Here is a 525,884-nt window from a genome sequence, read left to right as displayed (position 1 = left end):
ATGTGACTAAGTCCTTGTGGGGGAACCGAAGCTTCTCCTGCGGTGCTGCCTTGTCTCAGAGCCCATGAAGGTCCATCGATAGCCCAGGGCTGTGTGAGGGTTATGACTCTTCAGTCCAGTGCTCTCTGCTCCAAATTGCTGCCTCCAGGCATCTCATGGTGCAGCTTCCACTTTGCTTTCTGGAGGAAACCAACTTCCATAAAAGAAGTCCAACTACCCTAGGATGGCCATGCCATGAGAAGCTCTACCTTGTCATCTGGAGAGGCCACAGAGAGGATAATTCAAGTCTCTGGCTGACAGTCCCAGCTGAGTCCCAGCTGTTCACCGAGACCAACTTGCCAACTACGTGCATAAGGCCATCTTGGAAGTGGACAGTCCAGCTCCAGTCAAGCTACCCCAACTGGGTCCCCATGGAACGAAGGCAAGCTATGCCTATACAACCTGCTTAAATCACAGAATCTTGAACAAAGAAATGGCAGTGCTGTCTTAGGCCATGAAGTCTTGAGGTGGCTTGTTATGTGGAGATAGGTAACCAAAATAGTAGGGCAAAGGCAAAGGGCCACCGGCCTGTGGTTTGAAGATGTGGAGCAAGGGGGTCTAAAAGCAAGTTCCAGGGCAAAGGCTTAGGAATTCAGGGATAGAATTCAGAAGGGGTGGCCAAGATCTGACAAATCAGATCGTCAATGGAGAGTCTGCATCAGAAATTAGACAAAGTGAGGGGCACCTGGGTGACTCAGTTGGTTAAGCAACCGACTCTTGGAGTTTCAGCTCAGGTCATGATCTCAGGGTCCTGGGATTGAGCCCCACGTCAGGCTCTGTGCTCAGCGCGGAGTCTGCTTCAGGATTCTCTTTCTCCATCTGCACCTCCCTCTGCTTGCATGCTCTTGTGCTCTCTCTCTCTCTCTTTAAAAATAAATAAATAAATATTTTTTTATAAAAAAGAAATTAGGCAAAGAGGAAGAACGGGGGGCAGGCCAAGGAAAGGATGCCCGAGAATGGGGAATGAAATGAGTCTGGGTTTTTTTTAAGGGTCAGACCAAGAAGAATTTTTAAGGGCTTTTTTTTTTTTTGACACTTTCATAGAAATTGTTCAAAAAATACAACTAAAGCAAGTACAAAAGCAAACATTTCTGAAGTATCTGTGATTCTATCAGAGCCTTGAAACAAGTGTACCTCTCCAGCCTCAGTGGTGGGGGCAAGAGCCATCGGAGATACAACAAAGGAAGGTCAACGTCTGAACAGCCTTGCCCATGCTGGGGAGGGTTCCCATGAAGTCTTAGAGAAAGAAGCAGAACGGATGATCAGGACACACTGTAGTGAGTTGTTTATACAGTAAATTATAAGTAGGCCGAATTTCTTGCAAGGGCCCACATATTCTAATCCAATCTTTGTGTTCTCTTCATAAAGATCTGAGTTAAAGTACCCCTCGAGGTACTATTACATAAATACATACTCGGGAGGCGCCCTACTCAGGTGGTTTCTAATACTCAAAATTTGTAAAAAGCCAGGTAAGCTTTTCCAGAAGTTTATTTTAATTGTGTTTATTTCCAACTGTGTGTGTTATGCGATACATTAGCCTAGCTAATACTTAAAGAAATTGGATTTATTATTCTACCCACCTCTTGCTGCAATCACACAGTTACCCATGTTTAAATATCACCTGTTGGCATTGCTGTATTCCTTAGGAATGTGGCACATTTCTAGTGTCTCAGCAAAGGCTATGCCAAGGATGTCTGCTTCATTCCTTCACAGAGCTGAGCCTGAGCTAAATCATGGAGTGTTCCAAGGGCATTTCCTGTATCTGCACCCCTCTTGATAATGTGTTGCTCCTTTCCCCAAGGGAGACAGGAACATCACATCCCCCAAGAAACTAGCACCAGCCTTCCTTTGCCCACTGAACCGCGCTCCCTCTCAGATCCTTCACGCTCCTGATGCAACCCCTTCCTCAAGAACACTGACTCATCCTCATGGTGACATGGGATGTGATATATACATTTTGCAGTAATTTTTATTGGCATGGTGAAATGTTCACAATATCATTGACTTTTAAAAGGCTACAGAACCATACACTACCCACAGTATTAAAAAATGCAATAGGGCTGGACATTTCATTATTTTAACGATTGACAGTCATGTTTCTCTTCGGGGGCAAACTGTTCTTGCTTTAGAAAATAACCTGATGTAAGCCCTTGAGTTAGAAGGGAAGGCCCAAGGGTAGGAGAGTGGGCAGGAGCCTAACAAGAGCAGGAAGTGGCTACAGGTGCCCTGCATGAGGCCGGCCAGGATCAGGGAAAGAGGAAACCGGACCAAGGACAGCAGAGCACATAGTGGGTGGAAGTTCTCTGGCAGAGGGGATGGCCAAAGGACATTGAAGGCCTGGAGGGCGCCTGGGTGGCTCAGTTGGTTAAGCGACTGCCTTCGGCTCAGGTCATGATCCTGGAGTCCCGGGATCGAGTCCCACATTGGGCTCCCTGCTCGGCGGGGAGTCTGCTTCTCCCTCTGACCCTCTTCCCTCTCGTGCTCTCTATCTCTCATTCTCTCTCTCTCAAATAAATAAATAAAATCTAAAAAAAAAAAAAGAAAGGCCTGGAAAATGTCTTATTTGAAGCTGCTTGCTACAGTGCATACTTCTCGTTCTCCATCTTCAGCTTACCACAGGCATGTTTTATGTGGGCGGGGTTGTATTTGTGCACTTGTGTGTGTTAGGGGTGGGGGTAGATCTGGTAGAGTGGACATAGCCTTTGTGGAGGTAGAATCTGGAACTAAGGACTGACTATGAACAAGGAGACTCCTCATCTGTCTGCAGAAATTTGGGGGGACTTCTTCAAGTCGTGGAATGGAGTTTGCATCCTTTTATCTAGATCTTGAGATCTAGATCAGCTGGAAAGGAGAATCTCATGCTGGGGATAATTTTCCTCTTTAGAGTTTCCTACAATGAGTATTTATGATTTTTAAAATGAGAAAATACTATTTTGAAAAGTGTGCTCATTCTGAGCCTCCCTGGGTGTAGCCATCAAGTTGGGAAGCATTTAACAAATCAATCTCATAAACTAATAATGAATGAAGTGACGTGTGCAAGGATATGCAGATTTTAGCAGGGGGCTCCTGGAGACTCTAATTCTATAAGACAGAGGAATATAATTTCAACCAGAGTGAGAAAAACACCATTCAAACCAAGCAGCTCCATATTTTACCAGCCTGAAGATAATTTTCTCCTTTAGCTAAAAATGTGGCTAAGCACTGGAATTGGAAGGAGGGGAGTTATATTTCATGGAGATGTTTGAGAAAAGAAAAAGAGCTCCCCAAGGAATCCAGACACGTACCTGTGGAAATTCGGGCTGTGTTTGAGAGAAATGGCGCTAATATTTCCTAGTGGGTTTTGAGCTATCACGAATTGTTTTGTTTTGGTATTTTTTATTAGACACTGGCAACATTATTCTTTTTTAGCTCGCTGGTATGGCTAAAACCCCAAATAGCTTGAAGCCCAGAATTTGTGGCTGTATGCTTCATGGGAGCAGGGGCCATTTTTATGTTCCCCAGCTGGACTCGGGGCAAAGCCTGAGACTTAGAAAAAGATAATAAGGACTAAGCATAGCCACTGTTATTAAGTGTTTATAATGTCACAGCTCCTGTTCTAAATACTTTGCTTTGGGGGTGCCTGTGTGGCTCAGTTGGCTGAGCATCTGACTCTTGATCTCAGGGTCATTGAGTTCAAGTCCTTGGCTTGAGTGAATTCCCCCAACCTGGAGCCTACTTTAAAAAAAAGAACACCACAGCTTTGTTTTCTTACCCTTTTTCTTTTTGGGGAGAATATTAGGGCTTTACTGTCTTAGAAGCCACTCAATAAGTGGAAGGGAGGAATGAAGCAAAAGGAGGAGAGAGTAAGAGAGAGAAGGAAACAGGGAGTTCCTGTGTGAAGTTTGGTCTGGTCTGTATTTTTTTTCTCCCTTGTTGAGAGGATATAGCAGAGGTCAATAATTCCTTCAGAATTCGTTTGGGGACCCCTTGAAAATGAACGACAGGCATTCTCCATCACGTGAAGAAGGAATTGGACTCCTGGCACCCTGTTCCTACCCCACACATTAGCCGGAGCGTTTGGGGGGTTCGGCCTTGAGTTGAAGCTCCCTGCTGAGAGGCTGGCCCGCTGAGCGGGTTCCCGAAGAGGCGGTTCCCATCCCGGGACACAGGAGGGCAGTATTTCAACAGGCCTGAGCTTTACAGCGCTTCGCGAGGTGAGCTCGCATTATCTCCAGCAAAAAGCCTGTTGGACTGATTATTTCAGCTCAAGAATTTTAGAGTCCAGGAGAGAATGCATTTTAATGACTCCAGGGAACGTATCAAATTAAACACATTATCCCGGATTTTCTTCCCTCGCCTGCTCTCACCCGCCTTCTCCGCGGCGTTGCTCTGCGCCGCGTGGGCCCCCGCCCCGGGGCCCCGGATCAGGCCCTCTGCAGAGCACCAGCCCTTGCTAAAAAGCCGAGGGCCAGCAAAGGCCTCCACCGCTTGTCTTGGCGCAGATCCTCCAAGGTCACCTTCCAGCAGGAGCAACTTATTGCGTGCCGGGCCAGCGGGTCTGCAGCTGGACAAACCCAGAGCCCGCAGCTGGCACAGGCTACCGAGGACGACTCACTCTTCCAGGAGCTTTACATAGATTATCTCTGATTCCCGACAGCCTTGCAAGAGAAACAGTATCGTTGTGTGGTAGGTGAGGAAACAGACAAGGAGGTTAAAAAACGTGCCCGAGGTCATGAAACGAGGAGGTGCTGAACCGAGACTCACACCCGGAGGTCTGGTCCCAAAGCCTGGAGTATATACTTATCATCTCCCCAAAGCTAAGCCCCATTTCTCTTATCCCTGTAAGAATCCCATGACACTTGGCCAGAACATGAAGTGGACCCGTTAAATGGCTTCCCGGTGGGGACGGGAGGACGGAGATCAGGCTCCTCTGGGCACCTCGAGTGTGAACTTCAAGTTCTATTTATCCTCTATCCTGTGCAGCTACTGGAATGACCTGCCATTTAATGGGTGCTCACTGATGCACAGGACAACTTAATTGGATTTCATTAAATTCGTGGCCACTCGGGTTGACAGATTTGACAGATTTACTCATGATTTTAAAGAAGTTTGTTTCTGTCTCACCTTTATCTAGGAGTTATTTCTGTGGAGCTTCTGGTTAAAACACTCTCAGAAACTGACAAGTTAGTCTTGTAATTGCTTTCTCAGCTTTATTCTCACTGATAAGATATGAGTGATTTTTTTTTAAAGGCAGGACCAACTAATCAATCAAAACAAACATCTGTAATCTGATTTTAGAGCAATCTGCGTGATAAGAGTTGGCCAAGGAGAAATAATTTCCTATCACAGTGGGATAACATGCAAATGAAATTTCAACTCCAGCCTCCCTCACCTCACAGAATGTCAGAGAAGTGCGTGCCAAGCAGCATGTGTTTATGAATGGGAAAAGCCAATGGTGCAGTATTTTCTCTTAGGTTATTCTCAATCTCATTTTCCTAAGGAACTAAATAGCTCTAAACATTTCTAAATATTTCACTCCATATGGCCCAAATCCCAAGCTTTAAAATATCTACCAACTGCCCACAGAAAAGGGTTTTAAAAGAAAAATAATCGATTTTATTGGGAAATTTCCTCAGAAAAGTTTTGTCGGGGGTAAAATATGGGCTGCCTGCTCGGTGAGGTAGCTGACTGTTCACGCAAAGGTCAGACAATTATGTTAGCCATGTCATGGAAGGTGTTGCACTTGGTGGAAAGTTGGACCAGAGGACCCCCTGGGGAATGTTCCACGGACTCCTTACAAAATCCTTATAAACGAAGCCCATGAATGGTGCTTGCCTTTAATCTTTATAAAGTTCACCATATTGTCTTGCGAAGAGCCAGGACCAGTGACCGGTGGGTGACCTCCTCCTCTGTGTCAGCGGAGGGCTCAGCAACCTTCCCCAGACCTGCTTTCCAACTCCCGCAAACCAAGCTGTGAATAAATACTTCAAAGAAAAGCGAGAGAAAACCACAATCATTCAAAATGGGGCACTGCTGAGAGAAATGGGTTAGGACACAGTAGTTGTACCTAAAATGAGAAAGCTCTACGGCTTTCCGTCCTATCTTGAAAACCGGCTAGTACATGACAGATGCAATTTCCTCAGCTCAAATCCTATAACTCTTTCTTTCCACCGTGAGCCCAAATGCCGTCCCTGTAGCAAGGGCATGGTGAGGCTGATACACACCGACGTGCTCCCCGGAGGCCTGCAGACCCCTGCCAGTTGGTGGTCGCTTCTGGGTGAGGGAGGCAGCTGGCCCCACATAGAGCAGCATCCTCTCCCTCACCTGTTTAACCAAACTTTCTGGAGTGTCTGCTATGTGCCAGGCAAGGTCCTCGGGATGCAGCAGTGAGAACAAGGGAGGGAAGTTTCCTGCTCTCATTGAGCTTATATTCCAGGGGAGGAGAAAGACAGTAACAGAATGAATACATTAGAAATACTAGAGATAATTGCTGTGAAGAAAATAAAACACGGAGGTGGGAAAGTGAGGTCCCGTACTTCTTTAGAATCGCTGGTGAGGGAGGCCTCCTGGAGGAGGGGCCTGAGCCATGCCAAGAAGCCAGCCAGGCACAAGTCTGGGCAAGAATGTTCCAGGCCCAGGAAACAGCAGGTTCTGAGACCAAAAGGAGAAAACCTTGGTGTGCTTGAGAAACATAAAGAGGACCAGTGAGGCTGTTGGTCGTGCGTGCGGAAGACTGTGATGTGAGGTGAGGTCAGAGGGACAGTGGTTGAATCCTGACTGCTCGTGGCACTGTGTAGACCCAGCCCCAGGCCTATGGAGAAGGGGCGTTTCTGGACAGCCACAGCTGCTGCTTGGTTTCAACCTTTCAGGGTATCATGAGGATCCAGCTATAATTACTGTTGGCAGGAATCCCCACGTTCCCTCAGAAGGATCCCTCACATGGGAGCCTTGAATCTGAAAAGTCAGTTGGGGGAAAAAACCCCACTCTTGTCCTTCATCAACTCTGAAGACCCCTCCAGGATTGTAATGGAAGGCCACCAGGGATTTTTCCCATTTTATCTCTGAAACCCATATGAGGGTTTTCCTCAGAGTCCCATCAAAACAGCACTCTTTGCTGCTCTGAACCATTTTAAAGCATCCTGTTATACAGCTAACTCAAGAACAGCCCAGAAGGGGAATGACATCGATGGCTGGGATGTTAGTACCTGGGGCAGCCTCGAACTCTGCCACACACAGCTCCACACCCCCGCCTCTCCCCCCCACTCCTCTCAGGACACGTGGTTTTCTCCTCCCACTTCTTCGTATTGCACTTATAACCTATTCATAAAGGTAGGTGGAGAATTCTGTTTTGGAAGATAGCTTTGAATGGAAACAATCAGAAGACATTTAAAGAGAGTCCCACTGGGGCTGGTGCTTCTGGAGAAGGGTCTTCAGACACCAGTGGCTGGCTCCCTTGTACGTGGAGCAAAATCAGGCCCAGACTACTCCCGCCTTTCCTCTCCCATCTTCCATGGTGGTAGTTTCATTTTAGAAGTAAATGTCCGCCTTGCTCTGGCCTCTGCCCTGTGTCCCGGTCTTGCTCTGAGCTGGCTGCCCACCAGTCCTGCCAGGTGACCCCAAGGTGGGTGGGGGGGTGGGTCCAGCAGCCTGGGGTTGAATCCCAGCCGTGCTTCCGACAAGCAGTGTGTCTTGGACACGCAACCTAACCTCTTCCAGCCATAGGGCATTCATTTGTAAAACCTCCGGACTTACTTTTAACTACCAGCACTGTCACTGGACTAGGATGGTTAATGGTTCTCCTCGTGTGCAAGCCCTGTACCGGGATAGGTGCTTGGAGGGATCGTGAGACCCCCGTGGTGCGGCGTGGGTGAACCCGGGCGCTGACCTCGAGTCCTGAATCTTAATCTCTGTGCTCTTCCTACTTTCCTGTATGTCTGCGGCCTTCTCCCTGGTTGTCCGAACATGCAGATGGAAAGAGGAAGAAGTGGTTAATATTCCTTTCTGTTTTCTTTTGTCTGACTTCCAAACTAGGTTATTAGGAATCGAAAAGGAAGACCCCGAGGAGAGCAAACCATAGGATATGGCATCACAAAGATTAATAGGAGCTGGGGAGAGAAGGTGACACCCCGCCTGTCTTCCCAGGAGGGAGTAGGAGGGCCATCTGGGATGTGGGGATGGGAAGCAGAGGGTGATCCTGGACACAACTGTGGAGGCAGCCAGAAGCTATGTGAACAAGGGACTGACTTGGGTGAGGGGCGGGGGCGTGAATGAGAGCAGAGGTGACAGAGAGAGGCAGAGCACTGCCCTGCCTTCTGCCCTGCTCACCCCCCGTGGCCCCTGCAGCAGAGAAATGTGCACCAGGCTCCCAGACGTGGCTGAGCCTCCAGCTGTACCGCCTGTGTGGGACGTCTCCCACCCTTGTCACCATTCCGGGACACTGGGAAGCTCTTCCCTCATAAAGTAGTGAGGGGCCTGAACTTACACAGGGGTGAGTGTTGTAGAAAAAAAAAAAAAACCCACCCAAAACTGAGCCCAGTGTGTTGCTGGACAGTGGGGAAAATGAACCTTATTACACACGTTATGTAACCAGTTATGATTACCATCAGCACAGGAGGGGGATTGAGTCTGAGGGAGTCCAATTTATAGCATCCTTTCCCCCAGCATGTGGAGCATAATCCAGGAACGCTGAGAGACAGAGAAGCAGTCCGATTTGGGGAGCCCAAAACATGAAGCTTTGACTGAGTGACTTTAGGGCTTTGGTGGGATAAACGCGGGTCATGTGATTTTTTTTTTTTCTTTAACGCTGGGGGTTCACAGGGCTTTGGTGCACTGTGCGACTAGTTTTTACAGTTATGCGACTGTCTTCTGACGGGTGGGGCTGGGCTGGCATCTTTAGGCCTTTGATTTTTCAGGAAGCGTAGTCCAAGGGGATTTTGACCTAGCAGCTAACGGCAGCTTTAGCCACAGGCAAGCAGCTGCTTGTATATAGGCAAGAGGTAGCAAGTGCTGGCCATACCAACATGAAAGCATTGCGTTGGACTCGGTAAACAGAAGGAGCTGAGGCAAGGCTTTGATTAGAGGGGAAAGAAAATGTTTTATGTCAGCTTTTAGGTATAGGGAACGGAACAATTTCCTTATCGCTTGGCTGCAAATCTACAGTACAAGACTTTCAAAAGCAAAAGAAGTTACATTTCATGAGCTCTAAAGATCATTTCTGTGTGAGGTTCTAGCTTTAAAATGATGTGCCAGGCATAAATAGGCAGTGTTAGATCAGCCACACAACCTCGGGTCCTCTCTTATACTATTTTGAAAACTCAACGAGGACCATTTCCAGGGAAAGAGAGGGACATAATACAATGATAAAGTGGTCAACCCACCAAGAGGATGTAAGTATTCTAAATGGATATGAACCTAACAACAGAGATTCAAAATCCATGAAGCACACACTCGCGGAGCTAAAAGAAGATGCAAATCCACAATTATAGTTGCAGATTTCAACACACTTCTCCGAGTAATAGAAAAAATAGACAGAAAATGAGTGAAGATATATCAGTCTTAACGTTATCAGTCAAGTTGACCTAACTGATGTTTATAGACTACATCATTCCAAAACAGAATACACACCCTTTTCAAAACAGCAAAACACGTTTTCAAACATGAAATAGTCATCAAGATTCTGAGTCATAAGTCTCCATAAATTAAAAAGCTCAAATTTACACAAGAGAAGTAAATTAGCACACACGTTTCTAATTAGGAATTAATTAGAAATCAACAAGAGAGAGAGAAAAAAGAAATCAACAGAAATATATCTAAAAGAGTCCAAGTTAAAAGCGTGTTTTTAAAATAACTCATGGGCCAAAGATCTCACAGAAGATGAATGTTTTTGAAGTGAATGAAATTGAAAGCACAACATATCAAAAATTTGGGTGTGTATTTATTTTTTTATTTTTATTTTTTTTTGAAGATTTTATTTATTTGACAGAGAGAGAGACAGCGAGAGCAGGAGCACAAGCAGGGGGGGCAGGAGAGGGAGAAGCAGGCTTCCCGCAGAGCAGGGAGCCCAATGCGGGGCTCGAACCCAGGCCCCTGGGATCATGACCTGAGCCGAAGGCAGACGCTTAACGACTGAGCCACCCAGGCGCCCCTGGGGGTGTATTTAAAAGCAGTATTTCCAGGGAACTTTATGGCATTAGATGCTTTTAATATAAAAGTAGAAATATTGCAAATAAAAAAAATCTAAACTTCTACCTAAGGAACTAGAAAAAGAACAAAATAAACCTAAGGCAAAAAGAAGGAAGGAAACACTAGAGAGAACACTGGAAATCCATAAAATAGGAAATGAACAAACAATAGAGAAAAACAATGAAATCAAATGCTGCAGTAGGCTGAGTAATGGTTGCCCAAAGACGCCATGACGTGGGAATCTGTACTTTACATGGCAAGAGGGACTTTGCAGATGTGATTTCTTAAGGATCTTGAACTAGAGAGATGATCCTCAATATTGTTTCCCTCCAAATTGATCTGTACCTCCCAAGCAATACTGGTAGGAATTCCCACAGGGATTTTGTAAAAATTGACAAGGTGATATAAAAATGTATATGAAATGCTAAGGCCTAGAATAGACAAAACAATTTCGAAAAAGAAGGATAAAGTTGGAGGACTCATGCTAATTTTAAGACTTTCCATAAAGCTACATCTAATAACGGCAGTGGGGTATTGGCATAAGAACAGACGTGCATATTAGTGAGCCAGAATAGAGTTCAGAAAGAGACCCACACATACATGAGCACTTATTTATTTTTTATTTTTAATTCTTAAAAAATATTTTAATTATTTATTTGACAGAGAGAGAGACAGTCAGCGAGAGAGGGAACACAAGCAGGGAGAGTGGGAAAGGGAGAAGCAGGCTTCCCGCGGAGCAGGGAGCCCGATGTGGGGCTCGATCCCAGGACCCTGAGATCATGACCTGAGCCGAAGGCAGTCCCTTAACCAACTGAGCCACCCAGGTGCCCCAGCAATTGATTTTTTTTAAAGACTTTATATATTTATTTGAGAGAGAGAGCGAGAGAGCACGTGTGTGAGCACGGGGGAAGGGCAGAGGGAAATGGAAAGAGAGAATCTCAAGCAGACTCTGCACTGAACGTGGAGGCCAATGTGAGGCTTGATCTCATGACCCTGAGATCATGACCTGAGCAAAACCAAGAGTCGGATGCTCAACTGACTGAGCCACCCAGGCATTCCTGAGCAATTGATTTTTGACAAATTACCAAGGTAATTCAATGGAGAAGGCACAGTTTTTTACACAAATGGTGTCAGAACAAACTATATGGGGGAAAAATACTTGGACTTTTCTCTCACACCATATAAAAAATTTAACCTGAAATAAATTATAGACCAAAATATAAGAGCTAAACTACAAAATTTCTAGGAAAAAATTTGTTGTGACCTTTGGACAGGCAAAAATTCTTTAGATAGGAACTTGAAATTTGAACATCAAAATTAACAACTTCTGCTCTTGAAAGGACATTGTTAAGATGATGCAAAGGGAAAACATAGCCTGGGAGAAGATATTTGCAAAACATATGTTCAGGAAAATTATTTGTTTTCAGAATATATAAAGAACTCTTATAATTCAATAACAAGATGAGACAACCTGATTTTTTAATAGGCAGAAGTTTTAAAGAGACCCTTCACAGAATAAGACAGATGTTTGGGAAATAAGCACATAAAGAGATGCTCGACATCATTGGTCATTAGGAAAATATAAATTAAAACCAAATTGAGATAATACAACATTTCCAGTAGGGTGGCTAATATTACATAGACTGTCAAAATCAAATGACAAGAGATCATGGAACAACTAAAACCCTCACACAGTGCTGGGGGTAATGCAAAAATGAGAACAGCCTCTGTGGCGCCTGGGTGGCTCAGTCGGTTAAACATCCGACTATTGATTTTGGCTCAGGTCGTGATCTCAGGGTCCTATAATCAAGCCCTGTGTCAGGCTCCTTGCTGAGCGTGGAGCCTGCTTAAGATTCTCTCTCTCCTCCGTTTCCCCTCTCCAATTGCACACACACACACTCTCTCTCTCTCTCTGAAAAGAAAAAAAAAATGAGAACAGTCTCTTTAAACAACAGTCTGGCAGTTTCTTAAATAGTTAAATATATACTTACAATATGGCCCAGAAATCCCACTGCTAGGTGTTTATCCAAGAGAATTAAAAAATGTGTTCAGAGAAAGACTTGCATGTATATATTCAAAATTGTCTCAATCTTGAAACTACCCAAATAGCCATTAACTATTGGTAGTTGGACAAATTTTGGCACATTCATACTATAATATTACTCAGGGATAAAAATAAGCTGCTATTGATACATGCAACAACCTGGGTGAATCTCAAAAGCCGGACCTAGAAGACCACATACTCTATGATTCATTTATCTAAAACTCTGGAAGACAGAGAGCAGATTAGTGAATCCCATGGGTTGTGGGTGGGAGGAGGGTAGTGACTTCAAAGAGACACAAAGTTTTTTTTTTTTTAAAGATTTTATTTATTTATTTGACAGAGAGAGACACAGCGAGAGAGGGAACACAAGCAGGGGCAGAGGGAGAGGGAGAAGCAGGCTTCCCGCCGAGCAGGGAGGCCGATGTGGGGCTCCATCCCAGGACCCTGGGATCATGACCTGAGCCGAAGGCAGACGCTTAACGACTGAGCCACCCAGGCGCCCCCAAAGGAAAGTTTTGAGTGATGATGGAAATGTTCTATATCTTGATGGTCATGGTGGTTACATGGTGATACATTTGTCAAAAAGCATCAGAGTGCTGTGAATTGTGTAAGACTAACGAATCACAGACCTGTACCTCTGAAACAAATAACACATTATATGTTAAAAAAAATAAAAAGAAGATAGTAGGAAGGGAAAAATGAAGGGGGGGAAATTGAAGGGGGAGACGAACCATGAGAGACAATGGACTCTGAGAAACAAACTGAGGGTTCTAGAGGGGAAGGGGGTTGCGGGGGATGGGTTAGCCCGGTGATGGGTATTAAAGAGGGCACGTACTGCATGGAGCACTGGGTGTTGTACGCAAACAATGAATCATGGAACACTACATCAAAAACTAATGATGTAATGTACGGTGATTAACATAATAAAATAAAATAAAATAAATCTTAAAAAAAAACAAACAAAAAAACGCATCAAACTGTCTCCTTAAAAATGGTGAATCTTTTTTTTTTTCTTTTCTGGGCCCTGGACGCCTGGTGGGTTCTCAGGAGGGCAGGCTGAGTGGTGGGAAGGACACCCTAGGGGAGAGGAGGACGCGAGGCATGGTGGCAGGAGGAGGTGAGGAGTGCCCTTCTTTGTCAGCCACGAGCATGTGGCCACTCTCCCACCCCCCACAGTCACCCATCTGAAGAGACGTTAGCTGGCCCCCCGGGGCCTTCGGGCCACCTACCACTGGGTCCTCGACAAAATGGAGCTCCTGGTGCCTGAGAAATTGAGGTCCTTGTACAATCACCGGGCAGGTCCCCAAACAGCTTTCCCCCCTGGGCTCCTATTATGAAACAGGGACTGGTGTGTGTGGGATTGTCTGGCGGATACAGCCAGACCTGCAGAGAAACTCAACTCAACCTGCTGTTGGGAGGGCCACAAGGTTTATTTGGTTAAGATACTCACTTGTAATTATTCCAAAAACCTGGAGTCTGTTTGCTGTTAACCTCTTTGTGGGGACAGCAGAGGCCTCTCAGCTCTTTCGTATTTGGAGATAGAACCAAGAACTAAAAGCTAAAGCAAACAGTTAAGAGTTCCCGACCACCTGAACAATCTAGATTGTTCTAGACATAACCACTGGGACTAAATTGATTTATTATTTGCTTATTGATAAGCTGATAACTGTGCTAATGTTTGGAAGGCATAAAAAAAATCAAACTGTATACTGGGAGCTAATAGTTGATTCAACAGAAAAATAAAGCAAACTTTGAATTTAAAAAATAGTGAATTTTATTGTATATGAGTTATGCCTCAATAAGTCTGATTAAAAGAAAATTTGCTTTTTCTGAAGAGAACTGGGGCAAGAGAGCACTCAAATCATATGCCACTGCTGCAGAACAAGACGTACTTGGAAGAAGGGCCATTCGGAGCCCGAACCATCAGAAGCTGGGGTCTTGAGGAGGACATGGTGGGGTCTTGTTTCTCACTGGGCCCCAGGGCACAGGTTAGAAGCGGCAGCAGCCTCCGTTCAGGAATTTGCTGAGAGTGATTTTCCAGCTGAAAGTAATGTGAGATAAGGGAGAAGCCTTCTGGAGGAGGCAGGCTTCCTGCGTCTGAGTAATTTCAGAACGAGAAACAGTGTGACAACCACCACTGGGACATGGCACTGAAAATGCGTCATCCCAAGAGCCAGTGGGGACCAGGTCGCCAGGCAGAACCCACATGTACTTCAGCAGTGGGGTGCCGGAAACACAGGGCTTCGAGGCAGATGGAAATCAAGATGTTTTCAGTATCTCGGATTGGAAATGAAGGGGCCATAAAGTAAGAGGCAGTGCCTAGGACTGCCACCGCTGAAGATTTCTAGACTTTCTGAGAAGGGAGCCAGGTCTCAAGTTCACCCTCCAAGTGCTGAAACAGTACGCATGTCCTTCCCATCCCCTGCCCCTAATATGGAGAAAAATGGTGCCATAAAGGCCACGTTCTTCCAACAAAGACATAGAATGACCAGCATCATGGCAAGGCTGAAGTCAAGGATTCTGCCCCATTTCTGTGTATTTGTCCCCTCTCAGATTTCACTGAATCTTGGCTATAGCCTTTGGCAATATAAGTAGAGGATTCTGGGAATACAATTTTGTCTGAGATACCTGCTAACTGCCAGGGATTGATGTGCTTTCTAAAATAAATGGGTTTGAGGGGCACCTGGGTGGCAGAGTTGGTTAAGAGTCTTGATTTCAGCTCAGGCGGTGATCTCAGGGTCATGAGATCGAGTCCTGCAATGGGTTCTGTGCTCAGTGGGGAGTCTGCTTGAGATTCTCTCTCCCTCTCCCTCTGTCCCTCCTGCTCTGTCTCTCTAAAATAAATAAATAAATCTTTACAGTAAGTGGGTTCAAGTCTGGTACTTTGATAATCATTAGTGTGCTCTTTGATCTCCTCAAAAGTGAGGCACATATGGGGACAGCTGAACCTTTAAGGTCCAAAGAGAACAACCCCTGTTCCAGTGCAAGAGAACTCCCCCCTGCAGCTACTAAAACAACCACAGTCTCACCTAAATATGGGGATTCCTCTAGATGGACCCAGAAGAATAAGAAATTAAGGAGGGTGGAATTTAGGGCTTTAATTTCTCTTGACTTTTAACACAAAGGCGAGATAATTTGATTTTAGGCTTTAATATTCAGGGGATTTCATTTTGTGGTTGTAATCTGAACCTGGGAAATTTGTAATGGGAGAAAGTTTATACCCGAATTTGGAATATTTTTTATTATTAACAAATTATTGGAATAACTTAATGTTGTCGTTTAGTTTCACTGAAGAATCACTAATGAGCTCTTTTGGGCAATGTGGCTGGACCTAATTTAGGATGGGAAATAGAATAAGGAGTGCTCTAGTCCAGTATGGCTTTTGAGTTTTTAAATTTATATTATGACCCACTACGTAGCTTTCTGGGGACAAAAATCATTACTGTGAATTAACAGTCCCACGAAAGAATAGTGCTTAATATGGAGGGAGAAGCCTCATGCAGTGGGAGCTACACTATTCTGATAGACTGCTGATTGCTTCTCCTGGATGTGGTGCCACAGCTCTGCTAGACCACAGACTTGGGGGTTAAACCCAATGGGTTAAGAAGGAAAACAAAAGGCTGAGGAATGATAGGAGGAAGCACTCCTTTCTCTTCTTGATTCCAGTGCTTGTCTAGGTTGAGGACCATTGCATGAGAGTAGTGATTCATCACTTGGGAACTTGTTAGAAATGCAGATCCTGGGACGCCTGGGTGGCTCACCTGCTAAGTGTCAGCCTTCAGCCCAGGTCATGATCCCAGGGTCCTGGGATCGAGTCCACATCGGGCTCCCTGCTCGGTGGGGAGCCTGTTTCTCCCTCTGCCTGCCCCTCCCCCTGCTTGTGCTCTCTCTCTGACAAATAAATAAATAAAATTAAAAAAAAAGGAAAAAAAAGAAATGCAGATCCTTAGGCCTCAGACTTACCAAAGCAGAAACTCTTAAATGGGCCCAGTAATCTGTGTTTATAACAAGCCCTCCAGGGGATTCTGACACATGCTCAAGTTTGAGAAGTGCAACAATGGGGGATCTGTTGGTTCATTGACTGTTGGTGCTGCCCTATTCCTGGCGAGTGGGGGGCAGGCAGATTAATGAGTTTGAGAGAAGAAACTGGGCATGTGAGGTGTTTCTGGCACTTCTTTCTTTAGCTCCTTCTGGCTTCTCCTTCTCTGGAAACTGCCTGCCTGTGGCAAATATACAATTTTGGCTTATTATCCCTACTGTGTGGCAAGCCTGAAGGGCAGGTGCTGTCCCCAATCAGAGAAGCTCAAAGCCTGGGACGTTTAATTTAGGAAACAGTAATACATTTATTCGCCTTTCATGCCTGTGTTCCCCAAAGGTGTATCATTAATAGTTGTTTTCCATCTCTCTGACTCCTGTGTTTATCTCCTTCTCGGTGGGGTCTGAACTTGGGTAGGGAAGAGGGACGATATTTATTGAGCCCCCTCAGTCCTAACCTAGAGGGGAGCTGTGGCACATTCGCCATCCTTGCATTAGGCTAATGAGGCTGTTTTGAACCTTAGTTAGCCCCCTACTCTGTGAAGGTGCTTGGGTGTATGAATAAGGGATGGGAAGCCAATAAATTATTTCTGAGGTTCTGCTGTCTGGATGCCATCACTGTGTTCCTACATGGCTCCGCTACCATGAATTCATTTGTTGAAACAGAGTCAAGGAAGAGAAGATTATTCACCTTATAAGCTGGAGGCTCTCCATCAGAAATTAGTCAAGAACAGGAATCGACAAAGATTCAGGTTAGTTCCTGACGTTGTCTGTTACACTCAGATGTGCTTCCAAAAGTAGTGGCTCATGTCAACTTTTGGATTCTTTATGGAAAATATATGGACTATCCTACTACCCATTCATGATCACAGATAATCAAGAGTCAGCCTCGCTTGGGAGAGATCTAAAATGGAGACATTTCCCAAATTGGATAGAGGCAAGCAGCTAGAAAACATCTTCAACCTGATTTCTAAGTTTTATGATTGCAAACATGTACAACTCCCCTCCTATGACCATATTTTGTGATTAACTATGCAGTTTCTTTTCTTTTTCTTTCTTCTTTTCTAGCCTTTGGGTCTCTAAGATTAAATTTGCTATATGTCAATAAATTCTATATTCTCATTATTTCAACCAAACTGTGCCACTTCCTGAAATTAACTGTTGGAGTTCAGGTGAGGACACAGCCCTAGGGAAGAAGGGAAAATATGAAAGTAGTTACGTGCAGGCTTTTGTGTATCACTGAATCTTTTCTCAGTGGATTGGTCCCCTAACTTTTTCCCTAAAATAAGATTGGGTCAGAATCAATCATTATGGTCATTAACATGTACAACCTGGAAACAGAAATAATCTAGCAGGACAGCCCACTAGGATTCCGTGTGAGCTGGCCCAGCACTGAGGCCCACCTTCAAATGGATGAAGGTAAGTAACAAGGCCAAAAGTGATGCAACATTCATCAAGCATTGACACTTAGAAAGAAAATAAGATCAGAAATTTTTTACAGTCCAAAAAAAAAAAAAAAAGGAAATTTTTTTACAGTCTATCCTTGGCTTATAAACATGTTATGCTGATAGATTTCCAAAACTTCCTTTATTCTCAGTTGTTGAGAACTTAAAAAGCTTGAAAGTCATTTTTTTCTTTTCTTTTTTAAATTTGTAGTTGGTATAATGTTGAACCACAAATTATAATACAACCGAGAAATTATTGAAAATTAAGAACATTCAGTGAGGTGTCTAGTTTCACAAATAATTAAAAATAACTTTCCTGTGGAAGAGCAATAACCAATTAGAAAAATACAGTGAGAAAACTATTTACAATAGCAAAATTGTATAGAACTTACATGAAGAAAATAAAAAAATTTACTCAGAAATAGAATACTTTAATAAATGAAAAAGCATGTTTCTGGACCAGAAACAAAATTTGTCAAGTTAACAAGTTTTCCCAAATCATTTCTAGGATTCACTTATTTCAATCAAAATACCAATGTAAAACTTTAGAAAACCTAAAAAGAGCAAAACTGATCCAGAATCTTTAAAAATAATACACCACAGGATCAGTCCTGGGAAGGCACTGCTGGCCTTGCCTCTGGGCAGACTTTCCAAGCCTGGAAAGTCTGGATGACAAGAGGTCCAAGAAAACAAATCTCCACTACAGTGAAGACTCTGGAGTCCTGTCTCTCAAGGGGCAGTGTGAGCTAGCCGCTGGAGACAATTTCTAAAAATAAAACAGAAAGTCATCTTATCTACAGAGATTGGGCCTCCATGTAGTTCACAGGGGAATTTAATCCATAATTTGTCTGCACATTTACAATGAAATACTGTATATACATTTTCAATGAAAGTATTCGTTATTACAGCACTTGTAATTCAGCCAAAGAAAAGAAAGAATGAGGGATAGAAGGGAAAGATAAAATTCTAGACAGGATTTCTATGCCCTTTCCAGTGTCCTAGAATTTGATGACACTGATACCTTCAGGGTAGTTTTCTTTTACTTACAGTTTCAAGGGAATTTTAAGTAATTGATTTTTTTTTTCAAGATAAAGTGCTTTTTTATAAGGGGGAAAAATGGTTCCCTAAGGTAACCAGGCTCTGGTTGAAGGAGAGAGAAGAGGACGGATTAGGATAAGGTGTCTGTGTGTGCGCGTGTATGTGTTGATGTGACAAACAGAGTTGCTTAGATAGAATTAACTGAGTCTGAAAGCTGGAAAGTCCAAAGAAAGGTGGGGAGAGTGGCAAGGGCAGTCCCCCAGAAGAAATTTACAAAAGAAGTGAAAGAAAATTTGAGTGAGATAGATAACAAATTCTTTTTTTAAAAAGACTATTTATTAGAGAGAGAGAGAAAGAGAGAAAGAGCATGCACAAGCAGGGGGAGGGGCAGAGGGAGAGGGAGAAGCAGACTCTCTGCTGATCAGGGAGCCCGATGCAGGGTTCTATCCCAGGGTTCTATCCCAGGACCCCAGTACCATGACCCAAGCTGAAGGCAGATACCTAACCAACTGAACCACCCAGGTGCCCCTAGATACATAATTTCTTAAATTGTCCCTGGATGGTGTTTACTCAGAGCTGTGTCACTTCTTGATTTGGGGGATGATTCTAGAGGTTTCCAGGAGGCTGGGTAGTAGGTGCTTTGCAAATGCCCATTCATGCATATGAGAGTTCATAAGGTGAACGTTCATAACTAGGAGCAGGTGAACAAATTGATTTGTATATCAGCTAGACCAGCTAAGTTTTTGCAATGCCAGTTCTTTGTGCCCTTGGGTATAATTTGGAAGCAAATCAGAAACTTCTAGATCCTTATGGTGCTTTGCAGCCACTCCTGAAGTTTTGGCCTGGATTGATTTCCCTCTCTTGGTATGGGCTCAGCCAGCATCTCAGTTAAAGCACAGCGGGAGTGGGGTGAGGTGGGGTGGGGCAGGGGGCGGGGGAAGAACTCCTGTCTTTTTACAAACTGTTCATGAATTTTCAAGTGTGCCTGTTGGCCACTGATAGTGGCAACATCCTTAGACCTCCTACTGGATAATACTCTTGGACACGGTTGCTGGAGAGGCAGTAAATGAATTGAACTCCTTGTCCTGCACGTCAGATCAAAAGCAAACAGGCAGGGATGTGCCAAGTTTAATTCACAAAATAGCCCCAAGGAAATGAATGCAAGTGTAAACCTGACCTCTCTCTGCGAGGATAGGCAGTCCCTGTCTGTTCTGTGACGAGATCCACTGCAGAGCAAATTGTCCTGGAGCTGAAAATCAATTTGAGAAAAGGTAGATACGGAGGGGTCAGCACTCAGGTAGGAGCTGTCTGTCTTTGCAAAGTGTCAGAGAGAACCTCAGCTTACAAGAGACCAGAAGAGACCACAGGATTCATTTCTGAATTGCAAAGAAGTATGAAATGCATAGAGCTTATAGGGATTCATACTTAGCAATCAAATCCCTTTTGTAAATAGAACATTGCATTCCTCCTTGCAATGCTGTGCCTTTTGCTAGCCACGTCTCGCAGACTGGGTTCGTTCTGAGTCACTCAAATGAGCTTCCTGAGACTTTCAGGGGAAAGCCCCAAATCTAGCTGCAAAAGGGACAAACATATTTAAGTGGAAAATTGGATTCTCCTATCTGATAGCATCTTGCATTTCTACTTTGGCTTACTTACTTGCAAATAAAACTTTCTACAAAAATCTTAACAAAAATCTAACAATAAAGTTTTATATTTATTCCTGTGAATATCAGCAGTGGTGAAAGTTCTTATCCCACAATTAATAAAGAGGAACTGTCCTGATTAATAACCTTATGTACGTACAGAGCCTCAAGCAAGTTCAGGAAATTTTGTGATAAACACAAATGTATAAATCTAGAGCACATTTTGCTGCATTTTGGGTCCAATCTGACCTATCAGAGTCAGGGCTTTGGGACACTAGGGTGTCATTTTTATGAAGGTAAAATCATTAGCAGGGCCTTGGCATTCAGGGTGAGCATCCATTCTGATCTTTTTCCTTTTCTTCTTCTCCTCTACGTTTTGTATTATTATTCTGCCTTCTTTCTCATCCTGGGGAAGCAGGCTTCTAGTCACTCCGATGATGAGCCGATGATTGATGGGGCCTGTCCCTTCGAGGATTATTTTGTCTTCTTCCTTCCCGTCAAGTCCCTTAGGTTTCAAATATAGGCCTAGGGATAATCTCCCCGCTCCCCGTCCTTTCTCCCCTCTGAATATCTCCGGCATCTAGCTTTGTATAAGAGCTAACACAAAACCGGCACACTTTGTGAAACTCTTTGGAAGTCCCTGTAAAAGCTGGTCACACGCGCGCCCCGTGGGCCCCCCCAGGTCTCCCACGCATGTGCGCCCAACCCAAATGCGCATGCGTGCGCAGAAGAAACGCGTGTGAGTCCTCATGTCCGCGCTCTTCGGAATAGTAAAAACCCAGAACTAACCCATCATAAGTAGTCAACTAAAAATTGTAGCATATCTGTAAATAAAAGAGCAATGAGAATGAACAAACTGCAACTAAGAAGGTGAATTACCTTCACAAAAATAATGTTGAACCAAAGAATCCACCATATACTGTATGCAGTTCGAAAATAGGCAAAACTAATTTATGGTGTTAGAAGTCAGGATAGTAGGAAAGGGGGTCAGATAGTGACAGGAAGGAGGCAGCACCAGGGCTTCTAAGATACCAAGATGGTCTGTTTCTTGATCTAAGTGCTGGTTATATAGTTGTGTTCACATTGTATACTTTTCCATTTCTTTGTTATATTACAATAAATTATCTTTTACTTTAAAAGAAAAAAAGTCAAATATGGAAAATCATTCTGAGATACATTCAGGTTTTTCCAAAAAAAAAAAAAAGTAACCTTTTCTGTACAAAACTTTGCATCCAAACAGCAAGCTCAGTTCTACCACGGAACCAGCTACCCTTGGCTACTATCTTAGTAGTCACTGGTGGGGCTTTGTACCTAGCTAAAAACATTTCTAGAATTGGTAAGTGTAATACCTACAAAAATGCAACAAATAGTTGAGAGCCTCTTGTGTGCCAGGCATTGTGTCAGATACGGGGGTTAAAACAATGGACAGAACCCGGTCCTGCCCTCAGAGAACCCCTTGTCTATTCTATTTCTAGACTTCCCTACTCTCCTGCCTTACTCCACTCAGGCCACATACCACACACTGTGCTGAGCCTACCATGTTTCTCCAACTCTCTTTTTTCCTGTGAATATACCAGCTTTCTATTCATGAAACCATACTTTGATGGGGTTGAAATTGCTGGGGCACTGAGGCAAGAAGCCAGCTGAGAACTGGATTTCAGATGTCCCTAGTCATGTACCTCCCATTTCCCAGATGTATGGATCTCTATCATTGCTACTCCTGTCCAGCTACTCATTGCTAACACTAATTGGTACCCGAAAGCTCAGTTTGGATATGTACAACTCTGAATGCTCTATTAACCTTTCAGGTCACTATATGACGAGTTAACAGACCAAAGTAATTTGAAGAATTATATCCAAGTGGCAGAAAACATTCAGCCATCATCCAGAAGTGCTCACTAGTAAATTAAGAATTTCTCAGTCCTCAGGTTTTAGCTATTGTTTAGATGCTGAGTTATTCTAACTTGGTGGTTCCAAGCCTGGGGCCCTTGGATCTCCAGGTAGGAACCAGATCCTTAAGTTATTTGCAGTATGTTAAAAAGCCTCACAGAAATTGCACACTTACCTGCAGTAAGGTTTACAGGCTAGGTAAAAGGTGAATGTTTATGTGTGATTAGAAATAAATAACCTCCTATGGTGAGCTCTGTGAATTGTGTAAGACTGATGAATCACAGACCTATACCCCTGAAACAAATAACACATTATATGTTAATAAATAAAAAAAAAGAAATAACCTTTGTGTCGTATACTTTGTGATTACATGTTGATTACAGGTTCTGATTGACAGTTTCCCATGACTTTGATACATGAAAATTGGTAAATAAGTCAATAATTACTAAACAGGTGGAATTTTCCTAAAAGATCAGCTTCAAAATGTGTGTGTGTGTATGTTGGGGGGGTCCTCTGGGGTTAATAAAATAATAAAATGTCTTCCTGGTAGTGAGAAATTTGGCAACTACTGATCTAGTTTAAGATGGCTTGCCCTTCTGCAGGGCCAGCAGAGGGCGCTGGAATTAAATTATTCCCTCTTGAGCCGTTCTTGTTTCAAGGGCACAAGGAACAAAGAAGGCCAGGACCACGAGAGAGGAGGACGGCCTCTGCAGATGGGAGAGTGACCACCCGGGGATGGCAAGTCCACTTCATGGGAGAGCTTTTCAGGAGTAGGAAACATAACACGCAACAAGGAAAGAATAGTATTTTGGTGACAGTTCTGTTTTTGCTATGGTCTATATTTGCCCACAATTGTTCAGAAACAGACCATCCCCAGTGTCTGTCCATTTAGGGCATAGCTCAGTGGATAAGCCCACCTCCGACCTCCTGAAGTGTCATTGCCATCAAAGGGAGCAGAGGTCCGAACATGTTAAAACAGAAGTTATCTTGGCATTTCTGGTCTTCATTCTTCCTCCTCTCCTTACTCTTCCTCCAGGGTGACCCTGGCAGAATTATTTCAGACATTACTAAGTAGGAAAGGGAGGTTCTTTTTGGTTGGGGCTTATAAATCTCCCACTACTTCCTGCCCACAACGTAGAAGGAAGGTGCAGCCTGCTCTCCCATCCTGAAGGAGGGTCTGCCGTGGAGAACAGTGTGGTCAGCGTAGTCCGGACTCTATCGTTCCGTTTCCTCTACATGACTGATTATCTCTTTCTGGAGGAACTAGCATGGGTCGTCTCATCTCACTGCTTTTTATAACTCCACATTCTACTGATTACTATCCTACACATTCACACTGAATTTTATTCAGGCAGTTAACCTACTTAATTATAAGAATTCTCGTACTCATCATTTCTTCACATTTTAGATGTTCCTACAGTGTTTACTCCAAATTTGTTTACTCAAGCAGGATACTTGACTTTCAAACTGATTATATTTATTTGAACTTCTAAAAGTGTGACTTTTGGGCTTGCTTTGGCAGCAGATATATTAAAACTGGAACGTTATAGAGATTAGCGTGGCCCCTGCGCAAGGATGATATGCAGATCCATGAAGCGTTCCATATTTTTATGAGATATGCTGCCACTGGGGAGGCAATGTCCTGGGTCCAAAGTCGGTGGCTTGCATTGCCAAGTTGGAAAAAGCAAAGGCTGAAGAACTGGCCACCAAACTGGGCTAAGTGGGCACTGTTGAATTTTCTGTACATAAAAGTAATAAAAAGTTCTCTTTCAGCCAGTGTCCAAAAAAAATGTGACTTTTTAAAATAAGTACTCTGTGATTGGAATTGTAACCCTCGAGTTCTGAGTCCGCATAAGAGAACCAGAGTGGCCGAGCCCCTTGGAGGTAGTCTGTAACCCCGTCTATGGCATCCCGAACCATAAAGATCTTCCTTACATGTGAATACTTCCAATGATGGCGTGGAGGAAGGTGCTGTAACTCACAGGGAAGAATTTCTGGTCATGTGATATTAAGTAGAAATCTGTTTCTTTGACTTGTCCAACAATTCATCATAGATGCAAGTTCTCCTTGTCCAAATATTTGAAAACCACTATCCAATTTTCCCTCTAATTTTTTCTTTCCTAAAGACTCAACATCTCAAGATCTTTAATAATGTCTCATATGACATGAAGTTTTTTTTCTCTCCTTTGTCATCATGATTGAAACCTGGTGATAAAGGTTTGCTTTTTACGATGAGATATTTGTTGAGCTCAGTAAAGATTTTGTGGCTTTTTTCTGTCACGCAGAGTGGTGTGCACGGTGGCTTTGCTGACATCACTCCTGATGCCAAATATATGGGGTTTTCCCATGCCAATTCTCTGGTTCTTTGACACCAACTGGGTGTCCAACAATTCAATCCAATTTTGAAACTCTCCAGAATTAGCACAGACCTCACAGGTCAAGGGCTCAGCCCCACAAGACTGCCCCACCTCAGACATCAGCTCTAAATGGGGTGCCCAGACTACTCACCCTTCTGTCTGGCTGACAACAAATTTGGGGGTTCTTGTGACTGTCCCCCAGTTTTGCTAATTTGGTATAATGACTCATAGAACTCAGGAACATACTTTACTTAGTGTTTGCCAGTTTATTATGAAGGATACAACTGGAGAACAGCCAAATGGAAGAGAAACACAGGGCAAAATATGGGGGTGGAAAGGTGCTGAGCTTCCAAGCCCTCTCTGGGCACGTCTACCTCCCAGCATATTAATGTGTTCACCAACCCCGAAGCTCTCTGAATCTCTGTTTAAGTGTTGTTATAACCCAGTCTCCAGCTTCCCACGGCTCCCCAGAGATTGGGGTGGGCTGGGGCTAGGGCTGAAAGTTCCTGTGCTCTAATCACTGTGTTTGGGCTTTCTAGTGACCAGTCCCCATTCTGAAACCATCTATGGACCCTAATCCTGAGTCACCGCATTAGTATGAACTCAGGTGTAATGAAAAGGGGCTCATTGTATATGACAAAAGACACTCGTCTATCACTCAGGAAATTCCAAGTGTTTAGGAGCTCTGTGTGAAGAACCAGGGACAAATACCCAATATATTTTTTATTACACCACAGAGTGACAGCAAGGTAGCCTGTAATCTTGACATTAAGGTATCCCTTTGAAAATGAAATTAGGAAAGCCAAACATGCAGTGAATCAGATTGGTTCCCAACCTTTAACGAATAATCTGAGAATGTGTGATGGGTAGTTTCCAAGCACTTGAGCTCAAAAAATGTTAACCCAGGTTTGGTCCCTGGAATATATGTCAACAATTGCTGGCCTAAACCTGTAACCTTATCAGTGTATATGACTGGATTGAAAACCCCCAAAAGACCCTTGCTTTAAAAGAATGAATATAGTTATCCTACAAGACAAAAAGCATATGTGTGTGTATGGCCCAGTTTGTTCAGCACAGGTACGGGAGAGAAAAAACCTTGGATCTGAAATGAGCCTTTGAATTATCCTGGAGGTGTTCTCCATCGTGGAGCAGGGATGACTCATCAGACCTCTGTATGGTTGGATGAAATCTTTCTCATGAGTCTCCATTTCACTGTGGTCTGCTTCCATGCTTCCCAAGCAAGGCACTGATTGTGAGTCCATTGTTTAGGTTCCTTGATTCTAAGAAAAATGCACCACAGACAGATGTGGATCATTTGGCCCCTGGAGAGGGTAGGTCAAATTGGTGAGTTAATATATTTTCATTCTCCTTCATATGTAGAAAAATAATGGTTTGCATGTCAGCCACACGCCTGGCTTCAATAACTACTTACAGACTGCTGCCTCCCCAGTCTATGATGTCTGGCTAGCCCCCTCTTTATAGAGACAGCACAGTGCCCAACGCACCGTCACTAAATCACACACGCAACTTAAACTCAACCTGCCCCATGGGGAACTCCACAAAAACGTTTCTCCACCCATCTCTTGGGATGTCTCTGTTTCAGGGTATTATACCATGTGGTTGCCCAAGCCAGAGCGTGAAAGGCACCCTATGCCTCTGTCACATCCTGCTTCCCCTTTTGGAATTAACTGCCAGGTGCTGCTCATTGCTTCTCATTTTCTTTTCTCCAATCTGCCTCCTTCTTTGTGGAATCACAGCCTTAGCTCTGGCCTCATCAGCCCACCTGGGATCACTGCAATAGCTCCCAGACTCAGGCAGGTCTCTCTGCTCCATTCTGCCCCCTGCTGCCAGGATAACGCTGCTAAAGTGAGAAATTAGCAAATGTCAACGTTAGGCTAAAACTTCAATAGCTTCCAGGATTCCAGACTGTCAGCTTAGCCCCAGGGCCCTCCATGATTGGATGCTTATCTCACCTCAAGATCCTCCCCAGAGGACATCCTCTGTTCAGTCATTTCTATATCTCCCTGAATGCATCATGCAGTTTTGTACCTCGGTCACCGAACATGGATTGTTTCCTCTGCCTGCCTGGTGTTGTGTTAGTCTTATCTTCGAGCTAACTCCTCCCTTGCTGCGTTAACAACACCAACAGTTGTCTTTCTCCAGAAAGCTTCTCTGCAGCCTCCCTTTGATCCACCTTCCTCAACTTTGAGACCCCTGATTTCCCCTTCAGTGACATTAGGGGATTATCTATACCATATCCAGTGCCATAAGGTGCTGTGATCTTGGTTACGCGTCTTACACCCAAGATCTCTTGGGTGGCAGGGATCTAGCATGGTTAATTGAAATATGTAATGATTTATCCTTAGACCCTGAGGAAAGAATAAATACTGAGGAACCAAAGTTACAGAGAGACCAATTTTTGGTTATTTTTAAGAATTTAGTTTCTAACAAACAGAACTCTCTTCAAATTAAACCAGCTGTTTCTGAGATGGGGTGCTTCTGGTTATGGGGGAGGTTAGGTAAAGGCTGGCTTGAAGCCTGTGGTGCCGTTACTGGGAGACTCAGCATCAGATGAGGACTGGACTGTGTGGTTGTCATCGTGCTGGCCACCAATGTTCCCCTTCTTCTGTCAGGCACACAGAGAATTGCGCTTCCTGCCCTCTCTGAAGTCAGGCACTGATGTGTGGTTGGTTTTGGTCAAAGAAACATGAGCAGAAGTGATGTGGGTCACCTCCAAGACAATTCCCACTGCTTTAGTCACGACAGAAGCAATATCGAGGTGTTGCTTCTGTTAGCCCGAGGCCCTGAGTGAACCCAGGGAGCAGGGCCCCTCTGCGGATCTGTGTTAGGCACATCATGGGAGCGAGAAATCAATTTTGTTGCGCTAGGCCACGGGAACACTGTGGAGAGGGAGGCGAAGACAGATTGTAGGTTCTTGCCGTTGGGTCTTGGCCCAGGCCTGTGGGTTGACAAGGAAATTTTGCTGTCTCAGGAAAGTTATGGTCAGAGATCTCTTTGTGAACTTGAGACCACCAGACCATATTCAGCAGGGTGCCAGACAAAGGCCATCAACTAGAGGTGGATGAAGGTGCAGGTTCCAGCCTGGCCAAGTTGATTGGGCCTTCCCTGCTGCTGTGGAGCTAGTGAGAGAGGGGGTCAACTTCCAAGTGTGACTTGAGAACTAGTGTCAAGAGCCAGCAGGGGGAGGCCAGAGAATTCCTTTCTTGCTGCGGTTGCCAGGTGTGTGTGACTTTGGGCTGGTCACTTAGCCTGACTAAAGCTTGGCTTCCTCATAAATAAAGATTAGAAAAGCATCCCTTCTGACTCATGGGAATGTTATGGCAATCAGGAGTTAATGTGCCTGGAAGTGCTTTGTAAATTGAAAATCACTATTCAGATATTGGAGACTTTTGCTCTTGTTCTTCCATGAATATTCTCGGCTTCTGTTTGCTTTGCCTGCCTTTCCTTCTTTCATAGGCCCGAGCTGATTTTTAGGTACAAGGTAAAGAGAGCTGTTTCAGTTAACAGTGCTTTCACGCACACAGTCCCACCCCATCTGCCCCGTTACCGATCTCCCAGGAGAAATTTCCCTCCTCGCTTGGATAACCCAAATGTCACAAGACACACATATTTCTTAAAACATTTTCAACTGCTTACATTTTAAAAGTTTATATTACATCCCCCTAAGTCAGTACATCATGTTTAATAAAATGTCATGAAGGAGAAGTCTGGAGTTAACATTCAGAATGTAATTGGTAGATCACCAGAATTCCGTGTGTAGATATTTGGAGTAGCCTTGTTGTCATCGAGAGGCCAAGCCACCAGCTATATAAAACTGCAACTTGCCAGCAGCCTTATTGATTGTTTGGTGTTGGGGGGTGATGTTTTAAGCATTTTCCATTCTAACGTGAGAGTTTGTTACTTATAATACGGGTGTTTTAGTTCTGCTTTAGGAAAACGAATGGGCATTTTGGTTTCGGATATACTGTTAAGTTTTCCATTGAAAAGTAAGGAAGAGGCTCTGATTAGTATTTTCCTGTAGAAAAGTAATAGATTACTGATTGTAAGCATGAGAAATATGCACTGTTATTTGATTTTGAGCCTCCCCATTTGTAAAGTGGAAAAGTATAAAGCTCACAGGAGTTTAGAATTTTCCCCAGAGTCCCACAGCTTCTGGTGAGCAATAAATCCTAGCCCACTGTGACTTGTCAATGCTAACAACTTGGTCTGCTGTTCCTACCTTCCTGAGCTGGGCCTGTGTTCTCCTCTCAAGTGATATGGACATGACATCCTGAGTCATGGTCAGCTCCAGCTGCTATAACAAAGGACCATCGGCTGGCTGGCTCAAACAACAAACATTTATTTTGCACAGTTTGAGAGGCTAGAAGTCCAAGGTGAAGGTGCCAACATGATCAGTTTCTTGCTGAGGGCTCTCTTCTTGGTTTGCAGATATGTCTTCAAATGAGGAGACATTTCTCTTTCTCTTTTTTTTTTTTTTTAAGATTTTATTTATTTATTTGACAGAGAGACAGCGAGAGAGGGAACACAAGCAGGGGGAGGAGTGTGAGAGGGAGAAGCAGGCTTCTTGCCAAGCAGGGAGCCTGATTCGGGGCTCGATCCCAGGACCCTGGGATCATGACCTGAGCCGAAGGCAGGTGCCCAACCACTGAGCCACCCAGGTGTCCCTCTTTCTCTTCTTTCTTATAAGGACACTGGTCCCATCACGGGGACTCCATATTTGTGACCTCATTTAAACCCAGTACCTCCCTAAGGCCCTACCTCCTAATACTATCCTACTGAAAGTTAGGGTTTCAACACATAAATTCTGGCAGGGGTGGAGGGATAGTAGGGGGGAGACACAAACATACCACAGGTTTTTTATTTGCACAGATATCAGCTAAATTCTCTTAAGTAGCATTTTCTCTGGCTTTTATCCTGTGTTTAAACCTGAATTCTCAGATTGATTAGTCATTGGGAGGCTGCAGAAATTACTTGAAAATCACATTAGCTAGAAGAGTGAAATATCATATCTTAGAGAATATTTGTGGGGAAAAGAAACCCAATCAACTAATTTAAACAAATAAAAAAAAAAAGGAGCGTTGTTGGAAAGATAAAGGGAGAGCTACAGAACCCATGGTCTGGAAATGTAGCCAGGGCTCTCAAAGGATACAGAGCAGGACCAGCGGGCCAGGCAGGGGCTGCCATCTCTGTTCCTTTGGGGCCACCTTGGCTCTCACCTCTGCGTGCCTCTGGGCAAATGCTCCTTTCATCCCTCTCTTGGCTACCTGCTTTCTTCACTCCATTTGAACGCAGGCTAAGTCGGGCCCCCAGCCCTAGCTTTAAAAGTCCCCAACAGAGAGTAATAATGGCCTTTGTGCACCAATTCCAAATTCTCAGGATGCAGGAGCTCACTGAAGTTACTTGGGTCGGATGGTCACCCAGATTTGATCAGTTACACCGAAGAAGGGATTATGGATAACCAAGGACTACAGGGGTCCATCCCTGCCAGGAGCTAGGGATGGACACACAGGGCATAGAGATTTGACTGAACAGATGACGACCCCAAACCAAAAAAATTACAAACACATTGCAGATTACCCTCTTGGCTCTAGGGGAAAAGGGGGACTAGAGAAAGGAAAGAAAGAAAGGGAAAAATAAGAGAGACATGGCCTTTAATCCTATGTCTGTGTATGGACAGATGTGAGTATGTATGCCCACATGCATACATCTCTCTAGGCCTTCGGGATTGTGTTCCTTACAGACTAAATCCTTCTCCCCACCCTCACTTGCCACCTTTCCTTATACTAGTTTTACTGACTCAGGTAGAAGGTTTCAGGGTATATGTCAGTTTCTGGAAGTGCTGGTGACCCGGATGAAGAGAGTGCACAGAGTCAAGCTAACACAGAGCACGGGGTGAGGTCTAAAGTACAGCACCTTATCCTGTGCTCTGCCCTGCTTCCTCAGTCCCCAGCACCAGCCCTGGACCCGGCCGCGAGTGGACACTCAATAGTCTTTAATGAGTGAATGAACGAAGCCGAAACAGTTCATCCCAACAAGGAGGATGACCAGGGCTAAAATCAGGGCACTGGGCCAGAGGGACAAAGAAGTGACCAGAGAGGGTCCCAGGAGCAGCCCTAGCAGTCACCCACGGCTTCCCATTTGCTCCCTTTGTGCCATATTTGAGGAGAAATTCGGGGAGGAGTGGAGACAGATTGCAGTGAGGGAGACAGGGGCAGGGCAGAAATGATGATATCCTCCATCCTATATTAAAGTTGCTTTTATACTTGTTCACCTCCTGTTTTATGTGTAAGCTTCTTAAGGGCCACAATGGTATCTGACTTATTTAACTCTCCGCCTAGCCACAAACAACTATCTATTCTTATGTACAGCTGGTATTCAACAAATACTGGTTGAATGAATGAATACATTGAAAATTTGCGAAACCAGGAAAAAATAGTTCCCCTATTGATTCAATATAGAATTTTGGGTGCATAAGGTGGACTTCAATACATGCTTTTGTCCTCAAGAACTCAAATACTTGTCAACAGTGTAAGAGTGTTGGGGGATAACTGTTTAATTTTTATCCTCTTTTCAGAAAAATTATTTCTATAGATGACAGTTTTTCTTGAAGTTAGATTTATAACTGATTTTCAACACTTCATGTTGAAAGAGAGAATCCTCTTAGCTTGTGGTATTTACTGTATATTTTGTGTACTGTACACTCAACCAAACAACACAAAGACTATCTAAATGATATCATTTCTGTCCGAGTTTTGGTCATAGCCATTACACAAAATAAGTTGCATCTAATATTAGCTGCAGCAATTTATTTTTTATATTGAATTTGTGTCCTGTAAACTTGCTAGACTCAGTTAGTAGTTCTAGTAGTTTTTTCATAGCTTCTGTAGTATTTTCTATAATGATCGTGTCATCTGTGAATCAAGACCGTTTATTTAACTGTCTGCCAGAAAAAGGCAAACACTCTTTAAAGGAATGCAAGCAATCCAGTGCTCAACGACATAACCTTCCCAATGTTCAGCAGCCAATGAGAAGTTACTAGCTATCCAGGGGCGCCTGGGTGGCTCAGTCGGTTAAGCGTCTGCCTTCGACTCAGGTCGTGATCCTGGAGTCCTGGGATCGAGTCCCGTGTCAGGCTCCCTGCTAAGCAGGGAGCTTAGCTTCTCGCTCTGCCCCTCACCCTGCTGGTGCTCTCTCTCTCTTTCTCACTCTCTCAAACAAATAAAATCTTTAAAAAAAAAAAAAGAAGTTATTAGCTATCCAAAGAAGCGAGGAAATGTACCACATAACCAGTAGAAGAATCAGTCAATAGAAACAAATCCAGAGATAATAAAGGTGATTCAGTAAGCAGATGAGGACTTAGCTATCATATATTCTCAAGGATTTTAAAGAAAACCTGAATATAATCAGGAGAAACAAGGAAGTTCTGGGGAAAAAAAGAAGAACCAAACGGAACTTCTAGAGATGAAAAATATGGTATTTCAAATGTGAAAAAAATTACTGGATGAGATTAACACAGGTATTCTGTCGGCCTCGGTCCCTCCCAGACCTTAGCAAGGCCACTTTCTTTCCCTTCCCTCTACCTCCTTTGAACCAAAACAGGCTCAGGCATGACTCCCTCCCTCCTGGAATTCAGGAGGTAAGGGTCGGTCCCACCACATGCAGTGTTGTGTGGTTATTTCTCATTCTGGAACATCGGGGCTACTCCTCACTCTATATTAGGGAGGGGGTGGTGGCTTAGGTGATTATTTCTATAACTTACTTTGATTTGATCCTTTTTCTTGATGCAGTTTAAGTACAGCAGTGTCCAATGTGATTGAGCAGCTACTTCCTGGTCCTCAGCCATTTCTGCCCTAGAATAGAGGTGGTAGATTGAAAGACAGGTGCCTCAGGAGGATTCCTGGTCTCTGGCTAGGGGTTGCTCAGACCTTCTTTCCCCACAGATTTTTATGTAAAATGTCACCATTAGGCCTCTGCTCTTAGAACTAGGGCATTCAGAGTCTTGATTATAGACACAATGGTTGAAAATGACCTTGAAACATCCTGCTGTCATAGGCATATACAGAGGGGATGAAAATTAGACCATAAAATCTATTTCTCAATTTTCAAAAAAGTTCTTCCAGCATCTCCGTAAAGAGCTTGTGTGACTAATAGGCTATAAATAAATATAACTTTGATGCATTATGCAGCATGTAGTCTGACTGGAACTGAGACAAATGAGGCAAATAGATGCTCTATTCAGAATCATCAGAATCTTTAACGATAAAGTGCAGCTAACGCACGTGATTTGTTTCAAGCCTTCTTCAGTGAAGAAAGTACTTTTAGATAACCTTACGTGCTGATGTTAAAGTTCATGTATTTTTATTTCTCCTTTCTGTAGATATAAGGAAAATTGCAAATTTATAAAAATACCTAAGAAAATTGGTGAACATTCCCAAAACATATTATTGGGAGGGGCTCCCCTTGAGTTACCCGTATTTGTCCCATTCTTTTTTCATCATTGTTTTAATAGGTAATACATCCACATGGTAAAAAATCATATATAGATGTGTACATGTGTTTCCACGTGTGCACGCACATGTGTGTATAGTGAAATGTCTAACCCCCGTTCCCCATCTGCTTAGATCTGTACCACAAATGGCATCACTATTATTGTTTATTTATCTATCCAGCATATCTTTATTCAGCTTCAAGCTGATACCAATATATATTTTTATTTTTACCCAAAAGCGCACACACCAAGCACTGGTGTGTACCACCGGTACGTCAAAGGCAGGGCGGTAACATCAATGTCAGCAATTGTCTAGAACTTACGCCCATATAAGAGTTTGGAGGAAGGACTATTGACCTATGCTGTTGAAAATTATTGGCACACGGTTATTAAAAAAAAAAAAAGCAGACCAATTTCTAGTCCCTTTTAAAAACTGCTTTTAAATTTCTGCAGACAATGAAGCTCTGATTACCTGCATCAGGGGTGTAATGCTCCCACCAGTCTGGTTTTAGTGTGACACTATTCTCAATATTTTATAGATCTTTCCATATTAGTAAAGAGAGAACTTCTCTGTTTTTACAGCTGCAAAATATTCCATTGTGCGGAGGAGCAACAACTTCTTTACCTCGTTCATTGTCAACAGTGGATGGTCTTTTAGGGTTGCTTCCGATCTTTTGCTTTTATAGACTATGCTGCAGTGAACGACTCATATGTATGTAATTTTGCATATATGCAATTATCTGTGGGATAAGTTTCCAGGTATGGGATGCTGGGGCAAAGGGTGTATGCAATTTGTAATTTTGATTGAAATGGGCAACTTTCTTTCTATAGGAGAGAGCAAATTTACATGCTCACCAGCAATATGCGAGGTTGCTTGCCTCTCCCAGCTCTGCCGAGAGAGCGTTATCAAAATAGCTCTGAATTTGCTAACCTGATAGGTGCAAAAAACATGTCTCTTGGTGTGTTTTTAATGTAGATTTTTATTGCGAGTGAGGTTGGGCATCATTTCATTTTTTATTTTTATTTTTTAAAGATTTTATGTATTTATTCGAGAGAGAGAGAGCACAAGCAGAGGCAGCAGCAGAGGGAGAAGGAGAAGCAGGTTCCCTGCCAAGCAGGGAGCCCAACGACTCAGGGCTCAATCCCAGGACCCTGAGATCACGACCTGAGCCGAAGGCAGACGCTTAACCGGCTGAGGCACACAGGCACCCCTTGTTTCATTTTTTTAAAGTGACATTTTATCCTCTTTCTCTTTCTGTGAACTCTCTGTGCATTTGCTTTGCTCATTTTTCTATCGGCTGATTCTTCTTGCCTTCTCCATTTCTAGGACTTCTTTCCACATTAGGGAGATTGGCCCTTTGTGCTACATATTGCAACTATTTATCCAGTTTATCATTTGCATTTTCATCTTGCTTGTGGTGCTCTTGATCATGCAGAATTGTGTGTGTTTTCAGTGTGTGCACATAGTTGAATTCATCAATATTTTCATTATGACTTCTAAAGTTCGAATCTTGCCTTTCTTTTATGAACTCAGAGTCCTCAGGGTAACCAAGTAGTTACCGAGGGGAGATCTTTATTTGTGGAAGTATTTCATCTAATAAATAGAAAAGGAATGATAGAATCTGAATGTCACCTTCTGGAAGCCCCAGTAGTATAGTGAATCTGGATCCTGATAATCAGTGGCTGCTAACATCACAATAAGGGAGACAGACACACATTATTTGCCTCCTCAGTAGAAATAGATAAAGGCACTGATGATGTGGTCTTTGCAAAATAGTGAATCTGAATTTGATCAAGCATACAGATCTAGCAATTTATAAGAAGAACAGATGAGAGTAAAGGATGAACAAAAACATTTCTTCTTCTCTACGGAAAATGGGTACTTGGTTAACTCTGTTTCCTTGAAAACTAGTTTCTCTCTCACTGCAAGTCTGAGAGGCCAGATCTTAAGCTACTTCCATCCTGGAAGGATCAGATTAGCCCACTGTTGGGTTTTTAGAACATTTTATTTCTTCCTGGTTAATAACAAGCCCAGGCCCTATGAGTCCATAGGGAAAAGCAGTATCCATTTCCAGGGACTCATGGGAAAACAAGTGTTTAATGGAATTGCATGAGCCCTAAAAGCTCAAGTCCTTTTCTGAAACCCTTTCCCTCTGTGTCCATAAAGTCTGCAGAGTAAATCCTTATTAAACTGCTAGCTATTATTCAAAACAGCTCACATTTCACAGCAATTACTATTCCCCAGCCAACTAAATGCCCAATTAGTCTTTAATAAAAACAGCACCTAGTAGAGTGCCCAGCAGAGTGAAGTATTTAACAAATCCTTTATTGCCCCATTCACTTAACACGGGTGACCTACATCATATTTATACAATTTTTTTCTAAAATAAATACTACCCATGGGTTGACTATAAAGGAATTGTCTTGACTAACTTCCTTGTTATAAAGAGTGCTAAGCCACAAATGGGAAGGCATAGGTCTTATTCCTTTTGTCCTCACAATATCCCTGGCAACAACAGGAAAACGCGTCATCATTATTCTTTTAACATAGGCTCAAATTAGGGCAAGAGTCTTGCAAGTCTTCTTTGCTGTCACACCTCCTAAGGGCCTTCCCTCCGAGGCGTGTGGGAGCGCAGAGGATCTCTTTCCTGGCTTGAGCATCAGCCCACAACGCCTGATTGGTAAACTCTCCCAGGAAACGTGTTCACCACACTAACTCTGTGGTGTTGGGCTTCTCAAAATATAATGTAACCCAGAGGGATTTTCCAAGAGTGAAATATTAAAGCGGATAATCTTAAATAGATGTGCTGGACTCCGCAAATCAGCCTTTCAACAAAGTGGAGCTTAATTTTGACCGCCAATTCCTTCCCCCAGAGAGCTGACAGTAGCCATTTATCCGGAGCGTCTGGTAAAGGGTCCCTGTTCTACCTCTCTATCGTTATGTATTAATACATTGTCCTTTTAAAACTTATGTTGCAGGGGACTCAGAAGATTCCTTCCTCAAGATATTCAATGTACAACTTTTCGGTTAAGGGAGGTTTGCTATGCTTGCTACAAATTCTCATAAGACCCTCCCCCCCCCCCCCCCCCGCCACCCGACATTGCAATACCCATGCTGCCTTCCCCTCACTTCCACTGACTGCCTTGAGCTTGCGCAGAGTGCTCTGCATTGTGCTGCCCCCCACCCTCCAGGCTGCTTTTGTCTGTGCATTTGTAGCAGAACTGTTCCTGCAATCCTATGGTCCAGCCGACTCTCTGCATGGAGGCAAATGCTATTTGTTTTCAAGAAGAAGCATGCTGTTTTGTAAGGAGCATGGATGGAACTTGGAATCGGGGAAAGAGCCAAGTTCAAATCTCAGTTCCTGTTGCTCACCTGAAATGACTTTGAACAATTTGATTTATGTTTATGGCCCTCACTTCTCAAGTCTCTTAAGTGGGAATATTACCAACCTTGTAGAATTTTGTGATGATTGATAATATGTGATATTCCTAATGCAGAGCCCATGCTTAATACTTTATTTCACTGATTATAAGACATCATGGATTATAAAACACAGCATTATGAGTTGATCATATTTTCTGGGAGCAGGATTTAACATCAAAAGAATATGTACCAGAGGACCCTGTGCACCCAAAGAAAGCTGGTGACTTGGAAAAGTAGACAAGAACAAAAACAGGAGGATAGAGTGTTCCAAGGAAAAATCTTACCGAGTTTTGCTTGGCCCAGTCGTAAACCTTCTGATAGAAGAGAACTTACGATTCTTTTGAAATACGTTTTGGTCTCTTGCAATTTCTGGCTATATTAGATAGGACAATTTGGCTGCAAGTAAAAGGAAAAAAATCAAGAGCTCTCAAGGATAATTCACAAAGTCCAAGGTGAAATCAGATGGCTTAAGACCGCTGCCCTGGTCTAGGACACCTGTGTGGGTGGCCTGCTACCACCCAGACACTGGAACGGAAGCTCTGTGCTCTTTAGCTCTTGCATTTGCTCCTTGTTCGGGGCAGGAGAGGTAGGATAAAGGGGGCTGAGATCTGGGGTGCAGGCCTTGGGGGAGGGGAACAGGTAGCCCCTTGTACTGCTTTGTTTGGGGCCTTAAGTCTGTCTCTAATCTAGAAAAAGGAATTCCCTGGCCGCAAAGGGACAGCTTGGAGGCAGCCCACGGAGCATAGGACTTAAAGACCCCGGAGCCTGTATGCTGACCTTTCCCCCTTGTTCCATGTCTTTCCATTTGCAACATCTGGCGCACCTGTGCGAAGGAAAAGACAGAATGGAGTGAATCGAAGAGTCAAATTAGGAATTTCCACGGCTGAAAGGGGGCAAAAACAAAGTCTTTTAATTCAGAGGCATCCCAAAGAGGAGATCAATATATGCTGTCCCATACTCTGCCCCTGCTCTCCCTTCCTGGCTCCTCCTTTTCCATCACTGTAGCAACACTTCCCTTTCTTCTACTCCCTTTAAGGACCCAAGGAAGTTTCAGGTTGCCTAAGAGATATTTGAGGTGTAACTTTCTGACCTCGGTGGAACGAATCGTCTTGGGAGTTTACCGAGAGAACCTCTGGGCTGATGTCCATCAAACTATTTATAGCCATCAAAAATGCACCAGACTATTTCCACATCCATCAGACCATTTACCATGAAGCAGCCTGTAGCTTCCCTCACCAAGGGGACCTCAGTCAGGAATAGGGAAGAGGGATGAGCCTCCGAGTCAGGGGCTATTCAGTCTTGCTTCCAAGATAGCAGTTCTCGAAGGAGCGGCAGCTTCTTACCTCGTGAGGAAAGATATCTAGTGGCTGCCGGGGCTGCATTCAGGAGGGATGGAAACAGGTGGGCACCGTAAATAAGACAGACCAGAATACACAGGTTCAGGCCCGGGCAAAGGGTTTTCCGTCTTAAAGGCCAGCATGACACCAGAGTGCGGTCTCTGCCTTTATGGGGCTGAGCACAACCAACTATATCCCGAAGCCAGGGGAATCCCAATGGGCATGAGATTCTTTGGGCAGAAATAAAAGTATTTCTCCACCTTTCTGCTCCAAGTTCTGGAAGCTGCCAGCTTGCTCACCAAACTGCTGCATTTTGTGTTTGCTGACGCAGAAGAATAGCACTTCCCTATAGCATACCACCAGATGGTAATTGGATTCTAATAATAGAACAAAATACAGAGAATTCCCACTGCTTGGCTGGGTTTTAACTGATGTGACAGCAGAGAGCCAGCCCCTCTAACACGTGCCCGCTCGGGGAATGAGCTGTGAAGGCTGGCCTGGTAAGCTCCCTCTGAAACCCGGGCTCAGGGAGGAGCCACAGGTACTGGTCGGCGTGGCGAGTGGGCTCCAGCCTTCTCTTTCTGGGTTGACGCTAGAGGATGATCTGCTCCTCGTAGTTTCAGAAATCCCCAAGGGAGGCTGGGCTTCTGCAAGGAGGCCCGCTTTTCTCTGCAGTCCCCAGTGGGAAGCAGTCTTCTGGAACCGATGATTTGACCACTTTCTCTCGTTCGCACCACGCTTAGACCATATCCGAGCATACGGTGACTCCCAGGAAGTTTCCTGCCGTAAAATATAAGATATTTTGGGTGGAACTGGGTTTTCCTCTGGGTCCTGACTCCAATTTTTGGAGTAGTGAGACTGCATCATTTCGGTATGGGAATAAGCCACCTGCAGCACATCTCAATTTCTCTATGCTACCTAGAGGGCATTTTCCCAGGGAATTTCCTCAGAATGAGAGTCATGAGAAATTTAGACTGCCCTGAAAAATAAGGCCAGCTGATCAATGTAACTTCTGTTTTCCAGAGACCATTTCTGAAAATATGCCCATGATGGCAACCCACTAGATTAGGGCCCACCTACTAAAGAATTAGGACTACAAACACACCTAAGATAATCACTGATTCCTTGATTCGCCTGACAACATTAAACACCAATATTTGCTCACAGTGTTGTAGGAGAAAAAAGTCATCAGGACATGAGGTCCCTGACCTAGAGCTGTCAACAGCCTGAATCATAGACTGAGCCTCAGAAATCACCTAGCCCAGCCTCCTCTTTGTGTAGATGAGGAAAATAAGAATCAGATAAGTAAAGTGACTGGTTTACTTTGTTACGAATTGGTGAATGAGTCAGGAGGCATCCAACATATGACTCCTATCCATATAGTCACCATGCAAATCGAAACCAGGCACGCATGCTCGAATCAGCTGGAAAAGGAGCGGGGATGTGAGGGTAGGAGGAAGGTCAGAACTCAAATGTCTTGAGCTCTAATCTCTGTGGTTTGCCCTGTGAAGGACTGTGGACAGTCTGGAGAACCGGAATGCGGGCACTCTCAGAAAAGGAGAGTGAGCCTTACACGTGTGTAGTCCTTACAACCTCTTTGCTGTGCAAGTTCAGAGAGATCACTTTGGGCTGAGCACGGAGGGCAGGCTTCCTGGAGGTAGGAACATTTGAACTGAACTTTGAAGGATGGCTGTGGTGCAGGATTAGTGCAAGAATGGGAGCAGTTGGCCTGGCCGGGGCCAAAAGTTGCAGTTCTGAACAGTAGTTAGTATGGATCTGGTGCCCTTTTAAATGTGGCTGGAGAGAGAGAGCTCAGTGCCTGCACTATTCACGAAAAACATCAGAGGTGCTCAAAGCATCAGGGGTTAAATATCAGGATCGACAATGAGGAAGTCAGTTATCCGAGGCGAAGGTAGGAAGGATTCACAAATGTTGCCTGTTAAGAAGTTAAGTTTTGCCCTGAATCTGAGTGTGTATATGCAGGCAGGCAACTGTATATTGAGATTCATTTCTGCAGGAGACCAAGACATTTTAGAGAATGATATAATAATAGAATTCCTGTGTTGATTTTGGGGACTGACCATGAGCTGGAAGGAAATATCTGGTGAAGAACAGCGGTTAGCACTCCCAGAGCTAGATTTTCTTTGGGGCTTGGGTTAGTGAATAAGTGACTTCGGAAATCACATATACAGATGTTTCCTGCCTAATATGACCTAATATGAGATGCTGGCTGCCTCCCTTGAACCAACCCCAAAGACGTCACATAAACAAGTTTGATGTACCTAATAACGTGGCAAAAAAAAAAAAAAAGGCAAGGAGATCCTAGGGAGGCAGAATGTGATTGTGTCCTAGGGGTGTGGGGGACGAGGGGGATCAAGTGTGAAGGGGATTTCCACTTCTCCCAGAGAGGATCTGAGGCAAACCCTGGAACAGAACACACGAGAGTTTTCTAGTTGTTTCCTGCTCATTCACTTACGTTGCCGGGACAGAAATTTGCTTGCCAGGCAGAAAAACAGCCTCACTGGCCCGGCACCAGCTAGAAGCATCAGGGTGGTATCAGGGAAATGCTGGAACTCACCTGGGCCGAGAGCAGATAGTAAATTGGGGCCAAAGGCCTGGTTTCCAAGGCTCCCTCTTTTCCAGGCCTTCCTGGCCCATGGTATAAAAGTTAAGAGTGTGGATTCTAAAGCCAAACAGACCAAATTTTAATTCTGCCTCCACCACTTACTGCTCTGTGACTTTGGGAAATTTACTTGCTTCCTCTCTTTGTTTTTTCATCTCTAAAATGGACATAATAATATTACCTAACCCTTAGGGTGGTTTAAAACAATGCAATTCATGTAAAAGTACTTAAAACTGGTTTGATACATATTAAGCACTTAAGAAATGTTGGCTGTTATTTTGAAAACTAGAGGAAGTTGCCTCGAGGGACGGTGTTGCTGTTTTGGGAGTTGGGAGTATTTAGGGAATGGTATGTTCTAGTGTGTGTGTGTGTGTGTGTGTGTGTGTGTGTGTGTGTGTGTAATTTTGTCCTGTCTAACCCACTATGAGCTTTTCCAGTCTGAGTTATTAAATACTCTCTATCAGCTTTCTGTTGCTCCAAAAAGGTATTTAATAGTGGCTTAAAGCATACCTTTACCAACCTGTATTCTATAGGCTGGCAACTGGGCAATTTGGACTGGGTTCTTCTGGTGGTTCCTCTGCAGTCAGCTGCTAATCAGCTAAATGGTTGTGCTTCGCTGGATGTTCGCTGGATGCCAGCTGGAAGAATGAGTCAGCTGGGTCTTCTATAATTCATCTGGCTGGCTTGGGCTTGGGAGTCCATAGGTATGTTTTTCACATAGCGCCTGTTCCCTGAACTCACCAAGGAGAGGCACAAGCGAGGATCTGAGCTTCCACCCTTTCTTCCAGGTATCCACTATCAGCCAAGGCAACTGAAACTTCCAGGGTAATACGAGTTATAGAGGAAAGGTGACATCTATACTCTCAAAGAAAAGCAACAAAAGACAAATGTATGGCGAAGGATGCAGACTTAATAGACCAGACAGATTTAAAAAAAAGCATTGGAAAAAACCCCCAATAGCATAAGGGAAGCTTTTGGAAACACGAACTAGGAACAGTCAAAGAAAAACAGACTAAAGATGCTGGGAATGAAAAACATAATTGATAAAATGAGGAACTCAGCGGGTATTTTGGAAGCAGAATGGGTATAGCCACAAAAATGAACAAATGAAATGAAAGATCAGGTCAAGAACTCTCCCGGAGGATTTTAAGAAAGATAAAGACAGTTGAAACTATAAACGTAAAGGCTAAGAGCGATGGAGGACAAATAAAGAAGTTAACATCTGTATGTGAGGCATCTCAGAGGCAAAGAGCAAAAATAAGTGAAGGAGAGGAAATTCTTGGAAAAAGCAATCAAGAATTTTCCAGAACTAAAGGAGGATGTGGTAGATTTAATGGTTAACAGCCCCCAAGTTGTTTCATCTCCTTACACGCATGACCTTTGGCGGTCCCCTCCACATTGATTCTAGGCTTGGCCAAGTGACTTGTGTTAGCTGATAGAATATGAGAAGAATTGATGCAGAGACTTTAAAAGTGTTGCCCATTGGGGCTTGCCATCTGGTGTTGCTTTTGTTTTATTATTTACTTTTTAAAGATTTCATTTATTTGAGAGAGAGAGAGAGAGAGAGAGAGAGAATGAGCTGGGCAGGGAGGAGCAGAGGGAGAGGGAGGAGCAGAGATGAGGGAGAAGCAGGCTCCCCGCCGAGCAGAGAGCCCGATGTGGGGCTCAATCCCAGGACCCTGAGATCATGACCTGAGCCGAAAGCAGACGCTTAACTGACTGAGCCACCCAGGTGCCCCCTGTGTTGCTCTTAGAAGCCCGAGCTACGGTACGAACAAGCCCAGGCCAGCCGGATGGATGATGAAAGACAAGTGGCCCAGTTTTGTCCCATTCTTCCGGCTGGCATCCAGCGAACACCCAGAAGCACAACCATTTAGCTGATTAGCAGCTGACTCCAGAGGAACCACCAGCAGAATCCAGCCCAAATTGCCAGCCTGTGGAATACAGGTTGATAAAAGTAGCTTTAAGCCACAACATTTTGGTGTGTTTATTATATGCAACAGAAAGCTGATATGGCGTATTTAATAACTCAGACTGAAAAAGCTCATAGTGGGTTAGAAGGACAGATTCACACACACACACACACACACACACACACACACACACCCCTAGAACAAGAACATAAAAGGCAGAGGGAAAAATTCTAAAATCTTTAGGAGAGAAAAAAGCAGATCAAAGGAAAAAGATTCAGATGGGTATCAGAATTCTCAACAATCTTGAATATAACAAAACGGATGGTATTTTTGAAGGATTAGAAAAAAAAAAAAGAACTTCCCATCCAGAATTTTAGATCTACTCAATCATTTAAATATGATGGTTCAAATAAAGGTATTCTCAGACATACCAGGCCTCAGAGATTTAACATACAAAAACTGCTTGAGAAAAATCATTAAAAGAATTCTTTCAGCAAGAAGAGACATTAAAACCAAAGACTATGGATATGAAAGTGAGAAAATAAATCAATAAATTTAAGTTTTGTCTGAAAGGAAGGAAGAAAACGAGAGAGGGAGGAGTAGGCATATTCTTAATAACCCAGAGGTAACATTGTCGATGATAGCGATGGGAAAAAACTAAATGTCATCATAATTAAGCACAGAGGGCAGGAGGGCTAGGACGAGCTGGAACCCACTGGTGCCCCATCTGATCTTGATGACCTTCAGCAGGTAACAGATGGTACTTCACTTCCATCTTTCAAATCCCATGCAAGTTTCTCTTTTGGCCAACTCTCAACCAGAACTGTGTAAGAATGGGATTTTTAGCATACAATGTAGTGGAGGTGGCACAGAACGAACTAGCCTATAGGCAGAGTAGTCATGACGGGAACGACCTGGTTTGGAGCTGAGATTTTAGGTGAGCACGCAGGGTGGGAGAGGGCAGGGGGAGAAGGGAGAGGGAAAGAGGGACCAGGTCAAGATATGGAAGGGACAGGTCATGGACAAGTTGGGTGATCTGAACAAGTTCATTTCTGGGAAGATAAAACTGGCTTATTTTACCATGAGGCCTGAAGCAGTGCTCATTTGAAGCACTCATTTGCGTTGGCTTGAAGCAGGGGCATGTGGTTTCCAGAAGTTGAAAGGGTTTTCACTTGTTAGAATGTCTTGTAAGCTGTTCTGTATAATCAGGACTACTCCTTGTCCAAGCGCCGCAACAGGGACAAGCCTACCAAATTGACTGCAGCCACCCCAACTCAAGTATCTCTCAATCACAGAAATTTTCTCTACCTCAGGCTTTAGAATGACAATAAAAGAAGGTGCTCAGTTACATCATGGATACATTTTGTACAAGCCGGCTTAGGTAAGTAGCTAGATCAAGACTCACAGATACACAAGAAAGCACTCTACAAATAAAATTACAATGTGTTCATCAACTACCATTTCTCTCTAACCCAAGCATTAACCACAAACTCAGGTTATTATGCTAACTCCTCCGGTATGAGTATACACTTGCCCCCAAATGGATAGGGAAATATTTTTGTACGGGTTGCCTGGATCTCGCAGGTAGTAAATTAGAATGCCAAACCGGCACGAGGGCAGGCTGAAGTTACAGATCGTCATAGGAGACCTTTTGTAAAATTTCTGACCAGAATCCATGTCAAGATGGGCCAGAGTCCTTATTTCCCTTTGTAGGTGACACTCCCCTTTCTGTTGTGCCTGTTCTCTAGGGGTAGGCCTTTGAGGGACCTGAATATTTATGGAGCCTCCTACTCTTTGCTTTGCCTGCGCCTATGGGGTGGTCTCCTGCCCCCAGCACTGTCATTCACACCCAAGCCTCTTGGTTCTTGAAACGGGGCTCCTATTTTGGTGTCCAGCTTGGCCGGCTGCACCCTCTTGGAATTTCCCTACTTTCTTCTGAATTCAACCATGCATTTAAAAAATACTTGCTATATTTTATGCTGTATTTTCAGGTGTTTTGTATGATTTGTTCAGTGGTTTTAAAATCACAGATTTCTGAAGAAAGATTGCCAAAACGATTACTAGAATTCGTTCCAGCCAACAGGATGCTCCACACTGCACCACCCTCCAACTGGGATTGTAACTCCTACCTGGAATCTGAGAACAGGCCTGGGCTAGAGAGGTTTCCTTGTGTCTTATCCTCTAGGAGTGTGGGGGTGGGAGGGGGCATCCCTATCTCATCATCCTACGTGTGTTCTATTGCCGAGGATCTCTGGAATAGTGAAAGGCAGCTTTTGTTCTTGAGCTTTCATTGTTTAAGCTTACTGACGGTGAGAAACCTAATCATTACCCATGTCTTTGAAGGCACAAAGGATCAAGTAGCTCTTGGTTTAGCTGTCTTAGTGCTCTGTTGTGGTTTTGAAGTTCCAGATTAATGATCTGTTGAGTAATGGAGATGAGCTCTGGGGAATTCCTGGACCTAGCAAGGCATCTGCTCTTCTCTCCGGGTGCGCTGAAGATAACCCGAGCCCACAAGTCAATGTGCCTTTTTAGATTAGGAACAAGTCAGTACCTAGAATAAAGGAACAGGAGTAGAAAATCAAGGTTTTTTTTTTTTTTTTCACTCCTAGCTGGGAACATTTGAATGGAGACTTTGACGTGCTCTTCCTTTTCATTTATTTGGATGCTCCTTCCGTGAAAATAATAAACCATCTCTTACCCGAGGAAGAGTGTGAAAGTGGAAACAAAACTTACTCGTTCAATAAATACTTATTGTGCATCTTCCCTGTCTGTATTAGGCATGGAAAGGAAAGTCCTTGTAAAACAGGTCAGAAGATCAAAGGAGACTGGCAGATAAGGGGCTGCTCTGGACCTGTGTTGGCTAATTGGTGTAGACGTGCTTCAAATCAGGGACTGAGTACTCCCAGTGAATGTACTGTTGCTTGTATGCAGCATCAGAGTTGAGACAGGTGAATGGGGTTGGGGAGAAGGGCAGATATGTTGCCCCCGTCCCCCAGAAGAATGTTCTTCTGAAAACCCGATACAACAAAGGTACCTAAAATCAGATGATGTGCGAAATAAAAGTCAAGGTTCTATTTATTCTATGACAGTGTAAATAAATCACATCTTCATGAGGATAGAAAACAAATACAAGGAAAGATTATGAGAGCGATTTTGTACTTTTAAGTTCTAAATGCAACTCATCTTCAGTTCTTTTATCATTTCATGTTCTTCTACAATCCGCTTGACTGGCAGGTAAGTGTAGGCTTCTCAGTTTCTCTCATGCTCTGACACTGTGCAAATCTCCCTGCCATCTCAATGTCACCATCCCTTCTCCCGAACTGCAGCATCTTCCCTTCCACTGGTGTTCAACCAATGGGAGGAATGATCCCCAAATTTCGAGCACGGCCATTTTAAATCAAAACTCTCTACAGGGGCACCTGGGTGGCTCAGTCGGTTAAGCGTCTGCCTTCGGTGCAGGTCATGATCTCAGGGTCCTGGGATCGAGCCCTGCATTGGGCTCCCTGTTCCGTGGGGAGTCTGCTTCTCCCTCTCTCTCTCTGCTCCTCCCCCCGACGTGTGCTCCTTCTCTCTTTCTCAAATAAATAAGTAATCTTAAGAAAAAACAAACCATAAACTCTCTAGAACCCTGTGTTCTCTCTCCTAATCAAGGGGCACTTGTGAGTAGGGGTACCATGAGATGAAGAAAAGTTGGTAAAGTGTGATCTTCATGAAGCCTGGGCCAGTATTGGTCTTATTCAGTGCTGTATCTCCAGGACTGTATTTCCTAATGCCTGGAAAGAAGTGGCTGCTCAATAAATATTTATTAACTCAATGAATAAATGAGTGAGTGAGTGAGTGAATAAGGAGAGGAGGAGAGTCTATTGCAGGGAAGTTTATGGGAGTCCCTGCCAGGAGAAATGTCTCCCCACCCCCCAAGCTGGATCTTTTGAGATAAACAGCTTTCTTTAGGAACACCTGGAATGATGTGGGTCTGCTGCCTGTTTAAGACCAATAAAATCCTCCCTGGTCCCTGACACCTGAGAATAGCTGGACATAATCGAAGGCCCTAGAAACGCTGGTCATTAAGAGAGGCAGGGAACTGAAGCTGGCAGGAAGTCAAAAAAGTGTGCGGAGGGCTATCCGGGCGCCTCCTCTGGACAGTTGTCAGCACCATCGTCAGGCAAACCAACCTCGGAGTTCACGTGCTGAGCCATCCGCTGAATACCAAGGGGGGGAAAGCGACGGACACTAGTCTCTACTCATGGCAGTCCGGAGAGCGCTTCTGTGATTCTGCTAGATAGGAACCACGAGCTTACAATGAATAGCTTGTCTGCCCTTCGCCTGGAAGAGGGACTGTCAGCCCTCCCCCTTTCCAAGATCCAAATTAAGTCATAAGTTGATGATAGACAAAATTAATAACCAACAAATGTTTATATACATAAAAACAATACATACACACACATAAAAAGAGACAAGCCTATAAACCTGTATGTTTGGATCCGGACAAACCGCAGTATTTTCCAGCAGCGGGGCAGGGAGGAAGGGGTGACGTGGGGAGAGGGGGGTGGGCAGGAAAGCAAGGTATCTAATGGAGTAGGAGAGAGGAAATGCTGGCACTGAATAAAACTTGCCCAGTCAGAAGATTTCCCTAAGCTGGGCTCTTTGAAATATCCCCATTAACCAAGATAAAGCACCCACAGATGCTCCACCAGTCTTAGCAGTTGATTAGCAGAACATTAAATGTTTTCATTACGGAAAGAGATACTCTCTCATTCAGAAGCAATAATGAGCTATTTCCCCTCGATTCCATTGGGAGGGAGGGTAGGGGACTTCCATAATGTTTTCCCTCTCTGATGTTGGTGCGGTGGTAAAATGAGAAGTAAGCGTTAATGATAAAAGCTAAAGGGAGGCCCATTCACCTCCACTTACGCTGGCTGAGGTAATTTTTTGCACCAAACTCCATGAATTCTCACTCCCATAAGTTCCTCATTCTACTACTATCTGACTTATCTTCTCCAGCCCTGTCACTAAATGATTTTAAGATACACTAAACTATTTAAAGATCACCATGACCCTAAAATTTACCAAATACAAAACAAACAAACAAACCACAGACAAGCTAAAAAATAAAAAAAATATATGTTTTCCCTTGGATGAATGGCAGAGACTCTTAAAGAACTAAAGGATGCAGGGCTAATAGTCCCCATTTAATTTGCCAGTGTGGTCTGGGCAAAAATCAGGCAGATCTTGATGAATGACACCTGAGTACTGCAAGCCCAACCAAGTGGTGGCGTCAGTCACTACCCCCATGCTAGATGTGGTATCTTTGCCATCTAAATAGGTTAACACATCTTTAAATACACGTTATGTGGCCATCATTTTGGCCAATGTATTCTTTTCCATTCTACTCAAGGGGAACCGGAAACTGTTCACATTCACATTAGATGGACAACAATAGATGTTCATGGTCCTTCAGGACCAAGGTACTCACTCCCCTTGCTGTTACGAGTGTGGATGGCTGATGGCTCTCAGTTGAGTCCCTCCAAGGACTTGCCCTTCCCTGAAGGGAGCTCCCATGGAAAAGTTATGCGCTCTTCCTTGGGGTCAATGCATTTCCAGTGACGGGTCAATGCAGGAGTATAAGGTTCATCTCATTTACTTTGGTCCAAGACATCTGATGGGCCATCCCTGTGGGATTGGCTAGCTCTCTGCTGCACCTGTTTTGCAGTTCAGCTGCTCCCTTTGCCCAGTCCTGCCTCCCCCACTCCCTTAAAGATGTCGTTCCTGAGACTGACTGCTCCCCAGTGAACCGCCTGTATGCATATCTCTATCTCAGGATCTGCTTCCCGTGAAATCCTTTCCACGCCAAGCACCGGACCACTCCCATGGCACCGACATTCGCTTCCTCCAGTGCTTTCCTCAGTGTCGAAAACGCTTTCCCTCTTGTGGTGGATGATATGATCTACTGCCCAGATGCAACATGAGAAATGGAAGACTTATTTCCCCAGCACCTGGGATCGCTGCTGGGGACCAGCCCTCTTTTTAACAAAATTACTCATTCTGAGTCACACCTGCTTTTAGGGACAGCCTGCAACACCCAAGATGGATCCACCTGATGATATAAATGGCCTGGCTCCCTCACTCCTACTTGGAAAAACTCTGAAGGAGCCACTTCAGTTCCAGAGCTCTTATGGGGTTGGCTGAGGCCCTTGTTTGGATTATATCATGGTTCAACTCCCTCTCCCCAATCCTGTGTCTTTCCCTTCCCAGAAGCATTCTCTAATGAAAGTCTCATATGCTAATCCCCATCTTAAAAATCTTTCTGGTAAACCCAACCTGCAACATCCCTCTATTCCAAGGTAATTCTACTCATCCTTTAAGACCTCAGCTCATAGGTCCCCACATCTAGAACCTCCCCCGACCATACCCATACCAATCACCCGTTTCTCACTGGGATAGTTTTCCCAGAACATCCTGCATTCTCCACTGTAGAAAGTCTCTCTTTCAATTTATCTACACATGTGGTTTTCTCCTGCACTGGACTGTGTGCTTTTTGTGCTGCCCAACTGATCTTCCCAGGGGCAGAGAGAGAAGAGCACTAAACTGCCTCAGAGATCTGAATTCCAGTCTCATCTCCCTAGTTATCTTCTATGGGCCTTTGCCTCTCTGTGTGTCAGTCTGCATATAGTAAAATGGAACTGGTAATCTTCATTGTTTTTCCCTTACCCAACGGGTTTATATTTTTAAAGATTTTTTATTTAATTTATTTGACAGAGAGAGAGAACAAGTAGGGGGAGCCGCAGGCAGAGGGAGAAGCAGGTTCCCTGCTGAGCACAGAGCCCAACGTGGGGCTCGATCCCAGGACCCTGGGATCATGACCTGAGCCAAAGGCAGACACTTAACCGACTGAGCCACCCAGGTGCCCCTACCCAAAGGGTTTAAAATTTATCAGTATAGTTGTGGTTGGGGAAAATCTAGGCAGGATCCCCTCAGGGGTGGTTAAATATATCTCCTCTTAACAATGTCCATCTGTCCAGTTTTCTGCAGGGTTGACAGGAGAGCTGGATGCCTGCAAGGAGATAGGTGTAGAACACCAGTCTTGGTTCTCAGACCAGGGATATGCTGATGTCAGCATAGGCCAGGGATTTGCTGGGGCAGCCCCAGTTCAATTTTTTAATCCAGATGCTTAAATAAGCATATTTAAATATCATTAACCCTGGGACACCTGGGTGGCTCAGTCAGTTAAGCGACTGCCTTCGGCTCAGGTCATGGTATCAGGGTCCTGGGATCCAGCCCTGCACCGGGCTCTCTGCTTAGCAGGGAGCCTGCTTCTCCCTCTGTCTGCCACTCCCCCTGCTTGTGCACACGTGCGCTCTCTCTCTGACAAATAAATAAATAAAATCTTAAAAAAAATATCATCAACACTTACGCTTTTGTAGCACTTTGCGTATAAACAAATTGCTAAGCCACAAAAAGAAATCCTTTTTTAGACCACATGAGCCAGTTTGGGTTTGGAACAATTATTATTCTGTATATGCACTAAATCAAAGTAGTAAATTGGTATTTATAAACTGCCCTTTATACATTTGATTAGTGTGACTTCATTCCCCGGACACCTGGGTAATGAAATTTACTTGCTAAGTTTTCAAGGCTGAGGATCGGACTTCTTGGAGTGCTCAGCAATGTGAAGTCACTTCCTTAAAGCCCAGTTTAAAATGATGATATGCGGTAACAATTTATTGAGCCCCTCGTGTGCGTCAGACACTGTTTTGGCCATTACTTTTATCTTTATAATGACCCTGCAAAGTACCTGTCCTTTTGTACAGACGATAAAACTGGGGCTTTATAGTGCTTACTGGTGTCTTGGGGTCAGCTCAGACAAGCTATACAGAGCCAACAGTGAGAATCTCTTCCTCATTTTGCATTCAGTGACAACCTGTTGGTCACTGAAAATTGGCCATGGTGGGAGTATTTACATCACAAAAATTGGCACATGTTACAAATTAGGGCCTTATTTATTTATTTCAGAGTCTGTTGTTCAAAATTTACCAGCATACCACAGTTTCAGCTACTAACCAGCTGAGCCAAGATTCAAACTCTGATCTCTTAGTCTTCGAACTTTTGTCTGTTCCCCTTTGATAGGAGAAGCCCCAGGCTGATGTCAGTACCCAGAGCTTTCCTAAAGCTCGGGAGCTCTCTGTTCTGAAGACCAACCCCCTCCTGTCCCCAACCAAATTCTGCTAACTCAAGATAGGAAGCAAAGTTCAGCCAGGGGCTAACCAGAATTCCCTTTATTCTCTTTCAACTCTTGCCAGAGAGGAAAGTCACATGGTGAAACTGCTAGAGAAAAACCAAAGAGACAAAGACAGTTTGGCTCCTGTTTGTTCAGTGTCCGTGAATAAATGCGAAGGAGGAACTGAATAAACCATTAGTTCCCAAATGCTTTGAGGAGCCCCACCGCAGAGCTCTTTTACTTGGCAGTGAGGAGAAGGACCCCATGGAAGCCTTGATCAACACCATCTAATTAAGGAGATGGAGTTTAATCTCTGGGCCAAGTGTCCATCTGTTTCCCATTTCCAATCATTTAGCACACATTAGAAGTGAACACAAGATAAACTCAGGACAGCCTCAGCAATGCATTACATTTCCAAGACAGGAGAAAGACAAGAAACTAAGGGTGGAGTGGTCAGAGCACAAGGCAACGTTCTGCTCATGCCCAACACAGAGACCCCCATCTGTGAGCCCTGCAAAATCAGCTGCTTTCTCAGTCAGCAAAGAATGTGTGCAATTGCCCGCTTAGGAACAATCCAGGTCAAGAGCTTGAGTTCTTGAAAGACATCGGAGGAAGGCTCTCTTTCCAACAAAGGTAGAAAAAGTGTGGTCCAGGGGATGCGCTTACCTCTGGGAGACTCACAGTGAGCACATTAACAACATTAATGACCGCAAACCTGGATTTTTAAAGAGTGTTAGTCATGGAGTGGAAGAGAAAACAGCTTTATCCCCATGCATACCTGCCCCGATACGGTTTATCCTTATCCCTTAGATGCAATCTAGAGCACACTCTCTGGGTTTCAGGTCATTTGCAGGGAAGGAAAAGTCCCGTGGCCACTGAATATTATGAAATAACACTCTCTCAGTAACTAAAATTTCCAGCCTGTGTAAGAGTAAAAAATCCAATTCATTAAAAAATAATGTAAAACACCTCCTTCTCCCAGCTTGCCATGGCTTCAGTGGAAAGGAACATGGGGTGAGAGAGGCTGGGCGGCTGCTTTCTTCTTGATTCTGCCCTCTCCCCACCTGACTCTCAGTTTGCTAGGTGTGATTTCTGTTCCCCTCCAGTGCTGAGGTGGTGAGGAGTACCTGACAGGTACAGCCATGACTGGTACCGTGGTTTCTGGGTTTGGCAGAGGTTTAGCACTCTTGCCTTATTGCACTGGTGAAAACCTCCAGTAAGTACAGTATCGATCATTTCTGTTCTCAGGTCTTCTTTTGTTTTGTTTTGTTGTAGATGGATCAGATTTATCATAGCATGCTACGAGTTTTTACTATGAATGACTGTTGAATTTCATAATTTTTTTCTACATCCACTGTGATGATCAAATGATCTTTTTTCTTTATTCTGTTGCTCTGTGAATTACATGGATTGGCTTCTCAAATGTTAACACGTGCATCCCTGGGTTAAACTGCACTTAGTTCTGACATATTATCCTTTCCCAAATCATTGGATTTTAATGATATTATGTGTAGGATTTTGCATCTGTAGTTTTGAGGAACACTGACTTACCATTTTCTTTCTTGCAATGTCTCTATCAGGTTTTACTATCTTGATCATGTTGTCTTCATAAAATGACTTGAGAAGCACATACTCTTTTTCTATTCTCTGGAAGAATTTATTTAAGATTGGTGTTATTTCTTCTTTAAATGTTTGGTTGACTTCACCAGTGAAAACATTAATCCTCGAGATTTCTTTGTGGGGTGAATTAATTTCTTTTGGATTGCACTGTGGGTTCTTTGGAGATCCCTCCATCACTGGGAACCATTCACCTATGAATCTCTGCTTTAGGGGACTCACTCTCTGGTCGGCTGCCTAAGACCCCTTCATTACTCTGCTTTTGCCACCATAACAAAACATCATAGACTGGCTGGCTTAAACAACAGACATTTATTTTATCACAGTTCTGGAGGCTGGAAGTCCAAGCAGCAGCAGAATTGGCTTCTGGTGAGGGCACTTTTTTTTGTTTGCAGACAACCACCTTCTCACTCTGTCCTCAAATGGCCTTTCCTCTGTGCATGCAAAAGGGGAAGAGAGAGAGAGAGAGAGAGAGAGAGAGAGAGAGAGGGAGCTCTGGTTTCCTCCCCTTCTTATAAGGACACCAGTCCTATCAGATTGGGGCCCCTGTCCTATGACCTCATTTAACCTTAATTACCTCTTCAAGTCCCTATCTCCAAATATTGTCATGTTGAGCTTCAACACATGAATTTTAGGGGACATAGTTCAGTCTGTAACAACCCTAATTCTCTGTGACCCCCTCCACACAGACTCTCCCCTGTTCTTTTCCCATTGCTTTTTCAGGTGGCCCCATGGGCAAGGCCCCTCTGAGATAGTTCTGCTCTCTCTCCCTCTCTCTACTTACCTCTGGTGCACAGAAGATATTTTCATCTTAAATCCTTCAGTAGAGGGAATGAAAATTACTCTCAGACTAGGGTCTCTACATTGTCATCCCATGATGCTTCAGCTAGCCTCCAGGCCCTTCAGATTTCTTGTCTCTGAGCCAAACACCCCAGACTGCTTTCTAGAGGGCTCATGTGAAGTCTTCAGCAGGCCCCCTTGATGCCTTTATTGGTAGGCTTGAGGTAAGGCATGTGCCTCCCTCGTGGATGGTGTAAAGAGGCTCCCTGACCACTTACCTCCAAGGAAAAGCCTCTCTCCAATTCCCATCTTTGCTTTTGTTCTCCTCAACTTCTTGATAGGCTGGAGATGAGCAGTGGGCTGAGTCATAAAAGTGGCTTTCATATACCTCCACTTTCAGTTTTGCTTAAGTGATCTAGCCAGTACCTGCATGCTAAAGCCTCTACTGACACTGCGACTGTCCCATTTTAACCTCTTGTTACATGAGCTAGCACGCTGTACAAGTCTCTCTATTAACAAACTGTAGAGATAAGGACTCAGAGATTGACAAACATTTTGTTCTGAGACAATTTCCAAGTCATGCACAACTATTTTAAAATGGCACTTTCCACAATTTAAGTCTGTCATCATCCTTCTTTTGGATCATTTCCTGGGCTTATCTCAGAACTTAGAAAATGCCACCAGCACTCAGAGTAGATACTTTTGCATCTTATGGTGTCAGACTCAGGCTCCATTTCACTCTCCTTTTGAGAGTGAAAACTTAGGAGACCACATTCCTGCTGTGGCATCTCTTGTCAGACCCCGGGTCCACGGCTCCAGTGTTGGAATGAGACCTCAGTTTTCCACCAGGCCTTTTCCTCGTGGCTGCCCGAGAGGCTTTGGCCACTGTGCAGAGGAAGTAGATGGAAGCTGCAAGGAGTAAACGCAGTCATTCTTAACAAAAAAAAAATCACAGAACAGAAATGAGACTCTAACCTGAGTTTGGAGAGCAGGAGAAAGGCATTGCAGTATTAGGCTGTGGGAAGGGAGGGCCCTCCATGGCTGGGCACGAAAGGCAATATCTGGTAGAGGATTGAGGACCACTCTAATGACTTCATTTTAATTTGATTACTGCTGTAAAGACCTGTCTCCAAATCAGAGCCCATTCTAAGGTAGCGGAGAGGAGGGTGGTGTTAGGACTTCAAAATATGAATTTTGGTGGCATGGGGTCACAATTCAACTCATAAATAACAGATGCCATCAGTCAAGTCTGCTGGCTTATCCTTGGGGCTCCAGCCTCAGATCACATGCCTTCATCTGTTCAAAGAGAGGACAGCAGGAAAACATGGGTCAGGCCGCTTGGCTCTACTCCCCCTTTTTGCTCCCAAAGACCCATATGACCCTGGGCAAGTATCTTCTCTTTCAGCTTCTGCTTTGTCCTATAGAAAATCAAGGAACTGGATTAAAGTTTCTAAAGTTTTGACCTTCTGTGGTCCTAAAGAAAGCTGCGGGAGAGAGCCAGCATGGTGGCAGCCGGACCCCCCGGTAATCTGAGACACACTTTTGTTGGCGGGAGCACAGAATCACTGCTCCTGTCAAGGCAGAGACTTAAAGCCAGTTGACACCGGGTTGGGGTTAGTGTTTTTTGAGTACTAAGTAGATTTTCAGGTGGTCCAGCTCTCTTGGAAAACAAACTATATATTTTCCTCAGCTGCCTTTCTTCCTCTTGTAAGCCAATGAGAGGATTAATGCAGAGAGGCTTTAGTTCTGGTCTTTGAGAGGGCAAGGGAGAATTAAACACAAGAACTGGATCAATATCGCATCGTTCTGCTCAGAAGGACTTAGTATCACAGGGCATTAAAACTGGAACCCTCCATGTCACCTGGACCAAGGGCCTTATTTTATACCTAGAAGTACTGAGACCAAGGGAAGTTTAGTTAGTTCATCACTGTCACACACACTGTTAGTTAGAGGGGGCACCGGGATGGGGACCCAGCTGCTTGGGCATCATACCACACTCTCGTACTCTTGTGTCTGCGGAAATTAAGATTTGAGAAATCCTATCTGCTTTTTCAGTAAACAACGTTGGGAGTGTCTGTCCTCCTCACGAATCAATTCTCCCACTTTTCTTGAGGGCAGCAGCATGATGGTGGTGTGGGAGGTAGGGCAACCACACAGACCAACTGCATCATTTCCCCTGGAGACTGGGAATCAGAGTTAGCAATTCCAGTCCAGCCCGGTCTCCCCTTCAACCCTCAAGCTTTGCCATGGACATCTAACTGGCACACGAGGATGGTCTCTGGGGAAGAAGAGATGCGGACACAGAGAGCACACGCTCTGGTCCCCGGGGGCTTCCATAACCCAGTCTTGTCTTCTCTGACGCTTGGCTGTTCTCCTGTCCCTCAGGGTCTATAAAACACCTGCACCTCAATACAAAGCACCCTCCTCTATTCACCCCCTAAAACTTGTTTGAATTGAATTAGTGCTGTTGCTCGCCACCGATAATTTTAACTAACACGATTCCTTCTTATCTTAGGAAAAATTGAACACATTTTCTTTCCATTTAGTTTAATGAACATGCTACCACAGAGGACCAGCGTACCCTCCAATTCCTTCCAGAAACCAACATAATAGCTGTCTCTATCTCTCCCATCCAATCAATTGCTTAATCTGGACAGTTTTTCTTTTAGCAGGACTCACAAATCCATTGCTCTTATCTATAAACGCCGCCACTAAATTTAGGACCTTATTTCTTCATGCTGGTCATTTGCAATAATCTCCCAACTGGTTGTCTCTACACTCGTTTCTCATTTTTAATTCATTGTCCCTTCAGATGTGACTCCTGATGCTTGCGTTATGACTCTGCCTAGTGTTAAAGTGGCAGGATCTGAGCTGCTGAGCAGGAGAGTGCCTGGAAGGGGCTAAACCAGTATATTACTTTTCTATTTCTATATAACAAATTACTAGACATTTAGCAGCTCAAGCAACATCTGTTTATATTTTTTAAAAGATTATTTATTTGAGAGGGAGAGAGAGAGAGAGAGAGCACAAGCAGTGGGGAGCAGCAGAGAGAGAAAGAGGCTCCCCACTGAGCAAGGAGCCCAACTCAGGACTCAATCCCAGGATGCTGGAATCATGACCTGAGCCGAAGGCAGACGCTTAACTGACTGAGCCACCCAGGTACCCCACAACTTCTGTTTATAATCTCACAGTTCTGTAGGTTAGAAGTCAGGTCAGCTTGTCTGGGTTTTATGCTCAGGGTTTCTGAAGGCCAAAATCAAGATGTTGGCTAGACTAGGCTCTTACCTGGAGGCTCTGGGAAGAATCTCTTAAGCCTTTGAGGTAGTAGGCAGACCTCAGCGCCTTGTAGTTTTAGGCCTGCATCCTCCATTTCCTTGCTGGCTGTCAGCTGGAGGTCATTCTGCTCCCAAAGGCCACCCACATCCCCTCTCACATGGCTTCTGGATGTTCCAAGCAGGACTGGGGCTTTGAGTCCTTCTCATGCTTCAGTCTCCTGCTCTTCTGCCACCAGCTGGAGAAAATTCTGCTTTTAAAGAGCTCATGTGACTAGATTAGGCCTACCCTTTCTGAGGAGTAACCTTAATCACATCTGCAGGATCCCTTTTGCCCTGTGACCTGGCATAATCACGGGAATGGCATCTCATATACTCCCAGGTTCCACCCACACTCAGGTGGAAAGATTACACAAGGCTGAGGTCACTGTGGTCATTTTTCCAATTCTGCCTGCCACAGACAGGGTCATGGGTGGATTGCTCCCCTAAGCAGTTTGGGAGAAGTCAGCTGTGTGAATTCGGGCATAGTGCAATGGACCAAAGCGTGGTCAATGACCTCAGTCCAAGGGAGGTCAAGGTAACAGCGGAGCCCGAATTAAAGACAACGGCTGGACTTTTTGTGTCATGTGTTTGTGGGGTGGGAGAAGCAGTGTGAGGAAGGGGAATAGTGGGAAGGAGACATGCAATGAGGGGAAGGTGCTGGAAAGTTATTTGTTATTATATAAGCCTTATGAACAAAGAAAGAATATTTCTTTTCTTGGGGCGGCCAGAGCTCCAGTAGTCACTCTTCTGACCAAATTTTTCAAAAGCTTCCCCATATTCCTCAGTCTGGCATTCAAAGGCTTCCCTTTATAGGCTCCTGTGTACATTCCAGCCTTATTTTTTACACGTCCTTCTCCGGCTGACATTTCAGTAGAACTGGTATATAGTGAAATTGGTAACATAGTGGAGGATCGATGCCAGCCAATTGTTCCTGAGAGAAGTCACAGGTGGTACTGTTACGTTGCTGAATTTAAGGTGATGTGGGGTCTACCTCCAGTCTTTAGCACCTCAAAAGCAGACCATGCCTGGGGTAGTGCTCACATAGGCACTAATAATATTTGCCATCCATGTTTGCCTTGCTGTGTGCACTGATCTTTCCCTCTCCTCCACTGGCTAATCTCTGTTACATCTGGAGTTTCTAGCCTCTCAGCTTTGGCTCAGGAGGGACTGCTTCCTAAGCCCTTGTGAATGCTTCCCCTTTCCAGCAATTGTAACAGAACCAGCTGTCAATCCAATCAGAGGGGGCCCAGGGCAAAAGTGAAAATGTGGGGCTCTCGTCCAGAGATGATGAATTCCAACATGGCGGCTGAAGAGCATTGAAACGAGCCCGGGCACTGTAACTGCACAGGTCCACGCTTCAATAGGCTACCCTCACTCGAAGGCCCTCCCATTTTGCCTCACTCCTGTTTACATCCACATAGTAGATTCTCAAAAACTGCTGTTGAATGACAACCAAGGATTTCAAATGTGCTGGCAGGATATGCCATGCTGGAAAGTTCTCTAAATCCATAAACATTGCATTGAAATAAGTCTTGGGCTTAATGTATGCTATAAAAATGCTAACAGACATGTTTGATGCCTTAAGCAGCAAATGGCAGCTTGGTTTAGGAAACGTCATCCAGACTCTGAGATATGGAACCGTAATGGGAAAAGTCATGGAAGGGGCGAAGAGTGGGGAAGGTGAGAGACCTCTTTTTGGAGCTACAATACTTCCTTAGGAAGTGGGGCGGAGTGAAAAAGTGAAAAAGTAAAGCCCACCTAGCAAACATCAGGGCTTCTAGGCTTTGGGGACATGCTTTTCCCACGGGTACCAACGGCATTCTCAAAAACACCTTGGAGTAGGGCTGGCACGGTGGGGCTGGGGCGGTGCAGGACTGGGGCAGGACAGAGGTACTGGCTTTAATACAACAGCTCTCTAATGAGCTTTAAGAATTAGCAAGGCCGCATTCTGCCTTCCCATCCTGGGCCTGACAGGCCGGTGAGAGTTATGAAATGGCCGCCGGCAGATGAATGGGGATTGTCTCTGCCATCTGTCTTCCAAATGATCCTGTAGGTACAGCTATTATTTCAGTCAGACACTGGCAGGCGGGCAATTGTTCACAGCCTCTGTGAAGAATAGCGGCTGTCAATTGTTTGGTGAGTGTTACGACTTCCCACAGACCCGTTTTTAGCTGGTGTGAGACATTAAAACATGGAGGGATACAGGACACCGGGAGCCGTGACTGACCAGGAACTTTCAGTGGGCTTTCCCCTCACTGGGGTCACTCTACCCCTCTCCCCGTATTTCCCCCTCCTGTACCTCCCCACTCCCTTCACCCCAAGCCTCTTCTCCCCACCCGTGTTTCTCCTCCTTTCTCTTTTTCCTTCTTCCTCTCACCAAACTACACAAATATCTGTCGTGTCCGGGAGACCCTCCCGGCGTGAAGGGATGGGAGTGTTGAGGTAGAATGTGCCAAGGAGATAGGAGTCAAACCACTGCAGCTCTGGAATCCCTGGTGACATGACCCCAGGGAAGGAGGGATGCAAAGGGAGCTTAAAAAACACAGAGCAGAGAAGCCAACAAAAGACATACAGCATTAAATATTGTGTCAATCCTGGCTAATAAGGTGGCCGGAAGATAAGAGAAACCAGTTAGAAGACATGGGATCTCATCACAATCCCCCAAAGGCAGGTGTGAACTTGAGCGCACTCAATAGCTCCCTGTCATTTATCAGCATTTGAATTTTCATCCCGTTATGGACCAATTTGAGTGACACGATTCAGCCCACACCGGGTTTGACATGACAGATGGATTCAGAGCCCCACACACCTTGCTCACCTCCACACTCCAAAGCACGCATCCTGCACACACAGCGTTGAGTAGGGCCCCACTGTCCACCCCCACCTCTGGAGCAGGAGATGTCTTTGAAAGGATAGCACCTTGAGAGTCAAGTTCAAGGGTAGAATCAAATGACTGCTCATTAAGCTTGATAAATATGGCAAAGAAACTCAGAATTCACTGTTTTCCCCCTTCAACCCCTCTCATATTCCTACATTCTTCCTCTGCAGCTCCTCCCTCCCTCCCCTCCCCCAGCTCTCCACCCACTACTTCCATCCTGCTCTCAAGCAAGGCTGAAAAACAAAACAAAAAAACCCTTCCGGGCTGCTCCAGCTGCAGGAGGTGCCATACGTTAAAATCGCTGTATCTCATTAGACAACATAATCTAAGTTTCCTTACTTTGACTTTGCCAGGAAGAGAATCTGAGGACGGTATGTCAAGGATTACTGAGAGGTCTGTTGTGCTCACAGTCAATCAACTGAAACAGTGTTCTCTATTGGGATTTTGGTGGCATAAAAAGTTGGGGATCATTTTTTTTAAGATTTTATTTATTTATTTGACAGAGAGAACACAAGTAGGCAGAGCAGCAGGCAGAGGGAGAGGGAGAAGCAGGCTCTCCGCTGAGCAGGGAGCCCCATGTGGGGCTCGATCCCAGGACCCCAGGATCATAACCTGAGCCAAAGGCGGAGGCTTAACTGACTGAGCCACCCAGGCACCCTGGGGATCATTTTTTATTTTGTGTTGAGATTCAGGCTCAAAGTTGTTCCTAACACGGGGCAGTGTGTCCAGTCAGTTTCCTGGCTGATGCCCTGCCATTTGAGTGACCATGTGGTTTCTCAGGAATCTGAGTACTCTTGAATGAAAGGAGTCCCAATTCATGGTTATAGCAGGACAGCACATATAAACCTGGCTGTCCCAGACAAACCTGGGGGCACAGTCACCTGCCTGTCCCTGGAAAGACTGAATAGGAGGGGGAAGGATTTCATTGCAAGCAAGCAGATGGCCTCTTCTGAGAGTGTCTAAAGCCCTAGCTGACCTTGTCACCCATTTGGCATCTAGAGGATTCTGCCTTGAAGTTTTATTTCTCCTTATATGAATCTGTCCTTGAGGTTGGGGTCTGGATTCCTCTTTCCATTCTCCCAGAAGAGATCCACAGGTCTCAGTAAATGCTTGTTGAGCAAGACCAAGTTTGGCATGAGAGGAGCTATTGGCTGTCCCTGGTTTCAGAGGGACACACCTACCCCCCCAACCTTGGGGGAGAGCCCTCTTGAGAGCTTCAATGCCTCACCTTGGGGGTTAAGGACTGTGATGGTTTCCTGTCATTTCTGTAACAAATGACCACAAGCTTAGTGGCTTGAACCAACACAAATTTATTATTTTACAGTTCAGAGGTCAAAAGTCCTCAAACCAAGGTGTTGGCAAGGCTGCATTTGTTCTGGAAGCTCTAGGGCAGAATCTGTCTCCTTGCCTTTTTAACTTCTAGGGGCCAGCTGCATTCCTGGATTTGTGGCCCCTTCCTCCATCTTTGAGGCCAGTAGTCGAGCATTTTGCAACCTCTCTGCTTTCCTCCCACCCAGCCTTTTCTGACTCTAACCCACCTGCCTCTTTCTTATAAGGACCCTTACGATTACACTGGGCTCATTGGATAATCCAGGATAATCTCCCCATCAGGAGAGTCCTAATTTTAGCAAAGTAGGAAATTAGATCATTTGCTGGAAGTAAAGGATTTTGCCAAGAGACTTGGGGAGAGTGGGAGAGGTCTGAGAGCAGTGTGCTAAGATGCCTGAGATGATATGTCAGGCAGGGTTCAGGCAGAGGAAGAGACCATGCCAGTTATTGGAATGGGAGGAATTTAACATAGATCATTGTTAATTAGTAAACAGGAGTGAACTCCTAAGGGGTCCAGAAGCAGCAGGTGCAATGCTGAGGGTCCAGCTCCAGCATCACAAAGCAGGGGGTGGGGGGAAAAGAGGGGACTTAGAACCGAGGCGCAATAAAACCATGATGGCATAGATGAATAACAGAGTTGCCCAATACAATAGATAAAGAATTTTATAGTTTAGAAAACCATGATCCCTTCTTTCCTTTCCAGATTCAGAATCCATAGTAAAGGAAAGCACTGAAGAGTTCGGGAAAACGCATTGCTGCCGAAGCTGGATGGGGCAGTGGGAACGCCTGCCAATATCAAATGTAAGACAGGCACAGAAAAGGCAGTGACTGTTTATTGTATTTGTTTGTTTGCTTGAGGGAGTCTACATAGACCCTGACTACTGCTTTCCACCTTCCAGAGGCTGGAGAAACTCCCTGTAATTCAGCTGCTCCAATGGGGGTAGCTAGGAGGTAGCACAGAGTGGATGCCCGAGGCTGGTGGCTGCAGAGCGAGGACCTGAGGGGCTCTGTGGGAGGGAAGCGCAGCCATTTGAATCTTGATAGATGGGGATGATTTGCCTACAAAAATGTCTCAGTTTATACTCCCATTCAATGGCATTTGCTTATCGAGTGTCATGAGCTTTTGAACGTTACCTTTTTAAAAATTTGCATTGCTCAAAGAATGAGGCTATCTTTTCATGTTTAGCTACTTGGATTTTTCTTTTCTTTTTCTGTGAACGCCCCTTGGTGTCTTGCATGGGGACGTTAACCCAAGGAAAGGTTCATTTATGTAATGAGCGTGTCCTATGTGCCTAGTAAATCATAGGTCCCTGGGCAGTCTGGTGAACGAAATAGCCATGGTCCAGAGCTGAATGCGGGCCAGATGGTAAAGATAAAAACACAGGTCTGAGTACATGTTCGGGGGGTTCTCCTTTAGATGCGGTGGTCAGGGAAGGTCTTTCCGCGGAGACATGCAAGTGGAGAGTTGATAGCCGAGAAATGACGTGCTACTGAAGAGCTGGGGAAGGAAGTATTCTTGACAATCAGAGACAGCAGGTACACAAGGACCTGGCATGTTGGGAGAAAGGCAAGATGCCCGGGCCAAGGAGAGCACAGTGAGAAATGAGGTGGGTTTATTCTGGGTCTTGACTGAATTCAGGGGCAGACCGGGGCCCTACATTCAAGGCTTTCCTTTCTTAGGTAAAAAGCCTACAATGAAACTTTGGGCCAATGTCTTTTGTGAACATGCTTGTGGAATTGGGCTTGCAGGGACTTTCAGAAGCCCTCGTCCATCACAAAGCAGGACTACTATGGATCATTCCTCCCAAAGAAGGATGGGTTTGAATAGCTTCTGAGTAGTACAGTGCTTTCCCTAATTGCCCCTTCCTGTTGCTCATACTTTGTAAGGGTATAATATTCGTTGGAGTTAACGCTGGCCCTCGTGCTGCCAAGGCAGCCTCCTTCTGCCTTTAATCCGCCCTCATTCCACCTCAGGGAAGAGGAAGTGAATAAGGGGGAACACAGAATGGGGGACCCAGTGGGGTGGACCATTCCTCACAGAATGAGGACCCAGTGGGTAGACTGTGGTGCACAACCCCTTCCTCCTGTGGGTCCTCGAGCTCTCTCATCCAACATCACTGGTGAGTAGTATGGGCCTGAGGGCTGTCTTGTGTGTGTGTATGTGTGTTTGAGTGTGTGTGAGTGTGTGTGGTAGCTCACCCACCCTGGAGAATGTGGTGGGGTCCAGAGGAGCACAGTTTGAGTAGGTGGCTTAGACCAGCTCAGCATTAGGCTTGAGGAGAGTCAGGTATGCCTTCTTCCTGGCCTTTCTCCTGCTGTTGCCCAGGTAAAGCACCCCCAGAGGGAAATACTGAGGTGGCTTCCTGGCGACCCCCAGTCAGGATAACAATGCTGCTCCCAGTGAGTAGAGGTGAGGAGTGTTGAGTCTTCCCTGTGTCTAAAAGAATGTCCTCGGATTGCATTCTTCAATCAGATCGGTATTCTGTCTCCTGGATAACTTATTATCATTCCTTTTCACATCTACTCACTGAATTCCCAAGACCTCAGCCATTTCTGTGGCCCTCTGCTTGTTAATCTTATGTTAGGACAACTAGACACAGTAGGGACCAACCTGAGTGTGCCTCCATTTAGGGGAGAGTATGTCTGACTTCTCTGACTGGTTTCTGAAATCTTGTTTTGCTTGTTGTCAACAAGACTTCCCAGGTGGATGGAGAACAGGTTCGTCATCAGGATGTCAGACCTCTCAAGTTACCTGTGGTCCTGGGGTGAGCTGCGTCCAGGCCAACCTGTCCAGCACAGCGTTCTCCCTCCGCCCTTGGAATGCCCTGAGTCTTTTCCCTTGGGGGTTGCCTCGAAGCCCAGGTGTCCCTTGTCCTGAGCAGTCTGGGACGGTCTCTTACTATTGTCTTTGATTCACTTCCCATGATGACAAGTGGGGGATTCTTTTTCTTGGGAGAGTGGGGAGAGGGCATGATGATACCATGTAGCATGCAGGGTCAGACCTATAGGGGAAGAGGGGGTGGTAGAGAAAGGGATCCCTTAGGTGTTGGGTGGGGACAGTTGCAGACCGACATGTTAACGAGAGACACATACCTCTTGAGCACTCTGTACTTAGCAGAGTTCCTTCACATTTCACACCTCACTTCACTCACCAGGACTGTGAGGCGGGCAGGAATGGAGATTATTTTCCTTTGAAACACGAAGAACCAGATACAGAAAAATGATGTAATTTGCCCAAGGACTAAAAGCTAATGACAAAGCCAGGGGGCTCTCTGCCAGGAAGGATTCTAATTTACTTTTTAAAAGGAAATTTGCCTGGCTTGCAATTTGTTAAGAAATAACACCTAGTTCAATTGTTGGAGGGGTAGAGTTTGGGATTTGATTGGGGTGCTTCCTGGCTGTTACAACTAGCCAGGGCCTTCTTGTCTGCACGGTCCTTTACAAATGGCCTATTTCCCAATAGGGTTGGATTTACTTGGACATCGTAAGTAACAGCACTGTGACAACTCTGGGAAAACAGTATGTTGACATCAGTTTTTCTGGGTCCTTCTTTCCTTCTTTTAGCTGAGTGCCTCAAGATGCTTCCAGAAAAGGCATGCTACAATGAGATATGAATTACTTCCTTTTCTCTCTTAGGGCTATTTTCACTCTAGGCCCAGGTGCCACTTGTGGAGTAAATGGTTCTCTTTAAGATACTCTTAATTTAAGTCATCTAGGAATAGTTTGAGTAGCATCCTTGGAATCACACTGATATATCCGAAGACCTCGAAGTTCTTTTTTTAAAAAGGAGCATGAATTACTGCCCCAAGGACATGCCCCATACTCTCCCAGGCCATAGAACCATTCATTTCCATTCCTATAGTTGAGGGCACAGGCTCCAGGGCCAATTTTTCTCACTCTTGTTTCTTATGAATTTAGTCTTGTTGGAAATTTCCTCCAGAAAATGGCCCCTACTGGGTTTGCTTTTGGGCCACGGGCCTCAGCTGGATATATGAATTGTCAAGGGTTCTGTGTCTATAGATCATAAAATGGCCAAAGAGGCCTGGAAAATGTCTGCCCGTGTGTCCTGTGCCAACGTAGATTTAAGGAAAACACATCCATTCTTCTAGTCAGCAGTGTGGTCTGGCAGGCATCACAAGCCTATAGGTTTTACTACTTTATTTTGGATCCATCACAGAGAAGAAGCCTGCTGCCGAGTTGACCGGCACACAAGGCACCCTTATGGGCAGGTATGGGGCTAAAGGCTTTACATTCATGATTTCATTTAATCCTTATAATAACCTGTGAAGTGGACAATCACTCCCATTTTAAAGCTAAGAAAACAGGCGCAGAGAGAATTAGTATCTTGCCCAAAACTGCCTACTTTCTAGGACTGGAGCTGGAATTTGAAGCAGGGCAGGCCTTCCTGGGACCACTTATTAACCACAATGCAATGCTGCCTCCAGTAAAGCAGCACAAGGGGGCGCCCTGCCCATGTCTGTGCCAGTAAAAACTGTGCTACTGGGGAGGGTATGATTCACACATTCTTTTTTTCCCCACAGGTTCTGTCCAAAAGCCAAGACTCCTTCAATAGTAGACAGTTTCAGGCCAAGGTAAATGGGCGACCAGGACTAGCCACTATAATTTCAGGTCTAAAACACTCCCTGAAGGATGCCACTGCACTATGAAAAAAGCATGTTCAAGAGTAGGAACCAGATTTTCCTTCCTAGGGTAGTAAAAGAAAGGATTAGTTTTAAGGAAAACTAACAGAAAGCTTCAGGCGTTACTCACCGAGGATGTGGTATTGTAATTACACAGCATTTGGTGCACATGGTCAGAGCATAGAACAGGAATTTTCTTTACAAATTATGAATTGTCCAAGCCATGGTTAAGATCTCTGGATAAAGCTGAGACTTTATGGGCCTCATTTTTCTTTCTTTCTATGTCGTCTGACAAATAATGAGTGGCAAAGCAATTGGGATACAATGTCATAGGACAAAGGCTTATATCTAATGTTGACAAGTGACACCAGGGATTTGCAGGACTGGTGATTCTTGTCCAGCCTCTGACACATCTAAGTATGGATATGTGATGGGGCCAGGCTCCATTTAAATGGCCATCCTTGGGCTGGTTGAACACACAAAGGCAGGAAAAAAATGTTCAATAAAAAAACAAAACAAAACAAACTTCACTTCACCTGAGAGAATCATTAGCATATAAAACGTCTAAAACACAACATGAGGACAGTGGCGGTACTCAGCAGCAACTGACTCAGAACCCCTTAGTTCTGACCACTGGTTCCCGTGGACCAAGGGAAGCAAGAGAGCTTTGCCTCCTTAGACTACGTCCAACAGTGTGTGGTGGGATGGGCCATGGACCTGCCACCCCCCTCCCCCGCCCCCGGAAGACCATGACTCATCAGCATAAACAAGAAAATGTGGCACAAAACTTCAGGGGTGGCAAGTGAAAACATGACTCAGGAAATCCCGAGGCTCCAGATGGGGCTCAAGGGAGAAATATAATGGGGGGTCAAGGCAGGAGGTTACATTACAACAGTAATTGAGCTGAAGTGCATAGTATATTTAATTTCCTTGACAGCTTTAATTGGCTGGTTTAAACCTAGTAAGCATCTGGGGAAGCCAGGTGCCCTACCATCCGGAGCCTGCTTAGGTCATTTCTTTTTTCTTTGCAAAAGACAAGATGACCGGGGACACCAAGAAGGCGAGTTGGGGAGTAAAATGTGTGCATTTCTAAGAACTCCCCAATGACTGTCATGCAGCTAGGATGGAGGCTGTTGGAAACCACTGAGAACCAGTCCTTTATGGTCGGTAACACGTAGGAGCCGTTAGCTGAAGCAGGATTTAAAAAGGGTCGGACAGCAAGGCGGAAGGGCACGGAGGGGAGAAAGGTTGGTGGGGAGGTAAAAATGAAGATTAATTTTGCATCAGGCTGGCTCTGGCTATGCAAAATCATTTTATATGTAAGTCCTGGATTTTTAAAAAGCAAATCAAAGGAAAATCCACCTTCCGTACCACCTCGGTACAAGAGGGCTGTTAGTGCATTAGAACCTGAGATTTGCTTTGTGGGTGGGATGTCTTCTTTTCCCGTGTCTCTTACATCTTTACATTTCTCATACTCTGATAATGGCCCATCTGAGGCATTTTCTGGTGTTAATGACCCCTGGAAATACTGTCACCTGCCTAGCCATGTCCAGAAGGGCAAGGAGGTGTCACAGAGCAATTGCAGGGGCATTTAGGAGCACAGCTCATCTCTTTTCCTGCTGCCAGGTGTGTGGATGGTGTATGTGCACGTGCAGACGTGTGTGCACGTGCAAACGCATGTGCGTGTGCAGACGTATGTGCATGTGCAAACGTATGTGCGTGTGCAGACGTGTGTCTAGCCGCCACCCAAGCTCACCAGTGCCAGGGGAAGAGGCATGCAGAATGGATATCAACAGAAATAACACTCAAACATTTGCATTTCTGTTTGAAATTTATTTCTGGTATTTTTCTTCCCACTCTTCTCTCTACCTCCCCCACTCCCGGCCCTCAATCTGTTTGTTTAGGCAGATGATGATTATGATGGGTCAATAGTTTTTCCTAAGCACATCCTTACTGACAGCAAGGGGGAAGGCGCCACTGATTTTTTTTTTTAACACTTATCATATTAATCTTTCCCCCAGATTGAGAATTAATTGTGGTAGGATTGCTAACAAATACAAATTATATTAAGAAAAAAAGTCATCTCTGCAAGGCAATGGGTTTTTAATTAGTTTGCAAGAACTGGTGCCTTTCACTACATAATTAACTTCGGGCTGCTTTCTTCATCTACCATCTCTCTATCCTCTCTTCTCTGAAAACTAGAGACCGCAGTCTTGCCCTTCCACCCAGGAAACACTTCAGAGTCCTGCCTTCCTTAAAAGCACATGTCCCCGCCAACCCAGGGGGCTGCTCTGTATTGTGTCACCCAAGTCACTTCCCTTGAAAACAAACGACTGATGCGGTCGTTATTTCCATAAAAATAAATTGACATAATTTGATCAAGTCTTCTTTCCAATTTAACAGGGCATGAAACTAGTCTGCGGAATGAGGGCACATGCTGTAATGGGTATTTGAGTTGAGCACATCACCAGTATCAGCACAAAGGGAATTGTTCATCGGCTTAATTCCTTTGCCCATGAGAAGGAAAAAACAAACAAACAAACAAACTAAAAACCCAACCAAAAAACCCCCTCTTGCTGGATAGAAGCTCATTGTCTAAATAAAGGTTAGCTCTTTGGTCTTTTTTAATGTTTCAAGTTTTCCCATTAAACACATATAAGGAAATGCTATCATTATGCTAATCCTAGCTCTTAGGTGTTCCGGAGGCCCACAAGATCTTCCCATCAGCATCAGAAGCATGAGGATGCCTGCCTTTTGGGTCGTGTTTTACAAATTTGACAAATAATTGCGAGAAACAAACTTTCATCACAGAGTTAAAATATTTAATGACAAAATTAGAGTTAACTGTAATCACAAATCATAGAGCAGGTGTTGTCTCTGAAAGAAACAAAAATTATATTTGACATCCTAGAGAAACTTCTGAAGAATTAATAACTGTATCACAGACAGCAGCGGTGTTACGATTCTAAAAATGAAAAGCAAAACCTATCTTTATTATCCCTTATCGAGGGCATTCTGTAAATATTTTTACATAAATGCACAACCTTTGTTAGCCACAAAAGTAGTAGTATTAAGACAGATTTCACTGTAATTGTTAAGTCTAACACAATCTTTATTTTTTCAGAGCTTAAAAAAAGTTAACTACTGATCTTGTTACATTTTACAAATACATTCTTTAATATGAAACATTAACCTGAATAACTGTATACGTCCTGTACGCAGATTATCTAATACTAGGTGAGGACTACTACGGACGGCTACGTTCCAGGAATAAGGGGTAATACTGGGAAGCTTCTTTTCTCTATGTGTTGTCAGTACAATTGAAGAAGTCCTTCATAGAGTATCCCAAAAACTCACAATGAAGTGCAGAAGTGAAACAAATTAAGTGTCTTCTAGCAGCTTCACCCAACAAATTGGTCCCAAGGAATGTGACATTTTAGCAATTTCCTCTAGGTTATACTTATATTTTGTATCGCAGCACCTTCTACGAAAGGATAGCAAAGAACTTCACATGTGTCACCACGGGACAGCTCTGCAAAAGGTCAGGAGGTGGAGGAAAGACAGAGGCTGGCTGTTCTGGCCTCGCTGGGGCGGGGGCCTAGGTAGGGTGTTGACCCAGGGAGGTCAAGGGCATGGCCACGCCCTGGAAGCGAATCAATAGCGGGAGCTAAGAGGTGTTCTAAGAGGTGTTCTTCTAATCCAAGCTATTTCCAGGAAGACTGAAGTCTAAAAGGATAAACAGAGAGTGAAGTAAGAGGGCAAGATTCAGAATACTTACATTTATGAAGAGTAGCTATCACAGTTCTACCAGGGAGGAAGAAGCTCCAATTTCACAGTATGTTTATGACCTCATCCTCTGCTACTTTAGAAGCAGCTCTGCAAACACCCTTGTTAGATAGTTGGCAACAAATTTTATTTTTGAGTTTGGCCAATTGTCGGGAGGTTTTAGATTTACCCTTTCAATTATTTATACCAACTATCTATCTCTGAAGCTGGAATCCAATTTTGGAAGATGAATATATCCATGTGTCTGCATGTTTTCTGAACTGAGGACTGCAAACAAAACCCGTTTTGAGTGATATTTTGGGATTTTCTTAGAAATTATAAATGCTTCTAATGGTAGTCATCAGATAGATAGCAAGTTCTTTGCTTCTTTGACCTTTTTAGACACTGAAAGTACAACATATTATAGTAAACTTGCATAATTTACCATATTAATTTTAGAGTTTTCTTGAACTGGACCATCTTCCTACGAGGATTCAGAAGTTTGTCTCCAGCAAACCCCATCTCCCTTTTGACATGTACTGTCTAAGATAATTTTTTTTCCCCCTATAGCCCAACTTTGTTTCCCAGGGAATGCTTTATCAGGAGAAATTAAGCTACTGAAGTCAGCATAAATAACCCCAAAGTCATCTTGTGCTGCCGTGTAAGAGGCTACAACGTGTGGACTCAGGCGGCTCAATTGGTAGGAGGATCAGAAAAGGGTCCTGAAGGTTCAGGAAGCTTAAAGATCAATTCACTGCTGCGGGAGGCTGAGACTGTGTCTGGGATGTGCAGCTTGCCTCCCTGTTTCACGAAGACAAAGCACGGATTTAAGGTTTAGCATTTAATCCTCAGAGAAAGAAAACTCCCAGACTCCGTACCCAGCACTCTCGGGAGTAATGCAAAATCAGGACGTGTGGGAGACAACTTTATTCAATCTGACTGCAGTCTAAAGGCTTCACGACTATGTTTTATGTCAGACCAGGCAAGTTGCAATGGCCATGAAATACATTTTGTCAAGACACCTGCACTTTAAATTACATTAAATAAATAGACAGCAAATAACAACATCAGAACCTCCAAAAATCAGATACAGAGACACTGAAGGTGATATGATGAGGGTGTTTCTAAAATAGGCATGACTTTGTAATAAGAGATTTTAAATGTAGTATCTTTTCACATTATCATTTACACAGACCTTTATGTGGACAAATCAATTCTTGATAAAAATCCAAGCTCTTTTCAATATTGGCTGCTGTAATTTGGGCCAATGACAAAAGAAAGAGACATCCATGAATGCAGAGGTTTTTAAATTGGCTTTTCCTTACATCTTTGATCTCAAGTTTTTATCCTTCCTGTGAAAACTGCAAATAATCAGCATGGAAACAAGTACTGGAAGTATTTAAACTGTAGCTCAGAAAGTAGATTCTATCTGCCATTCTGAGTTTGTGTTTTTTTTTTTTTTTTTTTTGAATGCTGGCGATGGCTCATGCAAAAGATTACTATATAAAAAGCAAAAATCTAAGACTGCTGTTTCCCCTGATAAATCCAATTGTTTGCCATAATACAGACTTATGTTTCAAGATACAGAATCTTAACCTTCAAATTAGGAGTGGCTTGGAAATTGAGAGAAGCAATGACAAAGTGACAGAGTCACTGCTTGACTCTGATTTCCAACCAGGAACAAGAACATCTGATGTCACCATATGAAAAGGTCTTCCAGCTTAATATCACATTTTTTTTTTTTTTTAAGTCATCTCCATACCCAAAGTGGGGCTTGAACTGACGACTCCAAGATCAAGAGTTGCAGGCTCTGCTGACTGAGCCAGCCAGGCGCCCCTCTGGTTTAATATCAAGAAAAAAAAAGACAACAACATGTTGTTGCCAGTGTAGACACAGCTCAGCATAGCATGTGGTCCAAATTTCATATTCAAACTACTTAAAAAAAAGTTAAAAAGAAGAGAAGACACATATGGAGACATACATACTAACATACAGTGGAAAAAAATAAACCAAACGAAGCTGACGCCACTGCAGCATTTCTTAGCACGATCATTAGTGAAATGTATAAACACAACGTCTTTTCTTTCATATTAACGTCTGAAACGGGAAAAGCAAAAAAACCTAAATGTCCGTATACTGGGAGTGGGGGTGGGGGGGGGGGAGAAGCAAGCAGAGGTCCGGAATTCTTATAAAAACTGCTGAGCAAACTCTTCCATTTCTCTCGAGAGGGTCATCGCTGTGACAGGCAGTTTCTCAACACTTGTGCTTCATGGCAAGCTAAGGAGAAAAAGGGGTGGCAAAGTGAGGCATTATAGCATCAGGGAGAATTCACCGTGCTGCTTCCATCCCCAAATGAACGACGAGAGGCAGCAGCGAGGTTTTACTCGCTGTGGCAGACCGCCATATTATTATTATAAATTATTAGCATTTTCTCAAAGAGCCCACCGAGCACTGCCTTTGTTACTCCTCCCTAACAGTGGCTCCTTTGGTGTCAAGTGTCCTGCTGGGGGAGCGTGCTATGCGGTTTTCCCTGCACTCCACGGGAGGAGCCGATGGAACAGCCAGGGCGCAGGCAGAGTGAGGGACCCACCTAGAACAGGTGGGCCTAGAACCGAGGTCTCTGGGCTCCCGGGTTACTAGTCATTCAGGAAAACCAATACTCCTCAAATGTAAGTATTTACTGATATCTTATAAAGTATTAAAAATCAACCGTAGGAAAACAATTGGCATTAATCCACTCAATATCCAGCCTGGACCTTCAACCAAGTTCCAAAGCGCTTGGCGAGATGAAGTGGTGTTACTGACTGGGGCTGAACAAGAAAGAGACCAAATCCAGACCTCCATTTACCACTCCTCCCGCGGGTATTTGAGAATTGTGGCTTGCTGAAAGGTTAGACCTTTATAAATGGGAACGCTAATACCACTGTATCATTCTGTAGCTTCCCAAGCCCAGCTAGAGCCCACGATGATATATTGAAGGCAACATAGGCAGGTACGGAACATAAAGTTAAATCTGACTTTGCTTTTCTTAGATCCTTTCCAAGGAGCCCGTACACTGGGAGGTGACCCCGAAGGCAGAGCTGCGCCTGAACTGTAATTCCTCACATGTCTGGAGTCTGGCATTAGGGAGGGGGTTGGGACTGGGAGTAGGGGACAGGGTTCTGCCATTCAGAATGACTTGCAGCAAACAGCAGGTGATTCTCTGCAGGCAAGAGCTTTGTAGAAAGCCCTGTCGTCTGCTTCATGACCAGGTTCCTGGTCCTTGAAGGATGAGCCAGGGAGCCCCCTGATTCCACACAGTGGTGCTGGCCGTCATTCTGGGCGGTGTCAACGATCCATCTCTCCAGTGTAACCCAGGGCAATCGGGGTCTGCCATCCCTTTCTTTGATGTCTTCAAGAACAAAGTCATAACCCCGGGGATGCCACCTCAGTTAGGCCACCTGAGAGAGCAGCAAACCCTTCCTTTGCAGCCGGTGCACAGAGGGGACATGCGGACCTAGCCCTCGGGCTGCTAAATTCACCGCAGCTGGAAGAGCTCCCCGTGCCTCTCTGCCTGGTGAAGCCAGCCTCAGCAAGACCTCCACAGACCCTCTGCAGTGTGGACGCCACATCCGTCAACCATTGGACAGTGTGTGTGAGCATGCCTGGGCTGCTCCCGTGCTAAGCGCTGTGGGCTTTTGCTCAGAAAGGGGGAGGTGGCTAGTAACTCCTGACCTCGGAGAGCTTATGGTCCAGGAGACATGGTGGGTGGGGGGCTCTCCTTCTGATCTGTTCCATGGCCCCGCCACCTGCAGCCCCTCCACTGTATGGACTCCACTTCTTGCTCTGTCTCTCATTTTAATACATTATTTAGCAACGTGGACGACTCCAATCAACACAGAGCTGTTAAGTGTTGTGCATAATGAATACCAAACATAAATATTTGATCAGTGCTGCTGTCCTGTTATTCACGGAGCTGTTAACCTTCAGCTAATGGGCTCGTGCCAATTCACCCACAGTCATTAATCTTCAGCAACAACCGGGCCCCGGTGACCGCTACCATGGGTCTGGGATGGCGCTAAGCCCAGCCCCCACCAGGTGGGGCCATGGCCAACTCAGCATCGCAGGAATACGACAGGACTGGGTCTTTTACTATTTGAAGTATCTTTGCAGAAAGTGGTACCATTTCCATGCTACCTAGGGTTTTTGTTGTTGTTTGTTTTTTTAAAATTCTCTGGGAGTTGGAAGTCTTGGAATATGGAAGGCAGGGTTGCTTCTTTGCTACAATTTTGCTGCATGACCTTGAGCCCTAAAGTCACAACTGCTCCATACCTCAGTCTCCTCATGATCATAAATATCATCTCTAACTCAAATGCTTCCAACTCCCTCTAAATAATGATAAATCATTACTCATATTGGGGGAGAGTTTTAAGAGACCTGGACTCTTGAGGTCCCTTCTGGTTCAGGGACCCAAAGGAAGCAGGTGACTGTAGTGAGGACAGAGGCAGCCGCTCCCTGCCAATGAGAGAAACCCCCACTTACCACCCCCTGCCCCGCAAACGTGAGCGTGTACAAAACAGGGCAGATCGGCATTCCTTTCCATGAGAAATGGCATCTGAGGATGCCTAGGTATGGGTGCCCCTCTTGCCTGCGGACTCAGTGCCTGTGGCGGGTGTCAGAGCCAGGCGCGCACGGCAACGGTGTGCCTTCTGGGGCAGGGGAGAGTCAGCAGGCCTGCTCTGCGGCTGCGCTACTTTCCTAAGGGCTGAGACGGTGCCAAGCCCGCAGCTCAGGAAGGAACGGCGCTTCCTCAAGGCAGGCCGAACAGAGCCGGGGGAGACGGGGTACAGGAGCAGTTTCCATCTGCTTTCCTGGAGTTAAGCACCCACATATCTTGATGGCAGGGCTGTGCAAAGGTGATCCACTCACTAATGGACCTGGGTTACTGCAGGAGTCCTGGGAAAAGTTAGATCCTTTTGACCGCAGTGTAGAGAAGTGTGCCATAGTCTGGCTGGGGTGACATGCCCTCATTCAACCAGGGAGCATGGAGGAGTCTCACCTGGTCTTGCTGTGGTCTGCGAAGGGTGCCGGCATGTACCCTGTGTCTCAACTCGTAAACACAGCCCACTCTTTATGAATCAACACAGCTGCTTGTCTGGGGGCGGAAGGTTTGTGTTCCACCTCGGCATGCTGTCCTCACCAGCAGGTGTGGTGGGGGCTTGGCTGGGGAAATGACATCTTCACGGTCAGGCCACGCCAGTGGGTTTAAATCGGGAGTCCTAGTCCCTGGGAAAATAGCCACACCTTATCTAAAGAGGTCACTCTCCTCGTTAGGAATGCCGCCAATGCTGCTGATTCATAAGCACACATCCCAACTTTAGAAAACCACACCTGGCGAGGACAGTGCCTCGCTCCCACTCCCTCACATGCAGTAATAGACACCAGCAACCCCTTCACCTCCTTCTTAGAACACCCATGGGCAGGGAAACCAAAACAAGGGCATGCCGCCCCCTCCCTCCTCCATCTCTCCTGAAAGCAGGCCGCTGGTGGCACTGATCCTCCCAGTGGTCAAGGCCAGAGGCCACTTTGCCTTTGGTGGCCTAATCAGTTTCTAACCTGACAGGCCCTGTTTCAAGGGTTGTTCTGTGTTTAGAAAGTATCCGCCATTAGCAGGAGCCCTGCCCAGCCCACTCTGGGGGGAGGGGGCAAAATCTTCATCTCCAATTCCTCCCCATCCCTTTGTTGGGGTCCTCAATCACATTTCTCCATGCCCTTACATAGGTGCTCGTTATGGGATGGAATAGGGCAGGTTCAACAGAACTATTTTCATGGAAATTATTATCGCCAGTATTAATTCAGATCTGTATGTCAGGTACTGTGATCGTAGATTTATAGGTTTGAATTCATTCAATTCTCTCAATGCCCTAGGAGACAGGCACTGTTATTAATTTGCCTGAGTTTACTGATGAGGGAATTGGGGCTTAGAGAAATCAGGCACTTGCCCAAGGTCATGGGGATGGTAAATCAAACATAAGATGTTAACCACACCATACCGTCTTCCCAAGCACCTAGCAAACTTGGCAACAACATCAGGGAAACAGGGAGTCCAGGGCCAAGAATCATGGCCATCTGGTCAGGTTATCCAACCCAGTGTTTGTACAACCGCCTCTGAGGGGGACGCCCACATGGATGACCTCCAGGTATTGTCTACTCCGCCTTAGGAAGAGTGATTTCACAGACTTCCTTGGTAACCTGGCTCATGATTTCATCATTCACCTAAGGTCTGGTTTTAGCAGAATCTTATCAGTGCACTGTTGACTGTTCTATTCTGTGAGGCAAGGTCTGAAAGAGAACTGCCCGCACTATCACCCCTCCCAGACTTGAAGACAATTAAAAAATGACTCCCTTTAGCGTTCTCTTCCCCAAACCAACACTTTGAATGCTTCTCCAGGCTTCCACTATCACCCCACCCCCAATCGCAACATTTGCTGTGGTTATAAATGAAGCTGGGGCAGGAATTCTAGGGTTTCCATCTCATCATTCTGTCTCACAAAGGCTGGAGAAGGGACCTTAAATCTGAACCTTCCGGAAATCTTCAGTCTGAGCTCCCTCTTTCCGGGACAAGCGGTGAACAAGGGTGTGGCCTCCAGCACGGCCACCCTGCATTTTCAGCCAGATCTGGCCAAATCTCCTCCAGGGAAGCCCACATGGGCCCCCGAGACAGGGGTGCGGTAAGACCCCGTCACAACAGAGAGCTGATGACAGAAGGACACAGGACTGTGCAAGGGGGCTGCAGGACAGGAAAGCAGGAAGCATCCCCTGGGGTTCCGATCCACAGTCAGCCCTGGGCATGAGTCCCTGGGTGAGGCCAGCCAGCCTCAGCTGGGGAGACCTTTCTCATTACTTTTCAGGTTGTGCATTCTCCCTTCTTCAGCAGAGCTGGGGTTTTCTGTTGAAGCAAGTTAATTTTTTCCCCAAAGGTCACCTGAAAAGCATATCTGAAAGGCCGGATCATGAGTCGGAGAGGCCAACAGTTATCAGCAGGGGTTGTTTCTGGAAACCTAAATTCCAATCCCTAGCCAGACAGCTGCCCTTTGACCCGAAGCACAAGATCAGTCATAAATCCTCTATCCCCTGACCAACAGGGCCACCCTTTCCTTTGGTTTGTGACTGCCTCAGAGAGCTGGCTGCCAGTAAAAACTCCCCTTTCCCCTTCTGGAAGGCACAGTCTTTGGGAGCGTGTGCACGTGCATGTGTGCGCCTGTGGTCACGTGGGAAATGCCACGACCTGGGTTCAGAGCAGGTAGGAGCCCTGGGGGCAGCTCTGCATGAGTCAGGGCAGCCTTAGAGATCCAAAGCCCCTTGCAGAGGGGCAAGCAGCCCTGAGGTGCCCTGTGTGTGTTGGGGGTGGGGGGACTAGAGCTGGCTTTTCATACAGTGAAGAGATAAGAACACAGGATGCTGGGCTCATGACCGTGACCGGAAAAGGGCGGCAAGGAAAAGTAAGCACGGGCCGCCCCAAGTCTTTTCCAAGCACTGGCCATGGGGGGGTGGGCGGATATTGTTGGATCTGACCTCCTCCTCCCCCCATCCTCTTCCCTGAAACTTGAGCCCTAAAATTCTGGGCAGGAACTAAGGTTGGTCCACATTTCCCAAAGATCCAGATCCAAGGTCAGAGACAAAGACGTTAGCAAGGACAGAAATGAAGAAACAGGTACAAGAAGCACTTTCACGATTCTGGTACTTACTAAGCAGCAGGTTGTATAAAGGGTGGGGAGAAAAAGGGCTTGATTTTGTATCTCCCACTATGGGAAACACACTGCAATAAGTTTCTCGGAGCCAAAGCTCCCTGAGCACCCAGAGTGGAGACCTTCGCCCCTCTGTTGGACCCACCTTGTGCGCAGTTTCCGCAAACTGCTGGGCGCTGTTCTTCATGTCTTCCGTCTTCTCCTCTGCTCGGCCTAACCGCTCCCCACGCTCATTCAAGGCCTGGCTTGCTTTCTGTACGGCGCTGGTCACACTATCGGCTGCCGAATGGAGGATGCTGTTCCCTGAAGAAGCACAGCAAAAGCGTCAGAGGCCGCCTCGGCTGACCTCCAGTGAGAGAACCCTGCGATGGCGGAGCACCTGCAAGAGCAAGGCGGGTCCCTACAGAGAAGCTTCAGGTATCTAGGAACCAGTCAACATTTCTTCTGATCTTGTCTGACTGCACGTGTGTAGGAAGAGGACCCCCAGCCTGCAGGACTTGGGCAAATGCCGATGGCTTCTCTCGCATCCCCTTCACTGACACAGCCCTCTCTCCTGCCATTCTGTTTGGTGAGGGTCCAAGGGACAGGGGCCATCTGGATTTAGGACTTGGCTTGCAAAAGTAAATAGAAATCCTGACAAGTTTATAGAGTTAGGCAAGTTCAGTGAGACATATCTGGATCTTATGCACATTTCCTCTTGACCTGGGGTTTAGGTGAAAACCCACAGGGAAAGGGGGCACAGAACTTTTCCGGAGAGAATGCTCTGTATTCCTTTCAACTCCTCCCTTCCATTTTACCTCGCTGTCCCTAGATGCATGGCTTCTTGTAAGCAGCTGTGAATTAGTCTCAAAGTTCAGCGGAGATGTGCCAGCTCCCAACCTTGAATGCTGAGCCATGGCTTGGTTGGCTGGGCCTCCTTGCCTCTGATCTCCAGTTCATGAAATATGGGGCCTTAATACTGCACTTAGCCAGGAGGTAGAAAATGGTGACAGAAACCAGCCTCAGAAGAAACTGAGGACTTCCAGATTCATGAGGAAGTTGAAAACCATCACACTTCAAAGGATTATGTATCCCTGACATCCCATTTGCCAGGACTGGAAAACACGACCTAACAGTGAAGAACTGGCGGATGCATAACCCACTGAGAACCAGAGACTTGCAAAATTACAACCCAGGAGAATTTATAGCTGTATTTTGTTAACATTGAGTGGAAAACATTTAATGGCACTTTATGTAATAGCTTTATGACTTTGGATAAGTTTATTACATCATTTAACTTTGTACTTGGGATGGATACATCTAGCCACAGACAGCTTTTAATAGAAATGTAGTCTACCCACCCCCCCAACCCCCTACCTCCAGTCTCAGCTGTAAAGGCTTCCTAATTTCTCTTCTGTGGCAAAAGTCTGTGGTTTGTGGAACAGAATCTCAAGCACAGAAAGTGCCTCGTGCCTATGAAGGATTTTGTAAATTGTTTCCCATTTTTCTTCTTTAGGAGTGGATTTTAAGGGCCTCCACTGTGTGCTAAGGGGAGGAGAATGGGGTGGTATTACTCAGTTGTATTAAGGACTCCATGAGCCAAGATAAATCAACAGAGATTAATAGGGACTAGAGGAGAGGAGATGAGGCTCTGGAGGAAACTGGTTGAATACAAGGACTGGAATGGAAAGGCTACGTCTTTAGAACAGATGGAGGAGGAGGCGAAATCTTGGTCCCCCCTTCTGCTTTCACATCATATTCATGACTATGATGATAGCCTAGGTTAGACCATTCCCTAACATGGGAATAGCATTTTGCAATCTTAAGTACCCTGACAAATATTATCTCATTTGGCTGTCACACAAATTCTCCTGAGAAGACTAAGACTAAGTTGAGGTTAAGTGGTTTGCAAGGAAGGAAGTGGCATGGCAAGCACTGGAACCTGATTTTCCAACGATTCTTCCTTATTCTGTAGTTTCCTCTTTGCAGATATGGTGTAGGTTGTGGGAAGCAATGCAAGTAGACAGAATTGTGAACAGACTAGCAGAGACAGATTTTGACAGTTTATTTCCCAAGGTAATGCCTGACTGTTTCTGTCCTCAAGGTATTCCTCTTGGTCAATGAAGAGTTATTGCCCATGCTGTACTGTAAGTCAAGTGGTCTTGAGAAGAAAGAGGCCAGTGGGATGGAATGGGAAGATGGAAAGGACTGGAAGGGGCAGAGGAGTGGGTGGAGCACACTAAAATTTCCTCCCTTTCTTGCTTCCTTTCACATACCCACAGCTTAGCTACCAGAGGCTAGGGCAAATATGGGGCAGGGAATCTGAGACTTCACAGCCAAGAATAGCTGTATTAAACCAAAGGGATTTTAGAATTAGCTACCATAAAATTAGGAGGGTATATAACTAGGACTTGTCTTTTCCCATTGAAATTGACCCTCATGATGTCCTCCACGTTAGACACATCTGTCTTTCTGGAATAAGCCATACTGTCTTGTCATGACTTCCTGAACCTTGTACAAGATATGAGGTAACACTGCATCCAGTTTTATATGATACTGTTTAACCAACAGGCATTATTACTAAAAGAGAACCAAAAGCTGTCTTCAGTATTCAAAGATGACACTGATTACCAAGATCAACAGAAAATCCACCTCCAGGTATTTTCAGATATGAGGATGGATTTGAACAAATCTCACGGCCTTAGCTGAAATGACCTCTCTCTCCTGGTTTCAATTCTAACCGTATTTCAGGCTCAGTGAAGTCTCATCACCTTTGTCAAGCTTCAGGTCAACTCCAAACCCTCCTTCCTCTCAACTCTGTAAGAACTGTCTATATCCTTCGTGGGCACTTATCAAGGACATTCATGGGCAACTTTTCTACCTCATTTTTCACCTGTAGATGCAATGACTTTCCAGCCAGGTGATAAATTCCCCAAGGGGGCACCGTTTCATTATGTTGGCCAATCCTTAAATCTTGAATCTTTCTCCCTTTCCCTTGGGTCTCCTGCTTGCTTACTTTCTTCTCTCTGAGATCTTGCTAAAGCTGCAGTTCCAGGCTTCTGTCCTTGGCCTTCTTCTCTCTCTCTCTCTCTCTCTCATTCTATAGACTCTCCCTAGATAATTTTACTCAACTCCTGGCTTCCATGACCAAATTCCATCTTTCGCTAGGTTGTGCTGCTAAGCTCCGGACCCATGTTTTCTTACTTGACAACTCCAGGAGAGTGACCCAAGGTCATCTGGAATTCATTATGTGTAAACCTGAGGTTGCAGTTACCTTATTGAATTTACACACACACACACACAGACACAATCTTTGCCCATATCTCTGACAATTCCTAGAAATGAAATTGCTGATTCAAAGAACAAACACATTGTCAAGGCTCTTGATGCATGATGAAAATTGCTTCCCTAAAAGATTCACTCAACTGTCAACACCATTCACCGGTGTGCACGCTATGTGCCAGGCACTGTTATACTGACGCAAATGGCAGAATGACTTTGAGGGAGTGATTTAACTTCCCTGATCTTCAATTTCCTCATCTGTCAAATGAGGGTCATGCCATCCAGCTGGTGTGGTTGTTGTGGAAATGAAGATGAAGATGTATGCCAATTGCCTGTAGGTGTTCGGTGGATGCTTGTCCCTCCATCTCCTTCAGACCACATCTGCTCTCTAGGAATTTTGGAAAAATGGCACCATCCCACCCAATTCCATTGCGTGTCTCCCTCTCTTCTCTCCTATTTTGGGGTTAAGTGTCTTGAGGCTCCCAGAAGACCCTTCTTAGATATCTTTGTATACCTGTGGTGCCTAGCTCAGGGTGTTGCTCAGAGAGGCAGCTGAGCACAAACTCACTAAATCAAGGCATGCTTTACTCAAAAGTTGCGGCCCATCATGTTGTGTTGAGTTTAAATCTGGAAATAAAACAGTCTCCCAAGGCAGACAGAACAGTATTTCTCTCTAAATAGACAGGAAGCATATTACTACCCAAATTTATTCAAGCAGTCTGAGAAGAGGCTGTCAACCGCAGCAAAATAAAGTCAACTGCCTTTTGAATTATAGTCTCTGGAGAGTAGAGACCAGTCTTACTTTATTGATGTTGCATATACATCAGTTCCACTTGATATGTGCTTTTAAAAAAAAATATATATATATATATATATATGCTGGCATCTCTTTGTTTTTTTATGTTGGCATCTTTTATGTGAAGTGATTGAGTAGACTGTAAAAGCTATGGCTTGAGATAAAGCAATAACACTGTATTCAGTCACTGCTCGAAAACACAATTAAAATAAATTTAAATGTATAAGAAAACAAGGGGAAAAGACTAAGGTGTATTGATAAACAACAATAGAAGAGAAAGAAGAGGGGGGAAGATTTTCAAAAGCACACGAAATATGCCAACAGCTCCAAGAGCAACATAATTTCTTTATACTGTCTTAGACTTCAGGTTGTATCTTGGTAATCAAAATTCCTAATTTAATAGCTAGGAAAGAGGCAACTTCAAGAATTTTCACCAGCTATCTCCTCTATCAAATATCTACATCTTCGTATCTCTCTGCATCTCTATATCTGTATCTATAAAGATGACACCTATAGGTATGTATATTTGAAATGCAAAATATTCATCTTGTTTGGACAAAAGCAGGAAAATCATCTAAAAAAATAAGTGATCAATAAATATATGCCAGTCTATACTCGGTGCTGAGTAAACACACTCATCTCAGAGCACTGTTTTAAAACTGAATTGTTTTGGGGGCGCCTGGGTGGCTCAGTCAGTTGAGCATCCAACTCTTGGTTTCAGCTCAGGTTATGATCTCAGGATCCTGGGATCGAGCCCCATGTCAGGCTTCGTGCACAGTGTGGAGTTTGCTTGTCTCCCTCTCTCTCTGCCCCTCCACCTACTCTCTCTCTAAAATAAAAATAAATAAAATCTTAAAAAAAAATGGAATAGTTTTAATAGTTTTGCTTGACTACTTCTACTCTATAGTCAATTTAACCATGTAGGAAGAACTGTACAATAAAGCCCCATGTATCCAAACTAACTTAAAGGAAAACCATTTATAGAAAAAAATATATAACATGGATACAATAAACTCACAAAAATTGGCAGGGAGCTCCATTATATTAAATCTGTCAATAGACCACGGACACTGGGAACTCTCATAGTATCTGTCCAAAGTGTTTAGTAATAGTAATAATTTATTCACTGGGTGGCTTAAATAGTCCCTATTCTATTCTTGCCTATGGTATTACTATTTTTTAGCAAAGCTATTTTCATGGGTGGACATAAAGTACACTTAAGTCTGGTCCAGTATTAGTGACGTTCAAATGAACTTTCCTGGTCGCTTTCTCCTTTCCTTTTTTTTTTTTTTTTTTGCTTCCAATCTTCACTGCTCAGGGTCTTTACCATGAAAGGACATATCAGCAAAAGAAAAGTCACATGGAAACTAGGTTGCCGGACTGCCGGGTCCCTTCTCAGATCTAAAGCCACTCAGAACCACTGATACACTCTCCTTCCTGAGAGGAGGGTGCAGCTCCACCCCCACCCACTGGCAGTAGCTGATGTTACATGGTAACCATGATGCTTCCTAGGGGATTCTGCTTAGGACTGTGACTTGTGCTAAACGTTCTAGAAATGAATATAATTTAAATAATAACGATGATATTAACTTCTCCAAACAGAGTAATTAAATGCAAAGGACTACCTGGTGAAACAAGCTAGTTCTTTTTTTTAAAATTTTTTATTGTTATATTAATCACCATATATTACATCATTAGTTTTTGATGTAGTGTTCCATGATCCATTGTTTGTGCATAACACCCAGTGCTCCATGCAGAATGTGCCCTCTTTAATACCCATCACCAGGCTAACCCATCCACCCACCCTCCTCCCCTCTAGAACCCTCAGTTTGCTTTTCAGAATCCATCATCTCTCATGGTTCGTCTCCCCCTCTGACTTACTCCCCTTCATTCTTCCCCTCCTGCTATTCTCCTCTTTTTCTTTTTTCTTAACATATGTTGCATTATTTGTTTCAGAGGTACAGATCTGTGATTCAACAGTCCTGCACAATTCACAGCGCTCACCATAGCACATACTCTCCCCAATGTCTATCACCCAGCCACCCCATCCCTCCCACCCCCCACCACTCCAGCAACCCTCAGTTTGTTTCCTGAGATTAAGAATTCCTCATATCAATGAGGTCATATGATACATGTCTTTCTCTGATTGACTTATTTCACTCAGCGTAACACCCTCCAGTTCCATCCACGTCATTGCAAATGGCAAGATCTCATTCCTTTTGATGGCTGCATAATATTCCATTGTGTATATATACCACATCTTCTTTATCATCTGTCAACGGACATTGAAACAAGCTAGTTCTTAATTCACAGACTCCATTCATTATCTGTGAGCCTGGGTAAATTACGAAGCTCCTTCTCTTTCCATTGACTAATCAATACTAATCATACTGCTGCATCTCAATGTTGGACCACCTCTAGGATCCCCTAATGGAGATTCTTCTGAAAGGTTAAATTTCATTTGTACTTTTGTGGTAATGACTTATCAGGCAAATTCTGTTACAAATCCAGTCTACTTTATGTAAAACCTTTCTAAAAGGAAGAGTCATTAACCCATGCTGGGCAAAGATGCAGTATGCCTGTCAGCCAGTCACTCACAGAAATAGCTAGCATTCACCGAATGTCTGTTCCGTCTGGGTGCTGTGTTTTAATTGTCAAAGCCCTCCAAGGAATATTTTCTCATCCTATTTTACAGTTGAGGAAATGAGTGCTCAGGGAGGTCAGGTAGCTTACCCAAGATCACCCAGATCTTGAACCTAAAACTCTTTTTTTTTAAACAAATATTTTTAAGAATTGTATATATTTAAAGTATACAACATGACGATCTGATATACACAATGAAATGATTACTACAATCAAGATAATTAACATATCCATCTCGGATTTTTTTCTTCTTTTTTTGGTGAGAGCACCTACAATCTACTTTTAGCAAATTTCTAGTATTCAATACAGTATTATTAACTACAGTCATCATGCTGTGCATTAGATCTCTACACTTATTCATCCTATAGAGCTTCACTTTTGTATCTGGGGACCAATACCTCTCAGTTTCCCTCACCTTCCTGCTCGGGGAAGCGAGACACAGAAAGAAAAAAAACTGCATGAGCTCGCTTATATAGGGAAGCTAAAAAAGTCAAATACATAGAAGCTGAGAGTTGATCCCAAAGCTCTTGATGACTATGTCAGCATTTCCCAAAGTGGTTCTGTGGTTTAAAAGAATGCACACAGGAAACTCCATTCTATGGTAAAAATGACTTTATGAAGTGCCGATCTAGCTGGTTCCTTTATTGCAGAACTCTGGAAAACCTTTAATATGCTAATGTAATTGTGAATCAGGAGGAGGTAGGGAGGGGAGCAGGAGAGATCTGCCAGCAGAATTTCTGAAACATACTTATTCACAGGGTCCTTTTGCATAGATTATTTTAGTAGGGTGGATTTCTGCAGAGTCTGCTTTCGGAAATGCTACTATAAACTATATTGACTCCTAAGTTAAAGGAGGAAAAATAAATCCAGGCTGTCTTCATCAATTTAGTAAGAGATAGACAAGTCATGTAATTACATTAAAAACGTGCTTTATAGAGACAGCAGAACAGATATAGCATGCTGAATGGCAGTTCCAGAATTATCTTTTGTCTCAAGTTGGTGGCTAATTTCAGGGACCATGAAACTTGTCTGTTGCCTGCAGCTGGATGACAAAGAAAAATGGACTCAGTGCTCAGGAATACTTTGTAAACCCATAAACTCAAAAGCCTACCTGAAGGACATCTTGGAGTTATCTATTACTGGCATTGCTAAAGGAACAAGAATGGACCCGTTTATCAGGCAAATCTCTTCTGTTGGAGATGTAGAGGTCATTTAGTAGAACCCTGGCCTGTTCCCAAGTCACAGTCATACCCCATAGCTCAGGACTCAGGAGAAAGCCCAATGCCCTCTCTCTGTCCTATGAATCGATGCCTAGGAGCTCACACTCTCCTCCCAATGCTTTATTACAAGATTCCCAATGGAAAGGGCCAAATATTGAGGGTTTTATTCATGTCCCTTTAAACATTTAAACTCAAGAAATTCACCAGTCCTTTAAATATTCATTTAAATGAGGTCCTTATGGGGATTAAGGAGGGCACTTGTGATGAATACCAGCTGTTGTATGTAAGTGATGAATCACTAAATTCTACTCCTGAAACTAGTATTATATGTTAACTAACTAGAATTTAAATAAAAACTTGAAAAAAACAACAAAATAAACTTTGTCCTTGTGAACATGTCCTTATGAGTTATAGGGCATCAGGAGAATGAATTTAAGAACAACTTCTTTTGGTTCTGTTTTGTTCAGAGAATATCAGGCTCTCAGAAAAGTGGCTGAAATGTAACTTCAAAGAGGGAATCCTTGTTCTGAGGTTAAAGTGGCTCTAAATTTGCTAAATTGAATTTTGCCCATTTTGTCTTTGCTAACTATGGCAATAAACCAGCTAGGATCTATAGCTGTCTGCTTTTGTTACAGTTGGAAGCCAGTGTCTTTCACTTGAATAACTACAATTTCAAGTCCTGATAGACACAATTTGAGTGCAGCTGGCTAAAACTAATTCTTTTCAACATATGGAGTCTGCTGCTTACTTCCTGGGTGACCTTGAACAAATAACTTACGCCTCTGTGCTTCAGTCTGTTTCCTTACCTGTCATGGGGATTGGTCTAGTATCTACTTTATAGGGTTGTGGTGAGGAATAAATGAGGTCATGTACAAGGGGGCACTTAGAACTGTGTCTGGCACGAAGTAGACAGTCAACTTTAGCCATTACTGAAGAGAGAAACTTTAGGTATCTGGCACTGAAGAGTCTCTAGCTTGCTTTTCTTCCACTACTCTCGTCCACCATGAACATCCTTGAAGGAACAATCTAGCCTGCTGTTGGCCTTGTACTTCCCAATTGCCATGGGCTTCCAGAGAAGTGGCTTCCAGACAACTCTTCTAACATTGCTCACTTGTTCAATAACCTATCAAGTCCACTGCCTATTTTAAGTTTCCTTCACTTGGCCACAGGACCACAAGGCGACTACTTCTTTTTAAAAGCTGCTCTTTCTCTGGGCTTCTATGCCAGACTATTTCTTAACCGCCCCCAACCCCGATCCCTGATTATTCTGTCAGTTGTGTTCCTTGCTTGGTTAGGGGTATGAGGGCAGAAGATACTAGCTCTGTGGCCTCAGGTAAATTACTTACTCTCGATGGGCCTATGTTTTCTCACTGGCACAGTGGTGATACAAAGAGTGCCTATTTTTCCTAGAGTTTGTTGTGAAAATTAAATGAAATATATACTCAGCATAGTGTTAGTAATGCAGTATGAACTCAACACACACTGTTATTGGGTAATATCTGATTCATTCAGCACATTTATTGTCGAATAAACATAGGCCAGATACTGTCTATATGTGTCTGCTTCTCAAATTCTACCTTAGCCCATTCTTTGCCTTCCCACCCTCCATCTGACCTTCTCCTCCTGAATGCACTGTGTCAGTAACGGGCCCTTCTGTCCACCCAGTATCCTATGCTCAATCACCTTTAAGTCCAACCTTCTGTCACATCCGACATGCAACTGTCCCCGCAGCCCAGGGCGTTTACCTCAGCAAGGGCTCTTCGCTCAGTCCTCTACTCTATTTCCAGTCCCCACCAGGCGTTACTGGACCATGCAGCAGCCTGAGTGGTTTTGCGGCCACCGGTCTGTCAGTTTTCTAACACATCATCCTCTTTGCTTATTACTAACCTGATCATGCCCCTTCCTTGTTGCGATCCTTTGTGGGCTCACCCATAATACAACACAACCAACTCAAGAGGGTCCCTGCTGATCCCGTGCCAAGCTATTCACTTGGCATCTGCCACCCCCAGACTCCAGTCTCTATCCACTGCTTTGTTGTTTCTTGACAAATTTTAGAAGATCATTAAAGTTTTATCAATTTCTTACTATAGGTAGAGCATGTCATGAATGAATTTGGAAAAAAAAAATCAATGCGAATAACAAGCTTAATAAGGAACATCATGTCTAGCTCTGTTCATAAGGGTGTCCAAACATTAGTGTGTGTGTATGTGTGTGTGTATGTGTGTGTATATATATATATATATATATATATATATATATATATATATATATATACATATGCATGCAACATTAGTACTCAGATGCAAACCCAGCACATAGATTTTGGTGTCTAATACCGTTTACTGCTAAAAGAAAATAGTGGATTTCATGCCTTGGGGCAAAGAAAACTCAGATAGACCTGAAGCATTGCCAGATAACAAGGATATCTTCAAAGATGGTAGGGCTAGCGCTAAAAGGAAAAAGAAGTCAGTTTAAAGCAGGTCCTAAAAAAATAGAAATAAATAAAGCAGGTCCTATTGGACAAGTTGTGATACTTGGAACATCAACAGTAATAAAACTTTTAACAATGAGGATGATAATAATTATAATAATTTCATATAACTTTGTGGAAACCATAATTTCTTAATGTTCATATAAAATGTACAAAAATGAAGTTGAAATACAAAAAAATGTTGACTGTAATTGGATGCTTAATTTATGGTCCTGATTTCAGTAACAGGCACAGGCCTTTGTACACCTTGGTTACTCAACTTGTGATGCCCTTTCCTTCCCTAACCAAATGATAATTCATACTCCGCAGAGATCACTCTAACTTTCTCAAATTTTCTGCCGGTTTGTTTATTCGCTGAAATGTTTTCTTGCCTATTTTTTTTGCAGTAGGCACAGCAGCAGGCAGGGAACATAGTCACATGTAAAATAGACACGTTCTTCCGCCTCGACTCCCACCCGATCCCCACCCTATGCCAGGCAAAGAGCTTATCATCTAGAAACAAAAGGCAGATTATGTATAGGTTATGCATAGGTTAAAACAATATATACATAGGTTTAAGGTATGTGTGTGTGTACACATAACACACATGCGCTTTGCTGGTGAATTCAAGGGGAGTGGGATGGACTCAGCATCAGTGGGGAGATTTGTCTAAGGAGGTAATGTTTGAGCTGTGGTGAGAAGAGACAAGCTGGGGCAAAGTCCACGTGCAAAGCCTTGAAAACGAAAAAAACTCTGTGCCTGGGAACCAAATGTGTGGCTATAGAAGGGGGAGGGTGGAGTGAGAAGAGACTAGACGGAGAAGTGGGCGCCAAACTACACAGTAGCTTATGGACCAGGGAAGTGAGATAGACATTAGGTGCAACTAGAAGCCACCGAAGCATCTTACTTTAGTTTTTAAAGATTTTACTTATTTATTTGAGAGAGAGAGAGAATGAGCAGGAGAGGAGCAGAGGGAGAGGGACGAGGAGCAGACTCCATGCTGAGTGTGGAGCCCCATCCCACGACCCTGAGATATGACCTGAGCTGAAACCAAGACCTGGATGCTTAACCAACTGAGCCACCCAGGTGCCCTGCCACCGCAGCATTTTAAAACAAGAGTCACCTGGACTGAGATCATTTTTGAAATTCTTACTCTGGCTGTAGTTCAGGAACAGAAGAAAGAAAACAGAATGAGCCAGCTGAGAAGCTACTGCAGTAACCCAAGTAAGAGATAATGGTGGCTTATACTAGAATGGTGTCAGTAGAGATGAGAGAAGTGGAAAGATTTAAGATATATACTGATGCCTGAATATGGGAGATGAAGGAAAAGGAAGAATAGCGAGCAAATCCCAGGCTTTTGACTTGAGCAAATGGGTAAATAGTGGTGTAACTTACAAGACAGAAAAATCTGTCAGAAAAACAAATTTCTTTGGAGGGTGAGCAGACAAGAGAATCAAGTATTTCATTTTGGAGAATGTTATGCTTAAGTTGCCTGTGAGACAACCAAGTGAAGTCAATAAGGCAAACAGATATTTCAGTATGAAGCTCTGCAGAGAAGTCTGGGATAGAGATAAAATTTGTAAGTCATTGTTAGAGAGAGAGAATGGCAATGGGTAAGCTTACCTCAGAAGCATTGCTAAAGAGAGAAAGGAAAGGGGTTTGCAAATTCTACCTGTAAGAATTTTAACATTTAGAACAAGGTAAACATAAAGGTACCTGCAAAGGACACCGAGGAGAAATAGCCCGAGAGGCAGCAGAAAAAGCAAGGCGAATTTGGCACAGTAGAAATTAAGTCAGGCCAATACATCAAAAAGGTGGCTACAAGAGTCCCAAGATTATTCACTGTGGAAAGAACAGTCTTCATCAGTTGGGACTGGGACAACTGGATAGCCACATGTGAAAGAATGATGTTAGACCCTACCTCACACCACATACAATTTTAATTCAAAATGGATCAAAGACCTAAACATGAGAGCTAAACTATAAAACTCTTAGAGAAAACATAGGCATAAATTATGACCTTAGATTAGGCAATGGTTTCTTACATGTGACAATGAAATCACAAGCAACAAGAGTAGATAAATTGGACTTCATCAAGATTCAAAAGAAGGCTGTGTTCCCTACTCCACGCTTCCCTAGCACTTTATTCATGTCTCTATTCCTATTCCTATATTAACACATTATAATTACTGGTTTAAGTGTCTGTTTAGTCAAATAGACTGTGAATTTCCTAAATATCCTTGATGACTGTCTCCTCCCCATTTGTATACTCGGTGCTGAGGAGAGTACCAGACCCATATACCACATGCATTATTGGCTAGATCTACTGTATGAAAACAAACACACTGTTACAAATAGGAACTAAGAATATAAAAGGTGGAAAATATGAAGAAAGCTCACCAAGGAGAAAGAGCTCACCAAGGCTAATTTATTAACATGGGGTGGAAAATGAAATGATTTTGGATTAAGACAATAAAAGGTTAATGTTTTGAGGCTCTAAGAATAAAAAATGAGGTCTGAGGTTGAATATCCTTCACAGCAAGCAAAAATGAATTTACTGTGCTCTTTAAGAAAATATATATGCCACATTTGGCATGTGTCCAGCCCAAATTGGTTCTTAGAGATATTTTACTTCAAACTATTCAAATTGCGTCTCAAACCTATTGTTAGATGATTAGACTCTTGGGCAATTTAGTTTAACTTCCTCGCAAATACCCCATTGCCTTACACTGGAAAACAACTTAGGGATCATTTAGTTCCCTGGAGAGAAAAGGGTGGTCAGAGGGGCAAGTGAAAGGAATTGCTCAAGGTTACATCCCAGGTAATAGCAGAGCTGGCCCTGGAAGCCATGTTTGCAGACTTGGAGCTCAGTGAGATATTATGGTCTTTGCCATTTAAGAAACATATGTGGAAACTGAGAATCTGGTAATTGATCTCTTTAAAACAATCCACACTCAAGGCGCCTGGGTGGCTCAGTCGTTAAGTGTCTGCCTTCGGCTCAGGTCATGATCCCGGGATCCTGGGACTGAGCCTGCTTCTCCCTCTCCCACTCCCCCTGCTTGTGTTCCTTCTCTTGCTGTGTCTCTGTCAAATAAATAAATAAAATCTTAAAAAATAAATAAAACAATCCACACTCATGTCCTCTTTGGAAAATGTTACCCTTACATTCTGGAGAACTTCGCCACAGTGAGTATGCATATATACACCAGTTTGTGATTTCAGTATATGACGCTTCCCGACTTTTATGAGTTCATAATAATAAAATCCAAGGGAAAAATCATAGTCATCACAGAAAAGTGTATACATACCACCAGGGATATCTTACATGGCTAATTGACGGGGTTTAAAAAGAGGGAAGGATTGTGAAGAAAACTTTGAATTACTGAATGCTCTGACAGTTTTGTCTGTAAACTAGCACCCAGTGAGGTGCAGGAAACTTATCTTGAGCAGGAGAAATGAGACAGATTAACTTCCACAGAAAAAGATAATATTGCTGCTCAATTTCAGGTGAAATATGCTGACTATAACAAAAATCTGTTATAGTCACTGAGGTCACTTTACTACTAGACTAGGTCATCATTGCTATAGTTAAATCCTATTACTTAGGGGATAATAAAGAGAATAAAGTCAGTATCAATTATGCTTCAGACTTCATGTCATCAAAGGCAATAGATTTCAGCACACAGTTCACTGAACTACAGCTTCTCTTTCTGGTTCTGTCCCATGCTGGTACCTACACAGACCTGAGAGTCATTTGTCTTAATGTGGTGAATGCAAAACCGAGAATCTCACCTCACAGACAGACTGGGAATATGGTGATGAATGAGCGGCTATGCTAACACATGTCAAGGGCAATTTCTGTCCAGACTGATAGTCATAGGGGGATTTTTACCATCTCTGTGGTATCACATGTAATTCTGAAATTGACATGAAGTCCCAACGGGTTTCATGACTATTCATTAGTCACTCTATAATCTTAATGTATTTTGTTTGATTACTAATGAATTCCTATGACATATTTTACTTTCTAAGAGGGATAACCTGAGAAGTGCCACTTGGTCATTAAAATCCACTACAATTATCATCAAATCAAATTACTATCAATTACATAGAGAGGAGTTGATCCACACTGCATCATTTTTTTATTGAAGTATATTTGACATACAAATGTTATGGTAGTTTCAGGTGTATAACATAATGATTTGACAGTTCCATATACTACTCAATGCTCACCACAATAAGTACAGTCCTCATCAGTCACCATGCAACAGTATGATAAAACACAAACATTTTCAACTCTTACTAACCAGATACAAATTGAAGGAAAGAATGCTCAATCAACTGTAGGCCTGGATGTCTATTATCAAGGTTACAAATGCAACTCATTTTCATTTATACTATTATCATCAGGGGCTACAATTTGCTAAGTGCCTACTATGTGCCAGGAACTGTGCTAAATGCTTTATATCTACTCTTCAATCCATCTTAATGGATACCCTTTACTATACATACCATTATTTCTCTCCTAAAACTGATGAAACTCAGGAAGTCACCTAGGATTATACAGAATCTTGATTTGGAATTCAAGTCTAGTTGACTACAAAATCACTATTCTTTTTAGTACCAAGAGTTTCTGAAGTTTCTGAATGGTACACCTTGTGAGGTGAAACATATCAAGAGTAGATTTTCATTTGTCCCAGCCTCCTGTTGCTATGTTACACCTAGGATATGAGAATGGCATTCACACGCTATTTTCTTCTACTTGATATCTCCTCCTATCCAACAGCCTGATAACTAGGGCAGAGTTTCTCCTCCAGGAATTCGGTAATGATTCTGCGAGGCTGAGTGAGGTATTCTGTCGTCTATGCTTTCCATAGCACTCCTCACATTTCTCTAATGAAGCATTTATTATAAGGCACCAAAGTTACTGGTCTATTTATTTGTGAGCCTCATTAAACTAGGAGCTTATGGATCACAGGGGTAGTTCCTGTATTTTTCAGCATCTCCAGGCATGATGTTTATCACTTAGTAGGTGTTCAATAGATGCTTGTGGAATGAATAGTAAACTGATAAAGAATGGAAGATGGTTTTGGTTTTATAAAGATGTAATGAAGTTATGATTTATGCCTAAAACCTTATTTGCATTGGCATTCACCTTGGGTTGTGGTATTCTAATCAGTACACAGAAAGGACCAACTTCTGGACATACTGAAATAAAATTCCAATTATACAGTATTTTTCTAAATTGTTGGGGATTAAAAAAAATTCTGTCAAACATATAAATGCAAGTTCAGGATATCTGATTAATGTGAAAAAATTTGCTTTCTATAGAAATAGCACTATTTCCAAAATTGTTTTTATGATTCTGGTGAGAAAGAGATGACACACGAAGCGAGTGAAAACCAAAACAGATTTTGCTTCTTCCTGTGTTTACTCTATTTAGAATGTGAAGGGAGGCATGTTTTTCACACCTCCTCTGTTTAAATACCACACTTTTAAAAGGGATTAAGCATTGAGAACTCAGTTCAGAAGAATAAACTTTTAGTATATTCCATCCCGAGTCAACATACAGGTTAAAATGCGAACAGAATCACGTATAAAATATGAAGATTTCTGTCAATTTAAAAACATTTTGTATTTTATTCATTGGGTTTTTCAAGTGGCATTATAAGCCATTTACAATCCTTGTTATGGGAAGGATACTTATTTATTAAGCAATGAATAATCCTGACACTTTTAAGGTATGTGACTCTTATGTAAGTGAGTAATACAGATGCTAATGCTCTTTGGAATTTATAGCTGGGGAGAGACCACAGGGTGTTGAAGAAATGATGATGAGGTAGAGGTGGGACTGATGAAAGGAAAAAGGTGACCAGTGAGTACACTGTTGTAAATATTCCAGATAAAGTTGACAAAAATCCCAGCTATAAGGATAAATATTGGAATGAAAAAGCTAAGGGAGCATCTTAGGATAAGGGAGAAGTGCTTAAGATGACTTATTTGCAGACAACATACCATGGTTTCTAAAGAGAAAAAGCAGAGTCTCTGGGTTGATAACTTACTATAAAATCAAGTTACTTGATTTAAAATTATGAAATTCAGAAAATGATTCTTAAAGAGTTTTCCTCCATGATAGGAACAAAGGGTTTGGCAGAAGTAATCGTAGGTGTTCACAAAATTGTGTTTCATTTTTCTTCTTCCTGGATACACAAAAAGTATCTGTCTTCCAGCCTTCCTTGCAGTTAGTTTGGTAATATGGCCAGTGGGCTGTAAGCAGAAGCAATGAGTGTCACTTCTGGGCTGAGTTAATGAGAAGCCCCTGGGTGGCTTTCCAGCTCTCTTTTCTCCAATGGAATTTGACTCTAGAAGGCACCTTTTGAAATGGTGGATCAACAAAACACAAGCAAATAGGGTCCTTGAGTCACCAGTTAGAAACTGCCCTAGAGAGGCACTGAATTCACAGACTTGGAGAAGTAGTGTTTTATAGTGTTGGAGAAATAGTGTTTTATTTGTTAAGTGACCGAGATTCTGGGGTATGCTTGTTTTTGCAGCATAACTGAGTATTGTTCTGACTAATAAAAGGGGTGATGTTCACATATGCAACCCATTCTGAGGAAAGTACCCAGATTTAGAAGACCTTGAAAATGTTTTATTTAACTAAAATAAACTGAATCAATGATACTATTTTTGTATATGAGGGTGGGAGAGTGGAATTCATAAATGCATTTTATAAGCATGTACTGAATGAAGACAGCCACTTTAAGAGTTTTAAATTACTGTTTTAGAAGAACAGAGTATTTATCTTAGCTCAGGGTGCTATGACAAAAATACCATAAACTGGGTGGCTAAACAATAGAAATTTATTTCTCACAGTTTTGGAAGTTGGGAATCCTGAATCAGGGTGTTGGCCTGGTTGGGTTCTGGTGAGAGTTCTCTCCTTGGGATGCAGATGGTCATCTTCTTGCTATGTCCTCACATGGCAGAGAGAAGAAGCAAGCTCTCTTCTGAGGACACCACTCCCATCACAAAGTCTCTATTCTTATGATCTAATAACCTCCCAAAGTCCCTGCTTCCTAATCTAATCCCACTAGAGCTTGGGGTTTCAGCATGAGTTATGGGGGGACACAAGCATGTGGTCCATGTCTTTATCTAATTAAAAAACACGAAATTCTATTTTTAGAAAGTTCTTTTTTTTTTCCAGTTCTACACTAAGAACAAAAAAGTAGTAAGCATTAACAAAACATAACTTATGGTTTATAATATAAAAGCATAGACTTTACAGATTAATATACTTACATAAATACTGTTATTAAAATCTCATTTTCTGCTTCGAACATGTAAGTGTAGCTGCTCTTAGTAACATTATCCCTAGTGTCATTTTCTCTCTTGTACAGTGTGGATGCAAATACCCATTTTCTACTTACCTTCTAATTAAAAGTGTAATTTTAATTAGCTGGCAAACTATAAAAAACGGCAGTCAGGTAAGAAATATTGTATTATACAAGTGAGACCACATATTGCAATCACTGTGACTATTAGGGGGTCTAGAAACATGAGCAGAGAGAAGTGGGACACTGGCTATTACACCCTTCTTCACTACCACCTGAGAAAGCCCGAAGCAATGCCCTTGCTCACCCTTTAGTGAGTGACATCCTTCAAAAATGTACGAAGTCATACCCACACTTTGGTCCTTAATGATTTTTAATAAGATTATTGGTAACATGCCTTTAATATTGGTACCATTCAATTCAGTACAGAAAGGGGCTCTGTAAACATAAAATATTTATTTTGCACTGAAGATCTCCTCAAAATACTAAAGATCAATAATATCTGAAAACTCACAACTCAGAAGTGAAAATCAATAACCAGTCAAAAGGGTATCTACTAACAGACACACTAAGGATTCCTTATATTAGTTCCTGCAATAGGGAAGAAGTAGGGTGGGAAGTATGGATAAAGGTCAACAAGTGAAAAGGAAAAATTAATGGAAAAAATTTTTTCCATAGTTTTCTTAATTCTTTAAATCCTCAGAAAAAAAATCTAGCTTCAAGTCAAATCTTACAAGTCTAATTAAGCACTTTTATTGCAGGAAGAAGCTATAATTAAAGCTTTACCTTATATGGCTTACTGACTTGCAGCTGCAAGCCGAATGTTTTAACATGTCATCATATTGGCATTAGTTTGACAAAATGTAGTAATCATTTCCTTTTGTGGACTAGAAGACATCAAGAACATGCATATTTTAAATTCATATGTTAGCTGATATGGACATAATTATTAAAGGTTACAGGGAATATATGGCATTGCAATTTCTTATATCTTTTTTTAGGTAATTGAATGCTTTGCTTATTTTGAATAAAAGTCACTTGACACAAATGATCTAACACAAGGAGTTGAAACAACAGGGAAGCTGGAAAAGAGGAAAAAATCCTAAAGCTCTGGAGAACATAAAAAAATTCAGTCCTTTTTTTTTTTTTTTGAGAGAGAGAGAGCTCACACAAGTGAGGTGGGGAGTGGGAGAGATAAAGAGAGAATCTTAAGCAGTTCCATGCCCAGGACGGAGCAGGACTCAGGGCTCAATCCCGGGACCCTGAGATCATGACCTGAGCTAAAATCAAGAGTTGGATGCTTAACCAACCGAGCCATCCAGGCGCCCCCCTGCCTCCCAATTTAATATTCTTAAAGATAAAAAGCAGCCTGAGAACTACCTAAATCTGAGAGGCCACCAGACCCTTAGAAATTTAAATAATTAAAAAATATTAAATGAAAAATTATCTAAATTTATGCTTTCATAGGAAACTAGACTACTACCTTTCTCAGTTTAAGTTCAGGAATAGATGCATATCCATTACATGAAGTCTGACATTTTATTGCTAACTGTACTTTTTAATGGCACAATCACATGCTAAGTTCTCTCACACATACATGTTAGTTAAAAGCAAGAAAAAGAGGCAGCACAAGGTTCTTCTGTGTCTTCGGGGGTAGTGGGCAGGAGGAACTGTGTGAACAGATTGGAAGTCTCAGTCCCCAGGACTTTGGGGCTGAGTCCAAGTAGTCCCTACCAGCACAGTCACCCAGAGCTCTCCATGGGGACTTGTATTCATCTCAGGGAGGGCTAGCACAGAACTTATTTGTACAATTAAGTATGAAGACAACAAATAAGTAGGAAACATACCGCTATTAACTGAAGGGGTCTAGGCTACTCCTCTAATGTGACTAGCTGTCCATGAGCATCTTTACCTTGGACATCCCTACCCTCAGTGGGGTCGGCTAGAAAAACTGGGTTATCTCCAGGGAGTTAGCGATGAGTCAGTGGGCTGAGAGTGTCTGGAAATAGGAACTAGGGAGGAAGAGCAATAGCTAATGATCTCTTGGGGTTTGGCAACCAAAAATAACTGTTTCTTGTTAAATTCTGATCAAAGATCTGGATTCGGTTTCCCAGCTGAGAGGGTCACTGGCTTTTAAATGAGAATCACATATATTTGTTGTGGTTTGTAGTCATGGAATTGAGCTGGATGTCTGCAAAACTAGTGAGTTTGGCTGTTCCAAGAAGCTGGAAATCTGCTGTGTTTCCAGAATCCTCCTTAAAACCTACATGGCACACACACCCATCGAGCCCCAGAGCTCCTAAAAGCAGAGATCCTAGCACGCAAAGAACACCTATTCTTTTGCCATCACTCTCTGGCAAATGACAACCAAGGAGGTGCTTTCCTCAGGGGAGTCTCACTATGAGCTCCATATTGTAGTGGCCTGTCATCTTCATTCGTCTCTCTCAGTGGCTGTCCTCACGGATTCCATCCCTGGGAGAAGGCTTGAGAAGATCATCCAATGCTGCTGGAGGTCAGTGCTTGGCAGTGGCCAAGTACCAACTTGTCCTGCTTGATCTTAACTCTTTAAAATTGGCAGGGTGCCTGGGTGGCTTAGTCGGTTAAGTGTCTGCCTTCGGCTCAGGTCATGATCTTAGAGTCCTGGGATCGAGCCCCGCATTGGGCTCCCTGTTTGGCATGGAGTCTGCTCTCTCCTCCCCGCTATCTCTGTTGTTATCTCTCTCAAAAAAAGTCTTAAAAAAAAATAAAAGCTGAATTTGGCTGACTAAACCTGTATCAAGGTAAGCTTTTGTCTTTGTTTCTATTCATTTTTAAAGATGTGAAGATGTAAAAAACAAAACAAAACATATTTGTAGGATGGATTTTTTGAAAATAAAGTTACAAAAAACTGAAGGGGAAAAAAAAGGCTAGTATTCTTGAGGGCCCGGGCCCCTTCATGTCTTATTATTAAGTACCTAGCATCTAATTCCTCCTAGAAGTGTACTGAGATGGAATAAATGAGTTTGAACATAAATACATGCATAAACAACCCACATGCCCTCCCTTAGTTAGTTCCTGCTACTTCTTTCCCATTTTAACATTCCCAACAGATTTAAGAATTGCTGCTTTCTATAGGCTGAGGTGAAAAGTCAGTCCAAAGAAGATGAAACAAAATATCTAACAAGAAAAGCAAAAGATAGTTCAGATCATCCAAGTCCAACAGGCCCTGAAAATGAAGGCTGAAAACATTACAGAGATCTCTCTTCTCAACTGGGTATCTGGCCAAGCAACCCCCCAGGGACTTGAGCTCTGTGATTATGAGGGAAAGGTGCATTGTCTGTCCCTGTCTGCCCTCCTTCTGTTCTGTTCTCTAATTTTAGATGTCTTGGCCTAGACAGCATCTCTTCACAAAAGGATCAGCAGCAAGCCCTAAGTCTGACATTTCCCACACTAAGAGAAAGGAGTGGGATTCCCTATCATTTCATTGTAGGCTAATAGCCTTTTATATAATCACAACATTACGGGAGATGGGAACCACATCATTACTCATTTCTAATTATATTACACTGTATATTTTCCAAGTACACGAAAGCCTATATTAAATGTACCTAAAAATGCTGTTTCTGACCAGTTAAAGACTTACGGAAAACTATTACTCTAGGGCAGGAGTCAGCAAACTGTTTCTGTAAAGGAGCGAATAATAAATATTTTAGGCTTTTTGAGCCATTAATGTCTCTGGCAAAGCTACTCAACTCTGCCTTTGTATCATGAAAGCAGCCACAGGCAAAGTATAAAAGAACAAGAGTGGTTGTGTTCCAATAAAACTTTATTTAAAATGATGGATATGGCCTGATGGCTACAGTTTGTGGACCTCTGCTCTAGGGTCACAACTAGTAAGTTATCACAACTAGCTGGTACCTGCACATAACAAATTTATTCAACACATGGTGTTGATTTACCTTAAATAATAACCATGGGCAAAAGAGAATTTTCCACATGGTCTAAATAAGCCACAATTTGGAATATATGATCTAGCAATAGGGTTTTATACCCTGCTCCCCACTGCCCCCCAAAAGTCAATGTTTGGTCCTATGTTTAAAGAATCCCAGTTCCCGAGAAGGTGACTATTCATAGAAACTTAAGAAGTACAGTAACCATATCTATGGTGTGACTTGTAATTCTTGAAAAATAAAAGTACTGATAGTTAATGCATACTGAGTATTTCCTTTGTGCCAGATTATTCAAAATGTTCTACAAGAATTAATTAATTTAATCCTCACAAGAACTTTGTGAGGTAGGCACTATTATTATCCACACTGCACAGATGGGAAACCTGAGGGCCAGATAAATAATTTGGCCAAGATCACAAGGCTAATGGGTCAAAGAGAGAGGATTCAAACCCAGGTGTTCTTGCTCTTGAATGCATGACCTTAATCACCACACTTCAGAGAGGAAGAGGAAAAGGAAGGCAAGTCAATGCTCAGCTGTGGGAATTCCACCTCACAGATATACGCTTGGCCTGCTAGGCTCTCTACCTAATGTGCTGAACAGCATGCTGGTGTTTTAACTGCATGGTTATTTAGTTCTACCCACAGAGTTATATGGGGAGAACTATTACCCTATTTTACAAAAACAAAAACCATGGCTTAGGAAGGTTATGAGTTGGGCAAGGACACATGCCTAGTAAGTAATGCAACCACCTGTGCTGGTCGGTTGGGATTACCACTTTGAAAACGAGGTGATCACCTGCTGAGCAGACATTTGCAGGAGGTTCACATTACTGAGGAGGGAACAGGCTCATGTTCCAGACTAGCAGGCGACATGCATTCTCTTTATGACCCAGGGCTACGTGAGTGACAGAGGCCTCTTAGACCTTTGCTTCTCCCAAACAAGATCTGTACCACAGGCCTGTGTAGAATCCGTTTCTTTCTTCCCCCATCAACAGATTGATTCCTGCAAACATGGCTTTGACCATGTGATTCTTTGTTCGGCTTTCTGCTTGTTTGTCTAGGCATCATGCCAAACCGAGTCCATCAAACTCCCAGAGCTTTCTTGGCATTTGCTCATTGCTTCAGGGAGGGATTATTGGTATACACTTTGGATCATTTCATTCTGCTGGCTTCAGGCTTTGTCTGAGACTACAGCTATGAGAACTCTCTCTTGGGACCTACCTTGACCTTTGCAGTGTTTGTCAGCCCCTCCCCACACATAGGGGTTTGTTATTAGTGATAGCTACTCATCTCATCAGAGACAGCTTGCATTCCTACATTCTCCTATTAGATTTTGAATAATGTACAAGATAAGGGAGGAAAATCCATTTTATATTCTAACAATTTAAAACCAGAAATCTAACGGGAGCAACTATGACTTTTTTCCCTATCAAAGTTGAATTAATTCAGTAATTCATTCACAGAACAGACAACAGCATAACTATCCACTGAACACACACCATCTACTGTATTAATTATGTCTAGAATTTTAGCTCCAGTTTAAGGAAACATCCAAGGTAATTTTAGAATAATCATTAGGAAATTAGATGTGGCAATGTATTTTTATCCCATTTGTGATCGCTGTTGTCTCCTATACCCTACTCTTCCCCTTTGGGGTCCTTTTGCTTCACACTGAAGTGTAGCATTTGGTAGCTCTTTCAACAAAGTCTTGGAGGTGGCAAATAATCTTTGCCTGAAAAGATCTCTTTTTCTCTTACTTCTGTATTATAGTCTAGCTGGGTATGGAATTCTAGATTGACAGTTATTTCTGGAAATTTATTTGTTGACTTCTGGCATCTCTTGTTGCTGATGACAGCCGTAAGTTTATCCTTCCCTTGTAGGAGACTATATTTTTAGTATCTTTTAAGATTTTCTCTTTGTCCCCAGTGTTTTGCTGCTTCATCATATTTTTGTCTAGTTATAGCTTTAATTTTCAGGCACTTGGTGGCCTTCTCAATCTGAGTCTTCAAGCCTCTCAGTCTGTCTTCCATGTATAACTGTTCCTTTATATTCGTCCTCTCTCTGTACTGTATTATGGGTGAATTTCTCATTATCTTCCAATTCATTAATTCTGTCTTTGACTATGCTCAGTCTAGAGTTTATTCTATCAATTGAATGTATTTCAAAGATACTATTTTTTGATTTCCAAAGTTATTTTTTCCCCTACTACCTCATCTTTTCATATAGTTTTGGTTTTGTCTTGTAATATCTTGTTCCTTTTTCTGATTCCTTCCTTTTTCTTTTGAATATCATAAATATAGTTATCTGAAAGTCATTTTCGAATTGTTCTGTTATTTCCATTTCATTCAGAATGAATTCAACTCCCAACTACTTTGCTTTGTTTTTTGGTCTTATCCTATGCTGTAGAACTTTGGCGTGTACATTCTTCTCAAGTGGGACATTTTAATTTCTTCTCTTCTCACTGCCTTGGCCCGTCTCCCCACATACAGTGTTACTGTTTCACCAACTGACCCCTGAGGCAACCAGGACTTAACATGATGGTCTGAAGCTCCTGTCCTGGGTACTATTCTGGACATCATGGAGTCAGTCCCAAGCTAGTGGGCTGTTGGCTGCAGGTCTTGGGTGGGAGACTATGTCCACTCTCTCTTGCCTCTCCAGGAATGCAGATTCTGATAACCCACTGCTCTAGGGAGCAGTTGGTCACAGCTTGTTTGGAGACTACTTGCTTGGGCAGAGAAGCCTCGGTTCCAAGCAGTGAATGTGGCTCTGGTCTCCTACTCTGCATGGGGTAGTTAGTCACTGTTACAGCATTGAATCCAAACTACCTGTCTCCGGACCTGTAGCCCAGCACACCAGCAGCTTCGTTCCTGCTAACTTTATGATTCTGTTTGTTTCTGGTTTATGCATCTACTTATCTTTTTTTTTTTGAAAGTGGCTATTTCTTTTTAATCTCTTCTATTTTGTATGTGGGGGTGCTGAAGGAGCCTCAAAATGTGAAGTTCCAATGTCAAACTGTGCCAATACTCTATTTTTAAAACATTCATTTTTATCAATGTAACAGTCCAAAAATTCTACAATGTTCAGCAGTGATAATACTTATCTTTTCCTTTGTTTTCACCAGCAAGCAAAGAAAAAGCTGATTATGTTTTACTGACAGATTCTTTTATTTACCTACGGCTGGCTAATTGAAAGTAAATGGCCCCAAATGATTAGTTTCAATTTGCTTTTTTTTTTTTTATACTAGGGGAAAAAATGGGTTGAGAAGCGGCAGCAATTCAATGGTGCTGTCTATTATTATCTGTATTTGAACTTAAAACTTCTGCAGTTTTTAAATCTAATCTTAATCAGAGAGAAATCCAGCTGTTTATACATGCATTTCAGCTTTTAAGGGAGGAAGCTAAGAAGTATGAGATGTCAAAAAGAAGGGAGTCATAATTTTGGAATTATTTTCTTAATCATCACTGAAGAAAAGCTATACCACCTACTTCCAAGTCTTTTATTTCCCAAAGAAGATTTTATACATATTTTATCATTGAAGGCTGCATTACCCAGGACTCCATCTTAATTACCCATGCAGGTTGCTGGCCTCTAAGTTTTTATTATGCAGGAGTTGAAGAACAAGTATTTGTTATGAATAAGAGTTGAATATAAATGTGCCACACTTTATATAACATATGTATTCCTGAACATTTATGTATAACTTAAGTCTCAACAAATCATATTGCATTTTCCTTTTGAAGTATAATATAATTTCAAAGATACGTTCCTAGAGGAGAAGAAAATACAATCTGGAACACTGTAAGAAAGGGCAGCACTGGGAGAGTGAACTTAACCGTCAAACACTTAACTGGAAAATAACTTAATGGTGATAAAGCAACAAATACCGTAATCCAAATGTTATACTGAAAATACAAAATCGCCCAATGTAAAAAATTATAGTGATCGCCAAAAAGTGAAAACAGAATCTACTTTTGTTGGAGGAACACTTGGAACTTTCAGACAAAGCTTTGAAGAGATTTTCTACTTTTCTCTCTAATGGGAATGATTTGAGAGCTAGCCCCGAGGTTCAAATCTTGACTTCCCTTTTTATGTATGGGGCTTTGGGCAAGTTTCCTTGCCTCTCTGTAACCTCTCAGACACCCAGTTTCTTCATCTGTAAAATGAGGATAACAATAATTACTTTTTAGGGGTAAGGTGAATGAAAAAGATTGCCTGGCATATAGTAGGAACCCAATATGGGGACCATCAGGGTCATCATCACTAGCTGGCTTTTTTCTTCCCCTGGAAGATAAGAAAAACACAAATGCAAAACAGAGGACTGCACTTCTACCACACTTGATGTAAGGGACGCTCTGTATTTTCACTCTCTCTTCTGTGTCTGACTGAAATGCAGATTCCATATGAATTTCCCTTAACAGGATGGAAGGCAGGACAACAGGAAGGTGGGATTAAAAGAAAATATTAATTATAACATATTAACATAATTGTTAATTATAACAGCTACCACTACAATTCCACAGTACTCCCTATGCACCATGCCAGATATTTTGTGTGATTTAACTTAATCTTTACAACAACCCCATGGAGTAAGCATTACTCCATAATTCTGCTTAGAAAGAGGAAGTCAAGCTTACAGTTTAAGTAACTTGTCCACAGATGGTAAGTGAAAGACTAGAAATACAAACCCAGACCTGTGCAAAGTCATTTTCTGTTTAGTGTGTGTCATACCATACCAGAACAACAAGGTTGAAGAAACACCACAACAGGAAAATAAATATATACCCTAAGCAACACAGGAAAGTGTTGAATCAACATGGTAGTTATGTTTCAGGTGCTCATGTTGAATCACTTCTAAATGTATGCTGAATTGAAGAGATAAATCCAACCAGCTAATCTGAACTTGTCTGTAATGAGTACATGTTGAATAAACCTGACCCTGACATTTTACATCAAAGCTGAAAAAGGAACTGTCAGTCTCTTAAGAGGATGACCACGAAGTTATTTATAGGTAGGGCATTAGAATCATTTTTTTCTGAGAAGACAGGAAGGAAAATATCAAGGAAAAGGAAGATTTCAAACAGAATCAAATGGCCTACAATATCTTCATTAGCAAAGGCTTTAAATAGTAAGACTTCCTAGAAACTTGTAAAGAACCCACAAAACTACTAAGGAAAAACAAATTCCTTAAGTAAAGAGAAAGGGCCAAGGTATAAATATCCCAGCTGGTAAAGTGAGGAACTTCTTGGTAACGTAGCACCTAGCAAGCCCTTACAGCCACTTAAGGCCTGGGTCTTCATAAAATGTTCAGGTGTTCTAAATTTTACATTTTAAGATATTTAATGTCTTAAATCCTAATAGATTAGTAGAATATAGTTGATAGGAAATACTGAAAAGTATATCATATGAAAGGAAAAAAATGAAAGGTAAGACAGTATTACACAAGAGTGTACATTAGAGCTTTTAGAATTGTTTAGGAAAACAATGTGGCAGGTAGAACAATGGCTTCTCAAAGATGCCTACATCCGAATTCCTGGGAATTGTGAATGTGTCACCTTACATGGTGAAAGGGACTTTGCAGATACGATTATGTTAAGGATATTCAGATATGATGATTATCCTGGATTATCTGGGTGGACCCAATAAAACAACCAGGATTCTTATAAGCCTGAGGTGAGAGTGTAAGAGCCAGGGAGTGGCTTGAAGATGCTCTGCTGGGGATTTTGAGGATGGAGGAAGGGCCACACCCCACTAGCAGCCTCTAGAAGGGGGAGAAGACAAGAAAATTCTTCTCTAGGGCCTCCAGAAGGAACACAGCCCTATTGACCCATTCTAGGCTTCTGACCTCCAGAATTAGAAGATAATAAATCTGTGTTGTTTTAAGCTACTATGTTTGTGGTCATTTGCTAACAGCATCAGTGCAAAACGAATACAAATGGCCAAGAGGGTAAACCTACTGTGGCTAGAAAAATTAAAATACACATGGACTCTGACATGAATATTTGCTTTTAAATGATGTAGGCCTTTAAAAAAATTATGATATATTCTATCTCATTCAAGTTTAAAAGTCAAAGGCTTAAAGAAAATACACAAGATAGTATACTGACACCATAAAATAATTGTAAAAGTGGTTTTCCTCCCCTTTACCTAGTGTCTGAAAAAACTTAACATTTGTAGAAACCAACTAGCGGGACAAGCCCTTGGCTTTTATCACAGATGTGTGATCTACTCTGACCTTGTGAAAAACACTTTTTTTTTTCTTTCGTAAGTCTCAACCTCTTAAAATGGGAACTGGGAAGATGATCAATAAAATCAACCAACTGTGAAAATAAGGTCCATAGGACAGAGTGAAACACTGATGGAGAGAATAATATATAATATATAAATAATCACAAGGAGATTAGATCTTTTGCAATATTTGTATGTGACTCACAGAATGCCCCTGACTTTCATCCATCATATTCTGTCCAGTTTAATTCTCCTTGTTACAAGGGGGCATAAAGATGATCGAGACCTGAATGTTCTCAGTCAGGTTCAATGAGGAAGATATTGATTCCACTTGAAAGTTCTTTTCTATGGGGCAGAGTACTATGAGTAATTATGATACTTACATTTAGATTTTTCTCAAAATATAAAAAAATCAGTTTCTGCTCAGACATCTATACTCAAAAATAGTCTGAGTCTTTCTTACTACACCTTTTCGGCATGCGCCACTAATTTAAATAAAAGAAAAACAAATAGCTGCTTTCCCATTAAGAGTATCCACCAAGTCTGAAAAGCATTTGTGCATGTATGTACACACACACACACACACACACACACACACACACGGTGCTATCTCACAATTTAACCACTCAAAATTTTGTCAAAGGAAATAAATCCCTCAGCCAATAAAGATTTGCCCTCATTTTTCTTTTTCCTAAAACATGTATCTTTGCCCCAATGTAATGATATATTTATTTTCTTGCTTTACTGTCACTCATATATTGCAATTGAAATGTTTATGCTTTATGTGCTTTCAGAGTTAGAAAATATTGAAAAAGATAGTCTTCCACATTCACAGGTATCACCCATTGAATGGTTCATAGGACCTACAACAGCACCACCTTTGGAGGCCATACTCCTATAGAGCTAGAACAAAAACCAAACTAACCAACCAACAGCTAGGCCAGAGTTACTTTGCATGCTTGTTTACTTGACAATGAGATAAGGCTACAGACAGTCAGCACGATGGATAAAGGTGAGCCAGAGCTTGTAGGCAAGCCACAGGGTTTGTCAAGGGGTCTTTGATAGACCAGTCATGTCCATCACTCAGAAAACCATTAGACCGGTCAGAGAGGAGGCCAAATTTCTAAAGTGGCAGCATCCTGTTATACCTCCTTTTTTAAAGATTTATTTATTTATTTGAGAGAGCGAGAACAAGGGAGAGAGGGAACACGTGTGAGTGACTGAGCGGGGGTGGGGGGAAGGGGGAAGGGACGGGGGAAGGAGAAAGAATCCCAAGCAGACTCCAAGCTGAACACAGGCTTTATCTCATGACCCTGAGACCATGACCTAAGCTGAAACCCAAGAGTTGGATGCTTAACCGACTGTGCCACCCAGTCACCCCTGTTACACTTCTTTTTTCTACTTCTAACTCTTGACCCAGTAGAGCTTCTTACTCTTCCTCCATAAATGGGAGCCTTTGTTCTGTTGGGTGTCTCCAAGAGTCTATGGCAGGCTCCTTTTATTCTCGACAGTAAACTAAGTCCTCAAAACCAAGCCAAAGACATTCAGACTAATGATTGAGCTTTCTTCCCTAGGCAAAATTAACCAGGAATCTCATGTTCTGTGATAAGAGCGCTTTAGTGGCATTTCTATACTTATGACTAATTATAATTTGCAGCGTTACAGCATTATTCTATAGAGAAGAGCCACACTAAGTCACAGATCCTCTAAGTTCTTCTAATAGCCCTTCTTCAACAGTCTGCTCAGATTTTTCTATCTTTGGATGGCTAACCTAACATAATGCCTTTGAGGAGATCTCTGTCTCAAATAGTCTTGAACTCGTAATAATTGTTTGGCCATCATAAAGTTTATGTGTCTCACAGCAATAAACATACTCTGTTTTCCGTATTTGTTATGGTGGCCAGAAACTGGGAGGATATATACCCATGAAGGTTTCCAGATAAAATATAGGACACCCATGCAATATTTGGGACATACTTCTACTAAGAAATTATGCATCGTTTATGTGAAATTCAAATTTGACCAAGCATCTTCTATTTTTGCTTCCTATATCAGGCAACCCCAATGCTCTTGCTTCCTGCAGAACATGAAAGGAATCCAATCCTGGGTAGGCATACTCCAGGTGGAAGAGTGAGGAATGTATGGTCTTAAATCCTAACTTCAGATTTACATCAGGGTCCCCATTTCAAATAACTACCTTTGCTAAACCTAGTGATTTAGTTTTACCTTAAGGGTAAGAAACAAGGCAGAATTTTTTAGAAGCTTAGGATGTAATGTGAGGGAAAAGAAAGCCATTTCATTTACTTCTTCACTGAAGGTTTGAGAAAGGTCATACTCCTGTGTAGTTGTTCTCAGGTACCACGCACAAGTTCCTTACCTCCATTCCAGAAAAGCAATAGGACTCTGGCCTTCAACCCTGAAGATGAGGTCCTGTCCACAAGGTGTGTGCTCCGAGTGGTTTCCCCCAGAAGCAGGGGTGAATTTGACAAAGCACAAAATGATCATTCTTAGAGCCACTTACTGCTCTTCAGCTTCTCTTTGCTAAAATTCCATGTTAGTTTTAGTTCTTGATGTTTTTACATTACAGCAGGGCAACAACTTTTAAATGACAGCTGGTGGAGTTTTTACTGGTCTACGTGAACTAAGGTAAGTAAGAACGATGTGCTAAGTTTTTCATCAAGGTAAATGTTCCCAATTTAAGGAACAGCCCTTTATTTCTGGAGAGTATGTCCCTTTAATCCTTTAGTGTTAAACTTTTTTTTTTAAGATTTTATTTATTTATTTGACAGAGAGAGACACAGCGAGGGAGGGAACACAAGCAGGGGGAGTGGGAGAGGGAGAAGCAGGCTTCCTGCGGAGGAGGGAGCCCAATGCGGGGCTCGATCCCAGGACCCCGGGATCGTGACCTGAGCCGAAGGTAGACGCTTAACGACTCAGCCACCCAGGTGCCCCGTGTTAAACTTTTTTTTTAAATGAAATTATGGTGATACTGGATATGAAAATTAAAAAAATGTCCTTACATAGAAAACTGACTGGCAAACTTATGTCTCCCAAATTCTTTTAAAACCGGGCACCTGGGTGGCTCAGATGGTTAAGCGTCTGCCTTTGGCTCAGTTCATGATCCCAGAGTCCTGGGATCGAGTCCCGCATCAGGCTCCCTGCTCAGTGGGGAGCCTGCTTCTCCCTCTGCTTCTCTCTCTCTCATGAATAAATAAAATCTTTAAAAAAAAAAAAACAAATTCTTTTAAAACCTGTACTTGTCTGTAAATCTGAAATATGGGATCATGCAGTACACTTCTTAGGTTTCAGAAATACTTCATGTCTAATACTATTAAACAATTTTACTTCTGATTCATGTATCCCCATTTTTGGCAAGGGAAAGAGAACTGGACTCAAATATTTTAGGCTGAAGATCTATTGGTGGAAAAAGAATATTTCTATTCTCTTATAAAGTTCAGAAAACATGTTTCAGGTTTGTTCGTTCCTACAAGAAGATCTGAATTACTTGCCCTGATCTCTGGCACAGCCTCACTTGCTATTTTAAACATTGTTGTTTTGGTAAGTCAGCAGTAACAAACACACTCTATAAATGTCAAACATAAAATGCAGCACGTTCAGCATTCAATAAGCCATAGCAAACAACTCAGCATTTCAGTCATTTGAAATGTCTATAATAGAGCTCAGCTCATTCCTACTTGAAACAAAGAAATTACTATTTTTTTTGCAATTCCTATGGCCAACGTGGACTAGGAAAGCTCGAGAAAATTTTCTTGCTTCTTTCACTAGAAAGGGCTTTTTTAAGAAAAGATTCATTTATTTCTTTGAGAGAGAGAGAGCGGGTATGCATGTCTGCACACGTGCAAGTGGGGGGAGGGGCAGAGGGAGAGAATCTCAAGCAGACTCCCTACTGAGCACAGAGCCCAATGTGGGGCTCGATCCCATGACCCTGAGATCATGACCTGAGCTGAAAGCAAGAGTCAGCTGCTTAACTGACTAGCCACTCAGGTGCCCCAGAAAGTTCTTTTGATAAATATCACGAAAGAAATCATGTAATATTATGAACACACAAATTATAATTTCTAAGTTTTTCTTCATAGAATATTCAGATATGTACTGGCACTTCGCAAAAATTCCATTTGATTGAATATTTTATGTAGTATGTATGTACGTTTGAGCTAGAGCATGCACAAGTGGTGGGGGCAGGGAGAAAGGAAGAGAGAATCTTACGCAGGCTTCACACTCCACATAGAGCCCGAGGCAGGGCTGGATCCCACAGCCCTGAGATCATGACCTGAGCCAAAATCAAGAGTCCAGTGCTTAACTGACTAAGCCACCCAGGCACCCCTGACTGAATATTTTAAAATTCACTTTAATCCTCACACCATTCCTTCAAGGTCTTTGTTACTCTCCATGATACAGGAAAGCAGAGAGGTTGAATGTAAACTGTAAGTTACGTAGTTTAGAGGAAGTTACAGAGCTGAGTGATGCCACCACCAAAGCCGGGGATAAGTGAATGGAGTCTGCTTTCCATCACTGTATCACTGGGTCAAGTTGTGCAGTTATGTCCTCTGGTTGATTCTGAAAGTAGGAATGGCTCTCATCCATTGTAGGCTGTTTAACCATGGGATAGACAAAATACATTCATGATCCTTGTCAAGCCAATAAATGATACCTTGGAAGTACCCATATGCACCCTTGGTTTGGTTCAGGGTTTTGATGGAGATGCATGATTCAAAAGCATTTAATGCATGAAGTCACTCCTGCCTCAGGACCGCTGACCACAGCCCACCAGCTGGTTCACTGCATGCATCAGTGTAGCTTAGAGCCAAAGAGCAATGAAAAAGACAAAATCACATCTGTGACCCAGTTTTTCTTTAGTTACTAGTCATTTGTATCACACACAGAATCGGATGAAACCTAAGGCAGTAGTCCTTGGTTACTTCAATGTTCTCACTCAAAATAAGAGCATCTGCTTTTGATTTATCTCCTGGGAACAAGATGAGGTTGAATGACCCGCTCAGAAAATACGAGAAAGCATATAAACCACCCAACATAACAACTGGTAATGTTGTCCTAAATTGAAACAGTAAATACATAAAAGATTCAGATCCAGAAGCCTCTCAGAGCTTCTGCTAGAATGTCCCGCTCCTGCTAGTACTCGGCCAGTGTCGGATGCTTATGTCAATAATTCATGTAGCACCATAAACATCAGACTTGCTTGATACAGTAGTTACAGTGGGAGGGTCCCCCAAACCAAAACAAACAAATAGAAAACCCTACCGGGGCTTTCCCAACTGTGTCTGTTAAATATTTGTACTGTTCTTTTTATTGACGCTTTTTTTTTTTTTTTTTTTTTTTTGGTTTCTGTTCTTAGTTTCTTACTCTCTCCAAAGGATTTTCTATAAGCTGAGTCTGTAATGAACTATCGTGCTGTCTAGGAAAATGAAGAGGTTAGAGTAACGGGAGACTGGATGATAAATCTGTGTGTGTACAGGATTGATACAGAATTAACAGTCATTTATAGAAAACTTTCAAATTGCATTTTAAATTTGATCCTTATAAATATCTTGTTAAATTGGGGCGATCTCCTCTTCTACTTAGCTGAATCAATATAAGGAAAAGAAGACGTGCTTATTAAGTGAACTCGAAGTCCTGGCCTTCACTGAATGGACGGGGAGCAAGGGCCAGGCCTTGACCGAAGGGCCAGCTCTATCCCTTATTAGCTGTGGGGCCTTGGGCACACTTCTCACAGAACATTCTCCTTGTTTGTGCCACGGCAGAGAATAACTGAAGTTTGTTCTTTTGTTTTTCTTCGAGAGTGACAAGAAGAGCCACCGGAGGACCCATGACACGGATTCCACCTGATGGAAAGAACTGTAAGGAACACTTCACGGCTTGCTCACAACAACGGGTCAGCTAAGCAGCCTGGCCGTCTCCTCTGTTCTGCATCTAGGTGTTGACAGCAAGCAGCAGCTGTACAGTGGTCTCAACACAATTTAACGTGGTCCTTGAATTATAATCTCTAATATATGTGTGTATGTGTGTGCATCCCCAAATATATTAAGGTTTGAGCAGTGGGGCAAAATTACACATGAATCTATTCTTGAGAAATAAACAGTTCATTGTAACGCGCCCCTGGTGGAGCATGTGTCTGAGTGTGAGGTTCACATCCCACAAAGCCATTATTCACTGACAGAAAACATGACAACAGAGAAGAAACATAAAAATTACGGCAAATGTTACAGATTCCCTTAAAGTAGTATGTTAATGTACTGGGATGAAGAACGACCATATAGATCACCTTCCCCACCCCCGCCCCCCACTGGAAGCCTGTTATGGCGTTACACATGTCCTCTTTTTAGAAGTTCCTACCTCACCTTACATATGCCCATGCCTGGAGCCCTCATAAGGTGAAACTTTTGCACACTTCACCCAAGGATGACCCTGCACTGTTTGGAAGAAAAGTCCAAAGCAAGGTCATGCTTCAAACCCTGAGATTCTATTCCAACCCAGGGGAATCCAGCGTAAAACCATTACGTTTCTCCTTTAGCATACCAATCGGCAGGGGCAAACGAGGGCCAGTCTGCTATGAAGGAGACATCAGAGACATTGGTGTCCTTGCAATTCTAATAGAGCTCAGAAGTCTGGGCTTGATACCATCATTTGAAGGGTTGTGCATAGTACGGCAACACTTAAGAAATATCCTTTGGTGGTGATGAAAATATATGGCACTCCAAAATAGCCTGTTTTGTGGAAAAACAAACTGGCACATTCCAAATTCTGAATATAGCCAGCACGGGAATGAAACTGTGTGGATTAACTATGGCAATAAGAGAGAGCTCATTTCGCCCTGCCCTCACTGTCTGTCTGGCCCGTGCTAACCACCCTTTACAACACAGCTCAGCAGTCACCTTGGCGCTATTGAATTGTTTCATGTCTGTTTACACCTCTTGTCTCCCCAGAAGAGTAAACCAAGTCAGCAAAGGTATCTCCTTTGTTGTTGCATCTCTCCAGCTAGCTCAGGGCCTGACAGGTAGATGGTGCTGAGTCAATGCTTATGCAATCAATGAGGACACGTACATAGGTGGGCTGCAAACAATATAGGTGGGTCCACGCAAGGAGGACCCAGATGAAAACAGGTGAAAGAGCAAGAGGTAATTCAACGAGTTAGTCAAGGGTGTTCGGGCCGAGTTTGAGAAAATGCTAGGATATGCTTCCATTTGTACAGAAGCTCGCCTTGAAGAAGAAATCATTTGTTTTCCTGCAAAATAATTTACAAGACTTATTGAAGAAGAAAACAGGTCTGCTAAGAATCTTCACTGTGGTTCTAACACAGAAGTTGCCAATACCACTGAAAATTCCCATAGTCCACGGCATTGGGTCTAAGAATGATGGGCCAATAGTAATCACTACAAAAGGTCAGTGTAAATAAGCTAGCCATGGATAGCCATGTGGGATTTGCTCACATTTTATGAAAAATGAAGAAAGCAATACAAAAAGGTTCCCCTTGGGACTGTGACTTAATATGACAGGACTCTTAGCTAAACTGATACTACTATTTGGGGGCAGACCATGTTTCTCTGAAATGAACTGGTTGAAAGCAAGTCTCTCTCCTGAAGTCTAAAGTTCTACACATATGATTAACTCCTTGGAGGCATCTTTGAAGTGCAAATGTGTCATCACACATATAAACAGTATATCATCATCTCTGCTTACGATAAACACACATCTACCCTTTCAGAAATGAACCTGAGACTTCGCTTTCAGGGCCCCTGTCATTCAGTATGCCACGTCACTTTTCAGTAGACAGACTGGCTCCATGCCTCTGCCTTCAGTCTGGTTAAATCTACATTGCTTGGTAGCTTAGGGACCCAGCAACTAAATGGATAGCTTTGTATTTCTGAAAAGTGACTGACCTTTAATGAATTAAATGAGAGGGAGAGTGGAAGTCAGGAATGACCAAGGCTGGAGGACATGGTTCTAGCTTCCTGGTCTTCCTACCATCCAAGGGAAGAGAAGATGGCTGCCAAGATACTGACAGAGGCAGGAGAGGAAACCAATACCCCCCCTCTTCACACTTGCTTAGAGCCTCCTGCCCCCCTTCTGGTTATAAGGACCTTCCCTTGGCCCTATGGACTGTACATGTGTCTCCTGGATCCTGTAACTAGCATCAGAAGATCAAAGCTTCCCAGTCTGTCCTCTGGAGGTAGAATATTGTATTTGCAGGAGGGAATTCAAGCACACCAACGCCATTTCTGTGTAACTGACTATCCCCCGAGGGGAAAAAGAACTTGGTCATGGGAGGTATATACAATTAAGGGGAGAACTGCCTGGGATTGTAGGTATTTAAATGATGAGCCCGTCTGAACTGGTATTAAAGAAAGTATAGTTCGTTGGAAGTCAGGCAGACTTACTTCCAGGTCTCTGATCTTGGTAAAGTTCAAAAGCACTGGGCCTTGGTTTTCCTGATGACAGGGTTGGGCCTGATGCAGAGTACCTGAGAGGCCCAGGGAGTGGCCGGGGCTCCATCATCTTCCCCGGCCACCAAAGCAGTTCATCTCTTTAATATGTTGAAATTCAGATGAACAAAAACAAAACTACAAAGAGCAAGATAATTTTAAAGGTCCCTGATAATTCCATCATTCTTTTTTTTTTTTTTAAAGATTTTATTTATTTGAGAGAGAATGAGAGAGAGAGCACATGAGAGGGGGGTAGGGTCAGAGGGAGAAGCAGACTCCCCACTGAGCAGGGAGCCCGATGAGGGACTCGATCCTGGGACTCCAGGATCATGACCTGAGTCGAAGGCAATCGTTTAACCAACTGAGCCACCCAGGCACCCTAATTCCATCATTCTTAGGACTCTCCCCGCCCCCAAATACTTGAGTTACTATCTTAATAACATGCCTACAATAAGACTAGGTAAAAAATTAAAAGTCCCTATAATCTCTGGTCCCCTCCCCTTATCTCCCTTTTTTTAAAACCTAGGGATGTGCTGGCTAAAATATTTCCCCCAAATTCCTGCACAACCTCAGGGGGCACCATTCATAGCAAAGACAATGTCAGTGTGCTCCCCGGAATGTGGCACTCAGTGGCCCTGACGATGATGCTTTTAGAGTGGAGAGGACCTGTGTTTGAATCTCATCTCTGCCACTTACTAGCTATACGACCCCTGGCAAACTATTTAATGATCTCTCCGATCCCATTTCCTTCTCTGTAAAATGGAGATAATAAATTATATTTCCAAAGGCTGTAGTAAAGGCTAAATGAAACAACATATTTAAAGAATTTGGTGTTGGGGAAGCATACCAACACCGATTTTAGTTCTTTAAAAATCACAAAAAGCTATGACGTTTCACAGTTCAGAGAATATCCGTGTCCAGGATGTGTGGCCCATACTCTGAGGACAGACCAAAAGATACTGTGAAATGTGAAACAGCTCTCATCTGCTGAAGGTGGGGTAGGTACCTCCAAGGATGAAGGGGTCAGAAGGTTGTGACCAAGCACTACACAATTTTAAGACTGAATTGTGGTAAGCGGCAGAAAGGAAGACTGATCAGCACACTAATGAACCAGGGTGTGTTGGGTACAACTGTTATCAAGGATAAGCAACTGTTTAAATAAGATAGGCTGCGCTCATTAAGGACATACGTGCTGCCAACAAATTACAATGTGCTTAGTTCACACTTTTTTGCCTTTCTTAGGAACCTGAGGCCAGTCAATATTTAATTGTGCTAAGTCTTGTAGTTGACTCTTAAATTAAGAAGTGATTCATCTACACAACTTCGGCATTAGAGATTCTCAAAATATTAAAACTGAAGTGGATTCCAGGTCTCTAAGCCAACCTCCACATGTCACACCAGTGAAAAATAAGTTCTAAGGAAGATGGGAGCAGTCACAAAAGGTAGGGCCAATTCTGGCACTTGGTCTCATTAACTCATTCTCTTTCTTACTATAGGAAATCAGTCTTTAGCTTTCTCCAATATGCATACTAGCAAGTTAACATTGGATATATGGATTCCCTTCTCAACGCTGCATAATTTACGTGGGGCACTGGAAAACCTCTGAAGGGCTGGGTCAATGTCTGAAAGAAGCAGCTGGGTGGGGCTGTGTGGGAAGGTCTAAGGACATTCAAGAAGGTAATGAAGAGCAGAGTAAGGCTGTTAGGGACCCACCAGTCTGGAATATGGGTAGTGAAACTGGAGTCTACTAAGGAACCAAATACAGAATGATTCTCCATATTTAGGATGTAGCACAGTGACCAGCACATAGTAGGTACTGAGTACTTATTTGTTGCATAATCGGATGATGAACCAGGACTGAATGAGTGAATGCATGAAAGGAAGTGAGCTTCAGAGGCAAAAGAGAAGAGGGACCGCCCAGTGAGATGAGGGAAGAGTTACCAAAGCTCTCCTCAACCTCAGCAGGAAGGACAAGACTCGTTTCTCCTGCAAGGACAGTGGAGTGAGTGAGGCTGGGGTCCTCCTGCTTCTGCCTCACATTCGCCTTCTGAGGAAATGTGCCAATTCCCATGGCCCTGCTTCTGCTTCTGGCCACTCTGCTCTCAGGATGGAACACGCAGAAGTAGAATGCATGGGGGGAGTCCCTCTCCAAGGGCAACAGAAATTTCAAACCCATAATGTCACCTTGTTTTCAGAGGAGACTCTGTTTACTTGCTTTCCATTGTATGCTACAGACCATACGGACACCAATGGAAAAACATTTCCTAGGAGGACCCTGAGATCAAGAAACAAATCTGATTTTAGGATAGCAGAGACAAGCCTCACCTAATGAAGAATGAGGGAAAGCTGGGATTTCCGGGCCCATTTTGCAGTCACTGAAATACTCTTGTCGTCTGTGGTCCTGAGCCTGGTGCGCCCTGACCTGCCAGGTCTGCTCCAGCTAGGCTTCGCACGTGGGATCCGTGTGAAGAGCGCCTGGGGCACAGACAGGATGGCGAGCAGTAGCTCATTCTATTTTCTAAACGGTAGGAGGCCAGTGTTAGATGATCTCTTTCCTTTCAACATCTACATCTAATAGTTTTTGCTTTTGTGCGCAGGATGGGGCCACTTGGAAGACAATGTGCACTACTCATCAACATTTTTCGAGGACTAAATGGAGAAGCTGTAATAAAATACTGCATCGACGCCTAAGGAAGACCTTTCTAGGTTCTTAGGATGCAAGCAACTTACTGTTCAAGAGGAACATCAACATGTCAGCGGATAACAACAATGTGCTGGCCAGAATCTTCTCTAATGACATCTAGCAGACTAATGGCAAAACGATGCTGTGTACGTCAGGGGCCAGAGTGGAATAATGGGTTCCGTGCCATGTTCATACGAAAGATACATACAGCTCAAGGAGAAGATGCAATGTCTATAATGTGACCTTCATTTGACATTTGATTAAAACCAAGTTGGTGCACAAAATTTTTTTTTTTTGGGCAAAACCAGGAGAATAGGTTAGTGAAAAGAGCAATGACAGAAACGCTCTTCCTCAACTCACAGAGTGACTGGCAAGGCTTCTTAAAAATATTTTTAGCTCAGTTTCAATTCCCTAAAAAGAAATGCCACCTAAAAGAAATGTGTTAGGCACCCTCTAAATGTTTCTCATTAAGTTGCCAACACTGGTACTCACCCCTTCAGGCTGGCTTAGAGCACTCAGCCTCACTCTGCTCTGTATGCTATCCGAGGAATAAACCTAAGACTAGCTGCTATTTGAAAGAAAGGGACTACATCTGTAAGAATTTGTATGTTAATATTTGTAAAATATCATGAGAAATAATAGGAAAAAGCAGCCTAGAAAACAGTGCTCTGCAATGAAAGTACAGAAATGGTAGTAAAGAAATCAAACTGAGAGTTTTTCCTAATAAAGGGGCAGGTTAGTTCTCATAGTATAAACAGTCTTAGCTAAGTGGCTAATTCTTCTAAAAAGACCAGCTTTTGGTTAAGAGTGAAAACATACCACCGTGTCTGGATTTAGCACGCAAAGAACTCCCTAGAATGGTTCTCATGCTGTCTAACTCTGAGCATCCTGATTCTTTTTTTGTCTTTAATTATGCTGCCGATCACCTAACTTTTTATGTAAAACTGAGTCTAAGGAGACAGGATGAGCAAAGCCCTACAAATGCCCACTCACCTCCCATGATTTTGGACTGGCAGTTAATAAACTCCGGCTTCCTGTCCGTGAGGTACCTCTGGCAGGTGTGGTGGAGGATCTGGAAGAAGGTGCATTTTTCTGAGGCTGTGCTGGCTACCCACTGGTCAAATGCATTTTCAAACAACAAATCAAACTCTGCAGAATCCTGGAAAAGACAGTGAAATAACTACTGATCTCAATCTATAAAAACTGCTGCTTTCAGCTTACTCCTGACAAAAGACTCGTAAAGGCAAAAACACCTTTCAAAACTTTGGTCTTAATCACAAGGCTCATCTTTATTAGCACCTAGATGCATGGAAAGAGAGTCCACCTTTCTGTTTATCAAGCAACCCCCCAGATCTGAAGAGTATTTATAGATGTCCCTAGGAGGCTAGTATCACAAAAGCCCTTCCAGCATACCACACATGGATCTGACAGAATTTAGGCTACATGCTGCCTTCCCAAGGACCTGGAAAAGGATTCCTTCAGGTTCTTAGCTCTATTAATTAATCTTGCCCCTAACCTTTGGTAAGGAAAAGATTCTCCCTTATTATTTTAGCATACAGTTACAATTTACATTTTATTTTTCCTCATTATTGAGGTTTTGCACAGCAAGTATGTGTGAGCAAAAGGGAAAGTACTTAAATAAATAATTCTACCTTAAAATGTTTCTCATGTATAAATCCAAATACATAATTTGTAAGGTGTCATCTATTTGTTTTGGGAAAAAAAACCTCATCACTGGTGGTATTAGGAGATAAATGAAGCTTTGATGAACGTAGTTTTTCATATTAATAACCATGGACATGATATCTGAACTCTGCCCTTTGCACTTGGCTGATACACATACAGGAGCCAGCATTTCTTCGATATGCATCCCTTTATGTTTCTGCATCAAACATGATGAAAAGACTTGTAGTTCCCCATAAGGACACAGAAATCCTAAAGTCTTAGCCACATCACTGAAATAGAGAAATAGTTTGTTAGAGATGACTCAGATAACTACCAGCACTGCCAAGGTCAGCGAGAGAGTCCTCGTGTGAAGAGAACACCCTTGCTCAACACTGGGCATTCACTCACCCGATTAGGATCGATGCCATTAACCTGGCGAAGTTGCTCAAGCATCCACTGTGATCTCCGCACGAACGACGTGGAGCCTTCAAACTGTTTGACCTTCGTGATGGATGCCTGTGTGGGTTTCTTGTTTGTCACTGCCAAGAAAAGACCACTCAGATTAGCAGGCGCGAAGGTTGGTTTGTTTTCTCATTACACCTACGTGTGTATACACACACACACACACACACACACACACACACACACACAGAGTATGAATATGTGTGTCTTTGATGAGGGGTGAACTCAAAAGAAATAGTTATACTCTCCACTCTCAAGTAATTACAACATGATTATAATTGTGAAGGCTACTTCATTTATGTCTTCATTCAAACTAAACAACTCAACCGAGGGACACCAAGCACTTTTAACGGAGGCTACAAGTGCACGATGACCAACTGCAGGGAAAGCAGCATGCGGGGCTGGCAGGCATCAGGGTAGAGTTCACTGGGAAAAGCTGAATTGTAAAGGAAGTGGAGGTTACTAGCTCCCCTAGGGAACTGCAATGCATATTTCCAGTGTGATATTCCAGTGTAAATAAATCAGGCTTCACCGGTAAGATAGAGTAATGCTTCACTTTAAAAAAATATTTGGGGGTGCCTGGGTGGCTCAGTTGTTAAGCGTCCGCCTTCGGCTCGGGTCATGATCCCGGGGTCCTGGGATCGAGCCCCACGTTCGGCTCGCTGTTCCACGGGAAGCCTGCTTCTCCCTCTCCTACTCCCCCTGCTTGTGTTCCCTCTCTTGCGTGTCTCCCTCTCTTTCAAATAAATAAGTGAAATCTTTAAAAATAAACAAATAATGAAAAAAAAATATTGTTCAGTTTGAATCTAGTTTGCATCTGTTTCTGTGTTTGGCATTCACGCACTGCCCCCCCTCCCAAATTCCTGAGGTCACCACACCTGCAGGACCAAGACAGCTGCTTCTCCCAGCCTTAGTCAGTTCTTCCTTTGCCCTTTCCATGCTGAGGGTGGACAGTGTCACCCCTCAGACAGAGGCCAAGCACCAGCCACTAGGAGAGAGTCACTCTGGATATTTCCACATCTGCTTACTTCGTGACTTAGAGCCTCCAGGGTGGGGTGGTCATTAAGTGTTTTAAAAGGGCTTTCCTAAAAGTTCCTCCTGAGGCCTGGCTGTAGGAATTTGTAAAATTTAACAGAAATGATGCTATTAAGGGAACCAGAAAAAGTGGAAAGTACTACTTGTAATGAATGTAATCCTAATGAGCCTGTGCATCGACGGCACATTCTTTCTTTGTTTCCAATAACCCTGCAGGTCCTACATTTCCAGATAACTATGCAGATGTTCAACAGATGGCAAAAATAATCCTTGAGGGGTGAAGGACAGAAAGCACCTGCTCCAGTCACGGCTGCTGGTAAGAAGACTGTCCTCCATGCATAGGAGAGTGTAGGGCAGTTTCAATATCCGGGGTCATCAACGCAGGAACGCAGGGACCAAGAGACGAATGAGATGTGGGCACCGTGCCCTCACGTCTGGTGAGAGCCCTGGGCTTCCGAGACTAAAGACCTCTTTTTATGACACTCTCCCCTTTGCTCCAAACCAGAATTTAGCAAACATTTAAAAAAATAATTTCAAATAATGCTTAGGTTTATTACTCATTATGTCAGTTAGATTTGGCTAAAAGCTTCTGAACATTTCATACCAATTACGTTTACTTTCATGGTTAAAAAGTCACCATCCGCTGGGCCTGGCCGGGGCTGAGGGCAGGGCGGGCGGCCGACCCTCAGGAGCGGCTGGCCTCGAAGCCGCTCTCCTCAGGGACGGCTCTGGAGGCAAGGCCGTCCGCACGCCTCCTCCCGATCTGGGTCGGTGCTCGCCCTTGCTCTCCTCTCCGCGTCCCCATGGAGAAGACGGAGCTGATCCAGAAGGCGAAGCTGGCCGAACAGGCCGAGCGCTACGACGACATGGCCACCTGCATGAAGGCCGTGACCGAGCAGGGTGCCGAGCTGTCCAACGAGCGCAACCTGCTCTCGGTGGCCTACAAAAACGTGGTCGGGGGCTGCAGGTCCGCCTGGAGAGTCATCTCGAGCATCGAGCAGAAAAGCGACACCTCGGACAAGAAGTTGCAGCTGATTAAGGACTATCGGGAGAAAGTGGAGTCTGAGCTAAGGTCCATCTGCACCACAGTGCTGGAATTGTTGGATAAGTATTTAATAGCCAATGCAACTAATCCAGAGAGTAAGGTCTTCTATCTGAAAATGAAGGCAGATTACTTCCGGTACCTTGCTGAAGTTGCATGTGGTGATGATCGAAAACAAACGATAGATAATTCCCAAGGAGCTTACCAAGAAGCTTTTGATATAAGCAAGAAAGAGATGCAGCCCACACACCCAATCCGACTGGGGCTGGCTCTTAACTTTTCTGTATTTTACTATGAGATCCTTAATAACCCAGAGCTTGCCTGCACACTGGCTAAAACAGCTTTTGATGAGGCCATTGCAGAACTTGATACACTGAATGAAGATTCATACAAAGACAGCACCCTCATCATGCAGTTGCTTAGAGACAACCTAACATGGACATCAGACAGTGCAGGAGAAGAATGTGATGTGGCAGAAGGGGCAGAAAACTAAATGCATACAGGGTGGTCATCCTTCTTCCCCTCAAGAAACCTTTTTACTCATCTCCATTCCTTATTCTATTTGGATTTCCTATAGCAAAGAAACCCACTCTTGTGTATGGAATCAACTGTTTATAGTCTTTTCACACCGCAGCTTTGGGAAAACTCCATTCCTTGATTTGTGTTTGTCTTGGCTTTCCTGGTGTGCAGTTACTGCGGTAGAAAAGTATTAAGAGCTTCATTTCATATAAACATAAGTAACTTCCAAACACTTATGTAGAGGACTAAAAATGTATCTGGTATTGAAGTAATCTGAACCAGTTCTGCAAGTGACTGTGTTTTGTATTACTATGAAGATATGAAGATGTAGTCATTACAATTTACAAAGTGTTCTACATAACTTAATTTCTACATTCCCTCCCTTACTCTTCTTCAGGGGTTTCCTTTGAGTAAGCAACTTTTCCTTGCTCTTAATGTATTCCTTTTTGGTAGGAATCCAGAAGTATTCAATTGAATGGAAAAGCATTTGGCATTTCTGCGCTGGGGGTCACAAATTGAAATGCCTCCTGTATCATATATGATGGAGGTATTGTATATCTGTGACAACAGGAAGTTTCCTATTCATTCTTCGTTGCTGCTGTTTAAGTTGACAACTTCCCTTCCCAATAAAAATTCACTTACACCTCCTGCCTTTGTAGTTCTGGTATTCACTTTACTATGTAATAGAAGTAGCATGTTGCTGCCAGAACACAAGCATTGCTTTTGGCAAATTAAGGTGCATGTCATTTCTTACTACACTAGAAAGGGAAAATAAAGTACACAAGTCCAAGTCTAAAACGTTAGTACTTTTCCATGCAGATTTGTGCACATATGAGAGGGTGTCCAGTTTGTCTAGTGATTGTCATGTAGAGAGTTGGACCACTATTGTGTGTTGCTAATCATTGACTGTAGTTCCAAAAAAGCCTTGTGGAAATGTTATGCCCTATGTAACAGCAGAGTAACATAAAATAAAACTACATTTTATAAACCATTAAAAAAAAAAAGTCACCATCCCCTTAACACTTTCCATCAGTGGAAATTTTATAGTCTTCTATTCACACACAGCCTGTCTGGCTTATGGCTCTGTGTGTAAGTCCATTCCTCGAACTAAATTCAGGCAACAGTATCAGTCTAGCCATTTAACTTAATGCATTTATTTCATGTATCTCCTATGAGATCTAATAGGTTTCTCTGCCAGCCATGCCCTGCTCTTCTGTTTTCATGGTAGAGGAAACAACATACCTGGAATACAGGCAGGTCCTAAAATGTGCTGAAAAGATTAAAGAATACTTTTCAATAACAGGAAAACATGGGTTCCTGTATTAGACACACACCCCTAAACACACAAAGAGGATTTCCTCCTTTGTTTATGTAAATTACACGACATTTAGGCATCCTGGGAAACATGAACGTTTTCCTTCTAGCTTTAAAGTCATTATGAACTCCTATTTTTACTTCTGTTCCACTTATTTCCAAGTGGTTCACAGCATTATAAAAACTCAAAACACAATGCAGGAACGCTGTAATTACTGGCATGTTTAGGATTGACATTTTAGAAAAGCAAGTTGCACTGGAAGCCTGTCACTGAAATGAGAAGGGCAGGAACCCCACCCACATGACAAATGTCCCACAGAACTACTAACCGAGATGGCGCTGCAGAGCAGTCATTTTTCCAACCCTGCCTGCCTTGTGCTCTCTACTCCCTTATTCTTTGCCCAGTTCTTGGAATCTCAGTAGTTTTCCTGGGCGCCGAGCCCAGTTTGGTTTAATTTTTGTTTATTGTTATTATCTCCAACATCCCAGTTTCTATTTTGAAGCAGGTGCCTTAAAATTATATTATTATATACACATTATATAGAGTTAAATAAAGACTTTCCACTTCTGAAATCAAAACAACTGCACAAACACACCATTGCCAGACTTTCCGAGTTCTGTGCTTGAAGGAGCCATGTTTTATCCCCTTTGTTGTCTTGGTGCTTTTGGGGTCCAGAGCTGATAAAAAACATGTCAGTCAAATTCTGGACGTCCGGTGAAAAACAGGAATCTTTCTTCTCCGTCTAAACGTAAATTGACTGATAGCATACCCTGGGTCAGTAATGTTAGAGTGTTCTAATACTACTGAGTATTAGTACTCTAATACTACTGAGTAGTAGTACTCAGGGTAGAAGGGGGTTGCTATTTCCTAGGAGCAAAAGATGGCGGGAGCCTGGTGGACAAAAGGGAGAACGGAATGAGATGAGAATGGGGAGGTAGGGCCAGATCATGTAGGGCCTTGGGTTTTATTCTAAGCATTTTGGGATGCCATTGAGGAGTTTTTAAAAGATGGTTCAGTCTTCTATACTTAAGTTTGAATGGCCAGTCTGCTCAGAGAAACCAGTGTGGAGAGAATCCTCAATACAATAGACTCTGTAGTCACTATTTTGAATAACTTTAAAGGCCAGATAGCCAGGGCATTTCTGTCGTGCCTTTAACGTTCACGAGGACAGGGGAAATATACAGGCATTTAAAGGGGCAGGGTAAGCATGGTATTCCCAGGTTAAGAGCACGCAGAACCAGCCTGGTTCCCTGGCTCTCCACTCCAACCGCGCACCAGAATCATCCGGGAGTTTTTACCACAAATACACCAAACCACATGAGTCAGAATCTCTGGAGGTGTGGCCTGGCATCCACATTTTCAGTTTCCCTAGGTGATTCTAGAGCACAGTGACTGCTGAAACCACTGCGAGTGTGTTAACTTATTTCACAAATATTTACGGGACATTTATTAGATGGGAGGCACAAAAGTCCGTTTTGTGGGCAATTCAAAGATTGAATAAGATACGCTTCTAAGTCAAGAACCTGAGCGATGGGGGGTCGGGCTATTAAGAATGATGCAGAACAGTGCTCATGCATAACGGGAGTCATCTGAGGTGCTGGGGAGGGAGGGGGCTTTGAGGATCAAAGCAGAGTTGGGGAAAGTCAGGCAGACTTCTTAAAGCAGCCACATTCCAGCTAATAGACCATGAGCCCTCACCTAGACTTCTATGATTTCTCCCACACTGGTTTCTCTGAGCAGACTGGCCATTCAAACTTAAGTATGGAAGACTGAACCATCTTTTAAAAACTCCTCAATGGCATTCCAAAATGCTTAGAATAAAACCCAAGGCCCTTACCATGACCCGCAAAGCCCTACATGATCTGGGCCTCGAGTACCTCCCCATGCTCATCTCATTCCGTTCTCCCTTTTGTCCACCAGGCTCCCTTCACCTTTTGCTCCTGGAAATAGCAACCCCTTTCTACCCTTTGCAAATGCTGTTCTCTTTATAGAAATACTCCTTCCTTTGTTTTTTTATGGTTGTCTCTTGTTTGCCATTCAGATTTCAGCTTACATGTCAAACTCCATAAAAAAAAAAACTTGTGTGATCATTTATCCGCAGAGATTTCCCTTACCATGTTATTCCTTTCACTGAACTCTGTTCCTTGCAAAATTCTGTTCTTTTGTTCATTTCAAATCTGGATAAAATACTTGAAATTTGCTTCTCTGGAATATTCGTGAAGAATAAAACCAGATTGCTATCGTGTCCATCGAGTCCTAAAAGATGTAAGAGGTAGATAAATCCCCACAAGGATCTTGTAAGCTATCTCCTACCAGTTTGTGAGGTAGGATCCTAGAAATTGACATACTAACAAGTGACATTTTCCCCAGTAATTAAGGTTTTTTTTTTTTTAAGATTTTATTTATTTATTTTAGAGAAAGAGCGAGAATGCACACAAGCGTGGGAGTGGGGTGAGGGGCAGAGGGACAGAGAGAATTCCAAGCAGACTCCCTGCTGAGTGCAGAGCCCGACATGGGGCTCCATCTAATGACCCCAAGATCACGACCTGAGCTGAAATCAAGAGTCCAATGCTTAACTGACCCAGCCTCTCAGGCGCCCCCAGCAATTAAAGTTTTAAAAAAAATCTTTTAAAAATACAGTTTCTGGTTTTTTCTCTTGTACTTGACCACAGGTCTGTGACAGAGGCAGCGTTACTGCTGTCATTACTATATTTACAGACAAGGAAACTGAGGCATGGAAAGCACTAATTTGCCAAATACTGTTTATAAATGAGAAAACTGCAATTTACACAATGAGCTTAGGGTCCACTGCTCTTTTTACTATAGCTTTTTGCTGAAATGTCAAATGCCACATTTTATTGCATGTGGGAAGCTCATTAAATAAGGGCTAACTGAATTTTTTGTTCTAATAATGATACTACTGTTGTGATTTTGACAATATCCTGAATTGTTATTCCCTTAGTATTTCCCTTTAAATAAACTTGGTTTTTCACTTAAGCTAATGAGGAACAAAGCATATTAAAGCAATAAATAGATACATGGCTCTGCCTACATTAAATAGAAAATAATGTAAAAAATACAATTAAGACATAAATGTTATTAATCTCAAATTAGAGAGTTGTCAGTGGAAGGTTTGGCATGTAAGGTCCACTTTAAGGTAAAGTGGTGATTGTCAAGTGTAGACAGGTGTTACAGCCAATCACAACACAGATGTTCCCCTAGATATAATCATGAAACTTACCTGGAAATGGCTTCTCTAAGAGAACTGCATCATATGCATTGGGACTCACTTAGTAAGTCATGTTTTGGAGTTATCCAGGCCTAACGCTGCTGCTTTTTCACTTACTCCCACTCCTGTTACCCACTGTTTTCTGTTAGAGGAAAACAGGAGCATGGGGCCGACCAAACCCAGGTCCTTTTGCTACCAGCTCTGATAAAAAGAATATGGTTCTCATGGGGGCATGCCTCCTCATTAGCCTTCATGTAGCCTTCATTTACATCTCAGCTGTAGTTAAGAAGCAGTGATAGAAACTATTATGTCTACAATATCGTCACCATCATTACTCAGGTAGTAAAATATCTTTCCCTCATCAACTAATGGCATAAAAAAGGTCTTTTTTTTTTAAAGATGGGCCCTCCATTAAAGATTGTTCAAATACAAAATAAGACACTTAGTATAGTCAAAGAGTGGAGACCACCAGCCTCGCTTCTGCGCAATCAGAAAATTCTATTTAACTGGAAACCAACAAGCCAGCCAATAGCAAAGCACTTTCTTAGCTCAAACCTGGTCTTATAGTAAGTCCGGAATTGGTGGAGGAACGGACAAAGATTGATGAGGAAAGAAAGACAGAAATGCAAGTTACTTGCCTATTACGCAAACCAGGAGAAGGTGCCTGGTCTGCCAGTGATTGTTAACAGGCTGATCCTCCATTTCAAGGTCTAATGGTTGAAAGACTTTTTAAGGAGTTACAGCTTTCCCCTACAATCTCGTTATTCACACAGCATCACTTGTCAATCATTCCAAACAGGAAAATCAATTTTGCTCAAGACACAAAATATCTAGTTTCAGTTTTAAAATAAACAAATAATCATCTTATAAACAAAATTATTACTCATCACCTCAATAGCCTCTACATTTCATTTTTCATAGGTATTTTCATATATTCACTAACATTTGCACACACATTTCTTATACACATTAAACTCCAACTGAATCATCTTACATTTTTATGTGATCATTTCTATTTTAAAAGATGCTGAAGAACAAATCCTATCTATAATATAGTTTGATATTGAGGCTAGGTAGCTAAAATGCAGAGCTTACCATAATTAGTACCTAAAATACCTTAAAATTTCATCACGCTTATTCCTACCATGACCTTATAGTTCTTATAGTTAAAAGTGAAAAGTGAGCGTTTTGTGGTATGTTTTAGCTCTCTACTCTGCTGTGGTCCAATGGCCAGACATTTTGACTTCAACAATCCTGTTGATCAGAAAAAATTTGGAGCAAGGAATAAAAGTGATGTCCACATAGAATTTTATCAGGGTGGCTCTTTGTCAGAGGTGGCTGACATGAAGGAAAAAAAGAGAGAAATCCTCTGAAATGTGGTTCCAGAAGTAAAAGCAAGATTGAGCACACCTCCTGGATGCTGATGTGGTAAAGAACTGGGCTCAGGGACCAATGTGAGAAATGATTACTTGGAACTAGTTTCCTTAATGCTCTCCCAAAACTCTAATATATGATAATTCTAGGTGGATTTCACAGTACCTACGGAGAAATAAGTATCAGGTCTGAGGCTGCATCCGCAGTTCTTTCTGGTGAGACAGCTGAATGCTTACAAAGCCAAGAAGCAAGAATATAAAGATTATTCCTTCAAATATTTTCAGAACAGGGGAACATCATCACTGCTATAGTTACTGGGAAATGGAGCACGGTGTGCTCTACACAGGGTTGATCATTGACTTCCAAGAGTATTTCTCAAAGTGTGTTCCCATTTAGGATATAATAAATGTTCAGACTTCACAGGCTCTAACCAGACCAATTCATGAAATGGCTGAGTTTAGCTTTGGGGCCTGATCCCTCTCCTCCCTATGTCAGGTTCTGGGGGCTCTCTGGCCAGATTCCTGACAGGACCCAAATAGGCCTGAAAGGGTATTCTTGAATCTATTTTTAGGGGGCATTTTTCATCCAAATAAACAAAAACCACAGCAAAAACAGTGGTATTCAATTTTGAGCACCAACCCCTGGGGAAGAGTGTAGGATGGCCTTCAACAGTCCCCGCTCCACTAACCCTAAAGGGGAGGACAGGGGAGATCAGTGCACAAGGGCTTTGAGGTTTGTTCTTAAAGACAGACTTCCTGAGACTACACTAGGGATAATCACAAAGAAAGAAGTTTTCCACACAGAAGACTCCTTATTTGGTATCACTAATTCCAAGGCCTGTACCTTATATCACATTCTCCCCTCCAAACTGGAGAAGGAATGGGAGGATGAAGAGATTGAAAGCCTTGGAAATTTTTCCAAAGGGATACTGAAAAAGGAACTACTTGGGAAACTTCTTGCACAGAAATTTGGAGAAATCCTTCAGGAGAAGGAGGGGAATAAGAAACATCTTGCATCAAGCATTCCTTAGGAAGGATGCTTAAAAGCCCAAGTATGAAGGTACAGCACCATATGGATGGTATCTAACAGCTTACACATCAATAGAGCCAGCGACCCCCCCCCACACCAACTTTGCCGGAAGTACTACTGGGTTTCAATATTTGCAATTTACCAACAAGGAAATGGTATTACTTTTGGAACATGCAACTTCAATGTCACATATCAATATGGGATCTAATTGGTATTTCTAAAACCTTGTCCCTTCTATTTTTAATCTCCTTTACCCTGTTCTTTATTTTTTTAATTGTAAAAATATGTAGTTTCTTTTTTTTTTTTTAAAGGCTATTCTACTTTTCAAGTCAATGACTACAGAGGGGGTCAGGTGCACCACAGGTGGTCTTGGGCTGTTACATCTTTAGCTGGGAATCAGAAAGCTTAAATCTCCAGAAGGTTTGCGTTCCCCACTGCAAGACCGAAGGTGTCCCCTCCATGCTGGCATCATGATGTCTTGAGAGCATACAAAGCGCTAGTTTACGTATGCGTGCACACATGAAGGAGGGAACAAATGAACAGCTCCTCAACGAAAGGAAGAACAGTTTCTAAGCCCACCGGAAACCACAGATCAACCAAAAATTTATTTCAGGTTCAAGTGTTTTGTTTCACGGTCAAACCACAGTTGTAAGGGATTTGCACTATTTTCTTACTAGAAAAGAAGAGTATCCTGACAACTAGGGAGAGTGGAGAAAATGGCAAAACCCAAGAACTTACAGAAATATCAGGACACTAGAAGGAGATACATTTTGGGTTAGAACTTTGTAGGAAATCTCTTTTCCTGCAATCCTTATTCTAGCAGCATCTCCTTGTAAGCAATTCTGTTTGCTTCAGCCTCCCTGAAAACACAATTTCGGGCTTGAGATTCAGCAATCCAAGATTTCCCATTGTGCATGATTTTTTTTTTTTTTTTTTTTTTTTAGCTTCCTGAGACTTTTCTCCATGGACTTGAGGAGAAAATCAATTTGCATGCATTTTAGATAAAGAGTAAACCTACAATGAATTATAAGACCCTGCTAGTATTAGCTATTGCAACTTCACACCTTATACGGAGAGGGTATAACATATCTGATTTATGTGGTGTAACTTGAAACGAACAAACAGGCCCAAGCCAAGGAAACAGATGCTTAGAGCAGTGAGAACCACGGTGGCTACTGAGGAGATTAAATCTAATCCCAAACCCTGTAACACGCAGGGCAATAACAGAAGGGGTTAACTACAGTCAGAGAGTCTTGTTCTGTTCTTACTTCCTCAATTCTGGAAACAGATGTAAACATCATTTTTGATCTATTCTTTTGGGAGATTTACAAACAGAGGATCTAAAGACAAAGGCATCAAAGAAGTAGTACCTGACTCAAGAACGAATTAAATTACTCTACAAGAAGCTCAAGGGCTGGGAATAAAAACTTGAAAAAGAGATTCCTTTAATGTTATGCTTGCCTTGCTATTTTCCATTATATCTAGGCCAAGGAGCGACCCTCTGGAGGGAAGTGTCATACTTGGTAGAAATTCACTGTGTATTTTATCTGGAAGGGTGGCTAAAGAGCCTTCTAGAGCTCAAATACCCCTAATAGTGAGAAGAGAGTGAGTCATTCCTGCAGCCTCTACTTCCTTGTCCCTCAGCAGCTGTGAAGAGGGGCATTCACTCACCATCGTGTGGAGGAAGGGCCTGGTGCGATGTTCCCTGACATTATGCACCCACTGCTGAGCATATAATCTTATGAGTAGTCAGTCTAAAAGAACCATGGGAGAATGTTAAGTGGATGGGGATCTCCTTCGATGTGAGAAGACTACTCCCCGCAAAATAATTTTTTTCTGCCTTGAAGGAGGCAAAACAGCAGAGAATTTTCTAATGGACTAGGTACTAAACATATAATATCACTAGGTTTCTGGAAAAATCAAAGCTGTTATTACTTAGCAAACAGGCTGTCAAATATAATTACGACTACCAGTCAAGCAAAGACCGACCTACCTGTTCTCTCTGCTTTCCTTCTTCTTCGCCTCCACCACCACTTACTTAATACTTGGAATAATACAAGCTAAATGAGGGTGTACATCACTGACTAAACATCTAAAAAAAGTGAATGATGTCACTAAGAACCTGCCACCTTCACTCTTTACTGTGTTAAATGGAGGACTAAAATCTAGTGGCATGTTCTGGGTAAGACAAATGTCATTTACATGAATGAAACAGATCTATAATTAAAATTAACTGAATTTATCTTGGTAAACTCTAGGCAATATCTACTAATGCTAAACATGCAATATTCCGCGACCCAGGAATTCTACTCCTGTGTCTACACAAACAGAAATGAGTGGTGCTGTGTCCACCCTTCTGCCTGAAGCAACCCAAAATGGACAAAATATGTGCAACAATGAAGGACAGATCCTTGAGAAATGGGAAATGAATGAGGTGAGCCCTATGATCACCTGTGTTTATTTGCTGCGTTGAGAGTTTCTTCCAGGCTGTGGTGCACGGAGGAGGAGCCTAGGCAGAGACTGGCAGATTCTGTGAGTTGAAGAGACAGAGCTGAGAGCCTGGGGAGCCCCAGGGTTCAATATTCTCACGTCAGAGTAAGGAAGAAGAGAAAAACTACACACAGAAAGAACACTGGGGATCTGCAGACATTCAGCCTTGAGTAGCTAGCTGCGTATTTCTCACCACATGTACGTGAGGAAATTACCTGAGGCCAGAGAAAGAACCATTCACAACGAATAGAGGAAACAGGCTTTGGAAAGAGTTTTCACCAGGCAGACTAGAAAACTGATCTTAAAGAGCAAAAATAACTCTGAGGGGAAAAAGAGAACCAAGTTGTGGAAAACTGATATTACCCACTTATAAGCTTGATATTTGACTAAACAAGACATCTGTGGCACTGGTGTCAAGACAGACACACAGGTCAGTGGAACAGAGTCCAGAAAAAGACCTGCATATATATGGGAAATTGGTATTCAAAAAAAGTGCAAAGGCAGTGCCTTGGAGACAGGATAGTTTTTTCAACAGATGATACTGGAACTGGACATCTGCATGCTAAGAAATGGAACTTCAGCTCATACTTTGTACCATATACGTCAAAATGGATCAGAGACCTACGTGTGAAAGCCTAAAACTATAAAACTTTTAGGAGGAAACACAGAAGGAAATCTTTGTGACCTTGGGTGAGGCGAGGCTTCTTAGATTTGGCACTAAAAGCACGATTCACGAAAGAAGAAATTAGGTAGGGCCAAAATTTAAAACTTCTGCCCTTCAGGAGAACGAAAAAGACAACGCACAAACTGGGAGAAAATATTTGAAAATCTGATAAAGGACTTCTATGTTTATAACTTTATACTTCTAAAACTCTTGAAACTCAATAAAAAGAAACCTACTTTTTAAAAAATGTGTAGAAGATGTGAACAAATACTTCTTAAAGAAGATGTGGATGGAAAAAAAAAGCACAGGAAAAGATGCTTAACATTATTAATCATCGGGGAAATGGGACACTGGAACCATTATGACACATGACACACCTCTTAGAATGCCTAAAATGAAAAAGACTGACCCTACCATGTATTTGCTCGTGCACAGATATTCACAGCAGTTTCATTTGTAATAGGCAAAAACTGGAAACAACCTAAAGATCCATCTCAACATAATTATGCCGAGTGAAAGGCAGACCAGAAAAGAGTACATACTATATATGTTTCTATTTATATAAAATTTTAGGAGATGCAAACTGATGTCTAGGACAGAAAGCAAATGAGTGGTTGCATGCAGACACGGAATATGGGAATGTTGGGGGCCAGTGAGGGAAATTTGGGGATGATAGGCTTATCATTTTGATTGTGGGGATTTCATGGGTGTATATATACATATATATATATATGTGTGTAAAAACTCACCAACTGTACCACTCAGATAAGTTAATTATACCTCAATAAAATAAAGCTGTTAAAAAATTCACAAACTGATCTATGGCAGTTGTGGTCAAAATAGAGATTGCCTTTGATGGAGGTAGATAGGAGGCTCCTGGGATGTTGGAAAAGTTCTGTATGTTGATATGGGTGATGAGGACATGGGTTTTTATGCAGATAAAAAACCCACTGAATAGTACACTTAAGATCTCTATAACTTGCAATAGGTAAGCTATACCTTAATAAAATGTAAACCACCAACAACAATTATGATGATGATGAAGATGGTGATGATGACGACAGGGTTTAAGAATTGGTACCCATTCGAAATCACCAACCTGATAGGCATATCTCAGCCCCAATCAGTTCATTCCAAGGTTACTGTTGGTAACAGAATCACAGCACCCAGTATATTCTCTACACGGAAAGAATGTGCAAACTTGCAAGTTGTCTTCATCTGTTTGGATGACTATAATGAAGTACCACATACTGGAGGGCTTATAAACGTCAGAAATTTACTTCGCACAGTTCTGGAGGTTGGGAAGTCTAAGAGTCAGTGTCTGGCGAGAGCTCACCTTCTGCTTCATAGTTGCCTTCTCCCTGTGTCCACATGGAAGAAGGGGCAAGGAGCTTTCTGGGGTCTTTTTCTTTTTCTTAAATAAAAGGGCACTCATCTTTTTCATCTTATTCATGATCTAATCACCTCTCAAAGGCCCCACCTCCTAATACCATCACATTGGGGTTTAGGATTCCAACATACGAATTTGGGGGAGCCACAAACATTCAGTCCATAACAGAAGTGAATTTATTCACAGCAATTCTGACACTGGCTTTTATAAAAATCTACCTTGGTATTTGAAAAGCATATCCTATTTAGAAAATTCTCCAGTTGGGTTCATGGTCCTCTCCCTGCCTGTCTATTCTGGAAACACTCCAGTTACCCCTCCTCTGGGATGAAGCTTTCCGTCTTCATCTTTTCAGACTTCTTCCACTCCGCCTGTGAACATGCTTAATGTTTTCTTTTCCCATGAGAATCTTCTATTAACAAGGCCAGTCCTCAAGTCCTGCCCATTCTTTTGAAACGTGTGGCGATGAGAGAAGTTCCATTACTTCCCTGTGCCCTTCCCGTGCTCTAGCAACTGCCCCATGAACATGAAAACGCCTCCTAACTAAACACAATAGCTTTTTCTTCTGTCCTCATTTTCCTTGTTTCATCAGGCACAAAAGTTAGTGGCAAAGGTCAGAGGTGGAAAAGAGCTTGACATGTTCAAGGGAGAGAAAGAAGCCCGAGAAAAGGAAAGAATGAGTGAGTTCATGGAGGCAAGCAATTTGTGGGCTCACAAAGGTCCCGGTGTCCCAGCCTGGGTAAGCATGAGGCACTGGTGTAGCAGGATCTCGTTTACATTTGAAAAGTGTTGGCCAACTGCTATCGGGCAATAGGGCATGCAGGAGTGTGTGGGAAGGCAGGGAAATCACAGGGTGGGGGGGTGGCATCTACCGCAAGAATCCAGGAGAGGCAATGGTGGCTTAGACTGATGGCAGTCATGGACACACAGAAAAGGGGCAGTCTGTCCTACTCTCCATAGCTGTTGACCTCCCTCCCAGAGGGCATCCTCAAGGTCAGTCACCAAGTCCCAGTCAGCTTCACACCCTAAGGCCTAGTGCACTGTACACCACTGTCCATCGAATATCACGCTTTGTACGTGTGTCGGAATGAAGACATTTGTATTTATCTGTATGTGCGATCTCAGCTACCAGATTATCAGTAACCTGAGAATTAGAGTTTACGTCTACTTCAGAGCCTGGCGGGGTGCCCTACCCAGAGTCCTAACTCAAGTATGCGTCGCATGAAGTATCTCCATTCTCATCAGGAATGATCAAGGATTTGCTGTATGTACCAATGTGTGGTTAGCAATATCTCACCTACCCTACTCTCTTTTTGGCCATGTCTGTTTTATTTCTGTCTGGGTTCATTTAAGGCAATATGGGAGAAGGAAAAAAAAAAAAACCAGGCACACCTGACTATAGATTCTGACATGTGGTAGAGCTGTTCGCCAAGCAGAGATAGCCAGCACCTCCGTGCTTCCTGCTGCAGATGCTGAGGGGCAGTACACTGTTATGCACCTCATTAGTATTTATGGACAGCCTAGGAATCATTTCTGAAATAAATGATGGCACTTGTGTTAAATGATTCCTTCTGAAGAAAAATCCCTGGGGATCTTCCAACAGCATGGCCTTGATGAAGATTCAGAACAAAAGGAGCGAAACACCTGACCCTCTGATGCTGAATGAGTGGGGATATGCTCAGCTTTCTCTACCCAATTCCCCACTGGCAATTTCCCCATAAATTGGAGCATAATTGGAGGACAAACTGTCTTAAGGAGATGAGGCACAACTAATGATTGATATGTTAGCTCTTCTCACAACTCAGCTGGTCATGTCGGCAGGCCTCCACTTGCTTGCCCCATGGTATCTTTCCTCTCCTTCAGACGTGGAGCCTAGACCAGAGGCTATTCGATCAGGCCAATCTGAATCAGAGAGTGGTCACCATACTGGGCCAAGGAGAGGAGCTGCTGCTCTCAGCAAACGCTGACCGTGGTCACTAAAGTCTGTTCCTGTGGGGCTCAGGGACAGAGCTGAGCGCTTACCCCACCTTCTGGTGTATACCCTACGGAGTGCAGTTTCTCAGTTTTACTGAATGCCACTGTGTGCCCTCCACTAGGGAAGTAAAGAAGGTATTATATTTTCTTTAATAGCAAGAGCAAGCATTATAGATAGACATGGTTTATGTTAGGTAGAGAGTACGTTATGAAGAATCACGCATGCTAGCTAGTAAGTGGACCTACTAACTTTGAATTCTCAAAGCCTTTGTGTGAAATTAATCTGGTGCCAAAACTTCAGAACTTCAGTCTATTCTGACTGTAATTTTGGGGTAGAAATCACCAATTTTGCATTGCAAAGTAACTTAAACTAGCTTTAAAACTAAACTTAGCACATATAACCAGGGACAAAATATGTAAATTCCTTAGACCAGCGAAATACTAAAAATTCTAACCTCACTGGCGCATTCAAAAGCAACGTTTTGCCTTCTTCCAATGTACAAGTTAAAGTTCTGTTTGCTATGTTACACCAGTTTTACATAACTAAAGCTCCCTTAACTGATTCTACATGTGTGGGTTGCACTTCTCCTGCAGTCAGTACAGAATTAGGCAATACAGAATTACAGAGTTGGAAGATGTCTCAAGAGGTTTACTCTCCACCCATGTCTTGGGCATGCTACCTTCTCCGCTACTTTATAAAGATTCTTTCTCTAACTTCTTTTTACCTCCACAATAATTTACAACTCACCCTAATAAAGAGCTTCATGATGAGAAACTCTCCTTTGAGGTTATGATTAATGCCATTTGCATTTCATATTCTTGAAAGTCATTTAATTGGTCTCCAGTTTTCTCCTAGTTAAAACCTTGCCAGTTCCTTCAGCCTACCCAGATGGGTCTTCTTTTTCAATGACTACCTCCACGGACCTCCAAGCTGAGTTCTTCATGTTCCCTTTAGGACAAAGAGCTAGATCTAAATACACTTTAAAAAGGAGAACACAATGCAACAAGTTCCCATTCAGCATTGGACTGATCTGGATTCCTATTCGGGTATGCCAGTATTTTCGAAAACCATGATGCTGCACGCTTATGGTCATCTTCTACTGTGAGTACTTAGGGAGCCATTGTATGGCCACATTCTCAAAGAGATTAAAGTTTTAATTGACATTCTAAACTTGTATTTTTTTCTATAAGCCAGTCACCAAGTCCCAATATTTTGCCTACTTATTACGTTCTTTTTTGCCACTATTTCCATATGGCAGGTATATAAGCCCCTTTTGAGCACCTTGACGGAGAGAAGCTATTTCCTATTCTCACTAAAGAATTTTACACTGTTAATCATGGCTTTTGCATCTATCCCTTCTCCAGCCCCCACTCCTAATCAAAGTACAGTGAAGTATCTAGCAGGATTCCTTGTGTGCACTAAGCATCACTACTATCTGTTGCATGAATGTTGTGAATATCAGGGAATGGGGGTTAGAAAGTGGCAGGATGGCACTGGAAATAAAAAGATACGAAATGAAAAAAAAAAGAAAAAAGGAAAGAAAAGATACAAAATGAAAGGCTGTGCATGAAGTCTATCCAACAGCGTAGGTGTAGTTGGCAGTTTTCCATGGTTTGAAGAATTGCCATGGAGAGGATGAGTATGTGCCAGAGGTCTCGCTCTGGCAAACTGTGTATCAGGAATGTGCCAGATGATGATGTGAGGGGTCCAAAGGTCACCAGAAGCCTCACAATGCGGCAACCAGCTGAATATTTACTACCTGCAGAAGCAAATGATAAAAGATCTCATCTCCACAGCACCGTGCTGCTGCTTTCCCACCAAGGCTCACTGCAGGATGGGGCCTGGAGGGTTTGTGATGAGGATGGGTCACATTTTCCAAATGTTATAGTATCACTAACTCAGCCACTTGGATAGCTTCCCATAACCTAAGTTCTAGTCCACTCAAATCTCACCGCCAAGGACCATGGACTTGAAAGAAGCACTGTGCTCACAGGAGGCTGTAACTTCATAAGAACCTGTCTCTGTGGAACAATGAGGTAATACAGGCTTTGTACCTGCCGTCTCTTTCTTGTTCCACTGATGGCTGAATGAAATCGAGTTTCTGATCATCCTTAGAGAGGCCTTCTTAGATCAGGTACACATTTGTACCCGTTTTTTTTTTTTTTTTTTTCCCACTTGACTCCACAGGCCAAGATCCCCATGGCCAACAGATCCATTCTTTAATGAGACTTTGCTGAGCCTTCAGTAGACCTTAGCATCAAGGGATACTGGCACCTGTGTGAAGGAAGAAATCTCTCCTGGAACTAGCAATATTAAATAAACAGAGAAACTAAACTATGCCAAGATTCCCATAAAGATTTACTTCTTCAAACTCAAATTTTAGCCTATCAACAAAATCATAGATTCCTGGACCTCTCTGCTATTGTGGTGTTATGTGTGCGGTCACTGATCATATACGACGCTGAGCATGCACATTTTGGAGTTCCGAGATACTTGTACAGCACACATCACACAAACCATCACAAAACTATAAGCACTGACAAAACTGTGCCAATTCCAAGCAGACTCTGAGGAAGTGACTAACACACATCACAAAGGCCACTTTAGGGTCTGATATTATTACAAGGACAGAATTAATGTTTCTTTCCTATGTGTTTCCTCTGCTAAGAAGGTCAATGACATCACTGAGAGTTCTACAGTGAGAAGCCAGTGTCCACCCCAGATATATCGTAAAGGCTGCCCTCTTGATGCCAGGCCATCATCTGTAGATCCTCAGTTAGAAAGAAATCTGCACAAATGGCTCTGGGTACTAGTCCTTCCCATTGCTGTCAATCATCCTGTCACATGTAGAAGATGTTAACCTGATGGGAAGAAGCACTCAGAAGCCCTGAGAATTCAAGTCTGAATTATAAACTTATTTTTAGAAAAATAAGTGTTTGACTCCTTAAGTAATTTACAGTGCAATGGATCATAAGTGTCCCTGGGTGCTGGATGCCTGGCTGGTCCCCACCTATCCAACCTTACTTTCTATTCTGTCCTTCTCAGACCGACTCCACCAGAGACTTGGCATCTTAAAGTGCCAGGGCCTTGCACATGTCCTAGCCTGCCTGGCTGCATGCCTCTGTTCCCAGACACTTCTCAGCCTGGGATGCCTTCACAGCCACCTCCTGCAAATCTAAATTGTGCCCACCCTTCACAGGTCAATTCCAGATCCTTCCTCTGCCACAAGAATTTCCTTGGCTGTCTAGTCCACATTCCCACCCTTTCCTAAAAGGTCTATGGTATTTCTTTTTAACACTCATTTTAGGACTCTGTTATACTGAATCTAATTCAGGAACACAAAGGAAATATGCTGTTTACAAGCTAATGATCAGTCCTAAACTGCAGGGGTTTTTTGGTGTTTGTTTAGTTTAATAGGTTAAACTTTTTTTGTACCTATTTTAGCATTCTCTTCATTTGCTTGGGAAGCATTTTTCCCCCACAGGAAGTGCAAAGGGAGCTTTAGCCAAACTTACGATGAATTATCAAATATTCTAAATTCAGAACCCAGGAGGCTCCCTCAAATGAAAATGTATTCCCTGATAATATTATAGTAGGCTCTTCTTGTTTATTAATTAATTTTTTGGCACTCCAGGCAAAATAGGATATAGTCCCCGCTTCTCAAAGGGTTTTCAGATTACATTTAGATGAAAAAAAAAAATCAAGTGAGAAATGGTAATTTATATTTCAGTGCAAATGGAGGGTTCAACAGGCCCGAAGAGGCAGGCCAGTTTTCAGAGGAGGCAAATTCTAAAGGGAGACTTGAAGAAAGAGATGAAATAGGATCTCTCAGAGAGGAGGAGGACTACATCCTGAGGATAGTCACTCTTTCAAGTACAAGAATGTAAGGTGAAAGAGCCACATTTCCAGAGTGGAGAGAGCATAGGTGGGAACAGCTACAGCGTGACTGGTTTGAGATTCTAATGACATGAACAAATGAGAACAGTGACTTCCATGTCTGGACTTGAGCCCTTGTGGTGGCCCCTAGAAGGAAGGGCAGGAAAGGTCACTGCCTTTTGCATGCCACGTTTTTTTTTTTTTCCTCCTTTGTGCTGAACCACAACCATAAACTTTCTCCCTTCTCCCTCTTCCTTTGGAAGGAGGTTCATTCTGTGGATGAAATTCCATCTCCTTTTTCCGTGATAGAAACATGAGGGTGTGGGAGAAGAACTCATAAGGACAGTGTCCATATCCACATAAGGGCAGCCATATCCACTTGGACTCCTGCGTACACTCTGTTCCTAAGACATCCTGTCTGACAATCCACAGACCACCATACCCACCTCGGAGAGCTGAGGGGCCTACTCTTGCTGATGTGCAGGTGCCGAAGATCTCCACTGTCAATTCTACTGCCTTATCAATGAGATAAGAGAAGCCTTTGCAGGATCACAAACTAAAATTAGCATACACTGAGCACTGCAAATGGGAATTTTACATCCTAAGTAATGGCAATTTATAAGAGATAGGGGAAATCCACCCCTCCCATTTTGTCCTTGGTAAAATGCTCACTCCTTCTCTCCACCTTTTGAGGGTACAAGGAAAATTTGCTGGCCAGTGGCCTGAGTGTGTGTGTGTGTGTGTGTGTGTGTGTGTGTGTGTAGCAGAATCCAGGCTGCATATCAACGCCAGAGGGGATGAGAGGATTAGTTACTCTGATTCTGGTGTCCCGTGTTTATGCCCTTATATCAGATTTGTGTTATAATGGGATTCATTAGACTACCAGCCTCCATTTCTGGTTCAAAGAAAGGCATGTTCCAATGAGGATCGTCAAAAGCCCTTGCTCTAGTTCTGGCCATAGGTACATACCACACTATGCCACAGGCTCTATCCCATCCATGTCATCTTGGCCACCATGCTTGAAAGGCTTTGGAGAAAAACAGCTGGAACCCAAATTACTTCCTAATGTAAACAAGCTTTGTTCATCGAAATATAAACCAAGCAGAACGCTAGTATGGTTCATGCATTGTCATGGATGGAAGGTCATCTTAATTGAAAAAGTAAAGCTAATTAAACAGCTACTTTTCAGATATGAGGGGGGAAAAAGTTGTTTGCTGAGACAACAAAGTAAAAGGAAACTTATGTGAGAATACATAACATGTTTCTTGCTGGAACCTTAGAAAGGTCCCTTTCAAAGAACCACAGCTCAACCTGCCATTTCCTGCGAGGGAGGAAATGCTCCTTCCTGACACCTGTCAGAAGGACATGCTCATTAAAATGGCTCTCCAGCAGGGGACCATGTTCCTGGTATTGGATCGCCCTGTAGTTCCTTACTTATTCCACTGTGGAACACAACAGCATCACAGACTCCAGACCTGGCCTAGAAACTAAGCCATCTCCTCTGTGGAGGAAGCTGCTCTGCGTGGGGGAAGGAACCTGGGTCCATTAGCATTGGAATGGAGCTCACTGAATCGCAGCACTGACTCTGAGAGGAGGAAGCTTCAGAGAGAGGCAGCAAGCCCTGGACTAGACTCAGGGAGCTCTGGTTCTTGCACTCACTCTGCCTATCCGCCTGTGGGTGTTTTCGATGTGGGTCTTTTACTGGTTTAGGTCTCAATTTCATTCTTTCCAGGATGAAACTAGACCAGAAGAAAGTCACGCGCCCCTTCCACTTGTCACATTCTATGGTTCTGTGTGTGACACTAATGTATGCTGCACCAAACGATGTCTAGATGTCTCTAATAACAAACATAGAAAACCACTGTATTGATAGAAATAGTAAGGTCTATCTTTCCAAATAAAATACCTACTCATTTTAAAATGTCGAACCCACAAGGGCTATCTTCAATTTCTTCTTCCCAGTCATTGTCCTCGACTCTTCTGAGATTCTTAATCAAAGAGCCTGTCACAGCTCTGCTAACAGGGGACTGCAGGGCTGATGAAAGGTTGGGGTGAGGAGTGGCAAGGGGAGGTCTCTTAGCAGGAAGACAGCTACATGGTAGAAGAAAACTATTCCTTTGGGAGTGGCAAAACATTATGCTCATAACTTTCCTACATTCCCCTGGAGGGAATCATAGCTGAATATGAGACGTTTATGTAAATTTTGTTTTGCTTACGAATTTAAACTGCCAACACTTGGATCATAAAGCAGTGTGACTATTCTATTCTTCTGGAAAAATCTGAAGGCACTGATAACATCCATTCAACAAATATTTATTGTGCGCACAATGAAGGAAAAGTGATGCACAAGGGGTGAGGGTGGAGGGAAGGGAGGTGAGCTGAGGGTGGAAATAAGGACAAGGGGAGGCAAGTAGAGCCCTATTCCTCAGGAAGTTTGCATTTTAGTACAGAAAGGACAAGTCCATAAGCGCTAAAATGCAAGGCAGGACATGATAAATGCCACAATGTGTATTTCTTACCAGCAGGAGGCGTATCATTAGGTGTCTGGAGGAGGCAAAGAACACATACTCAGTGGAAGAGGGAAGTGGGGTGAGAGGTTGGGTTTTTGGGAGACGAAGGACAGCTTCTTTATGAAAGAAGTGCCATCTGAGCTCTAGCTGAAAGGATGGGTAGGGCTTATAAGGATCAAAGCAAGAAGCAGATCTGATTTATGCCTCAAACCATCCACTGTGCTTCTGAAGAGAATAAAAAGAGAAGTCCTTACTGACTGGGATGGGCCAGTTTACAAGTACAGCAATAAGACCACCCAGAAAGCAGCTAATTTCTTTTAGATTACCTTGACCTGGGATGAATCTGAAGACAACCTACTTCCTGGCCAAAAATCCTGGATACTCCTCTATGCTTAAACTCAATGTTTAGGAAGTAATTTTGTTAAATACATATTTATATTCAAAAGCATAACTCCCAGCTTCCTGGTCTTGTTTCCTGGCCTCAACACAAGGCACTATTATTTTCTTGAAGAGGAAATTATTCCAGTGCCCCTGCCCAGGCTCCATTGACTCCTGTTTGCCCTCGATTTTCTTCCTCTTCTTGAAAGGACACCCACAGTTATAACTCACACTCATTTGGGACAGCACATAGGGTTTGATGTAGAAGCAGTTAAGGACATGGGAACCATGGGAACATGGTTTCTGCGTGAGAACAGTTAAAAATCTTACTTCCCTTGAGATCTGCCATCCATTAACAATTCAGCTGCAGGGCGAGGTTCATCTCATTTTAAAATGTAAGTCAAGAGCCTAAAATTGGTAATTGGGCATTTAATTGGGTATGTGAATGCACTTATTGGATTTTGAACAACTTCAACAGGTAATGTTTAAGAACATTAAAAATTACAGCAATGATGAACCAGATGCAAATGGAAAGTGAATGAATTTTGGCACTGTAATTTAACACATAGCTAACTAGTGTTTTGAGCTGAACATGTTGAGCTTGGTTGGTTTTCTGCAATTTTCTTATATGCCAGGGATTATAAAAATATTTTACTTTTTAAGCTTGGCTTCCCCCTCACAAAATTCCACCTTAAGAGTGTTTGATTCATTTCAGTAGATATATATTTGGCATAATACATAATCTGTATTGCTGGAGTCTATAGGGAATACCAAGAAGTCTGAGCAATATGAACATGATGTGGTTAAACAGCAGAGAGCATATGAGAGCCTGGCCACTCACTGGGGCATCTAGACAGTCAGCTGGACGTCTGTCAATTGAATGGAATGGCCTTTTTACGACGATCTATAACCAAAGACCTCAAAGTCATTTATAATGACTGCCTGCGCTGATTCCTCCTTCTTTTCTCAATTTCATTTTTACTTCTTTTATTTTAAATAGGTAATAACATTCACATGATTCAAAAGCAATACAGTGAGACATCTCACTCCCACCTGTCACCTTCCTTCCCATTCCTTCCCACCTCTGCCCTCTTGTCTGAATCAAATTCGCTATTTGCTTTCTCCTCAGGAGGTGGTTTGAGATCTGCTTGAATAGATTTATGTGAGTACTATAAACCGGTAAGGGAACAATCACGTCTCTGTCCATTCTTCCTCAAAGGAAACTGCGAGCAAGAAGGAAGGATGACAGAAGTGCCCTGTTCCTAAAGTTCTCACTATGCCCAGTTTGGTCAGAGCCACCACAAGCCTCAGTGTTTCAACGAGTAAATACGAGAAAGACTCCTGAGAGTCTGGAAAGGGGTAAAAGTACGTGCACTCTAAAAAAAAGAGAAAACGAACAATAAAAAACTAGTGGCCAATAAATTACACCCCGGGAGCCATGCCACTGAAGTAGGTTAGAAAATAACCTCTTTGGGAAAAAAAGAAGGGGCATTTCCATATATTCAGTTCATCATGCCTAAGAAATAATTAGTAATTAAATATTACATGGAAAATAATACATAGATTGGTTTCGTTAGGGCTGTTGTTATCTTCTGTAGCACCCTCACGTGTGATTTGAATAGAGGTCTTCCTTCTTAGAAGCGGAGGAGGAGGATGAAGATGGAGAAAGAGTGAGGAGCTCTGCATTCTAATGCTTTTTGTGTAATCCATTTTTTTAAAAGATTTTATTTATTTGTCAGAGAGAGAGAGCACAAGCAGGGGGAGCGGCAGGCAGAGGGAGAGGGAGAAGCAGGCCTCCCGCCGAGCAGGGAGCCCGATGCGGGGCTCGATCCCAGGACCGTGGGACCATGACCTGAGCCGAAGGCAGACGCTTAACGACTGAGCCACCCAGGCGCCCCCTGTAATCCATTTTGATACTGGAATAAATACTCAGCATCAAGATATTACCGATCAACGACAACAAAATCTCTCACCCTCTTCCTGTTCCCAACTGGCTCTCAGCTCTGGATCAGTATTTCTTTTCATTCACGCACCATGGGCTCATTCAGCGCACTCTTACTTGTCTCCGTCCAAGATAACCGACTCTCAGGGTTGGTTTGATGACAATTCTATTATAGTCCTAAAGCAATTATTTTAAGAAAAGATGAGGCAAAAAGGAGAGGAACTGTACAAATAACTTGGCAGAATCCATTTTCTTCCCCTCCTTTGAATGTTTCTTGCCTCTCCACACAGCCTTTCTTCCCCTGAGCTCCAGGCACTCTTTTTACAAAACAGAAACAGGATCTTGGTTGGCAGGAGCTGCCTCTGTGAACAATAAAAAGCCCAGCAGAGAGAATGATTGCCAAGCAACTGCAGGGCAGCTCCTGAAGGGTCATGGAGGCAGCAAGCTCCCCACTGGGGTGTCTGGCAGCCCTGCTCCCAGCCAGCTACTGACCTGGGAGCAACACCTGCATGACTTGTTTCTTCTTTTTATCCTGTGGGCATACGCTCTCTCCCTTCACCCACTGACTGCTGACTCTGTCTACCACGAGGCCTGACAGCCATGTACTCTGAGAAGGGTCTGGCTGCCTCTGTGAGTGAGGGACCAAGAAATGACATTACTGAACTGACATTTGTCTTCTCTCCTTCTCATGTTCCAAACTGTTGTGCTAAAGGGTACTGGGAAAACACTCAAAAACCCAACCCCAAACAAATAACAACCCAGACTTACTAAGTCACTATATTGTTTAGAGGGTTCCCTAGGGAAATTAGCGGAAAGTCTCCTGAGCTAGGCCTCAACTAGGAATTTGCTTTGGACATTGGTGGGGAGGGGGGGAAGCAGTGGCTAGAAACATGATCAAACATTTTGAAAATTTCCTAGAGAATGTAAGTCCCAACCCCCCGGGGGTACAATAATGCTTAGTTTGCTTCCACACATTTACTCTGCTGTGGGTGAGCCTGCAGTCTGTCCTGGCGAAGGCTTTGTGCTCCATGTGCACAGAGAAGGAAGGAGCATCTCTGAAGGACAGTGGAACTTCTGAAGGTCGTAGCTGGGACATGTGCAGGAAGTAAGAGGGCCACGTCCCTAGCAACGAGACCTGCAGGCTGTGTGATGTGCTGCTGGGGATTGGGGTGCTGTGTGTGAAAATGAGAGGTCAAAGCAGACATGAGAGCAAAAGTCCGGAAGCAGCCCAGTTCCCATTAGAAGAAGGTTATTAAAAATGACCAAATATATAGAAGTGGCTCATGTGTGAATCAATGATGAGAATATGTCATGAACCAACAGATTATGATGCACCTAGTCCTAACAAGAAAAGAAAGGGGAGCAGGGACACCTAGACAGCAGAAAAAAGGATGCAGTATTGTGGGAAATTCCAGTTTTTGAAAGGTCAGATGAGTCACATTTCATAAGGTTTTCCATATGCATCCACTGAAAGGGTGTTTTCTCATTGGTTTGAGAATCCCCAAACCAAGGATACTGTGCAGATGCTGTCCTATTGTTTTGAGATCATTGTTCTCATACTCTTTCCCCTCCCCTATCACCTACTTGCATCCCCCTACACTTTGCAGGTAAGGTTACCACCACAGAGCGGTCCAGAGATTTGATCTTCTGGATTTTTCTGCAAATCTGAGAATAGTAGAGTGGGCCTTCTGCGGGGAAGGCTCAGACTGTATTCAGGTTTATGGGTCATTAATTCAAGGGTAAAACTCAGAGGCAGCACTCTCTACATCTTCCTTGGAGATCTATGTCTTCTGGAACCTCTCATTTTCTGCAGGCTCTGGTGGGTGGCCAGAGCTCCCCCCAGCAGACGCAGTTTACGTTGGCATACTCTTCAAGTTATGTCAGGAAAGCAAATCCCTGTTGAGGGAGCAGACCTCAGAAAAGAACTCAAGTCAATATTTGAGCCTCCATTCAAAATATCATGAGTAAAGGCATCTAAACTTTTAGCAGGAAAATGCTCAAAATAAGAAAAAATGTGAAGAACAACAAGTCAAACAACAGACTGACATTCACAAATTGAGCACATCTGAATACAGAAACACAACTTACTACTGCTGTTCACCTAGAGCTACTCATGACATGAAGCCATCTGGGTTATATGGGAGTTGACCTGAGCTCCCTGAAGGCAGGGGGACAGACCAGAAAAACTACCTGGGGGCTGTTCCTGGTAGATTTTGAAAAGCTAATAATCTGGGCTGGCGAGTTCTGATAGGATAATTGCAGTGTTAGGAGTAGGTAGAGTCTGGTCACCACCCTGGAGCTCTGCTACCAAATGAGTGGGAAAGGGGAAGAATTGTGCCTATCGGGGCTAGTGGCCAGCTGGAGGGATGTTGCACAGTGCAGATATATCACCAGTATCTTCATTAATAGGAAAGGTTCATTCCAATTTGCCCCAAATTGGCTGCTAATGGCCTCCATATGGAAAGGTACAAATCAGTATGTTAGTCTTCTCTTCTCCATACCTTGGCGGGGTCCTCTCCTCACTGTCTGATACATCTTAACCTATCTCCAGATAGATTCCTACCTATAGTGCCCACCAATGCCTACCCTCCTTCCCTCTTCTGGGTGATTGATCATAAGGGGAAGAAGTTCCCATACCTATTAGACCTGGCCCCAACTTAACTAACCTTGAGATGCCTGAACCTTGTACCTTTGTCTCCCCCTTGGATCCAGCAGAAGATGAGCACCCACAACTGCAGACCTGCCCCACCTGTTTCCAGAGCTCTACTTCTTGCCAAGTCTGCACTGACCTGCATCTATTCAGCTCTTTCACATGCCTCAGTGGGCTTGATTTAGTCATTCTCTTCCAGTTCTCTACCTCACTCATTGTCATTTCCAGTAAAGCTTCAAAAACAAAGAGATAAATAGAATGCTTCTGCCAGACCTTCAACTTCTGACCTAAGTTCTTGCCTACCACCTCTCCACCATAAATTCAATGCTCCCTCATACATAATCAACTCTACTTGATAGATAATTCAAATTTATGCACTGAAAAGCTATCAACACTTTTGAAACTTACATATTCTTTGAGCCAGTAATGCCATTTCTAGAAACTGCTCCTGAGGAAATAATAGTGAATGTGAACAAACTTTCCATTATATGGCATTGGTTATAATGATGAGACATGGCTAGTAACTTCCATTTCCAGTAAGAAGGGATTGGTTAAATACATTAAGACATATTTTCATTTATGAGTGTTACGCAACAATTATAATTCTATAACATATTTTATGACATAGAAAGATGTTCATTAGAAAAGGAAATTATGGGGCGCCTGGGTGGCTCAGCTGATTGGGCGACTGCCTTCAGCTCAGGTCATGATCCTGGAGTCCCGGGATCAAGTCCCGCATCGGTCTCCCTGCTCAGCGGGGAGTCTGCTTCTCTCTCTGACCCTCTTCCCTCTCGTGCTCTCTATCTCTCAAATAAATAAATAAAGTCTTAAAAAAAAGAAAAGGAAATTATGAAATTATATGGATATATCTCATACTTATAATAATGTACATATTTCACTATATATGAAAGTATATTAAAAATGCAGTGTTCCTCTGAGTGTTAGAACTGTAGGCAGGCCAAAAATTTTTTTTCCTTCTCTGTACTTCCCTCATTTTCTATAGGCATCTATTATATTTTAATAAACTTTTTATTCTAGAACAGGTTTCGATGTACAGAAAAGTTGTGAGGAGAATACAGAGTTCCTCTGCAGGCATACCTAGTTTCTCCTGTTAACATCTTACGTAAGGGAGGTACATCTGTTGAAACTAATGAATCCTTATTGATACATTTTTATTAAGCCCATTCTTAATTCAGATTTCCTTAGTTGTTATCTAATGTCCTTTTTTCTTTCAGAATGTCTCAGGATACCACAAAAATTTATGTCATGGGCTGTGAGTAATGAATGAGGCCTCTACCCCCTCCACCTGCTGAGGGATCTGCTTTAAGTGAACTTAGACATGGGAACTCCCCACTCCCTAAAGTCTCCATGGTGAGTACTTTTAAAGGCTGCTATTAGATAAAAATTCCAAAACACTGAGTTCATTACAGAAAACTGACCCATTGCAATTGCTGGCCTGGAATCAGTCTGCGAAATCTCCATTGTGCTGTTTTGGTTTGGAGAGTAGACTCACTGGCTAGTTATTTATTCTTCCATAGTGTCTAAATGCCCCTGGGATTCTTCTGTAAAAGCTAATGGAAATGTCAGACTATCCTCCTCAAGAAGAATGCCTTTTTAAAATATTTTGAGTTGGAACTTTCCCACAACACAAACTCTTAAATAACTGGCAAATAAAAGAACAAATCAACAAGCTATGTTCTAAAAGGGGGGAAAACAACAAAAACAAAACAAAAACCTGTCTTGTTAAAGACTGTCTTCCCTCATTAAGAAATAGTCATTTTTTGGCATGTAACTGACTAGCTATCTCTGCTAAAAGGCAGTCTTCTACAGAGGAAAAAGGGAAGGGTTCCGTAAACCTTTGAAATTCAACGGATCCAACAGCCACTTACATTCTGTGGAATGAGGCTCATTGCAGATGAATCTAGTCCTTACGAAAGAGTAGAAAAAACTCAGAACAATTTCCTCATGTCAAAAACATATATCTTCAAGCCTAATTTTGAAAACTGTTGGTTAAAATGACCTGAAGGAATGGCTGCAAACAGCTCATGATTCCCATTTCCATTCATAACGGAAATTTAGGAACAGAAGGTACCAATATCTCCATGTCTGAATCAATAAATTTTCATTGTAAATTTCAGTGACACACTGAAGGAATCCTATTCTGACTTGTTTCCCAAGGACAGGGATTCTAATAGAGCTCCCCTTTGCAAAAGCAATAAAAAAAACCCCCAGAACTTGGTGGAGTGATGTCACCAAGATGGTGGCATATGTTGTTCCTGACTTGGCTCCTCTTTACAGGAACTAACAGTTATTCAAGAACAAGAAACCACTGACAGACTGTAGAGCAAGAACAAGCACCCCCTCCAGAGATCAAGACAGATTGCATTAGAAGGATAAGAGAAGTGGTTACACATTGACCACACTGCCCACTCTCAGGCCAGGGCAGCACCACACAAAGCATCTCCCTGATCCTCTTGATTCCTCCAGTGGGAAAAGAGAACACACAGGGGCGACAACCATCTCCCTTAGCACTGTGGGTTGCTTTGCGGGAGCCCCTACTCTGATCTCACAGGGCAATCTGTGGGGCTCAACCACTGGGAATCTGACTGTGATGGAAAGTGGGGGAAGAGCTTGCAACCACCAGCGCACACATCTCAGCAGACTGAGTTCTTACCCGCAGTGCCCAAGTACTAATCCCAAACCCTGGTTTTGCTCATCAGCAGAACTAACTCTGACCAGGGAACTTGGAGGAGTATAAATCTGCCTCATTTGGATCCTCAGAAGAGGAGTTTTGCTGGCCCTAAAGCCTGGTTTGCTCATGTCCAGGCAAGGAGCTGAATCACATCCCCACCCACTGTGAAGATTGTATTCTAGTCCCATAGGACCAGGAGGGCTGGTGACAGCTCCTGGAAGCAGTGCATCACAGTGGCACTGAAGCCAGGAGGTGGGGGGCAAAGCAAGCCATTACCAGGTGTAGAATGTTCCTGGGTTAGGCACAGTCAAGGGGATTAATTCACAGCCAAGGCTGAGAGTAGCTCCTGGTCCCTCTCAATCTGACAGCCTGTTTGGGAAATTGAGAGGAGCTTAGAGAGGCCCCCTCTCCCTACCGTCCAAGCAAGGGAGCTGAGATACAGCCCCAACTGCTGTCTCCCAGCCCCATCTGACCAGAGGGGCTGGAGATGACTCTTGGAAGCTGTGCAGCTCGGAGGCACTCAAGTTGACATGTGGGCAGAGTCAACAGTTTCCAGAGCAAAGCCAGTGGCCATGATAGGTTGGGGAACTTGGGATGCAGGTCTGCTTGAGTTAAGAAAACAAAGACCTTTACCAGATTTAGAGATGCTTCTCCTGCTACACCCAGACAGGGAATCTAATTCATAGCCCTGCTCATTGCTGACTACAGCCTTTGGCCTGTCTGACCAGGGAATCCAACCCGACCAGAGCACACAGGGAGCTGCAGAGGTCATTCAACCGCCCTACATATGGTGGTACTTGAACAGAGAGCACTGCCTGGGTCTTCCCCCAGCTCTGCACACTGTCCTCACCTGACCAGGGAATCCGGTGCACACTCTGGGCTGATTAAGGTCCCCAGACAGAGCTGTGCTGGTCCTGGATCCCATCCTGCTGCCCTGCTGGGACAGAGAACCCCATTTACTACTGAATACAGTACACAGTCCCAACCATCTAGTAAGCTTGACAAGAGAATCCAGGCAACTGGGGAGCACATCCTACAGACTCACTCGGGTAGGGAACCAAGCCATCAGTCCGAGCCAACTGTTCTCAGCCCCTGGCACAACTTCCATCTGCATTCTCAGAACTTGAACAGTTGTCAGGCCCCCAAGTAGACCATAATATCAGGCCCCAACTGCCCACAGACATTACCATCAGACACTCCCAGAAACCCAAACTGTGGTGCCTGGTAAAGAACTATCTTTGCCAGATTGCTTCTTGGCCTTTTGGCTAAGATCAAGTGAAGAACTATCTTTGCCAGAGCAAACCTGCAAAGTCTAGAAGAGGCACCTCAAATGTGCAGATACCAAATGTGCAGATACCAATGTGCAAGGAAGGCATCGAGGATCATGAAAAATCAGGTAAATGTGGCACCATTAAGGGAAACTAATAAAGCTCCAAAAACAGACCTTAAAGGAAGATGTCAGAAGAACTTAGAATAATCCTCTTAAGGAAGTTTAGTGAATTACCAGAAAATGCAGACAGACAACTAAACAAAATTAAAAAAAAAGTGCATGAAAAAAATAAGTTCAACAAGGAAATATCTACCATCAAAACCAACCAACTAATCAACACACAGAAATCCTAGAGTTGAAAACATAATAAAGAAATACAATTCAACAGAGAGTTTCAAAAGTAGACTCGACCATGCAGAAGGATCAAGGACCTGGAGGGTGAGACACTGGAAATTACCCAATCAAAGGAACAAAAGAAAAAAACAATAAAGAAGGGTAAAGGAAGTCTATGGGATTATGGGACATAATGAAGAGAGTCAATTTTGCATTATGGAAATTCTAGAAAGAGAAGAGAAAGAGACAAGGACAGACAGTATATTTAAAGCAATCATGGCTGAAAACTTCCTGAACCAAGGGTCAGAGAACAGACCAGTTGCCTAAGACCTGGAATTCTAGTACAGCTCTGGTTCTCCTGGTTTTTTACTTGTTAGAGTAGTCTGACCTGTTAACCTACAAATGAATGACACTTGTTCTTTCAGATATTATCTCAAGGTCTGCCTTCTCCCTAAAATCCTCCCTATTCAATATTTAGTCAAAACTGATCTTTTCTAAACATCTCTGACCTTTAGGGTGCCAGGCTGGCTCAGTCAGTAGAACATGTGACTCTTGATCTCTGGGTTGTGAGTCTGAGTCCCATGTTGTGGGTAGAGATTACTTAAAATAAAATGGATAAAGCAGCAAAACAAACAAACAAAAACTATATATATATGAGATATATATATTATATATATGATATATATATATATTATATATATGATATATATATATATATACGAGAGAGAGAGAGAGAGACCTTTAAGTATCTTCAGGGTGAAAAGGACCCTAAAGAGCACTGGGTTCCATCTATGACATCCATGTCACTTGTGAAAGAAAATTCACTATCTCTTGTGGACAGAGGCCTATTCATTAATTCCATGAACAGAAATATATGAACATGGTGCTCAAGTCCCAGAAAATAAATCTGGTTTTGTTTTATTTACTATCCTCAGGTATTTGAACTTAATCTTCATGAATTTGCTCTTATTCAGGGTAAATATGCCTAGCTTCTCGAACTGGGATGACACATTGCCTTGTCTCCTTACTTAATTGCTCTAATCTCTGACCTCTTCAGCTAAACCAGGATCTCCTACAAGTTAGGACAGTCTAATACTTTTTGTATATCACTTGCTAAATCTTCTACTTTTTCCAATAGCTTAGAGTTCATCAAAAGGAGAAGGGAAGTTTGTTTTTGTTATTTTACTCTAAAATAATCTTCAATTGGTGCCAGTTTTTGACATATAGCATAGTGGTTGAAAATACTTTGTTTTGGAGACAGATTCAGCTCCAAGTCCCTGATCTGCCACTTCTTGTCTCTATGACTTCAGCTGAGATACTTTATCTGCAAAATAAAAAAGATAATAGTAACTATAAATCTGAACTGTTATAAGAATCATAAATAAGAGAATGCATTTAATGACCTTTAGTACAGGGTCTGACATATATTAAGCACTCAGTAAAGGCTGGTTATCATAATAATTATCTCTGGGAAATCTTTGATATCTAGAATTCATCAACAATTCAGATTGGATATTCTTGCTATTTTATTTTGGAATCTTGGTGGTATTGTCCTGTGGAATGCCAACAATTCAGTTCACCTTTATGATTTGTTACTTAACTTTAACCTTGAAATATTTAGGCTTTGTCCAGCACTTCAAGCTGACTGAACTTGTATCTGACTTTCAAAGAAACTCTACCATGATTGTATCATTTTACTCTTTGCCACGTGCATCTTAGCTAGCTAACTCCGAGTTAAAAAAAAATTACCAATAAAACAATTTGGGAGGACTTACTTCAGGTCATGCAATTAGTTAGTAGATAAATACGGTTTAAGATCCAGGTTTCCCAAGTCCTTGTCAAAAATGTCATGCTGTTTCTTGAATCCAAATAGGTACTGAGCTATACCCTCTGCTCCTCGAACCCTTCCCAAAGAGGCAGCCAAACACGTACAGTGAAAACATGAAATCTCTTAGGCTGGGTTTCTAAACAACTGACATGGAGCTATAGAATTTCATCTAGTTCCTGCCCCACCCCATGTGATGTGATGTCAGGGCTCAAAGCATGAATGAGAACACATTCTGTCAGAAATGGGATTTTACGTCCACACATTTATAAGCTCTTGACAGTCAAGGCCTCAGTGAAAAGCCTGCTAAACTATTAGGTTCAATATGCCCTTTTCTCTACCCTTTGGTGTGTTGTTTCATTACAGTTTCATTTTTTAAGTGTACATTTTGTTAAAAGGTTAAGTTATGTATCCACCTGGATTTTTTCCTCAAAATCAGCAAAACATGGAACCTGTTCATTTATTATCACCAGAAATTCAGAAACTCCAAACAAAAACCATTATATTTGGAACACTTTGCCACTATTAGTTTTTGCCTTCCATGGTTCAATTTTAATCTCTTCATAGCTTAAATGAAGAGGATTATGCTTTAAAAGGAATTCACTCTCCTCTTCTGAATTTAGCCCTCCTTCCTAGAATCTATATTTGGATTCAACAGTCAGTGGTCTGAAACATTAATGGGCTTTCCATTGAGCCATTACCCCTTTTCTCTTTTTGTTTTGCAAACAGGGCTTATTAAATCTTTGCTGTAGGCACCAGGAATGAAGAACAGTGAGAGTGTGCTGATGTGAAAGGTTTCACTGAACTCAAGCAAATCATTTTTGATTTGCCACAACTCTTCAGCAGTCAATGCCAAAAAAGCATGCTGTTTGGATGGCAAATATAAATTCCCATCACATAAAACATAATAAAAGAAAACCAAACCCACTCCTCTCCCTATACTCAGGGTTTAAGGCAGAGATGTCGACTGCAGATTCTTTCCATTAAGTACATTCAAATCATCGTGAAGAACAGATTTTGGTGCTAGTGTGGCTTGAAGCAAGTCCTACCAGCAAGGAAGGAAAGAAATTGGTATGTTTTAGGACACATAGCATTTCCTTCTTTTAGCTATTCTCTATTATATTTTTAAGCTTAGAGACACACACACCTTAAGTTTATTAACACACCGTTTAAAGACACACTACAGAACTAAGTTTAATAACCAATCAAGCAAAGATAATGGAAAGCAAAATCTGTATCTTTTTATTCTACATGAGTCACAGAAAGGTTAACCAACCCCCAGTTCAAAACCATGGGTCTGCACACACGTTTACGTATAGTTTCTCTTTAACCTGACTAAAACGACAGCAGGGGGATTTTGTTTTAAAAGCATAAACCCATTAGGTTTAAGGGGAGTGGGAGTGAATACACACCAACAAAACTCTGCAAGCTAGAGAGCAAATGGATAGGGGATTAGTGACCCAAGCAGGCCCAAGAAAGCTGACACCTAAAGGCAGCAGTGGAGAAAAAGCAGCCCAATTTACATTATAGATTCTTCTCAAAGCTAAGATTTTAAGGCAGATACCTTTGAAATTAAGGGTGAAGATGGAGCTAAAATAGAAGAAATGGTGAAAGACTAAGAAGCATTTAGAGGCCCTATCCCCTTCTCTCCTCTTATAGATTGATGCCCGACTTTTCCCAATGCTCTCTGTACCAGATACAGGTTAGGGTGAGGGAAATGTATTAAAACAGTGGCTACTGCTTTTTTCTTCAAAGGGAATATTCACAGGGCACCTGGGTGGTGCAGTTGGTTAAGTGTCTGACTCTTGGTTTCAGCTCAGGTCATGATCTCTGGGTTGAGAGATTGAGCCCTGTATCCAGCTCCTCACTCAGCGTGGAGTCTTGAGATTCTCTCTCCCTCTCCCTCTGCCCCTCCCACTCGGCGCTCTCTTTCTCTCAAATAAATAAATAAATCTTAAAAAGAAAAAAAGGAGAACATTCACACACTTATGCTTAGACCCTCATTGCTCTTTTCATACTTAGCATCCAGGACCCTGGCAGTCAGCCCATACTTTATAGGCAGAAGACTAGAAAATCCTTCTCTGGGGAATCTAACCTAGATAAGGAAGCAGTAAAGATGCTGACATCAGGGGTTCCCCCAATGAAAGAGCACAGCCAGACAACCCTACAGGGAAGCCCACATATAATAATGCCCAACCACATGCTAAGGGCTCCTCATTGGCTTTTAAGACCCGACTCTTTAATATGAGCAGACAACCAAGGATCATTGAGTCAAATCTTTAGTATTAAAGTTAGAGACCCAGACAATCAAAAGCGATTTGAAGAAAACAGAGACTATGCAGGAAGAAGAAAACTTAAAACAAAAACACAATTATCATTAATACTCTCAGAAAGGCAAAAGAAGATGATCGTTTGATAAAACAAGAACAGGATACTATAAGATAGGAACATTCATAGAAGAAAAAAGTGTGCTCGGATAGTGTGTGTGTGTGTGTGTGTGTGTGTGTATGAATTAAAAAAACCTCAATTATTCAATTATAGAGTTAAAAGCTAAAGTTAAGGAAATCCATTCCCTCCCCCTGACAATTGGAAGACAGGAAAGAAGTAAAAAGAAATTAGAGAAATAAATCCAGGAGTGTCATACTGATCAGGGTCCTTTGCAGAGAACAGAATTCATGCTAGTTAAGTAGAAACTATTTCTTACAATACACAGAATGACATCATCACTGGAAGTGCTAAAGACACAGATTTGGGGTTGAGCTTTTAGTACAATTCCTAAACCAAACCAGAGATGTAAGCCACCAAGAGAGCTGCAACCACTTATAAGGAGACTACCTCCCAAAGTGGCAAACTGCCACGCAGAGCTGCCAAATCCAGAAGCATGTTATTGTTGCCCAGATCAGGGAGTCACAGCTATTGCTGTTGGATCCAAAGCCAGGCTGTGCCTGTTATAATCCATATGAGAAAAATGGATGGCAAGTATCCTGCTTCTTGACCCTTACAGAGTTAGTGACCAAACACTGGAATGCCTATTAATGCTGTGCCAGGGTAAAAAGCCTCCATGACCATGCTAGCCAATAGGTTAGGAAGATGTACACTTGAATCTAAATCACATTCAGAACACTAGCTGCAAGAGTCTGGAAAATACAGCATTTAGCCTTCCAGCTCTTTAGTACCCAAGGTGAACTAGAAGGAAGTTGGAATGGATGTGAGATAATGTACCATATCTATCACAATGTTCTCAACATCTGAATAACAAAATCTCAGAAAGATAGATAGATACACAGACAGAGACAGAGAGACATGGTGTTGGGTGAAAGGAGGTCATGCAAGAAATAATTCAAAAAAATTGGAAGAAATGAATTTCAACACTGAAGGGGCCCACTGAGTCCAAGTACAATAGATGAAAAGAGGTCACACCTAGATATATTACTGCAAAACTTCAAAACACTGAGGGTTAAAAGAAGATCTTACAAGCTTCCAAGAAGGCAGAAAATAAACATCATCATACAGAAAAGATCAGAAATTTGAATCCTTTTTAACAGCAATAGTGGAAACTACAATGCAATGGAGCTCTATCTTCAGAATTTCAAAGGAAAATCATTCCAACTTAGAATTTTATACCCAGCCAAGCTATTAGTCAAGTATCAGGGTAGAATTACAATACATGTAGGCAGGCAAGTTGCTTATGTCTAGTGTACTGTTGTCTTACTGGGCTCTAATTTGAGCCTCACCCCAGGACCTCTCTTTTCCTCTCTCCTGTATTGAATCCTTCTTTCTTGTATCTCATGTTTTCATCTTGCTCAACAAGTTTCCTTTGTTCTCAAGGAGTTTCCTTAGAGCGCTCATAATAGAGCTTATAATACCTTCTGTGCACAGACACCTTTGGACAGTATGTCATTTAGGGGTCCAAATAAGGCTGAAAAACAAGTCCAGAGAAGAGACTGCTTCCAGGAGTCATGGAGTCCTTCTAATAGGCTTACAGACATTTCATTTTCAGGCAAAAATGTGTCCAATTTTTAAAAAGGATAGGATAATCAATTAGGAGTTTAAGTCCATGTCTTACAGTGCTGTTGTCTCTGAAAGATAAATGGGGTCTAATTATATCTCAAACACCCTGTTTATATCCTGTTAGGTTTACCCTGTGTGTCAGAAGACAGAGAAAATGTTGAGTTCAGTAAAAGATCACAAACTCATTTTACACTAAAACTTCACCATTCATTCATCCCCTGCACGCCCCCCCACCAATACCTGTCAATAAAGGATAGTGTCAGGAGAGACCCCTTTGGAAATTTACTTAGAATCTGTTTGAATACTGTAATCTATTATCATTTACCTAAATAGAGGAACCCTGATATTCTTTTCACCCATGACTGGTATTAGCCTTGAGGGCACCCACATCTCCTTGATAGTTCAGGAAAAGTTATCTGAAAAAATACTGAAATAACAATATTGTAAAAAATATTGAAAAAAGAAATAAAAAATTAAACTTTGATTTGTTCAATATATATACATAAAATCTCCATACCACATTGAAAGATAACTCTCATGGAACACTGTTCCTTCTCTTCTGACATTTCCATCATCAAACTTCTAATGTCTCAAATATGCAATGCTACTTCCATCTCATGATCTTTGAGCACGAATTTTCCTCCTTCTAGAATAGACTTCCTGCCCCTTTTTTATTAACTGATCAATCCTTCTGAGGACAGCTTAAAAGTCACATGCTCTGGAATGCCTTTGCAGGACTGCCTAGCCAGTTTATATATATATATAAAGGGTTCCCTTTATAAATGCTCATATTCTTAGTACTTCTCTTTCTTGGCACCTACGTTAGTGTGTAATTATGTCTTTCTGAAGCTATTTGACTGTATGCCTACCTTTTCCACACATAGGTCTTTATGGTCACCCCTGTATTTGCAGTGTCTAACACAATGCAGACTGCCAATGAGTACTTTTATACATAGATGAGCTAATAAAAAAGAATGAAAGAGGTGTGGATAGAAAGGGAAGGAAAGCAAGGAGTGACAGAGGGAGGGAGGATGAGTGGATGGAAGGGAGGGGAAAGAAAGAAAAGTTCTAGGTATATATCTTGAGTTTACATAGTAGTATTTAAATTTAATTTTCATTATTTATTTGTCTGTCTGTCCATCTGTCCATCCGTCCATCCATCCATCTCTTTTGCTTTGACAATTTCAGAGGTTGCCAGAGGACTTGGAAAATGAGCCAGATGTGTCTATAGTCTTCTAACAGGAAAATAACTCTGGGAGGGAAGAAAACATGAAGTTGTATCCACAGAAGGCAGTCTTGATTCTGGGCCAACCACACCCTTTGGACCGAGAATGTCTCTTTCCAGAAGAGTTGTGCAAAGGGCAGGGCCCCTACTGCTCCACGTTGTCTTCTGTGAGCATTTGAAGCAGACTGCCTGAACGGATGTCTGACCCTGGTACTTGTGCCCAGTTGTCACATTGATAGCACTCATCTCACAATCCTCTGGGCGATGTGGCTCCCACACTGGCTCCATCTGGCCCACAGGCTACAGGGCTGCTGAGCCACGGCAAGCCACCAGGGAGAATATCAAATGTGACGTGGGCTGTTGCCAAGGTGTCACGAAACAGGGGCATGGCGAGAACCAGGAGAGAGCTGACAGGACCCTGCACTTTCTCAACTATCAATTACTGTAAATGGAAGTCCCACGTTCCCAGACAGGGAGAATGAGCCCCATTTTCCACACTCTGCTGCTCTGAAGAGCTCTTTAGGGAGACGTTCAGCAAGGAGAGCCCAAGAATGGCACTCTCAACAGCCAAGCTGCGAGGGGGCATTGTGGTGCGCTCTGCCCTCTGGGTTCTGGTGCAGAGCAGCCTGCCCACTCAGGTGTCCAGACTTTGTCCCCAGATTATTAACAGAGGACAAGAAAAACCTGGGCTTTCTGGCCTTTCAGGTGATTAAATACAGCTCTAACAACAGAAAAACAATAGCTCAAACTCAAGAGAGCTTATTATGTGCCAGGTCCTGTTCTAAGTGTTCTGTATATATTATATTTAATCTTCCTTGAAAATCTAAAGAATTTACCATTCTTAAATCCGTTTTACAGATGGAGAAACAAAGGTACAGAGAGGTGAAGGAATGTGCCCATGGTGACAGTTAGTAGGTGACAGAACTGAGATTAGAACCTAGCCATCAGGCGTTCAGAGTCTGCGCTGTGACCCACCAGCTGCCTGGCTAGCTAGGTTGGGAACCCCAAGCACATGAGAGTGTCAGGTAATATATATATATATATATATATATATATATATATATACACACACATATATATATATACATATATATATTAGTAACAACAAGAATAAAACCCCGACTGTGCAAAATGTAGGGTATTAAAGAGGGATCTGTGTTAGACCTCTGAAACAAATAATACATTATATGTTAAAAAAAAAAAAAAGAAGACAGCAGGAAGGGAAAAATGAAGGGGGGTAATCGGAGGGGGAGACAAACCATGAGAGACTATGGACTCTGAGAAACAAACTGAGGGTTCTAGAGGGGAGGGGGTGGGGGGATGGGTTAGCCTGTGATGGGTATTAAAGAGGGCACGTACTGAATGGAGCACTGGGTGTTATACGCAAACAATGAATCATGGAACACTACATCAAAAACTAATGATGTAATGTATGGTGATTGACATAACATAATAAAATAAAAAAATAAATAAAGAGGGATCTGTGTTTTCCAATTATGACCAAAATCTTGTGGGGATTACTCACAACAATGAGGGCTATGAGGGATACCTGATATCAGGTACTTCAGTTTCCTGTGTTCAAATGGGAATAAAATATATGCCCTCCCCCACTAACATTTTCCAGAAATTACAGAGCTAGAAAATAGACTTCCTTAGTAACATTCAAGTTTAAGATCGCAAATCTCATAACATTTCAGGAACAGCTAGCTTTCAGTAAAATCTGAGTCTGAACTTTAGTCCAGTCATTTCTCTTTTGGGCAAGTGGCATTTTACAAAAAGACCATAAAATATAAAATAATGATAAAATATAAATAGGAATAAAAATCACAGCCAAGGGTCATAAAAATATGCATATAGCATTAAAACAAAGAAAAGGAAAAAGCACATGATATGTTAAGCTCTCTGGTAAGGGAGCACGGGACCAGATGAAGTCACATTAGAGATTTCGGTCTCTGTTTCAGAAATCAAGCAGGAGTATTATAATTACGTTTGCTTTTGAGACATAAAAACATCCTGGTAGAGTTGAGGATTTCCCAAATGGAAAAGGACAGAAAAGACAGATCAATTTGGAAAGTATCTCGGCGTTCTATAGGAGAAGATGCAGGTCTAAAACAAACCAATGTGCTTCAGTAACTGACTTAAATTTCAAAGGTGAAGAAACTGGAAGGCCACGTCCAATTCTAAGGTTTCTGGCTCAGGGAAAGGGATAGAAGGTGATGTAGTTAGTCATTCAAGACAGGAAGGCCGGGAGGTGCGGTGTGGCTTCAGGTCAGGTGGGAATATGTAACAGGTAGCTGGGCAGGGTAGAGTGGGCAGAAGACCAGGGACAGTCTAGTTAACTGGAAGGGGACCAGGACAGGCACATCTCCCAGGAACAGGAAAGTTAATGCTGCTTAGAAGAGCTCTCTACAGATCCCAGGCCCGCAAAGCTGTAGAAGGCACTGTGCTCTCTTTTGACTGTATTCATAATCTGAGAGTTGGCTCTGCTCACGTGTGCAGGCTTTATGGGGAAAACACGGCACAACTCTCTTCTGCTCCAGTGACTCCTCCCCACAGGCAGGTGGGGCAGGGACATACACCCCTCTTTACCTGGACTCAGGAACTCTCACATATTGCACCCACACGGTGGCAGCTACCAAGCAGAGGAAAGGCCGAGTGGCTTCCTGTTTGTAGAACTTCCTTGAAACTTTAAAAGTTTTCTATTCTAATTCTTCTTTTTATTTCTACCCCCCCCCCCTTTTTTTAAATGGTCAGGAAAAATTCCCCAACTCCTTCTATCTCATATCCCAGTGGCTTTACGTTATTTGCCTTGAGCCTATCTGGCTGTTTTTCTCTACCTCTCATGAATTAGTTCTGACCTCTAAAATAGTAAGTAACGCTGGGTCGACATCTATTCACCTATCAATCACCAACCATGGTCAACGTGTTAAGCATTTAAATGTTTCCAAGAGATGTTTCCTCACTGAAACAAATCTAATTTACAGTTGCTCAAAATGATGAGTTATTCTAGTATCAAGAGTGAAGGAGCAAAGTACAGAATATAAGTGTCCAGGTTCTTTCATTTTAATGGATCACTTGACTCACTATAGCCAGGAAACTAGTTCAAAGTCACAAGAATTCCCACCTAAGGCTATTTATCCCTTTCTTTGTTCCATTACAAAAGAGCGCTTTGACTCAGGATTGAAGGAGGGACTTGGATGGTGGGTGAAGGATTTAAATGTAATGTGCTTGCATTCCATCTCAAGTGTCACTGGTCCACTTAGACTTAAAACCGCAAGCTTTAGCTTATTGGAATTCATGCCCAGTGAAAGGAAGAAGGTTCTAGAAGCTGTACTTAATTTCTTTTAAGAGCTGTGGTAGCACCAGCCACTCCTACAGCTGTGTCCCTGTGTTGAGCAAGCTGCCCATATGCCCACTGATGCCTTCCAGATATACCCAGAATTGAGGTTACACCCATTCACACACAACATAATCAAAGACACAATTGAAAAAAAAATTCTCTCAAATGTGTAAGAGATAAAAAGTTTCAATTTAAAAAAAAGATTTTATTTATTTATTTGAGATAGAGCGAGCAAGAGAGAGAATGAGCAGCGGGGAGGGGCTCCATCCCAGGACCCGAGGATCACACCTGAGCCCAAGGCAGAGGCTTAACCAACGGAGCCACCCAGGTGCCCCAAAGCAGTTTCAATTTTAATGGTAAGCGAGGATACTGAGACCTACAGAAGTAGCAGCGGGCGCAATTACAGAGCATGGGCCCTGGAGGCAGTGAGCTGACGTGCTGGCCCCGCTTCTCATCGGCTGTGTTACTGCGTGTTAGACCTACTGCCTAACCTCTCTGGACATCTGAGGCCTCAGTTGTAAAGGAAGCTTCCTTCACTTCCTCTTTGGGATGTCTTGAGGATGAAATGAAATAATTTATGTGAAGTGATTAATGCGGTCCCCAGCACACAGAGCTCCCTAAACATCAGCTACCTTAATTAGTACGTCTATCAACATTACTCTTAGTGGAAACTGAAAGAGAAGAGTGTGGGATATTTTTGGTGGGGCTGAGGTATGGGCTACAGCTAGGCTCTCTCCACCCTCGGAAGTCTAAATGCAGGAGAGGCAGCACCACTTCTGAAACGAAGGTCTTGGGCAGAGATGCCACACAAGGATTCTTTAGTCCTTCAAGTCCACAATCCAGCATTCTCACAACTGTATCTGGGCTTTGACAAAATAAGTCTCTGGAAAGGGTTACTCAGGCCCACAATTCCTTATATGCTTTCCCAAATCCAAAAAGCTGCAGAAACACCACCCCCTTTTTTTTGCATCTCATTTGGTGGCAAAATCTGCCATGAAATGAGGTGTGATCACTTGTAGTCATTATTTATCCAATTTATCGTGAATCTTCATGCATTCTGTTGTAAAAATATTAATAATGTGTTTGATTAGGGGTGCTGCCTTGAGCCCCACTTGGGGATGTTACAGAATTTAGTTCATGTACTAAATAACATTTGTGAACTCAGAAAAATTCTGAATTCCAAAACACATCTGGGCCTAAGGTCTTGATAAGGAATTGTGGACCTTAACAAACAACGGGAGACACTTAGTCGCCTCGATGCTTTAAGAGACCAAGGAAACCTTTCAAGAGGTGACACAGAAGGATGGGTAATCAGAGCCATGTCTCCTAGCGGCTGATTTTCTAGGACCGATTTGTCCAAAAGGGAAGGTGCCTTTGGACTGTGTAAGTAGTTTGGCTTTTATAATTCCTCTTCATTGTTATTATCGGTCCTGCCTCCCTGTAACCCCAGGTGTTAATAAGCAAAGCCTATGGTGTTGCAAATTGAAAAATAGATGGTGGACCGATGTAGACAAAGGCTGATTCATCTTTGCACAGCTGCCTGAGTATGCATGTGTCTCTACACCAGGTCCAGCAACTGCAGAGGTGTAGAGCTCCTCAGAAATCATTTAGTTCAACTCATTCATTTTGCAGATGAGGAATCTGAGAGCAGAGGAAGGCAGTCTTTGTTGGAGAGCTCACATCAAAGGCTTGCACAGTCAACATTTATTGAGCACCCCCAAGTTCCCACCTCGGACCATACAATCTCTTATAGAACGAGGAGTCCATCTATGGTGACTAGAGGTTGACTCGTACAGGGAGCATTAACAAACAATCCTGGAGAGTGGTTTTCATAAGCATAACTGCACTGCTGGGAATTACACTGAGGCCTACAGGAACCACATGCTTTTCTAACCAAGTATTGACATAGCAAGAGATATGGGTTTGAGTTCAAGCTATACTGATGATTCATATGAAGAAAAACTAAGGAAATAATAAAAAAATGTTGTTTTTCCTTTAAAGGCATTCAAGTTTATATAAAGGCCTTAAGTTATATAGGTATAAGCCTAAGCATATGTGAACCCTTAGAAAAACCAGAGAAACACAGAACTGCTTACCATCCTCTACACAGGGAAGAACTTTAAGCTTAGAAACTATAGAAGAAATGACAGTGGAAAAAAGATCTACAGATTTAACCATACAGTCTCATTTATTTTTGCATGATTTAAAAGATCATAACCAAAATAAGAGGCAAAGACATAAGGGGAAATATTCTTAGCAAATATTTCACATACAGGCCGTGTTCTTTTCTCTAGAAAGAACTCACCCAAAGCAGTGAGAAAAACACCCAAACTCTTAAATAATCAGGTTAAGGACACGAAAAGACATTTTCCAAAAGAAGAACTGTTAGTAAGCACGTCCATGGCAAAATGTTTAGGCACCCCACAGTGCAACACGAATAAACACATGAGTAGCGCCAGAGGTTGCCTACAAGTTGGCACAGATTAGAAAAATGACAACAGTCAATGCTGGTGGAATAGGATGAAACAGACTCCCTGATATATAACAAGTAGTAACAATTTTGGAAAGTTACTTGGCAAATTCAAGCTCTTCAAAATATTCCTATCCCTTGACCTAGTATTTCTGCTTTTGGATACCTACCCTAAAGAAATAATGAGCCCTATAAACTTAGGTGTGAACACGGTTATTTACTGCATCAGTATTTATAGTACTAAAAATTATAAACAACCACCCTATTCAACAATCTGGTGAAAGAGAAACACATCAAAAAGTTTCTATTCAAAATAATATTATGCAACCATATGAGGTGATGTTTACTTAATCCTAGGTAGTAACAGGAAAATGCTTATGACTGAATTGTAATGAACAGATGAGGAATCAAAATGGTTCATACAGAATGATTATAACTTGGTAAATAAATTAATCTATGAAGAAGGGGAAAAAAAAACCAAACCAAAGCCTGATTGAAAATAAAGCAAAATGATTATATCTGGGTGATGAGCATGTAAGTCATTTAATTAATTTCTTCTTCACACTAGTTTATATTTTCCAAAATGTCTTTAGATATTGTATATTATTTGATTTGGAAATTTATTTCAATGAAATTGGTCTTCCTCTTATCTCAGAGTGTCAAAAGATACTTCTTAGGAAATGATGATAAGAAAGTTCAAATTAGGGGCGTCTGGGTGGCTCAGTCGTTAAGCGTCTGCCTTCGGCTCAGGTCATGATCTCAGGGTCCTGGGATCGAGCCCCGCATCGGGCTTCCTGCCCGGCAGGAAGCCTGCTTCTCCCTCTCCCACTCCCCCTACTTGTGTTCCCTCTCTCGATGTGTCTCTCTCTCTCTGTGTCAAATAAATAAAAAATTAAAAAAAAAAAGTTCAAATTAGCACAGCTATTACAGGGATATCTTACTTAATAAAACCTTTAGAGAAACCACTCTGTGCCAGGAGGAATTCAAAGTGCTTTTCTGCCTCACAGAATCATGTTAACAATCCTGTGAGGTGGGTACTAGAATTATCACCATTTTATATAGGACACTAGGAAAGTGAGTAACTTGTTTGGATATCATGCATGCATCTACTAAGAATTCAAACCCCAGCTGTTTGGCTCCTGAGTGGTGCTCTTAAACACCATGCTATGCAGCTGCTTGTTGACCTCTGAAGTAAGAGGATCTTTGGATATCATTAGTATCAACTCTCATTTAAAAAAAAAAAGAAAAAGAAACACAGAGAGGTTAAGTGACTTGCTAAATGCCACACAGCAAATTATCCAGTAGGTAAACAGAATATGTTTTACAGATTATAATTTATAAACACTAAGGTTAAAATGAATGCAAACAATCTTATGTCATCTCCTCAATTTTATTGTTAATATACAGTGTTTGTTTCCATCTTCTTAGAACCTATATTAAAGGGGAAGGCACATTTCTGTGGTCTGTAAGGAGAAGTCATATCCCTGAAGTCATAGGGTTAACACATCTCAAATTCTTTCCTCTCAGTTCTATCAGTTCTACATTTCAACCCAGGCAGGATAACATGATCACCGAAATATCTGTATCAAAGTACCTACTGGGTGTGGCACTATCCCAGGCTTTGTAGAGCATCAGACTCCAACAGAACTCTGAGCTACAGGAGAGCAGGATGAGAGTCGAAACAAAACAACCATTTGCCAACAGCAAGAAAGAAGCTCTGTGTACGCTTATTTTCCAATCAGTCACGAAGTCCAAAATAAACTCCAGGCTTCCTCATTGCATCTGATATAGATTAAGAGAGTCAGACCTCTGCTGCGAGAGTGATGTTGGGAGGGCCCTACACCAAATAACTGGGCTAAATGACAAGAGAGAGTTTTACAAAATTGTTCCCCTTGAGCTACTGTGGCTTAGTCATGCCTAATTTTTTTTTTTTCAGCGTGCTATTTTGAGGTTTCTGGACTTGTCTTCATGCGATCAAAAGAGAAAGCAATGAGGTCTATATCAGATTGTAAAAATGATAGGACCCAATGTTGCCACGAAAATCACAAGGCTGAATTATCTTCCGTCCAGCACTGAAGCATCAGCCTGTCCTATAAGGCGATTACAGTTGTCTGTCTTCTCTAAAGGAACCAGGACTCCCAATGGCCAGGCTCTGACTAAACATCAGAAAGAAATGATGACCAGCAAAATCTAAAGCAGAGGTGAAGGCAATAAAAACTGGGATGTATGTGTAATTGGGAGGAAATGATGACCAGCAAAATCTAAAGCAGAGGTGAAGGCAATAAAAACTGGGATGTATGTGTAATTGGGAGGAGGAATAATTCTGCTTAGAGGAGCACAATCTGTATTATTCCGGGATAGACGGAATCTTGAAATTTACAACTGAAAGCAAGAAACTTCGATTTAAACGTCAAAAATTCAAAACTAAGAATCTGATTACTAGTCTTTGCTAAATAAAGGCAATATTATTAATTTGGACTATATAGATAGGTTTTTGGGTATGCGTTTTGGCTTTTTTACCTATTTTAAGAAGCAGGACTAAGTATATATTAACATTTTCTCTTATTACATAAAATCAAAATGTACTCAAATCCAGCTATTTAGGGCCATTTTAGACACATACACACTTTTTTGAGATTAAAAAAAATGAATGAATTACAAAGACATACTCATCAAGATGGCTGGATTTAAAATAAATAAATAAATAAATAAATAGGCTGGCAGTACCAAATGAAGTCTAGGATTTGGAACAACCAGAACACTTACGCATTGCCAAGTGCAGTGTAAAATGTTACAACCAAGCGTGTTGGCAGTTTCTGATAAAATTAACCATAACATTTCTAGTAATTCCATTCTAATCTGTGTACCCAAGAGAAATGAGTGCATATGTCCACAAAGAGTTAGACTAGAATGTATGAAGCAACCTTATTCATAATAACCCCAAACTGGAAGAAACCCAAAGGTATATCAACAGGAGAAAGGTTAAACAAATTGTAGCCCGTCTATACAATACTTCTCAGCAATAAAAAGAAACTATTTACACTTACACAAGCAACAACATGGAGGAATCTCAAAAGCATACTGTATGAAAGAAATCAGACCTAAAAGAGTTAATACACATTGTATGATTCCACTTACATGAAGTTCAAGAACAGGCAAAACAAAAACCATGGGGACCAGAGTCAGAATACTGGTTCCCTCGGGGGATGGGGGCCACTGACTGAGAAGGGAAACACAAGGAAGCTTTATGAGTTGCCAGAAATGTTCTACATCTTAATCTGGGTTGATATTCAGTTAGAGGCTCACATATGCAAAAGGTTATCAAGTGGTACGCTTAAGATGTGTGCATCTTACTGCATGTATATTACACTTCAATTAAATAATGAACAACAGTGAAGACATTAGTTTTTCTTCTTACATTTTTTAACATTAAATATTTGATATCTGTGCATCTAAAAGACAGCTGGAAGTCCGTTTATAAGTAAGAATTATAATACCTATTTTTTGCTAATGAGAGGATGAGACAAGGTTTTAGCTGCAAGAATGTTCATTGTAAAATTATTTCTTACAAATAAAAATCAGAAAAACAAATTTAAATGTCCAATGACAGGGGACTGGTTGTGGGCCTATTTATGTTAGAACATCAAACCTGAACTAAATAAAAATACACAGGCAGAAAAATACACTGTTGAATATACAGTTTTAAAATGCAACAGATTTTGGGGTGCCTGGGTGGCTCAGTCTGCCTTTCGCTCAGGTCATGGTTCCGGGGTCCTGGGATCGAGCCCCGCATCAGGATCTCTGCTCTGTGGGAAGCCTGCTTCTCCCTCTGCCACTCCCCCTGCTTGTGTTCCCTCTCTCGCTGTGTCCCTCTCTGTCAAATAAATAAAAAAATCTTTAAAAAAAATAAAAAAAAATAAAATGCAACAGATTTTATCTTTAGAGGACATCTTTTTTCTTTTTAAATCAGAATATCAAGACATAGTTTGCACGAGTAACTGTAAAAGTGTTTTTAAAATAAATAAATGTCCAATTTTACAGTTAGAAGCATAAAGAACTAAGTATAAAAGGGAGCAAGAAGCAGGAGCAGAGACCAGGGAAGGAGCCATCACCATGGCTGCTCCAGAGTCCATTTTTTCCTTCACTTAAAAGTAGTAGACTCCTATTTTGAATAAAATCTTAAACAGATCTCCTATACACAAATCATGTAAGAACAGACGTGCTCTGGTAGGAGGGGAAGGATGTATGAGAGTATCGGGAATTTTTTTTTTTTAAGACTTTATTTATTTTTTCTACAGAGAGAGACAGAGCAAGAGAGGGAACACAAGCAGGGGGAGTGGGAGAGGGAGAAGCAGGCTTCCCGCCCAGCAGGGAGCCCGATGCGGGGCTCAATCCCAGGACGCTGGGATCATGACCTGAGCTGAAGGCAGACGCTTAATGACTGAGCCACCCAGGCGCCCCTGAGTATTGGGAATTCTGCTTCACTATCCCCTGACACATCTCCAAGACCCAAAGGACACAGTCTGAAAACCAGCATCCTATGAGATGAATTTCAAACTTCAAGTGTTAAAAGGTTTCACATCCCTCCATATAACTGGAAGGTTATCTTTCTTTCCTTCCTTACCTGTGAATACTATCTTATGTAATTTTTCTTTTTTTTTTTTTTGCCAGATTGGCCTCGTTACTGTTCCCAAAGATGCCTTGTACATCCTGATTCCTCCTTTATTCTGAAACGTTCCAGTGTTCCTCCTTTATTGCATTACTGCTCATTCTGGAAGGCTTGGCTAAATTTCCACATCCCCTCAGATATCTTTCCGACTAACACCAACCTGGTGAAATACCTCTACTCTGTACTATTGACTTGGCTAATTCACTTTTAAAGATTCTCTATTAGTTATCTATTGGTACTTTAATAAATCACCAGTAACTTAATGTCTGAAAACAACACAAATTTATTACCTTATGGTTGTCCGTTAAAAATCTGACGTGGGTCTCCCGAATAGCCAGAGGAATGTTGAAGAAGAAAAGCAAAGCTGGTGGCATCACAATTCTGGATTTCAAGCTCTATTACAAAGCTGTCATCATCAAGACAGTATGGTACTGGCACAAAAACAGACACACAGATCAATGGAACAGAATAGAGAGCCCAGAAATGGACCCTCAACTCTGTGGTCAACTAATCTTCGACAAAGCAGAAAAGAATGTCCAATGGAAAAAAGTCTCTTCAACAAATGGTGTTGGGAAAATTGGACAGCCACATGTAGAAGAATGAAACTGGACCATTTCCTTACACCACACACAAAAATAGACTCAAAATGGTTGAAAGACCTAAATGTGAGACAGGAGTCCATCAAAATCCTAAAGGAGAACACAGGCAGCAACCTCTTCGACCTCAGCTGCAGCAGCTTCTTCCTAGACACATCGCCAAAGGCAAGGGAAGCAAGGGCAAAAATGAACTATTGGGACTTCATCAAGATAAAAAGCTTTTGCACAGCAAAAGAAACAGTCAACAAAACCAAAAGACAACCGACAGAATGGGAGAAGATATTTGCAAATGACATATCAGGTAAAGGGCTAGTATCCAAAATCTATAAAGAACTTCTTAAACTCAACGCCCAAAGATCAAATGATCCAATCAAGAAATGGGCAGAAGACATGAACAGACATTTTTCCAAAGAAGACATCCAAATGGCCAACAGACACATGAAAAAGTGCTCAACATCGCTCGGCATCAGGGAAATCCAAATCAATACCTCAATGAGATATCACCTCACACCAGTCAGAATGGCTAAAATTACCAAGTCAGGAAATGACAGATGTTGGTGGGGATGTGGAGAAAGGGGAACCCTCCTACACTGTTGGTGGGAATGCAAGCTGGTGCAACCCCTCTGGAAAACAGTATGGAGGTTCCTCAAAAAGTTGAAAATAGAGCTACCATATGATCCAGCAATTGCACTACTGGGTATTTACCCCGAAGATACAAACGTAGGGATCCGAAGGGGTATGTGTATCCTGATGTTTATAGCAGCAATGTCCACAATAGCCAAACTGTGGAAAGAGCCAAGATGTCCATCGACAGATGAATGGATAAAGAAGATGTGGTATATATATATACAATGGAATATTATGCAGTCATCAAAAGGAATAAGATCTTGCCATTTGCAATGACGTGGATGGAACTGGAGGGTGTTACGCTGAGTAAAATAAGTCAATCAGAGAAAGACATGTATCATCTGACCTCACTGATATGAGGAATTCTTTTTTTTTTTTTTAAACACTTGATTTTTATTTATTTGACGGAGAGAGAGACAGCGAGAAAGGGAACACAAGCAGGGGGAGCGGGAGAGGGAGAAGCAGGCTTCCCGCGGAGCAGGGAGCCCGATGCGGGGCTCGATCCCAAGACCCTGGGATCATGACCTGAGCCGAAGGCAGACGCTTAACGACTGAGCCACCCAGGCGCCCCCTGATATGAGGAATTCTTAATCTCAGGAAACAAACTGAGGGTTGCTGGAGTGGTGGGGGTGGGAGGGATGGGGTGGCTGGGTGATAGACATTGGGGAGGGTACGTGAATTGTGCAAGACTGTTGAATCACAGATCTGTACCTCTGAAACAAATAATACAATATATGTTTAAAAAAAAAGAAGAAGAAGATAGCAGCAGGGGAAGAATGAAGGGGGGGAAATCGAAGGGGGAGATGAACCATGAGAGATGATGGACTCTGAAAAACAAACTGAGGGTTCTAGAGGGGAGGGGGGTGGGAGGATGGGTTAGCCTGGTGATGGGTATTAAAGAGGGCACATTCTGCGTGGAGCACTGGGTCTTATATACAAACAATGAATCATGGAACACTACATCAAAAACTAATGATGTCATGTATGGTGGTTAATATAACAATAAAAAATTAAATAAAAAAAAAGAAAAAGAAAAAAAAATCTGACGTGGGTCTCACTAGGCCAAGATCAAGGTGTTTGCATTCTTTCTGGAGGATCTGTTTCCTTACCTTCTCCAGCTTCAGGAGGGAACCCACATTCCTTGGCTCCTGGGTCCCTTTTCCTCCAGTTTCAAAGCTAGAAAAAGGCTCTTCCCTTTTAGGTTGGGCCCACCTGGATAATCCAGAATAATCTCCCCATCTCAAGGTCCTTAGCCTTAATCACATTTGCCAAGTCTCTTTTGCTATGGAAGGTAACATAGAGATTCTGGGGACTAGAACATTCTGGCCATTTTTGGTGCAGGCATTATTCTTGCTACCATAAATATTTCTCTAAGCATCTCAAGAGTGAGGTCTGCTTGGTTATTCTTTGGGTCACCCTCCAGTGCTATACACAAGTAGCTGACAACTGATTATCAAATATTCACTAACACAGTGTGGTAACGGACTGAGTTACATGCACTTCTTATCGCCCCTCCCACTAGTTTTGTAGGAAGTTTGGTTGCGTTCACTTAGGCTTTTTCTAAACAAGAGAGAAAAATATGAGAAATTAATCAAGAAACAGATCTCATAATATCTCCTAATGTGAGGGAGGTTGATGAGATGCATATAGCAAAGCTTCTAGAGATTACTGTTTCATTTAGACATTTTTCTGTTTGTAGGCAGTTTCACAGGCTCTCAGAACCCAGGGTTTTGATGGATCTGAATTCAACCTGGTGATCCATCCCAGAATTTTACCAAGGATCACACTGATTTATGCAAAATATTTTGCAATATATTTATCTTTGAGTAAGATTCTGCATTTAATTTGAGCTTTGGTATATCTATAAAGATAGAAACAATGACACTGAAAAGTAGCTATGTGGAGATACACTAGTGTTATCTTTTTGACTCTGTCTCCCTCCCATCACGACCAAATCTTTGTTTTTTTGCTGCATTAGGGCAGCTTTGCTGACAAAACGTAGACAGGTTTTGACATAGTCTCTCTGGAGCAAGAGCAATGACATTCAGTCGTACAATTCAAGAGCTGGCTTCAGGGCATAGGCGAAGGATGCCAGAGGCTTAGTACCAGGAACATCACTCTTAGAACCAACTCTTAACCACGCTTAGAAATAAAGTATGTTCCCCAAATCCTACATCTCCAATCCAAACAAAATCCCAAAGTCATTATACTATTTTAACATGAATAATCTAGATGATTACATCCTACCACTACATGGTTAAGTCAAACATCCTATCTAAGTTGACAGGGGCCCTATCCTCTAATATGCCCTTTATGCGTCTAAAGCAGATCTGACTATACCTAGTTACCAGAATGTTACCATCCTATTCGAATACTAGTGATTAAAGAGCGTATTAAAAGACTCCAGCTTCCAGCTTGAGGCTTTCAGTCTTGGCTTTGCCACTAGGAGCACTGTGGCTGTAGGTGAATCATTCAACCTCTGTCTCAGTTCCCCATTTATATAGGTATCGTTTCTAAACAGAATATTCTGTGATTTATTTGAATCTGCCATGCTTTGTGTAAATTTTTATGGGAGATCAGAAAAGGGACAGATGAGAAACCATCTCAAACAGGATTCAGGCTTACTGTCTACCCTTTTGGGCTATTAGTTTGAAAGTCCTACGGTGACTTAAATGCCAAGAGACCTAAATTCGAATTTCAGGCCTGCCTTTACACAAGGCAGCCTTAGCTCAAGTTATTCATGTTTTTTAAGCGTCAGCTTGCTCACCAGCAAAATGGGCTAGTGATATTTATAGGAGTGTCACCTTACATGAGAAACATAAGAAAGTGATCACAAAGCTCCTGGAACGGAGCTGCCAATACACGGTTCTTGAATCTGAATCTTGCTGTGTACTGCCCACGCCAAGATTCTGGTCCTTTGCTCTCCTGTCCCAGTCTAATGCAGAAAACCTTGAGAACCCCTTCAGAAGTATGCTGTTCCGATCAACAAGATGGAACCTATGGAGCAAAACCGCCAAAGAAGGCAGGCAACCCATAAGGCTAGTTGTCTAGATCCAGTTCCGAGCATGAACAATCCTCTCCCAGCTGGAATCACTTTTGTTTCTATAACATTGGTTTTCATTTACTTCAACAGATGAATACTTAAGATGGTCTATGTGCCAGTTCCTAAACAAACCCTCAGAGGATACTGTGTAGAAATGACATAGCGTTGCTTGTAGTTGAAGCTCACTTAGCTTTTTGCACCCCCACCCCCACTCTTTGTAGAATACAATGCCAAGGTGCAATGAGGGATAAACCATGGGCCACAGAAATTTTTATCCACTGTAATAAGTAGTTGCGATAAAAACCTGATAGTAAATACCTTAGGTAGAAAAAAGGTATGCACACATACACACAGAATACTCATCAACTACTTCTAAACGATCACTTCTTAATCACAGAATTTCCCTAGAAGGTGAATGCATCTTGATTACAGATGTATTCCATTGTCCCAAGTAATCAGATTTTCTTTAAAAAGCCTACGGATGACAATTCTATCCCTTTAGAGGGTCTGAGAATGGTCTCCATTCTTCTCAATCCAAACCTTACTATTCTAAAATGAATGATATAATGTCACCTTTCAATTTGCATATAAATTGTCCCTTTTGAGTAAAAACACTCAGGGTTAGAGACATTAATGATATTCCACAATGCATAAAAAATTTCAAAGTCAGGCAGGTATATGGTATACATTATACTTACTTTTTTAAGGGGCCATTTTAATGATTCTTACAATCCAATCAACAGGTCAAAAATAGCCATTGTCTCAACTGACATTACGATCTTCTATGTTCACAAAGTATATTTAGCTTTTTACCTTGAAGAATTCCAAATTCAGAAGGCTGTATATTTCAGCAATATTTCCTTTTTTTTAAATCTGCCATCTTAGTTTTTAAGTCACTGGGCTTAGATATTTTACAGGACTGTTTTGTTGTGAAATCTAAACCGAGAATAGAGCATTCATGACAAATTTTAGTTTAAGGGCTACAGGAAAATAAAGAATAGTGCTGAATCACAAGGTTTTCATATCAACGGCTCCCTCACTAGAGGGAATCTTGCTAAGTCAAATTTCTAAGTAGGCAGTTTGACTTTTAACTTTTTCTGTGCAGTAAACTGATATAGTAGGGAAATATTAGGTCAAGGAGATGAGTTGTTTACTTCACTATATTCCCCAAGAGGAAAAAATGAAGAAAGCAGGAACTGCTCAAGAACAGCAAAGATACAGATTTGGAAGCATTTTAAAAAATAAATTAAAAAAATACACACAAAGGTGTTAAAGTTTTATTTAAAAATTTATAACATGAAGAACTGCTTCCATTACAATGCTGAATAGAAAGAGCATTATTCACAGTTACCGGTATCAATGCAACATCACCTCAGTTATATAAAAATATCGTGGAAGCATTAGGGATGATTAGAGAAATACACCAAAATATTAGCATTTTGAAATTGGAATTTTTGAGCCTTCAAATTAACTGATTTCTCTTCTTCTCTATACTTCTTATTTTTAATTTTTTAAGAATGAAAATGTATTGCTTTTTAATCATTATTAAACTAAAACAAGGGAGTCATCCTGAATTGTTCTTGTGCTGAAGAAATACTGATAACATTCTTTCTATAAAAAAGAAACTGGTATTCCCTCTTTTAAAATAATTTACCAAATCATTTTTTCCCATTTCTTTTAGAGTATGACTTTTTCTGCTCCCTCTTCTGACACTTATTCCTCCTCTGTTAAATCTCTAAATGTTGGAGCATCTTGCGTCTCTTTCGGTTCTATTCTCTAACTATGTGATCTCAACCAACCAAGGTATTGATTTAAACATCACTTCAACGCTAAGCCACGCCTCTGTCGGTATCCTCAGCCCTGATCTCCTCCCTTTGCTCCAGATTGCAACCCCCCACCCAACAATCCCACTTATGTGTGGATGACTTTCAAATGTAACATGGCCAAACTGCATCATTTATTTGCTACCTCCTCCTTCGCTCTTTCTTAATCCAGTTCTTGAGTCTTTCACCTTTCCAGTAAATAGTATGTTTAATTTACTTAGTGGCTTACACCAAAAAACTAGGAGTTATTCTTGATGCCATTCTCTTCCTAACCACCTCACCCAACTCAACCCATTATCAAGATGTGTTAGTGCCATCTGGACATACATCCTGATTCCAACACTTCCTGCCACTTCTATGCCTTCCACGTCGCCACAATCAGTTACGTATATCTCAACTGGACTTCAGCATCAGCCACCTAAGTGGCGTAAACTTTGACCCCATTTGTCTTTGTGGTAGCAAGAATGTGAAGCATGTCATGTCTTCGCTTAAAAACTGTCCCCCATGTCCCATGATCCATTATGATAAAAGTTAAACTCCGTATTAGGCTGACAATACCTTATAGGATCTGGACCCACCTACCACCTCAGTCTCATTTCTTCTCTCCCACTGTGTTCCAGCCACACTGACCTTTCTTTGGTCCCTGAACTGCATCGAACTTTTTGTCCCTTCTGCCTGGAAAGCTCTTTCCCAGATCTGCTTCCATAAATGGTCCTTCCCCTACTACTCAGACTAAAGCTGACTTGAAATTTGCCAACCCCCAATTTCATCATGGATGAAACTGTCTTGGCATCTTAGATGGTGCCAAGACTACTAGGCCAGCAGCTGCTTTCTGGAGATCCAACAGCCCTGGAGAAGGCAGGGGCTGGGCTGAGCCACGTTTGCACGTTTGCAGAGAGGAGCTTGTGACGCCCTGCACCAGATTTCGCTTCAGGCAAACCCCATCACCCACAGTAGCTAAACTCTAGATTACACAGCTCAAGGACAAGTTAATGGGATTTGGCAAGAACATAAAAGGAAACAAGAAATTACAAAGGGAAATGCCCTTAAAACAGGAATAGGTGAAATACACAGTAGTAGAATTTGTGCCAGCTACCTACATCAAACCATATTTACATTTCTGTGTTATCTTTAGGAACAAGCAGAAAAGGAGATGCAGAGTCACTGAAGTTATTTCTAAATTTGTTAGAATCTGCATTTTACTTTACTTCTACGATTCCTGAAAAATCAGAATATGGGGCATCTATACAACCAACGGTGCTACACACCAGTTACACAGGCTTGGCCTCGAGTTAGGCAAATTTACAACCTTCAGGCTTGCGCCCCAGGAGCCCCAGCCCAGGAGCCGGCCAGCTCGAGCAGCGCAACCGCCGAGGACCTGGCAGCTCACAGGGCCTGATCTACGCTGTCCTGTGGATCTCACACCAACCCTGAATTTTATTTCCATTGTTTTACAGATGTTCAAGGATTTTATGCAATTCGACCAAAAATCTGTTGTAAAGGTTAAGTCTGGACCATGTCTTACCAAGGCAGAACTGGCCCTGTCAACTAGCAAGCACAAACCTGAGTCACCCTATTTGGTCCTCAGTTTCTTCATGTGTAAAAATGGGAAATGGGTGTAACAACTGCTTTAGTTCTCCCACAGGTCTGTTTTGAGGAGCAACTGTGACCTCTGATCACATCTCCTATTGCTGGTCCCCAGTTCACACCACTCGTCCACTCTGCCTCGTGGCTGGCCCCATACGAAGCATACACCCACTTAAAGATCTCTCTGCTTGTGGCTCCCTGGAATGCGCTTCTCTTGATGCCCACAGCTTGTCCTCATTACCTTGAGGCTATTGCTCACACGTCCCCATATGAGAGAGGCTTTCATGGACTACCCAAAATAAAAGTGACTCCCGCCCCGACCCACACTTTTTCACCTGTCCTGTTTTATAGTTCCCCACAGAACATATTTCTTCTGCACCTGATATATTTGTCTGCTTTCTCATAACTAGATTATCAACTTCGTGAAAACAGGGATTTTTGTCTATATTGTTCAGTGTCTATATCCCTGGAGTCTAGTACAGTGGCTGGCACACAGTATGTCCTTCCAACACTGACCTAATGGGGTGAAAGCATTGAATAAACTAACTGTATGAATGTATGTATTACGATTATCATCTTCTGGTCCCTTCTGGGTCTGTCTACCCTAAGACAGGCTGCACGTAGCATTCTTGGTATTAAAATCTGTATCTTTAATCAGGGTACGCTTTGCAACTCACAATTTTACATTAGCTAGTAGATCACAGACTAGAAAACACATATATATGATAACCAGTTACTAGAGCCTAAGTTCAACAACACAAGCCCTAGCAAAGCCCTCAAACCTTCTGCTTCTATCTCTATTGCAAATGCCAGAGATGTTAAGAAACCATCAGCACTCAGAGCTTCCATGGCTGTAAAAAAGTCAGAAAGGAAAAATAATAACAAAGGAATCTCACAACAGCTTCTGAACAATTTAGTGGCCACCTCCCAGGAGGGAAAGAAGGGGAAAGAATGGAATGATAGTGGTAAGGCAATAGCTGTATCCAGAGACCAGACGGGAGGTGGGTGGGGTGTGGGGGAAACACGCGATGGGTATTAAGGAGAGCACTTGTCATGAAGAACACTGGCTGTCATATGGAAGTGCTGAATCACTAAATTGTACACCTGAAATTAATATTACACAGTATGTTAATGAACTGGAATTTAAATAAAAACTTAAAATTAAAAAAAGAGATGAAACAAAGATGGCAAAATATAAAATCCAGTACTTTTCTATAGCTAGTTCATAATTAAAAAGAAAGAAAGAAAGAAAGAAAGAAAGAAAGAAAGAAAGAAAGAAAGAAAGAAAGAGAGAAAGAAAGAAACCAAGGCACAGGATGTCTACATTATAGATACCAGAACCTGCTAGCTCAGTTTCTCAAAGATGGGAAGTGCCTTCACAGCCATGCAGAGACCTATCTGTATCCAAAGCATGAGTACCCTTCTCCACTAGCCCAACAGTCAGCCAAGTGCCTGGCAGTGCTGCTTGGCAGTCTCTTTCTTCTGCTGGTAAGGCCTTTTCTTATCCTATTCCTAGGAGTATTCTAGGCTTCTATTACCATCCTCAGTTCAGCAGCCTCTTTTGCAGGAGTGGACTGCACATGGCCAAGAAAGACCAGAAGAGTTCTTCAGTGCCTCCTTGTCTTCCTTTAAATGTGTGTGTGCATCTTCGAAACCCTTCACTGAATTGAAATCAGCCTCTTTGTTGACTTCTATCCATTGGTCTGTGTGCTCTCCACTCAGGAGAGCTCCTCAACCTTCTTGTCCACAGGGCAGCCCTCCAAATATTGTAAGAGCAAGTGCAGTCCCTTGGGTTCTGTCCATGTTAAACTACCACCTTGTTCAACTTGTGTGAGGGGAAGAGAGCAGCTCACCTACCCACCAACGGCAGGCAGAATCTGTTTGGTATGGGAGGTCCATCAGCCTGGTATTCTGCATAAGAAATGTAGTATTTCTATATACCCAATCTTAAAGAGGAATTAATGAAACTCAAACTTTTTTTTCTAACTGCTTGAGATGAATGAGATTAGAATTTAATATGATTTTCTCACAGTCTTAAAAGCAATTTTAAATAAAATTAAAATCCCAGATTAGCTTTTTTCAATTAAATAATTCAAGACTTAAAAACACTATGTAAAGATAGAAAGGTGTCTAGATGGATGGTATTGAAAATCACTAGCACCATTTGGTATTCTAACAGGGAGAAGCAGCTGAGTGAGCTATGTAATCGGGTGATGGCAAGGGAAGCCAAAGAAAGGTGCAATATGCAGCAACTAGCATTTGCCAAATGGCTAAAACCTTCCATGACTGTTTAGCAATGCGTAGGACTTTGCAATTTACGTGGACTTCCAATCTATTTAAAAACCACACAGCCTTGTCTGAAGTGCATACTTACCCTAAAGGTTTAAACGACTGACGAAAAGAATAAGAAGACTTGGAATGGCAATGGGTACGAGGGCGTAAATGTGAGTACACAGGATTAGTGCTCCTCAAAGTGTGGGCTCCAAACTGTGCCATCTGGCACTGCTTTGCAATAAGAGCAGGAATGGAGATAGAGCGTTTAGAAACTTACAGAACTTGGACAGAATAACTTCATGACTATTGAATCTAATAATACTTTTTTTTAAAAAAATGTGGACTTATTTTTTTTTCATTTTTCTAGCAATTCATTTTTACTCTATTTTACGAAAGCATCGGTCCAAGCAGACTAGTAATTAAAAAATGGGTCCTTCACCACACAGCTGCTTTGAGAAGCCAGTGCTAGATTGATTGGAGTCTGAGCTCTTGTTCTTATTATGCAATTACTTCTTTGCAATCCTGAGTTATGTGCCCAATCTTAATGCTGCAAGCACCCACACTGCCAGGAGATGGGTGTAATTAGGGAATAATTCACAGAATCACTCAATGGTATGAAACTAAAACTATCTTAAAAGATGCTGAGCAGGAGAACTTCCATTGAGGGGATTCCAACAAAAAGAAGTAGCTCAATTGTTACAGTCACTCACTCCTTCACTGGCCAAAGGGGAATTATTCCCTCTTGCTGAGGGGCCACCGTCCTGGCAACAGAAGATGAGGACCACTGAATAAGAATGGATCATCTGTGTGTGTGTGTCCTGGGTTAAATGACTATAACCCCATTTACAGCCCCAGCTCATGGGTATGATGAGAGGAAGGAGAAGAAAGTCTTTAAGGCAGTTAGTCTTCATGGGAAATTTTTCAACAGTCAATATGAAAAGTAAATTGTCTTGCTATAGACTATAATTTCCATGTTTAACCTTGTGTTTATTTTTTTTTAAGGGAAAAAAAAAAGCACAAGCAGGGGGAGCGGCAGGGGGAGAGGGAGAAGCAGACTCCCCGCTGAGCAGGGAGCCCGATGCGGGACTCATCCCAGGACCCTGGGATCGTGACCTGAGCCGAAGGCAGATGCCTAACCGACTGAGCCACCCAGGCGCCCCTAAACTTGTGTTTTTAAGTCATCAACTAAAAACAGTGATGAAATCCTTTCAGTCTTTGGAAAAACTGTTGTGCTGGTTCACATCTTGTCAATCTCAAAAAGCACCACCGAGGCAGAGGAAACGGAATAAAGAGGTCACCAGGACATGAAAAACTATACGGTCTCTTCTCCAGAGAAGGGGTTTGAGGATGCAGGTAGGGGTTCAAGATTCTGCAGTCCACAGAAGGGGCAGCCCTACCCTTTCCTCTGCTGGGTCTTATTTCTCAAGTCAACATGTCACTCTGTAGTTGCTCAGGGTACCAAGCCTGCAACAAATTATGCATCATCTTTCACTGTCATTCGGTGAGAGACACTAAAGCTGGTATCGGAAAATATGCCACTGTGATGCACGAAATGAAGTTGCCTAAAATTAACTTCTCATGATTTTATCCTACAGCTTCCTTCATTTCTGGTAGCTGAGGTCAGTATTTTTCTTACTAATCATCTGTCATTCCAAGACTACCTTCCAAGTTTTGGTCACAAGAGTTGTTCTTGATCGCTAGTATGATGATCAGTACCACTTCATTACATACGGAGAGGGCAGCATTTTATAGACTCTCAATCACGAGACTGAGGTATAGAGTTTGCATCTTTACTGGAGAGTCAAATGCTTAGCTTTTTGTTTTGCTGTGTTTTTTAACTGAACTTCAAAATACCAGCTAATGCAAGGAGTTCTTGTATTGTTCTTAATAAGTACCTGGAAGAAAAAGCTATGAGCTTAGGATAATTCCACATTCCTCAAAGACAGGCTGGCTGCACTGTCCCCCCCCTTCCCAAAGATGGTATTACCCCTTTCTTTTCTCATTTAAAAGACCACAAGAGACGTTCCTATGTGCAGGGCTACAGCCCCTCCCAGCCCTGGCATGCACGCAGCTGGCTCTCTGCACACATCTCTCTCTTCCACAATCTTGGATCAGTTGTCAGGAAGACTCTTCCCTTTTCTTAGCTTTTGCATTTAAAATGTACACTGGAAGGACGGCTTGTGTATAATTCTCTGATGGAGATCTGCAATGACAGATCAAGATTTATGAGCTTGCTTTTGCATATTTCCACATTTGCTCTTATATCTCAGTATTTCACTCACACATCTCCAAAGAATGTAGCTCTTAATGGTTTTTGCTCATTTTCAGAAAATTATTTCCTCAACTGTTTCAAACCTAAGTACCAGGCAGCAGAGTCGCTGCAAAGCAAACCATTAGTCTCCCTCAGCTCTTGCCAATATTACCGGGAGTTATTTATCACAGTGCTTGGGTCAACCCCGTCTTTTTCAAGAAAGAGACAGAGAGGAATCACGGATGAGGGCCATTTGTCATGTTTCTCTGAGCTTAACAAAGGTACACAACTGCGTTTCACGTCACTGCGTCTGTAGAGGTCAGGCTTGGTGCTCCCAGCATTCCTGTAAATACCTCAGCAGAGAGATGGAGCAAAAATGACTGCATTGGGATAAGAGTAGAAATGAGATGGCTTTGTAAATTCTTTCAACAATGATTCAGATCATGCTCTGAAACAGTTCTTTCAGCTAGCGATAGACGGTGAGGTTTTTAAGAGCCACGCAGCCAAGCAGGTGGTCCTGAGTTACCAGGTCACCACACACATGCCATGGGGCTCAGATTCTTTCCCTACTAAAACAGGCAACAATGATTACTGTTATCATTGGCATTACTGTTCTTATTAAGATTATCATTACTATTATAGTTGTATTTCATCCTAAACTAGCCATCAAAAGTCATTGGTTCTTAGCAAAAACACGTTAGGGAAATCATTTAGGCTTTTTTTTTTTTAAGATTTTATTTACTTTTTTGAGAGAGAGAGAGAGAGAGAAAACACAAGTGGGGGGCGGGGCAGAGGGGGAGGGAGAAGCAGATACCCTGCTGAGCCATGAGCCTGACTCGGGGCTTGATCCCAGGACCCCCTGAGATAGTGACCTGGGCTGAAGTCAGACACTCAACTGACTGAGGCACCCAGGCCACCCCTCATTTAGACTTTTAAGTATAGCCCAGTAAAGGGAAATACAAATGTTTGTTTCATCCTTCTTCTGGTGAGGAAGCTACATTATAAAGACTTGTTTTTTTTTAAATGATAGAAATTAGCATAAATTATGAAGTCACGGTATATTTATACAAATAGTCTTCCTCTTTTTTTTCTCTGCCCTTGCCAATCAATGTGCACACTCATAACCCTATTCAACTAGTCCTAATCCAGCTCCAAGATAAATAATCTTTATCAGGTGAAGGTGGGATAAATAAATCAGTGAATCAACCAATCAATCTCTCTCTCCTGGGCTGTCTTACAGAACAAAAATAGATAAAACGTGAACCTAAAACTACAATGATCATAAAGAACCAAAAAATGCAGTTTGTACTTTTAGAAATTCACTGACATTTTTATTTTTTTAAAGATTTTATTTATTTATTTGAGAATGAGAGAGAGAGAGAGAGAGCATGAGAGGGGGGAGGGTCAGAGGGAGAAGCAGCCTCCCCGCTGAGCAGGGAGCCCGATGCAGGACTCGACCCTGGGACTCCAGGATCATGACCTGAGCCAAAGGCAGTCGCTTAACCAACTGAACCACCAGGCGCCCAATTCACTGACATTTTTAAGTGGTTTCTTAATTGGGTTCAGCAGACAGACACCTGTCTTTTAAAACTGTCTTTTTAATTGTGATAGTTAATGCGGTTATCACTCTGATTTTGAAGTAACTACTGGGAAAAACAGAAAGACTCTAACAGGTAGACATAAGCCCTGACCAGTGAGTGACCAGCCTTTCCCTGTAATAATTTAAGGTAAAAATCACTCCTAAGATGGAAAAAGTCTTCCGCCCCTGGATTTTGGGTAGATAGCAGTTTTGTAATAAAGGGATCAGGTGATATCTGCCTAAATTGCCATGAAAGCTTAAATGAGCTTAGAGAAAAGAAAAGACTGACCAGGTACAGGGGCCCAATTCTTATCCCATTTGATTCTTAAGTCACCTGAGAGAATTTATAACTAAAACAGCCACCTGGACACCGTTCTCAAAGCACAAACTACATAACACCCTTCTGAGGCATGATGTAGACGATATACCACAGACCCAGAGATATCACCAGGGGCATATAAAACCGAGCTTTGCAACTGTGTAACTAGCCACAGCAAAATCTTTTTAAGGGCAGATTTTCATTTCTTCAGGAAGTTTAATCTTTATCTGACTACAGCTGCTGCAGTATATCTGGAATAGGTCTGTTTTGCAGAGTATAGAGAAAGTGTTGTGTCTTATTAAAAAATTTTTTTGTGGGCGCCTGGATGGCTCAGTTGGTTAAGTGTCCAACTCTGGATCTCAGGGTTGTGAGTTCAAGCCCTGTGTTGGGCTCCTCCAGGGGCTCAACTGCATCTTCTTCCTCTTTCCAGCGTGGAGCCCACGTAGAAAAAAAAATTATTTTGGTTTCCAGAAAATTTTAGGGAGAATACTGGGTCTGGATCAGAATGGCCTCCAAAGTTTATCAGCTCTTGAACTCTAGACTCTGTGATCCCTGGGGAATTTATTTCTCAAAGTGTGGTCCGTGGACCAACAGAATCAGCATCCCTGGGAGATGATTAGGAATGCATAATCCCAGGTTGCACCCATACATAATAAATTATAATCTGCATTTCAATAAAATCCCTCAAGTTTGAGAAGCACTGCTTTAGGAAACTAGTCCTTCCTAGAGTATGGAGTTCTCCAGCTTAGGAATCAGAGGTAAACTGGCCACAAATATGACCATTTCTAGGCCATACTTACTTCCCCAGGTCATCCTGTCACGGGTAAACTAGGGATGGCACAGTGCAGTCCTATGATTTAGGAAGAGCTGAGAAAAACCTTTCTCTGCATGGCAAGCACAGTTTAAGGAAAGTTGAGAAGGAGGAAGAAAATGCAATTGAGCCCCTGGTGCACGTGATAATTTTCAGGGGGTTAAGAAGTTGAGCAACTCCAAATGAGTGAGGAAAAGTAATGCTAAAATCCCTCTTCAACGGTTCTACTGGTCATGGCAACTCATGTGATAATTTTGTAGGAAAAAAGTCAATACTATCAGGAATGAAACAAAAACAAGAGGAAAAGGTGAAAGGATGAAGCAGTGAAAAGCGTGCTTGATGTCCTCAATTTTGCACTTTTTGACAAGTGCAACCCCCCCGCCCCCCCCCAAGCCCCAGGGCACAGGGGGAAGAGCACAGTGGGGAAAGGCTACAAGTCACAAACACAGAGCACAGCGTCAGCAGCAGCCTTCCCCGAGCACCAGCAGCACCAGGACACCCAAAAAACAATCTACAGGGGTTGACACTTTGAATTAAAAATGACTTGCATCTAAATCCTGACAAAACTGGACATATACGTAAAAAAGAATGGCGTTGGATTCCCTACCCCACACTACATACAAAAAGGAACTCAAAATGGGTGACAGACCTAAATGTAAGAGGTAAAACTTTAAAAATCTTGGTCTCAATCTTTGTGTCCTTGGATTAGGCAATGGTTTCTTACTTGACACTGAAAGCATAGAGGGGAAAAAAGGAAAAATAAATAAATTGGACTCTGGCCTTCATCAAAATTAAAAACTTTTTGTGCTGAAAAGGATACCACCAATAAAGTGAGAGAACAACCCATAGAATGGGAGCAACTATTTACCTGTATATCTGATGGGGATTTATATCCAGAATATAGAAATAACTCAACAAAAAGACAACCCAATTTTTAAAATGGACAAAGTGTTTGAATAGATAGCCTTACAAAGATATACAAATAGGTAAAGAGCGCATGCAAAGATGCTCAACATCATTAGTCATTAGGGGCATGCACATCAAACCACAACGAGACACCACTTGACATCCACTAGGACAGCTCGACTCAAAAGGACGGATGATACAAACAAGTGTTGACAAAGACATGGTGACAAGGAAACACCACTGGTGGGAATGTAAAATGGTGCAGCCACTTTGGAAAACTGACAGTTCTGAAAAAGTGAAACATACAGTTCCCATATGACCCAGCAATGGTCCCATAGGTAGACAGCCAAGAAAAATTTGTCCACACAAATACTTCAACACAAATGTTCATAGCCGCATTGGTCATAGAAGCCAAAAAGTGGAAACAATCTTGTATGATTTTTCTATTGCTGCCATTGACACATTGCCCCAAACGTAACGGCTTAAAACCACACACATTTATGTCAGTCTGTACGTCTCACTCCTTTCTGGAAGCACAGGCGGAGAATCTGTTTCCTGGTATTTTTCCAGCTTCTATTTGGAATCCACCACATTCCTTGGCTCGTGACCCTCTCCTCTAGTTTGAAAGCCAGTGACATTGCATCGCTTGATACTTCTTCCATAGTCCCATCTTCCTTTGGCCAAAGACTTGAAAGGCTTTCCACTTTTAGGGCCTCGAGGGATTAGATTAGGCCCTCTAGATAATCCAGGAATGTCTTATCTCAAAAAGTCCTTAACCACATCACAAAACCCCTTTTGCCATGTTAAGATAACATAGTTAACCGGTCCAGGGATTAGGACATGGACATCTCTGGGTACTATTATTCTGCCTATCACCAACTCAAATGTCCACCAGGTGACCAATGGGTAAACAAGGTGTGGTACGTTCATACAATGGGATATTATTTGGCAATCAAAAGGAATGAGGCACGATATGTGCTACATCATGGATGAACTTTTCAAACCTCGTGCTAAGTGAAAGAAGCCAGTCACAAAAGATGGTATGATTCCACTGATATGAATTCCCCCAAGAGATAAATGCAGAGAGACAGAAAATAGATTAGTGGTTGCTAGGGGATCAGAGAAGGGAGAGATGAGGAGTGTATGCGGTTTCTGGGGCCATATGATAATAGTGGTGAAGTAAACAACAGTGATGTTCCCATAAGCCTGTGAATATTCTAAAATTCACCAAATTGTACACTCTAAAAGGATCAACTCTATGACAAATTACATATCAATAAGGGAATCCTTAAAAAAAAAAAAGGTGGTGTGGGGACAGAGGAATGACCCATGATGGTTTTATTTAAATTATGCTAATATAAACCTAAAGTCATTGTCAAAGGGCCTGAATTATGGGGTGTTCACGGTGTAAGGAAGCCACTGATATTCCTAAGAACCCTGAAAACATTTAATCTTTTTTTAAAAAAGAGGTGATTTGCTCTTAAAACACACACACACACACACAAATAAGAAATTAACTGCAGGTATGGATGTCTAACCAAGGGAAAATCTTGTTTAGATGATGAAATGGAAGAAAAGGAATAAAAGTTTCATTTAATAAAATGAATTGTAAGGATCTGTAAGGACTGTAGCTTCGTTGTAAATGAATTTGTCCGGACTTATCTATTCAATACAAATGCTTTATTATAACACAAGACTTAAGTAAGCATCAGTCTGGCACCACCTTCTCTGAGAGCAGTTCACCAGTGGCTGCTACCTTCGTACCCTGACACACAGCTGACTGTTGACAGATGAAACGTGGGAGAGCCAAATCAGAACATCTCATGTTTGAGTATTAATCGGCAAATATTTGGCCTAAATATCAGGTTTCAATTGTATTCTAAACTAAGAGTTTGAAAGAAAGGAATTCTTCCCCAACTGCATGACGAAGGAGTGATCTCCGATCTCCAGGCTGCTGGCTCAGGCTCCTGCACTGGGGGGGAAAGCAGGTGCTTTGAATCAAAGTGTGTGCTCAAGATTAAAATCCCGCTGTTGTCACAGGGGCTCTGCCACACACCCTCCTTTCCAAGGCATGCTGCGCTCAAGGTGCTATGTGTCAGAGGTGCCCCAGTTGTCTGCCTTTCACTTATGCAACTGGCACAATGTGGGGCTCAGCACCCTCACATCAAGGACTTTCAGGGCAATTTCTAATACTTAAAATAACCTCATTTTCAAATCTCATTTTGACATGGGTACATGATACAGTCACTAGGAGATCATACTGAAAGGAAAAATCACCCTAGAACAAATACTCTGGTAGAAAGGTGTAGTGTTTCACTTCCGAATTCTTCACAAAAGCATTTTGGATGTTTTAGTAACTGCTAAGAAATGCAAAAACAAAACAAAAAACCCAAGCCCAAAATTTAAGTTACCTTCAGGGTTCATCAGATTCCTTTAGAGAATAATTATTTCTTTGGAAAGATTCCATAGGTCTTTTTCTTTTTAACCAAATTGCCCTCCAGTAGCTTAGTACATTAAATTCTGCTCCCACTTGGGAACTAGAAGTGATTTTGTTCAATCTATGATGATTTTAACAAACCTGTGAATAAGCTTCACATCTGTGACTCCACCTCATACCCTTCATTTTCTTTGTGTAAAATAGTGATTTAGTTAATCAAATAAATGTATACTTGTTAGCAAAAACAGTGGGAGAAGGTGAGTGGTGCGCCTGTAGGGGTTTCCTGCGCACACCCAAGTCCATTCTTAAGGATGGGGTGGGTGCGTGACAGCGAGGTTAATGTCTTATAAATCTTTTTTTTTTAAAGACTTTATTTATTTATTTGACAGAGAGAGACAGAGAGAGCACGAACACAAGCAGGGGGAGTGGGAGAGGGAGAAGCAGGCCTCCCACCGAGCAGGGAGCCCAATGTGGGACTTGATCCCAGGACCCCGGGATCATGACCTGAGCTGAAGGCAGATGCTTAACGACTGAGCCACCCAGGCGCCCTGTCTTATAAATCTTTACCTGCTTACAGTGCTCAAGTGAAACTTTAAAGATTTTATTTATTTATTTGACAGAGAGAGACACAGCAAGAGAGGGAATACAAGCAAGGGGAGTGGTAGGCAGACGGAGAAGCAGACTCCCCGCTGAGCAGGGAGCCCGATGCGGGGCTCGATCCCAGGACCCCGGGATCATGACCTGAGCCGAAGGCAGCTGCTTAACTGACTGAGCCACCCAGGCATCCCCCAAGTGAAACTTTAAAAGTGCTAGTAGTAAGGAGAAAAAGAGCTACTCAGATGACAGGATCTAGGAGAGACAAGTTAGGTCAAATCAAACATCACAAAACTTCATCTGTGTAAAAAATGTAAAGTAAAACAAGAGGAGAGAAACTTTCAAACAAGTTTAGCCTTCCAGGGACTCTGATATACAGGTACTTTAAAATTTCATTTTGATTCTTCGGTATAGCTTCTGTTCTTCCCAATTTAATGGATCAGAACATGAAACAGCAACTAGGTTATCAAAAAAGCAACACAAACCAATCTCGAAGCTCACCAGGGTACTTATGGTATTCAGAAAGCAAAGAAAGCAAAGAATTAGGTACTCGGTACCCAAAACTCACTTAGAGAGAGGTGTGTGTCTCGTGTTTGTACACCAAATTATTTTTTTTTAAAGGTCTGTTAAATATGGCCATTTTATTTTAGTTTTTAAAGATTTTATTTATTTATTTGAGAGAGAGAGAGGGAGAGAGCACAAGCAGGGGAAGAGGCCGAGGGAGAAGCAGACTCCCCACTGAGCAGGGAGCCTGATGCAGGGCTTGATCCCAGGACCCTGGGATCGTGACCTGAGCCAAAGACAGATGCTTAACCGACTGAGCCACCCAGGTGCCCCTATAAATACGACCATTTTAAAAAATAATGAGACTATCACTTACAATTCATTTTTAGTGGTTCCGTTTTAGCAGTTGAAAAACATTTGCTCATTAAAATCCCTAGCTATTTTTAATGTTTGATTAACACTAATTAACATTTTGTCTTTATTGTTTCCAAGAGATGAGGTAATTCCTCAGGAGTTGTGCTAGCCTTCCTTGCTGGTAATTGTTTAACTACCTTTTTCAGTTTGATGAGAAGGTAACTCAAGGCCCTTGAGTAAGTGCACACTTCTAGCTATTCTCCTTTTGCTCATTTTTAATAAAACACTCACTATACGTGATGGTTAATTTTATGTGTCAACTTGACTGGACTAAGGGATGCTCAGATAGCTGGTAAAACATTATTTCTGGGTGTGTCTGTGAGGGCGTCTTGGGAAGAGATTAGTATTCGCTTGGTGCCCTGAGTAAGGAAGATTACCCTCATGAGGGTGAGCACCATCCAATCCAGTCTGTCAAGGGTGTGACTGGGACAAAAAGGTGGAGGAAGGGCGACTTTGCCACTTGCGCGAGCTGGGACACCCATCTCTTCCTGTCCTCGCACATCCGTCCTCCTGGTTCTTGAGCCTTCAGACTTGGCCTGAGTCTTATACACTGGCTCCCCCCAGTTCTCAGGCCTTTGGGTTTAGACTAGAATTCCACCACCAGTGTTCCTGGGCCTCTGGCTCACAGATTAACAAATCATGAAACCTCTTGTTCCATAACTGTGTGAGCCAATCCCTCATAGTAAATCTCTTTCTATTCATCATATATATCCCACAGGTTCTGTTTCTCTGGAGAACCCTGATGAACACACCATACCTTATCTGAATTGGAAAAATTCTCTTAACCATTAAGGTCTCTGCCCCAAGGGAGTCCTGCTGTTCCCTGAGGACCATGCCAAGCCTGGTCTCTGTCTTCCTTACCTGCCAATCAATCCCTAATGCCTCGCTCAATGTCAGAACCTTTAAGTCCCCAACCACCTCACAGTCTCTCACCTTCATTACCAAATGTGCTAAGACATCTGACTTTTAAAAAAAAATTTTTTATTGTTATGTTAATCACCATACATTACAACATTAGTTTTTGATGTAGTGTTCCATGATTCATTGTTTGTGCATAACACCCAGTGCTCCACGCAGAACGTGCCCTCTTTAATACCCATCACCAGGCTAACCCATCCCCCCACCCCCCTCCCCTCTAGAACCCTCAGTTTGTTTTTCAGAGTCCATCGTCTCTCATGGTTCATCTCCCCCTCCGACTTACTCCCCTTCATTCTTCCCCTCCTGCTATCTTCTTCTTTTTTTTTCTTAACATATATTGCATTATTTGTTTCAGAAGTACAGATCTGTGATTCAACAGTCTTGCACAATTCACAGCGCTCACCATAGCACATACCTTCCCCAATGTCTATCACCCAGCCACCCCATCCCTCCCACCCCCCACCACTCCAGCAACCCTCAGTTTGTTTCCTGAGGTTAAAAATTCCTCATATCAGCGAGGTCATATGATACAAAAACATCTGACTTTTAATATAATGAAGGCTTTACGAGCAATTCCTATTGGTAACTGGAGATGTTTTCTCCCCCAAACTGTAATGTTTCACTTACTTCTGGGAAATGGGAAGATAAGCTTGGTTATCAGTGGGACAGCGCATGCCGTAACCACAGAGATGAAACAAACAAACACAAGATCTAGAAATCTGGCCTGTGGGATGTGTTGCCAACTGTACAATAGGCACAAGGTATCAGAGGGTTTAGAACTTAACAAATCTAGCTTTTGAGTCAGACAGACCCAGTTGCAAACAGGCTCTACCCTTTGGTTGCTGCTACTTGCTAGGCAAGTTGCATAATCTTTTTAAGCCTCATTTTTCTTATCTGTAAATGGGAATGAGGTAGAGTCAAGAAATATTTGTCAAGTACTGAATGCATGCTGTACATGGAAGACCTCAATGAAAGGTAACAATCACTACTGCTCTCATTCCATTGAAGAAAGCAAGCCTGGTATGAGCTACATAATCCCAGCCTCCATCAGGAATCTACATGATGGTCCTCTAACAGTTTAATAAGGTGACGAGCACCGAATGTGATCTCTATGGAAGAATTTATAGTTATGACCTCAGAAATGTAATTTCACTAAAATTTTCCAACATTTGCAAACACATACCAAAAGCATTCGTTTAATTTAATCTATACAATATCCTTTCTGGAGATCAAGTCGTGTCTTTTTTTTTTTTAAGATTTTATTTATTTATTTATTTATTTGAGAGAGAGAATGAGAGAGCGAGAGCATGAGAGGGGGGAGGGTCAGAGGGAGAAGCAGACTCCCCGCTGAGCAGGGAGCCCGATGCGGAACTCGATCCCGGGACTCCAGGATCATGACCTGAGCCGAAGGCAGTCGCCCAACCAACTGAGCCACCCAGGTGCCCAATCAAGTCGTGTCTTGTCGAATGGTGAATTCTTCCTTTTGTTTATTTATTTATTTATTTTTAAAAGATTTTATTTATTTATTTGAGAGAGAGAGAATGAGAGGGATAGAGAGCATGACAGGGAAGAGGGTCAGAGGGAGAAGCAGACTCCCTGCTGAGCAGGGAGCCCGATGTGGGACTCGATCCCGGGACTCCAGGATCATGACCTGAGCCGAAGGCAGTCGCCCAACCAACTGAGCCACCCAGGTGCCCAATCAAGTCGTGTCTTGTCGAATGGTGAATTCTTCCTTTTGTTTAAATACAATTTTATTCTAAGGGGGTAGGAGGCTAAGCCAATTCAAGAGTTAAAATTGAGTGGCATTAAAATAATAGGAGCTTGGTTACCCTTTTTAAAACCAGCTGAAGGCCTGTCCCTGTTACTCCAGTGGGAAGATCAATGTTGCATGGGCACATGCAGGTTCCCCAGCAGCTCAGAAGCACGAGGCAGTAAATTACAGTCATTTTCTCATAGGAAGGAGATTGCCCCCATCTGCCTATTTTGACCTACTTTATTGACTACTGCCCTTCCTACTATATTTTTAAATAAGAACATGGCACAGAAGCCCCAACCGTTCCTTTTACCTCTCAGCTATTGTTTCAGAGTCAACCCCACATTCCCACTCTCTGTGGCTGGGTCCCTATGCTCCTTTCTGCTGCCCCTTCCACCATCACTCTGACTTGGAAAGACACCCACCCAGTGGACTCCGCATTGGATGGAGATCTCAGGATGGAGATCATTAGATGGAGATTATTGGATGGTGATCTCTCCAGGATGGAGATCCTCAGCCCGCTTTTTCACAAAAACCAAGCATCGTGTTCCAGGTCTTGCCCGGACTCCTCTCATTCTTCAGTCATTTACCTGGGTCTTCCCTTTTACAATAAATTTCCCAAGTTTCTTCTTCTCTTCTACCAGCAGCTTTTTCCCCAGGAGGAGTCAACCTCCAACCCTTCTGTAAGGTCTTTAGTTCCTGATTCATCTCTTGCCTTCTTCCCCTAACTCCTCCCTCAATGGAAACTTAGCAAAGAATTTCAGATCTGAAGGGGGCGCCTAAGAGATCATCAAAACTAATCCCTAACTTTATAGATGAAAAAAAAAACGAGGCTCAGAGGGACTGGGGGACCTCTGCAAAGCCACATGGTCAGTGCAAGGGGAAGCCGAGGGCAGACATCACCACATTCTGATTCCTAGTCAATGTACTTTTGGGCAGACAGACAGACATAAAGGAAAATATGCCAAGTTGAAGGATGCATTTTATCTGGGGTCCAAGCTGCTGTTGGAAAGAGCCACATTCCTGTGTACCTATAGGAAATTAGAAGACTGTAGAAAAAAACGCATTCTTAGAGGAATTCTGAAAACAAGGAGACTTCTAGCCACTAAGATTTAGTAAGGGGAAGGTCAGCATACTCAGATATGAAGGGAAAGAGATGATTTTTTCAGATATGACAGCCTGTCTAGGGCAAGAGGAAGATAGGCCCTTGGCTCTCTATTTTATTTTTTTAAAAGATTTTATTTATTTATTTGACAGAGAGAGAGAGAGCAGAAGCAGGGGGAGTGGCAGAGAGAGAGGGAGAAGCAGGCTCCCCGCTGAGCCGGGAGCCTGATGCGGGGCTCAATCCCAGGACCCTGGGGTCATGATCTGAGCCAAAGGAAGACGCTTAACCCACGGAGCCACCCAGGTACCCCTTGGCTCTCTATTCTAAAGAAAAGGAAAAATAATGGCACTGATAGCTCAATGGATGAGAAGCAGCAGCAGGGTTGAGAGTACATTTGACTAATAAACATGTACAGGAGTTAGAGAAGAAGATTCAGGCCATTAATGAATTTAAGTGAAAGAACAGCAAGTCCAGTTTAATGATGGACTTATGTATACTAAAGATTTGAGCCAGGCTGGATTCAGTGTTCTAATCTTCCATTTATATTTCCTGGTTAAGAAGTATTCCTTCCTTTTGCTTACACTTTAGCATGAAATATTTCTTTTTTTTAAAAAGATTTATTTATTTGAGAGAGCGAGAATGAGAGAGAGAGAGAGAGTACATGAGAGGGGGGAGGGTTAGAGGGAGAAGCAGGCTCCTGGCTGAGCAGGGAGCCCGACGCGGGACTCAATCCTGGGACTCCAGGATCATGACCTGAGCCGAAGGCAGTCGCTTAACCAACTGAGCCACCCAGGCGCCCCAATTTAGCATGAAATATTTCTGACATTCAAAAAGGTAAATAACAAATACTCAAGGATCTATAAACCCAGTATAAGAAATAACATAGCAAGTACCACTGATATCTTCGTGTATCCATTCCTATCCACAATTCCCCTGCCTATACAAAGGTGGCCAAAAAATTGAATTAATGCCCATGCATATCATTATATATATATATATATATATATATATATATAGACCCTACCTAATATGTAACATTTCTATATGTGTTAAACTTCATATAAATGGCAGGAAATATTCCCTTCTACAATTAGCTATTTTTGTTCAACATAATAGTAGTGAAATTTATTCATGTTGATTCATAGAGCTTTAGTTATTTTCATAGCTGTGTAGTATTACATTTTATTAAAATTGCACAATTTATTCATCCATTTTCCTATTTATAGCTAGTTATGCTCAATTTCTTAGTATTACTAACACAGCTGTCCTGGAATTTTTTTCATGTTTCCTTATGAACATGCCAGTTTCTCTAGGCTGTAACTCGTTAGCCAAGCCCCATAAATTCATCTTACACCCTTGGGGTTATTGCCAAACTGTTCTCTAAAGTGGTTATATAAATTTACATTTCCATTCACCATGTAGTAGAGCTCCCATTGCTCTACATCTTCACCAAATGCCTGTGTTACCAAGTTTCAAAACCTTTTTCCAATCTGATGAGTGTGAAATGGCGTTTCATCTTATTTCACATTTTCTTGATTACTACTGTGGTTGAACATCTTCCACGTTTACTGGTCATTTCCTCTTTGAGCTACCTGCTCCTAGCCTTTGTCCGTTTTCTGCTGGGTTGTTCTTACTGATTCATAAAAATTCTTACATTCTCATCCTTTGTCAGTTACACACAGTTGTAAATATCTTCTCCTTGAATGTGGAGATCTTTTCACTTTGTTGATGACGATTTTGGGGTACAAAAGATTTTCATATTACTGTACTCAAATGAACAATGTTTTCCTTTACGATTTGTCTGTACTTTCTGCTGTTGTTTAAGAAATCTCTCTTTATCCCAAGAAAGTAAGAACAGACTACTACTATTTTCCACTAAAAGCTGTAAAGCTTTACTTTTTACACATTTCTATCTTTAGCCTTCCTAAAATTTTGTATTTGGTGTGAGCTAGAAGCCTACTTTCTTCTCATTATGAATAATCATATGTCATGGTTCCAATTATTGAATAGTTGGGCCCATCCTTGCCCCAGTGACCTGCAATGCCACCTGTCAAATATCAAGTTTCCACATATGCATGGAGCATCAATTATTTTATGTCTTCGCTTTGCTGCATTAACAATTTTTATTTTTGTGGAAATGGCCCAAAAAGGTTCTTCTCATACTAGAATAAACAGAGACCGAAACTGTACTGACATGGAGATGCCGGTAGTTGACAGGTACTCACAATGAGCTAAGTGGTTCACTTCTAACCCAGCAAAGCAATTATTTCTTTAAAAGATTACACAGACCTCTGAGTTCAATTAGAAATAGATAAAATCTTGGGGTGCCTGGGTGGTGCAGTTTGTTAAGCGTCTGACTCTTGGTTTGGCTCAGGTCATGATTACAGGGTCGTGAGATCGAGCCCTGCTTTGGGCTCTGCACAGAGTCTGCTTGGGATTCTCTCTCCCTCTCCCTCTGCTCCTCCCCCACTGCGCTCTCTCTAAAATAAATGAATAAATCATAAAAAAAATAGATAAAGTCTTAAACTCCAAGGGAGTAATAGAAAAAAATAAATGCGGCAATGGCCATAACCCACTTTTATTTCTTATTCATTAACTCCATGCCCTATTCGGGGTTTCCACATTCTAAATAACCATTGCTTTACCTGTATATTCCTTCAAAGAATAAAATTAAGTCAAGCATTGTTTACCTCCTATTATATTCACTCACTGTTATGCTGGTGCAAGGGGATACCTGGATGACAAGCCACAGTCCCTAGTTCCTGGGGGCACTCACATTTATTTGGTAGGGACACAGCCGGGAACACGGCTGAGTTTAAAATATCAGATTATGACAAGTGATGAACTAGAGGTACACACGGGAAGAAAAGATTCTGCCAAGGAAAGTTCAGGGAATTATCACAAGGAAGCAACCTACTGAACTCCTTTGTCTTTTATAGATTTCTCTAGAAAAGTTATAGCTATGAATCAGCTACAATAAAAAGGGAAATAAGATATTATACCAAGATACCCTTTGGCTCATACAATTAGGAGGTTTCAGTTTTGCATTGAGGGTATCATACTCAATCTGATAAACTACTCACAGTCAGAAATGTTCATAACATGTGACATGTAAAGACATGGAATTACACAGGGGTGAGACTTGACCTTAAAAGAATTCCCAATAGAACTGCACGAGATGGTGAATTCCCCTAAATGCATTTCATTTAATTATTCACAAAATGTGATTTAGCCATCAGCCTCTTAAGAGTCCTTCTGCCCACGACAAGACACACCTGGATGAAGAAGACAGCCCTTGCTTAGGTGTCAGTGTCACGTGAAACACACTGGAGACAGCTGAACACAAAGATCCTAGGTACCCCAAAGATCAGGACGTTTCTTTCTATTACTAGTGACAATAAAACTGATTCTGTTCCAGGCACAAAGGCAATGACAGAGGTAAAACAACAAGAGTAACGACGGCCAGAAATCACACTATAACGTGATGTCACAGCTACTCGGGGATTTGCCTCCATCAACGTGAAACTCAGTGAGGGAAAGGAAGCCACTGGTTTAGGCCAGGAACGGTCCTGTCCCAGAGGAGACACCAGCAGAGGCTTGGCATTTCTCTAGTATGACACTCCTCAACTCCACAGGATTTTTGAGTCATTTCTCCAAAACCGGCAATTCTCGAAAGATTAGCAAGTACTTACATACGGATCAAGCAAAACAGTAGTCATTGCTTAATTGACTTTAGAAATACTGAAGAAGCTTGCATAGCAGGTTTTCAAATTATCTTATAGTCTACAAATACCTCCCAGAAATACATTTTATAATCTCCGTCTGTCTCCTACATTAAAAAGGGAAAGGGAGAAAAATCCAACTAAAAAACATTTTGATTCGTTGGGAAGCTACCTTACAACACAATGAAAGAAGCAACTCACTTACCCTGTGCCAGAAGTCCCCCAAAATGTATTAGCTAGGAAACTTGTAAGGGGTAAGTGTTTCTGAGTGGCTTGGATGTAAAACAAAGACAGAAAAGTACTGTTACAATGGAAATATTTATGCAGGGAGGGCTCTGACACATTCTCAAATATTTCTGTCTGCTGCCTGTCTAGTTTTATTTAATTTTTGGCAAGGACCCTTTATGCTTGTTTCTTTCCATTTTTCTTCTTTGTATAAACAAACAAGCAAGCATTTATTTGATTTCCCACCAGTTTAGCAGAGTCTTGACGAAAAGGAGGGGAAGAAAAATTCTTGCTAACGGGAGCAGAACACAATGGGAATCATGAGTAGGTGGTGAAAATGAGGACAAATGTGGACTAATGGAGGGATTAAACACACTTTCTAAAATTGCTTCTCTAGGTGTCCTTGGGTTCAAAATATTTCTCTGACTAGTCACATGGATACTCTTTCCACCAGGTAGGAATGCCACAGGTTAGTCTAGCTCAGGGCATTTTATTTGGGGCAAGTAACAATGTATGCTAAGTTAAAGAGTTAGTTAAAGAGATGAGATTTTATATGTTTTACTCACTGTGATTATGGAGAAAAACATACAGGCTAAGGAACTAAAATTTTGCTGTGCTCAGTAAGATTTGTTCTTTTTTTTTAAAGATTTATTTATCTTAGAGAGCATGAGCAGGGGGAGGGGCAGGAGAGGGAGCGAGAGAATCTCAAGCAGACTCTACACTGAGCATAGAGCCCAACATGGGGCTCGATCTCACGACCCTGAGATCACGACCTGAGCCAAAACCGAGTCGGATGCTTAACTGACTGGGCCTCCCAGGTGCCCCTCAGTAAGATTTCTACCTGTAACTGGAGAGTACATTTATAAATAAATAAATGATAAGCCATGATTTAAAAAAAAAATTATTTCCAATGAAGAGCCTCATCATTTGTCACTTAGGAGAGGATGCATCATGGTTAAGAACAGACTGGGAAGCCGGGCTGCTCGGTACACGTTCTAGCTCAGCGCTAACTGACTAGCTGCATACATGTGGCCAGGTTACTTTGCCTTTCTCTGCCTGGCTTCTTGTCTGTAAAAGGTAATAATCTGAACTCTGTCACAGGGGCATGGTGGGGATTAAAAGAGTTAACACACTCACAGCACTCTGGAATACTAGGAGGAACAGAGGGAATGAGTCCTTTTTTTTTTTTTTTTTTTTAATAAAGTTTCTAATCGCTCATAGCCCAGTCTGGCTCCTCAGTTAAAAAATAATGGGGTAAAATTCAAAGCTTTTTAGTGGAAATAAGTAAAAGCTTGTGTGTAGAGCACCGTAACTAAAGTCGGAGGCGTAAAGAACTCCCAAAAAATGAGCTTCTAGGGTTCTTTTCTTGCTAAGAGTATGATATTCAGGCACTGCTCGTTACTCATGATTAAAGAAGAATGTTTGTGAATGCAGGACTGATGTATTGTGGGTGATGGGGTCTCCCTCATGGGCTTTCACACTTCCACACCTGGCCCCATTCCCGGGCCTGCCCTACAGAGGGTCCTTCTGCATCCACCCTCCTTGCTGAACCATCCACCTTCCCTGCAATGTGCATCTTTGGTTCTCAGTGGCCAAGGCTGTTTCCTCCTTGGCCTCTGGGCTGTGTTGACATCCTTCTGAAATAGAGTTGGGTGGTACAAGCAAGAATAGTTTTCATGTTATCTGTAATTGCCAAAGGCAGAGTGTATTATGCTCAAAATCCTTTTAAAAACCCCGGGAGTGATATCACTCAAATCTTGATTTGCTGAGAGAGTTTTTGTAACGATCATACTTTGCAATAACCTTTTCTCTAAAGATATCTTCAAAGAACAGTTTATTTATTTCCTAAATTACTTCTGAAATTGTCCTTTCCTTGCTTTTGTGCTGCGACAGACCCACAGTCCCTCTTGGTCCAAGGGATGGATTGCAGTAGTCTTCCTTCAGGTGACATTAGCAGAAATGTCAAACAGATATGTTTGGTGCTTATTTTTCCCTATTATAGTTTCCCTCCCTTCAATGGGTTGTGTTAACATTTAAAGTGAAATATTCCCAAATCTTTATACTTGCGACTTTAACAAAAAGTCTTTTTTCTCTGGTTCTGGAGAGCATACAATCATTCAGGGGTTTAATTCTCATTAATCTTAGTTTACTGCACAGACAGCCTTTGAATTACCGTTTGATGTTGTTACACCTCTGCACACAGACACAACTGAGTGGAGGGAGGGGTGACAGAGTAGAAAATTGAAAACAGAGGTGCCCTGAGATACCCTGCCTCTTGCAAAATGGTCCTCCTGAATTTTGAATAATCAATCCCTAACTGGATGGGTCTGTCAGAACTCTACAGACTTCGCACCTTCCTTAGGAAACCAGGCCGAATCTATACAAATGCACACCATTAACAAGTGGAAAATTTCAAACTGTACAATTACATAGTGGAAAAGCAAGAGAGTTCAGCCCCCAGCAAGCACTATGATGGAAAGACCTGGAAAGTGGGGAAAGAATGTTCTGGAATACAGAAATTCCAATTCACTTCTTATTAACTCTGCTCCCTCTCCATGTCTCTAAACAAACTAGGCATCCTTAGGTTTTATTTTGTGGTTCTTTTTCCCCCCAATTTTTGTTTTTATTCTCATCACAGCCATATGCTAAGTTGTTCATTTACAATTTTAACAGTGTCTCTAGCTCATAAGCTCATTATTTCTTTTCCTACCAGCTTATTAGTGTATTAACAACCTCACACTGTGAAAACAAATTAGAATTGGGTCTCCCACCCAGCTTTTGACACCACTTTCCAGCTCTTCAGCAATCACTTCAGATACTGATAAACCTATATATAGAAATAAGAAACATATAGCTGAAATAATTTAGCATCTTAGTGATTACAGCAAAAACATGCAATCACCAGCTCAGAGCTTCCAAGTCAGCCTTGCAGCTGTCCTATCTGATCATTGTTTATTTTGATTCATTCATTCCAAAGGTACTGGAGACCACCCACTCCCAGATACTTAAACATTTCTAGTATTCTGGTACACAGGTATTAAAAAGAAAATACATTTGTTAGTGCTCTTTAAATTTACTGAAAAATAAAAGCACTCTGAATATCAATCCAAGTAGTTCCCTGGGGTTGGAAATTTCCATTAAACCCAACACAGGCAATAGATTACAAAAAAAAAAAAATAGTGTGACATTCCACAAGGCCAACAGATGTGAGAAGATATTAGGTAAAAGTTCAGCAGAAACACCCTGCAGGTTTTCAAGCCTTGCATTGAAACACAGCAGATGGGTATGCTCGGAAAGAGGGTGAACACAAGCCTCCCCAAAGATCCACTCTCCACAGATTTGCTTTTCAACCAATCCCAAGTACAGACTGGTTATCTGAGTAAAATCTCTAAGTTTGTATAAATGATTCTCTTTGAAAAATCCCAGGTATTTCAGAAAAAGTTGTTCCAAAAGCAGAGTGCTCAGAGACCTTTCGCTCTTCCAATTCCATGGAGCCAGGTAACATGGCCCAGGCAAACATCCATCCCATCTTTCCCCATGCCTGCTACACACACCTGAAGCCCGTTCCCCCGTAAACCACTTCGAGGTGTGAAACGCTGTGGCAAAAGGCTGGATTTCTGACTGTCTCCATAGGCTTGGGACACCATATAGGCCAAACCATTCCCTTTCTGGAAGAGCAAATAATTTTGTCTTTTATTTGACTGCGGAGATTTAACGCAGTACCTGGTGGTTCTAAAAAGCATTTGTGCCCACGTCAGCAGTTTCAGAAAATTTTATTGTTGAACTTCCAAGGAAGCTAATAAACATTTGTCTGGTTTCCCGTTTAGATTTTCAGGACTAGAAGAATACACAGCACAAGCGGAATTTCTTCAAATTAGCTATTTATATCAGCAACAAAATTTTATAGACTGTACCAGCTTTAAAAGGCTTCAGTGGAGAAATAAAGTTCTAAAAGGATGAGCAAATGACCTCTACGTCACCCTGGGCAGAGTTCAATAAACTGGAATGTCTCAGGGAAGCATGTTCCACTGAGCTTGCCCCTCCCTCCCCTCAGATCCCAGCCCTTTGAAAGCGGAATTTGGCAGAAATGGTAGCAGGGTCATACCAAACAACCTCCTAGAGAATCTAGAAACGACACAGCCTCCTAATCACAAAGCAGCACTTCATTACTACAAAAAATGACATGGCTGTGTCTTCTAGGTGCAAGTCTGAAATTTTTACAGGCACCTGAGCTTACAAATATTCCCCAGGCCAAAGGTACAGAAATATTTTGTTAGATTTCCTCAAGACCTGCTATGCTTCTGTTAGCACAGAATGAATCTGCTCTGAGAACCAAACCCGCCTTAAGCTGTGCAGTATTCCTCAGAATGGCTAATCACACCATTCAGGGAGCATGCCCAAGACAAATCACAGAGAGAGAACGCAGTGTGGGCTTCTCGTAGATCTCACTGTATCTGTGTTTTCCTAAAAAATGTGGAAAGTATTTTAATGTATTTTTAATTTGTCCACTGAACTTTTAGTTTTTAAAGAAAAGCCACATTTCCTTAGATAAATAAATCAGATCCTTTATGAGGAAATCTTTACCACATATTTCTGAGACTGTGGCACCATGCTAGTTATACCTTAGATTTTATGAACAAAACTTTTACCTGCACATAGCATTCCTAAAGAAAAAAAATTCATGATCACCTACTAGGGAGGTTAGATAGAGAAGTGCTCTGTGCCTAATAACTAAATACATTGCTTCATTATTCTGGTGATCATACCCACAGTGGCTTCCATCACCATTAACCAGTAACACTAAAGAAAACATTTCTTGAGATATCCTACTCACATATAAAGAGTGGCTGGTTTACTGAAATTACGACTGTGTCAAACATGGACAAGGGCTGAAAAGTGTTTGTTTAGGTAACAGGATTAAGGATTTTGGTTCTTTCAAACAAAAAATTTTAAATGGTTATTACACTGCTATTTTAATAAAAATAATTAAAAGAAATCACTTAGATGTGTAAAACTAATACCATCTTTTCAAGCATATTATGCATCCTGAGCAAGCTACTGTTCAAGCCTCCCAAGATGAAAAAGTTAAATGTTAAGATGAGTTTTACCAGTTTTCTCCCTCATCCCTCAGAGCTGCCATAAAATTTTTCCTGGTAGAGTTAAGACTGCTTTCTTTTTTGGAAAGAAAAAGTACATTTTTAAAGATAGACTCATTCATTTATTCAACTGTATTTATGGAGTACCTGCTATGTTTCAGGTACTGGAATATGGTGAGTAGAACAAAGGGATGGATGGAAGAGGGGGGATGCAAAAGGAGGGGATGGAAAACCTCTCTAGTAGATTCATGTTCCTGGAGAGAAATTTTGTGCAACCCAGAGCTGTATTTTATAAAAATTGATATTCCAGTACAGCACTGAATTAAAATTATGTAGTAACTATGAAAAAGTGGGAAGGGTAAATGTAGGATCATTAGGCACACTCCATTCATAGCAATAAAGCATTTTTACCGTAAAGTATCCCACAGAGCCTCATCATTGGAAATTGATTTTGCTGGGCAACATTTATAATTTGGGAATCTCCACGTTAAGGAAACAAATGAATTTTAGGCAACTGAGAAAAAGGTAGCGGATGTAGAAAAGGTAGAAAATAGAGAATGGGGGTGCCTGGGTGGCTGAGTCATTAAGCATCTGCCTTCGGCTCAGGTCATGATCCCAGGGTCCTGGGATGGAGCCCCTCATCGGGCTCCCTGCTCTGCGGGAAGCCTGCTTCTCCCTCTCCCACTCCCCCTGCTTGTGTTCCCTCTCTCGCTGTGTCTTTCTCTGTCAAATAAATAAATAAAATCTTAAAAAAAAAGAAAATAGAGAATGAAGATTAAAATGTCAAAAAAACAAAGAACAAAACAAAAACGGATAACAGATAAAAGCAAAATCCAGAGGAAAAAATCCAAATGCATGATGCATGTTAAAAAAGAGGGGAAGACGAACCATGAGAGACTATGGATTCCCGGAATCAAACTGACGGTTTTAGAGGGGAGGCGGGAGGGGAGATGGTGAGCCCGGTCATGGGTATTAAGGAGGGCACATATTGCATTGAGCACTGGGTGTTATACACAAACAATGAATCATGGAACACTACATCAAAAACTAAGGATGTACTATATGGTGACTAACATAATAAAAAAATTATTAAAAAAAAGAGCTCACCACAAATAAAAGCCAAATTAAAGTAAAACAAGTAAGAACAATCTAAATTTTAGCAGGAAGAAGAAAGCTGTAGAGGTGTATGTGGTGAAAGAACCTCGAGAGGAGTGAAATTTAAGGTAATCCAAGATGGCATCAGATGGGCTTTGCACACCAAAAAAAAGCACTTTCTAAAAATATAATAAGAGTAAACATGTCCACAGGAATATACAAATTCTATTTTCAGACCACACAATATAGACTTATAATAAGCTTGGAATTCTAGATACAGAAATGCAATTACAGATTTATAATAAACTAAGAAGGAATTATACTAGATTGCTTTTTCTTTGATGTCTCTTCTTGAAACCCAGTATCAGCCAACATATCTCCACCCAGAAAGGCTTTCTTCTCAGATGTTGTTTTGTTCTTGGAAATAATCTTTTCCTGATGAATATGCACCACAAAACCACTAAGCAGCCATGAAGAGGCCAGACAAATAATGTGGCAACTCTTATTCACATCTACTTCCACAGGAGAGATTGAGTCCAAATCCCCAAATGGGAGAAACAGGAGAATGTGTGTAGAATCACAAAACAATGTGAGGCTTCCTTAGTTTAAAAGTGTAATTTTAGGTTGGCTAGGACCAGATGTCTTTGAACTTAACTTAGTTTTTATGTCTGTAACTGATTAGTTCTGCTGGTTAGAGATCTGTGTTTGGTCATCGTCAAAACTGAGGGCCATTTGAGTCTAGTGGCTTACTTTGTTCTGCTAGTCCCAGACTCTACTTGAAAACTGGCCATCTGTCCTCTCAACACTTTTGTTCTCTCTCTCTCACACACACACATATGTGGATCATGGGCAAAAGAACATGGATGGATTGTTACTTAGGGCGCTAAGGGGATGCACCAGCACCAAAACTAGAATGGCATGTTCTTTGGATGCTAAGTCAGCAATGCCACCTTCAGAAGATATCATTAGTTTCTAGTAAGATGGAGAAGTGGAAAATATACCCACAGGAAGAATATAAAGGAAAAAAAAATCCATGTTCACTTTGTAAAAGTCTTGAGCTCATAATTGGCTTTCATCATATTCAAGTCACTACTGATTACCAAGATGTACAATTATTAATGTAACACCAGTTAAAGGAGCTACCAAATAAACCATGATATGCTTTTTGATCGCATACTTTTATTTCATACTTACTAAAAGAGCTCTTTTAGACTTAGACTTACATATCACTTTGCTCTGTTTCCATGCCTTTATATATATGCTGAACAGCATAATCCTTTCAAGACTTACAGGGCAATTATATTCAATCTATCTTAATTGAAATGACAATATGAGCAGTTAGGCCCACTCTGCACAGTAATCATAATTATGTCATGACTCCCACCTGGCTGCTAACAATCTAAAGATGTCACAGATTCTAAGAGACATCCCAACTTCAGACATAGTAAAATGTGAAAAAAATATACATCTCAGAAATATTTGGAATAAAGTAATTTATATTATGTTTCAGATCATAGCTGATATGTTCTCAACATGTGTACCAACAGAAACATGATGAAAGAATCTTGAGCAATTATTTTCTTGGCTGTAAGTTTTGTCTTTAAATAATACTGTTTGACAGTAAGCTTTGTTGTATGTGTGTGTGTGTGTGTGTGTGTGTGCGCGCGCGTGCGTGCTCATGCACGTATATGTGCACAGCATTTGGCTGAGATAAAAGAAAATTGCCTATGTACATTCAGGTTTTCCAAAGATTTTGGTAATCATCCTGCTCCCACGATTCTGGACCTTATGGATGGGAGGCATTTTAGAACTGCCAAACTTAGTACTTTACAAATCACTTAGTACTTTACAAATGCAGTAATGTGTTAATTAGGTACAAAATTATACACAAAAATTCTGCCTGGCTTTATGTGGGGAAGAAAACAATTAATTTTGTTTATCATGGTGCACACATTGTATAAGACAATGGAAATCACATAAAACTTCATATAGGAGAAAGTCAGGGCAAGATACTTGTATTTGGTCATTTGAACTGAAAATATGATACGTTGGGCAATCTCACTCCCCTTTTTTTTAAATACAAGAGTAATATTAACCATAAATGTGTAAACAGGTAAGCTGCAGATGAGCTGCTCCATCAGACGTTGTGCCCTGCCCACCTAAGCTAAGGCTTGCTCATCTCCTAGTGTCTGTGTAACAGCTAACTCAGTCATGCAAAGATTTAGGTTTTCAAAACATTCTACTTCTCTCTTCTTTGGTGATTTTATGATTACAATTCTTAACTATGATTCTTCCTTTTATCCCTGCTAAAAAAAAAATAACACCTGACTCCAACACCTCGTTTGTTTTATGTTATATACTTACTGCTTCTCCAATTATTTTTTTGAGATTTTATTTATTTATTTATTTGAGAGAGAAAAACAGAGATAGCAACAGACAGTATGAGTGGGGAGGAGAGGGAAAAGCAGCACCACCACCCCCCCCCAGCAGGGAGCCTGATGTGGGGCTGGAGCCTGATGTGGGGCTTGATCCTTGGACCTTGGGATAGTGACCTGAGCCGGAGGCAGTCGCTTAACTGACTGAGCCACCCAGGCGCCCCTCCTCCAATCATTTCTGAGGCATGTAAAAATCATTATCTACACCAAATCTCTTTCCAGATTCCCAGTTATTCTTTCAAATTTTAATAAGAAAAGGAAAAAAAATATAATGTTAGCTCATTATACCAGTGTGAAGCTGCATTAGAAGGAATGGCAGTGAATTTTTAAATACTGTTTGTACTGTTTATTCTCATGGGGACAATGACTCATCCTGGCCTTCCTGACACAGAGCAGAAAGCATCTCCATGGTGACCCACACCCTAAAGTTTTCACAAGGCCCCTAAACATCAAGTCCCACTCCCATTGGCCAGATGTTCCTAGTAGAGCAGTCACTTGCTGGTTTAAGACATTGTTTAGCCCAGTTTCTACACAAAACACTTGTTCAACATGCTCAAATGAGCCATGTTGGTGGAATAACAAAGGATAATGTTGATGTCCAGGGGGTAAAAGAACACGTAAGTGGTTAGCTCCGCGTAGCTAGGAAGTGCCATAAACCCAGAATTGGAAAAAAAAAAAAAAAATGTCAGTACAAGAGATTGAAAAGCCAGAAATTTAATTATAGCTCAACATTATGTGGAAAGAAATTAACCCTATTGCACTTATTTGCCTTTGTCTAAAAGGTACAACTGGTTTAGATCAAGCTAAATCTCAAGATGTTTTGCTGCATATGCTTAGTAATATTTACATCTCCTTATAGTGACCTGATGGCCAAAGCAACAGAGATCCAGCATTAGCAGATCCTGTGGACAGATGTAATTCTGGCTCATGGTGTCTGGGTATCTTCCTGACTTCTATTCTAGTTTGGGAACTCTAGATTCCAACTCTAGATGCTCAGTTAGGCAATGAAAGGCAATGGGTTCCTCTAGAAGCAATAAAGATAAATGGAAGATTTTAGCAAAAGGTACAATTGGAAACATATCTATCCTTGGAGTTACAGCTTTGTTGGGCTAATGTGAGATACGAAAATTAGTGATTTTCTGTTCTGCTGTTAGGGATGGTCATTATCTCTAAGTCAAAGTCATCAAGATATGTTCATTGAATTTTTACAACGTATACTGCATGTACACTGCATCAAGATCCTGCAACACTAGGCCGGCATTGTCCAACAGAAATAAAATGTGGACATTCATTTTCTAAGAGCTAGTTTAAAAAAAAAAAAAAAACAGATGACATTATTAACATTTTATTTAACCCAACCTGTCATAAATATAAAAAAGGCTGTTATTTTACATTTCTTTATACTAAATCTTCAAAATCTGGTGTATATTTTAGACTTACAACACAACTTAATTGGGACTAGTTTTAATGACAAGTGTTCAAGATACATACATAGTGCCTGCCGTACTAGACAGCACATCTCTAAGCCTTCACGGAATATAGCAAACTGAGGCTCTATCCATGCTCTTTAGAAGGTGGGGTTCTGTTGCCTGTTTGTCCAGTATCTTAAAAAGCCTTATCATTACTGACCTCCTGCCCTCGAATCTCCAAATACTGCTCTCTTTTTGAAATATCTGGTAAAGCCATGTTTTTATAAGGCTGAGAGAGCAATGGAAACCCTATAGCTTAACTCTAGCGAGTGACCTACCTGTCTGTCCAGTTGGTGCCTAGAACACAACACCCAGCTGGGGTAAAAAGGATGACATTTACTGGGATGGTTCCTGGTACAGGATATAATGACAGGATCTGGTGTTTTGAAGAAATGGAGAAGGATGGTTTGAGTCCCCAAACTCCCATCCTTCGTGTAGGCACGGGTAACCTTGGTGGGAAATAACGGCTCCTGAAGGGGCAAACGAATTGCATCACAGACTTGTGGCTATTCAACATTCCCATGGAAGGCATTCAGCCAGCAGGTGGTTCTAGGGCTGAGAGAGCCATGAAGTATATGTAGAGTCTGTGGCTAAGATGATGTTCATCTTCCTTTTATCCTGAATCTATCATTGGCTGCTTTTCATTAGTGTTCTGCTGGCTTGATGTTGGGAGCCTCTTTTATGACCTTTCAGTCAACAGGCTGACTGCAGACTGATAAGAATTGCTGGTCTATTTTTATGCTCGTGCATGTCAGAGAGACCTGCTGACCTGCATGTAAACCTTTGCTGAAATCAATCATCCTCTATCTGGCCACAGCAACTTCCCCCATTCTACCTCACCCTACCCCCGGCACTGACCAGACCTTCAAACTAAATCATCACACAGGGACTTGGCAAGTAGGGTCCTATTATGTCAATTGGAGAGATGAAAAAAAATGCAGCCATAAAATCTGACAACAGAGCCAGTTTCTTTGGGTTTTGTCCATTAATTCGGCTAACAGGACTGAGCAACTACATTGTCAGACACCATGTTTGACACTGTTTATGAAGCCGAATAACATACAGCCACTGACCTCAATGTCCTGCCATCCAGTAGGAGGGAAGACAAGCAAACGTAACCTTCAGGACAGTGTGAGAAGAGCCATAATGAGGACGCACAAGGACACTAAGGGAAGACAGAGGAGAGGTGTCTAGTTGGAAGGGGGGACGCAAGAAAGCATCTGGGGGAGAGACAGTATGTGAGGGGAAGTTGGGAGGGTCCATCAAATTTGGCTGGATGAAGAAATAGAATGCAATTAGAAGAAGATACAACAATATGAAAGTTTCTCACCTTAATCAATATAGCTGCCACGGTTATGTGGCGCGGGGTAGGAGAAAGAGGGGCTATATATGAGTTGGGAGGGCTACTGTGAATAATAAAGAAAAAGCAAAAACCATTAAGGGTTTATAATTCTAAGGAGAGTTTAACTTTTGTCCTGGTACCAAGAGGGAGTAGACCCTGTATCCGTTAGATACATAAGGTTCACTGCCATGAATACATAGCCCAGCATTCTGTTCTCCCTCTCCTCTCAGGGTTAGGTCAGATGCCCTCCACCTGGTGCACCCCCATACCTATAGTCCTATGTGTCTGCCCTTCTTTGCCTCTGTCCTTCCTCTTCCTTGGCTCCTTCTTCTGCTTGAGTGAATGCCATCATATGTACTTAACTCAGGGACCACCAGTATGAAAGCATCCAAGAGACTGGTACAAATTAGTGAATCAGGTGGTGCTTCCTCCAGTTTGTGAGAGTCCGTGAGTTACAAGTACAAGAGCTGCTGGCCGAAAGCCAAGAGGCTGCCATGACGTGCATCCGCACACATTCCTCCTTGGCAACTCTGTCTGGTTGAAGGGTTTGCTTCAACTCACCCTGTGTTTGAGAAACTTCAGACTGTAGAGAGACTAACTGCTGAGAAGAAAAGAGAATGAAAATCTGGTGTTGGGAATGCAGTCAACTTGTAAAGAGCAGTGATTCAATAAAACTGCAGGATGGAATTTGACAGAATTCCTAAAAGGAAATGGAGGCAAAGAGAGTCAACAGAAGAAAAGCAGAAAGTGCTTTCTTTTCAAATAGGTCTTGAACCAGGTTTGGTCCCACCTGTGGAGGTCTTTAAAAGTAAAAAGGAGACCAATGGCATATAAGTGGTGTCATCTGGGCCTCGTTTAGAGGGGAACATTTCAAAGCAGACTGGATAACCAAATGCACCTTGCCAACTCCATCCAGAGGAGGCAGAGCAGTGAGCTTGGCAGACTATCTAGAAATGTTCACACCCAGGGGGTGAAGGTGCGCAGGAGGAGGTGAATGTGTGAAAGACTCCCCTGTGGGTGCGGTTGCATTCACCACACGTAGTGCCATGTGAGTTTTTATTCAGCATGTTCTGAACACAACCACCTCTGATCGGAGAGCAAGTAGTGCTGTGAAGACCACGCATGGAAAGAATAAGTCAATTACTCACAAATGGCACGCGTCTCCGCGCGAGAGAATGGGGTGAACTGTGCCCTCCTGGCCTCTTCCCAACTCCATAGACCAATCCCTAAGTGCATATTAACTGTTTTCAAACTGATTGCTATATAGCAGAAAACTCCAGAGAGGTGCACTTACTAGGAAAGATAAAAGTGACACGGCCCAGAATGGAAAACAAGTGAAAGAGGGGTCACAGGAAAATCTTTAAGTCAATTACAATCAGTTAAGATGAAATCCCTTTCAGAAAATGTGTATGTTCCCTCTTTGGGGGCTGACAAGGTTAGGAGCTTACCTGCTATCTGTGCTCTTCTTTCCGGAACCCTGATTTTATTTTATTTTATTTTATTTTATTTTATTTTATTTTATTATTTTTTTTTTTTTAAGATTTTATTTATTTATTTGAGAGAGAGAGAGAGAATGAGAGATAGAAAGCACGAGAGGGAAGAGGGTCAGAGGGAGAAGCAGACTCCCCGCTGAGCAGGAAGCCTGATGTGGGACTCGATCCCGGGACTCCAGGATCATGACCTGAGCCGAAGGCAGTCGCTTAACCAACTGAGCCACCCAGGCGCCCTGGAACCCTGATTTTAGAAGGGGGAAGGTGGCACTGTGTCTTCAACCTCTCTTGCAGCTGAGTCCTCGCTAGTGAAACACACTCGGAAGTCAACTGGGTTTCTGGAAGATCTCACTGAAAGCTGGCCTGCTCCTTCTGCCTCCTGGCTTGCCCCCTCTTCTTTCTGGAAAGACAGGTATGGCCCTACAGGTAGCCCACTTCTCTTGCAACCACAAGGCAATCAGAGCCAGACAAGGCATACAAAGCTGAGAGGCAGAGGAGCAACAATATCCACCCTGGATTCCTATGCAAAAAAATATATTCCTGACTTTCTGAAGCCATGCTTTATTAGGTTTTTCATTTATGTGTAGCTGAACAGAATCCTGAGAGTGATTCATTCTAAGTATTCTATCAGAATCAAAACCTTTTTTTTTTTTTTTTTTTTTAAGAGAGGGAAAGAGATGGGGGGCGAGGGACAGAGGGAGAAAGAGAGAATCTTAAACAGGCTCCATGACCAACGCAGAGCCTGATGCAGGGCTCGATCTCATGACTCTGAGATCATGACCTGAGCCAAAAGCAAGAGTCGGACACTTAGCCACTCGGGCGCCCCTCAAAACCTTACATTTTTATGCCTTTCACAGTTTTATGTTCCTTTTGACATTGTCATTAAATTCTACATTCTTTATTAAAAAGGTAAACTTGAGAAAATGCCAGGTTTAGTTCTGTGAGTGAAGAAGGACATTTGAAACTTAATTGCTCTGGATAATAAAAACCAGTTTTTCTTTAGTCCTATGCTGAGTATATTTAATAAATTGTAATGTTATATAATTGGATTATTATATTCAAAAGGAATACAAATTGGTTTCACTGGTCAGTATAACATCTATATCTTGACCTTTCAACAACTAAAAATTGTGAACAGTAGGTGCTTTAGCTTTGACTCTAAAGTACCACAAATTGTCATACACAGATATTTAAAAAAATCTGTGATTTGCAAATTCAAAATAGTTACTTATTGATACCCTCACTGAATTTTTTTTTTTTTTTTTTTTTTAGTTAAGCAACCTGAATTCCTTAAATGCTTCATCTTCCCTCCAAACAAATTCTAAACAGAAATTAGGGCTTTATTCCCCCCTGCCTTTCTCCATCTTTCTTTAGCTAGTCAAATATAGCTTCTTCCCGAAGAGGAGGTCCAGAGTATACAACAAAAAAGATGTCAATTCAAGGAACTACTGAGTGAAAGCAGCCTGACGATTCATGTTTTCAAAATTTGAAGAGGAGTAACAGTAAAACTGGGAGGAACCCTATGGAGTTCTGCCATCACATGGAAGGTCTCATCACTTCCCCACATTTGGCCATGTTCTACCTGGAGCGGCAACCAACCAGCCACCTTGGATGAGGGTAGGCAAGCAGAGGTAGATAAACACAGCTGTTATTCTTCTTGCTTTTAAAAAACCTCCAAGGAAAAAGTTCTAATTAAAGTTATTTTTGAACACACCATGGCGGCATGGCCCTCACACTGTCAAGTGTGCACGGGCATGTGTGGGGAGAGCTTCAGAATGTGGGGGCCAGTTTCCTTGGATGCCCATCGTTTTCCCCAGTGAACACCCAAGGGTGCCTTGGATGTTTGGCAATGCACTGGGCATTTTGTCATGGTCAAAGCTAAGCTGGAGATGCTGGAACTAGGAGGAGCTTTGGGATCTTGTCCAAGACTCTGACGAGTTTTAAACCAGGGTCTCCAATCCAGTGCTCTTATCACTACACTGGGCTATGAACACTTAGTGCAGAAAATGTAAATGCACACCCATTACAGTCCTATTCTCGTTTTTCCTTCCTTTACTCTCCTGTTTTTATAAATACCTCCTTCTTGTTTCTCCAAACCCTTCTGTCGTCAAAGCTGATGGTCCTCTTCTCACAGAATTTCAATCATCTTCTTGAGTTCTCTCTCTCTTTTTTTTCCCCTCTAGACCACACTTTAGCTCCTTTCACCTTCCTCTTCGCCAACTGTTTTCTCCTGGGACAGCCCCCTCCACTGCTTTACGGAAAGCAGACTGGAAAACCTTCTGGGCCATTAGGTGGGCATGAGTAGCTTGTGTGGAATGTGGAAAAGGAACAGAACTGGGAGCCAGGAAGCCTGAATCTCAGCCCTGATTCCATCACTAGCAAATAATCTGACTTTGGAGAAGGAGATTCTTCTTGCTAGGCTTCTATTTCCTATTGTCAACACAAGGGCAATGGACCCAATGTTCTTTAAGGTCTATAATTCTACAAACCACTTATTAAAGAACAACTGCTGATGATGTCTTGAAAGTTATTGTACCTCCAAGGGCTCACAATTCATTTGGGTACAAAAATAATTCTCAAACGTGTACATGTAATAAGAACAAACCAGGAAAATTTGTTTTAAAAAGCAGAGTCCTGGTTCCCACTCCCATAGCTCCTCGTTTGGTAAGCCTACTGTAGTGGAGCCCAGAAATCTGCTAATTTCTGAGTACCTCACATTGTCTTGAACCAGTCAGACCCTGGACAACACCTGAAAACACCTCCCTACAGAGGGGGAAAGGCAGATAATTGTGGCCACCATGTCCATAAACAGATGAATGTACCCTTCTGTGAAGGGGTTTCCCATGTTGCAGAATAAGAATTAAAAAAAAATACTAACAATAGTTGACACTTACCAAACACTGACTAGGTGCCAAGTATTGTTCTAAGGGCTTTCTGTATAAACATATACTAACTCATTGAATCCTTCTCCAAAGTAGCTTAATTAGAAACATAATTTAATAATTTTCCCCTAGAGTTAGTAACTAGGTAACTCCCCTGGACACACACTGGATTTGGGAACAATCAAAATGAGTGACGTCAAGAGAGTAGACCAATGAAAGGTAGATCAAAGAAAAAGATCTTAAAATGTTTGTCCCAATATCTGATGGACTGAGATATATGCCTTCTTAGAGGGAGTATGTGGCAATTGACAGCAAACAGAAAACCAACACACTGAAAGTCCAAAACCAAAGAAAGATAAATTCAACTATTCTTTTAACAAATATTTGAGCCTACACTTTATTTATATTAATGAGAGAAACAAAGATGAAAAAATACATACCAGTAGTACCCTTTATGGAATATTTTCTGTATTCTAGGCAGTTTATGTGAATTCTTATTTTGTCACAGATTCTCTACAACATAAATATAATAGTATTAGAAATAATAGTCCCTGACACACTGGTCAGAGCACCAAGAATGTAGAGAAAGAGGGAAAATATAAAAGAAGTTTCCAGGACAGAGTCCAAGAGTCTCCAAATTCAAGAATTAAGGTACAAGAGATCTGCAATGGAGACCAAAATGTAAGTAAGTGATGGGGAGGAAGGATAGCCAAGAGAGAGTATGGTGTGTTTGATGCCAAGACAGAAATGATTTTCAGGCAAAGAGTGGGTGACTGTGTTGAATGCTCTTGAGAGGTGGGATGAAGAGGAGGGGAAAGATGTCCACTGAATAAGGTAGCACTGGGGATCCCCACAATCTTCTCAGAACCAGAGCCAAGTAGGGTGAGTCTTGGCCAGACTGAAGTGGGCTCAAGGATAACGGAGGGATTATTAAGTGCCCAAACCAGTGCAGACATCTCTCCACGGAAGGCAGGCTAAGAGGAGAGGTTGGCAGGGGATCTGGGGTCCTAAAAGGATTATTTTTAAATGGGAGCTCTGAAAGCATGTAGGTATACTTATGGGAAGAGTTTCCTACAGCTGGCTGGAGAGAAGATAAATGGAAAAGCATGACAGTCTTTGAGAAAGTAAGAGCATATGGGATACAGAAGACATGTGAAGGGACAGATCTCTGAAAAGAGGCAACAAGATCAAGATGAACGGGGCCAGGACTTTTAGCAGCTGGATCAAGAGATTAGAGCCTTGTAATTTATAATATGAAGTTATGTAATATAAGTGACTGAGAAATTGCTCAGAAGTAAAAACCTAAGAGAATACAAAAGTCATAGCAGACTACTATCAAATTCAAGTGCTTATCAACAAATCAAAAGTGGCCCCATCTATTAGTAAAATCTTCCCCAGATAATTGAATCTTGATGAACAAGGTGAAACAGGTCTTCTGGAATAGAAAACAAAGGAGAAAGTAGTATTAATAATACAGAGCTCCACATGTAAAGGGAAAGCAAAAGAATTCACCATTTTCTGACTCTCTGGGACCAAACTAGTTAAACAAGAAGCTGTAGCTATTCTCAGACAGGAGTGAGAGCCATGAGAGCAACAGCTCAAGGAAGGGAACACAGATGGGTCTTTGAAGAAAATCAGGACTGAGGAGCATGACATAGTGACAGGAAAAGTGATGGAGAAGTAAATGAGAAAATCCAGAACAATTCCAATAGAATGCCAAGGAGCACGGTGTGCACATGCTCAAGAATGACACACAAAGACCAATTACAAACAAGAAAAGTCACTGCCAACTATAGTGGGAAGAAGCCAGGAAAGGGAGGAAGAATATATTCACGCACCAACTTCACAAAACAGAGATGTTTCCACAAACAAAACTCTCATTCGTAGACACTAAGCATTCTTTACACAAGGCAGGGCGTGAAGGTTGCGGGGGTAGGGGGTGGAAACTGACTATGAAGACTTGGGAATGGGCTGTTGATCCTAACAGTAAATGAGCAGTGACTGGGTAAGAATGTATATTATAGCTAAAGTTTAAAGACCAAAAAAAGGTCCAAATGCACACATTACCCGATTAGAGGATGATATCACTACCTCCAAACAGGCTTTTCTAAAGGGAATACCTTCTCCTTATGTGCCACTCCCTGAGATGCATTTTGATTTATAAGGATCCACACTCAGAGGTTCTATCTTGTTTTATAAGCTCATATTTGTATACCGATTGACTTCAGCCTTCCAAAAGATCACTCAGATTTTCGCTAATGACTAACAGCTTCTTAGGTCAGATCACTTTCCAATCTGAAAACAAACAGTTTAATATGAAAAATAAGTCTCCATAGTCACTATCCTTTGCCCTAGTCTTACACAGAAGGCACAAAGCAGTACAACCCTGAAAGTGGGACTGAGAAAAAGAGTCAGATCTCAGAAACGTTCGAAAAGGACTCACACTTTGAAAAAGCCCTAATATTTGTGAAGATCCATTTTTGAACCCATGGTGGAGCAAGATAAAAAGGCGGGGCTTTGTTGAGACGCCTGAGCAACAGTGTAGTCCAGCACTTGTTCCCAAAGAACCTCTGAGGGGAACTATCATGATTATGGCAAAAGCCTGGACTTCATGCCCTTTAAAAATCTCTGCACCTACCTCTCAAAGTCTGGCGATCAGATGCTTTACACAAAGACTCTGGGAAATGCCCGCAGCTCAGGCTGTGGGGCAGTTACTCAGAAGCCTGTGGCATTGAAGCAGCTCACATTCAGTAACAGACTCTCCGTCACTGCCCCCAAGATGGGCCACTTAACGTTATTCCCACATGGCCGATTTTTCTGAGCTTAGGGAACTCTCTTCAAGTAGAAAAAAAACCAAGGGAGAACTGTCTTCTGATCATCTGCACCTAGAGAGCATCTCTAATGATGCCTAACTACTAGTTTCTCCTCTTTCGTTGTCACCTCGGTAAGGGCTCTCTCTCCTGGGTTAACCAGAGACCAGTAAGGTGTAGAGCGTATCCTCAACAAGACTTTCAGAAATTAATAGAAGGTTATAGAGGGGAAAAGAACGCCCTGTCTCTGAGTGTAATAAAAAATGTTGCTGATTCCACCACACCTAAAAATTAAGACAGAGTGAACACGATTTGGTTATTACTCAAAAACATCACAGACTCCCAAGTCCTGAAGGAGATGGGTCTTTCCGATGTAACAGAAACGTATTCTACAGCATAAAGTGGAGAACAAGATGTAGCAGTCATCCTAAAACTGATCCTAACTTCTTCCTGATACCTTGGTGTGTGTCTTGAGATCCAGTGTGCAGAGCTGATGACATCAGTGGGGAAGGAGAGAATACAAAGAGCAACTGGAAAGATGAGGAAAGAATAAAAAGTAGTCATAGGGGAAAAAGCATGACTCTATTTGAATTTGGATAAATTCAAAAGGAAAGAACATAGAGTAAGCATTAGAGGGAATGTAGTTTAGCTATAGGCAAAAGCTGGTTACAGCTGGACACCTTATCACACAATGCCATTATGTGACATCTAATATCTTCTACTTAAAAATGTTCGGAGAAGTATAAAATGTATGGGCCAGAAGGTAGGATTTTTCTCTATTCTTAGTAGTGAGTATCTCTTCCAGGTTTACAGTTGTCTTTAACCTTTACAGTTTCAGAGAAATGCAGAAGCCAAAGAAGATTCCATAGAAGACCAACAGACAACTAAAAAAAGATGGAAAATGGATACTTGGGTTAAGCATAGTTGGCTTTGAAAAAATAGACTGAAAGTCACCTTAACGTTAAAGCTCCAGATTTCTAAGAGTTCTTCCCAAGGGAATCATGGCAAATAATTCTCTGTATTCATCACAGTAAGACAGATATCCACACACAGAAGATGGTTATAAATAAAGAGTTGGATACTTTACAAATGGGAAATATTTCTCAGGTGTAGAATGAATGAGAAAATTGTCTTTACTGTGGCCAAAATCTACTGCCTTAAAATTTCAGATCAATAAACAGCATTATGTTTTCTAAACTCTCTCTATAGAATATCTAGAAGAAATGGATTCCTTATGCCCATCAATTTTCAACCAAAAATTCATTCAGCAACACTCCCTGCCCACTAAGTAATTTACAATTAATAATGACCACATGTGTGGAGCGCTCGCCACTCTATACATTGCTGGCAAAAGTGTAAATTGGTACTACCTCTCAGAAATCTGTTTGGCATTATATACTGAAGCTGAAGAGATATAGTCTCTTTGACCTTGATATATACTTAACAGCAATATGTAGGTATAGTCACCAAAAGACATGTACAAAAATGTTCCTAGCAGCACTATTTGTAATAACCAAAACCTGGAAAAAGTCCAGATGTTTATCAAAAATAGAATAATTGTAGTACAGTTTTTACAACAGAATCCTATTCAGTAATGAGACTGACAAACTACAGCTACATGCAACAATGTGGGTGAATCAATCTCACAAACAATATTGAGAGGAAGAAACTAAGCACTAAATAGTACATACTCTAAGATTCCATTTGTATAAACTCCAAAGACAGGCAAATCTAAACCATGGTGCTAGAACTCAAAATAATAGTTATCCTTGGGGCAGGGAGTATTGTGGAAAAGATGCGGGAACGTCTCAGGAGTTGGTAATACTCATTTCTTGACCTGGGTGCGGGTTACATAGAAGTGTTCCCATTGTGAAAATTCAACGGGCTGTACACATAATCTGTATACTTTTCTGTATGTAAATATAAAGAAATTAAGAGATTAGCAATCACTTGTGTTATCCATGGCAGTAGACCTATCCACAGAGACCTGGCAGGCCAGAAAGGACTGGCATGATATATTCAGGGTGCTAAATGAGAAAAATATGCAACCAAGAATACTTTATCCATCTAGGATGTCATTCAAAATAGGAGTGATAAAAAGCTTCCAGGACAAACAGAAACTAAAAGAATTTGCGATCACCAAACCACCCCTACAAGAAATATGAAGAGAGATACTTTAAGCGAAGAGAGAGCCCAAAAGTAGAATAGAACAGAAAGGAACAGAGACAAGATACAGAAACAGTGACTTTACAGGAAATATAATGGCACTAAATTCACATCTTTCAATAGTTACTCTGAATGTAAATGGGCTAAATGCCCCAATTAAAAGACACAGGTTATCAGATTGGATAAAAAAGCAAGACCCTCTATATGATGTCTGCAAGAGACTCATTTTAGCCCCAAAGATTCCTCTAGATTTAAAGTGAGGGGGTGGAAAACCATTTATTATGCTAATGGACATCAAAAGAAAGCTGGGGTGGCAATCCTTGTATCAGACAAATTAGATTTTAAACCAAAGACTGTAATAAGAGACGAAGAATGACACTATATTATAATTAAAGGGTCTATCCAACAAGATCTAACAATTGTTAATATTTATATCCCTAACATGGGAGCAGCCAATTACATAAACCAATTAACAAAATTAAAGAAACACATTGATAATAATACAGTAATAGTGGGGGGTTTTAACACCCCCCTCACTGAAATGGACAGATCATCTAAGCAGAAGATCAACAAGGAAACAAAGGCTTTGAAAGACACACTGGACCAGACGGACTTCACAGATATATTCAGAACATTCCATCCTAAAGCAACAGAATACACAGTCTTCTGGAGCGCACATGGAACATTCTCCAGAATAGATCACATCCTGGGTCACAAATCAGGTCTCAACTGGTACCACAAGACTGGGATCATTCCCTACATATTTTTGGACCTCAATGCTTTGAAACTGGAACTCAATCACAAGAGGAAAGTTGGAAAGAACTCAAATACATGGAGGCTAAAGAGCATCCTACTAAAGAATGAATGGGTCAACCAGGAAATTAAAGAATTTTAAAAATTCATGGAAACAAATGAAAATGAAAACACAGCTGTTCAAAACCTTTGGGATGGAGCAAAGGCGGTCCTAAGAGGGAAGTATATAGCACTACAGGCCTTTCTCAAGAAACAAGAAAGGTCTCAAATACACAACCTAACCCTACACCTAAAGGAGCTGGAGAAAGAACAGCAAATAAAGCCTAAACCCAGCAGGAGAAGAGAAACAATAAAGATTAGAGCAGAAATCAATGAAATAGAAACCAAAAGAACAGTAGAACAGATCAATGAAACTAGGAGCTGGTTCTCTGAAATAATTAATAAGATTGATAAACCCCTGGCCAGACTTATCAAAAAGAAAACAGAAAGGACCCAAATAATTACAATCATGAATGAAAGAGGAGAGATCACAACCAATACCAAAGAAATACAAACAATTATAGGAACATATTATGATAAAGAAGATGTGGTCCATATATACAATGGAATATTTACTCAACCATCAGAAAGGATGAATACCCAACTTTTACATCAACATGGATGGGACTGGAGGAGATTACGCTAAGTGAAATAAGTCAAGCAGAGAAAGTCAATTATCATATGGTTTCACTTATTTGTGGAACATAAGGAAGAGCATGGAGGACATTAGGAGAAGGAAGGGAAAAATGAAGGGAGGGAAATCGGAGGGAGAGATGAACCATGAGAGACTATGGACTCTGAGAAACAAATAGGGTTTTAGAGGGGAGGGGGGTGGGGGGGATGGGTTAGCCCGGTGATGGGTATTAAGGAGGGCACGTATTGCATGGAGCACTGGGTGTTATACGAAAACAATGGATCGTGGATCACTACCTCAAAAACTAATGATGTATTGTATGGTGACTAACATAATAAAATAAAAAAAAAAAGAAAAAAGAACATATTATGAGCAACTATATGCCAACAACAAATTAGGCAATCTGGAAGAAAGGGATACATTCCTAGAGATGTATCAACTACAAAAACTGAACCAGGAAGAAATAGAAAACCTGAACAGACCTATAACCAGCAAGGAAATTGAAGCAGTAATAAAAAATCTCTCAACAAACAGGAGTCCAGGGCTGGATGGCTTCCCAGAGAAATTCTACCAAATATTTAAAGAATTAAGTCCTATTCTTCTGAAGCTGCTTTAAAAAAATAGAAATGGAAGGAAAACTTACAAACTCTTTCTATGAAGCCGGCATTACCTTGATCTCAAAACCAAAGATCGCACCAAAAAGGAGAATTACAGACCAATAACCCTGATGAACATGGATGCAAATATTCTCACCAAAAATGAACTATTGGGACTTAATCAAGATAAGACGCTTTTGCACAGCAAAGGAAACAGCTGACAAAACCAAAAGATAACTGACAGAATGGGAGAAGATATCTGCAAGTGACATATCAGATAAAGGGTTAGTATCCAAAATCTATAAAGAACTTATCAAACCCAACACCCAAAGAAAAAATAAACCAATCAAGAAATGGGCAGAAGACATGAACAGACATTTCTCCAAAGAAGACATCCAAATGGCCAACAGACACATGAAAAATTGCTCAACATCATTTGGCATCAGGAAATACAAATCAAAATCACAGTAAGATACCACCTTATACCAGTCAGAATGGCTAAAAATAACTAGTCAGGAAACAACAAATGTTGGTGAGGATGTGGAGAAAGGGGAAGGCTCTTACACTGTTGGTGGGAATGCAAGCTGGTGCAGCCACTCTGGAAAACAGTATGGAGGTTCCTCAAAAAGTTGAAAATAGAGTTACCCTATGATGCAGGATTGCACTACTAGGGATTTACCCCAAAGATACAAATGTAGTGATTCAAAGGGACACCTGCACCCCAATGTTTATAGCAGCAATATCCACAATAGCCAAACTGTGGAAAGAGCCAAGATGTCCATTGACAGATGAATGGATAAAGAAGATGTGGTATATATATACACAATGGAATACCCGTCAGGCATCAAAAAAAAAAAAAATGAAATCTTGCCATCTGCAATGACATGGGTGGAACTAGAGGGTGTTATACTAAGTGAAATAATCAGAGAAAGACAATTATCAAATGATCTCACTCATATGTGGAATTTAAGAAACAAAACAGAGGATCATAGGGGAAGAGAGGAAAAAATAAAACAAGGATGAAATCAGAGAGGGCAACAAACCACAAAAGACTGTTAATCACAGGAAACAAACTGAGAGTTGCTGGGTGGGGGGAAGGCAATGGGGTAACTGGGTGATGGACATTAAGGAGGACACATGATGTAATGAGCATTGGGGATTACATAAGACTGATAGATCACTGACTTCCACCTCTGAAAACTAATAATACATTATATGTTGAGTTTAAATAAAAAAAATTTAAAAATTGTGCTGTCTAGACCTTATCTGGGTTCTAATTAGAACCGTACATAAACACATATGTATATGTATGAGATATAATGAACATTACCTTACATATATACATATTTTATAGTTCATTCAAATTTTTACGCTATTTGAATTTTTACATATGAGAGCCAAATATACATGGCAATTGGGAAAGTTGAACACTGACTTGGTCTGATGATATTAAGGAATTTGTTGCTGTGATACTGGTATTTTGATTGTGCTTTTTTAAAAGTTTCTGTCTTTTAAATATATACATATAGAAACATTTAAGGATGAGGGGTGCCTGGATGGCTCAGTCATTAAGTGTCTGCCTTGGCTTGGGTCATGATCCCAGGGTCCTGGGATCGAGCCCCGCATCGGGCTCCCTGCTCTGAGGGAAGCCTGCTTCTCCCTCTCCCACTCCCTCTGCTTGTGTTCCCTCCCTCGCTGTGTCTCTCTCTGTCAAATAAATAAATAAAAACTTAAAAAAAAAAGAAATATTTAAGGATGAAACGAGAGGATCTGCATAAAAGTAACTCAGTGAGAGGAAGTGATGGGTAATAAAGGCAATATGACTAGCCAGGTGAGTTAATTATTAAAACCGGACAATGGGTACATGGGATTCAGTACGCAATTCTCTTTACTGTGGCAGATTTGTAATTTTCCATAAAAAGATTTAAAAAATAAATACTTGAAAAATCCCATTAAGACAAACTTATTTCAAGCTTCTAGACCAAGTGGCCTATTTAAGTAAGTGCACATAATTAATACATGTTAGTATAAAAATAGTTATCATATATATACCTGTTATTAGTATTGATTTCTTTTCCACAAACCTTTTCTAAACTTCCATAAAGTTCATTTCTAATATTTTGCACAACCAAATGCTAATTTGAAGGATGTTTAACCAAATATCATTTTATATTTCTCTTTTTGAGTTATTCTAGACAAAACTGAATTTCTGAAGTGGCAGAATTGTAACTGTTCATGCTCTCCAAGAAGAATTTAATGTTCTGAATCATGACAATTTAATCCCAACCCCATAATTAAAACTCTCTTTATCATTAGAACAAAATTATAGGTTGAATGATTTTAAAGTATTGTTATTCAAGGGGAAAGAATTACATTAGGAACCAGGTAAGTACCTCATCTACTAAGCATAGGCAGAAAAGGGAGTATTTTCCCTCTTGGTTTGCTTAATGCTCTCAACATATTTTGTCCAACAAGCAAAACCAGAAAAGATGTGACCATAGGGCTTTCCAGTTCAGAGGAAGAAACCAAATTATGAGGCTTCTAAGAGTAAAAAAAGACATCCCCCAACATACTTCATTTCTTCATATATTTGTGAGCATATGCAAAGTGTTCAATATACAAACATGTTCCTGCTTGAACTTCAATTAAATTGAAGGTAAGAATAAAGTCTTCTGTATGTCTTACAGCATTCCTGAATGGGCCTTGTCTGAATCTTGAAAATCCTGAGTGCCACTAACAAAGAATGTTAGAGGGAAATGACCTGTGGATGTCATAACAAGTTACCACAAATTGGGCGGTTTAAAACAACCTAAGTTTATTTTCTCACAGTTCTGGAGGCCAGAAGTCCAAAACTGCTATGTCAGTAGGCCATGCTCTTGCCAGAGGCTCTTGGGGAAAATCTGTTCCTTGCCTCTTCCAGCTCCCGATGACCTGCCAACACTCCTTGACTTGCGGCCACATCACCCAATCTCTGCCTCTGTCTTCATATAGTCTTCTCCGTGCGTCTGATCTCCCTTTGCTGCTCTTATAAAGATACATGTGATGTTATTTAAGTCCCACTAGAATAATCCAGGGTAATCTCATCTCAAAATGCGTAATTTAATACCATCTGCAAATACCTTTTTTCCAAATAAGGTAAAATTCACAGGTTCCTGGCATGAGGACGTGGACATGTATCTTTGGCCTACCCCGATGTCCCTTACCCTCCCTTTGTTTGTTGTGCTATCGTCACACGGGCTTTCTGTTTCTCAAACTGGCCTGCTCCCTTCTGCCCTAGGGAACAGTGTTTGCCTGTAGGCCCTGTTGTTCCCACCCCTTTCCCAACACCCCTAGTACACTCTTTTCCAACCGGCGCATCTCAGTTTCTCACTCACTTCCTACAGAAGACATTAAGCTCTGTGCTCTCCTTCAGAGAAATCAACTCAGTATTCCATAGCTGATTATTTAATTTGTGGCTCTCTGCCCATCTAAATGCCACAAAAGCAGTTTTGTTTTTGTCCATTTAGATCTCAATAAATATTTACTGAACAGATGAATCTAACTTGAGCTCAGTGGAGGCCATAAGGCTTAGAGTTGCTGATATAATAGCAGAGGTCAGCGTCTTCTTCAAAATGGACAGAGAAAAGGCTAAGGGTGTGCAGATGTGGAGTAATTAAGTACTACTTGCTGTTCCTAGGTGGAGTGGGGGTGGTTTTGGGGGAGGGGAGGTGGAAGGAGAGTGAGCTCCCAGGGTGGGCTGATGAGCCCTGTAAGGGCTGCCAACTCACAAGAAGAAGGGGGACAGGGAGCTGGTCATCCAGCATCAGAGATGAAAGTGACCAGTACTTTTCTATGGAAAACAGGCCCACCTATCATCTCTGGCACGTGTGTGAGGGGTTAAGAAACCTAGGTGTGAAAGATTATCCCAGATCCTTAACTAAGGTGACAACAGGGGACATGAAGTTATTTCATTCTAAGGAGGGTGGGTCCCAATGAGGAGGGTTGCTTTATTTCTATTTTATCGTAAAATGGGTTTGGGTAAGCAAGGTGGGAAGCAGTGGCTGTAGAAATCCTGAACTGCTCTGCAAGACAGAGAGGAAGAGCAGGCTCACCTGAGCAGAGCCCTACACACTTAGTAAAAAAGCAAAAATTCCCTTGAGGCAGCGCAGTCAGGGCTCAGGGGAACAGAGAGCATTGCATTCTCTGCTGGTATATCTGATGCAAACACTCCCACCTCTACAAAGAAACCCTCATGTCCCCCTTGCTCATCACTGCATTTCACTAAATGAAAGAAGCACGAAGACCGGCATGCGAGCTGACCCTGGTGTGACGACAGACACGGAATGGTACATACAAGACCCAGATGGTGAGAGGCCGATGATGTCTGGTTCCCCCTGCCACCCACCACCAGGGAGAATACAGACCATCTTTCCTATACAGTGAGGTTGCTATAAGGCAGTGGTGCTAAACTAAATGATCTATAATGTCCCCTTCGCTTCTGGTGACAGAGGAATATTTTCTGAGGACAGGGACGTGGACTGACACAGAAAGGGGCTTCAGGAAGCCCTTCTGTCCATGCATGGAGGTTAAGTGCTCAGGCTCTGGAGACAGAGGACTGGGTTTGAGTCCCTGCACCAGGATTTATTGGCCCTGGGACATTCAGCAAGTTAGTGAAACCCCCGAACTCCTCACTTTCCTCATCTGAGGAAAGGGGTTAACATGCACCCATGCCTCTCTGCTAGGGTTGGTAGAAGGGGAGTCAATGAGAGCGTACATAAGCATCCAGCCTTCTGTCTTTCAGAAGCTGCTTAGTCCGGTAACTGGCATATAAGTGTTCAATTAATGTTAGCTATTTCTATCGTTTCCATCTGAAAGATCTTTTATGCTCAGCTACTGGTCTACAGAAATCGTGCTGAACATGGCAGGAAGGGAGGGTTAACATCCTTAGGGGGATGCCTTGTAGACAGATGTTCAAGTGATCAACCTCCTTACAGCCACTGCAAGGGACCCGACCAAGGAGTCCCCAGTCTGATGCCAAAGCTTCCACAAGCCACGCATCCAGATTCTTCTGCTCCAGCTGCCACAGCAGCCACTGAACCTGCTATAGCTCCCCATCTTCATCCCGCTGGTCGAAGGAAAAGGCTTTGGGTCGATCATCTTTTTTTTGATCCAGCCCCTGTGGTCCCAGTTGCCTCCTTGGCCGAGAAGGACGAACAGGCTGGAAGTTCGGTGCCCTGGCCACTTTGGGCATGACTGCAGGGTGAACCGGTAGCACGGAATTCTCACCACCAGGAACAAGTAGGGACATTCAAACCCAGGTGGCGAAGTGAAATTGGAGTCTGAGCCCTCAGCGGAAGCAGCCTGGGCAGCAGGCCTCTGGCGAGCAGTTGGTAGCTGTGGTAAGGGAGGGATGGGGCTCCCTGAGGCATGGCACCCCTCAACCCACAGGGGGTCTGAGGATCCAGCCCTGCATCTCTGAGCAAGCCCTCCTCCCCTACAGACGCAGTGCCAGGGCTCTAAATCAACATGGGGAGCCTGCAGGAGACAACAAGCACAAAACAGCAGCAGCTTCACTTCACCAGCATCTACTCTGTGCTGGGAAACAGGCCGGCACTGCATGCGTGTCATCTCTGCACTTTACAGCCACACTGAACACTTGGCTTTACTGCCGAAGAAACCGAGGCACAGAGGGAACATCACACAGCTGGCATCAGTGCAAGATTCAAAACGAAGTCTGTCTGACCCCAAAGCCCGAGCGCTTTTTCCCCACTCTGTCATATGCAGCTACTGGCTGCTGATCCCCGGGCATATCCAAAAGCACAAAAGACTATCATCTCTAGCTGGCAAATAATTGGGTAACTGAAAATGAAGAAGACATTGCCTACTAGGTGTCTGGTCATGTGGGTCCATGGAATTAAGAAAAGCAAATCACTGCACCTTAGAGAAGACCGGAGTTACGCAGAAAAGAAGAAGATCTCAGGAAGGAGTTCATGGCCAAGTTACAGAGGCTGGCCCACTGGCAGTGGGGGACTTCGCCACCACCTGCGGGGATGAAGGCACAGACACCTAGTGAGGGACACAGTTAAAATGCTACAGACTAAGGCCTCAGACGCAGGCTTTTACTGGTGGAAGAAAATCCAAAATGAATGGCATTAGTTTGCATAAAAATGAACACGGAGAAAATAAAATGATACACCAGAAGTTGGTTTTCTGAAGTTTCTTTTATATCCTTAAAGCGTGTTATCAGACTGCTCGGAATCCAAGCTCTTTGGAGGACCGGGCGCAGACCTGTGAAAGCTGCCTGCTGCCTACTGGAGGCCAAGGCTCTCCACCCAAACAAAGACACTTTAAGAAGAAAATAAAAGTTGACAGGATATCGGCTTAAAAACAAAACAAGCTCTCACACTGACCACTGGGCGAGTGTTTGTGCGCTGTGTTTTTGTAATACACTGATCGACCAGGACTTCAAAAGAAAATACTGGAACTTAGCTCTTAACAGGTCCAGCACTCACGCTGAGGTCAGGGCCGTGGCACTTTGGGTGCTACCATAAAGCAAGCAGATACGGTTCCCACTGTATTCTTCCCCTGAAGGGACAGCTGCTTAAGCATTCAGTATATTCTCCGGGCTCATAAGCAATCTGAAGAGGGATGTGCATTTTGCATGATCCTTCTCCCCTCCCCCATACACAGACAAGCTCTGTGCTTAACTCTCAACCACTGTTCGTGGAGGCCTATGGCGTGCCAGGCTCTTTACGGCTGGCTTTATTTAATTTCCACACTGAGTCCATGAGGTAGGAGTTGTCCCTGTTGTGTAGGTGAAGAAAGTGGTTCACGGAGGGTAGCCACATTCTGCGGCCATGGCTAGAAAGGGGTATGGCTGAGATCGGAGGGTAGCTACATTCTGCGGCCACAGCTAGAAAGGGGTATGGCTGAGATCCAAAAGAGAGTTTTGTCTGACGCCAGTCCTGTTCTTCTCCACACCCAAACCTCTCGGCACATTTAATGACATTAAGCATCCAGCCTTCTGTTTTTCATCTGAAACTGCATTAGCTTGTTTCTCATTTGCTCTTCAGAAATGATGGGTAATCTCCATCTTTAGAAGGGATAATTTCATACAAGCCAAGATGGCAGTGACAGAACTTGTAATCAGGCTCCTAATATGTGTCGAGCTCCTTGGACTAGAAGCCATCTTTGGCCCCTCCAGAAAATTTCGATTCCTGTTTCAAAGTCACCAGTTGCTTTCTTGCCTTTTCCAGTTCAGTCTCTGACAGATGACCGAGGACTCTCATTCCTTGTCACCAAAAGGAGGAGGCTTTTAAATGTCAGATGAGGATGATGAGGAAACTAACATTTATTAAGCATTCATTATATTCTGGGGCCAAGCAAGGCTGTTTATGTATGTCTTCTCACGTATCTTTTCAGTCCTCATAATAGTCCTCCAAGACAGATATTTGTAATAACCATTTTGCACAAGTGAAAATTGAGGCTCAGAAAGGCCAAGTGATGCTCTCTAGCTTACACAACTCCCACACTTAGTCAATAGAACCCAGATTCAAACCCACATTTTTTCTGTCTCCAAAGCCTTTGCCCTTACACTGAGTTACCTCTGATTGCTTTGATCCTAGAAATGGAAGACGCACAGACTACGCACACAGAACTCTCACTTGATTAGCCATTTCTGGGCCATTTGTTACTCTATGCATGACAGAAAACAGCCTCATATCAGAAGGGCTTCTGCAACTTCTTACCAATATGGTGTACCTGACTTGTCAGCATACACACGGAACTCTCATCTTTTCAAGAACCATTAGATATTTAGGAAAATGATGCTCTCCAAAGCATCTCTCATAAAAGCAAAACTTGAAAATTCTTTTTTTTTTAAGATTTTATTTATTTATTTGACAGAAAGAGGGACAGTGAGAGAGGGAATACAAGCAGGGGGAGTGGGAGAGGGAGAAGAAGACCTCCCTGCAAGCAGGGAGCCCGATGCGGGGCTCGATCCCAGGACCCCGGGATCATGACCCGAGCCGAAGGCAGATGCTCAATGACTGAGCCACCCAGGTGCCCCAAAACTTGAAAATTCCAATTGGGCTCATGAGATTAGGCTAAAATTAGAGTAATCCAAGTCACCAATCTAAGTAAATCATTCCAATCCAAATCTCATGTTTAAGATTGCACAGACCAAAGTATTTACGACACTAACCACACTGTATAATGCCAAGGGCTGTATCCTCAAAAGACTTCAAGTACTATCATCCTATGCTTACCTCTAGGCAAAAATTAAACTGGTCACAGGAAAATTTAAACTCATTTCTGCAAAGCTCTTCCCTTGCTTGTGACCTGCAAAGTACTTCCAGTCCAGACTCAGAGAACTCATTTTATGGGGAAGAAGATGCCTTTCTTCCTCTGACTTCAACATTCACAGAGTTGTACTGTAGCTCAAAATAAAATTAGATTTTGGAAGGAAGTGAGTTTGAAATATTATATAGAAAAATCTTGGCAATAAGATCCCTATCATGTCACAGTCTTAAAGCCAGTGAATTTTATCTGGGAGGCTGGCTAACAGTGATTTAAGAAAACACCACAAACACACTTTTTGAAACTGAAGGAGGCATTTATGACCCCAAGTGCCCGTTGATTTATGAAAATGATGTAAGGCTCCTCAGTGTCAGGTTGCATTTTTTTCTGTTATACCCTTTGTAAAAATGCAAAAACCAATAGCAGCCAAATTAAGTGAACTCGAAGTCCATTTGACAGACTGACCTCTAAAATTCGAGGTAAAAACTGTCACCATACAAAAAGTTTCCAAGTTAAGAGTCCTTAAGTATCAATGCTGAACAAATGAATGCTTCCAACAGAAACACAAGGAAATAAGCACTATATAGTAATGATCAAAACAGAATGTCCAGATGTTTACCACTTACCACAGTGTATCAACCCCAGATGTTATGATCTGAGAAGGTGTATATTGGGTGGTAGTAGTTGCTCAATAAATGCTCCCGGTGTTACGATCACCAATACCAATAGCTTTAGAGGGGATGCCACTTTCTGCAAATGCAAATGCCCTCGGGGAAGGTATTCAAATTATGTATGTCTTTAAAAGTTTTCATAAACGATATTATTTCTCTCCTGACCCAGTCAGTTACCCTGGAGGACCTGTGTTTTTCATTGCGTTGGCAGAAAAGAGAAAATGATTTCAGAGTGAGGGAACAGTGGCCAACCACGATGGGTTGCAAAAGAGACCAATGGAGATTAATACCCAATAGTAGTTGAATAGGACATGTGAAGTGCGGCGCAATGCAGAAAGGGGTAAAGATAATCTCTGAAATGCATGCAGAAAATCAAGTCCAATCTCAGAGCTAGGTTATTTCTGAAAACAAAAGTGATCTTTTTTAACAGTTCCAAATTCCACAGAAAAGGGGGTATTGGGACTTCTGTTCATCTTTATGTAAGACGGGGCACTTTTGAATTTTTTTTTTGTAGACCTAGTACAGTATTTGAATTTAAGTTCAAAAAATTTCATTCCCAAAGAAGGTTGGCATAGCTGAGCTATAAGAAAATGGTCTATACGATTCTGATATACGATATATAACCCCTGACAAAGAAAATTACTTATGTACAAAAAAAGGAAATGTACTGGCTCCAAAAGAACTGCTCATAAGGGAACCAGGGACTTTGCTATATCTGCAAAGAATGAGGATCCCCTGGATGAATCAATAAATGTCAGGTCCAGAAAGGAAATATAAGTTTCCCTGTTTTAAACAGTACAAAAGGCCAAGAAACTTCAGAACTAAATAAAACAGGCCTGACCTGATGATAGTGAACTAAAAGCAAGTCACAGACGTTTACATCAAGTCCAAATCAAACCTAATATTAAAACTGAAACAAGTAACTGTTTCAACTGAATTTCAGGTTCCAAAAGGAGAGCCCATCACTTGCAAATACCAAGTGCTAAGCACTGTGACAGGCCCCTTGCCTATTAGGACATTTAGTTCACATAGCAGCAGGCTGGCTCTTGACCTTGCAGAAAGCCATGGAATCACTAGGGGTGGGTTGCAGGGCAGGAAGTGTGGGCTGAGGTTGATTCCAAAGGGCAGTTGTATGCTCACTACTTTGGGCAACCACCTCTAAAAGCCAAGAGATTTTAGAACAGATTACAGTCCATTGGTGAGAAGTAATTATTACTGTAGCAAAGGTTTCCATCTCCCAGGACTCTAGCTAGGGCTTGCCAACCATTTTTAACTATGCATCCTCTCAATAAAAAATTTATGAGTATTAACTGCCAACATATGCATATTTGTAAATTATATACTCAGATTACTGGTCTAAAATATTATGGTGATTATAAAGCATGCATGAATATATAAATTAGAAAACAATTACATTTTAAATAAAAATTCTATTGTTTTTATCTCTTAACCCAGTGGATCTGGTGGCACAGTACATTTGGAGACAACTGGCACTCTGACCTTTCCCCTCAAACATTCTCACTGGGCACTCTCCACTTTATGGATCCGCATGCCCATAGGAATGAAAGAGAAGGGGGATAAGAGTAAACACTTAGCCTTTACAGCTGAGCCCACGCCCAGTTTCTTACAACATTCAAACCCTAAGAGAGACATAGCCACTCGCATAATTAGCAGCCAAGAGGCTCTTCCCAGGAGTGGTACAAATTGCTCCTGTAGAGACACATGAAAGGGAATAGCACGGGGATCTAGCCTCAAATTCAACTTAACCACTAATCCCATCTCCTTCTCATCTAACCCACTTCAGAGTCGGTCCCAAGGTCAAAAACCAAACTGGCAAGAAGATCTGAACATGCTGTTTTCCTTTCTTTTCCTTATTGTAGTTGCTCTATGATGTCAAGCAAGCCATCCACCCCCTGTGGGCCTCAGTTTTTATGGGAACACTGGTGTTTGATTTGGGAATGACTAAAGATTCTTCCAGATATAAAATTCTAGAGTTCTAAATGAAACTTCCTAAGAATTTCCCTTAGCCTATTTGCTCGGTAGGTCCAAATGTTGGATCTGATATAATGCCAGATGTGAATCATTAATTAAAGGCACTGACCTAGAAAAACACTATGCTTATGTTTGGTTGACATTTACTACTTCCCCCATTCCTCATCTAAAAACAATATAAGATGTCTAATGAATCTGTAAATGAACCAGACCAAAAAGGTGAAGATCTGCCTCTTTTGAGGAGCATAAGGGCTGACTCTAGGTAAGACACAGACCTTCTTCTTCTCTTTCTCTGCACACACACACACACACACACACACACACACACACACGCACACGCACACATCCCTGTGTAGACCTGCAAATGCAGAGGGAAATGAAATAATGCCCTAACCCTAATGGAAGCAGGCATCACATGTACCTCAAAGAGAACTTGATCTAGAACTTTGTGAAGTATCATGGGGATGGTTACTTGGCCGTGAAGCACACAAAATGCAATGGGATATTTTACTTTTAAGGAGTTCTGGCAGATGTGGGTTTTGAAATAAACTCCCGCTGGTCCACCGCAGAGCCCTGCACAGGGTGCATAGTGCTGAGGTTCCAGCCTCACCCCACCACTCACTGGCAGTGTGTACGTTTCCTTTAGCAAGTAAACCGTGTGATTCTCAATGTCCTCACCTGTAAGATAGGTATTACCAAAAAAAAAAAAAAAAGGGAAGACCAAATTCCTGATTTCTCAATGTGAACATTGAAAAAAAACAAAACACCCAGCAACAGATCAAAGGATAAATACTCTATGGTACTCAAAAATCCATTAAAATTACCTTTACAAAGAGTGGATAATAAAAATTTTTGTTACTGTTAAATGAAATGAAAAAGAGAGGACCAAATAGAATATTACAGAGGGGAAGAGTACTAAAAAACAAAAAGCTGAAAAGCCAAAATCATGATTTTTACATGATTTTTCCTATTGTTCGTTCTTTTTGTCGGTGGCACTTTCTATGTTCCTGATAACACATGTACATATACTGGGAGAAATATACTTAAACAGTCATGGATCCCCAAACACAGTTGATTCTTACCTACCTGCAAGATGGAAAGGATTCTGACCAGGGAAAAACACTTATATAACTGTTGCTCGCTCGTATTAGCTTGGAAACCAGAGAGGGCCATTCTTAATTCTATTGCTTCCTTTTATGAAAATGAGAACTCAGATCTCAAGGCATCAGGGCTTGCCATCTAAGACCCACCTGCCAAGCACCCTCCCCACCCAACCCCCTAGACTTCTGAGAGCAGCATAATTTGTGAAACTGAATACAGACATCAAAATGCAGTTGGATTTGGGGGGTCTATAACCTAAGCCACGCGGGATCCATGTGTGGTGGATGAAAAACAATTTGAGTTAAAAGGGTATGTGTGTGCGGGGAGGGCAGTATGAATATTCTAAGAGTTTTAATAAAACCAGAGTTTCCATTTTTCCCCTGAAAGTCCTTTTTAAGGAAATAAAGAACTGAATACGATTCCTGTGGGGAAAGAGCACTCAGGGAAAGTTCTGATATATTCAGTACCATTAAATGGTCATTTATTCCTCTATAATATGAACTTTCTTCAGGAGAAACATGCAGGTACTTCACAAATTTAGCTTCCCCACTGTATGTTACAATGGAAGCATTTATAAATTGCTCATTTTGGATGATTCTAAGAGCCTGAATAAATCAGGGAAATCCATATTTTCTGCTTAGTAATTGGGCTGATGGGTAGAATAAAAACTGCTGCTCAGTAACCTGATGAATTCCAAGAGAGAACAAGATCACCTGGCAGCAACTTAGTGTGAACAACAGCAAGAAAAACAAAAAACGAAAAGGGCCAAACCAGCTCCAGCTGGTAGAACCCAGAGTGAATGTGTGAGCTCACAGCCCGGAGCTCCGCCCCAGAAAGTGTGTCCACGGTGCAGTCTCAGGAGAGTGGAATATTGCCTGATTCCCCCCACCCCAAGGGCACTTCATCCATTCCACCGGGGACAGAGAGGTGTCTACAGCCTGGTTCCTACCCTCTAGGGGCCGGCAGTCTGGGGAGGTAAACAGAAAGCAAACTGACAAACAGTCCAGCAGCATGAAGTGCTATTACGAATAGGACATGGGAGGCTGGGGAGAGATGTGCTCAAGCTCAGAGGACAGTAACTAGCTGGTCATTTATTCTTCACAGTACTGGACAACCTGGAAAGCTCACTGTCCTTGGGGTTATTTATAGTTTCTTGCAGAAAATTCTGCATATGGTGTAGCATGACTGTAATGGGGATGGATTCTGGGAGATGACTATCACTCATACTTGTTCTCTCTTTAAAGGAAGGGTAACAGGAAAGACCTGGGCAAATAAGAACCTGATCTGGGCTGAAAAGCTGGGTCCACAGGCGTTTGTACCAGCCTCTCCCACTTCTGTTTGCTTAAAGTGCACTTGACTGACCCCAGAGAATGTTTTGGTTTATTTTGTTTCCAATTTTCTTTTGATCCCATGAAGATAGGTGTAGGAGAATAACATCTCCCATTTCAGGGACAGGAACTCCATCAACTAAGCCAGTTCTAACTCCCCACAAAGTTGGATAAAGAGGCCTAAACACAACTTCAGCATCCAGTATACCCAGTAAGGCACAAACACCCAGGAAATCAGAGGGGAAACCTTCAGTCTTTCAGAAACACAAGTGTGATGTGCCCTCCACCCCGCCCACTCCATTTCTAGGTTGGCAGGAGCTGGTGCAGAATAATTTTGCAACATAGAGAATTAAGAGAAGCTTAGTTTAGAAATTGGGAGCCAGCATGACCGTGAGCTCCCTGGCAGGGATGGGACAAAGAGGGGACGGGAAAGCAAGCTTGAGAGGGAAAGGGAAAAAAAATATGGAAGGTGAGGGAGGAAACTGCCAAGACAAATCTGGGCTTTCCTGTGGTTCTGTCTTCTGTGACATGGGTCACAGAAGCCTGTCATAGACGTGTACTAACATGTTTTCTAAAAAAACCTGCAGATGAATTACTTTCGTATGGCAGGAAAGGTGGGTGTCCCATTTAATGACAAGATAATAACATTGCTCATAAAGCTGAAGACATTCCCATGTATCAGGCCTTACTTACACACGGATATTGTTCAGTTCATCTTTTAAAAGCCCTTGGGGGACATAGATATTATTTCCATTTTACAGATGAGAAAACTGAGTCTCAAAGAGCTAATACAGCCAGAATTTCCCCCTCTGTCAGTCTTACCCTGAAGCCTGTGTTTTGTACAGCTGGGCTAGAAGAAAGCAGGGAGTAGCAATGACTGGCGGCATCCCCGAGTGCCTCTGACTACATGACCCATAAATGAAATCCTGATGATGTTCAACTTGCAATGTAACAGCTAAGAGCACCAACTTCTACAAGCGGCAACTCAGACAATCAGCACCACCAAAGAGGGCATCTGCATGGATTCAGACCCTGCCTTCCTGGTCGGTGGCTGCTGCCAGGTACACAGCGGCCTACTGGCGACGTTCCAGAAAGCAGAGCTGCCTCAGTTTGTAATCACCCTAACCGATGCTTGCTCTTACCTTTGCCATCAGTCAACATTAATCAAATTGAACATAAGTGAATCCTCTGTGAGATTCCTGCTCTTAACAGTGGGCTGTGTGGCAGAAGAGCACACAGATGGAGTTTCCTTTTTAAATGACATGTTTTGGCACCAGTCTCTGTCAAGAGTTTTCCCTTGTTTCCATCTGGCTTTAGTACTGGAACGCATACATGAGAGAATGGAAAAAGAAAACTCCGTTGGCGTGCTAAACCACTAGAAAAGCTCAAGTGGTTGACAGCATATCCTCTAAACCCTCAGAGATTAAAACACTTTGCTCAAGGAACGCGGCCACATTGTTTTTAAGGAAGGGGAGAGTTCTGTTTCTCAGACTGAGCCCTGTCCTGGAAAACAAATTAAAAAGTGTGCACATTTCGGAGGGCGATGGGCCCAGACGTCCAGATGTGCGTCCCCGCACCGTGGGCTCTCCAGCCACCGGGCCCTGCGCCGTGCACTTACCCACCTGACACCTCCACTACTTCGTCTGCAAAGCAGAAGCCACATCACAAGACTGCTGTGAGGATTACATGAGATAATACCTGCTAAGGGCTTAGTTACCCATTTTTGGAACATCCTATTCACAAGGCTTTAGGAGATACAAATATTATTACCACCAGTTTTCACAGGAAGAGCTCTAGAACCACCAAGGAGGCTCTAAAAAAATGTTCAGACATCCACTTTTTTTCTATTACATAACTGAACAAAACAAGTTCATACATGGCAGTGTTCCTGTCAGGAGCCTCTCAGAATTTCCCTCTCCGAATTTTCTCTGACAGTCAAACGCACCCACTGTCGTTCTGATATGCTTTCTTAACAGTCCAGTTATTGGGGTACAGGACCGTCACCATCCAGCCGAAACCAACCAAGGCTGTAGGAAGGCAGAGTAATACCAAGACATGATTATCACTAAAGTTGTGTAAGGAGGGGCAGAAAAGAGGTTTGGTTTGGGAAATTCTCTCTCATAAAATTCTTCTGTGGGAGGAGAGCACAGTGGCTAAGGGGATACAGATCCACAATCAAACTACCTGGGTTCAAATCCCTGTCTGGTAACTCATAAGCTGACGATCTTGGGCAAGATAATTTACTCCTATATGCTCAGTTTCCTCATCTACAAAATGAAGACAGTACTGTTATCTACCTCGTAACTATCACTAATTCGAAGGTGGGCTCGCTGCCAACCTGACTGTACTGCGCACTGAACCGAGTGATAAGTGCATGGCAGGATCTGTGCGGCCAGAGGACATTCCAGAAAGCCCTCTCTCTACTTTTAACTCCACCTAACCAAGGACTATTGTTACAAATGTTTTCATCAAATATGTCTATGCACATACACAAAAGAGCCAAATTCTCCATGGAAAGTATAACAGGATACTGCATTTTATAAAATAAAAGAGGCATCTAGAAAGAATTATAATCAAGGTAGTAAAGATAACTTTTTATTGCATTGTCTTCTAGAGCGACTCAAAGTTTTATGGCTGGATTTATATGCCAAATCTCTCTAATAAAGAGAGAAGAGGCTTACCCTGATGCATATTACAAATGCAGGAGAGTTTATTAGTCAATAACCTCACAAATGATAAGACACAGTGTAGGTCCAAACTGTTCAATGTCTTATCAGTTTTGAAGGGTTAGGGAGAATCTACCCCTTAAAACATGGCCCTCTCTATAGCACACCCCTTTCACGACCTAAGTCAGAAGAAACGAGGTGCTAGGGCAGTGCAACCAAGGCCAGTTGGGTAGTAAGGACTGGCTGGATTTCCCAGTCTGTCATTCCCAAAATGGTGAAGCTGGGATGTCATGACTTTTGATGAACACTGGTCCCTTCATCTGTGAAATGAAGAACATTCCAACTAATACATAGGAATGCTGTGAGGATTAAGTGGAATTACAACAAATAATACAAACAAGGCAAATGATTTTTATTTTTTTCTACATAATTTTCTGAAAGATTCATAGTTTCAATAATATTTACTACTTCTACAATAAAGAATAATAAATAGATATCATTATTATAGTTGCTTTGTATTTCTTCTTTCCCTGTGAATACATTTGTATACCTGAGTTTGGTGTGGATTTTTTCATTTTCCCGGATAAGAACTTTTTGGAAAGTCAATTCACCATTCCTAAATAAACCATTCCTATCAAGGTCAAATTTCATCTGTCTTCCCTTCTCTCTCTTCTAATATTTAGAGACCTTGTGATAAGATCCAGTCACAATTAGAAAGTGGATAAAAAGAATTTCTTTCTAGGGGCCCCTGGGTGAGGTTGGTTAAGCCTCAGACTCTTGATTTCGGCTCAGGTCATGATCTCAGGGTTGCGAGACTAAGCCTGCGTTGGGCTCTGTGCTCAGTGCGGTGTCTGCTTGAGATTCTCTCCCTCTCCCTCCATCCCTCTCACTGCTCGCTCACTCTCTCTTTCTAAATAAATAAGTCAATCTTAAAAAAAATCTTCTATGCCAGATTGGTGACAATTAACTTTGCTTACCCCAATTCCAATAACAACCTATAAAGAATGCTCTCGAACCCTCATAAATGCTTTAAGTGTCCATTTGGATTATTGACAGTCTGAATTTCTCCCTACATGACATGTATGGAATAAGATCTGGCATAAAACTTCCAAGGAGGGGCGCCTGGGTGGCTCAGTTGGTTGGGCGACTGCCTTCGGCTCAGGTCATGATCCTGGAGTCCCGGGATCGAGTCCCGCATCGGGCTCCCTGCTCGGCGGGGAGTCTGCTTCTCCCTCTGACCCTCTTTCCTCTTGTGCTCTCTGTCTCTCATTCTCTCCCTCTCAAATAAATAAATAAAATCTTTAAAACAAAAACAAAAACAAAAACTTCCAAGGAGTTCAAAATCCTCAGACTCAGAACCCAAAGGAAACTTTTGAACTTGTCAGTTGAATAAAGTGAAGCCCAGAAAAATTCAGAGCTTTGACCATGGCCAGTCAATGCAAAAGAGACTAACAAGTACGTTTTGGATAGAATGTAGTACCGAGAATGTATCGTTATGTCAAGCAGACCGAGAAGACTTCTCAATCTCAGCTTCAGTATCTTCAGCATAAAACTTTCCAAATACAGTACGTTTTACCACTACCCCTGGGGCTGCGGCAGTAGCACCTAGATCTGGATTTTGAAAAGTTCTCAAGGTGATTCTAAGGAACACCTAGGATTGGCAGCCACTGAGATAAAGAGCAGTATTGCCAGGTTCTAGGCTCCCATCCCACATCATTACCTTCCACTGGGGACCCATTTACATAAATTATTTCATCAAAGACCCTTGAGAACTGTTTTTTAAATAAAAAATTTTGCTCTCTAAAAATCTGAAATCATTTCCAAAAGATTAAGATTTTGTTTCAATAAAATATGTAAAAGACGTATTAATCACAAAAATTAAAATTTTTTCATGCTTCTTTTTATGGGGACAATGAATAGAAGCCAAGGTAAGATTTTTATCCACTTATGAATGTGAAGGCTAGCATTAGGATCAGGAAAATAGATTTTAAGCATGAAATTATGGAATGTTCAGTAGATAACTGGCCTCTAATAATAAACTGCTTTTTAATTTCTTAGCATGTTTCCAGTTTAGTTTTATGGACCCAAATATCATGGAGGGGGCAACCAACTGTAGAAATTGTTGTGGGTGGGGCTCACTTTATACTTTGAATGAGTTAACAGTTCTAAATTTCAAAGTCTAGAGTATAATCAGGTATGTAGTAAGCCACAGATTTAAATAACATCTTCTATTTAAGCACAGTGGATAGTGTATCTGTACTTGGCAATGTGCCAGGTACTATAAGGTGCTTAGAAGGCATTGATGTTTAGATCCGATCGATGCAAATTCAGGTTTACATGATGCACACCTGCTTCTGTCTGAGGGCTCAAAAAGGCCACCTAGGACAACTTCTCATTTGTATAAAGGAGAGGGTTAGTTCTGTCCTCCTAACAGAGCAGGCTAGAGATAGGGTCAATAAACTCTTATAATCATCCAACTAGTGACTCTGTAAGAGGTTTTTTTTTTAATTGATTTTGTGGGATATATTTACATATAATAAAAGACACCCATTTTTAGCATGCAGTTTGAAGAGCTGTGAAAAATGTATACACCCAAGTAACCACTGCCACGATCAACATATAGAACACTTACACCACTGCAAAAAATCCCCTCATACTTCTTTATAGTCAGTCCCCGACCCCAGCCCTGTCGACCACCAATGGGCTTTCTGTTACTACAGCTTAAATTCTGTCCATTCTAGAATTTCATATAAATAGAATTATACAGCATGTAGTCTTGTCTTCCTTTTCTTTTTAATACAACATAAGGCTTTTGAGTAATCCACGGGTTGCTGCATGCACTGGTAATTCATTCCTTAGGGAACATTTCGCTGCACAGACAGGATATAATTCATTTATTCATTCACATGTTGATGGACATCTGAGTTCTGATTACTGGTTATTATAAATAAGACTTATCAACCTCTGTGTACATGTCTTTATGTGGACATGTTTTTATTTCTCTTGGGTAAATACCTAGGAATAGAGTCTCTGAGTCAGAAGTACATGTTTTGAATTTACAAAGAACTGCCAAATGGTTGACCAAAGCAGTTATATCATTTTTACATTGCCACCAGCAAAGCGTGAGAGCGCAAATTGCTCCACATGCTTGCTAACACTTGGTATTGTCAGTCTTTTTAATGTTAGCCATTGCCAAAAAGAAAAAGTGGAAACTCCAGGCTTTAAGAATGCAAATAAACTGAAGCACGTCAGTACATAAGTGTCTGCACACCATTCAAGACGCCATTTGGGAAGTCCAGTGAGAAACATTAAAATTCTATCCTAGGGCTCTGTGAATGAACTGGAGGGATTATTTCTCTCTTTACACAATCACGGCTAAATAACCCAAGAAAGATCATCTTATTTCCCCTGCTCCAGCATCTTTTTGGATTCCTCCAGAGGATATGCAATTCACTCCAAAAATAATAACTCTTATGATCACAGGCCTCAACCTCACAGATTTTAAATTCTGCCAGATACTGGGTTGGGGTGAAATTCACACACACAAAAATCAGTAAGACACCAGATATATAAAACACCCATGCTTACATGCGTATGTTGGCAAGCTTTGAAAGCTGGGATATTCTTTCCTTAAAACAATTTAACTCCTTCTGTTTGAAAAATGGTTAAATACTATTTGCAGACATTGCCCTAATTTGAGCAAATTTTGCCCATTCCAAATAGAGAGCTGGTTTGCATCAGGCAAACCGCAAGAAAGCTTGGCGGTTCACACTAATAGCAGGAAGGACGCTCTCCTTCCAGGGCTCTGCTTCCACTTTGCAGCTGCCTATGCTAGTCAAGCTACAAAGAGGTCATCTTTAGACTGAGTAGGAGAAAAGGAGCAACTCAAAATCCCGCGTAGTCTTTTAATGAGGCTGCCCTTCCCTCTGCCAGGAATGTACGCGGCTCATACACCATCTCTTTTCAGAACCAGGGAGGTTCTACTTTTCTCATAGCTCTGGCTTCTTCCAGCCAGACCAAATTCTACTCGCACATGCTTTCCCATCACTGCATTTTTTCCTTTTTAGTCTTTTCACAGTTAATCATATTTATTTTAATGACTAGTTGATTAATGTCTACTGCTCCTTCCATCAAACAAAGTAAGCTTCATGGGTTTTTCTCCTAATTGTATGCTCTGTGCCTAGAGTGCTCAGCACGTAAAAAGTACTTAATAAGTATCTGAGTAATTAATTACTTGTCGATTAAAACATTACCTTATCAGAGATGTGACCAATATGCCTCAAAGCTTCACATAAGTTAGAAGATAAAGAAGGCTGCTCCCTCCTCAATGAGAAGAAAAATCAAACTGCAAAAAACTTGGGGGTCAAAGTTGGCCTGGCCTTCTGCCCCAACTTCCATTAAACCATCTGCTTAAATGTTAGATCTACTTTACCAACCTATCCTCTTGAAATTCAAATCCATGCAGAGGAGAAAGACTATCAGGACAAACTATTTTCCTCCATTAGAAGGGAATTCTGAAAAAGCAATTCTCATAGTTTCAAGCTTTAACCTAAAGTCTACGTAATCGGCAAGGGAAATGCAGTTATTGGATGAGTCCAGGTCAGGATCTCCCACAGCAGGGGAAAAGGCTCTGCTATTTCCCTGAGACAGGCAGGCAGAGTCCCTGTTTCACTCTTGCAGACTTCATGATCAGAAATAGGCTGACAGCAGCATATGCCTCACATGCAGATAGAACCGCAGTCTTTTCCAGTTAGAGGTACATACCAGGCAAAACTCTAGGGACTTCTAGACCATCCACCTTTTCTTTAACTACCCATCTTCAAGAAATCTCCATGAAAACACAGACCGAATAAAAATTAATAAAATGAGAATCACTATGGGTCCCTACTTAACTCATGTTTGGCTCAGCCCAAACATTTACTGTTAATGCATTCTATTCATTATTGGTGCAAGCAAAACTCTAGAATTGAAATTTAAGAATATCAAGATATTTTGTTCATGAGACAAAATACTAGGAAGGTAATCAGGAAAGGCTACTTCTTTCTTTCACTTAGTCATTAGATATTAACTGAGGCCCTATCATATGCCAAGCACTGCCCAGCGTGCTAAGGGAATGCAAATGTCTTCCAATTATAACCAAATTTTACTAATCTAAACCTTATTTGGAATTCAGAAAGAAAGACCAATATTTCAAGGTCAATTCTCTCACACTCATTTAAATAAAAGCTTTCTCCTAACCACTGAAAAGACATTCTTACCAAAAGGTTATGTTATCATTTTATTATAAACTAAGATACAGGGGCCCCTGGGTGACTGAGTCGGTTAAGCATCTGCCTTCAGCTCAGGTCATGATCCCAGGGTCCTGGGATTGAGTTCGGCATCGGGCTCCCTGCTCAGCGGGGAGTCTGCTTCTCCCTCTCCCTCTGCTGCTCCCCCTGCTTGTGTTCTCTCGCTTTTTCAAATAAATAAATAAATAAAATCTTTAAAAATATAAATAAAATAAACTAAGTTACAGTCTTACTATCTTTACATAGTCTTCTTTTCTTTAATCTTTACATATTCTTTCTGGAACAAACCTATCTATATACTGAAATGAATTCTGATAAATGATCAGAAGTTTATTTTTTTTAAAAAATCCAAAAATGGGTCCAAAAATAAAGTTTTATTCCCAAGCCACAAATGAAGGAAGTAAGAAAAGATGAATTAAGGTAAGCTTAATTCTTTCTTAATTTCTTTCATTGCCCAGTTAAGAGAACTATTATCAGATCTGTTACAAATGCCCCAGGTATTCAGATTAGCATCACCGCAACTCCATGGAAAACTTATCCAAATTTTATCTCAAAAACTTGGTATGAATCCACAGTAAATCCCACACATCTACAATCACAAGCAGAAAGACAAAAAATAATCCAACAAAATTCTACGCTTAATAGAACAGATGCCTCTTCCTGACAAGGAAGAGCTGTCAGGCAAAGCAATGATTTGGGAGCTGTGTCTACTTTCTCACATTCCATAGGTGTCGATATTTATCTTGGGACAAACTATTACTGATTACTGGCAACTGTTAAGAAAAAGAAAGCCAGTGAAACTCAGGTTTCTAGTAATGACAATTACCCAAAGACCAGGAATTATTCTAAGACAAAAAAATCCTAGAGGAGAACCCACTTTCCATCAATGTCTTCATGAAGGAAAGTCTGGACGAACAAATCTGTCTGTCAAACCCTTAGCAGAAACACTCAATGAACTGGAAAATACATTTAAAATTGAACTTCATTAACCTTTCCCATACAAACCAAACTCAAAAGTAGAGGTGCCACTAGTAAATAAGAATCGGGAGAAGACAACAGAGAACAGGAAACAGGAGTGGGAGAGCGGATGTGTACAAAAGCTGGGTCTATGACCCTATTGGACCCCTGAGAATTAAATGTTTTAAAAATGAAGCTGCTTTAATATTATCAATGTCTGGTTTTCATTACCTGACAGGCAGATATATGTTAAATATTCTCCTTGGCCCCCGGTTGCCAAGAAAGGAATCTTTTTCTTTGTCCTCCTCTTGACTTGGACAGCTCCCAGCATCCTTTCATCAAGAGGTGCAAAAATTTCCTTGCTGATGGCAGACTTGGCACTCATTGTAGAATAACTGAGGAGGGCACACAGCGAGTTTTCTAAAGAAGAAAAGGAAAAGGCAAGTTGAATTGACAATATGGTCAATAGGCTCCTTACAGAGTAAGTGGCAAGATGATTTGCAGGTGAAGTAATTTTCAATTTGTCGTTTAAACTCGCTCCCTTGCTTGAAATGCACTGCAGAATCATTAAAAGCAAGGACTTCCCATTTGTATTAACTGTGAAAAATACAAACAAGAAGGGAATAATGATGTACTCACTGAAAATGTCAAATGCAACGAGAAATAAACAGCACGAAATGTTACCTAGAAAGTTCATCAATCTCTACCCCAGTTGCACCTAAAGGTAACTGGTGAGCAGTACCCACCCCCATTCCTATTCCGTAAGAAACATGGTTTCACATTCCCCGTTGATCAGTCTTTCCACTACCCAACAATCCTTAAAGTCACGAAGTTCTTTACGCTCCTTCAAAATCTCCTTTAACTTTAACATAAATCCATTTCCCTAATTCTATTCACAGTGGAAATAATTATATCATCTTCTACATAATAACCCTACATGCAACAGAAGACCATTAATTTAATCACCCGTTAGCTGCTTTGGATCACGCTAAATAATTAATCCTTATTTATCAGCCTCTTTCAGTGGGTCCTATTTTCCAGCGCTCTTCTGCATATAGTTGCCATGCTCTGGACCCTTGACAAATTCTCCACATTTTTCTTTAGCCAGAGTGGACACAGAATTCTAAAAAAAATATCTGACTAATGCTAAGTATTTTGGAAATGTTACCCAGCAGTTCCCACATGTTATGCTCCTGTGGGTAACTGGCAATGTCTGCCCAATAATTAAGAAGATAAAGCAGTATGTTGCTGACTCACAATGAGTCCCTCCTCTCCCTGCTACCAAACTCACATATATACAGTCCCCACTTTATATTTAGTTTTCCAGAAGTTATACCTCCCTAATGGTCTTAATTCTGCTTATTTGTGTCTATTATATTCAAGATCAGTCTGAATTTTAACCCTTTCATCCAAAAACCTCAACAGCAACTCGAGTAAAACTTTTCTATCCCATCATCCTGGTCACGGTCTGTGTCTTAATCGGTAACCAACATTTGTTTAACAAATCAGAACTAGAGGTGCAGACAGAGCCTGTGGGTTGGCCATGTGGGTCGTACCAAGTATTCAGAGAGCCTGCAAATGGATCAACAGCACAGCTACATATGGAAACAGCAGCTCAAAGAGTTGGCCAGCCTGCTGTAAAATTGAGCCAATTGGCAAACACCTACTATGTGCCATTTCTAGGCTCAGTGGTCCCTGTTCTCCAGGAGTTGACTGCTGACTACATCAAAGGTTTTGCTTTATGAGGGAAAACCTGGGATCATTTTTCCCAATGCAAGATTCACAAATGATATCAAGATAGCTATCCATCAGCAACTTTGTCGTAAGAAAGAGATGTATTTTAAAAGAGCATTCCTCTGGCTTAAAAAAAATTTTTTTTTTTCTCCTAGTTTCAATTGTAACAGAACAGGTTTTCTTAGTGGCACCAAGAATAAAGAATACAAAGTGTTGCTTTTTATTATATCCACCAATAACTCCACTACATATTATAGAATTCTATACCCAGATCTATTTGTGCTCTGATCATGACATTTTATCATTACTACCAGGTTCTTCATCCTGGCTGAGAACATTATGACAACAGTGTAGGGGGACTGGCTTTCAGTGTGCTGACAACTGATACCCTGCGATTTCCCAGAAGTTAGCAAAGAGAATTCCCCCCACCACGATTTACCTGGTGACTTTCCTAGGTAGGGTGTTATAATTTACAGGGACATTTTTAAAAAGAGAGAGAAACAAGGCCTCTCACTTCTCACCCTTTGGGGACATGTGAGAAAGAAAGCCAGCGGGAGGACAGCAGCTTCCAACATTCTATAAGCAACAGAGAAAACACGTCCTATCCCCAAACTCACCAGGCATTCTCTGACTGGTGCCTTTCCAACTGGGTATGGCTTTTGCTTTCCTATCCTGGATTCACATTTTTCTAAAATTATGGTTAAAAGAAATAAAAAGCTATCATTTGATTGTGATTGTGTAAAATTTGCCAGAAAAAAAAAGGAGCATGCATGTTTTACCAAATTCTTAGAAAATTCTGTTCTTCTTTAGAGAAACTGTTAAGAAATGGAAATGACCTTTTACTATTTTTGTTTTTAAGATTTACTTATTTATTTTAGAGAGAGAGTATGAGCACATGCATGTGTGTGACCGCATGGGGAGAGGGGCAGAGAGAGAAGGAGAGAGAATCTCAAGTAGATTCTGCAGTGAGAGTGGAGTCTGACAGGGGGCTCAATCTCAGGACCCTGAGATCACAACCTGAGCCAAAACCGAGAGTTGGATGCCTAACCGACTGTGCCACTCAGGTTCCCCCCACCCCTTTTTAATATACTGATATTTAGTAGCCAAGCACAATAACAAACAAGGCATGACAAAAAACAGGAAAGATAAAACCAGTAACTTCACTGAGCACAGGTTTTGGAATCAAAACAAACCCGGGTTCAAGTTGCAGCAACAATACCGAAGACCTACATATGACTGGGTAAATCTCTTAAAATTCCAGACCCTTAGTTTACTAACTGCAACTGGGAGAGATCTTCACCCACCTCATGGAACTACTGAAAGAATTAAATGGAACAGTGTATGCAAATCTCTTATTCTGGTGCATGAATCATAATAAACTCTTAAAAATGGAAAATTTTAATTAATTCTCCTACTATAGTATGAAAAATAAAAGACCCTCTGAGCTTGTAGAAACTGAGTAAATGTAGCCATCCATACCAGAAGGGATTTGTCTAAAGAGAAACTCAACTTTACCAAAGCTTTTTCCTCATTCATGGTATGAAACTCTCTAAATATGGATACACAGTCTATTTTATGAAAGGCTCTGTATTGTTTTCAGGATGAGGAATTTATAGACTTCACCCTCAGGAAACTCACTAGTAGGAGATTACTAGATGCATTCTATGGGAAACTGTCAAAAGTTTTTGTCCAGAACAATGATATTAGCAGCCCTAAGTGATTGCATGCATGTGTGTATGTTTTTAATACCATCCTGGGAATGGGAATGTACAGTGGAATTTGTGTTTTAAACGATTCTCTAACTGGTTCTCATGCAGCCACCCTGACACCTAATTTAAAGCCAACACCCTAATGAGGAACTATGGGATGGAAAGGAATGTATTCTTCGGAAAAAATACAGGAAAGAGATGTACAGGATCTTCTCTTTTGATTCAATCAAGCAGATTTATCAGGTCTTACCTCTTGTTGGTAAATCAATGTTCAGCCCAAGGCTGGGACCCCACTATAAGAAAACTAGATGAATATGGCATCAGTGGTATGCCAATGACCACAGATATCCTAATCTACATTGTGCTGAAGGTAGCAGGACATGCCACCCCAAAATATGCCACTTCAGTATTTTGATTATTTTGAACTGAAGGCATTTGAAAAACAGCAAATGCGAGCAGAGGCTTTGTCTGAACTCCCCTCATCTGCCTGAAGACAGATCTTCTAAAAGGAACTCAGTAAGTCCCCAATCCAAGAGTTTCATCAACCAGAGAAGATGGACACTTGTCACAGGAGAGGAGACTAGAAGAGGATACCACACCCAGGACAGACTTTCTAACAAACTATCATATTCTCCATGTGTTCTTCTAAGGGTGCCCTCAATCTTTCCTAAAAATCATTTACTCTCCCCTAAGAGGCCTACATCCTGCTCCCCTTTCCCTATTGGGAGCGTATTTAATCCTGAATTCCAAGGATTTTCAGAGAGTTGCTCATTTTTCCCTGGGTATCTCCCATGCACCTATAAGGTATATGTGCTAATAAACTTCTCTTTTTCTCTTATTACTCTGTCTTTTATTATAGGGGTCTCAGCTAAGAACTCAGAAGGGTAGAAGGAAAATTAGTTTTCCTCCCCTACAACACCATGGAAGTTTTTTCTCTTCCTGGTCTACAGCTTCTATAGGCTATAATTACAAAGCTTTTCCATCCAAAAAACCAACCTACAGTATGATTTGCAAGTCAAAGCAGCTGGCTGCCTTAAGTGGTAATTGTAGAAACTAATCTCAGTTTAATCTTTCCCAGGGCTTTTCTATCTATCTTCTTGCTGTAAACCACCTAATCCATATCCACTTTTGTTAGTACGTGGCTACTGTAATGGGGGCCCTCCACCCTCACAAGTAACCAGGAAATGAGATTAACCTTCAGAGAAGGAGCTGTAAACTCCTATAACCTCAGGATTCAGCAGATGAAGTACGTAAGTAAAGGGTACAGATGGAAGATGTTCTGCACTCCAACACTAACATCTTTGGTTTCCAGGAGTGGAACAGACACTTGTCCTCTGTGGTCAGGAGATAAGAGTGCTAGGGACTCCAGCAAGTAAAAACTGCAGATGCCCTTAGTCACAGGCGCCCTTTGCAGCTATCATGCAGACTGGGGGTGTAGCCCACAGGCTTCAAATATTTCTCACCTGAGAAGCAAGAGCCCCTTCAGTGAAATACAGTCATCTATTTAGCTTAATATTATCAAGGCAAACTGATTCCTCTAACCTCAGGAATGTCCCTGTCTGGGCGCCATGTTTAGCATGCAATCTTCTGATCACATTTTTGGCACTGGATGTGCCGATATAAGTATTCTGGACTGGACAGCAGTTATGTTCCCATTGCCAATGAGTAACTGGAATCCCTGGTTTTAGACACACCTTCTTTAACCAGTGAATATGACTTGACCCTGAGGTGGATGCACTCAAAGCAAGCTGATATCACGTTTCAGGATTCTTCCAAGTTAAGAGTGAAAGTGATGTCAGCCTGGGAGACTCTGGGGAAGAATCAGCTGGTTTTCTCTAGTGCATAGGAACTCTGGTGAGGTGACCTCAAATAACTTAGAAATGAGAGAACTAAGGTTATCCTCTAAAGAGTTCTCTGCACTGCCACTTTGTGTTTGAAATGCTACACACCCAACTTCAATCTGATGACACTAATCATGCAGCCCCTCCCACTGCCTTCCTGGCTTTAAATCCATTTACCTAGCTGCCAATGGAGCATTTCACTGAGAGTTAACCCGGACTCTGCATTCTCCTTCAAACCCTCCAACCCCACCCCCACCCCCCTATAATAAGTAACCAATCACCAAGTCCTGCGGATTTGATGTAATCCACGTAAACTGGACTCCACCAGTTCCCTCTCATGCTCGCATCCTCTGGTTAGGATTCTCATCATCACTAGCCTGAATGATTGTGATGCCTCCTAAAATAGCCCCAGCACTGCTCCCATCTTACTCACAAACGTCCCTTGACACTGCCCAGTATAATATTCTAAAAGGTAAATAAGATTCACGCTTAACTGTATTTGTTTCTTCTCTATGCCTCAGGTCTTGACAGAGAAACACAATTACCCTGACAAGAAATGGGTCAACGTTATAAGCACTGAAACCAAAGTAGAGAAATGTTAAATTACTTTCCATCAACTCCACAGTATATAAACACTAAATGTTACAAGTCAGATATTATTAAGCAATCATTAAACCTAAAAATGTTCATTTTGCTCCAAAATCCAAACGCTTCGCCTGGTAGTTAGAAAACATGCAATGTGTTATGCAGTGAAAATCTATTTTTTATGGTTTTATATATTAAGGCCAAACAAGATAATTGGAGGTCAAGTTAGCTCCTTTATAAAAGTTTACTCAGATGAGAGTTACTGATTCTAAATACGCAAAATTTCTACTTAGACAACTTCACTCCTTGATAAGATAGTTCTCAAGATGAAAATCTCAGTTGCTCTAAGGCATGCAAACATGCAGAAAATTTAAATAAGTTAGACAAAAATTTCAGTCCACCAGCCAATTTTCCATGTAGTTCAATTACTACTCTAAAAATTTGTATTAGTGGAATCTAAAGAGGGAGTCTGATATACCACTAAAATAGACAGATAACTTTAATCTGGTGATAACATTCAAAGTGGAAAATTGCAATCACCCTAAGTCCATCACTCTTCATTCTTCCTTCCACACGGTCTGTGGAACAGGCCGTGTGGAAGGAAACCATATGGGAATGGCAGACCAAGAACCGATGTCTTATGAAGTCTTACAAAGATCAGAACTAAATCAGTAAGTCATACCAATAGACAAAACAAAAAAACCCCAAACCGTACAACAACAAAAAATTCCAAAAACCCCACAGAAACAAAAAAATAAAAAATATAAAAACCTCTAAAAGTATCCTGGAAGGAGCCGGAAACTTCCAAACAGGAAAATAAAAATGATATGAATAAAAGTTAAAAATATTCTCTATTCTGCTAGAAAAATACTTGTAGATAGACATAGAAATACCATAAAGGACAAATTCTGAATAAGAATGGTACATCAACATCATCTGAAGTGCCCAGGACCTGCTCACAGAGGGATCTAGGGGGCAAGGGCCTGGACTTGTTTTCTTAATGATCTCCTTGTTTATTCTGCCATATAACTAGTTCAGAACCACTATCTTTGGGGTTTTCCCTCTGTATTTAATGAATTATTTATAAAATAAGACTCCATAGACATTTTTTGAGAGTACATGGCAGATACTCTAAAGCCCTAGTAATGAGTCACTGAGGTTTGTACAGATTGCATGATTTACAAAACACTTCCATGCTCAATTCCAAGTGTGGAATCAAGATAGCCACTAAATGTATCTCCCAAAGTTTGCTTTAAGATTGTAAATTAGGATTTTTAGGCATGTATTTTTATGAATGGTAACCTATGCTATTTTTAACCCACCCCTATTGGTCCAGGGATTATGAGGAAGTTATAATTTTTCTCACAGAAATTAATATTTGAGTTAGAACTCCTCGAACCAGCAACTCTACTACAAGGGAAAATGATGTGAGCGTGTTTGCCTGTGTGTATTATAAATGCATGCTTACCTCAGATTCATTTTTAAGAGCAAAACATTATAAATAATGTAATTATCCATCAATAGCCAATCTTCACTGGTTAAAGACAGTATAGCCCACTACCTAATAGAATTTTACATAGTCTTCAACATTCATGGCATAGATCTGAGAAAAATGACCATAACATGAGTGAAAACAAGTTATAAAACAGAAAATGAGTTCATGAATTATAGGCGTGTATTTATATGTATAAAGAAATGTCTAGAAAAAAGCTTGCCAAAATGTTAATATGAATACCTCTAAGATTTTGAAACAAGAAAATAGGTCAAAATTGATTCTGCAGGGCAATATTCTTATTCCACCATAATCTGACTAGAGCGTTCCTTTAAACATTTTGTTTTTGAGATACACGTTTTCTCCTCAAATTGGAAGACATATCAAAATATATATTACTGAGATCTAATTATTGGTCTGACTTTCTTCTCAGCTCCAGTCCAGACATGGTGCTTGGAATCCCAAAGGTGAGATTGGGTAAATTCCCACTTCCAAAGAGCTGTGAGGAAAAGGAGCAAATGCTGTGAATGGTGACAAGGCCCGGGAAGCATTTTGTGAGAAGAAAATGGCTCCTTTCCTCCGAGCCAGTGCAGCTCAATGCCAGGGCCCATGGTCTAGGTGAACAGAATACCAGCCACATGTCAGCTTGCACTTTCTCCCTTGCACACACATCTTTGGAGCAATGCAAAAACAGCACAACCATATACATTAGCCTCAGTCATGGCTTACTTATATTTTTTAAGGGTAGGAAACCTTTAAAAACCCTAAAATACAGTTTAACTCCTTAAGAAAAGGAAAGAGGGAGCTTTTTTCCCATCAGGCTACCAAATACTATGAGACTTGGTTGACTTTCTTTTCCTGTATATACTAACCCTTCTTGTGTAGGAGACATCATGTTCACAGGATCCTCCAAAGCCAGTGACTCACGTCTGCTTCAGTTATAAATCTAGACTATTTTCATCTCCTCTTTCTGTGTTTATATGTTCGGTAAGCACATTATTCTTGCTGGTTTAATATTCAAAGAACAAACTCTGTTCTACACCCAGACCCCAAGACCCGTGTTTACACAAGTTTGTTTATATTGTGGGTGGACTTGTTAACCTTTTTGTCAATCATTATATCCCAACTTGAACAAATAATAAAGCCCAAACCACCACCACCACCACCACCACCACCACTGCCACTGCCAGAAACATGCCATTGGGAGGATTTTTCAAGGTGATGTGAAGAGTTTACGAGTATCACCCACTCTGAGGGATTCAGTCTATATTAGAACCACAACATTCACAAGTTTAAATTCCAAGGGCTAGCTTAAATTGGTTCTTCAGTCCCTACATACCAACGCTACAGTAACAGGTAGAAATAAAGCACCAGGGAAGGGCGGGCTGGGGTGCACTCACTGGATTATGACAGGACTGTCAATCCACAATGTGAGCAGGCCTTAAAAATGAATTTAATCATATCAAAGAAAGAACAAAGGGTTGTGAGAGAAAACAAACAAAAGGAGCTCAAATTGTCGGCATGTCTCAGTTTTTGAGCCCTCATCCCCATGGTGTCCAACAGCTCGTTGGCAAGCTAAGAAAACAATATACTGGCCTGGAGAGCATTGTTTATAGCAGACCACACTGGCAATTGACAAATCTATTCCAACCAAACAGGGACAAAGCCACATGAGGATAGACAACGTGAAAATAAACATTTTAATTACGTGCTATGTTTTGCACTGTTTGCTAAATCAGTATGTTTCTTTTACTTGCACTGAAGATAGAAGAGCCAGGAAAACTCTAAGCCCATCCATGAAAGAAAGTGGAAGATATTAAAAGGGACAGCAGGCCCCAAACAGAGTCACTTGTGCTAAACCCCCACTTCAGCAAACCAAGACTTAATATCTAACCTAACTGCTGTCTTGGCCCCCCAGGAAGGTAACGTTAACCAGTCAACCAGGAATTACTTGGTCAGCATCCCTGGCCCTTACAATCCCCTCAGGGGGACGATCTGCCTGAAAGAATGCAGTCTTTGCTAATGATTTCCTCTTTTAGCCCTCTTTCTGCCTTTAAAAGCCTTTTCCCTTTGATAGCGTGGTGGAGCCACTTTCTTTTTTTTATATATATAATTTATTTATTTGGGAGAGAGAGAGACAGAGAGAGGACCTGAGCCAAAACCAAGAGTTGGCCACTCAACTAACTGAGCCACCCAGGCACGCTGGTGGAGCTACTTTCTATTGCTAGATGGGATGCTGCCCAACTCATGATCCCTGAATCAAGCCAACTGGATCTTTAAATTCACACAGCTGAAATTCTGTCATTTAACGATGCCTTAGGTAGTAGTTCAGGTGCTTTCCTCTTACAGGAGGGGCTTGATTCACACAGAAGTTTATACAGAAGCTATGGATTAAGAAAAAAAAAAAAGACTAAACAGATCAACCATTGAAAACAAAGAAACAAATGAGTAAACTCTCCAGGAAACACAAGATGAGACTTTACTATCAGACATTTGTTGACTCAAATTATAAATTCTCTTGATTCAGCTACTTCTATTTTAGAACAGACCTAGCGTAAAACACTAAACAGATAAGAAGCCTTTTAAAAAGACCCTCCATTTTTTAAGTGACCTATAAAAACCTAAAAAATAGTTGAAACAAGTTTACATATTTTCTACAAATCAGAGGAAAGCTTCTCAAAATACTCTAAATCTAACATCTAAAACAGTTATTTCCTACTTGAATCCGTGATTTGAAGAAAATCATCACTTTAGAATTTGAGTGTCCACAAGCTTTCTGTAATTGATATTTTATTGGTGTTACACTCTGACATGAAGTCCTTCACAGTAACGGGGGACAGAAGAAATGGAGCACATCCATACCCACCGTACACATATTTATCAGGTCAACTTAAAAGGTAAGGCACTCTGTCCTTCAATGTCTCAATTTCACATAGAAGATTTTCAAGAAGGTCATCAAACTCTTCCAGCTTATGAAGATCTGCCAAGGACTGTAATTTTAACTTTAACTGGTCTCCCCAATGGTCCACTTCATGACTGTGTGCGTGTGCAGTGTAATGTGACCGGTGCTGGAAAGAGTCCCACGGAACCTCCAAAATCTTTCCCCATCAGCTGCCTCCAAGTCTGACATGGGATACAAATACTTAGATATGGGACTTTGGTATTTGAAAATCCTCACTGATGTGTTTGTACTGGGGCTGAGGGGAAGATTCCATTTTACGAAAGAGGAAACTAAGGCTCAGAGTTGTTACGCAAGTTGCTCTAATTCACATGGCTTTCAAAGGGCAGAGCAGGGACTTGAACCTAAGAAGCTGATTCCAGGAGTCTTTGGAATATCTCACTGAAGAAATGAGAAGGGTTGGGAAAAGTGAGGCAGAAATGCATTCCAGGTAAATCAAAACAAATTCATCACCTTCACAGTTTTACCTCTGATCAGCCCTGCTTTCTGGTGGACAAAATACTGTTATTCTATCTCTGCCCAGCCCCTACAAAGATAATGAATCAGGCTATAGTTTGAAGTCATTCTTTCTGGATATCTGTTCATCTTAGTTATGCATCTCATGCTGTGTAGTTGGCAGAGAGGATCACGTAGTCTAGTTAGAATAGAGCTTGTTTTGATTCCACAAGTAAAAACCTGGGGAGTTGGTAATACGGCGGCAGGGAGGATACAATAGGTCTGTCTCCGTAAACAGGACAATGCCCACCAAAGTCTCATCACAGCTGCTCACTCCCCTCCTTTGGAGACCAGCACTGTACAACAGGAGTACTGGGAGGGTCTTGGATGGCTGCCACAAGGGAGTTTTATGAACCTTGTAGGCTATTTCCCAAACCGGAAAAGGTTTAAATATGAAAGGCACTTATTTCAAAGGTTGCTGCTGGTTCTCAAGGGAAACTCCTCTTTCCACTTCCTTTGCTGTATTACCCCCCTCTGGCATCTCAGAAGCACAACTGGGACCCTTCTTGTTGCCTCCTTCCTCATACTCTCTCTGTGCCTTCTATCTTTTGTGGCCAGTGCTTCTAGAAACCAGAGTTGCTTCCCTAGCAGCAATGCCCTGGCCCTCACAAAATTAAAAGGCTGGCAAGGGAAATTCCATCCACTTGACTAGACTGAGAAGGATCTCAGCAAGACCTTCCAAATGAGCCAACCAACAACCATTCCTTGACACCTTTCTGGGCCCCACCCACCAGCAGCTTCTACTTCAGTTGAAAGGCATGGCAAGCTAGTATGCTGGCATTCTTATGCTGAAAAAATTTCATAGCTGAGGTAATCTTAGTGATGGTCTAGCACACCAATTCTCTCCCTTAAATCATAAGAAGGCTGAAGTCCAGAGGGAAATTTCCAAATCACAGCAAGGCCACGACTAGGGCTGGCCATTGCTCTCCACTCAGCTGCAATGCTCTTTCAAGCAGTTATTAGAGCCATCCCAAGTTTGTGGAAGGCGAGAGCACACGGAATGCCAGGAGGGAGGTGGAGAGAGAGAGAAAACCTGATTTATCGCAGTGAGGATTCTTCTCAGATTCATTCTTTTTCTTATGAATTGGCAAGAAATTAAGTATTGGACTAGAATACCTCTACCCATTGATTTCAAAACCTCAACTTCTGGCTATCACCTTTTATTCTCTTGACTTTTCACAGTTTATGCTTTTTCATTTGGTTGTCAAGGCCAAAAGCAATGATGGCCAGCCCAAGTAGAACAGCTCGAGACAGTCCAAGAAGCACAGAATAGTTTTGGCCAAGTGCCAAGCTATAGGGCTCTGTGCTGACCCCAACTAACAGGAGCCCCTCCTCCAGTCTCAGTGCTCGGAGCCACTGGAAGGAGAACCCGCCCTGGGCAAAGTCACATGTCCATTATCAGCCTGGGAATTAATGCTCTGGTTTTGGTGGTCTCCTGAAAGCACATGCTAACCATGCCAAGAGCCTGGATCAACTGCTGTTAAGAGTTTCTTAGTACCTATTCCAGGCCCTGGGAAACAACAGAATAGGAAAATAGGAATCTGTCAAGCCCAGTTCTGGTCTTTGGAACTGCACCCTTCAGCCACAGTACAAAAACACCACCAGGTGCCTGCAATCTGTAATCAGTGCTCTATTAAAATGCTCTCAGAAATGCCAGAATTATCCTGATTTCCACATGCAGCTGCACAAGGTCCTGTTGGGTAACTGAAGAGTCTTTACAGGTTCACTTGAGACTTCCTGGAAGCGATAACATAGATCCCCTTGGTGAGGATCCGGCACCCAATCAATGGTGAAACCTCATGTGGGAGGAACGGGTAGGTAGGCAGGTGCCCTGCTCTGTATATCGGGATGCCACAGGACAGCCTGCAAATCCAGGTCAGACTCAAGGTCCATATGTAAATGCAGGCTCTGCCCCATTCAATCAGCTCTTCTGTGATTCAATGTCAACTTTTTTTAATCAGCATGTGCCAAAAATAAGTAACTTCTGACCTAACTAGTTGTGCCGTGTTTGACAGGGAAGAAAAATCTATCAGTTGAATATGACTCTAATACTAACTCAGGTTAACACTAGTACAAGTTTATGGTGTCACACATTAACAAAGTACAGAGATGTTCAAAACACATGTGATCAGGCTCACCATCCAGAATCTGGGGCCAAGGCACAATGGCCATTTCTCCCATGCTCCAATCTTACAGATGCTGGATGGTGAAAAGGCTAGATTTGTCATCAGATGATCTATGTCTAAGCTCCGCCTTTACTTTGTGAATAATTCTGAGTAAAATTCTGTGTCCCTGAGAATTGTTATCTTCATCATTTTTTTAAGATTTATTTATTTATTTTAGAGAAAGAGTGAGCATGAGTGGGAGAGGGAGAGAATCTCAAGCAGACTCTATACTGAGGGTGGAGCTCGACACGGGGCTCAATCTCAGGACCCTAAGATCACCTCCTGAGCAGACACCAAGAGTCGGACGCTTCAACGACTGAACCACCCAGGTGCCCCTCATTATCTTCATCTTTAAAATAGGATAGCATCACCCACTTCACAAGACTGTCGTGTTGAAGGAGGAAGGTTAGAAAATCAGCTCCCTGGGTCAGCCTGCTCCCACATGGGGTGTCCTGGTCCTTGAAAGGCAGACAAGCATACATATGCACATTACAGTGCATTCTTCAAAGCTTTCCTCAAATGGTATCTCCCCACCTTGTGAGGCAGGTAGGGAGGTACTGTCTCTCCTTGACAGGTAAAGAGAACAAGGCTAAGAGAAGGGACCTACCTTGATGACTCTGCTGGACTTGGCCAGGAAAGAGAGGAGTTTTCCTCCTGTAATCCTGTCCTGTGTCCACTATGCCTCTCTTGCCATGTGGAACTGCCTGCCAGCTTAAGGAGGAAAATAACGACAGAGCCAATTTATGTCTGCCCCAGTGTAGACAGGAGTGTTGTGACCCAAGGGAGATGAGGAAATGTGTAGCCATAAAAAGGCAAGAGCAAGAAAAGACACAAAGAGCAGAGCTGGGATAAGACACAGGCTCCCTCACTCACTCACTGCAGCACTGTCCCAGACATCAAGGGGAACACGATCAACATAATCCTTCCCCTCATGGAGCTTACTTACATTCTAGTGGGCAAGGACAATCAACAAGGAAACCGACCAAGGCAACAGTTGAAAAGAAATCAATTTAGACAGGTCCTGGGGGTTCAGCGAGTAAGTAAAGGGATAAAGAACAGTAGTCACTATCATTCACCACCAACCATCAGACAAGGAAATCAAATAATGTGGAGTCAAAGCTCTTCAAACCCTCTAAGAGGATGTTTATCTGGCTCTGATGAATATTTCTGTTGTGGCACATATTGTTCTCTGTATCATCAGAGGTGACAAAGAAACTCCACCCAGGCACAGTACCTGTCCTCCTTCTTTCAACACACATTTACTAATTACTATGCCCTGGGATCTGTGCAAGAGATGGAGATTACAGGCAAATTAAATATATTCAAGGTAAAAGGAGTCGAGTCAAGCAGAGAGACGAGGAACCCAGGCAGCCAGCGCACTACATGAGGAATGTCATGCCACAGAAGAGGCAGGTACTTCAATCCTTCAGAGGCCAGTGATCAGGAGATACTTACCTCTGTTAAGCCTACCCTTGAAATGTAATTAAAAAATTTAATTAGGTCTGCCTGCACAGATTACCCAGGGAGATCCACTGCCATGGAAAGCCATAGAAGCTGTTGGCTCTGAATGAATGACCTAGAGCATATGCCTCGGCTTCCACCTGTGATCTGCACAAGGGCTCTGGTCCGGACTGCTGCAGCTGGAAGACACACACTGTGACCTGAGGTGAGCGCAGAGAATGCCACAGGGACACATTTCTGCACAGACCCTACACACTCGCCGAAGAGCAAGAGGAAACTCTGGGTACAAGCATGTGAAAAAAGAAAGAAGTGGTCACAGGGAAGCTGCCATAGGAAAAACGTGTCTGAGACCAACATAAACTCCTCAACTGTCCATGGTTGGAGGGCGGGGAGGTGGGAGATGAAAGAAAAACTACTTTTAAAATGTTCAACCCCTTACCTGTTAACAGAATTAGGTGTGGATAGACCTGAGGTCATAAATGGGTAGTCTGCAAAAGTGAGTTTTCCTGGCCCACGCACATTTAACAAATATGTATTGATGTAAAGAAATTTCCAGTTTCTTGTGAAAATGGGGAGGATCTGGCAATGCTAAGCCTGCACGCCCAACTGTTACCATCTCTACAATCCATCCCCAAATTGATCAGTCCCCCCACTCCCATTTTTTTTGTCCAAACTAAGACTTAATAATGTCAACTGACCATCTAAAATGCCCTTATTTCTTCTTATATCTGGCCTGTTCACTAATTTATTCCTGTCTGGTTACTAACTATAAAGAATCAGGTGTAGATACTAAATTTATTAGCATGCTTGGGAAAGCTGTAAAAATGTATAAGGAAGGAAGAGTTTTTTGTTTTTTTTTTAAGGTACTGTTCAAAGGGAGAGTGAAACAGAGATGGAGAAATTGTCACACGAATTTTGGGGAATTAAACCAAGGGCATCAAAAATAAAAACAAGCCAAAAACTTTTTATCACATAACATCTTGGAAGTTTTAATAACACTGTATTCTCACACATACACACCTCGACCCCTGCCAAGCCAACTACTCTGAGAAAGTGCCAGTAAGCAGGCTCTGGAGGCACAACTACAAATAAGGTGAGATGTGGAGGGTGGGGACTTGATCAGTCTCATATACAGTCAACTGGAATAGCCTTCTGGAGGCCACTCCAGTTAAACTTATCAAAAGTTCTGGAAATACACACAACAGTAATTCTACTCTTAAGAACTTATCCTAAGAAAATGGAACACGAGGGCAAAGATGCATATTCATCTAGTCTTTTGGTATTTTTTAAAAAGATTTTATTTATTTGAGAGACAGAGAGAGCACAAGCAGGGGAAGTGGCAGAAGGAGAGGGAGAAGCAGACTCCCCACTGAGCACGGAGCCCGACGTGGGGCTCAATCCCAGGACCCTGGGATCATGATCTGAGCCAAAGGCAGATGCTCAATCAACTGAGCCAGCCAGGCACCCCCTCTTTTGGTAGTCTTAAAACATCAGCCTAATAGTTTTCTTTCCTTGATGTCCTATTTAATCTCTTTATATAACCTTCAAGAATCAGTGTTCCACAGAAACATGAAGGCTGAAATGTCACCTATTCATGTTTTCATCCTTCCAACTAGGCATTTCAATGACTATCTACTATGTTCCACGTCTGTGCTAGAACTCAAGATAACCGCTGCACATGGAGCTATGGCAGGGTGGGCATGGTCAGGAGATGATGCTGGAAGCAGCTCTGGACCTCCATGTGGCTCTCAATGACCACTGCTCTCTTAAGGACACTGGTTCGTATGGAGTGCTTAAACATAAGATGTGCATTTTTTTTTAAAGAACTTTTATACCTAACCTCTCATAGCCCATGTAGAATTCTTAGGTTTCTGTGTTCATCTCAAAAATACCTGGAGAGCAATAATTCCATGATGCCAAAGAATCATTCCCAGGACAATCACCATCTGTTTTATTCCCTACATGAAATACCTAACTAGAAATCGTTATATAATTGGTCTGTTAATTCTGTATGTGGGTCCTGTGTGTGTTCTCCTATAACACAGAAATCTATCTCCCTTTGGTTCTGGATGGTTCTATCAATGTGATGGTTAATGGAATAGTTTCTCATTGGGTAAGCTCAACCCAATCTAGCAAAAGCTGGGACACCCTGAAGAGAAACAGGGCAGGGTTGGGAATCAGGAACTTTTACTAGCTAAATTAAGACTAGATAAATAATATATGTTAAAAAACAAAACAAAACAAAAAAACCCCAAAACACTCCAATGCCTTAGTTTGAAGTTAGATGGTGTTGGTTGATGGCTGCAGCATTCCTTGTTACTTCGGAAATGACTATGCTGATTTCCTCTATTCTAATTCTACTTCTAATTTATCTTATAGTTCTCAATGGTATGTAAATATAAAGACAGCTCACTGTACTTACTGAGATAGAAGAAGTGCAAATGATTAAATGCAAATGCTAAAGTCATGTCAATACAGTGCAGAAAACTAAATTTTGGGGTTTTTTTTCCTATGCAATTAACTTAGAAACCACATGGAAATTAGCCAAGAAAGAAAGCTCAGAAATAAACAAGCTTGATTACAGAATCCAAGCCCCATAGATACCTACTCTATTACAAAATTAGAGTGCTCTAAATTCTTAACAAGGGTTGAAGGGAAAAAAAATCCAAAAAGATTCTGGTTTGAGATGCATCCACTGAGCTGATATTTCTGTTCTATGTCACATCATTAACTACTGAAGGATTCATTTAAAAAAACAAAAACCAAAAACCCCTCCGTAACCAGATTTCAACAAGGAAAGGCACAGGAAGAAAACAGAAGCTATACCCAACAGACAACTTGAGAGTAGTTGTTGAAGATCAAGGAACTCATTTCACGGTAAAAGAGGAGACAAGCCAAGGGTTTAGGAGTCAGGGCTCGTCCAATAAACCTTACTATTTCCAAGCATCTGGCCTAGAATGTCAGTGAGGAGGCCACCCATCACCAGATGTGGGCTCTATTCTATTAGACAGAGTGTAGGCAGAGCCAGTGACCAATGTATGATGTGGCTTTCTTACGGTTAGATTAAGAGGTGGAAATTTCTTCTCCCCTTTTTAAAACATGACATTAAGAGTGCCCACCACCGTACACAGGCTATGTCAGTGTTGCATGTAATATGTAGTCCATGGGTTGTGGAATGGCTAGACTGATTGTGAGAGGACTCGAATTGAAATGGACATCACTGAGAATTGTGGATTTATACTGGATGTTGCTTTTTAAGCAGCCCCTTGACTGCTTTTCAGTGTAGTGGCTATGACTTTGGGATGCTTCCTGTTGGGCAAAGAGTAAGTGAATGTGTGGTTTTATGTACAAGAAACTGATTGCATTAGAAGAGAGAATCTTTGGTACTGTGTATAGGAAATGAGTTATGGGCCAGGCATAGAAGGGATGTACTGGATAGGTCACAACTCAGGATTCCTAGCTTCTCACTTTATACTTCTGAGGGGAGTGAGCCAATCTCTGGCTTTTATGAACTACATGGTACACATCTCCAGTCCAAGCTGGGTAGAACAGGGGAGGGCCCCTGACCAGATCATGAAAGGAAACTGAGCTAATGCCCCAAACAGCAGTGGGAGATGAAGCTTTAAGTGTCAGTCATGACGTAGAGAAAGGCTGAGAGAAGACAGATCACAGAGAAGCCCAAGTTACAGAGAAAATGGATCTGTAGATTGAGGAAAGGACAGTGCAGATGTATCTATCTATCTATCTATCTATCTATCTATCTATCTATCTATCCATCTATAGAGAGAGGGAGGGAGGGAGGATGGGGGGGAGGGAGGGAGGAAAGGAAGCATCCAGAGGTGCCCGGGCTCACCTGTTTCCAGCTCCTATGCAGGGTTATGAAAAACTCCTATTTTCCCTACGTGAAATGAGTTGTCGTAACTTGTTAACAAAAAAAACTGAAAGCAATGAACACTGGCAAATAATTAAAATCTGCAAGTATGTATCTTGCTTTCTTTATTCAGATCTTAGGCCTAACACCTGCCCAAATCTCTTCCCACAGGTCACTGGCAGAGCATAGTTAGTTCAATGTCAATGTGTAATTCCTTGTTTTTGAGGGGTGTGGATAGTAAAATGACAGCAAGTTCAGAGTTTTAAATAGAGAACTTTCCTTGCCTGTGCTAGACGCTCAGCTCACCGAGCTTTTAGTGCCCCCCAAGGCAAGACAAATCCAGTCAAAAGACATATTAATGCAAGATGACTTCTGTACTTTATGTAAGGGGAAAATCAACCAATTCAAGGTTATGATTCCCACAAAATCAAACCACACTAAATATGTCATCTAAAAAAAAAAAAAAAAAGAATGCCTAGAAGACAAACTTTGGTAACAGACAAGTAGATCTCTCAGAAGTGCCTTTTCTCCATGACTGCACAGCCTCAAGGGCCTTCCTCCTTGCACAGGACTTCTGGCTGGAGAACTAGCAGACCTCCCCCACCTCACCACATGTCCTCTACATCCACTCCCAGCTCCCAAGTGGCGCCCGAGGCACCTGGTGGCCTCCTCCTAATATGGCTCCTCTTCTGTCCGCCACCGCTTCTCTCCAGGCTGTGTTAGGTTTCCCTGTTTGTACCACGTGTGCACAGCTTTATCGCTGTGCCTAGCACATCAGAGGGAATCGTTAATGCACTTTGGCTTTCTTCCAGCATCTCCCACCATCTTTCAGTCTCCTTCACAAAGTTCTCCACTACTTTTGCTCTTTCCTAAAATGTGGTTATTTATTCCTCTGGGTTCTACCCGATGCGCTCCTCTCCGAATTCTACAGTCTCCCTTGGTAACCTCATTTATTCCTAACCTTCAAGTACCACCTATAGGCTGAAGACATACCATGTCTACATCTGACCAGATATCTGCAGTGAATCTCCACCTGGATGAGCCACAGGCACCTCGAACTCAACAAGCCCCAAACTGACTGGATCATCTTCCCCTAAACAGTTTCAGTCCTATGTTTCTATCTTGGTAAAAGGCACCACCATCCACCTACATCAGAGATGCAAACTTCTTCCTTAACTAACCCCCCCTCCTTATTCCCTCTGATCTATCCCCTCTTCCCTCCCCAAATTCTAATTCTAGGTTCTAAATCTCTTCCACATCTGCCCACTTCTCTTCCTCTCTGTCCTGGCCCTAAGGCAGGCTGCCATCACCTCTGTCTGGATAGCAATCTCTAAACTGATCAACTGGCACCCAGGACTGCCCCCCTCCAATCCACTTCCTACAGTGGAGCTAGCCAGAGCTCCTTTCCTGAAATGCATAGGGCAGATGACCTATTAGGACCTCTCAGTCCAAGCCCACCCTTTTGTATTCTGCTCTGTGATGCTGGAGCTAGAAGTCTGCAAACCACATGTCCCAGACTCCCCTGCAACTGGCTTCTTGTTAAATTCTGCCAATGGGAGCCACCAGCAGGAGACTGGAAGGCAGAGGTGGGGAGAAGGAACTCTCTTCCTGTTTTCCAGCTCCTTCCGGACTCCGCAGCAGCAGATAGCTCTAGTTCCCCCCCATGCTTTTAGCATTCTGGGTACTGGCCACAAACCCCTCTTGATGACTGGAGCACCAGCTAGCTGTAAGGCAATCCATCCCAGAGGCCCAAGCACCTCCTTAGCAGTTCTATGGTGGTCTCCACTCTGAGCTTCTGGGTTTAGTTAACCACACTCATTGTCTTTTGTTCTCCCCAGCCCTAGGGACGGCAGCTGCTTCCTGAAGTCACTAATCTCTAGGTTACCTCTGCTTCCACTACTCACTCAGTCTCTAAAACCCTGGGTGTCTAATTTGAAATATGAGCATTGTGTCTATTTTCTGACTGGACCCTGACTGAGAGAGAACTTGCTTCCCAGGAGATAAACCCTAAAAATGGTATTCTGGGATTGGGTTGTTTACCCCTTGGACCCTGGATGACGATGACCTCATGCCTCCCTCTGGTACATTCTGTGGTACATAGTAACAACTGTGATTTTTATAGAACATCTGACATCACCTCAATGGCTCACCACTGCCATCAGGAGAGGGGGTTTGATGAGGGTCTCAGGGTTCTAGAGCCACTATTTCTCTCTCCAGGTTCCCTTCTGACCACTATTTCCTCCCTCCCTCATGCTCCAAGCCCCACCCCTTCTGACCGCCTTTCCATTTGAGAACCACTGTGCCTCTTTCACTCCCTTCAGGAGGCTTGTGCTTCAGTTTTGTATATCGTGTCCCTAATCTTCTCTGTTCCCCTAGTTAACTTCTGCTTAGCTTAGAAAGCATTTTCCCTAAAAAGTCTCCCCAGATCTGCATGCACCCGGTATAGCAGTAATGATGCTGCCTAGTAACTCTGAGTACTTACTCTGTTTTCCCCGCAAAACCAAGATTTCTGGGAAGACGAGTACTATGTTTAATTTGTTCAGTTTTAATCTCACATAGTAGGTGTTCAATAGTAGTTTGTTGAATGAATGCATGAATCCACAAATGAGAAAGTACAGATTAATTCCCACTATGGAGATCTGGAAACACTTCTTTAAGAAGATAGAATTTTGTACTGGGCCATTAGACCCAATTTCTGGCACTGTAGAAATTTTACAGAAAATATTTTCCTGAACTTCCATGTCTCCCTAACAAAATAGATAAAAAGATTTATTTTTCTTTTAGGGACATCCAAATTCTCAGGTAGCTCTTGGAAAATAAGCTTCTTGGGAATAAAACTTCTATCTTTGGGATTTATCCATAAGCCAACCACCTAGATAAAGCTTACTTAGAAATATAGCAACTAAACTCCTTTGGATGTTTATCAGCTCATATTCTCCCCTTTTAGAAGGCCTAGCCTGCTTCCAACATCTGTTCTAAAATAAAATGTATACTGAGATCCCAATAAACTTACTATACTGCTTTCCTTTCAAAAACCTCACACACACCAGATTTTAGAAACTGCTTTAAACCAAGTATGGTTATAAATCTGAACATGACTTTGAGAACACAGTAAGTAGAAAGGAAAGTGCACTGATGAGGTGAAAATCTTTATACTGATCTCTATATAGGTTTACTATATAAATTAGAGATGTGTTTTCATATTCGGAACCCATTCTCCCACTCCAAATAGAAAAATAGCTAAGTTTTCCTACAGTTTTGTAACTTCATGGGTCACAGTAACATTATCTATATGAATTTTAATTCTCAAAACATATCTTCAATACTTGAAATGTATTTATGATGAAATATGTCAAACACTGGCCAAAAGCTTCTAGGTTAATGTTTTTTAATGCTTCTCGGCCAGTGAGCAGACTTGTTTCTGCTGAGCAAACATAGCAACATTTTGCAGTTCAAAGGTTTTAGTCCTTAGAAGTTTGGTTAATCATTTACTTTTTTTCCCTTGATCTCTTGGTAACAACAATATACTTAGCACAAGTCAATGATGGCACAGATTTCTCCTTATTTATTTTCAGGTGATTATATTAGGACTACCCTGGCATGCGGTTAAAATAGCATATCAACACAAAAGAAGAAATCATTCACTAAAGTGGTTTAGCTTTTCAGGGTGGAAAAGTAACGATAAAAAATGGGAACAATATTCTATCTCTTGACTTTGACAATGGATCAAATGCCTGGCCCTGCCCCTTTCTCTCCCCACCTTCCTGACTCACACCAAATTCCTTGGTACACATGCAACTGTCAGCCTTTTAAATGGGCTTGCTCTACCTGAATCTCTCAGCAGCGTTTCCCTGGTCACATCCCAAGAAATCCATTTAAAACAAGAGTCCCCAAATCCCTTCTCTTGTGAGTTTCAGTTAAGTCTTAACTGTCTCCTTCTTGGCATCACATGGGGCTTCCTTGCTTCTTTCTTTTCCAAAAAAGGGAAGAAAGGGGACAGGGAGAGAAAGGAAGCAGAGACAGCCCCAGGGCACACAAAGACACCTGAATGAATGGGGATACACCCTTTCTGAGAACAGACAGCTAAAGACATCAAAGTACAAAGTAAAAAGGTTTAGGCCATGATTAAGTGGTAGTGCTCTGAAGCCAGCTTGCCTGTGCTTGAGTCACAGTTCCAACGACTGTTTCTCTTTGACCTTATCACATGATTTGCCTCTTTGTGCCTGCCTTGGTCTCCTCATCTGTAAAATAATATAATTATATATAAATAATATAATAATATATATGTATACTTTATATATTATATATGTGTAAAATATAAAAATTTATTTTATATAAAAATAATAAAATATTGACATTAACACCTGCCTCATAATTAATGCCACCTGCCTCATGATTAACACCTCCTGCCTCATAATTAACGCCTGTCATGAGGATGAAATGAGATAATTTCGGCAAAATGTTTACAACAGCACCCACAGTGGGCATTCAACAAGTGTTACCTATAATAATTTCCACTGTGTCCCAAAAAGGCCAGCCTGTTCACACAAATTAAAGAAAATTGAAAAAAAAATCAATAAGGAATCAGAGCTATGAGAGAAGAAAAATGGCAAGAAGATGGGCATGAAGGAGAGAAGCACTTTAGGTCTGATGAGAAAGGACACTGAACACGGATGTGCAGCCGAACCAGGGGTAAGAAGAAATTAGGCCAAGATGGAAACAAATCTAAGGGGAAAGGAAGCAGGGACTTCAAAAGAGCTTAGTGACACAGTCATAGTCTTCAGACCTGAAAGGGCTCTCGTGTTCTGCTTGGCCCGGGTTTTCCGCCAGCGTTCCCCGGTCCCCCCACGGAAGCCTCTCTGAGGATGCACAGGGAGAAGCCTCATCATTACTTCCCACCTGCCAATCAATAGCTCACAGCTCCACTTTTATCTGCTCTATTTGCTCCTAATGTAAAATATAATTTCTTCGACTAAAAGGTTCTATTTCTAAAGAAAAAGCGGAAAAAATAAAAGCACAGGAGGTCACGGATCTAGTCCAACATGCTCAATGAAGAGATTAGGAAACTGAGGCCCAGGGAACAGAAGTGACTTTATCTAAACTCACACAGCATCTCCGGGGCAGAAGCAGAAAGGAGCAACTTCCCGACTCACAGGCCAGAATCCTGATCCCTCTTGTCCGTCTGCACGGTTCTCACCCCCTCCCCCATAACAACACTCGCCTCTCCAGGTGCTCACCAACTGCAGCCAGTACACCTCTTAGTACTACCCAAATGCACACCTGACACAGTCCTCCACACCTTTACTCTCCCTTGTTCCCTCTGCCATCTACTCACCTCAAATTCCAGATCAAATAGCAAATCTTTCACGATTCAGCTCAAACCCCCTCTCTATGGACACTTTCTTCCTCCCTTCTATGCCCAATTCTTCCTTCCCCATCCAATTAAACTAACCCTTAATCCTACTGAATATTTTGCAGCTTCTATCAGAGTACCCACAAGATATTATGGGATATATTTGTTTTCCTGTGTTCACTGACTAGACCATAAACTCCTTGAGATCAGTATCAAATCTCATTATGATGCATCTTTGTATCCCCAATCCAGAGTGGAATGTACCATGCCCAAGCACTACACATATATTTTTAAATAGTTATAATTCTTTTAATTGCAAAAGCAACAAAAAAATGCATAGAGTTGAAAATAAAAGGCTCCTATAAACCCACCCTTGGGAGATAACTACTAATGGCATGTTGTACATTCTAGACTTCTTCCTATGAATATATAATTCACCTAAAGAAAAATATAAATTTCTTCTATAAATTTCCAATTATGTTGAGATGTTGTAAGTACTGCAGCTTCTTTTTTTTGCCTGAAAAAATGCTGAATGTAATATGTTATTTCTTTACACAAACGTGTCATATTTGACCACTGTCCTATTAATGGATACTCACACTCTTTCCAACCTTTCAATGGTAAAAAAAAAAAAATACAACAGACATCCATTGTGCATCAGTGCAAATACTTATGAAGGAATTGCTAGAAATTGATACATATTTAGAATGTTGATAGGTATATGAAATACCCTTCAATAGTATTGTACTAATGGTAATTAATCCTCCACCTTGAGTGTATGAGATTACCTTTTCCTGTCCAATAGTGGGTGTTATCAGTTTTAGTAGTCTTTGCCAATCTGATAAGTGAAAAATGGCATGTTATTAAAATGTGCATTTCGAAGGTTATTAATGAGGCTGATCATCTTGTATAAGGTTGTCAAGGAAGTGGGGGAGGCTCTTTTAAGCAAAAATGAATTTCTTTCAATAATGTCAAAATAATATGTTCTTATGCATGAGTTGGAGATGAGAAGTGAGCTCTTAAGTTGTTTTTTTAGTGATTGATCTAAAGATTGCAGGAATATTGGGAATAAAGGGAAAATTGCTTCTTGATAGCTGTAAAAAAATCTCTCAGCTCCTGTTAACCTAAGAAAAACAAAAGCTCTTTCAAGCAAGTTGCATGTTAGTGAAGAATAACTACTAGTTGGGTAGAGACTGTGACCTCTTGATAGAACTCTATGAATAGACAAAGCTTGGCTACTCTGGGCCGTCTGGACTCACAAAACTGTGCCAAACAATTTGACTTTAATAAACATCTACCACAGGCACGGCAGATAGTGAGGATGTAAATATTGCTAAGATCCAGGCTGCGACCTCCAAGAGTTGCCTTTCTGTGGTTTGTTTCTGTTTTTTGGTAGAAAACCATTTTGGAGTAGTACTGTGTTACCATACCTAAAAATTCAAAGAATGATCCTTAAAATGATGGTCTTCAATATTCAAGAGATAAGAAGCTCATCTTTGGCCACTTCCAAGAATTGGCAAAAATATTACCGCCTATGGGTGAAACCAAAAAAAAGGCTTTCAACCTGTTCTACATGTTCCTTGTTCTTACACTGTGAACATGCACCCCTTTAAGTTACATATTATATGAAAGGCAGCTTGGTTATCTTCATAGTTAATAATTCCTAAAATCATACAACCAGAATGTCCCTTATATATGAATCCTTACTCATCTCATATGGGTGGTAAATTTTAAGACAGGGACCTTAAGTCTCCTTGCATTCTACCCAGGCCATTCATCAACGAAGTCTTTGGTGGGAAGAATCTAATCCTCAAAGGCAGGTGTAGAGAGACAGACATTCAAATAGTCTGTTGTTACAGGAGAGAAAAAGAGCCTCTGCCTCTGGATTCACATCCTTCCCTGATAGTTACCAAATCAAAGACCATAAACTGCCAGGGCCTAACCCATCTAGATGTTTAAAAAAAATTATAAGTATATTCTACAAAACTTTAAAGAAATTATATCAGGCTTATATGGTGATGTCCCCTGAGACTAATAAGCAGGAAAACATTTGTAACTTGTACCTAAAACAGGCTAACATATTAGTGTGTTTGTCCTAACACCTAAGTCACTGTTATCTACACAGATCCAGTCATAGAACAGGATTCTCTCTGCTAGGAGTTGGGCTGTGTTTATGATTGCTGTAGCTGTAGCAGCTGTACCAGAGGCTTCAAATTCCTCCAGTGTACTGTTTTTGTCTCCCCTCTCAGCTTCAGGCTCTCTTAGGTACTGCTCCTAAGAGACTGTCTGTGTCTTACAAGTCTTTTAGCTATAATCTGCTCTTATTAACTGGAGTCCTGTTGGGTAGTGGTAGGACATGGAGAAAGAAGGCATTCTGTCTAACCTAAAGATGTCAGCTCTGGGGCACCTGGGTGGTACAGTTGGTTGAGGGTCTTACTCTTCATTTTGGCTTGCATCATGATCTCATGATCCTGAGATAGAGCCCTACATTGGGGCTCCAAGCTCAGCATGGAGTCTGCTTGAGATTCTCTCCCCCTTTCTGTGCCCCTCCTACTTGTGCTCTCTCCCTCTAATAAATAAATAAACCTTGAACAAAAATTTTTTTAACATGTCACCTTCTTTGAGCACTCTACCCATGAGTCCTATCTAATCCCTTTGGATTCCTGTAACATTTTATTCTTACCCACTAAATACCATACCTTATACATCCCATTAGTTTCTTTTTTAGCTCACTTGTGAGCTCCTTCAAGGCAGCATTCATGTTTTAGTCTTTTTTATATCCCAGATGATAGCACAGACACTCAATACTGTTGGTTATGATGAAAAAGTTCTTTTCTTTCAATAAACTAAGGATTCCATGCCATTCTCTTCTTGCCTGCATGGTTTCTGATGAGCAAGCCACTGTAGTTATTTCACTTGTTCCTCTATAGGTAAGGTGTTCTTTTTCTCTTCTGACTTCCCTCATGATTTTCTTCTTTGGTTTTCTGCAGTATGAATAAGTTATGCCTAACTGTATCTGAGGGGTGGGGAGGAGTACTGTGGTAAAATGGTAAATATATATTTCATCTTTGTCCTGGTTCCTAGCACAGAACTCCAAAAACCCTTGGAATTTCCTGAGTGATAGGAGTATCTTGTAATTCGTAACAAGCCCCTTTCAACAATACCTGAACTTATGGTGACTCCTGTGGACCCCTAGAGAGGTTCAGGATTTGGGTTGGTTGCCAGAAAGACCAAGGCATGATCAGAAGGTTGGAACTTTCAGCACTCCGCCCCCTTACCTCCAGGGATGAGAAAGGTTAAAGACCGAGTTGAATCATCAATGGCCAATGATTTAGCCAATCATAACTATGTAATGAAACCACCATAAAAACTCCTAAACCATGGATTCAGAAAACTTCCAGTTTGGTGAGCAGGTGGAGGTGCTAGGAGGGTGGCACTCATGGAAAGGGCATGGAAGCTTTGTGGTAGGTGCCCTGATCCATCCACACACTCTGCCCTGTGCATCTCTTTCATTTTGCGGATCCTGAGTTGTATCCTTTATAATAAACTGGTAATTATAAGTACTTTCTTTCCTGAGTTCTGTGAATTGTTCCAGAAAATTATACAACTGAGGGGGGATGGGTCATGGGACCCTCCAAATATGTAGTTGGCTGGGCAGAAGTGTGGGTGGCCTGAGTACCCTATTTGTGGCTGCCACTGAAGTGGGGACAGTTTTGTGGGACTGAGCCCTTAACCTGTGGGGTCTAAGCTAACACCAGGAACTGGTGTCAGAATTGAATTTAATTACTGGATACCCAGTTGGTATCAGAGAACTAGAGAATTGGTGCAGGGTTGGGTGGGGGGATCACATATTTGGTGCCAGGGGAAAAAACCCTCAGGTATTTATCTCTAAGCCTCCTAGACCTGTGGTTCGGTGTCTGTCACTAGTTTTGCAAAGTTTTCAACCATTATTACTTCAAATATTTCTTTTCTTTTCTCTCTTCTCTTTCTGACATTCCAACTGCACATATGCTACAACTTTGTATATTGTCCCACAGACTTTGGATGTTCTATTTTTTTCTCTTTGCATTTCAGTTTGGAAAGTTTCTATTGATCGATCTTCAACTTCACTGATTCCTTCTTTGGCAGTATCAAGTCTATTTGAGTCCATCAAAGGCATCCTTCATTTCTCTTGCTATGTTTTTGATTTCTAGCATTTTCTTTTGATTCTTAGAGTTCCAATCTGTCTGTTAACATTGCCCATCTGTTCTTGCAGGTCTTACACTTTTTCCACTAGAGCCCTTAACATAGTTCTTTTAAATTCCTTTTCTGATAATTTTAACATCTCTGTTATATCAGAGTCTGGTTTTGCTTGTTACTTTGTTTCTACAGACTGTGCTTTTTCTTGCCTTTTGGCATACCTGATAATTTTTTGTTCAATGCAGGACATGCTATATCACTTGACAGGAAGTGAGGGAAGTAGGCCTTTAGAATAATGATTTATGTTCTTTTTCCACCATAGTGACTATAACATAGGCAGAAGGTAGTATTATCTTTCACAATAAGGCATCTCCTTGAACTTTTTCATCACTAGTCCCTATTTGAAGATGCACTTTCTGCTAGGTCTTGGGTCTAAAACATACATGTAGAGTCACTTAGCTATTTTCCCAGGCTACCACCTGCAACAGTATCATTAAAGCCACTATGAAGGGTGGGCTCACACCACCAGTCAAGGTTACAGAGAGCAGTGAACGATTCACATTACAAACTAGTTGCTTTTCTTGTAACCCAAAATATGGATACTTGGTGAGGATATTCTCTAAAACTATATCCTGTAAGCAGATGAAACTGGGCCCATACTTTTAGGCCACTATGATATAATTTAGTCCAGTGAATTGAGATGCAGAAAAATTTAACTCCTTCACTGTTAATCATCACAGACTATTTTGGGAGAAGATAATCAGCTCCATATTTCCAACATAAATACTTAAAATTTTTTAAAGTTAATTTATGATAAGGAAATCTCTACAGTTGAGTTCTTCCAGTTTTCTAAGTCCCGTTAAAGAAACAACAGTTCCCCTGTCTTCCCAAAGCAGTCAAAGTTAAGTAACAAGTAAATCAGCACTGAAATGTTCATATCATAGATTCTTCAGTGTAAGGCCAATCAAAAATGTGAAGATGATCTTCTATTTCATTGACTTTTGGCAAAAGATTCATAAACTGACAAAAGAAGTGAGAAGAGCAAGATCAGAGAAAAGTTCTGGCCAGCTTCTTTCAAAGTCCCCTCTCAAGATGGTGGGGAAGGAAAGACCAGTTGTTAGCTCTAAAAATGAAGGAAAACACTGATATAATCCCACCGTAGCTCAAAGGAATAGATATGCCCGTAATCACAAAGAAGAGGGGAACACTCTTCCTTTAAAATATCTTCTTTCCTAGCCTTCAGTATCCTAAATCCTGTTAAGTCATCTGTCTGTTCTGTTACCACTATTAACATTAACATAACATTATGATGGAATATAACAAATCCCCAAGGGAAAGATTTCAGCTCTAATTTTATTAGGAGAAATAAGCCTTAATTACGGATGTCTACGAGTCTCTTTTCAAAGAATTTTCCAGAACCTTCAGTAAGTCAAATAAGACCTAAGATACAAATCTAGCTACCAGGCAGAAAAAAGACTAATCTGTTGTTCTTTTATTAAGTTGAGCAATACAGTACATATCACAGGAGATGACTCCGTTGCCAAGAAATCATAGGAATGTGGCTCAGTATCATCCACCAGACATGAGACCTTTAAGTACTTTTTGGACCAGGTCAAGACACACCCTACTACACTCACACAGCAACCATTTACCACGCCAACACTTTCCCTCTTCAACCTTATGCTGGGTGACTTTTGTTACTGGCCAAGGCCAGGTCAGGGTCACAAAGTTAAACAAGATGAAACATCACAAGAATTAAGAGCAACACAATGGCAGCAGGAAGTGATGTTAGCCATGGAAAGCGCTATTCACCAAGCATGAAACTAGCTCAAGAAACTCTTCCAGTGTAAGAAATTTAAGTAATCAATTCATCAAACACTTACTGAGACACACATAATATATAAAGCACTGCGCTATGCTCTTGGGTAAGGGACTTGGGGAAAGAATACAAAGATAACTCAAGTGTGGTGCCTACCTCCAAGGAGCATACCATCTCAGAAGACAGTAACAGGGACAAGCCAGCAGTAACAAGGACAAATGGGAATAATAGAGCAAACTGAAGAGGGAGATTGGTAATGAGCTAAAGAACAACACAGCTGATCTTCCAAATTCCAACTTGAAATGCAGTGATAGGCCAAATGAGGTGGGCCATGTAATCTGCTGAAACTAAAATACAGTGAACAAGATTTTCTCAGGTTACACACACTAATTCCCTCATCTCACTATCTACCACTCGCAATACTCGGTAAAGTAACTACTTTGACAACTCTTCCACTGTGGGCCCAGCTCAATGGAATTCAAGGGGAAAAAGGCATCCAGTCAACTTGCTCTGGACAATCAGCAACACCTGCTAAATGTTCCATATTAGAATTATAGACATGAGGAGAGGGAAGGCAATACTAGATAGGACTGCATACTGGACTTTTGTGGCTGACTACCTAAAATAAATTTCAGGGGTAAATCTTACTAGATTAAGAATCATAGAAAAACAGCACCTAAAGCCTATGTACTTCTCAGCTCTTGAAAAAATCGCTTATTGTTTAAGCAATTTGACTTGGGGTTTTTGTTACCTCCAGCTGACAGTCCCATTTGAAACAGTTTGGTCAACTAGAGTTGTTAGCTCTTTGAGGTTACAGTTCATGTTTCTTTCCTTCCAGGTATTCCTGGCAGCACCTAGTACAAGGCAGGCACTAAAATATCTGAGGAGAAGAAGAAAGAAAAATCAGGGATCAGCTAGCACTGCTTGGACTCTGCCCTCAGCTGTTGGGGGTACAGAAAGGAGCACAGATATCTGTAAGCAATGAATTGTGGGTGCAGTAATAAACTCACAGCAGGAACCTACAAGCACAATAACCATCATCATCCAAGAGTGTGGATTCTGCCATTCAGGTGGAAACAACTGGGTCCAATATCCCCAGTGAAATAGGACTAAGGTACTGAAACTGTAGTCTTCGCTTCTCTCATTTACCACACATAGTGCTGGTATTAGTTAGGGAAGACAACTCACTGCTCAAATAGACCAAAAAATGCATCATTGGCTCAAACACCTCAGAACTTGGGGAAAGGATGAGGTATTCATCTTCCTCACGCCGAAACATGGATTGAGGCTGATGGGCTCAACCATCTTCATTATGGTCACACTGTGGGCTAGAACTCAGTCATATGGCTATACCTAAGTGCAAGGGAGGCTGGAAGATGTATTCTTTGTATTTTCTTTTTTTTTTTTTTTAAGATTTTATTTATTTATTTGACAGAGAGAGACACAACGAGAGAGGGAACACAAGCAGAGGGGAGTGGGAGAGGGAGGACACATGCAGAGGGCTTACTAATGACCAATGAAAACACAAAATGACTGTATTCAGTCAGGCAGGGAGCCCGATGTGGGACTCGATCCCAGGACCCCAGGATCATGACCCGAGCCGAAGGCAGACACCCAATGACGGAGCCACCCAGGTGGCCCCGGAAGATGTATTCTTGCTGTGGGCTCAGGAAGAAGAAATCATGGATTCTGGTGGGTAGCCAACAGCCTCTGCCACTGTATTTTGTGGCTTTTCCTTCCTCCTCTAAGCTTTCCCTTGATATATATATCAAGGGAATATATATAAAAAATATATATTATATATAATATATAATATATATAAGTAGTATTAAATATGTGTTTGTATATTTTATTTATATATATATTATATATATATATAAATATATTTTTTTAACAGTAAACTTTTGATCCCATCTATATAATAAATGCCCGGGACCTTCACACAAAGATGACTGACCCTTCATTTCTGAAGGAAAGGGAATAACCTCGTATTAAGGCCCAGAGGATGCAGCTCCTGAAGAAGCTCTGCTTAGCTTCCTCCAAGACAGTCACCTCCAGACAAAGGAGATAAGTTCTCCTATGTCCACACTTCCATTAGGGTCCTTGTAAGGTTCACCCAAGTAGTGCGCTCATACTGGGTTCATGTTCAAGCTGACAAATGCTAGTACAGCATTATGAATTCCCACATAAAGGTTGTAAAATGCTAAGTATTTCCTTGAGACCCTTACTGATTCCATTTTCCGGCTAAGAACCATCATGTCATACTCTGCACTTTCATTACCAGCACCTGAAACTGGCTTCCTTTGGAGATCAATCCTTCCCAAAGAAAGCATTTCACTTTGATGGCATTATAGACATTAAGCAATGCATAGAAACTACACTCTGCTGGAATGTGGACACTGTGCCCTTGGTTAACACACTCCCAGGTTAGTATAGCACACCTCCCTCCCAGAAGACCTGACTAAAAACCACACCTCGCCAAAGTGACAAACCAGCAGGTTATAGACCTTCCATAGTTCACTTCAAATGTTAAATCAATGACATGCAAATGACCTACCACACACACGAACACCAGATTATACGCTCTTCTGGAAAGGTATATGTGATTTACCTTGCTGTCCTCCACAATGCCTTGTATATATAATCATTCCGTAAACATTTGCTGAATGAATACAGTCATTTTGTGTTTTCATTGGTCATTAGTAAGCCCTCTGCCTGTGTCCACCTAAGGACACCCAGCTGTCTGACTCATTCCATACACACCCTTGCTAACAGGTGTGGGTGAATGCAATCTGGCTGTGACAGAGACAATGCTGGCGATGATTATGATAGCACAATCAGCCACAGTGTGCTATTTCATGCCTGTGGGTCCCCAAAATTATTTACAAGTAAGTAGCACAAAACCCTTGGTCCTCATATGGGTCCCTCATCCTTGGCACTCCTCCTACCTCCCATCCCTGCTCTGATTTCCTTCACAGCTCATATCCCCATCTGTCATGTTTAGCTTATTTGTGTGCCCATCTCCTCCACTGGAAGCTCTGTGAGGGCATGTTGTCTAGCGCCCCAAACACTGCCTGCTACATTAGAAGTGCTCAGTAGACATCTGTGGAGGGAATGGATGAAATAAAGAAGATACTTGGATTCTTTCCTTTAAATTGGAAGATTTTAGCTGCAAAATAAATTATCCTTGCAATGCTTCAGAATACTCACTTTCTTTTTAAATAGAACATCTCAAAAAGAGGTCTCATTGACAAGCCACATTTTATGTCACAAAGCAGGGTTTCCAGAAGATCAAGTAGTGGTCATTCCATCTTAAGTCCCCAAATAAAGGAATCTTCAGGATTGGACTCACTTTTGGCAGCCATTCACCAGACAAGAACCACTTCAGAGTCTTGCCCATGGAGCCAGCACTGTAGCACCCAAGCTGAGAAGCCACACAGGGGGATGAGAAATTCCTTCTGTTTCAGAAACAAATTTGCCTGAGCGCCACATGAAAGAAATGATCAGACCCTGGACCCAGCTCTACCCGTGGGAAATAGCCACAATTCATTTAAAAAGAAAAAAAATGGTTCAAGTTAAAATTCTCAACTTTCTGATAAATTACTTTAGGTTGTTAAGAAATCACTGATTGTTATATAGGAGTTCCTCCAAAAATTAAAAATACAACTACCATATGATCCAGCAATTCCACTTCTGGGTATTTATCTGAAGAAAATGGAAACACTAATCCATAAAGATATCTGCAGCTTCCCCATGTTTACAATAGCCAAAATTATTTACAATAGCCCAAAATATGGAAACAACCGAAGTGTCCATCAATGGATCATATATACAATGGTATACTATTAAGCCATAAAAAGAAAGAAATCTTGCCATTTGTGACAATGTGAATGGACCTTGAGGGCATTATGCTAAGTGAAACAAGTAGACAGAGAAAGACAAATAACATATGATCTCACTCATATGTGGAATCTAAAAAAACAAACAAACAAAAAAACCAAGCTCATAGATAAAGAGAGCAGACTAGTGCTTGCTTGGGGTGGGGTTGGGGTAAAATGATTGAAGGGGGTCAAAGGGTAAAACTTCCAGTTATAAAATAAATAAGTCACGGGGCTGTAATGCATAGCATGTACAGTACTATATTGCACATTTGTTATATGTCAATTATTCCTCCATAATGAAATAATATAACATATACTTTTGAAATAGAGTATCTCAAAAAGAGATCTCAGAAGCCACTTTTATACTATATAATAATTATACAGTATATGACTATAGATGTTAATACATATGTAATTAATATAATAAAGAAGTCTTTAAAATTCTATTGAAAGGTGTTAATACAAGTAAATGGAAAGCCAAAAGAAATCACTGAAATGTTATTAATTTGCTAAGCTACTGCTTGATGGAACTTTAAAATCCATGTTTTATTTAATTTTTGGCATATGGAGAATAGTCTCTAAATGGCAATAATGATCCTACTCATTCATTCTTCTGTTGACTCTCAAACAGTAAATAATACTTCCAAAGTAATGGTAAAAGATACTCCCAGCCTCGAGAATGTGTAAAAAAAGATACTTTACACATCAAAAGTTTTTATACATACAGAAAATTTTACACATAGAAGTTTTTAGAATAGTAGACATTAGGATTTAGCAACTCATGGAAGAATGGCAAAGTTTTTAAATCCCAAAAAGAAGAGCTGCTCTAACACTTTCCACCATACTTTTGGACCTTTCCCTGAAGACTTTCTGCAAATGTACTCTGGCCAAGAGGTTTGCTTCAAGGTTTTTTGGTTTATTTTTAGTAAGTACTACCCCAGTCAGCGCATGAGCCAGCCAGTATGTATTATGCATTAAAGCCAGTACTGGGCATGGAAAATTCTGAGACTAAGAACTTCCATGGCAAGCTACCGGATTCAGCACCAACATAGTAAGGATGGACTGAATGATAGCTAAGATCGTTTCCAGTTAAATTTTTTTGACTTCAGAGTAACTTCACACAACTATAAAATTTTACAACACATCAAGTTAAGGCAGGCAGCAATGAAAAAATAAAATTTCAAAGTTGTTCAATAAGTAGAGAATTCTTGATCCCTGGGTTTTAATATCTGAAGTTCTAAAACTGAAACATACATCTTCAGATCTTATTTGATTTCCTAGAGATGTTTTTCTCTTAATCTCAACTGCAGACCACCTGGGTTCTTTGCTTTTCCATTTTCCTACTTGTCTCTCAAGGTAAAAGACAGAAGAATCGTACAAATTACACAAAACTATATAATCAATGATCAAAACACATTTCTTTCCCAGATCTAAGCCCCCAAATGTCAGGTTCCACAGTATCATGTAGCATAATCAAATGCAGAGAAAAGCTCTCCTCCCTTGGTGAAGCAGAAACCCAACAAGCCCATTCCCACCAACTGAGGAACAGAGCATGGCCACAGTGTCACTTACTCTTTGAGAACTCACTCCGACTTGGCTCTGACCCATAGCCAAGAAGTGCCCATTTTCCAGTCCCACTGGTTTGTTACTGGGCTCCAAAGCACCCGTATGTAGCCTCTTTAGGCAAAATGACCCCCCCCACACACACCCTTGCATTTAGAACCAAAGAAAAATGCCAGAAATGACACCATACACACACACACACACACACACACACACATACACACACCCTTGCATTTAGAACCAAAGAAAAATGCCAGAAATGACACCATACACACATACACACACACACACCCTTGCATTTAGAACCAAAGAAAAATGCCAGAAATGACACCACACACACACACACACACACACACACCCTTGCATTTAGAACCAAAGAAAAATGCCAGAAATGACACCACACACATACACCCTTGCATTTAGAACCAAAGAAAAATGCCGGAAACTTGTACATGACACAGTCCTAAATTCAGCAACAGTGAGTGCTACTGTTTGAGCCACAAATCATGCAATGCCATTCTTTATCTTTTCTAGAAAGAGTGGCACTCTTCAAAGAGAAATGCTATTCCGACAGGCTATTCCTAATCTCCACATCAGCCTAACTGCAGATGGGTATTAATTCTAAAACACCTGAAAGGTACAAAACACAACCTCCCAGCAGTGGCTCACTGAGATCTGGCAAAGCTGAGAGGAGGTCTTCAGAGTCTCTGAGATATTCTGAAATAGCCTCATATCCTTTCGGGAATCATCTGTATAACTGATTCCACCTCCAAATGTATTCCTGGAATTGTGAGTTCTCACCATTTTTATGATTTTTATCTGAGGCAATTGTCACAAAGAGTTGTTAAGTCATGGCTCACTTCGTGATGGATACCCTCGCTTAGACTTCTAAGAGATTTACGGACTACTCCAAAATTGCCTGTTAGTAGATACAGAGGAAGAACAAAAATAATCTGGCCCTCATTTTCACTTCAATAAAACTTTTTCTCTAGTAAACCTGTTCAGGCAATTAAAATCAATTCCAATTTCTACTTCCCAAGCCTTTACATTCTTTGCCCTTAAGAGAAAGAAGGCAATTAAATGGACAAAACCTGAATTTTAAATCAGAATTCAAATTGCCTGGGGCTACTTCATACCTAAGTAAATAAATGAGACATAAACTAATAAATAGGTCATAGAGACATGAAACATGTTTTATAAGGCATTCACCTACCTTTAACCCCGACTTTTAGTTAGGACTGCCCTTTACGGATAACTCCACACGCAAAGCACCTTTCCTCCTAGTACTTCAGGGCCTTTATGAACAGCAGAACTTTCTAAACAGGAAACCAAGGCACACAGAGGCGGGGTCATTTTCCTCTGTGACACCAGTTCCCCAAGTTCCTGGCATTCCCCAGCTCTAAGTTCGAGGCTTGTATCACTATTCACTGCATGCTTTCCACATGGAGATCAGGCTGTTTAGTGAACTAAATATGAACCAAAAGAAAAAAAATTTTTTTCTCCAATTTGGTCAGTGACAAATACAAAAGAAAATTTTCACCTGACCAATTGTAATGTCATCCCCATGGAAGATTACCTTTGCACCTCATACTGACTTCCATGTATTCTAAAACTATGTTCCACCAAGTCAAGATGACTTGCTAGAAAAGCCCAGGCATCTGACTTTCCAAGTACATAAATCTAAATGCAACAGGTCACTTATAGCAGGTATTTAAATCAGTTCACTGTGACATATTTAATGTTGAGAAAAATAACAAACAAGGCTCCAGTGAGAAATGAATTTGTTCATAAACACAAAAACTTTTTTAGTATTTAATATCTACTCTGACAAAGAAATCTGTATTTTCCTAGGAGCTCTGAAACCTTTGACATATTCTTTGCCTCATTCCCACACAGAACCACAAAGTAATTATGAAGCACCTGAATGGTGATGTGGGTTCTGATCCAAGCTTCCTATCTGATGACACTTTTCCAGACGGTACCTGAGGCTGTCAGGTGCCTCTTACGTGTGTAAATACTCAAGTTCATTATGTAAGGCTGCTAACTTCAGAAAGCCAAGGCCAGCTGAAAGGTTTGAAACGTTTGAAAGCACAAGTCCTTTTCTTATGATGGAAATTCTTCCCTGTGCCTGGGAAATGAGTTAATGATCTTCATTACCAAAGAGAAGCTACATTTATTGGCATTGGTAAACAAAAGACGAATTACCAAGTTCAGCTCAACAGTGAAACAAAATAAGGATTTCCCTGAGGACCGAAAACCATGAAATCCAGTGGTTTTAAGTAGCCATCTTTTTTTTTTTTTAAACTTTTTTTTAAGATTTTATTTACTTACATATTTAATTGACAGAGAGAGACCCAGCGAGAGAGGGAACACAAGCAGGGGGAGCAGCAGAGGAAGGAGAAGCAGGCCTCCCGCGGAGCGGGGAGCCCGATGCGGGGCTCGATCCCAGGACCCCGGGACCATGACCTGAGCCGAAGGCAGACGCTTAACGACTGAGCCACCCAGGCGCCCCAAGTAGCCATCTTTTAGATATTTGTATACTATTCAGTGAGGGGAAAATGAGAGTCCCAGGCTTAAGGCACTGTTATTCAGCTTTGGAAACTGCAGGATGCTTTCTTGCAGGATTTGGTTCAACTGACTACAAGATGAAAAAAAGCATTTCTATGCTACATGGTCAAGCAGTCATTTGGATCTTGGGTTCAAAAATAAGTGAGAAATACATGAGCTACTGAATTCCACATGCCATGCAGGCTCTTCTCCGGATGGCTGAAATCTTCAAAAGTTAACGCTCCAATGAGTTACTGCTGCGTCTTGAATTTCCCTACTGAGACCAGAAAAACAACATATTCAGTGCATTGTTTTTCATTATACCATGGAGCTATAGCAACCACTCATCCTGCCTCTACATCTGCTGTTCCTTTCCAGAGGGCCATTCCATTTGAGGAAAAGAACTGCTAATTTTACTTGGTGGCCCCTAAAATGTACATGTCTAGCATAGCAGGCAGTGTTTACAGCTTCTAAGCTTTAATCAATCATCAATTTTTGGATATCAGTGATTCTACTTTATGGGGGAAAATACTACACAAACATCTAGATTCAAATTCTGGTTTTCCTACTTACTAGCTGTGAGACTTGGAGCAGACCACTCACACATAAAAACAAAACTGAAAAAAAAAGGAAGCTAATTTATAGGGTCACTAGTGATTCAGTTCTCAAGTGTTCTGATCTTAGGACCCCTTTATATTCTTAAAATTATTGAAGACTCCAGGGGCACCTGGGTAGCTCAGTCGGTTGGGCAGCTGACTCTTGACTTCAGCTCAGGTCGTGATTTCAGGGTCATGGGATGGAGCCCTGTGGGGGGCTCCATGCTCAGCTCAGAGTCTGCTGGTCCCTCTCGCAGCCACCGCCCCCCGAGCCTCCGGCTCATGTGTGCGCTCTGCGAGAGTGTGCATGCTCTCTCTCTTTCTATCCCTCTCTCAAATGAATAAATGGATAAAATCTTAAAAAAAATTATTGAAGACTCCAAAGAGCTCATCTTAGAAAATTCTAGAAAACAAAATACACACACACACACACACACACACACACACACACACACACTCCCATGTGGGAACATGTGGTCTCTAGAAAATTGTACTATACACATGTGAAAAAATGAGAGTTAAAGAGGTAAATGATATCTTAGTACTATTATAAAAATTGTTTTGGCTTCACAGACCCCTTAATAGGGTCTCAGAAACTCCCAGCAGCCTCAGATCATACTTTGAGAATCGCTAGCCTAGAATATCTTAACATATAGAAAGCAGGGAAGTGGTCAAAGAAGTTGAATCATATTAAAAAAAAAATTCAGGAGCCAACACAGAAGGGCTCCCACTGGCCAAAGATGAGACAATTTTACTATCAGTAAGAATAAATGCAATGAATTGAAACACTACTATTTTTGAATTCATGAATTCTTAGGGAATCACATACTTCTCCTTTCTCCCTCACCCCCAATCTCTGTGTCTGTGTCTGTCTCTGCCTCTCTCAATGGTTACCTTTAGAGAATATTACTCATTAGCTGGCTAATGGAGCCAACTGCACCCTGGGATAACCAAAGAGCTGACTAGCAGGAGTTTGTCTTTATAGAAGCATTCTAGATCAATGAAGAAATGACTGAAATAAGACTTTGAAACCCAAAATGAATTGGTGGATTTATGCAGAAACAATCACTGTTGACTGTGAACATATCAACATATCTCACACACACACACACACACACACACACACACACACACCACACAGAACTTATATTAATTTAAGTGCCTCCTGGTGGGAATACACAACACACTCATTATAGTATTCTTGACGAAATATGGAAACAGAGGGGCACCTGGGTGGCTTAGTCATTTAAGCGTCTGCCTTCTGCTCAGGTCATGATCCCAGGGTCCTAGGATCGAGCCCTGCATTGGGCTCCCTGCTCAGAGGGAAACCTGCTTCTCCCTCTCCCTATGCTGCTTCCCCCTGCTTGCGTTCCCTCTCTCGCTGTCTCTCTCTCTGTCAAATAAATAAATAAAATCTTAAAAAAAATATGGAAGAATTTGATCCAGCCTCTAGATGTATCTATCAGTTCACAAGAAATATGGTCTCTAGAGGATTATGTTAAACAGAGGAACATTTAACATTTAACTCCATGGGATGTAATCAGCAAAATCCAGGCTATGGTAAACTTTGCAGAATAAATCGTCTGGTTTGGCAAAAAATAAATTGCGAGGAAAGACCGTGGAAGGTAAGCCTATAGATTAAAAGAGACTAAAGAGGCATGTCAACCAACTGCAACGTATGGCCCTTATTTGAATCCTGATACAAACAAACTGAAAAGAAAAATAACAAAGAAAACAGATAAATTTGAACAGTGACAGGGTGCCTGGGTGGCTCAGTTGTTAAGCGTCTGCCCTCAACTCAGGTCATGTTCCCAAGGTCCTGGGATCGAGCCCCGCATCAGGCTCCCTGCTTGGCGGGAAGCCTGCTTCTCCCTCTCCCACTCCCCCTGCTTGTGTTCCCTCTGTCACTGTGTCTCTCTCTGTCAAATAAATAAATAAAATCTTAAAAAAAGAAAATATGAACACTGACTAGATATTAAATATTCAATTATATCACAGAAGTCCTTAAAGTATAATGATATTACAGTACTAAAAGAAAAAAAAAGAGTATTTACTTTCAGAGAGGTATACAGAAATACTTGCTATGAAATAACAGAATGTCAGGGATTTGCTTCAAAATAATCCAGGGTCGGGGACTGGAGGTGGGGAGTCTAGGTGAAGCAAGACCACAAATTGATCATTATTGATGCTAGGAGGAATGCATACAGGGTCCATTATAATATTCTTTCTACATCTGTGTATGTTTTACATTTTCCTTACTAAAATAATAAAACAAAAGTAGCCAAAAAAATGTTTTCTTCTCCAGCAATTCCATTGAGATGCCCCCAGGCAGGACCTGGGCGCTCTGCTTCCCAGCACCCAGTGGCATGGAGCATGAGGTACATATTCAGGGAGCACGCCAAAGGTCTGCAAAGCTGACCTGGGACAGGGTAGAGTCGGCAATGAAGTCCTGAGCCAGTTGTCTCTGAACCAGAGACATCTTTCCAACATAGCAGGAACCAAAATTGTATTTTCAATATGATCATAACCAAGAAATACAAACAAAAACTCGACACAGAAAAATGTGTAAGAACTCTTCATAGAAAAAGAAAATATATGAAAACAGAAAGGGTTTTTTTTTTTTCCTCATGAGTATAGGAACTATGAGAGTTCGCTTTTCTTCTACTCTCTGAATTTTCCAAATTTTCTACAGTTATTTTAAATGTGGAAAGAAACCTAATAAACTTTATTTTTAAAATCACATAATATCAAAGCTCTACAGATAGCTATTTATAAGTAATAGTATTTTATTTGTTATATTTCTATGACCCTTTCTGTGGCTGGGGTAAAAAAGAATATTATAATAATGAAGAAAATATTGAAAACAATCACTGAGGAATTTTTAAATTGAATTATGAAAGCAATAGAAGAATATCCTTTCTGGGGCGCCTGGGTGCCTCAGTCGTTAAGCATCTGCCTTCGGCTCAGATCATGATCCCAGGGTCCTGGGATTGAGCCCCGCATCGGGCTCCCTGCTCCGCGGGAAGCCTGCTTCTCCCTCTCCCACTCCTCCTGCTTGTGTTCCCTCTCTCGCTGTCTCTCTCTCTCTGTCAAATAAATAAATAAAATTAAAAAAAAAAAAACAAAGAAGAATATCCTTCCTATATTTGGGAAGGGGGAGATATTCTTCATTATTTTTTTCCTCTACAAAATAAAGGAGAACTGGTATTTTAAAAAAATCATAAGTGGAAAACCCAGCTCAAGGAGATCTCTTAAGTTCCTTCTAAAACCTCAACTTCCGAAGGTGGGGGCAAACAGGGATGCCTGGCACCCAATGAAGGGGCTTTGTCCAGAGGCTCTGCCTACCATCCTGATCTGTGCCCTTCTACCAGCTCAAAGGAGGAGAGGGAGGGTTCAGTTTAATGCCAAGACTCTATGCACGTTAACACTATATTCTCCAAAGATGTGTCCCACAAACAAAAAATGGATTCTTTTCTTTTTTAGAGAAAATATTCCACTCAGATAAAGATCCTTCAAGAACTAGACAACAACTTAGAACCCTATGCTAGCTCTAGTTATTTCACTTACAAAATAAGTGGAAGAATAAGTGCACCAGTGACTATTAAAAAATTGAACATGAAAAAAGAAAAATGATGGAAATTTGGCATGGATAACTGTTATGTTTTCCACTCGGGTCTAATTAAACTTGATTTAGACTGCATAGTGCCTTTTTTTTTTTTTTTAACCTTGCTATTAAATAAACAAACAAGAGAAAAAAAGCTGAAACTGCCACTTCTCATGTGCTTTATATATATTGTGGGAAGCTGCACTAACAGTGACAGTCAAAATGACTCAATGTATGGCAGTGTAACCTTGTAGCTAAGAGTGTGAGCTTTGAACTCCATTGCCAAGGTTAAAAATCACTCATCTGCCATTTATTAGCTATGTGACCTTGGACAAGCTGTCTAGCCTCTCTGTGTGTCAGAGGTTTTGTCACCTCCAAAATAAAGAGAGTGGAAGTGTCACAGGGCTGTTGTAATAACTGAGATGAAAAATGGAAAATGTTTAGCGTGGTACCTATCACATACATGCTCTACAAATACTACCCACTATTGCTGTTATAACCTAACATACTTTTGTTCTACTCTTCCCTCTTTTTTCCACCAAGACACAAAGATTTCACAAATTTCCAATTCTTCAGCCTCATTAGTGAATACTGTAATCTATATGAAATCTTGCCTTTTCTATTTTCCCCAGAACAGGAATTAACTTTTTTTCTAGGAAAAGAAAAATAAAGATGGCATTAGATTACCCTTCAGTTTGTGCCAGTCATGAGTGGTAGCGGAGTCCTAACTCCTAGAACCTGCAAAGAATCTCACTGTTTCTGAAGTCCTAGGCAATTCGCACAATTAGAGAGAATGACTTCCTGATCCTCCCAAAACTTGTACTGGGGATCAAGTTTCCAAAGACACCAAATCTCTCATGGCTCTTTTGAGGGGAAAAAAAAAAATTCAGATAATCCATGCCAATAAGAATGACTGGGAGGGGCACCTGGTTGGCTCAGTTGGTAAAGCACCTGCCTTTGGCTCAGGTCATGTTCCCAGGGTCCTGGGACTGAGTCCCACATCGTGCCCCCTGCTCAGTGGGGAGCCTGCTCCTCCCTCCCGCTTGTGCTCTCTCTTGCTATTGCTATCTCTCTCTCTCAAATAAATACATAAAATCTTTAAAAAAAAAAAAAGAACGGGAAAAATTCACACCATTTTAGAAAAAGGAACACAAGTCTTAAGAATACTTGCACATCGGACACTACTTTTACTCAAAAGAAAATGGTAGGTGTGTTTGTACTATCAGGAGGATTTTCCTGGGTTGTGAACTTACTAAGAGGATATGAAAAGGATTGCCGAAATCATAAAATAAACCTAGGAAGGCACAAAACTTAAAACCAAAAAAATCAATACATTCCAGGGTACAAGGAGTAAGAAAGGAGAGAGAGAATGGGTTTCATACATGCTTCAGGCTCTAAAAACATGGGAGTTGGTATAAGAGGTAAAAGCAAAGTTATAAGTCTTACAATGAAGAAAAGAGTTTAGTAGATGAAGGAGATAAAAGAAATCTGAGGTGAGTGCTGTCCAGATGTACAGTGTCCATACAGAGCTGAGCAAGCAGTAAACATTTATTATGAATATAAATATTCCTGTAACGGCATAATCAATGGTGTAGTCAATTAGATGTTAGGTATAAAGTAGTATCTCTGATTTTGCACATTTGCACCCAAGCTGAAGTGCATGTAATTTACCCACCGGAATTCTTGGAAAATAACCATTATTTATGTGGCTGGTTGTTAGGACATAAAGTGAGGGGTCCCTGTCTCACCGCTGCCCCAATGTGGGTAGAACTCTGATATTCAAGTGAAGAAAGAATACAAAGTAGGGATAGAACCAGTAAAGTTGGTGAAAGATCTGCTGGGTCCAACTGTGACTCTTCAAGTCCTCACTAAAGCCTACCTGAAGGGATGAAATGGGTCCTGGAAGTCCGGGTGGAGAGAAGTGCTGCGTTTGGAATGGGCGTGAGTGACACAGGTCTTTAAGGACTCAGAGGCTCAGAGGCAGGGGGAGCCACGAGGAAGGAAGCCACAGGAAGTAGTGGGATCACCAGAAGGCTTTGGGTCGAGTCCAGTTTAACTAAAAAATCTCCAGAGGGCAGGGAAAACCAGTTGATTCTTAGCTACCAAGATAAAAAGTTGACGGTGGAAGAAAAGGATGCAAATGTGTTCAAAGATCAGAATTCCAGGAGAACCTAGATATCCTGGTCATTTGACTAAGGGTGGCCCTGGGCCATAATGCATCCCAATAACTCACTGGGCTCTACGGAATCCCCGAGGGACACGAGAGAACAGGAGGACTTCCTGGTTGAGGACGGAGCCTTCCAGAGCGGAGATCACAGCAGGCAGCTCAGCAGGGGCAGTCGGCAGAGTGGTTGAGATCCCCGACTGGGAAGCCCAAGTGCCTGGCTTTGATCCTCAGCTTGCCATCTACCAGCTCCAATTCAGTACTTGTTCTGTCTGCTCAATCATCCATCTCTGAATTTTCCCTCTGTCCAAATGCTTTTGGTGGTGGGTCACCAACAGGCCTTCTCCCCAGGGGAGGCACCACAGGACCTCCCTGTACCACACACAGCACAATTATACACTGCACCCATGTCAGCAAACTCGGAAAACCCATTGTTAGCCCGATCTTTGTATGTATGCCTTTCTCTTCTATCATCAGGGTGCTGTATTACTTTATTTTCCCATCCTTCCCGCGGCGTACACAAACAGGACTCCCAGAAATTCTGGGTACATCTCACACCTCTGCCTCCGCCAGTGGCTTCTCACTGGCATACAGCTCATGCCTTACACAGCTCCATACTGAGTGCCTACCCCAGGCCCAGGAAGCAATGCACCAGAACCGCAGACCTCCCACGAGGCCCAGGGGCCTCTCTGAGCCCAGGCTCTTCTTCCGTCTTCCTCTTTGCCAGATGCATTCTCAAACCAGGGGAGGCTATCATTATCCCTAGCACCCCAAGCTCTCCTGGTTTTTCAAAGTACTGACCCAGAATTTAATTTAAAAAAGACCAGATGTAGAAGGCTGCCATCAGTGAAGAGTAATGTGATAAAACATCAGGGGGTCAAACCTCTTTATTTTATGTTCTTCTCTGACATTAATGCCCAGCATTCGGGCACCCTCTGGGCACTATCCCTTTCCTCCTGTCTTTCCACACTCCTCTCTCAAGAGTGACTTTTCAGAGTCACACACCTTGGTGTGGTAGGAAAATCCCAGTTCCAGAGCCCCGAGAGCTGCATTCTGGTCCCAACGTGCCAATATAAACAGTGTGGCCTGGGGACGGTCACCAAATGCCTCTAAGCCTTGGCTTCCCTCTATATCATGTTTTGGATGCTGAGCTCTGTTTCCTGCCAGCTGGAACACTCCGAGACTCAGGTCCCCATTTTATTTTTGGCTGGCCTAAGTGTAGGCAACTACTGAGATATGAAAATGCTGAGGTTCAATTCATGCAGCAGCTAAGTTCTTAATTTGTAAACTTGTTCAGTGTGGGATCTTTCTGACTAGCTGCCTAGGCCCCATAAGAATAGCTACGATTACTGGCCTAGTACGTGCCAGGCACTGTTCTTAGCAGTTTGCAAATTCAACAGAGACTTCCTAAAGAATCTTAAGGAGGCTAGGGTTCTTTGGCTGCCATTTAACTCAGCCCCCTTCTGCTCTGTCAAGCTTGAGAAGCAATGCTTGGTGGACTTTACACCTCATCTTCCACTTGACAAGCTTTATAATACCTTCTAAAGATGTACACAAAAGTACAGGAGAAATGTATCAGCTACAAGGAGACTCATCTGTATAATGAACTAAGGCTTTTAAAAAAAATGCTAAGAACAAAGCAGGTGGTTTAGTTATTTTGAGAGCAAGAAAAAATGATCAAGGCAGGGCCAAACTATTGCTTGGGACGAACCATGAGGGACTATGGACTCTGAGAAACAAACTGAGGGTTCTAGAGGGGAGGGGGGTGGGGGGATGGGTTAGCCTGGTGATGGGTATTAAAGAGGGCACGTACTGCATGGAGCACTGGGTGTTATACGCAAACAATTATGGAACACTACATCAAAAACTAATGATGTGATGTATGGTGATTAACATAACATAATAAAATAAAATTTATTTATTTTTAAAAGATTTTATTTATTTATTTGCCGGAGAGAGAGAGAGAGAGGGAGAGTACAAGCAGAGGGAGTGGCAGGCAGAGGGAGAAGCAGGCTCCTTGGTAGCCCGATGTGGGACTCGATCCCAGGACCCTGAGGATCATGACCTGAGCCAAAGGCAGACGCTTAACCATCTGAGCTACCCAGGCGCCCCAGTAAAATAAAATTTAAACACACACACACACACACACACACACACACACACACACACACACACACTATTGCTTGGGTACAACAGTATAAAACAGCAGATGTCAAGGACATGCAATGCTCATCAGCAACTCTGTGTTCCCTTTGTGGGAGAAAAATGACCCAATTCCTTAAAGGCCCAGATAAGAGAACCCAAGTCTTGCCTCTTGAATGCTCCAGGGTCTGAAGGAACTTGTGCTGGGTAAAGCAATTCTTGCCTTGGGACTAATTTGAGGGGGGGGAAAAAATCCAAGGTTTCTTACGACCTTAACTATCTATAAACGCATCACAGAGCTAACTTACCAAATTACACAAACAATAAACACAAAGGAGTCAGAGGCAGGAAAGATCTAGCATCATGCTGGACTTGGTTTTGGCCTAACCGGGCAGAGAAAAATGGATGAGACATGGAGAGAGGGGAAGACAGGCACAGGGATGGGGCAGAGTAAGGGGGAATAAACAGGTCCTTGGGGAAGGACACGGACACTGACCTCAGAGAGCACAGGGAGTGGCTGGCTCGCAGCAGAGCCCTCTCGACTGCAAAACATTTCATTCTGTGGCTGGTATTTTGAGTACCGAGGGATTTCTCCCACTATCTTTCCTCATCGTGCTCAGCCTGAAGACATGGACGCTGGCTCTGTTGTTTACCTAATCTTTTCAGAATCAGTAATAAATAGATGTGAGATCTGAGAGCCTGCATGCTTGAATTCTCTCTCTCTCTTTTTTTTAAGAGATTATAGGCTTGTGCATCTTGATTACTTGATGAGGATTTTTATCATGACCTTCAGATGTTTTGAGATTGTCCAATTTAGCATCTTATTATACAACCCAAGTGCTGTTTTTCTCTTGGTGAGCCTTTCAAACTCTTTTTCCCTCTCAAGGATAAGGAATGCTGGCTCTGATACCTTACCATTCAGAGAAGCATTTTTTGGTGCTTCTAAACTCCAGACTGGTGGGCCTGCTCGGCTTTTAAAGCCAAAGCACGACACACATTACCAATGACAACAGATGTCTCTAACATGGCTCCCTACTTACCCTCCCTTCCAAGCTCATCACAGTGGGAGCCACAGGGGACTCAGTCGAATGTGGCCTTCTCTCAAAGGTCTGGATTGCCCTGTCAGAAGCAACATGCCCATGTAAGGCAAAGGAGCACCAAATTAGTCCAGCAATTAAAGATGCTACAAACTCAAGAGCTTTAAGTTGATTTATGTTTTCTGTAGGAACACAAAGTGATAAAAGACATATTTTTTCCTGATAAAATATCACTCCCAGGACATACTACCAAAAGAGAGGTGGGCCCCATGTTATTTAAATATTCTCTCCCAGCTGAATGTCCATTGAAACCAAAGGTGAGGAGGTTTAGAGGAAATGGCTAAACTGTTAAGAAACAGCCAAGCCCATTACCTCATCTGAACCCCAGCCCAAAAGTCTCTCTCCTCCCTTAATCCTGCAGCCAGCGTGGGTGACCTGAATATCCAAACCCATGGACACCTTGTCTCTGTTCTCTCCACTGCCTCACCTCCAATAAACCTTTCCTCCACGCCACACAAATCACCCACGGCCCAGTCAAACATCCCGCCCTTTGACAAAAATAGCCTTGTCTTCAGTTTCTTTATTAAAATCCCCTTCACTGGGATCAACCATTAGGGCCTTCTCAAAAGTGTCATTTCACATCCCTTCTTACTCAGCTGCCTTTCTAATAAGGCTATCATTCCCATAACACACTCTCCATAACAGCCTTGCCAAACGCTCTAAGCTTACCTTGCTCACCCTTCTGCCAAACCCCAGCCTCAGATGACACCCACCATACTGTGTCTGTGCCCACAGGTGAGCACCTGGGCACAGGAGAAAGTGCACACAGCCAGATGGTGTCACTCTACACCAACACCGACTGTAAATGAGACCTCTGGGATGCTGGGAGATCCCACATTTCTCCCACAGACCCACTCTTTCCCTCTCTTCAACTATTATTTCACTTTCAAACTGTTTCTAAACACCCGCCCCGCCCCCAATCCTCAGATGACCTGGCATCCTAACAGTGATGGAACCCATCAGTCAGCAACTCCATGATACCATACCAACCTTCATCTCTACAAACCTCCAGCTTCTTCCCTCCTGTTGCATCCCGTTCCCTCCTCTCATCCAAGGTCAACCACTCCACTTGGGCTTTAGATTCCACCCCATTGGACCTTCTCAGCCTCATATACTTATTTACCTCTGTTCTCTCCTGTTTATTCAGTCAATTTCTCCCTTTCAACCAGATCCTTCCCATCAACATTTCAACATCTCAAGTCCTACCTTTAAAGCACTCTACCTCAACCTCCCATGTCTCTAGGTTAGTGTCTTATTTCTTTACTTCCTTCACAGGAAAAATAAAAACTGGCCTCCTTGGGTATCTCCATTTTTCATCTCCCATTCATTTTTCAACCCATTCCAATCTGGCTTGGCTCCAGCTCTTCCTGAAAAAGCTCCAGTCGAGGTCAACAATGACCTCTGTTGCCAAATTCATATGAGAATCTTTTCATTCATCTTATTTGACATCTTGACAGTGTTTGGCAACGTTCATTACTCTCTCCCTGAAATATTCCTTACCTTGGCCTTCACAACTAATGCTTTCCTTCCTACTGCTGTCACTCCCTTCTCTTCACCAGCTCGCCCTCCTATACCCATTCTTTAGGGAGCTTGAACCTAGGGCCCCCTTTTCTTTTCACGCTACATTAGTGATCAAAAGCCCAACTACCCATGAGGGTAAGCAAGTAAGACAATGAAGTGAAGCAAAGTTGACTTTCACTTCCTTCTCAACTCTACTTTAAAACACTGCAGAACAAGCAGGATACCTGGCAACAGACCCCAGGCTTCAGGGCAAGATGACAATAGGGAGAAGTGCAGACTACAATAAAAGGGAGAACAGATGTTCCTACCAGAACAACAACTAGCCAGAAGTCCTGAGTTCTACAGGAAAACTCCCGATCTTTAAATCTCATCAATTAAGATTTCACTTCTTTGTTGTCCCTGTTCTCAGACCAGCTCTATCTGATGGTAGCACAGCAGCTGTTAGACCTCCAGACCTCCGGACCACATCCTGCCAGGTTTAAGCAGAAAGCAAGAACAATTCTCTTCCTGGAGCTCCCCCACAGTCTCAAGTTCCCTCTGATTGGGCCAACTTGGATGACAAGGCCATTCTTGGATCAACCATGGGGCCCAGCTACTCCAGGAGGGATTGGCCAGCCTTGGGTCACACACTTGGTTTGGGAGTCAGGGGTAGAACTTGATCTAGAGCACAAGGTCTGGGATTGGAGGATATGAAATTTCTTAAAGGGAAATTAGGGTGCTGCCATCAAAAGAGAAAAATATATTCTAGGCAGCCAAAAAACCATAAACATGCGGCAGCAACTTGTTCAAATATTTTAAAAACACTACACAGGCCAAATAAAGCAGGTTTGCTGGCTGAAGGTGGCTTGTCAACCTCCAGTTCCAATCCTCCTTTCTCCATTTGTTTCCTAGGTGATCTCATCCAAGATTGAGCCTTCATTTACCATCTCTATACCAAAAATGCCACATTTTCCTCTCTGACTCATAAATTCAACTGCCTACTCACCATCTTCACTTGGATGCCTCAAACTCATCTCCAATTCAATCTGTCCAAAATGAAATTAATGATCTTCTGACCGTCTACCCCTCCTCCACCCAAAAGTGGAGTTCTTATTGCAGGGGGCTGGGGGGGGCGGGCTGGTAAGGGGAGACAAGACCAATGTGACTGAGGTATTGTTAAAAGAAAAAACAATCAGGAAGTCAAATATAAGACTCCACTGAAATTCTTTTGTTACTTCAAATATTCAAGAAAGGCATTTGATATCTTAATTCATCTAAATTTGCAATTTCCATTTTCCACCTCTTCCCAATTTAAAGACCCTTTAGAAATATAGTTTCATACCAAAGGGAGAAAGATTGTCAAGGACTGTCCAAAGGTGCTTTTGCTTGCTTGTTTGTTAGCACAGCTGTAATGTTCTAGCAAATGTATTATCAGATTTGATACTTAACAACAACCCAGGAAGTTGATAAAGCCTATTCCATATTTCATCAATCTAAGTAATCACTGATTGTAAGATGAAACATTATTTTATGTACCACTATATTAGAAAAACACGACAAATTAAACTGAAACCTATGCACAGTGAAACATACCGTTTTCAGATATATTAAAATGTAAAATAAACAAAATGTACGTCTTAGAATCTTTGAAAAATGTTATCATAAGCCTCACTTTTCAGATAAGGAACCAGAGGCTCTGAGACTTGCTTGAAGTGACAATTAGTGAGTTGAAGAATGGACTTGAACCTATGGGGAGCAGTTTCCTCTTTCCCCCACCCCCAGTCGAGTCTCTAGGTCTGAATGATCTCTAGAGTTTCTTCTGGAGCCCCAAAAGCTTTTCTGATACAAAGTTGGCAAAGGAAAATCAGAACTGAGTCAAATCAATACACGCTTTTAAATTGACAGGGATTCTAAGACTGAGAATAATTTAGAACTTTTCTCTTGCTCCTAGATCGCCTGGGAAATACTGCTAGCATAAACAGCAATACATGCCAGGTGTGTAAGAAAAAGATTACATCGTTAATTTCACCGCTAATTCAGTAGGACTGGCACAGAAACTTATGGTTGACTATAAATTTTAAGTATAATTCACAAGACAATTTTCACTTGTGAAGGGATATTACCGGGCACCTAGTCAAGCTAAAACTTTCATTCCTTGTAATGAAATATGTCCATTTAATGATTTTGTTTCTTTGTTTCAAAAAAATACCCATTTGGAAAGGTGCCATGTTACATCTAATTACTGCATACACTACTGCAAAGCAAATGTGTAAGCCTAGGAGTTTTAATCAGTCTGTGCAAGAAGCCTTTTGATTTGAACATCCAACATTCATTAAAAAAATTAAAGAAAAAAAACCACTCAAAACAATTATTGCAAAAGCCAAGGAATGCGGTGTGCAGATATAGATAAGACTGAATAGGCTGAATTGATGACCAAGTTTATTTAAGCGTAATTGTTTATACATTCTGTATTCCCCACAGTACCTAGAACAGTGTCTTAAACCACAAACTGCCTGAGTACACATGATGAGACATGCAGTAAGGAAAAGGAGAGTCCCTCTGTAAATGTTCCTTCTTCCTAGGTCTGTTCTGGCTCTGGAGGAGAAACAGTCTAGTGAATTCTTGGGGGTGAGCCTACTGTGAGCCTATCTTTGTACGAAAGGCACATCGAATTTAATACTGCAAGTCCTCAAGGAGCTGACAGTCTAGTGAGTACAAAGGTTAAGAGATAAGCAGGTAGCAGATTATCTTTAGGTATGCTTATAACTGAGCAATATACTCAAATGTTTTAATATCACGTCCAACCCGCAATGGATGTAGAATTAGGAGCGCTAGTGCTGCTAGTTGCTAGATATAACCTTGAACGAGTCAGTTCTCTGATTCTGTTTCCTTAGTTATTACCTACCCATCCCTCAGGGCTACTGCAAAATAAATTAAGGTAGGAGAAAATCTTTTGCAAATCCTAAAGCATGATACAAAGTAAAGCATTATTAGGGGTACTAGCAAAATGTCCTATTGCCCAAAATATTGCAGGAATTTCTTTTTGAGGTCCCTTAAGATGAAGGCAGAGGGCTCTTTTGAAAATGCAAACCTGATCATTCATTTCCTGGTTTAAAGACGCCTTTTTGCCAAAGGATAGATTCTCAACTGTTTGGCTTGGTAGGATAGGGCTCTTCAAAAACTGGCTCCCTCTGCAACCCCATCTCTGGTTTTACCTCTCAAAGACCACAACAAGCATACAATGGCTGCCTGATCACATTCTCTTCCACACTTCTTTGCCTTTGCAATTTTGGTGAAGTTCCTGGATGTGATTATCTTACCACTCCCAGGATTCCACAGGCTGCTATCATAGTACTTACCACATTATCATGAGGTTCTGACCTTGTCCAGGGCAAGAAGGGGTGGGGGGGGGGGATGACGACAATGTTTTCTCCTTCCCCATGCCTTGTACAAAACCCAACCTACAGCAGCTCAGTAAATATTCCTACAGTGACAGCAAGGGAGATCCTCATTTGCATACCACAAAAAGTGGTGCCAAGGAGAGAATCTCAAGGGAAGGCTGTCAACTGAAAAAAAGGCTTAGAGGCCCTAATAAAAACCCTACAGTTCCACATCTCTTATCCAAATGCCCTAAGGCCAGATGTGTTTTGGAATTCAAAATTTTTGACATTTTAGAAAGGTAAAATGTACCTTCTGCTCCCAGTGGAGTGTAGGTCAGCACTCTGTACGCAAACACAGTAATACTTCCGCAGGGGAACTTACAAATAACCATGCTAAAGGAGATAAATGAATACATAGGCTCATTTCTTCAAGTCACATCTCGCCACCAAATGGGTTACGAGAGCTCTCAGAGCCTTTTGAATTTTGGAATTAGAGAGAAGGGCTAGTGGATCCATACCACCTGATCTGTATACACAGCTCTTTCAAATCCATTTTCTTGTTTGCTCAGAAATACACTACGGCAGGCTGACCTATGTTCAGGCAACAAATAAAAGTGGCCATATACCCAAACATCAGCAGACAGGCTATAGAATACTCTGAGAAGGGGTTCAGAGGCACCCACACGTGGTCATCATCACTGACAACTACAGCAGTCTCTTAGAATAACAAAACAGAAACAAAAACAACAACTACAAAAATTGCTAAATCCAGCACTGAAGGACCAGGTAGGAAAAGCAGTAATCCACAGAGCAGGAAATGAAGGTATGAATGATTTTGTAAGCAAATAATAAATATTGTTAGGAAGTCCTATCACTGATTTCTAAAGGATTCTCCAACTGTGGGCACAGAAATGCACACATACAAACAACGGCATTCATAAGCCAAAATCGAGCTGTCCCAGACCAACCGGACTTGCTTCCATGTGAAAATAGAAACAGCGATGCATGATACCTGCTCTCCCGGACTGCCGAAAGGAACGGAATAACACCACAAATAAATATATAGAGATAAATACATATATTCTTCTAAACCACCAGAAAGATCCCCATGTAATGCCTCACATGAAAAACTTCTGGAACCAAATGCTGGCAGGAATAAAACTTTCCCTAAGAAATAGGGAAATGCTTTCCTTTCTAAAAAGAAGGACGAAATGATAAGAAAGAGGAAGGAGAATGTGTAATCCCACTTCCAATGAATTCTAACACCTGGACACCCATTTGTGTTTACCTATGAATATAAAAGGTTTCACTTCAGGGAGAAGGAGAACACTGCCTCAACATTTCTAACAGGCACCTCTTGATTCCATCACACACCAGAGGCCAGTACTGACAGCAGTAGCCACCATGTATCCTACTGAGCCTTCACTATATACAAAGTAGGGTGCTGAGTACTTTGAAGGTTTCCGTTGATCCTCATATAATCAACCCATTCTACACCTAAGAAACTAGATCCTTCAGGAAAGATCCCAGAGCTTTTAAGAAGGAAAGCCAAATGACTATGATGTTATCTCTTGCCAGTTACCTGGTTTCTACTCTGATAAAAATGGCATAGCTCATTCGCAATAGCTCACACCATTTCAGTAAGCATGTAGCTTACCAGACACCATTTCAGTAAGCAAGCAGCAGAAATAACTGTCTTGTCCACACCTAAACCCCTTCCCATGCATCCCAGATAAAAATGTGTTCCCTCCTGGGTGCCTGGGTGGCTCAGTTGGTTAAGCGACTGCCTTCGGCTCAGGTCATGATCCTGGAGTCCTGGGATCGAGTCCCACATTGGGCTCCCTGCTCAGCAGGGAGTCTGCTGCTCCCTCTGACCCTCCCCCCTTTCATGTTCTCTCTCTCTCATTCTCTCTCTCAAAGAAATAAATAAAATATTTAAAAAAATGTGTTCCCTCCCTTCTTCCTTCCCTTCCCTCCCACTCTCCCTCCCTCTGTCTGTCTGTCTCTTCCCACCCCACTTCTCAGAAGTTCTCCTTGAATGTGCCCCATCCATCCAACCATCCATCCATCCATCCCCTTCTGGGCACCTATCATATACCAGGCAATGAAAATACAAAATGTGTAAGTCATCGTCCTATTCCTCATGCGAGCAAATAATCATACCTGACTGCAAGTCACACATGGCACAGGAGGAGCACAGATCATTTCTGGCTCAGGGTGCAAGTTCAATGGTCATAGAAGACTTCAAAGAGGTGGTAACCTCTGACTGGGTCTGAAGAATGATGGCAAAAATGCAAAATAGACAAGGAAGAGAAGGGCATTTTTAGGCCAAAAGACTGAAGATGAATGATGCTATCAGGGTGCTCCATGTCCTTCAGAACAGTGAAAAATGACAATGGGGAGACAAAGCTGGGAAAGAGGGATAGGCCACAGAGAAGCAAAGATCAACAAGCCCCAGTCCCCAAAGTCTAGTCTTCTGTGCCTGTCCGACCACAGCACCCAGGACAGCATCCTGCCCCATAGGAAGGGGAAAAGGGAGGACAGGGGGCTGCTGATTGGGCAAAGGAAGCCAAGGTGCTTATCAACTCACTAGGAGAGCCTGGCCACCTCTTCCCAACACCCCTCTCAGCATCCTTACTCTTATCATAGCCCTGTGGTTTCTAAGAACTCGTCTTTTGCCCTTTTTGAGGCCAATATCTGCCAATTAATCGTGACTCTAAGACCTTGGGGACAAGACCCTCTTCATCCTCAGGGGCAGCTCTGAGGGCAGCACAGGAGAAAAAAATGTTCGCTGAGTTGGGCAGGGAGCAGGAGAACTGATTTTAAATAGACAGCTTTTAAAGGGAAATAGCAAGATCACAGACCAGCGGTTAGAGAGAGCTTCAACATCCACCTAAACACCAGGGCACAATGAAGACTGACAGAGCTGCTGGGTGTTTATCAGCTCCTCCTGGGCCTTTAAAGCAATAATCCCCGTACTTTCTGAAATTGCTATAGCTTGTCTCATTCATCTGATTCACGGACTCCCATCACCTCTTGAAAAGAAAGAACAAAATCCTGTTGCTATAAAACTTGTTCTTTATTTTTAATTAAGGTGGATTTAAATGTATTATGAGAATTTCCTGACACCCTACCCTGTATGATAATTAGACATATGCTGATTTCCTACACAAATTCAGAATAAAAAAAAATCATGAATCCAAAAATTCACCCCTTATAAAGACCAAGATTGTAGAGAAAGGACAGTATGTTTCAACACAAATGCAAGTGGAAATTTGGCTGAACCAGACATAAAATATTGGTATACTTCAAAATTACTTTTTCATAGGCACAAATAATATTGCCAAATTCAGTAAGTATTATTTATAGAGCAATAAATTTTTATATTAACTTCAGAACAAGACAAAAACCACTGCTTGGTTTTCCCCTTGTACTGAACCAACTAAAGTTTTAGTTACCACAAGGAAACAACTTCTAAGAAACGATGACCTTAAACTGAAAGTCAGATTTAAAAATGAAGAATCATAGAAATATTTTTAAAGTTATAGAGAATCACAATGAGCTGAGGAATCCAAAGACTGGAATTAAGAGTCCTGGGTTTCCTCCTCTTACACTGTTGGTGGGAATGCAAACTGATTCAGCCACTCTGGGAAACAATATGGAGATGCCCCAAGAAGTTAAATATAGAGCTACCCTATGACCCAGCAATTGCATTACTAGGGATTATCCAAAGGATACAAACATAGTGATTCGAAGGGGCACAGGCATCCCAATGTTTATACCAGCAATGTCCACAATAGCCAAACTATGGAAAGAGCCCAGATGTCCACTGACAGACGAATGGATAAAGGAGATGAGGTATATATACACAATGGAGTATTACTCAGCCATCAAAAAACTGCTATCTTACCATTTGCAACGATGTAGATGGAACTAGAGGGCATTATGCTAAGTGAAATAAGTCAATCAGAGAAAGACAAATATATGATTTCACTCATAGGTGGAATTTATGAAACAAAAGAGATGGACATAGAAGAAGGGAAAGAGAAATAAAATAAGATAAAAACAGAGGAAGGCAAACCATAAGAGACTCTTAATTGTAAGAAACAAACTGAGGGTTGCTGGAGGGGAGAGGGTGGGGGGATGGGGTAACTGGGTGAAGGGCATTAAGGAGGGCACGTGATGGAATGAGCACTGGGTGTTACATGCAACTGATGAATCACTAAATTCTACCTCTGAAACTAATAATACGCTATATGTTAAATTGAACTTTAAAAAATAACAAAAAAAAAAAGAATCCTGGGTTTCCTATCGATTCATGGTAGGATGATGGTACAGCCTCAGTTTCCTTGTCTGTAAAATGGAGTACAGAGATGAGAGCGTGGAAGAGAAGACAATGGGTTAATTGGATATCTGAGGCCTTTTCCTGATTTAAAAAAGCTCAATGAATTTTATAATATACACAGAATAGATCCTCCCTAGAAAGAGAATTCCATTTCAACTAGAAGATAAAAGTTTTAGAATCAAAGAAAATAAAAATGGAAGACAATGAAAGTGCTTCGATCATTTGAGTACAAAAGTAAACAATTTTCATGCAAATATCAGCTTATAAAATGAAAATGACTACGTGGTACAAAATATTTTTGAAAGACGCCTATATGGATCTTCCAATTTTTTGCTTAGTTTTTGTATGTCCTAATGCACAGGACAAACAAAAACAATTTGGCATGTGCCATTATTTCCCATTTCACTAGTTATTTTAAGAGAGTAACATGTTTATCAGTAGCACATGTAGGACAACAGGCCAACACAGTAGAGTAGAAATACCGCCAGATTATTCTTAGACCCTAAAAAAGAGCCTAAGATATGTCCTGCTTCCAAATAAAAGGTGAGAAGGATGATGGTATCACTAAAATCCACGAGAAAATGGAGAGTAGAAAATATAGAATAAATACAGTGGTAAAGACAGAAGAAAGAAACTCAGTGCTCCAGAATGTCTGGGGGTAACAGAGAAATGACAGAGATAAGAAACATAAAGAGGCTTGAAATATAAAACCTGTAAGACAATAGAGACAAATAAGAGGAAAATATACCTGCTGGCACATCACTTTGAACAAGATCACCGACACAGTGGAAGTATTCTATTCTGTGTGGAGAAAGCACTGCGGGAGCATTGCTCCCAAAGACAACCACCGCTCCAGAATTTCCTCTCTCAAGCGTTCAAGAAGGTTGGTGGTGAGAAACATCACCTTACGCATACATACACTGAGGATGGAGATTAAGAAATCATGTGTCCACAGCACTCTCTCCATCCTGGGGCTGTGGCTTGCTTTGAGCAATCTAGAACCTGAAATCTAAAACAATCTCATTAAAAAAGAAACTACATCTATCCCTCACTCATCCCTCCCTCAGTCTGCAGACCAGTCAACAGAGTCACATCAACCAAAACCCACCCATCGACTCACCATTTTAGGGACGGTTTGGGTGAAAACTGAAACACTACCATTTACCTGTGCAAGAGTAGCCGCCCAAAGAGACCCCATCTACCAAGAGTCAACAGTCATGACAGTGGCCGGCGCACTCTACGCAACAGCACCCACTAGTGGTGGGGAGGAATACAAGGGGAAAGGAAACGTTGACAGAATCCTTCAAATTACGTAAAACCCGACGCATTTCACAAAGTTATCAAGTATCACCCTCACAGCCACCCCCGAGAAGGCTGGTGTTCTTGAAAATTGAAGGCATATATCTCCACGTGGCTAAATGCCTCTGGAGTTCTACTCCAGCTATGGAACTTTTCTCTTGCCCCAACCATACTAATTGGTACACAAACTATAGCTTCTCCTAATGCACACATGCCATGGTTCTAAAGAAATCTCTCCTACTCACATAATACAGTAAGCTAACTGAGTATGTACCATAGAGGTAACACTGTGAGGATTCAAAATTAAATTAGAACAAGGTCCTGCTGGGGCGCCTGGGTGGCTCAGTCGTTAAGCGTTTGCCTTCGGCTCAGGTCATGATCTCAGGGTCCTGGGATTGAGCCCCACATCGGGCTCCCTGCTCTGCGGGAAGCTTGTTTCTCCCTCCCCCACTCCCCCTGCTTGTGTTCCCTCTCTCGCTGTCTCTCTCTGTCAAATAAATAAACAAAATCTTGAAAAAGAAAAAGATCCTGCTATCAAACAGTGTAGTCTACCTGGGGAGACATTGCAAGGTCTATGGAATGACACCATCATCACCCAACCATGAAAGCTAGAAACCAAAGAGTAGTTTCTGATGCCTCCTTTTTTCTCATCCTAGACTTCCATCTATATCTAGTCCTATCACCTCTATTTCGCTAAACATTCACCCAGTTCTCTCCATCTTCACCTCCCTGGTCAGGTGATCATCATTTCTTCCTAAATGACTACAAAAACTTCAAACTGGTCTAACCACATCTCCTTTTGGACCCCTATGGTCCTTTCATCCATCCTCTTGCCTGCAACCAAAGTGATACCTTGACAACTGGATCACTTCAAACCCATGCTTAGAAAGCCTTGTGACTCTTAGGAAAAGACTCTGTCTCATACTCCTTATTGTCCATTCCCAGCCACAGGGGCCTTCTGCGGGCCATCACTCATACCAGGGTCCCTTCCACTGCAGGGACTTCACACATCTGGTCGCCTCTGTAATGCCATCTCCTGCCCCTTTAACCCCAATCATCCTTCAGGTCGCAGCTCAGCAGCATTTCCTGAGGAAAGCCACCCTGATTTCCTTGACTGGGCCAAGTCCCCTCAAACACATACCTCTCCCACAGAACCCTTGGGACAGCTGCCATTTAACATTCCATGCAATTATTTTTGTATACAGTTTCTTCTAATAACTGTGATAAAAGCGGAAACCGTGTCTGGGTTTTGCAGGTACTTTTGCTGAATGAGAAGACGGAGATAAGATCAATATGAAGCAAAATGGAAAAGGTGCCCTGAGGAAGATGCAAACGACTCCTGCAGGATTTAAACCAGACCTCTCGCCTTTTACAAGGGGTCCTTCCTGGGAATTTCTCAAGGTCTCTTCTCCCCAACACTGCGCTGTGACATGGCATTCATAAGAGGAAGGGAAGGGAAACTATCATATCTTTTGCTGTCCTTCCCTCTCCCAAGTCCAGAGATGAAGGAAGCAAGGGAAGAAGTAGGGACTCCCATATAGGAGGACAGCGGCCCTGTCTATGTTTGTCTTCAATAAAGGCAGGGCAAGGAGGTAACAGCCCCAAACCTACCGAAACAGCTATTCTGGGTAAAACTGCTCCTAAGAACCCCTGACAAATCCATCATCTCTGTGGAAGACTTTGCAGGATGTAGGTCAGCCACTTTATACGGACTGAGTATCACTGTCCCTCCTTGAAATGGTGATGGAAGTCTCTCTCCTTCCTCAACAGTCCATTTCTTCTTGAAAATCTGCTGCAATTAATTTCCCCATCGTCCATCTAAACTGACTGCATTTAAAATGCAGAAGCTGCTCACATTGGTACACCTCTTATTAAGAAATTTCTGCCCTTCCCTCTTCCAATACCCAATGTCTCAGGAGCGGCCCTAGGTTCTGCCCAGCCCCTCCGGTTGCTCACTGCCTTGGGACAACACAGTGTGGTGGTCAAGAGCCTGACCCAGGGTCACAATGGTGGGCTGTGGACCCCAGGACCAAGGGACTGTGGCCCTGGTTTCCATAAAATGGGGTGAATGACAGCACCTCATTAACTGAGTTGGAAGAATCCATGAAACACCTTTTTGAAGATCTAACTGGCTTTATTAAATGATTAATGAATTGGGCAGCAACCTGTCTCTCAAGAAGGAAGGCACTCCTCCACAAAACATTCCTACCACAGTGCCTGATGCACTACGTGTATGATGATTAACTATTAGTATGATTAATTTATTAAGGAAGCCTCAGGTATTCACTGAAATGAGCTCCTTACTCCTAAACCCAGAGGCTTATAAAAATATAATCTCTGTAGGGGTGCCTGGGTGGCTCAGTCATTAAGCATCTGCCTTTGGCTCAGGTCAGATCCCAGAGTCCTGGGATGGAGCCCTGCATCGGGCTCCCTGCTTGGTGGGAAGTCTGCTTCTCCCTCTCCCACTCCCCCTACTTGTGTTCCCTCTCTCTCTCTCTCAAATAAATAAAATCTTAAAAAAAAAAATCTCTGTAGAAAAATTCTCAGGGTAGAACTCTAGACACAGTACCTGAAAGATAACGCAGTGACCCATAGGGAGGCAGTGTTTGCTGTATGTAGCTAGAGACGACAGTGGAACCATGACCTACATCCTAGTTACATCCGGGAACTAGTCATTAGTTACACCCACTCAAAAAATAAGGATGTGGGTGGCTCTTCCCCCCTGCCCCCCATCACAATGTATATCTTGTGTTTACTCAGTGTACTGTAAAGCTCAGAATACAAAGCACTATTTATAAGCTTCTTTCTTTTGGCAGGAGGTGAATACATTCAGACATCCACAGCCAAGTCCAAATCTGAGATGTACAAACTACACACATATATAGGATAACGTAATCTGCCAAGAAAACAGGGAAGGTGGCCTCAGCAGGTAGGTCCTCACAGCCACTGGGGACAACTGCTCCTTAGTAACACCTGGCTCTTCACACCTGCCCTGAAATCCTCTATAGGAATTAAATGTGGAAGGAAAATGAATATTTTACCAGGGAAGGTTTTCATTAAAATAGCCTCACATTTTTTCCCCCTCAGGCACTTCATTTTATCCAGGGAAACTTGTGTGAATATAAATAAAATAAATTTCTAATCTGCATAGGAAATGATTTGGTTATCTGGTTACCCATCACCCAGGGCTCTGTCCTGAAAACCGAGGCTGTGCAGGATACAGGTGCTAGGTATAAAGAAAGCCACCAAATGAAGAAACCCATTCTACTGTGCTATTGCAAGAGAAGTCCAGAAGCTTCTTTGTCACTGCTTTGAGCCAGAAAAATCGGTTGTAGCTTCTGCTTTCTATGTGCTCAGTGTTTTTTTAAGATGTCTTTATTTGAGAGAGCGAGCACGTGAGCATGCAAGTGGGGGGAGGGGCAGAGGGAGAGAATCTCAAGCAGACTCCATGCTAAGTGCAGAGCCTGACATGGGGCTCAATCTCACAACCCTGAGATCACGACCTGAGCTGAAACGAAGAGTCGGATGCTCAACCGAATGCAACACCCAGGCGCCCCTCTATGTACTCAGCTTTTAGACAACATTTCCCAATCTTGGAGGAAGAAGGCCAGCTTGTTGGGGCCCATGAGCCAGAAAGGGTGAGAATAAGCCTCTGGGATGTCAAGTGTATTCCACGGCTCTCCCAGGACGCTCACATCTCAAGGGCAGCTGTTTGCCCCAGGATCTATCAGAAAGCAGTCTGCCCAGGGTATTCTTTTCAGGGATCATTTCTGAAAGTCTGCACCACATGCCAAAGGCATTAACCTACTCGGTTGCAGACAGAACTAATGGATGACTTTAAGATTAGGGATGAATGACTATTAAAGAGCTCAGCAATATTCTGCCTCCACCGGTCAGATTTTATACAAGTACTCCTCTCGAAAAAGATTATATTCTATGCAAAATATGGTTTCCAACAGTGACAGTATTCATCAACATGTCTTAGGAGTATTTCCAGGGCGCCTGGGTGGCTCAATCAGTTAAGCAGCTGCCTTCGGCTCAGGCCATGATCTCAGGGTCCTGGGATCGAGCCTCATGTCGGGCTCTCTGCTCAGTGGGGAGTCCGCTTCTCCCTCTCCCTCTGCTCATGCTCTCTCTCAGCTCATTCTCTCACTTTCAAATAAATAAATAAAATCTTTAAAAAAAAAAAAGGAGTATTTCCTGGGTGGCTGCTTGCCAGCCAGGAAGAAGAGCAGGCAGAGTAAGGCCTACAGGTCAGGTCAGACTAGTCCTGCCAGAACCTTGAAAGGCCTGAAGCCTCTGGCATGAATAGCAGGGCCTCAGAGATTGTGTTTGGGAAGGACAAGTGCCCTGAAGCCTGACTGACTTCTGTCCCCTGGGGCAGTTCCTGGGGGTCTATAACAAGGATGGGGGGTGGGGGGACCAGACCTTCACCATCAGCACATGCTTTTCTGGCTGCAACATTCTGAAGTTCCTTTAACACTTTGTCTGAGGGGAGGTAGGGTGAGGAAAAGCAAAGCCAGTGGCCCTGGGGTAAGACAGAGCTAGGTTTGACTCCTAATCATGCTCTCTTTCTCTTTCTAAAATCTCTGACTTTCCATCTCTAACGTGGGGACACTTAAGAGCAGTAAGCAGCTCCTAGGTTACCGTAAGGATGAGAAGAGATGGTGAAAGTGAGGCACTTAGTACAGTGTCTTCTCCTCCCTGCTAAATCTTCCCTCTTCACCCCTGCAGGGAAGTTCCTCCCTTATAGGTAAGTCTCAAAAATAAGGTTTTGTTTTTAAGTCACCCATGAAGCACCCTCCTGATTCACTGGACTGGGTTCTGGGAGGTCTTCTGCTATTTCCCAAAATCAAATACAGACTCAAAGGGCATTTTTGAAACAAACTAAAAATAGACAAAACAAGGTACTTGAAGCAATTCCAAAAATGTTTTCAGCGACACTTCTGGAGTTGGGTGTATAATCATCCACAGTGGCTGCCATAAAAGCCAAATTCATTTATAGGTTAAGTACTCTTAAGCTTTCAGATGACCTCACAACTTTACAATTGCCATGAGTCACAACTTTTTAGCAAGTTCCACACTAAGGGCTTTATGCCTCTTCATATCCTCATTCTACCTCATCCAGCTGTGACTCCCACAGTGGGGACTCTCCAGATACTATGTTTGAGAAAACAATCAGACACCACCGACAGGTGACCCCCATTACTATAGATTTCAAGGACTTCTCATAGATGTTTCTATGGAACTCTCTTTTTGTTTTAAAAAGTAAAACAGGGGCGCCTGGGTGGCTGAGTCAGTTAAGCGACTGCCTTCAGCTCAGGATGATCCCAGGGTCCTGGGATCGAATCTCGCATCTGGCTCCCTGCTCATCTGGGAGTCTGCTTCTCCCCCTCCCCCTGCTCATGCTATCTCTCTCACTCACTCTTTTAAGTAAATAAATAAAAAATCTTAAAGAAAAAAAAGGTAAAACAAACTACAGAACTGAAAACCAGGCAAGAGACCTGAACAGGCACTTCACAAAAGAGGATATCCAACCAGCATACACATGCAAAGACACTAAGCTCCACGTGGTGATAAAGGAAATACGAACTGAAACCGTAAGAAGAGACCTCTACACAAAAATCTGAAAGAGCTAAAATGAAAATGACTTCTCAAACTAAATATTGGCAAGAACGTGGAAAAAGGGAACTCTTGTTTCGCACCAGACGGGGCTATAAATTTGAGTGACATACTGGAAAACCTCTTGGCTGTATCTACTAAAGTTAAATGTACTCCTGTCACAGGACCCAGCAAGTATACCCACATGCACATACCGGCAATGCATACCTATGTGCACCAAAAGACCTATCTACATGAATGCTCAGAGCAGCTTTATAACAGCGCCCAACTGGAAACAGCACAAATGTCCATAATTAAGAACTGTGGTATATTGATACAACAGAATAAAATCCAGCTTCTGCTCCATGAGCAATAGGCATGAATCTCACAACATTGCGAGAAAGAAGTCAGACACGAAAGAATACGAAAGAATGACCGTACTCGCACAAAATTAAAAAACTGGCGAATGTGATCCATAGTGTTAGAAGTCAGGACAGTGGCTACCATGGAGGAGGAGGTTACCAGCTAGTCCACGGAGAGATTCTGGGGTGCTAGCGGCACTTTCTCTCTTCATCTGTGTTAAGGCTAAGTGGAGTGGAAATTCCCTGCATCGGACCCGTGTAATCTGTGCTGGTTTGTGTGTGTATACAAAGCTTCAAAAAAACCCACTTTTTTTTTTAAAGCAAACCCATCTAAATGCCTCCTCCTGTGCAAAGCCAAACAGGGCAAACCTATTCAATTGCCCCTTAGTATAGATGTATGTAAGCGCTTGGGCCTAGTGCAAACAGCAAGAGGCACCGGATCCCGCACCTCATCTGTGCCTGGCCCCAGCCCCAACCCGGGTGAGCCCGTGACTCGGAGGGAGTTTGACTCCCTGGGCCTCATTGCTCTCAGCTAGAGAAACCAGTGGGGAAGTGATGAGTCTTGGATAAAATCCAGGGAGGGCACTCTGTAGACCATAAACTGGCAGGACATTATCACATACCACAGCAGACGCCGTTGAGAAGCGGGAGAACCTGCGGAGAGTTAGGGAGATTTTGAGGAGCTCTGGGGGGTTAAGAGTTTTAGGGGCCAGTAGCGTAGGTTCTTTATTTATGAAATTTCCTTTCAATGCCAACATGAGTTATTACACTTCCCGTTTGCACAGCTGTATTATGAACTGCTCTGTAATAAGCTTTCCATCATAAACAGCACTTTTCAGCTCACATTTGGAAATGATACACACTCTTCAACTGTAGAGTAAGGGTAAGTACCCAACAGTACCCGTCTCTGAAGGTGGGTCATGCAGACAAAAGGAATCAGTATTTGTGAAGTGCTTACAACTGTGTACTATGTTAGCACATAATAATCTCTAGGGAAATGTTAAATACTAAAAATAAGAGACTGACAGAAAAACTAATGGACTACACAGTGGAGGGGAATCCCGGAAGAAAGCAGCTGTCCAGCTCAGTCTGTTTCTATTGATTCTCCCCTACATGTCAGACATGCTAGGCCTTGGGGATACAAAACTGAAGATCCCAGCCTTGGGTGGAGTTCATAGCCCAGTGGATAAAAATCTGCTACTGGATAGATCAGTGACTACGTGGTTGGCAATGTGGATGAATCTGGAAATATGTCCATTTTATGAGCACTGGGCTCTTTTTATAAGCACCAAATATCTACCTTCAGGGTAGGGTGGTTTGTTTGTTTTTTTACACTACTGTTATAGTTGCATAAGGATTTAATTTTAAAAGGCCTTAATTTGGGAACACCCAGCTTTATATACCTGGCTCCTCCAGAGCAGCAGGACAGCTTCCTTACTGTGACTTAATGATAGGGTAGATGTAATTCTTCAAGAATAATATGAACTTCTCAACCACTAGATACTGCTGGCTTTCACCTGACACTGTGTGAAGCAACATTTTCCCCAAGCGGTCTGAAAACAGAGAGCTGGGTGATGCAGACCCTCTCTGACCAAGCTTCCTTACCCACCGTGGTCATGAGAGGCAACGAGATTAGAGGACACACACTCACTCGCCTCAGAAATCGGATCTTCCCCACCTCGGAGAGACACTCCACCTCCGAAGGACAGTAAGTGCCAGTGACTCTTAGTGTGTTGGGCTTCAACCTGAATATCTTGTCTTTGATTATTTGATGTTGGTACAATGTCAGGTTAAATGCCTAGCCCTAGCACTGTAACAAAGCGAACAATCTCGTTCTCTTCAAAATCGGGCATGAAAGATCCACACGTGCCAATCCACAAAACAGTCAAACAAGAGGGTGAAACAGGGCCTCACAGGATAAATTACCATCATAGGGAAAGCAAGGAATTGCAGACTGTGAAGGCTTGGAAACTAGTTGATTTATGGCACTTGGGGTTTTGTTAAAACCTTAGGAGCTATTCGTGTCTATTTTTTCCCAGCAGAAAGTGAAAAGGATCCGTCCACTTAATTGAAATGAAAACACGATCTCTTATTTCCTCTCACTTCAAATGATGATAAAGGAGATGGAAACAAAAGTTAGTAAGCCCCGACTCACCTTGTGTAACCCTACGCAGATGCCACTACCTCAGCCAGCACTGGAGAGTGATGGGGCAGCCTCTTAGAGTTCAGAAAGCCCTCACAGGCCGTATTCATGCCAGCCTCAAGAACCAGCCCCATGAGCCAGGCTGGCAGGGTAGCTACTGTCGTACCCAGGAACACCAAGGAAACGGAGACCCGGTGAGGGCGAGTAACACAGGCCCCAGGTTGGAAAACTACAGCCAGGGCCAAGATTTAGTTCCTACTTCTTCCTTGTCGCTTGTTTCCCATTAACCTAATTCAATCCAAACTTTCCAGAGTTGACAGACTCATGGAAGGCAAATGAACGAAGCGCCTAGATTTTCTAAAGTCAACAATGAAGCAAATATTTTCACCGTCATCCCCAGAAACTTTCACCCATGCTGCTCATGAAGTGCAGTGGTTTGCGTCTTAGCTCCCTTCATTTCCTCTCATCTGGTAAGGAGATAAAGGTCACTAAGTGGGGAGGTGGGGGGGAAGGCAGCTAGGCAGGGATGGGCAGAGACCACCATACTAAGGAATGGGAGCACTAATTGAGCGGCTCAGGGATGATCTTCTGGTCAAAAAGAAACCAACACTGGGGCGCCTGGGCGGCTCAGTCGGTTAAGCATCTGCCTTCGGCTCAGGTCATGATCCTGGGGTCCTGGGATTGAGTCCCACATCGGGCTCCCTGCTCAGTGGGGAGTCTGCTTCTCCTGCTCCCTCTACCGCTCCCCCCTGCTTGTGCTTGCTCGCTCTCAAATAAATAAAATCTTCAAAAAAATAAAGTACTTGTGCTCTCTCTCTCTCTCAAGTAAATAAAATCTTAAGAAAAAAAAAAAAGGAGAAATCAACTCCATCAAAGCCGAGTAAAGACCAACACCTAAAAGTTACCTGGACTCAGCTGAGACTAGCACAGTGACTTTACCAAAGCTATGGTAATTTGAAAACCAATATGCAAATGAATCCTGAGGACCAGGGTTCACATTCATCCCCGACATCCTTTCCCCACCCAAACCCCATCCACACAAATCAAAAACCTCCGGGAAGCCCTTGGCTTTCTTCCATATATTCTTTTCCCTTAGTCCTAACCGTGGAATTCTTAGCCCTTGAAGGAAGGAGAAGGCAAACAGGCAGCGTTCCAGGCCCATCAGGTTAGGCACTTTTCTGTGAGCTAGGTCTCACTCTGATGTTACAGGTAAGAAAGTGGTAGCTCAGATGTGACTCACCTTGCCCAAGTTCCCCGAGCAGAGCCACTATTCAGAACTACTCAGCTCTGTTTTAGTCCAAAGCCATCTGCTCCACACTGCATCGGCTTCTACTCAGAGTGATCCATGGCTCAGCACCAACCACGTCTGTGGGAGCTTGTTATAACTGCAGGATCTCCGGCCCCAACCCAGGCCTATGGAATCAGACTCAGCACCTTAACAAGATCCCCGGGTGTTTGTGCCCATGAGTTTGAGAAGGCCAGCTATGTCACAGCGCTGAAGAGAGAGAAGAAACATCTCTGCCAGGGGGATGGCAGCCTCAGCTCCAGTGGTGTTAAAAACTCCTGTAGTATCATGACTCCTGGATCCAAATACACTGATGTTGTGTAATGCCGAGTAGCACCTGAACCATGCTTCAGAGAGATTTTTTTTTTTTAAGGGAAGTCTTGACAGAGCTCCACAAACTGGAAGATGACACTAAAACATCTACCATAGTCAAATCTCAAGGGAGAAGCTAAACGTAAGCTGCCAAGTTGGCAGGAGCCTAGTGCCCTTTGGTGGTTCACAGTAAGGAAGCCCACATACGGATTTCGTCTCTGGAGGGAAGTCCAGAAACATACTCCAATCTGAAGATCCCAAGGCCACAAAAACTACCCCACTGACTCAGGAGCCACTTGGAACAAAGTGCTTTTAATTCAGGGGAAGGACTTTGGATCAAAGAGTCACAGGAAAACCCTAGAAAGACCCCAAGACAAGGAAGGACAAAGGAAACATCTAGATATTTTTTTTTCCCAAAAAGAAAATCTGGCCTGAAATGAATATGCTATTCCTAGATCTCCCTGACCGCTTTTTCTTACCATTCTCCTTTCACTCCAGCCTTCTTGCTTTTTTATTGTGACAGAATTCATACCCCATAAAATTCACCCTTTTAAAGCATCCAATTCAATAGTTTGTAGAGTATTCACAAAGTTGTGTGATTATCACCACTCTCTAATTCCAGAAACATTTTTCATCACCCCACAAGGAAATCTGTATCCATCAATAATCATTCCCCATTCCGCCCCCTCCCCAGGCTCCGGCAAACCACTAATGTACCTTCTGTCACTATGGATTTGCCTATTCCGGACATTTCATACAAATGGAATCATACAACAGTGGCCCTTGGTGTCTGGCTTCTTTCACATAGCATATTTTCAAGGTTCATCCATGTAGCACGAATCAAACTTCATTCCTTTGTATGACTGAACGGTATTCCATTGTATGGATACCCCACACTTTGTTTATCCATTCATCAGCGTGTGGGTATCAGGGCTGTTTCCACCTTTTGGCTGTTACAAATAATGCTGTTGTGAACATTTGTGTCCAGGTGTTTGTGTGAACATGTTTTCTGTTCTCTTGGGTATATGCCCAGGATTGAAACTGGCCCTCAGGTACCTCTACGTTTAACATTTTGAGGAACTAACTGCCTGTCTTCCAGAGCGGCTGCACGACTACATTCCCACCACCAATGTAACGTAGGAGGGTTCCCATTTTTCCACAGCCTCACCAACAATTGTTCTTCTATGTCTTTTTGATCACAGCCATCCTGATGGGTGTGGGTGATACATGGTTTTGATTTGTATTTCCCTAATGACTAATGGCGTCTACCATCTTTTCATTCGTTCATTGCCATTTGTATATCTTCTTTGAAGAAATGTCTATTTAAAGCCTTTGCCCATTTTAAAATCAGGTTGCCTTTTTAATCGCTGAGTGTTAAGACTTCTTCCTTCATGCTATTTTTTGAAACTCCAGTCACACCCTCTCTTCCTGGAAAGTTCTTCTTCCAAATACCCAAGACTCTTCGGCTGGACTTCCCTCTGTACTTGGACCCACTGTCCGCTAAAGGCCTAGAAACAATTTCTCTCTTTGTTCCCAGGTGCCCTTCCTTGTTTTTAATCTGAGTGTTGGCCCCTCCTCTTTCTCCACAAGTAGCTCTTCTGTGGTCCCCAGAACTCATGGTTACTTCAGTGAATTCACAGAATCAAGAAAGAACAACAGGATCTTTGACCACCAACACAGACTCACTCAGTCTCACTCTGTGTGAGGCATGATCCTTTTCCTGTGTGCTCTGAAAATTATTTACATGCAGGCACAGGTACAAGCCTTCAATACTCCTGCTCCATTACGCCACTAACCTAAAATGCCCCTTCTCTTCTCTACAAAAGTACAACCACCCATCATTTACATTTTCACAGTTTATCCCCGCCATGGAGGTTTCCTCAGCCACCACAGCTTAAAATGGTTTCTCTCCACCCTGAAATATAGTAATCACCTACAGACTCCATTAATCAATCGATATTCATATTTAATGAATGCCCCTATATCATAGGGATAAACTAAGTGAAAACAGCCCACCCATAGTTGATGTTAATTATCATATTAGAATTGTTGGGATGTGCTACTTTGGTAACGGAGTATTAGAAGATCCACACATAACCTCAAAAATGTTGCATTCTGGGAAATGTTTAATTGAATAACTATAACCAAGATTTTGTTGAGACTTTTAACTCAGAGACTTTGATATGATGATGCACATGTTGAGACTCTCTAAGAGGGAAAAATAACAGGCAGCGCTTCCAAATTGATCTGCCCTTTTCAAGAACACACCTATTAACCACCACCCCAATAGGATTCTTCTGATGTACTCTGGAAACTGCTGAGCTAATTCAATTGCTACTTAATTCCATCAGCTGGACAGCATGGCGTGGAAACCGTATTTTCCACCTGCATAAGGAACCAAATTTGCTTTGTTTTAGAATATTGTCAATTGGAAGTCACTCTATTTCCGTGTCAGTTTACAGAAAAAGAAAAAAACACACATTAAAAGTGTTCATAATTTTGAAGACCCATCCAGATTTCTGAAATTGGAAAATGATAAAATGTGGAGGAAAATATGTATTTTAGAATTGCGCTAGTAGCATACGACCCAAGTTTTAGTTTAAGCACGCTCTAGGAAGGTGGTGGAGAACAGTGTTCCCAGAATGGGCTGTGACTCTCTCTGACCCAGAACCATCCAAGGACCAAAGAGAAATAAGGTATTGTAAGGACCGTCTCACAACAGACTTACACAAGGGAGCGAAGATACCAAGCGGTCATGTGCTAAGAAAAGCTAACCACAGAGATAAGGAAAGAAGCCCCCCACCTCCGCCCAACAAGGGGTTGGGGGCGGGGATGTGGGGAAAGCCTAGCAGGGAAAAGTAGGGGTAACACCCAAAATATAAACATCAAGTTATGGGAAAGAATTTTAAAACAGAAATGTTCCCTACTCATGTTAAGTAGGAGAAACCATTTAAATTAGCTAGTGAATCTGAAGAATTACAACCGGAGGTGTTTCTTCACTGTGTGCTAATTACCACCAGGAAGACAGGCAGGGGCCTTGCAGTTTTATCTACTAAAACACTAAATGGTACACTTGAGTTTTTGAATAGGTCTCTGATTTTACTGATAGGTCTTTCTAGTGCTAATCATATTAAAATGAAAACAAAGCACAAATGGAGAGCTAAGATAAAGCATGTGGTCAGCCGGGACTCCATTTGGCAAGGCAACACAAGAACTTTAAAGTGTTCATCTCCTCTTACACCTAGTCATTTGGGTGCTACATAACCCTTCTTCTTTCTGTAGGATGTCATCTCAGAAGCCCTCCCGACTCAAGCAGGCTCCCTCCCAAGACCTCTCTGATACAAAGAAGTTAAAGTTCAAGGCCACAACTAGTCATGGTGGGCTCTCAGCCCAGCACCCTGGCTTGGGGGACAAGGAGAAGAGCTCAAGATTGGGTTGTGCCCAAACAGTGCTTGATTATCAGCGAAATGATACAGAGAGGCTGATACTGCCCAGCTGCCCCTGAAAGTCAGCCTTCCTCCCCCTCAGAGTGAGAGAGGATCTCAGTCAGGGACGACACCACCATTTGACAGAGGAAGGGAAGGCCTTTGCCAGGTCTGACCACCACAGAACATCTGTCACAGAGTACACTTCACCTCCCCCCCCGCCCCAGGTCTGGGCAAGCCATTCATTCAGAGACAGCACCACATTGCCAGGGTTTTTTTTTTTTTTTAACACTTGCTTATTCAACCTGTTCTCCAATCTTAAGGTACAAGCTGCCCTGACTTTATGCACCCCACTCCACACAAATGTCTGAGATCCCCAAAGAAAGGAAGAGGGTAGTTGTTGGATTTATAAATATCGGGGTCACCAATCTCAGTCTACTCAGGAGTCACCTAGTAACCAGGGACTGAGGATTTTACAGTGTGTGATTTCTGTGTGGGTAAAATGCATTCATTTGAAGAGCAATCAGAATTACGAAAACTGGACAATGGTAAGTGACACAGGTACTGGAAATATAAAATGTTTTAGGTAAGTTCCAAAACATCCTGTCTCTGTATGTGAAGTATTAAAATAATTGCATTTCAGAACAAACCTCACCTCTTTCTCTCTCACACACATCCCTCCCTGCCGTAAGTCAGTGATTTTATTGGCATGGTCCATGGACTAAGCAGCACTGGCATCATCTGGAACTAGTTAAGAGATACAAATTCTTGGGCCCCCTTTCCTCCACCCTAGACCTAAAGAATCAGAGACCCTGCCAGTGCAGCCCAGCAAGCTTTGTTTTAACAAGCCCTCCAGTTGACTCTGATGCTTATGCTTGAGAACCCCTGCCCTAGGATTAGGGAAGATGCAGTACCAGGGAGGCTCAGGAGCCCGATTAAACCCTTACCAGCTGAGTGAGAGGAAATCCCACCCGTTGTTGTCTCTGGTGACTATTGGCTCTTAATCTCAGACTGATGAGGGGTTGAATCCTTAGTTCAAGGTCACTGTTGGAGACCAAGTCAGAGCTCCAGCCCAGGGTCTGCTGACTCATCAGCCTTAGTTGTCTTCACAGGGGTCTAGCTGACATGCCAATTCTGGGGCCCAGGGCTCTGAACATTGGTAAGGCAACCCTGGAGCTCTCCTAATCTACATCATGCTTCTTCCCTCCGATAAATATAAGAGCTCGAGCTTCAATCCTTAAAATCAAGAGAGGTGGATTTTAGGAAAAGGAAAAAAAAAAAAAGATACACAGCTATTTCCAAAGACCTGAGCAACTAAGCCTCTTGGTGAGGAGTGGGTAGAGGGGAGAAGACTTAGGTGTCTTGTTATAATTAAAAGAATTCATTAATTCAGAAAAACTGAATAAAGAGCACAGCCACAATAAGACCTGAATGGTGCTTTCAAGTTTTCTTAGAACCTTCATTTCTATTATCTCACCCAAGTCTCACAACAATCCTGCAATGAAAGGAGATAAGGCCCCTAGCATCCCCATTTGACAGAAGAGGAAACTGAAATTCAGAGTGGCTACTTGTCTATCAGCACAGTCATCGGCTATCAAGCTAAAACTTGACCTCAGGTCTGACTCTAGAACCTGTGTACCCATGCCATGTGATTTCCACAGCTGGAAATCTGCCCCAAAGCAGATTAACCCCAAGGAAAAAGCAAATAGTAAAACATGCAGCAGAAATGGTGAGCCCCTAAAGCATTGCACTGGAGCAGTGTGTGGGTGCCCCTTTAAGAACTTAACACACAAACCCAAAAGCCAAGGTGTTCAGCCAAAAAAGAAAAAAAAGGAGAGAGAGAGAGAGAGGCATATTTCTAGCCTGCATAATCATTTCTGGACCAATTCCCACTAGCAGCCTCTGAGGCAAACAGCGGCTCACTGCCTGGCTGAAGCTCCTCCACCACCACTAGCAGCCTCCCCCTCTCCCCCAGCACCACAACCACCCCCCCCCCCAGGGTTATGACAGCGCAGCTCTGACTTGTGTGCAGGCAAAACCCCAAAACTCAAAACAAGAAGTGAAAAAAGTGGAGCTAGAAGAAACCGGCAGCATCCTCCACGCCCCGGCATTCTGCACAATGCCAGTTCCAGGGTCCTGGGGTGGCCTGCAACGCGATGTTAGGAGCCCGAGGGATGAGGCGGACATTCTGGTGGATCCACTGACCCTATTCTTTCCCACCCAGTCCCTGAGGAAGAATAATAAAAGAGAGGATTCGTTATGAAGTCCTGGGGCTAGAGCCCAAGGTAGATACAATCCAGGCACCCTCTCCTAAGGAGCAGAATGTCAACTCAAACTGTCCACCTGGTCCTTCCCTTCAAGTCCTGTCCTCTGCGAAGATGAACAGGGTGGGGTTGGCGGGGTGCTGTAAACCTGAGGAAAGGCTGGAGGAGAAACTGTACCATCTGCCTATCCCAGCCATGTTGCCCCATGTGCTTGGGGCTCGATTCCGACCCGCGCTACCCGCGCTAACTCGGAACCCGGCGCCCTTGACAACGTCGGATGTTGGGTAGGGGGCAGCGCCTAGCTACACGCCCTGGGGGTAGGGAGCCGTGCCGCCGGGACAGCCTACCTCAGTTTTGGCCGGAATGATTTTCCTAGAAGACGCCACGGAAGCGAAGATCTGGTGATTCGCGTATTTCAGCCAGGGGTGAGGAACTCAGCCCAGGGGCGCAGCGACCCACTCGGCTCCTCCACACTGGGGCCTCGGGGCGGCACCCTCGGGACTCATCCTACTGCGCGGACGTGCGGAAAGAAGGGCTCCATCCTCAACTTTCTCGGAGGAAACTGCTCCGCTCCGCGGCTTGCCCAACCCTTCCCGCACACCGGGTCCCAGGTCTGGGGAGAACCAGGGACCGAGTCCCTCACTGCGCCCACAAAGCAGCTGCGCCTGGGCGCGCAGCCCCTTCTCCCGCCGCCCGCCAACTTGAACGCTTATCTCTGGGCGCCTGCCTACTCCTCTGGCCCCGCAACGGGATCGCTGCCCCGGCCGCCCGCATCGGACCGAGCGCGGGGCGTCCTGACCGCCGCGGTTGCTGCAGCCGCATCTCCCCTCACCCCCCAACCCCGGCCTGGCCTCTGCCTCGCCCGCCCGGCGCCCCACGCCCCGGCCCTACCGTGCAGCCCGGCTGGTGCCCGGGCAGTGCCAGTGCGCGGCACGCGTCCCAGCCGGCGAGGCTCCTCCCCGAGGGCTGCCCCGCGCGGGGCTCCGGGCTCCGGACAAGGCTCGGCCCGCCCGGGCGCTGGCTCGCAGCCGCTCGCGGCTCCCGCGCCGGCTCCCGCTGCCGCGCGCCCAGAGGGAGGGGGGGGGGAACTCCCGGCAACTCCAACTCCAGGCGCTGGAGCTCCAGCTGCAGCCGCGCGCCCGCCCGCCGCCGAGTGCGAGCGCCTGCGAGGCAAACCTGCCCCCGCGGCCGCCTCTGAGCATGCCCAGTGCCGCCGTGGGCGAGCCCGAGCGCCCCGGCCCGGGGCAGAGAGCAGCGGCTGGGGGCCGGGGAGCTGGCCCGGGCTCCGGACCGCGGGACTTGGGGTGGAGGGAGGGAGTGACGGGCCGGTGCCGGGGAGGGGGAAAGCGCCAGGGGGGGGATGGTGTTCGGAGGGCAATGCAAGTTTCACGGGTTGTGAGAAGTTTGTGGGCTGTAAAGGTAAGCTGTTTCTGTGAGTCTTTCTGCAAGACTCTGTTTGAAAGGACAAGGAAGTATTTATTCTGACAGTAGAGAACGAGTGGATCAAGCACAAGGGTTTTATCCAGTGTACTCAAGCCTGGGGTTGCAAACCCAAAGAGCTAATGGGGCCTGGCAGGTAATACAAATAAGTGAGCCACCTAGGACGCGGAGCGGTGGAGAGGGTTCTAAAGGCACACTCTGTTCTAAACGCCCAGTGCTGTCATGGAAGAATTCAGGCCTACCTTTGCTAGATTTTCTGATTTTTCAAGGAACGACAGAGAGTTCGTTTTTTTTCTCATAGAAAACATCCGGATTTTTACATCTTGATAACAAGTACAGGTTTTCAACAACACTGGAGCAAACAAAATATACCTGGGTTCCTTCCCTGCTCGGCCCCACAGAGAGCTAATTTGAGGATTGTGATTTCTGCATTTTTTTTAGCAAAGAGGTGCTGAGTGCCCACTGTGGTTTAGGAAGGCACTGGAAAGGATCCAAGATGATTCAGATGGCCATCAAAGTTCTACCAGTTACTAAGGGAAATGGGTTTTCCAGACAGAAGAGGGCTAGGGATAGGTGCTGGGGCATTCGAGAATAGAAATTGCTGGTGTGGAAAGGGGTAATGAGAACTAACTTTTGGGAAACATCATTAATAAAAGTACCCAAGGGGGAGGTCACTGCAGGATCAGTTAACAGTGCCCTGCAGAGGCATTTTGGAGTCTGAAGAAAAAGGAAAAACCTACTGGACCCTGTCTTTATTTTAAATTTTGATATTTTTCCTCATGTACTTTTTGTATTTTTAAAGTATTGTATCAAAATATTTATAATGGTTTCTGAGTTCCTTGACATCCCCTTAAGTTTTGTGGCACACCTCACCCTAGCCTGTGCCCTGCTGGGGTGCTACGTGGTGGTACACCTGTCTGCTTAGAGTGTAAGGGGCAAGAAATAGCATACTGAAATGGGAAAGGGGGTTGGAGCAATGGATGGAGGCTGGGGCAGAGCACTTGACTGCCAATTTTTTGGAGCCTGAACTTCATTCAGTTGTTAGCAAAGATACTGGGGGAAGAAAGTGACATAACCTGGACCCAGCTGTAGGAAGATGGGCTGCTACAGACCAAGGAAGCTGGTTTGGAGGGGAAGAATGGGAGAAATGGGGTACCTAGGGCACCTTCACCATTGCGGTCTTATGAAAATCAGATGCATTTCCCTAACAAAGTCACATGTACTCTGCTTGTAATTGGAGAGGCGTGTGGTGGGGCTTGCTGAGTGCCCACAGGTGGGACTCCCAGGTCCTGGTCTAAACCTGGGTTTCCATGGGCAAGAGGCTCCACCTCCAAGCTGCCTTTTCCTCATGTGTGAAATTGTCCGACGGTTCTTATAGCGGTTTTGTGAGGATTCAGACAAGTAAGGTCTGCCTAAGGGCTTTGAAAACTGAGAGTTTAAGCAAATGTAAAGCATTGTTCTTACCTACATATCTATATGAAATAGAATGTAAACGAAGTTCTACAGCTTTACAAAAGTTGTCTTAAGCAGGAAGCTTCTTTGATTTAACAAGCCCTTTTACTGTGTGTGGGATTCTGTTGACAAATCTTTGGAATCAGCTTTTGGGTAATTGGACAATTTTGTGAATTAAGATAGCTCTGTACTTGTTCCTACTGCCAGTTACTCAAAATGACTCCCACCCTCTGTATGGCTCCCTCTATCTCACCTGCAGGTCATCAATCCAGTCTGCCTCAGTGAGACACCTGGGACTTACCCCCGTGCCCTGGATCACTGTCACAGCAGGTGAGTTCCTTGGTTGCTACATTCATGGAGAACAAACCACCACTTGTCTGTGGGAAGCATTTTAAGCATGCAGAACTCTCAGAGAAAAAAAAATGCTTGGGTGTTTACACAAGAAGCCTTCCAGAAGTTATGGAAAGGAGGAAGTACCTAGCCCTGGTACTTGCAAACAAATATTTGCAGAATATATAGCAATTTGTATCATCCAAATCTTCTGTTTACCTCCCACAGATCCTAAGAATTCTTTTTTATTTAAAGATTTTATTTATTTATTTGAGAGAGAGAGAGAAGGAGAGACAGTGAGAGTACAAGCGGGGAGGAGAGGGAGAAGCAGACTTCCCTGCTGAGCAGGGAGCCCGATGCGGGGCTCGATCCCAGGACCCTGGGATCGTGACCTGAGCCAAAGGCAGATGCTTAACTGACTGAGCCACCCAGGCGCCCCTCTAAGAATTTTTTCTAAAAAATCACAATAATGATAAAATTGTAAAGGAGAACAAGAACAGGATATAAATGTTTCTAAAGGATATAAACATGTTCTTTTCCAAGTAAAATGCTTTGTCTACTTAAATTTTAAATTAATTGTGTTTGTTTTTTAAAATAATTTTTATTATTGGTAGTAAATAATACATGATATTAAAAAGAAGCTCAGTCCAAAAGTCTCAGTAAAGAGAAAGTTTCCCTCTCCAAGAAGCATTGTTACCAGTTTTTTGCATCTGGTTACAGAAATATCCCCCACACAAGAGCAAGGATTGTTAGGGTTTTTTTTTCTCTTGATGTCTAATCATGAAACCGTAAAACTGAAAAATGCCTTATAGGTCATCTAGATGCCAATTATAGACTTTTAAATTACAATTATATTCTGGAATAGAAAAGGGAATCAAAGTAGTTTTCTCTTGTGGCACAAGTATACTCATGGTCATAAGGACACCAGATCACATGGCAAAACCCTGCTTCTGAGCATTAAGTGGTACAAGAAAAAAAACTGCATTCACCTAGAGTTCTCCTGAAACCTATAATGCCTAGTGTCAACCTCAACCTACAACACCACAGATTTGGATACCCTAGGTTGCCTGGGGCTGTAGAAGGAAGGGCTGTCTACATAACAAATGGAATGAACTGATATGGACAAAGACAGCTTGATCTAGGAAATTGTGCACTGTAACTTTTTAACAGTGTCACTTTTAGCATCATCAATCAATGTCTTCAAGACTAGTAAAGTCTGTATTTTTTTTTTTAATTCTACACAATGTAGCTAATAGCTTTTCAGATTCTTCATTCTGATGATGTGTTTTCAGGTAAGAAATTCAAGAAGTCTCAACTTTTAGGTTGATCCATGTGACACTGCCATTTTTCTTGGCCATAGTCCCTGGAATATTGGCAATATTATTTTGCTATTCCTAATGGTTATAACCTGGCAATAACAGAATCACCCCCAGGGTAGGGATATATCTGTGGCTGTTGCATGTATGTATGTATCAATTGGGAGTGAAACCTGTCACTTCTAGTGACATGATATGGTGGGATCTGGGAGACCCACAGCATTGAAATGGGCTTTGGGTGCTTATGCTAGGGACCCTATTCTGTTTTGCACACAATTAGTATTGGTGTATGGTTTTACTCATTCAGGATTCTAGCTGGTTTATAAATGAAGTCCTCCTTTTTTGACTGAGTTGCCACGGTACACATTCTGTCCCTAATTTACTAATCAATATATATTAGCCATGTGTTTCCAATCAGATTGTTAGTTCCTTGAGTGCAGGGAACGAGTCTTAAAAATCTTCAATTTCCCTCATCCAATGCCTAGCTCAGAAGCCCATCAACAAACAGTTACTAGCTGTCTCCATTCGGGTGTGTCATCAGGGACAGGAGACAAATAGCTGATCTCCAAAAAGAAGGAATCTGCTATTCTGAATACCTGCATAAGGATAAAATTGCATCGGTGATAATTTTCACAATCAAAGGTATGGGCTATTAAAAGTATATAATGGAAATAGTGGGGAGAGAGTTGAACAGGAACCAGAGCCGGGGCTGAGTCTGAAAAAAGCTGGATCCAGACGGTGACTCCAGAACAGATGGAATTGGAAAACGGAGGACCCGGTGGACAGCGGGCAGTCACTGCCCCATTGACATCTATAGTCCCCAGTATGTCAGCATGTCCCTGGCCTGAGGGTACATTCTTTGATTGATGCATATGCACTGCATAAGCAAATGAGACTACATAAGCCCAAAGTAGCCTCCATGGAGGAAATGACCACCTTCGCTGATGCCTATCTGCAGCATCTCCAGAAGCTCAGCTAGGAAGGAGATGACGATCATCCAGACTCTGTAGAATATGGGCTAGGTTATGACTGCCCAGCCATGGAAGGGATATTTGACTACGCAGGAGCTGTAGGAGGGGCTACAATGACAGCTGCCCAATGCCTGATTGATGAAATGTGCAAAGTAGCAATTAATTGATCCGGAGGGTGGCATCATGTAAGGAACATCTTCACCAGGAGTAGATTCCAGCTCAAGAAACCACTTTCTTTGCTCATCCAGAGGAAACAACTCATCCATTGAAGTTTGATCATGAGATTATAGCAATTCAGTCACATCTTCAGGCTCCACTTCTAATTCTAGTTCTCTTGCTATTTCCCCAAACCTTCAGTTTGTAAGAAAACACATTACTTGTGGAGCACAGTAAAGTAAAGCACAATAAAAAAGAAAAAGAAATAGTGGGCAAAGGAAAGGAAGACTTTCTTGAAGAAATAATGCCCAAACTGAGGTCTACAGGAGAAATATGAAGTAATTAGTAAGGGAAAAAACAGCAAAGAGAATTTCAAGCACAATTTAAAAACAGCATGTGCAAAGGCACAGCGGTGGGAGGGGATGTGAATGTTTGGGAGGGATCTTAGAGGTCTTTAACCAGTCACTAACCCCATGGGCTTTTGATGTAACTTAACATCTAATAAGAACATCTGCTATGAGGAAGCAAACTGTCCTCAGCGAGAAACATAAAACAATCTGGTGTTCAGCAGCATGCCATGGTAGAAAGGGCAAGGGTTTGATTTTAGACAGATTTGAGTTTGAACCTCTGTTTCATCTCCTTCTTGCTATATAACCTCGGGCAAAGTCTACAACTTCTCTAGATACCAGATTTCTTGTCTCATATTACCACCTTCGTATGGTATTCATTGGAGGATTAAAAGGGCACACATGTGTAATGTACATAGCACAGTACCTGACCCACAGCAAGTGCTGAATAAATACTGCTTTCATCTCCTGACCGCCCATTTTGGTAACTGCAAGAAAAATGGGAGGGGGAAACCCAGAATGTGTTTTGAGTTTCCAGTCTGAGCCGTTTCTTAGAAGCACGGCCTCTGCTACAAGCAATCATATTTTATCTCCCCAGATGCAGTATAGCATTCCTGTTTCCACAAAAAACAATTTAACGTACATAGAAACTGCTTTAAAATTGGTTTACCTTCTCTCCTGTCCAGATATCCTAGTGTGTTTTCACCTATTACTATATTTCCAAAGGAAAGGGGGGGGGTAGATTAACACTTTAAAGATTTCAGCATTTGTATTTATGAAGTTAGGACTCGATTTAGTAAGACATTATACAGATAAATCTAAACAGTGACTAGTTCTGAATTTCTATGACAAATAGCCAAGTATGACTCTTCTTCTCTTTTCTCTTGACTTGCATGAATTAAAAGTCTTGAAGAGTAGTCTTCAGCAGAAAAAATAGATATATACACTAAGATTGTTTTGATCACACTCCACTGCAGCAGGAACTCCCTCTTAACTCAAACTTGGGTTTGTTGTATTAAGTTCAGAGTCTGTTAGACTGAACCATCCTAATGACTCGTCCTTTATTTCAGCAATGTTTTCGAAAGACCTGTTTTTGGTTTAAAGTGACTGTCTCCACCAAGATCCAGGAAAGCGGCTAGGCGTTGAGCTAACAGAGAGTCCTTTATTCTGCCAGAACACAAGCAAGTCAGTGACCACACAGAGCTGCTCTCTCTCCCCCAGCTTCTGTGCTGCTAGTTTAGAGGAGAGAATGATGCAATCCATTCATATCTGAGATGGAGGGGGCTTCTCTGTGACACACAGCAGCTCCTTCTCTTCTGTATGTTCTGGTCCCGTCGCCCTCCCAAGACAGCCACAGGGAAAGAAGCTCCTGCTACTCTGTCCCCAGAAGCTCTTTAGGTCCAAAGGACCTGCCCAGCCCCAGGCGGCCCTATGACGTCTGCTGCTGCTGCCTCATTGTAGTAACATGGGCCCAGAACTTTATGACTTAAGCAGCACTTCCCAGGGCGCCTCCGTGGCGCAGTCCGTTGGGCGTCAGACTCTTAGTTTCTGCACGGGCCCTGATCTCAGGGTCATGAGATCGAGTCCCATGTGGGGCTCTGCGCTCAGTGTGGGGTCTGCGTGAGATTCTCTCTCCCTCTCCCTCTGCCCCTCCTGCTCTCACTCGCTCTCTATCTAAAATAAATAAATATATCTTAAACAAACAAGCACGACTGCCCTTCTCAGACCAGCAGCTTCAGCATTACTTGGGAGCTTACAAGAAATGCAGATTCCTGCTCACCCCAGACCTGGCGAATCAGAATCTGCCTTTTAACAAGACTGCCAGGTAATTCATTCGTACATTAAAGTTTCAGAAGCATGGTCCGGGGCCACCCAGCCAAGAAAGGGGGAAAAAACAAAAAGCACTTTAAATAAAGGTGAAATGCATTTTCTTTGGCCCAGATGCCCTTTCTTCCTCCAATCGCCAGGCCTCATCTCTGTGTACCTAAATCCTACCCTGTCTTTCTTTGTTGAGCTGTCTGCAATGCCTCTTCTGGAAATCTTCATCAACTGCCAGAGGCGTCTTTGAACTCGCTAACCTGTATCTTACTGCAGTCTGTTTACACTGTGCAAGTATCTTTGCACAGGTCTAATCCATCCTGTTCGAGGCTTGAGACTTGCCTGAATCTTCTTTATATCCTCTAGAGTGTAGTATGGTGGGCCCTGGGGGGAAAAATTTATTGAAACAAGGGAAGGGAGAGAGGAAAGAAACAGCTACATTCATGAAGTAATTGTCTCGGAAAAATTGAGTGCAGCCCCAGGGATGGGCTTGAGCCTGTTTGAAACAGGAACCTGGTAACCATGTTACGTGCATCTTTGAAGAGCCCCAATACACCGGACACAGAAATGTCCCAGTTGTCCAGAAGCTAACTGGACCAGATCAGATTCAGACCCACCCCATCACAGCACTCCTCATTTAGACCTGGTCCAAAACAGACCTCTTTCTAGAAGAAAATCACAATTCTGTTTGCTAGAGCCTTGATCCCTGGCTTTAAGGATGCTGTGGGCTCTGAACGGACTACCTCTTTGCCTACTTTCTGTCCTATGCCTATTCTCACTTGATAGTTAATATATTCATTTTTTTCTAAAGAAAAAAGGTATTTTTGAAAATCTTTTTTCAGATCCATTTTTTTTTTAGAAATCTTACTGAAAAATATTTCATGTTTCTAATTCAAGTTTTCATAATGCATCCTTGAATAAAAGCAACGAGTTTCTGGTTGCAAGTTACAAGTTCAAAGAACAAATCATTTTATTACTTAATTGATAGCTGAGTCAATTAAAAGCCTTGACTCTAGATGAGATTTATGATGTCATATTCAGAATAAATATGTCTTCCTGAGAGACATCCTGGTGTCATTATAATTTTACCACACATAAAATATAATGGGAAATGTTCCTAGGACTTATAAGAAATTAGACTTTACTAGTGTCAATACTGTTGTGACTCATAAAATGAGTATATGACCCGCATGGGGAGACTTTGTTGTAGGACTGGAGTTCACATAGAGTAGGTATGTTTTCTTTGATAAGCATTAAAAAGTATGACTACATTATTCAAGATCAGTCATTTTGGGGGTACTGTTATGTGTTATAATGTTTTCCAAGAAAGACTGATGATCCTGAGGGGGTGAATATTCAGAAACTATAGCCCTGTGGTTTCCACCTCTGTGAATTTCTTTTAAGGAAACAGCTCTATCATAGCAGTATTAATTGTAATAGAAAAATGGGTAATATTTCTCAGGAAACAGGAAATGGTTTGGTCATACTTATTAATATGGTCATATTTAATAATAATTTGGTCATAATTTAATAATTTATTTGGTCCCATTTAATTAATCACATTAATCTGGTCATGTTTAATAATAATTTAGTCATATCTGATGAAATATTGTGTACCTTTTATAAACAATAAATGGGATAACTACCTGGAGACTGTTTATGAAACCAGCTTAATTTTTAAAAATTTAATCCATGGAATTGTATAAGTTTTATTGAAACTAATCATATGCCCAGCACTATTCTAGACACTGGGGATGCAGAAGTTTTAAAATGACAAATATGATTCCTGACATAGTGACCTCAGAGTCTGATGCAGGAAAAAGATATTAAACAAGTTGATATATAGTTAGAAACTGTGATTCATACCATGAAGTAAGAGGTTAGTATATAATACGGGAACCTAAGCTGGTTTGGGGAAAAGGGTATTTGTCAAGGAAACTCTGGGGAAATAAAGGACGAACCAGAGTTAGTGAGGGAAGACTAGTGGAGAGTGTTCTAGGTGGAAACAGCAGGAACAGAGGAGCAGAAATCCAAGATGTGGGAAGAGAGTTTGATGCTGCTACCGAAGTGGAAGAAGGACCAGAGTGATTGGAGCATAATTCGTGAGAGGTGAATGGTGTGCCCTGAGGAATAGGTTCATGTGATGCCTTCAGGATTTGTCTTATTAATCCCATTGTGGAGGGGTGTCAGGGACATGCTTATATTTTAAGATCACTTTGCATTATGTGGGGAATGGGTGGAAATAAGTCAAGAGTAGAGGAAAGGAAAGCACTTTGGAGACTACTGTAGCAGTCTGGGTGAGAGAGATGAAAGTGGCTTAGATAAGATTTACAACTGGGAAGATGAAGAAAAGGTGACAGATTAAACTATGTGCTGGAGGTGAGAAAAATGAAGTTTACTAACGGATGGGGAGTAAGGATGGAAACTAACTACAGTCCTTACTTGCTTCCTTAAACTGCTGGGTAAATGGCGATGTCACTCGCATATTTCATATAGTTGGAAATTTAGGAAAGAAAACTAACAAATCCGTTTTGGACATGAGATTGAGATCTTGTCAGAGAGCCAAGTGGAATAATCAAATAGATAGTGTACAGGTTTGGAAAAATAGATCAGAAAATAGATCTGGTTGGAAATTAGATATTTGGGAGCCATTGGTGGTCAGATGGTATTGGATGCTGGTGTATAGAAGGAGCGTAGAATGTCTAGGGGGGAAAAGCCCATTTTCACTCCCAAGGAGCTACAGCATTAAGAGGTCTTGTTGAGGAGGAAGAGCTATCACAGGTGACTTCCAGGCTGGAGATTTGTTGGGTAATTCTGGAACAAAGAAAATAGTATTATAAGAAGGAAGGTGTGATCAACTGTGTTGAATACTGCTGAGAGGTCAGGCAAGATGGTGTGCTCCAATGGATAAGAAATAGTTGTCTTATTCAGGTGGCAGTTTTAGAAGTATATCACTTTTTATAATGTTTAAGCTTTATTTAATAATGAAAACCTAGTTAACATTGGATCATTTTTGTTGACTTAATTACAGCAGGATAGTACATATGTATTTACCCCATCTTGATCCCCATACTCTTTGTTAATTTTTTTTTTTGCATCTCTTTATTGTCACCTTAAATATTAACCAGATAACTTTCTTATCTCCAGGCTAGGATTAAACCTTCAAGATTTTAAAACCTGGCTAGCCCTCCCCACTAACAGCACAGCTGCTAAATGCACAAAGTCCCTGCCTTATAAATACCACATTGAATGTATGGTTTTCTTCATATGAGTTTTTGCATGACTTATATAACAAATTATCTATTTCTTCCCTTAAGTTTATTTATAGAATTTTGCCCACAGTGTCCCTTTCCTAAAAAATAAAAAAACCCCAAACTACCTTACTCAGGTAAAATTTGGTCTTAATTTGGCAGATATACACTGAGGCAAAGATGACAGAAAGTATCTGAACAAGAGAGTCCTGGTTTTTTTTTTTTTTTTTTTTTTGCCTTTTTTTCTTTTATATTCAGGAACTAAAGAAAGGAAGTGAGATGGTTTGGACAGGAACTAATATCTTTCCAGTTTGGGGCCCAGAGGGGTAGGATGGGGACAAACCGCCACCCTCCGCTTAAATACCTTGACAATTCATTTTCTTCACAGTGACTCAGAGCATCATCACCCTGTGGTGCTCATGCATAGGAAAACAGAAAGAGGAAGGAGCCTCCAAAAGGACTGGTCTCAGCAAAATTGGCAGGACTCCATTCACTTCCCCCAGCTTTCCACCTCAAGGCCTTAATTACACTGTTAGATAGTAGTCTCACCTCAAGCACAAATTCTCCTTGGCAAGAATTCACATTCATGCAGATTGCCTTCCATAACCCTCTACAACTCTGTTATGCTTACCAGAACTAATCCAAGGTCTCTTCTGTGCTGCATGTCTCATGAGACAGGATAGGTCTCTATGTTAATCACTTGTATTCTGACTTTTCTGCCTCCTCTTATCTGTATCATCAGGCATATTCAGATAGGTCTCAAGCAAATATGTCATCCTTTCTATTTGTGTTATGGATGACACGACATAACCTATGCAGCACTGGGGTTTAAAGGGGCATATGGGACTGTTGGAGAACTCTGGTGGCTAGATGGGAGAGAGTAAGTGAGGGTGTGTTTAAGGGTTTTATAATGGCAGGCACCATGGTGCCCGAGATGAGAGCTCTTAGGGAAGGATGATTGCATTTTTCTAGTGATGTCCTTGACTCTTAATTTTTGCCCAAAGAGACTTAAATACAGCATGTGTAACTTGCATTTCTCCTTTTATCTACTAGAGGAACCCTCCCAGATCAAAGAGGAAAGGCACACCTTTCTGTGATTTGCTTCTCTTTTGTCGTAAACCAGCTTCTCTTTTTGGAGAATGTTTCAACTGATTTTGGTTGTTGTTGGAGATAGACTTGCTCTAAAGTTGTCCAATTAAGTGAACAGATATTTTTCATCCTATAGAATACTATATTGTAATTTTGCTTGATTTTCATGCTCCAGTGATCTGCCATGAGAAGAGCCTGCCCCAGGTAGCTGCTTCTACTTTATCCCGAATCCCAAAACAAGCACCAATGGACAAGACCTGAACCCAATCCAAAGCCTAGAGCCAAGTCCAGCCATCCTGCTTTCTGAGACATAACTCCCAGCCAAATTAGCCTTGATCTGCTGAGCCATAGTCACTTGCAGATCCATGAGCATTTAATGTAGTTCTTGTAGCAATCAAGTTTTAGGCTAGTTTGTTATGCAGCAGTATTGCGGCAATATCTGACTAATACATATACTTAGAGGCATTATGGCATAAACATAAGCAAGAAAAGCTACTTATCCAGCTTAATCATCTTCCAGTCTAAGCCTTGAAAGGGACAGCTTCAAAATCACTTAGCCATGTTATTTAGTTTGAAATAAATTGGGCTCACTGTACATATCTTTATAAAATAGAACTTATATAAAAACACATTGAATTTGAAAATAAAATAAAGTCTTTCAAAATTAAAAAGCCATTTTATTTTCAAATATTTTTAGCAGGAGAACTTTCCAGTACAAACATTCTTAAATAAGGTGGTTTTGTGTGAGTAATAGCAGAGCTGCAATAATGCTATTATTTGCGATCAATTTTCCATCCATCCATCCACCCACCTATCCACCTATCCACCTTCATTATTTTTTGCAGTTTATATAGTCATTTAGGAACACTGCAGTGGTTTTAGGTAATTCATATTAGAATTTAGAATCAGAAAAATTGCTTATATTTTCTGCATTCAAATTATGTAAGAAATCCATGATCATTGTAGCAAAATTCAAAAGTTCATATAAACAAACAGGATAAAAAAAATCCTACATAAATGCACCACCTAGAGATAAGCTTTGTTAAAATTGCATTGTTTATTTTTACAAAACTTCTTTCCTATGTGTGCCTGTGTGTATTTTTATATATATTTAATTACAATGGATTCATACTGTGCATACTGTTCTGTAAACTACTTTTATCACTATAATGTTGTAACTTCTCTCCATGAAGATAATATAGAGCTACATAATCATTTGTAATGACTGACTGGTATTTAATAAAATACACGCTTTATAACTTGTTAACTAGTCCCCTATCTTTGGATGTTTATTTTGTTTGCAGGGTAGTTTTCTTTTAAAATATCCATTATAAATAACACTTGCCTGAACATTCTTGTTCATATATTTTTCTCACTTTTCAAATCATTTCCCTAGGATCAATTCCAAGAAGGGATATTGCTAACACAAAGGACATGTGCATGTTTAAGACCTTGTCGACGTAAATCCCAGAAAGGCAGTACCCACTTACATTCCCTCTAGCTAAAAGACTTTTGCTACATCTTCCAATCAACACTCAGTGCTGCTTTTTGAAAGATGTTCCTCCCTCATCTGTTTTCTTTTATGTGTCTACTATTTATTTCTACTTCAGGTAATTTGAGAAAGTCCTTCTTTCCATTTTTTTCCCTGTGACATGTAACGAAATAAAACATGACTTAAGAAATGTCCTGAATGCATAAGTAAAAATAATCATGACAGCAAAGTAGTCTTCTTTTACAGAAAATACTCTAATTATGGCTTCAAGATTCTTTGGAATAATAGCTAACTAAATCATAACCTTTACAATTTCATGATATTACATAGGACTTGTTGGAAATGAGTCATTTTGTACACATTGGGTGTTTTATGGTGAGTTTAATGTCACTGAATTTAATTAACTGAAATTGTCATTTGCACATCATTATGCTGTGGAAAACCCTCCTCAGTCAGTGAGCTCTTAGCACTGCTAAGAGCTAAAAAAATGCACAGTTCCTCTCAGAAGTTATAAGATCTATGTGACTAATTAATAGGTGAAGAAACTAAGGCATAAAGCAGTGGATTCTCCAGCAGCAGGAGTACAAAAATATCATAAAATTATAAAGGTAAGCCTGCTACCATGGAAGAGGAGAAAAATTGAGATAAAGGAACATTTTCATGGGCCAAACTCAGTCTATTGTAACCACTAATAGATGAGATTACAAACTAATGCCAGAATTTTCAGTGGGATTGTTGTTTGGAAGTGACAACTGGCATGGGACCTCACCTGTGCATCCTCCAACTCCCAGAAATCACACAAACACATCAAAAAGAAATCCTTTAAAATGGTTTAAGAAGGCGAAATAAAAAATGATAGTATTTTGAATATTATAAAAAAGCTATTGCAGTGAAAAATATATCGAAAACCTAATATCTCTTAAAGACGAACTCCTAAGGGCGCCTGGATAGCTCAGTCGGTTAAGTGTCTGCCTTTGGCTCAGGTCATGATCTCAGGGGGCTGAGATTAAGCCCCATGTCCAGCTCCCTGCTCAGTGGGGAGTCTGCTTCTCCCTCTCCCTCTGCCCCCCCTCCTGCTCTCCCTCTCAAATAAATAAATAAAAATCTTAAAAATGAAAAAAGACCAACTCCAAAGATGTCTTTTTGTCATCTTAATCATTCCTATGTATTTTGGAGGGAGTTAGGAAGTTCTCATCGCAAAATCAGACTTTGAAAGACCTTCTTCCAAAATACTTTCATACAACTAATTTCTGGTATGTTTTTCTAGCACATTAATTGTTTTGTTTTGTTTTAACATTAACATAGAACATTATATTTCAAATTGCTTGTTTGACAAAATCATTAAGATTATTCTATAGAATGCTATATTCAGAGACAGCATCCTATAAAAATAATTTATACTTTCAAAAATAGATCTCTCCTGCTGTTTATTTCTCTGGTAGCATATATATTTTCTGGATGTGCCTTTTTATTCAAATTAAGTTCAACAAATATTTACTGAATAACCACTTAGTACAAGACTTTGTGTCAGAGCTTTGAAGAACTAAGGATAGAGACAGCAGATTAGTGGATGCCAGGGGCCGGGGGGAGGGGAGGAGGAGGAGGAGTGACTGTTAAATGGGTATGGGGTTTCCTTTTTGGATGATGAAAAAGTTCTGGAACTACCTAGAGGTGATGGTTGTATAATACTGTGAATGTACTAAATGGTACTACACTTTTAAATGGTTACAGTGGTAAATGCCATGTATTTTACCACAATTTAAAAAAAGCAGGCAGGGGCACCTGGGTGGCTCAGTTGGTTAAGCGACTGCCTTCAGCTCAGGTCATGATCCTGGGGTCCCGGGATCGAGTCCCACATCGGGCTCCCTGCTCAGCGGGGAGTCTGCTTCTCCCTCTGACCCTCTTCCCTCTCATGCGCTCTATCTCTCATTCTCTCTCTCTCAAATAAATAAAATCTTTAAAAAAATAAATAAAATAAAAAAATCAGGCAGAAAAAAAAAAGAATTAGTGGGGTCAATGAAGGAGAGGCACAAACACTCCACTATAGAAGTAACATTTAATCAGAAAATGTGTTTAAATTATCCTCCCAATATCACTATTGATTTCATGCAGTAACTGTGTCAGTCCGATTTAATAAGCATGCATTACCAGGGCAGTGATAGGCAGTCATACTTAAAACTGAATAGGAGTGGAGAATGAGTAGTAGATGGTCCTTGCCTTCAAGTAGCTTTCGATTTTATAGGGAATTAAGATAGCTATAAAAAATGTCTCATGCAAGACAGAATGTTAAGCCATACAAGAGACCTGAACATAATGCTAAGGAAGTGAAGAGGATAATTAGATTAATTCTTGGGGACAGCATCAGGGATGTGATAGCTTTTTACTTGGTCTTCAAGGATGGGTCTGATTTTGCCAATCACAGAAAGATGCTAACATTTGGCCTAGGTGAAAGGAAGAAGATGGGGAAAAGTAGGGAGCCAAGAAATGCAAGATAGTTCTGGGAAATGCCAGTAGCTGGCTTGGCTGGAGGGCATAGTTTAATAGGGCCAAACAAGGGTGGTGAAGTTTAGGGAAGAGTCAAGGATGCATAGGAGAGGAATGAGTTTGGAGATGATTCAGAAATAGTTTTTTTTTTTCCAACTTCTCACCTGCTAAATGGATCTTTTTTGTTTGTTTGAAGATTTCATTTATTTATTTGAGAGAGAGAGTACGAGCAGGGTGAGGGGCAGAGGGAGAAGCAGACTCCCTGCCAAGCAAGGAGTCCTTCAGGGGCCTTGATCCCAGGACACCGGGATCATGACCTGAGCCGAAAGCAGATGCTTAACCGGTCTGCCATCCAGGTGCCCCTACTAAGTGGATCTTAACTATGGCATCTGACGAGTGGCCATTCAGCTGCTTTTGGAATTCCTCTGGTGACTCAGAAGTCACCTACAACAGCTCTGGACTGCTGTGAGGTGACTAAAATGGTCAGAGTTCTTGTATTGATTGGAAGTTGGCGGACACCTTTTTTTTTTTTTAAGTAGGCTCCATGCCCAGCCTTCAACTCACGACCCTAGATCAAGACCTGAGCTGAGATCAAGAATCAGAGGCTTAATCGACTGAGCCACCCAGGTACCCCTGCCCACAATTTCTATCTATTTATTTTAGTTCTGCCTTTGAAACAACACTAAATAAAAAAAATTTTTTTTTCATATCAGCTCTTCAGTATTCAAGTCAGGATATTGTTCTCCTTTTCTCTTCTTTCTAAATTAGATATTCCTGGGCCCTTTAATTGTTCAATTGTTTCTCTTATGATGTACTTTTTAAGACTCTACAATTCTTGCCATTCATTAATTTGGTAAGCACGTCTTTGATGTTGATATTCAAGGCTAAATGTTTTAGAGGAAACTGTAGATGGTATAATTTTAAACAAACTGCTATAATTTCCCTTTCAGGTAGACTTTGAATTAGTCATTAATTGTTTATCTCTAGAAATGGTCATTGAAATAATTATGAATTCAGTAAATTTTATTTTTATTTTCATTGACCAGTATTTTATTATTTTGTTTGTGGATTTCATTATGAGGCATATTTTTAACTGCATTGCTAAAATTAACATAGTGTCTAGGAACTCAGGCCCTGGAGTTAAGATTTTGCGACTGGTCTCCAGCACAACCAACTACTAGCTGTGACCTTGGGCAAATTATTTAATTTCTCTGTGCTTCAGTTTCCTCATCTATAAAATGTGTGTAAAAATACTGCCTGCTTTTTTATTAAATAAGTTATTATCTAGCAATAGTAAAAATAAGAAAAATTATTACAATCGTTATGGTGTTTTTAAAATATATCCACAAATTCTTTGATATTCCTCCCTTCAAGGGGTGAAGCCTAATTTCTTTTTTCTTGTGTGGGGGGATTTAGTGACTTCTCACAAATAGACTGCATAATTTTTCAACAAAAAAGCACAATGGCTACCTCATTTCTTGGTTTGCTCACTCTGGGGGACATAAGCTACGATGTTGGTTTTCTACTTCTGTGTAACAAGCCACCTCAAATATAGCAACTTAAAACAGCACACATTTATTAACTCGGGTTTTCAACACATCATGGCTAGGTCCTTCTAAGAGCTATGACGTCTATTTGAACAAGGACATTATGTATCAGAATATGCTTGCAGAAGGCAAAAAAACACAAGCAAAAGGAATTCATAGAGGAAAACTGGAAGTACGGAGAGTTTTGGGTTGCTATCCAACAGCTCAGGATAGAAATAATGTTTGCTTCCAAATTGCTGAGGTGACAATGGGACTGGACAGAGAGATTGGAAGGGAAAATCATTGAGGAACTAGAATCTACTGGATTTGGCAAGTTGAATTACTATCTGGCTTTGATGGAGTCCTGGGACTTTAGCGGTCAAGACATATAAATGTGGGAATGAAGAAATATACATTGGGGAGTTATTCAATGGTGGTAATTGTTCAAGTTGTGGGTGGGTGACATGCTGTGGGAGGGTGTAAAAAAATAGAGCTGAAAGAAGAATGTTAAGGGATACTTAAATTTAGAAGTGTGGCAAGTAGAGAGAGAGACAGAAATGGAACACTTTAAAAGGTAGGAGGAGAGTGAGAAGTGTTAAGTGGAAGATGAGAATTTCAAGAGGCAAGGAGGTAAGTAATATCAATGAATGCCCTTTCTTAAGGTTGGAGAAGATGAAGACCAAGAAGTTAAATGACAATGAATTTAAAAGTGTATTGTAAGAAAGAAGAGGACATTGCCAGTGCCTTTCTAAGTGTAGCAATCTAGGGAAGCTGACAGAAAATAAATGTTTCTCTTAAAGATGAGGAGAGTGACCTGGTCTCTGAAAAACTATCCCAATTCTAATGTTCTTCCTCTTGGAGCTAGAGAATACTGTAAGATTTCAAGGAATGATTAAATACTTCTCTCAGTGGAGGTTACTCATTTAACTCATTGCCAAAAAAGAACAAAGGGGCATCTTAAGTGCTTCCTGAATTAAAAACTCTAGACTCATAATTTGGGCGTTGGTCCTTCACTGCTCTCAAAGCCACCTTGAGGCTGTTCTTGCAGTAGATACCTGACATCCATCCATCATGACACATGACATCCATCCATCATGACACCTAATGTCCGTCCATCCCACTCATTACCACCCATTAACCAAACTGCCCTGGGCCAACTTGAGCTTCTGGCAACTTTGAGGGAAGGAGGGCCTATGTCATCAAAAACATTAAACAATGTTATAGAGACGCAATGTGCATCTAGCAGAACCACAGGGACTAGGTTTGATAAGCACTTGCCATACTCCTATCTTTTCTCCTTCGCATGCTGCAGCCAATTTTACTGAAGACAATGCTTTTTCATGGGTAGACAGATGTCATTGCTAAGCTCATCATCAATTCTGATAAAAATAAGAGAACACAATGGGGCACCTGGGTGGCTCAGTCAGTTAAGCGTCTGTCTTGGGTTCCACTCATGATCCTGGGGTCCTGGAATCGAGCCCCACCTCAGGCTCCCTGCTCAGCAGGAAGTCTGCTTGTCTTTTCTTCTGCCCCTCCCCCTGCTTGTGCTCTCTCATGCTCTCAAATAAACAAACAGATTCTTAAAAAAAAAATATGAGAACACTAATTATTCACCTCTATCAAGAAAATTAAATTTATATACTTTGAAGTTAAATTAAGTGATGTGAAGAATTGACATTAATTTCTGAAGTCTATGAAAATGAGGAACTGTTCCTTTGAAAACACGCACAAAATTTCTTTATGCATTATGACAGCCCTTTAGAACATATTTTTTTTAAGTGGCAATATTCTGTGTGTATGTGTGTCTAATTGCTGGCATTGCAGAAGTTTGGTTTTCTTCTATTTTTCATTGCTAGTGTCTAATAATTCAGACATATTATGAGAAAATAGGATTCCGTATAGTCCAGAAATTCAGCCACTATCTTGAATCCTGTTTCTAGATGAAAATGCATTCTACATTCCCAGAAAGTCTATATTTCCAACTTTAGAGTGAAAGCCATTTTGAAATTTGAAGACTGCTTATGCATGTGTAACCAAAATATGGTTAAATATATTTTCTTTAAGTTAACCAATCTGAATTTTCTGCTATTATTCTTTTCAAGTTATTTTGCTGTGCAAAATATCACCATAATCCCTCTGCTCTGTATTTAGGAAAGTGACAATGCAGCATGGTCATTATTATACCCTTGGAGCCAGATCAAAGTGCCTTCCAATCCTGATTCAATCACTTGCATGCTCTATGGCTCTCAGGAAATTATTTAATGTTTAATTTTAGGTTCCTATACTGTAGAATAGGAATAATGTAAGTACCTATCTCTTAGAGCTATTGTGAGAATTAAGATCAATCATACACAAATTTCTGTTGCAATAACCATTTCTAGAGAATGAAATGGTAGTCTTTTTTCTTTATCATGCACCCATATCAGTAGAAATATTTTTATCCTATAGCCTTTATTTATAAATTGTACACATGTTCTTCCTAACTAATATAACAGCATAAAATGAGCATAAAAGTAAAATTTGAAAAGAATTTGACAAAGATGAAATAAATACAACAAACATCTCTAAACACCCATTTTCAGAAGTGTTTCTATAGCACTAAAAAAACAGTTGCTTTCTTACTCAATGATAAAGTATCACCTTTATGTTGATGGGGCATATCAGTTTTTGGGTGGTTTGTTTTCTTTTTTTTTTTTAGGTTTTATTTATTCATTTGAGAGAGAGAATGTGAGAGAGAGAGCGAGCACATGAGAGGGGGGAGGGTCAGAGGGAGAAGCAGACTCCCTGCTGAGCAAGGGAGACTGATGCGGGACTCCATCCCGGGACTCCAGGACCATGACCTGAGCCAAAGGCAGTCGCTTAACCAACTGAGCCACCCAGGCACCCTGTTTTCTTTTAATATCTGTGTGAGGTTTACTATTGATGGGCACTTGACATCACAGAAAAGATCAGAAAATTTGGATCATATATTTTCTGTAAAAGAAAACTATATAATTCATCTTTAAGTTTGACAAGAGCTTGAAATGTTTTGCCATACGATAACCAGTGAACCTGCAATGAATTCTGCAGTACAGAATATTTTCATGGACACTCCTCATCTCCTGAGTACATATTTATCTACCAAAGATTCATTTGGTGCTTACCATTTACAGGAACTGTTTTAAGCCCTTTGCAAATATTACCTCAGTTCATCTCATAATGACATTCTGAGTTAGGTTTCATTCCCATTTTATAGATGAGATAACTATGGCCGAAACAAGTTGAAAAAATGTTTAAAGTCAGGCAGGATTTGAAACTAGTCATTTTGGCTTTAGAGGCTGCTTTTAACAAGTAGATTCTGATGCTTAAGATTCTACTAATGAAGATAAAATAACTTTTAATTCCACTTAAAACATGTAAATTACAATTGATTGGAGGATTTTAGAAGCACAGATTGGGCTAGGTTGCCAATAACCAATTCTTCAGTATCAGGAGCTCCCCACTTCCTTCTAGAGACATCTTGCAATGTGCACCCATGTGACCACCTAACGTGCAGGCCAAGTGAGGGCTCTAGTGTGGATGATATTAGTAACCTTAATCTATTTCTTATTTTTCATATACATATAAGCATGTGTTCTAATACCTTGTTCCCAAATTCCATTGAATTACTGCAGTCTCCAGAGGTATGTGCCCCTCTGTTGGGAGATTACTGCTGTAGAATCTGAACATAGATGGAAGAGGAGCAAAAGATTTGCTTGTGTTTACTTCCAAAGCTGGAAGTTATGTTACATGTGAATGTATAAGGAGTGGTCCCTCTGGATATGTGGCTATCCATATTTTTATATATAGACATTCTGTTAGGTTACAATCTATTTGTATAAATGTATTTGTACTATATGAACAGTTTATCTTGGAATCTATCAGGAATGTGTTACCAAAAATTTTCTGAGGATTTTCACAAAGATAATGTGACACATTAAAATTAATTTATTGGTTTACTCTTCTCTATTTCCAAGCATTGGAAGGACTTGCTGGGTAAATGCCTACAAGTAGTCCATATTGTTGACTAGAAGAAGTTAGATTTTGGAGGGTCAAACAAATCTTTCACTTACATATCTCATCTCCTTGTTTATCCATTTAAATTCTGGAGACCATGACCCAAATGGGGGAACATAGTGTCAGAGAACAAAGACTGTAAATTCAATGGTATTCCTCTTTAGAGCAGGAATCGTCAAAGTGTGAGAGTCCTTTGGGCTGTGAACCAATCTAAAGCAAAGCATGCCCTTCTTTCAGTTTTTCTAGGTGAATGATGCACAATTTATGCAGATGGTATATTTGTATTCAATTTAACTATCCTCTCAAATGAGTTCTAACATTTTGTAATTTTATTTTTTAATATTTTTAAAGATTTATTTATTTATTTGAGTGAGAGAGTGCATGCAGGAGTGAGGGGAGGGACAGAGGGAGAGAATCTTCAAGCAGACTCCCCACTGAGTGCAAAGCCTGACACAGGGCTTGATCTGGTGTGATCTCTATGAGGTCATGACCTGAGCCAAAACCAAGAGTTGGATGCTCGACCAACTGGGCTCCCTAGGCGCCCCAAATTTTGTCATTTTAAATGAAATAAAATATCTGTGTTCTGTTAAGAAGTCAGGTTGTTATGCATTGTTTGGCAATGTAGCAGGTTCCTGCTGAGCATGTGTGTGAGTGACAGTTACTTCGTAGGATGGTTGCTTCAATACTGATGAAGTGTTGATTTGCACTGGTGTGGTTTCCGATCTTTTTTTTAAACATAAATTATAATTAGTTTGGTTTCATCATTATCCATTTATTTTCATTAAGATCACTTGGCTAATCCTACAATTGTAGTGACTCATATTTGCAGTAATAGTATTGTGTCCATTTTGCCTGTAACTAGACTTTAAAGACACATATGTAATTGATATGCATTATCTGCCTTTCTATTGTTAAAACATATTATATATATATATATATATATATATATATATCTCCTTTCCTAAAATTTGCTTGTTTAATCACACCTCACTGTTAATCATTAAATTCTTATTCTGGCGGAGACTGGGATGGATCAGGGAGGTCTTTACCCAGTTGTCTAGATCATCCTGATTTTATATACTTGGACTGTGTCCAGTTCTGACAGATTCCAATAAAGAAGACAGTTATGTAAGTCTGTGTCAAGACCTGTCAATGACATTTTTAAAAAAGGAAAATGACCCAATCCTAGATAGGAGGGATAGCAGTATTTTGCACAAAGAAAAGTAAAGGAAAGAATGTTGGGGATTGAAGAGCCTAGGATAATTTTTTGAATATTTAAAGTCAATTTTTGAACCTTTAAGATTTATACCTATGCTGTCCAATTTGCTAGCTACTAGTCATATGTGGCTATTAAAATTTCAATTTAGAGGAATTAAAATGAAATAAAATGAGAAATCTGGGCCGACTGTGGCACTAGCCCCATTTCAAGAGTCTCCTGTGGTTAGTGGCTTCTGATCAGACAACACCGATATAGACCATTTCGATCATCACAGAGTGCTCTACTGGAAGCACTGGTTTATAGTATAAAACATCTGAGCAAATTTTATTCTAAAACTAGCAGCGGTAGCTGACAGAATGATACACAGCACTCCCAAATGGTTCAATTTGAAGAAGGCAGAAGAAAACAAACGATTATCCAATCCAAGATAAAAGTGGAATCCACTAAATGGAGGCAATTGTCAGCCAGCTTGGTAAGCCTGGAAAAGGAGAATGTTTTTGCGGAATGGCCTGGCTCGCCTTATTTAAAGCAATATCACGTAGCACTTGCAGCCAGCACTTCTGAGATTGCCTTTATTTGCAGCAGAAAAGAGTCCCACCCTCTTTAAGGGGGTCTCAGCTTCTGAAATATGTGCCTCAAGACAGGGGCTATTGCTTTTTCACTTTGGACAGTCTGCTTGGTGCCTTTCCTTAATAGAGATCTGAATTAATTCTTTTTATTTATTTATTTATGAGAGAGAAAGAGCGAGCAGGAGGACGGGGAGGGGCAGAGGGACAAGCAGACTTCCCACTGAGTGGGGAGCTAGACCGACAAAGTGAGGCTTGATCCCCAGACCCTAAAGTCATGACCTGAGCCGAAGGCAGATGCTTAACCAACCAAGAGCCCCTAAATTGATTCTTAAGTAAAATCACAAGGTAAGTGAAACTATGCACATCATGTGTATGGCTGCCCATTATAGCTTGAATACTTTGTATGTTTGAAGAATTTTCCACATTAAGAGCCCCATTTTTCTAGCATAGAAATTCTGACTTTGAAGGTAAAACCCACACTCCACAGTCTCTCTTGCAGCAGCAACTCGGGTGAGTGACCCAGGCTCCACCAGTGGGCTCCACCTGCCCGAGACTTCATCAGTGAGCAGCCGAGGGAAACAGATTCCACGTGGGTGATGCCCAGTTTTCCCGGTGGCAACAGCAGCAGTGTTGGCAAGGCCATCCGCCTGACACACAGCCCTGGTGCTGGCTGCAAGAGCCGTTCAGGTCGAGATCGGTGACTTAACACTTAGCACTGGAGGTGGCGGCTGCCACGTGCTCTTCAGACTAGTTCTGTGTCTTGGTCTTGAACATTCTTCCCGGAAATTTGGCCCCCAGTCTTTCTCCAGCTCTCCCATTTTTAATCTGTGAGCTACATGATACTGTTTAATAAATGCTTTTTCTGCTTAAATTAGCCAGAATGGATTTTGTGGTTGTAGCTAAGAATGCTGATAAGACAGGCAATGATGCCAGGTCATGTTCTGGACTTATAGATATTAATTAGTTTACTCAGTATGCATTTATTGTATGCTTAGCTGGCTCTGCATGAGGATGTGACTGAGCTTTCCAGCTAGAGCACCTTTGTGAACGGTGGTATCAGGGAGAGGTGAAGTCCTGGAAGTAAGACAGGTGTTAGACATGTTGAGATCGAGAACATTCCTTTCTTCCCTCAGATATCCGGTCTGTTGCCAAATCCCTCAGCTGTGTCTCTTAAATATCTTCCCCATACCCCCTTTCTTCACTTCATAGCCCTTCATTCATTTGACAAACATTCGGCTCAGGTATTTATTATTTCTCACTTAAATTATTGAAATAGCCAATTACAACAATAAGACCACGTAGTTCATGTTGTTATTTGTTAATGTGTCTTTGCTTATGCTGTTCTGAGAACCTAGAAAACCCTTACCTTCCCCTTATTCATGTGGATTGGATACCTCTTATTTATACTTCAAGATGTAGATTTTTACCTTTCCCATTTCCTACTACACCGTATGGTAATTATGTGGTTATTTGGTTGACTTATCCAACTGGACTGTGAGCTCCTTAGGGCACATACCATGTTTTATTGACTGTTATGTATCTCCAGCCCTTGTCCCAGTGCTTGGAATACAATAGGTACACCATCAATGCTGTTGAAAGAACAAATGACTTGTATTTATTTATTATATGCTCATCTCCCTGTCTAGTCTACGAGTTTCTTCAGACAAAACAGAGTCTGGTGTATAATAGGAACTCAGTAATAATTTGTGGTACACATAAATGAGGTTCATATGGGGGCTCAGCTGAAGGTAATTGGCAGCAATCAAAATTATTCTAATGCTTAGAATAGAAGCTAGGGCTGGCTATTAGGGTTTGGGAATTGGGAGGTGGTGGAGGAAAGACATTGTAGGCAGCATAATTGACCGATGGATCCAGGTGCCACACGTGAAATCCTTCCTGTATTCACAGGAAGCCAGCCTTCCCATGGGCCACTCCCAGATCATGCCACTGTGCAGAGGGAGATAGGGTCTCCTCTGATAAGAGATTTTGGTTTGAGGACTCTAGTGACCTCCGCAAATACTCTTCAGAATTACACAGCAGCCTAGGACTTACTCTCCTTTGGTCTCCCACTTAGGGTCAGAACGTCATGGTAGGCTTGTGGCTCTCCCAGCTGCTACCAACTCCTTTCTTTGTCTCCAGTCTTGGCTTCTGCTTCTCACACTAACACATGGTTAAAGCCATGGGAGTAGATTAGTTATTTGAGGAGAGCCCTAGAATGAGAACAAGTAATGCCAAAGAGAGATGCCTACAGGGCATGAATATTTAGGGAGTAGGAAGGGGGTGGGTAGAAAGCTAAAAAAGAGTGATCAGATAAGCAGCCAGACACTCTCCACCAAGGAGAGTGGTGTTCCAAACAGGCCATCCCTGAATGTTTCATTCCAGGACTTTTTCTAGGCACCATAAAAGTTAAAAATTTACCAGGAAGAAATAAGAAGTCTTCTGAAACTAGACGAATAAAAAGAGAGCAGCTGAGGTCACATACTGTTTATTTGGCTTAAAAAAATTCATTATTTAAAGATAAACAGACAATTAAAATAGAAATACTATCACATTAGGTACATATATCAAATCATTACATTGTACACCTTAAACTTAGACAATGCTATGTATCAATTATATTTCAATAAAGCTGGAGGGAAAAATGTTTAGGTAAAAGAGAACTATATGTACAACACAATACATTTGCTTTAAATGATTAAGAAAATAATAAAATAAAATAGAAGGAATAGAATACATCTATTTTTACCTGTTCAAATTCATAGAAAAAAAACGTTGTTAAAAACTGATTTATAGCCAAGGAAAGCCACTTCTGTTTTCATCCTTGTATTACTCCATTTTCTCTCTAGCCTGTCCCTTATTATATAATATAAATATAAATATTATTATTATACATTTGGCAAATATAGCAGATAGAAGTAGTTTGGGAGTGTGGATGGTTAATATGCTTTCTCTAATCATGGGAACTGATGTAGAAATAAGCTTAAAAAAATCTGTGCAACATGGACAAGAGAAGAGTTATTGAAAGTTACTTTAAAGAGAGAAAAGAGCTGCTAGACCATCTAAGAAAAGAGTATGTCAAACAGAAATGAAGTCAGAACAGAGAGAGTGTAAGAACAAAGTCACAGAGTCCAATTCTTCTAGTGCTCATTCAAGGAACAACCAGCAGAGAGGGGTTTGGGATGGTGAATTTTATGTGGACCTTGCAAGGGCCCTGGGGTGTCAGATAGTTGGTCTAATGTTATTCTAGGTGTGTCTGGGAGGGTGTTTCTGGATGAGATTAACACTTAAATTGGGACAGGGTAAAGCTTCTTGAGCTGGGCATCAGTATTTTCCTCCCTTTGTACTCAAACTGAAACATCAGCTCTTCTGGGTCTTCAGCCTGCCTGCCTTGAGACTGGAACTTATACCATCTGGTTCTCCATTTCTCAGGCCTTTGGACTTGGACTAGAACTTATACCATTGGTTCTCTGGGTCTCCAGCTTGCTGATTACAGATCTTGGGACTTTTCAGACTCTGTAATCACATGACTGTATGAGCCAATTCCCTATAATAAATCTCTCTTTCTCTGTCTCTCTCTATATCTTATATATGCATATCTTCTACACATACAAGGCACACATCCTATCAGTTCTGTCTTTTTGGATTAAATAAGGTCTTTACCAAAGAACAGAGATTAAGCACCCTATGGACATAATGGCCTATTAAAAGACTGCCTCTTCTTTAAAAATAAATAAATAAATAAATAAAAGACTGCCTCTTATCTTACTGATTGTGCCTCTCAAATATCCCTAAGCATGTTCCTTCCTCCCCATCTACAATGTCATTACTTTAAAGCCCATGATTTTTTGCCTTTACCATTTAAATGATCTCTCTGCCAGTTTCTTCCTCCAATGCATCAGAAAGATCTTTCAAAATGCAAGTCTGATAATATATTTCCACTGCTTAAAATCTTTGCATGGGTTCTGGGAGTGTTTTCTTTCTCATTCTAGGTGTTGGCTATGCAGATGTGTTTGCTTTGTGAAAATTCGTTGAACTGTAAACATATAAGTTGTGCACCTTTCTGTATGTATGACTTAATTAAAAGGTTATACTTAAAAATCTTCCCATCGCTTCCTATTGTCCCCAGGATTGAGTCAAAATCCTTAGCTTGATATTTGCAATCTTTTGTGATTCCTGTCTTTATAAATTTCTGTCACTACCCCAGTCTACCCATACCTAATTGCTTATGACCTACAAATAAATTATATGTTTTCTTAACTATTTACCTTTGCTCTGCCTGGAGTACCCTTTCATCATTGTCCACCTTCTTAACTATTAGTCTTCCTTTAAGAATAAACCTGGGTGCAACACCAGGTTTGTAGGTCACAAGCAATTAGGTATGGGTAGACTGGGGTAGTGACAGAAATTTGTAAAGACAGGAATCACAAAAGTTTGCAAATATCAAGCTAAGGATTTTGACTCAATCCTGGGGACAATGGGAAGTGATGGGGAGATTTTTAAGTATAACCTTTTAATTAAGTCATACATACAGAAAGGTGTACAACTCGTATGTTTACAGTTAACGAATTTTCACAAAGCAAACAGACCTGCGTAGCCAACACCTAGAATGAGAAAGACATATCAGATAAAGGGCTAGTACCCAAAATCTATAAGGAACTTATCAAACTCAATACCCAAAGAACAAATGATCCAATCAAGAAATGGGCGGAAGACATGAACAGACATTTTTCCAAAGAAGACATCCAAACGGCCAACAGACACATGAAAAAGTGCTCAACATCACTCGGCATCAGGGAAATCCAAGTCAAAACCTCAATGACATACCACCTCACACCAGTCACAATAGCCAAACTGTGGAAAGAGCCAAGATGTCCATCAACAGATGAATGGATAAAGAAGATGTGGTACATATACACAATGGAATATTATGCAGCCATCAAAAGGAATGAGATCTTGCCATTTGCAACGACGTGGATGGAACTGGAGGGTGTTATGCTGAGCGAAATAAGTCAATCAGAGAAAGACATGTATCATATGATCTCACTGATACGGGGAATTCTTAATCTCAGGAAACAAACTGAGGGTTGCTGGAGTGGTAGGGGGTGGAAGGGTTGGGGTGGCTGGGTGATAGACATTGGGGAGGGTATGTGCTATGAATTTTGTAAGACTGTTGAATCACAGACCTGTACCTCTGAAACAAATAATACATTATATATTAAAAAAAAAAAGAAAATAGTAGGAAGGAAAAACGAAGGGGGGGAATCAGAGGGGGAGACGAACCATGAGAGACTAGGGACTCTGAGAAACAAACTGAGGCTTCTAGAGGGGAGGGGGTGGGGAGATGGGTTAGCCTGGTGATGGGTATGAAAGAGGGCACGTACTGAATGGAGCACTGGGTGTTACACGCAAAAAATGAATCATGGAACACTACCTCAAAAACTAATGATGTAATGTATGGTGATTAACATAACATTAAAGAAAAAAAGAATAAACCTGGGTGGCATTTTCTGGGACAGTTTTTAATCCTATAAGGCATTTCTTCCTTGGGTGCCCAAAGTATACTGCACACACATCTAACACAACACTCATCACATTGCTGTACTTATTTATTTTTATTTCTGACTCTCCCATTAGATGGCAAATACCTCAATGGCTGGGAACACATCATATTTATCTTTTCCCAGTATCTAATTGTATTTTGTGTATAGTACATACTCCATGAACATGTTTTGAATACATGAATGAGGGAGACAGACTCAGGAAATGTAATAAATGAGCCATGCTTTTGAAATAAATTACAATAGAATTGAGTAAATGAAATAGAGATGCATAAAAAGTTAAATGAAAATATGCAAAAATGAGTCGCAAATAATAATTTGTTAGATGTTCAATCAAAGTGATGCAGGACTCAAAGGAGGGCGGTGGTCAGGCTGTGATGCAGTAGAGACTTGACACCTAGATCTGAGAAGTTGTATAGCATTTGGATGGCTGGAAAGAAAGAAGAAAAGATAGTTCCATAAAGAGGATCACTTAAAATATCAAGAAAGAAAGGGTTGAGTAAATAGAAACAATCTCACTATTTTTTTTAATATGGAAGAAAATTGATAAGACAGGAAATTCAGGCAAAGAAAGGAAGTTTGTAGGGAAGATGGTATTCTACATTTTGGCCGTGTTGAGTTTGAGATGCCTGCAAAAGACCAAGTAGAGTTGTCTGGGAAGTGGACAGAAATCTAGCTTGTGTTTCAAGAGCGAAGATATACAAGTTTGCTAGCCAGTCCTTGTGAGTCAATGAAATGACCTGAAAAAGGATAGGGAGAGAGAAGGGAAGGGATTAATAATGAAACCTTGGGGGAAAAGCTATATTTAAGGGACAGAAAGAGGAAGACATGCCAAAAAGGGAAACCTGATAGATGTCAAGAAAATAGGAAGAAACTCAGAAGATTGAAGAGTGACAGGATCAGGGGAAGAGAAAATTTTGAGAATTGGGGTTTTGGGCAACGGCAAAAATATCCAAGAAGCCAAGAAGACTAAGAACCACAATAAGGCTCTTGGGTTTTGTTTTTAGGAGTTAAATGATTATCTTCAAGATAGCAACTTCACTCGTATGCTGAAGACTGAAATTAGTACAGTGGGCTGAGGAATCAGGGGGAAGGCAGGAGGGGAAGGCTGGTGTGAGCGCAGGGGAGATTGGTCTGGGAGTTTGCGAGATTAGCAGAGCTAATGAAGGCTTTTTGTTTGTTTTCTCAGATGAAGTACTTGAAAATGGCATAGGTAGAAGGAAAGATTTTTTCTTTTTTTTCTTCCAGAAAGAGGTAGAGGATGCCAGAAAGCAATAGGAAATAATCAATTGATGGGCCAAGATCCAAGGACAGGCATAAAGGCAAAGAATCAAGGCCAATGGGAGAACATGAAGGAGGAATATTTGTGGACTCTGGGGAATTTTGAGGGTTTTGAGAATGAAAGTGGGGAGAATACACACTGGAAGGCTTCGATCTTCTTAGTCCAGTGGGAAGTGATGTTCTCTGCTTCAGGTGGGCAAGAGAGAAGTGGGAGGTTAAGGACGAGTGAGATGAGCTAAGGAATGATGTAAAGATGAATACAGAGCTTAGCATCAAGATAAGAAAGAGGCAGGTACAAGACACAGAGATACAGGCAAATGTATTGTCTACATGTGTGTTAGAGATGCAGTATGTGTGTGTTTAAATGATTCATATATATATGTATTGATCATAAAATTCCATCTCCCAGAGATAAACATTGTTAGGTGATATTACAGTAAGAGAATCTTGTGGGGGGTGGGCGTCTAACTGGATACGTGGCATAAGTGTGAGATAATCATTTGCCTGGGGTTGGGAGTCTGAGTGATTGGAAGGGTACGTGTGCCTTTGCCAAAACTACAACGGTCAGGAGGATTCCAGGAAAATAAGATGATGTGTATGATTTTAGGCATTAGATTTGATGTGGAAAATTATAAAATTAAAGAGAAGGATTCACATAACTATATGGGAAGAGGCCATAGATGTGAATTAATGATCAGAAGAAGGCAGAGGTCTTGATGTGAATTAATGATCAAAGGAGGAGAGTAGGTAACATAGAGATGAGGGAACTGGAATGTGATTGGAAAGGAAGGAAAAGAACAAGGCACATGCAGTGACCAGAGGCTAAGGGGGCAAAGATTTTCAACTGTATTTAGTGGTACAAAGAACAAGGCATACATCAACTCCATGATTAGCTAGTTGGGAAACTCTCCATTGATTTTCTTTAAATTACGGTCTTGCTTTCACAATTAGCTTTCAGATGGATTATCCTACACTACCACAAATTATTGCTCAGATCTTGCATAGAAGGGTTCATTGCTGAGAGAGAAACAGTCCTGCCTCCCCTCCCCCAGCTTTGATGAGTAGGGTCTGTGCAGGACTCAAAATTTTTCAAAAGAAAACTTCAAGTTTATTTCTAAAGCCTTTGTAAAAATGTGTCTTTACTTTCATTGTTTTGGTTTGCCACATTGGATTTACTTCATTATTTTTCACCGATTTCTGCAAGCTTCTGGGACAAGATGATTTTCCTTCCCAGACAGTGCTTCCTGCCAACATATATAGAAGCAATATTTCTGAGTGTAATATTCTCTGAAACTGTCTTGGCATTTTTGCTGAGAGACAGATTAAACTGGAGAGAGGCTGACCAATGATAGCCCAAGAGAACAATATCCTTGAATGGGTTGTATCTAAGTCTTGGTTTTTTATTTTGAAGCACTATATTTTTAAGGGAGGCCCTTAATTTTCTTGCCATCAGTGTGTGAAACAAACCACCAACAGAAAGATTTATAGCAACTTTTTGCATAAATTAAATGTTCTGTGGTCATTATCAGAGTATATTTACAAAGGACTCTTCCCCTGGGCTCTGTCTATGACTGAAGGATAGATGATGAACAACAGCACACTGAAATACTCTCATTCAATTTATATTTAAAGAATAATGCAGGTACATGGACGAGAATTCTTTAGATTCAACCAAAATACGTATTAATCAGAACAGTTATGGGTGATTAGCAATACACCATAAAGTATGAAAGTGAGATTTTAGTATTTTGTTTCATATATTAATGCTGATAAAATTAAATTCTCTATCAGTCCTATCCCAGATTATTCTTATAACCCCTAAGAGATAGTTTTCTTTCTCTGAAATATTTTTCTTGCCTCTCAGTCATGCATAACAGAAAATTATTCTGCATCTCATCCAAGCTCAAAAAAAATCCCAGTTTTAAGTGCTTGCTATAATGGTGCCAAGAGAACTCAAAATAGAAGCCTCAGGACAGAGATGATTTTGTTCAGTAAATTTAAATGTACTATTAGAGGTTAAAATACACCAAATTGATTATGCAGGTTATTTTTCAAATTTCAAGTGGAAACTTTCAGGAGATGAATAAAAAGGAAGGAGCCAACAAAACCTGAAGGAAGTTTCTTGGGTCAACACCTGCTGAAGACCTCTGAATATGTATTGTAACATGGGAGCAGACCGTGTTGCCAGGCAGTGTTTATTCAATTTTTTTTTAATTTGTACTTGTTATTTTGGGCTGCATCCATCAAACAAGAAATGATTATTGAGCTACTACTATGTGCATGGCATTGTGGTTAAGTGTAGCTTGAAGTTAAGATGGTGAGATCCAAGCTCCCATTCCATGGAGTCTGTGGTTGATGGAGGGGACATGGAAGAGGTAGGCTTCATGAACACATGGTTGAAGAGATCATGTCAGAATTGTCTCATGCAAGTGCAGCCTGTTGTATGCAGATACTCTCACTACAGAGCCTGGTATAAGCTCCTTTTGCTTGAACAGAACAGTTACCGGAGAGACGCTGCTTGGTGCGCTTCTTAGTTCACCAGCCATATACCTTTACAGACATGGTTAATGTGGCAAATCCCTATCTCAGTATCTCTGACACATGCTCTGAATCTGCTAGCTTCCAAACTAAACTACCTATCTCTGCTGGGATGAAATGAATTACAGAGTGCAAATCAAGAAGTCATTTCCATATTCATATATGGAAATAATCTTAATAATCTTAATAATCTTAAACCGGCAATGTCATGGAATTTTAAGCTAAGCGTACCTCTTTAGTTCTGTTCTTATAGTTATCACAAACTACGGTAAATAGTCTTTTTAATTTTTTATTGTTATGTTAATCACCATACATTACATCATTAGTTTCTGATGTAGTGTTCCATGATTCATTGTTTGTGCATAACACCCAGTGCTCCATGCAGAACGTGCCCTCTTTAATACCCATCACCAGGCTAACCCATCCCCCCACCCCCCTCCCTTCTAGAACCCTCAGTTTGTTTTTCAGAGTCCATCGTCTCTCATGGTTTGTCTCCCCCTCCGACTTATTCCCCTTCAGTCTTCCCCTGCTGCTATCTTCGTCTTCTTTTTTTTTTTCTTAACATATATTGCATTATTTGTTTCAGAAGTACAGATCGGTGATTCAACAGTCTTGCACAATTCACAGCGCTCACCATAGCACATACCCTCCCCAAAGTCTATCACCCAGCCACCCCATCCCTCCCACCCCCCACCACTCCAGCAACCCTCAGTTTGTTTCCTGAGGTTAAAAATTCCTCTTATCAGCGAGGTCATATGATACATGTCTTTCTCTGATTGACTTATTTCACTCAGCATAACACCCTCCAGTTCTATCCACGTCGTTGCAAATGGCAAGATCTCATTCCTTTAGATGGCTGCATAATATTCCATTGTGTATATATACCACACCTTCTTTATCCATTCATCTGTCAATGGACATCTTGGCTCTTTCCACAGTTTGGCTATTGTGGACATTGCTGCTATAAACATTGGGGTGCATGTACCCCTTTGGATCCCTGCATTTGTATCTTTGGGGTAAATACCCAGTAGTGCAATTGCTGGATTGTAGGGTAGCTCTATTTTCAACTGTTTGAGGAACCTCCATACTGTTTTCCAGAGTGACTGCACCAGCTTGCATTCCCACCAACAGTGTAGGAGGGGTCCCCTTTCTCCGCATCCCCGCCAACATCTGTCGTTTCCTGACTTGTTAATTTTAGCCATTCTGACTGCTGTGAGGTGGTATCTCATTGAGGTTTTGATTTGGATTTCCCTGATGCCGAGCGATGTTGAGCACTTTTTCATGTGTCTGTTGGCCATTTGGATGTCTTCTTTGGAAAAATGTCTGTTCATGTCTTCTGCCCATTTCTTGATTGGATCATTTGTTCTTTGGGTGTTGAGTTTGATAAGTTCTTTATAGATTTTGGATACTAGCCCTTTATCTGATATGTCATTTGCAAATATCTTCTCCCATTCTGTCAGTTGTCTTTTGGTTTTGTGGACTGTTTCTTTTTCTGTGCAAAAGCTTTTTATCTTGATGAGGTCCCAATAGTTCATTTTTGCCCTTGCTTCCCTTGCCTTTGGCGATGTTTCTAGGAAGAAGTTGCTGCGGCTGAGGTCGAAGAGGTTGCTGCCTGTGTTCTCCTTTAGGATTTTGATGGACTCCTGTCTCACGTTTAGGTCTTTCAACCATTTGGAGTCTATTATTGTGTGTGGTGTAAGGAAATGGTCCAGTTTCATTCTTCTGCCTGTGGCTGTCCAATTTTCCCAACACCACTTGTTGAAGAGACTGTCTTTATTCCATTGGACATTCTTTCCTGCTTTGTCAAATATGAGTTGACCATAGAGTTGAGGGTCCATTTCTGGACTCTCTATTCTGTTCCATTGATCTATGTGTCTGTTTTTGTGCCAATACCATACTGTCTTGATGATGACAGCTTTGTAATAGAACTGGAAGTCTGGAATTGTGATGCCACCAGCTTTGCTTTTCTTTTTCAATATTCCTCTGGCTATTCGGGGTCTCTTCTGGAAATTTTAGGATTATTTGTTCCATTTCTTTGAAAAAAGTGGATGGTATTTTGATGGGGATTGCATTGAATGTGTAGATTGCTCTAGGTAGCATTGACATCTTCACAATGTTTGTTCTTCCAATCCATGAGCATGGAACATTTTTCCATTTCTTTGTGTCTTCTTCAATTTCTTTCATGAGTATTTTATAATTTTCAGAGTACAGATCCTTTGCCTCTTTGGTTCAATTTATTCCTAGGTATCTTATGGTTTTGGGTGCAATTGTAAATGGGATCGACTCCTTGATTTGTCTCTCTTCTGTCTTGTTGCTGGTGTATAGGAATGCCACTGATTTCTGTGCATTGATTTTATATCCTGCTACTTTACTGAATTCCTGTATGAGTTCTAGCAGTTTTGAGGTGGAGTCCTTTGGGTTTTCCACATACAGTATCATATCATCTGCAAAGAGTGGGTGTTTGACTTCTTCTTTGCTGATTTGGATGCCTTTTATTTCTTTTTGTTGTCTGATTGCTGTGGCTAGGACTTGTAATACTATGTTGAATAGCAGTGATAGTGGACATCCCTGCCACGTTCCTGACCTTAGGGGAAAAGCTCTCGGCTTTTCCCAATTGAGAATGATATTCACTGTAGGTTTTTCATAGATGGCTTTTATGATATTGAGGTATGTACCCTCTATCCCTATACTCTCAAGAGTTTTGATCAAGAAAGGATGCTGTACTTTGTCAAATATTTTTTCTGCATCTATTGAGAGGATCATATGACTCTTGTTCTTTCTTTTGTTAATGTATTGTATCACGTTGATTGATTTGCGGATGTTGAACCAACCTTGCAGCCCAGGGATAAATCCCACTTGGTCATGGTAAAGAATCCTTTTAATGTACTGTCGTATCCTATTGGCTAGCATTTTGGTGAGAATTTTTGCATCCATGTTCATCAAGGATATTGGTCTGTAATTCTCCTTTTTGATGGGGTCTTTGTCTGGTTTTGGGATCAAGGTAATGGTGGCCTCATAAAATGACTTTGGAAGTTTTCCCTCCATTTCTATTTTTTGGAACAGCTTCAGGAGAATAGGTATTAATTCTTCTTTAAATGTTTAATAGAATTCCCCTGGGAAGCCATCTGGCCCTGGGCTTTTGTTTGTTGGGAGATTTTTGACGACTGCTTCAATTTCCTTAGGGGTTATAGGTCTGTTCAGGTTTTCTGTTTCTTCCTGGTTCAGTTTTGGTAGTTGATACATCTCTAGGAATGTACCCATTTCTTCCAGGTTATCTAATTTGCTGGTATAGAGTTGCTCATAATATGTTCTTATAATTGTTTGTATTCCTTGGGTGTTGGTTGTGATCTCTCCTCTTTCATTCATGATTTTGTTGATTTGGGTCATTTCTCTTTTCTTTTTGATAAGTCTGGCTACGGGTTTATCAATCTTGTTAATTCTTTCAAAGAACCAGCTCCTAGTTTCATTGATCTGTTCTACTGTTCTTTTGGTTTCTATTTCATTGATTTCTGCTCTGATCTTTATTATTTCTCTTCTCCTGCTGGGTTTAGGCTTTATTTGCTGTTCTTTCTCTAGCTCCTTTAGGTGTAGGGTTAGGTTGTGTATTTGAGACCTTTCTTGTTTCTTGAGAAAGTCTTGTATTGCTATGAATTTTCCTCTTAGGACTGCCTTTGCTGCATCCCAAAGATTTTGAACAGTTGTGTTTTCATTTTCATTGGTTTCCATGAATTTTTTAAATTCTTCTTTAATTTCCTGGTTGACCCATTCCTTCTTTAGTAGGATGCTCTTTAGCCTCCATGTATTTGAGTTCTTTCCGACTTTCCTCTTGTGATTGAGTTCTAGTTTCAAAGCATTGTGGTCTGAAAATATGCAGGGAATGATCCCATTCTTTTGGTATTGGTTGAGACCTGATTTGTGACCTAGGATGTGATCAATTCTGGAGAATGTTCCATGGGCACTAGAGAAGAATGTGTATTCTGTTGCTTTGGGATGGAATGTTCTGAATATGTCTGTGAAGTGCATTTGGTCTAGTGTTTCATTTAAAGTCTTTATTTCCTTGTTGATCTTTTGCTTAGGTGATCTGTCCATTTCATTCAGGGGGGTGTTAAAGTCCCACACTATTATTGTATTTTTGTCAATGTGTTTCTTTGCTTTTGTTATTAATTGCCTTATATAATTGGCTGCTCCCATGTTAGGGGCATAGATATTTACAATTGTTAGATCTTGTTGGATAGACCCTTTAAGTAAGATATAGTGTCCTTCTTCATGTCTTATTACAGTCTTTGTTTTAAAATCTAATTTGTCTGATATAAGAATTGCCACCCCAGCTTTATTTTGGTGTCCATTAGCATGGTAAATGGTTTTCCACCCCCTCACTTTCAATCTGGGGGTGTCTTTGGGTCTAAAATGAGTCTCTTGCAGACAGCATATTGATGGGTCTTGTTTTTTAATCCAATCTGATAGCCTGTGTCTTTTGATTGGGGCATTTAGCCCATTTACATTCAGGGTAACTATTGAAAGGTATGAATTTAGTGCCATTGTATTGCCTGTAAGGTGACTGTGACTGTATATTGTCTGTATTCCTTTCTGATCTATGCTGCTTTTAGGCTCTTTCTTTGCTTAGAGGACCCCTTTCAATATTTTTATAGGGCTGGTTTTGTGTTTGCAAATTCCTTTAGTTTTTGTTTTTCCTGGAAGATTTTTACCTCTCCTTCTATTTTCAATGACAGTCTAGCCGGTTATAGTATTCTTGGCTGCATATTTTTCTCATTTAGTGCTCTATAGATATCATGGCAGTCCTTTCTGGCCTGCCAGGTCTCTGTGGAGAGGTCTGTTGCCAATCTCATGTTTCTACCATTGTAGGTACATATCTCTTCTCCCGAGCTGCTTTCAGGATTTTCTCTTTGTCTCTGAGACTCGTAAGTTTTACTATTAGATGTCAGGGTGTTGACCTATTTTTATTGATTTTGAGAGGGGTTCTCTGTGCCTCCTGGATTTTGATGCCTGTTTCCTTCCCCACATTAGGGAAGTTCTCTGCTATAATTTGCTCCAATATACCTTCTGCCCCTCTCTCTCTTTCTTCTTTTGGGATCCCAATTATTCTGATGTTTTTTATCTTATCGTATTGCTTATCTCTCGAATTCTGCCCTCGTGATCCTGTACTTGTTTATCTCTCTTTTTCTCAGCCTCTTTATTTTCCATCATTTGGTCTTCTATATCACTGATTGTCTCTTCTGCCTCATTTATCCTAGCAGTTAGTGCCCCCATTTTTGATTGCACCTCATTAATAGCCTTTTTGATTTCGACTTGGTTAGATTTTAGTTCTTTTATTTCTCCAGGAAGCGTTTCTCTAATAACTTCCACGCTTTTTTCAAGCCCAGCTAGTATCTTTAAAGTCATGATTCTGAACTCTAGGTCCAACTTCGTACTAATGTCCATATTGAGTAGGTCCCTGGCAGACGGTACTACCTCTTGTTCTTTTTGCTGAGGTGATTTTTTTCGTCTTGTCATTTTGTCCAGAGGAGAATAGATGAATGAGAGAACAAAATGCTAACAGGTTAACAATGTCCCCAGCAAATATACTGTATACAAATCAGAAAAGACCTGAAACCAGGGGAAAAGAAAGGGAAAGAAAGAAAAAAGAAAGAGAAAAAAAAAGAAAAAGAAAAAGAAAAAGATAAAAATCAAAAACAGAACAAAACAAAACAAACCAGAATATGGTCAAATATGATCAGGCTAGTGCATAGATCAGTGCCACACACTAGATTTTGGGTGTATTTTGGTCTGTTAGAAGAAAGTGCCTTCTAAAATTTTAAAGGGAGAAAGACTATGTACAAAATAAGGGTTGATACAATGAAGGGATGGAAGATGACTGTAAAGATGAAAATTATAAAAGGTTTTATAAACGGAATTGATAAGATAAGAATTTGTTTGAAAGAAGAAAGAAGATTTAAAAAAAGAAAAGAAAAAAAATGGGAGAGACTGTGATCAGGCAGGAGACTAGAACAAAGCCATACACTAGTGATTTAGGTTATATTTTGATCTGTTTGAAGAAACTGTATATCAAAATTTTAAAGAGAGAACAACTTATATATATATATGCCAAAAATAAGGGTAACTACTATGAAGGGATAAAATATGACTCTAAAAATGAAAAAAAATGTTTTTTTTAAAAGGATTGATAAGATGTTGGTTGAAAAAGGGAAAAAGAAAAATTAAAAAAAAAACAGTTAAAAAAATTAACTTTGATGAACTAATGAATCATGGTAAAAAAAAGCCATGAATTCTATGTGCAGTATTCCCCTAGCGCTGGAGTTCTCCCATTCTCCTTGATTGGTAAACTTGGTCTTGGCTTGCTGGCTGTTCGTGCTGATCTTCTGGGGGAGCGGCCTTTTGCCGTGGTTCCCAAATGTCTTTGCCGGAGGCAGAATTGCCCCGCCCTTGTTGGTCTTGGCTAAGCAAGCTGCTCGGGTTTGCTCTCAGGAGCTTTTGTTCCCTGCAAGCTCTCGGTACAGCTTTGGAGGACCAGGGTGAAAATGGTGGCCTTCCAATCTCCGCCCGGAGGAGCTGAGAACTCGGGGCCTCGCTCCTCAGTGCGCCCCCAGAGAAAAGCAGTCAATCACTCCTGTCTCCCCGGTCTCCAGCCGCACTCCGTGCTCACCCGGCCTGTGACCGAGCGTTTCTATCTCTGGCACCTGACCCCGTGTGGAGTCTCCAAACCCAGCAGATCCCTGCGGTGCGCTCCCACGCCGCTCCTCCCCGGGAAGGAAGTGGAGTCTCCCCAGATCTGCCGCTTGTTGGGTCCCTGCTGGAGGAGCAGTGGCCCGCCTGGGCCGCGGATCACAGTTTATGGCAACCCTGAGCTGACAGCCCGCGCCTCGGCTCCGTCTCTGCAGCTGGCTTCCCCGCTCCGATACCTGGGAGCTCTGCTGCACTCAGGCACCCCCCGTCTTTCTGTGACCCTGAGGGTTCTGAGTCCACACTGTCCCGCGAGGTTTCCACCCCCCGCTTAGCCACTGGAGTGACGTCCCTCAGCGGAACCGACTTCTAAAAGTTCCAATTTTGTGCTCCGTGGCTCTAGCACTTGCCAGAAGCGGCCGACAGAGGCCCCCTCCCCCACCGTCTATCCTCCCGAATATCGCCTCAGATTCACTTCTCCGCACGTCCTACCTTCCAGAAAGTGGTCGCTTCTGTGTTCAGAGAGTTGTTGCTACTCTCTTCTTCGATCTCCTGTTGAGTTCGTAGGTGTTCAGAATGGCTTGATCCCTATTCAGCTGAATTCCTGAGACCAGACGAAATCCAGGTCTCCTACTCCTCCGCCATCTTGCTCCGCCCCCCGGTAAATAGTCTTTAAACACTGAGAGTCTATTGGCTGTAGATTAGCTGTATGTATCTGTAAGTTGAATGTAGAAAGTTTGATGTTGAATGACTTTATTCTCACACTGTTGAAACTCACCTCTTTGGAGGATATTTTTCTTATTCTCTTTCTCATTTCATTATCATTAATAAAAATGGGTTTCTGCACCATGCTTCAGAAGAGAAAACCCTCTTGAATCATAGAGTTAAAAGCAACTCATCCTAAGCATCTATACAAAGCATTTTCCAATTGGGTAGAAGAGTGAAAAAGATTTTTCCAGCTCTGCTTTCTGTGCTCATGTACCTCATAGGTCTGTTTTTTTCATTTCTTTTACATGGTATAGTTGTCTCTTGGTTGTCTTCATTGGATGTCTCAAAGTTACCTGCAGTTCAGCTCTGGCACTGAACTCATTATACCTTCCCTCCAAACACGTTCTTCCTGCTGCAGTAAATTATCTTAGATAATGGTTCACTCTCCTTGGCAAACTCCTGCTCATCCTTCACAGCCTCACCTAAATGTCATGTCCTCTCTTGCGCCTTTCCCAGCTCTCCCAAGTGAAGCTAGTTGTTTCTGTTTCTATTTTCTCATGAGACTTTTCATGCTTTTGCTATTTTATTTATATACTGTGTCATAACTGTGATCAGAGGAGGGACTCTACCATGTTTTCTGTGACCTTGCTTGCTACAGTAATGCATGGCAGAGCTTACACAGTGGAGATGTTTGTCAAATCCATTTATATACACCTGCTACCATGTCTGTCCTTTGTCTTAATGCATACCTTTATCAAGGGCTGATATTACTGATTTTCTGAGTACCGAATGTCTTTGAAAGCTGTTTGATTGGTTAAGCCTCTTAACTTATTGGATTCAGTTGCCTCATTTATAAAACATAGAAGAGATGTGATTTCCTGCCTTTAATGGTAATAGTAATATTAATGGTAATAGTATATACATATTTATTTCTTTCAAGTTTTTTCTTCCTTTTCACAGGCTCTTTTAGAGGCCTGCCTCAAAAGGATAGTTGGAGACAGTGAAAGATTTTTTATTCTGAAGAAAAAAGGTCTTGGGGAAGAACAGTCTTCAACTATAAAAAGGGCTTTCATGTGGAAGAAGGACACGTGAGACTCTATGGAGGCAGAAGCTAGAAGAAGGACTAGTAGGTGAAGTTTAGTAAGAGGCATTCAAACATCAGAGAGTTTGGTATATGTTGTCTGGGTCATACATTTCAGGTTTAAGGATTTCAAGGATCAGTAACATCCCATGCCACTCCCCAGCTTTGAGACTTATACTGGGTTTTCAACATTTTATTTTGCCAAATAAAAAACAAACCAAGAGGGGCCCCTGGGTGGCTCAGTTGACTGAGTGTCCAACTCTTGATGTTCTCCGGGTCATGGGATCCAGCCCTGCCTCAGGCTCTGTGCTCAGCGAGGAGTCTGCTTGAGATTGTCTCCCTTTCCTTCTGCCCCTCCCCCTGCTTGCACTCACGCACTCTCTTTAAAATGAATAAATAAATCTTTAAAAACAGCAAGCCAAAACAAACCAAGCAACAACAAAAGAGCAAAGCAACTTTCTACTGTGATCGTTCCATTAAAAAAAGATAATTTTAGGGTGCCTGGGTGGCTCCGTTGGTAAAGCGACTGCCTTCGGCTCAGGTCATGATCCTGGACTCCTGGGATCGAGTCCTGCATCGGGCTTCCTGCTCAGCGGGGAGTCTGTTCTCCCTCTGACCCTCCCCCCCTCATGCTCTCTTTCTCTCTCATTCTCTCTCTCAAATAAATAAATAAATAAAATCTTTAAAAAAAAAGATAATTTTACTCTGAAAAACAACCTGAGGGTTCTAGAGGGGAGGGAGGTGGGGGATGGGTTAGCCTGGTGATGGGTATTAAAGAGGGCACATTCTGCGTGGAGCATTGGGTGTTATACACAAACAATGAATCATGGGACACTACATCAAAAACTAATGATGTAATGTATGGTGATTAACATAATAAAAAATTTAAAGAAAAAATAATTTTACAAAAAAAGTTAGAAAAGACATAAAAAAAGAATAGATCTTTTTGGGTAAGGCCAGTAGTAACCTTACAATGATATGCGCGCGCGCGTGCGCGCGCGCACACACACACACACACACACACACACACACACACACACACACACACACATTTTTCCTCACATTTTGCTCAGATCTTGCAAATACCAATACTGACGTAATGGGCCTGTAGGTCAGCATTTGAGGTCAGTGTGCTAAGATCTCTTTTAAACCTGCTATTCAATGATAAGGGGTCAAGATATACATATACATTCATATTTACATATATACTTACACATTTAATTTGGAGGCTTGCATAGGTCCAGAAAGGTATTCTCCTACAAATATTTAAGACTTTGGAAACTGACATATAGTCATATTGCTTTGACTTACTTTCTGCTGTCAGAACTTTATATTTTTAACAAGATTCTCGATTTTGACATATTTTCCTGCATCATGTTTTTCCTTGAATCTCTAAAACAAATCAGTGTTGTTGGTCTAGAATTCTGGGCATGACTACGATACTGCGTTCTTAGTGTGCTTCAAGTTGTATCTTTAAGAAAGTCTTACTGAGCAAGATTAGGTTACTGTAGGCTGGGAGATCAGATTTTTTTCTCTTGCTGTTATGGTTTCCTGTGTAATATTGGGTTGCTCTTACTCTGAATCAGTGTGCAGGATGCACCTAGCAGGAGTGTGATTCTCCCGAGGGTGGGAGTGGTGGGTGTAGGGTTAGTTACCTGGGGTGGCCTGAGACAGCGGGTAGAAGGAGAGTTTTTCTCTCAGGACAGGGGTATAGCCACTGCTTGGGTGAAAGAGTAGAATATTAAGGACAAAGGGGGAGACCTGACCTGGACTCAGGTTTGGGGTAAGACTTACACAGCAAGTTATAAGCAAGTTTGGATTTCCAGCTTCATGACACTTGGTGGAGAATGTGACAGCTTATAGGAGCAATGGAAAGTGACACTCAGACCCCAAGTTTTATAAAGTAGTAGCACAAGTAGGTATGAAGTTTGCATTGTCGCATTTGTTCAGCCAATTTCTCCTGAACATAAGATACTTTAACAGAAGGTGCTTCTAGAAGCAGCAAAAAAATTTTTTTTCACTAGGCAACTAGGTTATAATCAGGAAGTTACATGTAACATCTTGTAGTCATAAATATAGAACGCTGGCTGTCTTCCACCCAAGGCTACTTGGGTGTAAAGATGTAACATAAATAAAGGGGTTTGAATTACAATTCTCAATAGCTATTATGCATTATTAAAATGACCTGCTTTATGAAGATGAGGAAGTTGTCATGCTAAATGACATACCCGAGTTACAGAAACAATTGAGTATGGGATTCCAGATACATGTATCAAATGTCTTTGAAAAATTAGGAATGTAGATTCATTTCTGCACATAGGGAGTGAATAACTTACTGTCGCCACTTTAAATAATATTAAATTGAATGTGCAAAGTTGGTGTATCATTCTCTCATCCTATCTGTTGGTTTGAGAAAGACTTTCACAAACTCTTTACAGAAATTAAACTAATGACCACAATAAAACCCCCCAAAGCTTGTCTAAGCCCGAGGCATTGCAATTTATTGCAATCTTGATATATATCTCCTGGCAGCATAGCCACAGGATGAAATTATAATGCTTGCAAGAGTCACCCATAAGTCCCCAAGTTTCAGTCTGTCACCCTAGAGAGAGGCCTTGAAGACACACTTTCTGGAAGACTCTGAATCTTTTTTTTTTTCTTTAAATTTTTTATTGTTTTGTTAATCACCATACATTACATCATTAGTTTTTGATGTAGTGTTCCATGATTCATTGTTTGTGTATAACACCCAGTGTTCCACGCAGAACGTGCCCTCTTTAATACCCATCACCAGGCTAACCCATCCCCCCACCCCTCCCCTCTAGAACCCTCAGTTTGTTTCTCAGAGTCCATCGTCTCTCATGGTTCGTCTCCCCCTCCGATTTCCCCCCCTTCATTCTTCCCCTCCTGCTATCTTCTTTTTTTTTTCTTAACATATATTGCATTATTTGTTTCAGAGGTACAGATCTGTGATTCAACAGTCTTGCACAATTCACAGCGCTCACCATAGCACATACCCTCCCCAAAGTCTATCACCCAGCCACCCCATCCCTCCCACCCCCCACCACTCCAGCAACCCTCAGTTTGTTTCCTGAGATTAAGAATTCCTCATATCAGTGAGGTCATATGATACATGTCTTTCTCTGATTGACTTATTTCGCTCAGCATAACACCCTCCAGTTCTATCCACGTCATTGCAAATGGCAAGATCTCATTCCTTTTGATGGCTGCATAATATTCCATTGTGCATATATACCACACCTTCTTTATCCATTCATCTGTCGATGGACATCTTGGCTCTTTCCACAGTTTGGCTATTGTGGACATTGCTGCTATAAACATTGGGGTGCATGTACCCCTTCGGATCCCTGCATTTGTATCTTTGGGGTAAATACCCAGTAGTGCAATTGCTGGATTGTAGGGTAGCTCTATTTTCAACTGTTTGAGGAACCTCCATACTGTTTTCCAGAGTGACTGCACCAGCTTGCATTCCCACCAACAGTGTAGGAGGGGTCCCCTTTCTCCGCATCCCCGCCAACATCTGTCGTTTCCTGACTTGTTAATTTTAGCCATTCTGACTGCTGTGAGGTGGTATCTCATTGAGGTTTTGATTTGGATTTCCCTGATGCCGAGCGATGTTGAGCACTTTTTCATGTGTCTGTTGGCCATTTGGATGTCTTTGGAAAAATGTCTGTTCATGTCTTCTGCCCATTTCTTGATTGGATCATTTGTTCTTTGGGTGTTGAGTTTGATAAGTTCTTTATAGATTTTGGATACTAGCCCTTTATCTGATATGTCATTTGCAAATATCTTCTCCCATTCTGTCGGTTGTCTTTTGGTTTTGTGGACTGTTTCTTTTTCTGTGCAAAAGCTTTTTATCTTGATGAGGTCCCAATAGTTCATTTTTGCCCTTGCTTCCCTTGCCTTTGGCGATGTGTCTAGGAAGAAGTTGCTGCGGCTGAGGTCCAAGAGGTTGCTGCCTGTGTTCTCCTTTAGGATTTTGATGGACTCCTGTCTCACGTTTAGGTCTTTCAACCATTTGGAGTCTATTTTTGTGTGTGGTGTAAAGAAATGGTCCAGTTTCATTCTTCTGCCTGTGGCTGTCCAATTTTCCCAACACCATTTGTTGAAGAGACTGTCTTTATTCCATTGGACATTCTTTCCTGCTTTGTCAAATATGAGTTGACCATAGAGTTGAGGGTCCATTTCTGGACTCTCTATTCTTTTCCACTGATTGATGTGTCTGTTTTTGTGCCAGTACCACATTGTCTTGATGATGACAGCTTTGTAATAGAGCTGGAAGTCCGGAATTGTGATGCCGCCAGCTTTGCTTTCCTTTTTCAACATTTGGGGTCTTTTCTGGTTCCATACAAATTTTAGGATTATTTGTTTCATTTCTTTGAAAAAAGTGGATGGTATTTTGATGGGGATTGCCTTGAATGTGTAGATTGCCCTAGGTAGCATTGACATCTTCACAATATTTGTTCTTCCAATCCATGAGCATGGAACGTTTTTCCATTTCTTTGTGTCTTCCTCAATTTCTTTCATGAGTATTTTATAGTTTTCAGAGTACAGATCCTTTGCCTCTTTGGTTTGATTTATTCCTAGGTATCTTATGGTTTTTGGGTGCAATTGTAAATGGGATCAACTCCTTAATTTCTCTCTCTTCTGTCTTATTGTTGGTGTATAGGAATGCCACTGATTTCTGTGCACTGATTTTATATCCTGCCACTTTACTGAATTCCTGTATGAGTTCTAGCAGTTTTGGGGTGGGGTCCTTCGGGTTTTCCACATACAGTATCATATCATCTGCAAAGAGTGGGTGTTTGACTTCTTCTTTGCCGATTTGGATGCCTTTGATTTCTTTCTGTTTGATTGCTGTGGCTAGGACTTCTAATACTATGTTGAATAGCAGTGGTGATAGTGGACATCCCTGCTGCATTCCTGACTTTAGGGGGAAAGCTCTCAGGTTTCCCCATTAAGATTGATATTCGCTGTAGGTTTTTCATAGGTGGCTTTTATGATATTGAGGTATGTACCCTCTATCCCTATACTCTGAAGAGTTTTGATCAAGAAAGGATGCTGTACTTTGTCAAATGCTTTTTCTGCATCTATTGAGAAGATCATATGACTCTTGTTCTTTCTTTTGTTAATGTATTGTATCACGTTGATTGATTTGCAGATGTTGAACCAACCTTGCAGCCCAGGGATAAATCCCACTTGGTCATGGTAAAGAATCCTTTTAATGTACTGTTGGATCCTATTGGCTAGCATTTTGGTGAGAATTTTTGCATCCATATTCATCAAGGATATTGGTCTATAATTCTCCTTTTTGATGGGGTCTTTGTCTGGTTTTGGGATCAAGGTAATGGTGGCCTCATAAAACGAGTTTGGAAGTTTTCCTTCCATTTCTGTTTTTTGGAACAGTTTCAGGAGAATAGGTATTAATTCTTCTTTAAATGTTTGATAGAATTCCCCTGGGAAGCCATCTGGCCCTGGGCTTTTGTTTTTTGGGAGATTTTTGATGACTGCTTCAACTTCCTTAGTGGTTATAGGTCTATTCAGGTTTTCTGTTTCTTCCTGGTTCAGTTTTGGTAGTTGATACATCTCTAGGAATGCACCCATTTCTTCCAGGTTATCTAATTTGCTGGCATAGAGTTGCTCATAATATGTTCTTATAATTGTATTCCTTTGGTGTTGGTTGTGATCTCTCCTCTTTCATTCATGATTTTGTTGATTTGGGTCATTTCTCTTTTTGATCAGTCTGGCCAGGGGTTTATCAATCTTGTTAATTCTTTCAAAGAACCAGCTCCTAGTTTCATTGATCTGTTCTACTGTTCTTTTGGTTTCTATTTCATTGATTTCTGCCCTGATCTTTATTATTTCTCTTCTCCTGCTGGGTTTAGGCTTTATTTGCTGTTCTTTCTCTAGCTCCTTTAGGTGTAGGGTTAGGTTGTGTATTTGAGACCTTTCTTGTTTCTTGAGAAAGTCTTGTATTGCTATGAATTTTCCTCTTAGGACTGCCTTTGCTGCATCCCAAAGATTTTGAACAGTTGTGTTTTCATTTTCATTGGTTTCCATGAATTTTTTAAATTCTTCTTTAATTTCCTGGTTGACCCATTCCTTCTTTAGTAGGATGCTCTTTAGCCTCCATGTATTTGAGTTCTTTCCGACTTTCCTCTTGTGATTGAGTTCTAGTTTCAAAGCATTGTGGTCTGAAAATATGCAGGGAATGATCCCAGTCTTTTGGTATTGGTTGAGACCTGATTTGTGACCTAGGATGTGATCAATTCCGGAGAATGTTCCATGGGCACTAGAGAAGAATGTGTATTCTGTTGCTTTGGGTTGGAATGTTCTGAATATGTGGAAGACTCTGAATCTTTTTCTAGGTATCTAGAAAGTTTTCAGGTTCCATTGGGGTGAACATAGCATAATTTATCTTCCTCAGAAATTAAGTTCAAAGGGAAAGAAGTAGGTATATGTCTAGCCACCTCATTCCCTAAGGAGGACAATACTGTCCTTATTGATGTTATCACTGCACATGTGAAATTGAGATTTTTTTTAAAAAAAGATTTTATTTTTTCATTTTAGAGAGATAGTGAGCAAGAGGAGGGGGAGAGGGAGAGACAGAGAGAATCTCAAGCAGACTCCATCCAATGCAGGGCTCAAACACATGACTTGGAGATTCTGCCCTGATCTGAAATCAAGAATCGGATGCTTAACCAACTGAGCCCCTCAGGTGCCCCAGTGAAATTGAGATTTTTAAGGGAACTATCTGCATAATTCAGGCAGCCAGAAATTCCCTTTTTTCTGAAATACTCAGATTAGCGAGATAAGTGTTGGTAATGATGTGTGTGTGTATTGTTTTCTCTTCTTTATGGGAGCGGGGAGTGGATTTTGCAGTAATTGTTTGACTAATTGCCTTCATTTTCTGCCTCTGTGTGCAAACAGCCTATGCTCCCTGGCTGTCTTAACAGTGTGTGCTTATTTCACTTCCCAAGAATTATAAGTTATTTGAACTCTCTTATAATAAATTATTTGAACTCTTATAATATTTGCCCTCAGTACTCTCTTTGGATGTGGCAGAGGGTAGCGCATCAATCCCATTTTGAAGATGGGGGCATTGACCTGTGGGGTGACGATTGTGGCTGGTGTGGGCAGCGCCAGACCCGGTCTTGTGACTCACAGTCAGACGCTCTCCCACCTACAAGGCATTGTGGAATGTGTTCCTTGTTGCCTAAAATTACGGCTGAAACCACCCAAAGCTAGCAGGACCCGTTCTCCCTGTAAAAGTATTCATTCTTACTGATGGAGGTCTAAGAAACCCAAGAAAAAAATTAGGCCAATTTCAAAGCCAACCACTGAAAGATCTCAAAGGGGGCAGGAAGGGAGGTCTACCTATTGTATGAACACTTAAGAGATAGTCACCTCTACCAACAATTTTATCTGTACCTATTTTTTTTTTTAAGCACACTTTTCCCCCCTGATATCTTGAAGTCAGAATCATGTGTGAAACACTGCAACAGTTTTTCCTGTCTCTCCAACCAGATGCCCAGACTGCCTGAACTGTTTTAATCAGGGGCCGCCCTGGCCTCTAGGTAAAGTAATAGATTAAGTGACTAGCCTGGTTTGAGAAGAATATCTGTTGGCTTCTCTCTGTAGCGCACCTAGAAGGTGGCCATGGCCTGGCAGATAATCTGTATCTATTAGGGCAGAAATCAATATGCCCAGGGACGCCTGGGTGGCTCAGTCGGTTAAGCAGCTGCCTTCGGCCCGGGTCATGATCCCAGGGTCCTGGGATCGAGTCCCACATCGGGCTCTTTGCTCAACAGGGAGCCTGCTTCTCCCTCTGCTTGTGCTCTCTCTGTCAAATAAATAAAATCTTAAAAAAAAAGAAAGAAAGAAATGTGCCCAGTCAGGTAATGTCTTGATTGGATTTTCTCTACAGCAAAGCACAGGTTGCCTGGAGGCATCGAGGTATGTTGTTTTCCTCCCTCAAACGTGCAGGCCTGGCTGCTGGGACAACCTCTGGCCCCCTTGATCCTTGGGGAGCACATGGCTCGGGTTCTTCTATTCTTGTCACCCACACTGTATTGGATTTAGAGTTTGAAATGCATCTGCCAGTGTTCTCAGTTTTCACTTTCACTGTATGTCATCCTGAGATCAGATATAACATGGAATGTGGGACTCATACATCAACTAGAAAAAGAAGGAGCAATGGACAGTATAATTTTGGGAAATTGGCGGTGGCATTTGTAATACTGAATTAACTGAGTTATGTTGAGCCTGCACAGACGTCACCTGAGATCATCTGTATGTGCACTGGTCATCACAGTGGTTCTTGAAAAATTTAGTGAAACTCGATTTGGCATATACTGAATACGAAGCAGTGAACGGGATTCTGAATGCAATTGTATTATTTCTGAAGGTTTTCACTTCGTGTACATTTTTGAGGAGTTTAGTAAACATTTACTAAAGAAGAATGCCTTGGCTTTGACTTTATTGAGTTGGATTCATTTTACACTTTAGGATTCTCTTTTGATTTTGACTGTGATTTATGCTGAGTATTATGCTATAAATCATATCAGGAAACAATATATAGTCTTGGTAGCTTAGCCTTGTTTTCACCTGTAGTTTTTTCTCCATGTAAGTAATGTCTCTCACTTAAATAAGTAAGAGGGGTGCCTGTGTGGCTCAGTTGTTAAACATCTGCCTTTGGCTCAGGTCATGATCCCAGGGTCTGGGATCGAGCCCCGCATTGGGCTCCCCGGAGTCTGCTTCTTCCCCTCCCACTCCCCCTGCTTGTGTTCCCTCTCTCACTGTCTCTCTCTGTCAAATAAATAAACAAAATCTTAAAAAAAAATAAGTAAGAGCTAGGGGAGATGTTTCCTGTCTTTCCAAAAGAAATACAGTTTATCAATGGGAAAAAAGGGATGGGAGAGATTTAAGCATCTTTCTGTGGCTCATGGACTCAGTCGAGGATGACCCCAAGAGCTGGCAAATGTGGTAGTGACTGCTGATTTCCGACTTGAGCTCATTTGCACCCTTGTTGTCTCTTGAGAATTTACTACCACTCTTTCTGGTTTTACAATCTCTAGACTGAGAGGTATTTGAGAGGTCAGGCAAGGATTGCTTTGTCACGGAGGTTAGGCAAACCACATTAGTTCTATTAACTGTGGACGCTAGTTCAGGTGGGAGAAAAGGTATGACCCACTCCTTTTACCCCTCTGCAGTGATGAATATTCTTCCCTGAGAGCAACCTTGTGCATTCAAAGTATTTTCTGTGTTTGAGCATGACTCTAGTTACTGGACATTTTTCTTGATAATATTAATACGTTTTCAAAACCCTCAGAGGGAAGCAAAAGGATCTGCATCTAAGCTGAATAAAAATCCCAGACTCTGACCTTCTAACATGCTTTGGCAGCTTACCCACGTTATCTCTTGCTTTGGTATAAGCAGCTCTGTTGGAAGGCTGAGCCCTGACCTTTTGTGATTAGATAGAATTAGAATCTAGCATTTCAGATGGGGATAAGATCATTTCCAAAGGCCTTAGCAGACAGGTGTCAGTGCTGGGATCTCTAGGTGATGGACCAGGAGCTGGAGACATTACCGATGAACAGATGTCAGTAAGTCAGCTCACAGGACATCCTATGTTCTGGGGAGAAGAGCAGTGGGGGGAGGGTCACAAACATCTTGTAAGCTGTTGAAATGGAAGGAAATTTCTATTTTTCCCACAAGGAAACATAACAGAGTGATATTAGAGTATAATATCAATTTAGAAAATAAAACACAATAATGGTAATCATTACTATAAGGAAAACTAAAACTATTTGTGGTACTATAAGGGAACACTAACCAATCACTAACCAACTGAGCAGATAAAAATTTACCAAGAAATTGATTGAATCAATAAGGAAAAACATAGACTACCTTTTTTGCATTATATTGCAGATTTCTTTTTAAAGCAAAATTAGCTGCTCTTTCCTCAAATGAATTTGCAACTCTCATACCAGGAGACTTTTAACTCCTTTTCTGGTGACCATATGCAAGGTAGCATCATATTCAAGAGAGCTTGAGTGGTTCTCCAGGATTGAATAAGGTCCTGGGCTACACATTTTACCTACCGTGTTGATTGAATCATCCCAACAATGTTCTGAGATGGGTCATAGTCTAGGCCCTATTTTATAGGTGAAATTCTATTGCTTGTTTTGCTTGCCTGTCATTGCCTCCCTTCCCCAGTCCTGCTAATTCAGCACTGCATTCTGGCTGAGGGATGCTTGATGCAGCCTAAAGGAGTGTAAGGCGCCCAACTCCACTACTGGGGTGCAGTGTCTTAAGGTGAGCCGGTGGTGCCTGTGAGCCCATCGGTCAACAACTTTTTCCTACCATCCCCCACCACATCTGCCTAGTCAGTGTAATGGCCCACATGTCCTCATGTCCTGGTTTCTTCTGCTTGGACTGCAGCCTCACCACCAACTCTAGTGCCCTTGATTGGGTCCCTGACACCCTGCTTTGCCCTGGCGATTCTACCCAGGTCAGCTCCTATTGGCCTCTGCTCTTACTGGGGGCTCCCCACAGCAATCTACAATTACTCAGGCAATTCTCTGAATCCTTCCCACTTTGTCTGCTTGTAATTAGACTTCTCTATCCCAGATTCCATACATGAACTCTCCTAACTGCCTTTGTTCCTTCAGGTGGGCTGACACCTCAGAGTCCCCTTCTGATGTTTTGGGTCTCCACACAATTTTTTAATTTCCTTGCTTCTTAAGTACCAGAGTTCTCCCCAGGAAGAAATCTAGGCTCTGTTTGCCCATAGTTTATTCAATTTGGGGAGGTTTCCTAGTATAATACAGAAGTATCAAAACTAACAGGTACCAAAAAGAATACTTACTAAAAATTCTATAAATTACATAAATATTTAGAATGAGAAAAAAAAGTCAGGACATGGCTCCTTAGAGATTCATATTCCTGTTTTAAGAGGGCAATTTATCAGAAATGCTTATATGAAATGCTTCCTGTTGTAGTTTGACTTCCTTTTATCTCTCAGAGCCCTTGACGCCCCCCCCCCCCCCCCCCCCGCCACACTCATAGAGACCAGGGCACGTGAGGGCCCTGAGGCTTAAATATCACCAGATTCAGAGTAAGTCACTCTGACCCCTTCACTGTGGCTCTGGGTGAGAGCTCTTTGCTCCGGCCTTCAGTTCTAGAGAACTTTAATCCTGAGAAAGAGAGAGAGGAACAGAGACAGAATGTGTATGTGTGAGAGAGAGCATACAACTGTATTTGTAAATGTGAAAGAGAGGCAGTGTGTGTACGTGTGTGTGTGTGTGTGTGTGTGTGTGTAGGAGTGAGATTGATCCAGACCATTCTTCTCTCCTCTGGTGTGGAACCCCTTTCCTTTCTGGCATTTTATATCCACTGTTACTTATTGACAAACTTTGCTGCAGGAAAACTGAATGCATTTATGGTACTTCCTGTTATATCTTGGGGTGCAGCCAGGCATGTGTTGATTAACCACCTTGGGCCTGGCACACATGGAGAGGCAGGCTTACAAGGCCTAGGCAGGCCTACGAAGTCCCAGGACAGAGCATGATATCCAGAGGTCAGAGGGACAGGCAACTGGGGTCATCTGGTGAAGCTAGGAGCATAGGGTAGTCACCACTGGACTAATAGGGATTCTGATGGGCCAGTGGGGCCCTCTGGCCCTTAAACAAAGGGAGAGCTGTTGCCAAGGGCCCAGCAGCCAGCAGCCCGCAAGCACTACCATAAGTGGCAAAGCGCCACCTGGAGTTTAGCAGAAGAATTTCAATCCCTGGAAAAGCTCCCCCTACCAGAGTGTGGGAGTTCAGAAATAACTTTAAGGGTTATTGGGAGAGGCATCAGGCAAGAGGATCAACAGGTTGATTGAACTGCTAGATACAGGATCAAAGTGGGAGATCAGATCTTGGAAAAGACTTAGGCAGCTCACTGAGGCTAGACATGTTTATTTTGGGGGCAGAGACATCTATCGCTAACTTATTCTCTGCATAACCTTCAACAAATTGTTTAAATTTTTTTTTAATTTATCTGACAGAGAGAGACACAGCGAGAGAGGGAACACAAGCAGGGGGAGTGGGAGAGGGAGAAGCAGGCTTCCCGCGGAGCAGGGAGCCTGATGTGGGGCTCGATCCCAGGACCCTGGGATCATGACCTGAGCCGAAGGCAAACGCCTAACCAACTGAGCCACTCAGGCACCCCTACCTTCAACAAATTGTTTAATTTCTTTGTGTGTCCCTGGTCTCTCTTTGTTCTACTTAAAATAATAACAGTATCACAGAGTTACTTTAATGACTAAATGAGGTAACATCTAGGTGCTTGACATTGACTATAAACTATTTGAGGACAGGAACCAGATCTTCTTCCAACTTTTCTTTCCTAGTGCTAATACAGAAGCTGACACAGAGTAGGCCCTTTAAAAATGTTTGTTAAATTGTGCCAAGTCACCTACCAGGTGACAGGCATACATATGTATGTATATAGATCGCTAAATTGATCTCTGTAGATATAGATACAGAGATCTATGCATATGTGTATAATTGTATAAACATCTATACATTTATTTAACCATTTATTTATTATCTCTTAGTTTTTGAAACTGAGTATAAAATCAGGGCCAGAGTAGCATACATAAGTGGTGACAGTCCTCAGTCGGAGAATGTGAGGCCAGGGCTCTTAATCCCTGAGAGAGAGGGAGAAAAGATTCTCAGACAGATGAGTACTCATCAGACTGACTTGCTTGTCCTAAGTTACCATCTCCACTTAAATGTTGTGAAAACCGGTGACAGTCCTCAGTCAGAGAATGTGAGGCCAGGGCTCTTAATCCCTGAGAGAGAGGGAGAAAAGATTCTGAGACAGATGAGTACTCATTAAGACTGACTTGCTTGTCCTAAGTTACCATCTCCACTTAAATGTTGTGAAAACCAAAGTTTAGAGTGATTCTCCTAAAGAATTTATCAGTATTTATTTTCATGCTTCTGACCAACTGTTTAAAAAAAAAAAAAAGAGACTCAGCTGATGTCTTACTGGGAAGACTCCAGTTAAGTATGCAGTGAACATCACCATTTTCCTGTTTGCCCGGAAGGCACATTTTGCAAGGGATAATGAAGTGTCTCACTGATTTTCTAGACTATGATGTACTTAAATAAAGTTTTTGGTATTGCCTTTGATCCAGTGAAGCCTAGAGCTGCCCTCCGCTCTATGGAGAAAGTGAGATTTGAGATCAACCTTGAGTGACAGATGGCTCCGTCAACAACAAAGAGCATATATGGGCTGGAAGCAAAGGCTTTAGCCACAGAGGAACCTGTGTCCAAGTCATGGCTCTGCCATTTACTAAACATGATTTTATGGATGCTACTTCTCTTCTTTAAATCCTCAGTTTCCTCATCGGCAAAAGAGTTAAAATAATAGTACCTACCTAATAGAGTTATCATGGCCCTTGAAAGAACTAACACCAATAAAATACTCAATACTGTGCTTGGCACTGTGTGTGTGCTCAGTATGGTTTAGTTGTTTATATAAGGAAGGAGGAAGGGATGGACGTACCAGTGAGAACTACCATCTAGACACTGGTGAGGATGAGGAAGGAGCCCGGTGTCCCTCCAGGTTGGCTGGTGTGGAGTGCAGGGCTTTAGAAGAGCCATGAGAAATGTGGATGGTGCAGAGGGTGTGATTTGTTAATGGAGGGCTTTAAAAGGGACGTGAGCCAGATACAGAAAGTCCTGGTGGGTTTTTGAACACATTGTCTTGCAAAATAGTGCAACAGAAGTTTATGATTTCCTTCTAGAAACTGCAACATTCCTTTCAGACTATACTGATGTATTTTATCCTTTCCAAATTTTGTGGAGTAAGAATGGTTCCACCCATTTTGAAGATGATGGTGTTGTGGCCCATGATCACTTTTTAAATGCACCTCACTTATTGGGTGTGGGTTAAGTTGGCATTTGTGAGGGTAACACATGGGAGGGGGATACGTGCCAGCCTGTGAAAAATACTTTCCAGAGGGAAGCCATTTGACATGTATTAACTCCCCTTGCACCTGGCTTAGTTCCTAAAGACTGGGCTTCTACTCTATTCTCATGACCAAGCCTCAGATTCACCCACCTCTGGATACCTCTTTGGTCCTTCTATGCCCGTATCCCTGTGTGGATAATGTCCTTGGGGCTTGACAACTTTCTGGACTGAGTATCTTTCTCTGAATCCAGGGTTCTTTCAGACTTTTGGATGGAACTTACTGGCCTCTGCTGGCCTACCTGTCTACCTGTCACCATGCTCAAGGCTCTTGCTGGGATACCCTGTCTGATAGCCCCTTGGTGTGACTTCCTCCCTGGCAACTCAACCATTGCCCACCAAGTACCTGCGTCCAGGCGTTAGTGAGCCAGATCCCTAGGTCCTGAGCTCTGCCAGTCTGATCTGTCCATCTCTTTCCAAGTTGCTTTTCCAGTGGTAGAGCTTGTTTAAAGTAGAGACACTTGGGCTTCATTCTAGACCAGTGGAATCAGACACCCCCATGGTGTGGCCCAGGAACTTATATATTTAAAAATGTCTTCCCAGGTGAATCTATCATAGAGCTGTTTCACAGGTTGGCTTTTGGAAAACACTGATATAGGTACTTTGACTACATGGTCTCCAAGGCCTATTACAACTCAGTGCGTCTATGGTTTGCTCACAGTTAGGTCAATATTATGAATGAAATTCCAGTCAGTATACATCGTTTCCTAGGGGTTTCTAAAACTGCTTCTTCAAGAGAAAAAAATCATTTAATCTCCCCTCCATATCTCCTCTGGACGAATCTGTCTTATCGATCTCTACATAGATACTACAAGTCATGCAGGATAAGTTGGAAGCTCCCCTGCTTCTGCAGCTGGCTTAACATTGCCAACTTGTTCTTATTCTGAGACACCTACGAGGCAGGCTCCTTGCCATGTTTGAAGCCTGACCTTGCTTACAGGCTCCTTGCTGTCACCGCCTCAACCTAGTTTCAAGTTTCCTCTTAGAAATGACAATCTGCTCACATTTAAAGCCGTCTTTATCAAAGCCATTTCTTTGAACTCTTCTGAAGAATAATCTGGGAACATCTAAGATTTAATGTCTTTTAAAATACTGTGGAAAAAAAAAAAAGGGGAGTTCTGTCTATATTGAATCCTCCAGATTCATTAGTTACCAGGTTGGGTCTTACCGATGTATGGAAACTTTTGTGGATGCACTAAGGCTTTCTAAAAATTGGTTTTATAAACTGAGAACCTTGGAAACTTTTAAACATCTTCCCATAGAGGCGCTTTAGCATTTTATATATTTGTATGTCATTTTCTTTCACCTTTACATATGCCAGGGAGTGCTGTGTATCAATGCTTGTGATTTTATTCCTTTCGAGCAACTGCATTTTTGTACTGCAGAGGGTTCTGTGGTAATAAAGATTGGTTTTCTTAGGGACCAAGTTAGCCCTGGACTGTTCTCATGCTCCCCTGAACAAGTTAGGTTTTGTATAAATTCTAATTTCACAGACATGCAAGTTCCGAATGTTTTCCTAACCAAGAATATTCTGGCATGAACTGTGAGCTCATCAGTCTGTGAGGAAGGTGAAGGAGTTAATGTTAAGGACCGTCATGGAAGTGGGATTAGAGGCCAGCCCTCAGACAAGAGCAGGGCAAGAAGACTCGGAGAGAGCCACAGTTTCTCATCATATCCCTGATGCAGATATTTTGGTTAGCTTGCCATGTCAGTACCTTTTTATCATCGTAAATCTCCTTGCCCACCTAGTTATTTCCAGGCTACCATATTCCCATTCCGCAGATGTTGAGCCCAGGCCAGATCTGGAGGAGACTGAAGGAACTTCACTTCCAGGCGTGCTCACATCGGCCACAGCAGACAGTTCCCTCGAACAGATAGGTTTGTGGGACATGGTACCATGATGGGACACAGGAGGGGATTTGGTTATCTGGCCAATTCTCATGCTCTTACCAGGGAATCTCCAAACCAGGAAAAAGTGTAGCTCCTGTAACTCTAAAGTAACACACAGGTGTTTTCATGAGTCAGTAGAGTCCTTTAAAGACCACAAGAGAAAGAGAGCAGTTCCCCCTTGTTTCCAGATAGGAAGATCTGGGCTTGCGGGTGGTCAGGATATAATTTTGAAGTAGGTTTACTACAGTGGACTCCCAGTCAATTCACAAAGGAGGCTGACTGGATGTAGGAAGAGTCACAGAGGTCGAGGGAGGCTAAGCAATTGGAGAACTGGGGGTATGCTTTCCCTAAATGCTTCAGAAAGACAGCTCATATTGTCATTAGAGAATATTCAGCCCAAGTTCCAAACACAGTTTATATGTCCTCCCTCCTTTTTAATTTGTCAAATACATTCTGAAATTTAATTAATTATTGGGTCTCAAAAATGGTTACTCTTGTAACCATAGACCATAATAGTATGTTAATTAAAGTGGAATTAATTTTAAAATATTAGAATATATTTGAAGCCACTCATAATAATTCTGAGACAACGAAAGTAAAGTAGGACAAAATGTCCAAAAAAATGTCCAATACCTGTCTTTTACTTCATGTTAAAGAAAATAGATTTAAAATTTGACATTAGCTAGATTTTCAGTTTAATATGGAGAGAGAGGCATGCTAGAGGAACCTTATCTGTCCTCCCCTAACATTCCGTGAAAGTCCCTTTGAAAATGTACCAGTGCCTTAAAAAATTGTACAAGGGGCGCCTGGGTGACTTGGTCAGTTAAGTATCTGCCTTCAGCTTAGGTTATGATCTCGGGGTCCTGGGATCAAGCCCTGCATTGGGCTCTCTACTCAGTGAGGAGTCTGCTTCTCCTTCTTCCTCTGCCCCTACCCCCATCTTGTCCTCTCTCTCTCAAATAAATAAATAAATAAATAAATAAAATCTTCAAACAAATAAATAAAATTTATATTCCTTATAAGTGGGGTACAGGAAGATAATATGCAGGACTCTGGGAGGATTTCACAAACTGCCACATCAGTGGTTTTGGAGTGAGATGCACAGTCGTGGACTCTATTTGCTCCAACCTGTGCCTAGGAAAAGTACCCGTCATCTGGCAGAAGATAGCAAAAAGCTCTCTGTTACCATACAGCCTGTTTCTAGCTCAGGCATTCCAGCCAGAAAGTCAGGCAACCACATTCCTTTCCTCATGAGGACAGTGTTTTTTAGGCAGCCAGATCAGGGCTCTCCTCCTCTTTCCTTTCTTCCCTCTTCATTCTTGATTAGAGACTAGAGGTCTTAGAAGAAACTGTGCCAGATGTGTCAGACAGCACAGTGACATGTTAGGGTGTAATTGGTGGTGGTGTGCTGAGTTGGGATCGTAAACACGACAGATTGAGGCAGATACAAGAACTGGAAGCGTGTGTGAGTGTGTATGGATGCAGGAGGGGGCATGCGGGGACTCTGTGACTTACTTGTCTTTGGAAAAGAGGTAATTGTAGGCTGTGCCTAAGTATTTAACACAGTCAAAAGACTCTGGCAGTGAGAGAAGGAGGTTCATGTATTTATCCAGTGAGGATTTATTGAGTATCTACTAGATATGCCGTATGCTGTTTTGGTGGTAGAGAAATACCAGTGAGAAAGAGAAACTGGGGTCTGGTTCTACTAGGGAAGATTGGGGAGTAGGTAGAGGGAGAGGGACAAGAATAAGCAAACTATTGAAAAGCATATTTTTGATAATCATCAGTGCTGTGAACAAAATAAGATGGGGTGGTGAGGCAGAATGAATGGGGCTTCTCAGACCAATCCACTGTGGCCCCAGCATAGACTAGACCCAACGCTGCAGGACTTGTCCAGAAGAAACAAGAACAAATGGGGTGGAAGAAACAGAGTTTGATCATTACCAGACTATTTTATGCAAATATTATTATTATCTTGTTTTACAGATGAAAAAATAACCTGAGACAATATATGAGCAAAGAAAAATTCTTATGAGAAGAAATACAAGCAGTTGATAGACATTTGGAACTTACTAAAATTCACAAGTAATGAAATAAACACACTAAATGGATGAAATTTAAAATTGCAATTAGATACCATTTTCAATCAATCAAATTTGCAAAGATTAAAAAAAAAGACCAAATTATTGCTAGTGATAGTGACATAAGTTTGACCCCTCTCATTTGCTGCTGAGAAGATAGTTAATTGGTACATCTTTTAAGTAAAACAATCCTACCTGTAGGAATAAGTCTCAAGGAAATTACTAGAAAAGCAAATAAAGATTAATATACTAGATGTTAATTGCAGTACTATTTATATTTACAATTACATTTCCCAGTTTCCCTTGGCAAGGTGTGGTAACACAAGCAAGCTCTGGCCAAAGGCATGTAAGCAAAAATGATGTTCCTAAAAGATCATCTTCCTAAAAGAAAGTGGTTTGCCCTCCATATCCTTGTTTCTCCTTTCCAAAGGCTAATGTGTGGATGCAGTAGTGGGTGAGCTGGTTTTGACCATGAGGACAAGAACAACACTCTAAGGAAAAACAGAAAAATAAGATCGAAGGAGCCTTGGTCCCTGGATGACCTTGTGGAGTAGAGCTTCTCCCTGCTGAGCCTATCAGGTGGAACTTTAACAAAAGATAGAACCTTCTATCTTGTCTTCAGCCATTGTGACTTGGCCTCCTTTGCAATAGCTGAATTAATATCCTAAATAGTGCAGACAGCAGCTGTGTAAAATATATAAAATTTTTTCATTCCTTATTATTACAATTATCTAATACACACACTGATGGTCTTAATAATAAAACTAAGTAGCAGAACCCCACAGAAGATTTGTTAATAAAAGCAGAATGCTTAACATCATCTCTTGGCTGTTTTGGCAATCAGACATTCATGTTTCACAAAAATACTTAGGTATAACTTGGTAAAAAAAAAGCAGGACCAGGGGCGCTTGGGTGGCTCAGTCAGTTAAGTGTCTGCCTTCAGCTCAGGTCATGATCCCAGGGTCCTGGGATTGAGCCCCGAGTTGGGCTCCCTGCTCAGTGGGGAGCCTGCTTCTCCCCCGCCTTCCCCCACTCGTGCTATCTATCTTGTTCTTTCTCTCAAATAAATAAATTAATTAAAAAACAAAACAGGACCAGATGCAATTATAAAAAGGTGAAAGCTTTGATTAGTTCTTTAAGGTTTTAACTTGATCTCAAACCTGTGAAGTGTTAGTGGCAATTGTTTTCCTTTCCACTCCTGTGCATTGCTTCCAGAATGGGTTGTTGTGCACCATGTTATCCAGAGATTTATCCCTATAGATGGATCAATTATTCTAGTTTGGGGAGAAGGTGGAGCTTCTTGCACCATGAGTGGCTGTATAAAAGCCAGTTGGTGGACAAGGGAAACAGGAATGAGAGACATGCCTTTCACTTGGGGCAACTTTACTTCCTTCTCTTCTTCAGCATCATTTGCTAGAACCTGGATAAGCCATCAGTATGGGCTCCGGAGGGCCTGTTCAACTGCCTTCTGATGCCGTATTGCTCTAGCAACAGAAAACTTTGGTAGAGTGGGAGCAAGAGCTGAGATTGGAAGGTGGGGACACAGACATATAAGTGGAGACTGAATTATAAGGGGAGGAGGGTACGTAATAGAAGGTCAAGTCCAAATCCCAGCTTGGAAGAGGCAATTCTGGTCTAGTGTCACACAGGCTTTGAAATCCTGAGGAAGGGGATGAGGCTTTTAAACTCTAGGGGTGAGATGATGAGACAATGAAGAAGAGCAGTGTTCTTTAAGAAAATCTCTTGAAATACTAGGAAGAAGAGCAAGGACAAAACCCAGCCTTCAGAGTCATCAGCTGGCTAGACAGAGACTAAGAAGCAAGCCCCAGGCCACAACTGAAGCAGAGAACAAGACTGCTAGCTGGCTTTGGTGCCTTGTGGGAAGAGAGACCCCAGACATTCAAGAGGCCCAGACAGAGCAGATGAGAACAGGTAAAGAATTCTCACATTCATTGAGCATTTAATATTCCATATACTCGATTTTATTTTTGCGGCAAGCTTAGGAGCACTCTTCGCAGAAAGGTTGAATGATTTGATCCAAGATCATGAATTTATTAAGTGGAGGATGTAGTTCTGACTGACTATCTAAAATCCATATTCTTTCTTTCCTGCCATTTTGGGGCTTTTCAGGGATTGCTGCCCATTATACTTCCAGAAGGTGGAAGAAGTTAGAGAAGTCTATTACCCAACCTTGATGGCTTGCAGGATAACGATTGATGTGTTCCCCATAGGCCTCTTGTTAGCTCACAGAGAGAGGAGGAAGCCCGGGGGTAGATAGGATGCTGCCTAATCAGGAGTCTGAAGGTGGTACTCTCCCGCCTTCCCAGAAGCTTAGCTTGCCACGTTCCAGATTAATTCTAGGCAGTTGTGAGCTGTCGGTGCCCATAGCCATTTCCCAGAGAATCCTCAGGACTCTAATAGCCTTTAAAGGAAATGTTATGGTAAAATATGAGAAGATGCTCAATCTTGTAACTGATCAGGTAAAAGCAAAAAACCAAATGAACCTTTAGATACTATTTTCGTGCCATCAGATAGAGATAAGTTATAAATATTTTAATATCCAGTGTCTTTGGAAGTATAGACAAAATGGAACTCCCGTTTGCTGTTGGTAAGCATGTAAGCTAGCAGCACTTATTAAAATTTACCCAGAAATTTCACCTTATAGAAATAACCATGTAAGTGTGCAAGGTTATGTGTACAATGGCAGTTGTTCCAGAACTGTTTAAAAATTAAATCCAAGGGGTGCCTGTGTGGCTCAGTTGGTTCAGCGTCTGCCTTTGACTCAGGTCATGATCTTGGGGTCCTGGGATCGAGCCTGAGCATCAGGCTCCCTGCTCAGCGGAGAGTCTGCTTCTTCCTCTCTCTCTCTCTCTCCATCCGCCCCTCCCCACCACCCGTTCTCTCATTCTCTCTCACATAAATAAATAAATAAATAAATAAATACTATCTTAAAAAATTAAAAAATGAAACCAAGTAAATATCCATCCATAAAAAAGTTAAATTATAGCACATCCGTTCCTAAGGAGTATGATGAAGCCATTTAAAAATGTGATTGAACTGTCTATGCTTATGTGGAAGGGTATCTAGGATATAAGGAGTGTAAAAGCAAACTCATGAGAACAACAAAAAATGACATACACCTGTGAGTGGAGAAAGGTCAGGAAGAATCCATACCATGCAGTGGTTATTTTTGGAGGAGAGGACGTAGAACGGAGCAGGGGCGGTTGAGGTGAACCTCACTCTTCACATGTGTCTTCGTGGTTTGAATTTTCAGATGATCTATTGAACATTTATTACTGTTAAAATTTAAAATAAATTCATAAAATAAAAGTGAGGAACACTCAGGGGTAGGCAATTATCCTTCTGAGCCCGAGGCAGAGGACAGCGACTTGAGGTCATGTGTGATTCTGTACCAGTGCCTACCACAGAAATTCGGACACATGCTAAAACCTGCTCCACTTAGGGAAGCCAAAAAAACCCGCTCCAAGCAGGACTCTAGCTGGCAGAGCAGGCATCTAATTTTTCCTACCTTCCAGTAGATTCCAGCCGAGCTCCTACTAGCCTTATTTCCTATTCCCCAGCAATTCCTTTGACTCTGAACTTCAGACTGACCTGTTTCTCCCCCGAAGCTATTTTTTTAATACTTTCTCTTCCCCTCAATTTACATTTTAATTCTTTTTTTATTTATTTTTTTTATTTTTTTTAAAGATTTTATTTATTTGAGAGAGAGAGAGAATGAGAGATAGAAAGCACGAGCGGGAAGAGGGTCAGGGGGAATAGCAGACTCCCCGCTGAGCAGGAAGCCCGATGTGGGACTCGATCCCGGGACTCCAGGATCATGACCTGAGCCGAAGGCAGTCGCTTAACCAACTGAGCCACCCAGGTGCCCTTACATTTTAATTCTTAGTGGGTTCACGACACTGTAAGATTCTTTATAATAGGGGCCGAAATGCATGCAAAACTTCTGTGAGGTTTTTCCTCGATGAAAAAAAGGCAATGCCCCCGACGAGTTCTCACTGGCATGTAGTATATGTATGAAATTAAACTCAGAAAGTAATGACGGGGAGGTTAATTTCCTTCCCATTGTAGGTACAGTTGATTTCATTTAGCTTTGAGAAAAGGTAAGGGTTAAAAGGAAGCTGGGGAGAACCTCGAGTTTGCCACAGTTGGCTACAGTAGTCACAGGACACCAGTACAGCCTGGCTACTTTACTTGAGGTGTCCTTCCCGGTGGGACCCGAGGCCCTTAGGACCCTGTGGCTTCACGTGGCCCCCCTGGGCATGGAAAGGTGGTTCTGAATGCAGCCAGGAGGTGGACTGCCCTGGCAATGAGACCATTTGACTGACTTCTTTGATCCCTCCCCTCAATTCCCTCTTCTTTTCAACAACACCCCCTCTCAGCACCATCTCAAGAGCTGGAAACAGAATAGCTGTGGTGACACGTAAGACAGTAAGGCATGTGCTTGAGATATGATAGGTTTTAGGGCAGCCTCAGAACTGGCCGTGTGATGCCTTATGAGTTTGGTGATTTACAGCCATTGGAAGCTGGATGGCTTGTTCTGTGCTCATAGCCAACTAGAACTATATTATGCGAGGCTTAGGCTAATAGATCGCCATGTAAATGACATCAGGGACTCACTCTCCACTCTCTAAATGTGAAAGAAGCCATGAGCAGACAAATTAGATGAATAAATACTCCGTATATAAGCTACCTGTCTTAGTGGATTATTCATTCACAAACTTTAGGATACATAAAAGTCACCTGGGGATCTTGTTAAAAATTGTAGATTTCCAGCTCTGCTCCCAGTAATTCTGATGGAGTAGGGCGGGGATGTATTTTTGACATGTGGCCCAAGTGATTCTTCTGCAGGCAGTCGGTGGAGCCCGCTCTAATGGAAGAGCAGAAGCTGCTGGGGTCAGAGAGAGACATCACTCACACGTTCTGGTGTTTTGGCATAGAGGACTAGCTGTAATTTCCAAACATTGATCCTCTTCACATTTATATATTCTTTAACTGTTACCTCTGTTACATGGGAACTTGAAAGCTATGGGGGGAGGGGCTGGGAGAGTACATAGTCCTAGGGCCGCCGCATGGGGCTCACACATCATAGTCTCCATGTGGGCAAGTGGGGCACTCTTCCACATTCGGATTATATTTCCTCTATTCCCCTGCTCCACTTACCAGCAGGTGATTCTTAGCTTGGAGAGAAACAAGTGTCTCTTGGTGGGGAATCTCTGGGTGTGAGGAAACATGCTAACATTTAAGGCACCATGCGTCTTGCACTTTGGGCAACTAGCAGACACGACCTTGCACTTGGGCATGTTCCTTCCTTTCGAGGCTGGGGAGAGATGATCTGATCCCTTCACAATGAGGCATTGCTCTCCAGAGTCTAGTCTTCCATTCATCTGGGCTGGGGGTGGAAGGTCAGGGCACTGCCTGCGGTTGTGCAGTTTGTGTTTCATTCCCAAAGGGCAAGTGTGGCTGGAATCCAGGTCAGGTCCCACAGCCCATCTGGACATTGGGGCAAGGATAACGGCTGTGCCTGGCCTGAGGAAGGGAGACCTTTTAAAAATCTACCCAAGCTCAGGCACCTGGGTGGCTCAGTCGGTTAAGCGTCTGCCTTCAGCTTGGGTCATGATCTCAGGGTCCTGGGATCCAGCCCCAAGTTGGGCTCGCTGCTCAGTGGGGAGTTTGCTTCTTCCTCTCACTCTCCTTCTGTGCTCTGTCTCCACCCCCACCCCCTCAAATAAATAAATAAAATCTTTTAAAAAAATCCACACAAGCTCTCTGCTAGTTGTAACCCTGCCAGGTGGCACCCCCAGGCTTCTCTCAGTCTTAATGCTCTCCTTCATATTCCCAAACTGGGTATTGGGGTGTTTAGGAAGAACTCTGTTTACTGCTGCCTCTTCCAAGAGTTGGAAATCTCTGCTTTCCTGATGATAATTAAGCCTCAAGAAGAGCCCACCCATCTGACCTCCTTCAGGCTATGTCCATCTATCCATTGGAAAAACAAATTCCTAAGTGAGTGACACATTATCCCCTGTGTCCTGTCAATTCTCTGATTTGCCAATCTCCAGCTTATCGGCTAGACTTGTTTAATGCCTGAGGCCAGGGTACTGCAGTATCTCTTAATTAACTAGTTGCACACAGCTAATTACTTACCTCGGTATCTCATCAGTATACAAAGAATATTGACTCCAAGTTGGAAAATACCTCAGAGGCATTACAAAACTTCTATTAGAAGAGAAGCCTTAAATACCAGCCATCCAAGAGCTCCGAAGGAGAATAAGGGAGAAGCTGTGAGGGAACCAGCTGGAAAGAGGGGTTGCACCTTTCACTGCAACCCCTCTCCCCACCATATTTCCTATTCAAAATGATCTCTCAGGAGATTTGGTACAAGTATTTGCCTTCTCACAACTTACTCCACTCTCCTGGTGATAAAATAATCCTTGACATGCTGCACCCCACCCTTTCTGAGTGGGGTGCAGCATGAATACTCTGACTATAGCAAGATTTAGATAGCTGCCTGTTGCCTATTCTTACAGGCCATGGAAGCTGCAGGAAACCTTCCTGATTCACGGTTTTGGTGCTTGGCTTTCTGGCCGACCAGCCTCCCCTCTTGCTGGCTGCAGTATCAGTGGCTTCCCGTAGAAAGCTGGACACACTCTCCTTAAGGGGAGATTAGCAGGTGCTCAGGAGGGTAGTACAGAATATTAGCTACCTAATCATTAATGTTCCTAATTGGGGAGTTCTCCCAGGTAGACGATTTACTGTGCCTTCACTATATGGCCAGGCAGGTGCTGGGTGTGTCGTATAGCATCCAACTCAGTGTTCACACTCTATCAGCTAAGGACCAGTCTTGATTTTCAGTTGAAAAACTTGAAGTACAGGGAATTGGAATAATTTTTCTAAAGTCACACATCTTATTAAAACAAAACTAAACCAAAAAAGGTAGAGGAGAAAAAGTGCTTTAAAGGGAAAAGAGTAGCGAAGTACTTGCTCTTGAGAACAAATACTCGTTTGGGAAGAGAATGTTTTCCTACTGCTGGATCAGCCGATCAGTGCTGCAGTCGTATTTGCACGGTTTAGAAATGATTTTTTTTGTTGGTCTCATTTTATTCTTCTACCCTTTACAATCTGAGGCCCATCTTAACCAAAACACAGATTTCAAACATTAAGGTATTTCCACTTTTTCTCCTCTTCTGTCAGTTTAAGAAATACCATAGTGAGCACTCTTTTTCCTTCTAGAAGCACAGACTTTGTAAACAAGTTGTGGGCAAGAGAAAATGCCCATGGGTTGGCCAACGTCAGCACCTCTGGATCAATGGTTCACAACCTTGGCTGCTCATGAAAATCCCAGCGTGGGGTGGCCCAAGCCCAACCTGCTAAATTAGCATCTCTGGGGCAGAGGCTGGACACTGAAATCAGCATTTCTGGGTGTGGACCGGGCTTCAGGGTGTTTTGAAAACTGCTGCTGCTCTCCACATTTTGGGGCCGGAGCCTCTAGATCAGTGGTTCTCAATGTGTGGTCCCTGGATCTGCAGTATCAGCATCACCAGCGAGTTTTTAAACATGCACATTCTTGGGCCCAATCCCAGTCCTGCATATCAGAAACTCAGAGGGTGGAGTCCAGCAGTCTGGTTTAACAAGCCTTCCAGGTGGTTCGGACATAACTGAAGTTTGAAAACCACCGCTGGATAATAGTTTCGCCTTTACTTCGGTGTTAGGCTTTGGAGAGATGAGATGCCCCAGCTTATATCCAAAGCAATGGAGGGCTGATTACAAGGGTATTTGTGGAAATAAGAGAGCAGGCATCATAGGAACCCAGGGAAAGGGGCACAGTGGGATGCTTGGGATGAGCCGCTGTGGCACGTCAAGGCATCCCAGGACCCGGGATGTGGTCTGGAGCATGGCGTGTGATTCGGGATCTGGAGCGACTTGCCCATGCTGCTGCTTGTTTGGCCAGCCACAGGAATTCCAGGTTTCTTCCTCTAGTGCCTCACTGTTATCCTGATGATTATCTCTGTCTCTGCCTGCAGCGAGTGGCTTAGCTGGAGTCTTGGAATGAGGCTGTCGGAGTTAGCATTCAGGTTCATTATCTGTATGACCTTGGGCGCTTCATCATCTCACTCCTCTTGGCCTCAGTGTTCTTGTCTGAAAGGTGGGAATACTGATAGTATATACCCTATAGATTTATAACTGCTCAAACACCGATGCTGTCGTTGCATTTGTGTGTCTTCATGCTTCTAGATACATCTACCACAACTGACTCTCAGTTCAAACCCTGAGTTCAAGTGTTTGAGATAGAGACACAGATTGCTGTCGTGAGTCACTGTGGTGGTTCCTGGGCCAAGCTCTCCCACCAAGCATCTGTGGGCATCCAATATATTTACTGTTTGGGGCTTCGATGCTCTCCTCTGGTCCATGAGACCTCACTCACTCAGAAGATCCTCTTATGCTATAACCAAAGAAAGGGAGAGAGCGTGTGCGGTATTGTACTGTTGCAGGATTTCTATTCCTTTGGTCCCCTGGTTCTTGGTCACGCTGCTTCAAAGAATGAAGAGGTAGACCAGACGAAGAGTGGAGGGCCACGAAACAAAGTTTATTGAGCAATAGTACAAAGCTCCCGAAGAGGGAGGGGAACCAAAAGGGTTGCCAATTTGGTGTTTAGATCTAGGGGTTTTTATGGGCTTGTTGGTGGGCTTTGATCTGATTAACCCTCCGTGCACCTGTCACCCAATCAGGTTTTTGTCCTCTACCTATCACGTGGGAAAGGGTGGAGGGCTCCTTCCAGGGTGATGTAAAATTCTTTTAACGGTGGTTTCCTCTTAGGCGGGGGACAGCTCACCCTGCCTGCCTTTCTTCTGACTATCCTTCATGAGTACCAGCAGGACACTTGGCTATTGCAAGGCCCTGGGAACGTCCAGGGGACTTACTCTCTTAGCTTGGCCCCAACAGTCTAACCATGTACTGATGGTGTTTTGAGTCTGAGTCCGCAATTTGGAAACCTCTTTTCACATGGATAGCTCACATTTGAATGTAGTACGTTGGTTGCAGAAGTGGAGACCCAGCTGCATGATGACTGTCCCTTCGGGCCCCTCTGTCTGGAGTTGTAGGATCACTGAAGCAGGGAATGTCAGCGCAAGGAAGACGTGCTGCTCACTGATGGAGGCAGAGGATGCCAACGTCTGAATAAACACTACACATTAAGAAGTCATTTCCTCCCCATCCTCCCTGGAACTTTGAAAATAAATGCCTTTGTGATTGTTTAGGCTTGGAGAAAATAGGAGCCGATACAGGTCACTTAGAAGCACTTTGGGTCTGGTTTCCTGCAACAGAGCTGCTGCGTTAATATGCTCAGATGTGTGGATTTTGTCGTTCACAGATAGTAAAGGGAGTTTTGTGATGAATGCTCCACAGACAAAATGGTTCTTACTTGACGAAGCAGTAACTACTAGCTCTTTCCCTATTTACTGATTTTGGAGTGATGAGATACAGCCATGCCAAGTGTGAGATGCTTCCCTTTATAGTTTTGAATTTGCATGATAGCATTCCATTTTTGATCATCTAGAATGTCTCTGCTTCTTTTCTTTCCCCTTGTAGGAAAGCAGAGAGAAAAGCCATATAGTAATTATAATGAAAAGTCTTATAATGATCTGAGGTCTCCCCCACCCCCCACGGTTCCTCTCCCTCCCACCTGCACCCTGCAGTAATCAGTGTTCTGATCAGAAGATTTTTAGACCTGGAAGAGCTGTCTGGTTCAATGTCTGACTTGAGTATTCAGGGCATATACAGATTCCTTTGAAAGGAAATGCGTTCTTGCAGATTTCCAGCAATACCTCTTAACACTTTTTATTATAAAATTCCTTAGATAGGTAAAAATATAAAACTAGGTATACAAACATGTGTGTTATACAATCATGAAAACAAAAAAAACCTTATAAATTAGAGACAAAAAAGTATGACTGATAATTTCAAGTTAATAACATTGAGCAGATATTGGTTGAACTTAAATTGCCAAAGCTGGATGTGTTAATGGAAAAATGTGTTGGCGAATTGTTTTACTTATGACTGTTTTCCGTTTAATCATTGCCAGACATTATTTAAATTGTAGTCATTTTCATTATTATTATTTTGCTACTTTGACAACAAAGTCATGTTAAACTGTGAATAGGTTGGTCAATTTAGAATGTACACTCTTCACACTGAAGAAAAAAGTATGCTTTAACAAAAGAAGGCTTATTGTTTATTTTTTGGTGACATAAACAGAGCTCTTAACTGCCACAGCCAAGGAACTTGGATGCTTTGCTTTCTAATAGTCCTGTGCCATGTAATGACTCAGTCTCCCATCACTTTGTTCAAGTAGCTATGAAATTCTTGCACAATGTGTGGTAACACCCTTTGTCCTTGGCTTGGTGTACCCTCGATTGTAAATGCAAACACAGAGGCATTCACTGGAACCTCATATTCATCCAGATGACACGGGCCATGTTTGCATTAATATTTATCTTTAGATTACCATCAAAATGAAAACACACAATTACATTCTGATAGGCATTTTGGATTTGGGGAAAATCTGAGGATCTTCAGAGGTCCAAAGACTCCAAGTTAAGAAACACTGGTCAAGTTACTGCCTCATTAGGTTTTACCTCATTTCATTCTCACAAAAACCCTATGAGGTAGACACTGGCATCAACCTGGCTTCACAGACGAGGCTCTGGGCTGTGACAGGGCTCAGGAATTTGCCCAGCACCACACAGGCTGTGAGAGAGGAACCAGGATCCTGTCCCAGGTCCATCTGTCTCCAAAGTCTTTCTCCTTGAGATCTCTCAGGACCCTCACCCCTAGAGATCTGTCCAGAATCCTCAGGCAACTGTGTAGGAATGATCTTTGGGCAGGCAGGGGCTCATGCCTCTTCTTTTTATAGTTTCTTGAGGAAGCTCAAGGCAAAAGTGGCATTCATAAGCTGAAGGAACCCAGTGCCATTTTGTGAGTCAGAGTCTCAATGAGAATGCATTTACCTCACACATGATTTCTCTCAGAATCAGTCCTTTTAAAGCCATTCAGGCCTGCTCGGGACATTGTAGGCCCCGCAGCTGAGGCCAGTACTAAGTTGTACTGTTGGATGAGAATTGCATCAGAAACTCTGGGTGGAAGTCCTACCTCTTTTTTTATGTTATGTTAGTCACCAGGTGGGGGGTCCTACTTCTATTGTTAAAAGCTCTGTCACCTTGGGCAAGCCACTTCACTCCTTTGAGCACACGTTTACTATCTTTAAAATAAGAACATTGATAATGAACTCTCAGGCGTATTGTGAGGAGTTCACGAGGCCCTGTGTATAACAGCCTTATACTCTGAAGCATTTTCAACAGCAGACCACGTCCATATTCATTACGCACTCCCCGGCCCAATACTTAGAGAGTTCCTGGTAAGTGTCAAAGATGTGTGCTGGCGCTGGAAATACAAAAATTAGACATGGTCCCTGATCTTAATGAATTCAGAGTCTAGTGAGGGAGGCTGGCGTTAAAAAAAAAAATCCTGCTGTACTTAGATGTGCAAAGTTGTAGAAATCTGTGCTATGCAAGAGAGGCAGTAATCAAAGTGTCTTGAGAGACTGTTTAAGTTTTGCACAGCAGAGACAGGAGCTTATCCTTTGATGATCCATAAAAATTATAAAAACACAAGGCAGCATGGTGTGCTTGGGAATCAGGCCAGTGAGGTGGGGTGCAGATGAGGTCAGTATCACTGGGTCCCCAAGAGCCCAGGCTCCAGCCTTGTTCCGCTCTTGTCATATCCTGATTAGATACCATTGTCATGCCCACCCATGCTATTTCCCTGCTCCCCGGAATGGTAGAAAGTAATTACTTTGTGCCAGTTTAGAATGTACTTTGAGGATGAAAAACATCAAACACAATCTCCATTTAATTGGCTTTTCCTGCTGTTTTTGCACTTGGGCTGCACGACGGGCTCGGAGAACTCCAGGGGCACCTTGACACGGCGTTTCCTCTTGCTCTCCAGGAGAGGGCTCCTTTCCCTTTGGCAGGCCTTTGATTTCCTCTGCATAGATTATTTGGCTTCTGCCTTGTTGCTCTTTTGATGGCCCACTTAGGCCCCCAGGGCTCGAATACACTTGGCCACATTGGACACAAACAGTAGATGTGACCCCCTACCGCTCTTCAGGAGTCGGGGACAGTTGCGTTCCGCCCACTGAGGTCTATGCCTGAAGATTGGGTGCATTAATCTGTCTGTTTGCCTCATCGGACTGGACAGAATTTTTGGCGTCTTTCATGCCCATCTTCTTTTTTTTTTTTTAAGATTTTATTTATTTATTTTGAGAGACAATGAGAGAGTGAGAGAGAGCATGAGTGGGGGAGGGGCAGAGGGAGAAGCAGACTCCCTGCTGAGCAGGAAGCCCAATGCTGGGCTCGATCCCAGCACCCTGGGATCATGACCTGAGCCAAGGCAGATGCTTAACCAACTGAGCCACCCAGGCGCCCATTCATGCCTAACTCCTGTTGTCATTATTGCCTCATGACTTCTGTGGAGAACACAGTTCCTATTACGTTATTCTACAAGTTCTATCAGACCATGACTCGGGCGGTGTTGATAGCTTCTGAATGACATTCAACAAATTCCTAACCGGGTGGATGGCATCAGCCACGGAGCCAGCACAGTGCTGCTGGGTAACTCTCAGGCCACTGCCTGGAACCTTGGGGAGCAACGAAATACCTGTGTACCCAAGACGATGAGAAGAGGGTTCCTTCCATGAATTCTGTGGGCCCTTTTGACTGAAACATGATTTCACAGCCTACTTCATAGCCAAGGACCCTTCTTACAAATAACTTTGCCAGTCTGAATTTGAAAATGTGTGCGTAGTTTCTCCAAAGTGTGGTCCAGATCAGAGGTCTTCCGTGGAGAGTGACTGTACCTACAACACAATGCATTGGCACGCTGGAAAAAGATACTAGAATTCAGATATTTGAGGCGCCTGGGTGGCTCAGTCGGTTAAGCGTCTGCCTTTGGCTCAGGTCATGATCCCAGGGTCCTGGGATTGAGTCCTGCATTGGGCTCCCTGCTCAGTGGGGAGTCTGTTTCTCCCTCTCCCTCTGCCCTTTTCCCCCGCTTGTGCTCTCTGTCAAATAAATAAATAAAATCTTAAAAAAAAAAGAACGCAGATATTTATTTGATATATTAAAATGAATGAGTTGGAGTTCTACTCCAGGCAATAAAGAAATTAGGAATGACTTTAACTGGTCTAGCTGTCAGCTGGTGAGGATAGCATGAAGGAAGGGTACTGGTCACACAGCGTGGGCACAATTCATTAGTTTTTCCCCAGCATCTTGTGATGTCTTGTAGTTTCTGTGAGCTTGATTAAGTGAACAAGGATCTTAAAAGATTTATGTTGTGAAACCTTGTAATAAAGGCAGTATTAGGTAGTAATTCAAGGCCAATGGCAGAGCAGATCCCTTCCGACATGAAGTTGACCCATAACTTCAAAATTATGAACAAAACTACTTGAAATATGGATTTTGTTATGGGCTGAATTGTGTCTTCAGCATCTTACCCCGTCTCCTAGTTCATATGGTTGAACTCTCCTAACCCCCAATACCTAAGAACATAACTTTATCTGGAGATAGGATCTTTACAGAGTTAATTAAATTAAAATGAGGTCATTGGGGTGGGCCCTATTCAGTATGACTGGTGTTCTTATAAAAAGAGGAAATTTGGACACAGAAATATGCATAGAGGGAAGACCATGTGAAGACACAGGGAGCAGATGGCCCTTTACCAACCAAGGAGAGAGGCTCAGAACAGATTCTCCCTTCACAGCTCTGAGAAGGAGCCAACCCTGCCAACACCTTCATCGATCTCGGACTTCTAGCTTCCAGAACTATGAGAAAATAAATTCCTGTGGTTGAAAGCACCCAGTCTGGTACTTTATTGTGGCAGCCTGAGCCAACTAACACAGATTCACATCCAGTCTCGTTAGCAGTGGGCTTCTGTCATTATGTATGATGCCTTGAGGTGTGAGTTAATGACACTGGGAAGGCATTAAGACTAGACCAACACTTAAACTGAGCTGTCAGCACAGGAGTACAACCCAAAAGCTCATCAACAATGAAATGTGTTCAATCATAGCTATCACCAATAATACTACTATTAGATATCTAGGAGGGGCAGAAAGGTTTTTGAACTAATAATAAATAAAATAATTTTAAAAATCATGATGTCTGGGGCGCCTGAGTGGCTCACTCATTAAGCATCTGCCTTTGGCTCAGGTCATGATCCCAGGATCTCCTGGGATTGAGCCCTGCATCAGGCTCCCTGCTCAGTGGGAAGCCTGCTTCTCCCTCCCCCACTCCCCCTGCTTGTGTTCCCTCTCTCGCTGTGTCTCTCTCTGTCAAATAAATAAAAAATCTTTAAAAAAAATCGTGATGTTCATTTTAATTCATTCTCTAATTTTGGAGATTAATTCATATCTCCATTTTATTATATAGTTTATATAGTCTTACAGTAATACATATGTGCATAATTTACAAATAAATAAACATAAATGTGGGTAGTGAGTACTCAAATATGTTTTTGTTTTTTTAAAATTAAATTTTATTTTATTATGTATGTTAGTCACCATACAATACATCATTAGTTTTTGATGTAGTGATTCATGATTCATTGTTTGCGTATAACACCCAGTGCTCCATGCAGTACATGCCCACTTTAATACCCATCAGCGGGCTAACCCATCCCCCCACCCTTCTCCCCTCTAAAACCCTCAGTTTATTTCTCGGAGTCCATAGTCATGGTTTGTCTCCCCCTCCAATTCCCCCCGCTCATTTTTCCCTTCCTTCTCCTAATGTCCTCCATGCTCTTCCTTATGTTCCACAAATAAGTGAAACCATATGATAATTGACTTTCTCTGCTTGACTTATTTCACTTAGCATAATCTCCTCCAGTCCCATCCGTGTTGATGCAAAAGTTGGGTATTCGTCCTTTCTGATGGCTGAGTAATATTCCATTGTATATATGGACCACATCTTCTTTATCCATTCATCTGTTGAAAGGCATCTCAGCTCTTTACACAGTTTGGCTGTTGCGGACATTGCTGCTATGTCAAATATGTTTTTTTGATGGGGTGTGTAATTAAAAATGTTTAGGGAACCATTGCCATGATAATGTGGCTTCGATTCCTTCCTTTGAAACCTGGATCCTTTAGGTCCTTCAGATTCCTAACATGATAGAGCAATTTTTCAGGACAATAGAAGTCCTGAAGTAACCAAAGTTTCATTCAGAGGGGAAAATGCTTATGCCTTGTGAGACTCATACTTTCCTATAAAGATTTAAATAAAAAGACTTTCTTGATAGGTTTCAGGTTTTAAAGACAGTTTCTAAGATGACTTAAATATGTTTCTATATAGAAACTAATTTTTATTGTTTTTTCCCCCCCTTAACGTTTGTCTTCTATTCAATAGCATTGTTAAAATTCTCACAATGGCCAGAAAATCCAGTCATGGACCTAAAAAATTGGGAAAGGTCCTCACCAACCTATGTATTTGGAGGCTTTTTGGGTACATTGCATAGAAGAAAGCTATTTTGTTTAGTAGCTACCCCTGGAGAATGCAGTTGGACACATTGAAAGAGTCAGGGGATGAACTGGGGAAGGAGAGAACTACATACACATCATGTATACACACATTCACATACACACACACACACTCATACACAGATGCACACCAGCATTTATGTATCCTAGGGGAAACTTGCCTGGCTTTTTACCAGAGACCCAGCCATTCCTTCCACAGTAGAAAAATACACAGCAATCAGCGTTCTATGTGTTTTGAGTGGCAGGGTTCAAATTAGCGGGGGTGCAATAAATGAGCATCAAGGCTTATTGCATTATGAATCTCTTCCATGTTCAAGGACAAAACATTTAGTCTGTGTAAGCAAACAGTGACTTGCCTTATGAAGTCTAAGGCTGTTTGTAGAGTTTTCTGATTACTGTCAAGGCAAGCAGAAAGAGAGACATTGGTTCAGGGTGGTTTTTTTTATGCCTCTCAAGCAAACATGTACTTGATTTTATCTACCAGTCTTGCAAATTATCACACGTCCCTGGAGGCACCTAAATGCAGAGTTCTGGTTCTATCCACTCGCCACTGTTTGTCACTCATGGTCTGCAAGTCACTGCCAATGTCGGAAGCTGGAAATATGTTATGATGGCGGAATGACATTGCTAGTCCCTGTCTCCGCCCCCCATTAGTCAGTTCCAGTGGATTGTAAATTGCTCAGGTGGCAAAAGTCACCCTCCAATGGAGAAGGTGTATAGAGAAAATAATAGAAGAGGTAAGACCAAGTCCTGGGGCTCCAGCACTAGAAGACTGAGGATAGAGGACTGGGAACAGTGAGATATCAGGAGAGCAAAATGAGCAAAATGGCTTCATGGTACCCAAGGGAAGAGAGTGTGACCAGCTCTGTGCAATGACATCCCTATTCTCACCTTCCGCAGTTGCCCACTTGTCCTTCTCAGTTGCAGGGATGGAAGACTTTCTTCTATGCTGTGAGGTCACTGACCATGTGTGTCAGCAGAAGTTCCTAGTCCTCAGACCATTTGGAACTTTTGTAACCTATAAAAAATGCCCTCAGTATCATCTTACTTCCTGTTTTGTATTTCCTTTTTTGTAGTGAATCTTCCAGGGAATTAACACTAAATGGGACCAAGTTCAGGTTGGGGGGAGAATTTTACTAAAAATTTAGGGATGCTTTTGGCAATGAAATTCCATTCAACATGTATTTACTAAATGCTCACTAAGGATAAGATGCTATTCTAGATGCAGCAAGAAATAAAATTAAAGAGATACATTTAGATGTCCTGCAATATCTGCAGTGTAGGAATGGAATTACTATAGGAAAATACACATAAGATGCTGTGGGGGTTCAAAGGAAGAGATCACAGTCGGTGGGAAGGATTTTAAAAGACTCAAAGAAGGAGTTAACATGTGGGTTGGTTCTTAAAGAATGGTTGGAGTTTCAAAGGGCAGAGCTGAACTAAAGAGCAACTCAGGAAAATGGAACATGAGCAAAGACATAGAGATGGGAAAGTATAGCTCACTTTGGAGAAAAGGTAGTAAATTTGGCCGGAGCATAAAGATATGCATGATAGGGGCGCCTGGGTGGCTCAGTTGTTAAACCTCTGCCTTCAGCTCAGGTCATGATCTTAAGGTCCTGGGATCGAGCCCCACATCAGGCTCCCTGCTCAGTGCGAAGCCTGCTTCTCCCTCTCCCACTTCCTCTGCTTGTGTTCCCTCTCTCGCTGTGTCTCTCTCTGTCAAATAAATAAATAAAATCTTAAAAAAAAAAGATATGCATGACAAAAAAAAAAATTAAGGGACTAAGGTTGGAGGAGAAGCCTGATGGCCAGTGTCAGAGAGCCCTGGGCAGGGAGGCAGGGAGGCCGGGAGGCAGGGCGGCCACGTGATGAGAAAAGAGCATGACTGCAGGTCAGAGACAGTCTGTCCCAGATACCACTCTGTGATATGACTGAAGTCGAATGAAGCTCTCTAAACCTCTAATTTTCCTATTCTAAAAGGCACTTGTATACTTACCTTAAAAATACAAACAACACTAACCCAAGTCAAACCAAACCATGATGTTCATGATGGTGGCCTTGAGACCTGAATACGGAGTTAAATTATGTTCAGTATATCTTGTCTAAGAAGTCAGGGAAGTGAATAGGAGGCTTTGATTTCCTAAGAAAAGTTAGTGTAGATTGTGCAAGAGAGAGGGGGTAGAATAAGACCTTTTGTCTTGTGAGAACTTAAATGCTAACTGTACATCCCTCTTTGGGGAGGAGAGGAAAGGATTCTGGATTTGCAAGGTGGTGGATGTTGGAATTTGTCCCTATAACAGCATCCCTGGGCGCTGGTCAGCACCTTGGGAAGTGGGTGTGTGTGACGAGAAAGAGCAAGGAGCAAAGAGCTGCAACTGTGTGGCTGAGCTTAGCACGGGGAGATGGAGAGGTCCTTTCTCAGGGAACCATGGAAATCTTTATAGGGGCCTCGACCAGCAAAGGCTCTTTGCAGTGCACACACTCACTGGGTAGAACCTGTCTTCAACAGTGTCACCATGTGGCAGAGAGGAGTAATGGCAGTTATAATGGGCCCTGACTCCCGTTGTGTCTGTGCAAGGAAAGCTGGGCCCCAGCTCTCTCCAGAGCTTGGAAGCCCTAGCACTTGGAACAGTGTGTACGTGGAGGGGCTTAAAGAGGCTGATGCCCTGCATCCTGGTAGTAGACAGTACAAGAATTTGAGAACTTAATTGAAAAGTAAAGAGAAGTAATTCAAATTTGTAGAGCAGTTCCAAGTGGTTATGAATACTTAGAATAAAAAAGTAGGTAATTCTTAAGAGCTGACATTTGTCTCCCTAGAAAACTCAGCTATCTAGAAACTCCCATTCCCTAAGGTTCTGGATTGAGGAGATTTTCTTTATGTTTTTATTCGTCAGGGAATGAAGTGAAGTGATTGCATTTCTACTTGAAATTTAAGTCCATTTCCATGAGTCTCTGGAGGAGAGAGTCTCTAATTATTCTAGATGGCCTGTCTATACCTTTTAACATCTTGGCATTTACTCCTGGAGTTTCTTCTGTGTAAGGATGGATATTGGAAAGGAGGTGATGAAGAGAGCGACAGTCATGTTACTACTGACTGAATTACAGCTGTTCCTGGCCAGTCGTCTTCAGGCAAAGTTCTAACCTTCAGTCAGGGTCTGGGCTCACTGTGCTCTGGGTCTGAGAAGGAGTCACTGAAAAGTGAGCAGTGAGTAAGATCAGAGCTAGGCGCTTCTTTGGTAACTCTTTTTTTTTTTTTTAAAAGATTTTATTTATTTATTTGAGAGAGAGAAAGAGATGAGAATGGGGAGGGTCAGAGGGAGAAGCAGGCTTCCCTTTGAGCAGGGAGCCTGATGCGGGGCTTGATCCTGGGACCCCGGGATCATGACCTGAGCCAAAGGCAGATGCTTAACGACTGAGCCACCCAGGCGCCCTTTGTTAACTCTTTTATGCTTCCTCATCGGTTTAGTATTTATCAGGTTTTGGAAGCTAAGTCAGTACTTGCCCTTGAAAGGTCGTGCAGGTCTGTCTTTCACCCCAGACAGGACTTTCTGCAAAATCCCTGACTTTTGTGACAGAAGATCCATCGGTGCAGGGTCTGCTGAAACACACCTAGGGATGTGAAACACTATCGTGTGAAACAGACCATCCACTTAATAGAGTGCAGTCTTGGGAGCAGCAAGGCACCGGCTGTGAGTGAGTTAGAAATGCTGGAGGGTCACGTGTGTGGTGCCGTCAATGGAGCGTCAGACTCTTGGTTCCGGCTCAGGTCGCCATCTCAGGGTCCTGAGATGGAGCCCCGCATTGGGCTCCATGCTCAGCAGGGAAGCCGCTGGAGATTCCCTCTACCCCTCCCCTACCTGTGTGCATGCTCTCTCTAAAATAAATGAATGAATGAGTGAATGAATGAATGCATGCATGCTGGATCTGAGGCCTCACTCCAGACTTGCTGAATCAGAATCTTCATTTGACAAGATCTCTGTAGGTAATCGTAAACACTTGGTGTTTGAGAAGCCCTGGGCTTTTCCATTATTGGATGGTTGTGGGTGTCGGAAAATAACATGGGACTAAAACCTGCTGCTCTGGTGTGGCCTGTGGACCTACCTGTATCTGTGGAGCCCTGCCTGTTCCTGGGCCCGGGCCGCTCCCTCAGCTTACTGCTGTCCCTGCAGTCACAGAGGTTGGCCGCTGCTGCCGCTACGGGGACCCTGGCTCCTTATCCCGCAGCTGTCTGGGACCTCCCCCGGGTGAGGCCTGGCCTGTGGCACAGCCTGTCACGCTTCCTGCATCAGAGCTGCTGCAGCTCCAGGGCCTGGATCACATCCCACTGCTCCCTGGGGGTCTGGCGCTCTCGGTGTCCCTCAAAGGGGCAGAGGATGATAATTAAGAAGTGTGGGGGTATTTATACCATGTGGGGAGAGATAAGAGCCAGGAAGGATCCAGAAGATAAATTGCTAGCTCTTCCTCCTACACTGTGCTCCATGGTACCTCGCCTTCTCCCGCCACCTCACCGGAAACGTCCCGTGTGACCAGCTGTGTTTGGGGGGAGTTTTGTGCAGCTTCCTAACATACTACCTTGTATTTTCTTTCCCTCATGTGTCTTTTCCTTTCCTTTTTTTCCCCCTATGAGATTGTACCCCTAAATCAGCAATACCTCAGCTTTGCCTTGAAGTCTGCTTTGTAAGGAACCCAGACGAAGACATCTGCCTTGTATGAGCTTTACTCACTGCTTCTAATCCTGCCATCTGGTTGGCTTTGGAATGGTTGATTTCATTCATATAACTTCTTCCTTCAAATTGTACAAGACAGCTACCATGCCTTCTCCCTTCTTGGCTAAACACCCTCAGTTCCTTCGTGATTCCTCAAGATGAAGCTGCTGGGTGTCTCACATTCCTCACATCTCACTGTAATGTGTCTTCTTAAAATTGTGGCTCCTCTGGTGTGGGGCTGAGCTCATGGGATTCTCATTTGTTTGACTGTGGCATTAACCACCATGAACATAGCTATCTGGAGCTGGGCCTGCTCCCGTGAGAAGAAGCGGACTATTTGGGTTGTGTTGATCTGACGGATTAAGATGAGCTTAGTGAAGTTAGATGGAGTGAACAAGGCACATCTGCTTTGGTTTTCTATGTCAGCTTCTGAGGGAGGGCCAGGCCCTCTGTGGGACCCAGAGTTCCTCAGGGGGTCTGTATCCCTTAAAGACACATTTGGGCTGGCCCCAGGCCAGGGCATGGTTGGACAAGGGATTCAAGTGACTTCCCAGGTGCTGTACCCTCCTTGGGGATGGAGGCTTCATTATCTCTCAGCCAGACAAATCCAGAGTCAGAGTTTGGCCAATGGATTCCTGACAAACAGTAACGATTATAGCACATTTAGGTTTTTGGCCTCAGAATACAAATGTACAAGGATGATCTAATAATCATGTAAAGTGTTCTAAGGTCTAGAATATCTTGTCTTTCTGGAGGCCCCCTTTTAAAATTTTTTAAGACTACCCTCCTATCTGCCCTGACTCCCTACCCCACCCCACCCCCGGTTTGAGGAGCTTTTATGATTTCTCAAGCACTGCACAGGTTTTATGGGGAACACAGGTAACCGTAAGATACAATACCTGCCCTCCAGGATCTTGCAAAGGCAAGGCCTCTCACTTAACACAGTTCAAGATACCTAATATGACAAGGAGCATATGAATGCTGGATTAGCTCAGACAAGCCAAAGTCTTGGAACAGCCAAATGAAGAGCACTTCATTTTAATGAAGAAGAGACTTTTGGATTTGCTGTAGAATGCTTTCCTTTAAACTTTACGGCAGAAAGTTACAGAGAATCAATTCTTTATGTTGCTGGAAACTGCATTAGTATTTCCCTTGTTCCTTAAGGCAAAGGACGTGTCATCTTCCCTGATATTTGTAGGATGCTGTAAACACATATGGTATAATACCTTACCCTGGTCAGAGAAATGACAACATTTTTGTCTTTAGTTTAAAAGACTGGTGAGGAATCTATTCAAAAATGAGTCACAAAACCCTCTCTCTGTTCAGAAGTTAATACTTTTGGCGTCATGTCAGGTTCCCGTTCCTGGAGATTGGGGAAAGCAGACTCAATTATTGTTGGCATGTTTGCTAACCTATTTTTAGCTCTAGAGAAGTGCCAGAGTAAAGGGCCAGACAGGGAAGGTCAACCAGAGGGGTGTGGGGACGCATTGCATCACTAGCCAGCGTGTACCAGTTTGTTCTGAAGGATTCGTGGTAAGGGAGCAGCACTCCGTTGGCTTCTTTCGGCTTCCAGGACTCCTTCTGGGCTCACAGTACAAATGTACCAGGATGATCTAATAATTGTGTAAACTGTGCTAAGGTCTAGAATCTCTTGTCCCCAGCCCTCATCTTTTTTATGAGCACGCAGGTGCGCAGAGAATGCGGATTAGTTGTAATATTGAAGGGCTCTCTTTCCCATGGCTTCTGGGGTCCCTGTGCCTTCTGAGGGGGTGGGAGGGAGGACAAGAAGAACGGTAAGGGCGAGAGTGGGTTACAGAAGCCACGATAAATGGTTGAAGGACCCCCAACACTCCCTGCTATTACTGGGGGGATGACCTGGCCTACGCTGTGGTTTTCAACCTGGGGGTTCTACAGAGACCTTGAAAACACATGTGAAACATTGTGTGCGCTCTGGTGTAACGAGACACTTTCCGCTTTCTTGGCTCACCATCTTCCTTTGCCAAATCACTCTGCAACAACTGCTGTTCTTGTTTCTTGCATGCATCTGATTCCAGACCTGGAGACCCTCATTTTGTTCTTTTTTTATCTGTGTACTTTTGCTCTTGCTCCTCCAATCCATTCTTTTCTCAGGGGTTAATGAACTTCAGAGAAAATCTTGATGTAGATTATCAATGGGAGGAGGGGTAGCAAAACCAAAACCCCCAAACCAAAAAACAAACCCTTTTGAGGGTCTCCCCTTTGCACTTTGGACACAAATCCAGAGTTCTAACCCGAAGTTTACCCTAGTGTCCCCATCTCTCCCCTGATTACGAGGTTCCTTCAGTTCTGGAATACTCTTCCCTGACTCTTTCCTCATGGCCTGCAATGCTCTCTGCTCTCTTTGCCGGGCTACCTTCAATCCACCCTGCAAGTCTAGCTGAAATTGCATACTCCTGGAGAGAAATCACTGGATTCTTTGATCTCAACTTAATTCTCCCATTATGTTTGTATGCACAGCATCGTTTTCTTCAGAATGTCTTCTATTTTAAGGTTATGTATTTATCTTTGTATTTATTCATATGTTTCTTTCCCCCTCCATAGACTCGAGTTGCCATGAGGAAAGTTTTTCCCACTGTCATAACCCCTGCGCCTGGCTGAGTTCCTGCCTGCCTGAAATATCATAGATTCTCAGTAACTATTTACTGAATGAATGAATGAACATCAATGCCATTTAAATTAAGGAATTAAATTAAGTAATTTTATTATAAAAATTATGAATGCTAGAATAGAATGTAGCCATTAGAAATTTTTAGGTATATATTTATTGGTATGGAAAGACACCTGGATATTTTTGATTGAAGGAAAAATTTAAAAATACTGTGTATTGTTTTCATATACTATTTAAAAAGAAAAATAAATATATTGGTATATAAATACATACCAAGATGGAAACAACAGCTCTTTGAGTGGCATATTTTAGGTGTTTCTCTTTGTTTTTACTTATTTGTGTTTTCATACATTTAATTTTTTTGTTTTAAAGTTATAGAATCCATTAATTCATTCATCAACTATTTACTGAGTATCTTCATTCTGTCAAGCATTGTCCTAAAAATGAGAATTGTGATTATAAAATTCAAGCACAAATCCTCTTATTATGTACACCCTTTTTTTAGCATTCCTTTCTAGTTAACTATTTCAATAGTTTAGATGGATCTTTCTGGATCTTTTCTCTATTCATTTGATAATATTTATACAAGTTCTATTTCTTTGCACATATTTATAGATTTTTGAAATTTGTGATCATATTCTGCCTACCTTTTTGTGACTTCCTTTATTACTCTTATTATAAATTATATTTAACATAAAATATATTACATTTTACATTATTACAATATATTATGTAATATATAATACATAAGTTATGATTGTAACTTAATAATATACCTAGAAAAAATTTTCCTGCCATTGTTTAAATGTACCTCATTAAAACAGAAAAAAGAGCTGCATGTTTCCATAATTATGTCATCAACTCCTTTATTAATGAGCACATAGATTATTTTAAATTTATTCTCTGAGTTTTATTTTTAAACAACACAACTAGAACAATGTGTTATTTATCAATTAATGGTATTAAGGTTGGAATTAAAGAAAAGGGAGGGGCGCCTGGGTGGCTCAGTGGGTTAAGCGGCTGCCTTTGGCTCAGGTCATAATCCCAGCAATCCTGGGATGGAGCCTGGGACACAGGCTCTCTGAGTTCAGCGGGGACTCTGCATCTCCCCTCTTCCCCCACTTAGCCATACATAACAAAAGACCCGACATTGAACCCAGCAGAAGTTTACTCCTGATACCTGCAGGCTGGATTTAAGAATGTAACTGTTCAGCTGTGGCTACATTTCAACTTGAAATTGACCATGTGGGGTCTAGAAATTCTTTTTTTTTTAAGATTTTATTTATTTATTTGAGAGAGAGAATGAGAGATAGAGAGCATGAGAGGGAAGAGGGTCAGAGGGAGAAGCAGACTACCCACTGAGCAGGGAGCCCGATGTGGGACTTGATCCCAGGACTCCGGGATCATGACCTGAGCCGAAGGCTGTTGCTTAACCATCTGAGCCACCCAGGCGCCCCTGGGGTCTAGAAATTCTTAAATTGAGTCAATCTGAACATACAGCCCCACACTTTCTGTGGTAGGCAGTATTTTATGAGCAGGTTGAATTACACTGTTAGTGCCATTGAGGTAATAATTTTCAGGTAGATGAAAAATGTTAAAATTGAGTTTTTTTCTCAAGAGAGTATTTTCTTTCAGTGAATTATTTTATGTAGATGATGCTTGTTGGGAACCAAAATCAGGTGAGACAAAAAAAAAAAAAAATCCCTCAACATCTTTTGTAGTGTATTTAAGGTTTTAAGGTTTTTTTGTTACCAGAGTTTGAGATCATAAAGGAAGGAATTATGGCTAAGTAACAGAGTATAAAGAGAGAGCAAATATTACCTAGAAGAGGGGTGTGAAATGCCTCAGTTCCTGATTGCCCTAGGGCTGTAGCTCATTGATTGTTTATTCCTCTACATCTTTATTTCCTTGTTTGCTTGGTTTTATTTATTTTTTCTTTTTAGATTGTTGACATTTTTTTTGGTCACACCAAAAAAACTGGGTAAACTAAGGTGGGGACTGAAACTTATAAAATCTGGTGGCCTGCTTCAAAATAACTAAATTAAAAAATGAATGTTTATTTAAAATGAGAAAAGAAACAACAAATTCCAATTTTTAAAATGTAGACAAATACCACCAATATCCCAAAGTCCAATTTGATCAGTTAATAGCCTGAATAAAACCTTTCTTCTACATTTTCTTGGCTGTATATTTTTGATCACCTCTTTATAGGATAACTTTGTAATTCTTATAAGAATAAGAATTATTTCCTAAATAAGAAATAAGACTTTCTTCTACCTGGATGATTTAAAATTTTAAACTTGTTATTGATAGTTAGAATGCATAAAATATGAACTTCACACACAAATACATTCAATATTTTAATACCTTTATAGGCTTGCATTTTGTAAATAATTGAATTCTAATAAATAACAGGTCAAGTGATTTCCACCAGAAAGAACAAAATTGTATAAATTGTATATGTATAATTGTATACACTGCATTATCAAATACATTCCTGACAAGAAAAGCTTTTGTTTTGACTAATTGTTGGTGAGAGTTGAATCTTCCATTGTCATATTTATACATATGATGATTGAAAGAATTTTCACAGACCAGTCTCCATTTTGGCATATTTCACTCTTTTCTCTTCCACTCTTTACCGGTGCTGGCTCCCTCAGAACACGTTCATACTGCGCTATAACCTTTGGTCCTGAATCTTTGAGTTGAGGGCAAATTGGCAAGGTGAGCAGTAGAAGTGCTCCAGGAAGTCATTCCTACATGAGATCGTTGGCAATTAATTATACAAAGAGGTGGCTGTAAACGACATAAATATGCCACACAAAATCCTAATTAAATATATTCCCAACTCCAAAATATATATATATATATTCCCGACTCAACTGAATCCCCAGGATGTCAGCCACCACTCCCATAAACTTGATATAGAGGGATATGGGACCCAGGGAAAAGGCAGAATGGAAAGACTGGTTTTAACCATTATGATCAATTTTTTACTTTTCATAAAATTTTATAAAGACATATGACTATGGCAACACATTGTTAGGGCTCCTTCCTGAGCTTTATGGGAGCACACGCAATGAGATGCAGGTTTCATTAATTTTAGAATAAACTTGCTTCTGAAGACTCAAAACAAGAGAAGGAGGAAGGGGGAGAAAAGACAGAAGGAAGGGAAGGTGGGAGGAAAGGGAGGTCAAACTTGAGTTACATACACAGATTTCATTTGAAATCTATGCCTTCCTCATATGTTTGAAAATGCTCACACCTCTAACACTAATACTTAATGGGTCAAGATATGTGTCACATCATGTTAAAATATACGTAAAATAAACAAGATCATTTATGTGCTTGCCTTCTACATGTTTAGAGTCTACAATTTCAAAGGTTATGTTATGGATTTCAGGTTTGAAAATTAGAGACTAATTTTTTCTTTTATTCTTGAAAATTTTAAGTAAAATTTACATTACATAGAATGCACATTGAGAGGGCTGATCAATGAGCTTTGACAAATATATCAGCCTCTATAACTTTGACCCCAATCAAGATCTATTTCTATCACTCCCCAAATTCCCTCCTACCTCTTTTTTATTATGTTCAGTTAGCCAACATATAGTACATCATTAGTTTCAGATGTAGAGTTCAATAATTCATCAGTTGTGTATAACACCCAGTGCTCATCACATCACATGCCCTCCTTAATGCCCATCACCCGGTTACTCCATCCCCCTCCTTCTGTAACCCTCAGTTTGTTTCCTGGAGTCCAGAATTTCTCATGGTTTGTCTCCCTCTCTGATTTCTTCTTCCTGCCCCTTTCTAGTCAATATTCTTCTGCTCTAAGGCACCATTCTTCTGATTTTTATAATCATAGATTAGTCTTAACTGTTCTTAGACCTCCCTTCCCTCCCTGCCTTCCTTCCTTAGTCTTGACTGTTCTTAGACTTATAAACAAAATCACAAGTACTCTTTTGTGTCTTATCTCTTTTGTTTAACATAATGTTTTTTTGGGATTTATCTATGTTGTTCTGCGTACACTAGTCATTATATGGATATACCTCAATTTATTTATCCATTATCCCGTTAGTAGACACTTGGGTTGTTGCCAGATTTTGGCTGTTATGAATAGGCTGCTGTGAACATTTTATATGTCTTTTCATAAACATGTGCTTTTATTTCTCTTGGGTAAATATGTAAGATGGGATTGCTGGGGCCAAGGGCAGGTGCATGCTAGACTTTATGGGACACTGGGCACTTCATACTTTCTTCAGTGTAACATAATATCATTTCCTTAGTTCTTCTGAAGCACTTGGGGGATCCTCAGAAGAATAAGTCTATTAAGCAAAAATGATTATTAATTAAAGTTTGTGACAAATAAGGTATGCAATTTTTATGTCGGAAATTCCACCTCTGCAAAGAATTGTCTTAATTACCTAAAATTAAATTTAGTAATTACCAAGACATCCAAAAAGCCTTGAAGGTCGATACACTTCACACAAAATCTCAAAGCATTTTTTTTTAAAAGGAAATTATACCAGTCAGCGTCCAGTCAGGAGACAGAAATTATCCAGGTATTGTAACAGAGAAAGCTTAATAATATAAATAATTGTTAACTAGATGTAAAATTATTAACTAGAGGGGCACCTGGGTGGCTTGGTCTGTTAAGCGTCTACCTTCGGCTCAGGTCATGATCCCTTCTTGGGACTGAGTCCTGCATCAGGATCCCTGCTCAGCGGGGAGTCTGCTTCTCCCTCTCCCCCTGCCTTGCCCCCTGCTTATATGCTCTCTCTCAAATAAATAAATAAAATCTTTAAAAAAATTATTAACTAGATAACTGGAGGGGGAAAGTCAACAGCAAGGTATCATGGTAGCAATTACAGAAAACAGCTACCTTCGCTTAAGAGTGGAGGAGAAGGGAAAGAGGTTGGAGTTAATGAAAATTCAGTAGTGTGGAGCTAAAACTTATACCTAGGGGGTGCTGCTTGGCTGGCGCTGATATCTTGGGGTGGGGGAGACTCCATGACAGAGGTCCGCCAGCTACAGCTCATAGGCCAAATCCAGCCCACAGTCTGTTTTTTGTATGGCCCTTGAGTTAAGAATGGTTCATACATGTTTAAATGGTTGAAAAAAAATAAAAAAGAATAATTGTATTGTTTTCCTAAGGCCACCCAAATAAAGTGTCATGAACTGGGTAGCTTAAAACCATAGAAATGTATGCTTGCACAGTTCTGGAGCCTGGAAATCCAAAATCAAATTGTCAGCAGGACTGTGCTCCCTCTGAGAGTCTGGGTAGGATGCTTCTCTCTTCTTTCTAGCCTCTGGCGGTGGCCAGCAACTCTTGGCCTCCTTGTCTGGAGGTTACATAACTCTTCTCTTACACATCTCTTTGCATACCCTTCTCTGTGTCTGGGTCTTTACATGATGTTTTCCTCTTTTTAGAAGAATGACAGTCCTATTAGATTAAAGCCCAACCTAGTGACCTCACCTTAACTTGATTACATCTGCAAAGACTTATTTCCAAATAAGATCACATGCACGGGGCGGGGGTGGGGGGTGGGTGGGTGGGTTAGGACTTCTGCCTATCTTTTTGGGTGCGCAATTCAACTCAGAACAGTAATACTATTTTGTGACCCATAAAGATGATATGGTGCTCATAAATTTCAGTGTCCATGAGTAAAGCGACACTTGCCACACTCATTCGCTTATGCATTGTCTGTGGTCGGTGTCATGCTACAATGGCCGAGTTGAACAGTGGCTACAGAGACCACGTGGCCAGCAAAGTCTCAAATATTCACTCTCTGGCAAGACTTAACGGCCAAAGTTTGCTGACACTTGTTCTATGCGATTCATTTTGCAAGTGTTGGAAAAAGGCAAATTAGATTCAACTGCTGGATGGACTTCCCCTTTCATGGGAGGAAGACATGTTCTTGTATGATGCTTGGAGGAACATGACATGGGGAGGAAGCCCACAGGAGGCACATGGGAAGGAACACATCTCTTCCTTCTCCAGCATTTGGTCTCCCTGTGTTGCCTCTTTTTGGTGACTTCAGAGGAAAGAAGCTAACAAAGCGGAAATGTGGTTTGCAGAGTCTCAGTCCTGGAAACACAAAGCAGAGAGAAGTATACATTTGGAAATTATAGACAATAGCTGAATAATTTGTGCATACGCGCATGTACATAACCTGTAAGGAAAGAATACACACAGCTGCTATGGTCCTTATTTCTGTAACTGAACTTGAGGCCATGGTTTGTATGTGTGTATGTAAGTGTGTGTGTGTATATATATATATATATATATATATATATATATATATACACATACATATTTATTTATTAAACTGAATCTGTCATTTTGAGATTATTGTAGATTCACATACAGTTGCCAGAAATAATGCAGAGAAGTCCTATATACCTTTTATTCATTTGCTCCCAATGGTAACTAACCCACAGTAGTTGCAGAACTGTGGTGCAATGTGACAACCAGGATATTGACATTGATACAATCAAGGTAGGAAGGTTTTCATCACCACAGGATCCTTGTGTTGCCCTTTTATGCCCTTTCTTTTCTCCCCCACTTCCCCTACCCTATTCTTAGCCTCTGGCAATCACTAATTTATTCTCCCTTTCTATATTTTTTTCAGCAATGTTCTATAAATGAAATCATATGTATGTAACCTTTGGGATTGGCTTTTTTGACTGGGCATAATTTTCTGAAGATGCATCCAAACTGTTGCATTTATTTGTTTGTTCCTGTAATATTCCTTTTTATTACTGAGGGGTATTGCATGAGGTGGATGTACCAGAGTTTGTATAATAATCCACTAAATGAAGGCTGTCTGGGCAATGCTTAGTTTTAGGCTATTACAAATAAAGTAGCTAAAAACATTCTTGTACAGGCTTTTGTGTGAATATAAGTTTCTCTGGGCTAAAAGCCTGAGAGTACAATTTTTGGGCTGTATGTAATTGTGTGTTTGTTTTAAGAAACTGCCAAACTGTTCTCCCGAGTGGCCATCGCCTTTTACATTCTCACCAGCAATGTCTGAGTGATCTGGCTTCTCTGCATTGTTGTCCACATTTGGTGTTGTCACAATTTTTTGTTTTAGCCATTCTGATGGGTGTGTAATGATATCTTACTGAGGTTTTAATTTGCATTTCCCTAATGGCTGATGATGTGAAATATCTTCTCGTGTGCTTGTCATCTGTATACCCTCTTCAGTAACATGACTGTTCATGTCTACGCCTAGTGTCTAACCGGATTGTTTTCTTACTGGGTTTTAAGAGTTGTTTATTTATTGTAGGTACTAGCCCTTTGTCAAATACATGGTTTGTGAATATTTTCTCCCAATCTGTAGCTTGTCTCTTTATTCTTTTAAAAGGGTCTTCTACAAGGCAATCATTTTAATTTTGATGAAGTCCAGTATTTCTGTGCTTTTCTTTTATGGATTGTACTTTTGGTATTGACTTTAAGAACTCTTTGCTTAGTCCTAGTTCCCAAAGAGTTTCTCCTGTGTTTTTTTTTCCCTAAAAGTTTTGGGTTTTATATTTTCTTTTAAGTCATTAATACATTTTGAGCTACTCCTTGTTTAATGTGTTTGGGTTAAGGTTCATCTTTTTGGTCTATGGGTGTTCAGTTGTTCCAGCGCTATTTTTTTCTTTTCTTTTCTTTTCTTTTTGAAAAGGTGATCTTTCCTCCACTGACTTGCTTTTATACCTTTGTCAGAAATAAACTGGACATATTTGTGTGATTCTAGTTCTGGGTTCTCCATTCTATTCCAGGGACTGGGATGTCTGTTTCTCCAGCATACAACATACTCTTGATCACTGTAGCTGGATTTCAAGTAGACTGATTTCTCCTACCTTCTTCTTTGTATTCAAAATTGCTTTAGCTATTGTAGTTCCTTTGCCCTTCCACATAAATTTTAGAATAATCTTGTCTGTATTTGTAAATTATCTTGCTGGAATTTTGATTGGAATTGCATTAAACCTGTATGTTAAGAAGTCTGGGATTCAGGGTGTAGCTATTTCTTTAACTCATTTGCTTGTGACCCTCTCCATTGTTTATTTGCCTAGGTTAATATCCACTAAGACTTTGCTAAGAAATGTGTGTGTGTGTGTGTGTGTGTGTGTGTGTGTGTGTGTGTGTGTGTTGTGTGAAGAAAGAAGGGAAATGGAATGGCACTTGTCCTGATTCAGCGCCTCTCTGGAGAGACAAGGTAAGGGACAAACAATATATTGGCCACCGTATATTGTAAACTTTGTCTAATCATGGAATTATTGTGTCACTTCTCAAGTTTCACAGAAACGAATGAACTTTATCATCTATATATGAGTGAGATAATTATGGGAGTGGTAAGAATTATGACTTGAATTCTTTTTTTGATTGTGTTGCACATAGATATATTTGTCTGCTCTGTATATTTTTCCTTTTATAATGTGCTTTTCACATTGCTGCAGACCTTAGTTACATCCTGGGAAAAAGAATATTTCCTAAAATAAAACTAAGGTGTAATCCTTATTCTTCCCTTTGTTGCTCCCAGAAATATGATGGGGGGAGTTATCCTCCCTAAGCCTTCCTTCGTTAGAGATATCACTGCACTCTGGAATTTGAGCAGAAACTTAAATCTCCAGACGTTTTAAAGCACAAAATATAAATAAAGGCTGGGAAAGTAAAAAAAAAAAAAGGGGGGGGTGGGGGCACCTGGGTGGCTCAGTCGTTAAGCATCTGCCTTGCCTTCGGCTCCCAGGGTCCTGGGATCGAACCTCACGTTGGGCTCCCTGCTCAGCGGGAAGCCTGCTTCTCCTTCTCCCACTCTGCCTGCTTGTGTTCCCTCTCTCGCTATCTCTGTCTGTCTGTCAAATAAATAAATAAAATCTTAAAAAAAAGAAACCCTCAGTGAGGGTTTGGGACCCAGGTGATACAACTGCCAGATAGAACCTTTGGATACAGCCATTTTGACATGGCCAATTTGATGCAGCCCCTTTAAAACACAGTATCATTCTTTCAGTACAACTTATGTTAGTAATAGATACACATAATATCATTCTTAATCCCCATTCAAATCATGCAGGCTTTTTACTTTCAGTTATGTTTTTGTATCGACACACATTTTTGTCCCATTTATGAAGTTCTTAAATTTAAAAATGTTAACAGGTGATACATTCACATGGGGAAAGATATCAAAACAACATATGAAGAAATATAGCTTGTATTCTTATAGCACCCCCGATAGCCACCCAATTCTACCACCCTCCAACACATTTCCACTTTTTAATTGCCTGTTTATCATTCCAGACAATGATCTGCATAGATTTTCGCATATACACCGATAGCCCTTACTTTAGAATACTCTATCACTCGAAATGCAAATGAATTGGAATTTGACTTTTTGTTTCTTACTTTAACTCTGACAATGAATACGATTTAGAAATCTCAGTTTGTTCTGTGTTTTTTTTTTAGTGGATAATCTATCTTGACAGTTAACACCTTCCATTTTTAAACTTTGGTACATTTTCCCCTTACTTTCTTATCTTCTATTTGATAATATGGTTAAATAAATCTGCTTAATTTAGGGCTTGAACCTTCTCTATAAGTAATGCACTCTTTCTTCTCCATTCTGAAGATGCCTTAGTGAGACCAAGAGAAGATGAGTTGTTTCTTCAGGGCACAGGGCCAGGCTGTAGCAGAGCTGAGACTGAACAGGGGCCCAGTGGGGGGCTGCCCTCTGCCCATCTCCCTGAGTGTGTTCACTGCTGTAGGATGACTCAGATTTATTACTGTCGTGGCTGAAATCCATTAGAAAAATGTTTCTGCCATCCATCTCAATCCTCTGCTAATCATGCAGTTCATCCTTTAAAAATGAGGATTTCTTCTTTTTTGCTGACAGCTTAATAATTTTAGTTGTTTCTGCTCTTGAGCATTTGCCCGGTTCAATGATTAATCCTCCAATCTGAACCCACTTAGACCAGAGCAATATCTTGCCAACCAGAATGAGCAAGTTGAATAATTGAAATTTTTATTAAGGATGAAACTTCTTTAATATATTATATTTATTATATATGATAGTTTCAACTTTCTGAGTCTTTCTTGTCAAATGCATTCTTTCTCATTATCTTCTTTATGTAATGTTTAGTTTAAATGACCAGTCTTCTGTCCTTATGCAGGAAAATAAGTTGGGATAGCCCTCAACCAATTAATACCACTTTTCAAGTTGGGATTGGTTTGTATTAATGTAGTAGTCTGACCCCTAGTGGGTATAAGACACATTTGCACTCAGGTTGTAGCAGCAAATTTTGATCAGATTTTCTGAAAAGTGAATAGGAGACAATGAATTCCTCCTTGAAAATAAGTAAAATAAAAATGAGAGAGAAATTACGAGCTCATAGAAGATTAACAATAAAAGCAAAATTCAATCAAAATTGTGTTTTTTGTAAAAAAAGTTTTCCAAATCTGTATTTTTACTGGTTTTTAATTATGTGTGATCAGGCTTCACTTATAAACACACTTACGTTTCAGGAATCCATTTTAGGTTATTTACTGGAAACCAAAACTTGTTTTGCCTCTGAAATTAAAGTCTTATTATCATCCCAGCATAGCCCTTTCTAGTCTTTGCTATAGAATTGGAATCAAACTTAGAGCTGAGAGAGATTTTTGTGATAATCTACTAAAGATCAGAGACCCAGAAAAGGTTGGTGACTTTTCCAAAGCCATGAAGTGAATTGTCAACAAATGGAAGTGGACTCTATCATTCATGAGACCCTCAGATCTAGGAAGGCCTGATCACAGCAGGATAGTTCCAGCCTGATTTTTGGGAGCTGGGGTGGGTGGGGGGCAATGTTAAGTTCCAGGTTGGGAAGGAACAAACTGTAAAAATCCAGAGGGCCATTAAATGAAAAGTAAAAACTCCTCCTTCTTTACCAGGTTGGGTTCCTTCAAAGCTACAGCTTACAGGTATCTACTTTGATGTGCAAACACCAGATATTTTTTTGCACGCACACACATATATAATGTTATATATTTTGTATATATTATATATGTTATATATATAAAATATATATATTATTCTATATCTTGATGTAATCATTTAATAAAATATCTTGGACATTTGTCTAAGTCAGTACATTCTTTTTTTTTTTTTTTAAGATTTTATTTATTTGAGAGAGAGAATGTATTCATGTGGCCGGTAGGGAGGGGCTGAGGGAAAGGAAGAGGGAGAATCTCAATCAGCCTCCCAGCTGAGCATGGAGCCCAGTGTGGGGCTCAATCTCACGACCCTGAGATCATGACCTGAGCCAAAACCAAGAGTGGGGCACTTAACTGACTGAGAGACCCAGGCACCCTTTACTACTTTTGATAGTATTTTGACATTAGAGGTGGCCTAATTTATTAACTGCCTTCAATTAATTTGCATATAGATGTTTTAAAAAATTTTCCACTACTGTAAACAATGCTGTAATGAACATCTTTGGACATGTAACTAGACTTATGCAAGTGTATCTGTGGGGTAAATTCCATTTAGTGAAATTTTAGGCCAAAGCTTATGTCTCAATATAAAAACACTTTTTAAAAAAATTTATTTATTTATTTATTTGACAGAGAGAGAAAGACAGCAAGAGAGGGGGAGTGGGAATGGGAGAAGCAGGCTTCCAGAGGAGCAGGGAGCCCAATACGGGGCTCAATCCCAAGACCCTGGGATCATGACCTGAGGGGAAGGCAGACGCTTAACGACTGAGCCACCCAGGCGCCCCTAAAAACACTTTTGAAACTGATATTGCCCCACCTCCCGTTCTTCACATTTCCCTTATGTTCCTGCTGTCCCTTACCTGGCTTTATGTTTCTCTTCCACTTAGTTGCCCCTACTCTGTGTCCTTTCTGCCCACTTAACCTTTTCTTTTCTGGAAAGAATGACTCCTTCTGCTACAAACTGTCTCACTTTTCTTTCTCCCTGCAAACTTTGCTTATACATTTTACCCTTCCTCTCTCCTCATGTATCTCAGGCAGCTGAGGAAGGAGCATCTTTCCTCCTCCACTTGTTCACTCTTGTCCCTTCTGAGAATTTCTGGGACCTTCTCCCATCACATATCCATTTATCTAATGCTTCCTTAATCTCTCCTTTTTTAACTGTCTATTTCTCCTTGGCTTATAAAATTGTCTCCCCTTTTCTCGAACCATGTTTTCCAAAGTCTATGTACCTAACACTCTTTTTAGGGGGTACTTAGGGGAAAATGAATCACTTTTCAAATAAGTTTGAGTTATCCTATGTACTATTATCTTCCTTTTGAATATTTAGAACTCACAGTAATTTGTTAAAGGTTCTGAGAAATTCTGCAATAATGAAAAGAAATCTGTTCAACTTTGCTATCTCAGTATATCCCAAGTTATTTACCATCAAACCCGAATTTTCTTTTTTGTTCTATAATGTTTTTGAACATTTATAAACAAACACCTTGAAGGGAATCCTGCTTTAAGCAAAAATTTCCCTATCTCTCCTTTTTTCTTTCTCTCTCTCTCTTTTTTAAAGATTTTATTTATTTATTCATGAGAGAGAGAGAGAGGCAGAGGGAGAAGCAGGCTCCCAAGGAGCAGGGAGCCCGATGTGGGACTCGATCCCAGGACTCTGGGATCATGACCTGAGCCGAAGGCAGACGCTTAACCATCTGAGCCACCCAGGCGCCCTTCTTTCTCTTTTTTAAAAGATCTATCTATCTATCTATCTATCTATCTATCTATCTATCTATCTATCTATCATCTATCATCTATCATCTATCTATCTATTTAGTTTAGAGAGAGAGCACGCATGTGCATGCAAGTGGGGGGAGAGGGAAGGGAGGAAGGGGGAAAGAATCTCAAGCCGACTCTGAATGCAAGAGCCCCATGTGGGGCTTGATCTCACAACCCTGAGATCATGACCTGAGCCGAAACCAAGAGTTGGATGCTTAACTGACTGAACCATCAAGGCACTCTCCTGTTTTCTAAAGCCGAAGTTCTTTGAAGAGTAAAGAATATTACTTATCTGCACTTTTTTTTCCCTTTAAACTGCAATGGGTTCCCAGTTAACCCATTGCAACATGATCTCTACCTTGACTGTTCCACTAAAGTCTACTGAACTTGTTCTTAGAGAATCTGAATGAGTTCCTAATTGCCAACTCCAGGATTTCTCTGTCTTCTTTTTTTCATTTTGATGTAGGAAATGATACCACAGGTAACTTTGTTTTTCAAATCCCTCCGCCCCCCCCCCCCCACCCCGCTAACAGAGACATTGCATTACCTACCTTCTTTTGGATCTCTCCGTCTTTTTAATTTGCCCCCCCCCTTAGTTCATTTATTCATTCAATGACATTTTTTTAAGTGTTTGTTTGCACTATGGGAGACACTGGGGTTTACTCAGTCAGCCCTCAAACAACTTCCATACAGTGTTATAAATGTGGGGAGAATAGAATCTTCCTTCTAAATATGGACATTTTCTAGGTTTCTATTCTTAGTTCCCCTTCCCTTCCCTTCCCTTCCCTTCCCTTCCCTTCCCTTCTCTGTTCTTCTTCATTGTCCCCCTGGTTACTTCATCCATTCACTTAGGCTTCAACTACATTCTGTATAAAGATGCACCTCCCCACCCCTGATTACTATTCTCCCAAACTCCAGGCTCACATTGTCAAACACCTGCCGGAAAATCCATGAAAAATATCTATGCCAGTATCTATGCCAGAAACCCCATTAAAAGTCAATAGTTTCAAAATAAAAATTCTCTCCCCACTTCACTCTGGCTCCCTAAAATGATCATCCTCCAGACCTCGCTGTCCTGTTTACTGCACTGCTGGCCCAGTCATCATCACCGCGGTCACAGTCAGTGGCTCCCCCCCACTCCCCCCCCCCCCCCCCGCCCCGGTCTCTTGCCTGCACATTCTTTCAGATGCCTGGCTGAAGATTCTGCCTCTTCATCATCTGGCCTCAGCTCCTCACTCTCTTCTCTGGATTGTTGCCATCTCCTCCTAACTGGACTTCTTGAACTTCATTTCCTCCATCCATTGTTTACATCAATTCCAAATCAATTGCTTTTGAGCCTAACTTTCAGGATGTCTCTCATCATCAGCATATTAATGCCTTCTCTCTCTCTCTCTCTTTGCCTTCGTTAAATATAACTTCCACAGTCTCACATCCAGTGTCCACCATGCCTCTCCCGCTTCAGCTCACATCTCTGTTGTACCACCACCTGGATGATCGTTCCACCTCTTGCAGAGGTGCTCCTGATTTCCTCATTCAGCTCTGCTCTTTCTGTCCTCTGAAGCCTCCCGGCAGCTCTCCTCTTATGTCTTGTACTAGAGTCATTTGTATTCCCACTGGCTCTACTTCTAGATGGTCTTACTCTTCCTTCTATCTCCAGTGACATATTGTGTTGGGATCTGCCCTCAATACCCATTTTCCCCCCATTACATTTAATAGGAAGTTAGAGCTAGATGGGACATTTGAATCAATCTGATCTGATCTAATCTAATCCAGCCTCTTACTTCTACTCTATTCCTTTCTTCATCATTACTTTCAGGTGGTAATTCACCTTCTTGGAATACTGTGAATGATTAGAAGTTCACTGCTCTTCACACCTGACTGTCAGAGACCTGAAGAATAAGAGATCAGTGGCCACCCCTTGTCCCCTCAGTGTCCTGCCTGAAGAAGAGATCACTGCCGTGATCTGGAGAGTCTGTACACAAATTTGATCTGAGATGCTGGTCGGATACAGCAATGAGGAAGAATTTTGAAAGAAGATCCTCAAAGTTCCAGCAGAATCTAAAGGGAAAACCTGGATCCTTGATGAAATCGCTGGGTTGTTGGACCAAACTTAAGGCCACTTACTTTTGGATTTCTTAAGGAAACAGGTATCTTTTGCTACCAAGGTTTGTGGTTTAGTCAGAAGCGAGCCTTTCTAATTGATATACGTAGCTCTTAAAACTTCTTAAACTCCTTTCCTGGCTTCTGAACCAAGAACACAGTACAACCGAGAATTCTCCCCCATCAGCAGCATCAGGGTCAGAGAGTTCAGGAAGTCAGCAGGTGGAGGGGAGCTCTGGCAGCGACAGAAAGGGGAAAAAGAAGGGCAGGCAGGGGAGAAGTGGGGATTTCTTTGCAAGCTGAGGGTTGTCTACAAAGTTCTCCTAAAAAGAAGATGCAGAAATCATGCACTAGTTCCAGCAAGTTTCAACTGACTGGTAAGTGAGGCTAAATACCCAGGCACTGAGTGGACTAGCGGTGGTGGGTAATCACTCAAATATTTACTTTTCAGTGTCTCTTATTTTCAGGCATATTTCACAGCTGCTTTTTGGAGGAACAGTTGGGTTGTTTGCTCATGGTTACTGGGTTTTATTCTTAGAATAACTCACCCTAGTTTTGAGTAGCTGCCTTCATTCGCTAGTTCTCCTAGACTCCTGCCTTCCTAAAAATGTCCCTGACACTTCTATGTTTGTTCTAATGAATGTTTTCAGCACAGCCTATGGGAATGGAGGTCAGGATACAAAGGATTTTGACTACTTCTTTATGAGAGCGAGGTCTTGAGGCCAGACAGTGTCAGTTATCAGATGTCAGAGCCAGCATGATAAAGATGGGATCTGGAAGATGGTGTTGAAGGTCAGAGAGTCCCCTGTCAAAGGTGGAAACCGAGCAGAAGCAGAAAAGGAAGTCTATTGCAGAACTCCATGGCCAGCTGTGGATGTGCAATACCCAGATTCAGTCAGTGGAAGTGGCCCAAAACCAGTCTTTCAGGAGCAAGGTGAGCAGCTTGTCCTTTCTGGGCTTTCTGCTTGACGGGGGAGAATGCCTTATTATGCCTCTCCTTGGATAAGATTAAAATAGCGTTGTTTTTTTTTTAGAAATTTTTAATGATTTCAAAAATTCCTTTGAGATGATAACCCTCATTTAAAATTTTTCTGTATTTTTTTGAAGTGCCTACCTATATCATTAGTTATACTTGTTATGTCACTGGTAGATATGGCTGGAGCATGGTGCTGACTTATGATGGGCAAGTATCTTCCTCTTTATTTTTAAAAAATTATTTATTTATTTTAGAGAGAGAGAACATGAGCAGGAGGGGGAGAGGGAGAGGGAGAGAAAGAATCCCAAGTAGACTCTGCGCTGAGCATGGAGCACAATGCAGGGCTCGATCCCATGATCCGGAGATCAAGACCTGAGCCAAAACCAAGAGTCAGATGCCTAACCGACTGTGCTCCCCAGGGACCCCCCTTCCTCTTCATTTTATACCCATCAAGAGGTTAAGTGAGGACATCCTCTAGTGCAAATTAGAGGCAGAGTTGGAAATCTGTTAGGTTCCTGGAATATCCAGGTTGGGTCCCCAGCACTCAAATGTGGTGGCTGACCAACCCTCTTCCCTAGTGCTCTGTGTGCGGGAAATTACTTCCTGCGAAGGAAATGCGCAGCTGTGCTGGGGAGAAAGTATAGAAACCCATTTTCTCTTTTCTCTTCAGCCCTTGCACCTTCCCTATAATAGTTGCATGTTCTTGAGCCAGAGTTATATAAAAATCAATCCTATTACCTGACTGCCTGGTGGTACGGGACATCCAGCATTAAGAAAAATGTCGTGAAAGAGGATGGTGGCCTTTAAAAGGCTTTTTATTGATTTTCAGTGGGTTTAACTGTTATCCCCAGGCTTTTAGACAACATTATCTCTTCGTATGGAAAATAGATGGCACTTTTTGTTTCAGGCTGAACTTGCCTGGTGCATGGAAACTACCAGGGTCAGTCTTGGTATATCAACTTGGAGACATTACTGTGAGATTCATACTTTGGGGCACTTTGGATGCGCACAAGGACCAAAGGAAGCCGTGGAACTAGGAGAGGAAGAAAATGGGAACTGAGACAAGTAATGATAAATAGAACAATGGCTCATTAACATATAAAAAAAGGAGTCACCCTGGCTGGGACCCCATGAGGCCACCTCCTCCCCTCCTGCCACCACCCATGTTCTCTAGGTGCTCAAGGAAGATTAACTGTGTAAGTGCTCATCAGCTCCGAGAAAGAAAAAAATGCCTATTGTCTGGCTTCAAAACAGCTCTACTCTGAGATAATCTTTGAAGAAGTGAAGAAGAAAAGGGAAAGCATTTCTCTGCTAACTGGCGAGAATGATAAACCACAGACATCCGGGGGCTGATAGCCCTGAATGAGCACCTGCAGAATGGGAGGGCTGAGGCTGGCGGCAGTGGAGATCATCTTAATAGGAGGGGCACTGAGCCGCAAGGAACGGCTTCAAGGTGTCTGATGGGTCCTCCCCTCGTTGCACACCCCTGACAGCCCCTCCCCACCCTTGGAGACTCTGACAAAGTGATTTCATCCAGGGCCCAATCCTGGTGAGGCTCAGGGGCCATTTAAATGACACATGCGAACACTTCTGGAAATTTCTAGAATGTTTAGGGAGAGGAGGCCCTATATAAAAAAGCTAAGATCTGTTCTTTACGTAGGTGAGGACTTGGAGCATTGAGATCGGGGTTATTTTTGTACACGGAACCCTATTATACTTCCTGCCAATGCAGCCTGAATCACAAGACAGATCAGCCCTTCTGGTCACAGCCTTTCCTTTGTTTTTCTCTGCAAGGAAACCCCTGATGTTTATTTCTATATTAGGCCTTCTATAAGAAATATTAAAGGGAAATATTTATCTACTATTCCACCTTCCACCCCCAGATCTTTTTTCTTACTCTTATTAACTGAGAAGATGATGTCACACATTCTGTTGTATAGCACAAACTATGATCCTACCTTTTTAACCCATTGAACCTCTTCAGTAGCCTGGACCGTTGTCACTTTAAATTAAATCTGTTCAAAATGGACCACACTCACTGCCTTTTCTTCTCAAACTGGCTTCCTTTGCCGGCTCCCATATCACTGTTCATGATCTGATTATTGGTCTGCAGCCTCAGAAACTCTGTACCAGCATGTAATTATTGAGTATCTAATATGTGCAGATGACTGGGTTAAAATGTGTGGAGGTTTACAGGGATGTACAGACACACTGGATTTCATAATTTTTATGAAATTGGGCAGATACATCTAAGTAGCATGAACAACTCCACAACAATTTGCAGCGTGGGTGTGGATGGAAAGGATGCTGTGTATGCCACCCGGGTCCCCCTACAGGAACAAGCCATTCTTTCTCCCAGGCACCTGGTCTGTTGGCTGCGGGTGGCTCCGAGTCCCTCTCTGACCCTCAGCCTCTGCCTGCAGAAGGGAGCTGCCTTGCTCAAGGGTGCACAACCCACCCCAGTAACCGGTCAATTAGAGGGTCCAAACACATGGCTCTTCTTGGCTCACTTCGAACAACTCTGCAGGGCTACCCTAGCTCCCGAATCTCCATGGGATTGGTATCCCCGCTTAACTTCCCCCCTGCCCTCTTGGGCTGCCCTCGTTCATTCCTATACCAGTGTTTTTCCTGGAAGACTCTGCAATGAAACAACTGCCCTCTGAGAGTTTTTTTCTCCAGGGAATTCAGCCTGGTCATGCCCTTTCCTCCCGTCACTCGCCAATCTCGCGTTAAAACGGGTTAAAATAATTACAGTTTAAACAGATTAAAACTGCCTTAAGCTGGGATGCCTGCGTGGCTCCGTCAGTTAAGCATCTGACTTCGGCCCAGGTCATGTTCCTAGGGTCGTGGGATCGAGTCCCGACCCATATCGGGCTCCCTCCTCAGCGGGGAGCCTGCTTTTCCCTCTGCCTGCCGCTCCCCCTGCTTGTGCGTGCTCTTTCTTTCTGACAAATAAATAAATAAAATGTTAAAAAAAATAGTTAAAAAAAAAAAACTGCTGTAAGCCCTCCTAGTAGATCGCAGGGTGGACATTACCACGCTCTGTCCCTTTCTCCTGGATTGAGAACGCAGAGGGGTTTTTTTGAGTCTCAACAAGAGTCCCACTTTCAAGTATGGAATCCCCCCTCCCCACTCCAGGTTGCTGTTGCTTGCTACCGCTCTTGTGCTGTTGGCTTCCGGCTCTCTGTCTCTCCAGGGCTCAGCCCAGGAGAGTGGAATCTGTGGTGACGTGGGTCCAGTGCTGGCTGGGGTGGGCAGGTCCATGGGTGACTCAGCTGTCTCAGCCAGAGTGCCCATCCCTGGGTCCCCTAGGCTGGAGCTCTCTGTGTCAATAACATGCAGTCATACCCAGAGACACTGTCCTAGGAGGCCCCATGACCCAGAGGCTCTGGACCTGCTAAGCTGTAACCCACTCTTACCCCAGGCCAGTCAAAATGGACTGTTTTTTGTTTGTTTGTTTGTTTGACATTACTTAATATTTAGAAATTTATTTACTATTATTTATATTAATTTAAAAAGAAGGTTGATATATTTATGATGAAATATCCATGAACATGGAATAAATGTCTATTTGTTCAAGTCTACCTCCATCTCTTTTAGGGGACTTTAAACATTTTTCTCATATTGGTTTTAGATATATTTTGCCAAGCTTATGCCTAAATATTTCATTTTATTTCTACTATATTTTGCCACGTAAATTGGGTTGTCTCTTCCATTTTGATTTCTGATTGGTAGTTGTTTGTATATGTTATATTGACTCTTCTATTTGGCATTTAAAAAACTCATAGGTGTCCTGTATCATCTTATCTTTTCTCCACCTGTTCAAATTCCACCAGTCTGCCAAGACATATACCTAGTAAAATAGTCTTCATGCGAAATACTTTTCCCTACTTGAATAAAATATCTTCTCATCTCTAACCTGCATTGAGCTATGTCTGTACATTTTTTTGTGGGTACCTACGCTATTCTATCTGGCATTGTAATTACTTATATATTTGTCTTAATGTCTTATTTTTCATCATCTCTTATAGACAGCAAGTTATCTCTTATTTGTACTATTTATTTTTCTTTCTCATATTCTTTCCTTCCATGTGGTTGAGAGTTAAATAATAGTGATTCATAAAGAGAAGTTATGACAAAACCAGAAATATAGTTTCCTAGATGGGTTCTCCAGTTGTTTATTCATTCAACAAAAGTTCATTAAACATCTACCGTGAGCCATACACTGTTCTGTCAGCTCACACAATCTGAAACCTTTTCTTGGAAATATATTTCTTCCCTTGAAAATCAAAATTCATTGACTTGGGTTTGGTCATAGATGAAAGAATATGAAGTATTTCTAAAAAAAAATTAACACTATCTAGGAGGACAATTATGTTGTATCAAAAACATTAAGCTAGAAACCTCATGAGAAAACATACCAATTACTATAATAAAGTCAAATCACTTGGTTTCGTTTTCCCTTTGATTTCCATTGTACATATAAAAATTTGTTTAGGTTGGTAAAAAATTAAATCTCTTAGAAGACTGAGTTGAAGAAGGGTCTAAGATGCTCTATAACTCTGTAGCATTCTCTCCACCAACACATTATGCTTTACTCATGTCTAGTGAGTTATATTGGACATTTGTCAGTTGATTTTTAATTTTTCATTATTCGCCATATTTTACTGAACTTCACACACCCCATTAGTCCATATGGATTTATCCTGCTTTTGGGAATTCCCTGTCTCCGAACCATTAGTGTTCAAAATTGTGTTCTCAATTTTCTCCTTTTTCTTATATATTTATAATGATTGAGTTTGTTTACAATGTTTTACTTATCAGAAGATGTTTTCACCTCGTATATAGAGCAATCAAACCTTTATTTAGTATTAAGATTATGAAAAATTAGTTAACTTTATTATTATTATTTTTTAAAGACTTTATTTATTTGAGAGAGAGAGAATGAGAGATAGAGAGTACAAGAGGGAAGAGGGTCAGAGGGAGAAGCAGACTCCCTGCTGAGCAGGGAGCCCGATGTGGGACTCAATCCTGGGACTCCAGGATCATGACCTGAGCTGAAGGCAGTTGCCTAACCAACTGAGCCACCCAGGTGCCCCTAACTTTATTATTTTTATAATGAATTGATACTGAAGCTGAGATTGAGAATTTTACATAAAAGGGAAATATCTCTACTGTAATAAAATGCCTTTTAATATTTGTAAAGATCTTAAAAATGCATTTAAATATGTAATATTCTATTCTCTTTCTATCTTTTAGTAGCTAATTTATTCTCTTCAGGTAATTTATTACTTAGTATATTTTTCACAACGGTCATTGTTAGAAAGTTTTTTTACTTCATTGGTAAATAAAAATATTAAAAGGTCTGAACAAAGAAATTAATATTTTCATCGAGAACTAAAATGACTAATGGTTCCAATTACGCTCACTGGAAGCAGGCATTACTCAGGTGACTCACCAAATTCAAGATCAGCTTTCCAAGGAGAGGATAAGTGTTTCTCAATGGTGGTCCACAGATCAGAATTTCTTGATGGGAGGACAAAGAAATATGCAAATATATGCTGCAGTTGATTCTACTGTACATGAAAGTGTTGGAATCACTGAACTGTGGCTGGTCAAACCCCAGCTGATAATCACTGAGCATTGTTTTCTCAACTGTTTTTTTTTTTTTTTAAGTTTTTATTTTTTTATTTGCGAGAGAGTGAGAGAGAGCGAGCCCAAGAGGGGGGAGGGTCAGAGGGAGAAGCAGACTTCCTGCTGAGCAGGGAGCCCGATGCGGGACTCGATCCCGGGACTCCAGGATCATGACCTGAGCCAAAGGCAGTCGCTTAACCGACTGAGCCACCCAGGCGCCCTCTCAACTGTTTTTTTGCAAGAACTGGTAAAAGAACCTACCCACTTCTCATTCATTGAAGCAGGGACTATTACAATACAGGGACCCTAGAGATCGTCTAGTCCACTATTGTATGGGCAGTGCCATCAAGGTTCACAGAGCTCAATGACCTTGTCCAAGTTTACATGTTACAGTGGAAGACAGAGAAATAGGTTTAACAGGGAGTAATTGGGCATCTACAGTAATTAGTTGTGGTTCTGCCACCAGATAGATCCAAGACCATTGATTTTACATTATTTTGTCCCACCTCTCTCTTGCTCACACTTCCTTAACAGAGAATTGAGCAACCGAGTGAATATTCTGTCATATGCTAGTGACTAATGATGTGTATCACAGGCTCAGGCTTTAATTATTTCTCCATCTTGCTAATCCATTAACTTAGTCACTTTCTCTCAGGGATACTAGAAGGTTATGTTATGTATAGAGAAATAGCGTGGAATTTGGAGGCAGGGGACCTAAGTTTAAGTTCTGGTGAGTAGTCAGTGACTATAATAAGCTGCTGCTGTTGTTGCTTTTGTTTGTCATTGTTAATCACAACTGAATGCATGACCTTGGGAGTTGCGTCTCTAGATTTTAATTCCTCATCCACAAAAAAAAAAAAAAAAAATTTGCTCCTGGATTTACTGTAAGAATCCTTCAAAAAAAAATGAATGGGATGCTTAGAAAAGCTAAAATCATTATACAAATTATACCAGCATTATTATTTTAATTATTTCTAAAATTAATAGATATATGATTGCCACTGTTTTTACGAATCAGTCATTGATTTTGTGTTTTTTTCTCCCCAAAAAGGATTTGTGGTGGCTTCAAAGAGCATAATAAAATAGAAGTAGAGAAATATCAGGGCCAAAGAAAAAAGGAGAATCGAAAGGTTGGCAGAGTATCGCTTTGTTCGTAGACTAGCACATATAGACATATAAAGGTGCTACTTCCATTATACCCTTCAGTGTTCCATCAAACAGCTGCCACCTGAGGGGATATCTGTCCTCCAGCACTTTTAAAAACTGCTTTTCATATGCTTCAGTGAGGCCACTTGATCATAGCTGGGGAGAACTGTACTAGACACCCAGATCAGGGGTCTCCTGGCTTTGGTTTGCCCTGCATGCCCTTTTGTATCTCTAGGCGGAGGCACAGTGTTGGATGACATTCTAACGAACCTGCGACCCAAATCAAATCTTCAGAACTCTTTCAGAGATAAGGAAAATACATGAGGAATATCTGTTTGAAAAATCTGCAAAGGGATGCACAGTGGGGAGCATATCAACACAACCCCGTGAACATTTACATAAATTAGAGATTAGTGAAAGGAAACTAGGGGTGGGGGCGGTTGGTTCATGCTGAGCTCACTTCTTCAAATAGGACGTTCTATCACCGCAGTGACAGCCAATTAAAAACGGATGGAGCAAGAATACCTTGTCTTTAGCACAAGATAGGCGGAATCTCTAGGTTATATCCTACAGCTCATCAAAGCTCAGCCTTCCCTCTCCTCGCTGAAGGAAATGAAAATGGATAGTCTGAGGTTTAGGCAGGAGCAAAGATAATAATTTGCGATGCAAATGAGGTAAAGCTGATGGTAAGAGCTACTTTGAAAACGAAGTGAGAGCTGATTGACTACTAAGTGAAGAGAAAGAGGGGAGTGCTATGGGCTGAGTGTTTGTGTACCCCCAGATTCGTATGTTGAAATCCTAACCTGCAAGGTGATGGTATTAGGAAGTGGGGCCTTTAGGAGGTGATTGGGTCATGAAGGTAGGAGCTTCCATGAATGGGATTAGTGCCCTTACAAAAAAGACTCTGGAGAGCAATCTTGCCCCTTCTGCCATGTAAAGACGACACAGGAAGAAGATAGTCCTCTATGAACCAGGAATCTGGCTCTCACCACACACCAAATCTCCCAGTGCCTCGCTCTTGAACTTCCCAGCCTCTAGAGCTGTAAGAAATAAATGTTTGTGGTTTAAGCCATCCAGCCTATGGTATCTTTGCTATAGCAGCCCGAGTGGATTATGACAGGGAAAGAATGAAAAATGAGAGGAAGACCCAGGGTTTAGGGTGGATTACATGAAGAAAGAGGTTCAATGTCTTTATTGGAGGTGGGCACAGACATGGACCGGGACCTTTCATTCTGCTTCCCACCCCGGTTTGACAGTCTGTAGTTGAATACTTGGCAGGGTGGGCTTTTGGATTATGTATTTCTGATCTACAGGCGGAGAATCTCCCAACACCCTTAGTGTGGGTCGGTGATCATCTTGGTAATTAACGTGACCACATCATGGATTTGGATACTATCTGAAGATTTTTAACATTAACAGAAGGGAAGGGAAGAAAATGGAGAGTGGAAGAAAGTGGGACAAAGAGAAAACATGTGAATGAAAGGAGAGAGAGGACATCACCTAATATGCCCTTGTGCTGGAGGGCAGCATTTCTTAAACTTCTAGCGTGATTCAGTTTGTCTGCAGAGATGGTAGAATTTGCATTTCTAACAAGTTTCCAGATGATGTCGATGTAGCTGCTCTGGGGATCACACTTTGATATTCACCTGCTCTCAGCGTTTACATTTACCCTATTTATGGGGGAAAGACAGTTACAGCTTTCTGGTGTAGGCTCCAACTTTTTGCAGTTTGTTGACTATATTGCAAATGATTTTTAGACCATTATCAAAGGCTTTACACTACAAGTTGAGAGTCTCAACGACAAACAGAGAGGATTAGTGGTTGTTATACATGTACTCTGAGACTCTGAGCAATCATTAGAATGGATAACTGGGCTGCTAGATTTCAGGGCTGTGCAAAGTAACAAGATTGTGGGCAGCATCATACCGGTGACTTCTAATGTGGTGCTTAATAGAATGGTATGTGCGAGAAACAAAAAAACTGTGACATGAATTCCACATTGACTTTCTACATTCTTCTATATGAAGTCTCAGGGCCTCTCTCTTGTCAAAATTGTAAGCACATTTTCTCACTCTGGCATAGCAATAGAATTAGTTATGAGTGCCTTCAGCTGCAAGAAATAGAAATCCTGACCAACAGTGGATTAATAAAAAGCCACCTATTTTTGTCTCAGAACAAGAAGTCTGGAAGTAGTTGGCCGCTGGGGTCGATTCAGTGGCTCAGTGATGTCAGAGTTGCTTTCTTTACAACTTTCCAGACCTTTTTCTTGTGGTAACACCCCCTTTCAATGGAGGAGGGAAGGGGGTGGCACCAGCTATGGCTGATTCTTTTATTAAGAAAGAAAACCCTTTCTAGATTCCAGAAGACTTTCCTTTACACTTTGCTGTCCAGAACAGTGCCAGGGTGCAGCCTTTAGCTCCTGGAGCCTTTAAAGGGTAGTTGGGCAAAGTAAAATGACCATAAATATTATGTTGGTTACCATATGGTGTTTGCCAGAGAAATGGACTCAAATCTCCTTTTCACACTGAGAAATTCACCCTTCTTATAGCTCACTCCTCAGAGATAGCCTTATCTGTCTATCTCTCCAGGAAAGACTTTCCTGTCCATTCAAGCTCTTGCCCCCATGAATTGGCAGGTGACTCTAGAAGCTGTTCTTTTCTGCAGGGCACCCAGATGGGAGTTGGCAGGGGCCTGGAAAAACATGGCAATTTATGTTGGTCCTCTACACTGTATTGCGGCCTTCCAGGAGCCTCGAGGACCTCACGGCCATGGCTTACTGTGTTTCTCCCAGAAGCAGTTGTTGCCAAAGGCAACACGAAATCTTTATCTGTGTCCAAACGTTCTTTTTTTTTTTTTCCTACAGAGGGACTAATTTGACATGTGAATAAACCCTCATTGAATTCCTTTGACTTGCTTATTTTCAAGTTAGTTTCATCTAACTTGACACACATGGCGGTCATGATTTTCTCCAGCAGCCTTTTGAAAACATTCATGGATGACTCCACCAGTGGCTGTGAGAACAGATCATTACAATCTTTGCCTTGGCCATGCCATGCATTGCCAAATGGGCGCTAAACAAAAAGCCCAGGGGTTCTCTGGCACTTCTTGCTGATATCTCTGTCGCATGCATCAGGTAAACTGATTTCACCAAATCCAGGGTTCCACAGACAATGCAGGCTGGTGGTAGAAGAACAAGGCTCTATTGACAAGTGCACAATTTCATACTAAGTCTTGGGGCATGTCCTCCCTTTGCAACAGAGAATCGGCACCCCTGAGATCTTAAGACTCCTCCACATAGGGTTTTCATCATGTGGCCTCTGTTTTTTAGAGAAAGTGAGTGTATTTCTAACTGTCTGGGTGTATTTAGAGAAGAGTCCTGTGTTTGGGGACGTTGGAAGCTTTGTATATTACTCTTTTGTGTTGCAGAAGACCCAGAGCAGTAGCAGAATTCTCCCAATTGTAAGTCCCTCGTCTTAGATAAGTGCTCTGGAAGTAATTCTGTTCAAAAAATATTTATTTTGAAACTTCTTTTTCTATGACGCTGGTCTAGAACATTTGAGCTGTAGTGAAAAAAAAAAAACATTTTCTCAAGGAACTTATAGTCTAGATGGGGAGGTAGGACACATATATCCTGAAGCTATATTGACAATAAATGAACTACATTATGATACTAGACAACAAATCAGATAATATCATAAGGCAGCATGTAATTAATTGACGCTGCCACTATGTGCCCTGACTTTGGATGGGAGAGAAATCCATTTGGTCCAGGAAATGGAGAGCAAGTTATCACAAGAGGATAGAACTTGGAGGATGATTGGCTAAAAAGGGTAGTCTATATATGGAAGGAGTAGCATGAGCAATGGTTTATCAGTGTGGAAATGTAAGAACTGATATCCTCATCTTGTTCCTGACCTTAGGGGGAAAGCATTCAGTCTTTCACCATTAAGTATCATGTTAGCTGTGGGGTTTTGTCAATGGTCTTTAACACTTTGAGGAAATTCATTTCTCTTCCTTTATATTCCTGGTTTATTGACTGGTGGTGTTTTAGTTTGTTTTTGTTATGAAGGGGTGTTGGATTTTGTCAGCTGCTTTTTCTCTATTGAGATGACCATATGGTTTGTGTCCTTTATCCTATTAATATGGCGCATTACAGTGATTGATTTTCGTATATTACAACAACCTTGTATTCCTTGGATAAATCCTACTTAGTAATGTTATACAAGCCTTTTTATATGTTGTTGGATTCAGTTTGATTGTATTTTATTGAGGTTTTTTGCATCTATGTTCATGGATGTTGGTCTGTCATTTCTTTTCTTGGGATGTCTTTGCCTGGTTTCGGTATCACAGTAATATTGACCTCATAGAATGAATTGGAAAATGTTCCCTTGCCTTCTGTTTTTGGAAGAATTGGTGTTAATTCTTCTTTAAACCCCTGGTAGGATTCACCAGTGAAGTCATCTGAGCCTGGTATTATCTTTGTGGGAGATTTGAAAATTACTATTGCAATCTCTTTAGTTGTTACACATCCACTCACATGGCTATTCCTTGAGCTAATTTTGGTAGTTAGTGTTTCTAGAAATCTACTCATTTCATCTAAATTATCTAATTTATTGCCACACATTGTTCACATTAATTCCTTATAATCTTTCTTATTTGTTTTTGTAAGGTTGGTAGAAATGGCCTTTCATTCCTGATTTTATAATTTGAGTCATCTCTTTTTTTTTTTCTTGTTAGTCAGTCTAACCAAAGATTTGTTGAACTTTTCAAAGAACCAGTGGTTGCATTCATCTTTATTTTGTATTGTTTTTCTATTCTCTATTTTGCTTATTTCCTCCCTATGTTTGTTATTTACTTTAATAATTACTCGCCATTGTTATTATTTCTTTCCCTCAGCTTGCTTGCAGTTTAGCTTGCTCTACTTTGACCAGTTTCCTTAAGGTGGAGGTTAGGTTATTGATTTGAAATATTTCTTCTTTTTTAATATAGGCATAAGTAGCTCTAAAATTCTTTCCAAGCATTGCTTTAACTGTATCTCATAAGTTTTGCCCTCTTGTGTTTTTGTTTTTATTTGCCTCAAGGTATTTTTTTCATTTCTCTTGTGGCTTTTTTTGACCCATTGGTAATTTCATAGTGTGTTTAATTTCCAGGTATTTGTAAATTCTCCAAATTTCCTTCTGTTATTGAATTCTAAGTTCATTCCATTGTAGTTAGAAAATATATTTTGTATAATTTCAATCCTTTAAATTTATCGAGGCTGGCTTATGGCTGAGCATATGGGCTCTCCTGGAGAATGTTCTACATGCACTAGAGAAGAATATTATTCTGCTTTTATTGGGTCAGTGTTCTATACATGTATCTGTTAGTTCTATCCATCCTTGATCGGAAGCCAGGTAGCAAATTGTCCTGGTTTTCTTGGCTGTGCCTGCCTCAGTAGAGCTACCATCGTACTGCTCTGGAGGCCAGAGATGGTGGAGATGTGAATAAGTCATGGCTAAAATGCCTCAGGCTCTTGATGTCCTTACTGAGATTTAGTAGATTTTCTTGAGTAGATGTTTTCCATTTGCTGTGTGCCCTTAGGACAATTTCCAGAGTGTAAATTTTTAGCAGCCGAATGGTTGTACCACTGGAGAGAGGGTCAACACTCCTCATACTATCATTTTCAAAAAGATGTTGATCTCCTTTATATATATATTTAAACTCTAATACCATCTTTAGTCTTTTACACTGATTAAATGGGAGCTATATCAGTGAAATCATAGCTAGTGGGTTAATTAGCTCAAGGTTGGTGAGTAAAATCATCTTCCAAAGACATTGTTTAAACAAAAAAAGTTAATAAGTTCTTTTAACAAGTAGAGTTTCTGATAACAAACATTCATAGTCTTAAGGTTATAAGACAACACTCCCTATAGCTGCTAAAAGAAATATTTCAATGTTTTTCCTTTTAGTAAATAGATGTAGACAAAATCAATTTTATGACTACAAGATACTGAATAAGCATAAATTTCACTTAAATTTTGTAGCAATTAATATGCAAATACTACTAACACTCCCCTTTATTTTTCACTTTCTACAAAGGTAATTTGTAATCCACTTCTTTACATTCTTAAAAGCACTTACTTTAACAGTTGTTTGCTTAAATTTTCCATTAGTTGCTATTGAGACATACAGCCTATGAATAAAAAATGTGAAGTTTGATAATTTGTTTTTGAGCTGGTTTTAGAGCAGGTGAATGACACAAATGAAAGTAATATATTTGAATACAGTGCTTGGAGCAATTTCATATTCAAAGATCAGTTTCATTAACTATAATGACACACTGAATCTTTCACACATCCCTGCTGCATGAGAGTTCCCAAAGAGACTTCAGTTGCAACCAATAGACGTGCTGCAGCCAACACCTAAGCAGTGTTTGGATCAACTGGGACATGGCAATGACTGGACCTCATAATCTGGCAGTTGTGCTGTTGTAATTTAATATGTCATCACTGTGAACTAATGTGGGCTTGATGGATGACTATGATCAGGGAGTGAGATGAATGTGCTCAACTTTTATTGTTTGGAGAGAGCTCCCAGTGTTGTTGCCAAGTGGTATACCGCATGATGCCAAGTTTATGTCCTTTATTACATCTGTGCTCTAGACTGATGTCCATCCCCTAACACTCCTGCTCCTGGGAGACTCTTCCTATTCACTGGGCCCACAAAACTTGAGAGAGCTAGATTGTAAAGTTATAGGCAACTTTTCAGTCCCTGCAGAAAGATGGAGCAGGGTCAGACTTAAGGTTACAAGTTAACAGCACAGCTGTGTCATAGTCGCTCTCTGATGAGCAGAGTCTCTAATGAAGCATAACTGGGGATTTGAAACAATAGAGTAATCCTTGGGTTAAGATCTGGCAACTCCATTTCAGTCTTGACAGTTCAGCCTGTGCTGTCATAAATAATATTACTGTTGGCTCTGTACAGAAAGGAGGTGGAACAACATTGGATGATGCTGCGTCTTTTCCGTCTTCATTCTTTTGCAGCCTCACGTCTAACTAGTGTATTCGGAGTTGCAAAAGAAGCCTACCTTCCCTGCATTTCTCAGTATTGTTTGCCTAAGTGTCTGATGACTATTAATAGACATGGGTCTTGAAGTCTAATTTGCCTTTGCTGAGAAAAGCGCCACCACTCTTTGTCCCCTGGTGACCTCCATCCACATTTCTGTGGCTAGTGACTTTGGGGCTATTTCAGGTTACTTGCTGTTACAGACATCACTGCTTCTCCTCTCTGATATCCAGAAGGTCATTAGCATTTCTACCTCTTTCCTTAACGTCATAAACTGATAGACGGGGACATTCGATTTTAATTAAGTGCAGGAGGTGTGGGTGTGGTGGAGCCATTGGGTCTTAGAGTCAGGCAGCCTACACACTTTGACTCTCCTGCTCAGAGTGTACCCTTTTCTCACCTGGCACTTTCCCAGAGTGTGGGCATCAGGCAGGCTCATCTTTATTTCCCCTCTTTGTTCAGGAGCATGAATTCTTGCACCTGTCATTACTAAAGCCTTGACTACCATGTCTGCCAGCAGGTGTAGCAAGTGTTCATGCAAATAGAACTACTGGAACTCTATCTGTCCCTCTTGGAGACTGGGCTCTCTATCCCAGATTTCTGTTAATTTAAAACACAAGAATGTGCTTCATATATCATAATAAGGATCATTACTGTTTTTGGAGGTTCAGAGGTTACTTTTAACCAGACGAATGAGACCAAGCTTCATAGAAGCACAACATTTAATTTGTGCCTTGAGTGATCAGTAGGATTTTGACATTATGAGATGCAGCAAAAAAGAATTTTAGGGGGAAGAATAGTATGAAAATCAAAAAATGGAGAAAGCGTGGAGTTGGGGAGTGAAAGTGGACTGTTTTGTTTAGCTAAGAGGGATTGAGGATCCTAAGGAATTAGAATTAATCATGAGGAGTAATTAGAGGATTTGAGGGAGAGAATGTGAGGAATAGTGGGGTATTTCCAACACTGTAGAGCTGTTGCTCCTCAGGCTACAGTTCTATATTGTTTCTCTTTCAGAACTTTGATACCTTCTTTGGATTTCAAATTTTTTTTTACATTCATTTTTGCCTATGTTACTTGGGGCAATTGTAAAGGACTGAAAAATTTCCTGGAGATTGGGTCTGTGAGCCCTTGTCTGAGGTCTGGACTACCATTTTCAGATGTCCAGGCTTTCCTGGGTTATGTTAGTGGATTTGATTAGTTGACTCAGTGCAAGTCCTGTACTGGACTGCAGCACGTGCACACACACACACACACACACACAACAGACACATACTTACACACCTGCACACGTACACACACGTACACACACATGCACACATACATACACGCACACATACACATACATACATACACCACATACACATTTCCCATATTCTTTAGTTTTGCCTGCTTTAAGCTTTCATTGGAATCATAATCCATGTACTCTTCTGAGATCTGTGTCTTTCACTCAAATGTTATATTTTTGAGGTTCCCTCATTGTGTGGTTGTTGCTGTGTTACTTTTCACTGCTTTATAATTTTCCTTTGTTTGTACCGCCGTTTACCCTTTCTACTACTTCTACTTAGGACTTTGAAAAATGCTGAAATTCATATTTATGAATGAGTCCTCTGACACACATGTGTTCAGAGGTGCTTTAAGCTTTATTTCCAGGAGTGTAGTTGTGGTAAGCACGTGCCATTTTTTTTTAAAGATTTTATTTTTAAGTAATCTCTACACCCAACGTGGGGCTCGAACTCATGACCCTGAGATCAAGAGTCGCAGGCTCCTCTGACTGAGCCAGCCAGGCGCCCTGCCATATTATTTTTGCAAGCTGTTGTCAGTGGATGAGCGTGCCTGTTGCTCCGTGTCCTATTGCCCAGCGTTTTAATCTCTGCCAAACTGGTGGGGGTGAAATTATATCTTGCTATATAACTTTACCTGGTATTTCCCCCAAAAGCTTGAGAATCTTTTGTTTAGGGGCTGTTCTTGTTTCTCTTCCAATCAGCAAGAAAGATATATTAAAGTATCCCCTTAGGATGGTCGAATTTTCTATTTCTCCTTGTGTTGTCAAGTTTTGCCTTATAAAATTTGAGGTCATTTTATTAGATGCATACAAATATAAGATTGTTGTAAATCCTGGTGATTTAAAACTTTCGTCACTATATCTCTAGCAATATAAAATTTTCTTCTTTATTTTGCCTGATATTGCCATTAGCTTTTTTTTTTTTTCTTGGTATCCCTCTTTTCTACCTTTTAACATACAGAATTTTTCTGTATGCTTATATTTTAGATTACAACATACATGTACATATATACACGTATAATTTTAATGCCCATTTAAAAAATAATTTTTGTCTTTTAACTGTAGAATTTGGTCTATTGACATTTAATGTAATAATTGGTATATTTGGATTAAATCTATCATCTTATTTTGTACTATCTATTGTCCATCTTGTCCTAGGTTTTTAAATGTTCCTATATTTTAATAGAGTATATATATTTAACTTACATATGTATTTATTTATTTATATATTTTTCCTCTATATTTTCTGGGCTGTGTGTTTTTTTTTTCTTTTTTGGGGGGTGTTGATTATGTTTTCTACCAGCTTACCGTCCTTCCCCACTAGTTTAGAATTTATACAATCTGTTTATTTATTTTACTGATTTCTGTACAAATTACAACATGAATCCCTAATTAATAAAATTCTGTTGTTAATCAAAATCTTCACCCTCCTCCAGGGCAATACAAGGTCCATAAAATACTGTAAACCAATTTATTCCCCTCTCAATTATATACTATTTTATGATATATTTAAATTCTATATTAAAAGTCTCCTGGAATGCTTTGTCATTAGTGCTTTGTACAATGTTCATCTAGATTTGCCTTCATATTCAACACTGCCTTTGCTCTTCATTACTTCTTCCATCTTGTACCTTTTATATGAGATAGTTTTCTGTTTGAAGTATATATCCTTTAAAATTTTCTTCAGTGAAGGTCTGCAGAAGCAAACTCAGTTTTTATGCATCTTGAAATGTACTTATTTTGCCTTCAATATTGAAGGGTTTCATCACTGCTTGTGAAAGTCTAGATTGCTGGTCTTTTGCTTGTTTTGTTTTCTAGCATGTTGAACATATTTGGTTTCTAGCTTCTGTTGTTGTTGTGAAAAGGTCAGTGATCTATCTCATCTCCTTGACTGATTTTAAGATCTCTTAATTATTGGTATCTGGTAAAATGATATATCTAATTGTGGAGATTTATATATTTATTTATAGCAATATATGTTCATTTTCTTTATCATACTTGCTATTTGTTGGACTTCTTAGATCTGGTGTTTGGAGACTTTCAAAAATTCTAGAAAATTCTCACCCATTATCTGCTTCAATATTCTAAATTCTCCCTTTTATTTTATTTTTCTGGAAATTCCATTAGATGAATTTTAGATTTTTAAAATCTTTCCTCTGTTTCCTTAATTTCTTTTTTAGAAGAATGTTCATTTCTTTTTTCCCCCACCCTTTTAAAGGTAGTATGATATTATCACATATGGATGTACTGTAATATACTTAAGAAATAAAGTACTAGTAATTTCTAATTTCTTGTTTTATAAGCCACAGCAACTTTTTTTTTTTTTTTGTATATATAGCTGTTCAGTGATTTCCCTTAGGGTGGTAAATCCCTCAGTGTGGTGTTGCTGTGTGCACAGTTAGAATGTTGATACATACTCCCAAATTAACCCCTAAAGAACAGTACAAATTCCATTCTCCCCCAAAAGGCACCTGAGTGTCCCTTTGTTTATACCCTCCTTGAGATCTTATTTTCATTTTTGCTGGTTGATGGGTAGAGAATGACACTGTATGGCTGTTTTATTTGATTTCATATATTTTGGGAGAGGATGAGATACCTTTTCTTATATGTTTTGGCTCTTTGTATTTTTCCTTTGTTGAGTGACCTTTGTGTGCCCTTTGCCCATCTCTTTATGTGGGTGTTTATCTTTTTCTAAATAAATTGCAAGAGTTCTATCTATGTTAGGAATTTTAACACTTTTCACATATATTTTATATATGTCTTCAGTTCATCTTTTAACTTGTGTTAAAATATAAATAAATATAACTTGTGATTTAATATACAGAAGTTTATAGTTTTTTTCTTTTTTTTTAAAAAGATTTTATTTATTTATTTGACAGAGAGAGTGAAAGAGCACAAGCAGAGGGAGCAGCAGAAGGAGAGGAAGAAGCAGGCCCCTTTCCGAGCAGGGAGCCTGATGCGGGACTCGATCCCAGGACCCCGGGATCATGACCTGAGCCGAAGGCAGATGCTTAACCATCTGAGCCACCCAGGCACCCAGTTTTTTTTCTTTTTTTAATTGAGATATAATTGACATAGTGTCTTAGTTTTGAGTGTAGAACATAATGATTCAGTGAATGTTCATTTCTTTGTCTTTCATGCCATGTTCTGAATAATTTGTTTGGATTCATCCTTCAGTTCATTATTTCTCTCTCTAGTTGTACCTTGTGTGCTGTTTAATCTATCCATTGGGTTTTTAATTGTAATTATTTTAATTTCTAGGAATTCTATTGTCATTTTCATAAACATTTTGCCATTCCTTATAATTTCCTGGCTCAGCTTTTCCTTTCATTTCTGTATGTATTTTGTGATAGTTGCTTAATATTCTGTGCAGAGTATTAGTATTGTGATAATTTCAAAATCTCAAATTCTTTGTAGATCTGCTCCTAGCATTTGTTATTTCCTGTTTTTGCCTATACTGTTGTTTCCTTGTATGTTTTGTGATTTTTGACTTAATCTGCTAATATTCCTTTGAATTTTATCTGTAGGAATATTTTTGAAGTCTCCAGAGATAATTGTGTTTGCTTCTGCCAGTTCCCTTAGGTAACTACTGATGCAGAAGCAGTTTGAATTATCAATTAGGGTTTTATAGATCACACAGGGTGCATGGTTTGGACTTGCAAACTTGTATGAAGTCGGGATTGTTTACAAGTTCTCAGGGGAAATTTTCCCCCCTCTTTTCCAGTGTCATTGTACTTTTATGCCTGGGTTATTTCTTTTGCATCTTTACACTGGCGATAAAACTCACTGGACTTTGTTTTCTGAAGGAGGATCTCTTATAAGATTCCTTACCTTGCACTTGCTCTAGGCTTTGCCTTTATCTCCTGAAACTTAGGCAGACTGCAAAGTAGGAGAACACAGGCTCCAGAGTTCAGCAGAAATTCTCTTGCAAAGCCAGCTTAGACATTCCCTTACCTTTCTGCTTTCACTTTATTTTAGTCTTCTGTGTATTCCTTTTGTTGTTGTTGTTATTGCTATTGTTAATTTATTTTTGGAAACAAAACAAAACAAAGCAAAGGAGCATGTGGCTTCCATCTGAAAACTGGCCCCATCTGTCTTTCAGATGACACTAAATCAAACCCAAAGCTGGAGTTATTTTGGACTTAATTTTGAATTCCTAAATAATTTGGCTTAATGGGACATTTCCTATACATAAAACAGTGAAATTCAAATGTTTGATTCTTTCTCCCCATCCTCTTAGAGAGAAAATCACTCCAAAAAACAATGCGATATTTCTTCTGTCTTCTTGACCCTTGGCTTTGAAAATTCCTTATAAATAATCCCTGAGTTTTGTCATATTCATTCATAAAATTAACTGAGAAAATTCTTAATACATATAGGAGGAATAAGAGATGATTTAAATATGCTATTAAAAATACTTTTGTGGAATTAAATCCAAAATGTTCTTCTAATACCTAATTTTGAAGGGTAATTATAGAACAAGCATTCAGTAAGGTTGGGGGTTGGTTTCCTGGCACTGGGAATACAGGATTTTTCTCCAAGTGACATTTATATAAATATATCTTGGAAATGCCATCTACTCTAAATCTTACTGTGCCTTCTATCCATACAGTTGGAAGAAGCAGAAAGTAAATGAAAAATTTCAGATAAATCGAGTGACCCTGAAGAAAAGCTGAATTATTTAAGAGGAAGTGTCTTTTACCATCACCTATTGCCACCCAGTATTTTGTTTGAGAACCAATTTCTATTCCCTACTTCTACCTATTAACTACTCCTTAAAATATTTTTCTTTGCCTTTGAGCAAGGGCAAACTTTCACTGTGTTTTAGGAATCATTCAAATTATATGTTTGAGACGATATTTTCTTTGACACTTGAAGAAAGTAGTTCACTGTATGTTTCCATCAGAGTAGGTGGCAATTATGAAAATAATCTTCAACTTCCCACTTTCACATCAGTGACCCCAGTAACTCAGGAATACATGGTAGGAGGGCAGCACGTGTTATATACTAATGCCATGAATTTCTTATTGATGAATGACAGCAAGACATAGCCATGGTGACATCAATGCCAAGTAAACACAATTCTTGGTTTAGGAACCGGTAGAATGAAGCAAGATTCTGCTTTTGGTTCTGTCTTTGTACTACCAGCACTGCAGGCTGGTTGGCATGCAATTAGGAATGTGCATTGATTTAATAAATTTTGAGAACAGAGATGCTTTTCGATTTTATTTTTTAAAGACTTTTTATTTATTTACTTGACAGAGAGATGGGAGAGCACAAGTAGGCAGAGTGGAAGGCAGAGGGAGAAGGAGACGCACACTCCCCGCTGAGTAGGGAGCTGGACGTGTGACTCAATTCCAGGACCCTGAGATCATGACCTAAGCCTAAGGCAGATGCTTAACCGACTGAGCCACCCAGGTGCCCCATGATGCTTTTCAATTTTAAAAATAAATCCTTTGTTAGTAAAAACTGTTATATATTTAATTAAAAATGTTCAATTCCCTAAATATGATTATTAAAATGTAACAACTCGGTAACTATGTTTTAGCTCAGTATTATGGTTCATTCCATATTCCCTGAAACAAATATGTCCCATGGACCCCACTTTCGTTTTTCAGATATGCTGTAACTAATGACTTTCAGCAGTGACCAAGAGAGCCTTACCATTCCCCTCAGCTTGATGAAACTTTAGACAGACTTCTTCCTGACTCCAGACCTCCCTTTTCTTAGAACATTCACTTTGGAAAACTTTTCATTGTAAATTCTTCCTCTGCCCCTTAAAAAAAAGACTTCTTGCCAGTTTTACAACCCAGAAAAGTGGATATATTCAAATCAGCTAAGATATAGGCTTCCATGGTCTCCTAACTTGGTCTCAACCCATGTTGACAATTTTATTTTTCAAGTATCTTCTAGATTTTCTAAACAGAGTTCTCCACTTTTTTTTTTTTTTTTGCTAAGCTTACATACTTATGTTTTCCCTCCCTTTGAACTTCTTCTTCCCTGTATCCGAGTCTATCAGAATTCTACCCATGCTCAGGACCCAGATGCACGCCATAAACACTTTTCTAAACATCCACATGGAAAGTGCTTTTCTGTCCCTTGTGTTTTTTAGTACACACGTTGTTCTTATTAAAATCTAATTTGTATTGTGGTTATTCTGGTACATGTCATAGACTATTAACTTATAAAATCCTTGAAGGTGGGTTTGTGCCCACTATGTATTTGATTTTTACACATAATAGAAAATATTTTTTTAAAAAATATGTGTTAGGTAAGTGAACTAAAAACACTTCAGTGAATGCATACTGGTGCACTTGGCCCCTCCCCATCCCAGGCAACGTTGCATCATAGGCGGTGCCTTAAATTCATGCCCCAGAGGCCTCTCTTCAATTTTTACATGTGAGTTCTCAGGGAGATTGAACTGCTGATTCTCATTCTTGCTAACCAGAGTTATAGACACAATAAATCGAATCACATTCCTAGTTCAGGAAAACATGGCCAAAGCTAGCACACAGCAGAAAGTGTCTTGGTTGAAAATAAATGACATTGGGACCCCACCGTCTATTATTCTATCTGAAGTCAAACTTTTGTCTGACTCAAACAAGGAACTAGTGTTATAAACTTGTGTGAAGTAGTGTGTAGCCACACCCACCAGGCTCTAAGCCTAGGGTGGTGATGGTCTGGTGAGGCCAAAGACAAGACCCAAAGACAGCAATCAAGACATAGGTTTATTGGGGGAACTTATATACAGGGAGTCCAGAAGCGGCCGACTGCACAGAGCAACCACTGCTGGGATCCACGTGCAGCAAGTTTTCTATCAAGCTACTGTCAGTGGACCCTCCCTTCCTTGCATAGCCAGTGTTTCCAAGGAGACCAAGGCTTGCCACCTGGACACCCTTCCTTACAATGGAGATGCTCTGGGTTGGCCACTCCCAGAGCCCCTGACCTTGGACACAGAACAACACATTCTGCTGCACGTTCTGCTTGATGGGACTATAGAGGGAGGGTAGGATCTCTCCATTTTCAAGGTAGTGTTTAACAAGGGCATTCAACACGTGCTTGCACAAACTAGCCATCCAGTGTGTACCATAGAGGTAGCAAATCTGAAATCTTCAACTCCTTCAATACATGGACATTAAAGAAAGTGAGGGTATTTCTTTTCATTGGTTGGACTCCTGATTTAAAGGCCTCAAAGGAGGCAGAGAAAAGAACCAGTGTACTAGAGGTCTCATCTGAAGCTCTGGATCATTGGCACATCTAGGTGAGGCACACTCTCGTGGTTGCCTACCTGGTATCCATCCTCCCTTCTCCCTTAGTTACAGAAGCCCACTTGTTCAGTATGGCAATGTAGCTAGCTGAGCGCTCATTATACCAATCTCCCTTGCTAGAAAATACAGTTCTGGCCAATGAAAAATAAGCAGAAGTCTTTTAGGTAAGTTTTCCAGGAAAGCTTTTTTTTTTCCATAGACCAAAAAGAGACAGACAGCTGAAAAATGCTTTTAGCCCTTTCTCCTCCTTCCTGTCTGGAATTTAGTATAATACTCTAATCCCTAGAAGTGTAGCACCATTTAGAAGCATAAGGAAGAAAGATTCATACTAAGAGTGGTAGAGGGGAAAGACAGAAGGATCCTAGGTCCTAGGTAGCATCTTGGTATAGTTGTATTAATGCTAAGCTGTCTTGTTTGGATTTTATATTTGTGTGTGTAAAAAATGAACTCAATTTGTTAGTGCTGGTGCAGTTGGGTTTTTGTAATGTGTAGACAAATGTAAACTCGACAAATCAACTGGACATACCTAGAAAACCCATGTGAATGAATTAACTCTCTGGGCAGATCTGGCCCCTAAATGTCTTCTGCCATCTTTTATATTCTGCCAGTTCACTTGTCAGTGAGTTGAATGCAGAGGATCCAAAGATGACATCAAGGAAACACCAAAGAATACTGGAAACATAAGACAGAAGGAGCAAGGATCTCTGAACCACACAGAAAAGGTCAGCGGCCAAACATATCTGATCATGAGCCAGCCATGGACTTCTTTTTTTTTTTTTTAAGATTTTATTTATTTATTTGAGAGAGCAAGAAAGAGCACATGAGAGGGGGGAGGGTCAGAGGGAGAAGCAGACTCCCCGCTGAGCAGGGAGCCCGATGCGGGACTCGATCCTGGGACTCCAGGATCATGACCTGAGCCAAAGGCAGTTGCTTAACCAACTGAGCCACCCAGGCGCCCAAGCCAGCCATGGACTTCTATTGTGTTCAACCACTGAGGGGGTTGTTCATTAGGATAACTAGCATTATTAATAACACCAACCAAAACACAACTCATCAGGAGAAGGTCTGAGGTACTGCCTATACCAATTAGAATGTTTTAGATTAAATGCAACAGAAAACTCCAAACCTAATACCTTTAATCCAGGATATTAAGTATCTCACAAACCAAGGATAGGGCAGTGCCAGCATCGGCTAATTTAATGGATAAATTACATCATTAGACTCCATGTTCTTTCTGTCTTTCTGCTCTGCCATCATCAGCATTTTGGATTTGTCATTAGGCATGTTCCCCTCCTAATGTGAGAAGGCTGCAACACTTTCAAGGGTCCTAACCAGATATGACCATCTAGAATAACTCCTTTTCTCATGTGTATTGTCTTCTTCTTCTTCTTTTTAGATTTATTTATTAATTTAATTGAGAGAGAGAGCATGAGAGTGTGTGTATGCTCTCAAGTTGGGGGAGGGGCAGAGGGAGAGGGTGAAGCAGACTCCCTGCTGAGCACAGAGCCTGAAGTGGTTCCATCCCCCAACCCATGAGATCATGACCTGAGCCGAAACCAAGAGTTGGTGGCTCAACCGACTGAGCCACCCAGGTGCCTTCATGTGTGTCTTCTTTAGAGTGAAGAAGTCTTTCCCAGAAGCCTGATAGCCGATACCTTCTCATGTTTCATCAAACACAAGTGCCTCATATACTCATGACTAAACCTCATCCGCAAGGAGAATGGGACCTCGGTGATGGGCTTACATCAATCAGCATTTGCCCTCTGGGGCTCCACATGGTATTAGCCTTCCCTAAAGCACATAGATGCCCAGAGAAGGGTGGATCCCTGCGCAAAGTGGGAGAGTCCTATTATGTAAAAGGGGGTGGGAGTCGATGTAGGTAGGCACCCAGCAGTGTCTGCTATATTTCTCATGAGAGAGCTCATCTTGAAAAGAGGGACCTGGGCACAGTGCGATTAAGGCCAGTGACAAAGATCTGGTCATTGGGAGAGAATCAAGATCACAAGTATAACACAGTGATGGATAAAGGACTATGTTCTTTGCCCCTCTCCTGGATGATTATTTGCTTCTCAAAGAGAGCGTGAGAACTTTACGTAAAAAGTGAGCACTGAGTCCCATCCTGCCTTTTTCCCTCAGCAGCTTTCACCTGTATGTGTCTCACTGAAGACCTCTTTCAGCTGCTTTTCTCCTCCAGTCACTGATGGTTGCGGCTTCCTGCTGCTGGTGTTCCTTGGAGCTGTTTTCTCACTGCTCGTGCCCCGCCCCCAGCCTTCTCATGGCCCCAAGCACCCATGCCTCCATTGGGCTCTCTCCCTCCCTCAGCTGTGGACACTGCCACTACATACTTCCTCTATGTGCATTGGAGAAGTTTCCCTCAGCTCTTCAACACTTCCCTTTGCCCCCTAGCCTGGAGGCAGCCCGGAACCTACAATCAGAGTACGTTCAATGGCAAGCAAGGGAGAGGAGGAGCAAGACGCCATAGGTAGAGGTAGGAAGAAATCATAGTCTAATCTTGCTCACTAGAGTTACATATTAGGATTTGGGGCCACATTTAATGTAAAAAAGAGTATTTGTTTGCTGGACATTATGGGTCTACGAATATATTTCCCTTCACGACCTCCAAAAGGAATTATGTGGATTGACGAGCAGAATTTTGGTAAAGCAGTCCTACCTTACTGGTGGTTTCACTTTTTCCGTGGTTTCAGGTATCTGTGGTCAAGCACCATCTGGAAGCGGATGGTCCTCTTTCTGACATACCACTGAAGGTCAATATTGGCCTAGCGCTAGGTCACAATGCCCACCTTATCCACCTCATTTCATGGCACCCTGAAGGCATTTTGTCATCTCACCTCATCATGAGATGAAGGGTGAGTGCAGTACAAGAAGATATTTTGAGAAAGAGACCACATTCACATAACTTTTTTAAACATACATTGTTTGACTTGTTCTATTTCATTATTCGTTATTATCTCTGTGCCTAATTTGTAAATTGAACTTTGTCATAGGTATGTCCTTATAGGAAAAACATAGGATATATAATATAGGGTTTGGTACTATCCACGGTTTCAGGCACTCACTAGGGGTCTTTGATTGTATCCCCCACAGATAAGAGGGAGATTACTATATACTGGAGTTTTTGGCCACTGTTAACAAATTGAAAGTATATCTTTCCAGAACATTTTTATGAATATGTATGCATGTTTTCTTTAATTGAGAACATATTGCACAGACCTGGTGGTATTCTATATTTATACTTCAGAATGGTATCAGTGAGGACTCCTCAGCGCTAGCTCTGCGGCTCTCTCCATGGACCTCCCTCCAGCTAGATGGTCCTAGGGTCTGCATTCTCTTAGCACTGCTTCTTCCCTTCATCCCTCACGTCTGGGAGTGAAACGTTTTCCTACTGTTGGTAATTTCTGGGCTGCCTCGCCATCCTGCTTGGCTTCTAAACTCTTGCATCAGCTGTGTAATAAATCCCCTTTATTTTACCCTTGTTTGAAACGTATATGGTGGTTTCCATTTGCTGATGATTCCTTCGATCTTCTGGTTAAATACTCCAGGCTGGGGAAATGTAGTTGCCTGTGCAATGCAACAGGGAGAAGAAGGGCAGCAAATGGGTCTGAGAGCCAACAGGATGGTGGCTGTGACTGTGTCTCCTTTTTGTTACTCAGTGTCCCTTTCTCTCTCCTCCCTGTGTTTAATGTCCATGCAACACTTCACATTTCCGCCTAGTAGGAGGCAGCTGTCATTTAGACAGAGAAACATTTTCCTCCTTTCCCCCCAAATGGAGGCACGAAGTAACTGTGTTAGCCAAGCTAGGTTCTCCAGGTGATATGTCGCACCTCCGCTGGTTCCGGGTTCTCCTGGTTGTAGTTAGGGTTTCTGAGGACTAAATGACAAAGTTGGAACTCACCCATACCCCCCCAAACGAAATAGTACGTGAAGGGGAAAGGTAAAACTAGGTATTTTGTTAACATATATGGGCACGTGTGTCAGGAAAATGTGCAGAGCTGCTACAGCCCTCCTTTCTCTGGATGGTCATGAGGTCATATCATGGACATATCATTTTTTTCTTTTACTGGCCACTCCATGTTCTCTTACACTGAGGCACACCTTACCTGGGTTCTATTATTGGTGGAGTGATCCTAATCTTTCTTCCTGAAGCACATGGGTCATTAGGGGTCCTGCCTTGATTGGGTTGTTTTAATCTTCCATTGACTTTTACTGTGGACATGGAAGTCCTAAGAGGTGCCCTGGGACATCTTCTAGGTTCTGAAGTAGTCTTCCGCCCCTGTCATGTAGCCTTGATGCAGTTCCCTTTGATAGACTGGATATATCATCACAGCTAGTACAGTAACTCCTCTACCTATTGAATCAATGGCATGAGAAACCTAAAGTGACCAGATGACATAATTTAATGAGATGATTATGGAACCTTCCTCCCTTGGGAACTAAGATCCGTAAGCCATTGGAACTCAGGGCTGCAAGGTTGCAATGATGGAATATTATGTCTAATAGTGAAAAGGGCTTCTTCTACCTCTATCTCTTAATTTCCAGCCTATGTATCCTGACAATGGGGGAAATAGCACCTTATATTGGTCTCTAACTCAAACATGTACCGCATCTTGGAGAACAGCACATCAGCCTCAGTGAGTCTTCAGCAAACCATTCTTCCTGTTGGGCTAGCTGGTTCTTGGTGTTGGGCTGCATGAGATGAGGGTGTGCGAGGCAATGGAGGCCCAAGATGTTTGGGTGGTTCAAGATTGTTCAGTTTTATCTGAGACACCCAAATACCCCCCATAACAAATCTCACAGTCCCACTCTTCTGAATAATGTCATAACCTTTACATAAGAGACTTGAGTGTGCTTGTACTGGTCAAGCAGGTCAATGTTAGCTGACAGGAGCTGGAGCCATGGAGGAGATGCAGCCCCCCTGCTGGGGGCAGCACAGCGGCGGAGGGAGAGGGAGTTCTCCTGGGGAAAGGATTTGTGTATAAGGAATTACTGTGGAAGTGCTCCTGGGGGAGACACATGGAGGAGTGGAGAGGCAGGGTCAGAAAAGAGTGAAAGCCAGGCAGAGCTCCTCAGAGGGTGGCTATAGCTGGATCCTACAATGTAAGCTGTGCCTCTGTTCTCTGATCCGGAAACAAGGAGCTGGTTTTTTTTTTTTTTACTCCCACCCATCTCCGGCGTTGGTGATGAGTAACGTCCTCCTCCGAAGTACCCAGACATTTCCAGGTCTTTGCTAAGCAAAGCGAGCTCTAGTAGCCTGAAAACAGTTCTCCAAAAAATAACGGCAGGGGCTCCCTTGAAATGAAACCACATGGAAACTTGTGGGAGGTGGGTGAGGTGCACACAGAAACCATAAAGACATGGGTTCCAGGTGACCTGCGTGCATTGTGACATTGTTAGCTACACCCACACTTTAGTGTTCTGCTGGTGCCTTTCATTGTCTGAAACTACCAGATGCCACAGGGTAAGAAAATATAGTTCCCTGAGAGATGGGACAGGGCAGAGAATGATGGAGGTTGATCTGAGAATGAACAGGTTAATTGACCCCACCCCAGTATATCATAAAAATTTTTTCGACATTAAATGTTTTTCTATAACCGTTTTAATGATTGCGTAATATACCACTATATAGACGTGCATGTTCATTTAAGCAGTCTCCTTTTTGTTAGAAATCAGCTCTTTTCCCTATTATAAATATTATTGTGGAACAACTCTGCAACTAGGGTTTAGTTTATGTCCTTAATTTTTCCCGTAGGACAGACAGTGTTGGTACTTTAATTGGATGAAGAGGAAGAGAAGTGTAGCATTACTCAAATACTCTAAGTAAGTGGACACAACACGTGAAACTCCTGATATGAACGTATGTGAGTCAGTAACGTTTTACACATGGTCTGGTTTCCATAGTTAGTTGTTTATAATTCAGTGTTTGGAAATCAGTACATATTTCTGTACTAAAGTGATGTCCTAATTGGTATTTAGGGTCCCAATATATCTCATGAGCTAAATGAATGAAGTCTCATGAGATATATTGGGACCCTAAATACCAATTAGAACATCACTTCAGTATATATGAAATCTATATAAATACAAATAGAGCTAAACATCTGAGTTATAGTGTGAATTGTACAGTTCTCTTCCCTTCTCTCTTTCTCATATCAATCCATGTCTTTGTGAAAGGCCATTGCCAAGCCATGCAGCTAAAACAGCCCTTGCCAGTCCTTTAGACCTGAGTAGAAATTTTGCTTCATTATGAAGCAGAAAGAATTTGTAATTAAGTCTTTGTGATGGGAGATACTTTATACCCCAGAAAAGGATTTTCAGGCATCATGTACAGGAGGATTTTTTTTTCTTGAGAATGTAACTTTTTATCCTGAATTCATGCCTTATTAGCCCTGCATACTTTATTTTTGCCATTGGCTGAGGTCAGTGCTTTGTATTACCAGGAACAGTAAAATGGTGGCTTCTGTTCTGAAAGCATTTGCTAGAGAAATTGACATTTAGAAGATGTGATTCAGAAGTGACATGGAAAATTTTGTAAGCATAAGTGCATTTTTCTTCTTTGGTTTGTTAATATGTAATTCCTCATCTTGCTTTCAGATGCTATCTAGTTCTGTTAAAATATAACTATGTTATGGGGTGCCTCGGTGGCTCAGTTGGTTAAGCGTCTGCCTTCGGTCAGGTCATGATCCCAGAGTCCTGAGATCGAGTCCCACATCAGGCTCTCTGCTCAGCTGGGAGTCTGCTTCTCCCTCTCCCTCTGCCCCTCCACCCTGCTTGTGCTCTATCTCTCTCTCTTTGTCAAATAAATAAATAAATAAATAAATAAATAAATAAATAAGTAAGTAAGTAAATCTTAAAAGAAAAACCTCAAAAAATATAACTATGTTATAATTAGCCTACATGGATATAATTAGATAATCACTACTGGATTAGCATCAAACCTGGCTTCAGAATTTGTAGCTTTAATTTGTTTTTCAGAAAATAATGTATTGACTCATTAAAAAACTTTAGAAGTAAATTTTTTATTTTATTATATTTTTTAAGATTTTATGTGTTTATTTATTTGAGAGAAAGGGGGAGAGAGAGCAAGAGAGCACAGAGCAAGAGTGAGAGAGCACAAGCAGGGGGAGCTGCAGGCAGAGGGAGAAGCAGATTCCCCATGGAGGGGGGAGCCTGATGCGGGGCTCTATCCCAGGACACTGGGATCATGACCTAGGTCGAAGGTGATGCCTAACTGCTGAGCCACCCAGGTGCCCCTAAATTTTGTATTTTAGAATAGATTTAGATTTACAGGAAAATTGTAAAGATAGTACAGAGTCCCTATGTACCCTACTCTTAGTTTTGCCTGTTATTGACATCTTATAGTATGGTACATTTGTCATAACACATGAATTAATATTGATACATTATTATCAACTAAAGGCCATATTTTATTCAGGTTCCCTTGGTATCCACCTGGGATCTCATCCAGGATCCCATCCAGGATATCACATTATATTTACTCATCATGTCTCAAGACTCTTTGGGGCTATGACAGTTTCTGAGGCTCTCCTTTGTTTTATTTTTTTCTTTTTTGGTCTTTCAAGATTATAGTTTAATTTTCCCATTCATATGCAAATCAGAGCACCTCTAATGATCATTCTGTGAACACTATGTAAGAATTGCTATCCTCTAGACAATATAACTCATTTTGCTTTCATTTTTAATATACAGGATAAGAAAAATGGGAAACTTCTTCTTTTTTTTTAATTTATCTCTTCTCTTTTTTTCTTTTGTTGAGAACACTGAAATTCTATTCTCTTAGCAAATTTCAAATATACAATATAGTATCACCAACTATAGTCACCATGTTATACGTTAGACCTCAGACCTTGTTTATCTTATAACTCAAGGTTTATATCCTTTTACCAGCCTCTAGATTTTCCTTGTTTTTGATGACTTGGACAGTTCTGAGGAGTTCTGGTCAGGTATTTTGTAGATGTCCCTCAATTGGGATTTGTCGGATGTTTTCTTTATGATTAGACTGGGGCTGGGAGTTTTGGGGAGGAGAACCACAGAGGTAAAATGTGCTATTCTCATCATATTGTATCAAGAGAGCATGAGTTGTCACTGGTGATGTAAACCTTGAACTCTTCACTGAGGTCATGTTTTTCCATTCTAATCTGTCCCTCGTCCCCTCAGTCTTCTGCTTTTTGGAAGGAAGTCACTAGGCCCACACATTAGAAGTAGGAAGTTATGCTCTACTCTCTAGAAGGCAGAGTATCTACATAAATCATTGGGGCTTTAACTGGTTTTCATTTTAAATGTGTGTATGTGTGTGTGTGTGTGTGTGTGTGTGTGTGTGTATTTAAAAATTATATGTTTGGCTCTGGAAATATAGGTTCAAAAATGAAGAAAAGAATAATTCCCCACAACCATTTTTTAAAAGTTAAATTGAAACTTTTTGTCATAGGACCAAACCTTAGATCACATTGAAAGACACATCTTGGGTGCCTGGGTGGCTCAGTTATTTAAGCGACTGCCTTTGGCTCAGGTCATGATCCTGGAGTCCCGGGATTGAGTCCCACATCGGGCTCCCTGCTCAGCAGGGAGTCTGCTTCTCCCTCTGACCTTCCCCCCTCTCATGCTCTCTCTCTCTCTCTCTCATTTTCTCTCTCAAATAAATACAAATCTTAACAAAAAAGAAATACACATCTTAATATCTGAAAGACATTGATTTGAAAAGAGAAAGTTGTCCACAGTAAATTTATATATACTGTGAAGGCCGATCAATTTTTTTCTGTGTTAATCTGGTAGATATTCGGTAATCCAAGCTGGTACAGCCACTCTGGAAAACAGTATGGAGTTTCCTCAAGAAGTTAAAAATAGAGCTACCCTATGACCCAGCAATTGCACTACTAGGGATTTACCCCAAAGATACAAATGCAGTGTTCTGAAGGGGCACCTGCACCCCAATGTTCATGGCAGCAATGTCCGCAATAGGCCAAACTGTGGAAAGAGCCAAGATGTCCATCGACAGATGAATGGATAAAGAAGATGTGGTGTGTATATATACACACACACACACACACACACACACACACACACACACACAATGCAATATTACTCAGCCAATGGTAAGGTTGAAATCTTATCATTTACATCAATGTGGATGGAACTGGAGGGTATTATGCTGAACGAAATAAGTCAATCAGAGAAAGACAATTATATGGTTTCACTCAGATGTGGAATATAAAACAGGGCAGAGAACCTTTGGGGAAAGGAGGGAAAACTGGGAAGTTATCAGAAAGGGAGAAAAACCATGAGAGACTCTGAACTATAGGAAACAAACTTGAGAGTTGCTGGAGGAAAGATGAGTGGGGAGGGTGGGGTAACTGGGTGATGGACATTAAGGAGGGCACGTGATGTGATGAACACTGGGTGTTATACGCAACTGATAAATTATTGAACACTACATCTGAAACTAATGATGTACTATAAGTTGGCTAATTGGTTTAAATAAAAAAATAATCCAATGGATTATTTAGTATCATAAACAATTTCCAATTAGGTTACGTGAGGAGAAAATCTTCACACAGAAAAGATTCTTTTCCTTTTCTCTGGCAGAGTTGTGTGTTGTATATCTTCATTACTTCCACTGGGAAGAGATTAACTTTTCACTGTTGATATGTTCTAAGTTTTATATGGAACAGAACTCTCAGGTAGAAAAGTGATTTTACTCTTTGATTTGCAGAGCTTTCGATATCCATCATAATTCCTGTCATATCCTGTGGATATTACTTTGACCATGGCAGCCAGAAATCCTGATGTAATCAGTTCAGTCTTCAGGGAGTTCTTTGAATCAAAACCATTAAGAGACTCTAAATGAGCCCCGCTAGCGGCTCTTGCTGGGTTGTGCTCACAGGTGAGTTTCCATCAGTAATTAGATCTTTCATTCTTGGCATTTGAGCAAGCAGTACTTTTCATATAGGATGCAGCAAGGTTTGGAGCTTATTTGTGAAATAAAGGGAAGCAGAATATTCAGACCTTACTGTAGCAATAAAGACTACTGAATACTCAGCTTCTTTATTTGCTAGAGATGTCATTTAATTTTGCATGTATAGATTTATTTTATTTATTTTTTTAAAAAAGACACATTAAGACACATTTAAAAAAGACACATTTATTTTTTAAAAAAGACACATCATGATCAGACTATTACATTTAGCAATCAACAGCATGGGTGCAAAAAAAAAAAATCTACATTAAAACACTTTGTTGGAATGCTTTACACTTTCCACAGAACAGAAACTAAAATAACCTGTTATACAATTAGTCACAAATACAGTCCTTGAGTTTTTTGCCCATACACATGATTATTGTCTAAAACATGTCTTGTTTGTAGCAGCGAGGCCCTGCCACCACTGTGCTTGGCTGAGTTCACAAATCTCTTGTAACCTGTAGCTTCCCTGTCACTTCTCTGGCTCTCCTCTCCTGCTAAACCTTGTTTCCTGGCAGTAATAAAAACCTTCTGCCACTGCCATAGCTACTGCTGCTGCTGGAACCACCATAGCCACCTTGGTTTCATGGTTTGGCAAAGTATTGGCCTCCACCACTTTGGAGCTTCTGCCTCCAAAATTTCCTCCTTCCATGGGTCCAAAATTTGAAGATTGATTGTTGTAATTGCCAAAATCATTATAGCTTCCACCACCTCCAAAGTTACTTCTGTCATTACCAAGACTGTTATGGCTATTCCCACTGCCACCATATCCACCACCACCTTGACCATCACCAAACCACCTCGCCCACTGAAGTTCACTCTATGACCAAAGTCGTCATTCCCACCAAAACCACTTCCACGACCACCACCAGTTTCCAGAACTGCTTTGACCTCTTCAGCTAGATGAAGCACCAGCCATCACTTGCTTAGACAGGGCTTTCTTTACCTCACAGTTGGGGCCATTCACAGTATGGGATTTTTGAAGGACAATCTTGTCTACAGAGTCATGGTCATCAAATATTACAAAAGCAAAGCCTCTCTTTCCACCACTGCCTGGGGCACTCATGATCTCAATCACTTCAATTTTCCCATACTGTTCAAAATAATCTCTCAGATGATTGTTCTTCAGTGTCTTCTTTAATGCCACCGACATGAATCTTTTTCACAGTTAAGTGGGCACCATGTCTTTGAGAATCTTCTCTTGAGACAACCCTCTTTGGTTCCACAGCTCTTCCATCCACCTTGTGTGGCTTTGCATTCATGGTTACCTCCACCTCCTTCACAGTGTCATATGTGACAAACCCAAAGCCTCTGGACGCTTGGTGTTTGGATCTCTTATAACCACACAGTCCGTAAGCGTTTCCCATTGCTCAAAATAGCTCCTCAGACTCTCATCGGTTGTTTCAAAGCTCAAACCTCCAACGAAGAGCTTCCACAGCTGGTCAGGCTCTTTGGGAGACTCTTAGACAGGACAGCGGTGGGAGGGGAAACTTTAACAATGCTTACTTGGCGGCGTCCATGGGCAGAAAGAAAAAAAGCATGTATAGATTTAAAGAGAAGACTATCAGTTCACTTTCTGTTAAAGGAAAAACTTTATAAATTCTTTTTTATCTGCCTTATATACTTGCCCTATTCCAAATGGAGAGGTTCTAGTATATTGTGTTTATCTTGTTTGTGGATATGCTGCCTCTCATTATCTGTCATCATCATCTACCATCTACCATTTTATTATCCATAGAATATATAAAAGATGGTGATGTATTGAATTGAAGAACATGGGTGGGATTATTACAAACAGAAACGATGGGATGAGATTACAGTGTGGGCATAGCTATAACTTAAGATCCTGGTGTTGAACAATATATATGTGTTTGTCTGAGGGAGGGTGCATGCTCTTGGTTTCTAGGAGGTATGGGGAAAAATATCAATGGATCAGTGCAAACTTGATTTTTCAACTATAAAAATAATTTTATGAGTATAGTTTCAATTTAATAGACTTGGGATAGGGTACGGGAGTTGAGCCATTTCTGTTGCAAGTGCTCCAAGAATCACACTTTTATTAACACCATATTATAATATATTTATGATATTTATGAAATCTGAGGCCAAGAGTTAACATATTTTTGGAGTCACTCCAAAATTACCATTTGAAGAAGATTCCAAATTCATAGCCAATTGAAATATTGTCTTTCATAGATTTCCCAATTTTCACAAGAGGATCTCAGCCTTTACCCCCTCCTCCCAGCTCTACCAATTGTTAAAGCCCATGGTGTCGAGAAGTGTGAAGAGTCTAAGATTTTATCCTATTTGCAAGCTATCAAAGTAGCCTGCCATAGTTTCATAGATGTTGGCAGAAGACATGAGACTCTTGGATGAGAGAGAACTTTTTTACTCACTGTACAGAAAATAACCCGAGCTTCATGTTTATATTGGTTTCCTTGGCTTGCTAAGTCCCACAGAGGCAATGGAGAACAGCCCAAGTGGATGCTGTGCACAGTAGATTTTTGTCATAGAAACCCTGAATTTAAGAAACCCTCAGTTGTGTAAGAGGGCTGCTAGCAGTCTTCTCAAACCATTGCTCCAGAGAGAGACATTATGTTTATGGTCAGGAAACAAACGGGCCCTCTGCTTTGGAAAGAGATACTACCTCTGTCTTCCAAGGTTGTTTGTTGTGTAGACATCCTTGCAAAGATAATCCAGAACAAAGCCATCAATGCCTTTTTCTTGGAAGACAAGCAGAAACCAAGAGACCTGTGGAGGAGTCTGCCAACACATGGCACTGAACATCACATAAAATTGTCTATCTATATGGAAAAATAGGATGGCTAGACTCTAATATTCACTTTTTATCCATTTAATCATCCCATTACTTATTCATTCAAGTATTTCACTGTGCTGTGCCTGGTACTCTGTGACATAAGGAATACAACAGTGAGCTAGAAAGATGAATTTCCTTACCTTGTGAGGTTTACATGCATGGGGTAGAGAGATTTTAACAACATGATTATCCAGTAAACAACCGGTTACAACGTGACAAATGCAAATAAGGCACTACAGAAGTGAATACTTGGGAGACTTCAAGGTTCTGATGGAGGACAGAATAAAGTACCTACTGGAACTGCCCACAGACCTGTGTGCCTGGAGTGAAGACAGTGAGGAGAGTGGCGACAGTTACGGACCAGACAATGCAATACCTGCTCTGCTGTGTTAAGGACTTGGAATTTTACTCCGAGGGCACCAGAGAAATCCTGAAAGGTTTTAAGCAGGGGAGCGATATCATCAGAGTTGTGTTTGGAAAGGTCACAAAGTCTCTGTGGGGATTGTGACTGCAGGGGCACAAGAGTAGATGCAGAGAATTGTTGTAGGTGAAATGATGACAGGGTGGTATAGAAATTCAGGATAGAAGGAAATGGTTGGTTGTGAGATATTTAGGAGGCAAAATTAATAAAACTTGCTGACTGAATGGGTCGGGGGGATGCTGAGGAATGTTCTTGGATCTCACTGGAACATTGAGTGGATGAGTGCAAGGCCCATGGTGAGAGAGGAGACAGTGAAAATGGGGCAGGTTAAGTATTGACAAGTCACTGCCCCTCAATATGTATCACAATTGTGTTTGAGGCAAATGTTGCTTATTGAGCCTTGCCTCAAGGTGTGCAGTCCATCTAGTCCTCCTTATTCTCTAGATTCTATCTCAGTATTGAGCCATGTGCCTGAAACATCTTAGTCCTCCAGAGTCACTGCTCTTCAGGTGATGCCATCATTTTATTCTTTTCTGTGAAGACTGGGGCCTTCTCTATGAGAATGTATGGGAGAAATGATTCTGTGATCTTGGTACAGGATTGGCAACTTTCTGAGCAACTGGTTCTTAATTTTACAGAATCCAAACTATGAAACAGATTGAGGTTTTTTCTTTATATGATGGGCTGTTAGAAAGCTTGGAAGCAGTTTTATTGCCCACTTCTAACGAATATATAAGGCTTTATGATGTACAAATCTCACTCTCACCTGCTCATCCCTCTTTAATTTTATTTAATTACTTATTTCCTCTTGCTGAACTGAATGTAGTTTTGGTTAGCTTATATATCTTCTGAAACAAGTTGGAGTGTAAATAAATAAATGCAAGTTTACGACTATGGCACTAGTGTCTTTGGACAGATGAAGCTACTAGGCTTTGGTACTTCATCTGTAAAATGAGAGGTTTGACAAGATATGCTCTTATGATTTTTCTAAAGTTCTCACAGTTCCTCTTTCTAAAGAAAATTAAAAATGTTTTCAAGTTTGAGTCATCATAGACAACATATCAAGTATCTAAAACTGACTAACCATCAGCCACCATCTCTTTGCTCATGGAATTGTTGATTATCTAGAACATCCCTATTACTGAGAATGACCTATGGACTGCTATTGTCAAATATACTCTTCATTACAATACTGTATACAGGATTGTATTATAGTAAGAGCAGAAGGCGTTTCTCTTGCCTCTTTTCTTGCTCTTACTGAAGTCCAGCTCATTTGCAACCGATACTTGCTTATTGCTTTATTACTACACATGTGTCTCATGGTCAGGACTCATTGTAAGAGCTACTCATTGGTAAATGGGTCTCAAATATATCACTGCCCAAGCTCCAAAGAAGAAACTCTTCCTCTGAGGGATGATCCAGGATTCATGGTTCCATGGGAATGAAGCCAGAGGATTGTACCCTCAGGTGAGACCTGGGGTTAGTTTGAACTGGTTTGCCTGAAAGGAAGTGAGATACTCCAATGCCAGTCCTCAGAGGCATTACGATACCTTATTGTGAACTGAGTTTTCTAGTTGGCATCACCATCTTGCATTACTCAAAGGCCAAGATGACTTTTCTCAGTCTGCCACCAGTTCAGGTGGCTGTGCATTTGATGCCTGAGTAGTACAATTACATCAATTTATAAAGCATCTTTGTTCATGTTTTCTGTATACAAGGTTTCCCTATGTCATATTGTGTATGCAAATAGATGTTTTAGGTGCAATTACTTATTCATTTATCTAAAATATTTATTTATTTATTTATTTATTTATTTATTTATTTATTTATTTATTTATTTAGATTGTGAGCTGTGGGAGGGGCAGAGGGAGAGAGAGAATCTCACGCAGACACCATGCTGAGTGTGGAGCTGGACACAGGGCTTGATCCACAACCCTGAGATCATGACCTGAGCTGAAATCAAGAGCCAGTTGCCTAACCAACTGAGCCACCCAGGTGCCCCTAGGTGCAATTATTTAAACAAATATTTATTGCTTACCTTTAATGGGTCATGCTCGATGCTGTATTAGTTTATGGGAACAAATGAGCCAGCCTTGCTTAGCATCTGCTTGGTGTCTTTGTGGGAAGAAGATAGGTGAGCAGGTGTAAGAGGATAAAATGCTCATCAAGCTGTATGTAAAGAAGAACAGGGTAAAGAAGGATAAGATGTTATTAGTGTCTTGAGGGCAGAAGCATTGAAGGATTATCTGGAAATTAGTTCATGGAAGACTTCCTTACAGATTATATCATCTTATCCATTGCAGCAAAAATCCACTGCAACAGAAAGATGGGACTGATCATGGAATTTTTTTCTAGGACAAAAGATTGCCTGTATTTGTGAGTTTTTGCCACATCAGCTCTGTTTCAGTGGAGGGTGGAAGGAGGACAAATCTAGAGGAGAAATGAAGCTCCCAGTCTACTTGATCAGACAGCAGAGCATACACAATGGCTTTGAGAGACTGACTTTGATTGCTCTGGGTCAGAAGCTGTAAAAAGATACAGAGCAGAGTATAGTTAGATACCATCTCTCATGTTACAAAAGTCAAAATAGAAAAAAGTAAATTCCCAAGTAGAGAAGTAAATTTCAGAGATCATTTTCTGCAAAGTCAGCAAGGATATAGAAGGTCTAAGGCCCCCCCCCCCCATTCTCTCATCTAAAGCCCCAGACATAAGGTTCCTGCCCTGCATTGTTAGTGATTTATTCAGCTGTCCACCAAGGTCAAGGTACAATGCTGAACATAGACCTTGATATTTAACACTTAAAATTCTCATTCTGGGGAGTCTCAGGATGGGGAAAAATCAGAATATATGTGGGAGATGTCGGACTTTCTTCTTCCTGGGGCCCAGGGGACTCCCTGGGAGTGAGTGGAATGCTCAGGCGTTCTAGGGGAGTGATACCCAGAAAAGTGAACTACTTGGTGCAGGAAAACACAGATGTTGGATATCTTTTAATCAGAACATACCATGGATCAAGGAGCCTTCTTCAGGATGATGAAGAGTCATGAGAACTTTCTGGGGAGTAACAATGGCTACCATCTCACTGAGCTTTCTGAATACCAGGCACAATGCTAGATGATAATGTATCATTTGATACTCAATTTATGTATACCCTTTATGATGTGGAAACCAAGACTCTCAGATCCTAAATGCTTTTCCATTGAGGAAGAGCATTAGAAAATCAATGGGATCTAGTCACTATTACAGTGTTGAATATAGAAGAGAGAAAGTAATATTTATTGATCACTTACTATTTGGAGGGATCAAAAAATTATTGGGAGGTAGATATAATTATTTCCACTTAGGACAGGGCAAAATTGATAGTCAGGGAAGGTAATTACTTGTCAAATATTGCACGACTATTAGATGGTGGAGTTGTAATTCAAACCCCGGTCTCCTTATTCCAAAGTCCATGTATTTTGTTTGGCATGATGAATTTAGGTAGAATTCAAGGACATTGGATTTTGTCTTGATCATCTTCTTTATCCCTTCCCTTCCATTCTGGGTCTCTGTACAACCCAGAGCCTAATTAGTACCTAATTCTTCCTCTCTGCTCTCAGGTTGTAAAATAGTCTCTGTCAAGTATCAGATGACAATTTAATATGATGAAAAATGATAGTTAATGTGATGACCAAGCGTGTATGAAATTTAGAAGGAACGCTTTCTGATTTCTATTGATAAGGAGAGGCTTGCTGCTTGGGTGTTAAAGAAAGAGGCCAATTGGAGAAGAGTAGGCAACTAATCTTCTATTTCTGGAGAGAGTCCTAAATTCTACTGGGCAGGCCCTTAGGAGGAAAGTAGGTGATTTTGGCTCTAACAAAGAATGAGATAATTTTGTCTCTCACTCTTGAAAGCTGGTTACCATAAGTGACAATTTTAGTCTTTTTGATTGTTTGTTTCTCAACCTTAATGCTTTGACATATGGGCTGGATCATTTTTTGTAGTGGGAGCTTTCCTGTGTATTGTGTGATGTTTAGTAGCATCCTTGGCCTGTACTCATTAGGTGCCAGTAGGACCTCCTCAGTTACCTGCTGACTGTGCCAGTAGGACCTCCTCATTTCCATAATGAAAAATGGATCTTGGGAGCCCAAATCGCCGCTGGTGGAGAATCACTGATTTAGAGCTCCTGAGTTTTTCTAGCAACCACTTTTACAAAGTCTATTTTATTAAAGAATTGTTCTGCAGATTGTTGTGGATGAAATGAGAAGAATGTAGCTGCAGAAATCTTCCTGTGCCCCTGTAATTAGCCTCGGTCTACTCTCCTGCTTGGTAGGAAAATTTAAAAGAAACTTCCTCTCTGAAAGAGATAAGCCAAGAAGCGGAAAATACAGACAGATAGAAAAAGAGTCCTTTAATGAAAATCCAGCCGCCAAGAAAGAATCTATAAATGATTCCTTTTGGGGTTATTCTTCAGCTCCCCTGGATGGTATGCATAAAATTGGTAGAGAATATTATTGGCTGCTTTTCTCACTTAGCAATTGTGTTAAAGTCCAAATATAAATTACACTTTATTTTGTGCCCTAGTATTCAGAATTTTATTCTGAGGCCCCAGAAGAGCTACAATTGGTTACCCACCACAGTCTGGACCCGCCAGCCATGTGGAGCCTCCTTTAATTAACTGTCACCTTCTGTATTCTTCCAGCCTCCTTAGCCAAGAAGTGTGGGGATGGTTCAGAATTGTCCTTGGTCACGTCTCTTAGACAGTAACCCTGGGAGAAGCACAAAGAGAGGACAATTCGTTGTAACAGTTCAGTGAGTAATCAAGTCGAGCAGCCCTCCTCAGAATTATGACAGCCGTTTTAAATATTGGGAATTCTCTTTTGTATTAGTGCCTCAGACAGCTTAGGTTTTAAAAAGTTGAATATTTTGCCTCTATTATAGAAAAATTTTATGCTCATTGTGGGAGATGCAAAAAAAATGTGTTATAAAAAATAATAGTTGTCCATAATCACATCATTAAGAGACATTCACCATTAAAATTTTAGACCATTTTCTTCTAGGATTTTACTATGCATTTCACGTTGATGGGATCATGCTCTAAAATAAAATTTAGTATTCTAGTTAAAACTTTAAAACTTAGCTTTATATCATGGGCTTGTTTTTTGACATTTACAATCCTTAAAACTTCATTTTTAGAAAGCAGTGTTGAATTAATCATCATAGAAATCCTTCTGCTGTAGGTAGAGAAATTCAGCATATTCCCTTTGTACAGAAGGGAAGTGAAAGCACAGAGGTGAAGTGACTTTCTTGTCTCTTATACCCATGTTAATTACTGATGCTAAGGGAAGAATTTGAATCTAAGATATTGGTGTGATTACCTTTGTGTTTCAGGAAGCTCACTCTGGCAGTGATAGAGATGAATGCCAGGCTGGACAGGAAGACCCATGAGGAAAGTGGTATAATAACACAGGCAGGAAATGAAGACCTAAAAAAACCGATTGAATGGGAAAGGAAGGGAGATGATGGATAAAGAGATATCAAAATGTTACTGGTATCCTTAGCATTTGGTTAGCGGTTTCTGTGGGAAGAAAGGAAAAGGGAGGAACCAGGCTGTTCTCAGGTGTTTGTGTAGACATTGGTCACCAAGAGAAAGGAATGGGGGGCGCAGTTTGGGAGGAAGATGATCAGCTCCCTTTGGGTGCAGTTCAATGGAAATTGCCACGGAACAAGCAGGTGGAAGTGCCAGATAGGCTCTTGGAACAGTGAGTTGTCCAAAGCGGGGTGGAGGAGGAGGAGGAGGGGGAGGGAAAGGAGGGGGAGGGGGAGGAGGGAAAGGGGGAGGGGAGGGAAAGGAGGGGGAGGAGGAGGAGGGGGAGGAGGGGAAGGGGAGGGAAGGAGGGGGAGGGGGAGGAGGAGGAGGGGGAGGGAAGGAGGAGGAGGGGGAGGAGGGGAAGGGGAAGGAGGGGGAGGAGGGGAAGGGGAAGGAGGGGGAGGGGGAGGGGAGGGGGAAGAGGAGGGAGGGGGACAGCATGCAGGATTTGAGGAGAGATCCTCTGACTCTCATAAGCTTCTTTTGAGGTTGGTCTCTTGGTTAATCTGGGCTATCACTCGAAGTCTCATTTCTTCACTAAGATGGCTTTTTGCCACCAGACAGGAAGGTTTCTTCCCATCTCACTGGCCGTCACTGTGGCATTTATCAGGAGTCCCTTTCTCTGCCCTCCTGAAATTCCCTCCTCTTTCCACATAGGGCAACTCCCTCTCTCTTGCTGCTTTTGTGAAAGTCCCTTTGTTGTGCCCCTCTGTAGAAAGGGGTTAGAGATCTCAGACCAAGCCCAGCAAACACACTGATCCTCAGCTTCTTCAGCTCTCTCCCGTCTTGACCTTTGACCTCCGAGCATCCTTCTGCGTTTCCTTAATCTGATTCCCCAAACACCAGCTAAGCTGAGGAAACAGGGTAGCCTCCGGGGAGTGTGGACCCCTGCAGACTTCTATCTACGTTTGCGTTCAACATCTATTTAGTGGAGAGTGGACTGAAACAACTTTTCTATTAATACAAATGTAGTATGCCTCTGTATTTTTAATTTATCATTTGACCTCTCTTGCTCCTCTGTAAACTCCCTTAAAACAAACATGCACTTGTCTAAGTGCATCAGTGAACAATGAGGAATTTAATAAAAATTTCGTAGGGAAGAAAAAGGGGCATGTTTACATCTTGGTGTACCTAGCATTTCCAGAAATTCCCATTGGATTTCTCATTTCTTACCAATCTCTGTTCTTGACCCCACAGCCTTATGTGTTCTCTCTACCTTCTCCAACAGTTGGCATTTCCGATTTACTTTTCCTAAATCTTTCCCTCTCTCTTCTCTGCACTTTTTTTACTCAGAGCATTTTTCTCTCTCTGGCTTCTGTCTCCAAGCTTTTATACCACCATCCACTTCTTAATGCTGCCTTCAAGTAGCCAATAGCCATTGAAAGAAGGATGAAAATTTTAATTGTGATCAGGAAAGAAAAATCCTCCTGCTACCAAAACTCATTCTCTTGTGAAGTCTCCAAGAGATCACATGTAACAAATACTGTTTAACTATGAATATTAAAATTTGAAAATATATGCATCTTTGTAACACATATATGAATGAGAGCCCTTTACATTTTGCCGGCTGAGTTCGGAACTATGTCTTATTTTTTCCTGGGGATAGATCAGCCTTGAGAGTTCATCCCCTGGTGCAGTTGTGCCGACGGTGTGCTGTTTAATGCGGCTCTGCCACAGCCCTTCCTTCTTCTAAGGGGAGAGCTGGTGTGGTTATTGCAGGACTGAGACGTGTGGGTTTGAAGGGCGTTAAAAATGACGAACACCTCTGGTACATGTTTGCCTTCCACACCTGGCCATGTGATTGCTTCATTTAACATTATTTCATCGACTATACTGTGAGTCAAGTATTATTATTCCCATTTTGCAGATGGGGAAAACAAGGACCAGAGAAGTTAACTACCGTAATGCACAGTGGAGGGGCTGAGGTCCCGAGGCTCGGGTTGTGCTCCTGCGGATGCCCCAGGCATCCACGAAGCCCTGGCCAGTACAGAGCCCCCTGCTAGTTTTCGCCCCCCCCTAAAGAAAACTGCTTTGGTTCTATCTTTTTGTGTTGCTTCTTTTAGGCTCTTCACAGGGTAGGAGAGCTAAACTTTTGTGCTTAGAGGCTAAGGATTGGCCTGAAACACAGGCAGCTGGACAGAGGATAAGGATCGAAATGTGTTTTTACAGATTAGGAATCTGCTTTAGGGGGCGCAGAGGGGCTTCCCAAACCTGCCAACTTGGGAATTTGCAAAATTGTGCTCATGCCATTTGGGAAAAATCTCTCTTACTTCATGATTTAGTGGCTGACATTTTTAAGTAAGCCTCAAGTTACTTGGGAGAAGACATATATACAGTTCTATAGATGAGTCTGGAAGCAGCCACTGTGCACCCACAGGAATGCATGGCAGACAAGTCTTGCCACATTCTGTCCAAGATGCTATAGTCTCTATTGTCCTCAGGTGAACTTTGAAAATTGCCACGTTATCCCAACAATTCCAAGAGCAAATCAAGCTGCTTGACTCTTTAGGAAGGCTGATTTCCACTTCCATTTTATATTATTTTGTCTCTGAGTGGACTCTTGATTTACTCCATGGAAGCTTTCTGATTCCTAATGCTAGTTTCCCTGAAGCGCCTCATGGGGCGAAACTGTCCATCACAAAAATGTAGGAATAGAATCCAAGCTAGCAAGACACTAACGAATGACAATTTTTTTTTCTGTTAAATAAAAATAATGTCTCCAAATTAAGGTGACCAGGGCAGTGATGGCAAAGAAATATTTATTGCTTTCAGCTCTCCCCGCCCCACCACCACTGCCTCTCTGCTACTAGGAAGTAGGAATATGTTTTTGGTGAGTAAGTAGTATTCTGGAAATCACGACTGACACCCCAAGGCAAACTTTCTGAGATGATGCTGTCAGAGACCTATGCTGCTGCTGGGTCTGAAGTCCCCCCATCATGAAGGTTCCCCCGTCTTTTTTCCAGAGGCCTCATCATTCAAGTAGTCCAATGACAATGACTCCCTTTTCGCTTCAATTCCTTTAATACTTTTAGAGATACTCTGCTGGAAGATGTAAAGGATGCAGATTGAATATGACATTTTTCTTAATTTTTAGAGTTTTGTAATCCAGGAAGAGAGATAATGCAGGTAACTATAAGATAAGGTAGACTGGAATAAGGAAAGGCCCATTAATATCATAGATGTAGACCTTTTGGAAAATAAGAGAAAGAAATATTGATTCCCTTTGCAGAAAATCTGGGGCGGAGAAGATGAAATCTGAGCAAGTCTGTTAAGTATGCTCTTTGTGCAGGGCAGAGGAGGGAGAGGGGAACGTTTAGGGCAGATGCAATCGCATGATCAAAGGCAAGGGAGTGAGAATCGTCCAGTCTGCAATTGTACAGCTGGAGATAAATTTGGATGGAAATCTAGGATTATTAAAAGCACTGCATAAACAAAAGATAATACTAGAATACAATAAGAGACCGTTTTCAGAGTTGCATTTTCTGCTTTTGAGACTCAATCGTTAGTAACTTTGTCTTCCGATGTTCTCAGTAGTTCTTTAGTAACAGATTTTATATCCTAATATACACTTCTGTTTTTATTATTTTTTCTAGATTTCTCGCTAAAATAATTTGTGCTCAGACTCGGTCGGGCACTATCAGTTCTGACTTTTCCTATTGAAATACATTGTAGCTGGCTTCCTTGCTTTCCTTCTTCCTTTCTTGCCCATTTCCCATACAATAACCTCAGGGATCATTGAAAAATATAAACCAGTCTTCTACTCTTCTGCTTGAAGCCCTTTAATGGATTCCCAATATTCTTTTGAAAATAGTTTAATGAATATCTTGAAGACTGTAAATACTAAATAAGCTCTTTGTCAGATATAAGGAAACAAAGAGTCATGATATTCCTGAAAGAACTCTCTTCGGGCAACAGAGCCAGGCTTTCTGTCCAGGGTTCAGATGTATAATATGTAATGATAATAGCTCACCATTGCCGGCCACAGCTCCAGAGACACATACAGAGCATGTGCCCGTGTGCGCACACACACTTAATCTTTACAACTACTATGTGCAGACGGTACTGTTCTCTCCATATTATAAGTGAGAAAACAAAGACATAGGGAATTTGTATTTATTTTTTATTTTTAAATTTTTTTTAAAGAGAATTTGCATTTAAAAACAACAACCTCAGTCATTGTCCAGTTTGGTGATTCCCAAATACTGGACTGCAGATTACTGATGTTTAGAACACCTTTTCCACTGGTCATTGTTTCTTGTTTCTTACTCTTTTCTACTAAGTTCAATTTCCTTTTCATGCAAGTCTATGCACAGTGATGATCTGTGGTTGGTAACATTCTTATTCTTTGTCTAAATACGTCTTTATTTTGTCTACATTCTTTGGAAAGATGGTTTAATAGAATAAAGAGTTCTAAATGGAGATATTTTCTTTGAACACGTTGAAATATTCCTTTGGATGCTAGCCCCTGTAGTCGCAATTGAGAACTCTATTGGCATTCTAATTGCTGTTCTGTTTCCTCTCTCCTTGGTTTATTTTGAAATTTTTTTTGTTACATAAAATATACATAATGCACAAATTATAAGTGTATAGCTCAGTTAATTTTTATATAGATACATACTGATTTAGCTATTCCCCACATCAAAATTTAAAACATTTCCAGTAATCCACAATGTTTCCTTATGCCCCTTCTCTGTCAATATCCACCTCTTTTCTCCCTGGCACCTGGAACGCTCTCTTTAGATATCACAAGTTCAGATCTGTGCTTAGTTTTGGGGGAAAAAATTGTCATTTTGTCCAGCATTTCTAGGTGTTTGTAGCTGGAAGTGTTTTCTTCATCCTGCTTAACATATGGCCTTAACTGGAAGTCACAGGTAAAGGTCATGCCCATTGAAACCCAAATAAAATCCCAACTCCTTAAACCCGGACCACGTTGCTCTACGAATTGGCTCTGGTGCACCCCCGAACCTCATCCCCCGTGACGCCCCCCTTCATTCAAGCACCACCAGCCTGCTTTCTGCTGTAGAGTCTGACCCGAGACTGCTTCTCCACTTAGCGTCCTTTTTTTGTAGTTCTTTGCGTGGATGGTTTATCCTTCAAGTCACAGCTTCAACGTCAGCTACTCAGAGTGGTCTGTCATTTGTCCTCTTTCTCATTACTCTACATATTTCCTTCACAGTCTGTAGATACCTTAACTTTTATTTATTGTTGTTGTTGTTGTTGTTATTTGGTTCCTTACTACCTCTCCACCTCAAATGTCCACTCTCTGAAGTCAGGAACCTTGATGGTCTGATTCATCGCCCCTATGTCCCTGTGGGTTAGTGGAGTAGGAGCTCAATTGATGTTAAATCCATGAGTGAAAGAACTCTTGTAGCTGTGGGATGTCTTTAATTCCAAAGGACATACCTGTTACATATGCTTGATCATGAGCGCCCTTTAAAAATCCCCTTTTCACACAGAACCATATTCCTCCAGTGCGTAAGGCACTGTACACTGGGTGAGTCGGGCACCCTCTGAAATCTGGGCTAGTTCTTGCAAGTGAATAATAGACCATTTGTACACTAACAAAGAGATGAACTAGATGGCATCTCAAGAACTATCAGAATGGCAGTATTTCTGTGGTGTTTCACGGAGAGTCTAAGTCCCATTGGTGTTGGGTCCCAATGACCCTTCTCTCCTTGTTAGCTCATCCCTAATCTGTCTCTGCTGGGTCCAGTTTTAAAATTAAGCTCTACGTCTTCCTTATCTCTCTCTTCCTCTTATAAGCAACCAGCCTGTCCCATGCTATCGAGCTTTTAAACCATTTCTGCATTTCAAATAGAGTCCTGAAAATTCCTTCTGTAAATCAGAGAGTTTATCTGCATTTGCTAAGCAACTGATTTAAGAGAATAGGATATATAATTGTCTGTCTAAGGGCATTAGACAGCTCATTATATGTTTAAGCTTATAATTTATTGCTTCAGGAAAAGTGTATTAAAGCAAAAATCACAATTTCCAACAGCATACAGAAGTGACTGCATTGAGTGTAGATATTTTCACTGATCAATCTTTCACTGGGGCAAAGCCATTTGTGAAAGCAAAGATAGCAAGGAAGTCTCTTAATAAATGTTTGTCCGGTAAACAGATGCATAACAAATATCATATTTCAATCCAGGTGATTGATTTCTTTCCTTTTTCTCCCGTTCTCTCATGTCTCCCTAGGGGAATCAATGATTAATTGATTGATTTATGTTCTTAATATTTATTACACTTGCACTCTGTTTAGCACTGGGATAGGTCTATTACGAATGGTGGAAGGCAGTAGAGTTAGTAAGGAGGTGGAAAAAAAACTTTAAGCACTGTATTTGTACATGAAAATTAGAGAACAAAGTAGTAGTCATTCAGCAAGTGTTTAGTAACTACCTCTTATGTATTGGTTAATTGTTTTAGATATTGGTGATAAATCCTCATCAACTTTACATTTGACTGGAGGGAACTAAATATTGAACAGAAGGCATGGGTAGATTAGATGGTATATTATATGGTGATAAGAATCATGATTAAAATGAAGGGAGAAGGACAGGTGTTCAAGGAGTGGAGCCCTACGTTTTTCAACAGGGTGATCTGGAAAAGCTACAGTGAGAAAATCACTGAGCAAAGACTTGAGGGAGGGTGCAAATGATGTGGACATCACAAGAGTTTATGGTTTATAGAAAAATTTAAGGTTGGGCAGATTATTTGTATTAGTTTCTAAGCTCTAAGGTAATTTCAAAATGAGCATGTATCATTTTAAGAACCCAGGATCAGTGCTCTAAAATCAGCCCGCTTAGTACTACGTGGGTCTGATCTGCTAGGTCTCTCCCAACCTGTTCTCACATCCAGTTGAGAGGAATGTCTGGCTGAGCAGATGGGCTGTTAATAAGCTTGACTCCTGTTGTGCCATTGGACTCTTCATCATCTAGGCAGTGTGAGATGTGTCACAGGTGAGTCACGGAGCTGGATGAGGCGGATGGCACCTGTTAGGGTTGGATAAGACAGCATCTTATGCATACATATGGAAGAGCAGGCAGTCGGTGCCAGTTGGTGGGTGGGAGGAAACCGACTACCCAGAGAATTTCCACTGGGAATATCCTTTCATGGCAGAAAACTTGGAAGGTTGATCACGGTATTTCTTTCTCCATGCTAATGAGGCTCTCCAGAGTTTTACAACCTAAGAAACAGGCACTGAGAGGTAACTTCTCCAGAAGCATTCCTCTAAGGAAAAATTTTTTTGCTCTCTTTGACTGGTTCAGGTATGACTTTAGTATTTCTAAGTATCTATTGAATTCTGCTCTGAAGTCTTCTTGATTATGGGATCAGAATGTAACTTCCTTGAATGTTACCCAAAGGTGCTATCTGTCCTTCAGCATATAAAATACAAAGTCACTTTAAATTTAGTCATCTCTGAAGATGGGAATAGGGAAGGAAGTTGGTATTCTAAGGGGGTAATTTTAATAATATGTTATTTATTCCAGCTGTATGCATATGGTTAATGAATGATTATATATTCCAAGTAAGTCATAGGATCTGGTTATTCTCTCATCAAATTCAAATGGTGTAGCTAGAAGTGAAGTTTTTCTTTTCCGTAAAATGCTAGGAAAGATTAACATGTTTTATTTCATGGTATCTACATGGGAATACATTTGCTAGAAGAAAATATGACTATTATGTAGCCACTTTTATCCTAGATTGCAATAAACTATCAAAAAGAATGGGGGAGAGAAATCAGCATTTGTTGGGCACTTTCTATGCATTGAGTGCTTCACATAGATGACTATTTATTTAAACTTCACAAAAGCCTCATAAGGAAGGCGTTATCCCCAACTGTTGCTTAGGAGAGTTTAAGAAGCTTGCCCAGGGTGGCTCCAAGAAAATGGTGGAGACTGAATTGAAGCCAGGTCTTTTTGACTCCAAACCTTGCTTCACCACTTTCTTCCCTTCCCAATAGGTGGTGGATTCTGACTTTTCCATTAACACCATCAGTTACTTGCTTATTTATTTTGTTATCTCTTCAGCAGATAATAGGTATTAGGTGCAATTGATTAAAACAATATAGTATTTAAAAAAAACAGTATTGGTTTGCTGTATAAGTTGTTTGTTGCTATGTAAAAGTATCCCAAAACCTAATTACTCCAAAACTTAGCAGGGGAAGACAGTGAGTATTTATCTCACAGTTTCTGAGAGTCAGGAATCCAAGAGCAACTTTGTTGGGTGATTCTGGCTCAGGTTCTCTTATAAGAATGCATTCAAGCTGTTGACTGGAGCTGTAGTCCTCTAAGAGCTTGTCCAGGCCAGGATCCACTTCCAATATGGCTGTCAGCAGGAGGTCCCAGTTCCTCACCACGCGAGCCACACCTCAGGGTTACTCATGACAGATATCTGCCTTCCCCCAGACTATGTGCTACAACAGAGAAAGCGAGTGACCAAGCTGAAAGCTGTAGCGTCTTTTGCAACCTAATTTTGGAAATGATGTAGTATCACTTCTGCTGCGTTCTGTTAGTCATTGTCGGAGGGGCTACACAGCGGTGTGAATACCGGGAGGCTAACTGGAAGCCATCTTGGTGATTGACTCTCATCCTCCCTGCAACTTAATCTTTTGTTTTTGTCTGAGAATCAGGAAGAGTCTTCCATAAATTGGTTTTGGTGGCACTGTGTGCCTGCTTCTTTCATGATAATACTTTAAGGTTGTATAGTTTGACATTATCTCATTAGCATTAGCTTTGTATCAAGCATTGGGAAGAAACTTGGTAATACTTTTGCAGAGCTGCCCAGGACTTAAATGCTTACTCTCTTAAAAGAAGGAGGTACAGAATTCTGCATCCTGTATCTTATTTTTAACTCTAACCATACTTCCAAACCATAGTTATCCAAATTAAACTGGCCTATGCCTAAGGATAATGAAATAATTTATGATTAAAACAAAATTTAGGATTAGGCCACCCAGTCTTCACAAGTTTATGTGACCTCAGACACTCCCACCTGCTTGTCTCCCAGCCTGGGAGACTGCAACATCCAACTGCTGTCCAGAGCAGGAAGTGGCAAAGTGGGCTTTGTCTTACAAGCCAGTAGGTGAGAAAGAGGAATCCTCTTTCTTTGATACCCTGGGTGTGCCCCTTGGTACCACTAGAGACCTGGCTGTCTCTCTGCTGCGTCCTCATGGTTGAGCCAGAGGATGTCTCTGCTTCTAAGAGAAGGTTTAGCATTCCCCAGTTTGGATTTGCAGCTTATCTAGTAGGCTCAGGTCCTGCCTTTGGCCTTACTTAGCCTCTGAAGTTACCTCCTCTTTTGCCCATTCCTGAGAAACTCAGGTGTTCTCAGATTGACACTTGTCAGATGTGACTGAGTGTTGACCTAACCCGGCTCTGAAACACTGCTTGACAGTTTGACAAATAACAAGTTTGACAATGTTTTTAAGGAACTGCTGGGAGTGAGATTTTGCTTGTATTTCTCTAATAAAATTATGGTTTTTTTAAATAGGCAAGAACTGTCTTTTAGGATTAGGCACTGTATAAGGAAATTGGATGCCATATGTCACTTAGGGCTCTTTCTACCATTGCTAGATTGGGAAGTGTCACTAACCTGTACACTGGGGCCGAAAAGTGCTAAGGGGAAAAATTAGATTGTGCTGTCTGGCTCTGAGCTTTCTGACCAGCAGGCTGCCGTTGTTAGCTGCAGTAATCCTAAACCGCTGAGGGTGCGATATGATTAGTTGTTTACAGTTTTGAGAGAGGGCTTTTAAAAAGACTTAGCAAATTCTGGGGATTTCTACACATTTATATTATCTAGACTGTTGTTCTTTCTCATTCCTGCTATTTGAGATGAGAGTAGGTAGTAGAAGGAAAATGCTAAGTACTTGCGTTTCAGCACTCAGCCCCACAAAGCTAGGGCAGTCCCATAAGGGCGGGGAAGAGAACTAGCGTGGAAGCTTTCAGCAAAATGTGACCTCTTTGTTATGATGCATTTTAGTGATCGCTTCTAGTTTCTTTGTCAGGTAGTCTTTTGTGTTGCCTGAGAATAATTTAGTTGTACTTGTTTTGCAGCAATGAGGATAAAATGGGACATAAAAATAGGATACATATGGAAGTGGTTGGATTCCCGTTTTCCCTTCTCCTTTCCCATTTATGGGGAAGTCTCCATTTTCCCACCATTCTTCCTCTAAATAAGCTGCGAGGGCCAGTCTTGAGGTCCCAAGACTCCACTGCTACCCCACCTCCCCAGGAGCTAGCCCAAGATTTTTGGACATGATAGGTTTGAGGGGCTTCATGGACATTCAAGGGAGAGAGATCTAATGTGCAGCTGGACCCATGGATGACACGTGTATTTTACAAAGTTGGAAAATGAAAACAATCTATTAACTCAGTTTCTGTTTTAGTAGAAAAATATTTCTAAGTATTATGTCATAAAATATGAAATAATATAGAAGTTACCTTACAATTTGCGCATAATGTTCTAGTAATGCCTAAGGAAAGTGGTAACATCAATCCAAATTACAGAATTGTCATATGGTTTGGTTACATGGAAAGACTCTGTTAACATTTCATTGGTCACCATTGATGATATCCTTTTATTAGATTTATATTTAACAGTGATTAAGTGCCATGATATAATAAGGGTTCAGAAATTGTTTCTCCCCAGTGATCTTATAATCTTGCCTTATGCACGTGAATTTTCTTCTTTATTTCTTTAGTATGGACTGCAGAACAGTTTGCATTATTATTGTTAATAAATTCTGCCCAGATGAGATTAGTTTTATAGATGTAGGATCAATAATACTTGAACACATTTGCAGCTGTGTACTGCCCAATATTGCTCATTAATGGCTTTAAAAGAACCAGTACATTTTACTAGAAGCAAAGATAATGAGCCATTGATTTTCCCTGCACAGCACAATTTACAGCCTATTTTATTTTTAATGCAACGTTAAATTAATTTGTAAAAGATCAGAAGCATTGCTTTATTTCCAAGCTGTGATTAAACAGTTATTGAACTTTCCATAGAGAACATTAATCAATTCTCATCTCTTCTGATCTCCCAGAGTGCTTTGGAAATGAAGATGAATAGCTTGTGATCACCTGCACTTCTTGGGAGGCAGCAAACCCAGAGGAGAAAACATCCTGATGGGGCTTAGCTGTGTAAGATGCGATGTGTCAGGAAGAGTCCTAGGTTGTGATGGTGTTTCTCAAGGTCATATTGTGGATATATGCTAGATCATTGAGTGGGGAAATACATTTTATTAGAGTTTTATGTGAAAGCACCTTGAAGAGTATAAAGATACATAGGTTGTAAAGCATATACGATTTATATGTTTTTGCTTTGGGTGGGTATGTAATTAGGCTTATCTAGCCCTATACTTTCGAGTACATTTTTGAATAAACCTTTAAGATCACTTTTTAAAAATGAACAAATTCATAGGATTTTCCCCTTCTTTATCACTTCCTGACAATCTTCTGTTATTGACCAATTAGATATGCATTTTCCATAAGGACTAACATCACTGTGGCCAAGTGCCCAGGCCATTAGAATACTCTTCAGATTCACTGACTTCAGAAGAAAAGGACTGATTTATGTTCTCAAAGTAATTCATAGTAGAGCATTTGGGAGCAATCCTAGGGAAATGAGATGGACAGAGTAGAAGAAGGTGCTATGTGGATTCAGATGTCATGGTCTTTGACTAGATGGTAATGGAACCGTAACATGGAAGATAAGACTGTTGTCCCTGGGAACTAGCAGGATGTAGAGCTTCCTTAATTACAGTAAGCAGGACAGATTTAAAGCAATTAAGAACTACAAGCAGACTTATCTTTTAAGCAAAGGGCAAGTTCTGGAATGGTTGGGGTAAGACAATTATCTTGGAGAGGTTAGAAGGTCCAAATGGAACTTCGTATCCAAAGGGTGGATTGAATCGGGTGAGCAGTTGCATTAGGGGCCTAGAGAGAGGCCATGGTGTTCCCAACCGTTGGTCCCAGCCCAGGAATTGAGAATCCAAAGATAAGTTACTCTCAGAAGTCCAGCAGGATAGTTAGGGAGAAATGATGAACTTAGGATTCCAATCTATACTCACCAGAGCTGAGTAGCATTAAAGTTAGAATGAATTTGATGATGACATTCACTCAGCATCAGGTATTCACTATCCGTGCTTCTACAGATCTGACTTATTAATTAGATAACGGGGACACAGAGGGGGCGTTAGGCACCTAGAGGTGAGCCACAGACAGTGAAATGCCTTCAAATGGCACTACCAGGGAGCACGGGTGAAAGTCTGCCACTGCTGGCCCTAAGTGTAAGGAGGTGGAGTGGCAATCATCTAGAGGTGGGGCTGGGTGATGGATGCAAGGCTCATCTGTTCTACAGTGGTTCTTGATTGGCCTCTGTCTCACTTGGTGTTTTCACACTTGTTTTCTTTTTCTTTTTTTTCCCTAAGGGGTCATTCGTTGCTTAGATGATTACCTGTAAAGAATAGATATTTTGTTTGGATAAAAAGTCCTAGCAGTTCAATGTTGACATATTTTGGTTTATCAGAGACCCAGGCACAGAGCCAATAAGACACGGAGTATATCTCCTTTGTGAAGAGTAGGAAGAAGAGAAAGACAAGGATCAGGGGCTTAGGTTGGTATCTGCAGATCGCAGGTCTGAGTTAGGGGCTTTGATGGTGCTGGATGGCTGGGGAGTTGTGAAGGCTGCTGGTGCTATGGGGGAATGGGAAAAATTCAAACGAAGGAAAGCAGGGATTTGGTAAAAGCACAATGCAACTACCTTATCACGTTATCCAAGACCAGTTCTGTACAACAATAACTCATCAGGTTAAATGAGGTTCACTAATGAAGGAAGGGCGAGTCATGACTGTGTGTGTGTGTGTGGTAGTATGGTAGTGGCAAATACCCAACTGATGAAATTAGACTGAAATCTACAAAGGCAAGGACATAGCGAATACTGGAATGCACTAAAGGGTAGAATGACTGTTTGGGTTGGGGTATTTTAAGTCCTACACACAAGAAAGGCATAAATAGGGAGATAAGAGGGACAAGTAAAGTGATTCATATATTTAAATATGTAGTGAGGTGTTCATTAAAGGGTTGTAATGAGTGACCTAAGGAGAACTTGAAAGAAGAATGAGGAGGTGTTCAATATTTATGGATTCAGGATATGTGGTTATAAACTTAAAAAAAATGTAGCAGCAAAGGGCTTGTTTAAAACCTTTGAGCTTGTTCAGCATCGAACCCCACCATTGCTATTTGGTTCTTTATGAATCAAGTAGAAGTATATACTGTTTCAATAAATAGGATTATGGAAGAAGATATATGTGTATATATAAACAGATTGAGGGTGATTGGTTACTTTATTTTTTTTTTAAGATTTATTTATTTATTAGAGAGTTTGTGTGCACGAGCATGGGGAAGGGCAGAGGGAGAGAAGAAGGAGAGAAGCAGACTCCGCAGACTGTCCACTGAGCCGAGTCCAAAGCAGGGCTGGGTGCAGGGCTCAATCCCAGGACCCTGAGATCATGACCTGAGCCCAAATCAAGAGTCAGCTGCTTAACCAAATGAGCCACCCAGGGCCCCTAGGGGGTGATTGGTTACCTTAGAAAGTGATTCATCTCAGCATTAATCATGCAATCTTAGGAGCCTCATGTCTTAGAATGGGCAGGACCATAGGGGAAACCTGATCCAAGCTCTTACCAAGGCAGGACGTCCATCACAAGCAAATTAATTGCATATTGTCTTAACGTTATTTTTATAACACCTCATTGTATACAGTGAAGAATTATTTTCTTAACTTATAGATGGGAAGATAAAGGAAGAAGATGTCCAAAGTCATTTAGCACACTATGCCCTTATTTCTACCCCAGCTGTCTTCCTACTCAGCTCTGTAGTCGCTCACCTTCCACCATTATTGTCCGATGCCTCCTCTCTCTGACACATTCCACTAAGTGCGTGATTATGGAGACAGCTGGAAGGTGATATAGCTCTGGACTCACATACACCTGGGTTCAAACATTGGCTGTAAATAATTAAATGCGAGTCTGTTAAGTAGTTTGTAAAATGGAGTGCTTCATTATTTTTTCTTACAAGGACCACGATAATGAATATCAAGTGCCTAGGACAGTACCTGGCACATAGTAGGTGCTCAATAAATGTTAGACGCCTGCTCCACATATGCCTTAGTTGTCTACCCAGTTGCCTGTGAACATATAGCAGAGCTGTCTTTAAGGACAGGCTAATTTCTGCAACTATATGTCCTTTCTAAAAATATAGTTCATTTCTTTTTAACATGTACCATTCATCTAAGTATTTCTGTAGACTGTAAAGGATTCATAAAATTCTTGATTTTGACATATTTCTATCTATCATTTTGAATCGGAGATTATTGTTTGAGCTACTACAGAACTTTGCATAGGAATTTGATTTATTTGTCTTATACCTTAACTGAAATAAACTTGTTATTAGACTTCTGCTTAAGTTAGCTGAATTAATTCTGCTTTAATTCAAGTTCATCTCTGCAGTGGAAAATGACAGGCATTATTGAGTTCTGTTACACATTTAATAAGGAATGTACACTTCTCATCCTTGCGGGAGCAATTTAATACACTGCAGAGTCTGTCAAAATTCAATTCAAGGTTGAATGACTAATGCATAAAAGTCAATTCCATATCCTATCAGAGATAAAGCCAGTTATTTCTTTTTATCAAGGAGATGAGGATGCTATTTGGATCTCTCGTTGCAAAGTTTTGAAACTTCAGGCTTTGCGAAGTTATGTTGTGAGTGTGTAGAAAACTCAGGCATTTCAGGAGTGGACTTTGACTAAAGAAGTGAATCAACAGAGGGAGAGTATGACTTGGTCATCCAGTCCTTTGTGCAGGCACGATTTCCATAGCCTTTGAATTGAGGAGCGAACTCAGTGCAAAGCCAAGAGTAGGAGAAAAAGGGAGGTTTCTGCAGGCTCTTACCTTTCCATCGATGTATCTGTGGTCCCACTTTATGTGTGTATGTATGCATGTATATGGGTGCATGCACATAAGCATGTGTGCAAAAGCATAAGCATGGGTACTGGTCCTGGCGCTGCAGGCAACATCTACTCAACAACTATTCATTGAAAACCTTCCAGACCTTGCTCTGGATGCTGAGGGTATAGTGAAGAAAACATTCAAAATCCCTGCCCCATTGAGCCTCTATTGTAGTGGAGGGAGAAAGACAGGAAATAATAAAAATAACAAGTATGTTGTGTGGATGTCAGATGCTGGTAGATTCTATGAAGAAAAACAAAACAAGGGCAGAGGAAAAGGTGTATCGTGGGAGGTACAACTTCATGACTTAGAATGAGCATGGATGGTTGAAATGACATATATGGAAGTAAGTTATTTAGGGGAAGAGCATTTTAACAAAGGGAACAGCATTACGGAAGCATAGAGGCTGAGCGTGCTGGGTGTGCTGGGGAACACCAAGTAGGTCAGGCTGGTGGGAGAAGAGCGATGGGGAGCAGTAGGAGATGAGATCAGAGAAATAACAGGGGTCAAAATCTAGTAAGAGCTTGGATGTGATTATAGGACTTTGTCTTGTGCTCTGAGATGGGAGCCACTGACAGATTTTGAGCAGAAGTGACGTGATCTAACCTGTGTTATCCCTCTGGCTGCTGCATTTGGAGTAGACTGTAGAGGAGCAAGGAGCGGGGGAAACAGGGAGACCAATTAGGAAGCCATGATAGGACAGTTGAGTGGTGTTTGTTGATAATGACAATAGTGAGGTGTGGCCTTGAGAGTGAGTGGCAGAAGCAAGTGGAGGGCAATGTAACTGGGGGAGAGGAGACCGGGCTGTTGGTGGGATGATCTACATGTCTGAGGCAAAATGTTATCATATAAATGTTATAAATATAGGTCAGCATTTCTTTCACCAGTCAGTAAATCGAGGCATTTAATTCATTTCTCCTGTATGGACAGTGCTACACAGAATATTAGGGAAGAAAAAGAGAACAGAATATATGATTTTTTTTTCCTTCATGAAACTTACAGAACATTGTGGCATATGTAGAGAAATCAGCAGAACAATAACTTTCAAAGCACCCTACCAAGCAGTCATCTAGCCAACTTCCTAGTAGAGCTGTGAACAAAATTACCCAGGCTTAATTGTGGAAGTCTTCTTAGAAAGATGGGTATTGATTGAGTCAGATTTCGTAATAGGTGAGATTCTCAAACCATTTCAGAGGTAAGGGGAAAGTGGAAATTCCAGAGGGAGGAAATTAAATGAGGTCCACGTGGACTGTGGCAAAGTCAGCATGTTTGGAATGGATAATGAATAGAAAAGAAGGTTTAGAAATTCAACTGGCAAGTCTTCACTGTGGCATTGTTTGGGGATTTGATACTGGGAGCAGAGCACTCTGGATCAATAGTGTGATGTCATGAGAAACGGTGTTGCAGCAGGCTGGGTGTGGACTGAGCAGGTGCGCTCGAGCGCAGCGTTGGAGGAACAGGAAGGGTGTGACATGTAGTGTGACACTGCGGATAAAAGTTAGATGCCAGGCTGTAGAACCGGGTGTGGCAGGCAGTGTGGTGGCATTAACGGGGGGAACAGGGAGGGGGAGAACGTGTGGTGAGTGAAGACATCAGAGTTAGAAGAAGACAAGGTTCAGAAGGCAGAGCGAGACCAGAAATCTCGCCCTCACCATTGACTCCTCTCTGTTATACCTTACATCTGGACATTTACAAGCCCTATGGAATCTAAGCTCAGAAGTCCTTTAGAGAGTAACCACTTCCTGTCACCTCTCCCAGCTGGTCCAAGCCATACTCTCTCATCTGGTTTATGTTATTGATTGTTTTGCTTCCTGTTTGCTGCCCTTCTAGCCTTGTGTTCTACTCACAGCCCAACACAGGTTTTCTCAACCAGGACACCTGCTGACATTCTGGCCTGATAATTTTTTGTTGTGGGGAGTTGCAGGATGCTTCGTGGCATCCCTGAGCTTTACTCAGGCACCAGGAGCGCACCTTCCTGCCCCAAGGCATCCAATCCGAAGTGTCCCCAGAAATTGCCAAATGTCCCCTGACTGGTGGCAGAGGGGGAGTTACCCTCAATTTAGAACCACTGAGCTATAGTGATTCTTTAAAGATGTCAGTCGTGTCAAGTTGCTTCCTGGCTCAGACCTTTCAGTATCTTTTCATCTTACCTAGAGAAAAAAGCCTAAGTTCCTACGATAATCTATAAGGCCTTACCTAGTGTGGGCTCATGAATTCCAACCAGGTATCTTTTTTTCACCTCATTTTCTAGCTTACTCACGTCCTAGATGTTCCTGCTATACCCCACACTTTCCAGGCACACCCTCATGGAAGGGCTTGCTCCCTTGCTGTTTGCTTCAACTGGAACGTTCTTCTTCTCAGGTATCTTGAGGCTTGCTTCACCACCTCCTTTAGATCTCCACTTGAAGATCACCTTCTCAGGGAGGGCCATTAAATTTATCCCCTTTCCTGCTTTATTTTCTTCACACACTTACCAAACGTGGTGTAATTAACTATTTTCTAATTTCTTATTTTATCCATCAATCCACTAGGACGTAAGCTCCAGAAGGCAGGGTTTTCCTTAGTTTTAGTCATTTCTAATACCTTGAACATTGTCTGCACATAGTGTGTGCTTGGTAAACACCTGCTGAATGAATGAGTGAATGAATGGCAGGCCAGCAGGGGAAACAAGCTAAGCCACAGGTCTGGTCTACAAGGGACCCTCCCCCCAAACCTTTGGAATTTGGGGGCCTTCTTGTACAGTTCCCTGCCACTGCCCTACACTGTAGAGTACAGTTTTGCTACTCTAGGAATCAAGCAGTGCCTGCCAGCAAATACCCACGCTGGGGCACTTGCCAAATGCAACAAATGCTGTTTAGAAACAAAGGAGCCTCTCTAATGGAGACATCAGCCATTTGTTAAACAAACCATTAGTGTGGTGGCAGAAGCTGCACATGTGATGAATCTACTAATTTACAGATCATTATTAGACATTAGTTAATTGCCAGACAACTCCATGTCCCAGGAAACACTGGGGAAGCCTCTGTTACTAAGGAGATTGGATATCTCAGATCTTAATAATTAGGGGGCTTCTATCTCAGAGTGAATGAGTGAATGGGTCCTCCATCTTCCTAGTGTTCCAATGCTACTTCTGGGATTGTTTCTGAGCTTTCATTCTTAAGTACAAATTATACATAATGCTGAATATTTGAATGGTACAGAAAGATAAAAAATTAGAATTAGTTTCTCTACCAAAAGTCACCTTCCAGGTGCATTTTAGGCATGGTCCACAAATACACACATGTATATTCATATATGTGTGTATATATATATTCTAGCTGTATATAGTTATATGTATTTATGTATACACTATGGATATATACCACAGGTAGTATGTGTTATATACAGGATATATTTAATGTGTATATACTATATATTATATATATTATATTCACACTACATAGTACATACATAGTATGTAGCTATAGTTTATATATATAAATATATACATACTCTCTCTACACACACATGCATATACTTTAAAATGTCATAGACAGGATCTTCTTTTTTCACATCAGATCTCACTTAATGGTATATTTAGAGTATTTTTAGAGCACAAACAGACATACCCACTTGTTCGATGGTTGCATAGTATTCTATTTGTGTGGGTTTAATAATTAACCAGATATTAGTGCTAGTTTGTGTATAGGTTTTATTTATTTATTTATGCTCTTACATTTATCTATTTGTGCTCTTATACAGATAACAAGATGAATGTCCTCTATAAATATACCATGACATAATTTTGTGAGTATATCTGCAAGGCAGATGCCTAATAGTGGAACTTCTGAGACAAGGAATATTTGCACTTAAAAATATGAAACTGCCATATTTATACTCTGAACAGAAGGAGAGGAGACTGCCTACTTCCAGTAACTTTTGCTAACCTTTAATGCTTTAAAACTTTTTGATTTGTGCCAGTCTGAAGGTTAGAGAAATTACGTCTAATTTTTAAAATTTGCATTTCTTTAATTCTGAGTAACGTTGACTATATTTTTCCACATACCAATCAGTCTTGTATTTGTGCATATGTGGTAAGAGAAGGTTAGCCTGTCAATCAAAAGCTGTGCCTGATAGTTTTTTTGCTGATGGTTATATACCTAGATAGGACTTAACTGTGATCTATTCTCTTGACCTCCTCCCGTATATGACTCTGTAATGAAAGGACTCTGCTGGGTTTATCTAACCATTCCTGTTACTTATCCCACAGTTTGGTAGGTGGCTGGCTTTCTCTTGTGTATGGGGATGTTGTGTGAAAAATTGATGAGGAGTCGGTTGGTGAAAAGAAACTGGGATGGTAAAGGTAGTGGAAATGGCAAAATATCAGATATAAACATTGAAACTTATGAATTAAGGAGTTATAAAGACATTTGGAGCTGGCTAAAACAGGCAATTTGCTAAAACTTCAATGCAAATAAAAATACCATATTTTTACAGTTTCTGATGCTACATGACATTTTCACTTTAGTTGTGACATTTAGAGTAAAATAGTGAATATTTCATTCATTCATTCATTCATTCATTCATTCGAGAGAGAGCAGGAGCACAAGTCAGGGGAGGAGCAAAGGGAGAGGTACAGGCAGGCTCCGTGCTCAGAGCATGGAGCTGGGCTCGATCCCATGACGCGGAGATCATGACCTGAGCTGAAACCAAGAGTTAGACACTAAACCGACTGAGCCACCCAGGTGCCCCTAAAATAGTGAATATTTTAAATATGTGTTATTCATTTGAGGTCTGTTATTATTTTGATTATTATTATTCTACCAATGTTGATATTTTTAAAGAGTTGTTGTTAACTCGAGTGTGACTTTTTAAATATCAGGACACCATTTTTTCCCCTCTCTTGAAGTGGATATTTAATTTTATGAAGGCAGAAAAATAGAAATTATACAGAAAATAGAAAAATAGAAATCACATGCTACACTTTCACTTCATTTGCTGGGGGAAAATTTTTAAAAATATGGTGTGATGCTATCCTTACATTGGATAAACTTAATATTTCGGATGCTTTATCAGGCTGAATATCTCTTGGAATTAAGTCTACTGTGCATATTAGATATTAAAGTCTCCTTTTCAAGCAATGAAAAATTTTAAGCATTGCCCATATCATTTAAATGGAACATGGATTTCATTATTCTATCTTAAAAGTAACTGAAAAATGGTTAGGCTCCATAGCCAATTATTTTAAAATTGTCCCCATTTTTGTTTGAGATGTTCAAGTATAATTCTGAAAGAACAGATGAGAGTATAAGGATGACCCCTTTACAACTGATAGTTCTTAAAGGAATATACTGGAACATTAAAGATAAATAACATACCTTTGAATTCTTACCTTAGATGTAGTGGGAGAAAGTAAACACAGGAATGATGCAATGCTGTATCAGAACGTACAGGGCTAGGGAAAAAAATCAACGTTGGGCCAAGAGAACGGATTGGAGCAGGTTTCATTATTGTTTCATTATATCCTGGTAACAATCCTTACGAGAGAGGGGTAAAAAAAAGAGAGAGCAAGAGAGAAGAAAAAAGAAAAACGGAAGCTGTGGAGCCATAGGTGTGTTAGGCGGAAGGCAGAAGTGAGCAGACCCAAACCAGAATGTGTTAGTAGGCCACGCAAGTTGGACTTGTCTGTAGGGAATCTAATTTTTGACTTCATGTTCTTTCCGAAGTCAATGAGATATCCCTGTGTTTGATCCACTGGGAAAAAAAGGGACTGTTGTTTAAAGTCCAAAGTATTTTATTTCTTTTCTGGAATATGGAAAGTATAAACCCCAAAGATGCAAAACTTAAAAAAAAAAAAAAAGACCTAGAGCATTTATATAAAGCATCACTGTGATGCATTGCTAGAGCTAAATGCTCTTTTTATTCATGTTCTAAGTGAGTTTATTAAGGGATTGTGTTCATTTCTAGGATTTCTCTGTCTAGTCTCCTTTGTCCATTGTTTGGTAGTCCTCCGAGCCCTAGGACCGCTTCCTATATCTTTGTGCCCCTCCGCCCGCCCCTGTGGGCCTTCGTTTCTATGGGCCAGCCTCTCTGTGACTCTTCTGCGTGTACTTGGGTTGTTGGAACTACACCTGCTGCCTTACCCTCCATGCTTGTGTGCATGTAAAGGGTACACGGTTACACTCACACGCAGCTGCAAGCATGGGGAGCTTCTGTCCTCCAGGGCAGCCCCCAGCTCATGACCAGGAGCTGTAAGAGCCCAGCTTCCTTGTCTGGAGCTGAGGCAAACTCCAACGTGTCATTTACACTCCAGAGCTGCCCCGGAGATCCCAGCAAGACTGGGACTTGGCTTGTCCTTCTCCCCTTTCGTGCCCTGCTTTCCTATTCTCTTCTTGGTTTCTCCTGAGTATACCACCAGCATGGACATCTTCTTGGGGTTTACTTCTGGGCAACCTGATTTAAGAGCACTGACAGAACTACAGCCTCAGGTTTTCTTGTTTGTGATCTCATTTGGAATGTGCTGGGAAATCTGTGAAATGGGCCCAGCAGATGGCTACCCTCCCCACTCACAGATAGGAAACAAAGGACCAAGTGACTTGTTCGAGCTCATGGCACAATCAGGACCAGACCACGGGTTATTTGACGTTTCATCCTGTGCCCTCCCTCTCTTGTTTGCCATTTGGCCTCCCTAAGCTGGAACTCCTCCCTGCCAGACCCCTGTGGGCACTAAGAAAAACAAGGTCCATTTTGGCTTCTAGAACTGCCCTGACCAGTATAGTTGCCCATAGCCCCATGAAGCTATTTAAATTTAAGTTTAAATTAATTAAAATTAAGTAAAATTAAAAATTCAAATGCTCAACGAGCCACATTTAAAATACTCAATACCCACATCATTGTAGGAAGTTCTACTGGACGGTTAGAGAGTTGCTGTTCTGGACTCTCTACTCAGAGAGATCTTTAAGAATTCTGCCCTTCTCTTCATGTGATTACCTTAATTTATATTCTCTCCTATCATCTCTGCTTTTCCCCCCATCTTCACATTTGTCTCCTAGTACACTTCTGCTCACATGGCCTGTTGTTTGTTTGTTTGTTTGTTTAAACAATGCTGAGATTAACACCAGGGTGATTACAACTTTTGAATTTACTATTACAGGCTTCTGAATTTTCATAAAACACATTGTATTGGTATTTTTATGTATAAACTTGACTGGGCTAAGGGGATACCCAGATAATTGTTAAAACATTATTTCTGACTGTGTCTGTGAGGGTGTTTCCAGGAGAGATTAGCGTTTGAATTGGTAGACTGAATAAAGAAGATTGCCGTCATGCCAGTGCTGGCGGGCAATCCTTCAACCTGTTGAGATCCTGAAGAGAACAAAAAGACAGAGAAAGGGAAGGCTTGAACTATCTGCCTGAGTTGGGCCATCCGTCTTCTCCTGTCCCGGTTCTTAGACCTTCGGCCTTGGCCTGGGTCTTACACCAGTGGTTCCCCTGGTTCTCGGACCCTGAGGTTTGGACTGAAACTGCACTACCTGCTTCCCTCGGCCTCCAGTCTGCAGATGGCAGATCGTGGGACCTCTCAGTCTCTCTAATTGCATGAAGCAATCCCTCATAATAAGTCTTTCTGTCTATCTCTGTATATTTCTCTAGAGAACCCTAATACACACATACTAGATGGAATTTGTTAGAGAGAGGGAATGACCACAAAATGCATGTAATTAGGAAACTTCCATAGCAACCCATTTCTTCTCTCTCTGAAATACTAGTGGAATAATTCTTACTCTTGCCTACTGCACAGATGTGGAATTGAAGTGAAATTATGGAAATTAATGAGAGCACAGAGAATGAATTAGAACAATTTTAAAATGTATCTTTGAGTTTATGTAGGCATAATATAAGGTCATAGGACCATTATTTGATTTTAATTATATGTTATCTGTTAAACAGAAAACTGTCATTTCCTATAAAATAAGAAATATTTTTTTCCTGAATAAAAGAGATTTGGAAAAAATGGTAAGTTTTAAAATGATTTTAACTTTTGAAGATGCATTATTAAGCAAGGCAGTATTCAATTCTTCCTTCTTCGGAGCGAGTGAAACGAATAACAGTATTAAGCAGTGGGGAAGAAGTGAAATGACAGGGCTCAGGGAATCAGCAGGAAGGCGACTGGCTGTGGGATTCAAAGGCTGCCATGGGAGACTGCGGGCTGGGCTGGTTTCACGAGGAAATGGGATGAAAATGAGAAGCTGAATGTGCTCTCCATTTCTGGGGGTAGGTATTTTGGGTCATGGAATTAAATCTAGGAACTAGTATCTTAAAAATGTAAGGCTAGAATGAAAGTGAATTGTTTATGGGCAATTTAAATAGAAATTCCTCCTCTTCTCTCTACAAGTACTTTTAAAGTGAGATGTCCAGAAAGGCAGAGAGAGGAGGGTGGGTAGGGAGGGGGAATGGCATTACTTCTGATGATTCGGGAAGCAGAAAAAGATACATAAAAATCATGTGGGGAAAAGGTGTAAAAGGAAGAAGTTGGTGGCAGCCAGGGAGGAAAGTTGGAGAGGGAGGTGTTCCATTTATCTAATATTTTGTGCAAATCACCCCCAAATTTAGGGACCTAAAATAATCATTTCTTATGCTTGCAGATTCTGTGAGTCAGGAATTTGGGGAGTTGGGTTTGGTTTGGGTCTCTCATCCAGTCGCAGTCCTATGCTGGCCGGGGCTATGGTCATCTGACAGTTCTGTTGGGCCAGAGCACTCTACTAAGCATAGCCAGTAAATCAGTGCCGACTATTGGCTAGAGGCCCCAGTTCTTCATGTGGGCCATTCCATGGAACCACTTGAGTGTCCACATGATGTGGTAGCCAGCTTTCCCCAGAGGGAGCCCTCTAAGAGGCCAAGTTGCGACTATAATGCCTTTTATGATAGCCTCAGAAGTAGCGTGCCATTCCTTTCGCTGTTGATCACTCAGATCAGCTTGGATTCAGTGCGGGCAGGGGCTACACAGGGTGTAGATGCCAGGGAATGTGGATCATTGAGGTGGGGGCCCTCTTGGACACTGGCTACCACATGGTGCCACAGAGATATTTAATAGGGCTTTAAATTACATTTTTACATTTCGTATGTCCTGTAACCATTTCCCAGACTCCTTATTCAATTTCCAGTAAGTCTCAGATACTAATGGTTTGTAGAGTTGGATTTGCTTTGGAGACCTGCTTTGAGTGAGCGTAAGGTAAGAAGAGAGGCTGCCTGAAGTTCTGGACACATCTCAGTTACATATTTATTTTGACATTTTTTTCCTGGGTGGCTCACCTTCGGCTCAGGTCATGATCCCAGGGTCCTGGGATCGAGTCCCGCATCGGGCTCCCTGCTCGGCGGGAAGCCTGCTTTTCCTTCTCCCACTCCCCCTGCTTGTGTTCCCACTCTCATGTTCTCTCTCTGTCAAATAAATAAAATCTTTAAAAAAAAAAGACTTTTTTTTTTCCTTACACAAAGTGATGAGTCTCTGAATTTTATTTATAAGAATCCCTATAAAAGTGTAGGAGTATCTAAGTCCTCTGGTCTTCTTCCAAGTCCCAGATTGCTCTCATTGTGTTACCTAAGATTAAAGGGAGAACACCTAGTTCTCTTCTTTCTCCTGGGCAATGTGCACCAGTGTGGAAAGATTTTCTTTTATATTTGACCTATAATACTGGAACCAGAAAACCAGTGTGAGGAAATTCTGTGTAGCCCCATTTTAGCCATATTCACAAATCCTCTCCTTCCACGTAAGAACAATGTCCCCTCCTCCTCTCTTCCCCCCCCACCCCCGACACTTTCAGGGGGAGAAACAAGAGACCTGAGGACCCAGAGCAAGAGGTAGGAAGATGGGAGGAGGAAATGTCTTATCCACCAATCCTCTGGCTAGGGAGAACTTGCTCTTCCAGTTTGGTTCATCTTCTGTTTCATGGGAAGATGATTCATTCTGGAGAATGAATGAGCTACTAGGCAAAAATAAAATCAAGTAAAGACAAAGGTAGAGGAAACAGGCTCGGTACCATTGTGAAAAGGGCTGAAGATCTGTCATTACTATTTCAGTGTTAGAGCGGATTTGAGTGGTTATTGGCTTTTAGAAAGGCACTCTGTGGCACAAGTCTCCATGAATATTCTCTAACAAAACTGGTACTGTGAATCGATGAAATACTCAATAGCATTTCCCTTTGGAACCCATTTAAAAAGAGCTATTATTGTGATGACTAGAATATGCTAAACACATCAACTATTATCCATTTGATTTTCTGTGAGCAGAATTATTGCAAAGGTACCCAAGCAGTTTCATTATCACAGGGAGACTTTTTATTTTCGGCTTTGTCAAGCTGTGTATTGAGTTGCTTTGCCTTCACTTAAACATTAAGTTCTGAAATTAATTTACAATACATCCAGGGAAAAGACTCCTTGGTGTAAAGTGAAAAGCTACAAAAAAAGTGGTAAATTTAGTTCCCTCAAAGACTTCAAATTAAATTTAAATTCAATTCAGTTAACATTTATTGAATGCCTGCAGGGAACATGGCACTGTACTAGGTACTAGAATTTAAAATATGCAGAGGTTCAAGAGTTTTCAGTTAATTTTATGAGTTTTGGATAGAGAAAAATCAGAGTGATTTGCACTGTATTCTTTTTGAAGCCTACATTTCCTTTGATAAATTCTCAAATTTGATTGGGAACTCCATGGGAATGGGGTGAGGAGAGCAGAAATCTTTTTTTCTTGGGCTTAAGTTTGGAAGAAAGGAATTTTTCATATTACATCAATGAATGGTTTAAATAATAGAAACATTAGTTTAAAAAATAAACTAAAATGAGCAAATGATAGTTTTTTTTTTCAGAAAGAAAATAAAGTAAGAAAACTCTTGCTATACACAGAAGTTAACATTTCAGATTTGGAACATATTTACCCTTTAAGCACCATTCTAAAAAATAATAGAATAAAGAGTATTTCTTCTGCATCACCAGCAAATCAGGAATAAGCTTTAGAAGGAGAATGCAGTGAGTTTTATTTATTTTTATTTTTTTATTTTTTTAAAAGATTTTATTTATTTATTTGAGAGAGAGAGAATGAGAGACAGAGAGCACGAGAGGGAAGAGGGTCAGAGGGAGAAGCAGACTCCCTGCTGAGTAGGGAGCCCGATGTGGGACTCGATCCCGGGACTCCAGGATCATGACCTGAGCTGAAGGCAGTCGCTTAACCAACTGAGCCACCCAGGTGCCCTGGAGTGAGTTTTAGAACTGCTAGAATTTGCCAAGAGATGTGTCAAAATTCAGCAAAATATGTTCACCTAAATTCCTTTAGAGTTCTCTTTACCTGAAAATATTTTACATACCTGTTGGTTGGTCCTTTTTCTGCAAAAATCAAAGACAGGCTTAAAAAGGAAGCAAATGCAATGAGGTTTTTTTTCTTAGGGTCAAAAGCCACACTTCATTGGTAGTTGATAAAAGCAGTTGTCCACAGCAGATCCCTCAAACACTAAAACACTTGTTTCTTTGTCTCTGTTACATTCTCAGTTGTCTCTTTATCCTGTGGGATTCTTTTAAAAAAATTGTTTTATTTTAGTCAGTACCATTTATCGAACAGGTCATTCTCTCCCACTATACTGGAGTGGCACTTTGTTGTATGTTAGCCTGCTATGTATTTGTGGGTCTGTGTCTGGACTCTGTCTTGTTTCATCTTTCTATTTCTCTATCCTTGTATCCATTCTACACTGCCATAATTACTGCAACTTAATATTAATCCTTGCTTTCTGAAAGTCCTCTGACTTAATTTTTTTTCCAAGATTATTTTGAGTATTCTTAGACCTCCTTATGTCCATACACATTTTTGGATCAGGTGTCAATATCAAGAATGACAACAAAACCCTGCTGGAATTTTAGTTGGAATTGCATTTAATTTATAGAGCAATTTGAGGAGATCTGAAACTTTACCATATTGAGCTTTGAAATCCACAAACATAGTATATTTTACTATTCATATAACTAGCTTTAATTTCTCCCATATTTTCTAGGCAGAAATCTTGTATCATTTTTATTAGATTTATTCCTAGTATTTTATATTTTTGATGTTATTACAAAGGGTAGAATTTTAAACACTTTATTTTCTGGTTGTTGTTGCTTGTATATAGGAACATAATTTTTTTGGTTTATTGACTTTGTATCCAGATATCTTCCTAAATTTCCTTATGAATTTTAGTATTTTGCCTATAGACTCTTTGGGTTTTCTATGTACAAAACTGTTGTTTGCAAATAATGACAATAATATTTTTTCCCTACTAATCTTATATCTTTTATTTCTTTTCCTTGCATTATCGCACTAGCTAGGATCTCCAGTTCAGAACTAAATAGATGTGGGGGCACCTGGGTGGCTCAGTCCGTTAAGCATCTGACTCTTGATTTCAGCTCAGGTCGTGATTTCAGGGTTCTGAGATTAAGCCCCATGTCAGGCTCCACACTGAGGTAGGAGTTTGCTTGGGATTCTCTCTCTCACTCTCCCTCTGTCCCTCCTCTCCTCATGCTCGCACACACTCTCTCTCTCTCTTTCAAAACAAAAACAAAAACAAAAACAAAAACAAAACTTAAATAGATGAGGTAATAGCCTCATGGTTGATTACAAGAATGATTTTAATGTTTTACCATTAAGTATGATGTTTGCTGGAAGGAGTTTTGTAGGTAAGAGAGTGAGTTTTGTTATATTTATTTCAAGTGTGCAACATTATCATTTTTTTCTGTAGCTAGTAATTGTTTCATTTTTTTTTTCTTTAGTCTGTTTTTCTTCAACCTAAGACTGGGTCCTCCCACACTTTCCAACAGTTTTGAAAATGCCTCTCAATATAATTTTACACATGGTCAAATCCGTCATTTAATCAGCTCCTTTGTTTGTTTGTTTGTTTGTTTTCTGGAGACATGTGGACTGCATTCCTGTTGGTACTTCTGGAATGTCCCTTTGCCATCATTCTGGGAATTCCCGTTGCCTTCTCCTGGTTTCCAGGTGCTGTGTCTAACTCCCTGATTTTTCTTTCTTCTTGAATTTCTCCTTCTTCTTAATTTTTTTTTTAGTATAGTTGATACACAATGTTACATTAGTTTCAGGTGTACAGCATAGTGATTCAAGTTCTCCCTGCATCTTGCTATGCTCACCACACATGTAGCTACCTTCTGTCACCATACAACACTGTTAGAATATCATTAACTATATTTCATATGATGTGCCTTTTATTCCCTGGATTTATTCATTCCATAACTGGAAACCTGTATCTCCTACTCTCCGTCACCTATTATGCCCATCTTCCCCACCCCCTTCCCTCTGGGAACTCTTAGTTTGCTCTGTATATTTATAGATCTGATTCTGCTGTTTGTTTATTCATTTGTTTTGTTTTTTATATTTCCTTAAGAGTGAAATCATATGGTATTTGTCTTTCTCTGACTTATTTCACTGTAGTATAATATCCTTAGGTCTTCCATGTTGTTGCAAATGGCAAGATTCATTCTTCTTTATGGCTTTATAAAATTCCTGTGTGTGAGTGTACACACACACCCACACACCATATCTTTATCCATTCATCTGTTGATGGTCACTTAGGCTGCTTCCATATCTTGACTATTATAAATAATGCCACAATAAACATAGGGGTACATATATCTTTTCAAACTAGTGTTTTGGTTAACTTTGGATAAATACTCAGTAGTGGAATTATTGGAGCATATGGTATTTCTATTTTTAAGTGTGAACAATCCTAAAGTTGTTCTCCATGGAAACAAAAGGAGGAATGACAGCATATGCATAAAACATAGAGGATCATCCTATGTTTTTTATTCTTTATTTTGTTTATGTGCTGTTTCATGTTAATTGATTTGTGATTATTGAACCATCCTTGAATCCCGCTTGATCATAGGGAATGATCTTTTTAAGGTATTGTCGAATGCAGTTTGCTAATATTTTGTTGATGATTTTTACATTTATGTTCATTAGGGATACTGATCTGTAGTTTGTATGTGTGTGTGGTGTCATTGTCTGATTTTGGTATCAGAGTAAGGCTGGTCTTGTAGAATATATTTGGAAGCTTTCCTTCCTCTTTTATTTTTTGGAATAGTTTGAGGAGGATAGGTATTAACTCTTCTTTACATGTTTGGTAGAATTCACCTGTGAATCATCTGGTCTTGGACTTTTTTTTTTTTTTTTGGTAGTTTTTGATTGCCAGTTCAATTTTGCTACTAGTAATTGGTCTGTTCAGATTTTCTATTTCTTCCTGTTTCAGTTTTGGAAGATCATATGTTTCTAGGAACTTATCCATCTCTCCAAGGTTGTCCAATTTTTTGGCATATAATTTTTCATAGTATTCTCTTATGATTCTTTGTACTTCTGTGGTGTCAGTTACTTCTCTCATTTCTGATTTTATTTGGGCCCTTTCTCTTTTTTTCTTAATTGGCCTGGCTGTTTACTCATTTTATGTATCTTTTTAAAGAACCAGCTCTTGGTTATATTTATTTTTTCTATTTTTCTTTTATAATCTCTGTCATTTGTTTATGCTCTGATCTTTATTATTTTCTTCCTTTTACTCAACTTGGGCATTGTTTGGTATTCTTTTTCTACTTCCTTTAGGTGTAAGGTTAGGTTGTTTATTTGTGCTTTTTCTTGTTTCTTTAGGTAGGCCTATATTGTTATATATTTTCTTCTTAGAAATGTTTATACTGTATGCCAAAGATTTTGGACCATTGTGTTTCCATTTTCATTTGTCTCTCCCTATTTCTTTTCTTCTTTGATTTTTTTTTTTGACCCATTGGTTATTTAGTATCACTAAATTGTTAGCCTCTGCATATTTGTGTTTTTTTTCCAGTTTTTTTCCTTGTGAATTATTTCTAGTTTCATACCATTGTGGTCAGAAAAGATGCTTGGTATGATTTCAGTCTTCTTAAATTTATTGAGACTTGTTTTGTGGACTAACATGTGATCTCTCCTTGAGAATGTTCCATGTGCACTGCAAAAGAATGTGTATTCTGTTGTGTTTGGATGAAATGTTCTGTATACATCTGTGAAGTCCATCTGGTCTAATGTGTCATTCAAAGACACTGATTTCTTTTAATTTGCCTTGATGATCCATTCATTGATATAAGTGGGGTGTTAAAGTGCTCTGCTATTATTGTATTACCATCAGTTTCTCTCTTTATGCCCATTAGTATTTGCTTTATATATTTAGGTGCTCCAATGTTGAATGCATAGATATTTACAATTGTTATATCTAGTTGGATTGATCCTTTTATCATTATGTAATGCCTTTCTTTGTCTCTTGTTACAGTCTGTTTTCAAATCTATTTTGTCTGATATAAGTATCACTACCCCAGCGTTTTTTTTTTTTTTTTTTACTTCCATTTGCCTGGGTAAGTGTTTTTCCATCCCTTTCCTTCAGTCCGTATGTGTCTTTAGATCTGAGGTGAGTCTCTTATAGGTGGCATATAGATGGATATTGTTTTTTTCCATTCTACCACTCTAAGTCATTTGATTGAAGCATTTAGGCCATTTATATTTAAAGTAATTATTGATAGGTATGCACTTGCTGCCATTTTGTTCATTGTTTTCATAGTTTTGTGTTCCTTTCTTTTTCTCTTGCTCTCTTTCTTTGTGATTGATGAGTTTCCATAGTGTTATGTTTAGCTTTTTTTATTTTTTGTATGTCTAATACAGGTTTTGGGTTTGTGGTTACCATCAGGTTCATATATTATATCCTAAGTATATAGTAGTCTATAGTAAATTGATGGTTGTTTAAGTTCAAACACATTCTAAAAAAAATTATTTTTACTCCCTCCTCTATGTTTTATGCATCTGCTGTCATTCCTCCTTTTGTTTCCATGGAGAACAACTTTAGCAGTTGCCTGCAGGCACCTGAGCTCACTGCACACTGGAGGGTGTGGGGTGCAGCAGGGCAGATCTATGGGAGCCTTGCTGGAGAAAGCTGAGGCTCAGCTGAATTGAGGGGCTTTAGGACAGAAAGTGTGGAGGGGAAAAAGGGAAAGTTACAGTTGCCATGCTTCAATTCATGCCAGCTATGAGGCTGTTTTAATTAATACAAAATTTGGTCAATACCATATTTGAGTGTGTGTGTTTTCCATACTATTTTTTAAAATGATGAAAGCATATTTGAAATAGGAAATTCAAATAAAACATTCATGAAGTTTCTGAAGATCACTAATATTTGTTAAACTTTAAAATGGATTATCAAAGACCTTGATGACCTTTCCTGTAAATAATGAATATTCATTCAAGTAATATTCATCCAGTGCCTTCCATATGCCAGGAATCAATGAAGAAAATAAACATATATCTCTGCCTTCATGGGGGAGGACAATCAATAAACATAATAAATAAGTTAATTGTATTGAATAATAGAAGGTAATAAGAGATACAGAAAGGGTATGGGCAAGTAGAAGTCCTGGCAGGACACAGACGCAAAGTGAATTTTTTTTTTTAAATAAAGTGGTGAGGGTCACCTTCATAGAAGGTGATAGTTGAATAAAGATTTGAAGAAGGGGCGTGCGTGAGATATGGGTATACCTGGGAGAGGAGCTCTGCAGGCAGAAGGAACATGTCTGGCATGTTTAGGGACAGACGGGGGCCAATGTGGCTGACGCTGAGTGGAGGGAGAGAGAGTATGCTAAGGCATGAGGTCAGAGAGGTGAGGGGGGCTAGAGTATTGGGCCATGTGGAACATTGTTAAATATCTGGGCTCTCACTCTGAGTGAAATAAGAGCCTTCGGTAGGTTTGGAGCAGAGAAGGGACATGATCTGGCTTGTAGTTTGGAGGGATCACGTGGGATACTCTGTTGAGAAGAGACTTAAGGGCCAAAGGCAAAGGTAGGAAGGACAGGTAAGAAGCCATGAAGTAATTCTGGTGGTGGTTTCATTCAAAATGGTAGCAGTACAGGTGGTGAGAAGTGGCTGAGTGACATATTCCCAAAATTTAGTGACTTGAAACAATTTATTATTTATCATAAATCTGTGGGTTGACCAGATGCTTCCTCTGAGATTTCTTCTATACTCATATGGCTGCATTTGCTGGAAGGCTGTTTGGATTAAATGTCCAGGATGGGTTCCTTCTTATGCCAGGAATCTTTGGCTTTCCTGTATCTAGCCTCTCATCCTCTAGGATTAAACCAGCCTCCTTATGTGGTGGTTTCAGGACAGTATTTCAGGAGAGAGAATGTGGATATTGTGAAGTACCTACCTCAAAGTCGCATAATATTACTTCTGCCACGTTCTGTTTTTCAAAACCAGTCACACAGGTAATCCAGACATAACCAGTGAGAAATACACTCTCTCTCTTGATGGGAGGAGTAGCAAAGTCATATTGCAAAGGGATATGCATAGCAGGATAGGAGAAATTTGTATCCATATTTTCAATCCACCGACAAGTATTTAGTATTGTATAAGTTGGATATGTGATGTGAGTGAAAGAGAGGCATTAAGGATAACTCTGGGATTTTTTAATTTAATCAACAGGAAAAGAGAGTTGCTACAACTGAGATGGGGAAGGCTGTGTGTAGGTTAAGTTTTGGGTGAGAAGAGCAAGATCCAGGCAGAGGAACTGAAGGGTAGGCTCAATGCATCAGAACTCAACATGCAGCTTAATATTAGGTCAAAGGCTGTCTGAGGCAGGTAAGTTTTTGCACTCTGTGCTGTGTGACTCTTCATTGGCAAGCCTCTGTGTATGGAGGATGTGTCTGTGCTGTGTCTGGGTGTATTTGTATGTATGTTTGTACAAGTGAATTTTTGCAACTTTACATATGTAAATATTGGCAACTGCTATGACTGACCTTTGTTTAAGTAAAGAACTCCGATGTTGAAGAGGGAGAAATCGGTCACTCCTCATGCTGGTGCACGTTCTTGGCTACATTTTACAAAGATGCTGTAAAAGATGGAATATATTCTTTTCTAGCCGGTTTGACAGACTACCCAAGAGTAGGAGGATAGATTCCATGACCTTTGAAAGTCAATTTTCTTCCCAAGATTTTACATTCCAATTATGTCTGATAGACTATTTAAATAAATGATGTTTTTTCTATTAGGAAAGAAAATTGACTGGAATTCATTCTATTTGAGCTGCAAAAATCTGAAAATAGGTCAACTCTTAATTATCCAGGGTAATAGGGAACATCTTGGATGGATTATCCTAAACCACAGGTAATTAACAAAATGTGCAAATTAGGCACTGATTCATAGCATTCATTAAAATTTACATTTAAACTACTACTTAAGCAGCATACATTTGTAGATGAACAAATCAACATGGTAAAAATAATTTTAAGATGATACAGACATTTTAAAGAAAATGTCAAGTTGAAAATGTTGCTGACAGACTAGACAACCTAAAATATTTTGTATTTAAAATCCAAAACATTTACCTAGAGCACCACAGGACACTTGGCAGTTTTTATTACCCCATTTTTGTAAAAGAAAAGGAGAGATCATCAGAGGTTTCCTGCCTCCTGGAAACTGCTTGGTGGCCCAATGCCATGGAACCCCACTCCGAGTGTTAGTATTCGGGCACATGGGGCCATCGCTGTCTCTCCCCCATGCACTTCCATGAAAGATCTAGTAGCAACACAAAGGCTAGGGCAAGTGGGGAAATGAGAAGGAGAAGCTAGAGACATGAACTTAACAGGACAATCCTTAACTGATTATGAAAACCAAAATTTTAGTGGCAGTCCTGTGTTCTCCTCAATGTTTCAAAAAAGCACCTGGCCTAGAAAGCTCTGTTTTTCTGCCAATTTATTGTTAAGTCTGTTAAATTACTTTTTCTTATTCTGACATATTTGCTGAAGTACTTGATGATAGTAGTGCTTTTATTTTTACTGATGATGGTTTATTGAGATGTATAATGTGCCCAACACTACACTGGGCACTTTGCTAGTGTTATCTTCTCCCTTACTTCCTATGGTGGCTTGAGGCAGTCAGAATAATTCCCATTTTACAGCTGATACACAGAGAAGTTTATGGCAGTTTGTGGGAGAGGTTGGGTTTAAAACCAGACCTTTCTGTCTGATGTCAAAGCCCATGTTCTTCTCCTGGGCCAGTGGTTTTCAAAGTGTGCCCCCCCTCTCTAGACTGCCCCCAACTCCCGACCAACAGAGTGTGAATCTCTTGGGAACTTGTTGGAAATCTAAATTCTCGAGCCTCACTGTAGACCAACTGAATCAGAAACTCTGAGGTTGGGGTCCAGCAATCTGTGTCTTCACAGGTCTTAGAAAACACTTTTCACAGGTAATTCTGATATACGCTCAAATTTGAGAACCATCATACTGTGCCACGCTTCCTTAAAAAGACCTTTATTATTTTTAACTAGAGAAGTGGTACTATTTTCAGCTGTTACAGGAGAAAGGAAGTCAATGGTCTAACTGAGCTTCTCAACTGGACTTTGTTTCCAGTGAACATTATCAGTTTTCTTACTAGAAGTAGCCAGGAAAAACTTCTTTAAAATCATTTGAGGAGAATATTGTATAGTCTAAATCACTGGTCTCCAAAGTGGACTCTGTGCAGTCCAGGGGTTCCCAAGGCCATTCATGGGGTGGTAGGAAGAACCTTTCTATTTCTATCTAAAAATAAAAACAAAATAAACTTTACTAATAGGCAATATGGGTTGAGAGTAACACATGAATTGTATACAAATACACATGTATTAGTGTGGGTATAGGTGTCCTCCTGTGCCCAGGCTCATACACCCTTGTTCCTCCTGTGTACTCTAGCTGTTCTGGGGCAACCAGCTGTGCACAGGTGTGACCCAGCAGCCTTGTGCTTCAGCTGCTCCCTCTCTCTCTCACTTATTATTCTGGGCCTTCTCTACCCTGGTTCAGTTATTCTCAAGCATGCACCAATGAGAAGTATAAGGAACTTGACTCTGTAAACCAGCAGCCAGTGGATAAATACTTGCCCTGCCCAAGTCCCAGATGGACAAATTTTGAAGTGCATTCTGCATGGCTCCTCACAGCATGACTCTGACCTCATTGACTCATGGTAGTAAACAGCTCAATTCTGCAACTTGGGATTGACCTTTGACCTTTCCCTCTTGTCCTTTTTCCAGAGTCCACTCCTGTTCTTGGTGGAATCATTTCTGAAAATAAACTCCCTGCACAGATGCCATTGTCTTAGACCCTTTTGGGGGAAAGAGTGTTCCCCCTTCCTAAGTAGGGTGCATGCTAAAACATCTTTATAAAATGATGTAAGATAAACATTTTGGAGATTATTGGCCTAAAGCGTTATCAGTTTTTTAAAGAAATGAACCTATCAGCGGATATTCTCATGCTTGTGTACGTGCTACAATTCTGTGAATGTGTGCCCATTTCATGGGCATATTACCTGTAAATCTACCCCTTTTTCTCCCACTTAAGAAAGTATATTAGATGCAAGTCATTAAAAGAACAGTTCTTATGGTGATACCCTTTTTTTTTTTTTTAAGATTTTATTCATTTATTTGAGAGAGTGTGAGACAGATCATGAGCAGGGGGAGGGGAGGGGCAGAGAGAGAGGAAGAAGCAGACTCCCACTGAGCAGGGAGCCTGACGTGGGACTCGATCCCCGGACCCTGGGATCATGACCTGAACCAAAGGCAGATGCTTAACTGACTGGGCCACCCCGATGCCCCTATGGTGATATTCTTAACTTTATTCCAATTTATAGAGATAGCTAATCAAATGTAGGCATTAGTACTTTATCATTAATGCCAAATTTCTTTTAATACTTCAATAACTGTACCACATAGATGTGCTGTAATCCTTGAGTTGAAATCTCTGTCTAAAGAGACTTGAAAAGGCTTTAAAGCAAACACACCTAGGTTAAGAACCTGGAACTTCATGCTAACAATTATTTTTCATATTTAAACAACTTCTTATTTATTTGTAAGCTGTTACATCTTTGTGCTGGAGGATAAGAACTTTTTACCATTTTATTTCTTGCTCAAAACCATCTCAGGGCTGGTTATGAAAAGGCACCTCACCTCTGTGGTATTTCCCCCCCAAACTCATAACCTCAGTCTGATCATGAGAAAATGTCAGACAGCCCAAACTGAAGGATGTTCTATGAAATACCTGTTCACCCCTTAAAAAGTGTCAAGATCCTGAAAAACAAGGAAAGACTGAGAAATTGTTGTTCCCCAGAGGAGACTAAGGAGGCATGACGACTAAGTGCACTGTGGTGTCTCAGACTGGACCGTGGACCAGACAAAAAGCACTTGTGGGAAACAGGAAATACAAGCCAGGTCTGTGGTTTAATTAATAGCATCGTGCCAATATTTCTTCATTTTCACAAAAGTACCAGGGTTCTGTAAAATGTTAACATTAGGGAAAGGTGGGTGAAGGGTGTATGGGAATACTCTATGCTATTTTTGTAACTTTCTGTAAGCCTAAAATTGTTTAAAAGAAAGTTGAGAAACAAAGAAACAAAACGACTTAAGTAGACCTAATTCTGGCTCATGTGGGCAGAATCTTGCTCAAAGGTCCTGATGAGAAAATCCTTAAGGAATGGTCTATAAAAGTATATGTACAGAGAACTAAAACATCTACACAGGCAAAGGAAAGTGCTCAAATGAGATTTTCTTACAGGGTGGAGAGCCTGTTTGTACCAGGAAGACCCAAAGCCTATTGTCCCCCCTCAGTTAGAGGTTTTTTTTTTTTTTTTTTTTTTAGTATAGAATTATCTAATTACTTCAAGATGCCACTTGGCATTGCCAGTGAATCTAGCTCTGTTTCTTCAGGGGATTAAATGGTGGGCTTCTTGTCTTCTGTAATTATTTTTCTATTAGCAACTCTCAGAACATAACTTTTTCTGTTGCCCATGGGATGACAAGCACTTAAGAGATGAAACCCCACCTCCCACAGATGCAAACCTTATTTATGAACCAAGCATTTAATGAGTAAGAATTCTGCAGAGCTGAAAAATCTGCCCTTGAGAACCCCTGACAACTAAGTATTCTGTGGTTTCAACTGATAATCATGCTGTCAGTTAAGCATTTTGCATTTTAAAAACAGCTGGATGTATTTTTTTTTTCTCTGTGAGTTTCTGTGAAAAGATTTTGATGCAGAAACTTTTTAAAAGATGGCTTACCTCATGCCAGGAGGCATCAGCTATCATCAAGGTGTTATACAGTAACTCCTTGCTCTGCCTGAAGTGAAGGGTATATCTCATGTGAATCACTGGGTCAGTGGTGAACTCTGCAAGCTGTATTTTTGAACTCATTTCCGTATTAACCCCCAATATGTGCTTAAAAGGCTTTTTGGGTCATATTCACAAAAAGCAACATTGCTGAATCGTGAAATTAAGTATAATGGGAGATTAAACTTGGTTCAAATAAATTTTCCATTTTCATCCCCCTTTTAGAAACCCGGCGTGATAAATGCCAAGGCAGTTTATGCCGGCTCTCAGCAGTAAGTACGCAGAGTGCCGGGTTAGCATAATGTGATCATTATGTTCTACGACTGGATATGCGTAAACAGATCCATCAAAACCTGTCTGTCCTTAGATAGGTGACAAAAAGTAAATCACGAGATGTGGCACATATCCCAGATGATTTTCTTTTGTTTTCTCTGTCACAAATTTGATATCAAAATTTGCATGGAGCTTGATTGTGGACAATTAAAATAAATGCAATTATGGCGAGAAAGAAGATCTCCTAAGTCTGAATTCAGATTTTGTTTGGACAGAACCAAAACCGACCCAGGGAAAAAAAAGACCTAAACATTTGCCTATCACAACTTGTATTTTGTAATAGATAGTGAGTGGATGCTTGGAATTCACAGATTGACATTTGTGATTATTTTTGACTAGCAGAAAGCAGGAGTGGGGTGGCTGTGTTGCATCTATAACATGAATGGCAACCCAGAATTGTGCTGCAGAAGCCCCCCACCCTAAAGTCTTGTCTCTCCTATGTTATCGTTGTGCCAAGGGACAACTGGGAGCCGTGGTGCAGAGGTGTGCCAGGGAGACTCCTTTAGCTGGTGAAGATGCCTCACTCACCACCCCACGACCACATCTCGTGACTTGTTATATATGTAGACACACTCAGGAAGTGACTGTGAAAGTAGATCTAAAAGAAATCCAATTGTTGGCACTAGGGAGGAAGAGAAGAGGAAATTAATCAGTTGGAGTAAAAAATTGTAAAAATGAGTTTGGCAGGTTGTGAAGGTTTCATCCCTCACAAATGTCAAGAACTTGCTCTTCAGAACATAAAATGGTTGCATGTAATTTTCTTTGTTAGCTGAGAAGACTAGTAAGCATAATAGGGAGCTACTAATTTTGGTTTTACCATGGTCCTTGATGCCAAGGATCAAGGGAAAGAATGACCAGCGGTTTCATCAATCATTAAAAAGGCTTCAAATCTGGGGGCGGGGGGCAGGCAGGCAAAAGTAATTGAGAAGAGATAATTTGAGAACAATAACTGCATTATTTTAAGAGGTTGGCCAGAAAAAAAAAAATACTGAATCAGGAGTCCAGAGGAGTGAATTCCAATTCTAGCTCTTGGAATAATCCTCTTTAATTCCTTCCAAGAGGCCAACAGGCCTCAGTTTAAACCCAAGAGCCTCACACGTCTGTGATCTATTGCCCAGACTGGGACATGTCTGAGAGAGAAAGGGGGCTTCATGAATATTTGTTCTAAGGTGATTGGAATACACGGGGACTGGCCTGGGCAGACCAGGAAGCAAAGGTATCCTAACTCCTATACTTCTGGCCTCTGGCTGATCCTTGCCACAGATCTCTTCCCAGGAACTTCTTCCTCCTTGTAGCATAGTGTGCTTCTATTGAGTGGGAGATGCTGGATGCATGCCTTGCTTATATGCAAGGAAATAAAGTACTTATGTTATTTGAGATTTGTGCGAATTATGCCCTTATTTTTGTATTTTAACCCATTAATGGGAAAATTCAGACTGAAAAGGAGAAAACCAGTAACCTGAGGGAGATATTTTGATCCAGGCAAGGTCTTCTGGTCACTTTCAAATCCCTCTGCCTCAGCAGCATCTGAGCAACCCAGTGAAAATAATCACTGACATCAATACTACTAAAATGAATTCAAGGAAATCGCTTTTTTGTATTTTAAGTTGATAACAGTATACCCCCATCAGCAAGTACCTATGTTCTTCCTCTGCACAGTGGGTTATGCTGTGCACATAACATGTACATAGGTCATATATGAGCAATGAATATATGCAACTTGCTTTTTAAAAAGTAAGCTGGTGGGGGCGCCTGGGTGGCTCAGTGGGTTAAGTGTCTGACTCTGTGTTTCAGTTCAGGTAATGATCTCAGAGTCATGGGATCTAGTCCCATGTCAGGCTTCATGTGGTCATGCAGAGTCTGCCTGGGATTCTTTCTCCCTCTTCCTCTGTCCCTCCCCCAGCTCACACATTCTCTCTCTCAATAAATAAATAAATAATATCTTAAAAAAATAAAGTAAGATGGAATAGCATATGCTAAGTATTTGTTAGTGAAAATTAGAACCATAGGACCTCAGAAAGGAGAAAGATACCTTGAATTTTGCATGGACCAGGAAGGTGGATAGGACTTACATGGGGTGGGTAGTGTGTATGTGTGTGTGTGCGCGTGTGGTGGGGGTGGGAGGGCAACCAGACTGGCTATTTTTCACTGGATACATCAGAACATGAAAAATTATTTCCCCTAAATTTGGCTTGTCAAATTCTATAAAACTGAATAACATTTTCCCCTCAGAAACAATATCACCTCAAAATGTGGAAGTTTGATATACAAGGCGGATTTGATGAACAGTCCATGCTTTCTAGGTGTGAAGGAAGTATGCTAAAGACAGTTTGGGAGAAACACTTTTGTCTAAATGGTGCTTAGACATAACACAGTGGCCTTGATGATGTGCTTTATATTAAGGCAATTTGTAGTGAGGCTTTGTGCGTGAACGTGTTGTGTGGTAAATCCACAGCCAACTGCAGATTTATGAGCATCGTTATCCTGCTATGTACAGATAGCACTTCCATTGAATTTAATGAGCTGAAATAGGTGAACAGTTCATTCTAATCTGCTGGTGCCTGGTACTCCTGTAGTCCCTGGAATCATGGAACATATGTCCTCCTCTTGTTTTAAAGCCAAGGTGCCTTTCTGATAAACAAGCCTCTCTTGAGGGAGTGATTTTGAAGACGCTTCCTTCAGTGCATCGATCGAAAGCTAACCTGAGGCAGCTACCTGTTGCAAAGTTGAGAGGTGATTTGTCAAGTCTAACATCCATGACAGATTTGCTTTAATTGATTCTTGTTCCTTTGCATGAGTTTATTACGTTGAGAATGCCTTAGATTCTCTCACCCAGATGTTTCCTTTACTATTAAGAAGAGGCATTGGCAAGAGAACTCTCTTCTCTAGTCCTTTATGTAATAACTTGAATTTATTCTACCGTGTTTATCATGATTAGATGAAATGTTCATGAAAGACATATTTACAAGATCTAACTGAAGTTCCCTCCATGTTTTAAAACCACCAACAAATAGATTCAGGTAAAGAAGGATAGAGAATAAAACTTTTAAGTTCCTTAATGGAAGCTTTGAAATCCCACAGGGCTGCATTTATGGGAAGCACGCTGGTGAAATGGAAACAACTGGTGTATATCAATCAACTGGTGTGTGTGTGTGTGTGTGTGTGTGTGTGTGTGTATGCGTGTGTATGCACTGTCTAGTTTATTCAGAATCCACACGTTTAATGCAACCACCAAAACCATCACATAGTAATCCAAACAACGCTTAAGATATAATTTATTGCAGATGGCAAAAGAGTAAACACTTCCTAAATATAAGAAATTTCTAACTTGAAAAGTTTATGTTTACAAAGGTGACTTTGATGGGTTAAAATGTATAACACTCTTTTTTGTATCAGGAAGGATATAAATGATGACTGTGTCCCTAGGCTGCTGACAGCCTGCCTGGTCTCCTTGATCACTGTCTACAGTTCCTACTCCAAGTTCTTAGACTAAAGCCGCTTAATTCCAACATTTAAATCTCTTTTTCTTTTCCTAAATTAGATTGTCCAATGAGATTCTTCTTAAAGTCTTTTTGCTTAAGGAGACTTGAAGGAGTTACATTTCAGGAGTCTATTGACTTAGGACCAGATTCTGGCCTGATCGGAACTTGTTACTGGCTCTTCCCCAGTGACCTAGTTCCTATCTTGCATCCAAGTTACTGATAGGATCCCTATCTGGCCCTCCCATGCTTTCCATCCTGCCTTACTTCTCCAACGGCCGCCCTTGCCAGTCTCCTGGAGCTTCTTCCCACTGGCCCATGGGGCCATTTGTTTGCTGCCCGTTGTGGAGCCTTTTGGCTGTCAGCTATACCTGGACATCTTGGTTATCCCTTACTTCCAGGTTGAAGATGCCATGTCCACCCGCTTATTGCTATTTCTTCCCAAAGATTGTTTTTAGGTTCTCTCTCAGTTACCTCCTTGCCCTGGCAGGTCCCCAGCTCTGGCTTGTTCTAAGACAGCCTTACCTGTGCACCAAGCTCAATAGCTTTCTTGCTCTGCTCTAGACCTGATGCAGCTGGAATCAGGAGCCTGCGTGTAAGAAATGGGGGAAGCCAGGCAGCAGGGCAGTAATTAAACACATCTAAAAACAAATTGAGTAAGAAATAGTTGCTTAATCTTTAAAGCTGGTGCTTAAAGTAAAGTAGTCTTAATTAGAGGAAAAGAGGAGATACATGAAAATTATTTTAAAAATCTGAATGATCTGAGCCTTTGAGGCAAACTTTTCGGAAACTGATGGGAATGGCTGCTATGGTTAATTTCCCTTCAGAACTTACAGATTTATTCTTCCTTGATATGGAAATATCATTAGTAGTACTGTTAGGCTGATCAACCATAATTAGGATAATTTTTTTTTGCCTCACAAATGAAATAAAAAGAGATTTTTTTCCCCCCTCTAGGATTGTTGGGCAAAAAAACAAATCACAAGTGGAAAGAGGGAAATCTTTAAAAACAAATGTGTATATGTGAGTAAACAAAACTGTAAGACCTTGATGGGGACATGGGAGTAGCAGATAATGCACCTAAATGCTCTTCTTCTTATTTTGGGGAGGAAACATTTTGTTTTACTCACTTAATGTAATGCCTGTGTCATAGAAATAAAAAAAGACAAAAAGTAAATAATGAAAGGCGAGTCTCCCATATACCTTTCTACTTCCACTAAGTTGCCTTCCCCAGAAACAACAAATATTATAGATTTCTCATGTATCTTTCCAGAGAAATTCCATACATATGCCATCATTTATATGTGTGTATGCCTTAATACACATGCACATGAATGAAATATTTGGATGGGTTTGTAATTAACTGGTATTATAGTCTCTAAGGACTAAAAGGTTCTTGTCAAGATATTTAGTAAAAAAGTGATGTGCGGCTTTTTTGGTAAATCTTGTTAGAAATATATTTCTTTAGAGTTTCATCTTTGAATTTCAACCGTATGCCATCATTATTGTAGATTACATTAATAAAATGATGGTTTGGTTGATCTTAATTATGTCTGCCTGTTCCCTCTGGAGGGACAGGTGCCTACTGATATGGGACCTTATGCTGTTCTTTTTTTAAAAAAGATTTTATTTTTATTTATTTGACGAGAGAGAGAGAGAGAGAGAGAGAGAGAGAGAGAGAGCACACAAGCCGGGGGAGTGGCAGGCAGAGGGAGAGGGAGAAGCAGATTCCCTGATGAGCAGAGAACCAGGCACAGGGCTCCATCCCACGACCCTGAGATCATGGCCTGAGCCGAAGGTGGATGCTTAACTGACTGAGCCACCCAGGAGCCCCCCCTTATGCTGTTCTTGGTCACACACTTTCTAATATGCTTCATATAAATTGGTTTCCCTCTATCCTTGTGGCTCAACAGTTATCCTGGGGATCCTGCTTCCCTTTTGCTCTGGAGATTCTCTTCACCGTTCTTTTAGGTTGGATACATTGTATCTTGCATTTGATGTATTCCTCTTTCTTAGTTTCTCTTTTCTTAGTTTACTTCCTCGTTTTGGTGGAACACAACTACCAGTGAATTCCAGAGAAGGGATAGATGATAGATAAATTTGAGATCTGCATCTCTATACTTCTTTATTTACTTTTGACCCAATATGCATAGAGTTCTATGTTGCAAATCTTTGTCCTTTAGAATTTTGAAGAAATTATTCCATTTTCTTTGATCTTCCAGTGTTTCTGGTAAGTCGGAGCTATTCTGATGCCTTTTTTTGGGGGGGGTATGTGACTTTTTCTTTAAATTAAAGATTTATTTATTTATTTGAGAGAGAGAGAGCACACGCATATGAGTGGGGAAGGCAGAAGGAGAGGGAGAGAAAGAATCTCAAGCAGACTCCCTGCTGAGTGTAGAGTCCCACGTGGGGCTCAATCTCACAACCTTGAGATCATGAGCTGAGCTGAAACCAAGAGTCGGATACTCAGCTGACTGAGCCATGCAGGTGTCCTGTGACCTGTTTTTTTTTTTTTTTTTAAATTCTGGGAAGCATTTAGATCTTTTCTGTGTCCTTGGTGTTTTGAAATTTTACAATGATGTGCCTTAGTATGGGTCTATTTCTATTGTGTTGAGCAGTTTATAACTCCTTTCAACTAGAAACTTAGGTCTATTTGTCCTGGGGGATTTTCTTGAATGATTTAATTTATGATATCCTTCCCTCCGTTTTTTTTCTTCTCTCTGGAACTTCTATTCAGATTATCTTAATATTTGGATCCTACTTCACTTGTATGTTATTCAATTTTTTTGATTTCTTCTTTTCTATTTTCCATCTCTTTAATCATTCATCTTTCCATCTCTGTACTTTCTTTATGATTTTCTCAAGTGTATCTTCCAAACATCCTATTGATTAAAAAAAAATTCTGCTGTTATGTTTTTAATTTCTAAGAGCTTTTTTCTTATTAGCACCATACTTCATGGATGCAATATCTCCTCTTAATGCTCTGGGGATATTAACTATAGATTGTTCTTAAGCTTTTTCTTTAAGCCTTTTTTAAAGTTATTTTTTCCCAGTTTTTGTCTTTATTTTTCTTGTTAACTGATTTCTTCAAACGTTCATTGATCTTTGGTTGTCTGCTAGAAATTAAAAGTCTGCCTAAAGCTCTTATCGACTGGGCAGGCCTTTGAGCCTCACTGTAGGGTGATTTGATGCTTATGTCCTTGTTACCTTGTGTTCTGAGGTTACCTGGAGTTTTCCCAGCTTGGTTCCTGCTGGGGCAATGGAAGTCTGGCTCCCAGAGTTATGGAAAAGTAGGGCCAAGGGCTGAAGGTTTTAGCACTTAGAACAAAGTGTTTAAAACAAATTTGGTACCTTAATTACCCTTTATGTGTGGTACATTGTTCCACAGTTGTCTGTTCCTGGCTCAGAAATCCTGTTTGACTCATTCAAGATGAAACTCTAGGATTCTGCTGGAATTGGGAAGAGCCAGTCATCTGTGAGAATTCTGTGGGGGGGGGGGGAAGGGTCTAACTGCAACTCAAACAACTATAATACATTTTTTCCTTATTTTGGCTTCTGTCTCCATTGCTCCTCATAGTTCTAGAAGTAGCTGGAATTAACAGTGTAAATTAGGTTGTTGATCATCTTTCCCCACTGTTAACTTCAGATTCTCCTGCCTTGGGTCTGGAAGCCAATTTCTCCTCATGATCTGTTTTTTTTCTTCTAAAACTGTGTCACTGTTTTCTGTAGTAACTCCCATCCTGGTTGATTTATGTCTTAAAAAAAAAATCCCTTTATTGTAGTTTAATGGGGTTGGATAAAGAAGGGACATTATGTGCTGTATTAAATCTTCCATCTCAATGGGGAAGCCCATTAGTGGCTATTTGGGATGGTGGGCTTATGTTTGATTTTCATTTGCATATCTACCTTATAACTTTTTATGCTTATTCGTGTTTTACTTTGGTATAAAAACATAATCCAATAAGAATTATTTTGAAATTTATAAAAAGTTTCCTGCTCCCCCAAATGAAAATTACTTGACGTAAAGTGAACAGAGTTACATGTAATGAAAGAGTAGAATCAAATGATCACTATGTATGAGCTGAAGAAGAAATGATGGGGGGGCATCTTTTATAGTAACCACTAGATGGTGCTATTGGCCAAGGTCAGCTTGGTTGTGGTTTGGGTTTCAGAGAGGTAAAGTGGTGTTTTGAGGTCTGAAAAGGTTGAGGGACAGTCTATATTCACGACCTTTGTATGTATAATCTTTATGTAAGTTTGGCACATTTTCGTTTTGATATACTTTGTCCATTCCTAGATAAGAATGAGTTTTGGTGGCATTTTGCAGTTGTTGCTTCTATCAGCTACTCTAGGATTTTGCCTTAAAGGTAAAGGGTCTAGTTTATTTAAATGATATATGCAGCAGGAACTCTATTAAATGCATTGAGAGAGCTTACTTTTGATAATCATGATAATAATGAATGCAGGAGAAAAAGCTGATAAAATCCATCCACAGTTCTAAAATCTCACCCGTTAAAGTCTGTTTTTTTCTTTCTTGACATTTTATCTATTTCTGCTATGGATACCAGGTGGCTCTTGAATTACCCGATAATTGAAAAATATAGCAGGTGAAGGAAAAAGAAAAAAAGCAATGCTGCTAGCTGGTGCTAAATATGACCTGACACTTATATCCTTAAGCTAAAAGAAATACCTCGGGGTTGGGAGCCCAACTGTTAACTATCTTTATGGCTGTCTCTCTCTCTCTCTCTCTGTTTTAAACAACTCTTTATTAAAAAGCACATTTTAAGGCAGCTCTTGATGTTCATTTTTTACCAATTTTCATCTGGTTAAATACTAATGTAATTAAATGTAGCTTATGTTAAATTTATATAAATCTATACAGGGTCACTGAAAGGACTCAATCTCTGCATAAAAAAGCCATGGCTGAGGTCCAGTTTTATAGAAGTTGATTGCAATATGCCCCATGCAGAATAATGGAATTCTCTGCATCTCAACAATTTAAAAATTTTACTTTTTTTTTTTTTACTTTTTTTCCACCATCATATTCTTTGTGGGAGAATAAGCTAATGTAGCTAATGAGCAACAGATTAGCTAAAAGGCATTTAAAGCAGGTTCTGAGAGTTCAGGTAATGCTGAGGTGCAGAAAGGACAAATGGGTCTAAAAATACACAGAGCACATAGCATATAAAGGAAGGATAAAGAATTGACAAATTTGAACACAAATTATACAGTTTATTGAAACTATGATTTTATTACTTTATCTTTTTCCTGCCGACCTTCTTTTTCACATTTATAATGGCAATTAAACAGGAATAAAATGTTGGTTTGAGGCTAACTGCCCAAAATGAGTTAGATTGAAGGGATGAGATAAAGATATAGTTCCTAATTATTATTATTATTTTTTTTATTATTTAAGACCTTTATTAACGGGTACTTGCCGTTTGTTGATTTTTTTGAAAAAATCAAGTTGTAAACTTTTTATTACAAATTAAAAATGAGGTTCTTAAAAATCTCAACTTGACCAGATATGAAACAATTTAAAAACCTTTAAAGGTGTATTGAGAAAAACCAGGTTTTTTTTTTTTAAAAAAACACGTTTGTCATTACCAAAAAGAGGCGTCTTTAGGTAAAAATAATAAAAACCCCATGCTGCATAGATAATGCAGATAGTTCTATTTATCTGGTCAGTGGGCAAAAAGCAAGCACTTAAGGTCTTCAGCTCCAATCTTTTGTTCATTTCTTATTGCTGGAATTTCATCTTCATTTCTTCGTGTTGGATGACTAAACTGGATGGTGGTAGAGATGGTAAGCCGGCATTTACTCAGCCCCGCCCTGCTCAGCCTCGGGAGCGGACGAATTCTCAGCTGGTGGATCGGCTGCTTTTGTCTCTTTGCCATCTTGTGGTTTAGGGTTTTCTGGGCGTCTGCGTCGGTAATTGAAGTTGCGGCGGTACCGACGTTGAGGTGGCTGCTGACCTTGGGTCTCAGCTCCTTGATTTTCCTTATCTTCCTCATTGCCATCCTCTCTAGGCTGTCTTTGGCGAGGAGGACCCCTGCGGAATCGTGGTCCATAACCCCGATACATATTCTGTCTCACTGGTCTACCTTGTTCTCCTGCACCCTGGTTGTCAGCACCTTCCATCCCTTCTCCCTGCACAGGAGGGTTGGAATACTGCGGTCGACACCCATAGGGTCTCCGCATGTAGTATGGTGGGAACCGTCGCCTGCGGTAGGGCCGGCGCTGTTGGGCCTGGCCTTCGGGAGCACTTTCCGATCCCTCGTTCTTTTCCCCACTCTCGCTATTCTGGTAATTCTGCTGGTAATTGCGTGGAGGACCCCTGCGACGTGGATAGCGTCTATACTGGTTACGATCTGCTGCATATTTACTGCCATGCACTGGAACTCCACCAGGGCCTGTCACATTTGCTGCCTCCGCACCCTTTTCTCCTTCAACAACATCAAACTCCACAGTCTCTCCATCTCCTACACTGCGAAGGTACTTCCTGGGGTTATTCTTCTTTATGGCAGTCTGGTGTACAAATACATCTTCCTTGGTGTCATTCCTGTTGATGAAACCATATCTGTTTCTTACATTGAACCATTTTACTGTTCCCAAAACCTTCGTTGCGATGACCTTCTTGTCCCCGGCGGCAGGTGCCGCCGATGTGAGGCCGCCCGGGCCGCCGCTCCCTGCGCCGCTGCCCGTGGTGCCGGGCTTGGTGCCGGCAGCGCTGCGGGCGGGGGCGGCGGGCGGCTGCTGGGTCTCGGCCTCGCTGCTCATGGTTGCGGCGATGGTGACTGGGGCCGGCTGCGGCAGCTGCGGCTCCTCCCGGGGTGTGATGGTAACTAGGCCGGCGGCGGCGGTGGGGCTGCTCAGGGCTCTCTGGGGTCCGCTCTCCGCTCCCGCTACCGATCGAACTCCCTAATTATTTTTGATGACGCTTAAAGGAAATAGGAATCAGGAAAAGGAATGGGAACAATGTATTTGGCTTCTGGTGTTATATGCAGGTTATTTGCAGATTATGCAGTTGTGGTTCAAGGTACAAAATTTTATCTCCTAAAATACCAGTATTGCTTAGCAGATGTACTTTATGACTGGAAAATAGCCATGAAAAAAATGAATATACAGAAATGTATGGTGAATTCGTACCTATGTAAATATCCATGGATCTGTGGGTGGAGCAATGGTGGTTCTCATCTGATTGATTCTTGATTTTTCTTACTTTCCCCCCACATGGTTCATGTTTTTATCTTACTCTGTCTGGGAGAATATTTAAACTTGATTTTTCAAACCTTCTATGGAAATTTCCTTTTTTGAGAGAGAGAGCAGGAAGGGGAGAGGCAGAGGAGAGGGAGAGAGAGAATCTGAAGCAGGCTCCATGCTCAGCATGGAGCCCGACAAGGGGCTATATCTCACTATGCTGAGATCATGACCTGAGCCGAAATCAAGAGTCAGACACTCAGTTGACTGAGCCATCTAGGCACCCCTCTGTGGAAATTTTCATTTGGGATAACATATTTTTAATTTTCAAGAGCCTTTCTCTGATTTTTTCCTCCCATAGCATACTCTTCTCATTTCACTTGAAGATATTAATTAAAAGGAATTTTTTTTGGGGGGGGGGAGTTTTTCTTTACATTATCTCTTTTCCACCTGAATTCCTTTTGTGTGTGTCTGTTTGTTTTGAACTTTATCTTTTCTTACTCTACTCATGATTCTGAATGTTTTCTATCTAAAATCTCACTTAATCTTTACAACTTTACAAAGTAGAAATCTTATTTATCATTCCCTTTTTATAGATATGAACACTGAGCTAAAAGAAAGGCTAATAGTCTATCCACAGTCACACACTTAATAAATGTAGGAGTCAGTATGTGAACCGACCCTGTCTGTCTCAAGCATCTTGTGTCTTGTCTACCCATGTGTATTTAAAAGTCAAGTGCTAAAATACTATATGGGAACTCTGTGCATAGTTTGGGCCTCTCAGCTGCTGGGCTTCTCTGTAGGATTGGAGAGCGGGAACCAGATGATTTGCTGACGGGTCCTGTATTGGCATCCGTAGATGTTCCTCAGAGAGAAACCCCTGGTCTCCTATGTTATAGGATTGTGAGTCTGGGGAAGGTACTGTTTTTTCCACCATTCAAAAGGCAGATGCTTTTCTTTCTTTCTTTCTTTCTTTCTTTCTTTCTTTCTTTCTTTCTTTCTTTCTTTCTTTCTTTCTTTCTTTCTTTCCTTCTCTTTTTAATTAATTTATTTTTATTAACATATAATGTATTATTTGTTTCAGGGGTACAGGTCTGTGATTCATCAGTCTTACAGAATTCATAGCACTCACCATAGCACATACCCTCCCCAATGTCCATCACCCAGCCACCCCATCCCTCCCAAGCCCCTCCACTCCGGCAACCCCCAGTTTGTTTCCTGAGATTAAGAGTCTTATGGTTTGTCTTCCTCTCTGGTTTTGTCTTTTTTTTTTTTTTTTTTTAAAGATTTTATTTATTTATTTGAGAGAGAGAGAGAATGAGAGATAGAAAGCACGAAGGGAAGAGGGTCAGAGGGAGAAGCAGACTCCCTGCCGAGCAGGAAGCCCGATGTGGGACTCGATCCCGGGACTCCAGGATCATGACCCGAGCCGAAGGCAGTCGCTTAACCAACTGAGCCACCCAGGCGCCCCTCTCTGGTTTTGTCTTGTTTCATTTTTTTCCTCTTTTCCCTTATGATCCTCTGCCTTGTTTCTCAAATTCCACATATCAGTGAGATCATATGATAATTGTCTTTCTCTGATTGACTTATTTCACTTAGCCTAATACCCTGTAGTTCCATCCACATCGTTGCAAATGGCAAGATCTCATTCCTTTTGATGGCTGCATAATATTCCATTGTGTATATATATATATATATATATATATATATATATATATATATACCACATCTTCTTTATCTATTCAACTGTTGATGGACATCCAAGCTCTTTCCATAGTTTGGCTATTGTGGACATTGCCGCTATAAACATTGAGGTGCATGTGCCCCTTCAGATCACTACATTTGTATCTTTGGGGTAAATACCCAGTAGTGCAATTGCTGGGTCATATGGTAGCTCTATTTTCAACTTTTTGAAGCACCTCCATACTGTTTTCCAGAGTGGCTGCACCGGCTTGCATTCCCACCAACAGTGTAGGAGGGTTCCCCTTTCTCCGCAACCTCGCCAACATCTGTCATTTCCTGACTTGTTAATTTTAGCCATTTTGACAGGTGTGAGGTGGTGTCTCACTGAGGTTTTGATTTGGATTTCCCTGATGCCGAGCGATGTTGAGCACTTTTTCATGTGTCTTTTGGCCATTTGGATGTCTTCTTTGCAGAAATATCTGTTCATGTCTTCAGGCAGATGCTTTTCAAAGCTTAGTGCCTCATCCCTTCCCTTTGAGCTTTCTTGGTTCTATTTTTCTAGAACATAACAATGATCCTTTTGTGGTGGTAGAGGAGAGTTGTCACCTGGCTACATAGAATGACAGAGGAGAACTGGGGGGGATGTCGTCTTTCTTATATAGACTCTCATGGACCCCATTTTTTGTCCATCTTTCAGCCCACCTTCAGAGGTGTCTGCTGCTTCCAGTTCTTGAATCTACCCTAAATTCTGTGACATGAATTGGTGTATGAGTTTCCTAATGCTGCAGGAACAAATTATCACAAACGAGTTGGTTTAAAATGACACAAATTTATATCTTACAGTTCTGGCAGTCAAAAGTCCAAATTTAGTCTTAATGGGGCTAAAATCAAGGTATTGGCTGGGCTGTGTTCCTTTTGGTGGCTCCAGGAGAGAATTTGTTTCCTTGATTTTTCCAGGCTGCTTGCATTCCCTGGCTTATGGTCCACGTCACACCAACCACTGCTTGCATCACGTGTCTCTCCTGCCCCTCCCATGATTACATTACAGCACCTGGGTTAGTCAGGATGCTGTCTTCACGTCAAGATCCTTAGCTTAATCATACCTGCAAAGTCCCATTTACAATGTAAAGTAACATGGGACAGTTCTGGGGATAAGAACTAGATATTTGGGGGGGGGCATTATTGAGCTTACCACAATCAGCTTCTCACATACTTTTTTTAAAGGTTTTATTTATTTATCTGAGAGAGAGAGAGAGAGCACAAGTGGGGGACAGAGGCCCAGGGAGAGGGAGAAACAGACTCCCTGCTGAGCAGGGAGCCTGACATGAGGCTTGATCCCCAGACCCTGGGATCATGACCTGAGCCGAAGGCAGATGCTTAACCGACTGAGCCACCAGGCACGCCCTCAACCCCCCGACTTTCTCCTCTACAGCCAGTTTGGTTGCAATTTTGCTTCTCTGCAGTCAATTGCCACTCATCTATCTGCTTTTCATCCTCTGCATCACTGTTGACATGTCTTATCTGTGGTTGTTTCATCTTCCATTCTCTGTTTTTATGGGTTTTTATTCTGTCATTTTTGAGGTGTGTCAAACTTCCATTTTTAGCTGGAAATCCTCATTTACTTTATATATAAGAAATCTCAGATGCAGAGAAATTACATGTCTTGCCCAAAGTTATAAAGACAATTAGTGGCAGAAATGAAACTTTGTTTAAGAACAGAAACAATTCTAGTAATATAAAGAAAATGGAATTTCAAAGTTGAATTAGCACAGAAACCACATTAGTTCCTTGTGATAGATTTAGGATATTGTTTTCCTAATCAGGAGATTTTTAGAGCTGACTTTTTTGTTATCATTTCAAAGATGTGAATGTCGCCGTGTCTCACAGAACCATTGTGAGAGTTAATAGATGAAAGTTTCTTTGGAAGGCTTCGAGTGCTTCTATAGAAAGAGGAGAAGCACAGTGTTACTTAGCCAATGCTGGCAATATCCTCTCAATGCTCACTTGTAAAATAATCGGAAAATGTGGGCTAGGTATGGACAAGAAGTAACTTGGAATTCAATTTAATCAATTACTAGGACATTATTCAGAAGACTGTGGTCGACATTTTCAAGCCCCGATGGACCAAATTCTCTGTTCCATAATTCAGTAAATAAACTAAGCTTTCACTAGAAAGAAAGCAAGCCCTAAATAAGGAAAAGAACAATAAAGTATTCCTAGGCATCTATTCATTTTGGTGTCTGAAATAGAATTTCCAGGCAGACAATGCAATTATAATAGGTAAGGGGATATAGAATCCTATACTAAAGGAGGTTAACTAGGTTTCCCCTGTACCGTGTGCCTTTTAGCCTTCCTAGAAAGTGAGAAAAATGAAACTTGTGTCTTTATCTGTCTAGAGATTTGTACAGAAATGGGAAATGGAGCCAAACATAGAAGTAGTTTTCATACCTTAGGCCTAGAGGGAGAGGAAGGGGGCAGGGGGAGGGAGAGAGGGAGGGAGAAGGAGAGAGTGGGGAAGGTGGGGAGAGGAAGGTTGGAGAGATAGCTACTGAAGATATCTCTATGAGTGAAAAAGAGTTCATTAGTTTGTAAACCTTTGCTTTTGCAAGTCTACATCTCTGTCTTAATTAGTAAGGGTGATTCCTTCTCAAAGAGAGGCTTATCCCCTCTTCCTTTCCCTTCTTGATGGGCATTCTCACCTTCTGCAAACCTATTTTCTTCTAGAGGAGGTTATAATTCATAGCACAGCTAATCATTCATGGTGGGGAAGAAGAAAGTATGGGAGTCCTTCTGAGCTAAGTTATTTTAGGGTCTTGCTAAGCACATAGTCCATGGCTCTTAGATATGGCCATAGATTACCATCAGTCATCCAACTCCTGTCATATTCCAGAAAGGATTAGTACTATAAATGACCCTAAGGTTCAAATGTACTTATATTTAAATTGAGACTCGACTCTGCTTTTTTGTTTAACTGCAGTCTGCAGTTTTGTTTTGTTTTGTTTTGTTTTTTAATAGTTGAGGCGCCAAGGATATGGATATGCTGAGAGAGGAAGCAAATTAAATTTACCAAAATCTTCTTGTTTTTACTCTCTGTATAGACACAGGTAGAAACTAGTGCTGATTTGGGTTTCTTTGTGGAAATAGAGTTACATGGTGGAACTGTGCTGAGAAGTGTGGTGGGATGGGGTGTAGGACACATGACCCCCAAAATATGACACCTTGGCACATTGAATATTTTTAAGCTGAAGGAGTTTGAGAAAATGGCAGAAGCCAGCCAGCATGCTCACCTGAAATGGGTCATAATCCCTCATGTGAGAGATGCCCACTCCATACCTGGAGGAAAGGAGCATCATTATCTCCAAGACAGAGGGACGTCCAAGAAGAATTTGAATAAATAAGCCTTGCTAAGTTTCCTCCAGTTTACTACACTTACCTCATATTCTCTATTGTAAGTATCTATATGACTGTCCACTCTCTGAAACTTGGCATAAAAATCCTCAGGTTTAACCATTTCTTCAGGTCTTCATTTCATTATGAAGGCTCTCATGCCATGGGAATCATGTTAAATAAGTGTATATGCCTTTCTCCTGTTAATCTGTCTTTGTCAGTTTAATTTTCAGACCCAGCAAGGGACCCTGAGAGGGTCCAGAAAAATTTTCCCTCCCCTGTAAGAGGATCTTGGAGTCAGGACACATTTGGACCTTCAAAGATGCCAGAGTTTCTGACTAGGCAAGAGAACAAATAAATAAATACAGAAAAAGAATGCCCAACTTTAAACCATTTTCTGTGAAACTAGCCATTCTTTGACTTGCCTTGTCTCATGGGCAGCCTGAGCAAGCACAGTGAGCTTCTATGCTTGTAGATGAACAGAATGCTCAGAGGACCTATTTTCTATGGACGTTGTAAGAGCAGGAATGCAAAAGTATCTGATTATTTACCCGTTAGTCATTAATGACTGCTCCCCCACTTCTAATGGCCCAAGACTTCTTTGTTTAAGTTAAAGAAGCTAGTTTGATGTAGCTCAGAGAAAAGACCAAATAATTTTCCTTACGGCCTTCTTATGTATGCAGACTCTAGATAAGGGTGCTAATAACTCATATTCACCGAGTGCTCATCACATGCCATGGACTCTTCTAAGGCCCCTGTTTCCCATGACGACTGTATGAAATACATGTCCATATAATCCCCATTTTACAGACAGGAAATGGAGGCAAAGAAAATTCACTTGCTTGCCCCCGGTCACACAGCAAGGGTGTGGCAGAGAACTGATTTGAATCCAAGCCGTATGGCTCTAGAAACTCTGCTTTTGACCACTCTCTGTCTAGCCTTGTTAAAAAAAAAAAGGATGGAAGACCCAAGCAATATTCTTTCATATGCCCTGTGCTTTAGTCAACCTGGCTCAAATGTTCTTCATGGACACAGCTTATGATTTCTCAGCTCTGTGCCTTTACTCATGTTTCTGCTCAGAATACCTTTCTTTTCAAACACTCTATTTCCTTCTGTTCTGTTAAGGCCCCCCCACCCCCCAATCAAACAATATCCAGTTCAAGAAGCTTTTCTAAGACCCTTAGTAGGAATTAATCTCTCTCTTTTTTGAACTTTGAGATGTTTTATATTTTCCTTCCTAGTAGTACTTATTGCTCTCTGTTGTTTATTCTTCCCTCCCCATTAAATTGTAAATTACTTGGAAACAGAGCCATTTATTTGTGTATCACTGTACATTCCTGGCATAGGCTGTGCCTATGGTATATGCTTACAAGTTGGTTTAATTAATATCACCAGGAGACGTGTCCAAATTGTGCTTATTTTGCTTTAGGGAAAATCGAAGCCACGGGCAATGATTCACATACACTCTCTCGTTTCTGTGTTTCCACACATGATTGCCTCCTGAGTAGCTGTCTCATTGGGTCACTGACTTCCAGAAAGCTGTCCACGGATATACAGTCACAGGCCTAAAGTTTAATGACAGATAATAGATTTTCAGAGATGGTTACATAAGGCAAGAGTTAACAAGGATTAGACAGAGATATGGCTTCCCCGGTGTTAAAAAAATGGCGATTTTTTGAGGGACTGGCTATTTTATAGAGCACAGAAGCGGGGGTAGAGGAAACTGATGGGACCGTTCAATGCTCCCCTGTTCTGTGGAGCGTTGCCCATTAAAGCGAGGAAACAAATTTTACCAGATGATGAAACACTGGTGAAGATGAGCCTGGCCCTTCTCAGTTGTTTGTTACACTTCATTCAATCCCTGTTTTTAACGTGAGTATTCTGACTTTTTTATTTGCACGCCCTTTTCAATTCTCTCTCCCATTTTCTCATAAAAATTTTATTTTCATTCTAAGTAACTTTCTTCCAGATCCCTAGTATTTATTCAAAGGTTTGCTGCTCTTAGGACTATTTCATCTTTCCAACATCCTGGGAATGTTTTCACTTTTTGGTTTTCCTTGCTTCAGTTAGTCTTTTGTTGCTTCCATTTCTTTTCCTTTTTTTCCTCCCAGACTGTAGCCTGAGTCAATAATGGAAACACTTTCTTCTTTGCAGCTTCCCTTAGAAAAAAATCTCCCTGTGTGAATATGAATGGGGTCTGTAAAGAAAAACCCATAACTTCAAATCATTTGGGAAATTAATAGGAGAGAGGTATAAGTTGGTGATCAGGAAGGCAAGGCACAAGATATTCTGAAAAACCTGCAGTAATTTTGAAGCAAGTTCCCAATTTGTGACAAATGACACTGAAGGAAGGAGGAGAGAGGGTACTTAACTCTTAAGATATGGCTGAATGTCCTTTGAAGCCATCAAGAATAATGATAGACAATACAGTCTTATCTATGGAAAAGAGATTATTTTGCTGCACAATGCACTCTATTTTTGTCAAGTGCTCTAAGCCTTCGATGGTTTTAAAATGTATTGGTGCTTTGGGGAAATTTGTTTTGAATGGTTGTGCTAAAAAAAGAATTCATATAACCAGTTCCTTTTTTAATCAGGTCACTTTTCTCCCATGAATAAGTTAGTAAATTTCACCTGGGGTAAGGCTACTTCACTTTCCATGATGGTGGAATCCCTTCATGACTTGGCTTATGATCAATGAAATTGGCTACAGTACACTTCAAAGCACCTGCCTAAAGTGAATCAATCACAAATAATAGAAAGCTGATGTCATAGGCCTGGCTGTTAATTGTTTCTTATTAGGATTCATTATACAAAAATATAGGAAGAGTCATGGATTCCATTGTTTTAGAGTTGGCTTTCCCTCACCATTTTTCAGGGCCTTTACTATGGGCTGTGCTGATACCCAGTGACACATGGAAGTCTTGCCAAACGTGATCAGTGAGGCTGGAGAAGGAAGGAAACTTCCCTTCATTATTTCCACAGCAATTCTTCAGAGAAGTTGGCAAGTGTAACATCCCTACATATGCCTCTTGGCATTGCCAGTTCTATTTTTAAATTATATATGTGTACAAATTAGTAAACTGTTACCAAGAGATGGAGTTCCCATGTTTCAGAGTATATGCTTGAAATATACTAGAAGTGGGAAATCTCCATTCATGTTACAGTCCTTCTATCAAAAGGGGTTTAATTCCAATGGGTAGGAACAAAAGAGAGTAGCTGAGTAATAGAATGAGACCAGTTAACATAGTTAGAGAGAGGTTTCCAGTGAAGTGGAAGATTCTCAGGAGTGAAGGTAGTATTTTCAGTGCAGAACGAAGCCAATGACAGGGACCTGACACGAAATAAGTAAAGAAGCCCAAATGAGGCAATGAAGAGATGTAGCTGCGCAGGGCTTTTGAGTTTGGGATGTCTGGCTCAGTTCGTCAGAGAGTCTGAGAAGCGGGTGTGCATCACAAATACTGGGTTCAGAATCAAATCTCCGTGTGGCTGGCTAGAACCCTTTCCAGGGTCTGGGAACTGATGGGGAGCTACTTTGTAGCGAGAGACTTTGACACGTTTGATCTCATTTTAACTGAAGAGGTCATCGTAGTGTAGTGCGATAAAACTCTAATGGATAAAAACACTTGCAAAGTGATTTTAGTCAGTATCTTTTTTTTTCCTTTTATTGATTTAAAAAAATCATCCATTTTCAGGATTTTACTTAGTTATGCATGTTATAGAATTTGGAGAACCTCATCATCCAGATATTAAAATTGTTTTTCTATTATTAAAAATTTTTTCTTTTAGGTATATGTGCAGGTATTTTATAGATTTTATTAATTATTCTTTAAATCTTACCATACATAGGCATTTAAGTTGGTTTTGGCTTTTCAAATATTATAAATGTGCTGGCATAAGCAACATTTTGCATAAAGCTTTGTTTGTATTAAAATGATTTCTTCAGGCAAGATAACTATAAATAGGATCACTGGTTTAAAGGCTATAAGCAATTTCAGGCTCTTGATGCATATTGTTATTTTTTTCCTCAGAAAGAGTAAATTAATTTACACTTCTATCATCAAAAGAGAATTGCCTACTTCACTGTACCCTTATCAGCATTAGGAATTGTTTTCTTTTTTAATCTGTGCTAATTTAGTTGTTTTTCTTTTAATTTGCATTTTGGGTCATTACTTAGATTGAACGTTTTTACTTATGTTTATTATCCACTTACATTTCTTTTTTGAAAAGTTATACTCCCTGTTAAAATGTGGAAAAATGTCCTGGTACATTTCCTCTGATCATTAACAGTTCTTAGATTTTTTTTTTTTTTAAATAAGAAGACAAATTCTTATAATGATTCTGCAGGTCTTCGTATAAGGAGGTAAAATCCTTCCTTATTTCTGACTGATGTTACTTTAACTCTCTAACAAGTAAATGCCATCTCTGGGATGGTCAAAAGCATGTGTTTAATGCCTGCTTTCATATGGTATGGTGTTAGGGGCAAAATAAAAGCACTTTATCCAGCCACATGCCCTGTGAATTCCCAAGCTTGGCCCCTTGTTAAAAATAATAGCTGGTGAATTACTGCATTTATTTTGAAAAGTCGTTACTCAGTGCCCAGTATCTGGAGATATTAATTAGTACTTTGGTCACCTTGGGATTCAAGGGACTTTAAATACTTGCCTTGTTAATTTTTCTTTCCACTTTTCAGTTTTGCCACACAATGTTGTACTCTGATAGGCAGGTGCAAGCCAGAAGACCATTGCCAGGCATCCACAATTGCATGTCAATCACCCTCCCACCTAAAGATATATTACTCACTCCCCAGAATGAATCAGAAACAAGAGCTTTGTTTTTAACTTTGACAACACTTCTCCTTAAACAATCCTCAGTACCCACAGGGCTGAATACCTTTCTGGATTATTAGAACATCACTGAGGTTCCAGCCCCTTGACTTTGGTCTGAAAGCTTCTTCAACCTTCAACTGAAACTTCCTCTGGGTTGTTGGCTCAGTGACTGTCTTTGCAAAGCCATCCAAGTGGTGCTGCCACATGGGAGCTATTTTAAGGTCTCTCGTGGAGCCCGAGATGTATTTCTGTGCTCTAGCAGACATCCCTCAAAACTTCTGTGTTTGTGGCCAGATGGGTCACCCTGCGCCTGGGCTCCCATTTTGTTAGTGGAGCAGAGATGCCAACCACCCTGAGGTGGGCAACCAGGGCCATTACCCTAAGCAAAGACACACTGGGCCAGATCACACCATGCTCTGACTTTTGGTAACCACTGCATGACTTCAGCCACATTCTTTAGCCTCGCTTTCCTTATCTGCAAAATAAGAGAGTGGGAGCAGATGGTCACACAGATTTCTCCCATCTGTATGGATGAATGAATCTAACTCTGCTAGCCTCTGTAGACTTGATCTTTTTTTTTTTTTTACTTCTAATCCTCTTACTCCAGAACATTAATCAATTATTTTAAGAATCACTTTAGACATCCCCCCCATGTGCTAACCGTGAGCATCAGTCAGGTGCTTACTTTTTCTTCTCCCCAACTACAGGGATAAAATGTCTTAAAATACATAAGGATCAAAGGGGCTCAGTAGCAATCATGTGCTGAAGTCCTAGTTGTCAGCTTTGGGCTGTGAGGTTAGACCCTGGATTGTGCTAGGACCACAGCAGTAGACACGGCCAGAGAAAGCTAGGGTGAAAAGGGACCGCAGGTCACGTGGAGAAGATCGGGAAAAACTCTTTTCTAATTCAGACGAGGCAGATTTTTGCATCGTGATGCAGGGTATATTCTGGAAGACTGGTACAGGTCTCCTCCACAAAGTTGCCAAGAAAGTAGACATGGAAACACGGAGGAAATGCTGGAAACTAGGACAGTACTGGGGAGCTTGAGTCAGCATCACTAGGAGTTGATTCCCAATGAAGTAGGAGACCATTTTAAATGTGTAGCTGTTTGACACATTTGTCACTGGTTTATCTAAGGTGGGGTTTAGGTTGTTTGTCAAACTCCAGTGAAAGGGGTCTATTTGAATAGAGTCAGACTTTGGAAATGTAAACTTGGGTGGAACCAACTGTACATCTGGTTGTTATTTGAAGTTCCCTCAGTGACCAAGAGACAGTAGTTCTCCCAACCAGGGTCCCCGCTTAAACTGGCCTGCAAGGCCAGTCCTGGGAACCTATCTGTGTGCACACTTCCTGGGTTTATCTCGTCAAGGCAATATCTGGAAAATTGATCAACTATGAAGAGGCATTCAAAATGTAAACTATTTAATGGATAAGCAGATGTTTCTTTTATCTGTGCTTTTTTTAAAAAATAACATGCCACTGTTGCCAAGATCGTGAACTAGCACAAGCTGCTGTCTCTTTGCATTAAAATGAACACTGAGAACTCTATAGAAGTGAGAGAGAAATGGAGAGTTCAGGAACTAAGAAAATAGGATAAACCTTTGGGGAAGCTACTGTTTGCATTGAGCTGGTATAAGTGGAGAGAGCTTCCAAGGATGAAGGGCCGCAGAGGGCAGGGGTAGCATGAGTGAGGGGAAGCTTCTTTTGTTCTGTTTTTCCATTCTCTGCATTTCCTTGAGCCCAGGGCTACTCTTCACAGAAGTCTGTGGCTGCAGCCAGACATGGAGCCCCCGGCCCCCAGCAGATACAAGCTCTGCTAGTTGAGAAGTTGATGAGAGCAGATGTTGGGGACTGGAATCATCTAAAGACTCACTGTCTCACATGTATGATGGCTGATGCTGGCTGTCAGCTGGTCCTTAGCTGGGACTGTTGGCTGGAACACCAATGTGTAGCCTGACATGTGACATGGTGACTGGGTTCCGAGAAAGAGAGAGATGTAGGCAGAAAGTGTATTACCTCTTATGGAAGTCAGACATTCTGTTTCATTCTCTTTGCCAAGGTGGTCACAGAGTTCTGTCCAGGTTCCCGAGGCTAGGAAATAGCTTACACCTCTTGATGGGAGAGCAACAAGGGTCAAGAAGACTATGTAGAACTGGACATGATTGTTGCAAGCATTTTGGGAAAATAAACTTGTCACATAAAATAACTTCTAAATAAGGACCAGAAACTGGACAACAAATATTATCTGTATCAGGTGGTTTGAACCAGTGGGAAAAGAATTTACATGTAAACTGAAGGACAAGAGCCTGCCGGAAGTCTATTTAGACAAGGAATTCAGGCCTCTCTTAGGAGAAAACTCATTCCAAGGGAGAACATCAGAGAGACAAACTTTGTTCAGGAATAAACAACCCCACAGTGATTAAAAATGGATTTTGAATGCAGTTTCATGAAATTGCTCTTGTCAAGAATGACTCAGGGATAAAGCTTTTAGAAAAGGGAAAAAAAAAAAAAGCTTACCTGTTAAAATTGCAAGTCCAGGCTTTAAAAGGACTGGCTCATAAGCTTAAAAATATAGCAAGTATTTAATGAAAAAAAATCCCCACAAGATTACCAAGGTAACCATGTTTATTAGCTCTTGTCAATATGCTATGTAACTGCTACAAAATCTAATGGCTTAAGAAGCATATAAGCTGGTCACCTGGGGCTTGTTAGTTCTAGTTTGGATTTGGCTGGTAGCTCCAAGCTTCAATAAGGGCTCGTCTCGTCTGTTCCCGGTATCTCCCATCCTATCTTCTTTGGGTCAGTAGACTAGCCGGGACATGTTGAGTCAGGTGATGACAGAAGTTCAGAGGTGAGTGAATAAAGGTGATGTCTGCTAAGGACTGGCATCTAAACTGTCCATTTCAACCCATTGGTCAAAGCAAGCCATGTGGCCATGCCCAACATCAGTAGTGTGGGAGGAATATACTCAGCTTCAGTGGGTGGAAATGCAAACCACATGTCAAAGGGAAGAAGTGAAAACAGTAATGCATTTTACCACACTGACCATTGATGGAAAAGAGCAATTTTTTTTCACGTGATTTCTGTGTCCACAAACATTGTGATATGTTCATGCACACACAAATTTTAGCCATTTAGTGTTAGAAAAGTAAGAAAGAACACCATGTTTGTCAGTGAGTCAGCATCTCATGGGAAAGGCTCAAGGTTTCACTTATTTTGGAGTCTAGAACTAGACAAGGAAACCCTTTTTTAAAAAATGTTTTTTTTTGTTTATTTGGGGGGTTATTTATTTATTTATTTATTTTTACTGTGAGATGTGATGCACATGCTTATCCCTAAAGGTAACATATAAAGAATGCCTGTCTAAATATGGAATGAGGGTTAGAGGTAGTATAATGTAATATGCAGCTGGAAAAAAAAAAACTGACTGGGATCAGGTTGTGAATTGTATGCCTAACAGGCTGAGGAGGCTGGCTTTACCCTCTGGTGAATCATGAGAAAGCTTTAACTACATCAGATTTCGATATTAGAAACCAAGTTGAATTTTAGAAACCTGATTCTAATGACAATTTAAAGAGATATAGGGGAGAGATACATGAATATAGACCAAATGTAACTTGATACAAGGTGGACAATGAGTATTATTCTTTTAAAAAAATTTATTAGAGAGTATGGGGGGCAGGTGGGGCAGAGGGAGAGGGAGAAGCAGATGCCCCACTGAGCAGGCAGCCCGATGTGGGGACTCCACTCCAAAACCCCGAGATCATGACCTAAGCTGAAGGAAGACTTTTTTTTTTTTTTTTTTAAGATTTTTATTTATTTATTTGACAGAGAGAGCAAGAGAGCACAAACAGGGGGAACAGTAGAGGGAGAAACAGGCTCCTGGCCAAGCAGGGAGCCCAATGCGGGACTTGATCCCAGGACCCTGAGATCGTGACCTGAGCCAAAGGTAGACGCTTAACCATCTGAGCCACCCAGGCGCCCTGACAATGATTATTATTCTAAAGGAGAAATATAGCAATGAACAAGCAGAGAGTAGAGAGATTAATCCCACCTGGGAGGTTTTGGGAAGACCACTAAATAAGATAAATTGAAATCACATGATGGGAGAGGAAAGGCAAGCAAGGAAGAAGGTAGAACATTCATTTATTCAGCAAATATTGAGTGCTACTAGGTTCTGGGCCCTGTGTTAGTTACTGGGGATGCACTTTTGGACAAAATTAGAAGCATTTCCTGTCACTGAGGAGTTTATATCTAGCAGAGATTTAAACATTAATCAGACATTAACACAAAGAAATTTAAAACTCTAATGGTAACAAGCCTTGTGAAAGAGAGCTACACAGTGCTAATTGACTCTTTGCAAGGAGTGTGCCCTGGTTAGGTTAGGACAATCAGGAAATTCTTCCATTAGGAAGCAACACAAAAGCAGAGATCTGAAGGGTTAGTAGGGATTAATTAGGTGAAGGGAGGAGGGATGACATTCGACAATACCGATTACTCACCACATGCCAGATGATTCCTAAATGCTTTACATGTATGAAATCTGTTTATTTTGAGAATAACTTTGTGATCTAGGCTCTGTTATTTATCTCCATATTACAGATCCTGCAACTGGAGCTCACAGAGGGTTTAAAGTTATACAGCTTGTAAAGGTGCCCCCAGCATATGAACCTGGACAATTGTTCCAATACTCCATCCAGTTCTCTGTGTTCTCATATGCCATCTCCCCAAATAAGGAAGAACAAATGGCATGTATATTCAAGGCTCTGGAGGAAGGCATGTTGGGAGTGAGGGACTGAAAGGAGACCATGTGAACAAGCAGAGGTAGCCAGAAATGGAGTGAGGCAGGGATGGTAGATAGGGGACACTGAGGTGGGACTTAGTAGCACATGTAAAGGACCTTTTGGGGAGCAGTTGTAATATATCAATGCCTTGTAAGCAGTGAAATCATATTTTTAGACATTCATTGTGGAAATATTGTGGAGAGGGCATGGGGGAGCAGCGTAGATACTAACGGACCAATTTGGTGGCTAGTGTAATATGTCAAGCTATTGCAAAAGATGGGCAGCTGCAGGGTGGATCTTAGCTTTCTAGCAGGTAAAATTGTGTGGACTCCATGAATTGAATATCAGAGGGAGAGTGAAAGGGGAATAAAGGTGTTAAGAACGACTTCTTGTACCCGGCATAAACAAGTGGACACCTGGCACCAAGGATGGGCTTGCTTGATGGATTATTTTGCGGACTGGGGCAAGGTCAGCTCTGCCATGTTTGGGAATTGGGATAAGGAGAAATGAGAAGCAGTCTGGGATGACTGTAGCAGAGTGTGCCCTGCTTGCCTATGGCTTTTCCTCTTACTGCTGCAGATTCGTAGTTGACATTGCCACAAAAATAGAGAAGACTGGTAGGTATCAGTTGCCACAAAAATATAGAAGCAAATACAAATGGAAGAAGAAATTGGCTTCTTCTGGTAGATAAAATTAGATATAGAGACAAGAATCACTTTATTAAACTCAGGTTTATTCCTAGATACATTAGATTTTCTGGTTGGCAACATAATCTAAATGGTAGAAGAATCATAAAGCTAAATAATGTCAAGCAATTTTGATTCAAATATGAGTCAGATTTTTTCATCATCTAGGTATTGATGAAATACAGGGTTCTAGGAGTAGGTGGTGTCTCAAGGGATGAGATGTTCTCCATTTCCTCTAAGTTCAAATGCATTCATACTGCCACAAATGATTTTTTCCCCCTTAAAAATGGCCACAGGAAGCTAACATTTATTTATTTACTTGTAGGCAAATAGTATTTGCTTTCCAGAAATGAGAAAGTCTCGCAAGCCCTTTTTGGTATGAAAATCAGGTTGATTGAAAGAAATGCCTTGCCTTAAAGGGCAGACCTGCACTGTTGCAAAAATTTAATTAAGCTTTAAAAGTGTGTGAAATGCAATTGAGCAGTTCAAGCAAGTAGATTGGAATAGAGGCTTCAGGTGATAAACAGGATACTAAATGTATTTCAAAGTGAGATTCAGATATAAAAGTACTGCCCCACTAGAAGCCATTTTTAATTAGACTTTACTCTTGGTTCACTTGTATAAAAGCGTTAATAACGGTACTTAAACCCATAAATTTAACTTTGCTTTTATGCCCTGTCCTTGAGACAGTGAATTATCATGAACTGTAAAACACACATGGACAGTTATTTTCTAACTCTTGATTACATTCATTGTTAGAACTTTACAACTCAATCCAAAACATGGTCTTGGCAGCTTTTTCGTGAATTTAGATCACACAGAGAGATAAGCAAGATGATTTAGCCAGTGGGTCTCAACAATGCCATTTTGACCCCTAGAGATAATTTTAGAAATTTGTGGAGGCATTTTGGGCTGTCCCAGCAACTGGGGGAACTTACTGGTGTTTGATGGATGGGGCTGAGATGTTAGCTGTCCTGCCAAGTCTGGGACAGTTTTATAAACATAGAATCTCCTCTATATCTGCACTGTCTACTCACTGACTAGTCTATTGGTCATTCACATAGGTGAGAATCCCCTTTATAATTATCTGAGCCTAGAATGTAACTCAATTTTACCTATCAATAAATTTTGATTACTTTTTCTTTCCAGAGCTTTAATATAAACTGAATTTTCCAGAAATAATATTGTAATGCATACTGAAGAATTGTATATTGCCTTATTTTTAATTGGACAAAGATGTGATCTCCACTTTGATATATCATGCCATCAATGGGAACACCTGCTGCTTATAGTGGACAAATTTGAGCCACACACTCCAGCTCATCAGTATGCATTTACTGCTCATGCCCCGTTCATGGTGATTCTATGTACAGGTGCAAGAATCTGACTTCATTATGTCTTCACAGGTAGTTGCTGTATTGCAATGTAGCTATGTCTGAGAACTTCTATCTCAAAATACCAATTTATACCAGCACATTACACATTGTTTTCTTTTTTATTTAATATGTATTTAGTAATTATGGATATAGATAAGTCATTTATAAGAGTATTCATTACAAAAATGTATATTGCAAAAGGGGGGTGTTAGGTCCAATAGGGTTAATTGAGTCTGAGCATCACTCAAGCACATACGTGAATTCTATAAATTTTAAAAGGCCAAGAAAAGACATTTGAACCCACTGTAGTTGAGGATTAGGTTATGGACAACATAAATGAATACCTGAGATTTGACTAGAGGTGTTGGGTTGAAAAAGCATAAGTCAAAAATATTACCAGTAGTTTACATTTTACAATATATACATACATCACCGTATTTTAAAGGTGAGGAAATATTTGGAAAATTATGCATAAGTCTATAAACATTTTTTACAAGGTTTATTTATTTTCAGAGAGAGTGAACGTGTGCAGGCACGAGCAGGGGCAGGGGCAGAGGGAGAGAATCTTCAAGCTGACTCCCCACTGAGCGCAGAGCCTGTTGGGGGCTAGATCTCATGATCCCAAGGTCACGACCTGAGCTAAAACCAAGAGTCCAATGCTTAACCGACTGAGCCACCCTGCGTAAATCAATAAGCATTTTAAAATAAAGGCACTCAAGTTTCTACCATTAAGTAGATACCATATATAAATTTGGTTTGCATATTTTTCTTGGGCCTATTTTTAAAACAATTTATCTAGAGTTGAAATAAAACTGATTTTTAAAAATTGGTGTTTGGCCTATAATACAAATTTTAGAAATGTTAATATTTATTTCAGAAATATATTAGTGAGCACCTGAAGTATTTTGTTTTATCTTATTTTTTATTTTCATTTTTATTTTTTAAGATTTATTTATTTGAGAGAGAGAGAGCACAAGCAGGGAGAGTGGAAGAGGGAGAAGCACGCTCCCCCCTGAGCAGGGAGCCCGATGTGGGACTCGATCCCAGGACCCCGAGATCATGACCTGAGCCAAAGGTAGTTGCTTCACCAACTGAGCCACCCAGGAACCCTGCACTTAAAGTATTTTAATTGATATAAATATCACATACACCCCAAAGACCAGCTAGTCTCAGTCTTTTTAGTCAGATTATCGAAGTTAAGTCATGACTTCATGACTTAGATGCCTTATATATATTACTATATGTGTTACATTTAACAATATATTTTAAGTTAGGCAGTAGATTTAGAGTATTTAACATAAATTCTCCATTCCTCGTATAAGATTTTTCTTCATTGAATTAACTAATAATCTTAACATATGCTTTGCTTGCCTGGAAGACTCAGGCATTGGACAACTGGGTAAGACAAATAGATTCTGAAATTTAAGAGCCGAATTACTATGTGAAATTCTACCAAAACAAAAATTCAGACTGATAATAAATATCTCTTTGTAATGTGTTATAATTATTTAAGAAAAGATGCAGTTCTCAACTCTCATACATTCAACATTCATATAATTGGTTTTAATCTAATCTACGTAATACCCCTAAACTTCCTTACTTACACTAAATTCACACTTTCAAGATGTCAGCTGGACAATCCATTTTTAAAAATACTACACAGAGGTGACCAGCATTTATGGCATTTTTGTTAGTGGTTCCTCTGCTTACTTGCTGTGAAATCATATGCAATTTACTCTGCTAAGCTTCAGTTTCAAATGGGATAATTATAGCATCTCACTATATTTCAGTATTGAATGGACGAATGCATGCAAAGAGGTTTTATACAGTTCTAACATAAAATAAGTGCTCATAAAAATATAATATTCTGAGTATTAATTATTAGCACTAGCAAAGGTCACAATTATTTGGGGATTTTATTTTAATTTGCCCTTATATTTTAAGGAACATGAGGACTAACAAAAGTTAAGATGTTCCTATTATTGCTAAAATGCCTAGTCTCACAAAATTAAACTAATGCAGACAAAGCTGGAAATTATTAGCTGGAGGCTTGCAGTAAGTCTTTAGCCACAATCTTACATACTTTGAACCCACTCTCAGTCTCACATACACTGTGTTCATATGTGAAGAAAAATCACAACAATAGAAAGCATGTATGAAATATTGAGCATATATTGTTAAGGATGGTTTTTGAAAAATAGCATATAGTTTGTGATTTTATAATCCTTTAGCTCTCAGGATAAAATTTTTTTCCTTATGAAAGTGTGTGTGTGTGTGTGTGTGTGTGTGTGTGTGTGTTTAAGATTTTATTTATTTATTTGACAGAGAGCACAAGCAGGGGGAGCAGCAGAGGGAGGGGGAGAAGCAGGCTCCCCGCTGAGCAAGGAGGCCGATGTGGGGCTCCAGCCCAGGACCCTGGGATCATGACCTGAGCCGAAGGTAGATGCCCAATGGACTGAGTCATCCAGGCGCCTGCTGGTTGGCTCAGTCTTAAGGTTAAGCGTTCACAGTTTTTTGCATGCACAAAAAGATTCTATTGAAAACCTATTGAATCCTTCTCATATAGTGACACTGGAAATATTCTGATTCTTTAAGTCAAAATTCTTATGTGGTAACTTAAAAAATTGCTGAGAAGGATAGTGAGCAAGTATGTATTATCTACTCTTTCATTAAGGGAGGGGACGCAATCAATTTGACTTAGGGTCTCCATTGAAAGTAATATATTTTGACATAGAAAGCAAATGGCCATGGTTTAATCAGTGAACCTCCTTTTAAGGGCTACAAGACTGACTTAAAATATAGAGTGTCTAACAGAGACAGAAGAACAAAAATCAGAGATATTAGCTGTCCTTGGGGGATGAAAGCAGAGATCATATTGAAGCTGTCATTGACAATGTAGTGATCAAATCCTGGCAGAGTTTTTAGTGTCCAGAAATGAGAAAATCTATTTCATTGGTTCTGGTGTCAGGGAGTAATTTCTAGATTTTGTATTTTAAAACATAATTGACTTAGGCAACGCTATAGCATGTACTGTTTATAAACTAGTGATATTTTGGTGATAATGAAATTTTCTTTTTTTTTAAAGATTTTATTTATCTATTTGAGAGAGAGAGAACGAGAGATAGAGAGCATGAGAGGGAAGAGGGTCAGAGGGAGAAGCAGACTCCCTGCTGAGCAGGGAGCCCGATGTGGGACTCGATCCCGGGACTCCAGGATCACGACCTGAGCCGAAGGCAGTCGCTTAACCAACTGAGCCACCCAGGCGCCCCGATAATGAAATTTTCTTGACTAGGATCCATTCCCACTTTTTTTTTAAAATTTTTTATTGTTATGTTAATCACCATATATTACATAATTTGTTTTGGCATACTGTTCCATGATTCATTGTTTGTTCATAACACCCAGTGCTCCATGCAGAATGTGCCCTCCTCAATACCCATCACCAGGCTAACCCATCCCCCTACCCCCCTCCCCTCCAGAAACCTCAGTTTGTTTTTACTGGAAGCCAGTGTGAAGATTCTGCCAAGAGCTAAGCAACTTAATTTCAACTACTTTCTCAGGAACCGGGTATGCAACTACAAGGTCATCTGTGGACCTACTCAGCTCAGTGCAGGAAAAACTTGAGACAAAGCTCCAGGTATCACTGACCACTGTTTTCCCCCCTTCTACTAGTAGACCATAATGGTGCCTTGGAACCCCAGGAGGAAATAGTATTTTTCAGAGCCTGTGTCTAAAAACCTCTGAAAGATCTTGGTATTTCCCTTTCTCTGGTAAGTGATCACTTTAGAAAATGACTTGCAGTTACTTTATGGAAAGACTTGGAATAGATTTTCAGTACATAATTGTGCAATATTACATTGCCTTTCCTCAAGGAGGCCCAACATTTTTCTCAATCACGAAGCTCAAAGCCCATGAACTTGCTTCATTGTGGGAACTAGATGAGAGGTCTCGACTCTCCATTGTAGACCTTTAAGTTCAGTTCCTGCACTTGAGATTTCTGTTATACAGATCAGGCAATATTTTAGAAGCAACCTGCTCATCTTTTTCATTTCTAAGAAAACCATAATCAGTGAGCCACTGTCAGATCCATGAGGGTCAAACATTCAGGCTACCACGTGGTCTTTGTTTCCTGCTGCTCATTATGGAAATTATATCTACGTTGGTTCTGGTAGTTAACCATTGCCACTTGGCCTTTGCCTCTCCAGGCTCCCCTTATCTCTTCTAAAATCAGGGAGGACATCTCAATAGTGGCATATTCTACCTTCATCCTGACCTATACAGGCCAGGTCCCACGGAGTTTTTCAAAGATAGTAGTATTCCCATCAATGATCTATTTCTCAAAATTTAATGAAGAAAGTAGTTTTTGGTCTTTCCAGAAAGATATAGTGGTTTGGGAGCTGTTCAAGTAACGTAAAATAAATTTCCTGCAACATCCCTATATTCTTAACTTTTTGTTTCCTTCCTTTACATTATGCTAAGGAAGTTCTGGTCTCTCAACCCCATCAAGCAAACTGCTATAGGCACTTCCCACTGCTAGAGATAACACATGAAATCCAGAATGTCTGGCAATGCACCCATATCAGTAAATTCAACCTGATCCAATATTAAATTCCATCCTCCTTGGTTTAACACTCTGAGAATCCATTTACATCTATATTACTCGGGTTTCTGCCAGTGTGAATTGGCATAACCTTGCAGTTCTTTGGCGTATAAGTTATTTCCTCCCTAATCACACTTCGCACTCATCCCTCCAGAGCATGATGAGCTCTGACTCTACTTTTTGGTCCAGTGGCTGTAAGAGTTGGTGTGGGCCTTGAGAAGGAAAGGTGTCTCCTTTTAGGGTGGAACTGGAGAGCTAGGATCAAGACCACATGTGGAAGACGAGCTGTTACCCTCTCTTGGCAGCTTCTTCCTTATCCTGGCCAGGGGCCCTGGGCCTCTGAGCTCATTTAGGCATCCCTGGATCTTGGGAAAAAAGTCTAGGGTTTTGAGGTTCCAGATGATCACCTAGATTAATAATGACACTGAAATCTTTGAACTGAAATCTAAAAGGCTGACTCCACTGGCATTGTCAAGGAAGATTTGTTCTTACCTGCAACTAATTGGCTTTTAAATAGCTGGGTATGTTAAATTCACCAGGAGTTCTTTTAAGGATTCAGAAAATGCTGACTCAAGGAATTGTTTGAATAAGAGCAATGCAAAGGATATCATTATAAGGAAGGGTAATATAATTATCACCAACTAATGTTCACATAGTTTCCAGTGAATTTAAAGCACCGAGGCAGGTTTGAAGGAATATATCAAAATTACCTGGCTCAGACATTGATTGGTTGTGTGTGACTTTGGACAAATCATTAAATCTGAGTCTTCAGTTTTTGTTCATGTCAGATGGGTAAAGTAATAGCACCTGACTACCCACAAGGTAGTTATAAGGATAAAATAAGTAGAAAGTTTGCTTGAATAGTGCACGACACAGGGCAAGAGATTAAGAATGAAAAAAAAAAAACATGAACATCCATGGACAGGAGCTATCCTTGCTATTTTCTGGTACAGGAGAAGAATGAGGTGCTTATATGATTGTGGTACTCATGTGCTAATTTTATTTTATTTTTAAAAATATAGCTGTCTGTTGAAGCATATGGGAGTTTGTTAGAATACTCTGTATATTTTTGTTTATGTATGACTTCTACATGATAAAATATTAAAATAAAAAAACAGGTTTCTAATTTAGAGTAATTCCATATTTGGAGTAGGGTTAAGGGAGAAGGCTTTTATTACAGAGGAAAAATTACTGGAAACAAGTAAGAAAAAAGTGAAAGAAGGAAGAGTGATAAAGATAAAAGATCGAAAGTAAGAGTTGTACTCAAGAGTCATACTTGATGCTGGGAGGGAATTAAGGGGTGAGAGGAGAGCCAGCTAACAGAATATATTTTTGGTAAAAATACAAAGGGTGGAAAACAGTAAGGAGAGGAAAAAGAAGAAAAGGACAATGGACCCAATAATTTAGTGGAAGCTCAGGGAAGAGATGCCCCATTCCTGCCCAAGGCTTCTGCTGCTGTCTGCATATGGATGCAGTTCAGGTCTATGCAACTGTAACCTTCACTGTGGTCTGATGTTCCAGATTCATATGCCCAATGGCCTACTGAACACATTTTCTGAGAGTCCTGCAGACCTGCAAACTCAGCGTGTCCAAAGCAGTGATTATTTCCATTTCCTCCCTGTCTCAAACTCTCTCTCTCTCTTTCACACAGGCACGCTCACTTGCTCATAATTTTTATTCCTCCTGTCCTGGTTAATGCCACCCACACAGGCACCCAAGCCACACATTTCTTTCTCCTTCATTTTTCCCCACATCCAATTGGTCACTAAGTTTTCAATTTCTGCCTTGTAAACATCTCATATTTGTCATATCCTTAATTTGTATTCTTTTCAAAATTATGACAGGATTCTCCTGATTTTCTTACTTCTGGTGTTGACCCAACCTAAATGATCTGTACATGCTGCCAACAATCAAAGCCCAGAACTGATAGCACTCCACCCCTGCTTAAAACTCGGACAGCTTTGCTTTACATATTAGGCCCTCTATGATCCAGTATGACATGGTTATCCTCACTCGCTCATATCAGACTAATTATAGTTTCTCAAACACAGCGTGCACATTTATGCTTCCATGCTTTTGCACCTGTTTTTCCTTCTGCTTGGAGTGCTTTTCCATCCAGTTGATGGACTTTTTGCTTATGCTTTAAGAGCAAGTTTAAGAACTCCCTCCTCTGTGAAGACTTTGCTGACCCACACCCCATGACAACTTAAGCATAACCTAGTTAATATCTAACCCACCATGGTCCCTTATGCATATCCTTGTCATGATACCTGATGCCATTTGTTTGCAGGTATGTCATCTACTAGATTGTGGATTTGTCTAGGTCAGAGATCACGTTCCATGCATTTCTGTGTCCTTAGCAGCCAGCTCAGTATTTGGCATTCAAAAGTGTTTCATGAGGAATGAGTGCATGAATACCTGACTATTCAGTTAGAGCAGGTTGATGTTAGCAGGTCCTGTTGGCGTTTCTCTACCCTGAACAATTGTGTCATCAGTGATGAGTCCACTCTGCTCCCTTGAGACCGATGGCACCCTGCTCTCATAACTGGCAGTCCCTGGCTGCAATTTATTCTGTGGTGTAAATAACATACATTAATGGACAACAGAGGTCTTACAAAGTGAACCCTCAAAACCAAAATCCTTTCACTGATCATCCTACCTGTCTCAATGGTCATTGACTAATGACTGTTTTGAGGTATTTCCAGTTATGAATCTCATGCTGCTCTCACTTAGGGAAAGTGATATTTTGTTGTGGGTCCTGGTTTTTGCTGAGGTAGGCAGAACACTCATGTTTAACTAGAGAAAACGTGAGCTCTGTAGATAGCCAGAAGAGAGTGCCACATCTAATAGTATATAGGACCCCCTTTCTAACCCTTCACTCAAAGTTGATTTCTGTTCTGGTGGAAATGTTTTGCTATATTTTTTTAGTCCAACTGGTAATGTTAATTTTATCATTAAATATCAATGATGTTGGCATTGTAGCTCATCCTGCCTAAGCTTAAGTGCTTCTCAAGTTAAATTTGATAATGCTCTTTCAAAGGATGTGTAAGGTAACTGGGGAAAGGGTTTTGTGTAGCAGGTTAGCTCTACTTCTTCCCTGTGCTTTTTTTCTGATTTGAGTGTATCTGACTTGACAAGCAGAAGGGACTGCCATCCATGGACCATAGGATCTATTTCATGAGATACTTATATAGGAAGGGTATATCTTGAAATAGAGCTATTTTCCTTTAGCAGCTCTAATGTATGTGCTCATTAAAGATATTTCCTCACCTTGCAAGATGGAACACGTGGATTGATAAACTGATGCTACCTGGTTTGGATAATCACCCTCTGAACAGAGTGTACAATACCCTTAGCAAGCACAGTTGTGGGAAACTAGAGTTTTTTTTTTTGTTTTGTTTTGTTTTTAAGGTTTATGCCTCCTAGATGACTAGATTTCAAAGCAGAATAATTTGTTTCACCAAAGACTTTCTTAATAAAAATAAGACTATAGAACATGTGGCATATGCTGATATTTCAGTTCATGTATTCTTGCTTCCTGGAAACACCTAGCTAAAATTTACCTTTGAAAGTGATTTTGTAAAAATATTCTGAGTTAGAAAATATAGAAATGTTTGAAAGTATAGAGGGAGCAAGATATTCTCTAGCCAAGATTTTGATGAAGATCCAGGAAATATGGTGGACTTTTATAGTTTTCAAGTATATTTAAAGTCATTTCGAGCATACAGTGCTTTGAGGAAGCAGAGAAGAAACATGGAAGAAGAATTCATTGGAAAATGTTTTCTAGCTAAAGGGTGATAGTACTAAAAAGTGAGAATGCAAAGAAGATATTACTTGTGAATCTGATCTGAAGAAAAGGATATGAATTCATAGTACATACTTACGTGTTGTCCATTCTTTTCTAAGTGAGACATCTTGACTCAGTCCCATAGAAGTTGTAATACATGCTCAGTTTTATTAAACAATACTGTATTAAGGGTGTCCTAGTGTAGTATTTATGATCTCGTGTCCCTGTCCACAGGGACCTGACCCTAGTTGAGTCAGGATGAGCAAGGGTAGCCCTCAAGATGCCCAGCAAGGACCAAGAACAAACTGAGAGAGATGTCAGGGGCAAACCTCAAGAGAAAGCCCTGTGGAAAGTATAACCTAGAAGTTAGTCCACAGGAGGTAGACTAAAAGTAAACCAAAAGTTTGAAGCCACTGGCAGAGACCAGGGATTTAGAATGGAGGCTAGGAGCCCACTGAA

General features: G+C 41.5%; 1 protein-coding gene and 5 pseudogenes across 1 annotated transcript; 3 read left to right on the top strand and 3 right to left on the bottom strand.

Annotated features, from left to right (window-relative positions):
• The first annotated feature begins 6,477 nt into the window (after positions 1–6,477).
• LOC114217854 (mitochondrial pyruvate carrier 2 pseudogene) lies at positions 6,478–13,819 on the top strand (annotated as a pseudogene).
• Positions 13,820–23,805: 9,986 nt separating this feature from the next.
• LOC114218000 (U6 spliceosomal RNA) lies at positions 23,806–23,905 on the top strand (annotated as a pseudogene).
• Positions 23,906–71,249: 47,344 nt separating this feature from the next.
• Positions 71,250–313,854, bottom strand: STXBP6 (syntaxin binding protein 6). Its single transcript, XM_088025058.1, has 6 exons — positions 313,754–313,854; positions 239,921–240,109; positions 117,811–117,941; positions 116,731–116,896; positions 76,869–77,026; positions 71,250–71,273 (listed from the first exon to the last, which is right to left on the bottom strand). The coding sequence occupies exons 2-6, from the start codon at positions 240,072–240,074 to the stop codon at positions 71,250–71,252; spliced, it is 633 nt and encodes a 210-aa protein (XP_087881184.1). The 5' UTR covers positions 240,075–240,109; positions 313,754–313,854.
• Positions 119,671–120,610, top strand: LOC114217981 (14-3-3 protein theta pseudogene; annotated as a pseudogene).
• A 129,968-nt stretch (positions 313,855–443,822) lies between the features above and the next one.
• On the bottom strand, positions 443,823–449,639 carry LOC114217851 (heterogeneous nuclear ribonucleoprotein A1-like; annotated as a pseudogene).
• Positions 449,640–498,536: 48,897 nt separating this feature from the next.
• LOC114217790 (Y-box-binding protein 1 pseudogene) lies at positions 498,537–500,009 on the bottom strand (annotated as a pseudogene).
• Positions 500,010–525,884: the final 25,875 nt, after the last annotated feature.

Source organism: Eumetopias jubatus, unplaced genomic scaffold (assembly GCF_037043125.1).
Source record: "Eumetopias jubatus isolate StellerSeaLion01/CBP00866 unplaced genomic scaffold, mEumJub1_p1.0 scaffold_7, whole genome shotgun sequence".
Taxonomy (NCBI): Eukaryota; Metazoa; Chordata; class Mammalia; order Carnivora; family Otariidae; genus Eumetopias; species Eumetopias jubatus.
Note: the sequence above shows the minus strand (reverse complement) of the source record. Positions and strands in the feature narration are given on the sequence as shown.

Bases quoted from the DNA above. Each gene is read 5' to 3' on its own strand.
- STXBP6 (XM_088025058.1), bottom strand. From the start codon at position 240,074: ATGAGTGCCAAGTCTGCCATCAGCAAGGAAATTTTTGCACCTCTTGAT. The intron at 117,942-239,920 runs GTAATGAAAACC...TTTTCTTGGCAG, and splicing joins AACATATATCTGCCTGTCAG to TGACAAACAAGAAACCCACA. The intron at 116,897-117,810 runs GTGAGTGAATGC...TGTCTTTTCCAG, and splicing joins ATGGCATCGATCCTAATCGG to GATTCTGCAGAGTTTGATTT.